Source organism: Bubalus kerabau, chromosome 8 (assembly GCF_029407905.1).
Source record: "Bubalus kerabau isolate K-KA32 ecotype Philippines breed swamp buffalo chromosome 8, PCC_UOA_SB_1v2, whole genome shotgun sequence".
NCBI lineage: Eukaryota > Metazoa > Chordata > Mammalia > Artiodactyla > Bovidae > Bubalus > Bubalus kerabau.
In genome coordinates this window covers 74033942-74610657 of record NC_073631.1, presented here as the reverse complement: position 1 = coordinate 74610657, position 576716 = coordinate 74033942, and the positions used below count along the sequence as shown (strand labels likewise).

The 576716-nt window shown below is 40.6% G+C and overlaps 3 protein-coding genes and 1 non-coding gene across 23 annotated transcripts; 1 reads left to right on the top strand and 3 right to left on the bottom strand.

Moving 5' to 3' along the window:
• Positions 1-64221: 64221 nt before the first annotated feature.
• PALS2 (protein associated with LIN7 2, MAGUK p55 family member) lies at positions 64222-197662 on the top strand. 8 transcript variants are annotated; one of them, XM_055590583.1, is made up of 13 exons: positions 64222-64380; positions 126222-126340; positions 150435-150587; positions 153924-154076; positions 154860-155087; positions 168119-168160; positions 169635-169766; positions 172672-172771; positions 173101-173169; positions 174711-174872; positions 182445-182647; positions 183609-183737; positions 191114-197662. In XM_055590583.1, exons 2-13 carry the CDS (start codon positions 126224-126226, stop codon positions 191288-191290), a joined length of 1665 nt encoding a protein of 554 aa, XP_055446558.1. In that variant the 5' UTR covers positions 64222-64380; positions 126222-126223; the 3' UTR covers positions 191291-197662. The 8 variants fall into 8 exon arrangements, with proteins under 8 accessions (XP_055446558.1, XP_055446562.1, XP_055446559.1 ...); XM_055590587.1 differs by having other exon boundaries at positions 64227-64370; XM_055590584.1 differs by having other exon boundaries at positions 64230-64380; positions 126219-126340.
• A 3901-nt stretch (positions 197663-201563) lies between these two features.
• On the bottom strand, positions 201564-318033 carry GSDME (gasdermin E). 8 transcript variants are annotated; one of them, XM_055590572.1, is made up of 11 exons: positions 317721-318033; positions 275092-275195; positions 266048-266277; positions 261050-261242; positions 226235-226406; positions 224330-224450; positions 217642-217806; positions 214738-214865; positions 213648-213843; positions 206599-206672; positions 201564-203093 (listed from the first exon to the last, which is right to left on the bottom strand). In XM_055590572.1, exons 3-11 carry the CDS (start codon positions 266256-266258, stop codon positions 202863-202865), a joined length of 1491 nt encoding a protein of 496 aa, XP_055446547.1. In that variant the 5' UTR covers positions 266259-266277; positions 275092-275195; positions 317721-318033; the 3' UTR covers positions 201564-202862. The 8 variants fall into 8 exon arrangements, with proteins under 8 accessions (XP_055446547.1, XP_055446546.1, XP_055446550.1 ...); XM_055590571.1 differs by lacking the exon at positions 275092-275195 and having other exon boundaries at positions 317721-318026; XM_055590575.1 differs by lacking the exons at positions 201564-203093; positions 275092-275195 and adding an exon at positions 205153-205291 and having other exon boundaries at positions 317721-318025.
• Positions 318034-319144: 1111 nt separating this feature from the next.
• Positions 319145-517433, bottom strand: OSBPL3 (oxysterol binding protein like 3). Of its 6 annotated transcripts, XM_055590567.1 has the most exons (25): positions 517019-517433; positions 451788-451916; positions 451228-451278; positions 419641-419880; positions 399347-399463; positions 399137-399190; positions 397194-397307; positions 393818-393985; positions 393118-393241; positions 391671-391774; positions 391375-391467; positions 390158-390314; positions 377616-377746; positions 374316-374423; positions 365765-365899; positions 362811-362904; positions 358248-358498; positions 353628-353765; positions 343612-343675; positions 340002-340080; positions 338321-338465; positions 335197-335341; positions 330805-330931; positions 329025-329147; positions 319145-322810 (listed from the first exon to the last, which is right to left on the bottom strand). In XM_055590567.1, the coding sequence occupies exons 4-25, from the start codon at positions 419731-419733 to the stop codon at positions 322714-322716; spliced, it is 2661 nt and encodes an 886-aa protein (XP_055446542.1). In that variant the 5' UTR covers positions 419734-419880; positions 451228-451278; positions 451788-451916; positions 517019-517433; the 3' UTR covers positions 319145-322713. The 6 variants fall into 6 exon arrangements, with proteins under 6 accessions (XP_055446542.1, XP_055446540.1, XP_055446541.1 ...); XM_055590565.1 differs by lacking the exon at positions 451788-451916; XM_055590566.1 differs by lacking the exons at positions 451228-451278; positions 451788-451916.
• On the bottom strand, positions 398959-399084 carry LOC129659744 (U6atac minor spliceosomal RNA). Its single transcript, XR_008718219.1, has one exon. It is a non-coding gene; the product is annotated as a U6atac minor spliceosomal RNA (small nuclear RNA).
• Positions 517434-576716: the final 59283 nt, after the last annotated feature.

The window sequence follows — 576716 nt, the reverse complement described above, 5'->3', positions numbered from 1 at the left end:
TTAGCAAAGAATTCTCCAGTCCAAAAATGTCAATAATGCTAAGGCTGAGAAATCCTGATCTACATGATACACTCAGTGTTTACAGTAGGCTCTCTTCTTTGTGAATTATATGCTTTTGACATCCCATTTCATGAACTAGGTTACCCAAAGGAGCTAATCCAGTGCTTCCATATCCCCAGTGGCCTAGAACAATGCCTTGTCCAGAATAGGCAGTTAATAAATATATCAGTTCTGATTAGTAGCTCATCTCTTAATTCACTCACTCAGATTCATCACTTTTAACAGATATCTGGGAATAAATGTGAGAAATAGAGACATACCCTTCCTTGAAGAAGTTTATAGTCTAGAGGGGAACTCAAACCACAGAACAAGTGCTGTTTGCTGGGACAGAACATGTTTGAGGGGTGGGTAAAACATAGGAGGAGTGAACCAGAGAGGATTGGGAGGTGAAGGAGGTTTCCTGGAGGAAGTGACAATTAGCACAAACCTGAAGGATGGTGGTGGCAGTTTAGTCGCTAAGTCATGTCCAACTCTTGCAATCCCATGGACAGTCGCCTGCCAGGCTCCTCTGTCTGTGGGATTCTCCAGGTGCGAATACTGGAGCGGGTTGCCATTTCCTCCTCCAGAGGATCTTCTCGACCCAGGAATCAAACCCAGGTCTCCTGCATTGCAGGCAGATTCTTTACCGACTGAGCTATGAGGGGAGTCTTACTCAGTTCCCGAAGGATGAGTAGGAGTTAAACCATTGTAGAAGAGAAAGGGCTCTTGGCAGAGGAAAGAGCAGGTACAAAGGCTGAGAGATGAGAAAGCAACACAAGAATGAGGTGGGTGCTTAGGCTGCCAGGATCAAGTAAAAGAAAATGAAGGGCCTCAGAGTCATATACAAATGTTTGAATTTTATGTCAAGGGTAATAGGAAATAATTGAAAGCCTTTCAGAGAAGAATGACAGGATCTATTTTGTTTTCAAAGAATCACTCTGGCTCCATATTACATGTCATCAGGGTAGTGCAATTAAAATAGCAGTGAGATACCACCATGCATCTATTATATGGTGAAGATCTAAAGTACAAGTGACACCAAATGCTGGCAGGGATATGGAGCAATGTGAACTTTCATTCCTTGCTGGTGGGAATGCAAAACAGTGCAACCACTTTAAAAGACATTTTGGCAGTTTTGTTTACAAAACTAAACATACTCTTACCATATGATCCAGCAATAGCTTTTCTTGGTATTTGTGCAAAGGAGCTATAAATTTATGTTCACACGTAAACATGAACATGGATATTTATAGAGCTTTGTTCATAATTGCCAAACCTGAAAGCAACCAAAGTTTCTTCCAAAGGTGAATGGATAAATAAACTAGTCCATCCAGACAATGGAACATTATTCAGCACTGAAAAGCAGTGAGCTGTCAAGCCATGGAAAAATGAGAAGGAGGGTTCCCTTTTCTCCACACCCTCTTCAGCATTTATTGTTTGTAGATTTTTTTTTTTTATAATGGCCATTCTGACCTTTGTGGGGTGATACCTCATTGTAGTTTTGATTTGCATTTCTCTAATAATGAGTGATGTTGAGCATCTTTTCATGTGTTTGTTAGCCATTGTATGTCTTCTTTGGAGAAATGTCTGCTTAGGTCTTCTGCCGACTTTTTAATTGAGTTGTTTGTTTTTGTGTGTTGAGCTTCATGAGCTGCTTGTATATTTTGGAGATTAATCCACTGTCAGTTGTTTCATTTGCTATTATTTTCTCCTATTCTGAGGGCTGTCTTTTCACTTTATTTATAGTTTCCTTTACTGTGCAAAAGCTTTTAAGTTTAATGAGGTCCTACTTGCTTATTTTTGTTTTTATTTTCATTATTCTAGGAGGTGGGCCATAGAGGATCCTGCTGTGATTTATGTCAAAAGTGTACTGCCTATGTTTTCCTTTAGGAACTTCATAGTTTCTGCCCTTATCTTTCAGTTTTTAATCTATTTTGAGTTTATTTTTGTGTGTGGTGTTTAGAGGTGTTGTAGTTCATTCTTTTACATGTAGCTGTCCAATTTTCCCAGTGTCACTAATTGAAGAGACTGTCTTTTCCGCATTGTATATTCTTGCCTCATCAAAGACAAGGTTCCCATAGGTGTGTGAATTTATCTCTTTTTGCCAGTACCATACTGTCTTGATGACTAAATTGATACAGCCACCATGGAGAACAGTATGGGGACTCCTTAAAACACTAGGAATAAAACTACAATTTTATTATAAAATAAAACTACAAAAACTACAATATGACCTAGCAATCCCATTACTGGGTGTATACCCTGAGGAATCCATAATTGAAAAAGACACACGTACCACGATGTTTACTGCAGCACTGTTTACAGTAGCTAGGACATGGAAGCAACCTGGATGCCCATCGACAGATGAATGGATAAAGAAGTGGTACATATGTACAAAGGAATATTACTCCTGCCATAAAAAGGAACACATTTGAGTCAGTTCTAATGAGGTGGATGAAGCTAGAGCCTATTATATAGAGTGAAATAAGTCAGAAAGAGAAAAACAATATTGTGTATTAATGCATATATATGGAATCTAGAAAGATGGTACTAAAAAACCCACTTGCAGGGCAGCAATGGAGACACAGACGTGGAGAACAGACTTGTGGACACGGTGGGTAAAGGAGAGGGTGAGACAAACTGAGACAGAACCACTGAAACATGTACATTTCCATGTAAAATAGATGGCCAATAGGAGTTTCCCATAAGACACAGGGACTTCAAACCCAGTGCTATGTGACAACCTAGAGGGGTGGGCTGGCGTGGGAGATGGGAGGGAGCTTCAAGAGGTAGGGGACATATGTATGCCTATGGATAATTCATTTTGATATATGGCAGAAATTAACATAATTGTAATTATCCTCCAATTAAAATAATGTGAAGGAAACTTTCACATTACTAAGTCAAAGAAGCCAATCTGAAAAGATTATATACCATTGGATACAATTATGTGACATTCTGAAAAAGGCAAAACTATGGAGACAGTAAAAAGATTAGTAATTGATGTGCATTGGGGTTAGGGAGATGGATAAAAAAGTGGAGAGCTGAGGCTTTCTGGGGCAGAAAAGGAACTACTCTGTATGCTACTATTATGGTGAATGTTGTTGTTTACTTGCTAAGTCATGTCTGAGTCTTTTGTGACCTCATAGGCTGTAGCCTGAGGCTTCCCTGGTCACTCAGTGGTAAAGAAGCTGCCTGTAATGCAGGAGACCCTGGTTCAAGCCCTGGGTTGGGAAGATCCCCTGGAGGAGGGCACCCACTCTAGTACTGTTGTCTGGAGAATCCCATGGAAAGAGGATCCTGGCAGGCTGCAGTCCATAGGATCGCACAGAGTCAGACATGGCTGAAGCGACTAAGCAGCAGCAGCAGCAGGCTGTATCCCACCAGGCTCCTCGGTCCATTAGATTTTCCAGTCAAGAATGCTGGAGTGTGTTGCCATTTCCTTATCCAGGAGACCTTTCTGATCCAGGAATCAAACCCACATCTCCTACATTGGCCAGTGAGTTCTTTACCATTGAGTCACCAGGGAAGCCCATTATGGTGAATACATGTCATTATACATTTGTCCAATCCCATAGAATGTACAACACCAAAAGTGTACCCTATGGACTTTAAGTGATAATGATGTGTCAATGCAGGTTCATCAGTCGTAACCGGCATAGCATTCTGGTAGAGAGTGTTGGTAATGGGGGAGGATGCACATGTATGGAGTCAGAGGCGATATGGAAAATCTCTGTGCTTTCTACTCAATTTTGCTGTGAACCTAAAATTACTCTGAACAAATTCTATTTAAGAAAGAGGGATGACTCTGAATGCCATGCATAGAGATGGGCTGGGAGTTTAATGGTTAAAACAATCACAGGGAGGACTTTCTTTGGGACAACAAAGTACACCTACAACTTGATGTTAAGGTTTTAAAATGTGTAAGGGATAACTGAGGAGTCCTTTAAATCCTAATCAAGCAAGGTGACTGCAGTATGCTAAAGTTGAAATCTGGCCAACTGTGTTACATTCAGTCTGAAGAAGGACCACCGTACTACCAGGGCATGTCAGTGGGGGGCTAAAACATAGACTCAAAAAGAATGAGCACTCGGTAGTGTGTCTTTAGTACCAGAGTCCAGACTTAGAGGCACAGCCCAACAGTAACTTGATGACACCAGCTGTTAATTTCATTCTGCCTAGTAGACATTCAGTAAATATTTGTTTGAAGTGAATTAGATTAAATTGGATTCCATGCTCACCAAGCAACTTTCTGATCTGATCACAGTTTGACTTCCTGTGAATCTCTTTTCTGAGCATAAAATGTCCTGATGAGCTGACCTGAAAAGTGATTCGGGTTGGCATTATGATGGATGTATCCATCTCTTTTGTGTTTGGTCATTATAGTGGATACTTGGGGTTGTTTATCCAGCATCCATCTTCCTTCCCCTCTTCAATCAGTAAATCTTTTTTCTATTTAGTTACCTATCCTTTCTTTATGCAGTCCAAGTGCTTTGCTAACTCACACACCTCCAGCAGAAATGAGCCTTGACTGTCTTAAGTCAATCATCACATTTAACAGTGATTAGTTCAGATATTGGTACATGACCTAAACCAGTCTAATCTAAGTGAAATTCAAGAGTCTTTCTTATAAAACTGGGACAGAGATAATGTCTTTCTTGGTGATTAAAAAAAAGGAAGCACATAGCCCCTGGACACAAGCATGGAGAGCTAATTCGCTATTAGCGAGTGTGATGGTTAAGTTTATGTGTCAGCTGAGATATTGCTGTGAAGGTGGTTTTTAGATGTGTTCAGCATTTAAATATGTAGAGTTTGAGTGAAGCAGATTATCCTCCAAATAATTGTCCTCCATTCCAGTATTCTTGCCTGGGAAATCACATGGACAGAGGAGCCTGGTGGACTACAGCCATGAGATCGCAGAGTTGGACACAACTGAGCACATTCTACAGGTTGACCCTTCTAGTTCTCATTAGTCCTCTTCTCTGACTTTTGCTGCAAAACTCTCTCTGCCCGTTCTTAGGTTTATCCCTCAATATTCGACTCATTTTAAATTTTCCTCCCTACCCCACTACTAACTTCTCCACACAGAAACAGAACTCTCAATGAAGTTAAAAATGACCTCCTTCTTCCCAGACCACAGAGTCTTTCCAGTACTTCATCTTCCTTAACTGTCTGCAGCATTTGACACTACAATCCACCCACTCCTGCAAATTTGGCCTCAAAATGATTTTTGTGACACTGTTTTTCTTCCATCTCTCTTACTACTCCTTGGCCTCCTCTCTTGTCAGGCCCATTTTCTCCTCATTACGGTCTCCTCTCTAACCATCTGATCCACTCCCTTGTCACTCCCTCCTTCCAATCTCACATCTTTGTTGCTTCTTAAAACTGCATCTCTGACCTTTCATTTCAACTCCCTCCAGTATAGGCCTGCCTGTCTGCCCCCAACTCTTGTCCACCTCAGTGTATCCAAGTGTAACTTATTGCTTCATATTCTAGAACTGCTGCTTCTTCCAGCCGCTGCATTTTTTGACAATGTGTAGATGCCCAGGCCAAAAATTCAGAGTAATCTTTAATTTTTTCTTTTCTTCTCTCCTCCATGTGTATTCAGCCACCACAATCTTCAGTTCAGTTCAGTTCAATTGCTCAGTTATGTCCGACTCTTTGTGACCCCATGAACCACAGCACGCCAGGCCTCCCTGTCCATCACCAATTGCTGGAGTCTACCCAAACCCATGTCCATTGAGTCGGTGATGCCATCCAGCCATCTCATCCTCTGTCGTCCCCTTCTCCTCCTGCCCTCAATCTTTCCCAGCATCAGGGTCTTTTCAAATGAGTCAGCTCTTCACATCAGGTGGTTTTCAGCTTCAACATCAGTCCTTCCAGTGAACACCCAGGACTGATCTCCTTTAGGATAGACTGGTTAGACCCCCTTGCAGTCCAAGGGACTCTCAAGAGTCTTCTCAAACACCACAGTTCAAAAGCATCAATTCTTCAGCACTCAGCTTTCTTTATAGTCCAACTCTCACATCCATACATGACTACTGGAAAAACCACAATCTTACCTTTTCCTTAAAAACTTATAAAAAATGTACCTTTTTCTCTCTAATTATTGCATTGCTAAGAGAGTTTTTTGCCCCACCTACTTCTCCACCTCCAGTCTCCCCACTCTACCATTTCATAACCTGACAGTGTCCTCCAGTGCTACTTCATGTCCTATTCAAGAACACACTGTAATTCCCTCTTGTCCCCTGTAGCAAGCCCAAGACTTGCAGCTGTTGCCAGGGTCTTCTCTGATGAGGTCGCCCCACTCTCTTCTCCAGTTGGATATGTCTTTCTGGGTATCACATCCCAAGATGTGAGCTGGCCCTGCAATGTAAAGGCTACTTATTCTGTAAATGAGTTGTGCAGAACTAACCAAACCACTTTATTGCAAATGTTAAAGGTTTATTTATTTTCCCACTTAGTAACTTGCACTTATTTGTTTCCTTCTGTGTACCTAGATGCCATGGGAAACAGGAAGAACTAGTAATCTGAGTCCTGTCTTTAGCAATTCACCATCTAGTGGGAGAGCCAAAGATAAGTGTTTATAAACGATAATCACTCCATCAAAAATAGTGATTTTTTAAAATTAATCACACAGAACAAAAATTATTTATCACAAAAGTTATATATACATATATTGCATACATTTTTTTAAAAACTTCTAACATTACAGAAGTATGTTAAATAGTCCAAGACCCCTGCTGTTTCAGTTTCTTAATTGTCATTTAGTAAGAGTAACATCTTAATAGATATCATATAATATCTATATATACACACATATATACATATATCTGTTTTACAAAAGATAGCATCATACTATACATATTATCCTGCATTACTCATTCAACAGTAATGTCCTTGTATAATATACCTGATTCTTTTTTTTAGTGACTGCATAGTATTCTTTTGAGTTCAACAGTCTCCTGTAGTTAATCATCTATCCCTCCTCTTTCTTTATCACAAAGAAAGCTTCAGCAAGCATTCTTTCACACAGTTTCAGTGGTATGCTGTAAATAGTTTAAATTTTGCTCTCCAAATTTAAAAAAGCCCTGCTTTGTAATATCTACCAACATCCCTGGTATAAATACTCTTCGCTATTAGTGATTTCAAGCTACCGAAGTAACACCAGAAGGCAGAGTTAGGAAAAGAAGCGCATAGCAGCTCACGCTAGCCAGTCAGATCTGCTCCACCATACCAGGGTATACTTTATTATGCATATGCTTTTGAGTGTTTTATGACACAGGAAAACAAGATATTAAAAGGCAATTACCACTTTCCCAGACTGGGGAACAGAACTAGTTTATTAACTATAATAAAGTTGAACCATGAATTAAATGCTTTTCTTTTGGATTCTAAAGAAGGCCCTTTATCTGTTATCTTAAATAGATTCTGTTTAAAAGCCAAGGAAATTTCAATGCATTCCTTTTTGCCACCTGAGAAAATCACTTTAAGGTAAGTAGAGTAAATGGATGACTAAATATATTTTAAAGATGTAATAGGAATCCAATTAAATCCACCAGTTAGTATGTTCAGACACAAACACGTATGATGAGAAAATGCTGACCCCTCCTCTTTGGGACACTCCTGTTAATAGGACTGAATTGCACACAGGTGCACAAAAGAACCACCTCAAAATTGAGGCTGCATCTGAATCACCTGGAGGGCTTGTTAAACCACTTTTTCACTGGGCCCCAGTCACTTAGTTTCTCATCCCTTAGGCCTAGGCCTGGACCACAAATTTGCATTACTTTCCACATTCCCAGGTGCTGCTGAAGCTGCAGCTCTGGAGACCTCACTAGGAGAACCACCGCCCTACAGGAAGCAAAGCCCAGAGAATTCTTCCTGCTCTGGTATTGTGGAAATTTCTATCAAATTTCTGTAGCTAGAGACTTTCTCCTGTTAAACTACAGAAATATTTAGAAACAGAGAAAGTTTAGTTTGATGGGGCCTCCCTGGTGGCTCAGACAGGAAAGAATCTGCCTGCAATGCAGGAGACCTGGGTTCGATCCCTGGATTGGGAAGATCCCCTGGAGGAGGACATGGCAACCCACTCCAGTATTCTTGACTGGAGAATCTCATGGACAGAGGAGCCTGTTAAGCTACAGTCCATAGGGTCACAAAGAGTCAGACATGACTGAGCGACTAAGCATACAAGTTTGATAAGTAATCAAAGCATTTGAGAAAGGTTCAATAAGGGAGTGGCACAAATTCTTTGCTACTGAGAGAAAAGCATACTGAGATTTGTTTTTGGAAAATGAAGGACACGGTTAATGATTGCTGTTAGTGTTAACAGAAAGGATAAACTTTCAAAGTAGTATCGTTAGTTAAGTTCAAACTTCTCATTCGCAGAGGTGGTCACACAAACATCTGGGTGTGAATCCTGTCCCTGCCATTTAACTGACTATGCTATAGTTGTTTGCAACCCCATGGACCGCAGCATGCCAGGCCCCTCTGTACTTCACTATCTCTCACAATTTGCTCAAATTCATGTCTATTGAGTCAGTGATGCTATCTAACCATCTCTTCCTCTGTCACCCATTTTCCTTTTGCCTTCAATCTTTCCCAGCATCGGGGTCTTTTCCAAAGAGTTGGCTCTTCGAATCAGGTGGCCAAAGTAATTGGAGCTTCAGCTTCAGCAATAGTCCTCCCCATGAATATTCATGAATATTGAGGGTGGATTTCCTTTAGCAATTATGGTGATTTAGACACCAATGATCATGATAAAGGTAGTGAGAAGTGGTCAGGTTCTTCTGGATACATTGGATTGTCAAAATAATCATAATAATGATAATAATAATTTGTTTGGGTTTTCCTGGAACATCTTATGGAAAAACCCAAATGAACTTTTTGGCCAACCCAATATTTTGAGGTTGGATCCAACAGAACCTCTGAAAGATTAAATGTGAGTCATGCAAAAAAAACCAAAGGTGATCCCAAGACTTTTGACCTGATAGTGCATATTTTGTCCTCTGCTATATCCTGGGGTCTTCTCAGGTGGCACTAGTGGTAAAGAATGCTCCTGCAAATGCAGGAAACTTAGGAGATGAAGGTTCAGTTCCTAGTTTGAGAAGATCCTATGGAGAAGGAAATGACAACCCACTCCAGTATTCTTGCCTGAAGAATCCCATGGACAGAGGAACCTAATGGGCTATGGTCCATAGGGTGGCAAAGAATCATACATGATTGAAGTGACTTCACATGCATGCTGTATCCTATCCCTTGCCATGGAAACTCATAGAATTAGGAGAGGGAGCTGCCAGGACATTGACAGAACATTACCCAAAGTCTGTCTCAATGGCACTAATTTAATATCCCAGCATTTTGCATAAAAGGATCCAGGTGTCATTTGAAATGAAATGTAACAATCAAAATTGCTATAAACCATTAAGAAACTTTAAGCTCTTGTGGGTGTTCCAAAACCTATAGCTAAGCTAATTATAATCTCTTCCACAACTCCCCTACTTGCTTTTAGATGACAAAATATTACTCTCTATTTTTTGTTTTAATTCCACATTAACAGATTCCTAGAATCTGTCAGCAGTAGAACATGTCAACCACTATACAATTTTAAATCATCTTTCTTTGCTTTACAATAAAAGCAATGTTTATTTTAAACTTTTCCAAGCACTGAAAAATTACCCATTTGATCTGATGTCAGAATCTTTATGCTGAGTATTCCAAATCACTGTGGAGTTTAGCACTCTGCAAAGCAATGTTGGAGTTACAGATCCTATTTGGAGCTTAATTGCCGGTGAATTGATCTATTCTAAATTAAGTATGTCTTTTCTTAGGCCCTGAGTTTTGGGGTCTTTGAAAATTTGCAAAGCAATCTTACTCAAATCTTCTGAGACTCCATGTTAACAGACAGGGTCTTTGAAAGTGCTGTTTTTCATTCATTATTCACTTGTTCATTCCATACTGATTTCACATCATGTTCAAGTCTTGCTCCATGCTGGTGATTCAAATGTAGACAAATCCTTGACCTCATGGAGCTTACACCATATTGACATATGAAATGTATACATACACACACACACACACACAAGGCGGTACAATAGAGTAAGAACATGGAGGTTATGAATAAGCCAAGACCTTAAGCACAGAAATGGGTGCAAAGGTGCTCCAAGAAAGAGAACCTGGTACAAGAGAGTGTAAGGGACATTCAGGCAACTTAAAATGCGGTGCAGAAGCGAACCACATGAGCCAATTCAATAAGGTTGAAGTTTAAACAGTGCAAAGTAAAAAGACAAGAGATAAGCTGGTACTAGCCCGGAAAAAGCCTAAAATTTTAAGGTGCCTAGAGTTATCCAGAAGCAGTGAGGAATCACTGAAGAGTTACACACAGGGCCCCACGAGGAAAGGTAGTGATTTGGAAAGATTGCTTTGGCCACAGTATAGAGCATGGACTTGAAGTCACCCCTGCTGAAGCAATTCTTTATCCCATTTTTTGTCTTACAAAAAAGCCAAAATCCTTAATAGGGTTCACAAGTCACAAAGCCTTGCTCAGTCAGGTCCAGGGTTCCTATCTAGTTTCAACTCCATCTCTGCTTCCTTGGGTCTGTCCATTCCAGTCACAGTGGGTTTTCTTCCACTTCTTCCAAAGGACCAAGCTCATATTTCCACCCATTCTGGAACTCCAACTGGGTTGTTTACTCTGCCTTGATCTGATCTGAAGGACTCATTCATCTCTGGCTAATTTATGCCTTTCATTCAGATTTTAGCCTAATCTTCACTTTCTCAAGGATGTGTTGCTTCACCTCCTAGACTACATTAAGCCCCCTCTACACACTGGACACCCTCATTATAACCAGTACCTCTCCTCTCATTACACTTTATTGAAAATGTTTATTCAGTGCCAGTCTTCCCCAACAGACTGAACTTCTCCTTCATACCTCTCTTATTAGTCATTGGCAAGTGTTATATGGACTCAGTGTATCACTCAGTCATTGTATACTGGATAAATGAATGATAGCAAGAGACAGGAGATATATATGAACTAAGGAGGTAAAAACAATGGATTTGAGTCTTAAGTGCTAGAGTGACTGGATTTGCAAATTAACTGAAAACAAGGGGAAAGAGTTGGAGGAAAGGGCAGGCCTTGTATGTCTGGTTCCCCATTGCCTTGCACAGAGAATTGAATGGTACCTGGCCCCTGGTAAAATATCCAGTAAATAGTTGTGTCGAATAAAGTTGGGTAAGTGGAGGTCATTTCTCAGCTTGCAGTTTGATCTAGTGTGCAGCTCCATTCCCTGAGAGATAGAAAACATGGGTCAACTGCTTGTACATCAAAGTTTCAAATAGCATTGCTCAGCTGTTTGCTTTTGAAGAGACTACTATAGAAGTATTCAAAATGACCTTCTAACAATAGAAAGGAAAACAGAGGATGAGTGTGAGTGAAATATTACTGGGCTATATTATATTTATATATATAAATCTATATTTATATTTATTATAAATATAATTATAAAATACATATTATATATTACTGGCTATATTTTATTTATATATAAATATATTTATATTTATATTAGTATTCTAATTTAAATTATAACCAGTTATTTTCAGTAGAATTATATTATCTGACTGTCTTTAATTTCTGGTAAAGACAAGCTATGATGTTGGATGCTGCTGCTGCTGCTGCTAAGTTGCTTCAGTTGTGTCCAACTCTGTGCGACCCCATAGACAGCAGCTCACCAGGCTCCCTCGTCCCTGGGATTCTCCAGGCAAGAACACTGGAGTGGGTTGCCATTTCCTTCTCCAATGCATAAAAGTGAAAAGTGAAAGTGAAGTCACTCAGTCAGGTCCGACTCTTAGAGACCCCATGGACTGCAGCCCACCAGGCTCTTCCGTCCATGGGATTTTCCAGGCAAGAGTACTGGAGTGGGGTGCCATGTTGGATGATCTGCTTCTTAACACTGCACTGGAAGTTGCAAAAAAAAAAAAATTGTTTCCTTTGTCCTAGATAGGAAGGATTACAGAGATTCCCTAAAAGCTTCTCTACTCTAACCAGTTATGTTATCTTTTAACTTCAACAATGTAACACACAAGGTTTCCTTCTGAGGTATGAAAAGTTCTGAAACTATCTAGATAATGCTGATGATTGCACAAGATTGTAACTGCACTTAATGCCACTGAATCATTTACTTTAAAATTGTTACAATGTAAATTTATGTTATGTATCTCTTACTACATACACAAATTTAACAGGAAGATCTGACTACCTTATGTAACTTAGAAAAATGTAAGATTCACTCCACTTGTGAGATGCTTTTGAAAAGCATAGCAATGCAATGCTGTAGAAATTTTTTTCCGGAAAGAAGATTTGGAGTCCAATGTCTGAGAAAGGAATGAAATTCTGGTTGCACGTGACCTGACTTTGAAAGTAGGAGAAAGAGAGTCTAAGTAATAACAGAAAACAATTGCTTCCCAAGGTATATAAGAAAAGGGCTGTCCTTGATTTTCTCCCTGTCTAATTCTATTTGCTTCTCAAGAGTTGCGTTCTTAAAGAATTTGAACTCCCAATGCAATTCTGTGCTTACGAAATCCAAGAAATGTGGTCCTTACAGTAGTTTTCAGCTTTGTAACCAATAAGAACACACTTATTTACTGTTTTCCTTCAGAGATTGCACATTTGGAAAGGTGCTATCTATTAAACAATATCAAACTTCCTTTGTTAAATATAATTAATTCATTTTCTGTTTTCTACTCACTGTATAATACTTGTGTACCTATCCACCTGTGTCTCTGATTAGCAGGCAACAGTTAGTGTTACCATAGTTGGTTGATGAAACTGCAGTAAAAGCAATGAATTGACTTTCAGGCTTATCTGCCAGCATTTTCATCCATCAATGCTTTTAGACATTTTAAAACACTGAAAATTCACTAGGTTCTTTAAAATACTGAAAAATAGCTTGGACCCCTCCGTTGCTACCTTCCAGGGTCTTTAATAAAGAATCACAACTGGAATAATTAGTGTTTATCTTGTGTATCTCAGTGGAGTGGAGGCAACCACCTTAATCAAGCTTATCAAAATCACCACCGGGTCTTTTTCAGGCTACACGTTTCCCTGAGACCCTGCAGAGAAACTGGTACACCTTCTGAGCAAGGGCAGGTGGATGGTGATGTTTTTTGCTCTCTTGAGAATTATTACTGCTCTAGTGAGATGCTGTTATCAATGACAGTATATTATACTTTTCAAGTGTATGAAGACCAAGAATGTTAAGAACCAAACTGAGTTACATAGGCCTTCATGTCAGACTTTCACAGCAAAACAAATTTCTAATGGCAAATCATTCTCATGGCCTGGACTGAACAGCGTGGGCCAAGAAACAATAAGAAAGCGCTCTAACAAATTTATGGGGAAAAAAATATTAAATTTCAAATAAAAGTGGGTAACAGTCATAGATAGTTCATAAGAGAAGAAACTAAAGTTACTAACAAAAATGGTGGTGGGCGAGACAATGTATCAACCTGCCTAGGAAATGAAGAAAGAAAAATACAAGGCACACTGCAGGCTTGACTTTGGCTTCCGATCAAGATGGAGTAACAGTGACCGGACTGATCCTCATGCCCGAAGCCACTGAAATATGGATGAACTTTAGCACATAATTATTTGTAAAACGGTGAACATCAGTCAGTGAGGAGAGTGATTCCTGAGAGACGGAGGAAAACTGAGGTGAGCCACCTGATTGCCTTATGCCTCGACAGAGCTTCTTCAGAGCATCTGCTCTGATGGAGTTTTCAGCTCACGGCCTCTGAGTTGAAAGAAGAAACAGAGAACCCAAGAAGATCAAGGCATCTAGAATTTGCAGGATAGAGTAATGAGATGGAGAAAGCTGCAGAGAGTGAACCCCAGAAGTCTGCAGAAGGAGGGTTTCCGTGAAGTCTTTAGCTGAGGACCAATCAGCATGAGCGTGTGAGGAAACCACCAGAGGCCAGAGAGAGACCCCGTCCCACCCCCGCAAAAGGCCTGAAACAGACACTGGCTGGGGCTCACGTCAGGCCCATCCCACCAGCAGACTGGAACATGGGCTGTGGTGGAATATTCAGAAGGATCCTGCCTCACCCTTAGGGAATTAGTCCTTCAGTGAACACTGGCCTGGTCCCACCTAATAAGTCTTAGAAGCAAGACCCAAAAGAATCAGACTATTTCCCAGAATAAAGCCCATGATCATTATGTGAATATAAAACTATTTAGTAGCCAGTGAGATAAAATTCACAGTGTCTAGAATTCAATAAAAAAATTAAACAGAACTTCAAAAAAAATTACATAATGGGGAGATAAATTAATCATGCAGGTTTTAATTAATTAATCTAAGATGGTAGAATTTGCAAACTAAGTAGATAAAATGATGATTTAAAACTGTATTCCCTATTCCATATAATTAAAAGTTAGAGACATAGAAGACATAAGAAAGACCTATATCAAACTTGAGAGATTAAAACAGTATATGGGGATCATCTCATATCATTGGATGAGATGAACAGCAAATTAAACATTGCAGAAGAGAAATATTATTGAATTTGAAGACACAGCAATAGAAACTTCCCCAAATATAATGAGAGAATGTTGTTTAGTTGCTAAGGCATGTCCAACTCTTTGCCACATCTTGGACTGTAGCCCAACAGACTACTCTGTTCTTGGGATTTTCCAGCCAAGAATACTGGAGTGGGTTGTGATTTCCTTCTCCAGGGGATCTTCGCAACCCAGGAATTGACCCATCTCCTGCCTAACAAGCAGACTCTACCACTGAGCCACCTGGGAGCCCATAATGAGAGAATAGAGAATCAGAAAAATAAACAGAGCATCAGAGAAACATGAGACAACTTCAAACAGCAAAATATACATGAAATTTTGGTTCCTTAAGGAGGGGGGTTAGGCAAAAAAAAAAATTGCTGTAACAAATTCTTTCCAAATTTGATAGAAGCCTACAGATAAACCCACAGATCTAAGAATACCAATTAACCCCAAGCACTAGAAATATAAGGGAAACTACAGCAAGGTATATCACAATAAATTTGCTCCAAACCAGTGATGAAGAATAGAATCTCAAAGTCAGTGGAAAAGAATATCTTACATGCAGAAGAAGAAACATTAGTATGACAGCAGACATGTCATCGGGAAAAAATACAAGTGAGAAGACATAGAACAACAACTTCAAAATATTAACTTCAAATCCTATATCTAGCAAATATGTTATTTCAAACAAAGGCAAGGGAGGAGATATATGTATGGTTTTAGCTGATTAACATTGTACAGCAGAAACCAACACAACATTGTAAAGCAATTATCCTCTAATTAAAAATTTAAAAATAAAAACCAATTGCTTAAGATAAGGAAACAATAGAAAAGCTGAAAGAATTAATTAGGTAGATAGCTTACACTACAAGAAAGGCTAAGAAAATCCTCAGACAGAAAATGATACCAGATTAAAATACAACAAAATGAAGAGATCTAAAATGGGAACTATGTGAGTAAATGTAAAAGTTTTTATTTTCATTATTCACATCCTTTAAAAAAATGGTATTGTTGTTGTTCAGTTGCTAAGTCATGTGCAACTCTTTGCCACACCATGGGGTGTAGCACAACAGGCTCCTCTGTCCTCTACTGTTCCCCAGAGTTTGCTTAAATTCATGTCAGTTCACTTAGTGATGCTCTCTAACCATCTTATTCTCAGCCGCCCCACTTCTCCTCTTATCCTCAATCTTTCCCAGCATCAGGGTCTTTTCCAGTGAATTGGCTCTTCATATCAGATTGCCAAAGTATTAGAGCTTCAGTATTGGTCCTTTCAATGAATATTAGGGTTGATTTCCTTTAGTATTGACTGGTTTGATTTCCTTGCTCTCCAAGGGACTCTCAAGAGTGCTCTCTAGCACCACAATTCAAAAGCATCAATTCGTCAGCACTCGGCCTTTTTTGTGGTCCAGCTCTCACACGACTACTGAAAAAAACATAGCTTTGACTATACAGTCCTTTGTCAGCAAAGTGATGTCTCTGCTTTTTAATACACTGTCTAAACTTGTCATAGCTTTACTAACAAGAAGCAAGCATTTTTTAATTTCATGTCTGCGGTCACCATCCACAGTGATTTTAGAGCCCAAGAAAATAAAATCTGTCACTGCTTCCACTTTTTCCCCTTCTATTTGCCATGGAATGATGGGACCAAGTGCCATGAAGTTGAGTTTCAAGCCAGCTTTTTCACTCTCCTCTTTCATTTTCACCAAGAGGCTGTTTAGTTCCTCTTCACTTTCTGCCATTAGAGTCATATTATTTGCATATCTGAGGTTGTTAATATTTCTTCCAGCAATCTTGAGTATAGCTTGTGATTCATCCAGCTGGCATGTCACATAATGTACTCTGCCTGTAAGTTAAATAAGCTAGGTGACAATATACAGCCTTGTCATACTCCTTTCCCAATTTTGAATCAGTTCTATCTGTTGCCTCTTGATGCATATACAGGTTTCTCAAGAGACAAATGAGGTGGTCTGGTACTCCCATCTCTTTAAGAATTTTCCAAATTTGCTGACATATTGAGTGCAGCACTTTAACAGCACCATCTTTTAGGGTTTTAAGTAGCTCAGCTGGAATTTCATCACCTCCATTAGCTTTGTTCATAGTAATGCTACCTAAGGCCCACTTGACTTAACACTCCAGGATGTCCAGCTCTAGGCAAGGGAGCACACCATCATGGTTATCCAGGTCATTAAGATCTTTTTTGTATAGTTCTTTATATTCTTGCTGCCTCTTCTTAATTCCTTTTGCTTCTGTCAGGTCCTTATTATTTCAGTCCTTTATCATGCCCATCTTTGCAGGAAATGTTCCCTTGATATCTCCAACTTTCTTGAAGAGATTTCCAGTCTTTCCCATTCTATTGTTTTCCTCTACTTCTTTACATTATTATGTCTCCTTACTTTTCTCCAAAATGTTGCATTCAGTTGGGTATATCTCTCCCTTTCTCCCTTGCCTTTCATTTCTCTTTCCTCAGCTATTTATAAGATCTCCTTAGACAACTACTTTGCCTTGTTGCATTTCTTTTTCTTTGGGATGGTTTTGGTTACCACCTCCTATATGAACCTCTTTCCATATTTCTTCAGGCACTCTGTCTACAAGATCTAATCCTTCAAATCTATTCATCACTTCCACTGAACAATCATAAGGGATTTGATTTAGGTCATATTTGAATGGCCTAGTGGTTTTCCATACTTTCTTCAATTTAAGCCTGAATTTTGCAATAAGGAGCTGATGATCTGAGCCACAGTCAGCTCCAAGTCTTGTTTTTGCTGATTGTATAGAGCTTCTCCATCTTTGGCTGCAATGAACATAATCAATCTGATTTCAGTATTGACCATCTGGTGATGTCCATGTGGAGAGTCACCCCTTGGATTGTTGGAAAAGGATGTTTGCTATGACCAGTGCATTCTTTTGACAAAATTCTGGTAGCCTTTGCCCTGCTTCATTTTTAACTTCCCTATTACTCAGGTACCTCTTAACTTCCTACTTTTGCATTCCAATCCCCTATGATGAAAACAACATCTTTTTTTGGTGTTTGTTCTAGAAGGTCTTGTAGGTCTTTATAGAATCAATCAACTTCAGCTTCTTTGGCATTAGTGGTTGGGGCATAGATTGGATTACTGTGATGTTGAATGGTTTGCCTTGGAGATGAGCTGAGATCGTTCTGTTGTTTTTGAGACTACAGCCATGTACTGCATTTCAGACTCTTTTATTGACTATGAGGGCTACCCCATTTCTTCTAAAGGATTCTTGCCCACAGTAGTAGATATAATGGTCATCAGAATTAAATTCACCCATTCTCATCCATTTCAGTTCACTGATTCCTAAGATGTCAGTGTTCAGTCTTGCCATCTCCTGCTTGAAAAAGTGAAAGTGTTAGTAGCTCAGTGTGTCCCACTCTGCGATCCCATGGACGGTAGCCCACCATGCTCCTCTGTCTATGGAATTCTTCAGGCAAGAATACTGGAGTGGGCAGCCATTCCCTTCTCCAGGGGCTCTTCCCAAGCCAAGTATCGAACCTGAGTCTCCTGCATTGCAGGCAGATTCTTTACCATGTAAGCCACCAGGGAAGCTGTCAGTGTTCAGTCGCTGTCTTCTACTTGATCACATCCAATTTACCTTGATTCATGGACTTAACTTTCCAGGCTCCTATACAATATGGAGTATTAGTAATTACCCTCCGCTCTTCCCCAGTAGCATAGTGGACACGTACTGACCTGGGTGGCAGGGGGTTGTTTATCTTCCGGTGTCGTATCTTTTTGCCTTTTCATACTGTCCATTGGGTTCTCTGTGCAATATTACTTGAGTGAAGTTGCCATTTCCTTCTCCAGTGGGCCATGTTTTGTCAAAACTCTTAACTATACTCTGTCCATCTTGGGTAGCCTGCATTGCATGGCTCATAGCTTTGTTGAGTTACATAACCCCTTCGCCATGACAAGGCTGTGATCCATGAAGGGGTTTAAAAAGATATAGGCTATTTAAACAAAAATGCTAACAATGGAGTTTAGGCTTATACCATTTATACAAGTAAAATATACGCCAACAATAGCACACAAGTTGAAAGGAGTGAATTGGAGCTGTAATATTTTTTCTTACCCTGTACATGGAGTAGTATGTAACATCACTTGAAGGTAGACTGTGATAAGTAAAAATCAGTAAGACTATTAAAGATTTCAAAAACACCATTACCAACTTGACCTAATTGACATTTCTAGAAGATTCTATTAATGTTTTCTAATGAAGAATAATAGAGCAAATACACGTTCTTCTCAAGTACATGTGGAATATTTACCAAATTAGATCATTTTCTAGGTCATAAAACAAATCTCAATAAATTCAAGAGGGTTCACAAAGTTTCAAGTTTGTGAACAGAGATACTATGTTCTCTGACCACAGTGGGACTAAAGTAGAAACAAAAGTATATCCTTGAAAAATCTCCAAATATATGAAAACTAAATAACATACTACTAAAACAATCCATGGATAAAAGAAGAAATAAAATGGAAACTGAAATTATTTTCAGTGAAATGAAAATACAATGTATTCGAATTTTTAGGACTCCACTAAAGCATTTCTTAGAAGGGAATATGTAGTGTTTGTAGTAGTGTTTAAGGAAAAGTTTTAACCTATATTAAAAAAGAAAAAATGTCTCTAATCAGTGACCTCAGGCTCAGCATTAAGCAATAAGAAAACAAGCAAATTAAATCTAAAGATAGTAGAAGAAATGAAATAGTAAAGATTAGACCAGTGATTAATTAAATAGAAAATGGAAAAACAATAGAGAAAAATCCATAAACCAAAAACTACTTCTTTGAGATCAATCAAATAAATTAACCTCTAGTCAGCTTGACCAAAGAGAAAAAAAAAGTAACAAATGACTAATATCCAGAATGAGGAAGGTGGTGGTATTTACTACAAATTCTACAAATACCAAAGGAATGATAAAATATTTTGAATAATATTATGCCAATGAATTCAACAACTTAGATTATTTAATTCCTTGATAAATTCCTTGATAGACACAAGCTATTAAAGGTTACAAGGAAAAAATTAATAACCTCAATTCTTCTATGTCTATTAAAGAAATTACAATTATAGTTTAAAAACATTCACACAGAGAAAACTCTGGGCACAGATGACTTCTCTGGTTAAATTTACCAAACGTTTAAGGAAGAAATAATACTAGTTCTACACAAACTCTTCCAGAAAATATTACATTAATACTAAAACTAAAGACATTACAAAAACACTATAGACTAATATCTCTTGTAAACACAGAAGCAAAAGTTTATCAAATTAAATCCAATATTTTTTTCAAAAGGATAATATATCATGACCAAGAGGGGTTTATCTTAGGTATGAAAGGTTTATTTAACATTTAAAAATTTTTAAATGCTATTCACCATAAAAACTTGAAGTAAAACACCTTGATCATCTCAGAAGATATGGAACAAACATATGGACAAAATCCAATACCCATTTCTGATTTAAAAAAAAAAAAAAAAAGACCAAGCTCTCAGCAAATTAAGAGTAAAAGAGAACTTCTTCAACCTGATAAAGGGCATCTGTGGAAAATCCTAAATTTCATACTTTATGGTGAAAAAGTGAAACAACCTAAATGCCCAATTATAAATATGATTAAAATAATTACAGTGGATCCATGCATTATAACATTTTAGGAATGTTAAAAGTCAAATATTTAAAGAATATTTTGAAGCAAGGAAAATTGTTTATGAAACAATGCTGAATGAAAAATGGCCTATATAAGTACATGATCCAATTGTGTTAAATACAGAGAGAGAGAGAATAAAATCAAAAGGAAATATTCATACATGTTAACAGTTATTAACTTTTGCTGGGGAGAGGAAGAATGATATTATTAGTAATTTGTTCTGTATATACTTTTCTGCAGTTCCAAATTTTTGTCTTTAATGTTAGAAAAATTAATGTTACTAAATTTTAAGAAACAAATAGTAGAGTGGAAAAAATAAAATAGAGAAGTTTAATGATTCCAAATTTGTATCGTCGATTTTCCTCAGCCTCTTCCAATATTCACAACTGGCCCTAGCTTCTCAGATAACTACAGACAATTAAAATTTAAAAGGTCCACAATCAAACTTAGGATCTTGTTTAATATGATTATGAATTCATTAATTTACCTATTCAACAAACACATTGAGTGTGTACTATATATATACAGTCGGGTACTGTAGTAGGCAGTGAACATACAGCAACAAATAGGATATGGACCCTGCCTTCAAGAATCCTCTGACATTGTGATGGACATAAGCAATCACATTTTATAGTAGAGTAATCACATTTTATAGTAGAGTAACATGTGTTATATAATGGGAATATGTATAAGGTGCCACAAAATTTACAGAAGAAAAACAATGACCCTAGCCTTTGGTGGTTAGAAAATTCTTTCTGTAGCAGAAAACATATAAACTGAGTTGCAAAGAATGTGAAGTTTAGGCAGGTGACATGTAGTAACTTATGTTCCAGAAAGAGATCTGTTTGCATAAAGGCCAAGAGGCTCACAGGGTTCCCCTGGTGGCTCAGATGGTTAAAAAAAAAAAAAAAAAAAATCTGCCTGCAATGCAGGAGATGCAGATTTGATCCCTGGGTCAGGAAGATCCTCTGGAGAAGTGAATGGCTGCCCACTCCAGTATTTTTGCCTGGAGAATTCCATGGACAGAGGAGCCTAGAGGGCTACAGTCCATGGGGTTGCAAAACCTAGACAGTGTATTAAAAAGCAGAGACATCACTTAACCAACAAAGGTCCATATAGTCAAAGCTATGCTTTTTCCAGTAACCATGTACAACAAAGAAGTCAGGGAAGTCATGTAGGACAGAGAAGCCTGACATGCTGCCGTCCATGGGGTTCAAAGAGTTGGATACAACTTAGCAACTGAACAAGAGGCTCATTCAGAGAACTGCAAGCAAACACTTGAAAATAGGATCCTGATCATAAAAATCCTTGAAAATCATCAAGGAATGGGGACTTTATTCTGTGACAATGAGAAACTGTTACAGGATTTTCACTAGCACCAAGTATCCACACATTCATGCAGTTATAGATTTGGAGAAACAGAGCTTCCTCTCCTTCTAACACCCAGCTATTTTTCAGAATCTGTGAAGCAGGGCTAGATGGCTCACAAATAGGACTGTACCACTGTTACTGGCTTCTGCCATATGAAGTTGATGGTAACCACGCCAAAGATTTGTGACGTTACCATCTGCTTTGGAGCACCCATTCCTGTTGGCCACGCTGACCTCTGACGTAGTCAACCTTAAAATTGCTCTTTTGCTGGACAGTCTGCTGTGAAATAAGAGAGGAAAGCTCTCCCCTCCATGTGATGCTTTGGTGGGAGAGGGAGGGCCGTCCTCATAGCAGGGTGGTCCAAGGATGTCACAGAGTTTCGTAAGCCTGCTGTATTTGTTTGTTCAGCCATTTTTTTCCTGGGAAGCACTTCTACCACAGAGCACTTGGATCAGAAAAGTTTCAAGTAACAGCTATTACTATGTTCCAAGCTCAAGTGGTTATCCTCTGATGTTTAGAACCTACTATGGAGATTGGAAATTTATGCCAGACTCTTTTCTTCCATCAGGTGGCTCTCTCTCAGGGAATCTTTCTCTCATTTTGATTTGGCTTGTTTTAGACATCCAGAGTCTACCATATGTGACATGTCTGAATGCCACTTGCAAAAACCCTCTGAATGCTTTGCCTAGCAGTTTCCCCAGCCTCCCTGGGTAAATTGAGCTAAATCAATATCAGAAACTGGGAGTGAAAGGAACTCCCCCTGATCCATCCACCAGCTGTACCCGTGTCTCAGCTATGGTTCAGCCAGGACACAAGTTGATCCTTCCACAGTGAAAAATGTAAAAGCTTTCGACCAAATGCTAATAATAGAGCTCTAACCAAATGCTAATAATAGAGATCTCTCTGAAGTAGGGGCTTCCCTGGTGGCTCAGCTGGTAAAGAATCCTCCTGCAATGCGGGAGACCTGGGTTCGACCTCTGGGTTGGAAAGATCCCCTGAACAAGGGAAAGGCTACCCTCTCCAGTATTCTGGTGTGGAGAATTCCATGGACTGTATAGTCCATGGGATCACAAACAGCTGGACACGACTGAGCAACTTTCACTTCACAGCGCTGAAGTAGAATTTAGGGTGCTATATTTTCTAGTTTCTTATTTTCATTTTCTAAGTTGCTTCTCAGTGACTATAATTATAATATTTGTAAGAGATCCAACAAAAGTAAATAAATGCTGCCATGATCAATAAACAGAGGGTTGGGGTGGCTATCGGTGAATGGTGGAGGAAACCAGCACTCTCACATAAGTTAGAAGGGGGAGGACCTTTTCTTTGACAGCTATTTGGAAATAGCTGTCAGATCTTTGCCACACTCTATGACCATCAATTTCCCTGCAGATATATTCCCTTAAAGCTATACAAATATCAGTAGATGCATAGGGATGTTCAAGGGAGCATTTTTCGCAACAGTAAACATCCTAAGTGGTCATCGACACAAAGATGATTAACTAGGTTTGGATACATCCATATCAGGGATGTGGTGCTAAATATAATGAAGTACTGATAGATCTCTATGTACTGCTTTGTACTGCATTCAAGATGTATTGAGAAGAGGTAGGTTGCAGAGGAGTTATATATATATATATATATATATATATATATATATATATACTGATACCACTTGAGGAGAAAGATGGATAGGTGGGTGAATATATGGATTGATAGGTGACAGATGATAGGTAGATAGGTAATTTGGATACAAATAGCAAATGTCTGGAAGAATTCAGAAGAATGTTGTGACTTTTACTCATCATCTTGTAGCTTTTATACTGTGACTCATTTCTACTCACCCCATGAACCCTGAGTTAAGGCCAGTATTCTCCAAGATGCCAGGTCTTTTCAAGAATACTTACACATGCTATTTCTTCTATCACAAGTGCCTCCCCTCTCCTCTATCTTCTCACAAACTCCTTTTTTTTCAGTAAGGGTCCAGATTCATGGCACCTCTTCAAGATGCCGTCTTCAGAGCTCTTGCTTTCATTATATATTAGCAGCTTTTTAGGGTCATTAAAAAAAAAAAAAAAAAGCCTGTTTCCCTCACTAAAAGGGAAACCTCTCAAAACAGGAAAACCATGACTTTATCTCAGAATCTAGATTTATATTTCAGAATCTAAAGCCATGTGTGGTACCTAATAAATATCTTCAAAATGATTGCTATTTAAAAAAAGGAATGACCTTTGTAAATATGAAAGTCTAGTCTCCTAGAAAAAAGAAATTAGCCTTAGCACGCTAAATAAATGTCTGTCTAAAAAAAAAAAAAGGCCTGCAAGTCAGAATATTGAGGTCTAATATATTACTGAAGTAAGGTTTAATCAAAATGGATGCTTTCAATTAACTGAGTATCTTGAGTAAATTTTCAGACTTTGCTGTTACTTTAAAGAAATTATTCTGTGTTAAATCTCAAGAATCATTTTCTATTTCAGCCAATTTCTCATCTTTTGTTTATACAAGAAGATGATACAAATGACTGGATTTTATTGGCATTTGTCATTTCTAATTATAGATCTTGTTTTTAAAAGAAGCATAGAATCACAGCATTGGTTAAAGGTTATATACCTTGTGATCCTTTTGTTTAATGTTGAAACTTCTCTTCTTGTTCTCTGCTGTAGTTCAGACTTTAGGAAAGGGTGAGGAAAGGCACAAAATTTGATTGGCAGCAAACACGGATGTTAACTAAAGGGACTACAGTCGAATGTGAATAATTATATAAATCATAATAGAAAGTGAAAATCAGTCAGTTTCCACATACAGCATGTGCTGCTTGGTTTCCTGAATGCAGGAAGTGTTGGGAGGATTGATGGGTATGTTTTGTGTGGATCCAAGTGGACTTTCTCAGTCACTTCTGGCTTTTACAAATTACGCTGGAGTCCTTTTGTAATGCTAATAACACAGTGATACAGATAAATGACAATACAGCCTATGATTTCCATGAACAGTTGTGATTACATATATTTTCTCCTATTGACCCATGAATATATCTTTCATACCATATGTCCCAGCTTTTATTTCTGAGAACATGGCTTACTAGGGTTATAAACTAAATTGTTGATAAATAATTTATGAAGGATATTGTTTTGCTTGGGGAGATAAGATTAGATCTGTTTTATTAAATCTTCTAAATAAACTGTGGAGCTCTTCTGTAATAAAAAGTGACCTTCATGGAAGAGATGGATGGGCTGCAGATGACTGTCACTTCTCCTCACTGCATATACCCTTCGTATTTAGTACCATTCCTCACACAAAATAGACTTTTAGTAAGTGTTGCTGAATTAATTAAAAGATTGGAATTAAGGAGAAATGTCTCGAAGCCATGAACAGAAATTAATCTTCTCTTCTAATAGAACTCTAATATGGCATTTGCTCAGAGGTGATGATTTTCTGGGGTTGTCACATATCTACTAGGACTTAGATATTTGGTCGTGCTCAACTCATTTCAAAGCCAGCTGAGAAGTGCTTGGAATTTCAACATACCAACACCCACAGACTGCCACCCACTGTCCACCCTACTGGGCCTCAAATAATTTCTTTGATACTTCATCCGTTTGCTTTTGTGGCCTTTGTCCTAGAAATTGAAATGTGTCTTTGTTCATGCTTTTATTCTACTTCAAAATTCAAATGTCTGGAATGGGAAAAATATTGCTGAAAACAAACTTTCTATGCTTTGTCCCTAAATAACCCGGCGATTAAATAGGATCCACCGAACGTGACATTTGACGTCATTTCTTACGAAGAAATCGTAAGCGTCCTCTGAGTTTTGGAAATAAGAAAATTTTGAAGTGAAGATGTGTAGTTGAATTTTTTTTTTTAATTTTGTGCCATGACATGCAGATTTGAAAAGTGTTTCACACAGCAGCCACCAGGATCTCTTCAAAAATCTGATCACAGCTCTCCACTGCTTAAAGCTTTTCCGTGGTTTCCCGTTGATCCTACATTAGTCCCAGCTTCTCACTGCAGCCATGAGAAGCTGTGTGTCCCATCCCCATCCAATTCATCTGTCTCATCTTACACCCTTTCTCCTCGGTCCACATACCCAGCAAGAGAAACTTCTTGCTATTACACTTTCCCCCACTAGAAGCTTCTCACAGGCTCTTCTCCAGCCTGTGCAGCCAACACCACCTTTGTCGGCACCTCCAGCCACCTTTGCACTTCCATGGCTGACTCCTCAGCATTCACCTCCTCACAAGAAAAGCTTTTGTTTCCACAGATTAACAGTTCACAAAGCATCTCGAACTTCCCCTTCACAATTTCTATAATGTCTATGTTCCTCACTGGATCTGGAGATCATTCCTAACCTTGGCATTAACATGTCTTTAACTCAAGCAAAGTGCTTCAGCACACAGTAGCATAGCAATAAATGAGACAATATAACTGTGATGGAATACTAGAAACAATCAGGGTTTGGGTGTTATAGGTCTAGGTTTTAATCTTGATCTTTTACAGTGACAGACTTTATTTTCTTGGGCTCCAAAATCATTGCAGATGGTGACTGCAGCCATGAAATTAAAAGATGCTTGCTCCTTGGAAGAAAAGCTATGACCAACCTTGACAGCATATTAAAAAGCAGAGGCATTACTTTGCCAACAAAGGCCCATCTAGTCAAAGTTATGGTTTTTCCAGTAGTCATGTATGGATGTGAGAGTTGTACCATAAAGAAAACTGAGTGCCAAAGAATTGATACTTTTGAACTGTGGTGTTGCAGAAGACTCTTGAGAGTCCCTTGGACTGCAAGGAGATCCAACCAGTCCATCCTAAAGGAAATCAGGCCTGAATATTCATTGGAAGGACTGATGCTGAAGCTGAAACTTCAATACTTTGGCCACCTGATGCAAAGAACTGACTCATTAGAAAAGACCCTGATGCTGGGCAAGATTGAAGGCAAGAGGAGAAGGGGACGACAGAGGATGCGATGGTTGGATGGCATCATTGACTTAATGGACATGAGTTTGAGCAAGCTCCGTGAGTTGGTGATGAACAGGGAAGTTTGGCGTGCTGCAGTCTGAGAGGTCACAAAGAGTTGAATACAACTGAGCGACTGAACTGAACTTAATCTAGATCTAAGTTATGGACAAACACTAAGTAAGCTTTTTCATCTGCCTCTGACTCAATGCCTAAAGTTAAAATTGACTGAAAGGTCTTCAAGCTGTGGGTAAAAACAAGCCAAAATAAATAATAAAATCCTTCTTTCAAAAAACACTTAGCCATTGCCTACCTGCTGAGAACCCATAAACTTCAGCGTTGCAATTTAGTTTTTAAGTTGACAATGAACTTAGTCGCTTTAAATATTTCAATATTTGGGGGATGAAGAAGAAAAAAGTAAGACTCTTAGAAGTGAATATTGAGGCTGACTCACCTTGAAGCAAAGACAGCTAGGTCTGTTGGGGACACAGCAGCCACGTGTCTGTCTATTGGATGTGGCTTCATCTTTGGCTCCTACAGAAAGCCATAATTCTATGTGCTAAGCTGTGCAAAAGCAGAGACATTACTTTGCCAACAAAGGTCTGTCTAGTCAAGGCTATGGTTTTTCCTATGGTCATGTATGGATGTGAGAGCTGGACTGTGAAGAAGGCTGAGCACAGAAGAATTAATGCTTTTGAATTGTGGTGTTGGAGAAGACTCTTGAGAGTCTCTTGGACTGCAAGGACATCCGACCAGTCCATTCTGAAAGAGATCAACACTGGGATTTCTTTGGAAGGAATGATGCTAAAGCTGAAGCTCCAATACTTTGGCCACCTCCTGCGAAGAGTTGACTCATTGGAAAAGACTCTGACGCTGGGAGGGATTGGGGGCAGGAGGAGAAGGGGACGACAGAGGATGAGATGGCTGGATGGCATCACTGACTCGATGGACGTGAGTCTGAGTGAACTCCGGGAGTTGGTGATGGACAGGGAGGCCTGGCGTGCTGCAATTCACGGGGTCGCAAAGAGTCAGACACGACTGAGCGACTGGACTGAACTGAACTGAAGCTGTGCAAACCTAGGGCAGGAAGGGGTGGGACAATTGGTCTTTGTATCCATGTGACTATCCAGGAAGCATGTGACAAATGTTTGAGGAGTATTTTTACTATACTGTGTATCTGTTTAATTTTAAACGTATATATAGCTTGTGTGAGTAATGTATATATAAAGAATATATATCTCACCCAGGTGGCGCTGGTGGTAAGGAATCTACCTGCCAATGAGGGAGACACAAGGGACACAGGTTCTACCCCTGGGTCAGGAAGATCCCGTGAAGTAGGAAGTGGCAACCCACTCCAGTATTCTTGCCTGGAAAATTCCATGGAAAGAGGAGCCTGGTGGGTTACAATCCATGGGGCCACAGAGGGTCATATACGACTAAGCAACTAAGCAGCAGCGTATTTATGTAAATATATATTATATAGACAGAGTAATAGTTTATCAAGATAGAATTCACAAACCATACAATTGATCTACTTAAAGGATATAATTCAAAGTTTTTAGTATCTTCATAGAGTTGTGCCAACCAGCATCACAAACAATTTTAGAATATCTTCATCACTCTACAAAGCAACCCTATATAAATTTAGCAGTCACTCCCCATTATTTTTAATCCTCAGCCCTAAGCAATCATTAATTGACTTTTTGTCTCTAGAAATTTGCCCATTCTGAACATTCCATATAAACAGAATCATACAATGTTGTGTACTTTGTGATTGGCTTTTTTAATTTAACACCATGTTTCAAAATCCATCCATGTGGCAGCTTGTTTTAGTACTTCATTTTTTAGAGCTGAAGAGTATTCCATTGCATGGATATGCCACATTATATTTATCCATGCATCAATTTACAGAGATTTGCATTATTTCACTTTTTGGCTATCATGAACAATGTGGCTCTGAACATTCATACACATATTTTTGTGTGGGCATATATTTTTAATATCTCTTGGACATATGCTTAGGATTAGAATTGCTGGGTAATATGGTAATTCTCCACTTAACCTTATGAGCAACTTCCAGACTTTTCCACAGTGACTACATCATTTTCCATTCCTACCAGTCATGTATGAAGATTCCAAATTTTCCACAGCTTCACCAACACTTGCTATTGGTTGTCTTTTTGATTACAGTCATTCTAGTAAGCATGAAGTGGTCTCTCACTGTGGTTTTGATTGTTTGGCACCCCACTCCAGTGCTCTTGCCTGGAAAATCCCATGGACGGAGGAGCCTGGAAGGCTGCAGTCCATGGGGTCGCTAAGAGTCGGATACAACTGAGCAACTTCACTTTCATTTTTCTTTTTTTTTTTTTTTAATTTTATTTTATTTTTAAACTTTACATAATTGTATTAGTTTTGCCAAATATCAAAATGAATCTGCCACAGGTATACATGTGTTCCCCATCCTGAACCCTCCTCCCTCCTCCCTCCCCATTCCATCCCTCTTTTTTCACTTTTATGTACTGGAGAAGGGAATGGCAACCCACTCCAGTGTTCTTGCCTGGAGAATCCCAGGGACAGGGGAGCCTGGTGGGCTGGCATCTATGGGGTCGCACAGAGTCGGACACGACTGAAGTGACTTAACAATAATGTTGAACATCTTTTAATTTGTTTTTTGGCCATTTGCCTATCTTTTTGGATTTATCTATTCAGATCTGTTGCCTATTTTTTAACTAGGTAATCTTTTTATTGTGGATATATGAGTTCTTTTTATATTGTATCTACTAATCTTTTATCAGCCATCTTATTTGTAAATACATCCTCCTATTCTTTTCATTTACTTGATAGTATCCTTTGAAGCACGAAAGATTTTAATTTTAATGAAGTCCAATTTATCAGTTATTTGTTGTGACTTGTACTTCTGAGGTCATATTTAAGAAGACTGCCTGACCCAAGGTCACAAAGTTTTATTTCTAGATTTTCCTCTTAAGAGATTTTTCTTTTTAATTTTTAACTTTACACTTAGATTTTTGATCCATTCTGTGTTGATTTTTGTGTAATGTGTAATAAAGGGGTACAACTTGTTCTTTTATATGTGGATACTTAGTTTTCCCTGGAGAAGGGAGTGGCTACCCACTCCAGTATTCTTTCTTGGAGAATTGCATGGACAGAGGAATCCGACGGGCTATAGTCCATTTGGTGGCAAAGAGTTGGCCAGGACTGAATGCCTAACACTTTCACTTTTTTTCACCTGTTTTTTTCTCCCAGTGCCATTTGTTGAAGACTATTTTTCACCACTGAGTTGTCTTGGTGCCCTGTTAAAAATAAGTTGACCATAAATGTGAAGATATATTTCAGTATTCTCAGTTCTATTCCATTTATCTGTATATTATTCTTATGCCAGTACCACAATGTCTTGATTACTAAAGTTTTGAAATCAGAGAATGTGAATTCTTCAACTTTATTCTCCTTTTTTCAAGACTGTTTTGGATATTCTAGGACCATTTCATTTTCATGTGAATTTTAGGATCAGCTTTATTTCTGCAGAAGTTCATTTTGAATTTTGAGAGGAATTACATAGAATCCAAAGCTCAACTGGGGAGTATTGACATCTTAGCAGTATTAAGTCCTCTGCTCTGTGAACATGTAATGTCTTTCCACTTATTTGTTTTTCAGTCACTAAGTCATGTCTGACTCTTTGCAACCCCATGGACTACATAGCACATGTCAGGCTTCCCTGTCTTCCACTGTACTCCAGAGTTTGCTCTAATTCGTGTCTGTGAGTCAGTGATGCTATCCAACCATCCCATCCTCTGCTGCCCCCTTCTCCTTTTGCCTTCAGTCTTTTCCATTGGGGAAGGGTCTTTTCCAATGAGTTGGCTTATGTTTTTTAGCTTTTAGCATATAAATAGTATACTTCTTTTATTAAATTTATCCCTAAGTATTTTATTCTTTTCAATTACATTGTAAAGGGTACGGTTTTCTTTTCTTTTTGTGTGTGTGTGTGGGGTGTGAAGGGATTTTATTTCAACTGTTGTATATGAGAAAACTGGAATATAAAACTGGTGTTATCGAGTTCTTCTAAAATGTTATATGATCTTTTAAGTGTCCAAAAATGTATACCTTCTTAAAAAATAAAAATAAAATCCACTAAAACTAAATACATTACTCAGTGAAAGGAACAGAACTATCAGAAAAGATGAAGTTTTCTTATTAGTAGGTAAGATCCTAGAATTCTAGTGACTAGTTTCAAAAATTAGGACGCCATGAATTAATGGTTCAGAAATAGAATGGGCCACTTCAGAGATGGTGACTCAACAAGAATGTTTAGAGAAAGTGTTTTTCAACTTTTGGATTCTACCCTATTCATTAGCATGACCCAACAAGCATTTCCCTAGGCCCCACATAAATCTTCCACAAAATAAGAGGATTGGACCAAGAGATCACTAAAGCCCCTTCTAATAACGTTCCCTGATTATTACTTTATTAAATTTAAATTACAAAAATTAAAGGCAAATGGTAATTTCCTTCCCCAAATAGGCATGCTCTTCCTTAAAAGCACTGTGGACAGAGGGTTTTTCCTCTCAAGGTTATATGCTAATGCTTTTCCATTACAAATGATGCATATGGTCAAAATCTATAAATATATTTGACCTTCTCCAATTTTGGGGCTTTCCTGATAGCTCAGTTGGTAAAGAATCTGCCTGCAATGCAGGAGACCCGGGTTCAATTCCTGGGTCAGGAAGATCTGCTAGAGAAAGGATAGGCTACCCACTCCTATATTCTTGGGCTTCCCTTGTGGCTCAGCTGGTAAAAAATCTGTCTGTAAAGTGGGAGACCTGGCTTTGATACCTGAACTGGGAAGATCCCCTGGAGAAGGGAACAGGTATTCTGGCCTGGAGAATTCCATGGACTATATACAGTCCACGGGGTCCCAAAGAATCAGTCACAACTTTTGCTTTCACTTTTTTCTGATTTTTATTGATATTTTCTACAAACTTCATGTATTTATCTTAAGCACAAATGTTATATCCCCTTACTTGTTGCTCATTTTAGCATTTAAATACCTTTGGTGTCCAGCTTGGCTGGACTATTTTCCAGTTCAGAACATCCTGTGGGGAAAGCAGAGTGGGCTACTCCCCAAATTGTGGACTGTGATTTATAGCAGATGGACATTGTCTCCTTAGTTTCTAATGTCCCTCACTTGTTTACCAATTCCAGAAAAATTCTTTACAAAAACTGAGATAACATTGAATAAAAGCAGGAAACATGTTTGACTTTATAACCAACAGAAAGTTCATTATGTAAATAAAATCCTTTAAAACTGTGAAGTATAATAAAAATAGTTTTTTTAAGTATAAAAAGTATAGTAAAGTATAATAATAAGTTTAACCATTAAATATGACATGAACAGTGATAAAAACAAATAGCAAAGAGGGGACAGAATGGACATCTGTGTAATGGGGGAGTTTGTGGAAATAAGCAAGATATACATGCTGAGGGTCCTAAAGATAATCTTTGATTAAGAAATCCAGTTGACTAGGGGTCTAGATAGACAAGCAGCTACATAGATAGAATCACCTAGGCAAAATGGTAAATTTATACTCTATATCATGTTGTACCGTATTGTATTAATTGGATAACAGTTGGAACTATGGAGCCCTTTCCTTGGACTTTAGAAATGCCAATGTACTACTTAAACAGTAGTCCACCCTGCCTTTCCCAAAAGATGTTCTGAATAAGAAAATAGGGTCAAGTTAGATACAAAATACATTTAAATGCTAAAATAAGCAATAAGAAAGGACACAGATAGATATATGTATATACATGTCTTTTATTTATATGTACATATTTCACAAAGACAATATTTATGATTACGTTCTACCAGGTACTATTCTCCACCCTGTGGGGTATAGCAGTAAACAAAACAGAGAGGTTGTATTTTATTATATTAAGTGTATTTACTGTATTATATTCTAGTGGGAGTATAATGTTATACTAGATTTTACTAATCATAGCCCCTGGAACAGTGATAAGCACACAGGATATGCTGATATATTCTGATTCTATTATGGAACTTTACCTGTGTCAGGGTTCGGTGAGGGGAGCAGAGTTCTCTGAGTGTTATGGAAGAAGAGGCATCATAGAATCGACCTAATACCATTGTGAGATGCTGGGGAAATGAAGGTTTCCTGGTGGATTTGGACTCACTCAACAGTTAGTCCAAGATACCAGACTTCTAGCTAAGAAGGGGAGCTGACTGGAAGCTATTGCTTTTGTGCAGCTATTGCCTCTGTAGGTTTTAGTCAATCTCTGATGGTGGCCCTGGGGTTCCTATTGGTCAGAAGTTGGAAAGAGTAACTGGACCAGCTGGAATTGGCCTGGCAGTCTCACATCAGCCCACCACTGATCTGATCATGATAACCAGCAGAGATGGCCACTCCTTCACTTCTGCTTTACAACCTTGTGTTGCTTAACCAGGTTTGCACAGCACAAAACACCATACCTGCCATCCAGATAGCAATACAATAGGAGTTTCCTGGTGGTCCAGTGGTTAGGACTCCACACTTCTACTGCAGGGGACCTGGGTTTGATTCTTTGTCCAGGAGCTAAAAGCCCACAAATCTCTCAGTGCAGACCCGCCCCTCCAACAAAAAGAGAGAACATGTTGCATGGATGAATCCCAGAGTAGTCTTTATGATTCCTACCTCTGAGTGTCCACAGCTTTTCATAACATCCTCCACCTGAGTGCAGGTGGCACTTGTGACTTACTTCTAATCAAGAGAACACAATAAAGGTGATGGTCATCACTCTTGTGACTGTATTATGTTATATGAGAGAGTCTTAGCCAACTGGAGTGAGACAGACTCTCCAGTGGGCCTTGGAGTAGCCTACAGCCGTAGGTTGAGAGCTGCATTTAACAACCATCCCTTGGAACGAGCAGCAAACCACAATAGAAAAGTCAATCACAGGCATCGCAGATTCTCACTTTTCAGCTTCTAATTTCACCTTTCTTGATCCACCCTAGTACAGGGTTTTTCTTTTCTTTTTTTCCCATAATACATTTTTTAAATTTTAAAATTGTATTCTTTCCAAAAAATTGCTATTTTTTTTTTTTACAGTAGATCCTTGGTGGTTATCTATTTTAAATACAAGAGTGTGTACATGTCAATCCCACACTCCCCATACATCTCTCTCCCCCATCCTTCCTCCTGGCAACCATAAGTTTATTCTCTCAGTCTGTGAGTCTGTTTCTGTTTTGTAAATATGTTAATTTGTATCATTTTTAAGGATTTCACATATTAGTGATTTCATATTATATTTGTTTTTCTCTGACTTACTTCATTTAGTATGATAATCCCAAGGTCCATCCATGTTGCTGCAAATGGCATTAGTTCACTCCTTTTCATGACCAAGTAATATTCCATTGTACATATGCACCACATCTTCTTGTCCAATCCTCTGTTGATGGACATTTATGTTGTTTCCATGTCTTGGCTATTGTGAGTAGTGCTGCAATGAACATTGGGGTGCATGTATCCTTTTGAATCATGTTTTCCTCCAAACATGTGTCCAGAAGTGGAACTGCTGGATCATATGGTAACTCTGTTTTTAGATTTTTTAAGGAACCTCCATGCTGTCTTCCTTAGTGGCTACTGCAAGGTTTTTAATCTTGGCACTGTTGACATTTCAGGCTGGAGAATTTTGAATGTGGGGTGCTGAATTTTGAACATAAGAGGTGCAGCAACATCTCTGGCCTCTACAAAGTAATGTTATCATCACTCACCACTCTCTCCCAACTGCAATGACCAAAAATGACTCCAGATATTGCCCAATGTACCCTGGGGGGTAAAATTGCTCTGCTTGGTAAGTACTATTCTAGTATAAGACCTACTGCAGCACTAAGCTCTGCATAGCCAAAGGGCAATCTTAAAAAAGGGAGAGATAAGCCTTGGGCACAGTTAATTCATACACTAGAAAATCTGCTTTCTAACCACACACCTTCAAAAGTCAAAGCTGGCACTTGCAGCCCTAGGTCCAATGGCTTTTTCATTTTGCTTGCCAACTGATAATAAGAAAGTGCTCAGGTGAACACATTACAGGTAAACCTTATTTGGAAGACAAAACTATATTTTTAACAATGCAAGTAGAGACATTTGACTCAACCATTAAAGAGCACAGTGTGGATGTAAGTTCTATTCAAACAGATCCTCCTGTAATGTGGGAGAATCTATTAAAAGGTAGACCTCGGGAAAGTTTTTATAAACAACTAATTATACAGTACATATTTCTGAAATATTTGCTTGGGGTTCCATAATCTGTTTCTCATCATCTCATATTTTGGCATAAGCTGTCATGCTGCTTAAAATATTGTGGCCCAGGTGATGTTATAGGATATTAATGCCAGTATGAAATCCTGTAAGGGGTGCAAATTAAGCACGAAATTATTTTGAAACAGATGCTCTAGATATACTGCTGTTAGCATAATAAGCTTTCTGGTAACAGAGCTTAAAAAAAATAAGTTGACTGAAGTATGAATGGAGGGGTGAATGAATTCATTCTTGCAACCCGCCTTTATTGAGAAACAACTACGCATTAGGCACTGCTATCATTGCTAGAGACATCATAGATAAGGGGAAAGATTTAGTGGTTAGGGTTACAGAAATGACAGGCTCCTTGTTTAGTGGGAGAAACAGAAGAATGGATGAATGAATAGGTGTGGTATTGTGATAACACTATGCGTAGGGCACTGAGGTAGCAGGGAGAGAAGGTGACTAACTTGGCATGGAGATCAGTGAGGCTTCCAGTCAGAAGTAGAGAACTGATTTGCATCTGTCAAGTGAAGGAGTTGGGAAAGTGTGCTCCAGCAGAAAGAATAACAGGAGTGAACTTGAGAATTGTGATCCAAGCCATCAGAAATGAGTCTGGTTTGCAGGCAGGGCCAGGTGATGACATGCTAGAAAGTTTTAAGTACGTCCTGAGGCAATGGGAACCACTCTGGATTTCATGCAGGGCTGTGACATGGGGGCAGTTTGTGTTTCCGGAGGAACTAGTCTCTGATTGAAGCATTAACAGGACCTGACAAAGCCTGAGGCAGAAAGCCTCTTGGGCAGCTAAAGCACATGTGTATGCATGTGTGCCTAATCATGTCCAACTCTTTTTGACCCCATGCACTGCAGCCCATCAGACTCCTCTGAACATAGAATTTTTCAGGCAAGAATACTGGAGTGGGTTGCCATTTCCTCTTCCAGGGAATCTTCTCCACCCAGGAACTGAACCTGAGTCTCTGGTGTCTTATGCGTTGCAGACAGATTCTTTACCACTAGCACCACCTGGGAAGCTAAGGCACATGTAGTGTCAAAGATATTCCTGAAAGCTAGCACAGATGCAGCCAGGATGGAGAAGAGGATTGGGGCAAGTTCTCACCTCCATGGAACTAGGTCCATAAAGAGCCTCCCTCTCAGAAAGGGAGGAAAGGTAGAAAGAATTAGCCTACTTGGGTTCTACAGGAGGCAATACACATGCAAAACAATCCTAAACATCTTCAGTATTTAGAAATATACATCTAGAACATATTCCTAAATGTCTTAAATAATTACTCATATGATATAAACCTACCCCCATAAGAAAAGATGTCATTTGGAACACATATTCATTAAAAAGGAATTATCATACTTTACAAAGTCAATCTGTTTGCAGTTACTAAATGTTGCCCTTTCTCTGAGGAAAATCACCAATGTAGACGGGCATGTAAACCACATTTCATTTTGCTCTCCTAGTCCTAGTGTGCAGACATCATTCAGTATAGCAAACAATAAGTAATCTATTTTATACATTTGTGCCAAATAAAAATGGCTGGATTCAATTATATTTCAAGTGGCAGAGCAATAGCACATAAACGGGGAGAGTAGCAAGATGTTTAAATGAAGTAGGCAAACACAACTTTTCAGGAATATATTTATTGCAGATGTCAAGGTGCTGTTCAGCTATAATAAAAATGTTCTTTAGGTATGTCATGCTACTGCCTTGGCACTGGTTTGTAATTTTAAGCAAAGACGTATTCCTCGCCCATTTCAGGCCCAAGAAATGGACTCATTTTAAAATGATGGGAAGCAGAGATAGAATGTGATAGCCTTGCTTGTATAAATATAGCCCTGAAAGATTCAAGCATTTAGAATTGGTTTGCCCAGAAACCGCTAGAACTATATTTACCAACACCTAAGTCATTCGAAATGGAATGCATTCTAGATCAAGACTGAACTGGCAGAATTGCCCCCATTGTTTCTATTTTCAAGTTATCTAGGCTGATCTAAAGTTTAAATACATTTTTGAGCTTAATTAAATGAAACACTTAAATTATACAAGCATTTAATACTTACTTGGAAACTGAAAAACAGATATCAGGAAATCCCTAGGTAAAAAGAGAAATCAAGCAACATCTGTGAGTCCTATTTCTCTATCATTTGGGATGGATGTGTTTATAAAGATCCAAATCTTTAAATAACCAAATGCCTCTGAAATGATTTTTTTAAACTTTTTGCACAGTACTGCTGATCAGTGGAAAGGCCTGAAGGTCCTTACACAGCTGTTGCCAAAGAATGATTTGTGAAGGCATCAGGAGGAGGCAGTACTCACCAGAAGTGCTCCGATGATCTCTTCTTGGGACCTGGAAACTCTGGGAAGGTAGGAGAGTACCTCACTCATGGGGCTGTGCCAGCATCCCCAGGGTGCTTGCTATTTTGGTATGAGTTTTATAGGGACCATTTATGAAGATTTTTCTCTCTGACATTTAGCCATGCTGTTTTATAGCCATGAAAAAGGAAAGTGATTTTAATAAGTTATGGGAAAATTATAGCACAGCGCTTTACATTCACTCAACACACACTGCTGAATGAATTAATACATGACAATGCCCTTTCCCCACAATACAGCCTAAGAAACAGAATTTGAAAACTGTAAGAAACCTTAAAGATCATCTGTCTTGGCATCCCATGGCACCCATACATACCCAGTTTTACAGACGAATAAACTGAGACCTGGGGACTTTGCCCAAGGTTATGCAGTTAACTTAATAGTGAAAATGAAAGATACCAAACAAATAAGAAGATATTCATTTACTTCTTACTCACCAGGGAGTCTGCTAAATTATTTATTTTTGTAAATTGCTAGGGCCTCCCTTTAGCTTACACATCATAAGTACTCAATAAAATTCATGAAATTTATCCATTCATTATTTATTCATTTATTTCTTTATTCATTCAGATAATCTGTGCCAGGTATCAGGTATATGAGCAGCTGGGTCATATTCTCTTTCAAATCGAATGTATTAGAATCAAATACATATTTTTATTTCTTGAGTGAGAATTAATATCCCTATGTCAAATCATATCATTAGCCTGACTAGTACTACACTCTGCCCTCAGCAGGATTTTCTAGCTGGGATTCTTATGGGAAAGTTGAATCTCCCAATCACTTTAGCTTATTATGCAAGTCTGCAAACAACCATGAAGGCCGCGACTGACTGACTACCTCGGGCTGCGGGTTAACGCTCTGTTTCATGAGATTTGACTACCATCATTATGGTGGTTTATATAACCACAGATATTCCCTGATAACTACAAGAGAATTCAGCTGATTCAAAATTGCTGTAATGTTAATTCCATAAACAGCTCACTGAATTCCATGCTAAGCATAAACTAGAATGCTTCTGTTTACTATTATGTTATTTATGGCATTGTACCCTTTAATGTCATTATTTTTTCTTTCATCCATCTTCTATTTTTAATTTGATAAGTCTTCATCCCCATCCAGTTTACACTTTTCAAAGATCAGATTAGCCTATTTTAAGGCTTTATCATCATACATATTCTTGCTTAAAGTAACACAGTTTTTATTTCAAACATTATTAAGTACTTTTTGTTTGCCATTATAGTGTTAAATACTGCATCCTTGTGAGATTACCCCAAGCAAAGAGATTTTATACTTCTTTGCCATGAGTCATATCCTTCATTTGGAGAAGGGGAGAATGGGACGACAGAGGATGAGATGGCTGGATGGCATCACTGACTCGATGGACGTGAGTCTGAGTGAACTCCGGGAGTTGGTGATAGACAGGGAGGCCTGGCGTGCTGCAATTCATGGGGTCGCAAAGAGTCAGACATGACTGAGCGACTGATCTGATCTGATCTGACCATATCAAATATAGTTTTGTTGTTCAGTCACGAAGTCATGTCTAACTCTTTGCAACCCCATGAACTGCAGCACACCAGGCTTCCCTGTCCTTCACTATCTCCCTTAAAACATTCTAAAAAAAGAATTCTAGATCTGTCAAGATGACATTAATCACTACATCTCTATTCCCTATTAACCAGTAGTTCCCAAACTCATGAGAATCCCCTGATGCTGCTGCTGCTAAGTCGCTTCAGTTGTGTCCGACTCTGTGGGACTCCATAGACGGCAGCCCACCAGGCTCCCCTGTCCCTGGGGTTCTCCAGGCAAGAACACTGGAGTGCCATTTCCTTCTCCAATGCATGAAAGTGAAAAGTGAAAGTGAAGTCGCTCAGTCGTGTCTGACTCTGTGCGACCCCATGGACTGCAGCCTACCAGGCTCCTCTGTCCATGGGATTCTCCGGGCAAGAGTACTGGAGTGGGGGTGCCATTGCCTTCTCCATGAGAATCCGCTAGAGGGCTTAAAAGGTTAAAACACAGATGGTTAAGTTGAAGCCACCCAGTGTCCATTAATGGATGAATGGATAAACAAAATGTGGTACACACATACAGTGAAATATTATTCAGCCTTAAAAAGGAAGGAAATTCTGACACATACTACAACATGGATAAACTTTGAGGACATTATGCTAAGTTAAATAAGCCACTCACAAAATAACAAATACTGTATGATTCACTTATTTGAAGTACCTGGAGTAGTCCAATTCACAGAGACAGAAAGTAGGATGATGGTTGCCAGAGGCTAACGTGGCAAGTTGTTTTTTAATGAGTATATAGTTTTGGTTTTGCAAGATGAAGAAAGTTCTAGAAATGGATGTTGGTAATGTTGCATAGCTATGTGAATGCACTTAACACTAATGGATGATACACTTAAAAATAGTTAAGGGGGTAAATTTAATATTACACATAGTTGATCCCAACTGAAACACACACAGATTGCCAGATTTCTGCAAAGATACTGGTACAGAAGATTCAAGATGGGGCCTGGGAATCTGAATTTTTATTTTATTTTATTTGTAATTAGAGGATAATTACTTTCTCATATTGTGATGGTTTCTGCCATACATCAACATGAATCGGTCATAGGTATACATATGTCCCCTCTCTCTTGACCCTCCCTCCCACCTCCCAACTCATCCCACTCCTCTAGGTTGTCAGATTGGGTTCCTTGCGTCATATAGCAAATTCCCATTGGCTATCTATTTTACACATGGTAATGTATATGTTTCCATGCTACTCTCTCAAATCACCCCACCCTCTCCTTCCCTCTCTGTGCCCAAAAGTCTGTTCTCTATGTCTACATCTCCTTTGCTACCCTGCAAATAGAATTTCCAGTACTATCTTGCTGCTGCTACTGCTGCTAAGTCACTTCAGTCGTGTCCGACCCTGTGCGACCCCATAGATGGCAGCCCACCAGGCTCCCCCATCCCTGGGATTCTCCAGGCAAGAACACTGGAGTGGGTTGCCATTTCCTTCTCTAATGCGTGAAAGTGAAAGTGAAGTCGCTCAGTCGTGTCCGACTCTTAGTGACCCCATGGACTGCATCCTACCAGGCTCCTCCGTCCATGGGATTTTCCAGACAAGAGTACTGGAGTGGGGTGCCATTTCATTTATATGCATTATGATATTTGTTTTTCTGATTCTGACTTACTTCACTCTGCATAATAGGCTCTAGGTTCATCCACCTCAATAGAACTGACTCAAATGCATTCCTTTTTATAGCAGAATAATATTCCATTTTATGTATGTACCACATCTGTATCCATTCATCTGTTGATGGACATCTAGGTTGCTTCTAACATGTTCTCCTGGAGAAGGGCATGGCAACCCACTCTAGTATTCTTGCCTGGAAAATCCTATGGACAAAGGAACCTGGTGGGCTGCAGTCCATAGGGTCTCAGAGTCAGACACGACTAAAGCAGCTGAGTATGCATGCACTTTTGCACGTTCTCAGATGGTTCTGACCTACTGGTTTGGGGTCTCATCCTGAGAGCCACTGAGATGCACAAATTTAGTGAGAGCTCCAGAATTACTATGTAAAGGGGGTTTATGGGTAATAATATATTGCAAGAAGGATGAGGGGATTTGCTCTTCCAGTTTTGATAGGGAGCACACTGTCTTTAGATTGCATGTTTATTTGGAGAAGCTTTAATAGGAGAGCTGAAGAAATTATAACCAGCTGCTCACAATTCTAAGCCACCTCTTGGTGACAAAACTGTACCTAGCTAATCATGCAGGTCATCTCATAAATACTAAGTATAAAAGGGAAAATTTAAGAACTTGACATTTTTGCACTTAACAGATACGTTCTCATTCTTGCATTAAAATTTTTTTCTTTTAAATTGAAAAAGAGTAAGTATGCATTTTTATAGGAAACTCTGAGGTGTTAATCAAGTGAAGAGCTGTATGTTAATACCTGCTATAAATAGAACAGATATTTATTGTTGTGCAAATTAAGAATGAAACAATTGATAAGCTCTATCAAATTGAAATTCATAATACTCCCTGAGGTGTGGTAGAACAGCAGTCTCATCAACTGCTGTGGTACATGCGTGCTAAGTCGCTTCAGTTGTGTCTGACTAAGTCTGTGAGTCAAGAATACATACTACATTATTAACTCAATTAAAATTTTTACACATTAAAGGAAAATTAAAGTGCCTATGAGATTGTAGCATTATAGATAATCAAAACTTTTACTTTAAAGATTCTTAAAAAAATTTACCAGTGCCTATTTAATATGCTAAGAGAATAGTCTATAGCATAAAATATAGATGTATGTCTTACCAGTCACTTGTGGGAGTATAAAATGTCATAATCCTGATGGAAGGAAATTTGGCAATATCTAACAAAATTGCATCTTCATTTACCTTTGACACAGCAAGTTCTAAGTTCTATCTCAAAGGTATGGTAGCAAAACAATGAAAAGACCCATACACAAGTCTTAATTTTAGTTACACACAAGTCATAATTTCAAACAGGAAATGTTTGCAAGTAAGCTAACTGCCCATCAATAGGGGATTGACTAAAGATGCTAAGATACACTCACACAATTGAATACTGTGTGGCTGTAGAAAGAAATAAGGAATATATTGACATACTATGTTACATAGGGATCTTCAATATATATAAGTGAAAAAGTAAGCCCTTCTCCGAGCTACCTATAAGAACAGATAATATTACTAAGACAATATTGGCAGATGAAGAACAAATAGAATTCTTATATACTGCTGGATGAAGTGTAAACTGGAACATCCACTTTTAGAAACTTTTTGACAATATATACTAAAGCCTGAACACAAACATACTATACCAATTCTATTCTTGAAAATGTACCCACCAGAAATATATATGTGTATTAAAATGCATGTACAGTATACAATAATTTATCCATTTTGCTATTGATGGAGAAAATGGTTTCTAGTTTTTTGCTTTAACAAATAGTGCTTCTTGAACATTCTTGTATGTGTCTTTTAATACAATAGAATACACTAGCAGCAATGAAAAAGCAAATACTTCCACCACCCACAATATGGATAGATCTCATAAATATATTGTTTCACTATTTTATTTATATATAGTTCTACATGTGGTCAGAGAAGGCGATGGAACCCCACTCCAGTACTCTTGCCTGGAAAATCCCATGGACAGAGGAGCCTGGTGGGCTGCAGTCCATGGGGTCTCGAAGAGTCGGACACGACTGAGCGACTTCCCTTTCACTTTTCACTTTCATGCATTGGAGAAGGAAATGGCAACCCACTCCAGTGTTCTTGCCTGGAGAATCCCAGGGACGGGGGAGCCTGGTGGGCTGCCATCTATGGGGTCGCACAGAGTCGGACACAACTGAAGTGACTGCCACTTAGCCACTACATGTGGTAAAACTAACCTAGTATCTGCAGTCAAAAGAGTGGTTGTCTCTAGAGACAAGAGTGGCTTAGGTGTGGAAAGGGCAGTTTCTGGGATACTAGAAATATTCTACATGGTGGGTTCATGGGTATATTCAGTTTGTGAGAAATCATCAAGCTGTATGCTCATAATGTGAATATATCACTGTATTATTGGAGAAGGAAATGGCAACCCACTCCAGTGTTCTTGCCTGGAGAATCCCAGGGATGGGAGAGCCTGGTGGGCGGCCGTCTATGGGGTCGCACAGAGTCGGACACGACTGAAGCAACTTAGCAGCAGCATGTATATTATACTTTTTAAATTGTTCAAAAGTGTAAAATTATTTTATCTAAAGGGAGGGATGAAGCAGGGTGAAGAAGATGGCTTGAAAGCAAGACTGGTCTGAATCTATCTCGTATGGTTTTGCTTTTGAAATCATGGACATGTTTTCCATATTTAAAAAATAAATTCAGTGTAATAAGAAAAATGTATAGGTATATGTATTAAATGGAAATAATTAAAACTATTTTTTATCAGATGTTAAATTCTGAGATGGATGGCTAGATCAATGGATGGATGGATGGATAGACAGGTATAGACAGATGATAGATAGTTGTAGATACATTTTTTTCTCTTTTATTTTTAATTAGAGGATAATTGCTTTACAATATTGTGTTGGTTTCTGCCATATATCACCACAGATATATTTTTAAAGAGGACTCTATTCCAAGCTATTCTCTCAGGACTTGACGTAAGTATGAAAATGAACAAAACCAAGTCCTTTGAAATGATAGAATGATAATTCTAGATTTGGTCTAACAGCTTAAAAAAATCATGAATGTTAAAAGCTCAAAAGCTCAAGCTGTGTGGAAACAAAGAAGGAAGATAGCAAAAAGTGAACAGCTGGAAAAGCACTAGTTACCATCCAAAGCAAAGAGATGTACTGTGGTTAGGCACGTTCTAACCTCATGGCCTTTGGAATTGACAAAAATGTGTTAGAGAGGCTGTAACATCAAGGCAGTTGGCTCTGTGAGCTAAGCAGTAAACTAAAAGGCCAGACACAGCTTGCATCTACTTGGCCTTGGCTGAGTCAGTTCAGAACATTTAATAATGAGTGCTGCACAACTTGGAGAAGGCAATGGCACCCCACTCCAGTACTCTTGCCTGGAAAATCCCATGGATGGAGGAGCCTGATGGGCTGCAGTCCATGGGGTCGCAAAGAGTCGGACACGACTGAGCGACTTCACTTTCACTTGTCACTTTCATGCATTGGAGAAGGAAATGGCAACCCACTCCAGTGTTCTTGCCTGGAGAATCCCAGGGACGGGGGAGCCTGGTGGGCTGCCGTCTATGGGGTCACACAGAGTCAGACACGACCGAAGCAACTTAGCAGCAGCAGCAGCAGCTGCACAACTATGCAAAATGGTGAGTGGAAAAATAATAGTCAAGTGGTTCATAACTGTTTTTTTTGTTGTTTTATCATAAACTTCAGCAGCTCCTTCCAACTACATCATGCCCAAGATTTTCCCAAATGGTCCTAAGCTAATGGAGAGTGGGGGATAATGGGAGGAAGTCTAGATGAGAATCTTGGGGAGAGGTGAGAAATATCATTATGTGTGCAATAAGCAATCTGATTTTAATCTATAGGGAATTCTGACCCCCAATGGATCTCATTGCATAAATGGGGTCAGAAGTCTGAATGTCTTTCTAGTTTGAAAATTCACATACAGCTCTGCACCTTACTAATTTTGTGAACTCAGCCATCTCTTTAATCTCTTTGCACTTCAACTTTCCTCATCTGTAAAATGATAAGGAATCCTGTTGAGTTGTTCTAAAATTAGCTCAAATAAGGCACAAGATGTATTTAGCACAGTGTAAGGGTTTAAAATCTGCTAACATTACCATGCTACCATACTCTATTTTATCTTCATGCATTACTAACTAGAAAAAAGTAAGGAGAATGAATTAACATTTACTTACCACCTATTATATGCTAGATGACTCACTAAGCATTCAGATAGTACAGTATAATTTTTATTTATTTTATTTAATCTTTGCAAAACTTTGATTAGGTTACAAATCAGGTGGCACAAGGATTTGAGTCCATAGTTCTCTGACTCCAGGAATTATTTCCCTGTGTCTACAATAAAGCAATCATCAGGCTGAAAAGAGAACCATATCAGAGGTATAGTCTGCGACTGCCCAGAAAGCCTTAATTAGTCATTCATAAAATAGCACATACACACACTAAGAACTAAGCAAAAAGGACTTATTCTGTCTTAAAATAGACAGAGACTATGCTTGTTGGAAAATGGAGGCAGACTAGAATGGACAAAGTGTAGGCAAATTGAAGTTGGTGGCCTGTAGAACAGTGCCTGGCACAAGTGAGTGAGTGAGGACATTTAATATGGACAAAAGTTTCTTCAGTCACTATGCATCCTCTGTGTGAAGCTGAGGTCAGAATTGAGGAGGCCAGGGAAAACTAGAGGACTTAGACCAATGAACATATATGATCCAAAGCTAAGGGTCATAGAATAAAATATTAAAAGTATCCTGAAAAATCCAAGCAAGACTAACTGTTACTGTAGACATAAGAAATAGGTGAGCTCATATTGATGTTGAGAGCTCAAGGCTGGCCAGGAGTCACGGATGGAGGAGGAGGATATGAGTAAAGCATAGACCATGGCAGTTCAGACTGAGCAATGGAATAAACAGAGAGGGAAGAAAATATAGACTAAGCAGGAAGTACAGTCAGTTTTCATATGTGGATCCCAGGACAGTGACTGTTGGCCCAGAATTCTGATTTTAGATAATTAATGAAATACGAGTAGGTATTGTTTCATGAAACTTTCAATATATGTTCTGGATCACATTATAAAATGCATTTTTTACTGTGGGCTATGAAATGTGCTTTAGGGAATTGGGGACCTATTTGAAAATTATACTCCTGCTAATGGTAGTTAGGGAAATAAGCTAAATTGTTGATTAGAAAAGACCCATGGTCCAAATTTGCTTCAAGAGATAGCCATACCTTGATAAAATTACCACACCCAAGGTCTATTTTACCATTCCATGGGCAAAAGAATTTGTCATGCTGCCCACAAAGAGATGTCCAGTATCTTTTGACTGATTCACATATCAATGTGCAAAGAGAAATATGGCTGCATGAAGTTATTTTGATCATCCTCTCCTGGAGGGAAAAATATGCCTGGGTAGTTGCATGAGAACGTGACTTGGTGCACCTTGAATCAGAGTAACAGTAATTAGTCTGATCATGTAAGTGGTAGTAGCATCTGGGTGTGAAAACTCTCTTGGGTAATAATAATAACAGCTAGCATTTATTGAGAGCTTACTTCATGTCAGACTTTGTACTCAATGCTTTATATCTCATTTAATCCTCACCTGAGATTTTTCACTGACGAGATACACCTGCCAAGCAGATGGCATGTTGATGTCAATTAGCCAACCTACCCCTCTTCTGAACACACGCTAACAAATTGTCTCTGTTACTCCATCTTAGCAGTCTGCTAATCCTGCTTGCTAACACTGTGTTCCCACACTTGCCTAAACAACACTCCAGAAGCCCCCATGAGGAGCACCAGTGGGCACACAAGCTGTAGAATAGCATGGAGAATGTAATCCATCTTACTCAGTGGTAAACAATTTCAGATATTTTATATGAAACAAACTGGATGTATTATGAAGCATGATGCTAAATTTGAATGAAATGTAATTTCATCCTTAAAGTAAAAATCTTGAGCTCTCTCTTTTAGGGTGGAAAACTTTTAAAATCATAGTCCAAGGGCAACACAGAGCAGCTGAATAGGCCTATATTTCCTGAATTATAATCATAAATTTGCTGCACTTCCTACAACACTGCCTGGCTCACCTCGACTGAATTGGGTTTTCAAATTTAATGAGCCCCATATTGACAATGAGCTCTGAGGTTCTGTCTGCAGTGTGAGTGTTTAGTCACGTCCGACTTTTTGCAACCCTATTGGCCATAGCCTGCCAGACTTCTCTGTCCACGGGATTCCCCAGGCAATAATACTGGAGTAGGTTGTCATGCCCTCCTCCAGGAGATCTTCTGAACCCAGGAATGAAACCCGCTTCTCTTATAAGTCTGACGCATTGGCAGACAGGCTGTTTACCACCAGGGCCACCTGGGAAATCCAAGTTCTGTCTATAGATAGCTAATTTTATCCAGTAATTATTTTTTCAAAATTAGAATATATTTTCTTTCTCTGACTGAAAAAGGAATACAAGTGTATTGTGGAAATTTTGGAGATATAGAGGTACATAAAGAACAAATTTGTAAGTACCTTAAGCTCACCAATATGAAGGGAAGAAGATTGTTAACATTTTAACAGACAAATATTTTTGAGTATCTGCTATATGCCAGCAACTGTTCTGAATTTTGGGGCTACACTAGAGAAAGTCCTTGCCTTCAAAACATTCTACTTCTTCATTCTTGTAGATATAAATGATAGAGATAGAAATAGAGATATACAAATACACAAGTATATTTTTATAAGGCTGAGATACTATTCTTATTCTTTTATTAGGTGACTTTTTATTTAACAGCATGTTACAAACATGATTTTATTTTATTACACTTTCATCTACACCATATTAAAAGCATCACAGTAACTTAGGGACACAAACTTGCAACTTATTGTAGAATTTAGGTTGTTTTCAATTTTTCTTTCTTGTAAACATACTAAGATGAATATTTTTACAGACAAATTTTTGTGAATATCCATGATTATTTCTTTTGGATAAATTCTTTTTGGATCAACATGATCTTCTTTTTAGATCAAAGATCATGCATGTTTTCATGACTTTTAATGCATTATCAGAAAGAGTTACACCAGCTTCTATGTTCAAAAGCAGTTTATGATCATGTCTGTTTTCTCATACCCTCAATATTACATGTTTATTATCAAAAATTTTAAACCAATTTGTAGGTGAAAATTGGTTTCTCATTTTAATAAGTTTCTTTGATTTCTCATGAGATCAAACATTCACTGGCTTCTGTAGTTCATCTTTTGTGAATTGCCTTTTCATGTCTATGCTTTGGCCATTTTTCTATTGAGATGGCTATCTTTTTTCTCTCTTATTTGTAAGAGTGTTTTCCTTTTAAATAAAGTAAATAATAAATTTTTGCCTGCCACGTGTGGTATACCTGTCTTTCGGTTTATAATTTGCATTTTAATTTATATGCTGAGTTTTTACTTTGAAGAGTTTTAAAATTTTATGTGGTTGATATGTGTTAGTTGCTCTCAGTTGTATCCTATTCTTTGCGACCCCACGGACTGTAGCTCACCAGGCTCCCCCATCCCTGGGATTTTCCAGGCAAGAATACTGGAGTGGGTTGCCATTCCCTTCTCCAGGGGATCTTCCCAACCCAGGGTTTGAACCCAGGTATCCTGCATTGCAGGCAGACTCTTTACTGCCTAGCCATCAGGGTTTTATTTTATAACTTCTGCTCTGGTTTGTAGCTTAGAAAGGCCTCTCCCACCTCAATATCTATTATCTTCTCTATAATTCCAAAGGATAACATCACAAAATGTGTTGGACACATTCTGAATATCTCTCAGTTTTGAGGAAGCAATATGATCCTTCAATTTTTAGGAAAAAATTGGGGAGTGAAGGGTTACAGAGAGGAGGGGTTGGTAGTGCTTTGAGGCATGCGTGTTATTGTACCCTTTTCTTTCCAGAAAGCAACTAGACTCTAAGCCAGTGGTCTTGGGGAGGGCCCAGGAATTGGCATTTCTAACAAGTTCCAAGAGGAGGCTCTTGACTCTTCCAGTCTGTAACCATAGAACACTGGGATTCCTTAATATAACTACCAACTTTAATTGATTTACTTCATCCTTTTTCTAATCTAATAACTTTCACTAATCTGACACAGTAAGATAAATTTAAGAGTGTGAGCATATTTTCTCTGGTGTACCTGTCCCCACTCAAGACCTGACCAAATGAAAAGACCATATCCAGATGCTAGATTCCAGAAGGCCCCCGTGGCTCCCTGAACCCATGAGATTGTCCAGAGGCCACTGGCCCAGGTTTGTTTCTGACTGAGCACTGGGAGAGGGTCCATTCTCTTCTGCTTCAGTAACTGCTTTGTAGAAACAGCTGTGGTGAATGTGATGTCTAACTGTTCACCAGGCTACACTGTGGGGTTTTGTTTTGTTTCAGTAGCAAACCGAATTCTCTTTCCTAAGATTTATATTTGTTTTAAAACTAAAACATTATCCAAATGAGCCCTCAAAGCCAGTTGATACCACCTTGCCGCTCATGCTCAACATCTTTGTATAAATGAAGCTCCCAAGGGATTAGTCTTCTCTCCTGACTTCTCTGTGCTTCCTTGCCAAAGACTGCTTTGCCAGCCTGCTCACCTTCCCAGCCATTTCCACTATGTTTTTCTGAAATTCCTTGTTCACCACCACCACCACCCAGCCCCAATTAAGCATTTCTACCTCCTCCCATGTTTTCCCCACAGCTGGGAGTCATCCCAGACCCTTTCCTCATTCCCCACATCGAGACACAAAATCTGGAAGACCATGTCATCTCAACATCTCTCAGAGTTGTCTGTGCTTCTGATTGCTCTTGTTAGTGCCTTAATTCAAACCCTAGGGTCTACCCTTGGGAAGTCCGCATGGTACAGAAACGAATATCCAAGTGATTTGGAATCAGAGAAGCTTGTTCTTGACACACATCAACTGCTTATTAACAGCCTGACATTGGAAAAATAACTTGACCTTTCTGAAGCTTCCTCCTCTTTAAAGTGGGAATTAGACCCATCCCACAGGCATGCCTTGTGAGTTAATGAGATGGTGTGTGTGCCAGAGGCTTAGCTACACACTAGGTCTTCAACAAACATGGGTTTCCTTTGCTACTCATTTTTTCATTCTTTGGTTTTGATCAATGTTCCCTCACAGATCCCCTGATCTCCAAAAGAATATCCACGGTATCACCAGAGTAATCTATTTGAACCAGAAATCTGATTTTTTTTTTTTTTTAAGCAATTAGTGTCTTAGCATTGCTCTGAAGGCAAAGCTGCTGCAGGGGTGATCCATCCACCATCCTCCATCTGCCTTTACAGGCTCATCTCCTTTGCTTCCACCTCTAGATGTTTCCTGAAAAGTGTGCACACTCCTCACAACACACCTAATGGCTTCATGCCTTCCTGACTTTCCAAGTCTGGTCCCCATGGCAAGTATCCTGCTCTTTCCCCAACCCTGTTCACCTGACATCTTCTTGCTATTAATTCCTTAAGCCCTGCCTCAAGCATCTGTAAGAAGTTTTCTTTGAATTATTTATATGATTGATCTTACTTCCTTTTTATATCACTATGGTACTTCATATAAAATGTGATTACACTCTTTGTAACATGGTAGTATGAAAATTCGGAGAAGGCAATGGCACCCCACTCCAGTACTCTTGCCTGGAAAATCCCATGGATGGAGGAGCCTGGAAGGCTGCAGTCCATGGGGTTGCTGAGGGTCGGACACGACTGAGCTACTTCACTTTCACTTTTCTCTTTCATGCATTGGAGAAGGAAATGGCAACCCACTCCAGTGTTCTTGCCTGGAGAATCCCAGGGACGGGGGAGCCTGGTGGGCTGCCGTCTATGGGGTCACACAGAGTCGGACACGACTGAAGCGACTTAGCAGCAGCAGCAGTATAATAATTATTTGTATGTCCATTTCTCTTCTGGACTCTGACTTCATTGAGAATTGAGATCACATAAGAAGTAGATGAGGTGGCTTCATACAGCTAATATTTAACAAACAGAACCATTTTAGCCTAACTCTTCCTGAGCACCTCATACTTTATATTGTGTATGTTGAACTCATATCACACAATTAATATAACTCTTTTGCTATGATATTTTAAAAGATTTTATAATTTTGCTTTTAAAATTATTTAGCTACAAATGAGTGGTTTAATTCTCAAAGGGCAGTGATTTCTAGGCAATCATTAAGCAAAATCATAATAATCCCAAAGTGGGAAACCTGACCTAGAAATTACTTTTAAATAAAATGAAATACTAAATTAACATAGTATTTTGTAGATATTTAATAAGATACTTATTTTTTTAATGTTTTGTCATGTTTTTTCTTTTCATTGTTTTGGAACCAGTAGTAAACTTTTTCAGATCTTGTATATTTCCATACTGCTGAAAAGTTTGTGGGCTTAAAGGACTGTTCTTATTGTATGTAATCAGCACAATGCTTCTGCTGATATATACTATTCAATAAAAAATAAGTGTTACGGTGAATTAATAAATAGCTTTGTGGCCTTTTTTATTTTTTGCTACCATTTAGTTAGCCTTTGCCAAGTGCCTGGTCTTGTGCTATTAATTTCTGTATATGTTAACTCAGTTGATGTTCACCATTATCTCCATTTTTATAGATGGACGAAACTGATTCCAAAGGACATCAAGGAACTTGTCTACTCAGTGCATGGATGGCAGAGCCAAGATTCACTCTACTAAGGCCATGTCTAAATCAGTACACTGTATCATCTTTAAAAAGTCCCTTAAACAATCTGACATATAAGCTTCCTTGTCCATAAACTGAAGATATTTATGTATTTCTCAAAATACATATGTATTTTGAAAATGAAGTGAAAAGTGCCTAGTATAGCCTTAGAACACAGTTTTTGTTGTTGCTGTTTAGTGGTTAAGGAGTGTCTGACTCTTTGTGACCCCATTGACTATAGCATGCGAGGCCCCCCATCCTTCACCATTTCCTGGAGTTTGCTCAAATTCATGTCCATTGAATTGGTGATGCTATCTAATCATCTTATCTTTTGGCGCCCCTCCTCCTTTTGCCTTCCATCTTTCCCAGCATCAGTGTCTTTTCCATTGAACCAGGTTTTCACATCAGGTAGCCAAAGTATTGGAGCTTCAGCTTCATCATCAATCCTTCTAATGAATATTCAGGATTGATTTCCTTTAGAATTGACTGGTTTGATCTCAATCATTTAAATAGTTTGCTAGGGACTGAAAATAATTCCCCTATTCTGAGATAACAATAGGTGAGGTCAGAATTCCTATGATGTGCTCCCATAGCAGCTAGACTATCCCTATGGAGCACCTTCATTGAATCTAATATATTTGCTTGTTTAATTATCTTCCTGTATAGACTGTGAGTTCCATGAGGACAAGAATCACGCCTTTAGTCACCTTCATTCTCAAGTTCCCAGCATATTATCTGACACAAATATTAGCTACTAGAAATAAATATTAGTTGAATTGGTTAAGTTAGTAAGCACCTACCTAGTGCAAATAACTACTAGGAAAGGAATAGAAATCAAGTCTTTTGCCAACAAGTAGCCTATACTCTGGTTGGGTTTAAAAAAATCATAGCACAATATTTCCAAAGTAATATGTACTCATTATTTATATAGTAACACCTCAAAAGACGTCACTGTTTTTTCTATCCATCAGTTCAGTTCAGTTCAGTTCAGCCACTCAGTCGTGTCCGACTCTTTGCAACCCCATGAACCCCAGCACACCAGGACTCCCTGTCTACCACCAGCTCCTGGAGTTTACTCAAACTCATGTCCATTGAGTCAGTGATGCCATCTAACCACCTCATCCGCTATCGTCCCCTTCTCCTCCTGCCTTCAATCTTTCCCAGCATCGGGGTCTTTTCAAGTGAGTCAACTCCTCACATCAAGTGGCCAAAGTATTGGAGTTTCAGTTTCAACATCCATCCCTCCAATGAACACCCAGGACTCATCTTTAGGATGGACTGGTTGGATCTCCTTGCAGTCCAAGGGACTCTCAAGACTCTTCTCCAACACCACAGTTCAAAAGCATCAATTCTTCTGTGCTCAGCTTTCTTTATAGTCCAACTCTCACATCCATACATGACCACTGGAAAAACCTCCCATAAAGGATATACTATGAAAAACATTGTCATAATCCTGCTAATATTCTTTTAGCATACTAAGATATCATTAAGATGTAAGAAGAGAACAAAAACACATCAAGCCCATAATGATATGCAAATGATATTGATCTAATCAGTCATGTTTGCTGTCATAAAGAAGTCCACATGATTACCAAATATTTCACATATTGTATGAACATTATTACAGAGTACATCATCATCATCAAACACCTATCTGTGTGAAGCACCCTGCTAGGTATCATGCAAAATGCTTTAAATAAGTACAATTTCTATACTTTGAGAATAAAGTTCACTCAAATAATCCTCTCTTTTAAAAGATTCTTGATACTTTTAAAGTATTAAAGAATAACTTAAGCAACTAGATCCTATTCTATTGACACTTTCATTAATTTTCATAAATTATCAAGTATATAAGGTAAATCCTAAAGAACATGGATTCAACTAAGCTTACATTTGTCATTTATTAATTGAAACTAGATCTGATTATTTATATTCATACTGATTTTTGTATAGTCTTTATATATGAGTCATTATATATATGAAAGACTTTGTCATGGCTTTCAATTTTGTTTCCAAATTTATCATTTGATTTTCAACTTATTTTATGGCATCTTTTTCTCCAAATAATGTCATGCAGTCACAATTTTAAATCTTTTGATAAAGTTTCTGTCTTGGTGTAATGATGTACTTTCTTTTCATTCCTTGTATGGTTTATCTTTTAGATTTAAATCTTCAATTCATCTGGAATTTATTTTTGGAAGGTATTTTTTAAATGTTTTGCCAGTTCACCATTTTTTCAAATTATGTCCATTATTATAAGTAATATATTTTGCCTTCCCAAATTTCCATACATACATGGATCTGTTTCATGACTCTTTGTTCCATTATTCTAGCTACTTATTCTTTCTCCAATACTGCATATTTAAATTACTATGATCTTACATTTTAGTTTCTGATATGGCATATTTTTGTTGCTAACAAATAGGAAATGCTCTTTTTAAATTTTCTAGTTTGTTATTATGTCTATGGAAAAGCAATTGCATTTCATAAGTTTTGATTAGATTTGACTGTCTTTCAAGTCTTTCCTTTTATTTCTCTCTGCTGTTTTAGTTGATTGTCTTTGGTCATTTAGAGAGACAATTTCATCTTCTGTAAATAATGATCACTTTGTCTCTCTCTTATGTTAATATCAGATCTCTTTCCTTTCTTTTCCTACCTCACTGGCTAGAACTTCCAGATAAATGTTTGACAATAGTAGATACAATGGAAACTTGGTCTTCTTTGAAAGGAAAGATAATCTAATTAAGAGTAATCTTAGCTCATAATTATGCACTAAAGATATTTAGCAAGTGGCCATTTGCTCATCTACAACTGTTGTGAAAATAATAGCAGTCATAAAACTCTCTAATGCATAATAATCTCTTCTCTGGGCAAACACCTGTACCAGGCATTCTACACGTTTAATTCATAGTCCTTAAAAGATCCTGTAAGGTAGTGCTATTACACCACTTTGCAGATGAGGAAAGTTCTCATCTACTGAATAATATACCCAAGGTTACCCAATTCAAAAGTAGTGAATTCAGAAATATAAACTAGAGCTTTTGATTCTAAGTTCTTCCTTTGTATCATACTATCACATTACATGGATTCCCTTGTGGCTCAACTGGTAAAGAATCCTCCTGCAATGTGGGAGATCTGGGTTCGATCCCTGGGTTGGGAAGATCCCTAGAGAAGGGAAAGGCTACCCACTCCAGTATTCTGGCCTGGAGAATTCCATGGATGAGTATGTGGGGTCACAAAGAGTCAGACAAGCCTTTCCTGTGTTACCTGGTGGGTTTTCTAAAGGTGGACTCTGAGATAGTTCTGTGTGCTCAGTTCAGCAGGTACACTTGGATGAACACATGTGAAAGGAAGGCCAAGGTAGCCAGACTTAGCAGGGGGAGAAATCCAGGTAGGATGCAGGCCTGAATAACAGCCTCAAATCACCCCACGGTGTCTCTGGAGCTAAAATGGCCTCTCAGACTTGTTACAAGGGCTGAAGTGGCTGGGCCTTTACATGTCCCTGCTCCACGAGTTGTTTAAGGTGGACCAATCTGTGAAGGGCTTGGGGCACATCTTTGGGCTTTCTGCAGCTGACTTCATCCCGAGAGGGCTAACAGCTGGAGGCTTTCTTCTGCCAGCTGTCCCGCAGAAAAATCTTTCATACGTAAGCTGGGTCAACAAGTCTTTCCTTAAGAGTATATCTGGGGAGTGTATCTCTGTATCCATCAAGTTCTCTAAGAAAGCTAAAGTTAACCAACAATGAGAAAAAAAAACTAGAATAATACTTTTAAATGCGCTACTGTAGATAATTGATATGTTATATTTTTAAAGTGTTTCATTTACTCTCAATGCTATTCTTTCCCAATAGGGAAGTGGATTTACACTTAGTGAGGCTGAGTAGATGCTTTCTGTTCCTTTTTTATGTGGTAAGTACTTGTGCTACCAAACTATCATCAGTGCAATGTGTTAATTGCTAAATAATGACCGTGTACCACTAAATGAGTGAAAGAAATCCTTTTCTTTATTTTTTAAAATTTATTTATTTTAATTGGAGGATAATTACTTTACAATATTGTGGTGGTTTCTGCCATACATCAACATGAATCAGCTATGGGTGCACATGTGTGCCCCCATCTTGAACCCCCCTTGAACTTCTCTCCCCACCTCTCCCATCCATCCTTCTGGAGTGTTCCACAGCACTGGCTTTGAGTGCCCTGCTTCATGCATCAAACTTGCACTGGTCAACTATTTTACATATGGTAACATACATGTTTCAATGCTATTCTCTCAAATCATCCCACCCTCACCTTCTCCCACATAGTCCAAAAGTCTGTTCTTTACATCTGTGTCTCTTTTGCTGCCTTGCATATAGAATCATTGTTACTGTCTTTCTAAATTCCATATATATGCGTTAGTATACTGTGTTGCTGTTTCTCTTTCTGGCCTACTTCAGTCTGTATAATAGGCTCCAGTTTCATCCACCTCATTAGAACTGATTCAAATGTGTTTTTTTAAATAGCTGAGTAATATTCCATTGTGTATATGTACCACAACTTCCTTATGCATTCTTCTGCTAAAGGACATCTAGGTTGCTTCCATGTCCTAGCTATTGTAAACAGTGATGCAATGAACATTGGGGTACATGTGTCTCTTTCAATTCTGGTTTCCTCAGTGTATAATGCCCAGCAGTGGGATTGCTGGATCATATGGAAGTTCTATTTCCAGTTTTTTAAGGAATCTCCACACTGTTCTCAATAGTGGCTGTACCAGTTTGCATTCCCACTAACAGTTTAAGATGGTTCCCTTTTCTCCACACCCTCTCCAGCATTTATTGTTTGTAGACATTTTGATGGCAGCCATTCTGATCTGCATGACATGATACCTCATTGTGCTTTTGATTTGCATTTCTCTAATAATGAGTGATGTTGAGCATCTTTTCATGTGTTTATTAGCCATCTGTATGTCTTCTTTGGAGAAATATCTTTTTAGTTCTTTGGCCTGTTTTTGATTGGGTTGTTTGTTTTTCCGGTATTGAACTACATAAGCTGCTTGTATATTTTGGAGATTAATTATTTGTCAGTTTTGTTTGCTAGTATTTTCTCCCATTCTGAAGGCTGTCTTTTCACCTTGCTTATAGTTTCCTTCATTGTGCAAAAGCTTTTAAGTTTAATTAGGTCCCATTTGTTTATTTTTGTTTTTATTTCCATTACTCTAGGAGGTGGGTCATATAGGATCTTGCTATAATTTATGTCAGAGAGTTTTCTGCCTATGTTTTCCTCTAAGAATTTTATAGTTTCTGGTCTTACACTTAGATCTTTACAGTTATGTAAAGTTTAAAAATAAAATAAATTAAAAAAAAAATCAAAAAAAAGAAATCCATTTTGAGTTTATATTTGTGTATGGTGTTATAAAATATTCTAGTTTCATTCTTTTACAAGTGGTTGACCAGTTTTCCCAGCACCACTTGTTAAAAATTCTTTTCTCCATTGTATATTTTTGCAGAAACCCTTTTAAAATGTGTTATTTATTTTCTATTTCATTTATCACTTTTTTAATTCTTGAAAAGTCTAATTCAGAAAAAAACGTGCACTTTTCTATAATATAGTTCTACTGTAACAAAAACAACAAACAGCTTTTTCACAAATTCTACTTTGTTAAAACAGGCAGTAACTTTGAAAATCATGGTGATGAATCTGAGTTAAATAACATGTAATGGAGAACCCTTAATTGTGGTGACTTGTACTATAATTCATTCCAGTTGAATTAACCTGAGAGTTACAAAGCACTCTGTGTATGAAGTGTGGGAATGAGCAGGAGTTTTGCACTTGAACTGACTTGAACACTTCATAGTTAGGGAGCCTTGGGCAGATTAATTTAACCCCTCTCACTTGTTTCCTCATTTGTAAAATGGCAATGATAATAATGATTCAAATAGGATATAAAGGACAGACAACACTGTCTACCACATAGGCATGCACACAATAGATAGTTGTTATTACTCACTGTTATTACCAAAACAGGATTACTGAAAAGATCTGGTTTTTGAGATTTATAAACAGCTGATAATTGTAAAGAGAAATATAGTGCCCTGTACTTCCTAGCATGAAGATGGCATCATTTTAGAATGGGCTATTAAGTTCTTGGATTTATTTGTAACACACACACCCCCACCCCCCCCACCCCCACCCCCCCACCCCCCCCACCCTTACACTTAGACCTATTTCCTACTTCATTTTTGTTCCCACTCCCCTGACCATGTTTCATTCATTTATGAAACAAAAACATCTTAGGGGCCTATGCACTCTCTTCACTTGCTTTTGCCCTCAAGTCTGCCCTCCAGTCTTCCAGAGGCACATGGGACTTTGAGTTTTGCCCTTTATTTCTGTGCTTGATGACTATCAGACATTCTGTTTCACTCTAATGCCATAAGACTCCTCATGAAGACCTCTGCCCTTCAGGACTTCATGCCTGCCTATCCAGTGAGCCTAGGATACCATATAGATGCCATATATATTCAGTCTTTACATTTTTTTTTTCTGTTTTCATATCTTTAAAAATCTACTTTTGATGCCTGAGTAGAATGGCCTTTAATTTTTTCGCTCATGTATAAATAGGAAAGGTGGAATTTGGAAGCCAATTTAAATGAGACTCCAAAAGGGTTAATAAGACATAACAGCTGGCTGCTGTTGGGTTCAACTCAAGTAGCTCAATTAGGGTCCCTGCCTGAAATCTGATTGCCCTTGGAAGAGCTTCTCAGCTGTACCTTGTATATTCAAGAGCAAGAGTTCCATTCTAATTAGCAATATTTCTTCCACTTAATTATCTTTAATTTTAGAAGTCCACCAACTAATAACTTTATCTGTTTCAATAAATGAGCCCCTACTATGAGTATTATTGTGCCAAGCATTCCTGTACATAGCACCCTGTATTCTTATCTACAGGCAAGTAGGAAATGAGGCTGGCAGTTGTGGTATAAAGAGTATTAAGATAAATATTCGAAGATGAATGATGCTACTGTGAAGCAGAATAGGTAAAGGGCTGTAAAAGATAAAATGTTACAAGAATCCAAATGAAAACAGTTGCCTCTGTTTGGAGTGGAGCAGATAAGTTTTAGTGGAAAAGGAGGATGTGAGATGAGCATAAAAGCTTGGATTGGGGCCAGCAGAAATGGGCAAGGCATTCCTGTCAAAACAAAGGGGTGGAAATAGAAAGGTGCACGATGTGACTGATGTGTAATATCCCCCCATGCAGGTGCGGGTGGGGTAGTCTTGAAAGTCACTGTGAATGACCTGTGAATAGCGTTCCACTGGCAGTGAGGAGGCAAGGATGATGTGACTGACATCTGGCATTCAGGTTCATGTGGGACAGGGCAAGAAGTCTTCCTGGAGGGACAGAGGAAATGAACAAGAGAACCCACTCCCATGAATGACATTGAAAAGGCAAATTTCAAGGGACCTGGGTTCAGGCTGTATGTGTTAGGGAGATGGTAAAGAAGGCGCAAGGGAAACCTGCAGAAGGAATAGTGTAGGGAGGGAGAAGCAAAACATTTTATTTTAGATGTTGATTAGAACTGTGAATGGATTAACTTGATGGGTATATTCAACAGGAAGTTGAAAACATACCTAAAGTGAAAGTGAAATCGCTCAATTGTGTGTCTGACTCTTTGAGACCCCATGGACTGAATTCTCCAGGCCAGAATACTGGAGTGGGTAGCCTTTCCCTTCTCCAGGGGATTTTCCCAAAGCAGGGATAGAACCCAGGTGTCCCCTATTGCAGGCAGATTCTTTACCAGCTGAGCCACAAGGGAAGCCCAAGAATACTGGAGTGGGTAGCCTATCCCTTCTCCAGGGGATCTTCCCGACCCAGGAATCGAACCAGGGTCTCCTCATTGAAGGCAGATTCTTTACCAACTGAGCTATTAGGGAATCCCTAAAGGGAGTAGAGAACTGTAGATACAGATAGGCAAGCATTGAAGATAGAGCTTTAAGGGTCGATAGGGCTTCCCTGGTGTCTCAGCAGTAAAGAATCCACCTGCTCTGGTGCTGGAGAAGACTCTTGAGAGTCCCTTGGATTGCAAGGAAATCAAACCAGTCAATCCTAAAGGAAATTAACCCTGAATATTCATTGGAAGGACTGGTGCTGAAGCTGAAGCTCCAATACTTTGGCCACCTGATGTGAAGAGCTGAATCTTTGGAAAAGACCATGATGCTGGGAAAGATTAAAGGCAGGAGAAGAAGAAGATGACACAGGATGAGATGATTGGATGGCATCAACTGACTCAATGGACGTGAGTTTGAGCAAACTCCGGGAGATGGTAAAGGACAGGGAAGCCTGGAGTGCTGTAGTCCATGGGGTTTCAAAGAGTTGGATATGACTGAGTGACTGCACAACAGTAATGGAGGGGATGCAGATTTGATCTCTGGGTGAGGAAGATTCCCTGGAGGAGGAAATGGCAACCCACTTCAGTAGTCTTGCCTGCGAAATCCCATGGGGTAACAAAAGGTCAGACATGACATAGCAACTACACAACAAGTATCGATGAGATTCTTGAGAGAAACAAGAATCACTTCTTTGTCTACACTTTGTCCCTCAAAAATCTCTCCCATTCTTAAGTGAAACATTTTCATTTAGGAAGTGGAGGAGATGACACAGCAAGTTAAGAGGGCAAAGAAAGAATAATCAATGAAGGAGAAGGAAGTCCTGGGGTGTACAGGGAAATAGAAGGAAAGGAGAGGTTTAGGCAGGGGCATGAAGGTTAACTCCTCCAACTCTGCAGAGGAGTTGGATTGCTTGAACATTAAGCAGAAACTCTCCCCATTGTGTCTGCCTAAGACTCTCAATATTGCATTTATCACGTGATCATGTAATTACTTATTATTCTCCACAGTGGCTCAGGTGGTAAAGAATCTGCCTACAATGTGGAATACCTGGGTTCACTCCCTGGGTCAGGAAGATCCCCTGGAGAAAGGAATGGCTATCCATCCCAATATTCTTGCCTGGAAAATTCCAAGGACAGAGGAGCGGGTTGCAAAGAGTCCTTAGGGTTGCAAAGAGTCAGACATGACTGAGTGACTAACACTAACACTGACTATGGGTTGCCTTCTTCTGACATTATTATTCTCCACCATTGGGTAGGGGTAATTTGGTATTGCTAATTATTTTATTGCCAACATTTACCGCTGTAAATGACTGAATGAATGGACACATGAATGAAAATGTCAGTTATGCCTCAGTATAGTTTCAATTAAGAGGTGAGTGTGGAAGCCAAATTCCAATGCCTAAAGTAAATGGTCAGTCAAGCTATGCAAGCTATTTTTACTTTCGTAAGAAACAAACAAAAACCAACCCCAAAACATGCAAATTATTAGAACTGTTGACTTTACTTGCAGTGATTTAAAAAAAAAAAAATGAACTGCCCTGTGTCAGGGAATGTTCTTTCTGGTAGGTAGGAGAAAGTGCTACTAAGAATAACATTTCTGTTTATTTTGAGATTGTCTGTTGACCTAGTGGGACTTCAGAGAGATTTAGATTACAAGTAAAGCCTCTGACAGATATCTATGAAAGCGAGATTAAAACAATAATACACACAATCAACTGTGGTCCAAGGGCTTGTAAACCATTGCCAGTTGGAATGCTCAGAGAATTGGGAACAGCGATCTTTAGGCAGCCAGGTGAGACTAATCTGGGGAAGCTTTAGGAAGGAGATAAATTTAAGCTGTTTTGAAAGGGGACTATTCTAGTCAGTTGGCAAAGAGTCTTATGGCACACGATTAGGTATTTTAATTTGATTACTTGAGGTAATTTGGAGCCACCCCAATATTCTGAAAAGACTTGGTATAAAATATTTGGAAGATGACTTGTTTAAGTAGTTTTTAACTCTGACTGCATATTAGAATTACCTGGAGACCTTTGAAAAATCCTGGTGCCCAGGCTGTAGGGCAGAACGATTTAACCTAGAGGAGGAACCCAGCCATCAATATTGTTGTTTTTGTCTTTTTTTGACTGTTTAAGTTCTCTGGATGATTCCAGTAAACAGCCCACAGTAAGAGGTACTGCTCTAAGTGTCGGGAAAATTCCAAGTAAGCAAGCAAGGGACTAGAATTAGAAAGGTTAGCAAGGAGGCTGGAAATTGGAATCTGACCTAGCTTTGTGAACAGAGATAAAAGGAGTGAAGCTAAATAAAGTATTCTGGAGGAAAGCTTGGTTGGACTTTGTGGTGCATGTCAGTTGCAATTTTTCACAAAGCTATATTCCCAGAGCATCACCATTCTTAATATGATGGATTAGTTGAAAAACAGGCAGGCAGGACTTGCTTTGCTAAGATTTGGGGCTATTAGCAAAATTCTCAATTTCTGAAGCACCAAAGCCACTCAGAAGAGAAAAAAAAAATCATATTGAAAGTATAGAAGCTTTTGTTTATATTTGAAGCAGGAAATAAAGCCAATGATAGATGGTCTGGAATTAGGAATCAAAATTCAGACTTTAAATTGATTTACAGTTAGGAGAGATACTGGGCTGGCAAAATTATGATCCTTTTAGAGTAACCTTGAAGAAAATGAAAAGTCAAACCATTAAGAGAATTCCTCATCATTTTCAATCATAACATTCCCTTTCCTGGAATAAAGAATTTGTAACAGGTATGGGAAATGGATGGGTTTTGTCTCAGAAATGACGACCTCTTAGAAAGGTGAGCTGGAAAGCAATAATGAGAATTCCAATGTTCATATTAAATCACTTTAAATTTATTCCAGCATGTCCCATCTTCAAAGTTTAGGGGAAGGGCAGAATGTCATATGTGGCACTACTATTTATAAAAACTAGTGTTTCATAGTAATATATCATATTTGATAAAATAGGCGCTGGAAAAGAACTTTCCCTGCCAAGAGCATCCTGAAGGGAAGCAATCAAAGGCAAATGTAGAGCAAAACCATTTTCCTGGCTCCAAGGATGAGGCTGAGACTTACAAGCATGATAAGCCTCAATGTAATAGCTGTCATTACATAGTGAAAAGACTTGGAATTATAAATGAAAGATAATTGTTCCTGTATTGCTGCTTCCATGAACTGGGTTCCTGGTACATGCAGCAATAAGAGAGTTGGCCAGGACTGGTCCCAGCTGTAAGTCTTCATGTCTTCCTCAGAGGAACTCAGGGCACTCCCTGGGTAGGATGAGGTTGAAGGTCAAAAGGAAGAAGAGAATCAGAGTTGGCCAGTCTGGGTAGGGTGCTGCAAGAATGAGCCACTGGGTATCTTCCTAGGGGACGCTTATGGATCTAGTAAGCAAGGAGGCAGAAAAGGAAGACCTGAAAGTTCTGTTGATTCTCTAAGAAACCCCATTCTTTCCTTCTGCATCCTTACATCACTCTGGGGCCCAGGGTACCTTCTATTTCATTTCATCTTGCTGACCACAAGGGAGGGAGGCTCCACGTGTACCCAGAGTTACTCTGTATCCCTGAGTACATTCAGGTGTCCTCAAATGCTTCCAATTTCCCTTCCTCAGGGTTGCTGTTCCAGGAAAGAAGGTTCTAAATTAATAGTCTACAAACTCCCCCTGCATGTTGGTTTGCAAAATTAATGATCCTTATGAAAAAGTAAATTAATCTTTGATGCTTGGTTGAGGCTAAGAGAAAAATCACTGTTTGGGGGACTGGGCCTTCTTAATACCCCTCATCCAAAGCATTCTCTCACTCCCTTCTGGACTAACCACACTCACAGAGATTGGGAGGGAGGGGTGGACAACACAGCTTGAAAGTCCATCTCTGAATCCACAGGGCCGTGTTGCAAACATTCATCAAATGCCTGTTTGTGCAGTTCAGTGCAACTGTGCCCAAGAGGAGCCAGGAAAGGCTGCAGGGAGGAAGCCCCCTGATGTGATGTTCCTCCCTTGCTAAGTTTTACTTGCACTTTCTACATACACAGTTTGAAAAGACTACAGTAAACATTTTGTACAATGTAAATACCATGATCACAGTTTCTTCAGTTTTAGGAGGAACACAACAGCTTTGCCAAAAGCCCCCATCACAGGTTCCAGGGTTCACAGATCTCTTGGGATTAGATAGATATTAAAGGAATTGGAAGTTCTGATTGCCTCGCTGTGTTTTTCTAACCCGAGCCTCTGCTGCACTGCGTTGCTCAGTTCCTTTCAACTGAAAAATTAAATCTGCACTCCTGTCAAAATGTGTCATCTGCACACCCGGACACTTATCCCAGTTCATCATGCTTTCTGCGGAGTCGAGGTGGAAGAATGCTGCAGCTCCCACTTGCGAGGCCTAGGAAGACCAGGTGTTTGGGAGGATCCGAACAACTGTTGTCCTCGGGCGTGTCCTGCGGAGCCGACCGGGAATTCCACGGAAACCTCGGTGCTAGGAAAATAGCTAGTGTCCGTCCGTTTCCTCGGATGTGAATCACCCTGGTTGGGCTGGGAGAATATGAAGGACCTCGTCAGCGCTGTAGAACCTGCCAAATACACATCAGAACCAGGGGCGTGTGTGTGAAGGGGGAGGAGGCAGAGTCTCCGGAGGCTTTTCTTCGAGGTCTATTTAGCCTTTGTGCCCCACGGTGGTGGGTTCTTTGAATGTAAACTCTTGGAAAGGGCCGGGGGAGCCTCTTTCACGCGCGGGGGAGTATCTTGCTCGTCTGTAAATGCTGAATGACAGCGGCAATTTCGGCCCGGAAGGGCCGGTGCTGATTGGGTCTGGTGACCCTCTCGCAGGCGTGGCTCGGGGCCAGGACCGGGGACACCATGGAGAGGCCGCGGAGCATGGGCGGCGTATCGGGCCCGGGCGCAGTCTGCGGGCGCTCGGAGGGGGCCCCACCTGGTCGCGGAGCCTCGGCCGGAGAGGCGGGGCCCGGCTTCCCGGAGACGGCGGCACCTCCTCGAGCCCGAGCGCGCGCTCCCCGGCCTCCGGCGCACGCGCGAGGCCGGGAGGGAGCGCGCCCCGGCGGCGGCGGCGGGAGGAGGAGGGCGGCCGAGGGGAGCCTAGCCGCGCGCGCGGAGGTGGTGGCGGCAGCGGCGGCGACCTGAGTCGGGTGGAGTGGAGAGCGAGGGAGGGGGCGGAGGGAGAGGGAGGCGGAGGGGAGTGAGAGCCGCATTTCCAGTTCCCAACTACGAGCCGCGAGTTTGTAGATGGGGCTGCTCGGTGGCGCCTGCGGCTGAGAAAGAGCAGCGGCCGCGGGCAGAGAGGAGCGACGGCGGCGCGGAGGAAGCCGAGGTGCGAGTCGGTGAGTTGCCGGGGCCCCCACGTCACTCGGGTAACGGTCTCGCCGCGCGCCGGGCCGGCCCGGGGGGGGGAGGCGCCCTGTTGCTCGTGGCTTCGCGCCACGCGGGGACCCCGCCCCGCCCCCTCAGCACCTGGGCTTGGGCGGGCGACGAGGGTTGCTCCGCTCGGCCGGCGCCGGAGGGGCGCGCTCTGCCGGGCCCCCGGCTCCTGGGTTGCTGGCGGGCGGGCCGAGCGCGGCAACGTTTCTGGCCCATGCCGCCGCGCCCCGCTCTCGCCACGCGCTCCGCGGCGCGGCCCGGGTGGAGGCAGGGCTGGGGCTGGGGGCGCGGGGCCCCCTCCGGCCGCCGGCACCCTCTGCGGCGGGAGTGACGTTAAGACTTGAATGGAGAGCCGTGCTGGGGGCGGTTGTGGCCGTGACAGACACCTTCGGGGGTCGGTCCCCAGCGCGGGCGGTTCCGCCGGCCTCTCGCTGCCTCCCAAGCTCCGAGTTCTTGGGGGAGGAGGCTTTGGGCAAGTACTGCTGCCACTTCCGAGGCACGAGACTCCAGTTGTTTGGCCAGAGTGGTTGTGGGCCGAGCACACGCTGCTCCGGAGGCGTTTGCGGCTGAGGCAGTGCTTTCCGATTTTGGGTACGTTGGTCTGGAACCAAAAAGGTGCTTCTTTTTTTTTTGGGGGGGGGGGTGCTTTTTTGGGCGAGGTGGAGGGCCAGAAGGGAGCCGATGGTTGGTGTGATGACAGGATGGGGATTGGTTGATGGGTGTTTTTTGCAGAAGGACTTTTTAACACTTTCTTGGGAGTTTCATCTCAATTTCCCCAGCTCCTGAGGTTACAGCTGGAGGTTCCATCCATTCAACTTCCATCAGCTGGGGCACGTTAAGAGGGGTCGCGGGTAGGAGAGGAAGGTAATTGAAGGCTGATGGGGAGGCTCAGAAAATTCACCGCATTACTTACAAACAGCCGGTTAAGGTCAAGCTAGCCACGTTTTACTCCTCTTCCATGGCTTTGGGGATGGTTGAATTTTTACTTGATGCTTTCTCAATTGGTCGTCTTGTTATATGGCTCGGAACATTTGAGGTGCGTTAAAATGCTCTTCAGTTGGCGTATGATTTAGCAGCCATTTCTTCCCGTGAAATCTTTCGAATGGTCGTTCGGAAACTTCTGTTTGTCGACTGTTTTAGGTGAGGTAACACGCTGGTACCAATGCGGAGATAGTTGCGGTAGGTTGGTGAAACGACGGACCTCAAGGTAGAATTGTATCAGGCCTGATTATAGTCAAGTCTTCTGAGGCCTGATTACAGTAAACAAAGAACTTTTGGGGGTTGTGTCCTTTTGAGGTCATCTGTATCTGAAATCTGTCATATATTTAAATTCATGTTTTAAGTATACGTTGGCACAGTGTGTTACTTTTTAAGGTTTATGCTTCTTTTAGTTTAGACTAGGGTTACATAATATACAAGTGGTAACATTTATAATGGCTCTGTTTTTGTCCTGTAGAGATTGCACACTAAATATGAAAAAATATTCTGAGATGTGTTTGTCCTTTTCTAATTGATGCTGCTCAAGTCCTTTTCTACTTGGAATTTCAAAATGAATTTTTTTCTTTCTTTACTGGAAAGAAACTGGAACGCTGGAAAAATTGGGGGCTTATGCAAGTCTGGTAGCTCTATATAAGACAGAATCATTTTCTGTTGTTCTGTAGGCCAACTGTTGGATTTTTTCTTGACGAATCATATTTTTCTTAAACATTCGTGGGAGCAGTTTGCATTTTTCTTGAGTCCCATTTCAGGCTGAAATTGTTCCAGAAGACTACACAGCCTGGTACTTTAGCTTCTTCCCCCACTGTCTCTTTTAAGCTTGGGATAACCAAGAAAATCATAATTGAGAGGCTTCGTGTATGTTATCTGTGTTCTGTTTTGAAAATTGAAGTTGTTTGAGTATTTACTACCCCTTTATAGAGTTTACCATTTAATAATGTATGATGAGCAGAAGACAACCGAGATTTTAACTAAATACCCTTCACAGTTTTGACATCCAAACTTTGTTGAAAGTGAGTAATAGCAGCATATTTTTGCTGACAGTTACAAATAATACAGGGTTAGGGGTGATCAAAGGCTACCTAACTGTAAATATACTGAGAAAATAAATATTAAAATGGGCAAGAGAACCCATTTGTACTTTTTGTGTCACTTTCTGTATTATAAATTACCTAGTTAGGTGGCTTTATAAAAAGAGTATCTTGCAAGTTAGACTTAGGTTTTTAGCACTGGTGATAATTTTCTTTACAAGATGATTCATTTGGTAAGTGACCAAATTTGTATCAGAACTTCACTTCAGGTAGATGTGGTTGACTTGCAGTGGATGATCTGATATTTATTTCAGGAGGGATGAACACCTCCCCATTAGATAAAATAGTTGGCTATTTGAGGATATCATTAAATTATTCCTAAAAAAAAAAAGAATGTATTGAGAAAAAAACAACCTATAGGTTCTTTCCTTTCAAAAATAGTATTCACATTTATGAATAACACAAGAGCAGAAAAGCATATGAGGTCTTTCTACAGATATGATGCTAGCATTGAAGTAAAGATTTGATTTCTTCTCTGTAGGTACCGGATTCTGCATAGATTGTTTTTGGTCAGTCTTAGCTAAGCTGCAATGATTTTCTCACTGTTCTAGTTATTTGTATGTGACCACTGGGGGGAGACTTCACAATTTAGGTTGATGGTATCCCTCTCTCTACACTGCTGCTAATCATTCCTGGGCACTTTGCTCAACTACTGGAAATGTGTTGAGGAAGATGCACTTAGAATCGAGTCCTGATCAAAGTGTCCAAATGACTATTATTTCTTTAACTCACACCACACTCAAAAAGTACCTCTCTTTATAAATTGTGTTTTTAACAGTTTGCTTTTGGGTCTGTGTTACATGGGCTAGCTAAACATCTAACACAGTGAAAGAAGAGATTCATGAATACATTAGAGCTTTCAAAGATCTGACTTTACTGATCTTAATCTTAGAAGCAGTGCAGGCTTAATTACTTGCTTTGTGTACATAGGAATTAGTTGTCTGGAAAAATCTGGAGAGAAGATCACTCTTCTTTGAGGTGTACTATATCCAAACCTCTTTAAACTGGTTGGTCTCTCTCTCTCATTTTAAAAAGCTTTCAGAGGGAGAGAGATTGAAGCATCCTTTGTGCCTAATTTCTCCACGTGGGGGAAGTTTCTCCTTTATCACAGTGATAGAGATAAGACCAAAACTCACAACTTTGTTGACCATTAAGTTGAAGCTGTTCTCAAGAGGTACAATAAAGTCAGGAAAAACTCTAGTTTCCAGTCTTCTCTTTTGACAGTATTTAACTTTGTTAGTGTCCAATTCAGTTATAACTCAACAAAGGACATTATTTTTATAGTAGTTTATAAAGAACTTAAATTCTTCTTAAAATCTTGATTGTAGTAGATTTATTCACTGTATAATGAGTAGGATAGAATTTGTAGTAGTTTCTATCACCTTTCCTAGTTTCTTCATTTTTACGATGGCTTCACATTTTTTTTTCTTAAAAAAATTCCTAACTACAATAAGAGATATTTTCTGCTGACGAAATCCAGATTCCTGGCCAACCTCAACATTGTGTTTACTACTTGGGGAGTAATTTCTAATGGTCTGCAAAGCAGAATGAGAAAGACAATGTAGTGAGTTCTTCATAAAGCTCAAGTTATTTTCAAATCCTTTCCTCTGCCTACTACTTCCTATAATGGTCTGATTCCTACTTTACTGACTTACAGCTTTTTCTCTTAAATCAGTTGCTCCTTTACCACTTCTGTAGCATTTTCCCTTGTTCACTGTTTTCCATCTACCCAAGGCATGTGTGCTCTGTCATATCTGACTCGTTGTGACCTCACAGACTGTAGTCCACTAGGCTCCTCTGTCCATGGAATTTTCCAAGCAACAATACTAGAGGAGGTTGTCATTTCTTTTCTCCAGAGGATCTTCCTCACTGAGGGATCGAACCAGAGTCTCTTTTGTCTCCTGCACTGGCAGACAGATTCTTTACCACTGCTCTGCTTGGGAAGCCCGTATTCCATCTGCATGGCCCTTCTTTTTTTCCACTCAGAAATGCCATGCTTGTTCCTGACTTAGGTCTGTTCCCTTTGCCTGGAATTGCCTTGAAACATGACACAATGGCTCCTTTTCATCATTTCAGGTTTCAGTTCAATAACTTCTTTTTCAGTTCAGTTACTTTCTCAGATAAGCATTACTGTGGAACCACCCTGTCATAATTGCACCATCCTCATTTCCCCTTATCCCATTACTTTTTTCTTTTTTTGCAGATTGTTTATCATATCTGACTTTGTTTTTTATATTATTTTGTTATCTGTATGCTCTCATTAGAATGCAAGCCCCATTAGAACAGTGATTTTTATCTCTTTTGTCTTAACAGTATATTTCAAGAACTTAGACTAGTTCCTGGCACACAGCTGTCTTTAAATATAAATATCCCTTTTTAAAAATCTGAGGTTCTATTCCTCCTGAGGCTTTGGTGTTAAAGTGTTCCTTTATGAAATGATTTGAGTTTATCTATCCAGTTTATCTTTCCAGTTGTAGTAAGATAGGTGTACTAAGTAGGCCACTTTTGGCTGTAAGTTATAGAAATCCATTCTGACTGGTATTGGTATGAACAAAAAGTGAGATTTACTGTAAAGATAGATGCAGGAGTGTCTAAAGGAATACCAGAGTTGGGACTCTGGAACTCCAGTGCTAGCGGAACACACTTCATCTCTTCTGTTTACTCTTCCCCGTGCGTTTGTTTCATGTTTTCTAATGCTGTGGAGGACCACTTCCTAGTCCTCTTAATAGAAGATATGGCCTCCAGCGGCTCCTAAAATTTCCCTGTTTCTGGGCCCAGAAGGAAATAGATTTCTCTAGCACCCAAACACATGGCGAAACAGTGAGAAACTTAATTCTGGAGGCGGGGGGGGGGCGGCTCCAAAATCACTGCAGATGGTGACTGCAGTCATGAAATTAAAAGACGCTTGCTCCTTGGAAGAAAAGCTGTGCCCAACCTAGACAGCATATTAAAAAGCAGAGATATTACTTTGCCAACAGAGGTCCATCTAGTCAAAGCTGTGTTTTCCAGTGGTCATGTATGGATGTGAGAGTTGTACCATAAAGAAAGCTGAGCACCGAAGAATTGATGCTTTTGAACTGTGGTGTTGAAGAAGACTCGTGAGAGTCCCTTGGACAACAAGGAGATCCAACCAGTCCATCCTAAAGGAAATCGGTCCTGAATATTCATTGGAAGGACTGATGCTGAAGCTAAAACTCCAATACTTTGGCCACCTGATGTGAAGAACTGACTCATTTGAAAAGACCCTGATGCTGGGAAAGATTGAAGGAGAGAGGAGAAGGGGATGACAGAGGATGAGATGGTTGAATGGCATCACGGACTCAATGGACATGAGTTTGAGTAAACTCTAGGAGTTGGTGATGAACAGGGAAGCCTGGCGTACTGCAGTCCATGGGGTCACAAAGAGTCAGACACGACTCAGAGGCTGAACTGAACTGATGCATAAATTGCTGTAGGTGTTATGGGAGAGGAAAGAACTTATCTGAACACTAACTTGTATTGCTATATTTTATTTTTCTTTAATCATGAAATAAGCCCAGGCTAGGCAATGGCACCCCACTCCAGTACTCTTGCCTGGAAAATCCCATGGACGGAGGAGCCTGGTAGGCTGCTGTCCATGGGGTGGCGAAGAGTTGGACGCGACTGAGCAACTTCACTTTCACTTTTCACTTTCATGCATTGGAGAAGAAAATGGCAACCCACTCCAGTGTTCTTGCCTGGAGAATCCCGGGGACAGGGGAGCCTGGTGGGCTGCTGTCTGTGGGGTCGCACAGAGTCGGACACGACTGAAGTGACTTAGAAGCAGCAGGCTAAAGCCAGCAAAATCTCTGCCCATTTCCCCTACAAGACACACACAGGAGATTGCTTTTAGGATCATAATTGCCCTCTCAGATCACCTCTTCATCCTCCCTAGTACTGCTGAAGTTTGTTTCTACATCAGTGAGGTTTCCATTAACTTTGTATCTTTTCAGAGACTTCTACTTTGTTAGCTACTTAGTAATTCTCAAGGAAAGATTGAACTGAATAATGCTTAGCTTAAGAGCTTTTTATAACTATTTCATAATTTTATGTTTTTGGAAATAATTTGTAAAAAAAAATGATTTAGAATTTCACTTAATATATATACTTAGGATTTTATTACAATAAATGGCCATAGAACACTTTTGTAAATTATTTATTTATATAGTATATTAATGGAACTCTACTTTTACATGGTTCCTTTGCTCTATAAAATATTTTTAGATCTTCATTGTGTTGGAGAAATGTGGAAAGAGGAGGGTGGGCAACTGAAATGCCTGGGACTTTTCTAGAAAATTTCATGAGAAACTGTGAGGAAGGTGACTGAGTAGATCAGGGGGCATATGCTTAGGAAAGGAAAAGGAAAGAGTGAAGAAGTTACAGAAAGTCTCGTGGAACCTGGAGGGGCTACATCTTAGGAGGAGTTTTAACCATGGAAAATGCTGTTAATGTAGTTGAATGCATACTTTGAGAATACGTTATATACTTTATGACACTTTAATTCTGTAGGTCTTCTGCCATGAGTTGACTCTGATACAGGGGTTCTCTACCTAAGTGGCTGTCAGAATCCTTTAGAGTTATGTCTAACCAAAGGATTCTAGTTTAGTATGTCTGGTATGGAGCCAGAGCGTGTTTATATTTTCAGAATCCCCAAGAGTCAATATTTATAAAATAATCCACTTTATAGAGTATTCTCTTCAACAACCAAATCAATCAACATAGCTTTTAGGGTCCTTTAGTTTAGGTAACTAACCTCAGAAGGGGTTCCCTGATGCCTCAGATGGAAGAGAATCTGCTTGTAATGTGGAAGACCCAGGTTTGATCCCCAGGTTGGGAAGAGCCCCTGGAGAAGGAAATGGCAACCCACGCCAGTATTCTTGCCTGGAGAATTCCATGGACAGATGCTACAGTCCATGGGGTCACAAAGAGTCAGACATGACTGAGTGATGTAACACACATACACCCTCACAAAGTCTGTCTTACCTTGGTCTCTACTTTGGCCAGATTGGTAGCTCTGTAAACATCTGACTGATTTCCATTGCTCTCCCCACTTTCATTGTTTCCCCTTCTTTGGCTGCTTGTTTCTTCTGCTCAAAAATGTTGAAGCTTGCCTCCCCCAAGAAGCTGTCTTGGCTGGTCTCATCCACAGTTTATCTTTCCAGTACAGGACAGATTATAGCACATTGACACAGCTGGTAAATACACATCCTAAGAGGGGCTGATCCGTGTGTTTTCACTGTTAAGTCTTGTGCATATATTCCCATTTTACTGTTTGAACATCCTTAGTTTTTCCTTTTGCTACCAAGAAGTTGAAGCTTATACATAGCTGGCTGAATATCGATAATGGCATCAACAGTATTTTTGAATGCTTACTATGTTTCAGGAACTTTGCTGAGTGTTCTCCACACATTATCTCTCTTGCTCATCAGCAGTTTTTTAAAAATCAAATTAAAACCCTTATATGATTGTGCTAGTTTCCTGTGGCTGCTGTAACAAATTGCCACCAACTTGGTGGCTTAAAAACAAAAGTTTATTCTCTCACAGTTTTGGAGGCCAGGTGTCTGAAGTCAGTATCAGTGGGCCAAAATCAGGGTGCTCCCTCCAAAGGCTCAAGAAGAGACTGTGTTCCTTGCTTCTTCCACAGTTTGGTGCCTGCCAGAATTCCTTGACTTGTCGTTGCATCACTCCAGTCTTCAAAGGTAGAATTTCAAATCTCCCTCAGCTCTCTTCTTCTCATTACCTTTTCCTTTGTGTGAGCAAAAAAGAGAGAAACCTCTTATTGCCTCTCTCTTATAAGGACACGTATGATGGCATTTGAGCTCCCCTTTGCTCCAGAATAATCTCCCTGTCACAGGATCCTTAATCACATCTGCAAAGACCCCTTTTCCAAATAATGTAACATTCACTGGTTCCAAGGATTAAGACATGGGTGTTTTTTAGGGGACCATTATTCAACCTACCACTTTGATCATTCAGAGGAGGACTGGTAGAAGTCTTTTTCTCCATCCTCATTCCTCTGCATCAGCGTTTCTTATTCAGAGACGGTTTTGCTGCCCTCTCATCACTCCCTCAGGGACATCTGGCTGTCTTAACTGGGAGGGGGTTGCTGTTGGCATCTGTCAGAGGCCAGGGATGATGCTGCAAACAATGCACAGGGTGGGCCATCCCTGAGTTATCCAGCCCGAATGTCGTAGTGCTGGGGCTGAAACACCTGGTCCTATTTATACGTAACTATTACAAATAGTTTCCTGTACATCATTCCTGAAAAAAAATCTTATATTAGCTAGCACATGAGTAAAGCCCTCTGATATGATTTGATTATGTCTGGTGGTAGTTTTTGGTTAAGAGTCATAATAAATGACTCACATATACCTTAAATAACATTTTCACTTTCAAAATATAAATACACGTGCACACACTAACATTTTCTTTGAGTGTGTATCTTTTGAGTGGAGCTCTGGGTCAATATTCTTATAGAAACTTGCTCTGGCTTTGGAGAAAGAACTTAAAAGTTTGTGGAGGAATCTGAGTGTAGGATCTTTGTAGTGTTTTATGACTCCTCGATTGTTTATAATTGACTTACACTTAATTATACAGCAATTTGGATTTTTTTGTATTATTTTGTCACTTTCTTTGGATCTCTCTAAAGCATTCAATTTGGCTTTCATATAAAGAACAATATGACTGGTGGTCTTGTATCAAATATATATATATAGTGTGTGTATATAAAGAAATCTTTGTTTTGTACAGAAAAGAATTGCTCTAATATATTGCAAATACTTCTTCCAGTTGTAGCTCACTTAAATAGTTTCTCATGTGACATAGTGAGAGCTAATTTCATAGTTACTTTCAGATTTTTGGAAGTTTTGGAAAATTTTGTTTTAATACTGTAATAACTGTTTCTAAATTATATAATATTGCATAAATACTTTATTGCTATTCATATTAATGCTTGATTTACTTTTCATTAACTGCAACAAATATTATTTGGTGTTTTGCTTACTAGCAAAATATTTTCAGTTTCTTACGTAGTTAAATAGCACAATTTCTTGAAACTGGGTATTTTATTATTTTCTTACTCAGCAAGTGAGTTAGGGATGTAGATTGTAATTCCAGTTTTTGTAACTTCCATCTCTTTTACTTTGTCCAGGACACAGAGCTCTGTGTGGTACAAATAATAAGCTTGCTGGCAGATCCTGGTATTATTGTTGAACTTGATATATTGATACTTCATCTCTAAAATAGGGGTTGTAATACTTACATTGTAGGGTTGGTGTAAGGTTTTAATTGGATAATAAATACAAAGTGTCTAGCACAGAGTCTGAGACAGTCAGTAAATGTCAGTATCCTTTCCTTCTCTTACTGTTTGGTACAGTGTTAAATGTTCAGTGGATATTTGTTGAATAAACATATTTTCAGTTGCCTTAGCTTGATTCATTTTTTCACATTTTTCTTTCCAGCATAAGAACTATGTCTTACTTAGTAAATATTTTTTATAAGAATTTTGCTTTTAAAGTAGTCCAATAAGTTATGTGCTATTAACTAAAATTACTAAGTCTTATTTTTATATGACATTTCAGTGTGTTTACAAAGGCAAGTTAAATATTAGGTGGAAAGATGACTATGTTACCTCAGAGATTCCTTCCAGCATGATCTAAAATTTTTATAAAATTCACACAATCCTGAATTTTCTTTTTTCTTTGCCCCTAAAATCTAAAGAAGTAAGTAGTGTTTGAAAATATAGCATTTAGTTGGGAATGAAGACAATAACCATACTTGTTATATGTTCATAATGGTTTCTTACCATATTATAGGAATTCTTTAGTTTTTGGGATGAGTGTCACTGTCTTCAAGTGGATTTGTCTTTTTATTTTACCTAGAAAATATATATATATATATATATATATATCTACATATAATGAAATATTTAAGGGAAGTTTCATTTTATGTAAAGTTATTTGCCTTTTTATTCATCTATTAAATATCCTTCTACCTGAGATTTTGGTATACTTAGGTAGTATACTGAGTAACTTAGGTAGCTGAGTTAAAAGAAATTTAATTCATTTAAGTTGCTTATTGTAGAAATTAAATGATAGTCATGCATGATTTTATATAAGTTGATTCAGGTATTTTCTGTTTTAAACTGCTAATTGTCATTTGTAATCGGGGATAAATGAAAAAAATTAAACCACATTTTTTAAGAAGGTTGGAACACTGTGAGGCAAATGGGCAAAGCCATCGATCACAGCTACCCTCGCCACCCTTAGCACTGGGTTCTTGAAAACCCCAAGGCAGAGATATCTTCCCTGAAGGAATTTAAGCTGTTACGGGGGATGTCAGGCCAAGGAGTCAGAGATTGTGAGTGAACCCTTAAGAAATCTTAGAAGCTTTAATGTCCTCCCAATTAAAGCATTAGCTATATCAGCATTTTATGCAGTTTTGAAATATCAGGTATTAGTTTCCCCTATTTTCTTCAAAGAAATGTTTCAGGATTTCCAGTCTTGGGGTTGGTGGGGAATGGGAAATGCTTCATAATTCATAAGAAGCAATTTTTAGTGTATCTTATTCAGAGCATTTCTTATTTTCACTTAAAGGTTACTAACTGTTGTTTTAGAGATAGCGTAACTTGAATATTTGAGATTAAAAAATAAGCTTTTAGTAACCTTTATTTGACTTGCTCGCTATAGCCAAGTGGGTATTTATAGTTCCTTTCCAGCTCTGGTAACTTCATGCCAGTTCACGTCAGAATGTGACATAGTGGAACACTGATGTGGCTGATGGTCCTTCCTTTCTCACCTTTGTTCTCTCCTTCCCAACACACTGTGATTCTAGATCGAAGGCCGGAGATGTGTTTTGTCTCTGTTTCTATCTCTTTTAGCAGGGCCCTGCAAATATCTTCTACTCCTACTCTGCCATCTCTTTATTTCTCTTCTATCTTCCAAACCTGCAGTTCCCTCTTTCCCAAAAGTATCTCCAGAAACAGCAACTTAGAATTGGTTACGCTCTAGAAATGTTTACCAGAAGGAAATCCATGAATATGTGTATATACTGGAATTTTACATAGTAAAAAAGAGGGAAGAAACGGTCTTTGTATCCCCTCAGCCAAGCATTGGCCCATGAGCTTAGGCAATTCTTAGCATTTATTATTGAACAAATTAGGAAACTTCAGAAGTTGGCACGTAAGTAGTGGTTTATCATGTGCGGCAGACTGTAAGTTCTGAGATAGATTAAGAAAAGAAATTCTTACCTGTAGAGGGGGACTTGCTACTCACTTGATTGGATTAATTTTGAGAAAAGTCCTAAGATGCGTTTAGTTCTAAAACTTTAATTATAAAAAAGCAAGAAGTGGGTCATCAGTTGATGAGATATTGAATAGCTAAGAAAAAAAGAATATTTTTGGGTGAGGTAACATGAATGAAGGCATTTAGGTGGGAATGAGATGTGTGGTTGTAAGTATAGGAAGTAAAAAGATCAATGTGGTTAGGACAGAGAGTTTGTATTAGAGAATAGAGGAATTCAATTGATTTGATGAAAAGCTCAATTTTTAAAAGAAATGTAAGTATTTCCAGATGGCAGAAAGCCCTATTTTTCTAATGCAGTATTGTCATTAAAATGATGATTTAACATGAACTGTGTGATAGTCTTACAACTGAGTGAATTACAATGAAGAAAAGAACAGTAGGAGAAGCCTTGCAGTGGTAATTTAAAGGTGAAGCTGCAAGAGCTTGGAAGACAGAGGTGGCAGAGAAAATGGGGAGTAAAAGATGAATATATTAATAGTGAAATTGTGAATTCACTGTGGCCAGTTAAATGGAATACAGAGGTATTTTGAAGTTTTCAAGGGATTCCTAGGCCAAGGAAAGTCCCTGGATTTTTCAGAGTTTGGGGATCTTTTCCCAAGATAAGCCCTGTTCTTGTTTTAAAAGTTTCATTTAGTTTCTTATTTTTAAATAAGTTGTTATATTCTTTAGATTTCAGTAGGCCGTTCTCAACCATATTTAACCCTTTTCATTATCAAAGGATAAAAAAGTTCTTTTGAGACCACTTACCTGGATATTAATAAGTCAAATTTATTTGAATTTTCACAGTATACTGTTAACTTCAAAGGGAGGGTATTTACTGTAATGATAATTGAGGTGCTGGTGGGTGCTGTCATGGACAAAGAGGGACAGAGGAACTAAAAATTAAGAAAAGGGGAAACTTAGAAAATCAAAACACTGGTAGTACTGAGGAAGATGATAAAAATATTAAACCAGGAATATTATATTTTGAAAGTGCTCAAGTGCCTGAAAAATACTTCAGTGCTAGAAGTTGTGGGGAAGTATGAGAAGTCAAAAAAGATTTGACTTTCATTATCAGAGAGCATATATAAAGTATGGTCATGGGTCTTCCTCTCTAACTTTTTTTTTTTAATTCACCAAAAAAAGAAGAAAGAAATTGTATAGAAAATACCTCTTACAACCGTGCCATGATCATACTTTCTCTGAACGTGAAAGTTGTTCAGTTGTGTCCGACTCTGTGACCTCATGGACTGTACAGTCCATGGAATTCTCCAGGTCAGAGTACTGGAGTGGGTAGCCTTTCCCTTCTCCAGAGGATCTTCCTGACCTAGAAATCAAACTGCGGTCTCTTGCACTGCAGGTGGATTCTTTACCAACTGAGCTATGAAAGCCAAATTAATATGAGACATTTACTGTGTGATCAAGAAAAGTGAGGTGATTTTGATGGTAGAAGTATCAAACGTTATTAGCTTGATTCACGTTGTTTAGAATATACCATTGATGCTTTAAGGGGACAGTTTTTGCCTCCCGCTGGGTGTTTGGTAATATCTGAAGATTTTTGGTTGTCACAGTTCAGATGGGGGCTGCTTGTTAGCATCTAGTGGGTAGAGCAAGGATGCTACTGAACAATTCATAGGACACTCCCCCCCCCCCATAACAGAGCCCAAAATGCCAGTAGTGCCAAGATTGAATAGCCCTGGAGTATGGGAGTAATCAGTTTTTCCCTGGGCAATTTTAAAGACCTGTGTCAATTTATTGTTTCTTTTTTTTGCAAGTCTGATTGTTAATTGTCTTCTGTTAATGTCTTCTTTCTTCCCACAGCTTACAATACACTTGATTGTCACTGTTTTCTTTACTGTGTTCGTATCCTCAGGCTAGGTCTTGGGCTTCCCAGGTGGCACTAGGGACGTTGGTGGCTCAGATGGTAAAGAATCTGCCTGCAGTGTGGGAGACCTGGGTTTGATCCCTGGGTTGGGAAAATCCCCTGGAGAAAGGAATGGCAATCCACTCCAGTATTCTTGCCTAGAGAATTCCATGGACAAGGAACCTGGTGGCTACAGTCCGTGGGGTTGCAAAGAGTCGGACACAACTAAGCGGTTTCACTTTCTTTCCCAGGTGGCGCACTGGTAAAGAATCTGTCTGCCGATACAAGGAGATGCAAGAGATACAGGTTTGATCCTTGGGTTGGGAACATCCCCTGGGGAAAGAAATGGCAATCCCCTGTAGTATTCTTGCCTGGAAAATTCCATGGACAGAGGAGCCTGACAGGCTACAGTCCAAGGAGTCGCAAAGAGTTGGACACAACTGAGCACGTGCGTCTTGGGTACTTTGATTAGATGCACTTTGATTTCCAAATTCTGAGGGCCTTTTGATGTAATTTCTAAAGTACTTTCTTTTGTAAGAATACTTTTTCATGTGCTTCAGGTCCTAGGTCTGGGTTGCACTAGTTCTTGAGTCCAGGTTTTATTCTAGTGATGTTTAAATCTTCTAGTGATGTTTAAATGTTCTCATTTTTTATGCAAGGTTTTTTTTTTTTTAACATTATTTAAAACCACTGTAATCTTTCTTGTGTGTGTGTGTATGCACACGCATGCACACGTGCTCAGTTGTTCAGTCTTGTCTGACTCTTTGCGACTTTATAGACCGTAGCCTGCCAGGCTCCTCTGTCCATGGGATTCTCCAGGTAAGAATACTGGAGTGGGTTGCCATGCCCTCCTCCAGGGCGTCTTCTCGACCCAGAGATCAGACCCACATCTCCTGCATTGCAGGCAGATTCTTTACCACTAAGCCACTTGGATATACAAGTTTATTTAAATGAAATACTTGACTCCTGGAAAAGCTGTGTAGGAGTTATTTCTTTTAGAATGATTTTATCCCTGCTTATAGATAGATTGCCATACCTACAACATTACATTTAACAGCTGCATACAAAAAGGTATTTTAAAAGGTATTGTAATTATAACGGCTTTATAATGATAAGTGAAAACATTAAGAACCAATTTTTTTCCCTTAACCTACCTCAATTTGATGTTGACTTAAACATATTGATCATTTAGTAAAGTACAAGTGCCATATGCCTGTGTATATACACTGATCCTTGAATGACATGGTAGATGGTGGAGTGGAGGGGCTGGGAATCTGTGGCTAATTTATTGTTGGGCCTCTGTACCTAGAGTTCCTTGGTACCTGTGAATTCAACCAACCATAGATTGGGTAGTACTGTAGTATTTACTGTTAAAAAATACCCACCTTTAAGTGGTCCTACAGTTAAAAGCCCCATTGTTCAAGGGTCAGCTGTACTAGGTACTCTGTGTATGAAAAGAATAGGGAGGAAAAGAGAAAGTACAGAGCAATTATGTAGTAGTCAGGATGTGGTGGATCCATATTGTGTTTATGTGTCTATGCATGTGTGTGTGTTGAAAATTTATCTCTGAGAAGTGAAGTTCTGGAGTAAGTGTAGGTTTTCTTTTTGTAGTAAATATTTTCTGTCTACTTCTAGTATGTATCACTTATGTCTTAATCTTCTATTTTCATCTGTGCAGATGTTTTGTTAATTGGCCTTCCATCAGTCTAAAACTGATCTGCCTCATTGACCTGTTAAAGAGACATTCACTTGTCTATTGAGTGACATATTCTGGAACTGCACAACAGAAACATCTACCCCACTGCTTCAAACATGCATACTTATTGCTTTGAGTCTTGACTCCTTCCTTGGGCGTCTGTCAGCCGTGGAGAGCATTGCAGGCAGCTGCTGCCTCATGAAAGAGGTTTTGGGTCCTCACTGCATAAGCGCACAGCCAGCATCAATAACTCTATTTTAATTCAGGAGATGTTTTAGCTAAGAAATATTTAAATGCTTGCAGAGACTACTCTTCTGAGCCTAAGAATTCCAGGGTAGTCTGATGCACTGCTTTTATCCTTGGTGTGCTGAACCACCCACTTTATCTAAAGGGAAGGATTGATGTTGACTGATAAACAGGACAGCTCTCCCTCTCGTTACTTATTTATATAAACTTATTTTTAATTTTTGAGAATTCTAATCTTAATGATAAGCAATTAAAATAACACAGAAGGATGAATGTACAATGAAAGTTTAAAATTTTTCTGTTCCCAATCTTACTTCATGGAGTTATTCATTGATAACAGTTTCGAACTGAGTCATATCAGTCAAGTGTTTCTCAACAACTGGAGTTTGGCGTTTTTGGCAGCGCTGTACTTTGTCGTGTGGGATTGTGCTGAACACCGCTTAGTGTTCAGTGCCCCTGTTCTCTGCCATAGCCATTGGAGTATGAAAGATGCCTTCACACGTTTCCAAATGCTCTTGGGGAGGGAATGGTACCGGTCCTGGGTGAAAGTTTTGTAAAGTTTAAAATTACACTGTGTTATCTTTGAAAATATGTCTATTTTTTCAACTTCATTGACTCTACTATGAAAGAAGAATATTTGAGCACACATGCACTTCTCGTGGGAGGCCCAGAAAAAAATTCACTTGGGAAGAACTGTGCTTACTTCTAATGGCTTAGATTACTATGGTTTTTCAGTCTTACCTGCTTTCCTTTATGACAGCATTACTCTTGTGTTCTCAGTTACCTGTCTTTTTTTCTTTTCTCCTCTTGAGTGTTTTTGTGTGTATGTATGTGTGTGTGTGTGTATGATTTTTCAAATGGCCAGCTCATGCTTGGTTGGGTTTTATTCAGGGGATTCTGTGCAGTCTGGTTAGGGGGCACATTCCTCCAGGGAAGATTTGCTAAGGATTCTCTTGGGCACCTCTGTAATTTTTCTGCTTGGAGTTTTCTGAATTAAGTAGGTATACAGGAACTCTGAATCCTGGAGAGTAGGCTGTGGTTACAAATTCTCAGGTTGTATTGCCCCCTAATATGGTGTTCAAGCTGTAAAAGGCTCATATCCTCATTGTCTTCCTTAGCCAACAGGTATATCTTCAGCCAAGTGGGGTTAGTCTTGTACGGTTCCTGCTCTGTGTGGAGGGGTCTAAGCTGGCAGTTCATTTTGAACAAACCAAGGCCTAACCTGCTGCTTCTGAACTAGGAGCTGACTCTGCGAGCCCTTTGTGCAGCCATGACTCGAGCACGTGCTTACCAGTTTGTTTTTATCCTCTTCACATGGGCGTGGGGAGTTTCTTGAGCACTAGCTGTTGTACTTGAGAGGATGTTTTGGATATTTTGGTTAGTATTTCTATTCTATTTGTGAGAGAATGATTTCCAGATTTTTAAGTCCATCTTTTTGTTGGACATGCAAGCATCTTCACCTACTTTCTGACTTCTAGTATTTCCTAAAATTTCTAGTATTTAATCTCTCATTTCTCTTTTCTCTACCTCCAGTAATATTTCTATTCTTTTTAAAAAGCATGTATTCTGTCATTTCAGTGAGTCCTCAGGAGGGAGACAGTGTAGATGTGTGTGCTCGGCCTTCCTTTGTTTCTGGAAGCTTGTCTCATATTTTTTAGGTCCAACTCCATCAGTGCTAACTGACCTGATGAAAACTAAATCTCTATAAATGCCTGTTCATTTAAGTACATTTTTCTTTTTTCTTTTTTAAATTTGAACTTAAAAAGCATGATGTTTAGCTATAAAAGAGGTGAAAGGACAGGGATGAAGGACGAGGTTCAGGGCATTAACTGTGCAGTTGAGCAGGGCCTCCCTGGGGTGGGAAGCAGCATGGGGATCTTACCATGAAGTCTAAATATATAAGGGAAAATTACAACAGTGAGAAACCACAATTTTTTAAATTATGTGCAATAAATATTAACTGCAGTACATTTGGCATAATAATAAGAGTTAGAGTTAAAAGATAAATAAGATGCTATTTCTGCCCTCAGAGAACCCACTAATTTGTGGTAAAGACAGACATGTAAATGAAAATACAGTCACTTCTCATTATTCATTTTTTGTGGTAGTTTTGTTCTGTAAGTCTCTTTGAACACTGAATTGGGGAATACTGAGCCATTGTCTCTAGGCTAGAAGGGGGTTAGGTTCCTACAAGCCCCAGTCACATTTTCATTAACTGGTCACTACGTAACCTTGCTTTCTGTGTGTTGCTGTTTAAAGACATCTTGATACATATCTATCTATCTATCTATCTATATCTATTAATATATGTGTGTGTATATACTTGATTCATTAACATTGAACGGCCAACAGCACTATAATTTCATGCCTAAAGGAAGCTCTTCAGACACTTGTATTTTCTCTGCAAGGCACATCACCCTACTTCTTTGTGGTTAGGAACACTGGACAGCACTTATGCACTATGCCTGGGGGACATTTCAGACAGCGAAATAACCAAGCTCAAAAATGTGAAAAGCATGACACTCAATAAACCCTAAAAAGGATACCTATTTTTTGTGTGAGAGTAAAACAAGAAAGCAGAGTGTTGCCTCATTAACCCTAAGCTGGGGATGCACACACTTAGGCATGTCATTTTTGCTGCTTAGTGTCTTCATATGACAACAAAAGCACTGTGCATTTTGACTTTGGCGTTAAAGGTAAATTTTATCAAGTGGGCAAATTCACAAATACAGACTCCATGAATAATGAGGACCAAATGTACTATGGTATAAGTGCTGTATGTTCTGCCCTAGGAACTGCTAGGTTGGGTCAGGAAAGGCTTCACCATTAAGGTAAAGTTACAGCAGTATGAAGCAACAGGCTTATGGATAGCAAATGGCCCGGTGTGGCTGGAATTAAAAGGACCTCTTAAGGAGGACCTCCTTTACCTTTGAACAGGTCAAGGAGTCGGGGGGATATGAGGTCCTTATGCCATGTTAAGGAATTTGAATTTTATAGGTGATGAGGAGCCAGTGAATGATTTTAACCAGGGAGAAACGTGGTCATATTGTATTTTGGAAAGTTCACTCTGATGGTGTATCAGGAATAGGTGAAGTCAGAAAAATAAATAGATTTTAGAAGTTAAGATGTGAGTATGAACTAAGGAAGTGACAGTGGAGATAAAGAAAAAGGGATGTGTTTGTAAGATATGTAAGATAATAGATTGAAAAGCCTTGGTGGTAGATTCAATTCAGTTCAGTCTTTCAGTCATGTCACACTCTCTGTGACCCCATGGACCAGAGCACGGCAGGCTTCCCTGTCCATCACCAACTCTTGGAGTTTGCTCAAACTCGTGTCCATTGAGTCGGTGATACCATCTTACTATCTCGTCTTCTGTTTCCCCTTCTCCTCCTGCCTTCGGTCTTTCCCAGCTTCAGGGTCTTTTCTAAAGGGTCAATTCTTTGCATCAGGTGGCCAAAGTATTGGAGCTTCATCTTCAGCATCAGTCCTCCCAATGAATATTCAGGACTGATTCCCTTTAGGATTGACTGGTTTGATCTCCTTGCAGTCCAAGGAACTCTCAAGAGTCTTCTCCAACACCATAGTTCAAAAGCATCAGTTCTTCAGAGGTACTGGGAATAAAGGAAGTTGAACATGTATACCTCGGTGCCATTAACTGAAATAGGGAATACTGGAGGGTGGCCAGATTTAGGATGTAATTTGAGTTTTGGGCATGTTGAGTATGATCGTTGTGTTTGTGGGGTATCTTTACAGAGATTAGGCAAGAAATATAATCTTAAACCCAGGAGACAGAGCTTTGAGAGACATTAGATGTGGGAACCCTTTGGATGGTTTTGGCAGAAGAGTAACAATCTGTATATGTTTTAAATGATTGCTCTAGCCAATCTAGAGAATATTGAGAACTGGAGTGAAAGTTGGGGATCAACTGAATGACTACTGAAATAAATGAGCAACAGATGGTGGTGGCTTGGAGTAAAGTGACAGCAGTGGAGGGGTACAAAGTTGGGTTTTGAGTCATTACCTCTATCATGGCTGAATTTAAAAACCACTTTATCATTGGATCTGCTTTGAATTCCCCATATATGTGTGTGTGTGCTCTAAGCCACTTCAGTTGTGTCCAACTCTGTGTGACGCTATGGACTGTAGCCTGCCAAGGCTCCTCTGTCTATGGGATTCTCCTGGCAAGAATACCAGAGTAGGTTTCTATGCCCTCCTCCAGGGTATCTGTCTGACCCATGGATTGAACCCACGTCTCTTATGTCTCCTGCATTGGCAGGTGGATTCTTTACCATTGGCGCCACCTGTAACTGCATCTATAATATGTGTTATCCTGAAAAAACTATCAGTGAAATTTATTCTGGAAATCTAGTTTGGGGTATACTAAAAAAGATTAAAATTTTCATATTTAATACAATCAGGCACTGATCCTGTAGTTGTATTTCATGTTTATTAGTGCTTATTGTATAAAAAACACTTCTGGACAGTTCCACTGGTTCAGTTATAATTCTGCATATTTTCTTATAATACAGCAATGGAGCTTTAAGCTGCTTTACTAATTAGTGACTAGGTCAAAAAATTTATTAGAAGCTGGGCTACTGCATTGTGAGAGCAAATTAGGAATGGCACTCACTATTTGAGCTATTAAAAAAAAAAAAGAAAAGAAACCCTGTGGATCTAGTTTTTCTCTGGATGAGCTCACTACTTTAACTAGGATACTCCCTGGACACAGCATGGAGCTGGGTCCAGGGTAAGAAAAGAGGAGATTAGTCGACCAGTTAAGAGACTAATATAGTCTAGACAAGAGAAGAGATAGAAACTGTAAATCAAAGATCAGAGATCAGAAACTGTGATGGGGGTGAATATTTTAGACTTTGTGTAGTAGAATGAGAAGGATTTGGAGGAGAATTTGATGGCAGGGTTAGAATTAAAAAAAAATCAAGATTCTGAGATTTCTAAGCTTTGGAGAATGGTTGGATGGTGATATCATAATAACAAGAGCTAGAATCTCTAGCATGAGTGAATAGTTTTGAAAATGGTAAATTAAAGGCACCATCTTTGGAGTTCCCAGGGGAAGTACATTAGAAGACAGTTGGAGAACAGTGAGTGCTGTAACCAAGATTTGAAAATTCTGTTCACATAGAAATTGGTTGAAGTCCTAAAAGTGAGTAATATCACTCATAAAGCAATGAAAATCTAAGAAAGACCAACAGGAGTGACTCTCTGCCCTCAGGCAGAATGTAGACAGAATATGTGATTGATTTTTCAGTTCAGTTCAGTCGTTCAGTCATGTCCGACTCTTTGCGACCCCATGAATCCCAGCACGCGAGGCCTCCCTGTCCATCACCAACTCGCAGAGTCCACTCAAACTCATGTCCATCAAGTCGGTGATGCCATTCAGCCATCTCATCCTCTGTCATCCCCTTCTCCTCCTGCCCCCAATCCCTCCCAGCATCAGGGTCTTTTCCAGTGAGTCAACTCTTCGCATGAGGTGGCCAAAGTATTGGAGTTTCAGCTTCAGCATCAGTCCCTCAAAGGAACACCCAGGACTGATCTCCTTTAGGATGGACTGGTTGGATCTCCTTGCAGTCCAAGGGACTCTCAACAGTCTTCTCCAACACCACAGTTCAAAAGCATCAATTATTTGGAGCTCAGCCTTCTTCACAGTCCAACTCTCACATCCATACATGACCACTGGAAAAACCATAGCCTTGACTAGACACACCTTTGTTGGCAAAGTAATGTCTCTGCTTTTCAATATGCTCTCTAGGTTGGTCATAACTTTCCTTCCAAGGAGTAAGCGTCTTTTAATTTCACGGCTGCAGTCACCATCTGCAGTGACTTTGGAGCCCAGAAAAATAAAGTCTGACACTGTTTCCACTGTTTCCCCATCTATCTGCCATGAAGTGATGGGACCAGATGCCATGATCTTCGTTTTTTGAATGTTGAGCTTTAAGCCAACTTTTCCACTCTGCTCTTTCACTTTCATCAAGAGGCTTTTGAGTTCCTCTTCACTTTCTGCCATAAGGATGGTGTCATCTGCATATCTGAGGTTATTGATATTTCCCCCGGCAATCTTGATTCCAGCTTGTGCTTCTTCCAGCCCAGCGTTTCTCATGATGTACTCTGCAGAGAAGTTAAATAAGCAGGATGACAATATACAGCCTTGACGTACTCCTTTTCCTATTTGGAACCAGTCTGTTGTTCCATGTCTAGTTCTAACTGTTGCTTCCTGACCTGCATATAGGTTTCTCAAGAGGCAGGTCAGGTGGTCTGGTATTCCCATCTCTTTCAGAATTTTCCACAGTTTATTGTGGTCCATGCAGACAAATGCTTTAGCATAGTCAATAAAGCAGAACTAGATGTTTTTCTGGAACTCTCTTGCTTTTTTGATGCTCTAGCAGATGTTGGCAATTTGATCTCTGGTTCCTCTGCCTTTTCTAAAACCAGCTTGAACATCAGGAAGTTCACGGTCCATGTACTGCTGAAGCCTGGCTTGCAGTATTTTGAGCATTATTTTACTAGCGTGTGAGATGAGTGCAATTGTGTGGTAGTTTGAGCATTTTTTGGCATTGCCTTTCTTTGGGATTGGAATGAAAACTGACCTTTTCCAGTCCTGTGGCCACTGCTGAGTTTTCCAAATTCGCTGGCATATTGAGTGCAGCACTTTCCAGCGTTATCTTTCAGAATTTGAAAGAGCTCAACTGGAATTCCATCACCTCCACTAGCTTTGTTCGTAGTGATGCTTTCTAAGGCCCACTTGACTTCACATTCCAGGATGTCTGGCTCTAGGTGAGTGATCACACCATCGTGATTATCTGGGTCATGAAGCTCCTTTTTGTACAGTTCTTCTGTGTATTCTTGCCACCTCTTCTTAATATCTTCTGCTTTTGTTAGGTCCATACCATTGCTGTCCTTCATTGAGCCCACCTTTGCATGAAATGTTCCCTTGGTATCTCTAATTTTCATGAAGAGATCTCTAGTCTTTCCCATTCTATTGTTTTCCTCTATTTCTTTGCATTGATTGCTGAGGAAGACTTTCTTATCTCTTCTTGCTATTTGGAACTCTGCATTCAGATGCTTATATCTTTTCTTTTCTCCTTTGCTTTTCATTTCTCTTCTTTTTACAGCCATTTGTAAGGCCTCCCCAGACAGCCATTTTGCTTATTTGCATTTCTTTTCCATGGGGATGGTCTTGATCCCTGTCTCCTGTATAATGTCATGAACCTCCATCCATAGTTCATCAGGCACTCTGTCTATCAGATCTAGTCCCTTAAATCTGTTTCTCACTTCCACTGTATAATCATAAGGGATTTGATTTAGGTCATACCGGAATGGTCTAGTGGTTTCGCCACTTTCTTCAATTTAAGTCTGAATTTGGCAATAAGGAGTTCATGATCTGAGCCACAGTCAGCTCCTGGTCTTGTTTTTGCTGAATGTATAGAGCTTCTCCATCTTTGGCTGCAAAGAATATAATCAATTTGATTGCGGTGTCGACCATCTGGTGATGTCCATATGTAGAGTCTTCTCTTGTGTTGTTGGAAGAGGGTGTTTGCTATGACCAGTGTGTTCTCTTGGCAAAACTCTATTAGCCTTTGTCCTGCTTCATTACGTACTCCAAGGCCAAATTTGCCTGTTACCCCAGGTGTTTCTTGATTTCCTGCTTTTACATTCCAGTCCCCTATAACGTAAAGGATATCTTTTTTGGGTGTTAGTTCTAAAAGGTCTTGTAAGTCTTCAGCCTCTTCAGCACTACTGGTTGGGGCATAGGCTTGGATTACTGTGATACTGAATGGTTTGCCTTGGAAACGAACAGAGATCATTCTGTCATTTTTGAGATTGCATCCAAGTACTGCATTTTGGACTCTTTTTGACCATGATGGCTACTCCATTTCTTCTGAGGGATTCCTGCCCACAGTAGTAGATATAGTGGTCATCTGAGTTAAATTCACCCATTCCAGTCTCTTTTAGTTCACTAATTCCTAGAATGTCGATGTTCACTTTTGCCATCTCCTGTTAGACCACTTCCAATTTGCCTTGATTCGTGGACCTGACATTCCAGGTTCCTATGCAATATTGCTCTTTACAGCATCGGACCTTGCTTCTATCTCCAGTCACATCCACAGCTGGGTATTGTTTTTGCTTTGGCTCCATCCCTTCATTCTTTCGGGAGTTATTTCTCCACTGATCTCCAGTAGCATATTGGGCACCTACTGACCCGGGGAGTTCCCCTTTCAGTATCCTATCATTTTGCCTTTTCATACTGTTCATGGGGTTCTCAAGGCAAGAAAACTGAAGTGGTTTGCCATTTCCTTCTCCAGGGGACCACATTCTGTCAGACCTCGCCACCATGACCCACCCATCTTGGGTGGCCCCACAGGCATGGCTTAGTTTCATTGAGTTAGACAAGGCTGTGGTCCATGTGATCAGATTGGCTAGTTTTCTGTGATTATGGTTTCAGTGTATCTGCCCTCTGATGCCCTCTCTCAGCACCTACTGTCTTACTTGGGTTTCTCCTACCTCAGACATGAGGTATCTCTTCACGGCTCTTCCAGCAAAGCGCAGCCGCTGCTCTTTAAGTTGGATGAGGGGTATCTCCTCACCACCACCCCTCCTGACCTTGAATATGGAGTAGCTCCTCTTGGCCTTCCTGTGCCCGCGCAGCCACTGCTCCTTAGACGTGAGTTTGCTCCTCTTGGCCGCCTCCCCTGATTTTTCAGTTAGCTTTTTGCTAAACATGGGAAGTTTGAGGAAAGTGATGGCTAGGGAAGCCAGATAGCAGTGGTGAGAATGGGAAGGTGGAGAATTGAAGAAGAGATGTCCAGGGTGACTACTTTTTAGAGAAGCGTGGTATGGTGGGAAAAAGGAGAGACAGGAAGATGTGACTTAAAAGGGAAATGGGTTCAAATTTAAAATATTATCACTGAAAGATGAGGAAGATATTAATATTTATAAATGTGGAGATTACAAATGAAGAAAATACACTGAAGTAACGGGAGAGGGATAGCCCATGGGTCACGGTCCTACAGTGGGTGGGAGGGACTGATTCGTCACACAGCCAGTAGCTTCATAGAGGATGAAGGGCATATTTTCTTGTGAGATTTGAGAAAAAGAGGTTAGAAATGGTGCTAATGTAGTTGATTCTACAAGTGGAGGGTAATTTCAGTAAATCATAAATGATAACCTCTTTTCCCTTCTGACAAAGTCATTTGCTGACCTGGGTAGTAAATACTTGAAATAGAGAATGTGAGAGAACCAAGGGACAAGTAATAGAGGCATGCAGCAGTACTTGGGACTTTGCTGATTTGGAGAGAAATAGGGAAGTTTAGGACTTCCCTGTTGGCTCAGACGGTAAAGCATCTGCCTACAATGTGGGAGACCTGGGTTTGATCCCTGGGTTGGGAAGATCCCCTGGAGAGGGAAATGGCAACCCACTCCAGTACTCTTGCCTGGAAAATCCCATGAACGGAGGAATCTGGTAGACTACAGTCCATGGGGTCGCAAAGAACAACTTCACTTTCACTTTCATTTTCTTTCAGGGAAGTTTGAGCATCTGCAAAACCTGGGATAAGAATAGGAATGAGGGCACTGAATGGAAGGAAAGCGCCATGGAGATCAGAGGTGAAGGGGGAGGTGAAGACAAATTTTATTCACAGATAATTTTGTCTAGGGCTACCTGTATTGAAATGAGTGTAGGCGAGTTGTAGCCAGGCTCCTGGGTTAATCTTTTCACTAAGTCTAAATGTAAACTACACCATTAATGCAATTTTATCAAACCAAGCATATGAAGGAAATTCTATTACAGCAGAAAACTGTCATTATAGAAGAGGACTTGTAAAAACTTTCTGCAGTATTTGAAACAGTATTTTTATCTAACCTTTTGAAATTTTATGAGAGATGCAAATTACCATATTTCTAGTTCATTTTGTTACCAGTATTCTCAAAACATGGTATCCAGCTCTTTAACAGCTAGAACTGAAGGGCTGGCAAGGATATCCAGTTGTGTCTAGTGTTTATGCTTCCTATGGGGAAAATTGCAATGAGAAAAAGTCTAAAATAGTACTGGCATTCAGTTGTCATTTTATCTATTTAGAGTATTCTTTCACCACTTTGAACATATTGCATGTTCCTCAAGTTTCTTACAACCAGAAAGTCTTCCAAATAAGAAATGTGAGGTTAAAGCCTAAAATAATCTTTGCATTTTGGCTGAAATATGGCTGTTCTCACTGAGGTAGAACTTCTTTGGCCTTTCTGAATTTCTAAAACTTTAAAAATTAGCAAGCAATTCTATGCAGAGTTTCCATCTGGACATATAGAATGAAGTTTTCTAATTTTATAGACTATATTTGATGTTGCTTCCCATAACTCCCTATGTGGGGAAATTGTGCTCTCCATCTTCTTAACTGAGCATTCCTGCCCAGAAGAGCTGGTTGAGTGGCATTATACGTTTGAGAAGAGACTGTTTCCTTATTCTTTTTCATCATCAATAATATATTTTTCTGGTTATTTTTAATGCAATGCGTTATACTTACTTTTAAGTAATGTTTTGCTCGGTGCTTTAAAAGCTGATAAATGTAAGAGTGAGCAACAACCTGAGTGTTGAGAGACAGATAAGAATAAAATACTCCAAACTGATAGCTAATTCTAGTAAGCTTATAAAAATATTTTTACATAGAGAGATCGGTGTCATTTTAGTATAACAGTACTATCATCTGAATCGTATTTGATTACAAATCAGTGATATTTGAGCCCCAGTTCCGAGTTGTAGTGGAATTAGTGGCGTGTAAGTAAAGAAAAATGATTTGGGTTGAAATTAGATAAACATAGCAGTAAATAGAAGAAGCAGTTTTTATTATGAGTTAAATAAGATTGATTTTAAAGTTTCCTTTTGTTAAAGTTAAACCTTTACACTTATGAATGCTGAGAAAATACACATCTTTTGGAAATTAGAAATGTTTTTGTAAGTTTTTAAATATTGATAACCAAAATATATTTCATGTCTTAGTGTTTCCAAAAGAATTTAATGAAGCATATCATCTGAAGACAACTTGGTCTTCCCAGTCTTTTTTACCTTCAAAGAAAGAATGCTGTTTGTTTTTAACTGCAAGAACAGTTGTAATTCTGATTTTTCTGCATTGAAACTGGTTACTGTTTACACAGAAGAGGTGTATTTTTGGGTAGGTTTTTATATTAAAATTGTTAATGCATGTATAGATGAAAGACTGTCTTGCTCTTTATCTTTTTCTTGCTCCCCAGAGGCTGCTACTTTGAACTTTTTAGCTGTTTCTTTTGGCACTTAGCTCCATGTCATTATATGGTATGCTTATATGGGTGATTTCTTAATTTTTTCAGTTTTAACGATTTTGAAAGATGAGAATTTAGCTCTTTTTCCTACTCTTACTCTCTATGCATATACACTTCTGATCCTTCATTTCTCCCAACATAATTATATTAACATTTTTATTAAATCAGTATTTATTAATTTATCCATTAATAAACTGTAAGGACCTTCTGACTTGTCCAGGATGGACTCCTTATTCTCCATACCTCATACACACCCATCACCATCTTGTTGAGAATCACCTTTGCCTTTCTCCTGGATCGTGTCCTCTAGTTTCTTTATCTCACATCTTCCCCTTTTCTATTTTGCCCCTTTGTTACATGCTCAGAGGGCAGCACATCTTTTTTAAAAACAGAAAATTTCTAAGAAAAAGTGTTTATGGTAGATTAGTTTTATGAAACCTTATAAGCAAGTCTGAAAATTATTTTTAACTGTCCTTGCACTTGACTGATAGTTTGGCAGGGTAAAAAATTTTAGGGTGGAAATGTTTTTAAGTTCATCATTGCATTGTCAATCTCTTTAGATGTCATCATTGAAAAATTCAAAAGCACTTTTGATTCCTAATTCTTGAAATGTCATTGTAGTTCCCCTCTGTCTCTAGTGTTCTGAAATTTCACAATGATGTATCTTGGTATGCCTCTATTTTCATCTATTTCTCTGGGTACAATATACCCCATTTAGTCTAGGAATTTACTGCTTTGAGTTGTGGAAAATATTAATTGTTTCATTAATGTTTCCCCCCCCTTCTGTTTTGTCTAATCTTTTTATAACTCCGCTTGTTTAGATGCCCTCTGCTAGTCCTCTGTTTTTTTTCTCTTCTATTTTTCTACCTTTTTGGTATTTCCCCTAATTTATCTTCCATGATTTCTATTGCATTTTTCATTTCTACTTTTGCATTTTTATTTTAGAAGCTCTTTTGTTTCCCCTGGGTGTTCATCTCGTATAGGAGTCTTGTTCTCGTTCCATGAATACAGTATTTTCTCTTGAGAATTTTAATGATTGTCTTTTATCCTTAAATAGTTTTATTATTCCAAGTAGATTGTACCTGTTTGTTTATTCTAGTCCCTGACGTTCATGTTACAGGCTTTCCTCAGTATCTGAGATCCCGAGGTTAATACTCATTTTTAATGAGTACAGAAATAAAACCATGGAGCTCTGTTTGTAGGTTGAGCTTCTCTGTAGCTATTCTGACTGGATTATTTAGGGATAATGCCTTATCTTTCCACTTAGGCTGGTCATGTTCTCTAGAGAAGACTCTTCACATCTTTCTGGAAACTAAAGACCAGGCTAAAGTATTTTGATAATCAAGAAGGAGAAGCAGGTGGAAGGGTTGTCTCTTCATTCAGTAATCCTGTTTTCCATATGATTTCATTGTCCATTGTCCAGTGGCACTTCTTACCTTAACTCCTTCTGGAAGATCTACCTCTAGTTTTCAGTTCTGCATAGATGAGGGTGAGGGGCAGCAAGTACCCTGCCAAGAGGGTAGGACTGAACTATTGATAAGTAGTATACATGAAAAACTAAAAAATAAATACCAACTCTAAGAAAATAAAACTACCGGAATGGAGAAAGATATCTACAATTTACTAATGAAGCATCTAATGAATACTGACCTAATATTTTCTGAGTCTTCCTATCTCAGTTCGCCTCACCTCAAATACTTTGGGTCATTCCTCAGCCTTTGAAAGATTTTGTTTTATAAAATGAAATGGTTTTCTGCTTTTCTTGTAGTTCATTTAGAGTTTGGCCTCTTGTGTCTGCTAAAGCAGTTACCCCTTTATCCCTATGTTTTATAGCTTCCAAAGTCAACTTTTTTCTACATTCTCCACATCTTCATAAACTTAATGCCTGTAAAATAAAATTACACATATACATCTTTATTAAATTTTAGTGAAATTCTAGGTGAGAGCAAAATTAGAAATATTTATATTTGTCCTCTTCAATAAAAATATTTGTTCATTTTACTTTTATTTTTTTGTTTACTGTTCTTTCAACTTTGACACTTAATTTTGTCAAATCCAAATTTGCCAAAATGTTGGAGCCTGTCAGAGAGAAGAGTTTCTGCTTTGTAACCATGTTTATTTTTAATTATACTTTGGGTTAAAGGATCTGTGATGAAGAGCCTCCTTACATTTTCCCTTCTGAAAGAAGATTGCTTACTCTAAGAGCAACTACAGTCATGCATGCTTTGCTTCAATTTGATTTTTTCTCTTCATTGTTAACACAAAAAATGAGTTGGTTCCTTTGGCATACTAGTGCTATTTCAAACTCAATCTAGTCCCCAAGTGACTTTGTATTTTACTTTGGTATATGTCAGTTGTTGATTATACAAAATTTTGTCCACAATCAGAGCTGAAAGCTAGGTGATGTAAAGGAAAAATAAGTCAGAGCATTAGTTAAGAATTTACTAAACATTTGTTGACTACTTAATATATACAAGGCTCTATACTGGAAACTGTTTCCCCATCTGTTTCCCATGAAGTGGTGGGACCGGATGCCATGATCTTCATTTTCTGAATGTTGAGCTTTAAGCCAACTTTTTCACTCTCCACTTTCACTTTCATCAAGAGGCTTTTGAGTTTCTCTTCACTTTCTGCCATAAGGGTGGTGTCATCTGCATATCTGAGGTGATTGATATTTCTCCCGGCAATCTTGATTCCAGCTTGTGTTTCTTCCAGTCCAGCGTTTCTCATGATGTACTCTGCATATAAGTTAAATAAACAGGGTGACAGTATACAGCCTTGACGAATTCCTTTTCCTATTTGGAACCAGTCTGTTGTTCCATGTCCAGTTCTAACTGTTGCTTCCTGACCTGCATACAAATTTCTCAAGAGGCAGGTCAGGTGGTCTGGTATTTCCATCTCTTTCAGAATTTTCCACAGTTTATTGTGATCCACACAGTCAAAGGCTTTGGCATAGTCAATAAGCAGAAATAGATGTTTTTCTGGAACTCTCTTGCTTTTTCCATGATCCAGTGGATGTTGGCAATTTGATCTCTGGTTCCTCTGCCTTTTCTAAAACCAGCTTGAACATCAGGAAGTTCACGGTTCACATATTGCTGAAGCCTGGCTTGGAGAATTTTGAGCATTACTTTACTAGTGTGTGAGATGAGTTCAATTGTGCAGTAGTTTGAGCATTCTTTGGCATTGCCTTTCTTTGGGATTGGAATGAAAACTGACCTTTTCCAGTCCTGTGGCCACTGCTGAGTTTTCCAAATTTGCTGGCATATTGAGTGCAGCACTTTCACAGCATCGTCTTTCAGGATTTGAAAGAGCTCAACTGGAATTCCATCACCTCCACTAGCTTTGTTCGTAGTGATGCTTTCTAAGGCCCACTTGACTTCACATTCCAGGATGTCTGGCTCTAGGTCAGTGATCACGCTATCGTGATTATCTGAGTCGTGAAGATCAATCAGAAAACGAAGATCATGGCGTCCGGTCCCACCACTTCATGGGAAATAGATGGGGAAACAGTGTCAGACTTTATTTTTCTGGGCTCCAAAATCACTACAGATGGTGACTGCAGCCATGAAATTAAAAGACGCTTACTCCTTGGAAGGAAAGTTATGACCAACCTAGATAGCATATTGAAAAGCAGAGACATGACTTTGCCAACAAAGGTCCGTCTAGTCAAGGCTATGGTTTTTCCAGTGGTCATGTATGGATGTGAGAGTTGGACTGTGAAGAAGGCTGAGCACTGAAGAATTGATGCTTTTGAACTGTGGTGTTGGAGAAGACTCTTGAGAGTCCCTTGGACTGCAGGGAGATCCAACCGGTCCATTCTGAAGGAGATCAGCCCTGGGATTTCTTTGGAAGGAATGATGCTAAAGCTGAAACTCCAGTACTTTGGCCACCTCATGTGAAGAGTTGACTCGCTGGAAAAGACCCTGATGCTGGGAGGGATTGGGGGCAGGAGGAGAAGGGGACAACAGAGGATGAGATGGCTGGATGGCATCACTGACTTGATGGACGTGAGTCTGAGTGAACTCCGGGAGTTGGTGATGTACAGGGAGGCCTGGCGTGCTGGGATTCATGGGGTCGCAAAGAGTCGGACACGACTGAGCGACTGATCTGATCTGATCTGATGTTTTTAAAGGTATTTACTTTAGTCAGCTGCTGCTCCTGAGCATGTTAAGACTGGCAACTCATTTTCTTCCATCTTACTGAAACTTGCAACTGCTTCCAAGTTTCTCAAGGGTATTTCTGATCCCATTACAGTGTCCAGACACTTGGCATGAGAATAGAAATGATGAGAGATGGCCACTGTTGACCAGTAGGAATTTGTATCTACCCCTTCAGGACTAAAATCATAATAAAGTCATACCACATAGTGACAAGACTGGGACAAAGATCTGCGTTTTCTCATGCCCAGTGTTCTCTCCACTGACCAGACTAAATTGTTCCATGATTTTTCTTCATATCTGCTACTCTTTGAAATACAAGGCTTCAGCGACAGAACCGGGGTCATTGTATCCCTGTGTTCTCGGCCAGTCCCTTCCAAAATGTTATCCTTGCAATCTCGGACATTTTCACTCTTTCTTTTTTTTTTTTTTTAATTTATTTTAATTGGAGGCTAATTACTTTACAATATTGTAAAGTAATGGGTTTTGCGAAAACCCAAAAAAGTGGGTTTTGCCATACACTCACGTGAATTAGCCATGGGTGTACATGTGTAAAAGGGAGACTATTGAGATTGTTTTGTAGAGGGATCATATATGGGAAATGCTGCTTATAATCTGTGATGATAGCTGGAAAAGTGGAGCATGGTTTGGGGCTACTCAGTTACGCTGAACTCTTGATGCATGTATTTTTTTTTTTATCGTATTGGCTTACTGCTGGCAAGTCTCTTAAACTTTTGGGGCCTCATTTTTCTTATCTTTAAAATGGAGATGATACTTATACTCTCTAGCTTACAGCAATTTTTTGAGACTAAAGTGAGATAGAAAATGTAGGAAAAGGTAATAATCTATACATAAGGTGATTATTATTTGAACTTAAGTAGAGACTTAGAGCAACACTGAGGATTCTAAGTTAGGGAGAACACAAGTATGACTATTAAAGTGACTAATGAAGGTGGGAGACGACAGACAGCAAATGTCTGCAGTGGTGTGCAGGCTTGATTCAGTGATGAAGGACTTGTAAAGAGAAGGGATTGCTAAGATTTTTATACTGATACCATTTGATGGGTTTAATTAAATTATCATGTGTGGGTGCCTGTTTATATTAGCAGAAAAATCTAAAAGGACTCTTACAAAAAGGGTTACTTAAAGCAACAATAGTAAGAAATTATTCCTCACTTAGTACAGATAGAAAAGGTAGTCTGTTTTGTCATTTTACAATTGTGAGAGTTATAGTGTTGTAAGGGAGTAAAAAAAGTTTTCCAACCTGATAAATATTTGTAAGAATCAGTATAGAAATTAATTCTTAGTCATCTCATCCCAGATACCCTGGAGCTACATTCAGAAGCCACAGTTTTCATTGTGTGCATTTATGACTAACAGTAGAAGCTAAGAAGTTATTTTCATTTGTTCGCATAGTGGCTAGAAGGCTCTATTTCCTTTCTGAAATGTATAAAGGTTGTGATTAGGGTAAAAATGGAGAAAAAATCTGATTGGTAGGATGAAAATTTAAAAATTAAGAGTAACTTAATGAGTTTCCTTAATTGTAATGCTTAATTGTAGGCTTTAAAGTGGCTTTGTAACTCAAAGTGCACCTGTTAAAAGTATGAAAAGGTATTATTTAATGTGACATAGACTGAAATTGCTTACTAGGAAAAAAATCCATGATGTAAAGCACAAACTAATACATAAGGCGCAAGGTATTTAAGGGATGAAGTGTTCTATGTAAGGAGATTATGTTTGGGGAGACAAATTAATGGCCTGAGAGATGAGGCTCAGCATTTTTGCCTAATAAAATCTTGCATATAAGGATACTTAATTTTATTAGGTAAAGTGGCTTTCTTTAATCCTTATAAGTCTGTACAGAAACTTATAGGAATCTTCATGATATTGACTCACCAGATACACAGTTCATAGTTTGAGCAGCTCATTTGTTCAGATATTGTTTTGTTACACAGGTATGGATAAATATATTAATTATATAAAAATGTAAAGACATTACCAGATGGAGCCAAAAGCCCTTTTCACCAACCCTTCTTTCAATTTCTGCTCCTTCCCCAGGGGTAATATGTATTATATCAATACTTTGCTATATTTCTTTGCAGACATATTCCTCTATATTTGCATATTTGTATTTGACAAAAGATAAAGTATTGTTTTGTGTGCTTCAGTTCTATGTATATGACACAATTCTCTCTTTATGACACTTGCATTTTTCCACAGAAAAACGTGTTTTGGAGAGCTGTGTCATGTTAGTGTGTGTAGAACCATGTTGTTCTTTTAACTATTGCGGATTATTCACAGGATGGGGATTTAGCCATTCCCCTGATGAGAAACATTGAGGCTGTTTATTTTTTCCCCATGTTTTCCAGTAACATCAGGATGTACATCCTAAAAAGTTGCCTCAGAAGCAGTATTACCAATTATTATGATGATCTTTCATTGGATTAAAAAGTCGTGATGATGAAGGCTTAATAGAGTTAAGACTTAGATTTTTTTTTTTAATGTTACTGGAATTTCTGGTGGCATGAAGAGGCTAACAGTTCTCGTCTGCAAAAAGCAAATAGAAAACCAGAAAAAATTGTCAAAAACATCCATTTAGAGATATTGAAAATTGACCAAAGGCAGTTTAAAAATTGATCTTGCACAACTGTTACGACTTGGAGTGAAAACAGTGGGAGTCTGTGGCCTTCTAGCCTGGGCCCTTCCCAGATAACCCCTCAGGCTTGCCCTGCCGCCCCCCCCCCCCCCTCCTCCTCAGTTGATGAAGAATGAAAGTTTATGAGCTTGGGATTAGCTGAGAAAACCAGCAGCCCTGCTGCCAAAGAGATGGGGGTGGGGGAGTAACTTGATTCAGGGAAGGGAAGAGAGAAGGGGGACAGACATACCTGTGACTCTGCAGATAGAATATTGGTGGATTTGGTTGGAAACAGGAGGAGAAAACCTGCTGCCTTGCTAGCTCCAGGTTGTGGACCTGGTTTAGGGTGAGGAGTGGACCAGAAGACATTTAATAGAGAAATCCCAGAAATGAGAGAACCGTGGAAGGACCAAGATAAGCTCTCCATATAGCTCCAGTTGACTGGGAAACTGCATATCTGAAGGGGCGACCCAAGAGAGCCTGACAAAAAGTTTAAACCAAAGGAGACTGGAGAACTGGCTGCAGCGTTGAATGCATTCCCCAATCTGTACACAAGTCAACTGGCAGAGGCTGGACGTCTTACAGGCTTGAGATATTTGAGCACAACCATTGCCCAAGTCATTGGACGACCATTAAACTGTACAGACACAGGCACACCCAGTAGGAAGCCAGGCTAAAATATAGAAGTAAGAGTTAGAAAACTGACCAGAGACATCCCAACTGAGTAGCATGTAGGGAAACTGGTTCTGCAATTTAAGTTCAGATGAATTACTAAAAGGAGACCCAACATCTCTGAAAAATAAAATAAATCAAATTACTGCAATATATTAAAGGTTCAGTTTTCAAATGGAAACTGCTTGACCTTAGGAAAAAGAAAGAAAAGAAAACCTAGGAAAACATGACCCATAATCATGAGAGTCAATGGAAACTGACTGAGTGGGCTTGATGTTGGATGTAACAGACTTCAAATTGGCTATTTTAAATATGTTCAAAGAATTAAAGGACAGTATGTTAGCAACACTTAATAGAGAATCTCAATAGAGAAATTAGAAAATAAAAATGAGATAGATATAAAATTTAGTTTTGAAAAGGACAGTAATTGAAATGAAAAGTTCATTAGATAGGCTCAGTAACAGATTTGAGATGCCAGAGAAAAGGAAGATCAATAAAAAGTGTTCAAGAAGAGAGAAAAAAAAGAATATTGAGAAAAGTAGACAGAGCCTTGGAGACCTATGGGACAATGTTAGACATTTTAACATGGGTGTAATGAGAGTTCTAGACAGAAAGGAAGGAGAGAAAGGGACAGAAAAAAAACATTTGAAGAAATAGTGACACCATACCACCCCAGGTTTGATGGACAATAATGACTTAACAAGGGTTTCAGGAAGATGGAGTAGCACGCTGCACCCTGTCTCTTCTATTGAATGCAGCTTTAAAAACTGGACAGTATACAGGGAGTAGCTATTTGCAGACTCTGAAAAGTCAGTAGTAGCAGGTGGATTGGAGAAGACAACCAGGATACCATTGAATCAACAGTGAGTTTACTGTGGGTTGTTTGTTTTTTGTTGTTTTGCTTTGGTATCCCTGACCTAGCCTCAAGCCTAGAGCATCAGAATGGACAGCTGGAACTCCAAAAACCCAGTGGTTCTGGTTTAAAGAGCAAGATCCTCAACAGGAGTGCAGAAATCTCTCACTCTCCCTCCCTCTTCCTCTTCCTCAGCAGCTGCAACAGCTAAGAGGAGCCTACCTAAAACTCCAAAGCAAGAAATCTTCCTCTTTGATTGGAGGAGTTGTACTTCCTGTCGTTGTTTTCCTGTTTTTTTTTTGTTTTTTTTTTTTTCCTTTTCCTGTGTTCTGTGGCCATCTGAACCAGATCTTGAGCCCAGTTATAGAAAGTATCCTGTAGAGTTGGTTAAATTATGCCCCAGATTTCTGGCTGGAGGATAAGTAAAGAACATCCCAGAGAACCCAAAGTGTCAGGCAGATTGAAGAGGAGGCTGGAAAGAGATTCTGAACGTTGTCATGCATTCCTGGGCTCATTCTTGAGATCTGACCCTGAAGACTACACATAGTGTTTTGTGCTGAAATACCAATAGACCACCAGCTAGGTCCCTGACTGCCTAAGTGGGTGGTTCATATGTGGGACAGAGCCAAAAAACACTGTGGAAATTTTGAACAGTTTACTGGTTTCTTATAAAGTTAAATATACACATATCATGTGCTCTAGCAATCCCATTCCTAGATATTTACCCAAGGGAAATGAAGATTTAAGTTCAAAAACAAGGGTGCAGATAACTATAATAAAATGGCATTGGTACCTTAAAGAGTCAGAATTTGAGAACTGACCTCTACTGAGTCAGTTGCTTACTGAAACAAAATATATCAACACTCTCCCTAAGATTTCAACAAGGCAGAGTCTTCTGTTACTGTTAAAAATGTAGAACATACAGTCCAGAATTCTTTGGCGTATGAAGAACCTAGAAATCTGTAATTCTCATGGACAAAGATAATCATCAGACACTAACACTGAGATGATGCAGATGTGGGAAACATCTGAGAAAGATGTAAGCAGGTTTTATAATTATAAATATGCTGCAACAATTAAGGGTACGTTCTCTTGAAATGAAAAATAGACTGTCTCAGTAAAGAAATAGACAAAAGGAAAACCAAATGGAAAATTTGGAACTGAAAAATATAATTAAAAACTCATTGGGTCCATGAACTCGAAGATAGAGAAGTAGAAATTTATCCAAATTAAACAAACAAAAAAAAATAGTTGAAAATAATGGGCAGAGTAAAAATGAGAGAAAATGAAAAAAAAAATATTTTTTTCCCCAAGGATCAATGAGATGATACCAGAAGGTCTAACATTATATTTCATCAGACAATCAGAAGGAAAGAAAAAGAATATGATACAGAAATGAATATTTAAAGAAATAGTGGCCAAAAACTCCCCAAATTTGGTGAAAGACATAAACCTTTTCTAGTAGACTCGAGGTTCAGTGAACCTCAAATGGGATAAGCCCAGTGAAATCCATGCCCAGAAACAACATAATGAAATTGCTGAAAACAAGACAAAGAATAAAAAAAGCAAAAAACAAAAATCAGTAATAGAGAAACTATTGAATGAATGGATGTCTCATCATAGACCATAGAGGCTAGAAGGAGGTGAAACAATGTTAAACATACTGGGGTCAGCCGACAGGGATTGGGAGGAGAGAGATCAATCCAGTAAAACTGTTTTCCAGAATCTGCCTTTTTAAAAAAAAAAACAAAAATAAGGACTTGTATTTGAAAGCGCTGCACATAACAGAAAAGTGTTTCTAAATAAGATTGCCAGAAAGTTACACTAGCTGCTTTTATAAGACATTTACTTGGTTCATAGTAGAAAGATCAGTAAGTTCATTTAAAATGGTAGTTCACGTTCTGTTCTGAATTAAACTTGTCATCAGGATGACAAAGTACAAAATGGGTCAGGTAAGATGATTATATTTGGGGAAAAACCCTACTATGTTAATTAAAAAAAAAAAAACATTGTTTACAAGGTGGGAGTATTGTAATTGCTGTTTTTGAGATTTATTTTTCACTGACACTTTGAATAATTAGCATTACAAGGAGAGATGGTTGAAGGGAATGAATTGCAGAATGTTAGATAAAACAGAGTATTTAACATTGACATGTTTTTAGTATTAGATCAGTCATTTAAATTTATTATATAACTTCATGAGTTATACCAATGTCATTTCTGTTTTACAGATAAGGAAATAAGTGTGTAGTTAAATTTTTCTTTAATGCTATATTGGAGAAAAAGATTAAAATTCAGAATTAACTCTTTTTTAATCACTCTTTGCTACACATTTTCTCAGCATTTATATTGATATATCTTTATGAGGCAATTCATTATTATTATAACAAATAATGAAATGAGGACCTCCTGATGGAGATGTAATTGATAAAACCTGTTTATAAAGGACAGTATGACAGTATCTGACAATTGAAAAATTACATATTCTTTGATCTAGCAATTCTCTTAGCCTTTACTTACTAATGTATATGTTCAGTTCAGTGGCTCAGTTGTGTCCAACTATTTGCAACTGCATGAACTGCAGCACGCCAGGCTTCCCTGTCCATCACCAACTCCCAGAGCTTACTCAAACTCATGTCCATCGAGTCAGTGATGCCATCCAACCATCTCATCCTCTGTCACCCCTTTCTCCTCCTGCCTTCAATCTTTCCCAGCATCAGGGTCTTTTCCAATAAGTCAGTTCTTTGCATCAGGTGGCCAAAGTATTGGCGTTTCAGCTTCAGTATCAGTCTTTCCAATGAATAATAAGGACTGATTTCCTTTAGGATTGACTGGTTGGATCTCCTTGCAGTCCAAGGGACTCTCAAGAGTCATTTCCATCACCACAGTTCAAAAGCATCAGTTCTTCGGTGCTGAGCTTTCTTTATGGTCCATCTCACACATCCATACATGACTACTAGAAAAACCATAGCTTTGACTAGACAGACCTTTGTTAGCAAAGTAACATCTTTGCTTTATAATATGCTGTCTAGGTTGGGCATAGCTTTTCTTCCAAGGAGCAAGCGTCTTTTAATTTCATGGCTGCAGTCACCATCTGCAGTGATTTTGGAGCCCAAGAAAATAAAGGCTGTCACTGTTTCCATTGTTTCCCCATCTATTTGCCATGAAGTGATGGGACCAGAGGCCATGATCTTAGTTTTCTGAATGTTGAGTTTTAAGCCAACTTTTTCTTTCTCCTCTTTCACTTTCATCAGGAGGCTCTTTAGTTCTTCTTTGCTTTCTGCCATAAGGGTGGTGTCATCAGCATATCTGAGGTTATTGATATTTCTCCCAGAAATCTTGATTTCAGCTTGTGCTTCATACAGCCTGGCATTTTGCATAATGTACTCTGCATATAAGTTAAGTAAGCAGGGTGACAATATACAGCCTTGACGTACTCCTTTCCCAATTTGGAACCAGTCTATTGTTCATATCCATTTCTAACTGTTGCTTCTTGAGCTGCATACAGATTTCTCAGGAGGCAGCTAAGGTGGTCTGGTATTCCCATCTCTTTAAGAATTTTTCACAGTTGGTTGTGTTCCACAGAGTCAAAGGCTTTGGCATAGTCAATAATGATACATACATAAGTATATATATCTGTGGTGTTCCTGGTGCCTCAGCGATAAAGAATCTGCCTGTAATACAGGAGACTTGCAGGAGACACAGGTTTCATCCCTGGGTCAGGAAGATCCCCTGGAGTAGAAAATGGCAACCTACTCCAGTATTCTTGCCTGGGAAATCCTATGGACACAGGAGGCTGACAGGCTGCAGTCCACGAGGTCGCAAAAGAGACATGAATGAGCAACTGTAAACAATAGCAAAACAACATGTATGTGTGTACAGATGTAGATGTGGACATATTGGTGTTGATTTTAACAGATTACAGCTATTAAAAATGGAAGCAGCCTGTATATCTTTCAGTAGAGGGCAAACTAAATAAATGTTGAGTCTTCCATATAGTGAAAAGCTAGATATATTGAAAAAAATGAGCTCCAGTGGGGAAAGATTATTAAGATTTTATTAATAAAACCATCATGTTCATGTAAATAAAAAAACTTGTATTCAAATATAGGGAATACATTTTGCTGGGAAGCCTAGAAAGAAAATCACTTTGGAGGAAATCAATTTTTGTGTTTATTTTAAAATATTTCAGTGTAAACTTCCATTCACCAAACTTTTATATATATACACACACACATACATATATATACACACACACATATATACAAATATATATAATTTTTAAAATAACATATAAAGTTTTTTAACTTTCATCAGAACTTTGACATTTTTACTCCATTATCTTCTGGTTTTAAATATTAACCAGTAATAAGTGGCATGGAAGTCTGTTACTTTTACAAGGTCTTTTCATTTCTTTCAGGAAATCTTCACTTCCCCTCTTTTAATCCTCAACATTTCGAAATTTTATTTAGGTGTCCAAATATGGGTCTTTTCCATTCAATCTGAGGTTTTTTATGTCATTTAAATTTGGGGAAATTTTCTGTTTTTTCAACTGTTTCCTTCCCATCCTTGTCTCTGATTTTGTCCTGTGTAACTCCTGATAACACACTGTTGGATTAGATTCCATATTTTAAGTATTCTCATATTTTCTATCTTTTCTTCTTCATTTGAGAGTTTACCTTGACTTGATTTTCCAGGTTAGTAATTTCAACCTTATTCTATCATTTAGTACGCTGTTTGATTTTTTTTAATTTAACTGTATTATTTTTACAGTAGTTGCCAGGTACTTTTTCTTCTTGAGTTGTTCCATTTTCTCCCTCCTTAGTGGCCCATTCTTTTATGAATGCAGTAGCTTCTCACATGTTTTTGAGAATGCTAATAAATATAAAATTTTAAAGTTCTGTTCTCAGCACCATCTGTTTCCCCTGTAATTTAGTTTGTTCAACTTTGTCCCTTGTCACTGTTTTCTTCAGATGTCTGGTGATCAATAATGGTTGGTTTACATTTACAAATGAAGGACTGCATTGATTAATCCAGAATATCTATCTGTTGAGAATTTCCTCTGTAGTTGTTTTGGCTCTCCCTCATCGCACTTTGTGGAATGGTGGGCTTTGCCTTCAGATATTTAGGCAAAAAAAAAAAAAAAAAAAAAAACTGGTGAGCAAGCTGAGAACCCTCAAATAGCTAAATTAAGAAGGAGGAATTTACCCTGGAGTTGGAACATATTTGTGCAAGTTGAAAGAACAGAAGGGGAGAAGGATGTGGCCCCCCCCCCCACAGAAGTGTTAGGCAGTGTGGTGAGGGGAATTTTTGGTTGTCATAATAACTGAGAAACACTACAGGCATTTGGTAGAAACAATCCTGTGCAAAAAGGGTTACACCGTAGTTTCCTGTTTCTTTTTAAATTTTATTTTATTTTTAATTGGAGGATAAGATATGAAAGTGAGAGTCGCTCAGTCATGTCTGACTCTGTGACCCCATGGACTGTAGCCCACCAGGCTCCTCTGTCCATGGAATTTTCCAGGCAAGAATACTAGAGTGGGTTGCCATTTCTTTCTCCAGGGAATCTTCCCAACCCAGGAATTGAGCCCGCGTCTCTTGCGCCTTTTGCATTACAGGCAGATTCTTTACCATCTGAGCCACTAGGGAAATGCCAAGAGTCTTCTCCAGCACCACAATTCGAAAGAATCAATTCTTTGGCACTCAGCCTTCTTTATGGTCCAACTCTCACATCTATACATGACTATTGGAAAAATCATAGCTTGACTTGACAGACCTTTGTTGGCAAAGTGATGTCTCTGATTTTTAATATGCTGTCTAGGTTTGTCATAGCTTTGCTTCCAAGGAGAAAGTGTCTTAATTTCATGGCTGCAGTTATCATCCATGGTGATATTGGAGCCCAAGAAAATAAAATCTGCCCTTGTGTGTGGAGGTCCTTAATTGCTGTGAGTGACTACCCATTTACTGTGCCTGCCCTTTTCTTTTATTGGCTCAAAGCTTAGATTTTTTTTTATAGGCTTCTTTGGGAAATACGGCTCCACGTTTTGTTTTAAGGGTTGAAACATTAATTATAAATTCAGGATTTTCAATAGGGTGAACTCTCTGGTGGTTTGCACTGGGATGCCTTCCACTGGGTGTCTCACCAGTCTCATCATCTTACTGTCCCACCACCCCCACCAAATAAAAGAGCTAATCTTTTACTCATTTCCGGTATTCACTGTGTTAATAATGCACTAGGAGGTATTGTTCCAGGAGTTTCCATGTATTATTTAGTTGCACCAGCCCTGTAGGATAGATACTACTGCCATCCCCCACTTAACAAATGGAGGAAACTGACTTGGAGGAGTTAATTCATTTACTCTGGTTTTCAGAAATAGTTAAGTGGTAGTGTCCAGGCTTTTAACCACTATGCTATATCACTTAATTCTCTGATTCCTCAATAGTGTTCTTATCATCATACTTTATTCATATGTTTACACATTTTGGTCTACTCTACTAGATTTAGTTTTTGAAGGAAAGACAACTGTGTCTCTAGTCTCTTCTGTATCTATGAGCTTCTCTGGTGACTCAGCTGGTAAAGAATTCGCCTGCAATAGTCCCTGGATTGGGAAGATTCCCTGGAGAAGGGAACAGCTACCCACTCCAAAATCCTGGCCTGGAGAATTCCAGGGACTGTAAAGTCCATGGGGGTTGCAAAGAGTCGGACATGACTGAACATCTTTCACTTTCACACCTGGTCTGTAAGCACTCAGCTAAGGTTAAGTTAACTGAGCACAAAGTTTAACTTTCTTCTCTGATGCATTATAACTAGATTAGAATTTCAGGATACTGTTTTGAGAGCTAAGGTATTGTACATGATGTCATTTTGTAGAAAATAATTGTTTTTATTGACTTGAGGATTTAGATGAACTCTTGCTGTCATGGTGAAATCAGCCAAGTGAATATTGTGTCAAAAATTAATCATAAAGAATCCTGTCTTGATCCAAATTTCTTTTTAATTTTTATTTTATATTGAAACATAGTTGATTAATAGTGTTGTGTTAGATTCAGGTGTACAGCAAAGTGATTCAGTTATACATATATTAGTATGTGTATCTATTCTTTTTCAAATTATTTTCCTATTCAGTGTATTACAGAATATTCAGCAGACTTCTTTATGATATACAGTAGTTTCTGCTTGTTTATCTATTTTAAATACAGTGTGTACGTATCAATCCCAAACTCCCAATTTATCTCACTCCCACCCTTCCCCACTGGTAAATATGTTTGATCTTTAAGTCTGTGAGTCTTTTCTGTAAATAAGTTTATTTTTTATGTTTTTTGAAAAATATTCCATATCTAAGTGAGATTATATGGTATTTGTCTTTCTCTGTTTGGCTTAGTTCACTTAATATGATAATCGCCAGGTCCATCCATGTTGCTGCAAATGGCATTATTTTATTCTTTTTAATGGCTGAGTAATACTTAAATGTACCACATCTTTATCCATTTCTTTGTTCATGGACATTTAGGATGCTTCCATATCTTGACTAGGGTAAATAGCACTACAATGAATATTTGGGTACAAATATCCTTTCAAACCATGCTTTCCTCCAGATATATGCCCAGGAGTGGGATTGCTGGATCATATGGTAGCTCTATTTTGAGTTTTCTAAGGAACCTCTGTATTGTTCTCCATAGTAGCTCTACCAATTTACATTCACACCAACAGTATAGGACAGTTTCCTTTTCTCCACACCCTGTCCACATTTATGGTTTGTAGATTTTGTGATGATGGCCATTCTGATTGATTTGAGATGATGTCTCATTGTAGTTTTGATTTACATTAGTTTTTTCTCTATTAAGTAGCAGTACTGAGCATCTTTTCATGTACCTCTTGGCCATCTGTATATCTTCTTTGGAAAATTGTCTATTTAGTTCTTCTGTTTTTTGGTCGTTTGGGTTTTGTTTTGTTTTCTGATATTAAGCTGCATGAACTGTTTGTAAATTTTGGAGACTAATCCCTTGTTAGTCACATCATTTGCAAGTATTTTTTCCCATTCTGTGATCATTTTGTGTGTGTGTGTGTGTGTGTGTGTGTGTGTTTTCCTGTGCATAAGCTTTTGACTTCAATTAGATCCCACTTGTTTGTTTTTGTTTTCATCATTCTTAGAGGTAGATCAAAAAGATACTGCTGTGATTTATGTCAAAGTGTTGTGCTGTTTTCCTCTAAGAGTTCGACAGTATCCAGTCTTACATTTAGGTATTTAATCCATTTGGAGTTTGTTTTTTGTGTTTTAAGAATGTTCTAATTTCATTTTTTTGCATGTAGCTGTCCAATTTTCCCAGCACCACTTATTGAAGAGACTGTCGCCAGTATTGTATAGTCTTGCTTCCTTTGTCATAGATTAATTGACCAGAAGTGCACAGGTTTATTTCTGAGCTTTCTATCCTGTCCATTGATCTATATTTCTGTTTTTGTCCCAGTAACATACTTTTGATGACTGTGGCTTTGTGCCTGAAGTCAGGGAGCCAGATTTCTCCAACTCCATTTTTCTCTCTCAAGATTGCTTGGCTATTTGGGATCTTTTGTGTGTCTATGCAAATTGTTTTGTTCTAGTTCTGTGGAAAATGCCATTGGTAATTTGATAGGGATTGCATTGAATCTATAGATTGCCTTTGGTAGTATAGTCATTTTGACAGTATTGATTCTTCCAATCCAAGAACATGGTATATCTTTCTAACTGCATCATCTGTTTCTTTCATCACTGTCTTTTTCTTTTTTTTGAAGTGCAAATCTTTTGTATCCTTAGGTAGGTTTATTCCTAGGTATTTTATTCTTTTTGATGTGATGGTAAATTGGATTGTTTCTATAATTTCTCTTTCTGGGTCTTTCATTGTTAGTGTATAGAAAGGAAAAGATTTCTGTGTATTAATTTTGTATCCTGCAGCTTCACTGAATTCATTGCTGAGCTCTGGTAGTTTTTTGGTAGCCACTTTAGAATTTTCTTTGTGTAATATCATGTTGTCTGCAAAGTAACTGTTTTACTTCTTTTCCAATATGGATTATTTTTATTTCTTTTTCCTCTCTGATTACCATGACTAGAACTACCAAAAATATGTTGAATAAACATGATGAGAGTGGATATCCTTGTCTTGTTCCTAATCTTAGAGGAAATGCTTTCAGTTTTTCACTATTGAGTATGATGTTAGTGGTAGATTTGTCATATATGGCATTTGTTATATTTAGGTGTGCTCTTTCTGGGCCTTCCCTGGTACTTCAGATGATAAAGAATCTGCCTCTGGTGCAGGAGGCCTGAGTTTGATCCCTGTGTCAGGAAAATCCCCTGGAGAATGGAATGACTACCCACTCCAGTATTCTCGCCTGGAGAATTCCATGGAGAGAAGAGCCTGGCGGGCTACACAGTCCATGGGGTCACAAAGAGTTGGACATGAGTGAACGACTAACACTTTCACTTTCATGTTCCCTGTATGCCCACTTTCTGGAGAGGTTTTATCATAAAAGAATGTTGAATTTTGTCAAAAGCTTCCTGCATCTATAGAGATGAGCATATCGCTTTTATTCTTCATTTTGTTGATGCGGTGAATCACAGTGATTGATTTGTAGGTATTGAAAAATCCTTGCATCTTGGGGATAAATCACATTTGATCATGGTGTTGGATTTGGATTGCTGGTATTCTCTAGAGGATTTTTGCGTCTGTGTTCATCAGTGACACTGGCCTGTAATTCTCTTTTTGTGGTGTCTTTGTCTGGTTTTGGTATCAGGGTGATGGTGACTTCATAGAATGAGTTTGGAAGTATTCCTCTGCAGTTTTTTTTTAATAGTTCCAGAAGGATAGGTGTTAACCTTCTCTAAATGTTTGATAGAACTTACCTGTAATGTAATCTGGCTCTGGACTTTTGTTTGTTAGGAGTTTTTTTTAATAACGGTTTCGATTTCAGTACTTGTGATTGGTTTGTTCATATTTTCTCTGTCTTCCTGATTCAGTCTTGGGAGATTGAACCTTTTTAAGAATTTTTCCTTTTCTTCCAGGTTATCCATTTTATTAGCATATAGTTGGTTGCAGTATTAATAGTCTCTGATGGAGAGGGAAGCCTGGCGTGCTGCAGTCCATGGGGTTGCAAAGAGTTGGACACAACTGAGTGATCCTTTGTATTTCTGTGGTGTCCATGTTAACTTCTCCATTTTCATTTTTGACTATAGTCATTTGAGCTCCTTTTTTTTCTTGATGAGTGTAGTTAAAGGCTTATCAATTTTGTCCCTTCAAAGAACTAACTTTTAGTTTCATTGATCTTTTCTGTTTTCTTAGCATCTCATGTATTTTTGCACTTATCTATATGATTTCTTTCCTTCTACTAACTTTGGGTTTTGTTTGTTGTTCTTTGTCTAGTTGCTTTAGGTGTAAGATTAGGTTGTTTATTTGTGATTGTTCTTATTTCCTGAGGTAAGATTGTGTTGTTATAAATTTCCCTCTTAGAACTAGTTTAGCCACATCTCATTGGTTTTGGATCATTATGCTTTGCTTTTGATTTGTCTCTAAGTATTTTTTAATTTTCTCTTTGATTTCTTTGGTGATCCATTGGTAATTTAGCATAATGCTTAGGCTCCATGTGTTTGTATTTTCTCAGCTATTTTTTCTTGTAGTTGGTTTATAATCTTACAGTGTTGTGGTCAGAAAAGATGCTTAATATCATTTCAGTTTTGTTAAATTTACTGAGGCTTGCTCTGTAGCCCCAGCATGTGATCAATCCTAGAAAATGTTCCATGTGCACTTGAGAAGAATGTGTATTCTGCTGCTTTGGGATGAAATGTTCTCTAAATATCAATTAAGTAGATCTGATCTAATGTGTCATTTAAGGCCTGTATTTTCTTATTGATCTTCTGTCTGGATGATCTGTTGTTCAAAGTTCTTAATAGCCCCCACAATTAATGTATTATTGTTGCTTTCTCCTGTTATGGTTATTAGTATTTGCCTTATATATTTTGGTGCTCCTTTGGGTGCATATTTACAATTGATTTATCTTCTTGGATTGATTCCTTGACCATTATGTATTGTTTTCTTTATCTTATAAATCTTTATTTTAAAGTCGTCATTTTTCTGATAACTGTATCGCTACTCAAGCTTACTTTTGATTTCCATTTGCATGGGATACCTTTTTCCATCCCCTCAATTTCATTCTGTGTGTGTCCTTAGATCTGAAGTGATTTTCTTATAGACAGCATATATATGGGTCTTGTTTTTGTCTTTATTCCACTTGTCTATGTCATTTGGTTGGAGCATTTAACCCACTTACATTTAAGGTAATTATTGATATGTATGTTCTTATTGCCATTTTATTAATTGCTTTGGATTTGTTTTTCTGGCCTTCCTCTTTTGTCCTCTTGTGATTTGATGACTAACTTTAGTGTTATGTTTGGATTCCTTTTTCTTTTTTGTGTGTATATCTAGTAGATTTTTGGTTTGTGGTTACTAGGTTTTGATATAGCTGTCTATATATCAGCAAGATTGTTTTAAGTTGCTGGTGTTTTGATTTCAATTGCATTTCTAATGCCCTGCATTTGTGTTCTCTTCTCACAATCATTGGTTTTGATACCATATTTGTGTGTGGATGACTTCCTACCATTATGTTTGCCTTTACTGGTGAACTTTTATTAAATTTTAATAAAAATTTTTATTTTATGTCTTTTTACTGAATGATATTGTAAAAAGTTAGAAATATGTTTATGTGTAAGTAGTGCTTCTGTAAAAGCTTGCCATTTTAGTAGACTAAACATTGAAAAGGTAGCATTTCTATCTTTGTGGCTTATTATACAGTTTGTAGAAAGTTAATAGCTTTAAGATTATTGCTTTGTAAACTATACCATATTTATCTGATTCTGTTTTATATGGAAGTTTTATTTATAAATAACAATATATAACTTGAAAGTGAAAGTGTTTAAGTGTTAGTTGCTCAGGTGTGTCCAACTCTGTGCGACCCCATGGACTATAGCCCATCAGGCTTCTCTCCATGGAATTCTACAGGCAAGAATACAGGAGTGAGTAGCTATTTCCTTCTCCAGTGGATCGTCCCAATCCAGGAATTGAACCTGGGTCTCCTGCATTGCAGGTGGATTCTTTATTGTTTGAGCCACCAGGGAAGCTCATTTCATATAACTTGAAAGGGATTCTTTATTTTTGGTAACAGAAAAATGTTACATTTTTGTGATTGAAACTCTGTTGCTGAGAACTTGTGATGTATCACACTGTGGGCTAGTTGCTGGGAATATAGATTTGAACAGGACAGATAAGATTTCTGTGCTTATTACTTAAGAGTTTAGAAAGAAAATTATACAGTAAATAAATACTTATCAACATCATTTGTTTTATCAGAGTTATAAAGCTTAGACTACTACAAAAATGTGCATTAGAAGAATTCACCCTAATTGGAGCCTCCAAGGGCATATAGGAATTTTGCTCCTAAGGACCTGTATGAATTAAGTACACGAAGGTGATGTTAAGTTAGGAGGAGTTGTTTACGTCAGGACAGGGGAAAGATTGTGGTGGCTAAAGCCTCAAAGGGTGGTGCAGATTGTTGAAATTAACAATGTATTTTAAAGACTTAGAGGCCATATAATTTACATTGTAATAAATATCTTGTGGGTGAGAGATGTGTGTGTGTGTATGTGTAGGAAGCTCTTGTGTGTGTATATGTACATATATATATGTGTGTGAATGTGTATAGAAAGCTCTTATATAGTCTGGGCAAAAAATGATGATAGCTAGGACTCATGATGGGAAGAAATTTTTTGATTCCAGAAATATTTAGGAGGTGGAATCTACTGCTTCCTTGACTCCAGTTCAGTTTCTATTCCTATCACTTCCAAACGTTCAAATATTTTTGCTGTTTTATTTCTTTTCTTCCCTCTTTATTCTTATGGGTTTAAAAAACTTTATTATTACTTTGCTTCTGTTTTAATAGAGATTCTAGAGGGAAAGACTATAAACTTAAGTAGTCAATCTACCATATCTAACTGAAGCCTACCCCCCAATGATTTGAAATGTCACCTTCTGCATATATTAAATCCTATTTAGCTTGTCAGGATTTCTCTGTTACTGTGCCAATACCACACCAGTTTAATTTGTAATGTTTTTATATGTGATAGCACCAGCACCTTCTTTACATTTGATTTTTTACAAACATATTGGCTGGTTTTACATATTTCCTCTTTCAAGTAAATTTTAGAATAGCTTTACCGCAAAATCCTGTTGGAATTTGTTAGGATTTATTCATTCATTTTTATCGTATGAAATGTTTTGGAGAGAATTAATATTTTTATAGAATTGGATTGTCCTATACCAGAACATGGTCTCTTCATTTATTTATTTTAAATGTCCTTTGTGTGTGTGTGTGTGTGTTAGTTGCTCAGTTGTTTCCGACTCTTTGCAACCCCATGGACTAGAGAATGCCAGGCTCCTCTGTCCTTGGAATTCTCCAGGCAAGAATACTGGAATGGTTTGCAGTTCTCTTCTCCAGGGGATCTTCCCTACCCAGGAATTGAACCCAGGTCTCCCACATTAGTCAGGCACTTTACCATCTAAGCCACCAGGGAAGCCCAAGTATCTTTTAGTATATTTTATATTTATTGCATATCTATCTGAACATTTCTATTTTAGCCTTATTTCTTATTTGTAAATTTTGTTCCTGTCGTGAATGTAGTTTCTTTCTCTCAGTGATGTTTTTTAATTGGTTTTTACTGTTATTTAGAAAAACTTTTGATTTTTCTATATTGCTCTTGTGTCTAGCAAGACACAGTCAAACTCTTATAACTAACTTCAATAATTTTTCACTTGATTCCTTAGTCTTTCTCCTAAGTAGATAGCTATAACCTGTGTATGTTTGTTTGTTTTGTAACATCTTTCTACATTGATTAAAACATTCAATAGACATTTGAAAAGTAGTAATCTTAAGGAAAGTTATGACCAACCTAGATAGCATATTCAAAAGCAGAGATATTACTTTGCCAACAAAGGTCCATCTAGTCAAGGCTATGGTTTTTCCTGAGGTCATGTATGGATGTGAGAGTTGGACTGTGAAGAAGGCTGAGTGCCGAAGAATTGATGCTTTTGAACTGTGGTGTTGGAGAAGACTCTTGAGAGTCCCTTGGACTGCAAGGAGATCAGCCCTGGGATTTCTTTGAAAGGAATGATGCTAAAGCTGAAACTCCAGTACTTTGTCCACCTCATGCGAAGAGTTGACTCATTGGAAAAGACTGTGATGCTGGGAGGGATTGGGGGCAAGAGGAGAAGGGGACGACAGAGGATGAGATGGCTGGATGGCATCACCAACTTGATGGACATGAGTTTGAGTGGACTCTGCAAGTTCAGCTTTAGCATTATTCCTTCCAAAGAAATCCCAGGGCTGATCTCCTTCAGAATGGACTGGTTGGATATCCTTGCAGGGTCTTCTCCAACACCACAGTTCAAAAGCATCAATTCTTCGGTGCTCAGCCTTCTTCACAGTCCAACTCTCACATCCATGCATGACCACAAGAAAAACCATAGCCTTGACTACACGAACCTTTGTTGGCAAAGTCATGTCTCTACTTTTCAATATGCTATCTAGGTTGGTCATAACTTTCCTTCCAAGGAGTAAGCGTCTTTTAATTTCATGGCTGCAGTCACCATCTGCAGTGATTTTGGAGCCCAGAAAAATAAAGTCTGACACTGTTTCCACTGTTTCCCCATCTATTTCCCATGAAGTGGTGGAACCGGATGCCATGATCTTCGTTTTCTGAATGTTGAGCTTTAAGCCAACTTTTTCACTCTCCACTTTCACTTTCATCAAGAGGCTTTTGAGTTCCTCTTCACTTTCTGCCATAAGGGTGGTGTCATCTGCATATCTGAGGTGATTGATATTTCTCCCGGCAATCTTGATTCCAGCTTGTGTTTCTTCCAGCCCAGCGTTTCTCATGATGTACTCTGCATATAAATTAAATAGGGTGACAATATACAGCCTTGACGTACTCCTTTTCCTATTTGGAACCAGTCTGTGGTTCCGTGTCCAGTTCTAACTGTTGCTTCCTGACTTGCATACACATTTCTCAAGAGGCAGGTCAGGTGGTCTGGTATTCCCATCTCTTTCAGAATTTTCCACAGTTGATTGTGATCCACACAGTCAAAGGCTTTGGCATAGTCAATAAAGCAGAAATAGATGTTTTTCTGGAACTCTCTTGCTTTTTCCATGATCCAGCAGATGTTGGCAATTTGATCTCTGGTTCCTCTGCCTTTTCTAAAACCAGCTTGAACATCAGGAAGTTCACGGTTCATATATTGCTGAAGCCTGGCTTGGAGAATTTTGAGCATTACTTTACTAGCGTGTGAGATGAGTGCAACTGTGCGGTAGTTTGAGCATTCTTTGGCATTGCCTTTCTTTGGGATTGGAATGAAAACTGACATTTTCCAGTCCTGTGGCCACTGCTGAGTTTTCCAAATTTGCTGGCATATTGAGTGCAGCACTTTCACAACAACATCTTACAGGATTGGGAGTAGCTCAACTGGAATTCCATCACCTCCACTAGCCTTGTTCGTAGTGATGCTTTCAAAGGCCCACTTGACTTCACATTCCAGGATGTCTGCCTCTAGGTCAGTGATCACACCATCGTGATTATCTGGGTCGTGAAGATCTTTTTTGTACAGTTCTTCTGTGTATTCTTGCCATCTCTTCTTAATATCTTCTGCTTCTGTTAGGTCCATACCATTTCTGTCCTTTATTGAGCCCATCTTTGCATGAAATGTTCCTTTGGTATCTCTGATTTTCTTGAAGACATCTCTAGTCTTTCCCATTCTGTTGTTTCCCTCTATTTCTTTGCATTGATCGCTGAAGAAGGCTTTCGTATCTCTTCTTGCTATTCTTTGGAACTCTGCATTCAGATGTTTATATCTTTCCTTTTCTCCTTTGCTTTTCGCTTCTCTTCTTTTCACAGCTATTTGTAAGGCCTCCCCAGACAGCCATTTTGCTTTTTTGCATTTCTTTTCTATGGGGATGGTCTTGATCCTTGTCTCCTGTACAGTGTCATGAACCTCATTCCATAGTTCATCAGGCACTCTATCTATCAGATCTAGGCCCTTAAATCTATTTCTCACTTCCACTGTGTAAACATAAGGGATTTGATTTAGGTCATACCTGAATGGTCTAGTGGTTTTCCCTACTTTCTTCAATTTCAGTCTGAATTTGGCAATAAGGAGTTCATGGTCTGAGCCACAGTCAGCTCCTGGTCTTGTTTTTGCTGACTGTATAGAGCTTCTCCATCTTTGGCTGCGAAGAATATAATCAATCTGATTTCAGTGTTGATCATCTGGTGATGTCCATGTATAGAGTCTTCTCTTGTGTTGTTGGAAGAAGTTGTGTGTTATGACCAGTGCATTTTCTTGGCAAAACTCTATTAGTCTTTGCACTGCTTCATTCCGTATTCCAAGGCCAAATTTGCCTGTTACTCCAGGTATTTCTTGACTTCCTACTTTTGTATTCCAGTCCCCTATAAAGAAAAGGACATCTTTTTGGGGTGTTAGTTCTAAAAGGTCTTGTAGGTCTTCATAGAACCGTTCAACTTCAGCTTCTTCAGTGTTACTGGGTGGAGCATAGACTTGGATTACTGTGATATTGAATGGTTTGCCTTGGAAACAAACAGAGATCATTCTGTCGTTTTTGAGATTGCATCCAAGTACTGCATTTCGGACTCTTTTGTTGACCATGATGGCTACTCCATTTCTTCTGAGGGATTCTTGCCTGCAGTAGTAGATATAATAGTCATCTGAGTTAAATTCACCCATTCCAGTCCATTTCAGTTCGCTGATCCTAGAATGTCGACATTCACTCTTGCCATCTCGTTTGACCACTTCCAATTTGCCTTGATTCGTGGACCTGACATTCCAGGTTCCTATGCAATATTGCTCTTTACAGCATCGGACCTTGCTTCTATCACCAGTCACATCCACAGCTGGGTATTGTTTTTGCTTTGGCTCCATCCCTTCATTCTTTCTGGAGTTATTTCTCCACTATCTCCAGTAGCATATTGGGCACCTACTGACCTGGGGAGTTTCTCTTTCAGTATCCTATCATTTTGCCTTTTCATACTGTTCATGGGGTTCTCAAGGCAAGAATACTGAAGTGGTTTGCCATTCCCTTCTCCAGTGGACCACATTCTGTCAGATCTCTCCACCATGACCCGCCCATCTTGGGTTGCCCCACGGGCATGGCTTAGTTTCATTGAGTTAGACAAGGCTGTGGTCCTAGTGTGATTAGATTAACTAGTTTTCTGTGAGTATGGTTTCAGTGTGTTTGCCCTTTGATGCCCTCTCTCAGCACCTACCGTCTTACTTGGGTTTCTCTTACCTTGGGCGTGGGGTATCTCTTCACGGCTGCTCCAGCAAAGCGTAGCCATTGCTCCTTATCTAGGACGACAGGTATCTCCTCACCGCCGCGCTTCCTGACCTTCAACGTGGGATAGCTCCTCTAGGCCCTCCTGCGCCCGCGCAGCCACGGCTCCCTGGACGTGGGTTGATCCTCCCGGCCACCGTCCCTGGCCTAGGGCGTTGGGGCGTGGAGTAGCTCCTTCCGCCTGCCGCCGCTGGCCTCCGGCTTAGGGGCGTGGGGTAGCTCCTCCCGGCCGCCGCCCCTGACCTCGGACAGGGGGTAACTCCTCTCGTCGCCGCTCCTGACCTCGGACACGGGGTAGCGCCTCTCGGCCGCCCCCCCCCCGACCTCGGACGCTGGGTATCTCCTCTCGGCTGCCCCACCTGACCTCGGACGCAGGGTAGCTCCTCTCGGCCGCCCCACCTGACCTCGGACGCAGGGTAGCTCCTCTCGGCCGTTCCTGCACCGTCATAGTCTGGTACTCTAGGCCGCTGCCCCTGACCTCATTTTCCATTAGGAATATTAAATTTTATTTCATGTATTTTAAGCATTGAGGGTGGTATACTGTCATATATATTAAATTATATTATATATTTCTTAAAGTTAAACTGGGCTTCCTAGGTGGCACTAGTGGTAAAAAAAAAAAAAAAAAAAAAAAAACCTGCCTGCCAATGCAGGAAACGTAAAAGACATGGGTTTGATCCCTGGGTCAGGAAGATCCCCTGGAGGGAGGGCATGGCAACCCACTCCAGTATTCTTTCCTGGAGAATCCTGTGTACCGAGGAGCCTAGTGGGCTACAGTCCATGGAGTAACAAAGAGTTGGACATGACTGAAGCGACTTCTCACATATGCACTCACAGTGTTAAATTATCTTTACATTACTAGGGTAAACTGTGCTCGTGTATTGTTATTTTTTAAGACATTGTTAGATTCATTTTGCTAATATGTTGTTTGGGATATATGCATATATACTCATATGGAGTTTAGTATTAATATATACTTTTTATTGAATTTTGAAATCCATATAGAACTCGGAAAGCTTTTGATCTCTTCCTGTGTTTTGCTTTAAAATGTGAATAAATCTCTTTCTTAAAGGTTTGATACAACTTATTCTCAAACCTATCTAGGCCTAATGTCTTTTTTAAATGGTAGATTTTTGAAAACCTTTTGAATTTCTTCCATTATGATCTGTTTCAATTTTTACCTTTTTCCTAAATTCCAGTAATTGACATTTCACTAAAAAATGCTTGCTTGACTACATTTTTAAATAAAGTTGTTCATTGTGTTTTCTTTTGTATCTTTGTTATGCCTGCAGTTATTTTTTCGTTACATTTCCAAAGTTATTTGTGTCTTGTCTTTTATTAGTCACACTAGCCAAGTATCAGCCTTTTTTTTAATTTGCCTTTTGAAACAGCCAGCGTAATGATCAGATCTGTGGCTATTTTTTTTCCCCCTAGGATTAATTTCTGCTTTCCCTCTTAATTCCTTCTCCTAGTTTTTCATGATCCATAACAGGTTTTCCATGCTTTTTCTCTCATTGCCCTTTCTAGTGGGAAAATTCTTCAGTTTGATTTTTGCAATCCCCACTCCTAACCCTGCCCCACACACACTAATTTAATTTAATCTTGTTCTTTCTTTTGCTCTTTCTTTTTTCTTTCTCCCACGTTCCCCCCTTTTTTAAAATAACTTCCTAAAAAGAAGTAAGCCTGTTTCTTTGGCAGTTAATGTTTCTTGAAATTCAGTTCAGGTAGTTCAGTCACTCAGTCATGTCCAACTCTTTGCGACCCCATGAACCATAACACACCAGGCCTCCCTGTCCATCACCAACTCCCAGAGTCCACCCAAACCCATGTCCATCGAGTAGGTGATGCCATCCAACCATCTCATCCTCTGTCGTCCCCTTCTCCTCATGCCCTCAATCTTTTCCAGCATCAGGGTCTTTTCGAGTGAGTCAGCTTTCCGCCTCAGGTGGCCAGAGTATTGGAGTTTCAGCTTCAGCATCAGTCCCTCCAATGAACACCCAGGACTGATCTCCTTTAGGATGGACTGCTTGGATCTCCTTGCTGTCCAAGGGACTGTCAAGAGTCTTCTCCAACACCACAGTTCAAAAGCATCAGTTCTTCAGTGCTCAGCTTTCTTTATAGTCCGACTCTCACATCCATACATGACTACTGGGAAAACCATAGCCTTGACTAGACACACCTTTGTTGGCAAAGTAATGTCTCTGCTTTTGAATATGCTATCTAGGTTGGTCATAACTTTCCTTCCAAGGAGTAGGCGTTTTTTAATTTCATGGCTGCTGTCACCATCTGCAGTGATTTTGGAGCCCAGAAAAATAAAGTCTGTCACTGTTTCCACTGTTTCCCCATCTATTTGCCATGAAGTGGTGGGACCGGATGCCATGACCTTAGTTTTCTGAATGTTGAGCTTTAAGCCAACTTTTCATTCTCCTCTTTCACCTTCATCAAGAGGCTTTTTAGTTTCTCTTCACTTTCTGCCATAAGGGTGGTATCATCTGCATATCTGAGGTTATTGATATTTCTCCCGGCAATCTTGATTCCAGCTTGTGCTTCTTCCAGCCCAGCGTTTCTCATGATGTACTCTGCAGAGAAGTTAAATAAACAGGGTGACAATATACAGCCTTGATGTACTCCTTTTCCTGTTTGGAACCAGTCTGTTGTTCCATGTCCAGTTCTAACTGTTGCTTCCTGACCTGTATATAGGTTTCTCAAGAGGCAGGTCAGGTGGTCTGGTATGCCCATCTCTTTCAGAATTTTCCACAGTTGATTGTGATCCACAGTCAAAGGCTTTGGCATAGTCAATAAAGCAGAAAGAGATGTTTTTCTGGAACTCTCTTGCTTTTTCCATGATCCAGTGGATGTTGGCAATTTGATCTCTGGTTCCTCTGCCTTTTCTAAAACCATCTTGAACACCTGGAAGTTCACAGTTCATGTATTGCTGAAGCCTGGCTTGGAGAATTTTGAGCATTACTTAACTAACGTGTGAGATGAATGCAGTTGTGTGGTAGTTTGAGCATTCTTTGGCATTGCCTTTCTTAGGGATGGAATGAAAACTGACCTTTTCCAGTCATGTGGCCACTGCTGAGTTTTCCACATTTGCTGGCATATTGAGTGCAGCACTTTCCAGCATCATCTTTCAGGATTTGAAATAGCTCAACTGGAATTCCATCTCCTCCACTAGCTTTGTTCGTAGTGATGCTTCCTAAGGCCCGCCTGACTTCACATTCCAGGATGTCTGGCTCTACGTGAGTGTGAGTGATCACACCATCGTGATTATCTGGGTCGTGAAGATCTTTTTTGTACAGTTCTTCTGTGTATTCTTGCCATCTCTTCTTAATATCTTCTGCTTCTGTTAGGTCCATACCATTTCTATCCTTTATTGTGCCCATCTTTGCATGAAATATTCCCTTGGTATCTCTAATTTTCTTGACGAGATCTCTAGTCTTTCCCATTGTATTGTTTTCCTCTATTTCTTTGCGCTGATTGCTGAGGAAGGCTTTCTTATCTCTCCTTGCAACTTGGTGAGTTACATTCTTGCTTTTAGTTTTCATGTTTAGTTATTCTTGTTTTGTTCATATTTGTAATTGAAGGGTATAGATTAAATATATTAATTTTTCTCTAGTTTACGTAGGAATCCCATTTGTATGTCATTGAATCTAGCTTCTGATTAGAGTCCATCCTCTTGTAACAGAGGAGGAGGAGTGAAACTTGTACAAAACTTACCTTCTGAGTTTTGGGACTTTCCTTTCTTCCTGGAATCTCTAAGTAAATTGGGACACTTCCCTGCTTCTCTGGATCCAACTCAGCTTTGTAGCTTTCTGTTTCATGTATAAAGCTTTTATGTGTAAGAGTTGCCTTATGGTAATCCATGTTAGAGTGCTTATTATAGATCTAATTAATGTTTTAATAGTTTATAAGGTTAATTCTCTCACTGCTCCTTGTTATAATTTCTGCATATTTTCTTGTGTATCTTTGATATGCTTTTAGGATGACTTAATTAAAAAGAACTATTTTATTTTTTGATCATGTTATTAGGTGACTAATTTATAAGCCAGTGAATTGGCTTGTTAGGGGCAATTGTTTCTTCACACTGTCCAATAATATCCCAACAAGTGAGGGAGATGGGATTATGCCAGGTATTAGAACATTATTTATTTTATTCACAGCAGAGTATGGAATGAAGGTGTCAGGGCAGATGCTTTCAGGTTTGACATCCTGGTGCAACTGGAGCACCAGGGTGGATTGTTCCACCTGCACTCACCACTTCACCTAGCCTCCTCACCAGTTTCTCTCTGCCTTTCCTGCCTGTCAACTCTGAGACACCCAAAACCCAGTTTTCATTCAAAAGGGGAAGATAGGGAAAATTCCAAGACCCCTCACCTCAACTCTCACCTTTGTGATTAAATAACCTGGAACAGGGTAGGTAAACTAAGTGAGAATTTTTTGATAGGAACATTAAGAATGACATCTGAATTCAGCTCCAGAAAAGAGCTCTAACCAGGAGACAGTAAAGCCTTAGCAGATGTTCTGAAACTGCTCATAAGAAAGTGCTAGAGAGTGGTCCTCTAGGTATGAGCTCTAAAAGCTCTGGACTCAGTGGGGCTTCGGCTGGTCCAGTCTGGGCCTTCAGAATCCGATGACCTGGGGCTGCCTGGCAAGCACAGTGCAGTTGGTCTGTCTCAGTCTTCCATGAGAGTCCTTCAGTTCCATCACAGAATACTCCCCAATGTGTTATACAGTTGACCCTTCAACAGCACAGGTGATTAAGGCCACCCACCCTCTGCACAGTGGAAAATCCCTGTATACTGTCTCTGCAGTTCCGTGTTGGCAGACTCAACTAGCAACAGATGTTTAGTACTCTAGTACATATTTCTTGAAAATAATCCACATTTAAGTGGACCTGAGCAGTTAAAATCCATGCTGTCCACTGTAGCTTCCTTCAAGATCTTCGGTTTGAGGAAGCGTATGTTTACTCTTCTCAGTTAGTGGAGGTGTGTCACCTGTTGGTTATTGGGCCGCTGGGTTAGGTTTTGGCTACTGACTGGTGGTGTGCTGAAAGCTCCCACTTTGAGATTTGACCACAGGCACTAGCTCAGTCAGGGCCTCCTGAAAGTTTGGGTACTCTTTCTGGCCACAGAAAGAGTCCTGTGTCCCATAGGCTGTCTCAACATCCAGCAAGGTATCAGTGAGGGCTTTGCATATACCCTTGAAAAGAGTGTTAGTGTTTCAGAAGATGTAGCAGATGGGATCCAAAAATCTTGCCCATTAAGGAATAGGGATTCTGGCTGTCAGCTTGAAGTAGGTTTTCAGAGACACAGATGGTGGCGAGGTTTCATCCTGTGCAGATAATTGTAGCAGTTCTGACTTCCAGCTGTAGCAGTCTTGGCCCATCCTTCATGAGGAGGCAAGATCTGTACCTGATATCCCAGAGTCTGGGATACTCAGATATCATCTCCTCTTTGAAGTCTTTGGGGGCACGAGGCCTCTAGGGATATGAGGTCAATTTCAAGATTTCATTGTGAATCTCATGGTTTACTTTTTCACAAAAATTAATAGCAATACAAATACCAGATTCTTGTCAACCTTAACCAGCACACCATTCACCCAGACTGGCTTCCCTAACCTGTGCTGAACTGTAGCAGTTTACCCTACTCCCCTTCCTCCTCAGCCTAAGTTCCCTGGAGCTCACCATCCAGGTCATTTTCCTAGTGAATTGGTGGAAGACCAAGCCAGGATTAGCCTGAAAACATGGTTATTTAGGGGATCTATGGTAGTTTTATTAAGTGAAAGTGAAAGTCACTCAGCCTTGTCCGACTCTGCAATCCCATGGACTATACAGCTCATAGAATTCTCCAGGCCAGAATACTGGAGTGGGTAGCCTCTCCCTTCTCCAGGGGATCTTCCCAACACAGGGATCGAACCTAGGTCTCCCACATTGCAGGCGGACTCTTTACTAGCTGAGCCACAAGGCACGTCCAAGAATACTGGAGTGGGTAGCCTAGCCCTTCTCCAGGGGATCTTCCTGACCCAGGAATCAAATCAGCGTCTCCTGCATTGCAGGTGGATTCTTCACCAACTGAGCTATCAGGGAAGCCCAGTTTTATTAAAACTCTATTAAATATACAAATTAGTTTGGGAATGTTTGGCAACTCTAGATTCCCTTTCACAACATGGGATATGACTGGCTTATAAGTTTTTATTTAGATTTCATATATTAAAAAATCAGTAACAACTTATAAAGCTCTTCAAAATAACCAAGGATATATTTCACAGTCTCTGCCACTTTTCTTTCTGTTTAATTAAGCATAAAATATAAAAATTTAAACATCTCAAGAACCAATATAGAAGATATATTAAAAAAAAAATCTTCTATACAACTGGCAGTTTTAGCACCAGCTAGATATTTGATGATATTAAGGAATTATTGTTATTTTATTAGATGTGCTAACAGTATTGTTACATTATTTAAAAAGAGAGTCCTGATCTTTTATACATAAACACTCAAATATGATATGTGGGATTTGCCTCAAAGTTAACGTAGGACAGAAAGTATATAGGAGTATGAAACAAAATTGGCCATGAGTTGCTAATTGTTAGAGCTGATAATTATTGGGTTTGCTGTAGTATCTTTTTTGTATATGTTTGGAATTTTCCATAATAAAAATAAAGACAAATGTAGAATGTCGAAAGAAAGAAAAAAGTCCTCATTAAAAAAAATACTCATGAAAAGTAGAGCTGACTACAGTTATAGCCACAGGGTAAAAATATTAATACTTTTGAAGATTGTTGATTCTGTTGTTCCCTGCCCAGAGTACACTTTGGACCTCAAGCAAAATTATGAAGTAGACTTTGCTTATATTCTTTATTTCCTAGTGTCGACTTCATCTTAGCTCCATATCAGTTTTCTTTCTGCTTGTTGTAAATGTACATTTTTCTCCCATTCACCTCTTTACTTCCCAAATTGTAACTTACTTCTTCCTACTGAGTCGGAGACCTAAAGATGAACCTGTCCCAATTAAAGTGCAAGAGAAGACTACTCAGGATAGAGTTTACGAAAGTAGAAGTTGGTAGTAGTTCTGTTTGAGCATTTGGAAAAATTACTGATAGAAATGTGAGAAGTTTGTTGGAATATTGTGGGGAGAAACTTGTAGGAGTCCTATATGAAAAGCACTAACTGTTAATTTTATTTAAAAATTGCCAGTCTGCAGAGAGGGAAAGGTAAACGCTTTACTAGTACGATTAGCTGCTGCTGATAATGCTAAGTCGCTTCAGTCGTGTCTGACTCTGTGCGACCCCATAGACGGCAGCCCACCAGGCTCCCCTGTCCCTGGGATTCTGTAGGCAAGAACACTGGAGTGGGTTGCCATTGCCTTCTCCAGTGCAGGAAAGTGAAAAGTGAAAGTGAAGTCGCTGAGTCTTGTCCGACTCTTAGCAACCCCATGGACTGCAGCCCACCAGGTTCCTCCATCCATGGGATCTTCCAGGCAAGAGCACTGGAGTGGGGTGCCACTGCCCTCTCTGATGATTAGCTAGTACTATGCTAACAAAAATAAATAATGCCTAAAATAAGTATGTCAAAAAGTAGCAGTATTAGTATATTATCCAGTGATAGTTATGATTAAAAGAAACCGCAAATTCAAAGCAGTTACTTATGGATGGGATCATTTGGGAGGGAGTCTGACAGCATGGAACAAAGAACTACTGTGTTTTATTATAAGCAACTTAGTAATACAATGTCTTTTTACAATGTTTATGTTTTATTTTCATAAAAATATGAAAAAACAAACTACAGTATTAGTATACTTATTCTAAAGATGCATCAAGGGAAAAAACTTATTAATAAAACTAATCTGAATAAAATTAAGACTATGATTTTCAATGTAGTAGGAATCTAGCTTCACCTTCTTCAAATGCATATCCAGCTGTCCCAAATAAAAGGCTGTTCTTTTCTTCTTTGAACTATCTTGCCACTCTTGTTGAAAATCTATTAACCATAGAATGGGTTTATTTATGGATTCTCAGTTATATGTCGATCTTTATGCTGGTACCACAGTTTTGATTACTAGTGAGTCTTCCAGCTTTGTTCTTTTTGAGGATTGTTTGGCTATACTGGATTTACTGTATTTCCCACATGAATTTTAGGATCTGTTTATCAACTTCTACCAAAAAGGGTGAGGGAAACTGAGATTATAATAGGGACTGCATTAAACTTATCGATCAATTTGAGGCCTGTTGCCATCTTAACAATATTAAGTCTTCTAATCCTTAAAATTTGATATCTTTTTATTTATTTGTCTTTAATTCTTTCAGTGATATAATATAGCTTCACTGTAAAATCCTGCACTTCTTTTGTTACATTTGTTTCTAATGATTTTATTGATTTAATGCTATTGTAAAATGAATGGTTTTGTTAATTTCATTTTCAGAGTGTTCATTGCTAGTGTATAGAAGTACAAATGATTTTTGTACTTTTTTGCAACCTTACTGAACTCATTTATTAGTTCTAATAAGTTTTTTGTATATATTCCTTAAGATTTTCTGTATATGAAATCATATCATTGGCAAAAAGGGAAAGTTTTATTCATTTTTTGTCTGGATTGCCTTTTTCTTTTTGTTGCCTAGCCGCCATGGCTAGACCCTTCAGTACAATGTTGAGTAGAAATGACAGGAGTAGACATCCTTGCCTTGTTCCTGATCTATGGCAAAGCGTTCAGCCTTTCATCATTAAGTGTGATGTTACCTATGGGGTTTTTGTAGATGCCCTTGAGCAAAGGAAAATTTCCTTCTGTTCCTCGTCAAATTTTTTTTTTTTATCATGAAAAGGTATTTGATTTTGTCAAATGCTTTTTCTGTGCCTGTTGGGATACCATGTGGTTTTGTTCTAGTAATAGTATATAACATTGATTATCATATGTTGATGAGCTACGCTGTATGTACTCCTGGGATAAATTCTACTAGGTCATTGTGTAGAATCCTTTTCATATGTTGCTGGATTCAGTTTGCTAATATTTTATTAAAGATTTTTGCATCTGTGCTTATAAAGGATATTGGCTGTAGTTTTCTTGTGATGTCTTTGTCTGGATTTAGTTTCAGGATCTCACAGAATAGTTGGAAAGTGCTCCTTCCTCTTCTCCATTTTTTTTCAAGCTTGTAATGATTTTAGTCTTTAATGTTTAATAAAATTTGATAGTCAAGTCATCTGATTCTGGGCTTGTTGGAATGAAATTTCTTGATTACCTAATCTAATCTTTTTATTTTTTTATTGGTTTCTTAGAATTTTGTGTTTCTTCTTGAGCAATTTTTTAAAATATGAAAAATAAAAAGAAAGTATAAAGTTCTAAGTATGTATTAGATAATCTGATAAAGCCCCAAACTGCATGTAAAAACCTGTCCTGTTGCTAATTCATAGGAAGTCAATTTGAAATTTATACTGTTTAACAGTTCAGTTTTTCTACTGTGTTTTTCAAGAATGTTTATTGTTAATGTATTTTTATTTGATTCATTTTAAAATCATATTTCATAATAGCTTGAAATTTAAGGTTTGCTTCTTTTTTTTAATACTGCTTTTATCTCAGCAGCAATGCAGCAAGTGTTGGATAACCTTACGGAGCTGCCCTCATCTACGGGAGCAGAAGAAATAGACCTAATTTTCCTCAAGGGGATTATGGAGAATCCTATTGTAAAATCACTTGCGAAGGTATATTGATTTGTTTGTAAGATAACTAAATTCTTTTTAAATTGTTTTTACAGAGGTCTTTTCAGATTAGTGTTTTAGAACCCAAGTGAGGTATAATTTAGGCCTAGTTAGCAAATGATAACAGTTAACAACTAATGAAATCTTACTTTACACAAAAATCAGACTATTTTGCTTCTCTATTGACTTTAAAGTTTTAGGGAAACAATAACTGAACAGTTGTATTATAATGGAAGTCTGTGAAAAAGAATCTGATTTTGTCTCCATTTTCAACAACAGCAAGGTACTGATTTTTTTCTTTTATGTTAGACCATATACCTGTTTTTCAATTTAGTTCTTGACTTCCTATAACTAGTTCTTTTTGAAAATTTTTTTTATAACCTGATATTTTTAGTCTATTTCCATAATCAACTCTGTAGTAATCTTTTTTACTCATCCAAAAATATAGTTTTACAACCATTTTTGGTCCAGTTTTATTTCAATTACAGTATTTCCCACAGTAATTTTTATAAATGTCACTTAAACTTAGCATATTAACTGTTTCACAACCCTGCCCTCCCATTCTTCAGATGATTTCTTGCTTTTAGGAACCTATGCCATACACTCTGTCTGACCTTTTCTTTCCTTTATTTTTTAATAAGATATTGAATATAGTTTCTTTTGCTATTCAGTAATATCTTGTTACATCTCTGACCTTTTCTTCATGTAATCATCTTGTCATTCCTGGAGTGTTGATTTTTATCCTCTCTTGAGATCATTTTTTGTAACATAGTCTATTACTTCTTTTCTTCTAAGACTTCTGAAAAATCATACTTTTCCTATGTGTTCTAATAGTAAGAGTGAGTGAGTGATGCAGTTCTTCATTTTATTCATAAATGTAATCATTCTAAAGTCACATGATATGAAGGCTTTGGTTCCTAAGTAGAAACTAATTCACTTACAGATCACCCAACTAGAATTTTTATTTTAGTCATGTTTGACTGTAGTCTTTCCAAAATTTATTAGGAATTCCTTTAATAATAATATATAGGATATAATTTATCTTCAGATTTAAGCTTCATGTCGCAGATATCAATCACTATGCTGTGTTGAGATAAATAGCTTCAGTGTCTTAGAAATAAGTAAGTTAAGTGTTAGTCACTCAGTCGTGCCCAACTCTTTGCAACCCCATGGACTGCAGCCCACCAGGCTCTTCTGTCCAAGAGATTTCCCAGGCAAGGATACTGGAATGGGTTGCCATTTCCTTCTTCAGGGAATCTTCCCAACCCAGGGATTGAACCCAGGTCTCCTGCACTGCAGGCAGACTCTTTACTGACTGAGCTACAAGGGAAGCCCTAGAAATAAGTTAGGGCTGTTTAAGCCTATTAGTTAAATGGCTCACTCTGAACTCTTACTGCCACTTTAAAAATAGTGTTTTATTCCTCCCTTAATATCATACCTACCTTACTGTTGGTTGTCAGTTTTTTTTCTCAGTGTACCTCTTACATCCCATCCTCATGTTTATTTAATTTAAAGCTTTAAGATATAGATCAAGAAACTCAATTACATTATGCAAGGCATCTTCTAATGTGCTTATTGTTTATAAAAGTTTTTAAAAATTGCTATTTCATCTTTGCAAAAACATTATAAATTGAAAACTAGGATTTAAAATAGAAAATTTATTTGCCTAAGGTCACTTATCTAGGAAATGACAGAAATACTTAGGCCAGGTCTTGTTTCTTCAAATTCTTTTTTTCTTTCTTCCACAGAGCAAGTTGTGTGTCTCTCTGTGTATATTCTTGAGAATTTCTGTGCATAAAAAAATTACTGATTTTTGTGTCATTGATGTTGGCCTTATTTGAAGGTCATTTTGTTCACTATTCTCAGCAACTGAAATGGCTGCATAACTTTTGAGCAGCTGAAATGCTATTGTGATCTTTTGATGATAAAATTGAAATAGAAAAAAAAAGAATCACTCAGTAGTAAACAACATTCAAGCAGCTTCTCAATAAATAGAAGCAGTGGTAGTTGAATATTCCTACATTGAAGGTAAAGAAATCCCAGAAGAAAGAAAGGACTTCTGCTTCCAAGAAAGAGATGTGAAGTCACAGCAGGCCAAAACTCCCAGTACCAGTAGGGGAAAAGATGGATTAACTGCTGAAGAAACAGCGAGGGTACATTCCTAGACTTGTGGAGAGTCAAGAGCATGTGACTAATAATCATGAGAAGAACAAAAGAAACAGTCTTATAAATAATCCTTTTAAAAGTTTATATACAATGATTTTTAAGGAACATTTTTAATAAAGAGAGAAAAATAAAGACATTTAAAATATTACTGGAAATAAGAGTCAAAAACAATCAAATGGTTATTCGAGAACTCAAAAATACAATCTCTGATTAACAGCTCATGCGATGGGTTTAATAGAAGACTAAACACAGCAAACAAGAAGACTAACAAATTTGAAGACAGGTCAATTGGAAACATCTAAACTGAAATTCATAGGAAGGTACATATAGAAAAGACAGTATGTGAGACATACTCAAAAGGCCAAATACACATGTAGTTAATATCCCAGAAAGGGGGCAGGGGATGGGGCAGAAGAAACAGTGCAAGACACAATGATCAGGAATTTTTAAAACTAATGAACAACATCAACTGAGAAATTCAAGAAGCCAAATGAACCCCCTAGCAGGGAAAAGAAAAAGAAAAACATTCCTTTGAATATCACAGTCAGACTCCTGAAAATCAAAGATGAAGTGAAAATCTGTAGAGTCCCTGAAGAAGAAAGACATATTACCTTTAAGGACAAGCAGTAAGACTAATAGTTAGCTATAAAACAGGAACTATGAAAGTCATAACAGAGTGGATTGAGATCATTAAGGTGCACAAAGAAAAACACTGCCAACCTCAGATTCCCTCTTCAGCAAAAACAACCTTCGGAAATAAAAGCAAATAAAGGTTTTCTTTTTAGACAAAGTCTGAGTAAAATTATCTCCATTTACTCAGCAAGAAATGCAAAAGGAAGTTCTTCAGGCAGAAAGAATGACAACGGAAAGGGAGTAAATATAATACTGATTTTTAGGATGAAGTGATGGTAATGTCTTGTGGCATTGATAGTATGTATATAAATGAAATATGTGAAGATGATAGACCAAAAAGGAGGAGAGACTTTGTGATTCAGACAGTTATAAGATGCTGTTGTTATCAAGGAAGTGGTCAAAGTAATATCTTAAGGTTGTATAAAAAGGTTAGGGATGCATATTGAGATCTTTAAGGCAGCCACAAGAGTGAAATTATAAAAATGAAAAAATTCCACCCAAACCTTAAGGGTGAGAAAATAGACTTGAATTACCTTCATTCCAGAAAAAACTAGAAGAGTTAGCAAAAAGGGTGGAAGGGAGTGACCATCTTCAGATACGGGACAACAAGCAGCACAGAAAGGAGAGAAATGGGGTGAGCATTATGAAACTGTCTCAGGCCTGTTTCCATGTCGAGTGCAGAAAGAAGTATAAACAGCCCAGCAGTCTTAATAGAGCTCAGGATTTGGGGAGAAGGAGGTGACTGGACCTTGTGTGGCAGAGTACTGGGGAGGAGGAAGCTAACCCAGACCAGCCCTGGAGATCTGCTTAGGGATGCCTTCAAATCTCTAGCTGAGTGCTGACCTGTGCATGTGTGAGGCATGCCTCTCGAGTCCAAGGAAAGATCCACTGGAAAGCACAGTAGGCCAAACAATTTCCAGGGCTCAAAAGGGCGGGGAGATAGTTTAGTTTGCATTCCCACCAGCCTGAGTTGAGAAGTCCTCATAATATGCAGGATATTGGGCATAGTTCACACTAAGTTTCTTATAACAAATCTAGGAAACTAGTTACAGACTACAGCAAAATCAAACTAAAAATTAATAACAAAGTTATTCCCCAAATCCCCAAATATGTCAAAGAGCATTCTTCTAAATAGCCATAGATCAAAGGAGAATCACAAAGAAACATAAAAAATATTTTGAATTGAATAATGTGAAAATATATAACAGAACTTCTGGGGTGCAGCAAAGCAATGCTTAGAGGGAAACGCCTGTATTAGAAAAGAACAATGTTTAAATCAATGATTATATGTATACCTTGAGAAAATAGAAAAAGAACAAATTGAAATATGCAGAAAGTAAATAAGATGAGTGAACATAAAAAGATGAAAAAAATCAATATAACTTTGAATATATTAATAAAATTGGTAAACCTCTAGTTAGACACAAATTATCATTATCAGAAATGAAAGAGAGGACATTGCTGCAAATCCAGCAGACATTGCAAGAATAATAAATATTATGAACAACTTTGTGGCAATAAATATAACTAGAGGAAGCTAATTTCTTGAAAGACACAAATTACTAAAGTCTACAGAAGAGTGGATACCCTGTATCTGTTTTTTTATAATTGAATATTTGCAGTTTAAAACCTGAAGCTTCAGCCTGGATGACTTCAAAAGAAAATTCTATCAAACATTTAAGGAAGAAATAATACCAATTTTACATTATTTATTCTAGAAAAAAAGAAAGGAAAACATTTCCAATTTTGTTTTACTAGTCTTGATGTTACCCTGATATCAAAACCAGCTAAAAAGAGTTCAATTAAAGAAAACTGCAGAATAGTATCCTTAGTGAATGTAGACTAAAAGTTCTTAAGAAAATATTAGCAAATTAAATCTAGCAACTTACAAAAAGGGTAATACCTCATTACCAAGTGACTTTTGTCTTAAGAATACAAGCTGCCTTCACATTCGATAACCAATAAATGTCACCATTTTAATAAGAAAAATCATATGATTATATTCATAGTTGCAGAAAAAGCATTTTATGTAATTGAACATCCATTCCTCATAAAAACTCAACAAACTTAAAATAAATTGCCTCAACCTCATGAAGGGCATCTGTTAAAACCCCGTGGTTAACATTGTCCTTCATGGTGGAAGACAGTGACTTCTTTCTAAGATCACTTCTATTCAACTTTTATCACTTCTATTCAGCTTGGTACTAGGATTCTTTGCTAGTGCAAAAAGACAAGAAAAAAAGGTATACTGATTGAAGAAGAAAAAATTAACTGTCATTTTTTAAGGATGATGTTACCATCTATGTCAAAAATCCTAAGAATCTACCAGAAGGAGTTTTTTTAAAAAGCCCTGTAGAACTAATAAGTGAATTTAGCAGGAACACAAGATAAAAACTACTCTATGTAAATCAATTATATTTTTATATGGTAGCAATGAACAAATTGAAAATAGTAATTTAATGTAATAGGAATGAAATTTTTTAAATGTGTGTAAGACCTATAAACTGGAAACTAAAAGACATTGTTTAAAGGTATACATGTATACTTACATAAAGAAATTGGAAGACTCAATTTCTTGATGTAAGTATAAAGAATAAATTGTAATTTATAATGTAAATTCTTATAATGTAAATTCTCTGGAAACTGAGCTGAAGATTCAGTATAATCCCGGCCAGAATTTCTACCATGGATACTGAAATTTATAATGGGCCAAGACCAGACAATTTGAAAAAGTACAAAATTTGATGCCTTCCACAACCTGGAAGGATTTCAAGGATTATTGTGACTCTATAGTAATAAAGACAATGTAGTATCAACGTATAGGTCAACAGCACAGAAGAGAGTCCAAAAAGAGACTACCACATGTGTGGTCAACTGACTTTTTGCACCATGATAATTCAGTGCAGAAATGCTAGTCTTTTCAATAAATGTCACTGAAACAGTTGAATATTCATATGTTAAAAAAAAAAACCTTTTTCCCCTACTCTGTATCCTAAAATTAGCTAAAAATAGATCATAGCTCTAAAAGTAAGAGCAAAGACTAAAATATTCTAAAGGAACACATACGGAAAAAAAAAACTCTTTGTGAATTTAGATTCTTAGGTAAGGCATAAAAAGCATGAGGCATAATGAAAACTTTGATTAATTAGATTTCCCCTGAAAAAGACACCATTAAGAAAAATAAGGTGTGCTATAGACGAGAAGAGGACTGGATGAAGCACAAGCTGAAATCAAGATGGCTGGGAGAAAAATCAATAACCTCAGATATGCAGATGACACCACCCTTATGGCAGAAAGTAAAGAGGAACTAAAGAGCCTCTTGATGAAAGTGAAAGGGGAGAGTGAAAAAGTTGGCTTAAAGCTCAACATTCAGAAAACGAAGATCATGGCATCCGGTCCCATTACTTCATGGGAAATAGACGGGGAAACAGTGGAAACAGTGTCAGACTTTATTTTTTGGGGCTCCAAAATCACTGCAGATGGTGACTGCAGCCATGAAATTAAAAGACTCTTACTCCTTGGAAGGAAAGGTATGACCAACCTAGACAACATATTGAAAAGCAGAGACATTACTTTGCCAGCAAAGGTTCGTGTAGTCAAGGCTATGGTTTTTCCTGTGGTCATGTATGGATATAAGAGTTGGACTGTGAAGAAGGCTGAGCGCCGAAGAATTGATGCTTTTGAACTGTGGTGTTGGAGAAGACTCTTGAGAGTCCCTTGGACTGCAAGGAGATCCAACCAGTCCATTCTGAAGGAGATCAGCCCTGGGATTTCTTTGGAAGGAATGATGCTAAAGCTGAAACTCCAGTACTTTGGCCACCTCATGCGAAGAGTTGACTGATTGGAAAAGACTCTGATGCCGGGAGGGATTGGGGGCAGGAGGAGAAGGGGACGACAGAGGATGAGATGGCTGGATGGCATCACCAACTCGATGGACGTGAGTCTGGGTGAACTCCGGGAGTTGGTGATGGACAGGGAGGCCTGGCGTGCTGCGATTCATGGGGTCGCAAAGAGTCAGACACGACTGAGCGACTGAACTGAACTGATCCTAAAAAGAAAGCTACTCATTTATTGCTGGGATGGTACCAGTAATGCAAAATGGTACAACTACTTTGGAAGATAGACTGGCAATTTCTTAAAAAGCTGAGCATTGTGTTACCACATAATCCAGTGATTATGCTCCTTGACATTTACCCAAGTGAAATGTTAATTTGTGTCCACACAGAAACATACACATGAATGAATGTAATGGCTTTATTCATAATTGACAAAGCTTGGAAGCAACCAAGGTGCCCTTCAGTAGGTGTATGGATAAACAAAAGAGATCAAATTGCCAACATCTGCTGGATCATCAAAAAAGCAAGAGAGTTCCAGAAAAACATCTATTTCTGCTTATTGACTATGCCAAAGCCTTTGACTGTGTGGATCACAATAAACTGTGGAAAATTCTGAAAGAGATGGGAATACCAGACCACCTGACCTGCCTCTTGAGAAACCTCTATGCAGGTCAGGAAGCAACAGTTAGAACTGGACATGGAACAGCAGACTGGTTCCAAGTAGGAAAAGGAGTACGTCAAGGCTGTATATTATCACCCTGCTTATTTAACTTCTATGCAGAGTACATTATGAGAAACGCTGGACTGGAAGAAACACAAGCTGGAATCAAGATTGCTGGGAGAAATATCAATAACCTCAGATATGCAGATGACACCACCCTTATGGCAGAAAGTGAAGAGGAACTCAAAAGCCTTTTGATGAAAGAGGAGAGTGAAAAAGTTGGCTTAAAGCTCAACATTCAGAAAACGAAGATCATGGCATCCGGTCCCACCACTTCATGGCAAATAGATGGGGAAACAGTGTCAGATTTTATTTTGGGGGGCTTCAAAATCACTGCAGATGATGATTGCAGCCATGAAATTAAAAGATGCTTACTCCTTGGCAGGAAAGTTATGACCAACCTTAGATAGCATATTCAAAAGCAAAGACATTACTTTGCCAACAAAGGTCCATCTAGTCAAGGCTATGGTTTTTCCAGTGGTCATGTATGGATGTGAGAGTTGGGCTGTGAAGAAAGCAGAGTGCCGAAGAATTGATGCTTTTGAACTGTGATGTTGGAGAAGACTCTTGAGGGTCCCTTGGACTGCAAGGAGAGCCAACAAGTCCATCCTAAAGGAGATCAGTCCTGGGTGTTCATTGGAAGGACTGATGTTGAAGCTGAAACTCCAGTACTTTGGCCACCTGATGTGAAGAGCTGACTCATTGGAAAAGACCCTGATGCTGGAAAAGATTGAGGGCATGAGGAGAAGGGGATGACAGAGAATGAGATGGTTGGATGGCATCACCTACTGTATGGACATGGATTTGGGTGGACTCCAGGAGTTGGTGATGGACAGGGAGGCCTGGTGTGCTGCAATTCATGGGGTCCCTAAGAGTCGGACACGATTGAGGGACTGAACTGAACTTAACTAACCTTAAATACTTATTACTAGGTAATATAAGCCAGTCTGAAAGGCTATACACTGTATGATTCCAATCATATGACATTCTGTAAAAAGTAAAAAATATAGAGACAGTACCAAAAGAGTCAGTACTTGCCAGAATTGTGGGGATACAAAGGAGGGGTGGATTGGTGGAGCACAGGACATTTTTAGGGCAGTGAAGCTATTCTTATGATACTATTAGGGTGTATCAGTGACTTTATGCATTTGTCAAAACCATTGGAATTGTAAAAAAGTCATAATAAATAGATAAACTAGAGGCTTTAATTAATAATGGTGTGTCTATACTGGCTCATTAATTATAGCATTTATCATATTAATACAAGATGTGAATAAGGGAAACTAGGGATAGGAAACTAGGGATATGGGAATTCTCTGTGTTTTCTGTTAATTTTTTCCATAAAATTTAAACCTTATTAGGTAATGTCCATAGTGTACTTTAGGGTTCACTCTTTCTGTTGTACATTCAATGGGTTTTAACAGATGTATAACAACATGTAATATCTTTTTCTGGTTTTGGTATTAGAGTAATGCTGGCCTTTATAGATTGAGTTAGGAAGTGTTTCCTTTGCCTTCTGTAAGAGACTTAAAAAATGGTATAATTTCTTCTTTAAATATTTGGTAGAATTTACCAGTGAACACATCTGGACCTGGTGATTTTGGAAGGTTATTATTATTGATTTAATTTCTTTAACAGATATAGGGCTACTCAGATGATCTGTATCTTCTTTTGTGAGTTTGGTGAATTGTTTTTCAAGGAATTGTTCCATTTCACCTAGGTCATCAAATTTATGTGCATGGATTGTCCAACCATTCCTTTATTATACATGACATTAGTAGTAATGGTCTCTTTCGTTTCTGATATTAGTAAATTCATATCTTCTCTTTTTTCTTAGTTAAACTGGTAAGAAGTTTATTAATTCACTTTTTTCAAAGAACCTGCTTTTGGTTTCTTTAATTTTGTGTTTTCAATTTCATTTATTTCTGCTCAATACTTTATTCTCTTTTATTTAGCTTGTATTTAATTTGATATTTTGAGATTCCTAAGGTGGAATTTTTTAGATTATTTATTTTAGATCTTTATTCTTTTCTAAATATGCATCCAGTGCTATAAGTTTCCCTTTAAATACGGCTTTCACTTCAACCCATACATTTTATAAGTTGTATTTTCATTTAGTTCAGATTTTTAAAAAAACTTTTTTTTGAGATTTCTTCTTTGCCCCATGTCTTATTTAGAAGTATGTTGATGGGTCTCCAACAAAGGTAGGTGGGATTTTTATTATACTTTATATGCTCTTTATTCTTATAAGCTTGTTAAGGTGTGTTTTATGGCCCATGTTGTGTTCTAACTTGGTGAAACTTCCATGTGAACTTGAGAAGAATGTGTACTCTGCTGTTGGATGAAATTGATTGGTGTTTTGTTCAGTTCAACTCTATCCTTACTTATTTTCTGCCTGCTGGATCTCAGAGGAGTATTAATCCAACTATAATAGTGGACTAATCTGTTTCATATTGAAATTCTATCACATTTTGCTTCACATATTTTGATGCTCTACTGTTAGGAGCATTTACATTATGGATTGTTCTGTCCTTATTTTTGTGTAATGTCTGTTCCTAAAGGAAATCATTCCTGAATATTCATTGGAAGTACTGATGCTGAAGCTCCAATACTTTGGCCACCTGATGCAGAGAACTGACTCAGTGGAAAAGACCCTGATTTCTGGGAAAGATTGAAGGCAGGAGGAAGAGGGGACAACAGAGGATGAGATGGCATCACCGATTTGATGGACATGAGTTTGAGCAAGCTATGGGAGTGGTGATGGACAGGGAAGCCTGGTGTGCTACAAAGGGTCGCAAAAAGTCAGACACAACTAAGAGATTGAACTGAACTGAATGTTTGTTCCTGATCATTTTCCTTGTTCTGAAGACTGTCTGAAACTAATATAGCTACCCCAGCTTTCTTTTGATTAATGTTAGCATGGAGAAGGAAATGGCAACCCACTCCAGTGTTTTTGCCTGGAGAATCCCAGGGATGGGGAAGCCTGGTGGGCTGCCGTCTATGGGGTCGCACAGAGGCAGACACAACTGAAGCGACTTAGCAGCAGCAGCAGCATGGTATATCCTTCTCATTATTTTACTTTTAATCTACCTGTGATTGTTGAGTTGCTAAGTCATGTCTGACTCTTTGTGACACCATGGACTGTAGCACGCCAGGCTTCCCTATCCTTCACTGTCTCCCAGAGTTGGCTCAGACTTATGTCCATTGAGTTGGTGGTGCCATCCAGCCATCTCACCCTCCATTGTCCCCCTCTCTTCCTGCCCTTGGTCTTTCCCAGCATCAGAGTCTTTTCCATTGAGTCAGCTCTTCCTATCAGGTGGCTAAAGTATTGGAACTTCAGCATCAGTCCTTTAATGAATATTCAGGATTGATTCCTTTAGCATTGACTGGATTAATCTCCTTGCAGTCCAAGGGATTCATTCTCAAGAGTCTTCTCCAGCACCAATTCGTTGGTGCTCAGCCTTCTTTATGATCCAACTCTCACATCCGTACATGATCTACTGGAAAAACCATAGCTTTGACTATAAGGACCTTTGTCATCAAAGTGATGTTTTGGTCTAGATTTTCTTCCAAGGAATGAATGTCTTTTAATATCATGGCTGCAGTCACGATCTGCAGTGATTTTGGAGCTCAAGAAAGTAAAATCTGCCACTCTTTCCATTTTTTTCCCCATCTATTTGCCATGAAGTGATGGGACTGGATGCCATTGACCTTCATTTTTTGAATAGTAAGTTTTAAACCAGCTTTTTCACTCTCCTCTTTTACCTTTATCAAGAGGCTGTGTAGTTCCTCTTCACTTTCTGCCATTAGGTAGTATCATCTGAATATCTGAAGTTGTTGATATTTCTCCTGGCAATCTTGATTCCAGCTTGTGATTCATCCAGCCCAGTATTTCTCATGATGTACTCTGCATATAAGTTAAATAAGCAGTGTCACAATGTACAGCCTCGGCATACTCCTTTCTCAATTTTGAACTAGTCCTTTGTTCTATGTCCAGTTCTAATTGTTGCTTCTTGACCTGCATACAGGTTTTCAGGAGGCAGGTAAAGTCATCTGGTATTCATCTCCCTTTAAGAATTTCCCACAGTTTATTGTGATCCAAGCAGTCAAAGGCTTTAGTGTAGTCACTGAAGCAAAGTTGATGTTTTCCTGGAATTCTCTTGCTTTGATCTCTGCTTCCTCTGCCTTTTCTAAATCCAGCTTGTACCTCTGGAAGTTCTCAGTTCACATATTCTTGAAGCCTAGCTTGAAGGATTTTGAGCATTACTTTGCTGGCATGTGAAATGAGTGCAACTGTGCCATATGTTGAACATTGTTTGGCATAGCAAACACCCTTTCCCAACAACACAAGAGATAACTCTATACATGGACATCACCAGATGGTCAATACAGAAATCAGATTGATTATATTCTTTCCAGTCAAAAATGGAGAAGCTCTATAAAGTTAGCAAAAACAACACCTGGAGCTGACTGTGGCTCAGATCATGAGTTCCTTATTGCCAAATTCAGACTTAAATTGAATAAAGTAGGGAAAACCACTCAGCTTATTCAGGTATGACCTAAATCAAATCCTTGATTATACAGTCAAAGTGACAAATAGATTCAAGGGATAAGATTTGATCCAGTGCCTGAAGAACTGTGGATAGAAGTTCATAATGTTGTCAGTAGGCAGTGACCAAAACCACCTCAAAGAAAAAGAAATGCAAAAAGTCAAAATGGTTATCTGAGAAGCCTTACAAAGAGCTGAGTAAAGAAGAGAAGCGAAAGGCAAAGAAGAAAGGGATAGACATACCCTACTGAATGCAGATTTCCAAAGACTAGTAAGGAGAGATAAGAAGGCCTTCCTCAGTGATCAGTGCAAAGAAAGAGAGGAAAAAAATAGAATGGGAATGACTGGAGAGCTCTTCAAGAAAATTAGAGGTACCAGGGGAACATGTCATGCAAAGATGGGCACAATAAAGCACAGAAATGGCAAGGACCTAACAGAAGCAGAGGGACTAAAAAGAGTTGGCAAGAATACACAGAAGAACTGTACAAATAAGGTCTTAATGATCCAGATAACCATGATGATGTAGTCACTCACCTGAGCCAGTCATTCCTGGAGTGTGAAGTCAAGTGGGCTTTAGGGAGCATTACTACCAACAAAGCTAGTGGAGGTGATTGAATTGCAGCTGAGCTATTTCAAATCCTAAAAAATAATGCTGTTAAAGTACTGGACTCTATGCCAGCAAATTTGGAAAACTCAGCAATGGCCATAGAACTGGAAAAAAGTCAGTTTTCATTCCAGTCCCAAAGAAGGGCAATGCCAAAGAATGTTAAAGTACTGTACAGTCTACATCTGTTTTTACATTTAAAGTGGTCTTTTTTTATAGACAGCAAGATACGTAAGTCTTTTCTTATTGTTTGGTCTTCTATTCATTTTCTGCCATTTCTGTTTTAATTGAGCATTTTATATGATTTCATTTTTTCTCCTTTTTAAACATAGCAGTTATATTTATTTTTAGTGGTTTCCTGTTGATTTTAAAATAAAGATTTACAACTTATCTCAGTCCATTTCCCCTATATTACTTCACTGTATTACTGCACATGAAGTAACTATCTTATAAGAGTATTTCCAATTTCCCCCTTATAGCCATCAGTCATTTCATTTATCCATAAGTTATAACCACCAAATATTGTTGCTATTAATTTTCAGAGTTAATCTATTAGAGTAAGGGGTTTTTTTAGATTTTATTTTACTTTCATTTATTTTTTTCTTTAATGATCTTTTTTTTTTCTTAATTGAGATGTGGTTTTTGAATGTATATTGTCTTCCTCTCTGAAGAACCTCTTTTAATGTTATTTTCAAGGCCAGTGTATTAGCAATAAATTCCCAGTCTTTGTCAGACAGAGTCTTTATTTCTCCTTCAAAAAACTTCATTTTTGAAGGATGGTTTGACTGTTTAGCTATAATTCTAGGTTGATAGGATTTTTTCTTTCTACACTTTAAGTATTTACTACACACTCTTCTTGCTTCCATGATTTCTGGAGAAGTCCTGTGTAATTCTTATCCTTGCTCCTCCATAGGTAAGAATATTTTTCCTCCAGTTTCTTTCAAACTTTTCTCTCTGTCTTTGATTTTTGCACTTTGAATATGATTGTTTGGTGATCTCTCAGATTCCTGGATCTGTAGTTTGGTGTCTATCATTAATTTTCTAAAAAATTCTGTCATTATAGCCTCAAGTATTCTTCTGTTTCTCTTTGTTAGTCTGTTCTTCCCCTTATATGTGTGTTACATCTTTTTGTAGTTGTCCCACATGGCACCCCACCTCAGTACTCTTACCTGGAAAATCCCATGGACAGAGGAACCTGGTGGACTGCAGTCCATGGAGTCACGAAGAGTCGGACATGACTGAGCGACTTCACTTTCACTTTTTGCTTTCATGCATTGAAGAAGGACATGGCAACCCACTCCAGTATTCTTGCCTGGAGAATCCCAGGGATGGGGGAGCCTGGTGGGCTGCCATCTATGGGGTCACACAGAGTTGAACACAACTGAAGCGACTTAGCAGCAGCAGCAGCACAGTCCTTAGATTTGTTCTAGTCCATCTGTGCCATTCCTTTTTTATCTCTGATTTCAGTGTGAGAGGTTTCTACTGGCATATCTTCAGGCTCACTGATTGTTTTTCTTTCTTTCTTTCTTTTTTCTCACTCAGTCATGTCCAACTCTTTGCGACCCCATGGACTATATAGTCCATGGAATTCTCCAGGCCAGAATACTGGAGTGGGTAGCCTTTCCCTTCTCCAGGGGATCTTCCCAACCCAGGGATCAAACCCAGGTCTCCCACATTGCAGATGGATTCTTTACCAGCTGAGCCACAAGGGAAGCCCTCACTGATTGTTTTTCATGTGCTTATTGGCCATTTGTATATCTATGGGGAAATGTTTATTTAGATTCTTTGCCCATTTTTGTATCAAGTTGCTTTTGTGTGTGTTGAATATTGGGAGTTTTACATATATATCTTAGCTATTAATCCCTTATCAGATATATGGTTTGCCAATATTTTTCCTATTTGGTTGGTTACCTGTTTACTCTTGACATTATCTTTTGGTGCATAGTTTTTGTGTTTTTTTTTTTAATTCTCAAGAAATTCTTTTACCTATTTTTTTTTTCTGTTGTTGCCTCTGCCTTTGGTGTCATAGCCGACAAATCTGCCATTTACAGTGTTATGAAGCTTTGACTCTGTTTTCTTCTAATAATTTTACAGTTTTAGGTCTTACGTTTAGGTCTCTGATCCATTTTTGAGTTGTTTTATATAGTGTTAGATAGTGATCCATTTTCATTCTCTTGTATGTGAATATCCAGTTTTCCCAACTGTGTTTGCCAACCCTTGTCAAAAATTATTGGACTGTACATGTGAGCCTTTATTTCTGGACTGTCTTCTATCTCATTGGTTTGTATGTCTGTCCTTGTGACAGTACCACACTGTTTTGATTAGTGTAGCTTGGTAGTAAGTTTTGAAATCAGAAAATGTTAATCTTCCACTTTATTCTTTTTCAGAATTGTTTTGGCTGTTCTGGGTGCCTTGCAATTCCATACAAATTTTAGAATCAGTATGTCAGTTTCTACAAAGAACTCTTCTGGGATTCCAGTAGACATTGTATTGATCATTCTAAGAGAGTATTACCATCTTAACAGCACAAAGTTTTTAGATCCACGAACATGAAGTGATTTTTCATTTAAGTCTTTATTTCTTTCAACAATGTTTTACAGTTTTCAGAGTTTTCACTTTCATTAAAATTACCTTAAGTGTTTTACTCTTTTCAGTGCTATTGTGAATGGAATTATTTTCTTAATTTTCTTTTCAGATTGTTCATTTTTAGTATATAGTATATTGATTTTTGTACATTAATCTTCTATCCTGCAATCTTGCTTAACATGTATATTGGTTCCAGTAGTTTTTTAGTGGATTCCTTAGGATTGTCTCAATACAAATCTATGAATAAAGATAGTTTTACTTCTTTCTTTCTAATCTGAATGCCTTTTATTTCTTTTTTTTTTTTTTTGGAACTTTCTTCATTGGCCTTTTTATTTATTTTAATTGAATTATAATTGATTTACAGTGTTGTGTTAATTTCTGCTGTACAACAGAGGGACTCATTTATACATACACGTTCTTTTTTATTTTTATTTTCTGGACTAATTGTCATATCTAGGAGATTGAGTACAAATGTTGAATACAGTGATGAGAGCAGGCATTCTTGTTTCCAATCTTAGGGGAAAACTATGTGTTAAATACAATAATATTCACTATTGAATATAATAGTACCTGTGGGTCTGTATTCTGCATTCTAAACCTTGATTTTTTTTTACATATTCATATCAATATCTTCAGAGAACCTTTGTTCTCTTTAAAAGTGGCATAATATTCCATTGTACTGAGTATATCAAAAAAATTTAGTCAAACTTCTGATAAATAATTAGATGGCTTTTTTACTTATAAGTCATGCTGTATTATGCAGTCTTGCTACATGTTATTTTACACCTGTGTGTGTATCTCTAGGAAAAATGTTGAAAGAATTGTGTGATTTTGGTTGTTATAGTCATACTGCTCACTGGTGTGCTCCCACCAGGAAAAAAAAAAAAAATGTGTGAGAGTACATGCCTTCTGACATATTCTCAACAACATAATCAGTCAGTTCATTTCAGTCGCTCAGTCGTGTCCGACTCTTTGCGACCCCATGAATCACAGCACGCCAGACCTCCCTGTCCATCACCAACTCCCGGAATTCACTCAAACTCACGTCCATTGAGTCAGTGATGCCATCCAGCCATCTCATCCTCTGTCGTCCCTTTCTCCTCCTGCCCCCAATCCCTTCCAACATCAGAGTCTTTTCCAATGAGTCAGCTCTTCGCATGAGGTGGCCAAAGTACTGGAGTTTCAGCTTCAGCATCAGTCCTTCCAAAGAACACCCAGGGCTGATCTCCTTTAGAATGGACTGGTTGGATCTCCTTGCAGTCCAAGGGACTCTCAAGAGTCTTCTCCAACACCACAGTTCAAATGCATCAATTCTTCAGCGCTCAGCTTTCTTCACATTCCAACTCTCACATCCATACATGACCACAGGAAAAACCATAGCCTTGACTAGACGGACTTTTGTTGGCAAAGTAATATGCTTTGAATATGCTGTCTAGGTTGGTCATAACTTTCCTTCCAAGGAGTAAGCGTTTTTTAATTTCATGGCTGCAGTCACCATCTGCAGTAAGCCCAAAAAAATAAAAGTCTGACACTGTTTCCACTGTTTCCCCATCCATTTCCCATGAAGTGATGGGACCGGATGCCATGATCTTCGTTTTCTGAATGTTCAGCTTTAAGCCAACTTTTTCACTCTCCTCTTTCACTTTCATTAAGAGGCTCTTTAGCTCTTCTTCACTTTCTGCCATAAGGGTGGTGTCATCTGCATATCTGAGGTTATTGATCTTTCTCCCAGCAATCTTGATTCTAGTTTGTGCTTCTTCCAGCCCAGCGTTTCTCATGATGTACTCTGCATATAAGTTAAATAAGCAGGGTGACAAAAGAATTTATCTTTGCCAGTCTCATAAAGAAATTAATATTTCAGTATAGTTTTAGTTGCATTTTTCTTAGGAAGGAAGTTGTGTATCTTTTCATATGTTTAAGAAGTATTTGAATTTCCTTTTTTGTGAATATTTATTTTGTGAATATTTTTTGTAAAGATTCTCATTTTTAGTTTTTTGACATCTCTTTGGTTCTTCTAATTCTACAGGTATCTTTAAGAGTGGCTCACCTCCCTGAGTACCTTGAGATACAGTTTATCTAATCTAAGAATTTGAGCTTTTTTTGGTTCACTAGATTACTCATTAGATAATTAGTTCTAATTTAGTTATACTTATTTCATCCATATTTTTCAACAAAACATATCTCATCTTTTTTGATATGTATGTAGTAGCAAAGTAAAAATTGAATTCTCCATTCTCTTTTGTCTCATTTCTACTTTCTGCTCAAATTTTTACCTATTTTTTGACTATTTGTGGATTGCTGTTTGTCTTAGTTCAAAAATCTCTAGAATAAGAGATGTCTGTTGACCACAGTCAGTCTTATCTCCTCTTTATTTAATCACTTTTTAAAGAAGTAGTTAATTAGCAACTACTGTACACTTAGCCATGTTCTAAGAAGAAACAATATATAGTATTTTTGTTTTTAACAGAGAAAGATAAGGTTACTACACATAATAATTACAGTATTATCATTACTAGATAATAGCATTTGTCGCTTTACGTACACTGCATAACTTGTTAAAAATTTTGTTTACCAGCATGGATGAACTGTGCTTGTACAAAATACCCAGAAGTTTTGAAAGAACTTTTTCTTCCCTGCAGCTCATTTTTCTAAGGTTCGGTGGTAAATAGGATTCTTAGAACTAGACATACAAGAGGGCTAGGCTATATTTGTATCAACTCCAAGTATTCTACAAAGTCAGTTACAGCATGTTCTTCCAAGTGCTTGTGGCAGGAGAAGTATATTTCTATTGAGTTGTGTTAGGTTTCTCATAATTCTTTTTCTTAAAGGAAACAAGACACATTTATTCAAATAGCATATGATTCATTTCTGTCTCTCTGGTAAGTTTTCAGTATTTCCTTTGTCTCTTTTGTTTGATTGTGTGTGCTGCATCACTTCAGTAGTGTCTGACCCTTGGTGATCCTATGGACCATAGTCCTCTAGGCCCTTCTGTCCATGAGCTTCTCCAGGCAAGAATACTGGAGTAGATTGCCATGTCCTTCTCCAGGGGATCATCCTGACTCAGGGATCAAACCCACATCTCTTAAGTCGCCTGCATTGGCAGGTGGGTTCCTTACCTCTAGTGCCACCTGGGAAGCCTGTTTGATTAGTTAAATTCAAGTTGGTACTTGCCTTGTCAGTCAGTCAGTCAGTTCAGTCATGTCCAACTCTTTGTGACCCCATGGACTGCAGCACACCAGGCTTCCCTGACTTGCCTTTTGAAAGCTCCTAAATAAATTTTGACTTGAGGTCTCAACTTCTTTCACATTATACTAGAACTTATAAAGTTTACATATTAACAAATATTGACCTATAGTTGCTTTCTTGGTAATACTAAAGTTTATCTTAATTGAACCCAACTATATTTCAGAAATTGATTTTCTATATTAATTATATCTGCAGTTTCACTTAAAAAAAAACGTTTTCTTTCTCTGAGGATTTATGTGTTGTGTAGTGACATTTTTTTCCTACCATAGAAGCAATCTGTAGGGTTGATGTGCAGACACCTTCAGGTATGTTTGTTTTTATAGCATACTTCTGCCCTCTACTTGACTTCCTCTTTCTCTTTTGCTGGTAGTCTTTCCACATTCCCTCCTGTTCTCACACAGTTTAGGAACAATAAGGTTGGTCAAGATAGAAAGGAAGGGAAAGGTATTAGAGTTTTCAAGCCAATGATCTTTCCTGTTCTACTTTTCTCAAAGACTTCAATTTAATCAAAAAGTCTTAAGTAACATAGGATATTATAGAAAATATATTGGCTTATTAGTACCTGAAAATTTTAAGCCAGTCATCATCTGTTCCCTGGAGCAGCAGGTAATTCATATAGCTCTTTGAGCAAAAGAATGGAGATTGACAGTGTGGGTGGTCTTCTTGAACCATAGGAGTATAATGTAGCACATCTACACTGCACTCATCTCACATGCTAGTAAAGTAATGCTCAAAATTCTCCAAGCCAGGCTTCAGCAATACATGAACCGTGAACTTCCTGATGTTCAAGCTGGTTTTAGAAAAGGTAGAGGAACCAGAGATCAAATTGCCAACATCCGCTGGATCATGGAAAAAGCAAGAGAGTTCCAGAAAAACATCTATTTCTGCTTTATTGACTATGCCAAAGCCTTTGCCTGTGTGGATCACAATAAACTGTGGAAAATTCTGAAAGAGATGGGAATACCAGACCACCTGACCTGCCTCTTGAGAAATCGGTATGCAGGTCAGGAAGCAACAGTTAGAACTGGACACGGAATAACAGACTGGTTCCAAATAGGAAAAGGAGTACGTCAAGGCTGTATATTGTCACCCTGCTTATTTAACTTCTATGCAGAGTACATCATGAGAAATGCTGGATTGGAAGAAACACAAGCTGGAATCAAGATTGCCGGGAGAAATATCAATAACCTCGGATATGCAGATGACACCACCCTTCCTCGGATATGCAGATGACACCACCCTTATGGCAGAAAGTGAAGAGGAACTAAAAAGCCTCTTGATGAAAGTGAAACAGGAGAGTGAAAAAGTTGGCTTAAAGCTCAACATTCAGAAAATGAAGATCATAGCATCTGGTCTCATCTGTTCATGGGAAATAGATGGAGAAACAGTGGAAACAGTGTCAGACTTTATTTTTCTGGGCTCCAAAATCACTGCAGATGGTGACTGCAGCCATGAAATTAAAAGACGCTTACTCCTTGAAAGTTATGACCAACCTAGATAGCATATTGAAAAGCAGAGACATTACTTTGCCAACAAAGGCCCGTCTAGTCAAGGCTATGGTTTTTCCTGTGGTCATGTATGGATGTGCGAGTTGGACTGTGAAGAAAGCTGAGCGCCGAAGAATTGATGCTTTTGAACTGTGGTGTTGGAGAAGACTCTTGAGAGTCCCTTGGACTGCAAGGAGATCCAACCAGTCCATTCTGAAGGAGATCAGCCCTGGGATTTCTTTGGAGGGAATGATGCTAAAGCTGAAACTCCAGTACTTTTGCCACCTCATGTGAAGAGTTGACTGATTGGAAAAGACTCTGATGCTGGGAGGGATTGGGGGCAGGAGGAGAAGGGGACGACAGAGGATGAGATGGCTGGATGGCATCACCGACTCGATGGACTTGAGTTTGAGTGAACTCTGGGAGCTGGTGATGGTCAGGGAGGCCTGGCGTGCTGCAATTCATGGGGTCGTGAAGAGTCGGACACGACTGATCGACTTAACTGAACTGAACTGACACTGAAAGAGCCATGCTAAGAAGCAACAACTCAACTAACAGTCAGTGAGAGCATATGTCATACTTTTAAATGATTGATAATAATGTATAATATTTTAGATTAAATAAATAACTGTAAGATGATGATAGGGTGCTGCTGCTGCTAAGTTGCTTCAGTCGTGTCCGACTCTGTGCAGCCCCATAGACAGCAGCCCAACCAGGCTTCCCCGTCCCTGGGATTCTCAAGGCAAGAACACTGGAGTGGGTTGCCATTTCCTTCTCCAGTGCATGAAAGAGAAGAGTGAAAGTGAAGTTGCTGTTGTTTCCAACTCTTAGCGACCCCATGGACTGTAGCCTACCAGGCTCCTCCGTCCATGGGATTTTCTAGGCAAGAGTACTGGAGTGGGGTGCCATAGGGTAGCTTACTGTATAATCAAAAAGTTGAATAAGATTTAATAGGTAAGAGCTCAAGTTTGATGATGTTGGACTACCTCACTTAGTTGCTTACCAGTAGTGTGAACTCAGGCAGTCACTTTATCTCATTGTGCATCATCAGGGTGTGTGTCTGTAAGGTGAGGATGATAACAGCATACCTACCTTAGCTGACTACACACATGCACACTCTGATACTGAACTTAGAATATATTTACTGGCACAAAACAAAAGCCCTCAATAAATGTTCAAGTTCTTTTCTTCCTTTTTTAAGCTTTCGTATACTATCATTAGAGTATTAAGAATATTTGCAAGATTAATCATGCTAAATTAGATTTTTTTTAAACAACAAATATTTATATTAAAACAATTACCAAAGGTTTCCCTGCTGGTCCAGTGGTTCAGAATTTACCTTACAGTGTGAGAGACACTAGTTGGATCCCTGGTCGGGGAGGATCCCACATGCCACAGGGCAACTGAGCCTGTGTGCCGCAACGAATGAGCCTGCACTCTGAAGCCCATAAGTCACAACTACTGAAGCCTGTGCTCCACAGCAGGAGAGGCCACCACGCTGAGAAACCCTTGCAACTAGAGAGTAGCCCCCACTGTCTGCAACTGAAGAAAGCATGTGCACAGCACCAATAGACCTAGCCTAGCAAAAAAATAAATGAATAAATAAACTAAATAAAAAAACAGTATTTCCAACTTGTTTTATGAGTTAAGTAGTTGTGTATTTTTTTTTTCTCAGTGGTTATAATCATTCCATGATATATGTTAAATGATCTCATCATCCTCGCATTATCAGGCTTCTGTTACGCTTTAAGAAAATTATAGATGTACCTATTCTTGCTGTTAGTGGCATTCCCTAGTCATCTTAACATTTTTCATATCTAAATCTAATAGAAACTCATTGCTCTATTTAAATTACACTTGGTCTTTTTGACAATTTTGTTTCATAACAATTATAATTTCTTCTTATGGTTTATTTCATATGACTTAAAATTTCTTCTTTGGAGGTATTCCTTTAAAGTGCTGCTAATAGCCCCTCTCTTACACTTAAATTTATGTCATTGATGTGAATTATCTGAAAAATATACTTAAATAAAAAAATGCATTTTTAAAATTAGAAGGTGTATGATTTAGAAGATGAGATACAAAAACCAAGAATGTGAGATAGCTCATTAACAATTTTACATTGATATGTGTGAAATGATTTTTTTAATAAAAATATTTAAAAATAAAAGAAATAGAAGGTGTATTAGAACTGAAGGGTCCACACTGTATGGTAGAAATAACATGTACAGTATTATAGGTATCAGATAACGTTTAAACAATACTGTAACCACTTGAAATTTGAAATTTTTTCCTTCACTCACAGAACTGGAACTTAAAATATTAAGTGTAAAACTTGTCATCTTACAAGGTTTCATTTATAAATTAAATATTTATAATTATGCTTTTCCTGTAAGGTGTTAGTTGCTCAGTCATGTCCAGTTCTTTGCAACTCCATGGACTATTGTCCACCAGGCTCCCCTCTCCACAGAATTCTCCAGGCAAGAATACTGGAGTGAGTAGCCCTTCCCTTCTCCAGGAGATCTTCCTGACTCAGGGATTGAACCTGAGTCTTCTGCGTTGTCGGCAGATTCTTTACCACCTGAGCCACCAGGGGACTTCCCTGGTAGTCCAGTGGTTAAAACTCTGTGCTTCGAATGCAGTGAGTGCAGGTTCAGTAACAGGTCAGGGACACAAGACCCACATGCCCCAAGATGAGGCCAAATAAATTATGCTTTCAGTTCAGTTCAGTTCAGCTCAGTCATTCAGTCGTGTCCGACTCTTTGTGACCCCATGAATTGCAGCATGCCAGGCCTCCCTGTCCATCACCAACTCCCGGAATTCACTCAAACTCACGTCCATCGAGTCAGTGATGCCATCCAGCCATCTCATCCTCTGTCGTCCCCTTCTCCTCCTGCCCCCAATCCCTCCCAGCATCAGAGTCTTTTCCAATGAGTCAACTCTTCGCATGAGGTGGCCAAAGTACTGGAGTTTCAGCTTTAGCATCATTCCTTCCAAAGAAATCCCAGGGCTGATCTCCTTCAGAATGGACTGGGTGGATCTCCTTGCAGTCCAAGGGACTCTCAAGAGTCTTCTCCAACACCACAGTTCAAAAGCATCAATTCTTCGGTGCTCAGCTTTCTTTACAGTCCAACTCTCACATCCATACATGACCACAGGAAAAACCATAGCCTTGACTAGACGGACCTTTGTTGGCAAAGTAATGTCTCTGCTTTTGAATATGCTATCTAGGTTGGTCATAACTTTCCTTCCAAGGAAAGCGTCTTTTAATTTCATGGCTGCAGTCACCATCTGCAGTGATTTTGGAGCCCAAAAAAATAAAGTCTGACACTGTTTCCACTGTTTCCCCGTCTGTTTCCCATGAAGTGATGGGACCGGATGCCATGATCTTCATTTTCTGAATGTTGAGCTTTAAGCCAACTTTTTCACTCTCCTCTTGACTTCAAAATCAGACAGCAACTGTTTATCAGAAAAACAGCACTTAAAAGATACAAACTGTTTAGTGTTCATTCTGTGTTTGAATTTAAAACTCTGCTTTACTCCCACTATTAGAATAATTAGAACTATTTATTTCCTATGACAATGTAATTGATGGTTCATTTTCTCTGGAAAAGTTCAAGAGTTTCCTGAATTGTCCTTTTTGCTGAATTTTCAAAATGGAAAATTGTAACTTTAGGATTATGGGGTTCTCAAAATAATTTTCATTGTTTTTTAAATGATAATCCATATCATTATTATGCCCTTATTTTTATTATGCTTAATCATCAGATAAAGCATGGTTTAGTCATTTAGTCACTTAAGTCATGTCCATTCTTGCAACCCCATGGAGTTGTAGCCTGCCAGGCTCCTCTGTCAATGGGATTCTCCAGGCAGGAGTATTGGAGTGGGTTGCCATTTCCTTCTCCAAAATAAAGCATAAACAGTATCATTTGAGCCTAAACTAGAATGTCATTAGGAATTCTGTTGGGTAGGAAATATAGTACATTTTTAAAACTTTTAAAATTATCATTGGCCTATTCAGTTTTTCCATAGTTTAGTTATAAAAATGAGTTATCCATTATTTTTAGGGTAGGAATAGAGACCAAGGTTTATCATATTGCATGATAACATTTACTATGAAATCTGTGTTAGCTCTGATTTAAAGGTTCAATTTCAGTAGATCAAACCATCAAGTAATATCTTTTAAAACTTTCACAAGTTTTCAAGAAGAAAACCACAGTCTGAGCAAAGCGTATGTGTTATTATTTTAATATACTGGTATTTTTTCAGGCTCATGAGAGGCTAGAAGATTCAAAACTAGAAGCTGTCAGTGATAATAACTTGGAATTAGTCAATGAAATTCTCGAAGATATCACCCCTCTAATAAATGTGGATGAAAATGTGGCAGAACTGGTTGGTATACTCAAAGAGCCTCACTTCCAGGTAAACTTTCTCTATTCTCTTCTTTCCAAGGCCCCTGTATTCCCAAAATATTCTTTTAGTAGTTTCTGTTTAAGATGAAGTTTTTGAAAGATTAGGGCCATATTTTGCAAATTACAACTTAGATGTTTTAATATCCTCATATGCTTATGCTACATAAACAGATACACTTACTATACAGATGTACAGTGTCTGTCAAAGAAATGCATTAGAATGGATTTTTCTTTGTGTAATTAAAAAAAACAACAACAAACCTACTTCACCATCAGACCACATGCTTGGGACACTTTTCTCATGGTGATAGTGGATTTTTCTTCCTTAATACCACTGTTTCCCAGCCCTTCTTGTGACCAGTGATATGCCTTTTCAGTATTGCTTCTAAGACTGGGTTGCAGCTGATGACCTTAGAACAAGAGAGAGCTGTAGGGGATAGAAACAATGACATACTTTCCCCAGGGACAAAAAATAAATTCAATTTAAGCATTTGTCTGTGTAGGTGAAGAGTTAATCAGTTTACCAAAGACGAATCAGTTTCAGAAGAGAGAAAGGGAAGTGGAGATTTCTTAGAAATCTATAATTAAGACAGTTTGGTATTGGGGCAGTATTATAAAAATAGATTACCTGAAGAGAAGAGAAACCCCAGAAATACATCCTCAGACAAATGGCAGCTTGATTTATGAGACACTATATTTTAGTGGATAAAGAATGGACTGTTCAATAAATGGTCGTGAGATAGAAGAATAAAGTGTCACCTGCTTGTCACTGCAAATCTTAGCATTAAAAATCAAATGGCAGCACCCCTATGCTTTTCCTCAAGATTTTCCATGACTCTCTAACCATGTTACTGCAAAAATTATGTAAATGTATAGTGAGATGGTTCCAACATAAATCTATAACTTAAGTACAAAAAACAGAGACACATGTCGGAGACACCGTTATGCAGGGGCCAGTTAATTGAGGCCTTAAATGCATACTAAGATATTTGAACTTTATCCAGAGGACATTGGGAACCATGGGAAGGGATAAGGGTGGGGGAGGTTATTAAACAGGGACAGGTCAGATTGTGGAGCTATATGGTTTTGTGCCAAGGTGAGGAGTTGCGATGGCAGCATAGATAGTGGGAAATGTGAGGATTTTCAAGTTTTAAGCTGTAAAATCAATAGGGCTTAGTGAGTGATTACATGTGACAGCCACGGAAGAGAAATATGGGAAGTTGATAAGGACAGGATTTCTGACAAACAATTGATGGCATCTACTGAGATAAGGAACACTCTGGGAGGGCTATTTTGGGCATGCTAATGTTAAAGTAACTGGCCATGTTAAGTTTGTGGTATCTTAGAAGCATGCATCTGGTAGAACTTTGCAAGCATGCTATATTTTTTATGTAAGTATGAAATTTAATGCATAAATTTATATGAGGTCTAAAAATATATATATAAACTTGTGAAATAGCAAGTAAAAATGAAGAAATTAAGACATTGCATTTTTATTACCCAAATCACCACTATACTACCATGGTGCATATTTCTCCATATTTTTTCTTTTCATAAATATACATATGTATTTTTTTCTTTACTGACTGCAATCATTTTGCATAAGCTGTTTTGTAATTTACCTTTTTTCCAGCCATTGACTTCCACTTTTCCATTTCAATAGACCTCTGTAACATGCAGTGCATTTTACACAAAAATACTCTTTACAGCTGGTTTGTATGTATGAATTTTCAAATTAGGTCCATATGTGGCATTAGTTAGACCATCCCTTTCTCCCTTGATTATGATGTTGACCTACTAGAGAGACCAGACCAGGCCATTATCCTGCAGAATCCACTCCTTGGATTTACTTGTGTGCTTTCCTGCTATGCTGTTTAGTTATCCTATTTCTTATAAACAGAAGTTTTACCTAAAAGATGGTTTAAGTTATATTTGAAACTAGGATGCATCTTGGGCTTACTAGGTGGCACTAGTGGTAAAGAACCCGCCTGCATGCAGAACACCTCAGAAACACAGATTCAATCAATGGGTCTGGAAGATCGCCTGGAGAAGGCCTAGCAACCCACTCCAGTATTCTTGCTGGAGAATCCTGTGGACAGGAGAGCCTTGGTGGGCTACAGTCCATAGGGTCACAAAGAGCTGGACATGACTAAAGCAACTTAGCTCGCACTCAGGATGCATCTTAAGTAAGGTGATACAAGGTAAATTAATCTGCATCAGATGATGTATAATACCTGGTTGGCCCATCACTCTTCTTTTTTTCTGAATTGAAATTTTTTTCTTAACCTTCTAATTTTGTATTGGGGGTGAGTGTGTTAGTCACGTAGTTGCGTCCGACTCTCTGTGACCCCATGGACTATAGCCCCCCAGGCTCCTCTGTCCTAGCCAATTAACAAACAATGTTGTAATAGTTTCAAGTGAATAGTGAAGGGGTTCAGCCATACGTTGCCCCATCACTCTTCATGCTGAGACTGGTCCCTTAATCAAGGGCAATGACAGCCAAATCCTACCCTTGAAAGCCTTTCCACTAAGAAGTAATCTAGTGTGTTATTATTCTGGCATTATACAAATGCTGTTTCCTTTCAACCATGTAGTTACTGATGAGCTCAAATTAATAATCCTTGCCTGACTCAATATTTTCATTAGAGTTTGCAAAATGACATTTTTCAAATTCTCCCATTCTTAGCTGGTCTTCTAATATAGAGTTTTTCCTCATTAGCTGAGCTGTTTAGTTAACCTACAATGCATTTCCAAGTGAAAAGTTAGGGAAATGCCAGCTTCTTCCCTTTGCCAATTTTAACAGTAAAGAATTGTTTAAAAGGGCAATCTCAAATGGTAACAAATGAGATTTTTTCAGTCCTGTTTTTTAAGTAGCATCGTGGACTTATGGAGTTTTCATTAATTCATTATGTTTCGGTTGTATATAATCCTATGTTTTGTTTTTATTTTTCAAATTATCATGACTTGGCCAGTTGTGGGCAGATTTTTAATATATGAGTCTGAAGTTGATGAGAGAGATCTGGATCAAGGGAGTTCTCAGTAGTGGTTCAAGTCACAGGAATGGGTAATATTGCCTAAGAAGAGTGTATAGGGTAAAAACTAAGCAGCCCAGGTTAGTGATTTAAGTAGCTTCCATAATTTATAGGAATACTCCTTAATATATGAATTTGTGAGTTTTTTCTTTGTAATTTGTCTTCAGTCTTTTATACTATTTTCATGAAATGACTAAAAATTACCAATTAATGCCTTGGAAATTTTTAGTACTCTATTGGGATAATGAGCTGCTACTTTTAATAACTTATTCCATCTATAATCAATAACCACAGGCTGTTTTGAATCCTTCTAGTCACTCTTGGAGGCCCATGATATTGTGGCATCAAAGTGTTACGAGTCACCTCCATCAAGCCCGGAAATGAATAATTCTTCTATCAATAATCAGTTATTACCAGTAGATGCCATTCGTATTCTTGGTATTCACAAAAGGGCTGGGGAACCACTGGTGAGTTGATCAGTCCCTTCTTAAAGCTGAAATCTTACATACTCGTGACTGAGTCACTACTCTATCTCATTTTTTTCTTTCATAATTTTTATCTTTATGAAAACTTTATTCATGTTTGTTTCATCAGTCTTTTTTGGCTTGTGTATAAAATACACAGGTGATACTCTCAACTTGATTTAGCATGCAGAATTAAACCAAAATTAAACTGAAATAGAGGAGAGAAGAAGTTTGCTGATGAGTAGAAAAAATTTCAGAGGATAACTTTTTTTCCTATACCCTTTGAAGAAATGAATTGAGGTTGCTTACTAATTATATAGAGTAGCAAAATGCAGAAGAACCTTATTATTAAAAATTGAAAACATTGGAAGGACTCTGTAAGTAAATGTTTACAGTTTCATGCTAACATGGCATTTCTGGGCTCTGACTATGAGAACAGTGAAGTGAGAAGAAAAAACACCAGGAACAGGGTCATCAGAATGCACAAATCCATTGCTTGCTCCTTTGAGCTTCCTCATATCTTGTGGAATGCAGCCTAAAATATGTTTAATTTTCAAGGTTACTCTTGCCGTGGAAGTCCCTTTTTTAAGGGATGGTGTATGTTGTCACAGTTGTACATGGTTTAATATGAGATTGGAGTATTGAGTTACAAGTGAACATGGGAAAAGTAGGAATGATTTACTCACTTATGTTTAGAATTATTTTCTTATATATACATAGTTGGGAATATTTACAATTTATTCCTAACAACCAAAAATCAGTAATTCCATTCCTTATTTTCTTCAGGGTGTAACATTTAGGGTTGAAAATAATGATCTGGTAATTGCCCGAATCCTCCATGGAGGGATGATAGACCGTCAGGGTCTGCTTCATGTGGGAGATATCATTAAAGAAGTCAATGGCCATGAAGTTGGAAACAACCCAAAGGAATTACAAGAATTACTGAAAAATATTAGTGGAAGTGTCACCCTGAAAATTTTACCAAGCTATAGAGATACCATTATTCCTCAACAGGTTAGTAATGAAATTCATGCTAATACTAAGAATCCTTTTTTTTTTTTAAATCACACTGTTGGATGTAACCACCAGTTGCTACATTTTTGCTAAAGTGAAAAGAAAAATCTGCCTGGTTTAATTGTTCTAAAGTGCCTTATTTTGTCATGGGTGAATTGTTGGTATTTTTAAACAATATTATCTTACTATTCAAAAGGAATTTACTTAAGAAATCTCTTTGTGAATACCATGAACCCTCTGTTCAATTCAGTCATCAGTTGTGTCGTCTGACTCTTTGCGACCCCATGGACTGCAGCACTCCAGACCTCCCTGTCCATCACCAATTCCTGGAGCATGCTCAAACTCATGTCCATTGAGTCTGTGATGCCATCCAACCTTCTCATCCTCTGTCTTCCTTTCTCCTCATGCCTTCAGTCTTTCCCAGCATCAGGGTCTTTTCAAATGAGTCAGTTCTTCACATCAAGTGGCCAAAGTATCAGAGTTTCACCTTCAGTATCAGTCCTTCCAATGAATATTCAGGACTGATTTCCTTTAGGATGGACTGGTTGGATCTCCTTGCAGTCCAAGGGACTCTCAAGAGTCTTCTCCAGCACCACAGTTCAAAAGCATCAATTCTTCGGCACTCAGCTTTCTTTATAGTCCAACTCTCACATCCATACATGACTACTGGAAAAACCATAGCTTTGACTAGACGGACCTTTGTTTGCAAAGTAATGTCTCTGCTTTTTAAATTAGCTATTTAGATTGGTATAGCTTTTCTTCCAAGGAGCAAGCCTCTTTGAATTTCATGGCTGCAATCACCATCTGCAGTGATTTTGGAGCCCCATAAAATAAAGTCTCACTGTTTCCATTGTTTCCCCGTCTATTTGCCATGAAGTGATGGGACCAGACGCCATGATCTTAGTTAGTTTTTCAAATGTTGAGTGTTAAGCCAACTTTTTGGCTTAAACTCACCTTGTGCAGTGATTTTTGGACCCTAGCATTTCAGTAACCTACAGCTAATAGGAGAAAAACCTTAAAGACGTTTTGTCATTAATTAGCAAACAGTTTTGACCCATGTCATGTTCCAAGCCCTGTGAGGAAAATAAGCATGTAGTCCTGATCACCTTTACCTTAGTGTTCCAGTGATGGGCTAAACAGAGAGTGAGGCCAGAAAGAGAGGATGGGTCCAAATTGAAAAGAATCTTCAACACCTGGTTTGTACCATTTGCTCTACGTTTTGTAACTGATTTTTAGGTAAAACAGATTATTAAGCATGGCAGTGTTTTCATGACAGTTGTCACTAACCTCATTATGTTGAGTGAATTTTAAAAAGAAGACAGATGAGATTGTGTAGCCAGGAAGCAGATTTTTTTTTTTTAATTTTATTTTTATTTTATTTTTAAACCTGAAACACTGTATTAGTTTTGCCAAACACTGAAAGTGTGAGGTAATTTGTGAAAGGCAATTCTTAGGAAAGGCTGTGATGACTGCTTTGTTTCAAATAACTGTGCCACCACTTACTAGCTTATCCTCTCTGTTTTTGTTTTCTCATCTGTATAGTTAGGAGTATTTCTTTTCTCAAAAGATCACTGTAAGGATCACATAAGTTGATTCAGCAGCGCCTGTCACATCCTGCATGCAGCCCATAGCTGCCGCTGCTGCTGTGATGCGGTAATGAGGTGGTGGTGTGATTCCAAAGAAATGGAAAGAAAGAAAGAGTGCCGAGATAATTGCAAAGGGACAGTTGACACTTAAGTATGTTGAAACTTGAGAGGGTTTTCAAATCCAGATAATGTAGATATAGGAAATATTTATCAGTATTTTAGATGCATTTAATTATTTAGATTTTCCAGAAATTTGTTCCAAGTATGAGTAAAACTGCAGGTCTTTTACATAAGATGCTGCCACTATACTTATTTTAATATTGTTAATATGATAATTGAAAAGACTAGTATAGTATAAAAGTCTTAGAAATAACCTATGTTGTATATCTGCTTTATATTGTTCTTTGGGAGAGTAAGAATAGTCAGTTGTGAATTTTTAGCATGTAAATTGGATTTCTGAAAATATACAGGCTTGTTGTGAATGTTTGTTTAAATAAAGGATAGAGACCTTGTCTTTTCAAGGAAAAGAATCATAAGAGAAATGGCATTAGAAATTAGACATTTTAAATAGCTAGTGTCCCTCAGACTAGCTTTATTCCTCAATTGGCACCTAAGTAGATTGGAAAAGTAGGAGTTAAGATTTATTTATTTTTTAAAAATTATACATTAGTTGTGATAGTTAGACTTTTTTTTTTAACCCCCTGTGGTTCAAACTTCAGAATTCCTACCAGCTCACCATGACTATAATGGACTTTTATGGAAAATTTTTTGTAATATCAGTAGCTAGGGCTTTGGCGCAAATCCTTTTGTAGAATCTGCACCTGGTGAATGGTCTGAATGATGTGAAATGCAAGGATCTTTAGCCCTGTCTTAGACATACATTGTTCCCTGTCTTGTGCCTTCTCAAAATCTGCTTTTTATTTAGCCTTCAGAACTGGGAGAAGGCATTGAAATGGGGAAGGTCTAACTTTCCATCCAAGCCTGAGCCAGTCTCAGACCTGTCTTACCATAAAAAAAGAAGGGACTAACATGAAAACTTCCAACAGGAGAGATAAAACACACCCAAATTGGGACATTTTTAAAGCGAAAGGGGGAGTAATTACTAATTATACTAGAATAGGACTGTCCTGGGTGCACTGTGTTCCTCTTATAAGAGTAACACTAAAGGAAAGCAAGGGCTTTTAGCCTCTCCAGTTCTACCACTCTTTCACTAACTGGAAGCTCCACCAACTCTATTTCTTAACTGCCGTGAGAGCAGATGGAAGCCAGGAGGTCTTCATACCAGGGTTGTGTCTTTCAAAGCATGGTCAATAGATCATCTTTATCAATAGCGTTTGAGGCACTGATTAAAAATCCAAAATCTTTCATGAGACCACAGAATCTATATTTTTAAATTTGAAGACCAGGAGGGGTTAGAAATTGCAGCTAATTCTGAAGTTCTCCAGCTTACATGTATGTAGGTTTCCAAAGACTGTTTAAAATTCCATTTCTTTATTTAAGGCCAAATTAATGGGAATTCTCTCTTTAAGGCCATTATGAGCCACATAACAAAAATATGAGAAGAAATTTGTTTTATTTCATTCAAGGATGTACATGTAAGAATTCTCAACAATGTATTAGCAAATGAAATTTAATGATATATAAAAAAATAATATAACATGTCCAAGCTAGGATGGTTTCATGTTAGAAAGTTCATATATGTGACCAAACAAATTAACAGATTAAAGAAGAAAAATATCAGTAGAAAATTCAATAAAATTCAGTTCTTGTTCATGATTTTTTAATTATTTATTTTACTTTACAATATTGTATTGGTTTTGCCATACATTGATTTGAATCTGCCATGAGTGTACACGTGTTCCCCATCCTGAACCCCCGTCCCACCTCCCTCCCCATCCCATCCCTCTGGGTCATCCCAGTGCACCAGCCCCGAGCACCCTGTATCATGCATCAAACCTGGACTGGCGATTCGTTTCACATATGATATTTTACATGTTTCAGTGCATTCTCCCATATCCTCCCACCTTCGCCCTCTCCCACAGAGTCCAAAAGACTGTTCAATACATCTGTGTCTCTTTTGCTGTCTCGCATACAGGGTTATCATTACCATCTTTCTAAATTCCATATATGTGCGTTAGTATACTGTATTGGTGTTTTTCTTTCTGGCTTACTTCACTCTGTATAATAGGCTCCAGTTTCATCCACCTCATTAGAACTGATTCAAATGTATTCTTTTTAATGGCTGAGTAATATTCCATTGTGTATATGTACCACAGCCTTTTAGGATTAGTAAATTGGGAACACGAAAGAACCTTCTTAATCTTATATTTTTTTTAAACTAAAACAAACATTATTCTCAATAGTTGACTGTTAGAAGCACTTCTCTTTAAAAATCAGGAACAGGACTTTAAGCTGGTCTTCCTGAGACTACTTGAGTGCCAAGCCCAGGGCCCCTGTGAAGTCCCATTTCCACTCCAAGATGGAAAAAACCCACCATAAAGAGAAACCTGCCAAACTTCAGGCATACTTGTGCATTGGTAAAAAGGAACCACCCTCAGATAATATAACAAATATCTGTTATAACAGATGATAAAAAATCTTCAGTTCTCTTTAAAAAAATTCAGAATAAACATTATCTCTGATTTTAAAGAGGTAAGTATATTTGCAAACCAGTAAGTGATGATTCAGTTTAACAGTCCTGATGCTCAGACATTTCTGGCAGCAGTCCATTACCAGCTGTGCTGAGACAAAGCTCCTGACAAAAAAGCCACCCAAATCTTAGACCAGCTTGGTGTCAACAAGCTTTCAGAATCCTGGCAGAAGCTGGGTGGAAAGCCCCACTTGCTATTGGGAAGGAGACTGATCTTGTTTAGAATTTTGATGAGGCTTCCAACAGTGAAGCAAACAGAACTTCTTTAAAAAAAGAAAGAAAAGAAACTTCAAGAATGTTGACTCCTAAAAAATTTTGTTTAGGATGTAGTTAAATATAGAAACCTGTAGTATTTTAAGTTCTGAGGCTCTTGGGCACTGCTGCTTTTTAAATTTTTGTTTGTACACAATTATTTGTTTGCAGTTAATTGAGCCAAAGAAGCCAGAACATAAAGTTTAAAACAAGGGTTAATAATGTCATTGCCTAGTTAAAAAAAATTAAGAACTAGAGAAGGATGTTCATTAGTACCATTTATGTTCAATATTTTATGGAAAATTCCGTAAGCACAAGAAGACGGAAATAATTATGAAAGCAGAAGATTTGGAAAGAAGAACATAAAATATTATTTTCAAATAATATTTTTTAACTGAAACCCTCCCCGAACTATAAATTACTAGAAATAATTTAGCAGAATGCTTTGAAATAAGATTAATATACAAAAGTCAGTTTCATTTCTATATGCCATCAGCAGACATCTATAAATGTAACTAAGACATCATTTGTAATAGAGAATGTCACATTTATGTCTAGAAATAACCTAATAAAAATATTCACCTCCATGCACAAAAAAATTAAGATCTAAATAGATATATCATGTTCATGGACAGGAAAACAGTATTATGAAGATATCAGTTTTCCTCAAATTGACTTGTAGATTCAGTTAAATTCCAATGAAAATTTCAATAAGATTTTTCATGGTATTTGATAAGATGTATAGCTAAGACACTTGAGGCAGAAAAGCAGAAATAGGGACTTATTATTAATGTGAGGGATTTAGATATGTGGTATTGGCATAGGATTAGAGAGAATGAGCAGCAGAAGAGAGAGTTCAGAAAGAGATCTACACATATACGTTACTTTGATATCTCACAGAGCTGATATGTCTTTCAGTGAGAAAAAGACTATTCAGTGAAAGTGTTAATTCGTAGGGATAATATGTGAAAATGTGTTCCTATTTACTGTCTGTACACTAATCAAGTAAAGGGGATACATGGTCAGTAAACATGTGAAGAGATATTTAAAATCACAATGTGAGATACCATTTTATACCATTCAGTTGCAAAAAAAAAAATGTGTATGTGAAACTGGACTCTATCTTCTACATTGCTGGTGCCAGTGTAAATTGGTATAACCACATTGAGGGGGCAAAAGGTTTAGCATTATCAAGGTTGAAAGTTTCCACATACTAAGACACGTAATTTTTTAGAGCAATACGTGTGTAGCTGGAAACATGTTGATAAGCATGTCAGTTCCCCAAAGAGCACATGCATAGAGCATAATACTATCTTTTAAAAGTTTTAAATAGCTGTATATTTTTGCAGATTATATATAGGTTTAATAAAACTTACAAAAAGGAAAGCAAAGAATTTGTGAACACAAGATTCAGGATGAGGGTTACCTTTGCTTTGGGGTAGCCAGGGCAATGCAAGGGAATGGAATGTGGCAGGAGGACCGTGTAGGTTTCTAGCTTCTGTTTTATGTGGTAAGCTCATGACTGTTTATTACATTATTAAAACTAACAAAATTAAAAAACAAAAGCAGACCTTGCATGGACCAGTGACTCAAATGTAGTGTAAATTAAGAATTGTTAGTATGATTCAGATCAGCGTAGGTTTATTTATTTCTTTATACCAACAATGTGACCCACGTATGGTTATTTATCGTATAGGAGTATGAATTGCCTCTCAGAGCTTTTTAAACCAAATGTATAGTTTCCTTGCTGATCTCAAAATATGTTATTTGTATGTGTGCATTTGAGTAGGTGGAATTCATGCACTTTGAAAATCTTTGGGAAAATAGCATATCTGTTATTATCTTAGAGAACTTCTTAGCAACTCTGATCATTGCATTCACTACCTTGTCACTTACTATACTTATATACTGTTACTTATATGCAGACTCAGGTGGACCTGAAACTATGGTTTGAGGCTGAGAGTGTGTGCACAGCACTTGTACCATGTTCAACCAACACATTACCGAATGAATTACCAGCCTCTTTCTGATTTATGACAAAGGTTATGGTGGAGATGTTTCTCCAGCCTTTCACATTTGATTTCTCTTCTTCTAACTTACCATTTGCACAGGCACAGCATATTTCTGTACAGTATTTTATTTTGTCAGTACTTTGACTTTTTATTTTTACATTTTCAAGATATCTTTGAGGTAAAGTTCATAGAAATAGCATACACTTACATACATTATATGTAATTAATGAATGTGGACATATCTATTATGTACCCATGAAACCGTCAATACGGTCGAGATATAGTGAACATTTCTGTCACCCCTAGAAGTTTTCCTGGGTTCACTGTAATCCTGCCTGCCTGCTCCTTATCCCAACCTTCATGCCAGGCAAGTACTGCTCTTCTGTCACTATAAATTAATTTATATTTTCTGTATTTTTATATAAATGGGTTCATACAACATGAATCCTTTGATTTTGCTTTTTTGTAAAAAAAAAAAAACTGACTTCTTTCATTCAGCATAATTATTTAAGAGATTTAACCATGTTTTCATGTGTATCAGTAGTTGATTCCTTCTTATTGACGAGTGGTATTCCATTACATGGCTGTACCACAGTTGGATTTATCCACTAACTGGCTAGTGAACATTTCTGTTGTTTCTAGTTTGGGGCTATTATAAATAAAGATGCTAAACATTTACATGTAAGTCCCTTGAGTAAATACCTAAGACTTGAAGTATTGGGTCATTTGATAGTTGTATATTGAACTTTTAAAGAAATGGCCAAACTATTTTCAAAAGTGGTTGTACCAGTTTACATTTTCACCAACATTACATGAAAGTTGCAATTACTGCACATCTTCACCAACATTTGGTATATGGTCAGTCTTTATAATTTTAGCCATTCTTATAAGGGTGGATGGTGTCTTATGGTGATTTTAATTTGCATTTTCCTAATGATTGCTAATATTGAGCATCTTTTCACGTGCTTATTTGCCATGGTTATGACAACTTGAATGTCTTAAAATCTTTCACCCATTTTTTTATTGAGTTGTTTTTTTCCATTTGTTTAGTTTTGAGAGTTCTTTATGTTTTGATACAAGTACTTTATTGCAATTATGATTTACAAAGACTTTTTCCTAGTGAGAAAGCTTGTCTTCATTCTCTTAGCAGTATAATATGAAGGCAGATGTTCTTGATTTTGATGAAGTCTAATTTGTCCTTTTTTAAATGAATCATGCTTTTTTTCTGTGTAAAAAAAATGTTTGTACAACACAAGTTTATAAAGATTTTCACTTGTAGTTGTATACTTGCATCTTGTTCTATGATCCATTTTCTCTGAATTTTTGTACAGGGGATAAGATATGGATCAAAGAATTGGTTTGGATTTCCTGTTTCTGGTTTTGTATCTGGGTATCCAATTTTTCCAGCTCTGTTTGTTGAAAAACTGTTTCTTTCATTAGATTTGAACATTTTTTTGATTGTTTCTACTTCAAATATTGTTTCTGTTCCTCAATTTCTCCTGCCCTTTGGTGATATATGAGTTATTCATGTTGGGCTCCTTGAAGTTGTCCCGTAGCTCACTAATACTCTTTTCATTTATTCAGTCTTGTTCTCTCCCACTTTTTCATGTTGGACAGTTTCTGTTGCAATGTCTTCACATTTATTATTCTTTTTTTCCCTAAGATGTCTAATCTGCTGTTAATCATATTTGGTATACTTTTCATCTCAGATATTTTTGATTTCATCTCTAGAAATTTGAACTGAATCTTTTTTTCCTTATATCTGCCATGTTTCTACCTAACATGTCGAATCCTTCCTCTAGCTTCTTGAACATATGCTACAATATGTAAAGTTAAAAATAACTATTTTAATGTCCTTGCCTACTAATTCAGTCCTATTTGTCATTTCTGTGTCACTTTTCACTGGTTTATTTTTCTTCATATTTTAGATTGTATTTTCCTGCTTATTTGCATGCCTGGTTATTTTTGATTGGCTGCCAGAACTGAATTTTATCTTATTGAGTACTGGATTTTTTTTTATTCTTAGAAAAATTCTCAAGCTTTGTTCTAGAATAGTTATAAGGGAGCAGTCAGACACTTTCAGATTTTGTTTTATAAGCTTTGTTAGGTGAAACCAGAGTAAGACTAAGTCTAGGGCGAAACTCTTGAATACTGAAAGAAAGTGAAAGTGAAATCACTCAGTTGTGTCCGACTCTTTGAGATCCCATGGACTGTAGTCTACCAGGCTTCTCTGTCCATGGGATTTTCCAGGCAAGAGTACTAGAATGGGTTGCCATTTCCTTCTCCAGGGGATCTTCCTGACCCAGGGATCAAACCCAGGTCTCCTGCATTGCAGGCATGAATTACGAAGCTTTTTCACTCACAATGGTGATAGCAGAAACTGTTTGACGTTACATGACCTTCTGATATCTTTGCCCATTAATGCTGCTCTTTACACACCTGGACTAACAGGCAAATTTGGCCTTGGAATACGGAATGAAGCAGGGCAAAGACTAATAGAGTTTTGCCAAAAAAAATGCACTGGTCATAACAAACACCCTCTTCCAACAACACAAGAGAAGACTATACATAGACATCACCAGATGGTCAACACCGAAATCAGATTGATTATATTCTTTGCAGCCAAAGATGGAGAAGCTCTATACAGTCAACAAAAACAAGACCAGGAGCTGACTGTGGCTCAGACCATGAACTCCTTATTGCCAAATTCAGACTAAAATTGAAGAAAGTAGACCATTCAGGTATGACCTAAATCAAATCCCTTATGTTTATACAGTGGAAGTGAGAAATAGATTTAAGGGCCTAGATCTGATAGATGGAGCGCCTGATGAACTATGGAATGAGGTTCATGACACTGTAAAGGAGACAAGGATCAAGACCATCCCCATGGAAAAGAATTGCAAAAAAGCACAATGGCTGTCTGGGGAGGCCTTACAAATAGCTGTGAAAAGAAGAGAAGCGAAAAGCAAAGGAGAAAAGGAAAGATATAAACATCTGAATGCAGAGTTCCAAAGAATAGCAAGAAGAGATAAGAAAGCCTTCTTCAGCGATCAATGCAAAGAAATAGAGGGAAACAACAGAATGGGGGGAAAGACTGGAGATGTCTTCAAGAAAATCGGAGATACCAAAGGAACATTTCATGCAAAGATGGGCTCGATAAAGGACAGAAATGGTATGGACCTAACAGAAGCAGAAGATATTAAGAAGAGGTGGCAAGAATACACAGAAGAACTGTACAAAAAAGATCTTCACAACCCAGATAATCACGATGGTGTGATCACTGACCTAGAGGCAGACGTCCTGGAATGTGAAGTCAAGTGGGCCTTAGAAAGCATCACTACGAACAAAGCTAGTGGAGGTGATAGAATTCCAGTTGAGCTATTCCAAATCCTGAAAGATGATGCTGTGAAAGTGCTGCACTCAATATGCCAGCAAATGTGGAAAACTCAGCAGTGGCCACAGGACTGGAAAAGGTCAGTTTTCATTCCAATCCCAAAGAAAGGCAATGCCAAAGAATGCTCAAACTACTGCACAATTGCACTCATCTCACACGCTAGTAAAGTAATGCTCAAAATTCTCCAAGCTAGGCTTCAGCAATATGTGAACGTGAACTTCCTGATGTTCAAGCTGGTTTTAGAAAAGGCAGAGGAACCAGAGATCAAATTGCCAACATCCGCTGGATCATGGAAAAAGCAAGAGAGTTCCAGAAAAACATCTATTTCTGCTTTATTGACTATGCCAAAGCCTTTGACTGTGTGGATCACAATCAACTGTGGAAAATTCTGAAAGAGATAGGAATACCAGACCACCTGATCTGCATCTTGAGAAATCTGTATGCAGGTCAGGAAGCAACAGTTAGAACTGGACATGGAACAACAGACTGGTTCCAAATAGGAAAAGGAGTACGTCAAGGCTGTATATTGTCACCCTGTTTATTTAACTTCTATGCAGAGTACATCATGAGAAACACTGGACTGGAAGAAACACAAGCTGTAATCAAGATTGCCTGGAGAAATACAATAACCTCAGATATGCAGATGACACCACCCTTATGGCAGAAAGTGAAGAGGAACTCAAAAGCCTCTTGATGAAAGTGAAAGTGGAGAGTGAAAAAGTTGGCTTAAAGCTCAACATTCAGAAAATGAAGATCATGGCATCCGGTCCCATCACTTCATGGGAAGTAGATGTGGAAACAGTGTCAGACTTTATTTTTTGGGGCTCCAAAATCACTGCAGATGGTGACTGCAGCCATGAAATTAAAAGACTCTTACTCCTTGGAAGGAAAGGTATGACCAACCTAGATAGCATATTGAAAAGCAGAGACATTACTTTGCCAACAGAGGTTCGTGTAGTCAAGGCTATGGTTTTTCCTGTGGTCATGTATGGATGTGAGAGTTGGACTGTGAAGAAGGCTGAGCACCGAAGAATTGATGCTTTTGAACTGTGGTGTTGGAGAAGACTCTTGAGAGTCCCTTGGACTGCAAGGAGATCCACCCAGTCCGTTCTGAAGGAGATCAGCCCTGGGATTTCTTTGGAAGGAATGATGCTAAAGCTGAAACTCTAGGTCTTTGGCCACCTCATGCGAAGGGTTGACTCATTGGAAAAGACTCTGATGCTGGGAGGGATTGGGGGCAAGGGGAGAAGGGGACGACAGAGGATGAGATGGCTGGATGGCATCACTGACTCAGTGGACGTGAGTCTGAGTGAACTCTGGGAGTTGGTGATGGACAGGGAGGCCTGGCATGCTGCGATTCATGGGGTCTCAAAGAGATGGACACGACTGAGCGACTGATCTGATTACCTGATTAGTATTCAGCTGAACCTGGAAGGAGTCCTCTGCAGTTCTCAAATTCTTTCTCTGGGCAATCTTTCCTTACTGTTGCTCTTTTCTGTGCCCTGTGGCCATTTTGATAGCCCTGGTCACTCAGCTCATCTCCTCAAGGTGGAGACCGTCAGGCTTCTACCTAGAGTCCCCCTTCCTGCATTGCACCTGGAAACTTTTTCTCTGCAGTTAGTTGGGGCAGTGGTAAAGTTCATCTTATTTGTTTCCATTTTTTTAAGGATCACTGTCTTTGTAGTCTGATGTCTTGACAAACATTTCATATATTTTGTCCAATATTTTAGTTGTCTCAGGTTAGAGAATGGGTCCTTGTTACTTCATTTTAGTCAGAAGGGGGAGTTATTTTATCTTTACTTTCATTACCATAAGACTTTAGTTTTCATTTTGAAGGTTCTAAGAGTCAAGAAGTAAGAATACATATTCTGTTGAAATCTGTCTCCTAATCCACTACCAGTCTAGTCCTCACTTCCTATTGTTAAACAATTAGATTGCTTCCAATCACTTGTGATTAAGAAATAATCAGTAGTTAATAGTCTTCTATGTAAGTCATTTTGCGTATATCTGAGTTAACACTGCTGTTGAGTACATTCCCAGAGATGGATTACTAGGTCAGAAATTTTTTGTAATTTTGATACCTGTTGATTGCTAAATTGGCCTCTCAAGGGATTAAATCAATTTTTCCACCCACCTGTTAGGACTGTGGGTCAATTGGCATTTTCCTATCTACAGAATGTTGTCAGATATTTGGATCCCTGCTAATGTGATGGGAGGAAAATGTTACTATAATATAGTTTTAATTTGTATTTATACTCTGAGTGAGGTTAACATTGCTTCCTGGCTTAAAAGCCACTTTCTTTTTTCGATTCTAACTCCTTTAGATTGTTGATCACTTAGTTCTGTTAGTGATTAGAATATGAGATTGAAATATTTTAGCAGATTGTGTTTAGTCACTTCTTAACCAATAAACAGTTAACATCCATAGCTTATTAGTGAAACATTTTTAAGTGTGCTTAATAAAATATAATTGTACAAAATCTAGTCAAATCTCTATGATTTAAAGGCCATTGCAAAATGTTTAGATCAAAGGTTGGAGTTAATTGATTTTTCAGACAAATTTTCAAAGGTCAGAGTAAAACTAATATAATCTGAGTATTTGAAGCATAAGAGTAATGTCCCAAAGCTAATTTGGTTAATGAGAAAAATGAGAATTGTTTCTTCTAGAAATCATTTACATTTGAGAGATGTGGTTTGTTTCACAAATGATGATATTTCCAACACCTTTTGATGGGAGTAGGGAAGTGAATATTTGAAATTTGGGCTGAGAAAGTCTAAGCCTTTTGTTACAAGTATATTCTGACCCACAGATAAGACCAATAGACACATTCATGGTTAGATGATAGGATTCTCTTACTATTCATCCAGTACAGCTTTTATGAGAAATAAGGAGTATCCAAGTTTTTTTTTTTTACGACTTTTACATATCCCTCCTTCATCTTTACCTCATCTCTGCTAACTTTTGCTTCTATCATTTATAATTTTCAGATATTATACCCTTTGGACATTTAATTAGGGAAGTAGTTGCTTTACCAAGTGAATGAAATGAAAAGGGGCCAGTAGTTTGTTTCTATTTATTTAATTTATTATCAATTTAAAGTCTGGCTTTATTTATGCAATGAAAAATATATTTTTAGAGTTGCATCAGTATGGAGAGGCATCCAGCACACGTCCGTCAGGTATGGTGTCATTCCAGGACATTTCGTGGTACTCCGTGTTTGTCTAATTAGCCAACTAAATTTACCTAATTACACTTAATCATTTTGGGTTTTATCCATTGCCAAACCACTGAGCTGCATGCCATTGTCAAGTTAGCCAATTGTCACATTTTAGCGATCATAATACTGTTTGTATGCTTGCTTTGTAGATATTTCTAAAATTGCGTATCAGGAAAAAAATTACTGGCTTATTGATTTTTTTTTAAGCATTAATATTTAGCCTTTCAAAAGTTATTGAAAATATTCTGAATGCTTTGTATCAAAATCATCTAATTGTAAATAACTAAAATTTTGTCATGTTTCAAATTTAATTATTTTTAAATTATTTTAATATGCATCTATCACATTACATTTTACTACACTAATAATGTAATGATCTACTTGTGCTATTGGAAAATCCTGTTTGGTTATATTTATAGAAGTATTGATAAACATATGAAAGTAACATTATTATTTTGACTAATTATGTGCTCTCCTGCTCGTTAGTTTACCTGCTGATTAATGCTTAGTCAGTTCTCTAGAAGATAAAATTTAAATTTCTATAAATATGCCTGGAAAAGGTCTGTAGTAAGAAAGTAATTGGTCTGAACTTGCCATTGAATACTGAAAATGCTTTTAACCTAACTAGAATTCAAAATTAAATAAACTAAATATTTTGGATATTGGAGATCATAACTAACCATGCTAATTGACATAGTTATAGTAATAAAACAGATTTAAAAGAAATTTGCATAGTTACATGAATTTAAATTGGAAATAGCTTCAAGGATTTTTTAGTATTTGTCTTACTATTAATTTGATGCTGATCATTTACATCAAAGCAGGATAATTCCAGAAAACTATTTTCCTCACAACTTTTGGCCATTGTGAATCTATGTGACTAAAAATATATGTTATTACCAGGGATGAAAGTTTGTTTTTTTAAAAAAAAGGTTACTGACTGTATTTCAGGTCTGATTTCAACATGAACCTTTATTGTTTAATTTTGGCTTTAGGAACCTTTCAAAAAGTCATTCCTACTATATCTGAAACATATGACCTAACTGCATATATTAGTTCAGGATGTTAATTAGAAAGTGTCATTTACTTACATAAAAATTATGCACTGTTGGTTGGACAATCATCTGAAAAGATTGGGAGAAAGTAAGAAAGCCAGAAAGGTGGAAGAAAACAATTGTTAAACTGTTAAGATTAGAAGTTAAAGATAGAAACAAAAATTTAATGTAGTACTAATGTTTATTTCCTGTTTTGTTTTCTGATACCAAATTATTAATGTTCTAATAACTTTATATTTAAGAAAAACAAGTTCCTTAGCTGAAGTACTAAATATATTATCATTTACATTATCAATTAATTTGCAGTGCTTTGAAAAAGATTTCCAAAATCCAGTGACAAATGGTACATTTCTAGTATTTTTAATTGTGCTGTGTTTTAGGTATTTGTGAAATGTCATTTTGATTATAATCCATACAATGATAACCTGATACCCTGCAAAGAAGCAGGATTGAAGTTTTCAAAAGGAGAAATTCTTCAGATTGTAAACAGAGAAGACCCAAACTGGTGGCAGGTTAGTACGCTTCTCAAAATTTCTTCACCTGCTTTCTTATTTTCAATCTTAGATCTGACCAATATCTGAATATTTAGGAGGAAAGTATTATTATTTGTTCTAGTGATTTTTTTTTCCCTGCATGAACAGCTCCTGCTTCATGGCTATTAATTTTGTGGACAGAAGACCAAATTGAGAGAGACTTTGTGAGCAGCTGTTAATAAATTCAGTATTAACTAGCCTGTGGTTTAGAGACTAGACCAGTCGGTTCTTCCACATAAGATTATAGTAAAATATAGCACTCAGCCAGAACAACTCCCCTGAGGTCATCCCTTTTCAGTGTTTGTTTTAACTAGAAGTCTTTACTGTGGGTAGAGTAGTCTTCCTCTTGTCTCCTCTCACTGTATGTATGTTCATGACAAATAAAATTTAATTTCTTTAATTCTTGAATCTATTTGCCCACCTCAGTTATTGAGAGTTGAAGGTTTGCTTTATCATCTGTGTTGTTTGGTTTTGGATTAAAATCTGTGTATATAGAAAGGGATATGTGTTACCACTGTCTTTTCCCCCTCCATTTTTCAGAAGATGTGTGTGATAGTCTTCTTGTTTTTCCTTTTCACTGATACAGCTTTCAGAAGTCTCTAGCAGCAGTAATAAGTCTGTTTTTGTAATTGCTTACAGAGACTAACAACCAGAACTGGAGAAACAAAGTCTAAAATTCCTTGAACTGTCAAAGTAAAAGAGAGTCTCATTAAGGAGCAAGGTGTGAGCGGGAAGGACCTGGGATCCACACTGAACTCTGAATTAAACTGAGATATTAGAAACTCAGGGCTTCCCTGGTGGCTCAGACCATAAAGAATCTGACTGCAACACAGGAGACCCAGGTTCAGTTCCTGGGTCGGGAAAATCTCCTGAAGAAGGGAATGGCAGCCCACTCCAGTATTCTTGCCTGGAGAATTCCATGGCCAGAGGAGCCTGGCAGGGTACAGTCCATGGGGTCACTAAGAGTCGGATACCACTGAGCAACTAAACTTTCATTAGTAACTCAAATTAACTCTAATAAGTTATATTGACTTCTGAGGGGGGATGAATTATAACAATAAGAACAATCTTACTAATATGTCCTTCAAATTAAGACATTATAATGTATAAGTGTACTGTGTGGTGAGAGAACTAAGAAATGAGTAAACAGAATCCATGAGTTCAAGAGGTTTCAACTGAATTTCTTAGAACTCTCATCTAAAAATATCTGCTTTCTATGGGCAGTTTCCTCTGTTGAACTTTCCCAAGTTTCTTTTTTACCCCCTTCTCTCTGAATGCCATCTCTTAGTTTTCTTCTAACCCTGTCAGCATTATCTGTCTTTTCCTGCATTTTTGTCATCTGTTACTCAAAATGTATTTTTTAAGATTTTAATTGCTAAAAATAATACTAGATTTTTCTGTTCTAGTTGTAAGGATAAAGTCACTAACATTGTGTGATAAGCCAGTATCTCTAGTAGCCAGTTCTCCAGCCACTGTTTTGAAATACTTTGGGTTTCAGTTTAAAAGTTAAGTTTTTTTTAATTGATTTATTTTTTATTGAAGAATAATTGCTTTACAGAATTTTGCTGTTTTCTGTCAAACCTCAACATGAATCAGCCATAAGTATACATATATCCCCTCCCTTTTGAAGCTCCCTCCCAAATCCCTCCCTATCCCACTGCTCCAGCCCGACACAGAGCCCCTGTTTCATTTTCTTGAGGCATACAGCAAATTCCCATATCTATTTTACATATGGTAGTGTAAGTTTTCTTGTTACTCTTTGCATACATCTCACCCTCTCCTCCCCTCTCCCATGTTCATAAGTCTGTTCTCTATGTATATTTCTCCACTGTTGCCCTGTAAATAAATTCTTCAGTACCATTTTTCTAGATTCCATATAAATGTGTTAGAATATGGTATTTATCTTTCTGACTCACTTCACTCTGTATAATAGGTTCTAAGTTCATCCACCTCATTAGAACTGACTCAAATGTGTTCCTTTTTATAGCTGAGTAATATTCCATTGTGTAGATGTACCACAACTTCTTTATCCGTTCATCTGTTGATGGACATCTAGGTTGCTTCCATGTTCTAGCTATTGTAAATAGTGCTGCAATGAACAATGGGATACATGAGTCTTTATATGCCTAGGAGTGGGATTGCTGGGTCATATGGTGGTTTTATTCCTAGTTTTTAAGGAATCTCCATACCGTCTTCCATAGTGGCTGTATCAATTTACATTCCCACCAACAGTGCAAGAGCGTTCCCTTTTCTCTACATCCTCTCCAGCATTTATTGTTTGTAGACTTTTTGATGATGGCCATTCTGAACAGTGTGAGGTGATATCTCATTGTAGTTTTGATTTGCATTTCTCTAATAATGAGCGAAGTAGGTGAAGTTTTACCCGTTTTAAACTTATTCTTCCTCTCAGGATATTCAGATTCCTGGCAGCATGAATTAAACCCTCCACTCTGTTCTCGCAGTGCTGTCTGTTCCCGCCCCCCCCCCACTTTGATTTGGCCTCAGGAAATACCATTGTAGTAGGATTAATATGATGGCAAACACCTAACTAACAAGTGCTAACACAGAGAACAGCATTTATTCCTTTCCATTCGCTCTAGTTTAGTGTTATAAATAAGAAGGTATTAGTAATTTAAAGATCCTGTATGCTTTTGTATTTTGGTCTTAAAATTTCACTACCAGGTGGCACTCTGGTTAGGTGCCCATTGATTCCTCAGTACTAAGGTCTTTCAGTATCCTGACAGTGCCATGCACTTAAATATCAAGGTCCGTTTCTTAAGAGCAGACTTTTTTTTTTTTTAACTAACTACTGCTTGTCCTGCTTATTAGAATGTTGTCTCAAATTTTAGTCGCTGATATATACAATTCATTAATTTGATTCTAGGCTAGCCATGTCAAAGAGGGAGGAAGTGCTGGTCTCATTCCAAGCCAGTTCCTGGAAGAGAAGAGAAAGGCCTTTGTTAGAAGAGACTGGGATAATTCAGGTGACGAACTCGACACAATAAGTAACAAGTAGCCCTTTGTGGCCACATTTTCTTACCTCTTTCATCTGAATTAGCAGATGAATTTATTTAAAATATATCTAGAGTCAATATCTGCTTCATTGTATCGCTCTCAAAAATAAACTTTTTGATCGCTTTCTGCCACCTGCTGGTATTACATCAGAATTCAGTGGCTCAGCTCACCCCTGCCCATTTCGGCTCTGTAGGATGCAACCCTGGGAAGATAATTCTCCCAGCCCTATAGAATACCACAGGGCAATGTATATATTCCAACATACCGTTTAAGTTATATTTGCCTTGTCATCCTTCAGGACCTTTTTGTGGAACAATAAGTAGCAAAAAAAAGAAAAAGATGATGTATCTCACAACCAGAAACGCAGGTATGTTTTAAATACTTTTTTGAGAAGTCCAAGTGAACTATGAAATAGCTTTATCATTAGTGTGGCATATGTTCTAAATGTATAATTTTAAATGAATGAATTCATATTAGTACCCAATTGCAAGGAACTGCAATATGGACACTCAGTGCAGTAATATATAGGCATTATTTAAATCCTGATATACATGCTTGTACTATCACCAGTGTGCTTTATTTTATGAGCATAATTTACAGTAAAATGAATTCATTAAGATTTATGCTTGTATTAATGAAGGAACAATGTGACAATTGAAACTATTTTTTTAAAAACTTTGACAGGAACTTATGTGTTATTTCTGCAGAACAAAATCCCTTTTTATGACTATGTTAAAAGTGTTATGATTAATGGCAAACATATTCTACCATAACATTATCCATGATACTTTTGGAGAAACAGTACTGGACCAAACAAATCTTAGCCTGATCTAATAGGATTCTTTCTTAAATTTTTTAGATTTAAAGACAGATAAATATGAACCCACCAGTTACTCTTTTCAATTGTAGAGGCTTCTAAGAGTGACATGCAGCTCTTTGAATCAGAAGGCTCTAGCGACTCTGATTCAAAGACTCAAAAGAACTGATCATTGTAAAGTGCTTTCTTGACTTTAGAGCTTCCTCTATGCTGGTAATAAACTAAACAGCACACTCTAAAGAAAATAATGTAATGACATATTGCAATAATAATAATAATATAATAAAGGGAAAATAGACTCTCCCTTAACATACTGTGGAGAAATTGTGCAAAGAAAGTGTTGCTATTAAGATAATAACCTAAGGAAGAAGTGTTGTTATTATAGATTGAGAGTCATAGCCATAATAATAGGTAATATAATATTTCAAATTCTCTTTGGCTTTATTTTTCATTAAATACATATACTTAAAGCTTTCTTGCAAAATGGAAAATTTTTCATTTTCCCATTGATTGTAATTTTGGAAGGTGTTTCTACTGAAAATGATTAGGATCAATGTTTTATTTTATACATAAATTTAGAATCTTAATATTTAAATGTTATTATGTTGCCTGTATGCATTTTATTAATCAAACTGATATTTGCAGAGTTTACCACACAGTATTTATTCATTTGTATCACTGAAGGGGTACTCATTCTATGAAACTTAGTTAAGCAGCTACTCTAGGTATACAGCTATCCTTCCTATTTGATATGCACTTTTTAGTGGAATAGATTACATAAACTAATTTGCAATTTGATTATATTAACTAATTATTTCTACTGATGAATTGTGAAGAAACAAGTTTTAATGGATAATCTGTCTTATAAGGATAAAGCAAGGACACTTTTTTAGCTTTGTTAGATTTTTAAGGCAAAAGGATGGAAGCAGATGTTTAAATCAGAATACAAAATAATTTATTGTACTTTACCAAATTTATTTTTAAAAATCTATGCTAAGTCAGTACAGTTCAGGTGATACTTCACTATCAAAACTGCTAAAACATCACTGAACAGAACCGAATATGATGTTTTCCTATTTCCTTACATTTAGAATTCGATCGTCATGAAATCCAGATATACGAGGAGGTAGCCAAAATGCCTCCCTTCCAGAGAAAGACGTTAGTATTGATAGGAGCTCAAGGTGTGGGCCGAAGAAGCTTGAAAAACAGGTTCATAGTGTTAAATCCCACTAGGTTTGGAACCACAGTGCCATGTAAGTCTTCTGCATTTCCTTTGCTATTTGATTTGGAACGAAAGGATGTGTGTGCTGGCAGGGGGGCCAAGGTGGGGGGTAGGAATTACTATTATTTTATTCCCAAGGAATTTCTGATTATGCCAATGGAAATGAAAGAGCAAATGATACTGAAAGCTCGACAACTCTACAGCTGTCTTGAAATAGCAGTGAAATAGCACGGTAGCCTCTGTCAGCTTGCTGCCTGGTGGCAGTCACTTCTCTAGACTCTTCAATCCGGTAATGTTCATTAAATGCAGGTATTAAAAGTTGTGGCAAAATTAACATTAGCTTTGTATTTTCTTGTACGATTGACATATATTTGAAAAGTTGTGTTTTTCACTTATTTTATTGTAAAGAAAAGGGGGAAAGATGCTGGATCCTCTGACACTCCCAATGTCGCAGTCCCTTTGTGAATTTGTGTGTTCTGGCTTATAGGTCTCATTTCTTCAAGGTCATGAGCCTGCTTTTTGATAGCACATCAAAAGAGATTCTTCTTCCAGAGCAAGCAAGATTAATTAAGTTCACATATTTATTTATGTATAAAATACATGATGGGAAGTACAAGCATTTTATGTACAAGCATTACTCATTTTATCATCTTTGCATTCTTTCTCCATTCATACATTTACAAGGAAAGTTAAATAATGTCAAAAGCATGCTTGATGAGAATGGAGTTAGAGCAAGGAGTTAAATGATATATCTGCCTTAGTATAAGGACTACTATACATGTGTCTTTATGTCTTCATCTTGGAGATATATGAGCCTTTACTTAAGGGAACTTATCTCTTCCCTGAATATAAGCCAGTTTTGCCTTTGTAACTCCTGTTTCTGTGCTTCCATTGCTGACAAGCCCCGTTTTGATTCACATAGAATTTCTGTAGATGTTTTAATTCCTTTAAGCTTTCCAAGTCAGGTCTTAGCCTGACATCACTCCATCTCTTTCAGATGAGTTTTAGGGTGTCTCTCCTTTCATCCAGTATGCTTAGACATTCAGTTCTCAGTAACCCTGTTGCTAGCATTCTTAGGGGTGTTGTTTGTAATCCCTTTAGGGCTTGAGTTGCATTGTATACACTGTAAATCAGTAAATCAGACAAATCCTAGTTAAATAGTTAACAAAATAAAAATCTCACTGTGACCAGAGTATTTTAAAGTATTTTGTTTTCTGTTTTTATCAAATTAATGCATGTAGCATATTTTAATTTAGTTCTTAAAAATATATAATGAAAAATAACCCCATCGTCTTCTACCTAGTTACCAGAAACAGTCACTTTTCAATCTTTCTGGTATTTCTTCTGTTAGTCCTCCATATGTTTTAATAATATCTTAATTCTGCTGTTTCTTGCTCTATCCAGTGGGTAGGCCTTATCTACTGTCTTCCTGAGTGTCCTCCCAATATAAAGATAGCTCTCAGTTCAGTTCAGTTGCTCAGTCGTGTCCGACTCTTTGCAACCCCATGAATCGCAGCACACCAGGCCTCCCTGTCCATCACCAACTCCCGGAGTTCACCCAGACTCACATCCATCGAGTCAGTGATGCCATCAGCCATCTCATCCTCTGTCGTCCCCTTCTCCTCCTGCCCCCAATCCCTCCCAGCATCAGAGTCTTTTCCAATGAGTCAACTCTTCGCATGAGGTGGCCAAAGTACTGGAGTTTCAGCTTTAGCATCATTCCTTCCAAAGAAATCCCAGGGCTAATCTCCTTCGGAATGGACTGGTTGGATCTCCTTGCAGTCCAAGGGACTCTCAAGAGTCTTCTCCAACACCACAGTTCAAAAGCATCAATTCTTTGGTGCTCAGCCTTCTTCACAGTCCAACTCTCACATCCATACATGACCACAGGAAAAACCATAGCCTTGACTACACGAACCTTTGTTGGCAAAGTCATGTCTCTGCTTTTCAATATGCTATCTAGGTTGGTCATAACTTTCCTTCCAAGGAGTAAGCGTCTTTTAATTTCATGGCTGCAGTCACCATCTGCAGTGACTTTGGAGCCCAGAAAAATAAAGTCTGACACTGTTTCCACTGTTTCCCCATCTATTTCCCATGAAGTGATGGGACCAGATACCATGATCTTCATTTTCTGAATGTTGAGCTTTAAGCCAACTTTTTCACTCTCCTCTTTCACTTTCATCAAGAGGCTTTTGAGTTCCTCCTCACTTTCTGCCATAAGGGTGGTGTCATCTGCATATCTGAGGTTATTGATATTTCTCCCGGCAATCTTGATTCCAGCTTGTGTTTCTTCCAGCCCAGCGTTTCTCATGAGGTACTCTGCATATAAGTTAAATAGACAGGGTGACAATATACAGCCTTGACATACTCCTTTTCCTATTTGGAACCAGTCTGTTGTTCCATGTCCAGTTCTAACTGTTGCTTCCTGACCTGCATATAGGTTTCTCAAGAGGCAGGTCAGGTGGTCTGGTATTCCCATCTCTTTCAGAATTTTCCACAGTTGATTGTGATCCACACAGTCAAAGGCTTTGGCATAGTCAATAAAGCAGAAATAGATGTTTTTCTGGAACTCTCTTGCTTTTCCCATGATCCAGTGGATGTTGGCAATTTGATCTCTGGTTCCTCTGCCTTTTCTAAAACCAGCTTGAACGTCAGGAAGTTCACGTTCACATATTGCTGAAGTCTGGCTTGGAGAATTTTGAGCATTACTTTACTAGCATGTGAGCTGAGTGCAATTGTGTGGTAGTTTGAGTATTCTTTGGCATTGCCTTTCTTTGGGATTGGAATGAAAACTGACCTTTTCCAGTCCTGTGGCCACTGCTGAGTTTTCCACATTTGCTGGCATATTGAGTGCAGCACTTTCACAGCATCATCTTTCAGGATTTGGAATAGCTCAACTGGAATTCCATCACCTCCACTAGCTTTGTTCATAGTGATGCTTTCTAAGGCCCACTTGACTTCACATTCCAGGATGTCTGCCTCTAGGTCAGTGATCACACCATCGTGATTATCTGGGCCAGTCAATCTTTGTTTTAATACAAAACTATATGCATGAATTATGACAGAATTCATGCATATAGTTTCGTATTAAAACAAAGACTGGCTTATTCGGTAAGTCACGCATTTTTCTTGGAGACCTCAGTCTCACAAGCCTCAGTCCTCCTGCTTCAGTGAGGACTACACACACTCCTCTCTGTCTATCCCACGTTAGCATAAGGATGTTTCCCTTTATTGTTGTCCTGAGTTGAAGCTATGGCTTCTGGGTCCCATTCTTTTTCTTTCTTGGTTTATTGCATTGTTTTGCTGCGGCACATCACTTGCAGCTTGACAGGAAATGGTGTATGGATGTTAATTTTTGGATCTTTGTGTTTGAAGTTGTATATTTTTTGCCCTGTATTTGATTAATTGAGAATAGAAAGTCTAAATTGTAATACTGAAAAGATGTTACTCTTGAATCCAGTTTGGTTAAAAAGTCTGTTGTTCAGTCATCAGGTCATGTCCAACTCTTTGAGACCCCGTAGACTGCAGCACACCAGGCTTCCCTGCTCCTCACCATCTCCCAGAATTTGCCCAAGTTCATGTCCATTGAATCAGTGATGCCATATAATCAATTTATCTTCCGTTGCCCTCTTCTTCTTCTGCTTTCATTCTTTCCCAGCATCAGGGTCTTTTAAGAAGTCTAGGACGTCATTCTAATTTTTGTTCTTTTATAAATGACCTGATTTTCCTTCAGAGTCTTTTTATTTTGTTGGCTTTCATTATCTTATAATAATGATGTGCCTTTGTGTGCATCTATTTTTATTCCTTGTGCTGATGATTGTGGCTCTTCAGACTAGAAATTCATGCTCTTCCATTCTAGGGAATTATGTTTCTTGGATGATTTCTCTCTGTTTTCTGTTTTGACTTGTTCTAGAATTTCTATTAGCTAGATGTTGAACATCCTGGATTTATCTCCTTTGTCTCTTACTTTTCATATTGTCCAGCCTTTTATCTTTTTTTTTTTTTTTTTTTTTTTTTTATGATTTATGATTTTTTTTTTTAATGTTTTGATTTTCCATTTTATTTATTTTTTTTTATTTATTTTTTTTTATTTTTTTTTTATTTTTTTTTTTTAATTTTATTTTATTTTTAAACTTTACATAACTGTATTAGATTTGCCAAATATCAAAATGAATCCGCCACAGGTATACATGTGTTCCCCATCCTGAACCCTCCTCCCTCCTCCCTCCCCATTCCATCCCTCTGGGTCGTCCCAGTGCACCAGCCCCAAGCATCCAGTATCGTGCATCGAACCTGGACTGGCAACTCATTTCATACATGATATTTACATGTTTCAATGCCATTCTCCCAAATCTTCCCACCAGCCTTTTATCTTTTTATTCTACTCTTTAAAAGATTACCGTGAATTCTTTATCTTCTATCTCATCAGTGTTTATCACAACTAGTCATAATTTTCATTTTAGGATTATTTTCTGTTTCCTCTTTAATTTTTTTCCCCCATAGCACCATCTGTTTCTGGGAACTATCTCTGCTTTATCTCTAAGAATATTAAATAGTGAGTGTAATTATTTTTTATGTTTCTGTTGTATAGGATGATTAAAATATTCTGGAGATGAATAATGGTAATGGTTGCACAACAGTGTTAATGTACTTAATGCCACTGAATTGTACACTTAATAATGGTTAAAATGATAAATTTTATGTTATGTATATATTATCATGATTAAAAAACCCTAAGAATTAATCATATTAGCTTCTTAATATTCTAGTATATAAGTATACCATGCTTTATTTAACCCTCTCTGTTATCCTCCATTTGCATGGTTTGGGTGGCATTTTTGTTACAAGTAACTAAATTGTGTATATGTAAATCTCAGATGTAAAATTAGTAAACCAAAGGATATATATGTAGAGAGGGATTTATACATAGAAGTATAAATATATTTATTTCATCTTGCTTTCTTCATGCCAAATTAATTTACAGAAAGATATACTATTTTACCTTTCAACAGATTTATTTTTAGTAACTGTAAATATTCATATATGAATTTTTATATAGAATTATGTATGTATATCCACACATAAACTCTCACTTCGTTACATGACGTTGGTGTGTCTTACTTTTTTTAAATCATTCACATTTATATAACATCTAGTTTTTATTAAGCTTCAGAATTAACACATACAAAAAAATATTAAGTGTGACAAGTTTCCTTAACTTGTGATACATTGTCTGGTGGTCTGGATGGCAAGGTCTCATAGGGAAGGAGGTAAATACTGCTGTTAGATTAAGTTGATTTCATTTTCTTTATATATTATATGATCCTAAAATAAAATATTAAAAATTATTCATCTACTTGGCTAAACCACCTTATTAATTATGTTTTCTCTTTACTATGTCTTGGAATAGTTAACAAATGTTACTTTGTTGCTTATTTCCTCACTATATGAAGAGCTGCTGAAGATTAGAATTTTGCTAAACAATCTATTAGTTACCATAAAAGTCTAAGGAATCAGCTGTAGTTAAGTCACCCTGATCTAATTTCTCTGTTCTAAAAATGGAAAAAGACTTAATTATGTGGCAGTTTAGATTGTGTGTGTGTGTCCACTAGAGAATGGTATTGTAGTTAAAATTCACTTGTAAACCAAAAACATTTCACCAATAATGTGAGATTCTCTCCACGTGATAGAGGCAGTGGTAGAGGCAGTGTGTGTGTCTGTACATTCGACTTCAGGCAGCACATTTCCATATGTGGTTTCACTGGTGCATCACCAAAAGTCATACTCTTCTAAAATTATCTTCACAGATACTAAGCCAAGTCCTAGCATGTGTGTAGTTGGGGAACTTCAAATTGCCTTCGAAATTTTATCATACCACTTGTGGTAAAGAATTCCAGAAACCTTAGAGATTACACATTTTTTAATATGAAAAGTCATTATAGCATCTTGAAGCTCTTTAAGTGACTTCATAAATCTCTCTACAGTAATCTGGGATGAGCCAGAAAACAGCAGGGGAAAAAGGGAATTGTCTTGTACATAATGATCTCATTTATCAATTAGACCCTTGTTACTGAGCTTGAACTTAAAGTTTTGTTCTTATAAAAGTTTTCTTGGTGTGTTGTTACAAATAGTCCAAATAGTGACTGTCACTTTTTCATCTGTTTACTTTCTAACTTTAATTGCATATGGTTAATGATTTCCTCAGATATTCTGCTCGTGTAAGTACTTGACTAATAGAAGTAGAATTTATATATATATATATATATATATATTTATATATATATATCTGATGTAGCCAAACTCAGATTAAGGTTAAACTTGAATATACACACACGTACACAAATTACCTTTCTTCCTAGGGAGTTCTAGCAAGTTGGCAGAGAGTACATAACTGCATTTTTACAACAGTTTGAAAGGTGATAATTATTTGTTCTTAGCACAACCAGGTTGCAAAGGAGTTGTATGTTTCTCAAATACCAGATAAAAGGATCTTTGACTTGATCTCTCTCTCATTCTCTCAGAAAGAATACTTCAGGTCAGAGTAGAGAAAGTAGAACATAGTAACATCCAGGTGGCTAGATCTACCACTGAGGTACAAAACAAAACAGTTAACATTTGGAAATGTCAATTAGAAGGAAGCCAGAAGAAAGGTGTGGTACTAGGGTGAAATAAAGGACAGATAATTTGTGGGTAAAACTACACTTCAGAAAATTGATAATACCAACTAAGAATAGAACTTTGCTCACTTATTGGACTTGCAATTAGGCAGTGTTAAAGTATAAAGAAATTAATACTCCTTAAGAGAAAGGGAGTATTGGTCAGATAGAAAAGACACTCATTTGCAATATATTTCACACTTAAGAAGGAAATGGCAACCCACTCCAGTACTCTTGCCTGGAGAATCCCATGGAGGGAGGAGCCTGGTAGGCTACAGTCCATGGGGTCGCAAAGAGTCGACACGACTGAGTGACTGTGACTTGACTTCACACTTATTAGCTCTTACCTTAGTTAAGAATTTCAAGTTAGGGCTCTGCTTCTAGGTAAAATATATTTCGAGTTTCAAACTGACTTTATATAGCATATTTTTGGATGTAAATTGTATATTGGAGACTACCTCTTAAAACATTTCTGTGGATCAGGGTCAGTAAACTTTTTTATTTTAGATTTTGTAGTCCGTTTAGTCTGTACCACAGCTATTCTGAGAAGGAAATGGCAACCCACTCCAGTATTCTTGCCTGGAGAATGCCAGGGACAGAGGCACCTAGTAGGCTGCCGTCTATGGGGTCACACAGAGTCGGACACGACTGAAGCGACTTAGCAGCAGCAGCTATTCTGCCTTTGTAAAATGAATGAAAACATGGGTGATAAAATGAATGAGCAAAGCTGTGTGCCAGTAAAACTTTTTTACAGAAGTATTATTATTTACAATAAACAAACAGCTTTTGTAAATAAACTTTATTTACAAAAATAAGATTTGGTCATAGGCCATGGTTTGTCAACCCCTGCACTAAATGTAAAAGTCTTAAGCTACCCTGTACATTTTGGTTTATATTTTAATACATTGCATTGTCTCTATACAAATTCTCAATGCTGTGTTATTTAGTTACTTCACGGAAACCAAGGGAAGATGAAAAAGATGGCCAAGCATATAAATTTGTGTCACGATCTGAGATGGAAGCTGATATTAAAGCTGGAAAGTATTTGGAACATGGGGAATATGAAGGAAATCTCTATGGAACCAAGATCGACTCCATTCTTGAAGTTGTCCAAACTGGAAGAACTTGCATTTTGGATGTCAACCCACAAGTAAGCTGTATGAATTCCAAAGCTGTTTTTTAAGTTTTAGTTCCTATGGAGTTTTTGTCTTCAGATTATGAGGATATCTCTTTTCCTGTATTACCTGTGGCAATAGAAAACCTTATTATGCATCTACAGCTAGTTTACTACATCTCTAATCCATTAGTCATCAGAGACTTGGATGGCAATAGATGCTTGAGTCATACCCCTTCCCACCCAGCGCACACACACCCCCACACATTCACACACATATCCCATTCATTTCATTCTCATTCTGTGTCCTTTACTGACCCCTTCCCACCATTCTACACTCAACCCAATCTCCTTTCCCTACTCAGAAATTTGTATTATTAATAGTTTGGTGCATATCATGCTGTCATTTTAAGTATGCTTTAAATAAAAATATATATATATTTAGAAAATGTAATGGGTTTTCTACTTTTGTTGTTTCTTATATACATAAATGGAAAAATTCTATACAGATTCTTTAGCCTTTTTTCATTAAGCAGTATTTTTTGAAGATTTTTTCATGTTAGGTACTATAGAGCTTTTTTTGTGATTGCTGCATGATATTTCGTAGTACAGATATATGATTATTTATATAACCACTCTCCAGTTAATGGACACTGAAATTATTTCTGCTTTTTCAGTATTAACAGAATTCTACAATTAACATAGAAAGCATTTATATCATTCTTAATGATTTGGAATCATTAAGTTTAATACTTTTTTTTTGTTCAGGGGTACCAAAGAGTAGTGAAACTGAAATCAGAACAAAATTAATGGATCACCATTTTAGGAAAGCACTATATGGAATCAGAAGGATAGAAAGGAGGTGAGGGGATGGGGAGCAGGTGTTAGACTGTGTCCTTTATCTTTAGGAAGAGGGCAGGTGGACTTTGATTATTTAGGGTAACATAATTCAGATTCTAACCCTATATAAATTGGTTTGCAACCTTCTCCTACACAGGCCCTGAAAGTGCTGAGGACATCCGAGTTCATGCCCTATGTTGTGTTCATCGCTGCTCCAGAGCTGGACACGCTGCGCGCCATGCACAAGGCCGTAGTGGAGGCTGGTGTCACTACCAAACTTTTGACGGTGAGGAGTGTTTCTCAGGCTAGCGGTATTATTTTCCTCCTAAAGTTTTTCCTTTTTCTTTTGGGCGTGTGTAATTCTATCTATTTGTATTTATGAAACAAACACATTACATAAGGTATCACAGAATAAAAATATGTTCCCTGGATGTAGTTAGGATTTAGAACAGTATTGCTTTTACTTAAAAATCATCGTCCACTCCATTTTAAAACAGAAGTTTACTCTGTGTGAAAAGGAAATGGAACAGTGTTAAAATGTACATATTAATCTAATTCCTTCTTTTCACTACTGTGGAAACAGGGCCTATACAAGATGTTCATAACGTTTACTATGGGTAGAGTTAGGTGTACTGACTTTTAGTTGTTACATGTTTTCATTTCTCCCTCTCTTTTTCTCATGTTGTGAAAAGTTTTAAATATGTAGAAAAGAGGGAAGACATGAACCCCCATGTGCCCACCACTTAGCTTCAATAACACATGGCCATTTTTGTTACAATTAGACCTCTCTTCCCTTCCTCCCTTACCTTGAATTATTTTGGAGCACATCTTTGATATCACATCAACCATAAATACTTTAGTATTTATCTCTAAAGATAGGCATTTTGGATGTAACCATGAAGCCATTAACACATCAAACATTAGGAAGAGCAGCTTCTTAATATTATCAATATATAGTCTGTATTTGCATTTCCTCAGTATTTATAATTTTTTTTAGTTAGTTTGTTCAAATCAGGATCCAAACAAGATTAACACATTGCATTTACCTAATGTCTTCTAAATCTTTTTCCCCCACCCCAGCTTAATTGAGGTATAATTGATATACACTAAACTATATATGTTGAAAGTACACACCTTGATGAGTTGGGGCTTATGTGTGCACCTGTGAGGCCATCACAGTAAAGAAACGGCATGCCCATCACCTCATAAGTTTCCCTGTGCCCCTTCACAGTCCCTCCCTCCTGCTTCTGCCTCTTCCACAGTTTAGCTGATTAGCCTTGAAATCAGGTAGCTTTAGTCTTCTTTATTCTTTTTCAGGTTGCTCCATGTCTCTAATGAGCTTTATGAATATCTGAAATATAGTTATAATAAATGTTTTCATGTCTTCAAATTCTAACATTTGCATCAGTTCTGGATTATTTAATGACTTTGCTCCTCATTGTGAGTCTTATTTTCTTGCACCTTTGCAGTCCTAGTAATTTATTGGATACATAATATTGTGAATTTTGTCCTGGGAAATGCAGCTATTTGGAAATTGTTTGTTCCTTTCACATCTTGCTTTAAAACCAGAGCAGTTCTCATTCTAGGAGCAATTACTCTTGAGTGCTGAGGCAAAACCCATTTGAGTGCTGTCTCAGATGACCTGTGCCTCAAGAGGTTTTCTGTCCTGCCTGTGGGCATGGATATTGTTTCTGGCTCAGAATGATAGCTTCTCATCCTTCCTGGTGATTCTTTGGTGACCCTGGGTAGTTGTGATGTGCAAGGATTGGTATTCAGCTGAATGCTTGGAGGGGGCTCTTTTGCAAGTCTCCAGAGTTCTCTCTCCACGCTGCTGTTCCATCCTGTATTCTGTCCTGCAAACCCCTGCCGCCTTGTTCTCCCTGGACTGTCAGCTCTGCTGACAACTGAGAGAGTTCAGTAGCCTCCTCCTGGGCTCCGCCTCCCTATGCTGCAGACTGGAAGCTATTTCAAGCTGGTGTGTAACCTGGGATAATCATAGGGCTCACCGTTTCCTGTCTCTGGAATCCCTGGGTTCCATTGCTAACATGGGAAAGATGCACAGTGTCTTTTGTTATTCCGTACTTGTGGTCTGAGTTGTGAGGCAGGAGAGTTCTTCTGATATCTTTTGTGTGTTTTTTTTTAGGAACTGTGATGTGAAGTAGTAGTATTCCAAGTTTGTCATTCATTCTGCATTTATAAACTAGAATTCTTCTAAGTAATGACTTTTTTTCATTAACTAGTTGATTACTCTGAAGTAGAGTATATACAGAAAAGTAGAAAATATACTTGATACTTCCCCTTTATAGATCAGTTTTCAGAATAATGGGTTTGTTCCATAACAGACTCCACAGGTGACCAAATAAGGTTTGTGTTTTTTAGTTTTTAAATCCACAAGCACATGGATTTAAACTTGATATATTTTACTCTATTATTGCAGTTGTTATTCTTATTGATGTTCAAATTGTCCCATTTTTGACCAACGGGGGCTTATTTAAGTTGGCCCTTGAGATCTATTTCATGAGCCTAATGGTCTCATATAGCTTCCCTGCTGTAAGACAGATGTTCCAGGCTCATCTTGTACATTTTCTGTTCCAAGCCAGGAGTCAGCTGTTTATCCAAAAAGCTCTGGTTCCTTTTAGAGTAAATGATGTTTTATTTTAGGACTATAATATTAAAGATGCACATTGTCCCAAGATTGATCATTGTTTCTAGCTTTATGCACCTTTTAGGTAGACAGAGCTCATTTGGATATATGCTTTTCTGTTTGTATGTTTGAAGGAAACTATCTTGAATTTATACTGACACTTCCCAATCAAGTTCAGGATTACAGGGTTTATACTTAACCTCTTTTATATGATAACTCCATTCTCCTGTGCTGAGTATCCCAGTTCTCAAAAACACTGGGAATGTTAAGAGTAGCACATAATTGCTCATTTGCTTTATCTCACAATACACAGCAGTCTGAATATAAGTGTACAAATGCTACCAGGTATGATTCCTGTGAACTGTCTCTTTTATCTTTAGGGTTTATCCCACTAAGTATATCAGTCAAATCAAATCACTATATTTTAAAGTCACTTGAAATACTCCCTGTGTCTGTGCTTAAGTCAGTTATTACTCTTTGATGTGTGAATTGTCTCATCTTTAGCTAGGAGGAGCCTATTCCTCTTATTGTCTGAGTCTTTTTAATACAACCCCAATAACCTTCAGTGATTCTTTGCTTCCTGGTACGAGCTGCTCCAGGTTATCCTTACACATTTCTTGGCCCAGATCTGGAACCAGCCTTTCAAAAGCCCTGGTTCCTTCTAGTGGAAAGTAGTATTTAGGCCTCCTATGGATGCTAGAGGTGTGTATTCAACTTAGCTGGTCATTGTTTCAAGATTTTCTTAGTGACCAGATAAAGGAAACATATTTCCCCCTTTTGGAATATAGACATCATTAGTTCAGTTTGATAGTTTCAACTCAGATTTTACATTTTTACTTAACTTCTTTGACTTTTTTTAATCGTTTTTTTTCCTCCTATGCTGAAAGTCTTCATTCCTAATAACATTAACATAATTTCAGACTTTACATATATATAATAAGCACATACTATATGTGTAATTCCTGAGTCATAAAATTAACAATATGATTATTAAAAAGTTTTAAGTTTCAGACTTAAAACTTTTTTAAAAAATTATGATATATTCCTTGAATATTATTTTAAAGTCACTAAAATAATTCAGTGTTTAAGCCATCAACTTGAAACACTTTTTTATTTTGCTTTTAAGTTTTAGGTATTACTATTTTTTATTTGAATTTAATTTTGTCATATAATTGTATACATTTTCATAGTTCCAGAGTAAATCTTTAAATCAAACAAAATTTAGCTTTACTGTCCTCTGTACTCCAACCTCCCACCTACATAGGTAGCTATTTTCACAATTTTTAATATAAATATGTGTGTGTATCCTCCTGCCCCCATTTCTTACATTAAAGGTAGCTTCTTACATACAGTAGTCTGCCTGCCTTTTTCACTTACTAATACATTCTGGAGATCATTCTATAGCCATACAGAGAGAGAAGTTTTTATTCTTCCATCTATATGGTATACTAGATAATTGTCACAGGATTATTATTGTCAAATAGAATTGATTTGTGTTTTAACAGGACAGATTGCTAATGACTATACTAGGTAAGATTTGTTTATAAGTTGGCCTGTTTATACATCTATAACAAAAGGCTCCTCTGTTCATGGTATGCTCCAGCAAAGTATACTGGAGTGGGTTGCCATTCCTTTCTCCAGGGGAATCTTCCCAACCCAGGTGTTGAACCTGGGTCTTCTGCATTGAGCCACCAGGGAAACCCAAAGATATTTTAGTTGTTTCAAACTGATTTAGAGATCTCAGTGAAAATATTAACTAAAATATAAGTACTAATATCCCTCAAGCTTACTTGAGAACCCACTTCACTATTTTACTTTCCTTTAGGTGTTTTCACCAAATCCATTAACTTATTTACCATTATTAAGCTGCTGTTCCTAGTTTATGTGTTGATAACCCAGACCTGAGCTCCAATTTACACTAGCATTCACCTACTTAACATTACAGCTGCACCTGGATGTCTCATAGACACCTTAAACTTAGCATGTACAAAGTAGAATGTTTTATTTACCCCCCACCCAAAATCATATTTCCCCCACTCCCACCCACCCAACTCTGCGTCTTCTGCAACTATCTATTTATTCAAGCTAGAAACTCGAGCTATTTTTGATTCATTCATATTCCTCACGTTCCATATTCAGCCCATCAGCTAAACTGGATAATTTTATCACCAAAATATATGTCTATTCTGCTGTCATTTCCATCTTCTCTGCCTCCATCATAATCCAGAGATGTCTTCCCATCGCATCTAGGTCTTCCATGACCTAGCCTGTGCCGTCTCAACTTATTACCCCATCCTCCCTTGTCCTCCATCCATCTTGGTGGTCTTTTTATCTTTCAGTATCCATTTTCCCCTTGGATTTTACATTGCTGTTTCCTCTGCCTGGAATGCTCTTTCCTCCACTATAGTTCTCAATTTAAATGTCATTTCAGTTCAGTTCAGTCACTCAGTTGTGTGCAACTCTTTGCAACCCCATGAATCGCAGCACGCCAAACCTCTCTGTCCATCACCAACTCCCGGAGTCTACTCAAATCCATTTCCATTGAGTAGGTGATGCCATCCAGCCATTTCATCCTCTGTCATCGCCTTCTCCTCCTGCCCCCAATCCCTCCCAGCATCAGAGTCTTTTCCAATGAGTCAACTCGTCGCATAAGGTGGCCAAAGTATTGGAGTTTCAGCTTTAGCATCAGTCCTTCCAATGAACACCCAGGACTGATCTCCTTTAGGATGGACTGGTTGGTCTCCTTGCAGTCCAAGGGACTCTCAAGAGTCTTCTCCAACACCACAGTTCAAAAGCATCAATTCTTCAACGCTCAGCTTTCTTCACAGTCCAACTCTCACATCCATACATGACCACAGGAAAAACCATAGCCTTGACTAGACAGACCTTTTTTGGCAAAGTAATGTCTCTGCTTTTGAATATGCTATCTAGGTTGGTCATAACTTTTCTTCCAAGGAGTAAGCGCCTTTTAATTTCATGGCTGCAGTCACCATCTGCAGTGATTTTGGAGCCCAGAAAAATAAAGTCTGACACTGTTTCCACTGTTTCCCCATCTATTTCCCATGAAGTGATGGGACCAGATGCCATGATCTTAGTTTTCTGAATGTTGAGCTTTAAGCCAACTTTTTCACTCTCCTCTTTCACTTTCATCAAGAAGCTTTTTAGATCCTCTTCACTTTCTGCCATAAGGGTGGTGTCATCTGCATATCTGAGGTTATTGATATTTCTCCTGGCAATCTTGATTCCAGCTTGTGCTTCTTCCAGCCCAGCATTTCTCTTCTACTTTGCCTAGAAGTTAAATAAGCAGGGTGACAATACACAGCCTTGACATACTCCTTTTCCTATTTGGAACCAGTCTCTTGTTCTATGTCTGGTTCTAACTGTTGCTTCCTGACCTGCATATAGGTTTCTCAAGAGGCAGGTCAGGTGGTCTGGTATTCCCATCTCTTTCAGAATTTTCCACAGTTGATTGTGATCCATACAGTCAAAGGCTTTGGCATAGTGAATAAAGCAGAAATAGATGTTTTTCTGGAACTCTCTTGCTTTTTCCATGATCCAGCAGATGTTTGCAATTTGATCTCTGGTTCCTCTGCCTTTTCTAAAACCAGCTTGAACACCTGGAAGTTCACGGTTCACATATTGCTGAAGCCTGACTTGGAGAATTTTGAGCATTACTTTACTAGTGTGTGAGATGAGTTCAATTGTGCAGTAGTTTGAGCATTCTTTGTCATTGCCTTTCTTTGGGATTGGAATGAAAACTGACCTTTTCCAGTCCTGTGGCCACTGCTGAGTTTTCCAAATTTGCTGACATATTGAGTGCAGCACTTTCACAGCATCATCTTTCAGGATGTGAAATAGCTCAACTGGAAATGTCATTTAGGTAGGTTAAATGTCATTTATTCATATGTAGAGTCTACTCTGTCTAAGGTAGGTCTCTTAAAATTCTTTGTTCCTGATTGGTTTCTTTCATAGTACTTACTACAACTTGCAAGTTTTTGTTTATTTGCCCTCTTATTTGTCTCCTCCACTAAATGGTAAGAACCCATTCCATCTTATTCACTGTTATATCCATGGATTATGAAACAGACATTTTAATAGGAACTTAATGAATATTTGGAGAACCAGTAGAAGTACTGTGAAATTTAAAACAGTTTAATGAAAAGCTTTACTTGCTCATGAAAAAACCTGTTCTTTACTTATTCTCCCTAAATATTCCAGAATGACTAGAAGTATTTTATGAAATATAAACAATAATGAAATATATAACAAATTAAATTTAAGTGTGTGTGTGTGTTGTTGTTGTTGTTGTTGTTGGGGGTGGGGAGCATGTAGTCATCAAACTATTCTTCTGAGATTCTCTTTCTTAGAGAAAGGCAGTAAATTTGGCTTTGAGCTTAACAGCCACTGAAATTTGGGTTCCATGATTTACAGACTCCATAAAGTAAAAATATTTTGAGAAGACTGATGTAGTCGGGCTGTGCTGTGCTAAGTTGCTTCAGTCGTGTCCTGTTCTTTGAGACCCTATGGACCATAGCCCACCAGGCTTCTCTGTCCATGGGATTCCCCAAGTATGAATACTGGAGTGGGTTGTCATGCCCTCCTCCAGGAGATCTTCCCAACACAGGGATCAAACCTGCATCTCTTGCATCTCCTACATTGGCAGGTAGGTTCTTTACCACTAGTGCTACCTGGAGGCTAGAGACCTACAATAATTCCTTATTACTTTGGATTTCACCCTAAGATTATTGTCAATAGTCCTTTAATTAGGAATCTTATCTTAGTATCAGTGAAACAGAAGACACAGAATACTCATAAATGCAAACATGAATGTAGCTGGAATGACTGGATATGAACAGATGGTAATATATTTTTTAGCACTCTATGTAGATTAGATTTTGAGGATTGATATCACACTCAAAACAAATATCCATCCTAGTTACTTCTTCTTTCATTTTGAGTTGATTGTGAGCAAGTAAGTATACATTGTGTAAACTTTTCCTCTTGAAACTCTTTGCCAGGACTCTGACTTGAAGAAAACAGTGGATGAAAGTGCACGGATTCAGAGAGCATACAACCACTATTTTGATCTGATCATCGTCAATGACAATCTAGACAAAGCCTTTGAGAAACTTCAGACTGCCATAGAGAAACTGAGAATGGAGCCACAGTGGGTCCCAATCAGCTGGGTTTACTGATGATTCAGTAAGGTTCACAATTCAAATAAACTTTCCAAAAAGTGACTGCAACAAATAAACCTACTGAATAAATACATGCACAGATAGAAGATATCTGCCAAGTCCAGGCATTTTTATTGTGTAGATTGAAATACCAGTACACTATTCTGAATTTTTATATAAAATGTGGTTGAGAAGGTGTACTAATATATAATTTATCTTAATTTTTCTAACTTTTTATGGATAATCTTTCTATTCATATCACATAAAGAAATGCGTTGAAGCATTTTGTATATGTTTTGATTTAGTACCCTTGCCTTTTTCATCCAAGGAATTTTCAAATCATTCACTCTAACATTGGTCTCACATTTTCACTGTGATAATGAATACTTGAAATAGTTTTGTAAAGCTGTCATTTAGTTCAGTATTTAGTGAAGGTTCAGCTACTCTTATTAGGAAAAAATAATAGTTTATTGGCCTTCTTTCCTAATATATTCAATTTCTTACAGAAGCAGAATTTTAATGTCAGTGCTACAGCTAGTCTACTACCATCCAAATCTGACATCAGAAGTCTGCTCAGTGCAGCATAGCTTCATTATTTCAGAGTTGTATGGCTATCCGTTCTAATTTACGCAGCTGTGTTAGTTTTTCCCTTCCTGCTCTCTCTCGTGAAAAAATGAAGAGCAGTACCTTGCACTCTCATTCGTTGCAGTGACGGGCTGATGCTTCGTTAACATGTACACGGCGAGCGAGGCCACACCGGCCGGGAGAGTGCCTTATCCTGCAAACCTTGTAACAGAATGACTCTGAGAGCTGATCCATTGTAAAAGTTTAACTGATGAAAGTGTACCTATTGCTTTATACAGTTTTCTATTAGGATATGATCAGCAAATGTGTCATGCCTCTGAAAATTTCTGTGATGCTGAAAAATGCCTCTAAGTTTGCAGTTGGGGGCTTATGTGAACAGTTTGCTTTTTGAAGTGTGATGTGATCATTAGGGTATTTTTTCAGTTTGTTGTGTTGTGAACCAAATCCATTGAACAATTTATGAAATTTGGAAAAAATTGTCAAATGTTTTATCTCACTAGACTACATATATATTATATAATATGTACAGTGTATGTATTATATAATATGCATTAAATAATGTTATATATTTTTTTACATTTGTTAGGAAATGTACTTTTTGTTTAGGAAGTAAACTTTTTGATTAGGAAAACAGTTCTCCTTCTTTAGATACATTAATATATACAAATTTCCAAAATTCATCTCAGTTAATATCTTCCTTTAGGATTCTTTGATGGTATAAATTCTTCTAAAGTATATTCAGAGATGCAGATTATTGTTTAACGAAGTTAGCCATATTTTATACTGCTGCTAGCTTTTCACATAAACAGTATTCACACTTAACAGGTTAGGTGCTTAAACTTTGATGATCATCTTTGGTGGTAGACACCAGATCCCTGGCTGCTGAAATTTGTTTTCCCCTCAGCTAAGACGGTCACATGGAATGCTAGCCTGGAGGACTCAGAGGGAAGAGAAAATACATGGTAATAAGCAGCAGGCACTGTTCTTTTTCACAATGAAACCAAACACCCAAGTAGCTGTATGGAGGTTCGTTGTCCTAGAATAGGAAATTGGTAGCAAAATGGATCATACCCTTTAGTAACTTTGGTAACTTTTAAACCACGTACATTTACATCAAAGTCTTGGCTTCTCAAAGATGAATCAAAGCACAGTGTCGAGATGATGTCCCATGACTTAGCATCTCAACACGCTGTAAATTTTAAGAGAAATTTTATTTTCACATTCTCAGGAAGTATGGTGTCTTCGGCAGTGTGCCTTCGTGCTGCTGCCTGCCGCCTCTAGGGGATCACTGGAGCCGCTGCCTGCGGCCTCTAGGGGATCACTGGAGCCGCTGCCTGCGGCCTCTAGGGGATCACTGGAGCCGCTGCCTGCGGCCTCTAGGGGATCACTGGAGCCGCTGCCTGCGGCCTCTAGGGGATCACTGGAGCCGCTGCCTGCCGCCTCTAGGGGATCACTGGAGCCGCTGCCTGCGGCCTCTAGGGGATCACTGGAGCCGCTGCCTGCGGCCTCTAGGGGATCACTGGAGCAGCTCAAGAAGTCTATCCACAAGATATTTTACCCATCGACACAACAGAGATGGTTTTTACATCAGACATATTTTAGGCCTTATCACATGGTATAAAGTGCACATTATTTAGAAAACAGTCTACACTTGAGTTATTTCTATTATAAATGGTATTCATGACTAACTAGTTTATACACATGAGATTCCTCCTAATATAAAATGGAACAATGCAGTTGATTTCATTTCCATCTAGATGCCAGAGCCGAAAAGAATCAATTTATAGCAAAGTTCATCTATCTCAATAAAGAGTCATTGAACTTGAAACTGAAGTCCCATCTGGTTCTGTAGAAACCAGCAGAGCTCTGCTGGGGCAAGAAGTCCCAGAGGCCCCGGAATTCTCCTATAGCAATGACAGTATAGTTGTGGTCAAGGGAATGTGAACTTCTCCTGTAGGGAAGGTCTAAGATAACTAGCTTTACTGAAGAGAAAATAGCTTAAGGTGACATTAAAAATATTGTTAAAAATATGTGTGCATATGCTTTTGGGAAACAATGTGCCAACATAGTAATGCACCTGAGGATTCCTTGTGGACAGGTGAGCATCCACATTCAGCATTCAGGGCATGATTATTTATATACAGCTAAATATATATATTTTTAAATATACAAATATCGCATATCCGTAGAGTTGATGTCCCTGGATAAGTCATTTAACTGTAACTAGTGTAATAAATGTGATGCACTCAAGTAGAATTTTTCCTTTTATTATAACCAAGCCTTGATTATGCAGTTTCCATTTCTGTTTGATATTTGGATAGTGTCAAATAAAATACTATCCAATACATCAGGACTTTGTTTACTTTTACCATACAACTGCTGAACATAGCTTTCTAAGGTAGAAATCATATCATAAACCCAGTACAGCAGTAGTAGCCTGAACCCTAGACTCTAGAATCTAGTAAATTTAATATAATAGCTTATAAGGACAAGTTTTCTTTAAAAGAGCAAATTGGATATTAACACAAATTTAGAAAAGAATTCAAATTAGCAATAAAATATGTTAGTGTAGCATTATAGACTATGGCCAGGTACTGACTGCTTTGACTGTAATATCCCAGTGACCATAGAAGATGATCTTTGTTTTAAAGAGTCATTTAAATTTGTGCTTATTTTTATGGATAACAACAAGTGTCACAGTCCAGTGATTGGGGTTGATTTTTCAGATGGGTAGCCATGGAGTTAGGTATAATTATTTTAAACTGGTAAATATTAAAGTTTTGAAAATTGGTCTACTTAACATTGTACTTTTATGACTTCTGAAACAACACCCCATTTTCCAGGAACCACAGGCTAGGGAGCCAATAATTTTATAGTGATGAGTCTTTATACTACATATGGAAAAAGCAATCCTGAAGTTTTCTGTATATAGCTAGCAGGTCATTTTTTAAATGTTTGAGTCATCATATATATAATATATATACACAGCTATGTGTATAATATGTAAAATTCTCCCAAGATATATGGATAATAATACTAAAATGTTCACTATGTAATTATAACTAATGCTCTTACATTTTTATTATTTCCAAATTCTTAGACATTATGAAACTTTTCACATAGTTTGCAGAGGCTCTGGTTTTACTTTGAGGCAGATACTAATCCCCTTTCTGAAAAATATATTTGGAATTAAGCTCAGAAAGGTATTCTAACTTTATTTCCTTAGGGAAAAAGGACAGAGTCATGGATGGAAACCTCCTGAAATACTTATTTAAACCGTCAAATGAATTTGAGATATGGTTCAGGCTTAGAGATTATAGTACCTGCCCTTCTCTTGGATTTGTTGTGAGAATTCATGTAATAACATCTGTAATGGATTTGGAGTTCTTGGGAGAAATTCAGTACTTTAAATAACAGGATTATTGTATATAGAACAAGTTAATATTCACAAACTTTTAAGAATACAATTGAGTAATAATTCATCATATCATTTTTTACATATACATTATATGTCTGAAGAAGATAACAATTCTATAATTTTCTTAAGGTAAGATTATTTTTAACTGCATTTTTGCTAGCTTCAAGTTTTAGTTTTAATATTTTCCATAATTTACCATATTACTTGTGTGTTTCTGGAATGACTTAGTACACAGAATCAAAAATGAGTCCTTAAAACACTAGAAAGTGAAGGAATGATGCTATCTCATTTCTAAGACAAGACTTTAAAAGCATGATTTGCACTACTTCTGCAGTACACTGCACTGCATTCTTTAAAATAGTCTCTCTTTTTATAAAAATAGAGCTGGTGCACTTCTACTGGCTGAGATCCTAATTATGACTCCTGACCATATGACCATTGAGAAAATTTACATCTCCCTTTTAATAATACATTTGTTAAATAAGACTAACTTAATATTTATCTTCACCGTAATTTATAACTCTGATGAGGTAAATGGTAAATTGGAAATTCCTTATTAAGCTACTTTATCTGTTTATTATATATATTCATTTGCCCTGAGTTGGCTTATTTTTTAGTTCTTTTAAAGTGTACCTCTCTTGGAGGTAACATAGTGATAGGTGCACACCATTTAGAAATTCTGCCTTCAGTTTTAAAACAGCTCTGAGGATGTTGTTCCAGCCTGAAAGAGGTTGTGTTCTGGTCTCTTAGTGGCCTTGGTCAGGAGGTCTTGAGTTCAGAATCCTTTTCTAAGTCCAGACCTTTAGGAAATCCTCCTCCTCACCAACCAGACCACTCACAAGTCAAAACAAAATTTAAGTAAGCAATCCAGTACTCTATTACATCTGAAGACACTCTGATCTTTGCCCCTTAAAACTGCTTACCTTATTCTTCTGCCTGAAATTTATCACTGCAGCCCTATAGTTCAACCCATAGTATTAAGTTTAAAAGGCATTTGTTTCTTTAAAAGGGGAAACATATTCAGTTACCTCCAGTTGGGGGACCACGAATCCAATAGGACTGCATTTTTTTTTAGTTCTGTTCTCTACCTGCTTCAGGGCACTGGCTGATACTGCAGTGCTATGAGAAATCTGACTTGCGTCCATACACCAAAGCTGACCAGAAGCAACAATTTTTTTTTTTCCCCTACCAGCTTTAATTGTTTTATAATCTCCAGCACAAACTGAATGAACACATCTACAGATGATGTAAATGCCACTTACAACTTGGCAGATTAAATGACTTAATGCTTGTAAATCTGTCTTGAGTCCCAGTGAACAAGTACTGTTACTAACACAGAGCAAAAGCCAAAAGGTCTTATTTTAAAAGTTGGGGATAAATATCTTTATTGCACTTCAGTCACAGCAAGCCAGGGTAGAAACATACAAATATGACAAACTATGCCTGAAACTTAACCTTCTTCACATCAGTCAAGGAGGTCTGGGAGCTTGGAGGATGAGGGAAACTCTGCTATATATATTATTACCATCACTAAACCATAAGTCATTACCAATTAAAATATGTGGTTCTCGTCTTACTCTTAAATACAAGAAGCAGGCAGTGATGTGAGTAACCTTTGCAGGCTTTGCAGGACATACTTTGTTCTGATAGACATGGTCTAACTGAGAAATGCCTTAGTCTTTTTAGTGGAACTTGATTTGAGGAATAGCTGATCTCCATCTGTAACTGAAATACAAGGTAAATACTTCTTTTGGCTGTGTGTTCTCTTTAAAAAAGAACTGCTGATTCCTGTTTCTTCAGTAACGTTGGTTTTTAAGAAAATGTTATCTTGGATTTTGCTAGAAGAATGAACACTGGGGTTCAGCATCTGGTGTACTTTCTACATGTTATGTTAGCTCTATTAAGAACCCATGATGAAAATTTGATGTGAGGACTTTGGGTGTTTTTTCCCCCATTTCATTTTGGTATATTTTTGTTTTGAACACATATGCATGCTCTTTTTAACCTCTAGTCTGTGAAATGATGGTAGAAGAGATTTTTTTTTTAATGGAGGGCAAAATACTTGTTAACAACCAAAAAATTAAAGCTGAACAAGCTGCTAAAGGTGAAAAAGTTTAAAAATAAAATTAATTGCTACTGCTTTCCAAGTAATTGTATTACTAGTACCTGTACAAAAGAGACATTATTGCTGTCCTTGTATAAATAAAATCTACCTGCAGTACAATTAAGTATTGACTTCTCAGCAACTATCCCTGTAAATTTTTCTTTTCACATATTAATATGTTGTCCAAAATGAAATTTACTGAAATGTTCAATCTGTGAGACTGCATACTCCTGGTAAAATATTTTTGTATATATAAAGAAATAAATACTTAATATTGGGAAAATGTAGTATTTCATTTCTAGGTAGAAATAAGGCTTGAAGATAATAAAATATTGAAGGTATCAGGTTAGTTTGGGCAGTTTCTTTGAACTGCTAATCATCTTTGTTAAAAGCTTCTAATGTCAGATTTTTCCCACCAAAACTTATAAATTTTTCACCTGCCTCCCTTTTGTTTTTTAACAAGGAAACCCTAATTATTGTTTCATCTGTCCCAGCCCAAAGATTCCATAGCTTTCAAAGATGACTTAAAGAATTCCAGAGACAGGGAAGATTAAAATACAGGATCAAGAGAAGACCTCTACGCTTAGAAGGCATGAATACTAGGGCCATTTCCCAGTTAGCCAAGAAAAGAAAAACCCTGGTGGGAAAGACAACGCTTTCTGTGGCACACAGCTCAGCCCTGAGGTCTGCGATGAGAAGGGGAGGAGGACCCACTGGACTGACCAAGAGATGGAGGCGTGAATGTGGGTGAGTACAGGAAGCCTGTTTCCAGAAAAGGTACTTTGGCAACTCGTTTCCTAAGCTAGTTTTCTAGGATCCATACCCCACAATGCAGAAATTGCTGGTCTAGTGTATTTTTGATGTCTCCAAAAGAATTAGTTTTTTTGTTGAAATACATTTGCTTTATAATACTGTGGTAGTTTCAAGTGTACAACATAGTGATTCTGTATTTTTACAGATTATAGTCCATTATAGGTTCCCTGGTGGCTCAGAGAATGCAGGAGACCTGGGTTTGATCCCTGGGTCAGGAAGATCCCCTAGAGAAGGAAATGGCACCCCACTCCAGTACTCTTGCCTGGAGAATCCCATGGAGAGAGGAGCCTGGCAGGCTACAGTCCATGGGGTCGCAAAGAGTCGAACACAACTGAGCGACTTCACTTTCACTTTCATAGGTTATTATAGTGGGTATACTTCCCTATGCCATACAGTGAATCCTTGTTTCTTATCTACTTTATAAACAGTAGTTTGTATTTGTTAATTTCATATCCCTAATTTGTCCCTCTCCCTTTTAGTAACCACAAGTTTGTTTTCTGCGTCTGTGAGCCTGTTTTGTGTATATATTCATTGGTATTTATTTTTTACATTCCACATGTAAGTGATATTGTATAGTATTTGTCTGACTGACTTCACTAGGCATAATTCTTTTTAGGTTCATCCACATTGTTGCAAGTGCCAGTATTTCATTCTTTTCTCATAGCTAAGTAATACTCCATTGTGTATATGTGTATTATACCACATCTTCTTAATCCTGTCATCTGTTGATGGGACTTGAGTTGCTTCCACGTCTTAGTTATTGTAAATAATGCTGCTGTGAATATTGGGGTGTGTGTACCTTTTCAAATTAGTGGTTTTGTTTTTTTCCAAATAGTGGGATTGCTGGATCACGTTAGTTCTATTTTTAGTTTTTGAGCAACCCTCCATACTGTTTTCCATAGTGTTTATACCAATTTACATTCCTGCCAACAACATAAGAAGAAAGGTTCCCTTTAGTCCACATCCTCTCTGACATTTGTTATTTGTAGAGTTTTTGATAATAGCCATTCAGACCCTTTTGAGGTGATGCTTCATTTTGGGTTTGGTGTGCATTTCTAATAATTAGCAATGTTGAGCATCTTTTCATGTGCCTGTTTGCTATCTATTTGGGAAAATATCTATTCAAGTCTTCTGTCCATTTTTTGTTGGGTTTTTTCAATAATTGAGTCATATGAGCTGTGTGTATAGTTTGAATACTAACCACTTGTCAGGAGCATCATTTGCAAATATTTTCTCCCATTCCATTGGCTGCCTTTTTGTTTCGTTGATGGTTTCCTTTGTTGTACAAAAGGTTTTAAGTTTAATTGGGTCCCATTTGTATATATTTGCTTTATTTCTTTGGCCTTGGGGGACTGATCCAAGAAAATATTATGTTTTATTTCTGAGTATTTCACTTATGTTCCCAAAAAATTAGGTTTTACATAAAGTCATCATTCCCTTAATAAACACAACTGGGTGTCCATATAAGTGGACTGGTGCAGTTCAAACCCATGTTGTTCAAGGGTCCAACTGTGCCTCACTCTTCCATCTTATACTACCTTGGTTTTCTGTCACTGCAATAACAAATTACCACAGACTTAGCAGCTTACAACACAAACATCATCTCAGTTCTGTAGGTCCATAATTCAACATAAGTCTCATGAACAAGTCTCATGAGGCTAGAGCGAAGTTGTCTCCCAGGCCCTGCCCTGGCTCTTACCTGCAGGTCCGGAGGAGAATATGCATCCAGGCTCTTGCAGGTTAGTGGTGGTCTCCATTTCCATGCAGTTGTAGGATCGAAGTCCCCACTTCCGTGCTGGCTGGCTGGCCAACTACTCTCTCGTCCTTGAACCAGCCTCCTGTATCTTCAGAGCCAGCAGCAGCTCTGAATTCTTCACATGCCTCATTTTTTCTGCATTTTCTTTGGCCAAATCCATCTCTCACTAAGCCTTCTGGTTTCTTTAAGGGTCCACCCAGATAATCCAGGGTCATCTGTCCATCTCAAGGTCCACTACCTTAAAAACACCCTTTTTGCCAGGTTCTAGGGATTTATTAGGTCATGAACACCTTTTATGGGCCATTTTTGGGCCACACCACACTAACTGTGTCAGCATTTCTTCTATCCCCATTTATGAAACAGAAGTAGTTGTGGAAATAGAGTTAAGGCGGCTGTTCTGTTCTAGGAAATACTACTATATTTATTATCTGTTTTCTAGGTGTTCTGGGATACTAGGACTTAATTCCAAATCTCATTACTAAAAGAAGGATGGTTCTGAATGTCAAGCAGTATATAAAGGTACATTTAAAGTTAATATTTAATGGTGAGGATACCAGTTAGTTAGAAGAATCTATCTCGCCCTCACTGGAGCCCAACACTACCTCATCCACCACATCCCCGTGGGAATCTGCTGTAGCAGCATATCCCCACATCTTTTTCAATCGCTAATGTTTACAACACAGTCCAACAGGATTACTGGCCAATCTTAGCGCCATTGTGGAAAGAGACTGCCTCAGTTGCTGTTTAATGTAACCCAAATTTTCAGTACTTGCTTGGATGGCTTCTTTTCTTTCTGTCTTAAGTCTGTGTCTAGTTTTTAATGTTTGGAGGGTTTTGTTATTTTTTTAACTCAGGATAATACATACAAAATTCTAAAAGATGAACCACCCCATCTCACCCCCCGCCCCCAACCAATGCCTCTTGTCCCAACCTCTAAATCCTTTCCTCAAAGCAGACCCTGTTGGGTTTCTTGTGACCTCTTAAATGAGATTTCCCAGGCATTGAGATACATGGATATCTGTTCTTCATACAAGTAGATTCATATCACGCATTCTATCTGCAGAATGTTCTTTATACTCATTTTATTTCAGAAAAGCAGGAAAAAACAGGTAGGTATAGTGCCACCATCTCAGCACAACGATTTTGCGTGTTCCTTTCCAGTTTGTGTATAAGGTGCTGCTTTTTTTATGTTGTTGCCACCACAGTTACAACTCTTTCTTTCTTACATATCTTAAATATTTGCATAATAGCACATGATTTAGTCTGATTTTTAATAGAGGTGATGAAAGGGTTATTTTCTTCATTTCTTGCTTATTAACGTTCATTAAAATCTGAAGCACAGGAAGGGAATGTAGGCGATGTTGAGAGAAAAACAGGTGCTGAGTAACATAGCATGTTCCAGCTGCTAGCCCTCATCCCCACTGCCTCCTGCCCCTCAAGTAAGTCGAATTCTAGCAGTGACTTTTTGCCAAGGGAAAGCAGAAGTGGCTTCAGGTCCCCAGTGGATATTAGCATTGGCATTAGGAGCACTCAGAAGACAGTTCAGGCTATTTATAGCAGAAGGATATGAAGCAGAAGGATATGAAAACAGAACAAACAAGAAAAATACACACAGTTCAAAGTTCCTTCGATACAATATGTAGCATTTTACACATTAAACATCCAACATGCATGCAAAATCAGCACACTGCTCTAGACATAGGATTGGTACATTGATCAAAGCACGGCAAAGTCAAATAAATAAAATGCATATATATACTAGGCCCTAAGGAGAAGTGTGTCCTGCAGTTAGGTAATTTTTTAGCATAATTTTGTTTAGCAGAAGACTATGTTCTCTAGTGGCATTTACAGTTCATTTTTCAGTCACTGCATAGCATATAGCACATTCAAAATGTAGCCTTCTATGAAGAGAAATTGCCTCCCCACAGCATCCATAATTTAAAATGAATTTTTGGATCAAAGTGTCAGCCTCATCTATTTTTTGTTTAACAGAAAGTGGGGAAAATAAAGTGATAGATGGACCTATTTTTTTTCCTGCAAAGGTCTGAATACTCTGGCTTGGAATTCTCCACCCTCCTCCAGCGGGGGTGCTGGGGTCTATAATTCGGACGCTGGGTTAGCAGCACAGGAGGGCCTCCCACGAAAAAACCCTGTACAGAGTAACTGGTAGCTGAATTCAAGGTGATTTGTAATGCAAAAAGCCACCACTTCTTAAACTATTAGATAAATTCATCTGCTTGATCGTTTACCATGGTGACCTAAGCCCCAAAGGCAGTATTTGGTGATGCTGAAAAGTAGCCAGCCTTAGCTGATAACACGCAGAGGCAGATCTCAGATACTGCAGATTTGGTTCCAGACCACCACAAATTTGTTTGGTTTCTCAGTGCATATAAAACTTATTTTTATACTATCTTAGAGTCTTTTAAGGTGTAAAATAGCATTATGCCTAAACTATGTATATACCTTAAAAATACTTTATTGCTAAAAAATGTTAACATCATCAGAGCCTTCAGCAAGTCGAGCTGTAATCTTTTTACAATAGTAACATCAAAGATCACCATGATGCATATAATGAAAAAGTCTGAAATATTGGGAGAGTTACCACAATGTGACAGACACAAGTGATCAAATGCTGTTGGGAAAAGGGTGCCGATAGACTTGCTCAACACAGGGTTGTCACAGACCTTCAATTTGTTAAAAAAAAAAAAAAAAAAATGCATTGTCTATGAAGTACAATTGGAGAAGGAAATGGCAACCCACTCCAGTATTCTTTCCTGGAAAATCCCATGGACGGAAGAGCCTGGTAGGCTACAGTCCGTGTGGTCGAGAAGAGTCGGACACGACTGAGCGACTTCACTTTATGAAGTACAATAAAATGAGGTGTGCCTGTACCTGTAATCCGCACGTGACACTGTTACTGTGCTCTGCCCAAAGCACAGAGTCCACTCAGGCTGATGTAAAGTATCAGTGGTAAGACGTTAGGATCCTCCCTGCTGGCAGCTTTCACAGATGATTGCATTCTCTCCAGGTTAATGTCAGTTGCGGCAAACAGACGCTGCACGATCCCAAACTTTTCTCTATCTTTCAGAGGAGCCAAAGCTGGGTCTTCAAGATCAGACACACCATCATGAGACAGAGCACGGAGCTAAAATGACACATGTAAACAGATTCACCAAAAAACATTATAGAAAGTCCACATTATCAGATAATACCATTAGCACTTCTAGCTAATTATGGGGAAAAAAACTAGTTAAGTTGTTTAAATTCTCCAAGTAGAACAGGGAAAACCCTTGAGCTGTAACAGGATATATTTGGCTCAGGCAAGGACCTCAGGCCTGACTTTATCCACTCTGCCTGGAGTCGTCCGTTGTTCAGTCACTCAGTCATGTCCGACTCTTTGCAACCCCATGGACTGCAGCACCCCAGGCTTCCCTGTCCATCACCAACTCCCGGAGCTTGCTCAAACTCATGTCCATCGAGTCGGTGATGCCATCCAACCATCTCATTCTCTGTCATCCCCTTCTCCTGCCTTCAATCTTTCCCAGCATCAGGGCCTTTTCTAATGAGTCACATCTTCGCATCAGGTGGCCAAAGTATTGGAGCTTGAGCATCAGTCCTTCCAGTGAATATTCAGGGTTGATTTCCTTTAAGATTGACTGGTTTGATCTCCTTACTGTCCAAGTAGTCCTCTGACCAAACCCCTACTCTCTGGATTCTACCTTCTATTGGATCCATTAACTCCAGTAGATTAGAAAGGTCAGAATGTAATTTTCTCATACACAGGGCATAAAGTTTGTTTTTTTACTTTAATCCAAGTGTTAGAATTTCCTATGTATATTTGCATAAACTCCTCAAAGGTAGGTACCATAGTTTATTTACTGATGCTCTCTGCCTCAACCTTCCTCTTCCTTCCACCTTCCTCCAGAGTTCCCATAGAACTTTCCTTCTCATCTCTGAGTTGTCAGCTGAAATGCCACATAACGGGTCTCTCCTACCCCTCTCTCCATCGATTCACTCACTCCCACCTCCCAGCCACTATTATTACATTATCTTATTGTCTTCATTTACTTACTGTATCTGACATTATCTTCTTGCTATTCCCTGTTTGCTCTGTGTATTAAAACCTAAGTTGCCCAGAAGAACAGGGACCTTGTCCAGCATGCTCATCTTATACCCCACCTGGAACACAGACCCTCACTTCTTCAGAGAGGTCACATCAGACGCTGCTCTAATCACAACTGCTCAGAACATTGGAACCTTTGCTTTTAGGGTCTTGAGCAATGCCTCTGATACATTTGTTTTTAGTCTGTAGTAATTACAAATTTGCCAGTAGATATGAATTTTAAACAGGCACTCAGAACCTGATCAAATTAGTAATGAGAGTAAAATTTTAAATGAAGCCTTATAAAGTATACATGAATTTTAACTGAATCTGAAGGGAATCCAAAAGAATTCCAAACATGTCCTGAGCACTGACAGCCTTACTAAAAGAAAGATGCAGCTTGCCCCAGTGGCTGAAGGATGGCGCTCATTTGCATATAAACCTACTTGTGTCTGTTATCAAAACCAGCCTTACAGATCCATACACCTGTAGATTCACCCAGTGTAAGCAGAGGCTTGCCCAGAGAGTGGATCTGGTCTGTTCTTATTTAAGCATGACCACATCTGGTGACATAAGAATGAGCTCCACTGGCGAAGGCTGAAGCCTGCCAGCAGCACAGTTTGCTGTGTCCTGGGTCTGGTGGAAAAGTGCCCAGCAAAACCCTGCCTGCCTCTCTGAACATCTGCCAACCCCAGGCACCCAGAGGCACTTCTAGGTATGAGAGAGACTACAGTCACACCTGAAGGAGTGGAGGTGTGAAATTAACATTCTCTCTAGATGATTATAAACTCACCTTCTTAACATTTCTTTCACCAGTTTGCGAAGGTATGAGTGTATTTGACACTGTTCTTTCAAAAGCCTTTCAGAAAGCCTCTCAAACTTACTCTGGCCACCAGACAAGACAGGAATGCAGGTAGATTTTTGTACCTTGCTCTAAGTAAATCCCTATAAGAAATATAAGATACCCAAGTTCCAGCAGGAGCCTTGCTGTCTTAAGAAATGTTATTACGATATCTAGGGGAGATTATATGAAGACACTCTAGAAAGTCTTTAAAGAAAAATTATTTGTTTACTTTTGTGGGGCTACTGAATATAAACAAATGACTCTATGGGTGGATAGTTTTACGCCGAAGTAGAATACCAGCTGTGCTAGAACTCCAAGTGCATTCTAAGAGCTACTCCTAGAACACCAGCAGCTGAATTCTGGTGAATGAGATGTGGGATCAAATCCTAGAGCAGACCTGCAGGGAATATGACGACCAAGTGTGAGTTAGTTGGGAGAGAAAGTTACCTAATGTGGTCTTGGTAGTATTTTCTTTTTGTATATACTTCCTGAATGCAGTTGATGGCTTTGTAAATACATGGTAAGGGGCTGACCTAGGAAATACTAAATATTCAGTTGCTATGAAAGGGAGCTAAGCTATGAAAGCAGAACTGCTGTCGTTGCAGACAATTAGATACTGATATATACCATTTCCATAACCAAACTGCACCATCAGCAGTTACCCACAGCTGGCTGCAGGACAATCTCATGCCGGTTCATTTTCAAGTAGTTCAGTTTTGTGGTCAAAGTACCAGAACACAGCATTCCTCTGGGTGGTGAGGCTCTGCTTTCAGTTGTGAATGACATCTACACTGCTTCTTGGAATGATGCCTTGCCGCAGTTTCCACAGGTCTCTGCTACACAAAGATGCACCAAAGGCAGTAACCACCATGCTGACAAGTTCCCAGGGCAGATGAGTAACAAACTGCAGAGTCCTATGTAGGCAGTCTACCCCAGCACCTGCTTTACAGACCTGGCTGCTGAGCTCCAGGCTTTAGTTCTTTGGGTCTAAACAGCATGCTGGCATCAGCCCTTAGGAACCAGGCCTCAAAATAAGTAACCAGGTATGCTTTGCTTGTCTGCCTCAGGCTGAGCAACACCTGCAGAAGCCACATTAGAGGAGCTGCCCTAGCCTGTCTGTCGATGGTTCCTTCTGTTAATGACCCAATTTGTAATTTAAAAAGGAAAACTTAACCTTGACTTTCAGGGCTAAGCTCATCATTACTAACTCTTACTCTTGCCATGACATTTCCCGAGGGCATGAAGCTAATGATATTCCTAAGAGAAAAGGAAAGTCTCCCTGAGACAAAGCAGTCCTATTGAATACCTCTCTGTTGAATTCAGTGCTGAATCAGACTGGTCCAGCCATAGAACTGGCATGGCAAATAATATGGTGTCAGGCCCCTTGCCTGCAACAAGCCTTGGCCAAAATTCTCTCCAAGAAAGGCCGAAATCATGAGACCTGGAGTACAAAGACAAGGTTCGAGTCCTAGCCCTGCTAGCAAATTCTCCAGATAACTCCTTTCCCTCTGAGGTTTGGTTTTCCTATGTGTGTGTGATGTAGGCAGGGTATAAAAGAATGTGAGGTTAGTAATACCTGTTTTAACCTATTTTGAAGGGCTGTTGTGGCTGAGAAAGCCTAACAAGTTTTATCAGCTGCTGGGTATTCATCCCCTCATTTCCCTGTTCCTACCAACCCCAGGTCCTCTCGGGGAGGGTTCTTACCAGGTGGTACAGCAGAGGGATAATCTGGAGTTTACAGCAAGTGCCCAGCAAAGCTGCTGCATTATCTGGCATTTCTGCAGGAGAAAAAGAGAATCAGTCACTGCCCAAAGAAAGCATACACGGAAGCAGAGCCAACCCCTCCCTGGGTTGTACCTAACTCAGATGTCCTCTGCCAGCTGGATATGCTCAGTTATCGTAGAATAAATGAACAAAGGGGGCTACACAAGCAGCACAGTCTTTTACAAAATAGATGTAGGGCCCAAGTAACCAGCTCTGTGTTCACCAGAGGATATTTCTTGCATGTAATTCTCCAATCAGAAAGAACTGTACAGACTCAGGGAAAAATGAGTCAACACAGAAATTTAGTGACAAATTTAGTGACAAAAGAGCTATGTTTCACCCCACTAAATATTTGGGGAGTGATCTTTGGTATACCTCTCCTAGCATGTTTCCTCATTTGAGTACTATAAATGTGGGGTTTTTGTTTGTTTTTTCTTAGCCTATGTCAGACAACTAAATAAACTATAAAGGATTATACCTAGGTCACTAGTTATGTCGTGGGGGGGAAATGCAGCCTGTTTCAACCTATTCTGAAGGGCTGGCACATCAGAGCTCCTGAGCCCAGGATTGTGCAGGGCCCCCGGCCCGGCACTGGCGATTCTCAGGATTGACACAGAGCTGCGCAAGCCTGGAGGCTGCACCAGAAGGGTCCTTCCCAGCCCCAGGAACAGGGAATCCAGATCAGTGTTATCCACACTGGTTTTAAATACCTCCCAGGATAGAACAGACGAGATTGCTAAAAGGACCCAATCCCTTGAGATACAACATTTGAGCTGAAAAGGCAAAAGAGAAGAGTCATCTGCTCTATCATCTGGCCCAGGGAACACTCATGAACTCCTCCATCTCCTGCGTTAATTAGCAGCCTTATTTATAAAGGGCAGTGTGCTGCTTAGGCTGGAACCCAGCAGAGGACAATGAAACATAGCTTGTTCCCAGGAGAGGAAGGCTGCTGGGTGCATGGGGCAGCCCTGAAGATACAGTCCCTACCAGTGAACCCCCTAAACTGCATTTAAAGCTTGTGTGTGCTTTCATCTCCAGAGAGGCTCCACCATTTTCAACAAATCCTCAAGGATGCCCTGATTCCAAGTCAGGAAGATGAAGATGGTAAATACACGTAGCCTTGCCTTGTGGAAAGATCCCCACAGCTGTGAAGGGCAGGAACACAGTCACCTGGAACATGACGTCCTGGCTGAGCTACTGTCACGGTCATCTCACCTGTTCATGTTTCCATCTCCTCACTTTTCAGGTGACTCCTGAGTCCCCTGTAATCATCATCATCCCTTATTCCTGGAAATACTTTATTTCCATGTTACTCAGTGGTCATTTCCTACCCTGAACCTGGCTGAGGGCATGGGGATGAAGAAATAGCATATGCTTTGCAGAGTTTGACTGAAGCAACTCAGCACTTAGGCCCTCGTGTCCAACTCTTTGCAACCCTATGGACTGTAGCCTGCCAGGCTCCTCTGCCCATGGGATTCTCCAGGCAACAATACTGGAGTGGGTTGCCATACCCTTCTCCAGGGGATCTTCCTGACCCAAGGACTGAACCCACGTCTCTTAGGTCTCCCACACTGGCAGGTGGGTTCTTTACCACTAGGACCACGTGAGAAGCCTACCATCTGATTTTACTACTTTACTTCCCTTGATTAATTCCCTTGAGGGTGGGGATGTCGATTTTTCTCCTACCTCAGCATCTGGCAGTGCCTGAAACACAGTAGAGGCTTCTTCAGTTGTTTCTGGAATTGAAATGACTTTTGATCTTTCATATTCTAAGTATTTAACAGATGAGATCTGGGAAGTTCATACTTAAGGTCACAGAATGGTGGAGAAAGTGTTCCAGGAGACCAGCCAGATGCTGAGACTGCAGTGCTTTAAACAAGGCCGAGGAGGCAGGTCCAAGACAGCACCACAGGAAGACCCAGAGCTCACCACCTCCCACAGACAGACTGAATCTACAGCAGCACACGGACGAGTTTCCTCTGAAAAAAACCCAAACTGCCGAGCGACTCACTGCACATCAGGTGAACTAGGAAGAAAAGCCCACGGCAGCAGGTAGGAGAGGCCGAGCACAATCTCCCTGTAAAGTACCCTTCTGGTGCCACGACCCACACTCAGGAGGGAACTCAAACCCCGAGCTTCTCCCTGTGGTGGAGGGCCTGAACCCCACACTTTATGCTCTATCTGCCTCATTCCAGGGTGCTGACATCTCCTGGAAAGGAACTTGTGATTTTTGTGACTGCCACCCAGATGACATTTCCAGGTCACCAGGCTCTGGCTTGTGGGATTTACACTTGTGGTCTATATATATTTATATACTTTAAAAGCTCTGCCTCAAGGTCTGGCCTCTAACCAGCCTGAATCTGGGTGCTGTCTGAGCCCCTCTCTGGGACACTGACAGGTGTTGACAAACCCTCAACTCATGGGAGCCACTAAAAATAAGTTGCTTGAACAATCACAGAGGTTTGAGAAACAACAGAGAGCTAGGGCAAGGCTGAACAATAAGGTTCTTTCTTATGAGAGACCACTCCCTCAGGACTGTGAGAGGTGACTGTGTTATCTTATGCATAGAAAAGCAAGGAAAATGAAGAAACAGAAAAATGTCCCAAATAGAACAAGATAAAAATCTCAAAAAAGGTCCTGAATGAAAAGAATATAAGTGATTTACCTGTTAAAGGGTTCAAAAAGCAGCTTTATGATCATAAAGCTGCTTAACAAGCTTGGGAGAAGAACGGATGAACACTGTGAGAACTTCAACAAAGAAACAGAAAATACAGGAAAACACCAAATATTAAGTCAAAGAAATGAAGAATACAATACCTGAACCAAAACAGACACTAGTGGGTTTCAACCATACACTAGTTGAAGTAGAAGAAAAGATCACCGAACTCAAAAGACAAAGCAGTGGAATTCACCCAATTGGAGCAGCATCTTTTTGCGAACACAGCTCAAGAAACTAGGCTACATCATCTGGCAAACCAACATTTGCACCATAGGGATACCAGAAGAAGAAAAAAGGGGCTGAAAACTCTCCTAACGTGGGGAAGGAAACAAACACTCAGACCCAGGAGACCCAGACCACATTAAAATGTCAAAACATAAAGACAAGGAGAGAATCTTAAAAGCAGCGAGAGAAAAACAGTTACAAGGGAACCCCTCCATATGGCTATCAGCAGATTAGGTTTGTCAGTAGAAACTTTGCATCCTAGAAGGGAGTGGTATGATATAGTGAAAGTACTGAAAGAAAAAAAAACTTGCAACCAAGAATATTCTACCTGATAAAGTTGTCATTCAGAATTGAAGGGGAGAGAACTTTCCAGACAAGCAAAAGCTGAAGGAATTCACCACCACTAGACCAACCTTCGGAGAAGGCAATGGCACCCCACTCCAGTACTCTTGCCTGGAAAATCCCATGGACAGAGGAGCCTGGTAGGTGGCAGTCCATGGGGTCACACAGAGTCGGACACAACTGAGCGACTTCACTTTCATGCATTGGAGAAGGAAATGGCAACCCACTCCCATGTTCTTGCCTGGAGAATCCCAGGGACAGCGGAGCCTGGTGGGCTGCCGTCTATGGGGTTGCACAGAGTCGGACTGAAGTGACTTAGCAGCAGCAGTAGCAGACCAACCATGCAAGACAAGTTAAAGGAACCTGTTTAAGCTGTAATGAAAGAGTACTAATTAATAATAAGAAAACATATGAAAATAAATCTGTCTCACTGGTAAAGGTAAATATATAGTAAAATTCATAATAATCTAATGTTGAAGGGTAAATTAATCACCTACAAAACTAGTATGAGGTTAAATGACAAAAGCAGTAAAAATGCAGTAATTTCTTAAGGGACATGCAAGATAAAAAGATATGATTTGTGACATCAAAACCGTAAATGGCAGGAGAGGAAAGTAAAATGTAGAGCTTTAGAATGTGGTTAAACTTAGACTGTTACACATACTATGTTGGTAACAACTTAAGTTGGCATGTAATCCTCATGGTAACCACAAAAAAAATGAGAAAGGAATCTAAGCGTATCATTACAGAAAATCATCAAGTCACAGAGGAGGAGAGCAAGAGAAGAAAGGAACAAAAGAACTACCAAAGAGTCACTAAATAATTAACAAAATGGCAGTGAGTACATATCTGTCAGTAATCACTTTAATTGTCTTTTGATTGGAGAATTTAGTACAGAGTTGCTGAATGGATAAATTTAAAAAAAAAACCATTATACTGCCTATGGGAGACTCATTTCAGATGTGAGGACATACACAGACTGAAAACAAAAGGAAAGGAAAGATAGTCCATGCAAACCGAAACCAAAAGAAAACTGGGATTACTAGGCCTCTTTATATCATAAACAGACTTTAACACTGTAATGAGAGACAGGAGCGCTACACAGTGATAAAGGGGTCAGGCCAACAAGAGGATACAACACTGTGAATACGTACACATCCGGCACAGCATCACCTTTTGGCTCAGCAGTAAAGAAGCTGCACGTTCAATTCCTGGGTCAGGAAGATCCCCTGGAGAAATGGCAACCCACTCCAGTATTCTTGCCTGGAAAATCCCATGGACAGAGGAGCCTGGCGGGCTACAGTCCATGGGCTCGCAAAATAGTCAAATACAACTGAGCACTCATGCATGCACGCACATAAGAGCGCCTAAATATATAAGCAAATAGGCCTAAAAAGAGAAATGGGCAGCAATACAATAATAGTGGGGGACTTTAATACTCCACTTTCATCAATGGCTAGATCAGACAGAAAACCAATAAGGAAAGAATGGCTCAAAAATACCTTTAGACAAATGGAAATACAGCACATCAAAATTTATGTGATGTAGCAAAGGCAGTTCTAAGAGGAGAGCTAGCTGTGGTACATATACACAATGGAGTATTATTCAGCCATTAAAAAGAATACATTTGAATCAGTTCTAATGAGGTGGATGAAACTGGAGCCTATTATACAGAGTGAAGTAAGCCAGAAAGAGAAACACCAATACAGTATACTAACGCATATATATGGAATTTAGAAAGATGGTAACAATAACCCTGTGTAGGAGACAGCAAAAGAGACACTGATGTATAGAACAGTCTTATGGACTCTGTGGGAGAGGGAGAGGGCAGGAAGATTTGGGAGAATGGCATTGAAACATGTAAAATATCATGTATGAAATGAGTTGCCAGTCCAGGTTTGATGCACGATACTGGATGCTAGGGGCTGGTGCACTGGGACGACCCAGAGGGATGGAATGGGGAGGGAGGAGGGAGGAGGGTTCAGGATGGGGAACACATGTATACCTGTGGCGGATTCATTTTGATATTTGGCAAAACTAATACAGTTATGTAAAGTTTAAAAATAAAATAAAATAAAATAAAAAAATAAGAGGAGAGCTCACAGCAATAAATGGTACCTCAGGAGACAAGAAAAATCTCAAACAACCTAACTCTATACCTCAAAAGGAACAAATGAAACCCAGAGTTAGTAGAGAGAAGGACATCACTAAGATGAGGGTGGAAATTAAAAACAGATTTTTTTTTTAATCTATGAAATGAATAGCTAGTACTTTGAAAAGATGAATTAACAAACATTTAGCTAGATTTGCCAAGAAAAAGAGATGCCTCAAATAAAATCAGAAATGAAAGTATAGATGTTACAACTGATTCCCCAGAAATACAAGAGATCATAAGAGAGTACTGTGGACAACCTAGAAGAAATGAATAAACTCCTAAAAACATACCACTCACCAGCACTGAATCAGAAAGAAATAGAAAATCGGAAAAGACTGATTTCCACTAGGTAGACTGAAATCAGTGTAATCAAAAACCTCCTAACATACAAAAGTCAAGGTAAATTGTGAAGGAAAGGCTTCTCAAAAGCTAGAGAACTCTGGCCTGTAGATCAGCTCCTGATAAAATGCCTGTTTTTAGACTCTCTTATATAATGATTAACATTGGGGGAAAGGTCTCTAGTGGAGTTCCACAGGGTTCTCGTCTTATATCCTGTCCCAGTCAAAACATTTACCCATGAATGGAATAAGATACAGAGCATACATTCATTGGCATATGGAGCTGGAAGAGGCATTTGCCCCTGTTATTCAAAAACTGAAGATTCCTGGGCTTTTGTTCCAGGGTGGTGCTAAGGAGGAACTCTTGAAATGTATCAGGAACTCAACGTCCACCTTGAAAAGAAGTTGCAGGGACTAAGACTGGGCTAGTTTGTCAGCTCTTGCCTCTCTGAGAAGTAAAAGTCCAGCTTCTGGGACTTCCCTGGTGGTCCAGTGGCTCAGACTCCAAACTCCCAATGCAGGGGACCCAGGTTCAATCCCTGGTCAGGGAACTAAATCTCAACTCAAGATCTCGCATGTTGCAACAAAGACCCAGTGCAGACAAATAAATTCCTCATATAGGATGACCTCGTTCTGGTACCACAGACCCTCTGGCATGCTGCATTCTGGGTGGGAGTTGGTACGGAAGTGTAGGGCGGGCTCCACAGCTCACTGATAACTGGATGGCCAGGATGGGTGTGGAGGTCGTGAAGGTGCTGGGCTCAGCATCCTAGTGCTTTGGGATGCTCTTTGCAGCCTGCCTGCTCTCATGGCCACAATGCTGCACTCAGGATAGGACCATAAGTTTTCAAAGAGGAACAAGAGGATGAGAAGGACCGAAACATGGGGAGATAGCAGTTGCCAAATGATGCCTGGCAATGTTGAGTAGCGTGGCTTTCAAGTGTGAATCACAGGCTGTCTGGGGAAGTGGTTTCCTGTCTGGGTGAGGGAGTGTGCCTGCAGACAGCCCTCCCTGGGACGGGAAAGAAAGTCCTCTCCAAGAGAGTGGAGGCGGCTAGCAGCAAGTCCATGACTTCATGGCAGTGCTGTAAACTCTCCTGCTTATGTTCCCTGCACTGCTTGAAAAGGTGGGAACCAAATCTCCCACACAGTAAGCAAAGCAATTTCAAGGCAACAGCATTTCTTCCCTTTTTTTTCCTTTGATCCATACCTGCTAGCGCACTGACCAAGAAGTAGGCTGTAGAGAAGAGTTTCTGGTTGTTGACCACATCCTCTGAGCCCAGACGCTCGCCCTGCACACTGCACCCCGCCAGCCGCAGGAAGGTCGTGAGGTTGTGCTTCTGTGATGGCTTCAGCTCCCCCAGAGCCACCAGTGAGGGTGACAGGCTGCTGACGATGTCATCACACTGCGGGATGAGGTTGGGGGGATGGGGAGAGAGACAGATGTAGTAAAGCCAGAGGTGAAGCTGGGTACAACCCAGCCTCTGCCTTCACGATGTACAACCCTCACCGCGAGCTGGTGCATTCATACATGCTAATTCAGTCCTGTCTGACTCTTTGCGACCCTATGGACTGTAGCCCACCAGGCTCCTCTGTTCATGGGATTCTCCAGGTAGTAATACTAGAGTGGGTTGCCATGCCCTCCCCTCCAGGGGATCTTCCCAACCCAGGGCTCAAACCCGTGTCTCTTATGTCTCCTACATTGACAGGCGGCTTCTTTACCAGTGGTCCCCAAATATAGGTCCACCCAGAGCTTCACAATAAGACCCTATTTGAAGTTCTTGCAGATGTAGTTAAGGTAAATCTCAAGATCACCCTAGATTGGAGTGGACCCTAAATCCAGGGGTGGGTGGGTGTCCATTAAGAGACAGAAAAGGAGATGGCCACATGAATACAAGAGACTTGAGCGATGTGGCCACAATCAGAGGGGTGCCAGGAGCCCCCCAGAGCTGGAGCAGGCACACACGGATTCTCTCCTCGAGTCTGTGGGAAGCAAAGCCCTGATGACACCTTGACTTTAGACTTGTGGCCTCCAGAACTGTAAGAAAATACATTGCAGTTTGTGGTAATCTGTCACAACAACACTAGGAAACCAATACACCCTTCTACTCTGCACCTCAGCTACCCTTCTACAGTTAGATAACTAAGGGGCTATGACTAAGAACAAAAGCAGCTTTAGGATTAAAAGGAGGTGAAGAAATTTCAAACACAATTTTACCCTAGCTCAAGGTCTCTTATCCCAAGAGACCTAGCCCAGAAAAACAGGCAGAGACACTGCCTCGAGATGTCTCCAGTCTTACCACTTGTTCCAGGACCACCAGTAATTCTTCATCCAACAGGACCACTTGGAGGACGTCATTCAGGGCTGTCTGTTGCTGCTTGGGCAACTCCATGAAGGGATGGAAATTCCTCTCTAAGAGCAGAGTGGCTGTGAACACAGCAGAACACACCAGGTCTCATGACTTAACCCAGAACTAAGGACAGCAACTCAGGCTTTTCAGAGAGAACTGTCCTCTGTTCTTTCATAGACACTTCCAGCTGCATGGTCAATAGTGGAACTCAGAAATAAAGAGTGTTAAATACCACCCTGTGTGTTTTTCACTAACCAGACTATTAAAGGAAGAAAGAAGGGGGGAAGGAAAGGGAGGACAGCAAAGAGGGAAGCCAAGTTTTGTCTCAGACCTTTTCCTGATGACTCACTAAACAGTAATTAAGTCTAATCAATTTCCTGAAAAAGTCATTTGCAATTATTATTAAATTATCAAGTCTAACTTACTAAACATCAGTTAGGACTTTTACAAAGCTTCAGAGCCACAGAAATTCCAAAATGCATTATTTTTTATATCTTTCCAATACACTGCAGATTTTGTATCCTTTAACATGAAATGCATGCTTTTCAGTTCAGTTCAGTCGCTCAGTCGTGTCTGACTCTTTGCAACCCCATGAACCGCAGCACGCCAGGCCTCCCTGTCCATCACTAACTCCTGGAGTCCACCCAAACCCATGTCCATCGAGTAGGTGATGCCATCCAGCCATCTCATCCTCTGTCATCCCCTTCTCCTCCTTCCCTCAATCTTTCCCAGCATCAGGGTCTTTTCAAATGAGTCAGCTCTTCGCATGAGGTGGCCAAAGTATTGGAGTTTCAGTTTCAACATCAATCCTTCCAATGAACACCCAGGACTGATCTTTAGGATGGACTGGTTGGATCTCCTTGCAGTCCAAGGGACTCTCAAGAGTCTTCTCCAACACCACAGTTCAAAAGCATCAATTCTTCGGCACTCAGCTTTCTTTATAGTCCAACTCTCACATCCATACATGACTACTGGAAAAACCATAGCCTTGACTAGACGGACCTTTGTTGGCAAAGAAATGTCTCTGCTTTTTAATATGCTGTCTAGGTTGGTCATAACTTTCCTTCCAAGAAGTAAGCATTTTTTAATTTCATGGCTGCAATCACCATCTGCAGTGATTTTGGAGCCCAGAAAAATAAAGTCAGCCACTGTTTCCCCATCCATTTGCCATGAAGTGATGGGACTGGATGCCATGATCTTAGTTTTCTGAATGTTGAGCTTTAAGCCAACTTTTTCACTCTCCTTTTTTACTTTCATCAAGAGACTCTTTAGTTCTTCACTTTCTGCCGTAAGGGTGGTGTCATCTGCATATCTGAGGTTATTGATATTTCTCCTGGCAACCTTGATTTCATCTTGTGCTTCTTCAAGCCCAGCATTTCTCATGATGTACTCTGCTCTTCAAGGGGCTGGCATAATTTTCATTAGGCAAACACAAGATAGCCAATTTCCCCATTCTTTTTTACCTGTCCTGGAGAATGGGTTAGAACCCCAGCTGGATCACTCAACACCCTCTTCAGGATGCCTGAGCCTTTCCCATTAAAATCTTCCTTTTTTAAGACAGTCAGAAGCTTCTAGTAATTTAAGCCCAGTGGGAATTTGAAAACAAGATTTGATAACCCAAAGCTTCCATATACAGGGATGGATAGCAATACATAAATGCACCACCTCTGCTGATGTCAAATTCCAACAACAGTTATACTAAAAAACTGCCCTATAAACCCAATTTAGCCCTCACCACCCCCGGCCTGGATAGAAAGGCTGTCCTGGCTGCTCTAGAGTTTAAGGGCATAGAAGCGGGCCCCCACCCTACTCCCGCCTAAACCACCCAGCCTCCCTACTCCACCCCAGGCTGACTAGAATGGCCAGCTTGCAGGGTAGACTAATGGGAAAGGAAATTATAAGAAAGCTCATCCTGTCTTGTCACTTCCTTGTAGTGCATGCAGTTAAGGCTGCAGTGGTTCTAATCTTAAGTGGCAGCTGAAAATCACACCCAACATCAGGAGGAGGCCTGCAGCCTGGCGTTAGATAGGAAAGCCTTCAGAGTGGGCCTTCACTGCCAATTCTGTCAACACTGACATTTTTGCTACAGAAACAAAAGCATCTATCTTCTGGTTTGGGACTCACTGAAGCCCCATTGATGGGGGCTTCTTACCCTCCAAGCCAGAGATTCTGAGCTGCTCCTAGCACTCTTCAGTAAAGTGGAAGTGAAAGTCGCTCTTAATTAATTATTCATTTCTCTTTTTCCTTGCCCATCTCCTTTTCTACCATATACTGTACTCCTACTAATTCCCAACCTACTCCCCCACAAAAACTTTTTAAAACACAAAGTGCTGTGGAGAGCAAAAGGAACTGCTGCAGGCACACCACACGTCCTGCCCTCCTTGTCGCTGGATGCCTGGGCACCGTACGGCTTCATGCCATGTGGATATGGGCCTCCAAGGGAGCATTTTATTTTGCAGTGCTGACAAAGCATTGCTTATCTTGGCAATGAAGCCTGGAATAAATGAAACAGATGCAAAACTCGGGTTCTCTCTCCTCACTGCTGAATAGTTCTTCTTGGTAGTCAGCAAGACTGCCATGGTTCAAATGAAAGAAAATGCTAGGCCCCGACTCCTGCCCTCCTCAGCCTCCCACCGCTTCCTTAAAACAGACCATCCAAGACCAGAGGTTGCCTAAGATCTGACCAAGGTGGGTCCTGCTGAGAACCAGAACTGACTCAGGCACCATCTTCTCTGTTCTCAGATGTTTTCCATGAATCTCTGGGGAATCAGCCCTCCTGAAGGGCACACCACTTCCTGGGGGCAGAGCAGTCAACTGCCCGTCAGCTCACCATGCCCCATTCTGTGACAGTACCTTGTTTTAAAACACTCAGTGGCTTATCCTGGGCAGGCAGCCCTTGTCCGGCATCCGGCATGTCCCAGAACACAAACTCTCGGAAGGGCAGGGGGTCCAGCAATACAGAGTTGCTTCTCCTTTCCTGCTCAAAGCCACCATGCTTCCCTTGTAGGAGGCAGAATTCTGTAATGGAGCAGAAAAGGACAAGCCAGGCAGAAGGGTCAGCCTCACTGGCACATCCCAGTCCCAGCTTTACCTAAGTCAAGAGGGCAGGGAGGCACATCCACCCTCTTCCCCATAAACCCACTTCGTACATGTAAAGCTGTTTGACCAAAGTTCAGCCACTTCCTACAAATGCCAGAGAAATGGTCATTCCTAACATAAGGCTCTCTGAACAGGCAGGAAGCAATCTTCCAATCATCAGAAGTATTTCCTTAGCCTGAGTGGAACAAACCAACTCCAACAAACAACCCACGATATATAAGTGAGGAAATTTGAATTTGATTGATAAATCTGATCTGACTGAACTGATATTACAGAATTATTGACAATATATTTAGGTGCACAAGTGGTTACATGGCTCTTGGAGAGTCAATTTTTCTTCATTAACAAGTAGTAAAGTTTTTACTGCAATTATATGAATGAAAATATAGAGTGGGAAAATCCAGACACAAAAGAATATATTCTACATGAATCCATATGAAGGAAAATAAGTCTTTTTAAAAGCCTTATCTTTTAGGGATGTTTCCATATTTATAAACAAAAATATATAATGCCTATGATTTGTTTCAAAACAATTTGAGTAGGGATGGAGGAAGGTGGGGAACTTAAAGATGAAACATGAATTGTCCAAGTTAATGAAGCTGGATGGTAGGTACATAGGGTTCAGTATATTATTATCTGTACTTCTGAACATGTGTGTAATTTCCCAAAATAAAAAGTTTTTTAAAATAATAAAAAGAAATGCTCCTTAAATACTTGCACATTTGAGAGCCCAACTAGGGTAACTAAGGTGTAGGTAAAAATGCAACGGTGTGTTCTTGCTAAGCAAAAACAGTGTGTGAACTTAAGAATGAGGATTCTCCTTCTGACCCACCTCTTAGAGTAATGAAAATAAAAACAACAAATGAGACCCAATTAATCTTAAAAGCTTTTGCACGAAGAAAATCATAAACAAAATGAAAAGACAACCCTCAGGAGAAAATATTTGCAAATGAAGTCATCAACAAAGAATCTCCAAAACACAGACAGCTCAACACAGCTCAGTAATAACAGCAAAATGACACAATCAAAAACAGGCAGGAGATCTAAACAGGCATTCACCCAAAGAAGACATACAGATGGCCAGAGGGCACGTGAGAGGTGCTCACCACCACTGATTACTCGAGATGTAAATCAAAACTGTGATGAGATAGCACCTCACACTGGTCCAAAGAGTCACCATCAAAAAATCTACAGATAATAAATGCAGAGGAGTGTGTGGAGAAAAGGGAACCCTTCTACACTGTTGGTGGGAATGTAAATTGGTACAACCACTATAGAGGTTCCTTAAAAAAATAAAACTACCATATGATCCAGCAGTCCCCACTCCTGGGCACATAGCAGGAGAAATCCATAATTCAAACAGATACAGGCACGCTCACACTATTTACAATAGTCAAGGCATGGAAGCAACCTAAATGTCCATCAACAGGAACAGAAAAAGATGTGGTACATATGCACAACAGAGTATTTCTCAGGCATTAAAAATAAAATAATGCCATTTGCAGCAGCATGAATGGACCTAGAGATTGTCATACTGAGTGAAGTCAGACAGAGAAAGGACATATATGATAACTGCTTATATGTAAAATCTGTTAAAATGGTACAAATGAACTTATTTACAAAACATAAATAGACTTACAGATAGAGAAAACAATTTTATGGTTAACAAGGAAGAAAACAGTGGGAGGGGATAAACCAGAAGGTTGGGATTAACATATAGTAATTACTATATATAAAACAGGTAACTAATAAGAACCTACTATATAGCCCAGGGAACTCCACTCAATACTCTGTAATGACATATACGGGAAAAGAATCTAAAAAAAGAATGAATTTATGTATAATTGAATCACTTTGTTGTATACCTGAAACTTAACATGGTAAATCAACTACACTCCAATAAAAATTTAAAATGAATACATACACACATAAACACAGAGGGAAAAATGTTTTAAAAAAAATCATATTCTCAGGGAGAGTAGGTGTCAGTAGATCATGCATGGGGGCAGGAATCTGCTTGTTAGAAGGCACCTGAAACTAACACCACATTGTAAACCAACTGCACTTCAATAAAACATTTTTTAAAAAAGAATGCACCTTCTTTTTATGCTTCTATTTAATAATCTGTGTACAGGCTATGGAATGAGGATGTGGCTGAGCTAGTACTTGCATGACATGTGGAAGGTGCGGGTATTAACACATTTTGAATTGGTGTGGGCACTAATGACATCCATAAGACAGGACGGTTGTCAAAAGACAAATGAAACAAGCTTTCACTTACTCACTCAACCTACCCACACTCCTGGGCATCCAGGATGCCCCTGGCTCACTCCCCCCGATACACCAGGCACCAAGGTGGATAAGTGTGAACCCCCAGGTCATGCTCCCAAAGAACAAGGACCACGACCATTAACACAGCCTCAAATGCTGCCCAGATCCCTGTGGGGCCAACGGTATTTTGGGAGTCCACAGCCCCAGCAGTGCTCTTCCTGTACACATGCACAGCTCCTCTGTGGGCAGTACCAGCTCCTTCACTCGGCAGCATCAGACATGTTGCACGGAGCCAGAGATTCAAAATGGCTACAACCTAGGCTTTGACAATGACTAAGATACAAGTGGAAAAGGTGGAGGGGGTCACTGAAGCCAGACTGGCAGGTGCAGAGAAAGAACCAGTGGATGAAGAAAGAACTTCTTGTATGAAGCAGTGACTAAGTAGCCCCCTGAAGCCTGGTAGGAATTAGCTGGGCCAAGAAGAAGGAAGCACTCTCCAAACAAAGGCTCACAGTAAGCAAGAGTGGAGAGTTCCCAGACGGTGGGTTAACTTTGGAGGTGCCAGAGATGAGCAGGAAGGCTGGACACAACGTGCCTAGGAGTGCAGACTTTATCTTAGGACAAAGGGAGCCTCAGAAGGGCATTCAAGCAGGTGAGTGAAATGACCAGACGTGCATTTTTAAATAATCACATTAGCTACACTGCTAAAATGGGGAAGATTCGAAGCGGAGGAGCCAGTTAAAGGCCTATGATGGGAACAGGGCAGGGGATGTTGATACCAGCCTCTGGACGTGCAGAGAAGTGCACAGACCCAGGAGGGTGGAATGCACAGGTTCTCGTCCACAGGTGCCCAGTAAGTTCTTGCTGACACTGCTATATTTAAAATGCATAACCAACAAGGACCTACTATATAGCACAGAGAACCCTGCTCAATATTATGTGGCAGGCTGGGTGGGAAGAAAGTTTGGGGGAGAATGGATACATACACGTGTATGTCTGCGTCCCTTTGCTGTCCACCTGAAACTATCACAACATTGTTAACTGGCTATACCCTAATACAAGATAAGTTTAAAAAAAAAAATTGTTTGTGCTGAAAGGACACTGGTAAATGCAAGGACTAAAATTCAAGACGAGAACATGATATTTCTGAATGTCCACATAAGAGGGGAGCTGTTGGCAAAGAGAGGGGTCATGGCTGAAGGAATCCCTTGGCAAAGACGGGCCCACTGATGTCTCCCCCAAGGGACACAGAGGGAGTAACCTCCTGGCAAAGTTTCAAAAGACAGGACGGTTGTCAAATGTACTCGCACCCTGAAGGTAGGAGGAGAGATCAGACAGCCTCTTGGTCAGACCAGCGCCTGCAGGGGTGTTTATGAAACCAGATTAGAATGTTGTGCAGGAAGAGCAACAAAAAACACAGATGGGAAAAAGAAGCAGAACCGGCTTAAAAATCAGTGAGCTGCACAGAACAAGAGCCTGACCAACACGCTACATAGGCAGGGCAGGCGGCAGGAGAAGGCCGGGGTATGAGAAGTGAGCCTAAGGAACCCGAGAACCCCCCAGGGCACCTCTGCTCAGCAGCACAAAGAGGAGTTTATTTTCAAGACAGAGGAAGCAATCCAAGATGAAAGGCTTGAAATGGAAATGCAAACAGGAGAGCTTCCCCAGGCAAACTGTCTTTCCAAACCCCTCTGTCGGGCGGCCACCAACAGCACGGACACCTCCTCAGAGAAACAGGGAGGGGCTCCCGTTGGTCCCCAAACCAAAGGGTTCTCAGAACCCTCATGGGCATATCCTCCTTGAAGGCCAAGTTTCCAAAAGGCCTGACAAAAGTGACACCCCCACCACCAGTCCATCTGCACGGGACAACCAAGGCCTCAGCGGCCAGGGCAGGAGTCACACAAGCCCCTGTGGGCCCCTGTGGTGACACAGCATATCACACGCTGGTAACAAAAGCCGAAAGTGAAAGTGAAAGCCACTCAGTCCTGTCCAACTCTGCGACCCCGTGGACTATAGAGTCCATGGAATTCTCCAGGCCAGAATACTAGAGTGGGGAGCCTTTCCCTTCTCCAGGAGATATTCCCAACCCAGGGATCGAACCCAGGTCTCCCACACTGCAGGCAGATTCTTTACCACAAGGGAAAGGGATTCCCTTGTGGCTCAAGCCCAAGAATACTGGGGTGGGTAGCCTATCTCTTCTCCAGCGAATCTTCCCAACCCAAGAATCGAACCAGGGTCTCCTGCATTGCAGGCAGATTCTTTACCAACTGAGCTATGCTGCTGCTGCTGCTGCTGCTAAGTCACTTCAGTCATGTCTGACTCTGTGCGACCCCATAGATGGCAGCCCACCAGGCTTCCCTGTCCCTGGGATTCTCCAGGCAAGAATAGTGGAGTGGGTTGCCATTTCCTTTTCCAAGGCATGAAAGTGAAAAGTGAAAGGGAAGTCAATTAGTCATGTCCGACTCTGTGCGACCCCATGGACTGCAGCCCACCAGGCTCCCCCATCCCTGGGATTCTCCAGGCAAGAATACTGGAGTGGGTTGCCATTTCCTTCTCCAATGCATGAAAGTAAAAAGTGAAAATGAAGTTGCTCAGTTGTGTCCGACTCTTAGCAACCCCATGGACTGCGGCCTACCAGGCTCCTTGGTCCATGGATTTTCCAGGCAAGAGTACTAGAGTGGGGTGCCATTGCCTTCTCCAACTGAGCTATGAGGGAAGCCCTATAACAAAAGTCGAAGGGAGAACTTAATCTAATGAGGCAGTGTGTTCAGTGGACAGTCTTTCAAAAAGAAAGAACAGAATAATAATCACGTCTGGAATGACACAATTTTGGAACCATGGACCTAAAGGATGTTGATCACAATTCTTGGTATTCCTGGTATCCTGTGCATCCCTGACCAACACCTGGACCAGCTTCCTACAACTGGCAGCTTCACTTTTCGTCACCTCCCTGAAACACAGAATGCTCCGTGTGTGAAAGAAAGAGGGAGGCTCAGTGACAGCGCCCCATGCCCCTCATGTGCCCACTTGTCTACCGTCCCATCAGGACAGTCAGCAATCTGAGAGCCCATGGAAGCTGAACCATGATTCCGCAAGTGGCCAAGTGAGGGCAGAAGCCTGAGTCCCAGAAGAACCCCTCATCCCTGGCCTGGTCCCCCACCTGACAGAAAACAACCCAGGAGGGCAGGAGGCAGCCGTGGGTGTGTGTGGCCCGTCCGAGCACGCCCTTACAGCGCTATCACCGTGGAAAACTGAAAGTGCACAAGGACGGCGAGAGTCGTGCAGCGAGCCTCCGCACAGACACTGAGCAGCTGTGGCCGCCTCCCTCATCTCCGCCCTCACACTCACACCGCGCTCCCCACCACCATGTCTGAAGCAAACCACACAGTTTCTTTTCATCTGTGAGGAGGGCACTGTAAATCTCTAAAAACTAAGGCGACTCTTCATAAACAAAGCCACAATAATATGACCATACCTTAAAAAGTTAATTATTTATGATGTTACAAATATTCATTTCTGTCCTCAAGAAGTAGGCAGTTTTCTTGGCCTCCCACAACCTCTTGGAAAGAGTGTTAAGGGAAGAGCCCTGAGCACCTAAGAGCATCAGTCACACCAGCTAAAGCCTTATTTTCTTCAAGTGACGCAGTGAACTTCCAGCTTTGAACACACTGGTGATCAGACAGAAAGGTCAAATGCAGCTTTTTGGGCTTCATGCTGGGGGAAGGGAGGTAAGATAATTAGGATGATGACAGTATTATAATAGCCAAGGTGAGTACTTAATAAGCCACCAGTGTTCCAGGCACTTCACACGCCTCATCTAACTTGCTCTTCACGGCAGCCCTGTGGGGAATGTCTTTCGTCTCCCAGACACAGGAAGCCGAAGCTCAGCAGGCTTCAGCTAGCTGCCTGAGACCTCACAGGACCCCATGGCACTCGGGCTGTGCCCTGTATGTGAAACACACGCCCCATGCAGACATCCTGCACCAACACCCTCGGACCACGGCCGGCCATCTCACTTGCCACGGGACATCCCCCAACTCTTCTGATACCTCTTTCCTCTCATCCCCAGAGCAGCAGGGAATCCTCTACAAGATGAGCCTCAGGGTAAAATGGGGTGTCCCTCCTCAATGACTCAACCCACCTCCAGAGCCCAGAGCTGAGGCACACTCACCGAACTGGCCGTCTGCCCTCACGTACAGCTCGATGACGCCGTAGGCAATGGTGGTGGGAGCTGGGATCTCCAGCACCACGTTGCTGTCCTTGATGATGTTCCCATCCTCCATTGCTGACACCTGCAGGAAGGGTGCATGCTCCCACCTGTGCGCTCAGGCTCCCCTAGGCTTCTCCTGCCTCCCATGTAGCCAGCCTAGGCCCTGTGCCCAAGAAGTGCTGGGAAAATGCCCACATAACTGGGGGGAAAGGAGAACCAGCCAGCAGGGGTCAGGATTTAATCCTTGTTGGCCTCATCATGTCCTACACATATTCTAAAGTCAGTGGCCAACCTGTAGCACAAAGGCAGGAATCCAGAGTTTGGGAGATAGTGAAGTTAGGTCTATGGTGCTGAGTAAAGAAGATAAGTCAACTTCCCATTTCCCTCATGGAAGATTATGGAAACAACTTTGAAATCCTAAGAAAATCATCAATGGTAAGAGTCTGACTAGGAGAACCTAGCTGAGAGCAAGATCCCCTGAGCACGTCTTCCCAGACCAGGTATGTGACACCGTGCCATCAGATAAAACTGGGGAGAGGCTGGAAGGAAGGGGCACCAGGAGAGAAGGATGGCCAGGAAATGCCGAGTCAGCAGCAAAGCTCTCTCCAGACCCTGTCACAAATCTGACTCTTGCCCACCATGGCCTGGGGAGGATGAGAAGTGGCTCAGATGCTGGAGATCAGAGGCCCTTATAGTGACTTGATCCTGGTCAGAGTGTGATAACTACCAACCTCCAGACACCCCAGCAGGCTCCAAGCCTTTGGTGGGGTTCACTGTGGACAGAAATACTGGCAGGGCCAGCTAAAGCCATCTCCCATCAGACCTCATCATTCTGTCCAGCCTGCCCACCCCAGGGAGAGTCCAGCTCCAGATCTGAATCTCCACCTCCTTCTAAATATAACATTACTGGGTCCTCTGGTATAATTTGAAACTTACCCCAAGAAGTAAACTTCTAAGACCAGAATATTAGGCACTGTGGAGGGGAGGGAGTTTGGGGTTAGAGCCTCCTGTTCAGTTCCACTGAAGCTCAGGGATCAGCTTGGTAGGACTGTAACTTAATCCAGAAACATCTGTTTATGTATATTAAAGACACATGTGCTGATCTTTACCTTTCCTAACTCAATCCACTGGGGATTTAAGGCAGATAATCTCAAAATCGTCATTTCTGAGACCTTTGATTCTTAGGGACTCTAGGAGTTATCTGTGCATTGGTCTGGCCAGTGTTCATTTGATCCATTTTTTGAAGGGGGAATGCACCTGATTCACCCCAGTATGCCAATCTAAGCATCCCATTGCCCTGGCCTTGGGTCTGCTTCAGGAATGGGCACAGCCCAAGATGGTCCAGTGCCTGCCTGCCCTGAAGCACTCCTTACACTAGGGATGGGGTGGGATGAAAGCCAGGAGCTGCCACCCACGAGCTTATATGAGAGGCAATCCACCTTCAGAGAAGGCAGTTCACCAGCTTCTCAAGTCCTGGATCCAGCAGTGACTGAATAAAGTAAAGTGAAGACAAGTCGCTCAGTCATGTCTGACTCTGCAACCCCATGGACTGCAGCCTACCAGGCTCCTCCGTCCATGGGATTTTCCAGGCAAGAGTACTGGAGTGGGTTGCTATTTCCTTCTCCAGGGGATCTTCCTGACCCAGGCATCAAACCCAGGTCTCCCACATTGTAGACAGATGCTTCACCGTCTGAGCCACCAGGGAAGTCTCCTAGATCACTCCAAATGTTTCAGTTACAGGAGCCAATCAGTTCTTTCTTGTTTAAACCAATTTGAGTTGGATTTCTGTGAACTCCCTACAAGAGTCCTGATGAATGAAGACCCCACTCCCAGAGGGCCCGGCGCCTCCCTGGGCCAGGCGCACACCTGCACAGTCTTGGTCTGGATCCCCACCATGCCACCACACTTCTCCTCGATCTGGACGTGCTCGGATATCACGCACTTCTGTGTCGTCACGATCTTCTGCGTCAGGACACACAGGACCGCGTTCTTTCTCTCCAGCACCTGCTGCAGTACCGGGTTCTTCAGGTTGATTGTTCTGAAAAAAGAAAAGGCCCGTGAGTGGCCTTGGGGAGGTGGATGCAGCGTGAACTATCACTTCTTGCACAGCTGGTGGGTGAGGAGCAAACAGGTGACAGCCAGCATCTGTTATTTCCTGGTGCTTAGAGGGGGCCAGCTCATCCAGAGAGGCAGAAACCAAAGTCTCCTGAGGCCACCTCAGAGCTGCCAGGCCTCCAGAGAAAGGCTGGCACCACAGGGATGGGGTTCCTGTCAAACAGCCATGCTGACTGTCACAGAAAAAGAAAGACACCCAACAGGTACAGGAGCTGCAATCCATCTGCTCACACCCTGGGAACTCCACTCTGTCATTTAACCAGAGGCCAAGGGACCATCACAGGCATGGGCAATAAATACAGGGTGACTGAGGCGGGGGGCGATGCTGACCAGTGCTTCTCACAGAAGAGAAGGGGACAGGCTTGAGGAATGAATAGCAAGGGGAAACTTGGATTTTAATTTTCAAAGTATTTTTTAATCTGTCTGTCCAGGAAGGACAGACAGGTTATCTCTTAGGTAATCTCTTAGGTAATCTCTTAGGGTAATCTCTTAGAAGGGATTTTAGAAGGGCTTCTCAGTTAGTTCAGTAGTAAAGAATCTGCCTGCCAATGCACAGGGCACAGGAGATGTGGGTTTGATCCCTGGGTCAGGAAGATCCCCTGGGGGAGTAAATGGCAACCCACTCCAGTATTCTTGCTTGGAGAATCCCATGGATTCTCCAGGAGCCTAGTGGGCTACAGTCCATGAGGTCACAAGAGTCGGACACAACTGAAGAGACTGCACATGCTTACAGAAGGGATTTTACATCACTTTACAGATGGGGAACTGAGCCTAGTAAGGTGTGGCCCGCCCAGGTTTCCCAGCAGAGACCTGGGGCTCCCAGGTGGCTACTCTGGGGAATTTCAAGAACAAGGTCAGTTCCCATCTACAGAAGATGATGTGCTGATTAGAAGCAAATGATGTAGTGCCCACTCTGGAAGTCCTGTTCAATGCTATGAGTCTATGGCTGGACAGGAAGAAAACCAGATTGGAGTTAGTGGCGGCACAAGAACAATTACAGTGTCCACCCTGTGCTTTTTAAACAGTCCAAGGTGAGTTACCTTCAAAAGCTTGGCCCGGTCACCAATCCATGCAGTGGCTGTCGCCCCACCCCCCAGGCAGACGCAGCTTCTCCAGGCTTCAGAAGGCATCCCCAGAATGGAGGCAAGTAGCTGGAAAGATCCTGTCTCCATATAAAAAGCTGCCTGGGCTGGAAACAACCCATATCCATCAACAGATGAACGGATACACCAATGTGGTCCATGCATACAATGGGACATTATTCAACTACAGAAAGGAACGAAGCTGACATGCTACAACACAAACGAACCTTGAAGACATTATGCTGAATGAAAGAAGCCAGGTACAAAAGGAGAAATACTGGATGATTTTACACATATGAAATATTTAGATCAGGCAAATTCTCAGCCACAGAAAGTAGATTTAAGGTTATCAGGGGCTGGGGAAGAGAGAATGGGGGACGGGGGTTCTTGTTTGATGGCTACAGAGTTTTTATGTAGGGTGATGAGAAAGTTCTAGAAATGGATAGCAGTGATGACTGCATGACAGTGTGAAGGTACTTACACCACTGAACTATGCACCTAAAAATGGTTAAAATGATAAAATTTATGTTATATTTTATCACAGTTTAAAAAAGTAAAGATGTCCATCGACAGATGAATGGATAAAAATGTGGCACATATATACAATGGAATATTACTCAGCCATATAAAAGAACAGAATTGGGTCATTTATAGAGACATGGATGGGCCCAGAGTCTGTCACACAGAGTGAGGTAAGTCAGAAAGAAAAAAACAACTATCATATATTAATGTATATATGTGGAATCTAGGGGCTTCCCTGGTGGCTCAGATGGTAAAGAATCTGCCTCCAGATGCAGGAGACCTGGGCTCGATCCCTGGGTCAGGAAGATCCCCTGGAGAAGAAAATGGCAACCCACTCCAGTATTCTTGCCTGGAAAATCCCATGGACAGAGAATTTATAAAACAGTACAAATGAACCTATTTGCAGGGCAGGAATAGAGATACAAAGAAAAGAGCATGGGCTGGGGGTGGGTTGAATTGGGAGAATGAGATTGATTTACAGGACTGCCACGTGTAAACAGATAGCTAGTGGAGACCTGTTATCTCTGAGCTAGCTCTGTGAGCTGAGCTCACAGGGAGCTCAGCTCTGTGTTCTCTGGTGACCTAGATGGGTGGGACAGGGGTGGGGGTAGGCGGTAGAGCCAAGAAGGAGGGGCACTTCACAGATATGTATGTAGATACAGTCAATTCACTTGGTCGCACATGGGCTTCCCAGCTGGCACTAGTGGTAAAGAACCCGCCTGCCAATGCAGCAGACTCAAGAGATGTGGGTTTGATCCCTGGGTCAGGAAGATCCCCTGGAGTAGGAAATGGCAACCCACTCCAGTATTCTTGCCTGGGAAATCCCAAGGACAGAGAAGCCTGGTGGGCTACAGTCCATAGGGTCGCAAAGAGCCAGACACAACTGAAGCATCTTAGCATACATGCATGTACAACACTGTAAAGAAATAAAAATAATAATAATAATAAAGACATGGAAAAAACTGTTCAATCTCTGTAATGGTCAAAGAAATGCAAATTATAACAATGTTTCACACATATTAAGTAACTAATAAAGATAAATCAACAACAACAAAAAAGCTGCGCAGGGCTCCATTTCCAGGAAGGCAGATAGAGCAGGGGGATCCTGCCTGGCGGGGGCTCCAATCCCAGCTCTGCCCCTCCAGCTAGGTGACTGGGAGCGAATGGCTCCACCCGCACCTTGTTATCCTTGTGGATACACTGATAGTAATGCTGTCTCTTGCTATGATCGCTGTAGGGTTTACTCGAGAGGCCACATGGTGAGCAGTCAGCATGTGCCAAGCACACAGTCAAATGCCCCCCAAATGCTGGCCGACTCCGGCCACCATCCTGTATATCCCCCTAACCGAGGCCCCCAGAACAAAGCCCCAGGGTGTGCACTTGATGGGAATGACAGTCAGTTGGGTCTCAGGTGCTTTTTCACATCTCTCATGCCCTTAGAACCTCCAGTGGACACATCTCACCTCAAATTCTCCCTGCAGGCAATGAGGCCTTTAGCTCGGACCCCTGCCTCTGGGGACCCCACCTTCCTGCTGTCTCTCTGCACCTTAAACACACCAGGTACAGGCCTGCCCCGAGGCCTTGACCCAATGTCCCCAGGGTCCCCACATCTGACACAAGTCACTTCTCAGGCTGGCCAGTGTTCCTTGCTCACCCTGTACAGAGCGACACCCGCTCACACTGTGACACCCTAGCATGTGGACATGACATTCACATACTCTCAGCACACTTCCACATGACACTCTTCCAGATCCTTCGTTTATCTGTTCATTGCCTGTCTCCTCCCTCTAGACCAACCTTTTTGGGACCGGGGACCAATTCCATGGAAGACAGTTTTTCCATGGACCGGCGGTGGGGGGAGAGAGGTTCCAGATAATTAAAGTGCATTACATTTACCGAGCACTTTATTTCTATCTAATGCCTGTATCTGGCAGGAGATCCTGGCCTGTGGCCCAGAGGCTGAAGACCATGAAAGTGTTAGTCACTCAGTCTTGTCCGACTCTTTGTAGCCCCATGGACTGTAGCCCCCCAGGCTCCCCTGTCCATAGAATTCTTAAACTCATGGAAATAGGGGTTGTGCATGCCAAGGGCACAGGACATAGTTTTGGAATAAATGAATAAATAAAACGTGGGGTGTTTTTTTCCTCTTTGTGTATCTGCCTTAATGAACATGCAAATGTATGAGTAGGTATGCATCTGTGGGAAGGAAGAAAAGAGGAAGATGGAGGAACTGGAGGATAGGCAGTGTGGTTTAGAGAATGATGTGTAGCTGTGACTCTTCCTGTAGACTGTGTGAGGCCTACGGACGCAGATTGGAAGATGAGGGCCAGCATGTTCACCAGCAGGACGTACATTTGAACCAGGCTTTGCTGACCTCCTTCTGTTGCACAGCATCTCCTATTCTAGCCAGTTCTTGAAAAGCAACTCCCTCAATTACAGCTCAGGTTCTGGCTCCTCCCCATTTGGTGAGCAGTACATCAGAAGCAGCTACTCCCACCCACAAGCCCAGAGCTGACAGCAGAGGAACAACCGAAGGCTGCCTTGAGGCACCTGAAGTGACTGGTGAAAATCACTGCAGTGCTTCACGGCCTAAACGGATCCACTAGAGTGCTTGATATTGCCTTAACCAATGTTCAGTTGTTTGAAAAGAAAAACCTCTGGGACTCCCTGGTGGTCCAGTGGTTAAGAATACACCTGCCAATGTACTGCATAGACACAGGTTCGATCCCTAGCCTGGGAAGATCCCACATGACACAGGGCAACTAAGCCTGTGCCCCACAACTGTTGAGCCTGAGCTCTGCAACAGGAGAGGCCACCGCAATGAGAAGCCCACATACTGCCGCACACTGCAAGCAGAGAAAGTCCCCGAGCAGCAATGACGACTCGATGTAGCCAAAAATAAACACATACATATATGTGGTGGTTTAGTCACTAAGTCGTATCCATCTCTTGCGACCCCACAGACTACAGCCCGCCAGGCTCTTCTTTCCATAGGATTTTCCAGGCAAAAATACTGGAGTGGGTTGCCATTTCCTAAACCTCAGCCTAGACCCCCAAGACTCCATTGCTTAAAATGCCCACCTCCCTCCAGAACCCCCACCTCAAACACCAGAAAGAGGAGGGGAAAAGGTCACCTTTCCTTAAACGTAACTTCCTTACGCATCTGAGAACAGAACAGTCCTGAGATGCTTGTGGGGACCAGCCAAGCACCTGGGAGGCTTCTTGACCTCTGAATAGCTGAGGGGTGACCTCACCACGGGACAGGGGACAGAAGCCTGACCAAAGACAGGGTGCACCTCCCAGGCTGAGATTTGGGTGACTGGGGAGGAGGGTGTCACAGGGCACGTCCTCTGGCAGGCCGGCTGAGAGCTGCTCAGCGGACAGGCAAGCACTTCCCACCCAGGTCGCTGGGATTCTGTTTCCCAGGACGGTGCTGCCACCTTTTGGAAACCGAATACTGGACAAACCAGCTCATTCTCAATTAAGAGAGGAGGCTGGTGTAGACAGAGGGGAAGCTAATTATCAGAGGCAGTGGACTGTTCATACAGGAGTCTTCACAAAGCAACCCCTGAGTGAATTCTGCCCCATCTCCACTGGTCCTCCAGGGCCTGGACACAGAATAGCTCATAGGAGCCTGGTCCCGGCCCTCTTGGAGCAGGAGTCCTTGTGTGATGGGACTCACCTCGACCCACCAAGTGGGGAAGCTAGCAGTATTTCCATGTAATTCATTTACTTTATGTGCGTGTGTGTGTGTGCTCAGCCGTGTCCTGTATGCATTTAAAGAGATCCACAGGTATCTTCAGATTACTAAAGTTCAAAGAACAAAAAGTTTAAAATCCTAGAGCAAGGTTTCATAGATGAAGAACAAGGGGGCCCAGAGAGGTAGCAGATAGTAACCAAAGTCACAGTTGAAAGGCCCAGGCTGGTCTTTCACAAGGCCCCGCCAGCCACAGGAGGCCCACCTATGCAGGCTCCCTTCTCTGGGTGAGCATTCCTGAAGGCTATACCAGGAATTTGACCTTTATCTCTAGTACGTCCATGTCTACACATCAGTATCTTGCCTGTCTGGCTAGACCGGTAGCTGAGGAGTGGAAGGAGGGACCATATCCAAGTCCTCTGGGAAACCTCCAAGTATCCGTGCCAGCCTCTCTTTTCTGATCCCATCTTCTGATGGCTGGTCTTAGGAAATCCTTCCCGGGGTCATCCCTATTGCTCCATCTCTCCTGGGTTCTATTAAGAACCACTGAACAACACGGACAGAAGCTCTTTAGAGAGAGACACAAGGGAGCTAGATGGCCGGGAGATCAGGGGTCAGGGGGTTTCACCTTCTAAGTTTTGACCTTTAGCATTTAAATCATAGGAACATATCAATTATTCAAAAATTTGTCATTAGTGTTATGCTACCTATCCAGCTGGTGGAGAAATGAATAATTTATCACATAAATCCCAGAGGGCAGGGTTGGAATAAAACTCACTCCCTAGTCCAGCCAGGGGTCAATGCCACAGCCGGAGAAATGGAGCAGAAGGTTTCCCACAAGAAAATGAGCAGCTCGATGCTCTTCGGCCTCGTCACACATTTTTAAGGACCGCCCAAGGTTGCAGATGGAAAGTTGATGCTAGAACAGGGGGCCATGGAGGCAGTAGTGTGGTCAACATCAAAGGGCTGGACCCAAAGGAACAGGTCTGGAGGTAAGGCAAAGGAGTACACGCTAAACGGGGGAGAGAAGAGCACCCCTTCCTGACCCCATAGACTCGCTGCCCCCTGCCATTCTCCTGTGAGATCACCCTCCTCTGTGTGCCCACAGCTCCGGGCAATGCCAGCACCTAGAGCCAGCCCGCAGTGGGCCCAGCTTCCTGTCTCCTTGCTGGGCCACTGCCTCTCATTCCTGAGCCTGTTTGCACATCTGTCAAGTGAGGGCTGGGTAAGAGGCCACCTGTAGTAACCCACGCTGTACTTATCTGAAAATATTTCTTTCCTTCCGATAATTATGGGGAAGCCAAGTCAAGTTCCCCCCCACCAGCTGGCCAGAAATATGCCCAGAGTTTTCAGGTAAGCCTTCAGGCTGGGGAGCAGACCCTCCAAGCAACTAAGAAACCAGCTACAGGGATACAAGCCAGTAATTCTAGGGGTGGGGTAGGGGGGACACCAGGCAGGAGCTGCTGGAGGTGGGGGACAAGGAGGGAAGAGGAGTAAAAAGTGTGGCTCCAGCCCAGCGAGGCTGCTGGGGAGCAGCCGTGGGCCAGAGGAGACCGCAGGAACACAGGCTCCGCTCCTAGGGCACCTGACAGCTCCCCAGGCCCAGCCCTCGTGAAGCCGCCGCCTCCGCAGGCTGAAGCGCTCATTCCCATTCTCTCTACTTCTCAGGCTTTGAAAACCAGATGCAACCCACAGAGAAGAAACCCAGAGAAGACTTTTAAGACTCTAACAATATCCAAAAGAAAGAGGAAAGCGGTTTTCTTTCCTAAAGCATAATGCAGCCCCCAGGACCCCTCCCATGGAGACAAGGGGAGGGCATGCTTTCTGAGCAGACTCGTCACCCCCAAACTCATTCTTGTAACTCCACAGATAACTGGGTCCTATTGTGTCTGGGCTAAATGCTGGGGATTCTCAGTGAGCAAGACCAAGGCGTCCTTGTTGCTACTACCCTCCTTTGTAATATGTCCTAGAGGAACAGGGCTTCAAACAGAGCTCTGATAAGCTGCTCCAAAAAGTAGAGTATGTCATAAGAGAGTAGGCACAATCGGCTCTGATCCAGTCTTCTGGGGGAATGTGAAACTACAAGGGCCCCAGGGGATGACTAGTTCTGAGGTAGGAAACCAGTTTCATCTTGAATACCGCCTCTGATGCTGTCTACCCACCAGGAAAGGATTCTAAGGCTGAGACTGAGTCGTAGAATCCTTAAGCCAGGAAGCAGTGAGAAACAACAGAACCACGACTGATTGGCAAAGTTTGCACAGGCCTGGGACCCTTCAGAGGTTACAGACTGGCTTGAATCCCATGGCACACATCTGACTATCAGACCAGTGCTCTTTCCACTATGTAGCTCTAAAGACTGATGCAAGAGGCTAAAGGCAAAGGCACTCTGAAGAGACTGTGCAAGACTGTGGGGGTTGGTTCTACCATCTCTCTAGGAACAGAGATTGGGACATCATGCAGAGCCCCAAGATGGCGGCAGGCCTGCTACTGCGAGAGTATTAAGCAAGAATTACTAACCCACAGGAACCTAGTTACATCCTGATGATTAAGGCTTTAGCAATTTAAGTATTTCTCCCAAAGGGTTTTGATTTATTGGCTAACGCTGCAGTTAAAAGAAGTGTGTGTTCGCCAACCAGTTGTATAGCAGAAAAATTAGAAAGGCTGTGGAGATCAGGTCCATGCACATTGCTTGTAAACTTGGCTTTGCTCTCCTGACATTTCATCAAGCAGCAAAGTCAGGTTCTCTTTTGATAGTCAGCCTCCTCCAGTCTATAGACCTGGCAAAACCATCCCACCAAGGCCGTGACTAGAGTTTAATTTCAGCAGCCACCTCCTCAAACCCTGAAAGGAACGTGACTCTGTCGCTTCCATGGCCTGCTTAACCCCCAGGGGGACAGTCCTTTCCCAGGTGGAGTCTGTGCAGAATCTGTCCAGAGAGGGCAGGGGAGGAGGGCTGGCCCTTCCACTGTGTCTGGTTTGTTCCTGTGGGCACCACACTGACGTCCCCCGAGTGTGATGTACCACTAGCTGCATGCTTCAGTTTTGTTCAGGTTTGGGAGCCTGGTACAAGGGCAGGAAGGGGGTGACGCAGCCCCACAGGTAAGTCTTGGCCAATCCTGGTAACTCCACTGTTCTCAGCAGGGATTGGATAGGATGGGCCATCCGTGGCAATTCTGTCCATTAAGACTTGAGGTAAAGTCTATTAGGGGTTCCTGGGAGGATCTTTCTCTCTCTCAATCAGAGGCACAAGGAAGAGACCGCTCTTCTGACTTTGGGCTTTGTCTGCAGTGCAGTCGTTTGGGCACCAAGAGGAAAACTGGGTGGCTGGGACAAGCAGTGCATGGAGGCTGCCACAAGGGGGTCCCACGGAGCCACCGAACGAACCAGCCACCGGGAACCACAGGTGAAGGTGACTCATCCTACCTGGGGAGGTTTTTTAGGGGAGGTAATGACAGATTCTCTTTACAACTAAAGACACTCTACCTGGTCCATGAAGTTACTGTCACCCTTCTTTCACAGAGGACAGAAACAGAGCGAGCTCATGAGCCCCTGACACAACAGTATGCCGCTAACCAGGGCCAGGAGGAGAACACAGCTGAGCCTGTCCAACCCCAAAGCCCTGTGTCTTCCCATCTTCCCTCTCCCTGTGGGGCCTCCTCTGGGCCCTGTACACAGAAGCTGCTTCATATGTGCTTGATAGCAAACAAGCAGTCTCTCTGCTCAGTTCCCTGGGAAAACTTCCCAGAGACTGGAAGCAGACCCTCACAGAAACCCAAGCAGCCACCACTGGAGGTCTCCATACCAACCAACACTCCATTTCAACCATTAAAAAAAAAAAACTTCCCACACAGTCCACCAGAGATGCTCAACCCGGAGCCAGGGCAGGAAGTCACCAGAAACTATACCCTAGGGCCACCACTTCCATCTGCTGAGGAAAGCCCTGCTGTGTCACAGGACTGTGACATCAGGACTGTAAGCTGGCTGGAAAAAAAAAAAAAAATCGAGGCACAACGCTAACGACACATTATAAGCAAAGTGACAGGGCCGCCCCCACAGCATGGATGCCCCCAGCTCTGGGGACACTGCCAGCTATTCAACACCTTATCTCACTCACTCACAACCAGGGAGAGAAAGGAAAAAGTGACTGAGCAATTACGGACTGTCAACCTTGCAGATGGAGTAATTAATTCACTGCCACCTGCAGAGGTGATGCAGCAGGTCTGAGAGATGCTAAAACCGAATGAGGCTGATGCAGGGAGGTGAGCTCATGCAGAAGCCCATGGGCCAGTTTTTGCCTTCCAAGCTCTGTGCATCTGCAGCTAGATGGAAAACACGGGTTTGGTGGACCTGGGCTTCCATCTTAAGTCCAGGCAAACTAGTGAACCTCTGCACTTCTGCTGCAAAATCAAGACGAACCAAGTAGTCTTTCCACCAAACAGTGCTGATGGCGCTGCAGGCACCGTGGGGCCAAAGGTGAGCAAAACAGGACGTTCCAGGAGGGACACAGACGCGAAATCAGGCAGTGACAAGAGTCACCCCACAACGGGGTTGGTGCTCCGATAGGGGAATCAGTGACGTGGCTGCTGAAGAAGTGGGAGGGAATCTGATGAAGCTGACGGAGGGAGTCTGCATGTGGACTTCGTGTGTGTGGAGGGGACTGGTAGAGCCTTCAACACGGCGGGGGCTGGGGAAGGGGTGAGAAAGAGCCTGGGGCACTGATGCCAGGGACTGAAAGAAGTTCAGGGGGCTGGGCCTGAGCGGAGGAGAGCGTGGACATCATCCCTAAGACAGCAAAGAGCACAGAAGGGCACACGCCAGGCACAGACATGATCCGACAGACTGCCATGCGGAGAATCAAATGGAGAGGGTGACTGGGTGCAGAGGGACCAGCCAGAGACTCCTGGGACATCAAGGTGAGAGATGGTGGTGGCCTGCAGCAGGGCAATGTGAGGCTGGGCATGAGAAGAGCTGAACAGATATTCAAGAGGCAGAATCAACTAGTGGGAGACTAGGTGTGGGAGGGAAGGCCAGGAGGGAGCTGTGTCAGCAGATTTCTGGCCGAGACAACTGGACTTAACGCTGTACCAACCAGCACCTGGAGGGGAGTCAGGCAGTGAAGCGGGTATCGAGAGACAATGAGAAGTTCAGTGTTGGGTGTCAGACACGGTATGAAAGCTCCACGGGAATAAACGTCTGCTCGCCTAAACTCTAACTCCTAATTCCAGCCGACCCAATTTTGTACATCACATCTTGCCAATTTTTAAACATATTTTTTCACTTCTCTGAAATCAAGATGTTTGTAAATGAACAGGTGACCTGTTTAGTTGGCAGTATTCTTAGTGGTATATACAAGGGTGGTATACACAAAGGATGAAATCTTGGATTTGATGAAATTATGTCTATCAACCTTACAAGAAAATAGTACATGAATTTCTCTCCTTATGACATAAGTCCTACCTAGCTCCAGAAAGATCTGAAGTAGCCTTTAAAATAAAGTTCATAGGACAGAATGATTTCTGTAAAACAAAAATTACCCCTGGGATCAAATATTGAAAAGAATCCTCAGAAGACCCACTCCTCCACAGGAGGGGCTCGGCTCAAATAAAAACAAGAGGTCAAACAAGCGTCCCGAAGCCCCCAAACCTGAGAACTAAAACACAAACCAGGAGACAGAATAATCTAGAAAGAAAAAAAACAACTACTACTAGCAAGAAACTGACTGACTTACAGACACCACAGAGATGGGTATGGCCTGGAGGTCTCAGGAAAGATATCTTTTAAAAAACAGTGGGTCTGAGGATCTGATGCGGCCTTGAGAGCTTTATTGCTGCTCTTTCCAAAAAGGATATGATGAGAGATGGTAATAGCTTACTAATACTGCTCAAGAATTTCATACACCTTTGGATTTCTCTGGTGGTGCCGTGGATAAGAATCTACCTGCCAATGCAGGACACACGAGTTCGATCCCTGGTCTGGGACGATTCCACATGCCATGGAGCAACTAAGCCCATGAGCCATTACTTCTGAGCCCATGCTCTAGAGCCCACTAGCTGCAAGCGCAGCCAAAAATAAATACTTAAAAAACAACCTTTAAAAAAAAAGAATTGCATACATTTTCATTCAAGAACTGAACAAGCATCTCCTGTAAAAAAAACAGAACATTCTGTAAGAATAACCCGTGTGCTTTCCTGACTTTCATATGCCAAGAAACACGTCTAGGTCTACACTCATTTTGGAGAAGCCAGGCTGCTGGCACCTGCAAGTCTGACTCACTGAAGACAGTCAGTCCTTCCATGGTGGGGTTCACAGTGCAGACCACATGGCTGCCTGCCTCCTCCACAGAGGAGCGAAACAAGGCTGCAAGACGTCAGCACCCGAAACCCGAAGGGCTTCACTTCTCTTCTGAAACTGCATCTTCTGCCCCATCACAAAACACTAGGGCACCCCTTACCTTCCCACAGCTCTGACCTTTGCCATCTTCTATAGCCAGGCTCTACTGGGGGCCGCTCAGAATAGCAATAATTATGGAAGTGTTCACACTAATAACTACAATTTTTGAGAACTTGCTATGGGCCATGCTTTGTTTATATGTTCTTCTTTAATTCTTACAAAAACTCCTTCAGAACATGAACCCCATTTCACTAATGAAATTTTTTATTTCAAAAAAATGAACCTGAAGTTTACCAGTTAGCCTAAAAATACCACCACCAAAAACACCAGCAAGAGAAGAGCAGGAAGAGGGGCTGCTTGATACTCACATTCCCAGACCCTAAGATGCCTTCCCCTGGTTTATTTTGCCTACTTAAAGACTTTCCCTGTGGGAGAAAAATGAGAGAGTAAGCAAAAGAACAAGATTCAGGAAACTCTCTTTCTCCAAGTACACGTGGCTAGAGGTCTTTAAATTGTTAGGCACAAACTCTATTAAAAATAACAATGCCAGAGAAAGACACGAGCTCACCTCATCTCATGAAAACACCAAAATGAGAACTAACTGCTAAACAACCATTGACAAAAAAAAAAAAACACTGACACATACCACAAAAGATCCAAAAACAAAGAAGAAACCATGAGACAGTCAGAGGGTGCAATGGTGATAAAATCAAATCCCATACCTCCTCTCCCAGAATGGACAACTCACAAATGGGAAAATAATCACATCACAGAGGTTCCCCCAAAAGAATGAAGGTTCTGAGCCCCAAGTTGGGCTCCGAACCTGGTGGGGTTCGGATCTTAAGCATTGGGAGGAGGAACCCCAAGAGCATATAACTTTGATGCCCAGAGGCATTTTATTGCAGGAATTCCACTGAACTGGAGAAAACAAGAACTCCACTCTAAGAAGGCGCACACAAGTTCATGTACACTAGGACCCAGGGAAAAAAGAAGTGACCTTCTAAGAGCCTGGGCCAGACCTATGTGCTAGTATCCTGCAGAGGCAGGACACAACTGTGACTCCCTGCAGGGACAAAGACCCTAGTGGCAGCAGTTCTGGGGAGTACTCCTTGGCGTGAGCCCTGCTGGAGGCCACCATTTGCTCACCAAGACCAAGCCCCACTCAACAGCCTCCACTCCTGAAATCTCTCAGGCCAACCAACCAAGAGGGGAAGAACACAGTCCCACCCATTAGTAGACAGGCTGTGCAAACTCTTCCTGAGCCCACAGCTGCAGAGTCAACAGATTCCTTGAATTGCCCTTGCCCACCGAGGGACAAGACCCACCTCCATCCACCAGTGGGCAGTAAACAGTTCCTGCCACCTGCAGCCTCTCAGTTCAGTTCAGTCACTCAGTTGTGTCCAACTCTTTGCAACCCCATGAACTGTATCATGCCAGGCCTCGCTGTCCATCACCAATCCTGGAGTTTACTCAAACTCATGGCCATTGAGTCAGTTATGCCATCTAATCATCTCATCCTCTGTCATCCCCTGCTCCTCCCGCCTTCAATCCTTCCCACCATCAAGGTCTTTTCAAATGAGTCAGTTCTTTGCATGAGGAGGCCAAAGTATTGGAGTTTCAGCTTCAGCATCAGTCCTTCCAGTGAATATTCAGGACTGATTTTCTTTAGGATGGACTGGTTGGATCTCCTTGCTCCCAGGGACTCTCAAGAGTCTTCTCCAACACCACAGTTCAAAAGCATCAATTCTTCGGCACTCAGCTTTCTTTATAGTCCAACTCTCACATCCATACATGACCACTGGAAAAACCATAGCTTTGACTAGATGGACCTTTGTTGGCAAAGTAATGTCTCTGCTTTTTAAAATGCTGTCTAGATTGGTCATACCTTTTCTTCCAAGGAGCAAGTGTCTTTTAATTTTATGGCTGCAGTCACCATCTGCAGTGATTCGGGAGCCCCCTCAAAAATAAAGTCTGTCACTGTTTCCATTGCTTCCTCATCTATTTGCCATGAAGTGATGGGACCAGATGCCATGATCTTAGTTTTCAGAATGTTGAGTTTTAAGCCAACATTTTCACTCTCCTCTTTCACTTTCATCAAGAAGTTCTTTAGGTCTTCTTCACTTTCTGCCATAAGAGTGGTGTCATCTGCATATCTGAGGTTATTGATATTTCTCCCAGCAATCTTGATTTCAGCTTGTGCTTCATCCAGCCCAGCATTTCTCATGATGTACTCTGCATATAAGTTAAACAAGCAGGGTGACAATATACAGCCTTGTATATTGTACTCCTTTCCCAATTTGGAACCAGTCAGTCGTTCCATGTCCAGTTCTAACTGTTGCTCCTGACCTGCATACAGATTTCTCAAGAGGCAGGTCAGGTGGTCTGGTATTCCCATCTCTTTCAGAATTTTGCAGTTTGTTGTGATTCACACAGTCAATGGCTTTGGAAAGTCAACAAAGCAGAAGTAGATGTTTTTCTGGAACTCTCTTGCTTTTTCAAGGATCCAATTGATGTTGGCAATTTGATCTCTGGTTCCTCTGCCTTTACTAAATCCAGCTTGAACATCTGGAAGTTCACGGTTTACATCCTGCTGAAGACTGGCTTGGAAAATTTTGAGAACTACTTTGCTAGCGTGTGAGATAAGTGCAATTGTGCGGTAGTTTGAGCATTCTTTGGCATTGCCTTTCTTTGGGATTGGAATGAAAACTGACCTTTTCCAGTTCTGTGGCCACTGCTGTGTTTTCCAAATTTGCTGGCATATTGAGTGCAACACCTTCACAGCATCATCTTTTAGGATTTGACATAGTTCAACTGGAATTCCATCACTTCCACTAGCTTTGTTCATAGTGATGCTTCCTAAGGCCCATTTGACTTCACATTCCAGGATGTCTGGCTCTAGGTGAGTGATCACACCATCATGATTATCTTGGTCATGAAGATCTTTTTTGTACAGTTCTTCTGTGTATTCTTGCCACCTCTTCTTAACATCTTCTGCTTCTGTTAGGTCCATATCATTTCTGTCGTTTACTGTGCCCATTTTTGCATGAAAAGTTCCCTTGGTATCTCTAATTTTCTTGAAGAGATCTCTAGTCTTTCCCATTCTATTGTTTTCCTCTATTTCTTTGCATTGATCACAGAGGAAGCCTTTCTTATCTCTCCTTGCTATTCTTTGGAACTCTGCATTCAGATGCTTATACCTTTCCTTTTCTCCTTTGCCTTCCTCTTTTCTTCTTTTCACGGCTATTTGTAAGGCCTCCTCAGACACCCATTTTGCCTTTTTCCATTTCTTTTTCTTGGGGATGGTCTTGATCGCTGCCTCCTGTACAATGTCATGAACCTCTGTCCATAGTTCTTCAAGCACTCTATCAGATCTAATTCCTTGACTCTATTTCTCACTTCTACTGTATAATCGTAAGGGATTTGATTAGGTATACCTGAATGGTCTAGTGGTTTTCCCTACTTTCTTCAATTTTAGTCTGAATTTGGCAATAAGGGGTTCATGATCTGAGCCACAGTCAGCTCCCGGTCTTGTTTTTGCTGATTGTACAGAGCTTTTCCATCTGTGGCTGCAAATAATATAATCAATCTGATTTCGGTATTGGCCATCTGGTGATGTCCATGTGTAGAGTCTTCTCTTGTGTTGTTGGAAGAGGGTGTTTCCTATAACCAGTGCATTCTCTTGGCAAAACTTTGTTAGCCTTTGCCCTGCTTCATTCTGTACCCCAAGGCCAAATTTGCCTGTTACTCCAGGTATTTCTTGGCTTCCTACTTTTGCATTCCAGTCCCCTATAATGAAAAGGACATCTTTTCTGGATGTTAGTTCTAGAAATTCTTGTAAGTCTTCATAGAACCATTCAACTTCAGCTTCTTCAGCATTACTGGTCTGGGCATAGACTTGGATTACTGGGATATTGAATGGTTTGCCTTGGAAACGAACAGAGATCATTCTGTCACTTTTGAGATTGTATCTAAGTACTGCATTTCATCATGAGAAATGCTGGGATGGAAGAAGCACAAGCTGGAATCAAGATTGCTGGGAGAAATATCAATAACCTCAGATATGCAGATGACACCACCCTTATGGCAGAAAGTGAAGAGGAACTAAAAAGCTTCTTGATGAAAGTGAAAGAGGAGAGTGAAAAAGTTGGCTTAAAGCTCAACATTCAGAAAACAAAGATCATGGCATCTGGTCCCATCACTTCATGGGAAATAGATGGGGAACAGTGGAAACAGTGTCAGACTTTATTTTTGGGGGCTCCAAAATCACTGCAAATGGTGACTGCAGCCATGAAATTAAAAGACGCTTACTCCTTGGAAGGAAAGTTATGACCAACCTAGACAGCATATTCAAAAGCAGAGACATTACTTTGCCAACAAAGGTCCGTCTAGCCAAGGCTATGGTTTTTCCAGTGGTCATGTACAGATGTGAGAGTTGGACTGTGAAGAAAGCTGAGCGCTGAAGAATTGATGCTTTTGAACCGTGGTGTTGGAGAAGACTCTTGAGAGTCCCTTGGACTGCAAGCAGATCCAATCAGGCCATTCTAAAGGAGATCAGCCCTGGGATTTCTTTGGAAGGAATGATGCCAAAGTGGAAACTCCAGTACATTGGCTACCTCATGTGAAGAGTTGACTCATTTGAAAAGACTCTGATGCTGGGAGGGATTGGGGGCAGGAGGAAAAGGGGACGACAGAGGATGAGATGGCTGGATGGCATTGCCAACTCGATGGACATGAGTTTGAGTGAACTCCGGGAGTTGGTGATGGACAGGGAGGCCTGGCGTGCTGCGATTCATGGGGTCACAAAGAGTCAGACATGACTGAGCGACTGAACTGAACTGAACTGCATTTCAGACTCTTGTGTTGACTATGATGGCTACTCCATTTCTTCTAAGGGATTCTTGACCACAGTAGTATTTATAATGGTCTTCTGAGTTAAATTCACCCATTCCAGTCCATGTTAGTTCGATGATTCCTAAAATGTTGATGTTCACTCTTGCCATCTCCTGTTTGACCATTTCCAATTTGCCTTGATTCATGGACCTACCATTCCAGGTTCCTATGCAATATTACTTTATACAGCATCAGACTTTACTTCCATCACCAGTCATATCCACAACTGGACGTTGTTTTTGTTTTGGCTCATCCTTCATTCTTTCTGGAGTTATTTCTCCACTGATCTCCAGTAACATATTGGGCACCTACTGACCTGAGGTGTTCATCTTGCAGTGTCCTATCTTTTCACCCTTTCATAATGTTCATGGGGTTCTCAAGGCAAGAATACTGAAGTGGTTTGCCATTCCTTTCTCCAGTGGACCATGTTTTGTCAGAACTCTCCACCATGACCTGTCTGTCTTGGGTGGCCCTACACAGTATGGCTCATAGTTTCATTAAGTTAGACAAGGCTGTGGTCCATGTGATCAGATGGGTTTGTTTTCTCTAATTGTGGTTTTCAGTCTCTCTGCCCTCTGAAGGAGAAGGATAAGAGGCTTATGGAAGCTTCCTGATGGGAGAGACTGACTGAAGGGAAAACTGGGTCTTGTTCTGATGGGCAGGGCCATGCTCAGTAAATCTGTAATCCAATTTTCTTTTGAAGGGTGGGCCTTTGTTCCCTCCCTGCTGTTTGACCCGAGGCCAAACTATGGTAGAGGTAATGAAGATAATGGGGACCTCCTTCAAAAGGTCCCATACAAGCACTGGTACACTCAGGGCCCCCAACCGTGCAGCAGGCCACTGCCGACTGACGCCTCCGCCAGAGACTCCTGGACACTCATGCCCAAGTCTGGGTCAGTCTCTTGTGGGCTCACTGCTCCTTTCTCCTGGGTCCTGGTGCACACACGATTCTGTTTGTGCCATCCAAGAATCTGCTTCCCCAGTCCTATTTAAGTTCTGGCGGCTCTATGGTAGGATTAATGGTGACCTCCTCCAAGAGGACTTATGCCATATCCAGGTCTACTGCACCCAGAGCCCCTGCCACCGCAGCAGTCCACTGCTGACCTGCACCTCCTCAGGAGACACCCAAGCACAGTTCTGTCTCAGCCTCTATGGGGTCTCTGGGTCCTGGTGCACACAAGGCATGTTTGAGCCCTCTGCTGCTGCTCCTAAGTCGCTTCAGTCGTGTCCAACTCTGTGAGACCCCATGGAGAGCAGTCCACCAGACTCCTCCAACCCTGGGATTCTCCAGCTAAGAATACTGGAGTGGGTTGCCATTTCCTTCTCCATTAAGCCCTCTGAGCCCAGCCTTATCCACCAGGGGGCAGACAGCAGAACCAAGAACTACAACCCTGCAGACTGCAGAATGGAAACCACAATTACAGAAACTTAGACAAAATGATACAGCATAGGAACATGTCCCACACAAAGAAATAAGAAAAAAAATCCCAGAAGTACAACTACAATCTATTGAAAAAGAATTCAGAGTAATGACAGTAAGGATGATCCGAGATCTTGGGGAAAAAATGGAGGCACAGATCAAGAAGATACAAGAAATGTTTTTAAAAAGAGCCAGCAACCTAGATGTCCATCAGCAGATGAATGGATAAGAAAGCTGGGTACATATACACAATGGAGTATTACTCAGCCATTAAAAAGAACACATTTGAATCAGTTCTAATGAGGTGGATGAAACTGGAGCCTATTATATAGAGTGAAGTAAGCCAGAAAGAAAAACACCAATACAGTATACTAACGCATATATATGGAATTTAGAAATATGGTAATGATAACCCTGTATGAGAGACAGCAAAAGAGACACAGATGTATAGAACAGTCTTTTGGACTCTGTGGGAGAGGGCGAGGGTGGGATGATTTGGGAGAATGGCATTGAAACATGTATAATAACATATGTGAAACGAATCAGCAGTCCAGGCTTGATGCAGGATACAGGAAGCTTGGGGCTGGTGCACTGGTGACCCAGAGGGAGGGTATGGGGAGGGAGGAGGGAGGGGGTTCAGGATGGGGAGCACGTGTACACCCGTGGTGGATTCATGTGGATGTATGGCAAAACCAATACCAAAAAAAAAAAAAAAGAGCCAGAAGATTTAAAGAACAGAGATGAACAATATAATAAATGAAAAATACGCTAGACCGAATCAGTAGCAGAATAATGAGGCAGGGGAATGGATAAGTGAACTGTAAGACAGAACTGTAGAAATCACTGCTGCAATACAGAATAAAAATAAAAGAATGAAAAGAAACGAGGACAATCTAAGAGACTTCTGGAAAAACATGAAATGCACCAATATTCACATTACAGTGTTCCATGAAGGAAAGGAGAGGGAGAGAGGACCTAAGGAAATATTTGAAGAGATAATAGCTGAAAGGAAGCACAGGGTCCCACATAATATAAACCCAAGAAAGAACATGCCAATATAAACATGTCAAGACACACAGTAATCAAGTTGACAAAAAGACAGAGAAAAAATTAAAAATAACAACGGAAAAGCAACAAGTAACAAAAAAAGGAATTCCCGTACAGTCATTAGCTGGTTTTTCAGCACAAACTCTGCAGGCCAGAAGGGAGTGGTATGATATATTTAATGTAATGCAATGGAAGAACTTAGAATGAAGAATATTCTACCTAGCAAGGCTCTCATTCAGATTTGACAGAGAAATCAAAAGGTTTAAAGGCAAGTAAAAACTAAGAGAATTCAGCACCAGCAAACCAGCTTTACAACAAATGCTGGAAGAATTTCCCTAGTTTTCTCAAGGGAGAGGGCACAACTATAAACAAAAAAAAATCACAAATGGGAAAGCACGCCAATAAAGGAAAATATACAGTAAAAGTCGAAAGTCATCCACACACAAAGCAGCAACTATGAAAAGATGAGAGTACAAATGCAGGAAATGGGAAATGCATGTGAAATTAAGAGACCAGCAACTTAAAATAACCTTTTATATGTATAGACAGCTATTACAAAACCTCATGGAAACTGCAAACTAAAAAACAATAGATACAGACACAAAATGAAAAAGCAACCCAAACACAACACTGAAAATAGTCATCAAATCACAAGAAACGTGAACAAGAGAGCAAGGGAAGAAAAAAGACCTACAAAAATAAATCCAAGCAATTAATAAAATTGTATTAGGAACATACATATTGATAATTATCTTAAATTTAAATGAACTAAATGATCCAAAAGATACAGACCAGATGAATACGTACAGAAACAAGACCTATATATAAGAGAACCACTTCAGATCTAGGGACACAAACACTGAAGGTGAGATAGAAAATGTATTCCACTCAAATGGCAATCAAAAGAAAGCTGAAGTAGCAAATACTCAGAAAAAAAAAAAAAGACTTTAAATTACTGTAACAAGAGACAAGGAAAGACACTACATAATGATCAAGGGATTAATCCAAGAAGAGGATATAACAATTGTAAATATATACGCACCCAACATAGGAGCACCTCAATATGTATGCCAAATGCCAACAGCCATAAATGGGGAAATAAAGAGTAACACAATAATAATGAAGGACTTTAACATCCCATTTACACCAGTGAACTGATCATTCAGACTGAAGATCAATAAGGAAACACAGACCTTAAATGACACAACAGGCCAGATGAGCTTAATTAGTATTTATAGAACAGTCCATCCAAAACAGCACCTTCTTCTCAAGTGCACATGGAACATTCTCCAGAACAGATCACATCTTGGGCCTCAAATCAAATGCCAAAAAATTTAGGAAAACTGAAATCATATCAAACTCCTTTCCTGACCACAACACTATGAGAATAGAAATCAACTACAAGAAAAAAAGCTGTTAAAAAAAAAAAACCCACAAACACGTGGAGGTTAAACAATATGTTACTAAACAATCAATGGATCACTGAATAAATCAAAGAGGAAATAAAAAAAAATGCCTAGAGACAAATTACAACAAAAACATGAGGATCCAAAACCTATGGGGCATGGCAAAAGCAGCTCAAAGAGGGAAGTTTATAGCTTCCAACAAACCAGAAGTCCAACTACAACCTTACCTCAGGAAACAAGAACGAACACAAATAAACAACCTAACCTTACACCTAAAGCAACTAGAGAAGGAAGAACAAACAAAACCCAAAGTTAGCAGAAGGAAAGAAATCATAAAGATCAAAGCAGAAATAGAGAGATGAAGAAAACAATAGAAAAGATCAATGAAACTAAAAGCTGGTTCTTTGAAGAGATAAATAAAATGGGTAAACCTTTAGCCAGACTCACCAAGAAAAAAAAAAGAGAGGGCTCAAATCAATAAAATTAGAAATGAAAAAGGAGTAGTTATAATGGACACCACAGAAATACAAAGGATCGTAAGAGACTACTACAAGCAACACATAGTCCAATAAAATGGAAAACCTAGAAGACATGGAAAATTCTTAGAACAGCAAAACCTCCCATGACTGAAACAAGAAGAAATAGAAAATACGAACAGACCAACTACAAGTACTGAAATTGAAACTGTGATTTAAAAAATCCCAACAAACAAAAGTCCAAGAACAGATGGCTTCAAAATGAATTCTATCAAACATTTAGAGAAAAGTTAACACCTTTCCTTTTGAAACTCTTTCAAAAAAAAATGTAGAGGAAGGAACACTCCCAGCTCCCTTCTATGAGGCCAGCATCACCCTGATACTAAAGCCAAATAAAGATAACAAAAAGAAAGAAAAGAAAATTACAGGCCAATATAGAACATAGAAGCAAAAATTCTCAAAATACTAGCAAACCAAATCCAACCATACATTAAACAGACCATACACCATGATCAAGTGGGATTTATCCCAAGGATGCATGGATTCTTCAATGCAAGCAAATGAATCAATATGATATTCCATATTAACAAACTGAAGAATAAAAACCATACGATTTTTGTTTATTTTGTTACAAAGTGTCCTAATTTCATTCTTTTACATGTGCTGTCCAGTTTTCCCAGCACCACTTATTAAAGAGGCTATCTTTGCCCCATTGTATATTCTTGCCTCCTTTGTCAAAAATAAGGAACACTTCCAAACACCATACACAAAGATAAACTCAAAATGGATTAAAGACCTAAATGTAGGACCAGAAACTATAAAACTCTTAGAGGAAAACATAGGCAGAACACTCTATGATATAAATCACAGCAAGATCCTCTATGACCCACCTCCTAGAGTAATGGAAATAAAAACAAAAACAAACAAGTCAGACCTAATTAAACTTAAAAGCTTTTGCACAGCAAAGGAAAACTATAAACAAGGTAAAAAAGACAACCCTCAGAATGAGCAAATAATAGCAAATGAAACAACTGACAAAAGATGAATTTCCAAAATATACAAGCAATCATACAAGTCATACAAGTCAATACCAGAAAAACAAACAATCCAATCAAAAAGTAGGCAAAAGACCTAAAAAGACATTTCTCCAAAGAAGAGACACAGATGGCTAACAAACACATGAGAAGATGCTTAACATCAGTCATTATTAGAGAAATGCAAATCAAAACTACAATGAGATATCACCTCACACTGGTCAGAATGGCCATCATCAAAAGTCTACAAACAATAAATGTTGGAGAGGATGTGGAGAAAAGGGAACCCCCTTGCACTGTTGATGGGAATGTAAATTGATACAGCCACTATGGAAGACAGTATGGAGATTCCTTAAAAATTTAGGAATAAAACCACCATATGACCCAGCAATCCTACTCCTAGGCATATACCCTGAGGAAAACAAAATGGAAAAGACACATGTACCCCAGTGTTCATTGCAGCACTATTTACAATAGCTAGGACATGAAAGCAACATAGATGTCCATCAAGAGATGAATGGATAAAGAAGCAGTGGTACATATATATAATGGAATATTACTCAGCCATAAAAAGGAATGCATTTGAGTCAGTTCTAATGAGGTGAATGAACCTAGAGCCTATTACACACAGTGAAGTAAGTCAGAAAGAGAAAAACAAATATTGTATACTAAGGCATATATATAGAATCTAGAAAGATGGTTCAGTTCAGTTTGTGTCAGTTCAGTTCGCTCAGCCATGTCCGACTCTTTGCAACCCCATGAACTGCAGCACGCCAGGCCTCCCTGTCCATCACCAACTCCCGGAGTTCACCCAAACTCATATCCATTGAGTCGGTGATGCCATCCAGCCATCTCATCCTCTGTCATCCCCTTCTCCTCCTGCCCCCAATCCCTCCCAGCATCAGGGTCTTTTCCAATGAGTCAACTCTTCGCATGAAGTGGCCAAAGTATTGGAGTTTCAGCTTCAGCATCAGTCCTTCCAATGAACACTCAGGACTGGTCTCATTTAGGATGGACTGGTTGGATCTCGTTGCAGTCCAAGGGACTCTCAAGAGTCTTCTCCAACACCACAGTTCAAAAGCATCAATTCTTTGGTGCTCAGCTTTCGTCACAGTCCAACTCTCACACCGATACGACTACTGGAAAAACCATAGCCTTGACTAGACGAACCTTTGTTGGCAAAGTAATGTCTCTGCTTTTGAATATGCTATCTAGGTTGGTCATAACTTTCCTTCAAAGGAGTAAGCGTCTTTTACATTCATGGCTGCAATCACCATCTGCAGTGATTTTGGAGCCCCAAAAAATAAAGTCTGACACTGCTTCCACTGTTTCCCCATCTATTTCCCGTGAAGTGATGGGACCAGAGGCCATGATCTTCGTTTTCTGAATGTTGAGCTTTAAGCCAACTTTTTCACTCTCCTCTTTCACTTTCATCAAGAGGCTTTTTAGTTCCTCTTCACTTTCTGCCATAAGGGTGGTGTCATCTGCACATCTGAGGCTATTGATATTTCTCCTGGCAATCTTGATTCCAGCCTGTGCTTCTTCCAGCCCAGTGTTTCTCATGAAAGACAGTACTGATGAAATTATTTGCAAGACAACAAAGGAGACACAGATGTAAAGAACAGACTTATGGACCCAGTGCCAGGGGGAGGAAGGAGGGGGTGGGATGTACAGAGAGAGTAACATGGAAACATACATTATCATATGTAAATTGATAGCCAATGGGAATTTGATGTATGACTCTGGGAACTCAAACCAGGGCTCTATAACAACCTAGAGGGGTCGGATGGGGCGAGGGGTGGGAAGGAGGTTCAAGAGGCAGGGGACATGTGTATACCAACAATGATTCCTGTTGATGTTTGGCAGAAACAAATACAATACTGTAAACCAATTAAAAATAAATTAAAAAAAAACACACAATCATCTCAATAGATGCAGAAAAAGCTTCTGACAAAATTCAAACCCATTTATGATTTTAAAAGACCCTCCAGAAAGTGGGCATAGAGGGAACCTAATTCAAAATAATAAAGAACATATAGGACAAATCCAAGTCAACATCATTCTCAATGGTGAAACACTGAAGGCATTTCCTCCAAGATCAAGAAGAAGACAAGGATGTCTACTCTCACCACTTTTACTCAATATAGTTTTGGAAGTCCTAGCAATCAGAGAAGAAAAAGAAATAACAGGAATCCAAGTTGGAAAAGAAGTAAAACTCACCATCTGTAGATGACATAATACTATGCACAGAAAATCCTAACACACTACCAGAAAACTACTAGAACTCATCACTGAACTTGGTAATAGTTGCAGGATACAAAATTAATACATTGAAATCTGCTGCATTTTTATCACTAACACCAAAAGGTCAGAAAAAGAAATTAAGGAAACAAACACATTGACCATCACATCAAAAAGAATAAAATACATAGGAATAAACCTACCTATGGACACAAAAGACTTGTACTCAGAAAACTAAAAGATGCTGATGAAAGAAATCGAATTATGACACAAATAGATGGAAAGATGTACGATGTTCCTGGATTGGAAGAAACAATATTTTCAAAATGACTACAATATCCAAGGCTATCTACATATTCAATGCAATCCCTATCAAATTACTAATGGCATTTTTCACAGAACTAGAACAAAAGTTTTAAAAATCTGAATGGAGACACAAAAGATCCCTAACAGCCAAAGCAATCTAGAGAAAGAAAAACAGAGCCAGAGGAAGCTGGCTCCCTGACTTCAGACTTTACTATAAAGCTACAGTCATCAAAACACTATAGTACTAGCACATAAAACAGAAATACAGATCTACGGAACAGCATACAAAGTCCAGAGATAAACCCACACACCTATGGTCAACTAATCTATGACAAAGAGGCAAGAGCATTCAATGAAGAAATGACAGTCTCTTCAGTAACTGGTACTGGGAAAATTGGACAGCTACACATAAAAAATGAAACCAGAACATACCCTAACACTATACACAAAAATAAATTGACCTAAATATAAGGCCAAATACTATAAAACTCTTAGATGACAACACAGGCAGAACATTCTCTGGCATAAGTCGCAGCAATATATTTTGAAATATCATTGTAATTGCACTCAGGACAGCTATCACAGTAACTTTAGAGGCCATGTGTAGGCCATAATAAATAGTAGTATTTAAATTCCCTGTAGCTCAAACAGTAAAGAATCTGCCTGCAATGCAGGAGACCTGGGTTCCATCCCTGGGTCAGGAAGATCCTCTGGAGAAGGGAATGGCAATCATTCCAGTATTCTCGCCTGGAGAACCCCATGGACAGAGGAGCCTGGCGGGCTACACAGCCCATGGCGTCACAAAGAGTCAGACAGGACTGAGTGACTAACACTACCACCACACTTGTGTGTAAAACTTGTGGAATTTGTATTCAGATATAAAAAGACTGCTGCTACTACTGCTGCTAAGTCGCTTCAGTCGTGTCCAACTCTGTGCGACCCCATAGACGGCAGCCCATCAGGCTCCCCCGTCCCTGGGATTCTCCAGGCAAGAACACTGGAGTGGGTTGCCATTTCCTTCTCCAATGCATGAAAGGGAAAAGTGAAAATGAAGTCGCTCAGTTGTGTCCGACTCTTAGCGACCCCATGGACTGCAGCCCACCAGGCTCCTCCATCCATGGGATTTTCCAGGCAAGAGTACTGGAGTGGGGTGCCATTGCCTTCTCCAATAAAAAGACTATTTGGATATAATTTTAAAAGTCTTTAAATAATTATGAAGGTTTATCACTGCCATACACATTGTTTGCATGATATATTAATTTCATATAGTTTACAAGTTGGGATGCTTAATGAAGAACCAAACTTCTAATTAGTATGTATTCATGGAAAAATGTAATCTTTTTTTTAACAAAATTTGCTTTACAATACACCGAAGAGTGAGAGTGAGATGTGATTGTACAGTTATAGCCAACCGTCCTTAAACCCCAAACAGTCAGAAAAGCACAATACGCCACCGTCTCTGTAAATCAGCTGGAACCATGGCTCTGAATGCAAGGAGAAGGAACTGATGTGCGCACTCAAGTCCACTCACTTCTACATTTAGTCCACAGAAAGCTCTTATAGAACCTCTAGTCCGGCTAGTCCACCTACTAGGGGAAACTGAGGCCAGGGCCAGAAGTGACCCTGACTTCAGGGTCTGCAGAAGTTATTTACCAGGAATAAACTTCTTCAAACACCAGGAGATTAGTGCTGAGATGGAATGGGTGTGGCAATTATACTTAAAGCATCCATAAATAGCAGCTGACAACAGAAGACAAGGAGGAAAGACTAACGAGTTTATCATAGAATAAATAATACTCGGTCTTAAGAATAAAACGTGAAGCTGAGTCATTATGGAAAGGTCTTAGACTGTTTTCCATCAAAAATGTTTTACAATAAACTAGAGCTCTCATTCAAAGGGGTCATCTCCAACATCTGGAAGGTAAGTCCTGTGGTCCTAGGGATAGCCTTTATGCCCAACAATGCTGGATAACTGTTATATATGCGTGTACCTGGGGTTTTTTTTAATGCTAGATGAAGCTTGTTTTTGAGATGTGCACACATCTCACAGACAATAGAACAAATACTTTGAATTCCTAGGACTAAGATAACTTGTATACAGATGATAACTTATCTAAATGACCTGAAATAAAAATGACTGCAAATGAACCCTCAAGAACATACAGTACTTAAGCATTACTAATCACCACTCCCAAGGCCATGCATGTATCAAACAGCCAGTCTCATTGTCATGATGATGCTGTGGGAGTCCAAAGACAGGCAGACTACGTAGATAAGAATTTATTATTCCAACATGAAGTAACAAGAATGTTACATTGACATGATCTCCATCCTGTGGTCAAGTCCTCATCTTTCCTCCCCTCGAAGCTCAACTTTACCTCTTAGCAACAGAACAAGGAAGAGGTGACTGTGATAAGTTTTCCATCTCTAGACTTTAAATGTATTCCCGGTGTTGCCCCTTCCCTTGTCCCTTCCACACAGGCCATTGCTTCCCCATCACCTGTACAAAGAATGTCTAAACTCTCCCTTCGTGTGGGCACCTCCAGGTGGGTGGACCGGCTGTTCATAGGTGCCTGGAACACTGTGTCTAGGTGCCCTCACTGGGAACCTGGGTTCACGCCTCTGCCTTTACATCTCCTGTTATAATTTAACTACTTTTATCTCAGTCAACTCCTTTGCTTCACAGTCACTTCAAGAATGATATAGAGGAAAGAACAGGAGTTTTGGAGTCAGAAAATCCTGGGATGAATCCCAGCTGCAGCACCCAAATTGAGCTCCGGGACTGAGAACAAGTCACTTCTCCTCCCTGAGCCTTAGATCCTCAGGCCTAAAAGGAGACAGCTGTGTAGAGGAAAGGAATGATGCCCATAAAGTGCCCGGCACACAGTAGCTGCTCACAGATACTTCCCCCTCCCTCTCTCCCTGTCTCCCCACTTATAACTTCTGGTCTTAGCCTCTTTTTCTGAGAATATTTTCTCCCATCTCTACTTACTGATTCTCCCCATATGCTTCCTACTGGCACAATCTTCTACACCTGAATCACGATGAGCGAGAAACCTATATTGGGAAATGTGATTATAAGCATGCCAAACTGTGGATCTTCAAACAGAAATAACAAGACCACAAAATAGAAACACACTATAGAGGGCTGACTAAAGACAGGGACCACCAGCCCTTCTGTCCCTCTTCCCCCTTATTTGCCAGACTTAGCCAATAAAAATATAAGACCCCAAGTTAAACTTCATTTTCAGATAAACAGAAAATATTTTTCTAGTATGCCCCCAGTAGGTATTGTAGTAGAGAAGGAAAATGCCTGTTTACCAAAGAAGAAAATCAGTAGAGAAAAGATAATTAAGGTCATGACTATCAGAGAAAGAGGTTGCTGTCCCTTCCATCTCATGTCACCAGAGAGGGCTTAAAGTTCTTTGAGAAAGGGAATTCCTGCCCCTGAGTCCTAATGCAGTGGAGTCCTGGAGTTCTAGAAAGTGCCATGAGGCAATAGTAAAATAACAACCCCTGTCCTTCAACTCCATTAAACATCAGAGCTTAGTGGAAAGGTGGATGGGTTTTGAAGACCTCAGTTGCTCAAGTATCCTCATTATCTGTACAAAGTCTGCCCACCAAATGATTGATACATGAGTTTTATGGTAATTTTTATTGATTTTTAAACAGTATTTTATTCAATGAGCAAACATATTTCATATAATCCTGAAAAAAGGAGATAAGCTACCTCTCTCTACACGAGTGAGTTTTCTCAATATATTTGGGTTGGCATTTTCTGTTTTAAAAAGGGTGATAGGAGAAGGCAATGGCACTCCACTCCAGTACTCTTGCCTGGAAAATCCCATGGATGGAGGAGCCTGGTGCGCTACAGTCCATGGGTCGCTGGGGGTCGGATACGACTGAGCGACTTCACTTTCACGTTTCACTTTCGTGCATTGGAGAAGGAAATGGCAACCCACTCCAGTGTTCTTGCCTGGAGAATCCCAGGGACGGGGGAGCCTGGTGGGCGGCCATCTATGGGGCCTCACAGAGTCGGACACGACTGAAGCGACTTAGCAGCCGCAACAGCAGCAGGATGGCTAGATTAAATGCAGGTTCACCAGTGTAATTTAAATTTCAAATAAACAAACACATTTCTATCAAAAAAAAAAAAAGGGTGATAAACCACACAAGAAAATGCACATATGTTTCTGTACAAATGGATATATCATCTCCCATCAGGATTACTATAATAACCTCTCAATTAGAAATATCATCTCTGATCAGGACTATTGCAATAACCTCTCAGTAGGACTCCTGGCTTCCGCCCATTCAGTCTCTCTTCAGCTGCCAGAATGATCCTCCTAAAACATAAGTTAGATCTCGTCACTTCTCTCCTCAAAGTCTTCCAGTGTCTTCCTACCTCACCCAGGAAAAGAAAAGTGAAAGTCGCTCAGTCCTGCCCAACTCTTTGCAACCCTATGGACTGTCACCTGCCATATCCTCTGTCCATGGAATTCTCTAGGCCAGAACACTGGAGTGGGTAGCTGTTCCTTTCTCCATGGGACTTGTCAACCCAGGGACCGAACCCAGGTCTCCCGCATTGCAGGCAATTCTTTAACCACAAGGGAAGTTCTGAGTGAGAGTTAAAAGTTTTTTCAGTGGCCTGCAAAGGTCCTACAGGCCCTCTCTGACCTCACCTGCTCCTGCCCAGATTCATCAGCTCCAGCCACACCACCTCTGCCTACAACTTTCTTGCCTAAGACACCTTTACACTCACTCCCATCCCCAATTTCAAGTCTTTTCTCTCATGCCAATTTCCCCAGGATGCCTTCTTTGGCCACTTTTTCAAGTCATAAATCCCATTCCTGGCATCCTCTATCTCCCTTCCCTGCTAAATTTTTCTCCATTCCAGTGAACCCATCAATATACTATATATATCACTTAGTTACATGTTGTCTCTCTCTCCCCCGAGAATATAGGGCAGAAATGCTGGTGTTTTGTTCACTTCAGAATCCCCAAGATGTAGAACAGTATGTAGTAGGCATTCATTCAGCAGTTAGTTGAGGAATGTTGAAGAAACACAAGGTAAAAATAATAATGTATTATCATTTTGAAACCGATGTGAGAGTTGGACCATAAAGAAGGTTCAGTGCTGAAAAACTGATACCGTTGAATTGTGGTGCTGGAAAAAACTCTTGAGAGTCTCTTTGACAGTAAGGAGATCAAACCAGTCAATCCTAAAAGAAATCAACCCTGAATATTCATTGGAAGGACTGATGCTAAAGCTGAAGCTCCAATACTTTGGCCCCCGATGCGAAAAGCCAACTCACTGGAAAAGACCCTGATGCTGGGACAGATTGAAGGCAAAAGGAGAAGAGGGTGGCAGAGGATGAGATGGTTGGATAGCATCACCAATTCAATGGACATGAACTTGGGCAAACTCTAGGAGACAGCAACGGACAGGCAGCCCTGGTGTGCTGCAGTCCATGGGGTTGCAAAGAGTCAGACACAAATTAGTGGCTAAATAACAACAAATCATTTTGAAGTAGGAGGGAAGAGAGCAGGGCACAACCTTTGAAAAAATGACATAGCCAGAGGACACAACATAGATTGATTAGAACCAAGTGGGTCCAAAATGGTGGACAAGTTGACTTGCACTTGACCTTGAGCCTCAGCACACACTCATTCTAACACATCAAGCTGGCAAAATGATACACCCACAGGCACCATGACAGTCCCAAGGCCAACAAAGACCAAAAAGTGGGCTGCGGCCCAACTCTCAGAAATCTCTGCCGCCTCCCCAAAGTAGTTGGAATACTGTCCCACTTATTAGCCTATGAAATTACGCAGCTCATAAAGGTTGACCACACCATATTTTGACACAGCTTTTGCCCAAGATGGCTCACACTCTGCAGAGCATGTTTCTCTCCAAATTCACTTCTTACCTATCACTTTCTCTCACTGAATTCTTTGTGATGAGACATCAAGAACCTGAGCTTCATTAAGTCCTAAAAACAGGTGTGTGATCTCAGTTGGAACATTATGGGTTTTGGCCGGGTTCAAGTCCCAATCTGAGTTGGAGGTTTCAGTTTTACTGGAGTAAATTGTATTTACTGGAATCGAAACAATGTGGAATTGTCTTTAAGATTTGAGAGTTAAAAACCAGCTCTTCCCCAAAGTACTTCACCTGCTTTCTTCTTTCCCTAATCAGAAAATCATAAAAAGCGAGAGAGAGGAGTGTGGTTTTCCCACTTCTGATCTTAATATTCCGAAATGTAGAACAGAGCTTTCTTATGGTTGGTATTTTATAAATCATATGATTCTTTAAAAGTACACATTTGCCTGAAGTAACATCCTTTTAAAGTGTTTCCCAGTATCGTGCATCGAACCTGGACTGGCAACTCGTTTCATACATGATTTTTTACATGTTTCAATGCCATTCTCCCAAATCTTCCCACCCTCTCCCTCTCCCACAGAGTCCATAAGACTGTTCTGTACATCAGTGTCTCTTTTGCTGTCTCGTACACAGGGTTATTGTTACCATCTTTCTAAATTCCATATATATGCATTAGTATACTGTATTGGTGTTTTTCTTTCTGCCTTACTTCACTCTGTATAATAGGCTCCAGTTTCATCCACCTCATTAGAACTGATTCAAATGTATTCTTTTTAATGGCTGAGTAATACTCCATTGTGTATATGTACCACAGCTTGCTTATCCATTCATCTGCTGATGGACATCTAGGTTGCTTCCATGTCCTGGCTATTATAAACAGTGCTGCAATGAACATTGGGGTACACGTGTCTCTTTCCCTTCTGGTTTCCTCAGTGTGTATGCCCAGCAGTGGGATTGCTGGATCATAAGGCAGTTCTATTTCCAGTTTTTTAAGGAATCTCCACACTGTTCTCCATAGTGGCTGTACTAGTTTGCATTCCCACCAACAGTGTAAGAGGGTTCCCTTTTCTCCACACCCTCTCCAGCATTTATCACTTGTAGACTTTTGGATCGCAGCCATTCTGACTGGTGTGAAATGGTACCTCATAGTGGTTTTGATTTGCATTTCTCTGATAATGAGTGATGTTGAGCATCTTTTCATGTGTTTGTTAGCCATCTGTATGTCTTCTTTGGAGAAATGTCTGTTTAGTTCTTTGGCCCATTTTTTGATTGGGTCATTTATTTTTCTGGAGTTGAGCTGTAGGAGTTGCTTGTATATTCTCGAGATTAGTTGTTTGTCAGTTGCTTCATTTGCTATTATTTTCTCCCATTCTGAAGGCTGTCTTTTCACCTTGCTAATAGTTTCCTTTGATGTGCAGAAGCTTTTAAGGTTAATTAGGTCCCATTTGTTTATTTTTGCTTTTATTTCCAATATGCTGGGAGGTGGGTCATAGAGGATCCTGCTGTGATGTATGTCGGAGAGTGTTTTGCCTATGTTCTCCTCTAGGAGTTTTATAGTTTCTGGTCTTACATTTAGATCTTTAATCCATTTTTAGTTTATTTTTGTGTATGGTGTTAGAAAGTGTTCTAGTTTCATTCTTTTACAAGTGGTTGACCAGATTTCCCAGCACCACTTGTTAAAGAGATTGTCTTTAATCCATTGTATATTCTTGCCTCCTTTGTCAAAGATAAGGTGTCCATATGTGCGTGGATTTATCTCTGGGCTTTCTATTTTGTTCCATTGATCTATATTTCTGTCTTTGTGCCAGTACCATACTGTCTTGATAACTGTGGCTTTGTAATAGAGCCTGAAGTCAGGTAGGTTGATTCCTCCAGTTCCATTCTTCTTTCTCAAGATCGCTTTGGCTATTCGAGGTTTTTAGTATTTCCATACAAATTGTGAAATTATTTGTTCTAGCTCTGTGAAGAATGCTGTTGGTAGCTTGATAGGGATTGCATTGAATCTATAGATTGCTTTGGGTAGTATACTCATTTTCACTATACTGATTCTTCCAATCCATGAACATGGTATATTTCTCCATCTGTTAGTGTCCTCTTTGATTTCTTTCACCAGTGTTTTATAGTTTTCTATATATAGGTCTTTAGTTTCTTTAGGTAGATATATTCCTAAGTATTTTATTCTTTCCGTTGCAATGGTGAATGGAATTGTTTCCTTAATTTCTCTTTCTGTTTTCTCATTATTAGTGTATAGGAATGCAAGGGATTTCTGTGTGTTGATTTTCTATCCTGCAACTTTACTATAGTCATTGATTAGTTCTAGTAATTTTCTGGTGGAGTCTCTAGGGTTTTCTATGTAGAGGATCATGTCATCTGCAAACAGTGAGAGCTTTACTTCTTCTTTTCCAATTTGGATTCCTTTCATTTCTTTTTCTGCTCTGATTGCTGTGGCCAAAACTTCCAAAACTATGTTGAATAGTAATGGTGAAAGTGGGCACTCCTGTCTTGTTCCTGACTTTAGAGGAAATGCTTTCAATTTTTCACCATTGAGGATAATGTTTGCTGTGGGTTTGTCATATATAGCTTTGATTATGTTGAAGTATGTTCCTTCTATTCCTGCTTTCTGGAGAGTTTTTATCATAAATGGATGTTGAATTTTGTCAAAGGCTTTCTCTGCATCTACTGAGATAATCATATGGTTTTTATTTTTCAATTTGTTAATGTGGTGTATTACATTGATTGATTTGCGGATATTGAAGAATCCTTGCATCCCTGGGATAAAGCCCACTTGGTCATGGTGTATGATCTTTTTAATGTGTTGTTGGATTCTGATTGCTAGAATTTTGTTAAGGATTTTTGCATCTATGTTCATCAGTGATATTGGCCTGTAGTTTTCCTTTTTTGTGGGATCTTTGTCAGGTTTTGGTATTAGGGTGATGGTGGCCTCATAGAATGAGTTTGGAAGTTTACCATCCTCTGCAATTTTCTGGAAGAGTTTGAGTAGGATAGGTGTTAGCTCTTCTCTAAATTTTTGGTAGAATTCAGCTGTGAAGCCGTCTGGACCTGGGCTTTTGTTTGCTGGAAGATTTTTGATTACAGTTTCAATTTCCGTGCTTGTGATGGGTCTGTTAAGATTTTCTATTTCTTCCTGGTTGAGTTTTGGAAAGTTGTACTTTTCGAAGAATTTGTCCATTTCTTCCACGTTGTCCATTTTATTGGCATATAATTGTTGATAGTAGTCTCTTATGATCCTTTGTATTTCTGTGTTGTCTGTTGTGATCTCTCCATTTTCACTTCTAATTTTATTGATTTGATTTTTCTCCCTTTGTTTCTTGATGAGTCTGGCTAATGGTTTGTCAATTTTATTTATCCTTTCAAAAAACCAGCTTTTGGTTTTGTTGATTTTTGCTATGATCTCTTTTGTTTCTTTTGCATTTATTTCTGCTCTAAGTTTTAAGACCCAGAGGGATGGTATGGGGAGGGAGGACGGAGGAGGGTTCAGGATGGGGAACACATGTATACCTGTGGCGGATTCATTTTGATATTTGGCAAAACTAATACAATTATGTAAAGTTTAAAAATAAAATAAAATTAAAAAAAAATAAATAAAGTGTTTCCCAAGTATCCCCGCTCAGGCTAAAAACAGTGAAAGTCCAGATTAACGGATGAACTGCTCATCACATTTCAGCGATGTGCATTCAGTAATGTTTGCTGATACAAATGACCTTCTTTTTGGCCACACAGCATATGGGATCTTAGTTCCCCTATGCCCCCTGCACTGGATGCCTGGAGTCTTAACCACTGGATCACCAGAATGACCTATAAATGAGAGACATGGGACTTCCCTGGTGGTCCAATGGTTAAGAATCTGCCTGCCAATGCAGGGGGCATGGGTTTGATCTCTGGTCCAGGAAGATTCCATATGTCACAGGGCAACTAAGCCCATGTTCCACAAGTACTAAGCGACGCACCTAGAGCTCGTGTTCCACAACAAGAGAAGCCACCGCAACAGGAACTCAGCACACGGCAACTAGAGAGCAGCCGCGACTCACCGCAACTGGAGAAAGCCCATGTACAGCAACGAAGATCCAGCACAGTCCAAAGTAAATAAATAACTTTTTAAAAATTTAAATGAGAGGTGTGTCAAAGTCAAAATGCGGAGCAGAATTCCCATTACCTCTCCTGGGCATCTCCGATGAGCTGCTGCAAGTCCACCTCCTGCTTCCTCAGGGTTCCAAAGGAGGACTGACTCTCCACGAGGCCTTTGCCGCCAACATTCAGCTTGACCTTCCCCAGGGCTGTCTCCAGGGTCCCACTCACATGGTTTTCAAACTTGCCCTCGTACTTCACAAAGTCCGACTCCACGACCACTGCAGTGAATAAGACATGCAGAGGAATCTGATGACAAAGCGGCCAACTCTGTGCCTCAGGTCACCTAGCTTTCCAATCCTGCGGAAACCCATGGGAAACACAAGGTCTGCACTCAGAGCGGAGAGCCGGCGGCCACGCTGTACAGACAAAAGAACCTGGACGCTGACTGAGAGTGTAGTGCGTACTGGTGGCCAAGGACTCTACTGTTTTTTCATCTTTCAAGTCCAATATACACACATATAGACATGTGCACCAAAAGTATCTTTAGAGTTCCATGAATAATTTTAAAGTAAACATCTGTTTAACTGCTATCCAGATAAATAAATAGGATAAATAAATAGGATGTTTTAAATGTGTGCTTTGAGGATGAAGGGACTGGATGAGGATGACACCTAAGCAGAAAAAAAACAGCAGCCTGGCACTCTGCTCACCCACCCACCCAGGGCGTGGCCTGCCTGACCCAGTATCTGGCAGATCAGCCGCCTGAACCTGTCCCTGGGCATTTTCCGTTTCCCCTCGTGGCCTTGAAGAACACTCCCCTGGCTTTCATTACCATCTCCATTCAAACAGTTCTCCCCATATTTAGCTGTTTATATCTGACCTCTACCCAGTCATTCAATTCCGTATCAAGCAATTCCTTATCTCTGTGTTCCTGATAAAGTCAGCGAGCATGCCCTTCCTCCCTGCTTCCATCCTGGAGTACGCAAGCTCCAGACTCTCCATTCTTCCTTCCTGGCTTCCCAGACAATAAAGAATGATGCCACCACCCAGCTGGTGTCCCAGCTTCAATTAGCTCCCCTAGGAATTTCCATGTTCCTCATCAGGTCATACCAGACTGCCTTTAGGATCTGCCTTTTTTTTTTTTAATCTGAACACCAAGGTAAACACATCTGAGGATCTTAGCCTTCTCACGCCTCTATATGTCTCCTGTTCTTATTTTTAACTGAACCAAACGACAGAGGATGAGATGGCTGGATGGCATCACCAACTTGATGGACGTGAGTTTGAGTGAACTCCGGGAGTTGGTGATGGACAGGGAGGCCTGGCATGCTGCGATTCATGGGGTCGCAAAGAGTCGGACACGACTGAGCGACTGAACTGAACTGACTGAAATACTACCATAAAAATAGTCTCAGTCACCATCATTCAAGGAAGGCTACACTGAGAGTCTCTTAGGAACTTGACACTGGCCCTTTTCATTCCCCTGACCCAAGGCTCTCCTGGGCTCCTGGTGATACTTCATAATGGATTCAAATCTACTGGAAGTCTGAAAGGCTTCTTTAAACCCAGTCACCACCCCCAACACCTATACTTCTATCACTGCAGTCAAGAAAACCCATTCCTCAGCCAGTGTTAATGAGAATTAATTACCACTCATTATCTGTGAAATTTACAAAGTAAACGACTATCTCCACCAAAAATAATAAAAAGTTTAGGAAAATGCCCCCAAATCAAAGCCTTTTCCTATTTACATCTTGAGAATACAAACATTCTGGGAGTTGATTTAGAAAGCAGCATGGAGCAGCTGTTAAGAGCTCAAGATTTGATCACTACTCTAATATTCCTAGTTGGGAGACCTAGGTATCTCATCCATCTCCCTGAACCTCAGGTTTGTCATATGCAAATTGGAGATAATTAATAATACCTACCTGATGGATTCTGCTGGAAGCTGGTGTCTCTAAATTATGTAATACAGAGCCTGGCACACAGCAAGTGCTCAGTTTATCCACTGGGTTTAGGCCAGAGCAACAACATTTCCCAATAAACAGGACTGTCCTGAGTTGTACAAAGTGCTACACAGATAGAAACTCTACCTTCAGTTTCCAGTTCTGGTCCCCATCAGGCTTATTACCACTCCTGGAAACTCTGACCCCAGGACTGGCCCCCACAGCAGCCGGGGATAATCAGGACTGTCTGTGTATTCCAAAATGCCATGAGAGACACAGACACGTTCTGAAATAGCTGTCATCTGTGCACATCTCTGCACTGAGTCATCCACTGCTGCAGGTGGAAGGGAAAAGTGAGAAAGCCAACGGGCTGTCACTGGGACAATCAAGTCACTGTCCTCTAACCTCCACATCCCAGAACACAACACAACACTCCAGCATTGTTGCCAGGGGCAAGGATGACAAAGGTGAGGCATTTCAAACCTGCTCGGTAGACAAAGAAGAGGGCACCTCCCATCACAGCCCTAACACCCACAGGGCACAGACACAGGGGTGAGCTCCGGCCTCAGCTGATGAACATATGTGGGACTTGCTCATCTCAGGGACTGCCACTGGCCTGACCCATCTAACAGGAGCTCTCTGGACACCACGAAGAGGCCAGCAGCACAGAGTGGTGAATTTCAATTACTCAGCAGTTCATGGGCTGCTCTGTGATTTTTTTTTTTTCTCTTGCCTTTCCTCATAGCTAGTTGTTATACCATTTAATAAATGTTCCACCCAATATCCAGGGGGAAAACATGACATAAATCACTATCAATTCATTTGCCCATTGCTTGACAGCTCTGATAATGGGCCTGGCTGAAGAAAGCACTGTCTAGAATGCTGGTCTGGAAGAAAGTTTAGAGATTATTTGTCAACTCATATTATCCCCTCTGTCACTTTTACCCTTTAAAGAGAAATGCAATTACAAAATTAAAGAACTTTAAAGCTAAAAGAAGACTTGAACATCATTTAGCCCAGTAATTAAGAGTTGATGGTACCTTTATACATCACTCTATTTCATCAAGTTGTGTAGGAATCAGTACCAAAAGTCTTTGAAAAGCTCCCAACTTCTGGTCCAGTAATTGTATATTTAAGAATCTGTGCTACCCCAATGTTCACAGCAGCATTATTTACAATTGCCAAGATATGGAAGCAACATATGTGTCCATCAATAGAAGAATATATAAGGACTATGTGGCATATATATATACATATATATACACACACATACATATATAATGGAATAAAACTCAACCATAAAAAAAGAATGAAATTTTGCCATTTGCAACAACATGGATGGAGTTGGAGGGTATTTTCCAAGTGAAATAAATCAGAGAAAGACAAACACTGTATGTTATCACTTACAGGTGGAATCTAAAAAATAAAACAAACAGTGAATATAATAAAAAAGAAACAGATTCACAGATACAAACTAATGGTTACCAGAGGGGAGAGAGAAGCAGGGAGGGGTAAGAGTGGGGTAGAGAATTAAGAGGTACAAACTGCTATGTATAAAATAAATAAGCTACAACAATATATTATACAGCACAGGGAATATTTTACAATAACTATAAATGGAATATAATTTATAAAAATTTTGAATCATTATGTAATACACCTGAAACTAATAGAATATTGTAAATCCACTATATCTCAAGAAAAACAAAATTTTAATAAAAAAAGAATCTACGCTGAAACAATTGTTTAAAGGAAAAACAACAACAAAAATATTCATTGCAACCCTATATACAAAGCACTAAATTGGACTGGTTAAGCAAATTAGGGTGCATACACACTGCTTATTGAAAACAGTACTAAGAAATATTTAAACCATACTAAGAAATCTAAACATATAAGGTTAAATAAAAAATAAATGAGGAACATGTTAAAATTACATGTAGTGTGTTTCCAATGTTATTTTTCAAAAATTAGATGCAGAGATAAAAAAGATACAATATAATAGAAATTAACATTTAATGGAGGAATTTTTATTGACTTGTTTTCTTGCCTTTCTATATTTAATAAATACTTCTCTGTAATAATGAGGAGTATTTTTGATGTTTGACATTTCAAGCTCACTATCTCCTTTCCTTTCTGTTACACATCTGGGCAATCGGGTAAGAAACTTCAGGTGCTCTCTCCATTGGCACCAGCAGCAAACTGAACCCTTGCAAGCCCCACCCATACAGAACCCTCACCATACCTCCTATTCACTAGAACAACTAAGCCCATCTTTTTCCCCCTTCTCTCTAGTTATTTTTGGACCAGCCTTGGCAATCTACTATGTTCTCCCAGAAAAGCTTCATTATGTGAGTAATAAAATCTTTCACACTCTCCTGATGGATACGGGGCATCATCAACCTCAATATTAAACCAAATTGGGAGCGGTAGAACCTCAGTCCACTTATATTGAGGAGCCACAACATCTACAAGTGGGCATGTTGTACTTTTATACCAAAAATTGCACTATTGGAACTCCTCTGGTAGAAAGAACAGTGGGTAGGAATCTGCCTGCCAATACAGAAGACATGTGTTTTAGTCCTGGTCTGAGAAGATTCCACACACCTCAGAGCAATTAAGCCTGACCGCCAAACTACTGAAGCTTGTGCACCCTAGAGCCCATGCTCTGCAACAAAAGAAGCCACTGCAGTGAGAAGCCCATGCACTGCAAAAAGGACCCCACACAGCCAAAAATAGAATAAAAAAGAAAAAGAAAACAGAACGGATATGTCTTTAAAACAGTAAGCAAAGAATCAGGAGAACTGATTATAAGGTATGGCTTTATAATCACTCCAGACAACATGTGGCTTCCCCAGTGGCTCATTGGTAAAGAATCTGCCTGCACTGCAGGAGACGTGGGTTCAATCCCTGGGTGGGGAAGATCCCCTGGAGAAGGAAATGGCAACCCACTCCAGTATTCTTGTCTGGAGAATCCCATGGACAAAGGAGCCTGGTGGGCTACAGTCCATGGAGTCACAAAGAGTCAGACATGACTGAGTGACTAAACAACAACAACAAAACAAGACAACGTGTGTCTAAAAGAAGAATCATCTCCTGATCTGGAACTAATTGTAAATATAACCAAAGAAACATACCTGGACTCAGAAACTGGTCTTCTGTGAGTACATCTCCAAGAGTGACAGATAAAAACTGGTACTTGGGTCTCTGCCAGCACCAGTATCTCTTTTTTTTGGTCACCAGACTTAGAAGTTGTAATTTATCTGAGTCATTCAAGTTTGATACTGCGATCAGGTTACCTCCAGCATCAACTTCCTTAAGAAAATTTCGTGTTGCTTTGGCAAACATTTTGAGAACTCCAGATTACCTGAAAAAAAAAAAAAAAATATATATATATATATATAGGAAGTTATTATTTCATAACATTTTCCTGAAATCACCTTATTTCTTCCTAGTATTGATCAGTATTCATGAAAGAATATCTTCTCCTTAGAGAAGCATCTAGCTTGAGTTCAGTTGATGTCTAAAAAATTAAAAATTGAAATACTAAGAGAGGATATGAGTATAAATCAGGATAGGCTAGGTTATGCCTCCAAATCTCAGTGGCTTATAATCAGAAGTGTATATTTAGTGCTCACACTACACACCCAGTACAGAAGACGTTGCTCCTTGCAGTCATTCAGGGATTCAGGCTAAAGGGGCAGACACCCTCTTGAACATCATCAGTCATCAGCCAACAGGAAATAAGGTTCCAGAAAAGTCTCACATCAGGTATTAAATGCTCTAGCCCAAAACTGACACATATCACATTCACTCACAATTTGTAAGAACTAAGCACATGGCCTCAGCCAGTCATAATGGTCATGAAATAACAAGTATTTGGAAGGCAGAGACCTGGGAATATCTGTTGAATAGCATACTGACTACCCAAATTTGCATCTTACTTATGACTACTTCTTTGAAGGGTTGAATGTGCTTTTTCTTTACATTGTGTGATTTCCCTTATCCATAAATGTAAAGTGACTAGCTATTACTTTTAAACCCAGAAATGAAAAGCCCAGTCACTCTTCAGCTGGAGGGGAAAAAAAGAAACACACATTGGAAGATATAAATGTGCTATATTCACTGGAAGATGTCTACACTTTTCAATAAACTGTTAGAACTACTGGCTAAACATCTGGGGGGGAAAAAAAGTCAGATCCCTATCTCATGCCATGCATGCATGCTAAGTCACTTCAGTCACATCCGACTCTGCAACCTCCCAGACTGTAGCCCGCCAGGCTGCTCTGTCCATGGGATTCTCCATGCAAGAATACTGGAATGGGTTGCCATTTCCTCCTCCAGGGGATCTTCCAAACCCAGGGATCAAACCCGAGTCTCTTACATCTCCTGTGTTGGCAGGAGGGTTCTTTACCAACCAGCACCACCTTGGAAGACCCATCTCATGCCACATACAAGAGCAAATTCTCAGGGGATTAGAGGGTTTTTAAAGAAAAGTGAAACCATAAAAGTAAAAAAGACAAACAAATATTTGTACAATTGTAGAATAAGAAAGGCCGTTAGAAAGACAAATAGCAAACTGAGAAAATGCTTATAATACAAAAACTAGAATACTTAACATATTAAAAAAAACCTTCGCAAAGTACATCAAGGATTAAAAAATGGTAGGAGACACATGGACAAAGGTTATAAACAATTCACAACATATAACCTGCACATGGCTGTACATATGCAAAATACATATGAGAACACATACATGACATTATTCTAAAAACGCACAAATTGAAATAACTATCCACAAAGGTTAAAATGTCTAATGCACAAGAAAGGTTAAAATCTCTAGTGCACAAGAACTGTGTTTTATTTATACTTGTACCCTGCTATCTGGAAGTCACACAGAAAACACAATTATAGAATTTAAGAGCTAAGATAATCTTGGATGTTTAGTTACTAATAGTTCAACCCACCTTCTTTACCATGGATCTTCTCGAGAACATTAAAACATTTTGTTTTACTATCATTAATTCTTCTCTAAAGTACCTTCTCTTAGATTATTTTATAGCCATCTAACCCTGTTCTTTTATCAGAGAACTCATTTATCAAAATATTTATTGAATCAGTCATTATTCTTCAGCATGCTAAAGCTGAAACTCCAGTACTTTGGCCACCTCATGCGAAGAGTTGACTCATTGGAAAAGACTCTGATGCTGGGAGCGACTGGGGACAGGAGGAGAAGGGGACGACAGAGGATGAGATGGTGGGATGGCAACACCGACTCGGTGGATGTGAGTCTCAGTGAACTCCGGGAGTTGGTGATGGACAGGGAGGCCTGGCATGCTGCAATTCATGGGGTTGCAAAGAGTCGGACACGACTGAGCGACTGAACTGAACTGAACTGATGTACTATACCCAGGTACTGTGTTTAAGCACTCAGGATACAGACACAAAAGGCAGCCTCTCACCTTAATGAGCTACTAGTTTGGTGACCAGGAGGAGAAATAAACAGTTAAGTTTTATGCTAGATATTGACACAGATTGCGAAAAGGAATGAACCAAGAAAAAGTCATCTCGATCAAGCTGGAGAGAAACACAGTGTCGCAGAAGTTGTCATGAAGCAGACAGCATCATAGCTGCATTTTGTGGGCTAGGTAGAAATGAGCCTAAGTCAGCAAAGGAGTACTGAAAGGAGGTTCTAGCAGATGAGCAATTATAAAGGCTCAGCACTTGCAGGAAGTGGTGGACAGGTGGAGAAGATTTTCTAAGATTTGGGACCAGCAAGGTCGTAATGATCAAGAGACATGGGTTTGTGTAGCTATGCCCATCACCACTCCTTTGACAGACTTAGAGTTGCTCTGCAAGCTCTGGGATTGATTCCTGCAGTGGACTGCCAGGTTCTAGAGCAGGGAGGGGCAAAAGACAAGGATGAGGAAGACTCAGAGTTGGTCCTGAAGGCCTGTACCTCCCCTGATGAGGGCCAGGGCAGCAGGAGCCACGAGAGGGGTTATATAGGGAGCAGTGTGATCAGAGTAGTCACTTAAACAGATCTTCTGGAAATGAAATAGGAGATCAGCTGGAAGGAACTACATCAGTGCCTTAAGGGCAGAAAAGTTGCTGGTTTGGTGGCTTCCCCAGAACTCTGTTGGATGTGAGGTTTCTGATGAAAGAAAGGAGACTCCCCAGCATGGCCTGCAGACAGCGCAGGCCTGGCTTGGCTGATGAGATGGAGATGCCAGTTATCAAGAGAGGGATCTGGGAAGAAGCAGATTGGTGGGGACAGTAAGGCAGTACTACCACTGAGCATGCGTCTAGCATAAGACGAAAAGTTAATTTTGTCAAACACAAGGAAAGAACATTTAACAAAATACGGTCTCCTCAATGACCTGACTTTCCTGGTGGCTCAGACGGTAAAGAATCTGCCTGCAATGCAGGAGACCTGTGTTTGATCTCTGGGTTGAACACTAGACTTCTCCAATGGAGAATTCCACGGACAGGGGAGCCTAGCAAGCTACAGTCTATGGGGTTGCCAAGAGTCGGACATGACTGAGTGACTAGCACTCACTTTCAGTCACCTGGGGGATTTCACCCTGCTTTGCCCCAAGAGAAGAGTAGCAGCAGAACCTGCGTCAGTTCACCGGGGGTATCAGGATCTCCATTTCTACGGTTTCCATTCTTTCCTGGGGCCAACCAAGAAGGGAGTTCACTACCTTGACTTCAGATTAAACAGGTCTCTGAAGAACATACATCAGGCTAGCCATAAAAAAAATAGTAACAAGACCCATCTGCTACAGGCAGCAAAGTCTTAGTAATGACACCACTCCTCCCTAGAGGGATTAGAGGATAAAGAAGGGGAACTCCTAAATTAATTTTTAATTTTTTTTCAATCTAGCATCAAACATAGCCTCTTGACAAGGTAGGTTGTTTGAAGAAGAGTTAACAGTAGTGACTACTGCTTTGGAGGTTTTTATTCAGACTTATTTAATCAAAGAACTGGGGATATTTTCCTTGTGAAGCTAAAGTTAGAGAGTTTGGGGTTTTTAATTACTATATTTGAATACACAATACATTTACATGGCTCAAGAATCTAAACCATGGGAAAAGATACACACTGAGAAATCCCATCCCTACCCAGGTCCCATCTACCTTTTCACCCCTCCCCCCTTCAAGTATATCACCTTCATATTTCTTTATACAAATATAAAAGGAATGTACACACTGTTCTGCATCTTGCTTTCTGTCATGTGGCAATATATCCTAGAGATCTCTCCATGGTGAGTACCCTCCACATAATACAGTTGATAATACCCCTTCCAGAAGATGTACCATTGCTTATGTAACCTGTCCCATATTGCTGATCACTTGGGTTACGTCTAAATTTTTATTACTATAAAAATGCCATACTAAATTCTGAATGTATGTCCACTTCCTATATGGGCAAGAGAAGGGGTCCCCAACCTCTAGGCCATGAACCGGTAGCTCCTGTCAGATCAGTGGCAGCACTACATTAAAAATAAAGTGGACTATAAAGGTAATGCACTTGAATCATCAGGAAACCATGCTCCCACCCTTGGTCCATGGGAAAATTATCTGCCACAAAATAGGTCCCTGGTGCCAAAAAGGTCAGGGACCCCTGGGCAAGAGTGTCTGAAGAGAGATTTCAAGAATTGCTAGACCAATGGGTAAATGCATGGATAATTTACAGGTTGTACCATTTTTCAGTTTCACCAATAAGGTATGAAAGTATCAGTCTCAGCAACAAGAGTAGGTTATCAATCTTTGTATTTTTGCTAGTCATAGGTGAGAAATAGTATCTCAGTATAGTTTTAAGTCATGTTATTTTAATATAATATATAATTTAAGAGGCTTCCCTGGTGGCACAGATAGTCAAGAATCTGCCTGCAATTCAGGAGACCCAGGTTCGATCCCTGGGTCGGAAAGATCCTCTGGAGAAGGGAATGGTAACCCACTCCAATATTCTTGCCTGGAGAATTCCACGGACAGAGGAATCTGGCCGGCTATAGTCCATGGGGTTGCAGAGTTGGACACAACTGAGCAACTAACACACATTTTAATATAAATGAATTCAAGCATCTTTTGTTTGCAGCCTTTTTATATTTCTTTTTCTTAACTGTTTGTGTCCTTAGCCTATTTTCTATTGCTTTTTCTTTATTCCTAGAAGCTTTCAATAAATCAGAGAGATGAACCAAGATATAAGCTAAAAATTTAACACAATACAGTTTATCATGTGGCATCGGAAGCCAATAAGTTGCTGTCTGATTCTCAAACAACTAAAGTAACTGTCCCGCCTGGAAAGATTAAATAATATGCCCAGAGTCCCCTAAAAGATCTAGAACTCAAGCTGCCTGGCACAGACAAGTGCAATAATGCCTCAACTAGAAGCCAGACGTCAGATTCAAATTTCCAGAATGCTCCAATCCGAAAGAAGATGAAAATGACCTCCCTAGAGGTCAAGGTCAAAATGCTCATGGCCTAAAACTCCACTGCACTTTACAGCTGTACCAAAGAGCCTGGGCTCCCTCACTTGGGCCTGAAGAATTCCATTAGCAAACATCTCATCAGCCTCTGCGGCTCCCCAACTTGAATCAGATTAGAACTCAGAGAGTCAAAGTCAAGGCAGTAATGACATGAAAGTTCAGCTCAGACTCCTGGACGAGACATTAAAGGAAGAGACCAAAAAAGCAAGACAACGACACAAAGTCAGAAGAGCACACCGCCAACTGGGACCAAAGAATCTAAAAAATAGTTGCCAAGATGGTGACGGCATCAGAAGATACTACAATTGCTCATGACCATCCTCAAGACTGATTCAGTGTGATGGAATGATCACATCTTTGAGTTGCAAAAAACCTACCTCTTCCCAATTCAGGATTCTTCTCTAGAGCAGCTCCAGTTGATCAATGGGCCTCTGCTTGAATTCTAAGGAAGAAACCTCAACATCCACTAGATAAAGAGGGGGTAACTATATGCTGAGTACCTGCTATGTGCCAGGTACCGGCTAACTCCTTTCTACATATTTCCTCACTGAATCTCCACGACAACCCTCAGGAGGTATTGTCTGCATTTTGCAGAAGTGGAAACTAAAGTGCAAAGATGTTATTTGCTCAAGAACACAAGAAAAAAAGCAGCAACCCTGACATCCAGGAACTGGCTTGGTACAATCAGCTAGCCCTGGGGTTGCCAGCACTGGCCCGGCATTCTCCTGGCTGGCACGAACAATGTCACAGGACATCAACATCAGGCAAGGCCACTCAGTGGCCATGATAAATCAAGACCAAAACAAGACCTTTTATAGTCTTATCTGACCACAGTCAGAATGTGAACACTGTCCAAACCACAAAAATGACCAAACACTCCCACTACCCCCACCAACCCTGACACATAAGTAACTGTGGTTTTCAGTCAACAGCAGTTTTAGCCTCACTCCTTTCAGACATGATTTACAAGGATACTTCAGAGAATTTCCCACACTTTCTGGCAGCATCCAATTCAGAGTAAAGTCCTATTTCCTTAAACTCTCCTCCAAATCGCCTAGAAGCCCAAATCCTATAACTCCTTTCTGACACCCAGATATGGAGAAGCCCAGGGTTGCCCATGGAGCAAAGCCTCCCTCATTCAGCAAGGAACTGACCCAACCCCTTCAACTCCACCTGCTGTTCCCAGAGGTCTTTGACTAGAAGGCTGCTGCTGCTGCTGCTGCTGCTAAGTCGCTTCAGTCGTGTCCGACTCTATGCGACCCCATCCCTGGGATTCTCCAGGCAAGAACACTGGGCTGTAAGCACTGGAGTGGGTTGCCATTTCATTCTCCAGTTCATGAAAGTGAAAAGTGAAAGTGAAGTCGCTCAGTCGTGTCCGACTCTTTGCAACTGCACCCTACCAGGCCCCTCCGTCCATGGGATTTTCCAGGCAAGAGTGCTTGAGTGGGGTGCCATTGCCTTCTCCGTGACTAGAAGGCAGTGAACCTTAAATAGAGAATTCGTGCTGAGCCCAGATTCCAACTGAGGTCCACCTGTCTCCCAAGCCTGAGTCCTGGACCACCTGCTCTGCTGACACCCTAGTCAGCTTTATTTATTTATTTTTTTTGAACCACATATGATTCATTTTTAGAGTAAGAAAATGTGCTCAAAAGGGTAAACTTCAGTTACGGTAGAAGCAAAAACCATGGCTATAAAACATGCTATTTCCTCACTATCTAGGAAAACAAGACACTGCTATTAGTACTATTGTCTCTTAACAACTTCAGCACATTTCAAACTGTTTTTAGTTTTCTAAACAACAAAGTGAAATTGACTCTGGGTGTCATTCTTCTGTATCTTCCAATGCTTACAGCCCAGTGCCTTCATTTGTATAGTAAGGCAAATTAAAGGGGAGAAGGCAATGGCACCCCACTCTAGTACTCTTGCCTGGAAAATCCCATGGACGGAGGAGCATGGTAGGCTGCAGTCCATGGGGTCGCTAAGAGTCGGACACGACTGAGCGACTTCACTTTCACTTTTCACTTTCATGCACTGGAGGAGGAAATGGCAACCCACTCCAGTGTTCTTGCCTGGAGAATCCCAGGGACAGGAGAGCCTGGTGGGCTGCCATCTATGGGGTCGCACAGTCTGACACGACTGAAGCGACTTAGCAGCAGCAGCAAATTAAAGACAAGGAACTCTATCATTTCTTTCTAAAATAAAAATCTGAAATTAAAAAAAAAAAAGGTGGTCACAGGGCACGCATGAGCTTGTAAAAGGAGGGTGAGTCAGCAAAGGTTTGGGAGAAGTGGAATAAATAACTGGAGACTGATTAAAGAACCCACTGGTTCCCCTTGCGGGTTCAAAAAACAAAAACAAAAGCACTTCTGGAAAACCTAAGGAGCTTCTGAGGGCTTGGGCGGTATTTCTCAGATCTAATTGGCCTCATCTTTTCCCAGAGGTTTTCGTTTATGAAAAGAGCTCATTGGTGGTGGCTTTGGAAAACGATTTCCTCTACACTTCTTCAGCTGTTCTCTGATCCCGCAGCACTTTTCATTCCACTTCAACTAGTTTGTCTATTTGCCTCTTATAGGCATCCATCGATCCCAACGCATCCTTCCTTCTCACCAGTCCTCTGAACTGAGTAGAATCTCAGTGAGAGGGTTTTTCCAAACCCGCTAGAACCCACGCCGTTCTAAGACGGCCCTGGTCTTAGAACGTGGTCAGGTGCAGAGGGGAAGCGGTCCGGGTCCGCACGTGGAGGCCCCGTGAGCGCGGTGATGTCATCCCATCCAGGCCGAGAACTACCGGGCGGGGCCTGGCCTCCTCCTCCTCCTCCTCCGTAACCTCGGGGCCCAGGATCCCCGACGCCAGGGATGGGGACTCGGTCCATGCAGGAGAGAGAATTCCACGCCGCCCCCACCTTCCTTCCCCGCGCACACGCGCGCCGGCACACGGCCATCTCCAGGAGAAACCGGAAGACAAAGAAAGAAGGAATGGGGAGGGGGCGCGAAGAAGGGGGGCAGTGGGTACCCGCTGCCCTAGCAACAGCCAGAGAAGGAAATGGCAATGGAGTGGAGGAGGAGAGGAGAGGGGACGGGATGGGAAAGGGGTGGTGTGGGGGGACGGGGGCTGGAAACGGGGGAGAGGGGGGACGCCATGGGGCCGGCGGTCCAGCTGCGGGCAGCCCACCCATTCGTCCCCCTTAGGACTAAGGGGCAAGCCAGAGGGTGTCCCAGAGAGAAAGGGCCGCGCGGGCTCGGCTCCCCAAGGTCAAGGCCGGATCCCGAACAGAGCCGAGCCCAGATACCGGACTTACCTCGCAGCTGCCTCAGGCCCCGCGCCGGTCGAGTCGGAGGAGCCCTCGGGCCGGGCCGAGTCGGGGCGGGGGATCTCGAGGGAAGAGGGCGGGCGGCAGGACCTTTGCTCGGTCCCCGCCCCTTGGAGCCCGGCGCGGCGGCGGCGGGAGGAGTGAGCTCCAGAAGTGGCACTGGAGAGTGTTGAGTTCTGGGGCTGCCCTCAGCAGGGCATGGAGAGACGCGGGGCTTCCCCTTGGGCTCCCATATGCTCTGGGCATATCCTGAGTTACCCCACCTCCTTATCAGTAAAACCGTCCCTGACTATTCCAATTAAAAGTACAGCCAGTCCACCGCCCTACAGAAACACGCCCTAGTTCCTTGCATGCTTTATTTTTAGGATTTCATACTTACCTGAAGCATTGTCTTTCCCTAGAATGCCAGCTCCACAAATGCGAGGGGTGGGCGTGGTGGAGTTTTTCTGTTTTGTTCACTATACCCCACACCTAACACAGTACCTGATGGATAATAGTAATTGAGTTAATTAATGCATCCTCTTGTTCATTTCTCCAACTAGACTGCGAGGTCTCACTCATCTTTGCTTTGCTTGGCACAGGGTAGGTGAATAATTAAGTAATGGTTGTTGGACGAATGAATGAATAGAAATGATCAAGAGAGAATTACCCTTTTTGTCCTCTGCCTGGCCACACTGATTAGAGAGTTTGGAAGAAAAAAAAAATCACTGTCTTGGTCCTGTCAAGAGACTTTGTATCCATGCTGTTGTTTCTCTGTCCTCATAAAATTGCACTGGCTTGTTATAGAGATTATTGTCTCCTGACCTTAGCCATTAACCTCAAGAGCATCATTCTAAGTTGTATGTTAGTGAAGTTCCCACCAAGAAGCCAGTCCTCTGCCTAGATAGGTAACCACCTGTAATTGAGAGTACAGGAGCTTTTTGTGCAAATTCCTCAATGTCTTCAAAGTCTTCCCTTTCTTTTTTGTCCTGTCCCCTGCCTTTCAAGTAAATGCTTGAGGAAAATAGTATGAGATCAGCAGCTAGTATTTATATAGCACTTTCCAATTACTGTCACCAAGCATGGTTTTAAGTACCTCACATGCATTGACTGATTCATTTACTTCTCACAGCAACTGGCTGGAAGTCCAAGTTACAAATGAGTAAATTGAGGCAAAGAATGGGAAGCCCATCCTGCTGAAAAATGATCCTTTGGGACTTGCCCCCATATCCTCTGTTGTAGCTCCTCTCAGCAGAAGGGAAATGATAGTATCTGATGCACATTTCCTGACTTGTTTTACATATGCTAAAGTGAACTTGCTCAGATGTGTCCGACTCTCAGCAACCCCATGGACTGCAGCCCACCAGGCTCCTCCATCCATAGGATTTTCCAGGCAAGAGTACTGGAGTGGGGTGCCATTGCCTTCTCCGTCATATGCTTACTGCTGCTAAGTCGCTTCAGTCGTGTCCGACTCTGTGTGACCCCATAGATGGCAGCCCACCAAGCTCTGCCGTCCCTGGGATTCTCCACAAGAACGCTGGAGTGGGTTGCCATTTCCTTCTCTAATGCATGGAAGCAAAAAGTGAAAGTCAAAACCCACCACCAAATGGAAGAAATTAACTACTTGATGACCATGACCAGAAGCTACTAAGGATCGATACTCTTAAGTGCTGTGATGACACCCTGTTAGCACCATCAGCCTATCAGGGTACATGCATGAGCTGATCACATAGCCTGGGACACCCCTCCCTCACCTGGATTTTAAAAATGCTTTGCTTAAGTTTTTTGTTGAATTCAGGGAGTTTGGCTGCTTGGCATGCCCTGAAATAAATACTGTACTTTCCTTCATACAACCCAATGTCAGTAGATTGATTTCACTGCACACGAGTGAAAGAACCCAAGTTTGGTTCAGTAACAACACTATCTGAGCTTTAAAACCACTGGACAGTGCTGACTCTTCAGAAAATAAGAAACACAAGAGTCAGTCCACCAAGCAGTGTTTGAACATGTAAGTATTGGGAGAGGGGGATGAATTGTGTTTAAGAAAGTACCCCCCACCCCATTCCCCATGGCTACTTATCCTGTCCCAGATGGTTGGGATTAGCCCAAACTGCGAGTCTCAACTTTTCTGTAGTATTTTTTTTTGAACAGTTGTGTTTATTATTATTATTAAAGTATTTGAAGATTTCAGACAGACAAATGCAAGATGGGAATTTTAGCCCAACTAGGGAAAAAATGAATAGAAAGAAAACATCCAACCCCAATCCTCTCACCCCGTTGTAGATATATCCCATTAAGAAAATGAAGCTATAACAGAATTTTGCAGGAGATAAATTGGGGTAGTCACAGTGATGGAAAGTGCTTGCTTTTAATAAGATTCACTCTATAAGCTGTGTTTCAAGTTACAGAACTTCTGAAATACATCCATGGGGTGTTGTGTATTTCCTACTCTTTCCTCCAGATCCTTACTGAATAAGCAACTTGTAAAGGTGGGCAAAAATTGATAAAATGTTTTACTGGGGTATATTTCATAAATGAACATGCTAACAAACCACCTCCGCCTTAATTACTTCCAAGTTCTTTGAGAGCTACGTTTGGAGAGACCTGCACTGTTCTGGCAGAGAAGGCAATGGCACCCCACACCAGTACTTTTGCCTGGAAAATCCCATGGATGGAGGAGCCTGGTAGGCTGCAGTCTATGGGGTCGCTAGAGTCGGACACAACTGAGCGACTTCATTTTCACTTTTCACTTTCATGCATTGGAGAAGGAAATGGCAACCCACTCCAGTGTTCTTGCCTGGAGAATCCCAGGGACAGGAGAGCCTGGTGGGCTGCCATCTATGGGGTCGCACAGAGTCGGACACGACTGAAGCGACTTAGCAGCAGCAGCACTGTTTTAGATAAATAGCCTCCATGGAGGAGAAAGAACACACACAGGCTTTGAACCAGTTAGATTTGGTCAAATCCAACCTACCGCTTACCAACTGAATGATCTTAAGCAAATTTTTAATTTCACATTTACAAATTACCTGTAGCATTATCATGAGATTTTTTAAAATGTATGAAAAGCACTCAGCACATAGTAGGCCCTAAATAAAATTTCATTTCCTTTCCTTTATTAATTACTTTTCAGTTAATGTCACTTTTAAATTGAGCATAGCATAGAATTCTGCTCAATGTTATGTGGATGGGAGGGGAGTTTGGGGGTCAAGGGATACCTATATATATATGTATGTCTGAGTCCCTTCACTGTTCATCTGAAACTCACAATGTTGTTAATCGACTATTTCTTATTGTACAGTCACTCACTCAGGTCCAACTCTTTGTGACCCCATGAACTGCAGCATACCAGGTTTTGCTGTCCTTCACTATCTCCCAAAATTTGCTCAAACTCATATCTATTGAGTTGGTGATGCCATCAAACGATCTCATCCTCTGTTGCCCCCTACTCCTCCTGCCTCCATGTTTCCTAGCATCAGGGTCTTTTCCAACGAGTCTCCTCTTCACATCAGGTACCCAATACAAAATAACAAGTTAATAAATAAACAAATTGAGACTAAAATTTTTACCTATGTATAATTTTGTCTTTTACCATATAGACTGCTTTCCAGAGGAACATAGCTGCTAACATAAATTAAAATAAAATTTGGCATACATTGATATATATATTTTTAAACCAATTTAACTTATTTCCCTGAGTCCCCAAAGTGTGTGTTTTGTTTTGTTTTGACTGGAGACTACATTGCCAATGCATATTACCAATTACTATTCTAATATAGGTTAAATATGGCCCAGAATTAACAACCCATTTCTTTCAGTGCCCCAAACCATCTCTTGTTCAATTACAAGGTATAGAAACAGACAGAAACTAAAGCTTACTTGGTGGTTAGCAAATGATCAACCAAAATTGCCCAAATTTAAAGTCTCAAGGCAGTGCAAAGAAATAGAGGAAAACAATAGAATGGGAAAGACTACTTCAAGAAAATTAGAGACACCAAGGGAACATTTCATGCAAAGATGGGCACAATAAAGGACAGAAATGGTGTGGACCTAACAGAAGCAGAAGATATGAAAAAGAGGCAGCAAGAATACACAGAAGAACTGTACAAAAAAGATCTTCATGACCCAGATAATCAAAATGGTGTGATCACTCATCCTGGAATGTGAAGTCAAGTGGGCCTTAAGAAGCTTCACTACAAACAAAGCTAGTGGAGGTGATGGAATTCCTTTGAGCTATTTCAAATCCTAAAAGATGATGCTGTGAAAGTGCTGCACTCAATATGCCAGCAAATTTGGAAAACTCAGCAGTGGCCACAGGACTGGAAAAGGTCACTTTTCATTCCAATCCCTAAGAAAGGCAATGCCAAAGAATGCTCAAACTACCGCACAATTGCACTCATCTCACACGCTAGGAAAGTAATTCTCAAAATTCTCCAAGCCAGGCTTCAACAGTACATGAACCATGAACTTCCAGATGTTCAAGCTGGATTTAGAAAAGGCAGTGGAACCAGAGATCAAATTATCAACATCTATTGGATCACCAAAAAAGCAAGAGAGTTCCAGAAAAGCATCTATTTCTGCTTTATTGACTATGCCAAAACCTTTGACTGTGTGGATCACAATAAACTGTGGAAACTTCTGAAAGAGATGGGAATACCAGACCACCTGACCTGCCTCTTGAGAAATGTGTATGCAGGTCAGGAAGCAACAGTTAGAACTGGACATGGAACAACTGACTGGTTCCAAATAGGAAAAGGAGTATGTCAAGGCTGTATATTGTCACCCTGCTTATTAAACTTATATGCAGAGTACATTATGAGAAATGCTGGGCTGGATGAAGCACAAGCTGGAATCAAGATTGCCGGGAGAAATATCAATAACCTCAGATATGCAGATGACACCACCCTTATGGTAGAAAGTGAAGAAGACCTAAAGAGCCTCTTGATGGAAGTGAAAGAGGAGAGTGAAAAAGTTGGTTTAAAACTCAACATTCAGAAAACTAAGATCGTGGCATCTGGTCCCATCACTTCATGGCAAATCAATGGGGAAACAGTGGCTGACTTTATTTTTTGGGGCTCCAAAATCACTGCAGATGGTGATTGCAGCCATGAAATTAAAAGACACTTGCTCCTTGGAGGGAAAGTTATGACCAACCTAGATAGCATATTAAAAAGCAGAGATATTACTTTGCCAACAAAGGTCCGTCTAGTCAAAGCTATGGTTTTTCCAGTAGTCATGTATGGATGTGAGAGTTGGACTATAAAGAAAGCTGAGCACAGAAGAATTGATGCTTTTGAATTGTGGTGTTGGAGAAGACACTTGAGAGTCCCTTGGGCAGCAAGGAGATCCAACCAGTCCATCCTAAAGGAGATCAGTCCTGAGTGTTCTTTGGAAGGACTGATGGTGAAGCTGAAACTCCAATACTTTGGTCACCTGTTGTGAAAAACTGACTCATTTGAAAAGACCCTGATGTTGGGAATGATTGAAGACGGGAGAAGAAGGGAACAACAGAGGATGAGATGGTTGGATGGCATCACTGACTCAATGGACATGAGTTTGAGTAAACTCCAGGAGTTGTTGATGGACAGGGAGGCCTGGCATGCTGCAATCCATGGGGTCGCAAAGAGTCAGACACATCTGAGCGACTGAACTGAACTGAAGCAAATGTTATTGGACAAATACGGAAATAAAATAATTTGCTGTTCAGTTGTTATTTATCGCACTATAAATTGCCCTAAAACTTAGTGGGCTGAAACAACAATTGTCTTATCACATCTCATGAATTTCAGGTGAGGGCTTATCTCAATGATTTTTCAATACCATGTTGCATTGGCTAGGATCATTCATCAAAATTTAGCTAGAGAATAGCCTCGTCTGGAAGTCCAGGATGGATGACTTCACCCACACGTCTGTTGCCTTGGCAGGGAGGTCTAGAAGGTAGTCTCAACCACACAGCTTACATGTGGCCTCTTTATCATGGTGATCTTGGGGGAGTCAGACTTCTTATGTGAAGGCTTTGGGGCTACAAAAACCAAGTATTCCAAGAAACAAAGCAGGAGCTATAAGTCCTATGATTTGGTCCCTGGAAACCTAGAATGTAACTTCCACAGCATTCTAGTATTGAAACAAGCCTAGATTCAAAGACAGGGGAATTATACTCTACCTCTTAGTGGGAAAAAGAGCAAAGAGTTTCCAGATACCTTTATTCTACTAATTTTTATGAAAGAGAATGCCATTAAATACAGTTTTTTAAAAATCCTATGTTTTCTGTTCATGTAGAAACACATATCAGCCTCAGCATAAAGGAGATTTGCAATGAAGACTGGTAGTCATCCACAAGAGGTCAGGTTTCTAGAAACATACAGAAATACCACAATTTATAGCCAAACACATTCTTCTCATTCCATTACCATTATTCTTAAAGATTATTCAGCATCTAAGTTTGCTATACCCAGCATCAGATCAGAACAGATCAGTTGCTCAGTCGTGTCCGACTCTCCGCGACCCCATGAATTGCAGCACGCCAGGCCTCCCTGTCCATCACCAACTCCGGGAGTTCACTGAGACTCACGTCCATCGAGTCAGCGATGCCCTCCAGCCATCTCATCCTCTGTCGTCCCCTTATCCTCTGTCCCCAATCCCTCCCAGCATCAGAGTCTTTTCAAATGAGTCAACTCTTCCCATGAGGTGGCCAAAGTACTGGAGTTTCACCTTTAGCATCATTCCTTCCAAAGAAATCCCAGGGCTGATCTCCTTCAGAATGGACTGGTTGGATCTCCTTGCAGTCCAAGGGACTCGCAAGAGTCTTCTCCAACACCACAGTTCAAAACCATCAATTCTTTGGCACTCAGCCTTCTTCACAGTCCAACTCTCACATCCATACATGACCACAGGAAAAACCATAGCCTTGACTACACGAACCTTTGTTGGCAAAGTAATGTCTCTGCTTTTGAATATGCTATCTAGGTTGGTCATAACTTTCCTTCCAAGGAGTAAGCGTCTTTTAATTTCATGGCTGCAGTCACCATCTGTAGTGATTTTGGAGCCCAGAAAAATAAAGTCTGACACTGTTTCCACTGTTTCCCCATCATTTCCCATGAAGTGGTGGGACCAGATGCCATGATCTTCGTTTTCTGAATGTTGAGCTTTAAGCCAACTTTTTCACTCTCCACTTTCACTTTCATCAAGAGGCTTTTGAGTTCCTCTTCACTTTCTGCCATAAGGGTGGTGTCATCTGCATATCTGAGGTTACTGATATTTCTCCCGGCAATCTTGATTCCAGCTTGTGTTTCTTCCAGTCCAGCATTTCTCATGATGTACCCAGTATAGAGAAAAGCAAAGTCCATGTATCCAACATCTTGTTAATTTAACAAATATTTATTAAGGATCAGGGCTTCCCTGGTAGCTCAGTTGGTAAGGAATTTGCCTGCAATGCAGGAGACCCTGGTTTGATTCCTGGGTTGGGAAGATCCACTGGAGAAGGGATCTTCTACCCACTCCATTATTCCTGGGCTTCCTTTGTGGCTCAGCTGGTAAAGAATCCACCTGCAATGTGGGAGACCTGGGTTCGATCCCTGGGTTGGGAAGACCCCCTGGAGAAGGGAAAGGCTACCCACTCCAGTATTCTGGCCTGGAGAATTCCATGGACTGTATAGTCCATGGGGTCACAAAGAGTCAGACACTACTGAGTGACTTTCACTTCACTATTAAGGATCTACTCCCAATGGCTCAGCAGTAAAGAATTCACCTGCCAATGCAGGATACATGGGTTAGATCCCTGGGTCAGTAAGATCCCTGAAGAAGGAAATGGCAACTCACTCAAGTATTCTTGCCTAGAGAATCCCATGGTCAGAGGAGCGTGGCAGGCTACAGTCCCTGGGGTTGATAAGAGTTGGACAGGACTGAAGAGCACATATACATGCATGTACCAAGCACTATATGAAGATATACTGGAGAGCGAGGGAAGTATGGTCCATGACTTCATAGAGCTTGAGAGTCTGTCTGGGAAGGCAGACAGACAATAAGGAGGAAGTTTGGGAAGTTCCATGATCAGATGCCACAGGACGGCTTGGCTGGAGCATGTAGCATGGTGGAGGAGGAAAGCTAGCCCAGTCAAGGAAAAGGCAACTAGTCAGAGTAAGCTAACTGCTCAAACTGATAAAACCCTGAATTATAATGGCTCAAACACCGTAGCAGTTCATTTTTTCTCAGTGAACACTCTAGGGTAGTTTCAGAGTGTGTGAAGTAGGGATGGAGAAGGGTACCCTCTGTTCCTTCAGGAAGCAGTCTGGTGGAGGCTCTGCTATTCGCAGCTCAGGGCTGCCAAGGGTGTTGGGCGTGGGCAATTTCAGCAGGCTGAGAAGGAAATAACCTAGAGACTCTCTCATGAGAGACTTTCATGGACCTGGCACTTTGCCTGTGTACCCACCTCTGCCCAGAAATCAACCACATGTCCCCCTTCATTGCAAGGGAGGCAGAAGGACGTAGACCTTGTGCCCAGGATAAAAAGAGGAAATGGGGTTCTGAGAGCAGCAGCAGGCTCAGCTTCAAAATGCTTTTAGAGGACAAGTAGGTATAGGATGAGCTCAAAGATTTTATAAAGAATCTAAATGAGGGCAACCCAAACAGCTGAACTGCTTTTAGTTTAAATAATTTACTTTCATATTATATAATGCATACTAATAAGAAAATAAACCTTTTAAAATCCTATGCCTGGTTTAAAGGATATTTAAGAAAACATGGAGAAATATGATAGAGTGGGTAAGGGTGGTATTTTATCTTTAACAATTATTACTGATACAACTTCTTAGCTGAATTTTAATTGGAGAGGGAGAGAGGGAATTGAATACACATTGGCTATTTGATGAGGTCCTTAAAAATGCTAATTGCAATGGGAAAAAACAATTTGGCAAGGAAAAATTATCTTGGCATCTGATTCCTTCTTGATTGCTAGAAGCGCCAGTACAATAAATTTGTCAGTCTGAATGATGAGAAAACAGCTTCAGAAGTTCAACCCCTGCCACCCTCTGTGCATCTTTGACACCATGAATGATTTTACTTTCTTTCAAACTGTTGGTAGAAGTGGATTTTATTTTCTACTAACATGCTTTGAAATCTTCAAGCTTCTTTCCCCCGCCCCTGCCCCCCGCAACCCCAGATTACCTGTCATCTCCCTGCAAGGTTGGGTTTCTATGAGGAATCTAGACAGCCAGTAGGAAACGGATACACAGGGACTTCAGAATTCAGGTAGGCTTGCTTTCTGAGGGTAAATCCATCTTCCTCTGCTAATGTTCTCATATTAAAAATAATAAAAACATCAATGCTCTGATGGTTTATGTGTCCACTCGACTGGGTTAAGGGATGCCCAGATATCTGGTAAAACATTGTCCTGGGTGTATGAGGATTTTCTGGAAATAGATTAGCATTTGAACCTGTAGACTGAGAAAGGAAGATCACCCTCCCTAGTTGGGGGGCGGGGGCATCAGCCAGTCTCTTGAGGACCTGAACAGAACATGAAGATAGAGGAAAGGGAATTTACTCTCACTGCCTGAGTTGGGACGTCCATCTTCTTCTGCCCTTGGATAGCGATGCTCCTGGTTCTCCCACCTTCAGACTCAGACTGAACTGTACCACTGACCTCCCCGGTTTTCCAGATCATAGATGGCACATCTTGGGACCTGCAGCCTCCATAAATCATGTGAGCCAATTTCTATAATAAACCTCCTTGTACAAAGATATAATCTATGTATCTGTATATAGCACCAAACAAAACCAATAGGCTATATCTCTGTATATCTATATAGATATACAGAAAAAAATGGTCCCAGAAAATTTTATATATCTATACAGATATATCTCTATATGATAGATATACTGTTATGTAACCCTGACTAATACACACACCAAAACAAACCAAATAAGCAAATTCCAGTGTCACTAAGATGGTTGATTAAGACTGGACTGTTTCATGATTTGGAGTTGGCACATCACTAAGTTTGGGTCCCATCTTTGCCTCCTACTTGGTCATACTTTGGTACTCCTCCTCTAAGCCTCAGTTTTCTCATCTGGAAAGTGGTGACGGTAACACCTAACTCATATGGTGACTGTGATTCATTCGGCACCCAGCAGATACTTCAAAATGGTAACTATCATTAGTTTTAGGGTCCTTGGAATTCCATTTCATTTTCAAACATCACTGACTGCCTGCTATGTGCCTAAATAAAGGCATTCGCTGACCTGGCTCACAACTATTAGGGGAATGATCTGTGAAAAAAACTTAAAAAGAACCCGGTGATTTTGACTTGGGAGGGAAGGTTATCAGGAAATGTGTTCTGGAAAGATTAGCCTTTGATCAAGACCTTGCGGCAAAGGATTCAGAAAAGTCCAGACATCTTTGAAATCTCTCTAGATTATATTTCTCGTCACTTTCTCCTCACCAAAGAAGTCCTACCCACACAGGGCAATACCAAACATTCCCTCAGCTATGAAATAAGCCTCACATTCTAGAATCAGAAGTAGTTTGAAATGTAAATATTCCTAAAGATATTCACATGGAAATGAGACCAAAAAAAAAAAAAAAAAAGTATGTTAAAGCATAAATGTTGATATCCTTTTTGGATAACAGAGTTTCATCAGGATTTTGAAAGATGCATGGAAGGTTTACAAATAGGACACCACTATTTCACAACTTTGCTACTTTTAGTTTAGTTAGAACAGCAGATACCAGCTTCTGATATCTATAATTGCTACTTTTTTTGACCGCTTACTTTGTGTCCAGCATGGTCCTTTATAAGCATTATTTCATCCACTCTTTGTACAACTCTATAAAGTATTATTATCCCTATTTTCCAGATGGTAAAAAAAATCCTCAAGAGGCAGCCTACAAGTCTTGCACAATTGATACTAATAAACTCAAGTCTCAGTCCAAGCCTTAGCTTTTGATTACTGCCTGACAAGTGAATTTTGGGAGGAAGTCAAACATTTAAACACAATCCTGAAAGTTCAGCTTTTCACCTTCAGGTAAATTAGTATTGACTTACTCACAACAGGTTGTTATTTCTTCTGTTCTGAAATAGTGATTCCTAAAACAACCTCTGCAACCCAATGATTTCTATTACTCTGCTATTAAAATATATTATTTTTATGGAAATTTGCTTTGGCTGGATTTTCAAGGGAGGAGGAAATTGTAGGGACTTCCTTTTGTTTCTACTCAAGCTTTTGTCATTTCTTCTAAAATTGCCACAGAACAGTCATTATAAGGATATGAAATCTGAGATAAAATTACATTTTAAATATTTTCTTATTCATAATATATACAAGAACCTTAAACATTTTCTCAGATCACAAGTTAGAGGGTGATTTCCTCTTTTATGTCTTGTCTGATAACTCTCCACCATTAGAGTCCAGAAAAAAATGCTTTTGATGGCTCTTGGGCATGTTTATATGAGTCTTTATTAAATGCCATCTGCTTTTGCTTTATTAATGTTTTATTAAGGACCATCTGGCTGTTGCTACAGATTATATAGAGTCTCCAATGAGTCAGTTCTCACCTATTAATAAATTATTAAGTGTCATCATTAGCATAAGAGAGATGAAACCACCAGGTAGTGGAAAGCCTAGGAAAACAGGACACCCATGTGCCAAGGCTGCCCCCAGCTGGTGTTGGCACCACGGTCCCTCTGCCTTCTCTGGGCCCCACGTGTTTCACGTGGCAACTGAAGTTTGCACTTAATCTCTAAGACGACTTCAAACTTTAAAATTCTGGGTCGGAAGCTCAAATGCAGTGCTGTAGGCCAAAAATCCCAGAAGCACGGGGGAGGGATTCTGCATTTGAAGACATGTAAACTTCCTGGCTATAACCTGGGGCCTAACAAAGAATTGTTAAGATTTAGGACAGGTGAGAGAGGGACCATGATATCCTGAGCCAGGTGAAGTAGTAGGTGAAGTTTGGGGCAGGAGTGGGGACCTGAGACAGGAAAAACAGGCTGAGAACAGACTGGGAAGGGCTTTCCTAACAATGAGAAATTGTCAATTACATCTTTTCTCCACATAACTTTCTTCCCTTCTTGGCCTCAACAATCTTTAGGCCTTGGGAGCCAGTCATTCCAATAGGTCTAGTCAAACAGATTGGTCTCTTCAGTGCTTTAAACATTACCCCTAAAGCAAGAGTTTCCCAAACGGTGCAGCATGCAGTGACAAGTGGAGCTAAAAATTGAAGCCTTCAGCCCTGGAGGTGTGAGTCACTTACTGGCTGGTTCTTGTACGAATACTTTTTTTTTAATTTTTTTTATTGGAGTATAGTTGATCCCTGGATTGGGAACATCCCCTGGTGTAGGAAATGGCAACCTGTCCCAGTATTCTTGCTGGAGAATTCCATGGATAGCTGAGCCTGGTGGGCTCTAGTCCATGGGGTTGCAAAGAGTCGGACATGACTGAGCAACTGAGCACATTCGCACAGTTGACTTACAGTGTTGTGTTAGTTTCTACTGTATGCAAAGTGAATCGGTTATACATGAATACTTATATTTTCTATGTGCGATACGATATGACAAAGATTGGGAGCACTACTCTAAGCAAATTAATTTGCTTAGCTAATGTTATTTATCATCAGTTCAAACAAAACAGCATTTATATTGTTTTTATATACTAATATATATAATATATAATATGATATGTTTATGATATTAAATATTATTGAATAATATATAATGATATAATCTAATGAATAATAAATATGATATATTAAATTCACATTGCTATAGCCTGAATGTATCACCCCAATATTCACAGATCAGATCAGATCAGTCGCTCAGTCATGTCCAACTCTTTGCGACCCCATGAATTGCAGCACGCCAGGCCTCCCTGTATATCACCAACTCCGGGAGTTCACTGAGACTCACGTCCATCGAGTCAGTGATGCCATCCAGCCACCTCATCCTCTGTCATCCCCTTCTCCTCCTGCCCCCAATCCCTCCCAGCATCAGAGTCTTTTCCAATGAGTCAACTCTTCACATGAGGTGGCCAAAGTACTGGAGTTTCAGCTTTAGCATCATTCCTTCCAAAGAAATCCCAGGGCTGATCTCCTTCAGAATGGACTGGTTGGATCTCCTTGCAGTCCAAGGGACTCTCAAGAGTCTTCTCCAACACCACAGTTCAGAAGCATCAATTCTTCAGCGCTCAGCCTTCTTCACAGTCCAACTCTCACATCCATACATGACCACAGGAAAAACCATAGCCTTGACTACACGAACCTTTGTTGGCAAAGTAATGTCTCTGCTTTTCAATATGCTATCTGGGTTGGTCATAACTTTCCTTCCAAGGAGTAAGCGTCTTTGAATTTCATGGCTGCAGTCCCCATCTGCAGTGATTTTGGAGCCCGGAAAAATAAAGTCTGACACTGTTTCCACTGTTTCCCCATCTATTTCCCATGAAGTGATGGGACCGGATGCCATGATCTTTGTTTTCTGTATGTTGAGCTTTAAGCCAACTTTTTCACTCTCCACTTGCACTTTCATCAAGAGGCTTTTGAGTTCCTCCTCACTTTCTGCCATAAGGGTGGTGTCATCTGCATCTCTGAGGTGATTGATATTTCTCCCGGCAATCTTGATTCCAGCTTGTGTTTCTTCCAGTCCAGCGTTTCTCATGATGTACTCTGCATATAAGTTAAATAAGCAGGGTGACAATATACAGCCTTGACAAACTCCTTTTCCTATTTGGAACCAGTCTGTTGTTCCATGTCCAGTTCTAACTGTTGCTTCCTGACCTGCATACCAATTTCTCAAGAGGCAGATCAGGTGGTCTGGTATTCCCATCTCTTCCAGAGTTTTCCACAGTTTATTGTGATCCACACAGTCAAAGGTTTTGGCATAGTGAATAAAGCAGAAATAGATGTTTTTCTGGAACTCTCTTGCTTTTTCCATGATCCAACGGATGTTGGCAATTTGATCTCTGGTTCCTCTGCCTTTTCTAAAACCAGCTTGAACATCAGGAAGTTCACGGTTCACATATTGTTGAAGCCTGGCTTGGAGAATTTTGAGCATTACTTTACTAGCGTGTGTTGACATTTAATCTCCAAGTGTGACAGTGAATGGAGGTGGGGCCACTGGAAGGTGATTAGGTACTGAGGACAGAGCCCTCGTGAATGGAGTTGCTGCCCTTTTAAAAGTGGTCCCAGAGAGCTCCCTTCCCCTTCTGCCACCTGAAGACACAGCAAAAAGTCGTCCACCATCTATGAATCAGGAATTGGGTTCTCACTGAATCCTCTAAGATGGGACTCTAACTCTTAATCCCTGACTTAGAAGAGGACTCAAACCTACTATCTGAATTGAAACCAGTCACCTGGTGTCAGGACTCGTTGAAGCTCAGGTTCTTTTGTCTTGATGCAGAAACAGTTCAATGTGGGGCTAAGTGATAGGCAAAGAGTGGATTTATGAGTGTAAGACATTTGTGAGAGATGTAAGCAAGCAGATAAGGAAGCAGAGCCCTGAGAACTGTTGCCAAAATCTTGGCTCCCACCAATGCCAAATAGAAACACAGAGACAGAGTTTGGAGGAAATAGAAAAGAGTGCCTACATGATTTTTGCTAGTCAAAAGGGAAACACAGCAGGCTAGCGCCTCAGGAACTGTGCCCCCATCTCTCAGGAATAGAGAGGTTTTATATCTTCATGAAGGCATTGCATTGTTTTTCTCTTGTAGAGTTTCAAAACCACAGTTGACATCAGGCAACTCAGCAACCAGGTGTGGTAACCCTAAAGTTATCAGCCCATAACCTTTTTTCTGAATTGCAGAATGCTACAAGAGAGTGTAGTGGGGAGAAGAATGCCAGGTGCAGAGTATAATCTTTGGAGTCAGAGAGTAATTAGTGTTTTTGAAGCTCTGTGAAGGACAAGTCTAGCTACAAATGTTTGTTTTAGGTTGGTGCAAAAGTAATAGCAGTTTTTGCATTCTTGAAATTTGCTGTTTGATATTGATATACGTTCTCAATAAATGTGGTTATGTTATACATCATTTTAATGTGTATTTCTTGCTTTATGGTTTTTTGCTAAAGGCTTATTACTTACTCTGGATATGATGTTAGACAAAAAGCAAATTCGAGCAATTTTCTTATTCAAGTTCAAAACGTGTGGTAAAGCAGTAGACAGTTTGCAGCATCAACAACACACTTGGCCCTGGAACTGCTAAGGAAGGTACAGTGCTGTGGTGGGTCAAGAAGTTTTGCAAAGGAGATGAGAGCCTTGAAGAAGAGGAGCATAGTGGCCAGCCACTGGAAGCTGACAGTGACCAATTGAGAGGGTCAAAGCTGATCCTCTTACAACTACACAAGAAGTTGCAGAAGAACTCATCAGTGAACATTTTACAGTCATTTAGCATTTGAAGCTAATTGGAAAGGTGAAAAAGCTCAGTAAGTGGGTGCCTCATGAGCTGACCAAAAATCAAAAAAACAGTCATTTTGATGTGCTGTCTTCTCTTATTCTATGCAGCAGTGAACCATTTCTCAGATTGTCACACACAACAAAAAGTGGATTTTATACAACACTTGGCAATGACCAGCTCAGTGTTTGGACCAAGAAGAAGCTCCAAAGCACTTCCCAAAGCCAAACTTGCACCCCCCTCAAAAAGGTCATGGTCAATGTTTGGTGGTCTGCTGCCTGTCTGATCCACTACAACTTTCTGAATCCTGGCAAAACCAATACATCTGAGAAGTTGTTCAGTTGCTAAGTCATTTCCAACTCTTTGTGACCACATGGACTGCAGTATGCTAGGCTTCCCTGTCCTTCACTATCTTCCAGAGTTGACTCAGATTCATGACCACTGAGTCAATGATGCTATCTAACCATCTCATCCTCTACTACCTCTTCTTCTTTTGCCCTCAATCTTTCCCAGCATCAGAGTCTTTTCCAATGAATCAGCTCTTTGCATATGGTGGCCAAACTATTGGGGTTTCAGCTTCAACATCAGTCCTTCCAATGAATATACAGGGTTGATTTCCATTAGAATTGACTGGCGTGATCTCCTTGCAGTCCAATGGACTCTCAGAGTCTTCAATACCACAACTCAAAAGCATCAATTCTTCAGTGTTCAGCCTTCTTTATGGTCCAACTCTCCACATATGGACAGTCATGTCCATATATCTGTACATGACTACTGGAAAAACCATAGCTTTGAATATACAGACTTTTGTCAGCAAAGTGATATCTTTGCTTTTTAATATGCTGTCTAGATTTTTCATAGCTTTCCTTTCAAGGAGCAAACATCTTTTAATTTCATGGTTGCAGTCACTGTCCACAGTGATTTTGGAGCCCAAGAAAATAAAATCTGTCACTATTTCCACTTTTCCCCCATCTATTTGCCCATCCTTACATGAAATGTTCCCTGATCTCTTCAACTTTCTTGAAGAGATCTCCAGTCTTTCCCATTCTATTGTTTTTCTCTGCTTCTTTGCATTATTCACTTAAGGCCTTCTTATCTTCCCTTGCTATTCTCTGGAACCCCACATTCAGTTGGGTATATCTTTCCCTTTCTCTCTTTTCACTTCTCTTCTTTCCTCAGGTATTTGTGAAGCCACCTCAGAAAACTATTTTACCTTCTTGCATATCTTTTTCTTGAGGATGATACTGGTCACTGCCTCCTGTACAATGTTGCAAATCTCTGTCCATAGTTCTTCAGGCACTCTGTGTTGCAGATCTAATCCCTTGAATCTATTCATCACCTCCATTGTATAATCATGGTGCTGCTGCTGCTAAGTCGCTTCAATCATGTCCGACTCTGTGTGACCCCATAGACGGCAGCCCACTAGGCTTCTCTGTCCCTGGGATTCTCCAGGCAAGAACACTGGAGTGGGTTGCCATTTCCTTCTCCAGTGCATGAAAGTGAAAAGTGAAAGTGAAGTCGCTCAGTCGTGCCTGACTCTTAGCGACCCCATGGACTGGAGCCTACTAGGCTCCTCCGTCCATGGGATTCTCCAGGCAAGAGTACTGGAGTGGGGTGCCATTGCCCTCTCCATTGTATAATCATAAGGGATTTGATTTAGATCATACCTGAATGGCATAGTGGTTTTACCTACTTTCTTCATTTAAGCCTGAATTTTGCAATAAGGAGCTGATGATCTGAGACATAGTCAGCTCCAGATCTTGTTTTAGCTGACTGTATAGAGCTTCACTATCTTCGACTGCAAAGAATATAATCAGTCTGATTTCAGTATTGACCATTTGGTGATGTCCATGTGTGGAGTCGTCTCTTGTGTTGTTAGAAAATGTTGTTTGCTATGACCAGTGTGCTCACTTGACAAAACTCTGTTAGCCTTTGACCTGCTTCATTTTGTTCTCCAAGACCAAACTTGCCTGTTGCATCTGAGAAGTATGCTCTGTAAACAGATGAGATGCACCAAAAACTGTATTGCCTGAAGCGGGTATCAGTCAACAGAAAGGGCCCAATTCTTCCCCATGACAGTGTCCAACCACATATTGCACAACCAATGCTTCATAAGTTGAATGAACTGGACTGCAAAGTTTTTCCTTATCTGTCATATTCAGCTGACCTCTTGCCAACTGACTATTGCTTCAAGCATTTCGACAACTTTTTGCAGGGAAAATGCTTCCACACCATCAGGATGCAGAAAAATGCTTTCCAAGAGTTCACTGAATCCTAAACATGAATTTTTACACTGTAGGAACAAGCAAACATTTCTTATTGACAAAAATGTGTTGATTGTAATGGTTCCTATTTTGATTGCTAAAGATGCTTGAACCTAGTTATGATGATTTAAAATTCATGGTCTGAAACCCTAATTTTTTGCACCAACCTAATTTGCACCAACCTAATAGTAACAGCTAAAGAATAGCCAAGATTGTTTAATTCTTGCAGGTCTGTTTGGCTGGTATGTGCTGAAGGCTGTTCACTCATTTCTGTTTTCATGGCAACAGAACAAAGAGGGCTACGTATTTATTATCAAAGCTAAAGTAGGGAGGGGAGAAGATCACCTTCTTTCTCACTCTTGGGTAGATGTCAAGGCTTACATCATTAGTCCCTCCTTTAACCCTTTATCGTCTAACCAGGACTGCCATGGCACTATTTAAATAATATGTATATTAACAAAAGGGTGGTGACATATACTAAAATATCTGTCTCAGGTTTCTGTATAATATCCCCTTTGATCTAGTTTCTTTCCCCTTTCACAAATACTTTTGTATTGGCTACATGCACAAATGGTCCCCTTCAAGGACCCTTAACTCCCTAACTTTATGTAACAAAATTTAGACCCCAGATCTTTTTCTTTGTATTTGAACTACATATGTAGATTTTTGCTTGGTTACTGGACTTTTTTTATTGAAATGACAATAAATAGGAAAATAAAGAAATATATGTACATTTCTACTCTCGCATTTTAGGAGTTTGAAAGTCACTACTGCATCCTAACAACTAAAAACTGAACAAACTGAAATATTCAGTAGCTCTTTTTAGAATTGTTAGAGGGGTGAGGCCAGAGGGCAAAATGCTATCTTGGAGAAAAAGACCTGCAGATAGAAAGAATCCCAATTTACTAGAGCAGAAACCTCTGCAGGAACCAGTGCTGAGGTAGGAAAACGTGACTGTAATTGACCAATTACAAATTGCCAATTACCAATTTACCAAAAACTGTATTGCCTGTTTACAATTTACTTTTACTTTATTTTGGGGGGCTCCAAAATTACTGCAGATGGTGACTGCAGCCATGAAATTAAAAGACGCTCACTCCTTGGAAGGAAAGTTATGACCAACCTAGACAGCATATTGAAAAGCAGAGACATTACTTTGCCAACAAAGGTCCGTCTAGTTAAGGCTATGGTTTTTCCAGTGGTCATGTATGGATGAGAGAGTTGGACTGTGAAGAAAGCTGAGCGCCGAAGAATTGATGCTTTTGAACTGTGGTGTTGGAGAAGACTCTTGAGAGTCCCTTGGACTGCAAGGAGATCCAACTAGTCCATTCTGAAGGAGATCAGCCCTGGGATTTCTTTGGAAGGAATGATTCTAAAGCTGAAACTCCAGTACTTTGGCCACCTCATGCGAAGAGTTGACTCATTGGAAAAGACTCTGATGCTGGGAGGGATTGGGGGCAGGAGGAGAAGGGGACGACAGAGAATGAGATGGCTGGATGGCATCACCGACTCGATGGACATGAGTCTGGGTGAACTCCGGGAGTTGGTGATGGACAGGGAGGCCTGGCATGCTGCAATTCATGGGGCCGCAAAGAGACAGACATGACTGAGCGACTGAACTGAACTGAATTGACCAATTGCTGGAGGCTCAGAGTGGACAAGTCCAAAAGTGAGAAACTCCACATCTGCAAGCTTTACCTCCAGGCCCTGCCAGGTTCTCACTGTGAGTACCAGAGGGAAATCTCATGCCTCCAGCACAGGCAGAAAAAAAAGGAATCATTCTGAAATGCATCTGCTTCCTCACAAAGAGGTCTGTCTTTGACAGAAACTATTTTACCAGAACCTAACTTAGTGAGATTTTATCAAGACACTAACTGACCTGGGAGGAGGGACATCCCAACTTCAGCCCACTCTAGCCACCCTGTCCTACCCAAGAGAGGAGAAAGAAACTGAGAGGTTCACTAAAGGTCTGAGAGGTAATCACAGGCCCCCAAGGCCAAAGAAATAGAAGCAAAAATAAGCAAATGGGACCTAATTAAACTTACAAGCTTTTGTACAACAAAGGAAACTATAACCAAAACGAAAGGACAACCTACACAATGGGAGAAAATATTTGCAAATGATGTGACCTACAAAGGTTTAATTTCCAAAATATACAAATAGTTCATACAGCTTAATTAAACAATCCAATCAAAAAATGGACAGAAGACCTAAACAGACATTTCTCCAAAGACGACGTACAGATTGCCATAAGACACATGAAAAGATATTCCACATTATTTGAAAATGCAAATCAAAACTATTACAATGTGGTACCACCTCACACCAGTCAGAATGGTCATCATCAAAAAGTCTACAAATAATAAATGTTGGAGAGGGTGTGGAGGAAAGGAACCCTCCTACATGGTTGGTGGGAGTGTAAACTGGTGCAGCCACTATGGAGGAAAGCACTGCTAAGTCGCTTCAGTCGTGTCCGACTGTGTGTGACCCCATAGACGGCGGCCCACCAGGCTCCCCCATCCCTGGGATTCTCCAGGCAAGAACACTGGAGTGGGTTGCCATTTCCTTCTCCAATGCGTGAAAGTGAAAAGTGAAAGGGAAGTCGCTCAGTCGTGTCCAACTCTTAGCGACCCCATGGACTACAGCCTACCAGGCTCCTCCGTCCATGGGATTTTCCAGGCAAGAGTACTGGAGTGGGGTGCCATTGCCTTCTCCGGAGGACAGCACAGAGATTCCTTAAAAACTAAACACAGAGCAGCCATAAGATCCAGCAATCCTACTCCAGGGCATATATTTGCAGAAAACTCTAATTTGAAAAGATATATATACCCCAATGTTCATAACAGCATCATTGACAATCTCCAAGACATGGAAACAACCTAAATGTCCACTGACAGACAGAAGGATAAAGAAGATGTGATACATATATACAATGGAGTACTACTCAGCCAGAAAAAAGAACAAAATAATGCCATTTGCAGCAACATGGATGGACTTAAAGATTATCATACTTACTGAGGTAAGTCAGACAAAAATGAATAGGACAATATATTACTGATTTGTGTAATTTAAAAAAATTCATACAAATGAACTTATTTATAAAACAGAAACAACCTTATAGTTGTCAAAAGGGAAATAGGGGGGAGGAATAAGTTAGGAATTTGGGATTAACAGCTACACACTAGTATATAAAAAATAAACAAGTATATAAAAAAATAACAAGGGCCTACTGTATAGCACAGGGAACTATATTAAATATCTTGTAATCTCCTATAATAGAAAAGAATCACTTCGCTGTACATCTAAAACTAACCCAACACTGTAAATAAACTCTACTTCAACTAAAAAAACTTTAAGAGTGAGATCTAACCGAGGATCATGGAACACTTGCCCTCCTTGCCATCTTCACCACATCCCTGAAGGCCTATTTACCCCAGTTCCTTTACCTAAGACATACATCATGCCCAGCTTTCAACAAAAAATTACATAGCATACTGAAAACCAAAAACAACTGGAGAAGACAGAGTAAGCATCAGATCTAGACTCAAATATGGCAGAAATAGTGGCGTAATCAGACCAGGAATTTAAAATTACTCTATTTTATATGCTAAGGGTTCTAATGGTTAAAAGTAAATAATATATAAGAACATAGATAACTGTGATAGAAGAAAAAAATTTTTGGTCTTTGTCCCTGGCTCCTGGCACAGAACTCCTAAAACTCTTGGAATCTTCTGAGTGATGATGTTGTCTTTGTTGTGTTGATAAAATGACTCTTGGCTGAGTGATGCCTAGATGGTTTCAGGACGGAGGTTGAGCACCAGCAATACCAACTCATGTGACCAGAGGGTTGGAAATTTCAGTCACATCCCTGACCTCTGGCAAGGTAAAGGGACTAGATATTATTTTCAATCACCAGTCACCAACAGTTTAAATGATCATGCTTCTGTAATAGAACCGCCATAAAACCCCAGTAAACAACAGAGTTAGTAGAACTTCCAAGTTGGTGAACACACTGAGATGCCAGGAAAGTGGTGCACCCAGAGAGAGCATGAAAGCTTCATGACCCTCACCCCATACCTTGCCCTATGCATCTCTTCCATTTGGCTGCCTCTGAGCTGTGTCTTTATAACAAACTGGTAATAGTAAGCAAAATGTTTTTCTGATTTCTATGAATTATTCTAGAAAATTATCAAACTTGTAGGAGGAAGTTGTAGGACTCTCCAAATTTGTAGTCAAGTCAAACAAAACTGCGGGTACCCTGGAGCCTTGATACCTGGATTGGTGTCTGCAGTGGAAACAATCTTGTGGAACTGAGCCCTTAACCTGTGGCATACATGCATGCTAAGTCGCTTCCGTCGTGTCCAACTCTTTGTGACGCTATGGACTGTAGCCTGCCAGGCTCCTCTGTCCATGGGATTTTCCAGGCAAGAATACTGGAGTAGGTTGCCATGCCCTTCTCCAGGGGATCTTCCTGACCCCAGGATGGAACCCATATCTCTTATGTCTCTAAATTCAGGACTTGGTGTCAGAGTTGAATTGAATTATTGGGCACCCTGTTAAAATCAGATAACTGGAGAATTGGTTGTCATCAGAAAACACTCCTGACAGAAACTGAGAGTAGTGTAAGCAGAGAGATGGAAATTCTAAGAAAGAATGAGAAAGAAATGCTAGAGATCAAAAATATTATAAGAAAAATGAAGAATGCCTTTGGTGGACTAATTAGTAGACTGGACATGACTGAAGTAAGCATCTCTGAGCTTGAGGAAATGTCAATAGAAACGTCCAAGGCCAAAAAACAAAGAGCAAAATAACTGAAAAAGATAGAACTAAATATCTAAGAACTGTGAGACAATGAAAAAAGATGATGTCTATTCAATGAGAATACCAAAAGGAGACGACAGAGAAAAAGGGCCAGAAGAAATACCTGAAGCAGTAACAACTGAAAATTTCCACAAAATTAAAGGGAAAAAAAGGGGTAGGGTGAAGTTCAGAATTTTCCATAGAGTGACTAGGAGAGAATCACCCTGCCCTCTGCCCGGGACAATTTCTTAGCCCCCTTTTCCCCCTTAGCATTTACCACTATCTGATGAGCATTATATTTTCATCTTTCAAGATTTCTTCCTTTCTCTTGGACTTCCCGCAGTTTGGATATGACATGTCTAGGTATAATTTCTTTGGTATTTGTCCAGCTTTGTGTCCTCTGAGCTCCCTGGATCTATGGTTAGATCATGGCATTCAGTCCCATCACTTCATGGCAAATAAAGGGGAAAAAGTGGAAACAGTGACAGATTTTATTTTCTTGGATTCCAAAATCACTGCAGATGGTGACTACAGCCATGGAATTAAAAGATGCTTGCTCCTTGGAAGGAAAGCTATGACAAACCTAGACAGCATATTTAAAACCAGAGATATCACTTTGATGACAAAAGTATAGTCAAAGCTTTGGTTTTGCCAGTAGTCATGTATGGATGTGAGAGTTGGACCATAAAGAAGGCTGAGTGCCAAACAACTGATGCTTTTAAACTATGGTGCTGGAGAAGACTCTTGAGAGTCCCTTTGTGAGCAAGGGGATCAAACCAATCAATCCTAAAGGAAATCAACCCTGAATATTCACTGGAAGGACTGATGCTGAAGCTGAAGCTCCAACAGTTTGGCCACCTGATGTGAAGTGCTGATTCACTGGAAAAGACTCTGATGCTGGGAAAGATTGAGGGCAAGAAGAGAAGGGGGTGCCAGAGGATGAGATGGTTAGATGGCATCACTGACTCAATGTACATGAGTTTGAGCAGACTCAAGCCTGGCGTGCTACAGTTCATGGGGTTGCAAAAAGCTGGACCTGACTTAGCGACTGAACAGCAACTGGAATTCATGGTGGACACATTAATCATGCCTTTCTTTATCTGGAGTGTGTAACAGGCCCCTTGGTGCAGTAGAAAAGGTTTAACTAGGATGGCGTTCTTTTCTGACCCCCACTGGCTGTGTGAGCACAGGCAGGTTATCCGTCTGGGCCTCTGTTTCATCTCTAGAGCTGAGCTTCTTCCTAAAGGACTTAGATCTGCAAGGACCACCCTACCCCCAGCTGCTCCTGTGGCGGCCTCTGGCTTATCTTCAGGTCTCAGCTTCAACTTCACTTTCTCCTGGCAGCATTCCCCAACCCACAGATTTAATAAGGCTTATCTTAGTCTCCTATCTTCCTTCATAGTAATTTTCTCAATTCGAATTAATTAGTCGGTTGTCTATCTAATGTCTGGTTTTCCTGCTGGGGTGCAGGCTCTGTAAGAAGGAAAGTTGTGGCTGTCTTTGTTGCTGCCTCCTGAGCACTTTTCACAATGTCTAGCAGAGTAGGCACTCCAGAAGTATCTTTCAGATGCACAGATGAATAAATGAAGTCAAGTGTTATGAATTCAAGATTAAGTGATTGGCACAGTGCCTGGCATCTATTTGGTGCCTAGTAAATGATAGCTGTTGAGTTCATGGACATACTTTTCATCAGATGCTAGTAGTTTCCATGACTAACTTGGTTTTATGTCTTTGCAAAGGTTATTGGGATTTTATAAAAGAGGTTCATATAGTTCCATAATTTTTCAGAAATCCAATTACTAGAACTTAGAGAAAAGATTGTGTATGTGTATGGTGATGATAATGATGATTCCCTGGAGAAGGGAATGGCAACCCACTCCAGTATTCTTGCCCAGAGAATCCCATGGACAGAAGAGCCTGGCAGGCTACAGTCCATGCATTTATGCATATTCAGTCTCTTTAGTCGTGTCTGACTCTTTGCAACCCCATAGACTGTAGCCCGCCAGGATCCTTGGGCTTCCCTGGTGGCTCAGACAGTAAAGAATCCACCTTCAGTGTGAGAGACTTGGGTTTGATCCCTGGGTTGGGAAGATCCCCTGGAGGAAGGCATGGCAACCCACTCCAGTAGTCTTGCCTGGACAGAGGAGCCTGATGGGCTGCAGTCTATGGGGTGGCAAAGAGTCAGACATGACTGAGCAACTAAGCACAGGCTCCTCAGTCCATGGGAATACTGGAATTGGTTGACATGCCCTCTTTGAGGGGATCTTCCCAACCCAGGGATTGACCCCGCATCTCCAGCATCTCCTGCATTGTAGGTGGATTCTTTACCCCTGAGCTACTGGGAAGCCTGGACTATGGTCCATGGGGTCACAAAAAATTCAACAGAACTGAGCATGCACATAGATTTGTTCTTTGGGTTTTTTTTTCTTGGCTAGTTACCTCTCCTTCTATGTGCTAATGTCTCTTTTACCTATAAAAGAGGCCATTCGATGAGACTTGACCTTCAAAGATGAAGAATCTAATTGCTTGGAACTTGGGTTATTTCAAACAATGAAACACTCAATAGCTTTTAAGGACCTGTTGGGATGGGGAGAGGCAGAGCTAACAGGTGCTGGTTAGGTTATGGGATTGCATTTTCAAGGAACACCACGCTCTTGACCTGAACTGCCTTCCTAGTCTGAGAGGCTGTAGGCACAGATGGTGTACAAGTCTGCACTCAGCAACAGCATATGCTTTTCTTTCACCCACCTTCATTCCTGAAGAATCTGTCCTTGGTCTCCCGGAAACTCGTCAGTGATAGATTTTTTTTTCATTCTACAGGTATACCTGGGAGCTACTGTACGTTGAGTTCCAGATCACATAATAAATATCGCAATAAAGCTAGTGACACAAGTTTTTTGTTTCCCAACTTGCATAAAAGTTGTATTTATACTACACTGTAGTATATTAAGTGTTCAATAGCACATCTAAAAAATGTACATAAATTAATTTAAAAGTTGGAGAAGGCAATGGCACCCCACTCCAGTACTCTTGCATGGAAAATCCCATGGATGGAGGAGCCTGGTAGGCTGCAGACCATGGGGTCGCAAAGAGTTGGACACAACTGAGCAACTTCACTTTCACTTTTCACTTTCATGCATTGGAGAAGAAAATGGCAACCCACTCCAGTGTTCTTGCCTGGAAAATCACAGGGACGGGGGAGCCTGGTGAGCTGCCGTCTATGGGGTCGCATAGAGTCGGACACGACTGAAGCAACTTAGTAGCAGCAGCAACCATCATCTAACCTTCAAGGAGCCCTAATCTTTTTTGGTGGTGGAGGGTCCTGGCTTAATGGCTGCTGACTGACCAGGATAGTGGTTGCTAAAGGCTGGGGCAATTATAACAACTTCTTAAGATAACAATTATGTTAGCTGAATTTACTCTTCCTTTCATGAACAGTTTCTCTGTAGTATGCAGTGCTGCCTGATGGCATTTTACCTACAGTAGAACTTTTTTTTCAAAATTGGAGTCAGTCCTTTGCAAACTCTGCCACTGTTTTATAAGCTACGTTTATGCACTATTCTAAATCCTTTGTTGTTATTTCAACAACAGTCACAGTATTTTCACAGGCATAAGTTCCTTCTTAAGGAACTACCATTGTTTTGTTTTGCTTTTTTCTGCTCGTGCATAAGAGCTTCTCATCCGCTTAAGCTGTATCACAAGATTTCAGCAATTCATCCTCATCTCCAGGTTCCAGTTATGATTCTATTCAATAGTTCTCATGCTATTTCCATCATATCTGCAGTTACTTCTTCCACTGAAGTCTTCAACCCCTAAAAGTTATCCATGAGGCTTGCAATTAATGCCTTCCAAACTCTTGTTAATGTCCATATTTTGGCCTCTCCCATGAATCACAAATGTTCTTAAATGGCACCTAGAATGATACATTCTTTTCATGGGGTTTCAATTTACTTTGCCCAAAATCAGAGGAATTACTACCTATTGCAGCTATAGCCTTATGAAATGTATTTATTTTTATTATTTTAAGATACAGGCCCTTCTTTAAAAGTCTTTATTGAATTTGTTACATTGCTTCTGTTTTATGGGTTTTTTCTTTTTTTTTTTTTTTGGCCACGAGGCATGTGGGATCTTAGCTTGCCAACCAGGGATCAAACCCCACCACCTGCATTGTAAAGTGAAGCTTTCCAGGGAAGCTCCAAAATGTACTTCTTAATAAGACTCTGAAGTTGAAAGCATTCCTTGATCCATGGGCTGCAGAATGGATGTTGTGTTAGCCAGGCATGAAAACAACATTAATCACATTATACATCTCCATCAGAGCTCTTGGATGACTAGGTGTATTGTCAATAGACAGTAATATTTTGAAAGTGGTCTTTTTTTCCTGAGCAATTGGTCTCCAGACTAGGCTGAAAATATTCAGTAAACCATGTTGTAAACAGATGTGCTGTAATCCATGCTTTGTTGTTTCATTTACAGAGCACAGGCAGAGTAGATTCAGCATGACTCTTAAGTGCCCTAGGACTTTTGAAATAATAAATGAGTACTGGCTTCAACTTAAAGTCAGCAGCTACATGATCCTCTAATATGAGCATCAACCTATCCTTTGAAGCTTTGAAGCCAGGTACTGACTTTTCCTCTCTAGCTATGAAAGTCCTAGATGATATCTTCCTCCAATAGAAGGCATTTTTATCTACATTGAAGACCTGTTTGGCGTAGCCACCTTCATTAATTACCTTAAGTAAGTAAATAAGTAAGGGTTAGTCACTCAGTTGTGCCCAACTCTTTGCGACATGGACTGCAGCCCACCAGGCTCCTCTGTCCATGAGATTTTCCAGGCAAGAATACTGGAGTGGGTTGCCATTTCCTTCTCCAGGGGATCTTCCCAACCCAGGGATCAAACCCAGGTCTCCTGTACTGCAGGCAGATTCTTTACTGACCGAGCTACAAGGAAAGCCCTAATTACCTTAGATCGTCTAAATAATCTGCTGCAATTCTACATCAGCACTTGCTCCTTCACTTTGCTCTTTTATGTTATGGAGATAGCTTTTTTTCCCTTAAACTTCATAAACTATCCTCTGCTATCTTCAACCTTTTATTCTGCAGCTTTCTCAGCTCTTTCAATCTTCATAGCATTGAAGAGAGTTAGGACCTTGCTCTGGACTAGGCTTTGGCTTATGGGAATGTTGTGGCTGCTCTGATCTATCCAGAGCACCAAAACTTTCTTTACAGAAACACAGAACAGCATAAGGCTGTTCTACTTAATGTTCATGCATTCACTGGAGTTGCAGTTTTAATTTCCTCCAAGTTTTCCTTTGCATTCTACAACTTGTTGTTTGGTGCAAGCAGCCTACTTTCAGCTTGTCTTGACTTTCAACATGTCTTCCTCACTAAACTTAGTGATTTCTAGATTTTAATTTAAAGTGAGAGACATGTGACTCTTCTTTCACTTAAACTCTTAGAGGCCATTGTAGAGTTATTAGCTGGCCTAATTTCACTGCAAGGAGATCCAACCAGTCCAACCTAAAGGAAATCAGTACTGAATATTCATTGGAAAGACTGATGCTGAAGCTGAAACTCCAGTACTTTGGCCATCTGATGCGAAGAACTGACATTTGAAAAGACCCTGATGCTGGGAAAGATTGAAGGTGGGAGGAGAAGGGGACAATAGAGGATGAGATGGTTGGCTGGCATCACCAACTCAATGGACATGAGTTTGAGTCAACTCCAGGAGTTGGTGATGGACAGGGAGGCCTGGCATGCTGTAGTCCATGGGTTTGCAGAGTCGGACATGACTGAGTCACTAAACTGAACTGAATTTCAATATTGTGTCTCAAGGAAAAGGGATATCCAAGGAGAGGGAGAGAAATGAGGAAATGGTTAGTTGGTGGAGCAGTCAAAATACATTTATCAAGTTTGCCATCTTATGTGGGTGCAGTTTGTGGCACCCCAAAATTATAATAGTAACAGCAAAGATCACTGATCACAGATGAGCATAACAAATACAATCATGAAAAAATTTGAAATATTGTCAGAATTACCAAAATGTAACACAGAGACACAAAGTGAACAAATCTGGTTGGAACAATGGTGTCAATAGGCTTGCTGGAGGCAGGGTTGCCACAAACCTTCAGTTTGTAAATAGCACAATATCTGTGAAGTGCAGCAAAGCAAAACACAATACAACGAGGTGTGCCTGTATTTTCTTCTTAAACTCAATTCCATTCAGGCACTTATATGCTCTTGGGTATAAACAAATTTAGCATTTAGTCTTAGCTGCTGTTTAAATCATTTGGGCTATAATTCTATTTTATGATTTAGACATCTCAAATTTTATAGCCAGTACCTGAAGCACAATGAAAAAAATGAAGTTGGAGAGCTTAAGATAAAGTGCCATTATTATTCTTTCATATTTTAGGGCAAATCATAAGTCCATGGATCTGTGGCCTTCATTTTAATCTAGTTTATGACTAATTCATTTTGATTGTTCATAGTTGATGGCAATGCATATTGTTCTTCCATTTGCTGATTTGGCATCGGTTCTTATTTTCATGTTTTATGGAGAGTCTTAGCTTTAGTTATATTATGCAGATCTAAAGAATTTTTAAGACCAGTTAACAGTCATAGTCATGTTGTCATTTATCAGCATAGCTCCCTTTATAAGAGACTGTGTCTTCTAAAATAGTGATAGCAAGGTCCCTTGGGTTTTGCAGAGCTAAAATGCAGAGATTAGCATATACATAGATGAAAATATCCCTTGAAAGAAACTCTTTCTGGAAGCAAGCATTCTCCATCCCTTTGTCAGCTATGGAAAGCTCTGTGGGTATCTACTTCCTGGAGTACCAGAAGGCTCAGATGCCATAACCACATCATCTTCTCTTGTTCCCAGTACACAACCAGATCCTTGCTCTTTTTTGTGGCTTCTGATCCTGTTTTTGTCTTTAATTCCGCCCTGTTTATATAGATGTGTGTCCCTCAGATCCACAAATCCTTTGGAAAGTGTGTGGGGTCCAGGTTATAAAAAAAGGCACCCCACTTTCTTTCAGTTCAGTTCAGTCACTCAGTCATGTCTGACTCTTTGTGACCCCATGAATTGCAGCATGCCAGGCCTCCCTGTCCATTACCAACTCCCGGAGTTCACTCAAACTCACGTCCATCAACTAGGTGATGCCATCCAGCCATCTCATCCTCTGTCGTCCCCTTCTCCTCCTGCCCCCAATCCCTCCCAGCATCAGAGTCTTTTCAAATGAGTCAACTCTTCGCATGAGGTGGCCAAAGTACTGGAGTTTCAGCTTTAGCATCATTCCTTCCAATGAACACCCAGGACAGATCTCCTTTAGAATGGACCAGTTGGATCTCCTTTCAGTCCAAGGGACTCTCAAGAGTCTTCTCCAACACCACAGTTCAAAAGCATCAATTCTTTAGTGCTCAGCTTTCTTCACAGTCCAACTCTCACATCCATACATGACTACTGGAAAAACCATAGCCTTGACTAGATGGACCTTTGTTGGCAAAGTAATGTCTCTGCTTTTTAATATGCTATCTAGATTGGTCATAACTTTCCTTCCAAGGAGTAAGTATCTTTTAAAATCTGTCTTCCTGAGACACTCTTGTCTGGTACTAGTCTGAGTTTGAGGGACTGACAGGCCCTGCTCATCCTCCATCTCCTTCATACCTCCTCCATCTCTCCCTGCTATTTCTTGGTGGCAGCACTCATTTGTACTTAAAACAAACAGATCATGGTTACCTGCTTGACATTTAAAAAAAAACAACAATGTGTATCTCCCCCTGAGTCCTCAAACTAGAATCAGGACTACCCCCAAAGATTTCAAGCATTTCCCAGGACTTAAATGTTTTGCTCATTTCTAGCTTTAAGACCCCAGGTCTGCAAACTTATTAGGTTCATCTAGTCTATCCTCTCTTTAGAGGAGATACAGCTATGGAATCCAGCCTCTACTTCTCATTTACACAAATACCACCCACATGAGGCATATGTATGTGGAAGATGTTCCTGAATGCTTGGGGAAACAGAAAGTGTTTATAAGAAAGCAAAGCAAGCAACTAAAAACTACATAATAGGTCCTGGGATTTTGCAATCTCTGTGGTTTGTCTTCTGCCAAGCCACACTCTTAGAGTGTCATTTTTCACCCACAGTGTTTTATCAAGTTAGTTTTCCCAGTGAAGACAGTTCCTTTCCTAAGTGGAATTCCAATACTAGGTTTTATGGTGGTTTTTTTCTCATGATGTTACAAAAGATGACATGGACACAGTATCTTTATAACTCTATTATAAGTCTAAGAAGGCAAAGACCTCCTTTCAGATTTCTTAATAACTCAAAGAGAAGGAAGGAGGATGAATGTGGACCATCTGTTGCGTGTCAGGTTGAGAAGAAATAATTTGCCTAAAAATCACTTTGTTTAGATTGCAAAATCAACACAAATTTGTGAAATGACTAGAATTCCCTGATATTTCAAACTCACAAAACTACTAGGGACTCTTTGACATTGCTGCCTCTACTTGCTGCCTACCTGCTCCAGCCTGTCTCTAGTAACCTTTGCTAAGGATGCATGGCGGTAAGGAAGAGTGGCCACGGTGGTCATTGTGACTAACTTCATGTGACTAAGACAGTGTTCCTGATGGTGGTTCTTCTGAGAAAAGTGATGTCTCAAAAATGGAAAGGCTTAAGTCAGACTTTAATGAGCTATGAGTCAGTTGCTGAGTTTACTTGTTGCTTAACTTTTTGTTATCAAAAATATCAAATCTATACCAAAGAAAATAGAGTAATACAATAAACTTCCCTGTATCTATCATCCAGCTTCAATAATTATCAACTATGGGCAATCCTGTTTCATCTATATCCACTCCTTCCTCCATAACCACTACCATTTTATTTTAAAGCTAATCATAGGGTTTTTTTTTTTTTTTTTTTCCAGGCTTCCCTGGTGGCTTAGCTGGTAAAGAATCTGCCTGAAATGTGGAAGACCTGGGTTCAATCCCTGGGTTGGGAAGGGAATGGCTACCCACTCCAGCATTCTGGCGAGGAGAATTCTGCAGACTGTATAGTCCATGTGGTCGCAAAGAGGTGGACCTAGGTGAACAGCTCTCATTCACCTTCAATCACAGGTTTTATTTTATAACCAGGTTTTCACCATCTCACTAGGATTTGCTTTTATTTCAATTAAAATTTAACCATAAATACATTTCAGTTAAAATTTAAACATAAATAAATCACTTAATTGAAACCTTTTAGAGCCAATATTAACTACTATTACACAAATGCACCTGATGAGATGCCTCACTTTATCTTTTCTTAGGTCACTATTCTCACCTCCTGCCCCAAAGAGAATTTATTTTCCAAACCAATCTGATGCAAATCATGTCCTTGTATTTCTGAAAAGACCAGAGATTCATTTATGTGTATAATACAGAAATGTATATAATAGAAATAAGGCTAAAAAGTTTAAAATTGTATGCCAAAAATATTAGCACTAATTTTTTGGGGGTGGTATGAAATCAGGAACGTTCCATTTTATTCTTCCCTTTTAGCTTATAATTACTTACATTTTTCTATTGGTAAAAGTAATATATTACTTTTATGATTAAAAAATGAACATAAACATCCACCATGAATAGAAATTAAAAAAAAGACTTTTCTGGAAAATAACACAGTTGGCTTCCCTACACAAGTTGAACTCTTCAGAATAAATGGGAAAATGAAAAAAATTTTTTAACTAATCAACAAAATTTGGATACCCTGAAAGTGCCCTTATAGTCAGGACTTCAAAACGTGGTCTTGCCTATCAGCTGAACAAAACCCATACCCATGGCCTGACCCAGGGTTTTAGGGTTGCTTTAGGGAGCAGAAAGCAGTATAGGAAATGGAGCTGAGGAACTGAACTACTGAGTTTGGTGTTAGATGGCTCTTAGGGACAGAAGGTAGGATATTTGAAACTAAGGCTCTCCTGGAAAAAACAGACACCGAGAGAGTCACTGACTCTTGGTGGGGCCATTGTTGCAGGCGACTTCCTGGAGAAGCAAGGCCATATTTTGCCAATGAGCCTGAAGGCCTCTGCTTCCAAGAAACGCCCCCTCCCTCTCCTGCACCTTCCTCTCTCCGCGCATAATCAGATAAGTTCCTGCCCTTTGATATGAGAGTGGTGTTACTTGCTGTGTCCAAAGGGGATTAAATCCTCATGGGTTATATTTATTGTTCTCATTTAGTTTGCCTTTAAAAATAAGTTTATGAAACCAAACTCCATTTTCTAATTTTTTTTTTTCAAGGAACATGCATTGTGTGATTTCAAAAAAGGAAAAGAAAATCTATTTTGCCCTTGAATCTACTCCAGCTTCCCATCTGTTCCCCATAAAGGCTTCCTCTAAAAGACTGAGTATGAAAAAAGAGGTGGAGCTGGGGGAGAGAGTGGGGAGAGAGAGAGAGGAGAGAGAGGAGAGACCGTGTGTGTGGATGTGTGTGCCTGTTTGTGCCCGTGTATGTGTGTTTTTATGTGTGTTTATGTGTGTATTTATGTTTGTGTGTGTTTGAGAGCTCCAAGGAGAAGGACCAGGTTAGAGCTAGGATTCAACTAGGTCTCAGCCTCTTCAGGAGCCTCCATTCTGATTGGAACCCACACATGGCAGCCCTGACAATGGGGTCTAGAAGCCCGGCTGAGGAGCTCCAGACCTCAGCATCAGATGTCAGGCTGAGCAACAGCAAAACCATGGTCAACAAGGTTCATTAGACCAAATGTATCTGTATGAATTAGAAGATAGGATAGGGTGATGCAAACCAAGAAAATGGTTTGGGTTTTGTTTCTGGTTGGTTTTTGCTCTCTAACAAGAATTTAAGTAGATGGTCCAGAGTTGGTGTGGTAGTTTGACTGTCTAGGGTGACTAACCATCCAGTTTGTCTAGGATTGGTCCTCGGTTTGTGGAATTTTCAATGCTAAAACCCACACTGTCCTGGGCAAACTAAGACAAACTGGTGACTCTAAGTGTTGGGTCCCAGTGTCCATAGATCTTGCTGGTTTGCCAGACATGCTCTTTCCGTCTGGAGGTGGAAGAAAGCTGCTCCTGCTTTCATCCTTCTTTCCATGTGTAGCCAACAGGAAGGGAGACCAGGAGGGGGATGAAACATACTTTTCATTCTAAAGGCACATCCCAGAAACTGCACATAACACTTCTACTTACAGTATTTGAATCAGAATATAGTCACTTGGCCATACCTAGCAGGAGTCTGGGACGTGTCATTAGCTGGGTAAACACACATCCGGCCAAAGCTTCTATGATTTTGGAATAACAGGAGAATTAGTATAGGCAGGACATCTGGCAAGCTGCCCTAGTACTGAACAGAGAACACTTCATGATGCTCCCTATTCTCCACAATTCCTTTCTACATGGTTCTTTCTGCATAAATTGGCACATTGTACCATGTGACCATCCACCCAGGGCACCAGGTAGAATCGGGCTGAACCTAGAACCCAAGTGCAGTCAACTTATAGTGTTGTCAGCAATGGATGACATGGCTTATATGACTGGGCTGTCACCCTTTTCTAGAAAAATTGAAATGCAGGTACATTAAGTTGTCTGTTGCAGAAGCTGAAAGATATCCAGAGAAAAATTAGGCAGCAGAAACTATGAGCAAACAGAAGCCATGAGAGAGAAAAGGTCACCCAATAACAAAGTTGTTGGTAACTGCAGAGTGGCAGGGAGAAGGCAATGGCACCCCACTCCAGTACTCTTGCCTGCAAAATCCCATGGACGGAGGAGCCTGGTGGGCTGCAGTCCATGGGGTCGCGAAGAGTCAGAAACGACTGAGCGACTTCACTTTCACTTTTCACTTTCATGCATTGGAGAAGGAAATGGCAACCCACTCCAGTGTTCTTGCCTGGAGAATCCCAGGGATGGGGGAGCCTGGTGGGCTGCCGTCTATGGGGTCGCACAGAGTCAGACACGACTGAAGTGACTTAGCAGCAGCAGCAGAGTGGCAGAGGTAGCAACAGAGAGGTGCACAGGAGGGGGATTAACCTGTCCCTGTGCAGAAAAAGATAATCTTATCGACAGAAGTAGGTGGGATTCTGAATCATCTTCTAGTTGCATGAATATATCTCAGTTTGTAGAGGCTCAGCAGTAAGCTGCTACAACATTCCCTGCGACACTTTAATTTCAGCTTGCTGCTGCTGCTGCTAAGTCGCTTCAGTCGTGTCCGACTCTGTGTGACCCCATAGACGGCAGCCCACCAGGCTCCCCCGTCCCTGGGATTCTCCAGGCAAGAACACTGGAGTGGGTTAGGGGAGTGATTAAGTATGGAGCTGGCCAGTAAGTTTGTTTGGGTTTTTCCATAGAATATGAACAAACTTTTTGGCCGAACCAATAGTATGTTGTGTCTGAGTGTCTGCGTCAGTGGGGTGCCATTAGTGTACATTCAGCTGGAAAAAAACCACCCTAAAATAGCCTAACAAATAAGGACACTGGTCATCTCATATGTTAAGGTGTGCACAGGTGGAGAGGTTCCAGGGTGGCCAACTCAGAGACTCAGTGGTGTCATCTACAGGGCAGACTCTGCCTTTTCTCACTGCCATCCTCAGCCCCCTGGTACTGGCCTCAGACTTGCCTCTTCCTGGTTTCAGGTTGACTACAGAAACAATTCACACAGCTAGTCAGGGATGGAAAGGAAATGACCCTCTCTTTAGTTTCAAGCTGCCAGAAGATTTTTCCCCCATCTCATAATCCCAAGCCCATTCCTAAGTCAGTCATTGGGAAGAGGGAGAAACTGTTACATCGGTTTAGTCTGACTGAGACGCTACGGCCAGGGACGGGGCTTGGCTTCCCTTCAAATACAAGGTTGTCCATATCTGAGCAGAATCAAAGTGCTCTTTGTCAGCAGGAAGGAGGACAAAATAGCAGCTTTGGAAAGTATACTGTCGTGTCCGCTACAAGACACTATGAGGTCAGCTGGCTCTTCTCTGGCTGACCTCCAAGGGTACCTCTCACATTTAAGGCCTCAGTGTTACAGATTAAAAACTGTATTAGAAAACAAAATTAGAATTTTGCCACCTGACACATTCTGGGGTGTTAAGTACTTAGTTGCTCAGTCATGTCTGACTTTTTGCCACCCCATGGACCGTAGCCCGCTAGGCTCCTCTGTCCATGGAATTTCCCAGATAAGAATACTGAAATGGGTTGCCATTTCCTTCTCCAGGGGAATCTTCCCAACCCAGGGATCAAACGTGGGTCTCCTGCATTGCAGGTAGATTCTTTACCATCTGAGCCACCAGGGAAGCCCCTGGGGTATTGATTCACCTTAATCAAAAGGTCAGTTTACAAATCAGGAAATCAGTTTATTGATTTGTAGTCCAAAAGGCACAAATCTCTCTCTCATGGCTGGGAAGCTCATGCTTACCACCCAGCACATAGCAGTTAAATAGCCAAATTAATATCCCCAAAGTTTCTTGGTTGTACATAACATCAAAGAAGGGATACGGATGGTTTTGTGTCTTTCTTTGTCTTTGCCACACAATTTTGGGCTTCTTTTCCATTACACATGACATTCTCCTTGCCTGGAATAGCTTTGCTGCCTGTCTCTGCCTAAAAATGCCCATTCAAACCAAGTCCAACATCACCTGCATGATAAATATTCACTGTAAGTTATTTCCTTTCTCACTGTGGTAAAATTCTTAGTCATCCTTGTCTCCCTAATGGATGGCACTGCAGTTCAGTTCAGTCCCTCAGTCGTGTCTGACTCTCTGCGACCCCATGGACTCCAGCACGCCAGGCCTCCTTGTCCATCACCAACTCCCAGAGTTTACTCAAACTCATGATTCTCAGACCTTGTACATGTAAGAATCACCAAATCAAAATAAGACTTTGTTATTTAAAAAAGCATATTTTCTATTGACAGAGGAATGGATAGGAAGATTTGGTACATATATATATAATAGAATATTTACTCAACCATAAAAAAGAATGAAATAATGACATTTGCAGCAACATGGATGGACCTAGAGATTATTATACTAAGTGAAGTTCAAGACAAATATCATATGATATTACTCATACATGGAGTCTAATTTTAAAAATAATACATATTAACTTATTTATGAAACAGACTCATAGATTAAAAAACACCTTATGGTTACCAAAGGGGAAACGTGGTGGGGTGTGGAGAATAAATTAGGAGCTTGTTGTTGGCATGCACAGAGTACTATATATAAGATCGATAACCAACAAGAACCCAGTGTACAGCATAGGGAAGTACACTCAATATTCTGTAATAACCTATGTGGGTAAAGAATCTGAAAATGAATGAATATATGTATAACAGAATCACTTTGCCATATACCTGAAACTATCGACATTATAAATCAACTATACTCCAATAAAATTTTAAAACAAATAAACAAATACAGAGAAAGAAAAAAGTTTAACAAAAAATCATATTCTCAGGGAGTGTGATTCAGTAGGTCATGGACGGGGGAAGGAATCTGAATGTTAATGTGCACCTCAGCAGAGGACTTAGGCCACGTTTGGGGAAGCATTGGCCTAGACCATGATCTTGCAATTATCGTTCTGGTGATGGGAAATGGCTATGTTCCAGGAAGAAGGCCTCTTCCTCAACTGCAGTGAATGGGCAGTAACAAAAATCTTCCTCTTTCAAGGAAATCAACAAAGTCCCCATGACTTTCTGCTCTAGTCAGTACGTATATTGAAAGGTCCTGGACAGGGAGTTAGGGGAGTTAGGCGTTCTGGAGTCCATGGGGTCGCAAAGAGTCAGACACGACTGAGCGACTGAACTGAACTGCAGTGCCATAACTCATAAAGAAAAAAATTAGGGTTAGGGTCAGGGTCAGGGTTAGATAGAACCCAGGGTAGAACTCAGCTCTAGAACCCAGCTCCAGGCACCTTCTAAAAGGTAGAGATGCCTAAGCTGAGGTTTGAAAGGGAGAAAGTGAGTTTGACAGATGTGGTGGGAGAGATCCTTCTCAAAAAGGGACAGACTGTGCAAAGCTTGGGGATCTGAGACTATAGGCAATTCAATAAAACAGGGGAGAAGAATGCATGAGGGGAAGTGAAGCATAGAGTAGTCATGGGCCAATACACATATTATTCCTTTACAGCACCATATAAAATAGTAAAAACAACTTATTGAGCCCTCATTCTCCATCAGACACTATAATTTATATATATCATGTACAGCATAATGCTGTGTTTATTACACTATTTGGTCTCAAGTTTAAATATCCTCTTAAAGACTGTATGCTCTTAAAAGACCTTCATGCTCTTAAAAATTAGAGAGCACCCCAGAGAGCTTTTATTTATGTAGGTTATATATATCTATTGATGAAGTTCAAACTGAGAAACTGAGAAATATTAATTCTGAAAACTATGGATAATATACCATTATATGTTAACATAAAAACATACTTTTAAATAAATACAACCAGAATCTCTAGCACAAAAAATATTAGAGGGAAGAATAGCACTATTTTATATTTTTGCAAATATCCTGACTGTCTGGCTTAAAAGAAGACAGCTGACTTCTCGTCTGCTTCTGCCATTAACCTTGCACATTCACATGTCATATAGCCTCTGGAAAACCCCTCTATACATTCAAGAGGGAAAGTGGAAAGGGAAAATAGTGTCTTAATAGTATTATGAAAATATTTTAGACCTTGTGCACCTTGAATGGGTACTGAGAGATTGCAGGGATGCCAGATCACTTTCTGAGAACTGCTGTTTTAGAGGCTAAGAACACTTGAATCATGGTTTTTTCAAGTCTGAGACTGAGATTGTAAGCAAGTTCCTCAGCCTAGGTCTCCATTTCCTCCTTAGTGACATGGGGACACTTAGGGAACCTTAAGGGTGGTGATTGGCATGGTGTAAGCCATCAGTAAATGGCAGCAGCAGGTGACCCTTGTAACACCCCTTTGGGGTGAGCTCCAGGGCAGAACAGAGGAAACAGGAGAGCCAGGGTACAAACCCAAGTCTCTGACTACAAAGGCTGGACTTGTGACCGCTGTGTTGCACACATGCCGTGTTGAGATGTTCTGAGCAGAGATGTACTTTAAAGAGATTAATGTTGTGACCAGAACTTAGGAAAACCACTCTGGTTGTGGCTTAGAGGATGGGGAGGTGGCACTCTGACTGCAGTCAGGGGCTCCATTAGGCCAGGCAGGAACCATTAAGTTTCCTTTGGGCCATGCTGTATCAGTTTGACCTCTGGAAGGGCTGGCCAGAGACAGTGCTGTGGGTAAGGAAGAGGAACTTCTCAGGTGGTGGACTGGGCAGGACTCAGGCCCATGAATGTGGGCATGAGGGAGGTGGAGGAGTCTTAAATCTCTCTGGCATTTCTCACTTGAGCAACCCTATCAAAAATGTGTGACCACATATTCAGAGTATCATCAACCAGGGAAGCCTTGGTGTCCAGGGCTGGTCACTTTGGCATGGAGCACCAATGTGGCTGATGATAGTTTCCAGCCCTTCCAGAGGTCAGACTTATACCGTGTGGCCCGAAGTCCCCACCATAACCACATTTTTACTGTAAACTACTTAGCACCAAAGTCCCAGGTATATAAAAGTCCCAGGGATATTCCAAGGGCTTAGAGGGTATCTCACAAGAAAGAGATGGTTGAGGTCCAGTCTTTTCTTTGTCAAATGTACAGGGTGTGAACAACTCAAGCCTGATGCATTACCCTTTACTGCACTTGTATCCAGCTGCCTACTTAAAAGGACTCTCGAAAAAAGTTACCACCTAATTTTTTCATCAGAGCGCCCAAATCTGCTCTGCCCATAGTCTTCCTTATTTCAGTTCACAGAAACTTCATCCTTCTAGTGGCTCAGGCCACAGACCTTGGAGTCATCTTTGACTTCTCTCCTCCCACATCCCAAACTTAACTCTGGCCAGTCCTGTTGATTCTATCTTCAAAGTATTTCCAGTTTCTTTCTGCTTCCCTCCCCCTCCATTATTTCCACCCTGGTCTAAACCTTCACTATTTCTCTCTGAATGAGCCCAACAACCTCCAAACTAGCTCCTTGTGTTCACCTATGGCCCCTGCAATCTCTGCCACGCAGCCAGATGACCTTTTAAAATTATAAGTCAAATCATATCATTCCTCTGCTCAAAATCCTTTACTGGCTTTTAATCCCACTTGGCAAAAAACAAAATCTTTTGACCCCAAGTACCTCCCTGCCCTAATTTTGATTTGCATCCTCTCCCCAACTCACACTGCTCCACCTGCGCTGGCTTCCTTCCTCTCACCAGACACATCCCTGCTTCAGACTTGTATTTGTATTGAAAGATTCATCTTCCCTCCCAACTCTTCTGAGTATTCTCCTCCATAGCACTTTTACATCCGTCACACCACTCATCTGCCTGTTTATGAGCTCACCGTCTCCACCTCCAGCCACCACTCTCTGCCCCCACCAGACTCTATGCTCCACAAGAACAGAAAATTAATTTTCAAAATCTCTTCTGTATTCCCTGTATTGTTGACTGTAGGCAAAGGATCATATCAATAGACTTTGCAGCCTATTATTCACTCTCGGATCATTTTGATTCTACAAAAGTTTGATGATTCAGAATCTGACAGTTTTCTAAATAAGCAATGTAATTCTTCCATGTGGCCAAATACTTTCCATTTTCAGGATAAAATAGAAAATAATAATTTAGGGCAGATTCTCCAATCTGTAGGTAAGCTCCATGGGGGCAGGGGTTATGTCTGGCATGTGTTTGGGGCTCATGAATATTTATTGATTGACCAAAGAACATTCCTACCTAGTCTTAAGATCACAATCTGGCAGCACAGAGAGAAATTTAGTAATAATTTGTCCATTTGATGTTGGGGCCCTGTGAGATTTGTGGATAAGTGACCTACTCAAGTTTTACCAATAACTAGAATTAAGTTCCCAAGTCTCATCCCAGAGTTCTTTTCCTGTTCAATGAGCTCCCTATGTCAGATTCAAAGACCTTTGGGACTAAAATTAGAGAATAAGGACTTGGAAGGGAAAAGGGTGTTGGGATCTCACTGTTTCCCTCTCATTCTGTAGCAAGAGGAGCTGGATTTTGAAACGTGCCAGACATGCACTCATATCCCCTTACTGCTATTAAGAAATTGGGAGAGTTTGGTCAAATTGCTTAACTTCTGGTTCTCAATAAACACTTCTATTAAATGGGGATTGCCTAAATAAGTGAAAGTGAAAGTGAAGTCACTCAGTCGTGTCCAACTCTTTGTGACCCCATGGATTGTAGCCTACCAGGCTCCTCCGCCCATGGGATTCTTCTGGCAAGAATACTGGAGTGGGTTGCCATTTCCTTCTCCAGGGGATCTTCCCGACCCAGGGATTGAACCCAGGTCTCCCACACTGCAGGAAGATGCTTTAACCTCTAAGCCACCAGAGAAGCCCCCTTGCCTAACTAGGGCTGTGGTAATACTTCCATAGTGAGTCTGCAAAACTGTAATACTATAAATCAGAAGTGAGAAAAATTAATTCTTTCACCTTGTGGTTAACTGATGTGGTCTTCCTCATGAGCCCTTCACCTATTTGTTAGCAAGAAAAACAATTCAAGGTTTCATTTTGTTTAGTCTAAATAGATACAGAATCTCAGTAGGAGATGATGAAAAAGATTCTGGAGATGGAGAATGGTGATGGTCACACAACAGTGTGAACGCACTTAATGCCACTGACTTTTACACTTAAAAATGTACAAACTTTGAGCTATAATTACTGGAAATGTAATAGCTAACATGACTAGAGCTAGCTCTGCTGTATGGTAAAATTGGAAGTTGTTTAGAGTAGATCCCAAGAGTTATCATAAGGAAAAAAAAAAACATTTTTTGGGGGGGTCTTTTTTTGTACCTATATGAGAAGATGATGTCAACTAAACTTATGGTAATGATGTCACAAGATATGTAAGTCAAGCCATTATGCTCTACACCTTAAACTTACAAGGTGCCATACATCTAACAAAGCTCAATAAAACTAGGGGGAAATGGTTAAAATGTTAAAACTTTTATGTATCAATATGTGTGTGTGCATGTGTGTTGGTCACTCAGTCATGTCTGACTCTTTGTGACTCCATGAACTGTAGCCAGCCAGGTTTCTCTGTCCACAGGATTCTCCAGGCAAAAATACAGGAATGGGGAACCATTCCCTTCTCCAGGGGATCTTTCTGACCCAGGGATTGAACCCAGGTCTCCTGCATTGCAAGTGGATTCTTTATCATCTGAACCACCAGGGAAGCCCATGTATCAGTATATTTTACCACAATAAAAAACTACGGAAAGAAATTATCTAGTCTGATCATTTGGATAGTCTGTTCCGGCAATTCTCAGTCACTTCTGGAAAGATGGTGAAACTCTCAGGTTTCCCAGGCTTGGCCTCCCTTTTTCTCATAAACTGTGTTTGGATATATGGCGAGGGGGACATGGAGGCTTATGTGATTCTGCAGCAGAGGCAGAAGGGTCCTCTAGGGGGATTTCCTTGGCCTGCTCGGTCGCCTAAGCACTGCCTGCCTCCTCCCAACCCTTGTCCCATGGCTCCAGGCTGAGGAAACACCACGTATTGTGACACCTCAAAAATCTCATTGGACGCTGGTTGGGAAGCCGCGCTGCAGTTTAGCTGGCACGGAGAGCAGCTGTGAGTCACCCGTGGTTCCCCAGCCCTCTCCCCCTGATTTCCGGGCCCGCCAAGCCCACTCCTTCCTTCACCAGCTCTGAGGTCCGCCCTCCTCTCCATCCACTGCACCGCTCCCCTCTCATTTGGGCGTCCTCTTACCACACCCAGGGGCGTGCTTAAACTCTGCGATTAATCACTGACCACTGGCCTCCCAGGAGACTGGAAGCTTCTCAAGGAGGAAGGCTGTGTATCACCAGTGTCTGGGGCCATTCCTGGGCCAGAAAATGTTTTTCAGAGAAAACATCCATCTCAGTGGCTGCCCGATCCCTGTCTGCAGCCTAGGAGGTGTCAGGGCCCCTACCTTTACATCCCAAAGACAGTACAAAAGGAGTGCATGAAACGCTGTGAAAAGAAACACACAGTGCTTACCAACGTGCCATTTTCTAAGTCCTGGAACAATCATGACATTAGAAAGTGGCGTTCCTGCTTTGTGGTGAGCAATGTTGGTCAACAGACTATGTGAGGTCTGACCCTCAGAGGAAGAGGAAGAAAAAGAGAAAAAGAGAGAGAGAGAGAGAGAGAGAGAGAGAGAGAGAGAGTGTGTGTGTGTGTAAAGCTCCCAACATATTAGCCAATTTAAAAAATCACTGCTTTAGCTGAAGAGGAAGAAAAAGAGAAAGAGTGTGTGTGTGTGTGTGTGTGTGTGTGTGTGTGTGTGTGTGTGTGTAAAGTTCCCAACATATTAGCCAATTTAAAAAATCACTGCTTTAGCTGATACGTATTTCCCAGGTTGCTATCTGTTTAAACTATGGCATTTAATAAACAAGAGAGGATGCCCTTAACTCATTTTAAGTGTGACAACAATAATAACATCACGGAGAACCAGTTTTTAAAAAGCACAGTTAATCATAATTCATCCTTGGAAGATAACTGGGTGCCACAACAAATTATATTAAGAAAAAAAAGGTTCCAAAGCCTATTTACTTACTGAAAATTCCTCCAAAATCTCATACTAGAAGATGGCGGTAAACATAAGGTCCAGGTGCTTGTTTTTTGCTGGCCCAGGGCCTCCTCCTGTCCTGGGGCCTGAGCACTGCACTTTGGGGCTCCCTGCCCTGTTGGGTTCAGCCACCAGGGAGAATGGCGGCCGGAGAAGACCAAGGTTGGGAGAGTTCTTCCTGACTCGGCTGGATTTTCTGGCAGACAGAAGGGCCCTCCACTACAGCTCCTCCTCTCCTCAGAGCTCCAACTTCTGCCAGGGCGATTACAACTCTCCAATGTTGCTATTATGCTTTAATCCTGCTAATAGCCCACAAGTGGACCCTTCATTAAAATCTCCTGAGCTATAGAGTTGGCTTCTCTTTCCTGAAGGAACTCCAACTAATTAGTCCATAATAAGAAACTCCTGACTGGCACCAGCTAGGGCCCTGATGTCCTGATTTGCCGGTCACTGATGGATATTAATTATGTTAATGCAGATATTTCATCAGTTCTACTAGATAATACCACTGAGTTCATAAACTAAAGGCTAAGAACTCGTACCTTCAAATTTCATTGCCTTCTTCCAGTTGAAACCCTAGGACGCTTTCCAACAATGGCCAATGTTAAAATAGTCTGAAGTTGCCTTTTAAGATTTCCTTTAGTGTTATTATTTGGAATAATGTTGATCCTTCTTTAATGGGAGGTTTGATACAGATCAACAAGCAAATGCCATATACATATATGAAAGTTAGCAATAATTTCATGATGCTTATATGCAAATGTCAGGTACTGTCCTCAAAATGTATTTGATAGCTTGTTTTTCTTTTAAGCCAGGATCCAGTCAAGGTTCATGAGTGGCTTCTGGTTGTCTCTTTAGTGTTTTGGGAGAGGCAAAGACTTATGTGTGTAACTCTGCGACCCAGTGTATGTGTGACACTGTAAACATGTGAACTAAATCAAATGGAACTTCAGGGAAGGCTAAGTGTTCAGGGTTTTGCAGAGGACACAACTTGGGTGTAGGAGGAGATGAGTCAGCCATTCATCAGGGCCATTAAAATAGTGTGGGTAGTCAGCATTTTCCTTTTTCATGTTAGGACACACAAAAAATAATGATATTTCCATAACATGCTGGGTTGAACAGAGAGGGCTTCTTGGGGGCTGTCTGGAGCTCCAGCTGCCCGCCTCAGGTTCTTGTCCCAATGGTGGGAGACCTACATTTGCAGTATATCTTGGAAATGTTCAGACCAAAAATATGGCAACTTTTGCCAAAGTTTCCGGCTTCTTTGGGTCCTGGGGTATTTTTTTTATTTCCAACCCCATCACTTTAGTTAATCTTGTGTGTTTCTCCCTCAAGAGTCTCAGCTAGAGTCTTGCTCTGTCCCATCAACAGCCACATATGCCCATTAACCTGGAAACACAACGACAGGGGCAGCCTTTTTCCATGTTATTTATTCAGTCAACTAGCTACACGTGGGGGAAAAGCAAATTAGTTGGAGCTTTTGGGGGAGGCCTGGGCAGATGGGTGGAAGGCTGGAATTTTAAACAGAAAATAATCTTATAAACAGTTAGATGAAAGATTTACAAAATCCATTAAAAAAAATAGTATCTTCTGAGGGTAAGAGACAAAGATAAAATCATCACAAATAAATTAACAACCTCTGATCACTGCATTCCTCAAAACCAAAGTTCCTGAAAATGGTTTGCATTTCAGACTGCTGCAATTTGCAGATACTTATATGGTCTATATTTCCAAAAAAGAAAAATAGAGACAAACACCAAGCAACAGATTAATACAATGTAGGGAAAATTGAGCACATGAAAATAGCTATCATTTGGTAGCAAAAATAGAGTTATGCCAATGTTAATATCAAAATTAAAGACATTTAAATAAATTATGTCAATACAACTGCTTATTGCTCCTATTCATAACTAAAAGGTCTGAGAAAATTCTATGATCGCGGAAGGCATAATATAATTTACAGAATAAGTATTAGATCTACAACAAGTTTCAACAACCAAACAGAACCTTTATCATTTTTCTTTTAGTGTTGACAATATTAATGGTAGGACAAGGTCACTCGTCATAAGTGTGGAAAACACAGAAGGACAGTGCTTGAAGCCCAAGTCAATGATTTACTGGAAGTAATTAAAAATAGGATGTGAGAAAAGCAGCAGCCCAAATGAAGTAAATATTTTTTTTAATGAATGGTTTGTCTATTTTACTCTCCCAGAGAGTCCATAGGAAGCACATGAGGCCGTGGGGGCTGTCTGGGCATTCTGTGGGGATAATGACGGTTGTCTTAAAGTGAACTCCGTCTGTTTAGTTAGTACCAGAACCAGCCTGGCTTCTAGGAGGTGAATGGCATGGAGAAAGAAGCTGCACTGAGACTTTGATTATTACATTTCACTCCAGAAAATACCATCTTAGGCTTTGGGACCTGGGGAGGGAGTGATCTGCCTGGCTACACAGGAGACTGTGGCCCCTTCCTGAAAAGCATCTCTTGCAGCTTGGGACGACCAGCAGGGGCAACAGCACCACATTACCTGGGGTGTAATGTGGGAAACTGGACTGCACACGGTCCCATTTCCAAGAACAGCTGTGTGGTTCACCATACATTTGGGATGGGACGACCAGGAATAAAATAGAGGTTACAACATGTACCTTCAGCGATGAAGTGATTGGCATTATGTAATTGGGAGATCCAAAATCTGGAAAAGTCAGTTCTGCCTCAGTCCTCAAACAATGCCATGTTTCTGCTTCCTTCATCTTAAGACTATAAAATGTCCTTGAGATACAAATTAGGTTGAGAAGGTGCTTTTGAGAGTAGAGACTGAAGGAAAAAAGAAGCTGTTTCCCCCTCAAGGGAATTTGAGGATTATAATAGGATGTATCACCAAGCCATTTAAATGTCAGAAAAACCCTTTATAGAGGTGGGTACTAATAGGTTTTAAAATTGGCATGCATATTCAAATTTATCCACACTCCCATCTCAAATGACTACAAAGGTGATGTTTGGTCCCTTGATCCTTGTGATTACAAAATGAAACATAAGATCAATTGAAATAGCAACTGGGACAATTAAAGACTTGCCAAAGACCTCATGACAAAGCTACATCCATTCAGGCTGCATGTTTTGTTCTTGTTTTGAGCCAGCCTCTGCCGTAGTCAGTATTACTCAAGTTCTACATTTACCTTCACACTGTGAAAATGAGATTTGTTTTCCCCTGGAGTACCCTTAAAATCCACAGGCCTCTTCTTCCTGTCTGTGAGCAGAATTCAGATACAAGCTTGAAAAGAAAAGAACAAAGCCCATACCAAAGAATTTGATTGTTTTCATTAGAAATGGAAATGATATTCTCACTGTGTTCATCTTGACGTCTTGATAAAATGGAATGGATGAAAACAATATTTAATGAATCGCATATTATTTTAAAATGCTAGTCACTTGTAGATTCCAAAAGGCTAGTGATCCACTTTAACTCTATTTTGAAAATGGAACACTCTCTAACTAGTTGTTTGTGTGACACTGAAAAACAGTGCATGCTTTTTTCCATTACTTATTTTTCACTCATAGCATTCTTTGATGTTATTTAAATATCTAAAAATGTTTTCTGGAGAAATTTTTTTTTTACCACATCATTTTACTTGATATCCCATAGGGTTGTTATGGACTTTAGAGGAAAATGCTTAAAACTCAAGCTTTGGTTTTAAAGTAATATGGGCAGAAATTGGAACTGCTTTGATCACAGAATTCAACTACTGCACATATTCTATTATTGTAATCGGCAATAACACATTTAAAAAGGCAAAGTTTCTCCTTTTGGTAGTTATAATCTGTATCATTCAAGACTGCTGCAAAACTCACAAATGAGTGATATGAGTTAAGAAGAAAGTGTAGGAAGGGGATAAGAAGACATTTAAAGCTTTATCAGAACACAGCACAAAGGAAGAACTCAATTCTCTACATTTTTCTATAAGGCAGATGGTCAAACTTTTTAATACAAGATCTAAAATACATTGCTTATTAAGAGGTAGAAAATACCAAAACAGTATTTAAGGAAAATGTGTTGAGTTACTTAAAACAATCAGCTACTTTATTAAACTTCTGGAAAGTCAAACTGCCATTTGGAATGCCCTGTGTATTTTAACACTAAATTGGGCCATTCCACATTCAACAGAGATGTGGGCAAATAGTGGGGGAGGTTGGGGTGGAATAGGAAAACAGTTTTTTTAACTTGTAATGAATTTAAGGAGAAATTTCCTACTGTTTGGGAATTCATTATGATATTTAATAAATAGGGATTTCTCATATTATCAACACTTTCTCTGTATGACTTTGCACATAGGCAATGAAACTATAGGGAGGGATGACTTCAAATGTTTCCCTCTTTGAGAAGGTACCACACCCATCTTATACAAAAACATATCTCACTCATCTTATACCATTCTCTCCAGTCACCGAAATGCAAATACGAGTATTCTTCAGACTCCAGCACCAGCAGAATTGTTCTGTGTGAGCAATTCAAAAGCTGTCTGAGGCAAAAAGATACCTGAGCTACCAAAATAAACCTGGGTAGCTTATGCATGGGTGAGTAACCCTAGGTATTCTTTTTTCTTAATGCACCTGGGAGAGATGGATTTTCTTTACAACCTAATTTTATAAGGCATAAATTTAATTAGAATTTTCCTAACCTTTGGAAAATTAGTGTTAAAGTTTCTTTTTTAACCCACACATTAACATTCAATCTTTTATTTTTATTAAATAGTTTATATATAAAAAGAAATATCAAGGTGTTCTACATTCATATAAACAATCATGATAACATTTGAAATTGTAAAGAAACCTACTGAAGAAAATACATACTTAAATACTTACAACGCTAAGCTAAGAAGCACAAGTGATCATTCTAGATAATATTGTTTAAATATACAGACACAAGACGGTGGCTTCAGAAAGCAAATGCAGGAGAAGCACAAAAATGTCTTGTTCTTTCCTCTTTCACCACAAGACAGGATGGTCCAGTTTGGAAAAACCAAAATCTTTCCTAAGTTCCAAGTAGGTGCCGTTGCTCACCCAAGAGTCATCAATGGATTTCCTGTGGAAGTGAAAGAATTTGTTGAAGGCTCTTGACAAGATCGTCACAGTCTCTATTTCCCTTTTCAGTTCCTCTCCGCCCTGCCTGGCCCTCCACCCATCCCCTGCTGCTGCCCGTCCAGATTATCATTTGCATCTGCACACTCTGTCCCTGTGGTCCAGAACTGGACTGTTTAGCTACTTCTGACTTCAGCTTCTCGAACTTAGAGGCTGTGACAAATGGTACTCCTGAGACAAACGGGTGAGGGAAGAGTCTGTGGTACAGAAAATATGGCTGGAATGACAGTCACCACCTTGAGTACGACTATGTAAATGCTGCAAATCAATCAGGTTGTTCAAATCAAGTAATAAATTAAGAGTAAAAAGGAAAGGAATTGGAAGTCATCACAGTCTAGAGTTAACAGCCTTGGTTAACTATCTGACTAGATGTCACTCAAAGTTGGGCTTCCCCGGTGGCTCAGAGGTTAAAGCGTCTGCCTGGAATGTGGGAGACCCGGGTTAGATCCCTGGGTTGGGAAGATCCCCTGGAGAAGGAAATGGCAACCCACTCCAGTACTCTTGCCTGGAGAATCCCATGGAGGGAGGAGCGTGGTAGGCTACAGTCCATGGGGTCGCAAAGAGTCGGATACGACTGAGCGACTTCACTTTCTTTCAGTTCAGTTCGATCGCTCGGTCCGACCCTTTGCAACCCCATATACTGCAGCACGCCAGGCCTCCCTGTCTATCACCAACTCCCAGAGCTTGCTCAAACTCATGTCCATTGAGTGGTGATGCCATCCAACCATCTCATCCTCTGTTGTTCCCTTCTCTTCCTGCCTTCAATCCTTCCCCAACATCAGCGTCTCTTCTAATGAGGCAGTTCTTCTCATCAGGTGGCCAAAGTATTGGAGTTTCAGCCTCAACATCAGTCCTTCCAAAGAATGTTCAGGACTGATTTTCTTTAGGATGGACTAGTTGGATCTTCTTGCAGTCCAAGGGGCTCTCAAGAGTCTTCTCCAACACCACAGTTCAAAAGCATCAATTCTTCTGCACTCAGCTTTCTTTATAGTCCAACTGTCATATCCATACATGACCACTGGAAAAACCATAGCCTTGACTAGATGGACCTTTGTTGACAAAGTAATGTCTCTGCTTTTTAATATTCTGTCTAAGTTGGTCATAACTTTCCTTCCAAGGAGTAAGCGTCTTTAAATTTCATGGCTGCAGTCACCATCTGCAGATTTTGGAGCCCAGAAAAATAAAGTCAACCACTGTTTCCCCATCTATTTGCCATAAAGTGATGGGACTGGATGACATGATCTTTGTTTTCTGAATTTTGAGCTTTAAGCCAACTTTTTCACTCTCCTCTTTCACTTTCATCAAGAAGCGCTTTAGTTCTTCTTCACTTTCTGCCATAAGGGTGGTGTCATCTGCATGTCTGAGGTTATTGATATTTCTCCCAGCAACCTTGATTCCAGCTTGTGCTTCTTCCAGCCCAGCGTTTCTCATGATGTACTCTGCATGTAAGTAAGCAGGGTGACAATATACAGCCTTGACATACTCCTTTTCCTATTTGGAACCAGTCTGTGGTTCCATGTCCAGTTCTAACTGTATACAGATTTCCTAAAAGACAGGTCAGGTGGTCTGGTATTCCCATCTCTTTAAGAAGTTTCCACAGTTTATTGTGATCCACACAGTTAAACGCTTTGGGATAGTCAACAAAGCAGAAGTAGATGTTTTTCTGGAATTCTCTTGCTTTTTCGATAATCCAACGGATGTTGGCAATTTGATCTCTGGTTCCTCTGCCTTTTCTAAATCCAGCTTGAGCATCTGGAAGTTCTTGGTTTACGTACTGCTAAAGACTGGCTTGGAGAATTTTGAGAATTACTTTGCTAGCGTGTGAGATGAATACAATTGTGCAAATGCAATAGTTTGAGCATTCTTTGGCATTGCCTTTCTTTGGGACTGGAGTGAAAACTGACCTTTTCCAGTCCTATGGCCACTGCTGAGTTTCCCATATTGGCTGGCATATTGAGCGCAGCACTTTCAAAGCATCATCTTTTAGGATTTGAAATAGCTCAACTGGAATTCCATCACCTCCACTAGCTTTGTTCGTAGTGATGCTTTCTAAGGCCCATTTGACTTCTCACTCCAGGATGTCTGGCTCTAAGTGAGTGATCACACCATCATGGTTATCTGAGTCATGAAGATCTTTTTTTGTATAAGTCTTCTGAGTATTGTTGCCACCTCTTCTTAATATATTCTGCTTCTGTTAGGTCCATACTGTTTTTGTCCTTTATTGGGCCCATCTTTGCATGAAATGTTCCCTTGGTATCTCTAATTTTCTTGAAGAGATCTCTAGTCTTTCCCATTCTACTGTTTTCTTTGCACTGATTTCTTCTATTTCTTTGCACTGATCACTGGGGAAGTCTCTCTTATCTCTTCTTGCTATTCTTTGGAACTGCATTCAGATGGATATATATTTCCTTTTCTCCTTTGCCTTTTGCTTCTCTTTTTTTCTCAGCTATTTGTAAGGCCTCCTCAGACAACCATTTTGCCTTTTTTGTATTTCTTTTTCTTGGGGATGGTCCTGATCACTGCCTCCTGTACAATGTCACAAACCTCTGCCCAAAGTTCTTTAGACACTCTCAAATCTAATTCCTTTGACTCTATTTGTCACTTCCACTGTATAATCGTATAATACTAGGTATTACATAGACCCAAATTCAAAAGGTTCATAAGAGTGGAGAGCTGAATTTTTCCATCCTACTCCCAGCACCTTGGTTCTCCTCAGAGACAATAATCTTAGCAGCTTCACTCTTTCACAGAAATTCCATGTGTGTGAGCTTGCATACATGCACATGCATGCTCCACTCCTCTCCTTTTTTTCATACAATGGTAGCCCTGGATGGTGTCCTACCCCTTAAGTTTTTGCATAACATATATACTTGTAATCCTTTTCCATTGTCAAAATAAGATCAGCAAACTATAGCTTAATGGCCAAATCCAGCAGCTGGCTTATCTTTGCAATTCCATTTAATCGGAACATACCATGCCTGTTCATTCAAGTATTGACTATTGCTGCTTTCGCATTGCACAGCAGGGTTGAGTCATCACTATTGAGGCCTCACACCTTGCAAAGTTAATATTCACCATTTGTCTTCTGCAGGGAAAGTTTGGTTTCTCTGGCAAAAAGGAATTCCTCGTTTCCTTTTAAAACGGTTGCATGATATTCCATTGTGGGGATGGACCACGATTTAACAGGTACTTGACTGGTGGGCACTGTGTTGTCAACCTCTAGCTATTATAAACAAAACATATGTTATTTTGTATGTGTGTGAGATTTATTATATTAAAAATTCCTGTAAATTAAAATATCTGGGTCAGAGTATGTGCACTTGTAATGTTGACTGATACTGTCACATGTTTTAGAAAAAGTGAGGAGTGCATATTTATCCACATTCTTAGGAACTTAGTTTTTTTTTAATTGTGTATTGGGGTATAGCCAATTAACAATGTTGTGATAGTTTCAGGTGGACAGCAAACGGACTCGGCTGACTGAGTCCATTATACACAAATAATCCATTTTAAGTGTATGCTGCTGCTGCTGCTAAGTCGCTTCAGTCATGTCTGACTCTGTGCAACCCCATAGACAGCAGCCCACCAGGCTCCCCCGTCCCCTGGGATTCTCCAGGCAAGAACACTGGAGTGGATTGCCATTTCCTTCTCCAATGCATGAAAGTGAAAAGGGAAAGTGAAGTCGCTCAGTCATGTCCGACTCTTAGCGACCCCATGGACTGCAGCCCACCAGGCTCCTCCATCCACGGGATTTTCCAGGCAAGAGTACTGGAGTGCGGTGCCATTAATGGAGCCATATACATGTATTCCGGAGAAGGCAATAGCACCCCACTCCAGTACTCTTGCCTGGAAAATCCCATGGATGGAGGAGCCTGGTAGGCTGCAGTCCATGGGGTCGCTAAGAGTCAGACACGACTGAGTGACTTCACTTTCACTTTTCACTTTCATGCATTGGAGAAGGAAATGGCAACCCACTCCAGTGTTCTTGCCTGGAGAATTCCAGGGACGGTGGAGCCTGGTGGGCTGCCGTCTATGGGGTTGCACAGAGTCGGACACGACTGAAGTGACTTAGCATACATGTATCCATTTTCTCTCAAACCCTCCTCCCATCCAGGCTGCCACAAAACATTGAGCAGAGTGCCCTGTGTTATACAGTAGGTCCTTAATGGTTATCCATTTTAAATATAGCAGTGTATACATGTCGATCCTAAACTCCCTAACTATCTCTTTCTCCCAGTCTTATCCCAGCAACCATAAGATGAACACGGATTTTTATCACAATTGTTTCCCTATTCCAATAAAGGGATGTGTTTAAAATAAGTCAATCTGCATATCAGATATTTTTCTTTGAAACAAAGATGACTAAAGCTGCCAGAGCTGTAGTTTCCACTTGGAATTTCCATTAATACTTTGGTGACTCCTTAGTGTCAACGGAAACATCTAAGTCCCCATACTCCTCCTCTCTGTCATCTCTGCCAGCTTCTAATTGGAACAGTTCCAGGACTGCTACTGCTGAACAATTCCCACCTTTTCTCACATTTTTACCTGCCACATCCAATACTCTGATAATTTTATAGATAATCAAAAAGAAAAAGAGCTGCCACTGTGTTTGGTCCTTCTCTATTCCAGACAAAATTCTTACATGGTTGAAGCGACAGCCTAGGTAACATTTTATATTTTGCATTTAAATGTTAGTTCAATTCCCATAGAGCTCCATAGACTTTATGAAGATTTTTCAGGTTCTCATATCAGGTCAAGTTGATCAATCTCCTTATCTAGTTCTTGAGACAGTTTGGTTACCCACAATATTTAATGATCCTAAAAATACTATAACGAACCTCTTTAACAAATATTAGTAAAATCAACTGATCAGTCTGTTAGTCTATCCATTTACCTATCCATTGCCTTTCTGAAAAAAATAATTTAAGGAAACTTATTCATTAAATGTTTAAATGCAGCTGTGAATATTCCAGGATAAAACTCTACTATACTGATCTTCAATCACTCATATCCTTAATGTGTGATCAAAATCCACACCAACTTGAGGGGAAAGAATATTATACTGGGGGGATAAAACATAACTTATTGCTAAAACCCCAGAAAAACTTGTTGGAAAAAACCCCAGAACCATATTGCGCCCTGGCCTGTAGTCAAGAGAGCCAGGCCCCTGTCTGGGACAGTCCACTGGGTCCTTCCACAGATCACCTGTGTCCCCTGGCCCTTCACCTCTTCTCAGTTAATAAAAGAGGAGGTGAAGGGTGGATGATCTTGGATGTCCCTTCTAAACTTTCAGCCTATTTTTAATAAGAGCCTTCTTGCCAGTTATTTTTAAAATGATAGTAAATGTTCCAAATCTAAGCCCCAGTATATTGGAACTTCTGCAACTCAAGAATTAGTACTTGGAATTTCTAGTTTGATGATGGTTAATTATCTCCATCAGTGTATAGAATATACTTATGAGAAAATGAAAGTCGCTCAGTCGTGTCTGAGTCTTTGCAATTCCAAGGATTATACAGTCCATTGAATTCTCTAGGTCAGAATACTCGAGTGGATAGCTGTTCCTTCTCCAGGGGATCTTTCCAACCCAGGGATCGAACCCAGGTCTCCCGCATTGCAGGTGGATTCTTTACCAACTGAGCCACAAGGGAAGCCCAAGAATACTGGAGTGGGTAGCCTATCCCTTCTCCAGGGGATCTTCCTGACCCAGGAAATTGAACTGGGGTCTCCTGCATTGCAGGTGGATTCTTTACCAACTGAGCTATCAGGGAAGCCCTATACTCATGAGAGGGGATGCAGAGAAACCAATCTTAGACCCAGTCTGAACAAACTGGCCTGGTATTGGGAGCTGGGTTTGGTTGGTCTCTTTGCTTCTCCCATAAACTCTTACTGAGCACCTCTCTGCAAAGTCCTGTGGCAGGTGCTGAGAGGCATAGGGAAAGAGCAAGGGATGCAAAAAAAGCAGGACGACTGAGGGCAGAGGCAGTGTCCACACAAAGACTGGCCCTTGCAAAGGAGAGACGTCACCGCTGTGAAGCAGGGAAAGTGCTGAGAACACTCTCACGGGGAGGGGACACCCCATCCACTCTGCTCAGTCCAGAAGCAACAGGTGTCACCATTACCTGCCAACAATGACCCACAGGACCCCACCATTCACACACCTGAAAAACCTCGGCTGGTGCTCCACCTTATTTTCTTCCAAGACCCGCCGCCTTTCTCTCTGCAGCTGTTCAATCCTCTGCTTTTGTATTTCAGCTTCTTCTAAGTTCCCTTCTTCTAGAAACCTGAGACATTAAGGGAAAAGGTGAAGGAATACAAATGCCAAGGAAATGGAGCCATCATTACAACCAGAACTGCACATGTACAGACTGGACATTCAGAATACCCTCCTGTAAAATGAGATACGTCCCAACCCTTAAACATCACTTGGAAGTAGTGAGGGATGACACTGCTATGAACTGGTGATACAGACATGGTTCAAAAAATTATATCTATAAAAAGGAATTTGGGGCAAAATCTTCCTCTCGTTCCTGTCTTCAATTCTACCTGTTTCCTTCCTACCCCACCCACCATGGGTAGCCCACCGTGACTAGTTTCTTGTGCATCCGTCTAGAGATTTCTTATTCACATATAAACAAACATTAACATACATTCTCACCTCTCTTTTAGAACATAAATGGAAGCAGGCTACACATCCTGTGCATACTTTCTTGGTTTGGTTTCTTTTTTCTTGCTTTGTTTTACTTAACAATATATCTTGGAGATCTTTCTTGGTAGTACATAGATCTCTTCATTTTTTATAGATATATAATATTCAGTTATGTGGGTATACCTGAATTTATTTAAACAATTCTCCACTGATAGATATTTGAGATGGTCTCAATCTTTTTTACGTTATAATTAATGCTGCAGTGAAGGACTGTGTACAATTGCCATTTTTCACATGTGTTAGTTTATGTATAAGGAGATGATTCTAGAATTGGAATTGCTGGGTAAAAAGGTGGGTTTGCAATATGTCTATTACTAACTGCCCTTTACAGGGATTCTAGCAATTTACATTCCCACCAGCAGTGGTCCTGGAATGCCTCTTCCCTGTACACTCAGAGTGCATCAAACCTTTGAGTCTTTGCCATCTGATGGGTAAAGAAATGGTATAACAGCATGGTTTTTAAATTTTTACATTTCTCTGAGCAAGACTGAGTATCATTTCATATAGGTAGGAGATATCTGCACTTCCTAGTTTGTGAGCTGTTCATTTTCCTATGTCTATTTTTTGTTTTTTTTTTTTCCCCCCAAATGGATTGATCTTGATTTCTAGAACCAAATCATGAAGTAAGCTGCTCAGTCATAAATCTGTTGATTCTAGGTATACATTTTATTTATTTTACCATGAAGAAGGATGCTGGGTTTTTTAAAATAAAGTGAAATTTTCTTTTTTCCCCTTGGTTTTGAGTCTTAAAGAGATAGGCCTTAGGGCAGACATTATGCTTTCCATTTTACAGAGTTGGAAACTGAGACTGAGAAAGGTTAAAAGACTTAGCATATGTCATACAGCGTGTCAGCCTCAAACCTAGGATCAGAAGTTAGATTTCAATGCACCAAAACAGTTTAAATTCAAGGGCCAAGGAACTGAGTGCTTTTATTCTTTCAAGTACAGAGTAAGTGTATTTTTTATTACTATATGTAAGAACACTCTTTTAAAAAAAACTTTTGAGAAATTTATTTCAATAGAAATGGGAATCTACTGGTGAATAAAGGTCAGGCCACACACTGCTTTAAGCTGGGCTCTGCTCCTTCCACAAGGTTGCTTACGGTCCCTCTAGACTTCTACTCTTGACAGAATCTCTCTCGTTTAGGCTCCATTGGTGGCCTAGAAGATGTTACTAAGCCTTTTTATAGTTTCACATCTCTGGAGGATAAAGACCTGAAAAATATCCTTACCTTTGATCTGGCCTGAATCGAGTATCGGTAGGTGGTAATAAAGACTTTAACAATGGATCCATTTCATTTAATTCTAGTGCAAACTGTGTGAAGCCATAATATTGCTCATAGCCTTTTGGCATGGGATCTAAAAGAAAGAGAGATCGTTCATCTCTTAACTTGAATTGCATTCACATCACATTTTAATTCTTTCACCTTTTTCATCTCAGACCTGCTACAGTTTTTTTCTCTCAGCTCCAACCTCTTCCATTTCTATTAAAACATTCTGGCTTACAAAGAGGTTCTGAATTTTTCTCTATAAATTTTCCTTTCTATAAGTTTCCTTCTGCCTACAAGGCTAAGGCCTTCTTTGTGCAATCCAAATTTGTTAAATATCAAAATGTTTCTATAGAATTTTAAGTTATAAAAATAATTTGTTACAAAAATAAGCATGCTGAAAAGAACTCCAGATCCATTTTTACTAACAAGACTCTCACTCTAGAGAATCCATTTTTCATTTAAGAGATGTCAAGTTCTTCTGTAACTGTCTAGTACCTAGAATAGTGTTGGACCCATAGCAAAAGGTCAATAAATGTTATACTTTATTTTGATTTCTGCTCCTCCTTTCCTCAATGCAGGGCCTCTCCAAATCTTACATATTTTAATTTTAAACCATCTCAGGAGAAGCCAGGAATAGAGATGGGATTGTATCAGCAGAAACACTGTCAGCTGGAACCAACGGGGACAGAAAAAACGGGACTAAATTGAGCAAGGCTGTTGGACTATTGTTATTTTACAGATGGAACCAGAGAGCTGCCCAGCTGCAAACATGCACCACCTTCAAGCAAAGGGAGGAATGACTCTGAAGGTGATTCAGAGACATTAGGCTGCCCTCCCTCCACAGGCCCAGACCACACAGGCCCAGGGCGCAAGGCTGCTTCCACTTCTCAAAGGGCTGGGCCACTGTGCAGCTTCAACATGCCCAGCCGCCACTACCCGGAACCCTGGGGGTCTTGGGAGCTGGGCAGTGTCCCAGTGCGCCCAGAGGGTAGGGCATCAAGCCAAAGAGGAGGTTCCCCAGTCTTAAGACCTAATGGCATTTGCCCTGCTAGGTCTTGGGCTAACTTAAAACCCATCATCCCTTTCTTCTTTCTTCTTTCCCACTTTGGAATGGGAATGTCTATCCTACGCTCATCCTGCCACTGTATTTTGGAAGCACATTTTGGTTTCACAGGTTCATAGCTGGAGAGGATGAATCACACCTCCAATCTCACCCATGCATGATTTAGATGATATTTAAATGAGACTCTAGAGTTGATGCAGGAATGAGTTAAGACTCTTGGGGCTGTTGAGGTAGAAAACATACATTTTGCACATAAGAAGGATATGATTTTGGGGGCCAGAATGTTAGACTTGATGTTTGCTGCTGCTGCTGCTGCTAAGTCACTTCAGTCATGTCTGACTTGATGTTTACATTCTCTCAAAGTTCATATGTTAAAGCGCCACCTCCAACATGGCTGTATTTGGAAATCAGGTCTCTAAGGAACTGATGACAGTAAATGAGGTCAGAAGGGTGGGCCCTCACTTGCAGCCAAGCCACAGGGAAGACTCTGACCAGAGCCCAAATTTGCCTGTACCCAGCCTTCGGAACCGTGAGAAAATGAACTTCCACTGTTTAAACCACCCAGTCTGTGGTGTTTTGTTATAGCAGCCAAAGCAGATTAATGCAGTCATGCTGCCCTAATTTTAATTCCAGCTAAGAATCAAGCTAAACATACCTAAATTTATGTCTTGGATAAATCAAATATAGACTAATCAAATATAGTCTACTCCGAGCCTTAGCTCTAGTTGTCCACACATACAAATACAAATGCTTTCTGTGAACTCTTCTGCAGACCCATTTTTTGAGGCTTCAGGAGTCCATTTTGTCTAATTCTAGTTCTCTGGATCCTAAGCATAAAAAAAATAGCAAAGCTTCCTATTGTGCCCTCAAAAACTCATCCTAGTCTCCAGAGTGGAGACAGTGGGTTTTTTTCTTGCAGACAGGCCAGGGATGCTCACAACCATAAACAGAGACATAAAGTCAATAAATAACTAGAGTAACAGCTCACACAGTGTTCTTTTGTCAAGGTACTGCTTTAACACCTGGACCAGATGGTAACTCTCATCTGCAATACAGTCTTTAAGCAAAGGAGAATGAGTGTTTCACTCATGAAATGTCACGTGTGCCTCTGAACCTTTGAAGCCAGGGAGGTGGCGAGTGGTGCCAATTCATTCTAGCTTCGTGGCAACCTCTCTGATGGTGGAAATGGGTGGATACTACCCATTGAAAGAAACATTGTTGGCTGCCCACACTACAGTCATCTCTCTTTCTTGCTAATGGCCAACTCATCTGTTCAGGTGGCCTTATGCCCTTTCTAGGGGATTAATCTAAGGTCATCAGAATCTCTCCTGCTGACCCAGTTGCACAGGATCAATTAAGGGATGAATCTGGTTCCACTTCAGGTTGACAAGTTACAAACATACATTTGGGGACTTCCCTGGTGGCACAGTGGATAAGAATCCGCCTGCCAATGCAGGGGACACAGTTTTGATTCCTGATCCGGGAAGATCCCACATGCCTCGGAGCAACTAAGCCCGTGCTCCATAACTACTGAGACTGTGCTCTAGAGCCTACGAGCTGCAACTACTGAAGCCTGCATGCCCTAGAACCCATGCTCTGCGACAAGAGAAGCCACCATGATGAGAAGCCGGCACACCACAATGAATAGTCCCCACTCGCCACAACTAGAGAAAGCCCACGCAAAGCAGCAAAGGCCCAGCGCAGCCAAAAATAAAGAAAATAATAAATAAATAAGTAATTTTTAAAGAAGAGCAGAGCCTTGTGGGAGACTCTGAATCAAGAAGAGTAAGATGGAGTAACAAGGACCACATTTGGCCTCCCACGTAAACCACCACCAACAAAAAGGAGACAGACAAAATAGAAAGATACATTTGCTGGGGGATACTAGGAAATTCTTCATTCCTGAGAAGAAAAGAGTCACAGCAGAAGAAAGCTCTTCCAGCCTGACATCTCCTCTGCTTACATGAGAATATGATATTGAACAGAAACAATCATATTGCATCCAGGAGAAGAATTATAACTGCCATATTGGGAGTGGCAGGTGGTGTTATTGGTCAAGAACTCACCTGCCAATGCAGGAGACATAAGAGATGCAGGTTCAATCCCTGGGTTGGGAAGATACCCTGGAGAAGGGCATGGCAACCCACTCCAGTATTATTGCCTGGAGAATCCCATGGACAGAGGAGCCTGGTGGGCTGTGATCCATAGGGTCGTAAAGAGTCAGACACAACTGAATTGACTTAGCAGGCACAATGTGTTCTCAATGATCTATGTTCTTGAGACAGGTAAGTTGCCTATGTAATAACCCTGGGGCCACCCCCTCCACACTTGTTTTTAAGTAATAGTACATATCCTAATGGTTTAAGCCACTATTAGAATGGCTTTTCTTTTTAGATTTTCTTTTTATTTTGATCAGCCTAAAGCATCTTAAGGGTACTCTCTAAGGGCAATGGTTTTAGAATATAACCATGACTCGGGAAGATATTTATCAGATGAAAAGATGGGCTAAACTCTTAAAATGTTTTAGGGGACATGTTATGAAGTTTTGGCTTCCATACCCTTTCTCCCCCCATCTGCTTAATGCACTTAGCATCTTTCTAGAATTATAGGAGAGATTAGAGTGGCTTATGGTATTGGGAAAATCTAGGGGACCCCCTAACTCTTATAGGTCATTCTGCTTTTCCAGTAAGGTTTCCCCCTCTCTAGAATGACTTCTTGAACTTCACTAATAGTATTTCTTGTGTGCCTGGTATAGGCAAAGGAATGATGTGCAACCACAGATAAGCAATGGCTTTGTTCTGGGATTAAGAACCCAGGGCTTTACCAGTCCAACAGAGGTATTGTTGATAAGCAGGAGGATGAGTCTGAGATATAACTAGGTGAATGACAGAAGAGCCAGTAGCTCTGCTGCTGCTGCTGCTAAGTCACTTCAGTTGTGTCCGACTCTGTGCGACCCCAGAGACGGCAGCCCACCTGGGATTCTCCAGGCAAGAACACTGGAGTGGGTTGCCATTTCCTTCTCCAATGCATGAGAGTGAAAAGGGAAAGTGAAGTCACTCAGTCGTGTCCTACTCTTAGCGATCCCATGGACTACAGCCTACCAGGCTCCTCCATCCATGGGATTTTGCAGGCAAGAGTACTGGAGTGGGTTGCCATTGCCTTCTCCAGTCAGTAGCTCTAGCATAGTTCAAAGAGAGGCTGGATATACTAAATGGACGCTGACGTTCACCCGCAGGGGTTCTTCTGGCCACGCCCTCCCTTTGCTCCGCCTGGCGAACCCAGATACTAACTTGCTCTCCAGATGCAAGCGGATGAGGAGGAGCCGCCGCAGTAGATGCTCTCGTGCCATTTCCCAAAGAGCCGATGTACTGCTTTTCCACCCTGGTCAAACACTGTACCTTCAATCTCATGGGCGTTAGTGCTCCAGTATTTCGCCTAGAAGTAAAAAAAGAGTCATCTGTTAGTGTTTTGGGGTCAATTTATTACGAATGTTAAGAGAAAAAAGGAAGAGGAAAGAAACCCGCAAGAATGATTCTATGCTGCTTATGATTTGTTGGTTCTGGCTTTTTAAAAATTCATACTTTTAATTATTTAATAAAAATTATAAGCTAGCCCTTTATTTATAGGTTGTAGCTCAACCATCAACATTTGTGTAAGACATAATTTTCTATCTACTTTCACATCATGCACTGCAGGAAGGAAGGGATCATCCACCAGGTAGGGGTTGACCCTTAAGCCCCCTCCAGAACAGCTGTCCCCTGCCTGTCACTGTGGCTCTATTGCAATTTAAAAGAAATGTAACTCGTATAACTTATACTCTCAAGGAACTAGACAATCCTTTGTAAACAACCATTTTTTTTTTTACCAAGTTTGTAAACCAATCAACTTTCAGTTTCTACTATTAATTTTTTTTCCCCAAACCAGATCTGCTCATCTATCTCATAGGAACCTTATGCAATCCACATTCCCACTGAGTTGGTCCTGGACTGAGAACAGCTCAGCTAGGCTCAGCCTTGTGGGTTTTACATATACAGTACCACACTGCGATCAGCAGAGGGAGCGCTAAGTCCCTAGAGTTGAGTTTTTCAATTTTCCTTGCCTGCCCTAAAAATCTGCAAAAGACCAGAAGGTATTACTCCATAAATCAAAAACTTCTACTACTATTTTCAGCCAAAATAGAATCCATATTTGGAAACCAATAAAATAGAGTGAAATTTCCAGGCCGTATCTGGTAGACTAGCTTCCCCATTCCAAGTCCAAAATAAAAATGGGAGGAAGGGCAGAGTATAGTAGTACCTCAGAGATTAATCAGAAATATAACAGTGAGTTCTCTATTCAGGTTAAAAAGGAAAGCAAACACTGTCCAGGCTTTTAAGTTTATTCTAAAGCAGGAGTCATATTTTTCTCTGTAGAGATATTTGTCAGTAAGTCCAATTACTTACTGGGAAGCCACAGAAAGAAGCAGTCATGCTCCACACATAACTGCTGCTTTCAAATTATTTTTCAACACCAGAGGCACATCCAGTGTTCTAATTCTTTTCATCTCTCATAGCTATGAAAATATGTTCCCTGGTCCTCAGTAGATGAATACCACATGGATGGTATAAATGGGAGTGAAGCACATTCTTTGGGGAAATTTCTGAGAGCAGGGTAGCTTGCACCTGGATCAATCAAACAATGTATCTATTATCTGTCAATTTCCCAGGTATATATATCCCTTATTCAGGCTCCTTTGCTTCTTTTTTGAAAGACCTTAGATGAAGCTTTTAAGGCAGGGTCATCTTTGCATGTTGCATTGCTTCAGTCACGTCCGACTCTTTTCAACTCCATGGTCTATAGCCTGCCAGCCTCCTCTGTCCTTGGGATTCTCCAGGCAAGAATACTGGAATGGGTTGCCACGTCCTCCTCCAGGGGATCTTCCCAACCCAGGGATCGAACCTGCATCTGTTATATCTCCTTCATTGGCAGGCTGATTCTTTACCACCAGCACCAGCTTATTTTATGCCAAATCACTACTAATTCTATCTACAACCCAGTTTGACCTACAGGTCATCTCTCCCTAATGCCCCCCCAGTTGCTATAGGTGGTACAGAGAGGGACTGTGCGAAATTCCACAGTTAGAACCTAATCTCTTGGCTTATGATTTTGACCTTAATTAGATGCAGATACTCCTTGAGGAGGGTAACCCTTTACGGCCACTTGGTATATGTGAGATTTTTACAGGCAAGAGGGAATTTCAGGAGGGAAAGAAGGTGGGGAAACGGGCTCAAATCAAGGCAGATGGAAAGTTGGATAGGTAAGCAGATGATTCCAGGCTCTTTGCCTGAGGAAAAGCTGTTCATTTATCCTTGAATGTGCACGAGACTCTGCTGTGTGCTGGGCAAAACTGCCAGGCATCGGCCACAGCAGTGGGCAAGACAGATCCAGCTTCTGCTTTGCTGGAATCAGGAATAGCAAGGAGGGTGTGGGGAGCAGAAAATAAGCAAGTAAAACAACAGCGAGCAAGCTACCTGCAGGTGGTAATAAACACTCTGAAGAAAACATATGAAAGAAAGATATGAAAGAGGGTGACTAACAAGAGGATCTGGAGGACCCCAAGCAGAAGGCAATGGAGAGAGAGAAAGAAGGACAGTGCGGCTAGAGGACGATGAGGAAGGAAGGGGATGAGGGGTGGCGGGAGTCGAGGTTGGAGAGGAAAGAGGGTGTGTGTGTGTGTGTGTGTGATGGAGGTGGGGAATGAAGACTCTACTGGGTCTCATGGGCCATTGTAAGGATGTAAGCGTTTGTTCTGAAAAAGATGGGAGTTGTCAGAGGTTTTGGTCAAATATGATGTGACTTTCATTTTTTAAACTGTGCTAAAACATACATAATATTTACTATTTCAACCATTTTTTAATGTAAAATTGAGTTGCACTATGTACACTCACAAAGTTGCATAATGATTGCCTTATATACCTCCAGAACTTTTCATCTTCCCAAACTGAAACTCTGTGCCCATTAAATAATGACTCCCTATTCCTTCCTCTTCCCAGTCCCTGGAAATCACCATCCTACTTTCTGTCTTTATAAATTTGGCTGCTCCAGGTATCTCATATAAATGGAATCATTTTTGTCCTTTTGTGTCTGGCTTATTTCACTTAGCATAATGTCTTCCAGGCTCATCCATACTGTATCATGATGTCTTATGTTTCAACAGGGTCCCTCTGGCTGACTCACTGGGGAGAGACCATAGAGGAGTAAAGGAAGGAAGGAGGCTAGGAGGGACTGTGACCCTGGTCCAAGTGAGAGGGTTAAGGCTGGGACCAGGGGGCCCTGGCACAAAAGTGAAGGTGAAAAGTTCCCCAAGACCTGTGCCCTGAGGCCCAGTTCTGCCAAGGCCTGTCTGGGGCCACAGCTCACAGGCACCAAGGTTACCTTTATAAAGTTCACTTTGCAGTGGCAGGAATCGTCATTCAGGTTCTTGATGACAATCTCTCCATAGTGCTCGATCCACCTCTGCCCACTTAAGATGTTGTGGATGCAAGAGGTCACTTTGTTCCACTCAAAATGGTCTCCAAAACTAAAGGAAGAGAAAGGGAAAGTTACAGCTCCCAGAGGAGTCAGCAGCAAATGCAAACAAGCATTTCAAAAACAAGTCCTGTGATGAATTTCTTATTCCTTCACTACAGACCTAACACCAAGAAAGCCATGCTGGGTGGTCTAAGAGCCTTCACCCTCCTCCCCATGGGTGCCTTGGGGGCAGCAGCAGTCAGATCCTGGAGCTGCAGAGGCTCCACTGGAAGTTGCGGGGTGGGGGGGGGTCTCCTGAAACAACCCACTCCGTCCTTTGACAGAGGAGGAAACTGAACCGGAGGAGGTGTGTCTAAAGTCACCAAACTATGAAAGGAGAGTGACAAGGGGAGGGTGGAGAGGCTGTCCACAGTGTGCTCCGTCTCCACGTGCACACACACACACACATATGCATATGTACACACAGGCAGACACATGCACTATATATTAATGTATATACATGTGTGGGTACATATATGTAGGCACATATGTATACAGGAAGACTTTGATCTATTGTAGTTTTTACAGGTTGAAGGTTTGGGGCAATCCTGTGTAGAGCAAGTCTATTAGCATTTTTCCAACAGCATTTCCTCACTTCATACCTCTGAAGTATATAAAAAGTAATTTTCATAAGCAATGGGAAGCCAAAAAATTCATATTGTAATATTTACTTTATTGCAGTGGTCTAAAACCAAATCTGCAATGTCTCTGAGGTATGCCTGTACACACACACACATATATATTTTATATATAAATCTTAAGACACAAATATCTTATATCTTTTACAATGAGAAACTATTCCAGGTATGATTTACAGAATGAAATAATAATTATGAGGATAATGGTATTAAGACCAAAACCAAACACTTCATGGCACATACTATGTGCCAAGTATTATTATTTTTAATTAATTTAGTTTAATTGGAGGCTAATTACTTTAGAATATTGTGGTGGTTTTTGCCATACACTGACATGAATCATGTGACTATTTTAAGTGTTATTTCAAGTGCTTTCCATATCTGTTTAATCATCACAACAGTCTTATGAAGTAGATGGTTTATTATCCCTATTTCACTGATGAGGGAACTGGTAATCAGAAAGGTTAAGTACCTGCCCAACGATTTGCAATTAGTAAGTAGCAGTGTGAGCATATGAGTTCCAGCTCCAGAGACCATAACCATTACCACTCTGCTTTATGAATAAGTATCAATAATCCCTGAAAGATCAAAGTCATGGCTTTCTTTAAAAAAATTTTTGACAGTGAGGCAGGACAACAATGTTAAAGAAAAATTATCATTCCTAATTGTGTTAGAAAGTAGAAATGAAAATTCTAAAAACTCTATTCAGGGAACTTTGGTGTCCAGGAAGCATTTCCATTAGAGAGAATGAAAATGTGAGACTGTCAAAATGAGGAACATTTGAAGCTACTGTCAAACGTATTAAAAGAAAAACACACACACTCAGCACCATGGGGGACGATGGTATCCTGTTTCCAAACCCTGGCCCTAAATTCTATACAGTTCCTAAGTAGAGAAGGAGAACTTACGCTGGCAGAGTCACATGGGTTGTGCCAATGGGAACGATTTCCATGGATTTGCCCCAGAATTTGTTTTTCCATCTCACATCTGAAATGAAATAATACTGAATATTACATATTTAGCGGGACAGCTAGGTAGATTAAAGGTTTCTTAGGCTGGATAAATGATTAATCACAATATAGGATAATCTCTTCACAATAAAATTTATCAGTATTCAATATAAATAGTAAATGAGTGCCTGGAACAGAATAGAGAAACTAAAACTACAAAGTATCACTGTCCCCCACCCCCTGGAAGAACTCCCAGGATGAAAGGCATACAGAAGTGAAAAGAAGTAAGGCCCCCATGAGAAGCTATTATTGAGTATGTTGAAATAAGGTGAAATGGAACCAGAGAAGAAGGAATGACCACCATGCTTGGGGAAGGCATCAGAAGAGGCTTGTCTGAAAGGGCCACTTAAACTGGGCTTGGAAGAATAAGTAGGAGTTCACCTGGCAGAGAAAAGGCAGTTTAAGGCAGAAGACATGAGAGATGTGAGAGAACAGGGTGTGGCTCTGTTCTGTGGGTCTCAGGTTGTTTAGAGAGAAGAGTAGAAATACAGCTTGAGTACAAAAAACAGCAGGCTTGATGAGCTTGGCTAAGAAGCTGATTTGGGTGCACTGGGGAAAACAAGGTGTTTGTTCAGACAGAGAATTGATGTGATTAGATACAGACTTTGCCAAGATAATTGGCAGCAATGTGGAAAATGGAACAAAAGCAGGTGAGATGAGAAGCAGGTGATCTGCATTTGCTCAAAGCATCAATGAGGATGAAGTGAACCAGGACAGTGGTAGTGGATGCAGGGGAAGGGAGCGGTCCCAGAACCATTAAGGAAACAAAAATAGAACTTGGTGACATTATTAGATGCAGGCTGTGACAGACAGGGAGAATTTGTGGATGATTTCAGATTTCTACAGCATGCACGAGTGGTGGTGCCATCAGGGAAACAAGGAATAGAAAAAGAACAGCAGAGACAGATGATCCGTCTGGGGCCAGGTGACAATACACAGACCACGGGGGAGCAAAGGCGAAGGCATGGGGGCCAGCAGCGGGGCAAGGCCTGGTCTAGGCGAGAGACGGGCTGGGACCAGGAAGGCCCTGAGCACATCCTGCAGGATTCTATTTATATGACATGTCCAGAACAGGCATACCTACAGGGACAGAAAGAAGATCAGTGGTTGCATAAGGATGCAAGAGGCTGACAGAAATTGGAAGGTAGGGGGACGGGGGCAGGAGGGTGGTGGTGGGGAGCCATTAAAAGGTGGGTACTGGCTGGAGACGTTTCTTTTTGGAGTGCTGAAAGTGTTCTAAAGTTACTGTAGTGATGATTGTACAACTATGTGAACATATTAAAAACCACTGACTTGTACCTTTAATTAGGTGAGTTGTACAGTATATATCTCAGCAAGTTGTTATCCCCCAAAAGATAATTGGTTGTTTAAAGCAAAGTAGTAATAATGTATGAAGAGTTTATAACATATATATGTAAAATGTCCACAATAGGAAAGGTTCAGGAAGGGAGAATAGAAGTACACTTTTTAAAGTTTCTTTTGCTATTGGTTAAGTAGCAAAATATCACTTGAAAAGAGACTGTGATATGTTAAAGATATATGAATCCTAAAGCAACAACTAAATAATGGAACAAAGACATATAGCTAATAAAGCAACAAAAAAAAATACAATGGAATCACATATAACACCACAAAAGAAAGTTAAAAAAAAGAGAGAGAGAGAGAGAAAGGGAACAAAAAACTGATGTGACAGGCAGAAAACAAACAAGAGACCAGATCTAAACCCAACTATGTTGATAATCACAAGATCCCCTGGAGGAGGGCATGGCAAACCACTCCAGTACTCTTGCCTGGAGAATCCCATGGACAGAAGAGCCTAGCGGGTTACAGTCCATGGGGTCACAAAGAGTTGGACACGACTGAAGTGACCTAGCACGCACGCACGCACATGTCAATAATCATAATAAATGTAAATGATCTAAACAATCTAATTAAGAGGTAGAAAAATGTCAAAATGGATTTTTAAAAAAAAAGCAAGATTTGGCAGTCATGGACTTATGGAGAGGTGGAATTGCCCAGGAAAAAGCTGATGAGGAAGAAGTGAACAGAGCTGAAAAGAAAACTGTGATTGATATAAGGAGCACACAGAAAGTACCTGAAGAAGACCCCTCCCATTAAATAACATATAACCAGAGTAATAATGTGAGAGTTGGACTATAAAGAAAGTTGAGTGCTATAAAGAAAGAACTGATGCTTTTGAACTGTGGTGTTGGAGAAGACTCTTGAGAGTCCCTTGGACAGCAAGATGATCCAACCAGTCCATCCTAAAGGAGATCAATCCTGGGTGTTCTTTGGTAGGACTGATGTTGAAGCTGAAACTCCAATATTTTGGCTACCTGATGCAAAGAGCTGACTCATTTGAAAAGACCCTAATGCTGGGAAAGATTGAGGGCAGGAGGAGAAGGGGACGACAGAGGATGAAATGGTTGGAAGGCATCACCGACTCAATGGACATGGGTTTGGGTGGACTCCGGGAGTTGGTGATGGACAAGGAGGCCTGGCGTGCTGTGGCTCTTGGGGCCGCAAAGAGTCAGATATGACTGAGTGACTGAACTGAACTGAAAGTAATAATAACAATACAGTCCTTACAAGGTCAATGACACTGCAACTAGGAGGTTAGAGACATTATGGGAAATTTTTCCAAAGTATTTTAATGAAAAAGAAGTCTCCAGTCAAGCTTCAGTTCTAAATTTTAGTAGCAAAGATTCATAAGGAAACCATAGTACTTGTAATCTAAACTAGCAATACTGCCTCCAGAGAGAGAAACTGGATGATTGGGAACTGGGATGGGGGAAGGAAATTTTTCACAAAATACTCTTATCTTTTAAATTTTATAGATACATTAAAAAAAAAAAAAGGCCATGTGGCAAATCAGGTGTTAACCAGTTAGAATAATCTTTTAAAAAACTGACAGGTGCTCATGGTTCAAAACACTGGGATGCTCAAATTTTCTTTTTATTGCACACTCTGACTATGGAATAAATAAGTTAACAAAATTAATTAATCCATTTAGGAAATATTAGCAGCAATATTTTGTCTTCAGAGCAACCATCCCTCCCCAAATTAAAAACATAAAAAACCAAACATAGGAATAACCACCCCAAACTGAAAAACAAATTGGCAATGTAAAATTTTAGAAATAAAATTTAAAGTTTTCAAAAGCAAAAGAACACTCTGCAGTCTAGAGTCTAATAACTATAAATATTTAATGTCTCTTGAAATACACGAGGCATTTCAAATGGATACAGAATAAGATACAGGGAAAAGTTACAGGAATAAACAATGGTGATGGGCCAGACAAAGACTGAGAATTTTTAAAGAAGGAGACAATCAAATTATCCTCCAGAAACTTTAATTATGAAGTCAACAAATGGCAGTTATTGTTCAATGATGAGACGCAAGAACATCAAATGGTACAGATTGTTCCAGCGAGATCCAAGTCCAGAGCCCACTTAACGAGCATTTACAGTAAATGATAATGTTACACAAAATGATAGAGGCACATTACCTTGCCAGAAAACAAAATTTGCAGACTCAGCGTGACATGCAGAGATAGGTGGATGGTGGCTGACCTGATGGAAACAAAGGTGAAAAAAAAACAAAAAATTAACTTTTGTGTCTCACAAAATCCTTTCTTTCTCCCTTGCACTGAGATGTAATACAACCGCAGTGTCTAACTGAATGGAAACTTGTTAAGTTTCCCTTCAACAAGTCTGTCCTCAAGAGGGAGCTCCTGACACAGTCAGCTCTGTCTTGTCAGGAAAAAGCCTGTGAATGGAAGCCTCTGGAAGCCTGGGGAAAAAGCAGCCAAGTGGTGAGTGATGAGAGTGGAGATATGTTTTGAAAGATGTGAAAATAAAAGCAGAGACACAGGGCTGCCCACTTACAAATCAGCTAACCTGACATTAGCTTCCAAGGTCAAAATCAATGCAATTCTGAAAGTACCTGCAAGTGTTTTAATTAAGATGTCAAATAGTACATATTTTAAATGTTAAGTATTTCTAAGCAACACAAAAAAACACTTTAGTTCAGCAGATTTTAATCTGCTGAGCCCACTCAGTGGGTCAACAATGCAAGGCATCTTTTTGAAAACTCTGCATCACAAATGTCCAGCTACTTTTTAGATCACTGACAAGACGACCAATCAACTGCTGAGAAAAAGTTTTTGTTCAATTTTTGTTCATAAAAATATCTTGAGTAAATATGCAATTACATTACAGAAAAGAGAGTCCTCTGTAACAGGGACTGTAGATCATTTCCCTGCCTTTTGTCACTGGGGTCATTAACTTCTGTTTTGCTCACTAATGAAGAAGCTAAAGAGAAAATGGCTCCTCAGATTTCTTCATTATCTCAGTAACACTCAAGGCACAGGAGCAGTACGTGTGCTGTTATCATGATAGTACTACCACACAGTACTAGTAAATGAGTTACAAGCCTGGCATGCTTGCTTGGGATTGCAGAGTTGGACACAACTTAGCAACTCAATAGCTACAATGAAAGAATAATGCTGCTAGTGATGTTTCCAGAAATTTCTATGACATAGCTGGTTCTGAGCAAACATTATCTTACATTTAGGACATTTACAGATGAGAAAACTGAAACCAGAAAGATTATCTAACAATAACATTTCCCAAACACACCGAGAGGAGTGGAAGTAAAACCCAGCATTTTTGGTTTACAGGTGGCTTTCAAAGTTTCCAAAAAAAAGTCCTTTAAGTAGACACACCCTGTTTTCAAACATATCAAGAACTCAGAATACTCAGAGGCCTGCTTGAGGTGAACAGGTGTGGCAGGAAGTTGGGGTGACCAATCCACAACCACTGGCCTTGCTCTGAACCCTGGACTGCAGAGAGGAACATGTTTAAGAACCTCTTCTGTGGCCCTCTTCCAGGTGGAGAACAGCCGGGACAGGATGGGAGTGCAATGGTATCCACTTGGCTTGAAGAAAAGTAGGGACAAAGATGTCAACAGCGCAGCTATCTTTCAAGTCTCAATGAACATATAAATCCCAGATCCACTATGAGGTGGGAGGTGCAAATTTGCTGTCCCTTGGAGGGTTTTAATTCTCACTGTGGCCTCTTGAGAATGTGAGCTCCTCTCCATGCTTATGTGCATTTCATCTCAAACACTAAGAAACCTAACTCCTAAAATGCTTTGCTTCACTGTCTTTTCTTTCAACCCAACCCCCTGAAGATACATTATATTACACAAACTGCTAAATTCTTGTCTTCTCTTCTTTCCCCATTAGGAGAACAGTGGAGTTACTTTTTAAACCTTGGGATCATACAAAAGGGGGCTTCTCTGGTGGCTCAGTGGTAAAGAATTTGCTCGCCAATGCAGGAGATGCAGGTTCTGTCCCTGGACTGGGAAGATTCCCCTGGAAGAGGGCATGGCAACCCACTCCTGGGGATGGACAGAGAGGAGGCTGGCAGGCTACAGTCCATAGGGGTGCAAAGAGTCGGACATGATGTAGCAACTAAACAACAGCACCATATAAAACTAAACTAGGGCAAGACAATACTGACCCCTCACTTCTTCACTCCACTTGCCTCATCCACCCCCGAGTGGAGCAGACAGGAGCTATGGAATAGCCCCCTGCCCCATAACGTAGGCAGATTTTAAGTAGATTATTACAAAGCAGATCATAGTCATTCCCACAGAAATAATGCAGTAAAAAATGCGAAGATCACAGTCTTGGTCAAGAATTTGGCATTTTTTAAGTCTGGCAAGTATAAGCATCAAAGCAAAATACAATACATAAAAACTATAAACTCTTCTGTAATAATTTAAAATCCTATGAAACAAGGATATAAATATACTGTCCATATGAATTATAAAAGCAACTCTATCATATCATAAAGCATACATATGTCCCATAAAATGCAAATTTGACCTTTTTAAAATAGTTGTGTCAGATTAATGAATCACTGATTAGCAAAGTGCCTTTAGATGGAGTTGAAGGGCTGTTTTCTGAATGCATAAATCCCAACACTGACATATCAATGATTTGGTTTATTTCTTTCTGGCTTAAAAACACCTTTGGGAGTGATTTATTTGATGTACATGACTTTTAAGAAGTTTACAAAGCTTTCCAGGGAAACTAAATTGATGCCTTATTTTTGTTTCATATGTTTCATTCCCACAGGTATTTATTCATGAAACGTATCTGAAGCCTCTGCCATGTGCTGCATGAGTGTCAGGGAATGAGAGATTGCTCCTGGAGTCCCCCAGATCTAGAAGCTAACCGTGCAATATCATCAGTATCATCTACTGGCTGAGTGACCCTGAGGGTGTTTTCAAACCCTCTGGGCCCCCCTTACCTCATCTGTAAAACAGGACTAGTACCACTGACTCTGCAAACTGAAAAAATCTAGCCCATGGAAAGTGCCAGGATCATCTGCTAGTACAGAGTCAGCAGAGATTAAATTTTAATTTTTTGTCATGAGTGGTATTTCCACTTAGCTCTCATGGTAACCTTGTGTCTTCATTACCCTTATCTTATGAATTAGGAAACGGGTTTTTTCCCCAGTCAAGAGCCTGCCCAGTGCTACACAGTTAGTCACTGACGAGGGCAGCCCTCTAAATTCACGAGGGCAGCACTCTAAATTCAGGTCTTCTGACTTCAAATCCAACACAGTTTCCTGCCATGCCCTAGCTGCTCCCTGATGGCTGCTCTCAAAGCTGGGCCCTGGCTCCTGCACAAAGCCTCGGCACACTGTTAAGTTCCCATCATGGATATTTAGAAAATGAACCTTCTGAGTTTGACCTTTCTAAACCCTCTGAGTCTTGTTTACTTCTTTGAAAATGAGGTCTGAGAATCCCTCTGGCTTCAAGATACTATCGTGCTAACATGTTTTCTTTGAATCTCAGTATCAGAGGCAGCAGTGGATCCCAGGCAATTGGAAAAGATTTTATTAAGGCTTTGATTAATTTAAAAACCCATGGTGAGGTGAAGTCTCTCAGTCGTGTCCGACTCTTTGCGACCCCATGGACTGTAGCCTACCAGGCTCTTCCATCCATGGGATTTTCCAGGCAAGAGTACTGGAGTGGGTTGGCATTTCCTTCTCCAGAGGATCTTCCAGACCCAGGGATTGAACTCAGGTCTCCCACATCGTAGGCAGACGCTTTACCATCTGAGCCACCAGGGAAGTCTAAAACGCATGAAAAGGGGGTAATTCCCAGTTAATCATTTAACTTTTGTCTACTGGAGTAAAGAATAATGGGCACCATCTAACCTGTCTTTGGTAGTACAGGATTTAGTTGAGTTTATCTTTTTATTACATCTTAACCCAGGCACAGAAAGGTATTAGATTTTGAGTTTGAGTCTGAACTGATTTAGACTCAAAGCAAACACTGTTAACCTGCTGGCTAAACCCACTCTGGACTGTTTTTTAGTATCTTTCTCCATCACTTCCTCTCCCCCTTGATCAAATAGGAGCGACTTTTTACTGGTAAGGACCAAACATTCAGGAAATTAGTATATATGGTTTTTTTTATTGTGCAAGTATTTATATGTATCTTTCTTTCTACAATCTCAAAGTCAATGAGTTTCTCTGGCAGTTAAAAATTCTTGTGATTTATTTGTATAGCTGAGGTCTTTCTTCACCCTGTCCTGGTGATTTTTAATTTATGCTTTCAGAATGCACTTTATATAAGAGGTGGGTGGTAAGGAGACAAGAATATGAGTGTTTCAATATCTGTGTATTATGTAGGTTTTTCTTCTTCAGATTGAGGGGAAAAAACCTTAAATTTTCAGTCCTGCAGCTGTTCAGAGCCATAAATATAGAGTCCTCCTAGTCTGGATGCGTCTCTCACCATGAAGGGATGCTTGTGGAAAAGAGAACAAGTGACCAGTCAAAAATCACCCAGGGAGGGGACCTGCATTCATCAAACATTTCCCGATTGTCTGTGATGTGTCAGGCACTGTCTTAGTCACTGTGGATACAATGAGAAACAAAAGAAACAAAAATCTTTACCCTCCTGGAATTTACATTTTAGTGCAGAAATGCAATGGGTGGGACAGATATAAGCACATAATTTGCCAGTGGTAACATGAGAAGGAGAATAAAGCAAGAATGAAAATGGGAGATGGTGAGTGGGAATGCCATCCTGGACAGGGTGGTTGGGGCAGGACTCTGTGATGGAAATCCCTGAGGCTAAGGGAAGTAAGACACCAATCACACAGATAGCCAGGGGAAGTATGTCCAGGTCAGAGGACGCAACCACTGTGCAGGGCTGACAGATGCTCAAAATGTTTTAGGAGGAGCAAAAAGGTCAGTGTGGCTGAAGCTGAATGAGTCAAAGTGGGAAGAGGCATGATATCTGGGGGTGTCATCTTAGAGGGCGCTGTGGGCCACAGCCAGAACTTGGGGTTTGATTCCAAGTGACTGCAGAAGTCGTTAGACATCACTCTGGTTGCTGAGTGCAGAATTGGCTGTGGGAACAAGGGACCAGATAATGAGTCTATTGCAACAAGCCCAGTCATTGATGCCGATGGCTTGGGCTTGGTGACCAGCACCAGTGGGGTGGCAGTGAAAATGGCTTTGGAAGGAAGACCCTGGGATTTGCTGATAAACAGGATGTGGATTATAAAAGAAAGCTACTAAGGAGGTGGCCAAGAATACTAGTCTGATTTGGGGGGCGGGGAACAGTTGCCAATTAGTTTCTCTTCTCCTGAGTTCAGAGTTAAGTACTTATTTGATAAACACATGTTTTCTTTAAAAAAAAAAAAAATACAGTAAGTAATAACCTAGAAATGCAGAAGAAATGCACTGGTTTGGTCACCTTAAAGTTGATTTATTGCTTGTTTTACTTGAATAGCTTTGAATTTACCCTGATAATTACTTTAAATAAGATGCCATTTTAATCAGAAGTAAATAACCCTGCCTATGAGTAGATAAAAGAACCACTCAGATGGGTGATGTGAGTGTGCACAGTGGGAGTGATAGGTATGGTATTTTTAAAGTCCAGCCAAGAATGTTTTTTTTTCAGAATCTGACGAGTAATAGAAAAGGAAGAAGAGCTGTGTCTGTGAAGCAAAGGAAAAAAGACTCCATATGAATCTCTTACTGTTTAGTAACTTTCAATAACTCTGCTCAGCTTTTCAATCAAAAATTCAACAGTCATGGCTGGATGCGTAAATGCTGAAAATGACTTGAACAGTGATCTGACAACTGAAGTTCCTGGTAATCAGGAAAAGCCACATTCAGACAATAGCTTAACTGCATATCCTTTATGGACACCAAACTGTTCCCAAAGGTACAGAAAAAAGAAGCAAAGTGAACTGAAATGACTTTTTTGACCAGTCTAGTCCCTGATGAAACCCCACCCAGGCTGCCCGAGAACCACTGAGGAAGAAGTTGCTGGCTGGACCCCTAGTCCCTGAGAAGGTAAAGGAAGTCCTTTCCTTCTAGATTCTCCCTTTTCTGGGCTTATTTAGAAAACCAAGGCTGAATCAGATTTCTTGGCACAAAGGAAACCGCTCCCCTGAGAAGGTGGAACAGTCAGAGGTTAGCACATGTGACGGGAATGTTTATGACTGATTCCTGAATGTTCCTTGTTCACAAAAGCCACTGCCCAGCCCGCAATGGGAGTCGAGAATACATTCCTATGTGAGTTTGCAGGATGAAAGGTTTACTTGACAATGACAGGCAAAATCCGATAGTCTGAACAGAGTACAAAAGGCTGTTTTCACATGGGCAGCTGATGACTCTGGCAGCTCTGAGCACAGTCACTAAACTTACACAAGACATACCAAAAAAAGGTCAGGGAGAGAAGACGCTGGAATAGAAGCAGAGGGTGCCAGCTGAGGACCACTGAAAGGCACTGATGGGCTAGGCCCTGGTTTTCTCATCTGTAACTGATCCTTGCCTCACTGGCCACACAGGGTTATTGTGAAGATCGAACAAGATCCTGATCAAGTTTGGAAAGCATAAAGCACTTAGCAAGCGCCATACTAGTTAATTGTTAGGAGGAAAATTTGAACACCATGTGCTTTCTCTCGTTTCTGACTGCATGAGTCATTTTGATACTGCATTTTTGGGCCTTTTACGTGAGACACGATATAAAGAGGGCAAGATTCCATGTAGCTGAACTCTGTGAAGTAGCACTTACTTCAACTTCCTTAGCCACCGACAACTCTAAACATTTCCCCATCCCCACCAAAACCACAAGCAAATGAAATCCCAGGGCTTGGAGGAAATGGATAAAAATCACTTTCCAAATCACCCAACCCTGTTGTCTAGAAAACTCAGTAGAAAAGGTGATTGATCTGTTTTTTTCTAGGTCCTTTCACCTGGAGATATCTCCATCAGTGTCCTCCTTAGATATTAATTCAGGGGTTCTGTTCAGTTTATTATACCAGTCATTCAGCACTTCTACTCACTGTAGAGAAGTACAAGAAAGCCAAGAAGCTCCCAAACTCTGAAAGCTGCAGTCCATCACTACACATACGGACAAGGGTGGAGACGTGCTGTCTCCATAAGAGAATGCCTGCTGGGCTAGAAGCAGAAGGAGCCAGACTGGCAGGTACCAGCATAAAACAGAATAAATGCTTGGGTACTCTCTTTAGATGTGTTAAATTAGAAAGCCTTCAAGCACAACAGGTAGGCTGGTCAATGTAACCAACAAGGGCAAGAGAGGGAGTAAGGAGGCTGAACTGATATATTGCCTGCTGGCTGGGAAAGGAGGACCCTGGTCAAAACCTTTCCACTCCTGGGGCAGCAGACAGCCTGGCACATTGAATTAATCAGTTACCTCTCCATCTCACTGTACACTTATGTGATGACCACAATTTTGTCTTCCTTAAGAAATCTGTCTATGGGAAAACATCCCTGGTCAGGCTGACCAAAGCCATCTGGTCCCCATGGCAAGTCTATCTTATAGTCTAAAGGCATAGGGTAGAATTCTGATTTATAGATCAGTCTCTTATAAACTTAGCTAGTGTGATTCTGTCCCTGAGAGACTCATTCACACTCAGATGTATTAAAAGACTCAACTACCTATGCCATAAGGCTAAATTCCAGACAGATGAAGTGGCTCCCTCGTGATCAGGATGGTGGTATTCCCACAGTGAAGCCAGCTGTGAGGACTCCTGGCAGCCTCCTGGATGGCTTTCTGTCAGAGACTCAGCAGGGACCGCATGCCACTTTCGAACCATTTGAATCAGTAAAGTAGATATAGGATTATCTTACTTCAACACTCTTCTAGCTGTTCATAACACTGGGTATTAAAAAGCATTTTAAAAGCTGCCTTGCCTCTCAGTATAAGAGCAATAATCAAGTACTGAATGTGCTTCACATCAGTTCAGTTCAGTCGCTCAGTCGTGTCCGACTCTTTGCGACCCCATGAACCGCAGCACACCAGGCCTCCCTGTCCATCACCAACTCCCGGAGTTCACCCAAACCCACATCCATCGAGTTGGTGATGCCATCCAACCAACTCATCCTCTGTCGTCCCCTTCTCCTCCTGCCCTCAATCTTACCCAGCATCAGGGTCTTTTCAAATGAGTCAGCTCTTTGCATCAGGTGGCCAAAGTATTGGACTTTCAGTTTCAGTGTGTTATTTTACTTATCCTTCCTACAGCCTGTGAACTAAGCATGATCATCCCTATTTTACAGATAAATAACTAAGGTTTAGAAAGTTTAAGTAGCTCATACAAGGCCACACAGTGGTGGGGTTAGAATGAAAACAGTCCATAATACACCTAGCATGCCCTATGCTACTAAACATGACCAGATCTTTTTCTTATTTATTTCCTTGGGATCCATTTCATGGAACTAAAGACTAAGTTATGTAACTCTTTCCATCTCTGTGCACACATGTCCAGGGGCTCTCTTTTCTTTCTCCCTGCCACCACAGGGGAGCCACAGATCCCAAATCAGCCCTGCCCTGTCAGGGGTTCATGGAATTGAAGCTCAGTTTTACACAAGCGCATGTTACTACTCTTTTCTTCTACCTATTCATCCTGTCTTGATTGTCTGCTGTAGTCTGGAGCTATTTTTGGCCTTTGTTTTTTCACATGAGTGCATAGAATACCATGGTAACCAAATTATATTTTCATGTATTCGCATTCCATTTTAGGTTTAGTGTTTAAATAATCCAGTTGAATTTGAATCACATTATCTTACCCTTTAACTACTGATTTAAACCCCTACTCTTCAAATATCAGCATTTAATTTCTTGTTTTAACTGCTAACCAGAAAACAATTGACAACGTGCTTTGGGATTGTTGGCTAATCATTTTCATTTGAGTTTCAGAGAACGCTGCTCATAATTCACAGTTAAGACCAGCGCCATCTTCATAAGACTCTCAGTCATACCACCCTGCCCTTCTTACTCCCATAATACCAGTCCACTTATAAAGAAGCCCACTTATAAAGAAGGCACCAAGATAATAGGAGGAAAATCATGTTTTAGCAACTCATCCTTTTATCCTCAGTTTTCTAAGAATTGGGAGGGAATCAATGATGTTTCATGTTCCCAGGCTAACATTTAGGGATAGACACGTTGAGGTGCTGCCTTAACACGATGGGAGAGAAGTGGTCTTTATTTTCAGTCAAGTTGCACTCTATTTCAGCTAAACAATTCCTTATTGACAGATATTGTGGATGTCCCCAACATTCCACTACTGCAAGTTATACTGTCATACGTAGGTCAATAAGGATAGCAAACCCTCATGTAACACTTCCTACTTCAAGGATAAGTGCTCTAAGAGCTTTGTAGAGAATAACTCATTTGATCATTGCAAAACCATCTGAGTCTGCACCATTATCCTCATTGCCACTTTAAAGAAGAAACTGAAGTACAGAGAGGTTAAGGAACTTGCCCTGGGTTGCAAACCTAGTGAGACAGAAAGCTGAGATTGGAATCTAGGCTGGCTGAGTCCAGAGATACAATTCTTGAATATTACCCACTGCTAACACAGGTGGGAAGGGTCTTGTGGAACCTCAGGGAACTCGGGCTGTGTGAGCATAAGCCTTGTCCATCTATTAGCTGAGGGACGGACATTCTTGTCTGCCTCCGGCCCATCACCCAATGCTAGGCATGTGGTAAAATCTCGAGAAGTATTTATGGATAGAATGAATAAATATACGGAATGAATGATTTCTCTTAAATCAAAACCAAGAATAATGCATTTATTTGGTGCTCCTGCTTCTGATGGCGGTGCTCCTGTTTTAGAATGGTGACGTCAGCGAGCTAGGCTGCACACTTTAAATCTTAAGTTGCAGTTTGGGCAAATGCTTCGTGCTTTAAAAATTCCTCTCTGCTACACGTTTAAACAGAAAGAACTGTGGTGATGCACACAGCCAAGCGAGCCCCAGCCTGGCTAGCACCTTTAAGCCCATGGGTGGTGGCAAGGTTTCAGTGGAAGGAAACTGATCTCTCTCTCTATGTGTAGAAGAACTGTAATTATCTCTGTTACTGGGAAGCCAGTGACAGGTGGGAAATAAATATTTCAAAAGCACACTTAATGGGAGACATGAGCAACTTCTCCCAACAAACAAAAAAAGGGTGTATACCTACCTGTTCTGAAAAAAACCGGAAGCCCTTGTCCTCACGAATACATTCATATGTTTCTCCAAGGACCGGATTAAAAGGCTTACTCCCGGCACGGAAGTAGCTAGATGCATATGCAGACACCGCAAAGGCTGCCACATACACCTAGGGAAAGGGCAAGAACCTGGTTACTCCTCCATCACAAAGAAATTTATTTTCACAAAGACATTAACAAAATATAGCTTCTCTTTCTCTCTTTCCTGTTTATTTCAAAAAAGGCAAAGATTTGTCCCTGGCTTAATGACACCCAAAGGGACTTTGATTTCAAGTTGTGGGTTTAAATAGTGTCCATTTTGGCCCCAGAGACAAATGAATCAGATTGTCCATTTGGTTTGATGCCTGCAGGTGGATAAAGGCTTTCAAGATGGTGAGTCAGTCCCTCTAAATCTGCCACTATCTGACAATCCTGACTTGTGCTAAGGCTCTGGAGGAGGAGAGGGACAAAGAGCGTTAAAGAAGTCAAACTTCCCTCAAGATTCAGGAGTAAGTCACAGGGAAATCTGCTCAATACTCTGTAATAAACCTAAATAGGAAAAGAACTTGAAAAAGAATCAATACATATATTACATGTATAACTGAATCACTTTGGGATACACCTGAGACTAACACAGCACTGTTAATCAACTATACTGCTACTGCTGCTGCTAAGTCACTTCAGTCGTGTCCAACTCTGTACGATCCCATAGACGGCAGCCCAGCAGGCTCCCCCGTCCCTGGGATTCTCCAGGCAAGAACACTGGAGTGGGTTGCCATTTCCTTCTCCAATGCAGGAAAGTGAAAAGTGAAAGTGAAGTCGCTCAGTCGTGTCCGACTCTTAGCGACCCCATGGACTACAGCCCACCAGGCTCCTCCGTCCATGGATTTTCCAGGCAAGAGTACTGGAGTGGGGTGCCATTAATCAACTATGCTGCTGCTGCTGCTAAGTCGCTTCAGTAGTGTCCAACTCTGTGCGACCCCATAGACGGCAGCCTACCAGGCTCCCCCATCCCTGGGATTCTCCAGGCAAGAACACTGGAGTGGGTTGCCATTTCCTTCTCCAATGCAGGAAAGTGAAAAGTGAAAGTGAAGTCACTCAGTCGTGTCTGACTCTTAGCAACCCCATGGACTGCAGACTACCAGGCTCCTCTGTCCGTGGGATTTTCCAGGCAAGAGTACTGGAGTGGGGTGCCATTGCCTTCTTCTAATCAACTATACTCCAAGATAAAAAAAAATGTTTAAGAATAAGCATCCTAAGTTTAACCATTCGCAATTTGGTATTGTAGAAACCAAAAAAACTCATCTGACCAAAGAAAATCTGTGGGAGTCATTTCCTGAGCCTGGGTAATGAGTCATAGGACAGAACACAGTAGCTTTCAAGTAGTTTTGTTTTTCTTGGAAGAAAAATGAGAACTCAAAAAGCAAAAGAAAGGACTTCCCTGGTGGTCCACTGTATAAGACTCCATGCTTCCAATGCATGGGTCATGGGTTCAATCCCTGGTTGGGGGAACTAAGATCCGAAATGCCACGTGGCATGGTAAAAAAAAAAAAAAAAATTTTTTAAAGGAAAATTATAGGTGAATATGAAATGAGAAGAATCTTACTGGCCCTGGCTGTGAGGGTCTCAGCGTTTTGCACAGCTCCCTTGCAGGACACTGAAGAGCCACAGTACAGGCCCACCTCATTTTACTGTGTTTTATTGTGCTTTGCAGAAACTGCGATGCTTATAAACTGAAGGTTTATGGCAACTTTGCAGCAAGTTTTTCCAACAGCATTTGCTCACTTCATGCCTTGTGTCATATTTTGGCAATTCTCACGATATTTCAAATTTTTCCTTTAGCAGTGAAGCATTTTTAAAATTAAGGTATGTGAGTGAAAGTCGCTCAGTTGTGTCTGACTCTTTGCAACCTCATGGACTATACAGCCCATGGAATTCTCCAGGCTAGAATACTGGAGTGGGTAGCCTTTTCCTTCTCCAAGGGATCTTCCCAACCCAGGGATCGAACCAGGGTCTCCCACATTGCAGTCAGATTCTTCACCAGCTGAGCCACCAGGGAAGTCCAAGAACATTGGAATGGGTAGCCTATCCCTTCTCCAGAGGATCTTCCCGACCTAGGAATCGAACCGAGGTCTCCTGCATGGGCTAAGAATTTGCCTGCAATGCAGAAGACCCCAGGTTGATTCCTGGTTTGGAAAGATCCCCTGGAGAGGGGATAGGCTACCCACTCCAGTATTCTGGCCTGGAGAATTCCATGGACTGTACAGTCCATAGGGTTGCAAAAAGTTGGACATGACTGAGCAACTTTCACTTCACTTGATGTTAAAAATTAAGGTATAGATATTGTTTTCTAGATACAAAGTTATTGCATACTTAACAGACTAAGTATAGTGTAAACGTAAGTTTTATATGCACTAGGAAACCAAAAAACTCATGCAACTCACTTTATTGTGATACTTGCTTTATTGAAGTAGTCTGGAACCAAATACACAATATCTCTGAGGTATGTCTGTATTCTTTTGGTCTTTTGAGAGGGAGGCGGGCAAAAAAATTAAACCTAAGTAGCAATAGCAAATTTTCCTTTCTAATACTGAGTAATAATCTCAATGTTTCCTCTTCTCTGCTTATTTCATAAAGTTTCTTATATTGGGGGAAAAAGCTGGGTACCTTTCATAAATGTTCACTAGTCATATAATTTTCAATGCCTTTTACAAGCTGGACCCACCTTACCACCTCATACTAGAGTGTATAAACACTCTCGAGTAGCTGGAGAGCTTATTAAATCAACTTGTGCTCAATTCAGTCTGTTCTTGAAACCTGGGTATCTGTTCCTCTCTCTGCTTCCTCAGATGTCTGTTTTCTGATTAGCAGCAAGGTCACATGTCTATATGGAATGTCGAGTCAACCCTGAATCACCTTCACAATTTAATAGAACACATGTTGAAAAGAACCTGGAATCATTCATGATGCAGGAGGAGAAAGAAGCAAGGGAGCAGGCAAAACAAAGCATCTTCCTTGTGGGCTGGCAACATGAGAGAGAATCTCTGCAGGGGTATAGCTGACCCTCATTCTTGGAGCAGCAAACCTATTACATGGGCTAGGCTCCTCCCTAATGCTTTTCTGAACTTTCCTTTCTTAATGTATTGGTGCCTTTCCTCAAACTACTTCTCAAGGTCAAATGACTCCAATCAATCAGCTGACATCCTAAGGGTCTCTAAATTGCTATAAAAATGAAACACCTTTAAAAATGCTTTCATCTTCAAAGTCAATCATGCTCTTTAATGAAAAGCACTGTCCACAAATGATAACTTTTAACACTTTCCTTGGAATCTATTTACCTCCCTTTGTTCATAGAAATTCTCTGGGGGAAGAGTAACAAAGAAGACAGAAAATAAACAGCTTGTTTTTCTCTCCTACTCCTATTATCATTAGTATCAGGAAAGAAAATCTCTTTGAAGGGCAAAGTCCCTGGAGACAGTATGGGATGAGATGGGATGTCTCTTTCAACCAGAAATTAAGATTTTCCCTTAATCCTCAAATTACTGAAGAAACTGAAGTCTTAATGAGTTTAAACTGCAGAATGTGCACAATTTAGAAAACAAAGGCATCCTCCACCACTGAGAGGGTGATGTCTGGCTGGATCCCTGGAGCTGGAGGTGAGCCCTCTGATTCAGCCAATCACCAAATGCCCAGGACAGAGATGCTGAATGTGGGGGAGGACCCTGATGTGCCAGCATCCCACACAATGAGCTTTCTGTTGAGCAGGTAACATACCAGAAGGCAAAAAGAGGAAGAGGCACTCAGTTTTGAAGAGCAAATAGCCACAGTCACAGAAAGGGTTGAGTTGGCCATAGTCTTATCACCAAGGTACCCCTGTCCTCTGTACCCACATGGCAGGGGAAGGATGAGAAATTCTTGGAGGCCCCTTTATTGGAAGCCCCATTACTTGATTAGAACTGATACTAAGTAGAGAACAAAAGATTAATTTTTCTAGGATGATTTTTATCCTTTAACTTATTCTATAGCAGAAGAGGTGGGGAAGGGGAATCAACTATACTCTGATAAAAACTGATTTAAAAATAAAATAAAATTAAAAAAAATAGTGGCAGGGGGAGAAGAATCTTTCTGATGTGAAAACCTCTTCTGTGACTGAATGATATTTTCTAAAAATTCAGGGGCTAACAGGACAATTTCAAAAATAAACCAAAACTTTCTCATGGGAAATTTACCCTGGACAACAAAACAAAAAAGAGCTCAAAAAATTATATTCTCCCCACTCAGGGTAGTAAAAACAAACACTCAGACAGCCCTCAAGACATGTTTTCCAGCCAGGCAATATCAGAACAATCACATGGAAGGTTCTAGAGAAAGAGGAAGCCCAAAACCACAGAGCAGAACTACCCTCAGGCAGCAGCTGTTACAGCGAAGCCGCTCTCAATGGCCATTCCTGACCAGGTGACTGAAAACAGCCAGGCAGAGCTGGGAAGCAGAGGTGGCTGGGAAATGAGCCTCTCTGATGAGTAATCCAGGTGGAAAGTGGAGGGACAGGAGCCCTGCTATGCCTGCAGCTCAGCTGCGAAGGCAGGCCAGTGAGTGGCAGGGTGCGTGCTCACCATCCTTTCCAGGGCGTTGGGCAGCTGGGCGGCCTTGTCCAGGAGCTCGCTGTACTCCAGCTCCTCGCAGAGTCTCTGCAGCGTGTTGAGGGGCTCATTGAGCTCCACCGGCATGGCCACCTTAGACAGGTCCTTCCCGATGTTGTTTCTCAGGATGTTCCACAAGCTGATGTTACTGGACTTGGGGCACGGCGCCGGCAAACACGTCCTTCTTTTGGACTTGGCTTTCCCCCCACTATCGATCACTGGCCCTGAAAAGGAAATCAGCCTGGTTGCCTTATAAAGATTTTCATTTTATTTTACTACTGAAAAGGAAAAAGAAATCCTCCTTACTGAGCAACTACACAACGATACTGTTAATCTCAATTATCCAGATTATAACTGAAAGTCAGACAATAAAAAGAATCTTGAGCAGCTAAATGGAGCATCTGAAATTATTTAAACACTAAAACTCATGGACTTTCTTTGCAGGGAACTCTTCATGCTACTGCTCAAAGGCTAGTTCTTCAGAGTTTATATGCACTGAGGATAATATTGGAAACTGGACTGCTATGCCCAGAGTAGGTTACTTCTGATCTCCTTAACTCTGTTTAAAAGCACTTCAAGTTTTGATAAAAATTTTTAAAAATCTTTTAAAAGATCATTTCAAATTCTGATAAAACAATTGTGCATATTACAGGAAAATTATAAAGGAAATAAAAGTCATCTATTATCCCACCACCTGGAAATAGTAGCCATTTATATTGGGAGTATTTTCATTTATTATTTTCTCCATACAGTTCACAATGTTTGTAGAGTTTAATGCTTTGCTTAATCAGTTAAAATAAATACTTTTCTATGCTACCCAGAATTCTTCTAAAGCAGTTTTAATGAATGTAGAACAATTCCATGCTATGAATAAGTCCTAATTTTTTTAATCATTCATCTATTGTTGGACTTCTAGATTTGTTTCAGTGTCTTGTTATGATGAAAAAAAAGTAGTTGATGTACATATTCTTATATATTTGATTGCATCTGATTATTTTCTGAGGACATATAGAAGTGGGATTATTATGTCTAAGAACTCAAACATTTTCAGACACTTGATTCGTGTGAGCGTGTGTGTGCGCTTAGTCGCTCAGTCGTGTCCCACTCTTGCGACGCATAGCCTGCCAGGCTCCACTGTCCATGAGAGTCTCCAGGCAAGAATACTGGAGTGGGTTGCCATTTCCTTCTCCAGGAGATCTTCTCGACCCAGGAATCAAACCCAGGTCTCCTGCATTGCGGTCAGACTCTTTACAAACTGAGCTATGAGGGAAGCCCTCATGTGAGCATACTGCTCTTCAAAATTTCCCATTTATCAGCAAGCACGTACCAGTGTCCATGTTCTGAGGTCATTCTAGGCTTGTCAGCATTCATTTTGAATTCTTAGCAAATCATTAGGTGAACAGTGCTATCTCCTTGTTTTAACTTACATTTAAAAAATTCCTATTGTGACTTGGAATGTTTTCATGAATATTCTTTTCTGAATCATCTGCTTTCCTATTCATATATTAAGACATAATCTTTTGTTTCTATATTTGCTTTACAATTTAATTGCCACTTGACATTTATCTTTAACATTTGGCCTACACAGCTTTTTAAATGAGTGAAACATTTATGTCTTAGATATTTACACCCATCAATTTTTTCATTTGTGACAACTTCCATTACTTTATGCTCTGAAATTCTTTTTCCACCCCAACACAACCTATTTTCAAAAGAAACCTTTTGCATTATACCAACATATGAGAAAATGGTATTTTATTTTAAAGTCAATCACTTTGAATAATGAGGCTGCTTTGATGAACAGGAGAATATGAAAGTGAGGTCATACTTTGAAGTCTCATGTTAATCTAAACATGCAATTAAATTCTGAATTTGTTTCAGTTGCTCAACATGGGCAAAAATCAAGTAAAAAGCTGCAAACGATAAGAGTCTTTTAAAACTGTGCTCCCTGTAATCTCAAAATACTTTGTTTTAAAGAAATATTACACTACTACTGGAGAAGACTCTTTAAGAGTCCCTTGGACAGCAAGGAGATCAAACCAGTCAATCCTAAAGGAAATCAACCCTGAATATTCATTGGAAGGACTGATGCTGAAGCTCCAATAGTTTGACCACCTGATGCAAAGCACCTACTTATTGGAAAAGATCCTGAGGCTGGGAAAGATTAACAGCAGGAGGAGAAGGGGGTGACAGAGGACGAGATGGTTAGATGGCATCACAATCAACAGACATGAGTTTGAGAAAACCCTGGGAGATAGTGAAGGAAAGAGAAGCCTGGCATGCTGCAGTCCATGGGATTGCAGAGAGTCAAACACGACTTAGCAACTGAACAACAATACTACTACTAATAATAAAGGCTAATACATGCCTAGCTTTTTACTCTGTGACAGTCTTTCAAGCACTTTACATATATTGTTTCACTTATCCTTTGCAACAACCTCTTGAGATAAACAGTATTATTGGCCCCATTTTACAGATGAAGAAAACTGAGGCACAGAGAACTTGAGAAACTTGCCCTAGAACACATAACCAGTGAGTGGCAGAGCTGGGATTAACTGAGGAAATCTAGTTCCTAAATCTATATTCCTAACCATTGAACCCCCACATAGCACCCAATGCAGTGACAGAACTGAATATGTGCATACTGATCTGGGCAGGTCGGTGAGGGGTATAAATTAATAGGCAACATTCTAAATACCTAGCTTTTACTAAGGATTCAAAGAAATTCTAGTGTGGCAATTTTTCAAGACCTGGACCCAATCCTATTTCCTTCTGTAGGAAATATTGTGTCCTAAGATGCAAAGGTTATTTCTACATATAATTTTTTCAGTTGAGTACTGATATGTAGAGATCTAATCTTCCAATTATTGCCAAAGAAGAAAGCTGGGTTTGGCCCAGTGTTTGTTCAAGCTAAGAAAACATTGGTCAGTACTCTAGCAACAAGGCTGTGGAAAAGAAAGAGAACTGGTCTTCACCTCTTACATGCTTTTCCTGCTGCTAAGTCGCTTCAGTCGTGTCCGACTCTGTGCGACCCCATAGACGGCAGCCCACCAGGCTCCCCCATCCCTGGGATTCTCCAGGCAAGAACACTGGAGTGGGTTGCCATTTCTTTCTCCAATGCATGAAAATGAAAAAACAAAGTGAAGTCGCTCAGTCGTGGTGTCAACTCAGCACAGCTGTGGTCTTAGGTCCTTGGGCAAGTCCTCTGTTCCTAACTTTGACCTTTGAACCCTCTAATCCCTTGGTTCCCCTTGGGATCCCTTCCTAAGGCCTCAAATAGAAGGAGACTTTGGTGTTTGTCTGTCTTCTTCATCCACAACAAGGGTTCCCATTTACAGTGGGTGTTGTTTGCTAAGGAAATAACTGATGCTTTCTCATTTCTCTTTCAGTTCACCTTTTTGGGTTTTTTTTTTCTTTTTTTTACAAAAAACAGCATATGAACTTGCTCCTATATGACTGGTCTTTACCTTTGAATCACTGGTTCTCAGACTTTTCCACCAAAGGGTTAATCTCTCCAGAAACAATTCAGGAATGACACAGAGCATAATGAGCTTCTGACTTCTAGCAGGTATGATGCTGGAAGGATGTTCTTCCAGAAGACAGTAAAATTACCTGTCTTTTTTGTAATCCTTCAAAGAGCAGGCTCTTTGGCATTCAGGTAACAACTCATCATCATAGTATTTAACATGTACATACTGAGCTGGGAAACACTGAAACATCAAAAAGGACCTGACATGGTCCTTGTCCTCCATGTAGATATGAAAAGAGGTGGTGTTCTGGCATAGATAAGCCTCCAGACCCTAGGCACACTGAGTACCAAAACTGGGAGTATTTGATGCTACAGAACTCGTATAAAAACCTGTTCAGTGGGCAGATTCTTCTTAAGGTAGGTCAGCTTCCTAAACAAGCTTTAGTCTGCTTACTCCTAAATCAGAGCTGTTTGGAGACAGCAGACACTCCAGGTACCCCATGGTTCCATCTCACACTTTCTGGGCATCATTTTCACTCTTAAGATTAACCAGAAATAAAAGGACATCTTAGGATACCTGAAGCCCTACCCCTAAAGACATAGCAGTTTGTTACTCTCAAATGAGTTATCTTGAAGAATCTGAAACTAAATTAGCACTCAGACCAGACCTTTTACAATACAAGTCCGACAGCATGCCTAGACTATGAAAGCCACTAGATACCCGAAGGCAAAGTTATATTCTAATATGTTTGCAGAAAGTTTAACCACACAAGGAGCATCTGTTATATTAATTTTTGATATTCATATGGTGATTCGTATGCCCTTACTTTATAAAATCGAAATCTGCCTGAGCAGACAAATTTATGTGAATGAATACATTTTTCACACGAGTGCCATGTTTCCACCTAGACTATAAAACCATTGAGGGTGGCAACCACGTCTTAAGTTTCTGATGCAGAACTTGCTCCATTCTGTCTGCAGCAGGTACTCCAATATATACTTATTAGTATTCTGCAAAGATCCAAACACTCAAATAACAGTTTGAGATCAAATAATTTAAATCTTACCCAAAGTCTGTCTCTCATTATCCAGATCATTACTGAGATTGTCTAAGGAAAAGTTGTCACTTATGTCACTGACATATGAATCATCTTCAGAAATCTATGGGAAAAAAGGAAATAATATACATTAGAGTAAACAAGCCAGATTTCATAAAACCTTTGCTTCAAATAATCAAATATCTTTAACCATACATTATAAATCTATAGAAATAATTTGGGGTGCTGTTTTCATTAAGCCCCATACACCAGTCTGCCTAGGAGGTGTGGAGAGAAAAAATGTTATTAAAATTCTTACACATTCTTGATTCATTCTGACAAGGACAACACAAGTAAATTCCAGATTTTAGTCATTACAAAATTCCTATTAATTCAGACTGCTTTTACAGAATTTGTTAGCATTTGAGTAGAATGAGTTACAATTTGTCTTTTAACTATTTGTGACTAGAAGAATCTTCTATGGATATGAATAGATAAACAATATTAGTACTTATAGTGGTTTTCCCCACTTTTTTTAGTTTAAACCACTAGGCCATCTCAGGTATGACCTAAATCAAATCCCTTATGATTATATGGAAATGACAAACAGATTCAAGGGAAGAGGTTCGTAACATTGTACAGGGGGCAGTGACCAAAACCATGGCAAAGAAAAAGAAAGGCAAGAAGGGAAAATGTCAGAATGCTTTACAAATAGCTGAGGAAAGAAGAGAAGTGAAAAGCAAGGGAGAAAGGCAAAGATATACCCAACTGAATGCAGAGTTCCAGAGAATAGCAAGGAGAGACAAGAAGGACTTCTTCAATAAACAATGCAAAGAAATAGAGGATAACAATAGAATTGGAAAAACTAGAGATCTCTTCAAGAAAATGGGAGGTATCAAAGGAACATTTCGTGCAAGGATGGATATGATAAAGAACAGAAATGTTAAGGACCTAACAGAGATTAAGAAGAGGTAGCAAGAATACACAGAACTATACAAAATAGGTCTTAATGACTCAGATAACCATCATGGTGTGATCACTCACCTAGTGCCAGACATCTTAGACTGTGAAGTCAAGTGGGCCTTAAGAAGTATCACTACGAACAAAGCTAGTGGAGGTGATGGAATTTCAGCTGAACTATTCAAAATCCTAAAAGATAATGCTATTAAAGTGTCACACTCAATAGGTCAGCAAGTTTGGAAAACCCAGCAGTTTCCACAGGACTGGAAAAGGTCTGTCTTCATGCCAATTCCAAAGAAACGAAGTGCTAAAGATGTTCAAACTAACAGACACTTCCCATGCTAGTAAAGTTATGCTCAAAACCCTTTAAGCTAGACTTCAGCAGTACTTGAACTGAGAAATTTAAGATATACAAGCTGGTTTTAGAAAAGGCAGAGGAAACAGAAATCAAATTGCCAATATTTGTTAGAACATACAGAAAGCAAGGGAATTCCAGAAAAACATCTATTTCTGTTTCATTGACTATGCAAAAGCCTTAGATTGTGTGGATCACAACAAACTGTGGAAAATTCTTAACGAGACGGGAATACCAGACCATCTTACCTGTCTCCTGAGAAACCTGTACGTGGGTCAAGAACCAACAATTAGAACCTTATGTGGAACAACTGACTGGTTCAAAATTGGGAAAGGAGTACATCAAGGCTGTATATTGTCACCTTGCTTATTTAACTTATATGCATAGTACATCAATGCAAGATGCTGGGGTTAATGAGTAACAAGCTAAAATCAAGACTGTTGGGAAAGATTATCAGTAACTTCAAATATGCAGATGATAAAGTGAAGAGGAACTAAAGAGCCTCTTGATGAGGGTGAAAGAAGACAGTGAAAAAACTGGCTTAAAACTCAGCATTCAAAAATCTAAGATAATGGCATCTGGTTATATCAGTTCATGGCAAATAGAAGGGGGAAAAGTGGAAACAGTGACAGATTTTCTCTTCTTGGACTCCAAAATCACTGTGGATGGTGACTGAAGCCATGAAATTAGAAGACACTTGCTTCTTGGAAGGAAAGCTACAACAAACCTAGACACTGTATTAAAAAGCAAACACACCACTTTGCCAACAAAGCTCTGTATAGTCAAAGCTATGGTCTTTCCAAGAGTCATGTATAGATGTGAAAGTTGGACAATAAAAAAGGCTGAGCACCAAAGAACTGATGCTTTGGAACTGTGGTGCTTGAGAGTCCCTTGGACTGCAAAGAGATCAAACCAGTCCATCGTTAAGGAAATAAACCCTGAATATTCATTGGAAGGACTGATGCTGAAGCTGAACTTCAATACTTTGGCCACCTGATGCGAACAGCTGACTCATTGGAAAAGACCCTGATTCTGGGGAAGATTGAAGGCAAAACGAGAAGAGGGCAGCAGAGGATGAGATGGTTGGATAGCATCACTGATTCAATGGACATGAGCTTAGGCAAACTCTGACAGATACTGAGGGATAGGGAGGCCTTACTGCAGACCGTGGAATCACAACAAGTTGGACACAACTTAGCAACAGAACAACAACAACAAATTAGTCCTCCTATACTGAAGAGCTAAAATGACCAGTACACTCACTCAAAATATAATTATAAGTTATAACAATAATTATATATTATAAATTACTACAGATCAAATTCAATGCTGAAAAAATATATAAGGGGCCAACTTCTGGCCCTGTATTGCAAATAATACATTATCAAACAGCTTATAATCAAAATCATTAAACCACAATTGAAAAGAGGTATAACAAATCAAGTATCAGTAACAGAAACCAGGGTAAGCCTAATACTTACTTTCACAACCTTTCTCCCCTAAGATTTTTTATCTTCGTGACTTTTGTGGTATAATTTATAAGAAGATCCTTAGAAAGTAATGATAAAAAGGGGCCATTGAGTTCCGTGTTTCTAAATTATGGCTATTTACCGAATGAGTAAAGCAGCAAGAGATTTTGGGGGCAACTAACTGAAAACAGTGTTCGTACCTCATTTTCTGAAGAGCTTGGAGACAACAGAACTTCCTGGGCATCAAAAAACTCTGAGAGAGAGTCAGTGATGGACAGCCTGCTTTCATTGGAAAGCTGATGGACCAGAGCCCGACTATCATCTCTGGAGTTTTCCTATTGGAAACACAAAACCAAAAATGCACATATTTAGAAACAGTTTCAAGAAAAGCAAAATAAACAATTGATTTCTTACATGATACACAAGGTCACAGGCCCACGCTAACAAGCAGCTATAAGCAGAGAGCAGCTTCAGAGTTGAGGACAGGCAAACCTCACCAAAACACAGTGAGAAGTGAAGGTCTCCCCCAAAGGGCCCCTTGTTTACAGGCACCATTACAGCTCAGACACACACAACAAACCTCAAAGCCAAAAAAAAAAGACTGCAGGTCAGTTTTTATTCCGCTTAACTCATTATAGACCAGGGGATCTTTGCAGAAACTAAGGCCTGTGGCTGGCGACTTGTTACGTAAGTGATATTGATATGTCTCCCATTAATAGCATTTAGGTAACAAAAGATGTATGAACACATCTCAGGTCAAAAATGTGTTCAGAAGGGAAAAATCCCAACGCTCTCTGAATCCTCTTATTCTCTACCACTGCAGGACGTTTCTTTTCATCCTAAAATTTCCTCTGAATTGTACTAAATGCACGTCCTCTCATGGCTGGTTCAGACCAACACAGCTTTCCCCTGCCTCCGTTCTCTCCCAGAAACCAGAGTGCTGCCTCTGAGGCATCCTTTGACAAATGAACAGTGTGTTTCAGTCCAGAAGTGCCCCTAGTGGCAGATCATCCATTATACATGGATGAATGAGATCAATTCTCTTTGCGTCTTTCCAACCACACTGACTCTGTGAGGGAAGGAAGTCCCCAATCCCATTTATAAGCCTCTCCCTGAACAACAGGATAGAATATCAGTGTTTTCTCCTCCTGCGTCACTGAGCCTGGACATTTGCTATGGGAAGTGCCTAAATACTCTGGGAATGTGTTTTCTATGCTATTTGCAAGTGAAAATTTAACTCAAGAAATTGAGCAACTGCACTGTGCTGGTCATGGTGGGATACGATGATGAATAAAACAAGGTTTCTGGCCTGCGCGAGCCAGGGTGCACTCAACACAAAAGTGCTAAGGCCATGGGCAGGAAGGAGAGGTGATTCCACTAAGGGGCTTTGGTTGGGGTGGGCTTCACAGAAGAGGTGAGGCCTGATACCTTGAGGAAGGAGAATGGATTGAGGATGAGATGCTCTGATTCCTTTGAATCAGAGAAGATTGTTGTCTGAACATCCCAACAGCTCACATTTCTCATAGGGCTGATAAAGGAGCTGCTTCTATATCCTTATGTATCTGATAAATGAGTCCCAGAATAACCTGGGAAAGAAATGCTAACACATAATATCTATCCAGAAGTTTTATGAGAGCAGGACACACTCCTCAGTCTCCTAAGATGAGGGTGCTATGACCAGAGGGCCCCAGCATTTGTTCATAATTGGTAATATCAAGTGGGCAAGTGACTGCTTAATGGAATGTTTACCTCAGGAACACATTTCAATGTATATCCCTTTCTCTTCTAGCCGAGGCATTTATTGATTTAGTGTGATGGGATTATGTGTTCCCTTCCCTCTCTCTTCTCTGTTTATTTCTCTTTTTGTGATGTAAAAATAGATAACCATTCATGCCTTCCCAGCTTAAGGGGATATGCTGGAGTTTTAACATCCCTACAACCTTCCATCCCAACAAAGACTTAAATCACGTTAAGATCTATAAATAAGCATCATGGCTGCCCCCTTTAAAGTACAGGTCTCTCCTCAAAAGAGGAGACACAGTAATGAATAACTGCGCTCCCTTAACATTCACTGAAACAACAGAACTGTCCTCTGTCTTTGCTGTGTCACTGCCACCTAAGACTCTAATGATTTATTTACTTGTTCTCCTCATTAATTTATTAACAGTCACTCTGGCTCTTTTCTGTATCTCCTTCCTCCCAGGCTGATGGGTCAGAAGGATTTCTTGGCTGGATCAACATTGAAGATAGCACAGCTGGCCCTTGGCCTTCCTGCTGTTCCATCACCCCAGCCCCTTCCTGCTGATGCCACCCAAAACTCCACAGGACGGTGGGGGCCCTGCCCAGTGTCCTGCACAACCTGGGACCGTGGATTAAAATACCGCCCTAGCCCGTTTAACTCCAGCATATCCCCTTAAGCTGGGAAGGCATGAATGGTTATCTATTTTTACATCACAAAAAGAGAAATAAACAGAGAAGAGAGAGGGAAGGGAACACATAATCCCATCACACTAAATCAACCACTATAGGCATTTTGATAAATTTCTCTCCAATCCTTTTAATACATACATCTTTGTTTTGAAATAATTGTCATCTACCTATCTAATGTTATAAACTTCTCCAAACACTGCACTATAATTTTTAAAAATTAACATTTTTTTATGTTAAAGGTAGTATGTTTTTAAAACAGAAAATACAGAAAGATGTAAATAAATATCACTTAAAATTCATCACCCAGGGACTTCCTTGGTGGTCCTGTGGTTAAGTTCCTACACTTTCAATGCAAGGACCGTGGGTTCAATCCCTGGCTGTGGAATTAAGGTCACATAAGCCACATGGTGTATGTAGCCAAAAATTTAAAAAAGAATTTAAAATTGATCACCCAGATGTGGCCCCTATTTAGCCAATCAGTGTACTTTCTGTATTAAAATATTTGTGTATAGATTGTTTTTAAGTTTGAAAACCTGGGGTCATACTGTACACAGTCTTTATTTAGTTTGTTACATTCAATTAACATTATATTGTGAACTTCTCGCCAGGCTACTAAAAGTTCTTTGAGACAATGAACTTCAGCAGATTTACCCAAGGTATGTATCACAGAGTAACCATTTATTGGAAATAAAGTGTTTCCAAATTTGTAAAGATGGGGAAGTGGAAGTGTCAGTCACTCAGTCGTGACCAACTCTTTGCAACCCAATGGACTGTAGTCCTTCAGGTTCCTCTGTCTCTGGAATTCTCCAGGCAAGAATATTGAAATGGGTAGCCCTTCCTGCCCTGCAGAAAGATTCTTTACCATCTGAGCCACCAAGATGATGAACAGGTTTGCAGATGTGTCTTTGCTTGTATGTCATTAGTTCTTAGAATCAGTTCTCAGAGTAGAATTATTAAAAAATGTTTAAGGCAAAATATTTATTACCTAATTATATCAAGAAAGAGACACTCTATTTTCTTTATATCTATATAGCCAGTGAATCGGAGAAGGCAATGGCACCCCACTCCAGTACTCTTGCCTGGAAAATCCCATGGATGGAGGAGCCTGGTGGGCTGCAGTCCGTGGGGTTGCGAAGAGCCGGACACGACTGAGCAACTTCACTTTCACTTTTCACTTTCCTGCATTGGAGAAGGAAATGGCAACCCACTCCAGTGTTCTTGCCTGGAGAATCCCAGTGACAGGGGAGCCTGGTGGGCTGCCATCTATGGGGTCGCACAGAGTCAGACACAACTGAAGTGACTTAGCAGCAGCAGCCACCGAATACTATAACTTAGAAAAATGTTGTTTTATTCTAACTGGTTTAATTTGTATTTTTTTGTTAAGAATAGGTTGAATAGTTTTTTTCTTTAAAAAAATAAACTAGCTTTATACGTATAAATGAATCACTGGGCTGTATACCTAGAACTGACAAGATATTGTAAATCAACTATATGTGTGTGTATATATACTCAGTCCTAGTCCAACTCTTTGCAATCCTATGAACTGTAGCCGCCAGGCTCCTCTGTTCATGAGATTTTCCAGGCAAGAGTATTGGAGTGGGTCGCCATTTCTTCCTCCAAGGGATTTTCCCAACCCAAGGCTCAAACCCCCGCCTCTCGCATCTGCTGCACTGGCAGGCGGATTCTTTTCCCTAGTGCCACCTGGGAAGCCTGTAAATCAACTATGTGCATGTCGTTGTTGCTCAGTCGCCCAATCATGTTGGCTCTTTGTGACCCCATGGACTGCCGCACGCCAGGCCTTCCTGTCCCTCACCATCTGCCAGAGTTTGCACAAGTTGATGTCCACTGTGTGTGGTAAATCACTAAATCAACTGTGCACTTAGTCATGTCCGACTCTTTGCCACCCCATGGACTGTAACCCACCAGTCTCCTCTGTCCATGGGGATTCTCTAGGCAAGAATACTGGAGTGGGTTGCCATGCCCTCCTACAGGGCATCTTCCCAACCCAGGGATCGAATCCAGGTCTCCCACATTGCAAGCAGATTCTTTACCGACTAAGCCACCAGGGAAGCCCAAATCAACTATAATCCAATTAAACAACAACAACAACAACTAACAGTAGAGTTAACACTGGAGGAGGCTAGGGCAGGGTACACGGGGCCTCCCTCTGCACCTCTGCACCTTCCAGTGAACCGATAAATATCACACAATAAAAAATTAATTAAAAAAATTGCGTTTGGTATTTTTTGTGAATAAGGTCTTTTTTTCTCATGTATTTGTTGAGGACTTAAATTACCTGCTCTTACCTGTTAATTATTTACGTATGAAAGTCATTACCACCTATTTAGTATTATTTAAGTCTGTCATTTTTCACTGAAAACAGTTGTTCCTAGTCTATTATTTGACTAATTTTTTCACACACACCACTTCTTTTCCTTAAAAAAAAAAAAAAATCCAAATCTCATCAACATGTCTTTGGTAATTTTTTCTGTTGCTCACACATTTAGGACATCTTCCCTACTCCAGCCATTTGATAAACATTTAAATCAATATTTTTCAGTTTGAATTTAACTGTGATTCACTAGTGATTTATTTTAGGGTGCAATGGAAAGATTTAAACTGCTTTCAAGCTGTGTCAGCCTAACTTATTGAAAAATTCATCTCTTTCCTATTGATTTTTGAGCCTTCTATCATAAATTTATTTCATTCTTTTTTTATATAAAATGGTGCTATGCCTGAAATAGTTATTCTGTCCCACTCTTACCCCATTACTGCCATATTTTCACTACTGGAGCTTTACCATGTGTTTTACTTGAGGGTTGGGCCTGTCTTTCCTCGCCACACAGCAGTATGGTGCTGCTGAGGAGACAAGTGCTTGGGACTCATAGAACTGGACTTAAATCCCAGCTCTACCCTTTACTCGCTGTGTACCCTGGAAGAACTGTGGTGTTGGAGAAGACTCTTGAGAGTCCCTCGGATTGCAAGGAGATCCAACCAGTCCATTCTAAAGGAGATCAGCCCTGGGTGTTCCTTGGAAGGAATGACGCTAAAGCTGAAACTCCAGTACTTTGGCCACATCATGCGAAGAGTTGAATCACTGGAAAAGACCCTGATGCTGGGAGGGATTGGGGGCAGGAGGAGAAGGGGACGACAGAGGATGAGATGGCTGGATGCCATCACTGACTCGATGGACGTGAGTCTGGGTGAATTCCAGGAGTTGGTGATGGACAGGGAGGCCTGGCGTGCTGCGATTCATGGGGTCACAAAGAGTCGGACACGACTGAGCAACTGAATTGAACTGACCCTGGAAGAAGTCATTTAACCTCTCTGGGCTTTAGTTCCCCTGTCTCTAAAATGAAACTAGCATCACCTATCTCATAGAGTCATGATTAAGATTTTATGAGAGAATGCATTCAAGTGCATGTGGAATATAGCAAACAGGCGGTTAAAAGAATCGTGTTTCCTCTTGTTTTACACTTTTCTTTCAAGTTCTTGCTTATTTGGTCTCTTAAATAGACTTTAGATGTAGTAGGATATTATCCCCAAAGTCACTTGGCCTTTCATTTGGAATTTAAAATAATATAAAATAACCCAAGAATTCATAACCTGGTAATAGTAAATGTTCACATTCAGAAATTTAAAATAGAAGTACTTGATAGGATATGAGAATAATTTTTGATAGGAGGGGAGATTTGAGAATCCAAGTCGATTTTAAAACACCAAAGATGAATAATTTGTGCAGTGAAAAGGTAACAGAAGGGAAGCAAAGAAAGAAAGAGGGCCTAAAAACAGAGTACTCTGGGCTGACCCCAGTGTGGGGACTGTCATTCTCATAGTGTTTGAGGAGCTATCCAAGGAAAGGACACTGGAGTCTGGCTTTCAGGCTTTGGGCAGCTACTTCTACTCACTCTCTTATTTCCTGAAGGCAACAATGTCTTTTCCTTTACTGGGAAAGTCAGCCCGAGTCACTCTGTGAAAAGCAGGATAAAACATGGACCACAGAAAGTCACTGAGAGAGAAACTAGATCAATGAGACAGCTGCACCATCAATTCAAGACTCCAGAAGGTCATTGTGGAAGGTATGACCTTGAGGATGTTATAGCTCCTCCTCAAAGGCAACGAAGAGTATTTAACCTTTGGATACAATATTTGTGAGATCAACTTAAGAACATGCATTTAAAAAGCCTTTGATTCTGGTTTCCTTTCCCAAATGCAAATAGCCCCAGGTGTATACATTGAATATAAATTAATAAAGCCATAAGTCAAGGGTCAACTTGCCATTTATCTCTTTAACAGCTTGTTAAATAAATTAATGTGATTAGGTGATAATATGCTACTAAGATCATGGCATCCGGTCCCATTGCTTCATGGCAAATAGATGGGGAAACAGTGGATACAGTGGCTGACTTTATTTTTTTGGGCTCCAAAATCACTGCAGATGGTGATTACAGCCATGAAATTAAAAGACACTTACTCCTTGGAAGGAAACTTATGACCAACCCAGATAGCATATTCAAAAGCAAAGACATTACTTTGTCCACAAAGGTCCATCTAGTCAAGGCTATGGTTTTTACAGTAGTCATGTATGGATGTGAGAGTTGGACTATAAAGAAAGCTGAGTGCCAAAGAATTGATGCTTTTGAACTGTGGTGCTGGAGAAGACTCTTGAGAGTCCCTTGGACTGCAAGGAGATTCAACCAGTCTATCCTAAAGGAGATCAGTCCTGGGTGCTCATTGGAAGGACTGATGTTGAAGCTGAAACTCCAATACTTTGGCCACCTGATGTGAAGAGCTGACTCATTTGATGCTGGGAGAGATTGGGGGCAGGAGGAGAAGGGGATGACAGTGGATGAGATGGTTGGATGGCATCACTGACTCGATGGACATGGGTTTGGGTAGACTCCAGCAGTTGGTAATGAACAGGGAGGCCTGGCGTGCTGTGGTTCATGGGGTCACAAAGAGTTGGACACGACTGAGCGACTGAACTGAACTGAACTGATGCTGCCTGGAAACAGGTACCAAACACCAGAGTGCCATGGTGTTCGGCATCAAGCCACCTTCAGTGACAGTAGGTCACCATGACTGAGCCCTGCTTCAGCCAATCCACAGATTTATTCAGAAGAGAACCTAGCTGGTGAGCATGTTTCTTTGCCCAGGCCTGAAATGAAGGCCCCTGCAGATAACATTTCAGTGCTCTGTCCTGGCGGAGACTCAATTTAGGTCTGGGCTAAAAAGTGATTGAAAAGATCTCTTGGGGGCAGTGAAGATGTAGAGAAATTACATGGTCAATCACTGGTGTGTATCTCAGAAGATGTGTAACTCAAAAGAAGCCTGCCAGCCCTGAGGAGAGAGGGTACCACCCTCATGAGAAGGGGTTCCCATTAGGTCAGGGCATAGCCTGTGCTTCACATGCAGGTAGATGTCTGAGGTCCTTGGTCTGATTGATTCTAGCATCTTATCTGCCCATCACCCAACACAACAACATTGCAAGAAGTAAAGGTATTGTGTCAGGGTTTGTTTTCTTTGCGAACAGAAAAAGGAGGAAGACGTATTAAACATAGAAACTCCTTTAAAAAATTTACAACCCTTGTTTCTGAACTTCCTTATTTTTTATGGGCTCAGTCTAATCCACTTGTTAATGAAATATTTAGCACAGTTGAGGCAGGCATATAAGAGATGGCTAAAAACTATTTTGACTTTCACTACCTTTTTGTACTGATTTTTTTTTTCAAGTCATCCACTTGGATTTTTCTGAACTTTCTCATTTTAAGCATATTCAAAGAATATTTTGGATAAACATCCCAAGTCTTGAGAAAACATATTTTTAACATACTATAAACTGACCAAGACACTTCAATTGTAATATTTCCCCCCACCAAAGAGTACAGCTGTATTTAAAAAAACAAACAAACAAACACAGGAAATGGAGAAGGAAACAGTCATAAAGAAAGCGGAGAGAGGTTCTCAGAGGGGGAGCTAGGATTCTATCGGTAGGAGAAAGTGAGGTTTATTCAGTAGTAACAGGAGAAAATATTTGTCTCTTAGTCCCCACTCCAGTGGGACTCCCACTCACATCAAGAGAAAAGGGTGATCCTTAGGAGGATAATGGAGTAAAGAAATAGAAAGGGAAGAAACATTCTAGGGGGAAAAAGCAGTTTAGAAATGCAGTTGGCAGCGTACTTTCAAGGAGGCCTTGGGAACTGCAGCCATCATGGTGAGGGGAGCACCCCTCCCAGGGCAGCAGGGAGGCTTCAGGGAGGGAGAGACGGCATCGTGTGGGAGCAGGGCGGGGCGACATTACCGGAGGAGAACCTTACCCACCTCTGCCAGACCGTCACCCGACTTGGCAGCAGCAGGGAGGTCGAGGAGCAGAGACTCGGCATGGATTCTGCATAAGCGTTCTTTAAGATCTGTGTTTTGTGCTAGGGCCTGGAACACGTTAAAAATAGTGGGGCTCTGTTAATCAATGGATGTTTCCAAAAGCACAGCAGTAAGCCCAGTGTGGAGGAGCCCTCAGGGGAGCACCTCCTGGACTTCTTTCTTGAACGTTATCCAACAGGATACTGGTGCCTGGCAGATACAAGCTATTAAACACTGGGAATGCAGACCCTTCTCGACTCTCATTTCCAGGAATGAAAGTAAGGGTTAGTAAGGCTTTTCTTTCAATGAAGAAGGAAATCACACACAACTATAAGCCCTTATTGCTCTTGGTTTCTTGGCCCCTCCTCCTCCTCAGCTGCCTTCAGTCTCTTTGAACAGCTCCCCCTAAAGATTCCAAGCTCCTTTCTCATCTGTAATAAAAACGCCGCTCTCACCTCCATGTGACTGGCCATATTTTAATGTTTCGTCATACTGGTTGAGTGGGGTCTTAGAAAGTGTGCTGAGAAGTAAGATTTTGCAGAGGATTAATTTTACTGTTTTACAACATAGGTATTGATTGTTTTACATCCATTCTTCATGCCTAAGATAGTCTATTTAAAAAAAAAAATAAAAGAGAGAGAGCTCACTTACCCGGATGGGGGCTAAACACCAGGGCCCTGGGAAGGGGTTGTGAGCTCTTGTCAGCCCACCTGGACCTCTTTTACTTCTTCTCCTTGGGCAGGTCTGAGTTCCCCACCCATCCTCCCAACTAGGAAGGTAAAGGAAGGTGTTTTCCTTCATGCTGGTTTCTCCTGTGCTTCATAGCCAGCATCCTTCAAATGATCTGTTTTTGAAAGGGACAACTTCGACCTGACTGTCTCCTACCCACTCCCACAATCAGTTTCCCAGGTGCCTGTACACAGATCCATCCTGTCCATCTGCCTTCCTGACTTTCTTCTGAGAAGCTCAGAGCCTTTTCCCATCCATCAGGACCCATAGGGTACACCTGCTGAATACAGAAGGGTGTTCATATCTCACCCACTGCCTGGATCTCAAACAAGAATTTTGGCTTTATTTTTTAGTATCCACAGTTGGAATGGGTTATTTGGAAATTCTGAAGGATCATTTAGGAAACACTGAGTAAATGTGTCTTAAAGCACACAACTACATTTAAAAACCTCTATAGGGCACTCACTTTGGCCAATATGTTGCTGGCATCTTACACAGTGGCTAGAACAGATAGATACCAGTGGCTAGAATCTCCAGATAGCCTGAAAAATATGCTATTTTAGTAGCTTCTCTTTCCTTTGTGAGCCACAGGCAGGAAAAAAAAAAAAATCACACACAAAGGTTGTACGTTCAACACAGATTCATTCTGATAGCCCTGAGATAACTCTCAAATTTTTATTTTTAAAAAACAAGCCTTGAATCTAATCAGGAATCCAAGACAAAAAAAAGAAGTTAATGATCATTCTTTTTTATCTCAACTTTCTAATGACTGTGGCCAGGGACGCCATGGACAAGTGGGTCTCATGGCCTCTACCAGACCAGCAGATTAACAAGATGAAGCTGGACCTCACACAGGAGGAGGGCAGGGAAGAGGAAGACCACAGTGAAAGGGACGCTGGGAAGCCCATCAGAGGTACCTTCTAAATGCACTAAAAGCCAACCTACTTGGAACAATAAGAAATGCTTTCCCCCCTACCCTGGCAACCAGTAATCTGTTTATTATCTCTGTATGTTTGCTTTTCCAGAATATCATATGAATGGATCAGTACATAGTCTTTTCAGGCTGGCTTATTCCAGTGAGCAATATCCATTTATGATTCACTCATATCTTGCATGGCTTGAGAGCTCATTTATTTTTATTGATGAATAATATTCCATTGGGTGGCTGGGCCACAAAGAAATGACACAAATGAATAAAAAAGTGCTTTTTACCACTAAAAAATAAACTTAAAAAAAAAAGTAAAGAACCACCCTGCTTCTTTCAAACCAAAGTAGCAGACTGTGTGTGACTGACTGTCCAGTACAATCCAAAAGGGGGTGTTTCTACCTCTCAGCTGACAACATTAAGACTCTAAACATGGAGTAAATCCATGTTATTTTCTATTTCTTTCCAAGATAACATACTGGGAATGTTCAACTGAGTGAATACACCTTTAAGTACCTTACAATGACAGTATGTACCAATGTTAATGTATTAACAATTAACATTATACCAAAAGCATCACTTTACTTCTCTCGGTAACATGATGAGTAGAAAGCATAAGTGGGTATTTTCTAGTTCTCTCATTGCTTGAGTTAGCTTCTGAAAACAAGACCCTAAAATTCATCTCCCCTACCTGACCTTACATAGAAAGTTCAGTATCACTTCAGAAGGTAATTGTGTATGTACACACTCTCTCTTTTCATAGTAAGGATTCTACATAGAAGTAAAGCATAGGAGCAAGTAAGTATGTTCTTTGAAAAGTTCTCCAGCTTTTGAAAGATTTAGAGTGAACAATCAGATACTGTCAGCTATTCAAAATAGAATACCAGGACACTGCACTTCAATGCAGCCCAGTTCTGAGGAATAAAACTGCAATCAATGGGGAAAAAAGGAGAGAGCGTGAATGACAGGCTGGCTCACTGGAAAACATTTGAGGCTTGGCAGTGATTTTTCTGTTTATTAAGCAGGCACAATGACTGCCTGACACTCCTTATGACTCATCTCTTTGTGGCCACGGCGGGGAGCAGGTGGGAGCTAAATGTTTGTACTATCAAATCAAATCACTTGCCTGTCTTTCAAAGAGATAGGCTGTAAACAGGTAAACAGGATTAACCCTAGGCTGTAGAGAAGAGTGTGAATTCAAAATTTCACTCTGCTGCCTGTATCTATCAATTTGGAAAATCAGTCAAAGCTTGTGAAATCTTAGGTATGGAAATCTGCAAACTACCAGACTTTGTAAGCATTAACAAACAAATGTCTGTAAGACAAACACATAACAAAAGCTTTACAAAAATAGAAAACTCAAGATAAATAGGAGGAAACCAAACAGAGTATCTAATGCTCAATGAAATATTTGCTACTAAGATTTGGCGTAGGCTCAGCTTTGGTGTTTAGAATAAGCAGATCTGATGAAAGGTTAGAATATAATCTGGACAATGTGTTTGGTTTTCTCATGAATTTTCAACACAACCATGGCGATGGAAAACATAAAAAGTTCATGAGCCCAGACACACTGTCAGGCTTTGCTGTGACACAGAGGTGTAACTTACGGATGACAGAGCATGCTTCAGACCAAGGACCTGGGCAGAGGGGGAGGCAGAAACATCTTGCTCCATCAGTTGCTTCAGTTTCTCTCTCTCCGTTGATATGGTATTAAAAGCTGACCTTAAAGTGAAGTAGACTATAAAGATATAATCATTATAAAAAAGAATAAAGGAAGAGGCATAATTATAAACAAGAAACACAGAATTCTTATAAGAGAATTTAGAAAACAGTCATGAATATTTCCCATTCAGGAAATGTACCCTATTGTGGCTTTAAAAAATACATCTGAAATGTACAACGCCAAAAGTGAACCCTAATGTAAACCATGGGCTTTTGGTGATAATGATGTTTCAGTGTAGGTTTACTGATGCTCAAGAAATGGACCGCTCTGGTGGGATGTTGATAGTGGACAAGGTTGTGTATGTGTGTGTGCGGGAGTGGGTATGGGAACACCAAACTGCTTGCTCAGTTTGCTGTGAACCTAAAACTACTCTAGAAAATAAGATCTATTAAAATTTTGAAAATTACACACATTTGTCAATTCCAAAGTCCCTATCCACAGAAATTCCGTTATGACCTGTTACCAATATATTTTGACAGTTGAAAGGACTATACGTTTCAATTATCAACATTTAGTTTTGTTTGTATTCCTAATGACTGGAAATGTCTGCAAACACAACTTATTGGGATGTCAGAAGGAAAATGGTAACAAGGCAGAGGAGAAACTAGACAGCACTTTAATTTGTTGTCCAAAAGTAATCACTAGTGAGAATCAGATAGATTTTGTGTACCTTGGGACTTTGTGTGATACCCTGAAAAAGACACAGTGTTAATTTTGTTGAACACCAGCCAAGGATAGGCCATCTGAATCTGATCATGATGAAACATCAGACAACCCTAGAATGAGGACCATTCTATTTTTTAAAATTAGCCTGTATTCTTCAAAAGTGTCATTTCATCAAAGAAAAGAAAAACTCAGGAACTGTTCCCAATTAAAGAAGACTAAAGAGGTGTGATAGTTAAATGCAATCTATGACTACAGACTAGATTCTGTACTGAAGGGGAAAGGTATATTGCTATAATTGACATTTGAATATGAAAGGCAGAATAGGTAAAAGTACTATTTCGATGCTAAATTTCCTGAGTTTCATAACTAAACTGTGGTTAAGGGACAGAATATCCTTATTCTTAGGAAATATACATGATAGTATAAATGCATTAAAAAAAAAGATGATGTATGGATCCTATTTTCACATGGATCAAAAAAATAAACAAATGCACACATATCTGCATGTGTATGTATGTGTGTGTATGTTTGTGTTTGTGTGTGTGTGTGTGTGCGTGTGTGTAGAAAGAGATAAATGTGGCACAATATTAAAAATGGAGAACTTGGGTAAAGATACCTGAGTTTTTTAATTATTCTTGCACCTTGCCTGTAAGTTTGAAATTATTTCCCAAAAGGTGTTAACTACCCTTTTCCTTATTAGTCTTTTCACCTGCCTGACCCAGAATTCCCTGCCTCTCAACCTGGCATTCAGCACTTGGTTCACTTGAGTGAGCATTTAGGTCCAGTGAGAGCTCAGTGTTATTCGGCACTCAGATGCCTGAACTAAAGTTTTTAAAACTGTTCTCAGGTACAGTAAAAAATACACCAAGTTTTGATCAAATAATGTACAAGTTCAGTTCAGTTTAGTTGCTAAGTTGTGTCCAACTCTTTGCGACGCCATGAATCACAGCATGCCAGGCCTCCCTGTCCATCACCAACTCTCAGAGTTAACTCAAACTCATGTCCATCGAGTCGGTAATGCCATCCAGCCATCTCATCCTCTGTCATCCCTTTCTCCTCCTGCCCCCAATCCCTTCCAGCATCAGGGTCTTTTCCAGGGAGTCAACTCTTTGCATGAGGTGGCCAAAGTATTGTAGTTTCAGCTTCAGCATCAGTCCTTCCAATGAACACCTAGGACTGATCTCCAAGTTACCTCCAAGGAATAACGCAACTGTCATCTGAATTATTGATCATGGAAATCACATTTGAATATTATCTTTCCAATCTCCTTTATTCTATATTGTTTTAGAAAGGCAGGAAGAGGGAAGAGGCTGATACATACTTCTTCTCTAATGGCCTGGCATACTACTAAATTCCCCGGGGGCTGCATTTTTAGAGGCACTGCTACTTAGGAGTGGCCAATTCAGTATCACAGAAATTAAACATGCATGACTGACTTGCTCCCTTCACTCCACAGCCATGCAGACAACTGAACCTCTCTCAGTAGGCCATCCCTGAACTTATCTGAGGTTGTGGTGTTTACCAAGACTCAGAGCTTCGCCACAAAATCACAGGACAAATAAGCAATTTATTTAAATGCAAACACATTATTAATATATGATGCTTCTGGTGACCAAAGATGGGGTCAATAGGTACCGATTTTTCTAACAGTGTCTATGGAACAAGTTTAGCTCTTTGATTTAAACAATTGCATTGAGCAAAATAACGGCCAGCACAATAGAGCCAGCAATAGTGTGGGCTCCAGCAGCACCACTGGGTTCTTCCCAGATCCAACACTTACTCACTGTAAGACTTCAGACGAGGATACGCTGCACCTGGACCCCAGTTTCCTCCCTTGTAAACAGGGACAATAATTGCACTTACTTCGTAAGATCATTATGGGGATTAAGTAAGCTAAAGCACTTAACCTAAAGCATCACATATAATACATAATAAATGATACTGAAATAATAATAGTGATGGTAATAAAAGAAACATACAGGGATGAAAGTGATGATAACTGCAGTCTTTTGAAATACGGGCAGCAGTTTTTAGATATCTGAGTCTCTTGCTGGGACATCATTTATAAATAAATGCACACAGGGTATGTAAGTTCTATGAATGAGAGGCTAACTAGAGTCTGTTGAGCATTAGGAGTAGGGGAAGCTCTTAGCTGGTGAGCAACCAGCCCAGCAGCTAACTCACAAACTGCACTTTAGGTTCTATTAGATGGGCATCCCATCCCTGGCAACCCCACAGGATCCCCACGACCATCTGAGTGGGTCCATGGGGAAACATCTCTTCACTGTTATTTCTTGGTTAGTTTCCTTAGTTTATTATTATAATTCTTTTCATAAAACATTATACTGGTTTTGGTATACAACATAATGATTCAATATTTGTATACATTTCTAAATGATCAACAGAAGAAGTCTAGTTAATATCTGTCACTTTACATGAGTACAAAAATATTTTTTTCACCGTCATGTTTATTGCATAGAGGTGGCACCCAGCTGGTTGCCACTTTAACAAATCAATTCCTCTGGCTTTCAGGTGGCCGGCATAAAACAAGGTATTCAACCAAGCTAAAGATTAGGGCTTCCCTGATGGCTCAGATGGTAAAGAATCTGCCTGCAATGCAGGAGACCCAGGTTGAATCTCTGGGTTGGGAAGATCCCCAGGAGAAGGGAATGGCTACCCACTCCAGTATTCTTGCCTGCAGAATCCCATGGACAGATGAGCCTGGGGGGCTACACTCCGTGGGGTTGCAGAATCGGACATGATCAAGCAACTTTCACTTACAGAAGATTACTATTAAAATTTTTTAATCAGAATATACACGTCAGCTCAAAATGTACAGCTGACAAGATTGTTGAGGGCATAAGACAAGCAGAAAATAACTCACACAGTCACTATACTTAAAGTCTTAAGTGCTTTCTAAACCACCTGAAAAGGGAGCTCAGGGGACCAAATCAGGCACTAAATTTCTTAAATGACTGTTTAGACCCACTTAGAGGACAATAAAATAGTCCTTTACAGCAGTCTAATGATCCAGCACACACAGAGCAATGGTTAGAGGCTGATCATGGGAGACCATGTTTACATTAACTACTAAAGACACAGGATCCCAGAGGTCAGAAATATTTTCTGTGGCAGAAGTGTTAATTTCTAACAGGATACTATAGACAAATAAAAAGTTAAAAAAAATAGAAAGATCTAATGAGTGGATCACAACCATGGGTATCTGATCATAAACAAAGCCATATAGAAAGTTTTAGATGCTCAGAGCTACAAAGAATCACTAAGGCCCCCTGCTGCATAGAACGACCAGCTCCTTTCACCTCTAAACCTTCTTGCCAAATAGCCTTTGGGCTCACGCTTGGAGCATCTGCTGTCCCCTAAAGCCATCCACTTTTGTTCTTAGACTCTTCCTGTGTTAAGAAAGTCCATCCTTTTTCTAAGTTAATGTTCACCTCAGTGTCTCATTGGCAAAAAGAACTACTTCCTCTTTCACGGAGTGTCTGAATATCGAAAGGAATTATGATACCTCTTTCCCAGACTGTCTTTAGCCATTTTCTCAAACACTCTCTCTGTACTAAGAGAGTGGGACATAGGCTGAGCTTTGGACAGATCGGAGCACCTTAAGCATCGTATGATCAGTTGCATGCTTAGTCGTTCAAGTCGCATCCGACTCTTTGCAACCCTATGGACTGCAGCCCACCAGGCTCCTCTGTCTATGGAATTCTCCAGGCAAGAATACTGGAATGGGTGGCCATGCCTTCCTCCAGGGGTTCTTCCCAACCCAGGGAGTGAACCCAGGTCTCCTCCGAGCCACCAGGGAAGCCCCATATGATCTCTATCTTTCCCATTTCCATGGGCTTCCACGCCGTTCTTTTATTGACTTAGACAGTGAGAGCAGAGCTGGCGTGTTTGGATGGTGAAAGGTGGTGCTAAAGGACACCTATACTCCTAACTGCCTGTGCTCTATTTAATATGCTCCAGTTTCTCTACACTAGAAAAGAAAATGCTCTTGAAGAAGACAGTTAAGAATACCATGGACACAGCTCTACAGAAGCAGTGTGGTACAAGGGAAAGATATTGTGCAATGAAAGAAAGGTGAACTGAAATCCTACCACTTATCACATAGTTGCTATTTAGATTTTGGACAAATCCTTGGTTTCCACATCTGTGTGTGTGGATAATGCCCATATCTCAAAAGGGCTTTGAGGAAAATGAGAAAGCACATTATTATATAGCACCCAACCTACAGTAGGACTCCTTCTTTTTCTCTCTTTTTAATGAAAACTACATTTTGGTGAATTCTTCTTTGTTCTTCTTTTGGCTGCGTCATCTAGCATGTGGGAGATGTTAACATCTAAAATATCTAAGATGATCTCATCTGTAATCTTGTTTCTCTTAATTCTCAAACTACACAGGACATCCATAGTTTTAAAACACTTCCGAGTCCATCTTCTACACAAACAGTTCTTTCATTTAGTTATCTTAGGTAATTTGATTACTTATTTACTGATAAATTACATACTGCAGTTGCTTGGCAGATTTTTATGCTACATTCTAAATTATGCTTGATAAGTGACCTGGTTTCATGCATATTTTTTAGCTTTTAATCTTTGAAAATGATATCATTATGACATATTTGGCTTTTATTCAATGCTTCCATAAGCTCAAAACAGTTAACAAATGACCTCTCAATGAAAACTCAACCCAGGAAAAGAATCCAGGAACAAAATAACAGCAAATAATCTAACAGAGTTTAATTTTGTTCTACTTTTAGCCTTTATATTTGTAAATGAAGATGTCTCTCATTGCAAATACCTTTCACAGGTTGCAAGAGATGTATTTTAAAAACTTCATTTTTTTTTCCTTTCCAAGGCAGAATCTGATTACCTACTTGTGTTTGGAGCACCCTGACCCCAGTCCTATACTAATTCATGCTTTCCCATCCTAAATCTGCTCACCATTTCTGCTTCTGCTACTAGTAGAACAATTTCTCCATAAAATCTCATCGTAACAATAAGCAATAGTAAGAATAATTTCCATTCAGTGAAAAACAATTATTCACAGAAGACAATTATAGAATTTTTGATAGCCCAAAGAGTCAGGACGACTATTTCAGGACATTTAACAGATGAGGCAACTGAGATCCAGAGAGATTAATCAGTGAGGTGAAAGTCCCACAGCTAGTCAGGAACAGAGGTGGCTTAGTCTAATGCAAGTTTTCTGACTTAGCTGGTATAGAGGGTTAGCTCCAAAGAGGCTTACTATTTGCATTGTTTGCTGATGTGTTTCTCAGGAAGTTTAGCTCCAGACTGACAATAGCTGATAGCAGTTTGGGGAGGAGGAAGAATTTTGATAATAACATTGAAAACCTTTAAATCATTAAGTTAAACAAAGCTAACAGATTTCCCTGCTGCAGGACTTCTCAGGGTCTTTAATATTTACTGTTTCTGGTGTAAATGCACAGCAGATTATAGTCAGCAATGTTTTGCAAACATTCTAAACCATGGAACTTTGTTTTTTAAAGTGTTTTTATGGGCCATGTGTTCCATGAACTACATTTTGGTATATGTAAAATTCTAAGGACAGAAAAGCCTGGTGGGCTACAGTCCATGGAATCACAAAGAGTCAGACACAACTGAGTGCGCACGCACACACACATACACACACACAAGCTAATATTTGTAAGGCAAATTATTTACACTTTTAGATTTTAGTACATGTTGTTCTCTGGTTGGTTTTTGTGTGTGTGTGAACAGACACAAAGCCAGACACATGAACCAATGACACACCATAAAATCAAACTTATAGTCTACAATATACTACAAACACTTTTTAGGATGGGTGTATATTGATTTTCTACCACCTGATCCAACTTCTATAAAACAGGGAGAATTCAGATGCATTTAACACGTTGAAGAAAAAGTAGGTAATACAGACTATTTACAACACCAGTGGAATTCTTGCCTTGAGTTCAGCTGTTTTGAAATCACAGTCAATAGATTAGTGATACAGTTAAAAAAGTACAATAAAAATTGTCAGTAACAAAACAAGGCTTACAAAGGAAGAAAGGTCAAGATGCTTCAAAAGTATGAATGGAAGTGAGAAAGCAAGCAAGGTCACAGGACACAGAGGGAACCTGAGAACTGTCTTCATTTTGTGAGGTCTCTGAGTTACAACCTGTATAAATGCAACTCCCTGAGATCTTCCAGTCTGGGCAAGAACACTAAAACCACAGGAATGAAACCATACTTGCTGGGCTGCTTGTAGAATTTGCTATCTGCAAGCCTGTGGGGCTCAGGCTAAAGTTGAATAGGTGCTCCTGGGCCTTTTCTCAGAGCACAAATCCTGCAGCCAGCTGGTTTTCACAAAACCCGAAAGACAGAGCAGCTGGCTGATGCCCATGACCTTGCATGAGGTCGGGCCCACGGGCTGGAGGATGGGACCAGTGTATCCAGTCAGTATAGCAACTGCTGCCCTGTTGAGGAAGCAGCTTCTTCAAGGCAGGTAAAATTAAGCTAGTTCTCTCCTGCAGGGAGACATTATCTTCTCATTTTTAAAAGGACAGCTCATATTAGTAAAAAGTAATGGCATTGTGTATACAAATTCCCTCCCACACAACCTAAAATGAAACAATCTGATTACAAGGGGTCCAGAGAACACACAGTAGGGTGAAGATCTTTAAAGGGATTGGGGCAGGTAATTCTTCCCATTTTATAGATAAATCATACAACTGCACCACGAAACATGGACAAAGTTCTAATGGTCGCTTGGACAAGAGTCTGAGGTGGGAATTTGTAAAGAGCATGAAATGGTTTCCTCATAACCAACACATTTTGGACTTAGAAGGTAAGGAAAGAGGGAAAGGAAAATCAGTGATATAAAGGAAGGAAAATCGGGGTGGTAAGAGGAAAAAGGAAATGTCTTCTCTTATTTCAAGCACTGTCCTCCCATTTAACAATTTTTAACTCATTTTCTCCTTTAAAAAATGATAATATATGAAAAAAAATTTTTAAAGCAGAAAGAAGATAATACAAAGAATGCTCAAACTACTGCACAATTGCACTCATCAGAAGGCAATGGCACCCCACTCCAGTACTCTTGCCTGGAAAATCCCATGGACGGAGGGACCTGGTGGGCTGCAGTCCATGGGGTCGTTAGGAGTCCGACACGATTGAGCGATTTCACTTTATTTTTTCACTTTCATGCATTGGAGAAGGAAATGGCAACCCACTTTAGTGTTCTTGCCTGGAGAATCCCAGGGACGGGGGAGCCTGGTGGGCTGCCGTCTATGAGGTCGCACAGAATCGGACACGACTGAAGCGACTTAGCAGCAGCAGCAGCACACGCTAGTAAAGTAATGCTCAAAATTCTCCAAGTCAGGCTTCAGCAATACATGAACTGTGAACTTCTAGATGTTCAAGCTGGTTTTAGAAAAGGCAGAGGAACAAGGGATCAAATTGTCAACATCTGCTGGATCATCGAAAAAGCAAGAGAGTTCCAGAAAAACGTCTATTTCTGCTTTACAGACTAAGCCAAAGACTCTGACTATGTGGATCACAATAAACTGTGGAAAATCCTGAAAGAGATGGGAATACCAGACCACCTGACCTGCCTCTTGAGAAATCTGTATGCAGGTCAGGAAGCAACAGTTAGAAGTGGACATGGAACAACAGACTGGTTCCAAATAGGAAAAGGAGTACGTCAAGGCTATATACTGTCACCCTGCTTATTTAACTTCTATGCAGAGTACATCATGAGAAACGCTGAGCTGGAAGAAGCACAAGCTGCAATCAAGATTGCCGGGAGAAATGACAATAACCTCAGATATGCAGATGACAGCACCCTTATGGCAGAAAGTGAAGAGGAACTAAAAAGCCTCTTGATGAAAGTGAAAGAGGAGAGTGAAAAAGTTGGCTTAAAACTCAACATTCAGAAAACGAAGATCATGGCATCTGGTCCCATCACTTCATGGCAAATAGATGGGGAAACAGTGGAAACAGTGTCAGGCTTCATTTTTGGGGGCTCTAAAATCACTGCAGATGGTGATTGCAGCCATGAAATTAAAAGAAGCTTACTCCTTGGAAGGAAAATTATGACCAACCTAGATAGCATACTGAAAAGCCAAGATATTACTTTGCCAACAAAGGCCCGTCTAGTCAAGGCTATGGTTTTTCCTGTGGTCATGTATGGATGTGAGAGTTGGACTGTGAAGAAAGCTGAGCACCGAGGAATTGATGCTTTTGAACTGTGGTGCTGAAGAAGACTCTTGAGAGTCCCTTGGACTGCAAGGAGATCCAACCAGTCCATTCTAAAGGAGATCAGTTCTGGGTGTCCTTTGGAAGGACTGATGCTAAAGCTGAAACTCCAATACTTTGGCCACCTGATGTGAAGAGTTGATTCATTGGAAAAGACTCTGATGCTGGGAGGGATTGGGGGCAGGAGGAGAAGGGGATGACAGAGGATGAGATGGCCACCTGACCTGCCTCTTGAGAAACCTATATGCAGGTCAGGAAGCAACAGTTAGAACTGGACATGGAACATCACCAACTCAATGGATGTGAGTTTGAGTGAACTCCGGGAGTTGGTGATGGACAGGGAGGCTTGGCGTGCTGCAATTCATGGGGTCACAAAGAGTTGGACACGACTGAGCGACTGAACTGAACTGAGTTTCCATCACTAAAACACTGGTATATATCCTTCCAGATTTTTTAATATGCCTATATATATCAGATTAATATATTTTCCCCAAAAAACAGGATCATGCCTTGTATTTTTTGCTACTGCAGTCCATGGGGTCACAAAGAGTCGGATACAACTGAGTGACTGAACTGAACTGTGTGTATCTTCCAATACCTATAAAAATAACCCTGGCTAACTCTATCTGTGAGGGCAGTGAGACAGCAGGTGAGAAGCACAGACTCTGGGGTCAGGCAAGTTAGGGTTCAAGTCTGTTTGGCTACTTTGTCCCCTGGAACCCTCACAAAGTTCTTTGGCTTCTCTAAGTCTCAGATTTCTTACCTGTGCACTGATAAGAGGTTACAGTCATACCTACTCCATGGTATGAATTCAAGAAACATTGCATGTTAATTCTTATTAGCAAACACCTGGCAAGACACTATGTGTTCGATATAAGGCAGATGGTATTATTATTATTGTAGCTGTTAAGTATTCTATTATATGATTACACTGCAGTTTAAAAATCTAATCTCTTTACTGTCAAGCATTTAGGTTATTTCTAATTAAAAAAAAAAAAAACACTTTCTATTCTGAAATTTCACAGGAAGTTGCAACAACAGTACAGAGAAGCCCTGGGTGCCCTACCTCCAGTTTCCCACAGTGGTAACATCTTACATAACATTGGCGCTACATCTAAGCCACGAAATGGACGTTGGTATAACCTGCACCTCTGATTCTGATTTCGCAAGTTTGACAGGCTTTCGCTTGTGAATATGCATATAAGTATCAGTCAGTGCAATTTTATCGTATGTGTAGATTCATGGACTCACCACCAAAATCAGGATAGAGAGTTTTCCATTGCCACCAAGATTCCTCTTACTACCAGCCTTCATAATCACACTTTCCCTCTTTTTCTCTTCCTTGTTCCTGACTCCTGTAACCACCAGTCACTTTTCCATTTCTAAACATGGATCACTTCAAAAGTGTTAATAAGTGTAAGCACACACTAGGACACCTTTTGAGATTGGCTATTTTAGGTCAGCATGTTGTGCTTGAGAACATGTCCACAGTGGCCTGTATCCACAGTTGATTCCTTTTTATTGCTGAGTAGTGATGAATAGTGTTCTGTTGTATGGATATATCACCTTTAGTTTAACCATTCATCTGCTGAAGGACATTTGGGTTGTTTCAGTCTTTGGCTAATACATCTGCTGTGAACATTTGTGCATAGGATTTTGTGTGGACTTAAGTTTACATTTATTTCTTTGGGATAAATGCCTAGGAATGTGAACATTGGGTTGTATTTGAAGTGCATGTTGGTTTTATAGAAAACTGCCAAACTATTCTCCAGAATGGCTGTACCATCTTGCATTGTCACTAGCAATATATGAGAGATCCGGTTTCTCTGTATCCTCATCAGCTGTCTGTACTTTTTTTTAATTTTAGCTATTCTAACGGTGCATAATAATGTCTCATCATGGTTTGGATTTGGATTTTCCTAATGATATGGAAGGGCTTCCCTGATGGCTCAGTGGTAAAGAATCTGTCACATGCAAGAGACATGGGTTCAATCCCTGGGTAGGGAAGATCCCCTGAAGAAGGAAATGGCAACCTGCTCTAGTATGCTTGTCCGAGAAATCCCATGGACAGAGAAACCTGGTGGGCCACCATCCATGGGGTCACAAAAAAGTTGGACACAACTTAGCGACTGAACAACAAATGATATTGAAAAATCTAATTTTTGATATGAACAATGCTACAATGGACATCTTCGGATAATTTTTTTTTAATTTAATTTAATTAATTTATTTTTGGCTGTGCTGGGTCTTCATTGCTATGTGAGCTTTTCTGTATTTGCGATGCGCAGGGGCTGTTCTTCATTGCAGTACACAGGCTTCTCACTGGAGTGGCTTCTCTTGTTGCAGAGCACAGGCTCAGGGGCGCTCTGGCTTCAGTTGTTGCAGCACGTGGGCTTAACAGTTGCAGTTCCTGGGCTCTAGAGCACAGGCTCATTAGTTGTGGTGCATGGGCTTAGGTGCTCTGCAGCATATGAGATCTTCCCAGACTAGGGATCAAATCTGTGTCTCCTGCATTGGCAGGTGGATTCTTTACCACTGAGCCACCATGGAAGCACATGTCGTTGGATAACTTTTAAGTTAATTCCTATGAATGAATTCTTGAAAGTAGAACTGCTGAACAGATAGTTTTTTTTTAAAGTTGAAACATAATGTAACATTGCCTTCCAGAAAAGTACCAATTTACATTCTCATCACTCTCATATAAATTGCTCAGCCTTTAAAGTATTCCTAAGGCTCTCACCTTCTTCCCTACAAGTTAAAGAGAGACTTTTGCCCATACACTCCCTATTACCAATAGAATAAACAAAAAATAAAAATTAGATTGCCTGAAATCCTCCTTGGAAGGAAAGTTATGACCAACCTAGATAGCATATTCAAAAGCAGAGACATTACTTTGCCAACAAAGGTCCATCTAGTCAAGGCTATGGTTTTTCCAGTGGTCATGTATGGATGTGAGAGTTGGACTGTGAAGAAAGCTGAGCGCCGAAGAATTGACGCTTTTGAACTGTGGTGTTGGAGAAGACTCTTGAGAGTCCCTTGGACTGCAAGGAGATCCAACCAGTCCATTCTGAAGGAGATCAGTTCTGGGTGTCCTTTGGAAGGACTGATGCTAAAGCTGAAACTCCAATACTTTGGCCACCTCATGCGAAGAGTTGATTCATTGGAAAAGACTCTGATGCTGGGAGGGATTGGGGGCAGGAGGAGAAGGGGACGACAGAGGATGAGATGGCTGGATGGCATCACCGACTCGATGGACATGAGTTTGGGTGAACTCTGGGAGTTGGTGATGGACAGGGAGGCCTGGCATGCTGCGATTCATGGGGTCGCAAAGAGTCGGACACGACTAAGCAACTGAACTGAACTGAACTGAAATCCTAATAGAGCAGAAAATGAACCAACTAAGAGTCCCTTCTCCGAGGACTTTCCCACATTCAGACAAGCACATAGTATTTTCATCAAACACATTGGAAGAAAGAAACACAAAAAAGAAAGAAAACTCATTTACCTTTATGGGCAATATGACACAGATCCTCTTGCATTTTAGAAAACTCTGATGAGGTTTCAGAGCCATCAGAATAATTTTTCTCTTCTCCAAAATCTAGTGTAGACAAATTAGGATTGGAGGAATGCAGTCTTATTGGGCCAGAAAAAGGCTTAGGTACCTGAAGTGACACCAAAGGGAGATATTACTTTTTAGATGTGAATTGCTTAGACTATTCACTTGTTTCTAAGATTGGAAAGTAGAAAAGAAGAACATTCTACAGAACATTTTTTTTTTAATTGAGTGATAAATTTCAATATGAAAACTCATGAAAACACTTGCCATGGCAACTTCCACTGGCTTCTTATGAAATACAAGTGAGTGAGAAATCACATTTTTAATTGGAGATGATCATAACTTTAAAGCAATAGGTTTAAAATGACAGCTAAAGTGGCCAGGCTCTTTCTCATTTATATTCAATTCCTTCCTCCTTGCAATAATCACCCAGGATCTAGGTTGCTAATATTAATAGTTAATGGAGTAGGTTTAAAAATGTTTTCTTTATTAGCACCTGGTGCTTCTACAAAACAAATCACCTCAGATGTTTTGAACACAAATCTCTCTTTGCTTTCAAAGTATTTCAATTCAATCCATAAAGTGCTTTAAACCAGAGTTACATAAGAGTATAACAGTTTCTGTAAGTTCCTGATTTATTTTGACCCTAATAATGCTGCAGTTTAATATATAATGACTGAGCTGCAAATCTTGGCTTAGCTGTGCATTGGGAAAGTCAGCAGTTAGTGTTATGCAGTGAACTTCTGATGGGAGATGGGAAGGTTGGAGAGAAGAGACAGTCTATACAATGTCCTGCTCCCGAAGACTCTGGCCAGTGGGCTCGGAGGGATGGTGAGTCCACTGAGCCACAGAAAAGGTGGGACAGAGCACACAACCACAGCAGCCACAAATCAAGGTGCACACCCCAGTGGGGAAGACAGCAGGCAGGCTAAGCAGTAAAGAAGGGGAAACCAAAGCCCTAGAAGTGACTGCAGTCGCTCCAACTGCATCCCATTTTTCCTTTACTCAATATGCACGACATGCTTATTTTAGCATTCAGAGAACCCAAGTAATTGAATTCCTGTCTCTGCACAGGGTATCTGAGAGTAACTACAGCATAGTCACCTTTCTATGGGCCCCAGCTGTGTCCCTGAGGAAACCAGCCTGGAGGGGGAAGCAAGGGTTACCTGCAGCGTTCCTTTAGCGTCTTTGCCAAGAGCTCTGGACCGCCACCTCCTGTGTGATCTTTTTTCCTTTTTGGGACTTTCAAAAGCTCCACCCTTTGTTTTAAAACAGGAAAGAGAGCACAGACAGTAAGATGCACCAAACCAACAGGGAAAGACGCACACCAGAGTGACCAACTCCATCCCCTTGAATTTGGCTGAAGCAACCAGCCAGTAAACTTCCCTGTTAGTGAAAGGCTGGGAGGAGAGAGGAAAGCCTAAGAGTGCCAGCAGGCAAACAGAAATGGGCTCTGGCTGACCTGGATGGCATTAATAGCTGGTGCCGAATATGTCCGATGCAGGATGTCCATATTTTGCAGGAGCTGGCTCATCTCCACCAGGTAGGCGTGACAGTGTACCAGGTCTGCAGGGGGAAAACAAGAGGAGAAGTAAGAGCCACTTGTCTTGCCTTCAACCTTCACTGTACTAGTGCCAGGTGTTTTTCTCATTTATCTATATTTGGTTTTACATATGTAAAGCAAGGAAATTTTACTTCCGTTTTTATAGGAGAGGCAGTAGACTTGTGGTTAAGGGCATAGATCTAGAGAACCAGGCTGCCTCAGTTTGAATGTACTTAACGAACTGAATCGTGGCCAAATTACATAACTTCTCTGTGTCTCAGCTTCCTTACAGGCTTCCCAGGTGGCGCTAGTGCTAAAGAATCCACCTGCCAATGCAGGAGATGCAAGAGATGTGGGTTCAACACTTGGGTGGGGAAGATCCCCTGGAGTAGGAAATGGCAACTCACTCTACTATTCTTGCCTGAAAAATCCCATAGATAGGAGCCTGCCAGGCTAAAGTCCATGAGGGGATAATAATATTCTGAGCTCACAGGACAGTTGAGTTAAATAAGTTGATCAATGCAGAGTTCTTTTATTGCTCATATTTATTGAGGGCAACATTTTATGGCCCCAGATGTGATCCTATCTGCATTCAACAGAGAAAAATGCAATTTTCAGGCATCTTTCTCTGATAGTGGTTCTTAATCATGGCTATGTTTTAAAAATCAACTGGTGAGGTTCTTAAAATTACCTATGTCAAAGTCTCATCCCTGGTTAATTAAATCAGAATACTCCCAACCTCACTGGTGACTTCTTTTTTAGTTCCATAGGTGATTCTTAACTAAGGTTGAGAACACTGAGCTTCCTTACAGCAAGAGTGACTCCTTACCAGAATCAGTTTGGGAACTGTGAAAAACTAGTGATGCCAGGGCCCCATCCCGCACTAATTTAAAGGGATTCTCTGAGAGAGGGGCCTGAGCATGGGTATCCTGGCATTTTAAAAGCTCTCTTGCAATTCTAATGTGCAGCCAGAGTAGAGAACACCTGTTTGGTGAGGAATCTCCATTTGATTCACCCACTCACCTCTGAACAGTGATTTATAAGTTCTTGGATGTGTATCAGAATCATTTTTGGCACTTAAGCCAAAATTCTGTGATTCTGTGATTTAGCAGTCTATGTGGAAACTGGGCATCGCTGCTTAAAGAACAGAAAAGGAAACCTACTCGCACACACACCCAAGGGAAGACATGAAACTCTGAGTGTCTTTTGTTTATAATGAGCACAGATCTTCATAAGCAAAATCTGACAGGGAACACAGACCAGTCTAGAGGGAGAATATAAATTCACCTGGAGTATAAACGGAATAAGGAAAATCTATGAGCAGAGGTTTTCGACAGAAAGAAGCAGAGGTTTTGAGTCACTCTACCTTTGGTGCATTTTTCCATGTCCTCTGAAGACTGTAACCATAATGGAACTCGAGTCTCACCACCACAAGAAAATGATAAATTGCTTCCGGTTTGAAACGAATTCTGCTTTGATATACTGCTACGCTGTTCCACAGATGACAAAAGCACATTATAAATGAAAACAGAGCCGGTGGGAACACTTTAGGGTAAAGGATAATAAAGTGGGCTAGTTGCTAATGGAAGCCATCTGTCCATAATGAGAAAGAAGCTTCTAGCAAAGCACTCCATCAGAGACCCTGAGAGCTCCAGCTGTCACCCATGTGGCCACACCGTGCTACAGGCCCCTGAATTCTCCTCCTGCCAAATGATAACCATATGAAAAGATGACACAAATGTTGGGGAAGATTGTGTGGTTCTGTATGACTATAAATGTATCTCCTGCATTTTACAGCCAGAAAGCAAACTAATGTCAAAGTGATCAAGGGAGAGTCGGGATGTTAAATCCCTCTGTACATGCTCTTCTTCAGTTATCTCAGCATTAATAGATGCTCCTCTGGCCCTGGCTCTGACTGACGGGACATACAGACAAATAAAATCCTAGATCAAACTCATTCTGCTCCTCCCTGTTAACCTCTCCTTCCTCAGATACTGCCCCCAGGAGCAGACTCCCCCCAACAAAGCCACCTACTTCCTTTAGGTTCATGATCGGCAAATCATTACCTTCCTACTTGAAATGGTGTCCATGACCCCAGGACCGGAGTCTGGGACTGTAGATCCTGGGAAAAAATGATTAACTTCGTGTGGAAACATGGCGATTTCATTCTGACGGTACATTCTGTGGTGGCGGAGTTTGGATACCCACTCATCAAAGACGTCCTCTGACTTCACCTAGATTGTGTTGGGTTGAAAGGACACAAGAGTGTCAATCATCTGAGAAACAGTTAGTCATCCCACTGAGGTCATTCCTGGCCCCTCTTCATCCTGACACGTGTAGAACTGTGGAAGTACCAGTTTGTTTACTTCATTTACATTCATGCAGTCTATGGAACAAGTCTATGATGTAGGAGATGGAAAGTAAGAGTGGTCTTCATAAACTCTACATTTAAGCATTCTATGAAAGAGCCAACTGTTATGCTATTATTAAGACATATTAAGCAGCAAGCAAGTTGAAATTTATATTTATCCATCTCTTACAAGAAGAAAAAAGAATTAGAAAAAAGGATATTTATCAGTCTCTTAAAGCAGTTCCAAGTTCTCCTGTCCCCATTTCTCATATCCCCACTGAAAACATTACACCATTTTTTAAAAATAAAAAACCTTTTTTCTAATTCAGACTTTTCAGATCAATCTTCTCTGAACTGGAGAGAATGAATAAATTCTTCTTGAAATATTTAACCTTGTTCATCTTCTCTAACAATGAAATGTTACTGAGGAATACATGTTAATGAATGTGAAGGTTATTTACAAGAACATTTCTCCGACTCTTAGAAAACAACAGTCTGATAAAGTATTATCAGTGATTTCCAGGATCTTTCAAACACACAAACACAAACTTTTAGCCATTGTCTCTGTGATTGACTATCAATGTATAATTTCTATGAAGAGTAATGTTTGTATGTAGTAACTTTTATTATAAAATACATCAAATGTGCATAAAGTACTAAAAAGAATATATGAAGCACCTATGCACCATAAATATCTCTTAATAGTCAGTATTTCTATGTGTATATGATGGTGCATTAATACTTTCAAAACAAAAAGTGATAGACGTCTATATATGAGAAAACAGAGACTCATGAAAAGGCAATATAAATGACTCCAAAAGAATACTCGGTAGGTTAACTTCCAAGAAAAAAAATCCAGGTCAATTCAGTTAAAATCTTTACTAAAGCTGTGACTGAGAGCAAGGATGTGGAAATAAATGTCAGCAACATCCTTCATTTAGGAAGTGTTTGGTTGACATCTACGTTTGTTGTGTTGGTTAGAAATACACACAAGACTTGAAACCCCACCAGGTTCTACTGGATGTGCCATTTACAAGTAGAAGCAACACAGACTGACATCTATTTGCCTCCTTTAAATTATGTTCTTGAAATGTACTTCATTTCCCAGACCTTGCTGCTGGGCATTTTATAGGAATCCTGTGTCATTCTTTGTTCTAGTCTACTATCAGAGGCCATTAAAAATCAGTGCCCAGAGCATTCCTCTTGACCCATTTTTTAACTGGGTTAAACGAGGCAGAAGAACAAAAGCACTTTCTTAAATAACTGACCAGGGTTCTGCGTTAGCCCCTTAGGTAGTCACAAGACTGTGGGTGTACCGCTACTTAACTCTCTGCTGCCCAGACCCCCTTCTATGATACAGGAAGAGACTGGGACCGGATGGCTCACATTAGAAACTGTCCGACTCTGAGCCCATCAACCAGGACCTCAGAGAAGTCCACACACCTGCTCTCACAGTCATAACTGATGGTCAGAATGGACAGGAAACACAAACAGAACTGAAAGTGAATCAACACAGAGAAATATTAACCAGCGTTTATCAGGATATTAGTATTTGATGTATTTCAAGGCATTCTAGTTCTTTAAAAATTAGGAATTAATCATTGCTTTTACTCTGTTAACTAGAATAGTGGATGAACAAGAATATATTATTTCCTGACCATGTCAACAGAGAGAAATAAGAGTTACTGGAAGAACACAGAGAAATTACTTGAGAGGAGGTTTACCACTCAAGCGGTAAACCTTCAAAGATTTTTTAAAAATCTTTTTTTAAGAAAGATTATAGGTCTCTCCCTCCTTTGATTCACATTAGTTACTCTTAGGGGTATTGTGACCACCCCAGGGGATGTCTGACGACATCTGCAGACATTTGGGGGCTGTGATAACTAGAAGAGGGTTGTCACTGACATCTAGTGGGTGTAGGCCAGGGCATCTTACAATGCACAAGACAGGCCCCCATGGCAAAGGAGTTTCCAGCCCACCCTCCAGATGTGCTGAAGGTGAGAAACCCTGCTCTAAACAGTTATTACACCCATAAGCACAGGGGCTTAGGCTTAAAAAACAGTACAGATTTGACTGTCCTGGGCAGTCCATCAACTACATGTATGTGCTAAACATGTATTTGCCCAAGTACCACAGACATGTCATGAAAATCATAATCTCATGCTTTTATTTTCCCAATTCTCAGCCCCCATTCCCAATATTCCAAGTAATTCGTCCAAGTAAGAAAGGACTCTTACGTTTTCTCAATTAATTTCTAACCCTCGGGTAACACCTAATAATTATATATAATAAATGAACCTATTGAGCTTACAGTGGGTCAGGCATTACACCAAGTTTTCCACATTCAGCTCCATAAGATGAGCAAAGTAGTTCCCATTGTGGGGGCAGGAAGTGGTGAGAAAACTACGACTTTCAGAGATTCAATAATTTGTCAAAGGCTGAGAGCAAGTAAGTAGTCAGGTGTTCAAGATCTGAACCAGACCTGGATCTCCAAAGCTCTTGCTTCATGCTTTTAATTATCTACACAACCTGCAGCAGAAGGGGCAGAAGAATGGAGTGAAGCACTCCATTTCAGAGACACTATTTAGAGACCCGTCCTTTAGGAGAAAAATTTTTAACATCACTGTGGTATGAGAATTTTAATCCCTATAAAGTTAGTTGACGTTGTAAGCCAGAGCTTCACAGACTAAAGATCATATTATATTTCAGGAAACATATTTTATTCTACGGCAAATGGTTCTTCACTAAAGATGGTACTGCCTGGGAGTAGAGAGAGTTTGTATTTGAAAACATGAAGTTTTTTTTAGGTTACTAATGTCAGTCACAGTGGAGGAGGGATATGAGGGAGAAGAGACAAGGATGCTGAACTTATTTTATTGAGTCCCAGTGTGAGAGACTCCCTACACAATGAAGAACTGTCCCATCCAGATAGCAACAGCATCCTTAGAAATACTTTCCTAATGAAGATCTTCTACACGTTGGCTGGATGTTCTGAAATTCAAAAGGCATCACCAATGGTACTGTAACTGACAATTCCTTTGCAACATGAAGGATCTGTGCAAAGGGAGATAGCAGCTGGGCAGCAGTCTCACCTTCAGATGGTAAATGTGCTCCTCGGTATCCAGGTCTATGCACTTGGATGACTTCTTCACAGACATCACCGAGAGCCCGACATCGATGCAGCCATGCAGCTTCTCTCTCTCTATCTGCAGAGGCACAAAGGGCCCCCCATGAGAACCACAGTGTTAAAACCACCGGAACATCCTTGACACTCCTTTCCCTCTCCCTCCCCTTCCACACCCACTAATAGTTAACACAACAGCCACACTTCTCCAGCACTTAGTGTGAACCAGGGCTGAGCTGAGTGCTGTGCATGCGTCATCCTATTTAACCTAAAGGGGAGACTGAATTGCAGAGGGTTAAGTAACAAGCAGAAGGTAAGAAAAGTTGAAAGTTAGCCCTGTGGATTGACTCCCACAGCAGTGAATTCACCTGTTAATGGCACCACTTCCTGCAGGATTTCTGGGGTCTAAATTCATTTGGAAGTGATTTTAAAAGAGGAGTAACTTTGTTTTCTACCTTTTTGACTCTATTTTTGTTTTGTATTAGTTTAATTTGTACTCATTTTTTAGATTCCACATATGAGCAATATCATACGATCATGATATTTGTCTTTGCCTATCTAACTTACTTCACTCAGTATGACAATCTCTAGGTCCACTCATTGGCTGCAAATGACATTATTCCTTTCTTTTTCATGGCTGAGTAATATGGTTGCAAGGGGGGAAGTGTGGGGGGATGGGAAATTGGGAGGTTGGGACTGACATATACACTATATATAAATAACTAGAAAGAACCTAGTGTACATCACAGGGAACTCAATATTCTGTAATGACCTATGTGGGAATAGAATCTAAAACAGTATGGGTGCATGTATAACTGATTCACTGCACTGTACAGCAGAAACACAGCATTATAAATCAACTATACTCCAATAAAAATTAATTAAACAAAAAAATTTAAAAGCTGAATAAAACATACAAACAAAAAGAGGAGTAAGGAAGCTAAGACAGGCCACTGTGGGTCAGACACTATGGCACGTTTCTGCAGGTACCCCTACAGGGTGAGCCCCATGAGCGAGGCAGGGAGAGGAAGGCAGGAGGAGAGAAGTGCTGGGTGAGAGAGGGACTCTCGTCCAGGTAGGACCAGCAGTTATCCTGAACCCTGGTGGGCCGTTTGCCTGGTGTCCACACACAGGGGCATCTCCTGTCACCTTCACCAAGGACTTTCCCCACTAAACCCCTCAGTGCCCAGAATAGTGGGAGGACACGTCCTATGTTTTGTTCTTGTTACCTCGCTGGGAAGAGGTCTCTCCCCACTCAGAGAACCCCATAGTACAACCCTAAGACCAGAACCCACAGCTGGGTACCCAGTGGAGTATTGAGAGGGGCCCTCACAGCTCCACTTGGTGGGTGAACTGAGCCCACGCAGAACCTAGAGAGGAGACAGAAGGGAACAGGCACCTCTGTTCCCTGAGAGAGAAACACCACCACCCTCATGGTTTCCAGCGGGAAATGCAATCCCAAATGTACAGTCTCATCCACGAGCCTACAGCCACTGTGTGCGTGCCCAGGCACGCTGACTCTCTGCAGCCCCATGGACTGTAGCCCGCCAGGCTTCTCCGTCCATGAGGATTCTCCAGGCAAGAATGCTGGAATGAGCTGCCATTTCCTCCTCCAGGGATCTTCCTGACCCAGGGATCGAACCTGGGTCTACGGCACCGCGGGCAGATTCTTTACCAACTGAGCCACTATATTATTGTTGTTGTTCAGTTGCCCAGTCGTATCCGACTCTTTGCGACACCAGTGGTTAGATGCCATGAAGTAGGTGGCGATGCCTCAACCATATGCATGTTATCAGGCTCAAGAGCCTCTTCCATCCTCATCAAGGGGAGTGCTAACCTTCTCTCCTTTCATACAACATGACTAGCCTGGAGAATTCTTCAATAGCATGCTGGATTAACAAGACCACTTACGTCAGTTTGGTTCTTGGCATATTTCAAGATTCCTCTGTCCAGATAGAAGAATCTCTGTGGGGAACAAAGTAGAATTCATTAAAACATTCTATTTAAATGTCCTTCTCTTGGTCTCCTTGCTCAGCCTCAAATTAAATATAAGTGCCTAAGAACAGGGCCTGACTAGGGAATGTGGGTGCAAACAAAGGTGAGTCCCAAGCCAGTTCTTACCTTATGCCAGCCTTTCAAGGGCCATTTTCTCTTTTTCAGCAAAAATCCTTTCTGTATTGGTGGCTCTTGGATGTAATTCATCTCTCCCCTCAATCCTTCCACCACTTCCCAGCTGTCCTGTTCCAATGAAAGAGTTCAGGCTCAATGATTATCTTTAAATGATTATCAGGCTCAATATATACATATATATCCAATAGTAACATAAAGAAGCACTTGATCCCATTTGTAAATCCATCCAAGATGATGAGATTGGCTGGGTGTGCTGGGGAAAAGAAATCCAGGCTTAATTTATGTACAGTTCTTAGACTTTATAGATTTAATGCTACAATTTAGTGGCATCAAATTTGTCTGTTTTTCAGGAGCGCTCTCAGAAGGGAATGTCTCTTCCTCTTCTGGTGCTTGAACTTTGACCACCACAGCTAGAGGTAAGGATTTTGCTGTAAATTCTATTTTTGTTCCCTTTGCATCATCAGTTACTTTCACTCACTACTAGACTTCAGTCTAACTTTGAACCCAAAGCTACAGACATCAAGATGAAAACTGGGCAGGAGGGATGGGGTGGCTGAGAAAATTGGCCCAAAAGCGTGAGACTGTGTTGAGTTGGCAAACATGACAAGTTGTTTGAAATAATGATTTAGGCACAGTATCCCCAAATTCTAGGTATTTAAATTGTTGGAAATCTTGAAGCATCAAAAAGGTGGTTCTGCAACACATATTTTCACTCTCTTTTCCCAGAAATTTTGTTTTCTCCTCCTTTCTTTTGTTTCAAAAACTTGGGGTGAGGGCAGTGTGGAGGAGGGTACAATTATTGCTCTTCTAAGCTGTTTACAATTTGGGGGGACAAATAGTTACATAATAAATCTTCCACTGTCAGCTATTTAGGTTATTTCAACTAATTGGCTAAAAAATAATTTTAAAAGGAATACTAAAGAAAAACACTCCGTGGCAGATTCACGTTGATGTATGGCAAAACCAATACAATATTGTAAAGTAATTAGCCTCCAATTAAAATAAATAAATTTATATTAAAAAATAAATTAATTAAAAAAAAGAAAAACACTAAAAGTTCTAAAAAGTTACTTTTAAATACTTGAAAATGCACATATTCATTGCAAAATTATCCCAAGGTAGACCAAAATTGGCAACACTTCAGTGGTTTTTAAATTTTTTATTGTTATTATCTTTTGTTGAGATATAACATACATGATATGCACAAATCTTAAGACTGCAAGTTGAAGAATTTATAAATCTATATCTACCATTCAGATCAGAGAGAAAACATTTCCAACCCAGGATATTTTAACTTTGACACACATGCCTTTCCCCTTCTCAGGTTTACTGAGCTATTACTGACCTATAACATATGAAGCTTTAAGACGTACAATGAGATGATTTGATACACTTCTATTCCCTCACATAATTACTGTTTGTGTGTGTGTGTGTGGTGATAACATTTAAGATCTACTCTCTTAATGACTTTCAAGTATATAGTACTGTTAATTATAGTCACCAAGCTATACATTGGCTCCTCAGAGCATATTCATCTTATGGCTGGGAATTTGTACCATTAACCAATATCTCCCCATTCCCTCCGCCCTCCACCCCACCCTGGCAGCCACCATTCTGCTCTCTCCTTCTATGAGCTCCGCATCTTTAGATTCTGAATATAAGTGAAAACATGCAGTATTTGTCTTTCTCTGATTTATTTCCCTTAGCATAATGCCCTCAGGATCCATTCATGTTGTCATAAAAGGCAGGTTTTTTTAATGGCTGAATAACATCCCATTTTATGTGTGAAGTGAAGTGAAGTCGCTCAGTCATGTCCGACTCTTTGCAACCCCATGGACTGTAGCCCACCAGGCTTCTCCATCCATGGAATTTTCCAGGCATGATTACTGGAATGGGTTGCCATTTCCTTCTCCAGGGGATCTTCCCGAGCCAGAGACTGAACCTGGGTCTCCTGCATTACAGGCAGAGGCTTTACCATCTGAGCCACCAGGGAATTGTATGTGTATGTATGTACATATATAAAATATATGGAAGCTTACATTTCAATGGGATACATATACATCTCACATTTTCTTTATCCATTCACTCATCCAGTGAGCACTTAGATTGTTTCCATGCCATGGCTATTGTAAATAATGCTGCAATAAAAACTGGGGCACAGATATCTCTTCAAGAGACAAACGTGTCATCTGGCCAAATTTCATGTTGAATAACTTGCTCTTAGTCAAATCTCCAGCCCACAGGAAAGTGGTACAGACAGAGGCCAGAGGGGATGAGAGATGGACCTTAATAACCTGGAAGCAGAAGCAATTAGACCCAAGTCCTAGGAGAAAGACGGGGAGGGCGTGGAACCACAGGCAGTCCTGGGTGCTCGGGCTCAGTTTCTGTGTTGTCCTCAAGTTTAATACATGAAAAACACCCAGTGGCCAGAACACTTTCCTATTTTAGTGGCTGAAATCCCTTTGTATAACCGTCCCCAAAGATCTGTCTTATGTCTGATTGCATTTTACTATGAATAAGGCTAGAGCTACACCCCAGAATTTTGAAACATAGCATTGGTATTCCAGCATCCGGAGTTGTGAAAGTTGAATTCTTCAATGGAAAAGGCAAAACTTAGACTTAACTCTTCAATTAGAGGACTCTTCCAGAAAGGTAGCAATTTCAAATGAGATTCTTTATAGCAATTATTACTAATTATTTAAAGTCACTTACATTCAGACAATCAATGGAGAATGCATAATATCAAGTAATGAGAAGCCACACACAAAAAAATATTCTGCTCACATTTATTTCAGCTCAAAAAACCAGTCCTCAAAAAGTGTCTTGCCTGTCAAGATTTTAATGAATCTTTAAAATCATCAAGTTAAAAATTTCACCTCTTCTAGGAAGTCTTCTTCAGAAGAAAGTACTATTTCATCCCTAGAAACTCCACCAGTATTTCACTTACCTTTCACTGACTTATCATAGTATATGCGAGGTTTTATCATCCCTAGATGGATAATAGACTCTTTGAGGGTGTGAAGTGTCTGCTAAGCTGCTAAGTCGCTTCAGTCGTGTCCGACTCTGTGTGACCCCATAGACGGCAGCCCATGAGGCTCTTCCATCCCTGGGATTCTCCAGGCAAGAACACTGGAGTGGGTTGCCATTTCCTTCTCCAATGCATGAAAGTGAGAAGTGGAAGTGAAGTTGCTCAGTCGTGTCTGACTCTTAGCGACCCCATGGACTGCGGCCCACCAGGCTCCTCCATCCATGGGATTTTCCAGGCAAGAGTGCTGGAGTGGGGTGCCATTGCCTTGTCCGGTGAAGTGTCTAGTTCACTTTTGATTTCCTCATATGCCTAATCTGCTGTCTAGTGAATACTATGCATCTGATTGATAAATGGATAAACCTGGTCCTAGAATAAGGCTGCAAACAGATTAATGTTGTTGGAATATCATTCGCTGGCTTGCATTTGAAGTACCAACAAAGGTCTGTATAGTCAAATCTATGATTTTTCCAGTAGTCATGTATGGATGTGAGAGTTGGACCATAAAGAAGACTGAGCACTGAAGAAAACTGATGCTTTTGATCTGTGGTGTTGGAGAAGACTCTTGAGAGTCCCTTGGACTGCAAGGAGATCAAACCAGTCAATCCTAAAGGAAATCAATCCTGAATATTCATCAGAAGGACTGATGCTGAAGGAGCTGAAGTTCCAATACTTTGGCCACCTGATGCGAAGAGCTGACTCATTAGAAAAGGCCATGATGCTGGGAAAGATTGAAGGCAGGATGAGAAAGAGATGACAGAGGACGAGATGGTTGAATGGCATCACTGACTCAATGGAGATGAGTTTGACCAAGCTCCGGGAGACAGTGAAGGACAGGGAAGCCTGGCATGCTGCACTCCATGGGGTTGCAAAGAGTCAGACACAACTGAGCAACTAAACAGCAACAACAATACCTCTGGGCCAAATGACTCTTTACAAGTCAAATACAGCACAATCACACTTGAGAAAGAAACTTGAGAAAGAAGGTGTCATTGTTAAAGGAAAATCTAAGGCTCAAAATTCTCTGAAAAGTACTCCAAAGAAATCAAGCTCCTTTGATTTGCTTACGACTTCCAGGCAGCACGTAGAGTGCTAATACCGAGATGTGCTAGACCATCATGTACATTTGCTCAAGACATTCAATTGTGCAAAATGTGAATGCCAAGAGGGATTAGATGTTACTTCATACTTAACAAAACTGGAAAAGAAAAAAAATGGAATGAGATCACGCTTGTTTAAAAGATAACAAGGATTAAATTTCAAAAAATGTTTCACAGATTCATGTTAGAACTAGATTTCTCCTTAACTGAGACACAGTATACATCTAACAATGAGCATGTGTGGAGGGCAGGGGATCAGCTTTGGTTTGTTGACTCTTAAGATAAATAAGATAAATAAGCCAGACAGGGTTCACATTTATTACTACAAAATATCATATTTTCCCCCTCACTTCATCTTCTACCTGGGCTCAGGACATGAAACTCTTACCCGGTTGGAAGAGGCAGATCTAAAGAAATTAGCAGAGTGAAGGCTCTCCTTGACAGAGGGAGACAGCACTGCAGCCAACACCTTTTCTGGCTCAACCTCCCAACCCTCCCCCTTCAGCTTCCTTATCTTTCACCATCCTCAAGTCATGAGGCTGAAATCTGAGAGCCAGCATCCAGCCAGCGGTTCTAAGTAGAGGCAGTTCTGTTCCCTTAGGCTGTGAAACCTTGGGGGCATTTTTAATTGTCAGAGTGATGGGGTGGGGGTGAGGTCTCTAGCATCTGAAGGCTGGGGACCTGGGATGTTAGATGTCCTGAAATGCCCCAGTCTTGCACAACAAAACAAGTTGTCCCAACATCTGCAAGAGTTTCCAAAGTGCACAGTGACATTTTCATAGGTGAAACCTGTTTATACTTGCCAAAGTATTTTTGCATGCTTTTTAGTACACTCTGAATTCTTGGGAATGCAACTACTAAATAACAGATAAGATTGTACTTTCTCCTGTTTGGGACTTTACCAACAGTCACCCACCTTTTTGCAGAATCACTGACATCAGTGACAGTCATATCACTTGTGTTATATGAGTTATTAATGCATCTCTATGGGTCTTTATTAGTAGCTATCACCCCATGTATAGGGGTGATACTATTCCATTACGTCTTCTAGTGTAATCATGTCTGGGCTTTTACATGTTGTAATGTACACCTTAACATTAACCACTTTCTCTGAAGTTGCCTTTATTTATAATAAAGCACTTTGTTAACATTTTCAAAATTATGTGTGCAAATATATTAGGGGAAAAATAAATTTCACTTGAGAGTAAAAGGTTCATTGAAATATTGGTCACAAAAGGGGACATTAGTATGATGGGGTTAAAAATCACTGCTGATCTTGACACCAATTCTGTGAGAAGGAATGCCAGGCCAAGGAACAATGTAGCAAAATCACTTTGAAACTATAAGGGCTTGATCATTTTTACAAGTGAGTCCTTTTGGTTTCATCTTCAAAGTGTATATCTTCCATGTCTCTTTCCCTGTTTCTATATTACCACTCACCGTTCCATCAAACCTCACTTTCTAAGACTCCCCACTTCTATGATACCCCATCAGGTCCTATCCTCCATGCAATGAAAAAATGAATACAACATAATATCTGTCATTTTCACTTCTGTGGCTTACTCATATTATTCCAGCCTCCCAGAATCTTCTCATGCTCTTTTCCACCCATACAAAAGCTTCAAGATTTTAGCTCAGTGTCTATCTCTTTCCGTGAAATTCCTAAATTACCCAAACTGCATCCATCATGTATTACTGTAAATTATAGCAGTGTTGCTGTCCATGGGTTCCCCTGATAGCTCAGCTGGTAAAGAATCCACCTGCAATACAGGAGACCACGGTTCAATTCCTGGGTCGGGAAGGTCCCCTGGAGAAGGGATAAACTACCCACTCCAGTATTCTTGGGCTTCCCTGGTGGCTCAGCTGGTAAAGAATCTGCCAGCAATGCGGGAGCCCTGGTTCTATCCCTGAGTTGGGAAGATCTGCTAGAGATGGGAAAGGCTACCCACTCCAGTATTTTGGCCTGGAGAATTCCATGGACTGTATAGTCTATGGGGTCGCAAAGAGTAGTAGTGAAAGACTGAGCAACTTTCACTCACTTTCCCAAACACAGTTTTCTCCGTTATTAACATCTTGTATTGGTGTGGCACATTTTTTATAAGTAGATGGACCACATCATTATTAATAAAGTCCATAGTTTATACCAGGGAGTCACTCTTTGTGGCATACAGTTCTAAGAGTTCTATCAAACACATAATGTTCATATGATTATATCCACCATTATAATAACAAAATAGTTTCACTTCCCTAAAAATGCACTTCCCTTAACTTTCATCTCCTCTCTTAACCTTCCTTGGAAACCAGTATTTATTGAATGTGGAAACCAAGGAAGAGAGAATTAGGTAACTTCCCCAATGCTGTAGAGTCTCTGGACTGCAAAAACTGTATTTTCAATCATTCTGCTACATACTGTAGCACATTGTATCTTCTATTGTAATTTAAATATGCACATTCTAATGATTAAGCAGGAGTAAATGCCAAGGGGCGGCAGTTGGGTTGGAGTGGGGGAAGTGGTGGCTGAGGATCCCAGCCCTGCTTGTCTCTACCCATAGGGCAGGGCTTCTTAATTCAGATGCCTTTGGATCTTGAATTTAGCCACCACTTCCCCCACTCCAACCCAACTGCCGCCCCATGGCATGGCATGCCATGTCACCCATCCTGCGTCCTCCTGAATGGGGTGGGAAATCATTCTGTGGGATTTAACGCTGTCAAGGTTTTGCTCAATCCCTTTCTTACATCTGGAATGCCTGCCCCACCTGCTTCTCAGCCCAATGCATTCTCACTTAGCCCCAAACCACCTCCTCCTCGGGGCAGAAATTGTCTCCCTTCTCAGCACTTTCGCTTGCACTTGTCTGTCTCCCTGGCTAGAATGTGAATACCATGAGGGCAGAAACTGGGGCTTCTTAGTCTCACTACCTGTGACACAGAGGCCCTAAATAAATATCTGCTGAACCAATGAGTGTGAGGAGCAAGGGGCTATAAAAGGGGCCCCCATACAGAGCCCTGGGGGTCAGGGACTTTAATAACATGTACTGGATGGCAGTGAACTGGAACCCAGGACAAAAAAAGCAGAGATGCCAGTTTCTCTTGGCTAAAGGCTCCAGGAGGTAGGGTGTGGCTTCCCCCATGCCTCACACCCTCTGTGACCCAGAAAGAGGCTGCACACCTTGAACTGAGCGCCCTGAAATGAACAGCGCAGGTGGACCTATGCCCCCAGGGATCACGGCCCTGCTGACTTAGCCAGCATAGCTGGGCTGATGTCCTGCCCTCGGGTGTCAGGCTTAGAGCTCCCTGTGACTATCAGGTGGAGAGAGAAACAGGACAGGCTGGCAGCTTCTTAAAGGTCTTTGCTTGAGTTTAACTGAAGTCAGTCTGGCACTGTCATCTGGCATTAAATTCAGTCTGTTTTACTGAACATCTGAAAGTACCAAATATAGAAAGCTGCTTTGTGGTGGGAAAGGCAGCTAAGCGTTTATTCGTGCTCATTAGCTGGCAAAGTTCATTTCCATACTGCTGAGTGCACGGACTGAAAGCGTTTCCCTCTAGCACAGCTGTTTCCACAGCGCACATCTCCTCTGCACCTTTCAAATGCTGGTTTCTCAGTCACTGCCCTTGCAGTGATGTCAGAAATATAAAACCATTGAAAACCTTCATTCTTCCTGCAGCTGAAGAGTGTTGTGGAAGGAAGTTTTGTGGTTGCCTCTATCTGGCGTGACTGGAAAGTGGGTGGTTTTGATTATTTAGTCTGTTAATCAGGTTTTTAAAATCACAAGGCAACCCCCAGCCTTAAACCATGTGGTGCATACTTTAACATGACTTGAAAGGCATGAGTAATCTTCTAAAGCCTCAGGATCATATATTTTATGACTGTACTATGAACACCTGGAAATCCTTGGCAATACATTTCCAGTTAATATAGTAAGAGCTTCAACTGACATCAGGCCAATTCTGAACTTGTATTTCTATCACCGAGACTTGGAGTTGTTGCTTCTTGTCAATTGTTTCTTCCTCAACTAAGATTTTTCAAACACCAACAGGCCTGATGGAGTAATTAAAAGAACAGAGTTGGGAGGTCAGGTGGGGGTATGTGATCTAATGCAGTGCTTCTCAACTATAGCGAGTATACCAATTACCGAAAACCTTGTCGAAACATAAGAGTTCAGGTTTGTAGAGCTGGATCCAGGCCTGACCTTCTGCACTTGCACAGGCGAGGCTGTTGCTGCTGTTGCATGACAGGTCCACTCTCATACTCTAGACCAGCACACTTACACAGTGCTGGATGTCAATCATGTCTCAATAAAATTGAAGGGAAAAGTGCTCCACGGTAGATATTAATATGTTAACCAAACCAATGAAGCAAGTACAGTAGTTAACATTAATAATGTTACTATTTATTATCTGTCAGGAAGTGTGCTAAACTACCGTATGTGCATTACTGCGCTTAATCTTTGCACAATCTTGCGAGGTTGGATTGATTTATATCCAACTTGAAGAATTGAGATTTGACTCGATAGGCTCTGACTATAAAACCAGGACCTATGGTAAGAATTATAAGGCCCTGGATTCCAGCTCTGCATAAAGGATGACTGTCTGATTATCTCATAGTGCTATGAAAAATAATGGAAACAAGGGCTATGAAAGAGTAAATTCCTCAGTCACTGAGGAGTTTTCATCAAAGGCTGGCAGAGGTGCTACCGAGGCATTCGACCATACACAGAGCTTCTCTGCTCAGATCCACTCTGGACAAGATGACCTACAAGTGTATTAGAGATCATCTGAGGCCATTGCTTCCCCTAACCTCAGCACTACTTTCTTCCCAAGCAGAGTAGGTCTCTGACAGCACATTCCAGCACTTAGCCCCCATGTGTGTTGACCAAGACGACAGAACAACTCTGTCCACCCACGGGACTCAAGAGTCTCTGCTGAGTTTTTTTTCCAGGGAGTACAGTAATGATTTGTTATTCCCTATAGAGTCATGAAATACTTCTTTTTAAACCCCAGAGTTTAAAGGAGAAATGTGGAAGTTATCTAGCCGGGTCTCATTTTAGAGATGAGGAATCTAAGAGAAATGATCTTCTCAGGACCACGAAAATGAGTAAAGGACTTCTGAGGACCAGAACTCAGCCCACTGACTCTGACTCGTTACCTTTCCTCTACCCCTTCCGAGGAACGAGCTTGTTTGCATAGTGGCAGTCAGTCTAGTGTAGGAGATGCTGCAGGAGCTCACCATGAGGACATGTGATACCAGGGAAAATCTCTAATAGGGACCCTTCTGTGAGTAGGGCTGGACCAGAGGCACAAAGATGGGAAGACTTCTGCGTGGTTTTATTTGAAACACCTCCCAGCACTGTTCAATATTTTACCTTTAATCTTTAATTTTTTTTTTAAATCATACTTTTTTGGACTTAGCAAAGAGATCTCCACTTTGATGTCTGAGCCCTGGAGAGAAACACAGATGCTTTGTACTCAGATAGAACACTTCTGTATTCTAAAGACAGGGCAACCACGCTCCTTCAGAAAACTCACTCCATTGCTGGATGGCACTAGCTGATAACTGTGTTTTCTCTTCCAGCTCACCCAAAGCGATTTTTTTCAGAGCTAATTGAAATTAATCAAAGTAGAAGTACATTCTGACTAATTAATGCACACATGATTTAAAAATCATAGGAGAAGGTGGCATATGTTTAGCACAAGAAACATCCTTATCCTTGATCCAAATCATTAGTAACTTTCTTTCACTGTTGTATATAAATAACCGACTCTCATCATGAGAACCTGGTGTCAGGTTAAGATCCCGGAGAGCCTTATGAATCAAAGAAGGAACGGCTTTTTTGTTAAGTAGGTTATATTCTACTTACAACTGAGCTTCTTTTTAACAGGGGAGTCTCAAAGGTCTAAGGTTAGCACCAGGTACTAAGATGCAAAAATGTGAAACCAAGTGCTGGCCTCCAAAAAGTTAACAGACATTAAAAATGAAGAAACACCACAAGGTTGAAGTCTTGTAAATAAATGCCAATGGGAGATACACATAAACCCGCTACAGACTCCTGTTCCCAGGCAGGCACGACCTCACGTGGGGCTGGATCCACCTGAGTGGAGTGACTTGAGCTGGAACACGAAGAAACACTGACAAAGAGTGAGAAGCAGGGTTTCTGAGGCTACCCTGACAATGTACCACAACCTGGGTGTCTTAAAACAACAGAAATGTATCCTCTTACAGTTCTGGAGGCTGGAAGTCCAAAATGAAGGTGTTAGCAGGGCTGTGCTCCCTCTAGAGGCTCTGTGGAGAATGTGTGTCTTAACGTGAACAACTGTAACAAAATACCACAGACTGCGAGGGGCGCCCAGGTCAAGAGGCTAGCAGAGTCGGTTCCTGTGAGAACCCGCTCCCTGTCCTGGAGACAGCTGCCTTCTTCTGTCTGCTCCCATGGCAAGAAGCTCTGCTGTCTTTCCTTTCTCATAATGGTATTAATCCCAGCATGAAGGCACCATCCTCATCTAAGCCTAATTACCACCATCACCTCATCTAAGCCTAATTACCCTCCCCAAATTACCCACCACTTCAAAATGCCATAGGGCTTCAACATACAAATTGGGGGCAGGGGAGTGGGGAGACACAGACACAAACATTGTAAGAGTGTTTCCTGACTCTTCCAGTCTCCAGAAGAATTGGAATTCCTTGACTGGTAGCCCCATCACTCCAATCTCTGCCTCCATCTTCATAACACCTGCCCCTACATGCCTGTCTTCTCTGTGTGTTTCCTATGAGGACACTGGTCATTGAATTTGGGTCATTAAGCCAGGATGCTCATCTCAAGATTCTTAAGTTATGTCTTTTACCAAATAAGATAACACTGACAGGTTCCAAGGACTGGGATGTAGATATATCTTTGGGGAAGGGGGAGAGACCATTTAGCCTATTACACAGGGCACGAGGGACTACTCTGCTAGAGATTGCCAGGAAAGTGACTCATCTGGGGTGGGAATAAAGAGGTGATTTTGGTTGTGGTGGGAGCTTAGGTAGAGGTGCAGAGGGAGACAAGCTGGACTTGATGGTAGGGCCAGGGTATGTGGGACCATAGAGAGATACAAGATTATTCCAAGGAAAACTCCTATCTTGCCTCTTTCCTATTTATTACATGCTTATTTCTGGACCTTAAGTATTTTAATAGCATCATAGACTCAGACTTTCCCTTCTCTGGGGGAAAAAAGAACGGTTGAGTCAGTTTGTGTCACATTTGCCTCTATAGCGCTCAGAGATAAGTCCAGTAACTGCAAAACTAGTAAGCTGTGCTCTCAGCAAAAGCATCTGAGGCAGGTTCTGCCTTCCTGTAACTTGCACTATGACCAGGGCCAATTGTGAATAAACACATCGATTCTCTTAAGGTTCCCCTTGTGGTTTTTACCAAACTCATGTTTCTAAAACCCACCAAAATACATTTGCTCTGCTACTCTAGAATTGCAGATCAGTTTGCATGGTTCAGCAACTTCCAGAAGTGTTTGAATAGTTCAGTTTCTTGTGGTCTTCAGAGCATGGAAGGCAGCTAACTGGCATATGTAGACATGCAAAGTGACAAGGAAATCCTGATTATTTAAATACATCATTTTAGCCAAAGTTTTCATTTCTTCCTATATCAAGTTTGCTTTTTCTTCACAAGACTTAGGGTAGAAATATAGAGAACTGAGTCTTGTATCTTTGCCTTTCCTATTTTCAGTGCATAATGTCACAAGCATGGTATGACCAAAGCCTAGGCTATAAGGAAAAGTAAAATGCTCAGAAGGTGGGAAGGGGGGATTCCAAAAAACTAAGATGGAACAGTACACAAATTTTTTTTTCTCTGTTGGAACCACCAGAAAAATAACAGCTCTAGACAAACAGACCTGGAGGATCCTTTTGATTGCTTCCCGCATCCGTGTTATTCTTGCCACTACATGTACAGAGGTTTTGGCTTCTGGAGGTTTGTTTAAACAACAATCATTTGTACACAGGACACAAGGAACTGGAATTAACTTCTAAAGAAGCCTTGTAGCATCAAAACAAACCCAGTGTTCTTCAAATACATAGTTGCCTGACCCTCTACCACTTATTAGCTGTATAATTCTAAATTAGTAATTAATTGCGCCATATTTTCTCTCTGAAGTGTAGAAAAATACAGACCTCACTGGACTGTTTTGAGACTCCAAAGTAGAGTAGGAAAGGATGTTGTGAGCTCGAATGATGCCATCAGTTGCTTATTAACTTCTAGAGTCCCTGGCTGATTCTTCTTCTCAGAGCAGCCTAGACAGAAGCCAGATTGTTTGCCTCACAGCTCAAAGGATGAGACAGGGAAGCAGTTGCTGTGGCAGTACTGCTTGAGGGCTCCTGGAACTCCTGCTTCTGGAAGGTGAATCTGTATCAAACACTTACATAGCACTTACTATGTGCAGACTCTCTTCTAACTTAAACAACTGGCACAGCCTTATAAGAAACCTAGATACAGAGGGGTCAAGGACGTTGCCCAACATCAAACAGCTTACAAACAGTCCATGATTTAAACTCAGGCTATTTGCTCTCAAGCAACTTCATGCTCATTGCCTTTTATTTTCTGTGACCATCACAGAACAATGTGATGCAATCATGCCACTCCCAAGCCACTCTTCCTTGAAGAGTCTTTCTTGTGGTATTTATTCAGTCTATACTTACAAAGACAGCAGGTAAATATCAGCATCTAAAGATAATACGAATTAAAAGAAATAAATGGGACTACATATTTTCAGTACCCAGATAGCTGAAATTACAAACACCTGAACATTATAGCTTTAATTCATTCTTCTTGGCACATTCTCTCCCATTCAACTCCCATTCAATGTTTTAAGGGTTCTGGCACCAAGCCCAGCCAGTATGGGCTCCCTAGAGTGCAGCATAATCTAAGAGCCTGCATAAATAAATCCTCATCAGGTGACCCTGGGAGAGCTCAAAGTTCCACTTCAGATTACCCCAGGGACAAGAGGGCAACAAGAATAAATTGCATAATTGTATGGAGATTTATGTAGCAATAGACCCCTCCATTTCAAATCTCCTGCAATAATGAGTGAAGCAATTGTTAATTATTTTGGAAGGATTCATTTCCTGATTTCTTACACAGCAATGCTACAATGCATTAAAAAGAAAAATAACGGAAGCTATGTTGTCTTTAATTCACAGTCTGCGATTTCTCGTTTGTAGTGGTCTGTTCAGCTGTCCTGTCTTTAGTAGCTTCACATCCCCTGCTCATGGTCTTTTAATAATAGGTTCTCAATGGATAATGAAGAAATAAAACTTAGGGCATATAGAACTCTTTCAAAAAAGACCCAAAAAAATAAATAAATAAAGGAGAAAGAGAGAGGGGAAAAAACCTATTCATTCAACTCTAGTACAATCTGGCTTCTGAAATGTGCTACTTTGAAAGTTCTAGGAAGGAAATGTAAGGCGGCAGTGGGAAAAAGACAAGAGGAAATTACTCATCTTTCACAAGTTTCAAAATAGCAATTCTCTCTCCCACTTAGACATCCCTTAATATATGTACAGAGCTTTGTGAATTGCAGTCTTTCTACCTAGTAACCACAAGCTTATTCACTCATTTAATCCGCCCTTATCAAATATCTAGCATGTGCTAGCTTAGGTACTTTGTATTTATTATTTCACTTAGATCTCAAAAGGAAGCAAAAATTACCTATAGATCACAGCTGAAAAAAATCAAGCCTCAGAGCTTTTCTATTACATGGCAAGGTCATCCAGCTAGCAAAAAGCAGAGCCAATGTGAACGCAAGTCAGTTTCAACAAAGACAGTCTTCTGTTCCATACTTTCCAATAGAGCAGGTTGTTCAGAGAAAACGTTTAGAGATTTCATCACTTGCCATAAAAAAAGAAAAACTCACTCAACACAGAGGTCTTTGTTCATTTTTTGAAATCCTTGTTAGATGTCTATCACTGGAAGGAGGGAGCTAGGGAACATGTAATTCTTTGCTCCTGTTCCCCACATGTCCCTGGCCATACATTCCGACCTGCTCTTGAGACAGGGATATTTGCTGCTGGTGTTTAGTAAATTCAGCCCAATAATTTGCAGTTGCTATGTACAAAGTCCTGTGCTGGTGCCATGAGAGCGCAAAAGATGTGTAAATAAGACCCAGGACTCAAAGAACCATATCCTCATTCAACCAGTGAATTCACCAAAGGAGAGGAGAGAACAGGACTGTGTTAAACATGGCATTAGCCAAACCAAAGGTTCCCAAAGAGAACATTTGTAAAGGCTTCTCTCAACTCCTGTCTGTAGGCCTGACAGAACTGGGGTACCCTCTTTCTTTGTTCCTATTTTCTCATGAACAGACTTGAACCAGCCTTTCACACCCCCCACTCCAAGGAAACCTCTTGGCAATGTCACCAATGACCTCCATCATCAACGGTCATTCTCAGCCTCACTTTGACCTATTAAACAGCCACTTTAAAGTATTGCAATTCACATACATTGCATGTATGTTGGAAATTACATATGGTGAGCATATAGTATTAATTTTATAAAAATTATTTTTAAAGAGATAAAGCAATAAATGATTCAAGAAAAATCACAAAATTCTAAAAGGCAGAACAGTTTCACATGAATCAGTCTAGCTAAAGGGGAGAGCTGAGCCAAAGTCTGGGATGAGAAGAACAGTGAAGCAAAGAACTTTGGCTCAGCTTTGAACACTATAAGGAATGGGGTATGAAGACAACAGTCAGAAAGGACCAACAATCTATTCTTTGTATAAGCTGAGTTCCTTTAGTTGGGGATTTCCTGCAAGGAGAATAGATTCCTATTGAGTTAAGATGCTATATCTGAAAGATGGTCTACTTCAAAGAGATCCACTTCTTGTGCAGTGTATCAGGGTCCTTAAAATGAGAGTATTTCAGTTCTGGGTCTGTAATTGGCCAAAGTAAAGGGAGCTCGTTAATAATTGTTTCTAAAATTTACAGAGGACCCTTCTCCAGTGAGTTTTACTGGCTTTTAGCCAGTGAAAATACTAAATATTCTCTCTCATCCCTGTAGAGGAAAAGGGAGTTTTGTCTCCATTTAATAGATGGAGAACTGAGGTGAACCTCACTTGCCAGAAGTTCCTCCAATGGCAGAATATAAAGACTGAAGCAGTCATCTCTTGATTTCAACCTGCTAATATCACTAAGGGGTGAAAATGTGGCACCCACGCTACCGTTCACCCTGCCTGTGCCCACAGCCATAGCTGAAAACAGGGCATTCTCTCCCACTGAAACCAGACTCACCTGCAGAATACTTCTCAACACAATGCTCTGAGTAGCAACTACCGACAGCTAGGTGCTGGCATGGGGAAAAGTGAAAAACACACACCCGTGCAAGGACAAGGCCGAGCAAAAGAGAATGGAGTCAGAATTTAATTCCTGTTTTCTCCTGTTTTAGGTACAGGTTTTCTCTTGTTTTTAGGTACAGATGTTCAATATATCAAATGTAGCTCATATATTTTAAATTCTGTTACATTCTTCTCTAAAAGTACTTTTTTAATGTGTATAAAATAAGATACATTTTAAAAGCACACATTCATATACACACTGTATATTTCCGTGGACTTCTGCACAATACTACAGAGGTTTGGGTAGGCACATGTATGATAGCTGCAAAAGTTTCTGGGACACAAAGTAGAACTCTTCACTATGAAATTTTAGGTTTTCTACAAATAGGAATGAAACTCAAAGTAACGTCAACTATAATAAAAATAAATGTTAATATGAATTCATCACCTACTATGAATCTAACCCTAGATTAAATGCTTTAGTTCTAATCCTCACAATAATCCTATGAGAAAAGAATGATTATTCCCATTTCATTGATGAGAAAACTGAAGTTTTAGAGAATCTAAGGTTGCAGAAACAAATATCAAGTGGAACCAAGATTGGAGTGTTCAAGTTCTAATCACTAGGCATAACTTCCTAAAATTATCTTGATAAAATTATATTTATGGACTGTTCCCACTGACAAAACGAGGCATTCCGTATATGAAATTTCAAAAGTCCTAGTATTCAAGTTAAAAGATCACAGAACCCTTTTGCTTGGGTTTTCAAGGCTGTAATTTGTACACTACATCTTAGATTCAGTTTGTAGAAGTGAAAAACACAGATCACATTTAACACCCAGATCTCATCATTTTATCCTTTAAGGAAGCAAACTCCTCTAACAGATATTTAGAAAGGAGAGTATCCACACATAAATGAGGGCTCCTTGAGATTTTATGTAAGGAGGTTCTTGGAGAGGAAAAACAAGTTCAAGTTCAGTTCAAGAAACAAGGACAAGGGCAAATTCAGTGGGAGGAACTGAAAGAGCGCCGGGTGGCTGGCATATAGAGACCTAATGTCACCTGGTGATGGTGGATGAGAATTTATATGAAAATGACTCTAGAAGACCAAGTCTTTCAGCCAAGGTTGTACTGAAAGTTATACATTTAATGCCGCTTCCCTGTCACCATATGAGGGCCAAACATGAAAAAGATACAAAGATATAAAAATGTAGGGTTTTTTCCCTTTGGTATGTCTGTGTGATTTAAAAAAAAAAAAAAAAAGAAAGGTTAATTATCTTATGGATAAGACACAAAATAGAAATGCAAAGAATACTGCAGATAGAGATGTCCAGGAGTTCTATCTACTCCTGTGTGCTCATAAAGCTAAAAATATTCCCAGAAAAAGGCTGAGACCTGAGCTAGCTTACTGCTGGAAATCAGAGAATGTGGAGGGGGAAGCCGTACACCATGATGAAAGACTTTATAATCTGCCTATCCAGGGAGATGGCAGGAGGCAGACAGCCTCAGCACCAGGACCTGACCATACTGCGTGCTGGCCTGGTGGTGGTTCTTAGATAGTTGTAGCTGATGTGAACAGAGGTCCCAGCTACAAACAGATTTTACTCTGGTCTGGGGTCATCAGAGATAGGAAGTAGGTAATAGGAAATTCTGAGCTAGGGCAGGATGAGTACAGAGAGAGGGATAGGGGGAAAGCAAGTGCAAAATCACACCCTAAACTGTAATTCCAAAGCACATAAGAAACACTAGCATTAACGAAGATGGCCAGTAAATTTAACATCTGACTTATCTCCTCCAGATGGAATGAACAGAACCTAAAAATAACTTTAATCTGGAGCTTTAAAAACAAGTAGGTTGTTACACAGATTATCTTCATTGGCTGTATTTTAAAATTCCTCAAATAAAATTTCTTATTATATATAAATCTTAAAGTTTTAAATGTTGAACTTAAACTATCCAGAGATTGGAAACACAGCGTGATCATTATGTTTAGCATCTGAAAGACCCCTGGATAAGGCTGTGTTCCCTAAGAGTCATGAAGTAAGAACTTCCATGGTCCCTGCATTTCTGTAGCATGTTCAGAGACTAAAAGACAATCATGGGATAGTGTGTGATGGAGAAATAGACGTGAATTGCCAAGGTGAACAACACAGAGGGAAAAGCTGAGCCAATCCTATAACAGAACACTTATTTTGACAGAAGGATGGAAAAATGGACATAATAAGAAAAGATCCCTAAAAAATAAACATGGCTTTATAACTAGATTCTGGAGAAGGAAATGGTGACTCACTCCAGTACTCTTGCCTGGAGAATCCCATGGACAGAGGAGCCTGGCGGGCTACAGTCCATGGGGTCGCAAGAGTCGAACACAACTTAGCAACTACACCACCACCACCACCATAACTAGATTCAGGTTAAAGGTGGAATGCTTTGCTGTGCTACCATGCTCAGTTGCTTCAGTCATGTCTGACTCTTTGCAACCTCATGGACTGTCGCCTGCAAGCCTCCTCAGTCCGTGGGATTTTTTTCGGGCAAGAATACTGGAGTGGGTTGCCACTCCCTCCTCCAGGGGATCTTCTTGACCCAGGAATTGAACCTGTATCTCCTGCGTTGCAGGTGATTCTTTACCGCTGAGCCACCAGGGAAGACCCAGAGTTGGAATAAACTTATTAAATTCTCCATCTTCTCTGCCACAGAGCAAAAGTGTAAGTATTGATATTTATAAAGCAAAATAACATGCACATTAAATTGAGAGATCCTAAATATAAACGATGACCATTTGATGAATGAATGGCTGAATGATCAACTCATTCTAAGTCAGAAAAAACGGTGAGGCATTACGCATATTCTTCTTACTCTTTATGTTGGAACTCAAAAATAAAAGCTCTGTGAAAAACCAAATCAATCCATTTCCAGTAACACATCAAAAACATGTTTCTGTGGTATTCAGTCCTAGAATTTCATCTCCCTGCTCCAACTGCTACGCTGTTACACATAAGCACTGGCTGCTTGAATGAATCACATGCTATCCCTTTATCCAAAGAGGACACAGGAATAGATGCTGCTGTTGCTGCTGCTGAGTCACTTCAGTCGTGTCTGACTCTGTGCGACCCCATAGACGGCAGCCCACCAGGCTCCCCCGTCCCTGGGATTCTCCAGGCAAGAAGACTGGAGTGGGTTGCCATTTCCTTCTCCAATGCATGAAAGTGAAAAGTGAAGGTCGCTCAGTCGTGTCTGACCCTCAGCGACACCATGGACTGCAGCCTTCTGGGCTCCTCCATCCATGGGATTTTCCAGGCAAGAGTACTAGAGTGGGGTGCCATTGCCTTCTCTGGAATAGATGCTACTAAGTACAAAACACTGGGGGAAAATAATACACTTTGCTTTAATCCCAACCAGCTTTGTGGCTGACGGAAAGAAACATTCTCATGAAAAGCTGACAAAGAGGGTGAGATTAGCCACCCTCATGAAACTAGAATTCCTAGGGAGCCATGATGTATTCTGGAGGAGGGCATGGCAAGCCACTCCAGTATTCTTGCCTGGAGAATCCCATGGACAGAGGAGCCTGGAGGGCTACAGTCCACGGGGTCACAAAGAGTTGGACACAACTGAGCGACTAAGCATAGCACAGCACAGCACATGATGCATTAGACAAGGAGTAATTTTCGTCATTTGTTTTTAACCCCAGAAGGAGGTGATGACAGTAATGGGTGAAAAAATTATTCTTCCTAACCTCTCAGGGGAGACCTTGGAGAACTCCTCAAATGCCCCTATGGCAAAATCTCATTTGTCTGGAATTATAGATTCTAATACTACAAAGCAGTATTGAGAGGTGACAAGCTCCCTGTCCGAGGCAGTGTTGGAATGGAAAGACCCGTGATGACATGTCATAAATGTGTGGATGTGCGGAGGTGGGTGGTTGCTTGACTGTTGCTTCCAAATCTGGAATCAAGGACTCAGGGTCAATTTAGGTCAGTGCGTCCCATGGAGGAAAGGCAAGGCCAGCACAGCCTGCAGACGTTGAAAAGGCTCTGAGACCACTGTGCGTTAAACCCGCAGCTTTTGGACAGCCCACTCTCTACTTAACTGAAGGTGAAAGAATTATAATGATTAATGTGCATTTACTGCCACGGATCTAAAACCAGCAAATTCTGCCAACAGGGATTTTTTAAGAAAGGAAACCAAGGAACAACATATAATTAGCTGACAGTTATTTAGGAGTTAATTATTCAGTCCTTTGTTTCACTTTTTCCTACTTAATTCCTTTTGACCACTTCTCTGTTGACTTGCTTCCCTTGCCCATTAGAGAAGTGAAGCAGGTGAGACTCCAAGTTATAAGGGGGCATTCTGTGGCTGGAAGCAGTCATAAAAGGTTTGGTAAAGGGAAGGAAAGGAGGGCGGGAGGATGTTATAATTACTGGAAAAGTGATTGTTTGCTTTTTTGTTTTGGTTAGCGGGGTATAAAGAAAGTGCGGGCTCTGAAGTCAAATAGAATGAGCTCTGGTTTCTTGTTTCTGCCACTTAAACAATCTGTGTGTCCTTAGGCAGAATAACTTGGTTGGTCTGACTCAGCTTCCTTACAGAGAAAACAGGAATATCAATATCTGTGTTGGAAGACAGTGGCAACAATTGAATAAAATAATGCAAGGAGCCAAATACAAATTTTCAGACTCTCAAGCTGCATTATGAAAATTTTCTAAAAGTTACTCCTCTCAGATAACTAAGATATGACTAAAAGCAAATGTTCCTAAAATGAGAAGTAGGAGTTCCCAAGTAAATGTACACATTTTAATCTGCAAATTTCTTGATTTAAATTTGCTCTTGAAATTTCCATTAAACTTTACCTGTCGACTTCCTTGCTTGGAAGAGCAGCTGCTTGTGCTCCTTGAAGGTGAGACCAATTTTTGGGATACCGAAAGGCTCTTCTCATCACTCATCCTGAATAGCGTGTCACTTGGCCTCAGTGTAGTCAGAATGCCATCAGAAGACCGTGGAGCAGGGAGTATGGAAGTCCCACACAGGCAGGTGGCTCAGCTCTTATCCAATATGTTTTAAAAGCATTTTGGATGCCCTAGAAGAAATCCCTAAAACCAAAATAAAAGAATTAACAAAAAGGTCCAGGCATCAGACATCATCTATAATTAGCCACTGAATGTCTGAAAGTGGTTTATCTATACTACAGATTACAGATCCATGATGGTTAGTCACATCAGGGGCTGGGAAGAAAAAGATGCTTTATACCTATCTCTTATTGAAAATTATGGCGGTGGTTTTTCATGTATGTGGGTTTTCATGTAGCTTTGCAATATGACAGGCTTAAGAACACTAGTAGAAAATCTGAGTCCAGACACATAGAAAATCTGTACCATAAAAAAATCCCAAATCACAGTGAGATACCGCTTCATACCCATGATGATAGATATAATCAAAAACCTGAAAAATAACAAGTGTTGGAAGAAACTGGAACCTCCAGGTATTCCTGCTAGAACTTCAAAATGGTGCAGCTGCAGTTGACAACAGTCTGGCAGATTTTTAGAAGTTAAACATAGAATTATCCTATGATTCAGCACATACTCCTAGGTATATACCAAAAGAATTAAAAAAAGTATTCTAACAAAAACTTGTGCAAGAAGGTTCACAGCAATACTATTTACTCACAATAGCCAAAGGTAAAAATAACCCAAATGTCCATCAACTGATAAACGAATAAATTACATACTGTAAATGATAGGGGTCTAGATGTTTGTGCCTCCCCCCAACCCCACCATCCAAATTCATATGTTGAAATCCTAATGCCCAATGAGATTGTATTAGAAGGTAGGGGTTTGGGGAAGTGTTAGGTCCTGAGGGAAGAGCCCTCATGAATGGAATTACTGCCCTTATGAAAGAGACCCCAGAAGTCCCCAGCCCCTTCCACCATGTGAGGCTACCATGATAAGCCTGCCACCCAAAGAGGGTACTCTGACCATACTGACATCCTCATCTTGGACTTCCAGTCTCTAGTCCTGTGAGGAATAAATTTCTATTGCCTATATGCCATCCAGACTGCGAAATTTTGTTAGAACAGCCCAAACAGACTAAAAGAGTATATTCACACAATGGAATTATTTATTCAGTAATTAAAAGGAATGAAGAACTGACACAAGCTATAACATAAATGAACCCTAAAACATTATGCTAAATGAAACAGCCAGACATAAAAAATACCCCACATATTATATGTTTCTATTTTTATGAAACATCCAAAGCAGGCAAATCCATAGAGACAGAAAGCCAATTAGTGGTTGTCAGGGGCTGGGGGATTTGAGGAATAGAGTTCAGCTACAGGGTTTCCTTTAATGGTGATTAAAATGTTCTGGAACCGGTATATTGTGAAAGTACTAAATGTCACTGAATTATATACTTGAAAATGGTTAAAAAGTTAATTTCATGTTATGTATATTTTACTACAATTTTTAAAAATCCCTTTCTGTTTTTTTCAGGGGATGTGGTTGGGGAATTTGTTCTACCAAAGGTTTCTGGAGACATCTTAAAAAAACTACAACATGGTGTAACAAAAACCATGGGGGAAGCAGAATTTTCCATATCATCTATCAGTATATTAGTAAGGGCTTCCCTGGTAGCTCAGCTGGTAAAGAATTCACCTGCAATGCAGGAGACCCCAGTTGGCTTCCTGGACAGAGGAGCCTGGTGGGCGCAACTGAGCAACTAAGCACAAAACTAAAGCAGTGGTCATCTGGTGAGTCCATACTACTTATGGCCAAGCACTGTAATAGGGGTTCCCCACACAGTGTCTCATTTCATCCAAGTCTGATGGGATGGGTATGATCTGTGTTTTACAGGGGAAAAAGCCAAGTTTCTAAGAAGTTAGGTCACTTGACCAATCACACAGCCAGCAAGTGACTGAATCCAGGCTAGATGCCAGGCCTATAACCTTGGTGCTGGAAATGAGCATGCCTGGGTAGCCAGGGCTGGTGAGAACAGCTACTGCCCCATCTCTGGGACCTAAGAGAACTGAGGAGCTAAGCTAGGAAGACTCAGGAGGGAGCACATCAGAAGCCAGCTCTGAAGAGGCAACGCTCCATCTTTTCCACAGCACCGATCTCCAAGATGGCGGGTATCTCTGGTGGGGAAGGGGATGGACAGGACAGACGCAGGGACCCCTTTATGAAACTAAGTCCCCTGAAACTGAGTTCCATGCTGAACTGGTGATTAATCTCCCTATCCAAAAGTTTATTCCCTTTCTTGTTTCACACTGTTCCTCCTCAGGATTGAAGAGTATCAAAGTAACAAGGCAGGAGCCTGTGGAGCCTTCTCAGGACAGACCAAGTTTCTGAGACTGTTACGTCACCAATCCCCATCCCCACATCCTCCGCCTGCCTCTTATTTATAGGAAAGCTTTAGTTTCCTAGGTCTCCCCTGAGTCTCAAAAGGCTGGCTCAAGAGTTAATGATTAGGAAATGTGATGATGTAGAAACAAAGAATGGCTTTGGGGCCAGGAAACCGGTAACAATTTAGACCATAAACCAGCAGAGTCACTGAACTCCCAGTTCCATGAAAGATATCAAGGTTTGATTCAGACCTGTTTTTGCTGAAATCAGGACCCCACCAGATGAAAACTGCTGACCACAAGCATGGAGACCCCTGACTGGATTGAAACTAGAAGACTGGTGATGTTTGAAACTTCACCTTGATGCCAATCAGTATGCGGACTGTGCAAAAGCTGATCAAACACCCCGCAGCCCCCTCACTCTCACTGTCTTTAAAAGCTTTGTCTCCCAACTGGCAACTTGAAGATAGTCTTAGGACATTAGTCCACCATCTTCCCAAGTTGCTGGCCTCCTGAATAAAGCAATTTTTCCTTTTCCGCCAACTCTTGTCTCTTGAGTTCTGGCCTGCTGAGCAGGGAGCAGTTGAACCTGGGTTTGGTGCCAGCCTCCTTTGGTTACATTTACAAGTGGTTGGCTGTACTGCCCCTGGCCAACCCGTCAGCTCTTTAGAGGGGGACCACTGCCTTCATCCACAGCCCTGAGTTAAGGATGACTAACATGTTTAGGTTTTGCCTTCAGACTTTTATTTAACACACTAAGTTCAAAAAACTTCTACAACTTTCCCAAGCATGTTAACAATAATTTAAAAAAATTTTAATTTAATTTATTTTGTTCTTAGTAAATAATAAAGAATTATATAGCTGTCCAGGAACAAGCTAGTTAAATATTATATCAAACTTCTGGTTAATTGTTAAATACTCAAGTCTACTATTCCTTTCACTAACACTTCTAAAATAATGAGTATGCCAAGGTCATAAAATAAAACCAAGACAACAAAGAAAAACATCAAAATCTCAGAAAATAAAGGTAGCTGTAAGCCATAGAACTCAATTCTCATGTTGCTTTTATAGAGCTTCCCTACCAATCTACGTATTCATCATATATCGAATCCAACAATAAATAAGACTAAAAGCAAACCAACACCAGCCTCCTGGGAAGTTAGCTTTACTTATGGGGCATGACTAATTGTACCTAAAGTTAGAAGCAAATGCAGCCCAGTTAAAAATGACAAGAGAGGCTGTTAAGATATATCAACAGTGTGTTTAAAAGCAGTGTTGGCTGTTGCTATTTAAGAAAGAAAGAAAAAGAAAAACCTGATGGAACCCCAAATGATGAAATGTCTGTGGGGGCAGCCATTGCCATGACAACCGGTTTCACAGTGGATGAGAAATACCAACAAAGGGATTCCACTTTTGTGTGTGTTTTTGTTTTGTTTTGTTGTTTCAAGGCTGAGATGCTAACAGTGAGAGCATGGGACAAGGTGAAGAGTGACATGCACAGAGAGACAGAAAAGAGCACTTAGTCCATAAAACAAGAGTCACAATTCTGAAGCTGTGCCAAATCAGAAACACCATAATCCTGTCCTAGAGTAGAGGCATCTGATTAAAAGAGTCATCTTTATCTTTTAACCCTGTCAAACTTCACCTTGCAGGCAACAGTGACTAAGGCCAGAGCTGTGAGTAAGCTAAATCCCATACTCATTGAAGTTGGAACTTTGAGTAAAGACCTCTGAAGGTACCATCTGCTGTGGGCCCACCCCTGCCTCCTCCTCCTCCTCTTCTGGGTAAAAGAAAAAGTGGGGCATCCACAACCCTGCCCACATCCACCCCTGGGTGAGTCTGAGATGATGCCTAAGGAAATAGATGTTTCATCCCCCAGCACCTTCCTGTCTAACCTCATCAGAAATTCAGTCAAAATTACCAGGGGCAACTTAAAGGTCAAAAGAAGTCAAATTCTGGGGAAAGGATATGTTTAAATCAGGGCAGAATAAAGAATGAAGGCAGTAGTAGCCCCAGACTAAGGTACCAGAGGAGTAAGCTGATTGCATGAAATGAGGCAGCTATTGCCTCCAACTCATGGGACCCCGCAGGCTGGCCTGGGGTTGGCCGGGGCAGGGGGGAGGGCGTGGAGGTGGGTCACCAGAGGAAAGACCTCAATGAGAGTCCTTACACAGAGGACCTCGACAAAGGGGAGTCACATGAAAGTCTGGTGTCATCTACTCCAACTAGCTAAGTAAAAGGGCAAAGAGAAAGCCCTGTAGGGAGACAGACGCTGGCCAGCGGCCAGGCCACAGATCCAGTGGTGTAAGTCTTGAAGAGGCAGGTACACATGAAAAACACTGGTGCTTTCGATCCCCCATGGACAACCTCTAACTCAAGAAGATTATTGGTTTGAAAAACATACAAGAGTTTCCTTGCTCATAGACTGAGAACAACCTTAGGACAATATTTCCCCCTTAATATTCACTTAGTCAACTTATATATAGTAAAGTGAACAAATCTTAAGTGCACAGACAACCCTGAGAGCTTACATTTTATATTTGCAAATACTGACATAACCACCACCTGGATCAAGAAATGGAGCATATGCAGCCTCCCCACAAGGTTTCTGCACCCTCTGGCCCTTGATCTGCCTGGTGGGGAGCTGGTTCTTCTGCTCCTGCAGGTACTTGTCAACATACCCCAGGGACAGAGAGCTGGGACCTCCTGAGCTTGCCAGAACAGGAAATATGACAGCTCTTGTGCCTTCTGGCTAATTCAAGTGTTTGTTGTGCAACAGAACTCACTCTGAGACTCACTCTCATTTCAACAAATCACCTAGTAGCCAAATCCAATAGGGATAAGAAGCTCAATGCATTTACGTCAATTCAAAAATGTTCCTTTTGGGCCTCTGAGATGAGCTTGGGTCCTCTCTCACCACTGCCACCCATCTGGACAAGCAGCAGGGTCAGGTCCAAGTAAAAATGGAGCTCTGGTTACAAGTCCACTGGGCATAAGAGGTGCAAACATATGCCGTCCCGAGGCTCAATTAAGGAAGAGAGAACTCCTATATCTACCAAGAAAGGGGAAGAATAAAAGACCAAAGCACTGTCGAGCAGTTTGGCAACAAAGGCTATTTTAAGACCTATTTTAGAAATTTTCACTAAGAAAAAAATGTACAGTTTGGGAAAAGACACAAAGAAGAGATTCACATCAAGACCTATGTGCCTTCATGAAAAGATGATCAATATCACTAATTATTAGAGAAATGTAAATCAAAACTAAAATGAGGCATCACCTCACAACTGTCAGGATGGCTATCATCAAAAAGAACACAAATAACAAAAGTCAGTAAGGATGTGGAGAAAGGGGAACCTTCATGCACTGCTTGCGGGAATGTAAGTTGGTACAGTCTAAGTTGCTTCAGTCATGTCCAACTCTTTGCAACACTATGGTCTGTAGCCTATCAATTTGGTGCAGTCATTATGGAAAACAGTATGGAGGTCCCTAAGAAAACTAAAAAATAAAATTACCATATAATCTGGCAACCCCACTCCTGGGCATATATCTACACAAAAACATAATTTAAAAAGATACACATACCCCTATGTTCATAGCAGCATTATTTACAATAGCAAGACATGGAAATAACTTAAATGTCCACCAAGAGATGGATGAATAAAGAAGACGACACACACAAAAGAATACTACTCATCCATAAAAGAATGAAATAATGCCATTTGCAGCAACGATGATGCAACTAGAGATTATCATACTAAGTGAAGTCAGAAAGAAAAAGACAAATACCATGTATCACTTATATGTAGAATCTAAAATATGGCACAAATGATTTTCTTGTTCAGTCACTCAGTCATGTCCAACTCTTTGCAACCCCATGGACTGCAGCACGCCAGGCTTCCCTGTCCTTCACCATCTCCCAGAGCTTGCTCAAACTCATGTTCACTGAACCTACCTGTGAAACAGAAAGAGACTCACAGACATAGAGAACAGAGTTGTGGTTGCCGAAGGGATGGAGGAGAGACTGACTGGGAGTTTGGGGTTTATAGATGCAAACTATTACGTATAGAATGGATGGGAACTATATTCAATATCCTGGGATAAACCATAGTGAAAAGAATATATAAAAGAATGTATATATGTGTATAACTGAGTCAGTTTGCTGTACAGCAGAAATTAACACAACCTTGTAAATCAACTATGCGTGTGTGTGCTCAGTCATGTCTGACTCTTTGCAACCCCATGGACTGTAGTCCCCCAGGCTTCTCTATCTATGGAATTTTCCAGGCAAGAAAACTGGAGTAGGTTGCTATTTTGTACCCCAGGAGATCTTCCTGACCCAGGGCACAAACTGGCATCTCTTGTGTCTCTTGGATTGGCAGGCAGTTTCTTTATCACTGCATCACCTGGGAAGCACTTCAATTAAAAAAATTTTTTTTGTAAAGACTTATGTGCCTTGAAAGGAGCTAGACTTGGGTTTAAATTGGTGCTCCCTTATTACAAACTCTGTTCACCTTGATCAATGTATTAACCTCTCTGATTTTCAGGGTTTCTTTATGTAGGAAACGGGGAACTGTGAGGATTAAATGAGAAAATGAGGATAAAGAGCCTGCCCTGAATCCAATAGACACTTAACAGAAGCTAGTTTCATATCCTCCTTACTTGACTTCCTGGAAGTGTCATATGTACCAAAGATACAATCCTATACTCCTCTTGCAACCAAAAACAAATAAGTACTCTACAGAATGTTGAAACGTTTTTGTCTTTCAATATATTAACATTTCCCCAAATCTGTAACACAAGTGTGAACAGATTTTTTAACTGTCAAAGCAGCATGCTTACTTTGGGACAAGCCATACATGCAGAAAGATTAAAGCCACATAGTTCATCACCGCTGGCTGCCCCCAAAAGCAACTAAACTTGTAGCTCTGGAATGGCAGCATATAACAGAGCCATTTATTGATCTATTAGACCTGAGGGTCTGCACTCACACATTTGGTCATGTTTTGCTTGAAAAACACAGGGTTTGCTTCCAGCCTTGGAAACAACTCCTATGAAGACCAGATGGCATACAGTTTCAGCTAATTTAAAATTTCCCAGTAAGATATGCCAACTAAAGAAGGTCCTTTACCACCCAGTTCAAGGATTAGCCACCGCAGTCACTGACCTTCAACATACCATGAAAGGATTTCGGGGTGGAATCAGGAATGAGGCACTTTGTGCTCTGGGAAAACTGGCAGAACAGGCCTTTAGATAGCTAGATATTTTCAGAAGAAATTTTATGCAGGCAGTTTCTTGCATCTTTCCATACTTAGAAAAGTACTAAAACCATTAACTAAGATATTTGTTCCTCATGACTGGCAGCAACCCCCTGCCAAGATGTGTGCTTGACTGCATGTACCCCTTCTCCCAAATCCCATACCTAATGAGCTATTCTCCCAACTTCTTCGAAGCAGTCTTCAGGGCAATCTGAGAGGCTGTCTCTCAAGCTACAGCCCTCAGTAAGCCCTCAAATAAAACTAGAACTCACAGCTTCATGTTGTATGTTTGTATTTCAGCTGACAAATATATGCATAAATTATACACTGAAGTAACACCAAAATATGTATAATGGAATGTCCATTTCTGGTCTTCATTGGTAAAAGAAAATTATTCAAATCCTGGATATGCATCTTTTTGGAAATAATACCTTCTGAAACATCTTGATTCCCCAAAATGTTACATGATCAAAAGTAGGGCTTTCATTATTTGACTGTAAGCTCCAAAATGATCAGAGCTTTCCAGAAGCTAGTTCTAACCACAATGCCCTTGGACAGCTGGCCCTGGCTTTCTGTGTGCGATGCTGGCCAATCTGCGTTAACTATCTGGACTCTGGATGGCTGGACTGATGCAGGGAGGCTGACATCTGACTGTCCCTGGGGGATAAGTCCTGCGGCTCAGAGGCAAAGGAGCTGCCACCCCCTCTACCCTAATGGCAGGCAGCCCCTCCACAAACCTTCTGTCCTTGTATTTTCTCTATCCTAGACCTGCTGGGAGGACAGGGGTCTAGAGGTCTAAAGATTCAAATGCTTACTTTGTCACATTAAAACAGAATATCCATTTCCTCCCCCTCCCAATCCATGAAAAGCACATTATCTGCCCTTTGTGTTCCACATCTTCAGAGAGGAACATGTTATTGCGCAGGTCTCAGTCCAGCAATAGAAATGCATGGGAACACAGATTTGAAGTGTGGCAGCTTCCATGAGACAAAAACCTTGACAGTGACACCAGGTTTAAGTTTTGTTCAAACCATTTATCTTCCACCATTGAATAAAAAGAATGAAAAGCCTCAAAATACTAGTCAGTCACTACACAGAATCCTGGAACCTAAGAGTGAATTCTAGCCCAACTTTTCACGCAAAGCAAGAATTCTCTCAGTAACGTTGCTAGATCATTTCTTCTTGACCATTTCCCATAACAGAAACAGGGCACCTCAGGTTACTTTTTGTTAAAAATGCCTTTGCACTTAGAGTTGAACTTTGTCTCACTAGGACACATGGGTCCTCCATCTGCACTCCATCACTAAAGAGAACACGATGAACCAGTTCTATCACCATAAGATGCATTGGAACTACCACCACTTCCACTCTCCACCCAGCAAATCTTTTCTTCCCCAAAACGGTCACATTCGCATCAGCCACTTCTTATCTGATCTTCATAATCACAGATATCCAACTCTGATTACACTTCAATTTGTCTGTGCTTCCCTGAAATTGGTTCCCAGATGTAAAGACAACTTCCAGGTATGGTCTGCTGAGAGCAGGAGAGAAGGAAACAATCACCTCCCTTGCCTTACTGCCTCACTTCATCCTGGCTGGGGACTCCCACCCTCTTCCCAGCACGCACTTTCCGTTCTCTAGGACTGTGATGTAATAGGAACTGTGGAGAAGCTGGCCTGCCTTCTTTCTGAGCAGGATTCCTTACTTCCTTTAGCTGAAACTCAGGACTTGATGGTTCTTTATTATGATTAATTACCCCATATTAGTTTTGACTCATCATTCCAGCCTATCAAGGTATTTCTGGGCAGCGACTGTCATTCTGTGTGTTTGGCCAACTTTTCCTTTGTTGTGCCATTCAGAGATTGCACAGGTGTGTGAATTCTGTCCTCATGCAAGTAAATCACACGGGAGATTTAATAAGAAGAGTGTCAAGGGCACTGAGGTTTTCTCCATAGCTTGATGTTAATTTGTTCATTAATTAACGTTTCGGGGACCAACTGTGCCAACCCACTGCAAATCCCCATAACTGTAGAGTCATGTCTCATTTCTCAAAGTGCCCAGATCTACCTTCTTCAAAATCTCAAGGATCGTTGTTTAAAAGCCAGATTTTGGAAGTTCCGAAACCTTCTTTTATTATCCAAAGCTTGTGGGTTTTCAAAAATTGAGCTCAGACCAGGAGCATCAACATTACCTGGGAGCTTGTGAGAGAAATGCAAATTCCCAGGCCTCACCACAGACCTGCAGATTTGGGAACTGAGGGTGGGGCTGAGTCATCTGTTTTCAGCAAGATTCTGACACACGGGTGTAAGGATCACTGCTGCAGTTGAATACTGCATCTCTGGCAGAGAACCTTGGGGCATCCAGTGTACTTTCATCAGGAGATTGGAGGAGACCCTGAGCTCTTTTCTGAGGAAGATTCTGTCTTGTTTCTTAGCTTCTCCTTTAAGCCAAGGACAGCAAAAGCCAGGTATGTGTGTTTCCTGTCCCCACTCCCATCATGGTGAGTTTTCTCCAACAGATCTCCAAAAACCTGGAAGACAGTTGGCTGTAAAAATCCTATCCTGCCAAGGTCCACATGGGTACAGTGGGGCAGGCAGAAGTCTGTGAATCCCTTCATCCTGATCAGGAGCCTGAATTTCACAAGACAATCACTGTGGTCTGATCACAAGAGTCACCACCCACAGACTTATCCTTCCTCAACACAAAACATCTATCCCTCCAGGTTCTTGCCAAACATTATGACCTTGAACACTGTACTGTCCAGACTTTATAGGCAATGAATCTCAGCTCTGACTGCACATTAGAATTACGTAGGGAACTTTCTAAAATGCTGATGGCCAGGCCCAAATCTATCATATTGCAACCCGGAGTGGGGGGAAAGGCTTTTATATTCTAAAACCTCCACAAGTGATTCTGATGTGGAAAAAGGGTTGAGGGCCACCAGCAAATAATCCAGAAATATAATTTGTACACCCAGCTCAAGCCAAATCATCAAATGGATGAGCTGATGGAACTGTACCATTCTGATCTGTGAAGAATTGCTTTCTCTGCACTGTCCTCTAGACTTAAGCCTCTGACCTACAATGAAAGAGATCATATCTGTAAAAACAAAGAGCTAAGCCAACAACCACCCGAGGATACTGGGAAATTCTGTAGAGTAGTGAATAATTAAGACTACAAGCTCTGGGGCTCCCCTGGTGGCTCAGTGGTAAAGAATCCATCTGCCAATGCGAGAGACCCGGGTTCAATCCCTGGTCCAGAAAGATACCACACACCGGGGAGCAACTAGGCCCTGGTGCCACAGCTATTGAGCCTGTGCCCTGGAGCCTAGGAATCACAACTACTGAAGCCCACGTGCCCTAGAGCCCACTCTCTGCAATAAAAGAAGCCACTGCGATGAGAAGCCTGCACACCACAACCACAGTGTAGCCCCTACTTGCCTCAATTAGAGAGAAGCCAGAGCAGCAAGGAAGACCTAGCATAGCCCCAAACAAACAAACAAATAAATAAAATTAGGGCGAAAAAGACTACAAGGTCTGCATTCAAACTGCCTGGGTTCAAATCCAACCTTAGTAGGTGGCTTTAGGCACGTTTTCAGCCTCTCAAATCCTGTATTTCATTTGACAGTTGGAAATAAAGCATTGCCCCAAAAGGGTTGTTGGGGTGATTCGACGAGTTAATAAAAGCACAGGAAAGGTAAGGGGGCAGTCATCTCTGGATGAGTTATTACAGGATGTTGTGGTCACTGTTGTGAAAACACCACGGTGGCTGCTTTTCTCTTTTAATGAGAAAAATAAAAAGGATACATACAAATATCTATATTCCTAGCAACCCAAATTAATAGGTCTCCATCCTTATTTGCATACACATATTTATCATTTTTCTTTTAAAAATTGTGCATAATAAATACTATCATACCATATGTTTCTTTCTGCAGCTGGTTTATTTTCACTCAAAATTATCACACACATACGCATACACTGGGCTTCCCTGGTGGCTCAGATGGTAAAGAATCTGCCTGCGATGCAGGAGATGTGGGTTCAATCCCTGGGTTGGGAAGATCCCCTGTAAAAGGGAATGGCTAACCACGCCAGTATTCTTGCCTGGAGAATTCGATGGACAGAGATGTCTGGTGGGCTATTCTGATGCACAGAGATGTCCATGAGTCTGCAAGAGTCAGACACAACTGAGCAACTAACACACACACACACACACCCAAGTTCATTCCTACCACATAATTCCATGGCATGATTTCTGATTTTTGATAAGTCATTCCACTGACTTATTCTCCTTTAGGTTGTTTCTGATTCTTTGCCCTTCAGAACAGTGCTACAGGATCTGCTGCTTGGGAGGCTGTGGCCTGACTGTCTAAAATAAGCAGAACTGCTGTATCATAAGGTAGAACTAGTTTTAGTTTTACCAGCTATTCCATATTGCTCCTCCAAATGGCCATACCAATTCACACCAGACAAAGATTTCTTTGAAGGACTTTTACAAGAATAGGCTATACGTTCAGATCTCAGTATCAGAGTGCCTCTTCTAAGTGACCGGCTTGGTAAAGCTTTTAGTCATTGAGAATTTATACATAAAAACGTATGCCTCTTTATTTGGGGCACGAGGGTGCATGAATCAGCTTGATGGCCGCACTGCTGGTGAACCTCAGTGGCAGAAGAAGAGCCTCTCCGTGTGCTTGGCTTACCTTTATTGTCCCTGTGCTCCAATTCTCTTGACTTCCCACTATTTCCTGTGTAGCGTGTGTATTCTTGGAAACCACTTCAAAGAGTTGGTGAAATTAGATGATGTTTAAATAAGTTGTTTTTTTTTTTTTTTTTTTAAGCTAGAAAGTTGTACAAGCTGCTGCTGGGCTGTTGGCAAGACGTTCTGACAATGGATAGTTTTCTTCCTACTCTAGGCTGCCTTCCATGGTGTTTCTTTAGGTGAGCCCTGGCCTCAGCTTGACAGTTGCAACTGCCTCCAATGTCTCCAAGCGGGAAGGGAGGAAGAGACAGACAAATGATGATTCTAGTGCACAGAACTGGAAGACAGCACGTCAGTGAAGAAAGGAACAGGAGATTGGGAGGGGCCTGAATGGCCATGGTCCTTACTACTAGCCTTCTGGAAGTTTACAGATGGATAATTCAGAGCTGGCAGGATTTCTAGGAGAGTGCACTTACAGGCAGATGTGGAGGAGGTGGCACAGGTTATTTCCAAATCTTATGTAAATTCCATGTCACACACCTAAACAAATCCTAGGCTTCACCAGAAGAGAAGCTATTGACTCAGACCTTAATTTTCTACCTTGCTCACAAGGCTATCACAAGATAGATACCTTATCAAACATTTCAAATAGACTTTTCATAGGTCTGACATCCTTAAAAAATAGGAAGAGCTTGCTATGCATAAACCCTCTCTGGCAATACAGACTGGCTGCCTTGATGGCCAGGGCTTGGTTCTAACACCGAGCCCCTACTGCTGGTCACATGTCCCCTAGTTAGGCCGCTGTCTACGTGCTCTGCTGCCCTCACCCTTCTAGCCCACAGCCTGGTGGACATGCCTGGATTTATCACTGGAACAGGAAGCCTACTGCTTACTTCACGAGCAAACTCATCATTCCCTTATGCTGATACCTGTGCTGACTCCCCTGATTCTGATTAAAACAACCACCCCTCTCCTGCTTCAGCCCCAACTTTCTCTCCCAGATCCCCCAATTCTGCAGATTCTAGCTATGCCATGACCCTCCCTCCTCACCCCAAAATCTGTTTTCCATTCTTTCATCCCTATAACCGCCAATCCATTTTAGACCCCCATTGGGGGGGGGGGGGCGGTCTCCACTTTTTCTTTTCCAACACTTAGATCTACCTCACGTTCTCCTGGCCCAGTTCACCTTTCCAGAAAGATTTCAGTGTCTCTTCTCTACACCAAATTCTCACTGGTCACTGAACTTGGTTAAAAATCCTAAGCCCTTCACAAGGCAGTGAAATTTATGTGACTTCAGACTCTGGTTCTATCTACCACCTACTCTGTGTTACTAAACTACTGAGTTGTTTTCTCATCTGAAAAAAGGGCCAAATAATCATACTAAGTCTTTCTGAAGACCGACTGAAATAATACATGTCATGCACTAAGCACAGTACTTGGGAGACATCACTCAGTTATATTTTAGTTGTATTAACCAAACCTCAACTGTAAAATCTCACCTGCATACCTAACATTGTATACTCTCCTGCAGTTACACCACTCTGCCTTGGTTCTTAGGCTAGTTCTTCTCTGCAAAGCATACTTCTAATCTGCTGTCTCTCTTCCATCTATAGAAATTCTCCCCACCCTCCAAACAGCATTGCAAGCATCATCTGCTCCATGAAACCTTTTCCAAAAGCACCCCCATCACTGGTTTTGTTTCTCTTTTGAACTCCTACCTTACTTTTGTGCCTTCAAGTATGTCATAAGTTGCCCACATTTTGAGATTACTCTTTGAAACCTGACCACTAGATGTTAGATCTATATCATGATCAATGACTGAATTTTACTCATCTTTACATTCTGGGGGAAAGCTACTTAAAGATGAGTGGCCATGACAATCGAGCCAGACTGAATATCCTTCCTTAATATTAGTTAAGAGGAAAAAGTCCTCTCTGTAAGCATATTGATCTATTTCCAAGGAGCCACTCTCCTTCCCTCTTCACTAGACTTATTTGGGATTACAGGTATATTTCAGAACGTTTTAGCTATCCCTTTCCTTTTGAAGTCTCTTTACCATTTTCTTTGGCCACAGGAGAGATTATTTCTTTCTTTGAACTGTTTGAAATGTTTGTAGTGTACAGAGCTCTGCCCAAAGCATGCTTCTTTGGGGATTTCATCTCCCGGTTCCTGTCACTTTATATCACTGGCCAATTCTGCTTATGGGTCAGAAAGAAATCCAGAGATATCCTCCCTTGCATTATTTTCTCAGTCTTCTTAAAAATTAAATGATCAGCAGAACAAGTCAAGAGTTTATAAGAAGTTAGCAGAATAAAACTTCCAGTGGGTTTTACCAACATGCTTGGCATCCCTTCTAGAGTTGGGCTTCCCTGGTGGCTCAAATGATAAAGAATCTGCCTGCAATGCAGGAGATCCAGGTTCGATACCTGGGTTGGAAGATACCCTGGAGAAGGGAATTACAACTCAATCCAGTATTCTTGCCTGGAGAATTCCATGGACAGAGCAGTCTGGTGGGCTACAGTCCATGAAGCCACAAAGAGTCGGACATGACTGAGTGACTAACACGAAGAGTAATAATCTCTGAGGAAAAAGTACCATCCATAACCTGTGTGGCAATCCATAAAACTGACCCTACTACAACAAACTTTCTGTGGTTTCTCTGTCCCCATTGCCCTCACCTAGAAATCTACCTTTAGGGCCTGGGTTTCCATAGGCCTGCTTCTTAAAGCAAAATAGTCCCTTCTAGAACCCTATCTTCATCATTAGAAACATCCTAACCTTCCTGGTGAGACAAATTAGATGATTAAATCAAGGCCCAACTTTTAATGTTCACTTTGCTTAGTCCTCAGCGGCTGCATACAGGTATGACAACCACCCTGCTTCCTGGTGTTCTTTTAGCGAATTACTGAAGTTCTCTTCCTTGGCCACTGGTCTTCCCTTTGCTATGCCTATTGTTCTCTACTCAGTCAGATTTCAATCCTTTTTTTCTTCCCATCAAATTTCAGTTGAACTCTCTTGATCAGGTTAGCCATCTCTTACCAAATACACACACTGATCCTCACAGATGCCAAAACCTTTCCCTGCACACCAGACCTTGTTTATCAACACTATCAGTGTGACAGCTACTTGCAACTTTCTGTATCCTTTTCCAGCTCATGGTCTATCCTCCTCAAAACACCAAGGATATATTTGTGGTTTTTTTGGACAATGTAGTGTATTTTCTTAAAAACCTTTTTCTTCTGTATTGGAGTATAGCCAGTTAACACTGTTGAGATGGTTTCAGGTGCACAGCACAGGGACTCGCTCATACATATACATGTATCCATTCTCCCCCAAGCTCCCGTCCCATCCAGGATGCCATGTAACGTTGAGCAGAGTTCCCTGTGCTATTCAGTAGGTTGTTGTTGATTATCCATTTTAAAATATAGCAGTTTGTACCTGTACAGTTTACATTTCTTTTGGCCAAAGAAATGAACAGGGTGATGGTTTGTAGATCTGAAATTTTGGCAGGTTATCATGCATGCAAGGAGAGATAAGAAAGCCTTCCTCAGTGATCAGTGCAAAGAAATAGAGGAAAAAAATAGAATGGGAAAGATTAGAGATCTCTTCAAAAAAAATTAGAGATACCAAGGGAACGTTTCATGCAAAGATGGACACAATAAAGGACAAAAAATGGTATGGACCTAACAGAAGCAGAAGATATTAAGAAGAGGTGGCAAGAATACAAAGAACTATACAAAAAAGATCTTCACGACCCAGATAATCACAATGGTGTGATCACCCACCTAGAGCCAGACATCCTGGAATTTGAAGTCAAGTGCGCCTTAGGAAGCATCACTATGAACAAAACTAGTGGAGGTGATGGAATTCCAGTGGAGCTATTTCAAATCCTAAAAGATGGTGCTCTGAAAGTGCTGCATTCAATATGGCAGCCAATTTGGAAAATTCAGCAGTGGCCACAGGATTGGAAAAGGTCAGTTTTCATTCCAATCCCAAAGAAAGGCAATGTCAAAGAATGCTCAAACTACCCTACAATTGCACTCATCTCACGGACACGACTGAGAGACTTCACTTTCACATTTCACTTTCCTGCAGTGGAGAAGGAAATGGCAACCCACTCCAGTGTTCTTGCCTGGAGAATCCCAGGGACGGGGGAGTCTGGTGGGCTGCCGTCTATGGGGTTGCACAGGGTCGGACATGACTGAAGCAACTTAGCAGCAGCAGCAGCACACACTAGAAAGTAACGCTCAAAATTCTCCAAGCCAGGCTTCAACAGTACATGAACCGTGAACTTCCAGATGTTCAAGCTGGATTTAGAAAAGGCAGAGGAACCAGAGATCAAATTGCCAACATCTGTTAGATCATTGAAAAAGCAAGAGAGTTTCAGAAAAAACATCTATTTCTGCTTTACTGACTACACCAAAGCCTTTGACTGTGTGGATCACAATAAACTGTGGAAAATTCTTAAAGAGATGGGAATACCACACCACCTGACCTGCCTCTTGAGAAATCTGTATGCAGGTCAGGAAGCAACAGAACTGGACACGGAAAAACAGACTGGTTCCAAATAGGGAAAGGAGTACATCAAGGCTGTATATTGTCACCCTGCTTATTTAACTTATATCCAGAATATATCATGAGAAATGCTGGGCTGGATGAAGCACAAGCTGGAATCAAGATTTCTGGGAGAAATATCAATAACCTCAGATATGCAGATGACACTACCCCTATGGCACAAAGCAAGGAACTAAAGAGTCTCTTGATGAAAGTGAAAGAGAAGAGTGAAAAAGTTGGCTTAAAGCTCAACATTCAGAAAATGAAGATCATGGCATCTGATCCCATCATTCATGGCAAATAGATGGGGAAACAGTGGAAACAGTGACAGACTTTATTTTGGGGGGCTCCAAAATCACTGCAGACTGTGGCCACAGCCATGAAATTAAAAGACGCTTGTCCTTGGAAGAAAAGTTATGACCAACCTAGACAGCATATTAGAAGCAGAAACATTATTTGCCAACAAAGGTCTGTCTAATCAAGTCTATGGTTTTCCAGTAGTCATGTACAAATGTGAGAGTTGGACTATAAAGAAAGCTGAGTGCCAAAGAATTGATGCTTTTAACTGTGGTGTTGGAGAAGACTCTTGAGAATCCCTTGGACTGCAAGGAGATCCAACCTGTCCATCCTAAAGAAAATCAGCCCTTAATACTCATTGGAAGGCCTGATACTGAAGCTGAAGCTCCAATAGTTTGGCCACCTGATGTGAAGAACTGACTAATTTGAAAAGACCCTGATGCTGGGAAAGATTGAGGGCAGGATAAGAAGTGGACAACAGAGGATGAGATGGCATCACTGACTCGATGAACATGTGTTTGGGTAAACACAAGAAGTTGGTGATGACAGGGAGGCCTGGCGTGCTGCAGTCCATAGGGTCTCAAAGAGTTGGACACGACTGAGTGACTGAACTGAACTGATAATGCATGCCTTTGCTTATTGTTCACCAATAAGTCCATTTTACTTCTTTTAATCACAGAACTCTCAAGCTTAGCTGGGCACAAGTTCATCTAATCAGAAGCTACATTTCTAACTTTTCTTGCAGCTTCGTGGCCACCAGAGAGATGTGAGTAGAAGCTATGTTAACAAGAGCATACCCCTCAACCTTCCCTATTCCTGAGGGCTGAGAGATGGTGACAACTAGACCAGAATTGAAACCATTATTTGAGGACGGCAATGTCATTGGACCAGCCCAGGAATAACCATACCTGGACAGTCACAGGAAAGAGAAATAAACTTCAGTCTTGTTATTTGGGGGTCTCTCAGTTACAGAGGTTTAGTGCAAACAATATAGGCGCTAAGAAGGTAGCATGCTTTACAATCAGGAATCTTGGGTCACCTTTGTACCCCCTCAACAGAAAGTTGCCAACCGTATCTATGATGGTCAGCTTCCTGGGCCCAGAAACAGGAAACCCTGAAACACTGGCAGTAAGAATCCTTACTGTTTGATAAAGCAGGAAAGCCACTGTTTCCAAGTTCGCAAAGTATATTATCTTCTCCGAAAGCAACCCCATATTCTTCAGTAGGCCTTGGGATAGAGATGAATCCTCAAATCACTTCACCTTCTCCAGCAGGACAGCCCCCTGCATGTTGCATTTACCCCAAAACAGTCCTCAGAGCCACTCCAGAACTGAAGACTTAATGTTCTGGGTGGAGAGGGGTGAGTCCACAGGGCATATGACCATCCCTCCACTCTTGAATGAGAAAATCGGAAACAGGCTGAGTTTCCTTCTCTTTCTGCTATTTAGCCACCCTGACTTGCCCTTCTCTGTCTCTAGAGGAAGAAACACTGATGGATAAAGGTGGGCTAGTAAAGGAAACTATTGTGAAAGACAAGAGGCTGACTGAGAACAGCCAAACTGATGAAAATTCAACTTAATATCTATAAAGTGCCTATACAGACAGTATATTAAAAAGCAGAGACCTTTGCTGACAAAGGTCCATAGACTCAAAGCTATGGTTTTTCCAATAGTCATCTATGGATGTGAGAGTTGGACCATAAAGAAGGCTAAATGTCAAAGAATTGATGGTTTCCAATTGTGTTGTTGGAGAAGACTCTTGAGAGGCCCTCAGACATCAAGAACATCAAACCAAACAATCCTAAAGGAAATCAATCCTGAATATTCATTGGAAGGACTGAAGCTGAAGCTGAAACTCCATTACTTTGGCCACCTGACAAAGAGCCGACTCATTGGAAAAGACCCTGATGCTGGGCAAGATTGAGGGCAGGAGGAGAAGGGGATGACAGAAGTTAAGATGGTTGAATGGCATCACTGACACAACGGACATGAGTTAAGCAAGCTTTGGGAGATAGTAAAGGACAGGGAAGCCTGCTGTGCTGCAGTTCATGGGGTCGCAAAGAGTCGGACTGAGCGACTAAACACCACCACAAAGTGTCCATAGCTCTGCTAACCCCAAACGATGGAAACGAGTGACGTGAGGCTTAATCCAAGGAGGACCCACCCTGGCCAAGGAGATAAGGTATCTGTAGATGAAACAAGTGAGAACACAGTTCAGGGTGGGCTATCTAGGAGGTTTTGTGGACATTCACAGGGAAGAGTTCAGGGAAGCTGATGTTGTGAGCTATATTAAAGAGGTGTCCTGAGGGGAGCCTTAGAGATGTGGACAGGACATGACTAGGTAGAGAGGAATGTAGGGGGTGGGGAGGACACCTCCCACAGGATTTCCCAAGCCTGGCTGCCTGGCAGGATCACCCTGAGGAGCATCTACAGACTACCAAAGTCTGGCCCCACTCCATACCAACTCATCCAGAGGCTCTGGGATGAGGCCCAGGCAAGTTCCCCAGGTGACTCTGATGCAATGTGTGGGCTGGGACCCACTCCCTGATCCTGCATCCAGAAATGATAGAAAGATGTACTCCACAGAACTGCCGACTTTTACCTTAGCATTTCATTTCATTTCAGTATCTAATGCCAGACCAACATCTATTGCATCTCATTTGTACCAAATTAAAATGCAGAGCAGGATGTGACTTAGCAATTTAAAGGGTAAGAAGAGAAAGCGCCTCTGAAGAACTTAAATTAACATCTTGTGGTTTGAATTTTATCAGTGGGTGTTGCGAACCTCTCTTAACTGACAACTGCTGGCGGAAGTAGGGTAGATTTTAACAATTGGCAACCACAGACAGCATTTCATTACTGATCTAAAAAGACTATCAGTTGAGTCACTATAAAATGTGAATGTGAATTTTTTAAACTTCTATCACTCATAAAAATCTAGTAAAGTCTGTTCAGCAATGTAAACATCAAGCTAACAATGACTAATACTCCATCAATGTTACCTGAATGCTCTCAAATAACAAGAAACGAAATACCTAGTGGTTGTGGTTAAGGTATCAGATGTACACACTTCAAGTTGTCTGTCCTCCTAACTAAAAATAACCCAAGGGCTGAGATGCTAAGCTTCAAACAAATTCTATAAAAGGTATTTCCCAAGATATTATGTATACATTTGGGGAGAATTGCTGGGGCAATAGTAAACAATCTCTTGTAAGAGGCCCAAAAGAAAATTTAGCAAATGTAGGTGGGGAGGAAAAGGGATATAGGGAGTTTTCCTCTCCTAGGGGATGGACTACTGCAAGAAAATGAGCATGAGACACTTCTAAACCAGTACAAACTGAAAAACAGTTGTAAGGAGAAACAGAATGAAAAGGCAGAGAAAACAGTTTCTTAAAAAATCGAGGTGGTTATTGGCAGACTAAAGCTAAAAAGGCGAGAAAAAGGTAAAGCACCTCTGCTACTAATGTTAACCGTGAAGGTTGTTTTCTTCCTCCAGGAGAGTGCGTATATCAGAAGCAATTTGAAGACTGTGTCTAACTTTAGTTTTTTGTAACTAGTACTAAACTCAACATGTGGCAGGTTATTTGTTTATCAGATTGATGCTCAACACTGAAAAAAACAAAACAACCCAATTAAAAAATGGGCAGGAGACCTGAACAGACATTGTTCTAAAGTAGCCATGCAGATGGCTAACAGGCACATGAAAAAATGCTCAACATCATTCATCAGAGAAATGCAAATCAAAACTACAGTGGCATCACCTCACACCTGTCAGAATAGCTGTCATCAAAAAGAACACAAGTAAGAAACGTTGGTGAGGATGTGGAGAAAAGGGAACCTTCATGCACTGTTGCTAGGAATGTAAATTGGTGCAGCCACTGCGGAAAACAGCATGGAGGTTTCTCAAAAAACTAACTACAGAACTACTGCATCACCCAGCTATTCCACCCCTGGGTATATAGCCAAACAAAACAAAACAAGAACACTAATTCAAAAAGATACATGCACCCCAATGTTCATAGCAGCATAATTTACAGTTACCAAGATATGGAAGCAACCTAAGTATCAATCAACAGATGAACTGATGAAGAGGTGATACATACACATATATACACAACAGAATACTACTCGGCTAGAAAAAAAGAATGAAATTTTGCCATTTGCAACAACATGGACGGACTTGGAGGGTATTATGCTAAATGAAACAAGTCAGACAGAGAAAGATAAATACTGAGTGGCATCATTTATATGTAGAATTTAAAAAGTAAAACCAGTGAATATAAGAAAATATCAACAGACTCGCAAATATAGAGAACTAGTGCTTACCAGTGAGGAGAGGTAAGAAGGAGTGGAAGGATAGGGGTAGGATATTAAGAGGTATAAACTACTATGTACAAAATAAATAAGATACAAGGATAAAATGTACAATGGAGAATATGGCCAATATTTTATAACAACTGTAAAAGAAGCATAACCTTTAAAACTGTGAGTCTCTATATTGTACACCTGAAACTTAAATAATATTGCACAGCAACTACACCTCAATAAATAAATATAAAAACAAATAAAAGCAAAACCTGTGTCCCCTTCCCCTTGCTTCTAGAAGATTTTATCTCAGAGATAGGCAAAGAAACATTCTAAAGCATCCATTTATCACACTGAAAAAATTCTGTAGAAAGGTGGATCCTAATTGTTTAGGAGTTTACATCTAGTGAGAATGTAAAGAAAGAGTTATAATAGAAAGTACAAATAAGAAAATCTAAGTCAGAAGTGAGATGTAAAGTATCAAAACTCCAGCTGGATTCCACCTGGTTAATTTTTGAAATAATTTTCAGCAACCAGGACCCTGCTCTTCACTTGATTCCTCTACGTTGTGCATTCATTGTAGATATCAGTTGAACCAGGGGTTTAGCACACTGAAGCTGTTTCAATACATCGTTTTGCATTTAGACAGCATCTATCATCAAAGAAGTCACTGCTGCTGCTGCTGCTAAGTCGCTTCAGTCATATCCGACTCTGTGCGACGCCTTAGACGGCAGCCCACCAGGCTCCCCGTCCCTGGGATTCTCCAGGCAAGAACACTGGAGTGGGTTGCCATTTCCTTCTCCAATGCATGAAAGTGAAAAGGGAAAGTGAAGTCGCTCAGTCATATCCGACTCCTAGCGACCCCATGGACTGCAGCCTACCAGGCCCCTCCATCCATGGGATTTTCCAGGCAAGAGTACTGGAGTGGGTTGCCATTGCCTTCTCCGAAAGAAGTCACAGTACTATGCAAATGGAAACTCCCCCACTTCACACCCAAAGGCAGAACAGCCCCAGTGCTCAACAATGACAATCATACCTCCTGAAAATGAGGCGAGCCCCAGACCTCAAGGCTTATCAATGGCTTAAAAGGAGCTGATGCCAATTCTGAATCATTATTACTGAGTGAGGAAGATGTGTTTTTTAAAGACAACGGCACCAAGATGAATCTCATCCCAAAGCTTGTCTTACAAAATAATACTGACATTTCTCTATCCATTGGTAGGGTCTGTTTCCTTCTCTTGAACCTGAGTAGGCTTGTGACCATAGCTGAAGCAATGCTTTCTGACTTCCAAGGCTCTGTTAGAAATGATAATATAGCTTTCACTTGATGCTCTCTGTCAGGATCCTCACCCTTCTACTTAGCCATCACGATGTGAGGACAGCAATGTGGAGAGAACACATGGAGGGGCTCGTCTGGAAAAGCTGAGACCACTCCGTCAGCTGAGAGCATCAACGCCCAGACATGCAAATGAGCAAGCCTTCCAATATCAACCTCTGTGCAGTCCCAGAAGACACTGAGTAGAGCAGAGTCCAGCAGTCCCCACAGAGTCCTGTTTTAATTGCAGATTTGAGGGCTAAGTAAACCTCATTATCTTAGCCTACCAAGTTTTAGGGCCATTTGTTATACAGCATTAGGTAACTGAAACACTAGGCAGAAACTCTTGGCCCATCTTCAGGCTAGTCAGGTGGGAAGCATGAGAACACAGGGTCAGAAAGACCAAGTTCAATCAGCAGAAACGACCAACAGGCTCTGCCTACCAGAGAATCCCACTCCCATCACGTAGGTCAGATTTGGAAGAGGGCTCCTTGGTCAGCAAACCCAGACCTCACTCAGAAAGTCACTTATACAAAGCACACGATAGAGTTTATGGGCCAATTAGCTGATCCAGGGAGGTATGTGTCTGATACTGAGGAAGAGCCCACAAATGGAACACTGAAAATCCCATTTGTAAATGGCCACAAATCCCTTCAGAACCCTTTAAATACATCTTTTAACACAGACCTCAAAATCCCCACTTACCACTTGGCATTTCTCTTCAATAGCTTAAGCAGTGGTTGGGAACGAGTTTTCAACTGGCAACTGAGCCACAAAGAAATTATCTTACTAAGGTCATGGGGTCAGTCGTTGTGGGTACAAGTAGGACAGAACCCAGGACTGTACATCAAGAACATCCATTCAGAAGGGGAAGAGGGAATTAAAGTAAAAGTCCTAAGTATTTAAATATTTCTAAAGAGCAGTTTTATTGTTAAAGAGTCGAAATCTCCAGCACCATGGATCCTTTGGAAAGAACACTGACAAAGTCTTGGACCAGAGTCCAAGAGTCTTGACCAGTCTTGGCCAGAGTCTGGTTGATTCTGAAGTGCAAAGATCTAGCCTCAATCATACACAGGATTCCTCGGATGCTATCTGGTGCCCAGAAACCAGAGGATGCCAGCAAGGCAGTAAGAAGAACTGAGTTTCATCACCCAAGTTAGAGCAGAAGAATGACTGAAAGCAAAGGGAGGGAGGGAGAAGACAGGAGAGCAGTCATTAAGGCTGAATGAACACTGAATGATTGTGAAATAGAAGCTCAGCATCTGAACCAGCCAGCCAACAGAACCTGGGGTGCTGTCTGACATCACAGCCTCTAGTCAAATGTGGGTACTGAATTAAGTGCAACTAAGAAACTCAATTTTAAATCTTAATAAACTAAATAACTTAAATTTCCATAGCCATGTGTGGCTGGTAGCTGCCATGTCAGACCAATACAGCTTTAGACACCATTCTAAACCTCTTATTTTCTCCCTCCTTTCCCTTAGCACAAAGTGAAATACCCTGGGATATTCCTGCCTCCCGAAACCTACCAGGTGCATTCTCACTCCAACCAACTCTGAAAAAATCAATGGCTGGTAGACAGCTGAGTCATCACAGGCCAGGTGTCCAACACTTAAATGTATTAAGTCATCTGGGAAATTTTCTTCCCCACTCCTTCCATTGTTGGAGACAATGAATTACAGAATGAAAGAGGCTATTCGTTTTCTACATGAGATCAGCAGGGATTTTTAAGTAATAAGCCCAGCTGCAATTTCCAGGTACTTCAAACTGTCTCAGTGCAGAGATTAGTTCCTTCAACTCACACAGCTTCCATGGACAACCATTAGGAGCGTGAAGTTCATGTGTCTCTTAGGAAGGGCTTATAATGGCAGTTCAGTTTAAAGATAAAGAGTCTGTGACATGAGGCAAAAGATCATGTTTCAAAACAGAAGAAAAAAGAATTATCAGTTCAAACAATTATCAGATGTCAGTTTGTTTGGCATCTGATATTTACCATTGTCTACTATCTTCAGATGGAAAAAAAAAACCTCCATCGCAGGCCAGCAAAGTACCTTTTCACAGAGTGAGGAGGGAAGGGAGAAGCCTTTTACTTTTAAGAGGATTCCACACAATTTTGCAAAGTCCTAGAAACAGCTCCACAGAGCTGCCCAGTAGTAATGTTTTAGCCTGGGGGAAAACTGTTTCTTTAGCAAAGAAATGAGAAATTCGCTAAGAAAACAGCTAATTTCCCAACATTGAAAAGTTCCCATAATTCAATATTCAATTACCAACTCAAACTTATTGCCCAATATAATTCTACCATTTCAGGCAAACAGATAGTCTTAAAAGTCCCCCATTAAAACAGGCATTCTCATAAATCACTCATGTATGCTAAGTCGCTTCAGTCGTGTCTGACTCTTTGCAAGCCTATGGACTGTAGTCCCACCAATATTCTTTGTCCATGGGATTCTCCAGACAATGAGTGTAGCCTCTGTAGGAGACAATTAAGCAATAGAAAAGTTGTCTTTCAAAAATAAAGGCAATAGGGAATAATTCCCAAAGATAAAACAACTTAGGAAATAGGGCTTCAAAAAGCCTTTTCCAAAATAAACTTAATGATGATGAACTGCACCAAACATAAAATTATCAAGAATGATAAAACCATGGGAAAAAAAGAGCAATCAGATCAGATCACTCAGTCGTGTCCGACTCTTTGCGACCCCATGAATCGCAGCACGCCAAGCCTCCCTGTCCATCATTGATCGGATTAAATACGTGGGGGAATAGACAGGTGAGGTAGAGCTACTAAGTGTTAAAAGTATTTGTTGTTGTTCAGTGGCTAAGTCATATCCCACTCTTGTGACATCATGGACCTAGCCCACCAGACTTCTCTGTCCATGGGGTTCTCCAGGCAAGAATACTGGAATGAGTTGCCATTTCCTTCTCCAGGGGATCTTCCTGGAGCAGGGATCAAACCCACAGCTCCTGTATTTGCAGACAGATTTTTTTTCACCACTGAACCACCAGGGAAGCCTACGTTACAAAAAATAAATTCTAACAAAATGAAAATAAAACAAATGACAAACATTTGACATCAGGGGAGAGCTGCTGGGCCAAAGAATTGGGTTGTTTTTTATATACATTGTTTTAGCTCACCCAACCCATTCTCACTCCCAGACAGCTCACTCTCTTCTGACTAAGGGAATTAATCCTCTTGGGATAAAAAATTACTCTTCAGTAGCCTGGTTATTTCTTTGCCTTTTGTTAAATTGAAGTAAAATAGAATATTCTATTTACTTTTAAAACCATGTTTAACTTGAGCTCAGTCTTATACAATTATTTCTCCCCATCGTTTATCCCTCCCTCCATCATCTCTCTCACTTTACACACCAGCCAAGCCTGAAATTAATGCTAACACTGGTTAGTTTCTGGTTGAGATTTTGGGGAAATATTTTAACTTTTCCTTTAAGCTTTTTTTGTTTTGTTTTGCTTGCTTTTTAAAAATAAGAAACACATGTAACTGAAGTAAATATAAAACAGCAATTACTTTACTGACTTGATACCAGACCACCTGACCTGCATCCTGAGAAACCTATATGCAGGTTAGGAAGCAACAGTTAGAACTGGACATGGAACAGACTGGTTCCAAATAGGGAAAGGAGTACGTCAAGGCTGTATATTGTCATCCTGCTTATTTAACTTATATGCAGAGTACATCATGTGAAATGCCAGGCTGGATGAAGCACAAGCTGGAATCAAGATTGCTGGGAAAAATATCAATAACCTCAGATATGCAGATGACACTACCCCTATGGCAGAAAGCGAAGAACTAAAGAGCCTCTTGATGAAAGTGAAAGAGGAGAGTGAAAAAGTTGGCTTAAAGCTCAACATTCAGAAAACGAAGATCATGGCATCTGATCCCATCATTTCATGGCAAAGAGAAGGGGAAATAATGGAAACAGTGACAGATTTTATTTTGGGGGGCTCCAAAATCACTGCAGATGGTGACTGCAGCCATGAAATTAAAAGACACTTGTCCTTGGAAGAAAAGTTATGACCAACCTAGACAGCATATTAAAAAGCAGAGACATTGTTTGCCAACAAAAGTCCTTCTAGTCAAAGCTATGGCTTTTCCAATAGTCATGTATGGATGTAAGAGTTGGACTAGAAACAAAGCTGAGTGCCGAAGAATTGATGCTTTTGAACTGTGGTGTTGGAGAAGACTCTTGAGAATCCCTTGGACTGCAAGGAGATCCAACCAGTCCATCCTAAAAGAAATCAGTCCCGAATATTCATTAGAAGGACTGATGCTGAAGCTGAAACTCCAATACTTTGGCCACCTGATGTGAAGAACTGACTCATTTGAAAAGACCCTGATGCTGGGAAAGATTGAAAGCGGGAGAAGGGGATGACAGAGTATGAGATGTCTGGATGGCATCACCGACTTGATGGACATGAGTTTGAGTAACCTCCGGGAGCTGATGATGGACAGGAAGCCTGGCGTGCTGCAGTCCATAGGGTCACAAAAAGTTGGACACAACTGAGAGACTGAACTAAACTGAATGGTTCATTTTCCTAAAATGGTCACCTGACCTGTGCTTCTCTTATTTCCCCAACAACCCCCAACCTCAGATTCTGACTCAATATGCTCACTAGCCCTCTTCATTCTCTGGTTGTGCCTCAGTTTTTGGAGAAACATGCTTCAACATGAGAGAACTGTCCTATGTCACACCTCCCATAGTCATCAGGAAAAGTGCAGGCCTCCCAAGAATGTGGGAAAATGTAGATAAGTAAAAATCGCAGGGCTTGGGTCTTTTAACTAGAGGTGTGAATGGAAACTATTGACACTGGGAATTCCATGTGTGCTGCTGTTACACAACAGGGATGGCACACCAACACACACAATGTGGATTTACTGGAAGTGAAGTTATCTATACCACAAAGACTTCTTCCAATACTAGGTATCTATTTATGTGTCCCTCCCACTTCTCTCTTCCTGTCTTTCTATTACTCTCATTCTCACACTCTCCCCGCCACCCACCCTTTCTCCTGCCACCCTCCCTCTGGTTAAAAGAAACCCTCCTTCTCTTTAAAGGAAAGTCAAATAAACAAACCCTATTAGATGACCTGCCTTCCCAGGTGGTGCTAGTGGTGAAGAATCCACCTGCCAATGCAGGAGACACAAAGCAGGTTTGATCCCTGGGTTGGGAAGATCCCCTGGAGTAAGAAATGCCAACCTGCTCCAGTATTCTTGCCTGGAGAATTCCAAGGACAGAGGAGCCCGGTGGGCTACAGTCCATGGGTCGTAAAGAGTCAGACACGACTGAGTACACATACGCACACACATTTAGATGACCTGGAAGAAGAAGGAAGGTGGGTGTTTGGGTTGAGGGAGGGAAGATGGAAGAAGAACCATTAGAATACAGCATGGCTACATCTGTATATGTAATTGCATACAGTCCGTTCTACCACACAACTCTAAAAATGCATTCCAGGTATGACAAGCTTATCTGACAACTCAGAACTGGGTAGCTGTTCATGTTTTTGTTTATTCCATGGCAGAAGTCAGCGGTCTTGCTTGGTGTGGGTCCCTGTTCCCCTGCCTCTTCCTGTCCTCTATCTTTTAAAAGCTGTATCAGAGCAAAAGCTGCAGAAATCAAATTTTACCCATTCAACAGATCATGGATTATTAGGCACCACATAGACCAACCTAAACAAGTAAGTAAGTAAGTAAATGAAGTCACTCAGTCGAGTCCGACTCTTTGCGACCCCGTGGACTGTAGCATACCAGGTTCCTCTGTCCATGGGATTTTCCAGGCAATAGTACTGGAGTGGATCGCCATTTCCTTCTCCAGCGGATCTTCCTGACCCAGGGATCGAACCCGGGTCTCCCGCATTGTAGACAGACGCTTTACTGTCTGAGCCACCAGGGAAGTCCAAGGAAATGGCAACCCACTCCAGTATTCTTTCCTGGAAAATCCCATTGACAGAGGAGCCTGGCGGGCTATAATCCATGGGGTCACAAAGAGTCAACACGGCTGAGTGACGGGGCACACAAACAAGTAACATGTTAAAAAAAAAATCAGATCCTGGAAGGTAGGGTATTTTATAAGTTAACTGTACATACATGCAATTTTCAGGAGTTCGATTTTAACTTCTAACTTAAGCTCTCACTTTTTTGATAAGTGAGACGACATCGTTTCTATGTAATATACCAGTAGACATGACCCATCCTAGAAACAGCAGCTCAAAAAGACTAAGAAATCAAATTTCACGACTGAAAAATAAAGGTGATATCCTGGATCATAATTATTCAAAATGTGCTCTGCCAAACAACACTTTCATAGGGCTGTCTGTGGGGGATAAAATGAGTTCCCACAGACCAGTCACCTTGGTAAACACTGCTCCTATATTCCCTCTTGAAGACATATTGGCACATTAAGAGTTTCTGAGAGATTCTGCACTTAAAACAAGCAAACAACAACAAAAGCAAATCTGTTAACTATGTTCAACAACCCATTCCAAATCTTTCTGACCTCAGAATCTCCTTTTTGAGGTGATACTTCAACATGCCTTCAGCTAACTACCAACTTTAAAGCTCAATCATCCTGTGAAATGGTGAATGAACTCTTACCTTTAAAGGCTGGTATATCTGTCAAGGAGATAACAGCCTAACAGGCACAGGAACCATTTCTGGCTTATGAATCAGGCTTGTAACAGCCAACACTAACACCTGGATACATTTTGCTTAGTTTCATGTCTAGACTTGAGAGGCCTAGAGAAACATGAGCAACCATGACCATCACATAAAACCACAAGCAACGTTCAGAGACTGGGCTCATGCTTCCCTATTTGACCCCATCTTCCCTAAAGGCCCTCCCTGGGTCTCTCATTAGCACATCTCTCTCCCCAAACCCAGCTTCCCCACACCCCTTCCTCCTTGCTTTCCACAGTCTACTACTTAGGCTCCATCCTTCCCATTTCAGTCTGAAATTACCCTCAAGAGAAAACATCTGAATAGGATGTCCAGCATCATTTGGAAGAGAGAAGTACCACTCCAGGGAGTGACATTCTCCGTTAACTGGACAAAATGCTCAAAAAAATCTTGGGGAAACTATCTCAGAAATTAAATACTCATGCAACTGTTGTGCAGGACTGCCTTAACACGTATCTCCAAGCAATGTGCACTAAATCTACCCAAGTACACAAGAAACGGGATCCACACTTAGCATTTCTGTAACAAGTGTTAAGTAAACATATAGATAAATGGAATAGAATTGAGAATGCAGAACTTAAACTCTCACATTTATGGTCAATTCATTTTGACAAAGGTACCAAGACAATTCAATAGGGAAAAAATAGTCTTTTCAACAAATGGTGCTGGGAAAAGGAGATATTCACATGCAAAAGGATGGAGTTGGACCCTTGCTTCATACCACATACAAAAATTCACTCAAAATGAACCAAAGTCTTAAATGTCAGAGTTAAGACTATAAAACTTTTGAAAGAAAACACAGGGGTAAATTTTCCTGACCTTGGGTTAGATCATGGTCTCTTACATATGACATCTAAAGCAAAAGCAAAAAAGAAAAAAAAGTAAGTTGGACTTTAAAATGTAAACTTTTATGCTTCAAAGGATAAAATAAATAAAATTAAAAAATAGCCCAAGAATAGGAGAAAATGCTTGCAATCATATAGTTGATATGAGCCTATTATTTAGAATATAGAAATAATTCTTACTATTCAATGAAAAAATAACTGAATATTTTAAGTGGGCAAAGAACTTGAAAAGATATTTCTCCAAGGAAGACACACAAATGGTCAATAAGCAAAAGATGCTTAACATCATTAACCCTGAAAGAAATGCAAATTAAAACTACCAAAAAAAAAAAATCTCTTCATACTCCCTCGTGCTCATTCTAGGTCACTTCAGTCGTGTCCAGCTGTTTGCAATCCCATGGACTGTAGCCTACCAGGCTCCTCTGTCCATGGGATTCTCTAGGCAAGAATACTGGAGTGAGTTGCTGTGCCCTCCTCCAGGGGATCTTCCTGGTCCAGGGATCAAACCCAAGTCTCTTATATCTTCTGCACTGGCAGCCAGATTCTTTACCACTAGTGCCACCTAGGAAGCCCCTCATACTCCCTAGGATGGTCATAATAATAATAATAAAGAAGAAGCAAACAAAAAGGCAGACAATAACAAGAGTTAGAAAGGATATTGAGAAACTGGAACTCAGACTCTTTGGTGGCAATGTATACTTTGAAAAACAGTCTGCCAGTTCCTCAAAACTTAGATACCATATGAGGCAGCAGTATCAGTCTTAGGTATATACCCAGGAAACCTGAAGATGTATATCCACACAGAAAACTTGCACAAGAATATTCATAGCAGCATAATTCATAATATAAAAATTAGAAAAACACAAATGTTTATCAACTGATAAATGGATAAATAAAAAGTAAAATATCTATATGCTATTTGTGAACTGATAGACTGTATAGTCCCAAACTCATATATTGACGCCTAATCCCCAGTGTGATGGGATCTGCAGATGAGGCCATGGGGAGGTAATTAAGTCATGAGGGTGGAGCCCTGTGAGTGGGACTGGTGGCCTGAGGTTTGTTTCCTGTCTCCACTCTCAGCCATAAGAGGACACAACAAGAAGATAGCCATCTAAAACAAAGACGTGATCTCTCACCAGACAGCAGGTCCGCAGGTACCCGGTCCTTGGACTTTCCAGCCTCTAGAACTGTAAGAAATTAATGTTTGTTGTTTAAGCCATCCAATCAATGGTTATCAGTCATAGCAGCTTAGACTAAGATACCAGAGCATGAAATATTATTCAGCTACAAAAAGGAAAGAAACACTGAGTCATGCTACAATGTGGGTGAACCTTGACAACATTATGCTAAGTGAAGGAAGTCAGATAAAAAAAGGCTACATATTATATGACTCCATTTACATGAAATGCCCAGAATAAGCAAATCTATGAAGACAATAAGTAGACTAGTTGCCAGGGCTTGGGATTTCTTTTGGGGGTAATGGAAATACTCTAGAATAAGATGGGTTGTGATGGTTGCACAATTTTGTGAGTATACTAAAAATACATCTCTGTAATATACTCTAGATTCCACATTTAAGTGGCATTATATGATATTTGTCTTTGTCTGGCTTACTTCACTTAGTATGATAAACTTATATAGTCTAAAAGGATGAATTTTGTGGCACTGAATAATATATCAATAAAAACAATCTTACCCTCCTAAAAATAATCTTTGAATCAAACAGAATCAGATATGCAGTTATCCATCTTCTCCCTCAAAAACCACTGGCACTGAGGTCAATCTACTTTTGCTGAATCTGATATGTAACAACTGGAATCTAGTCCTAAGATTCAAAAAAGAAAGAACTATGCTGTGCGCTGAAAGATGAATAAACTCCAATAAGAAAGTTTTGAGAACTTCACTATGAGTAATTTCAAATACCATACTTGAAAAACAAATGAACAAAATATCAAGATGTAAGTCCATAACTTCAGATCAGTCTCTATAAAGCCTTCTGAATCCATATGTTCTAGTTGTTGTTTAGCCCTCAATCATGTCTGACTCTTTAGCGACCACAGGGACTGTACCCCTTCAAGCTCCTCTGTCCATGGGATTTCCCAGGCAAGAATACAGGAGTGGGTTGTCATTTCATTCTCCAGGGCATCTTCCTCACCCAGGGGTCGAACCCGCATCTCCTGCATTGCAGGTGGATTCTTTACTACTGAGCCACCAGGGAAGCCCCATATACTCTAGTGATCTCATGGAAAGAATGAATAGCAAAAGTCACAGGTTAAAATCAACTTCAACATGTGGAAATATGTTGAAGTTGATTTTAAATCAACTTGACCAATATAAATTAGGTCAAGACTTGTCAATCCTGGCAACCACATTAGTCATCCACGAACTCGCAAATAGATCATTTGAGAGGTTTTTGACAATCATATCCAGAAATGAAACATAGGTCTTCCAAGATCTCAAAGGCTTTCTTCTATCACGGTAGGCAGTACTGGCTTAGGTCACTGAAGGCCTGTTTACAAGCAATCAGGGGTCTAATTAAAACCCTTACAGAATAACTAAAAAGCCAAATCTGGATATGATGTTAAAATGATCTTCAAGCTCCAAAGCAGGAGGTTGATCTTTGATCTGTGTGCCTGCCTTACATTTAGCAATGACTCAGGCCCACATTTTTTTTTTAAAGTTATGACGTCTCTAATTCTCAGAAATACCACCATGTAGGTTAAAACAGACACGCGCATGTACTCACATATTCACACAGACCAACCCATCACAAGCCAAAAGAACCACCCAAGGGAATGAAAAGCCTAAAATTCATTGTCTACAGTCAAAAGAGCAAGATAAACAGAACAAGCATAGATAATTCCAACTTTTGAGAGGTGATATCCCCCAAAGGTAGTTATAAATCAGCTGTTTGAAACTCTAAATACATTTTCTCATAGAAATCTATTAGTGTATGGTCACATACCCAGGTGAGACCAGGGAGACCAATGCAATGCATGTGAAGCAGAGAGCTGATAGGGTTATATAGAGTTATATAGAGCTGATAGTTCTTAGAGGGGGAAAACATCTTCCAAGTTCAATTCCAAAATGTAGTTCAGTAGTGGTAGCACCCCAGCTGCAGCATGGAGAAATAGGTGTACACTCTCTGGTCCTGTCCTTCCCCAGATTTCCTAAACTGGTGAACAAACAGGCCCTGGGCCACGGTGAGAGGCCCACCCCAATCCCATACAAACATATGAATCCTTCACAGGGCATCTCTATGGCTTGTGAGGGCCTGAGGATTTTTGCTGCTTTCCAGAAATGTCAATTTCAGTAAATGTCTGCTTATCCAGAAGTGAAGGCAAATAAGAGTTCTCATTACAGAATTTAAAAGGTTTTTTGTTGAAATACAGCATTCATGTGTATGTGTGTGAGTTGCTCGGTCATGTCCGACTCTTTGCAACCCCATGGACTGTAGCCCACCAGGCTCCTCTGTCTGTGGAATTCTTCAGGAAAGAATACTGGAGTGGATAGTCATTCCCTTCTTCAGGGGATCTTCCCAACCCAGGGATCAAACCTGGGTCTCCTGCACTGCAGGCAGATTCTTTAATGTCTGAGTGACCAAGAAGGTCAAATAGATGGATTTTTTTTTTTTAATATATTTTATAGGGTAGACACATGAAAAGTCGTGATTTTCAGCAACTTGTCAATGTCTCTTGTGATCAATATAAATTATGTTTTTCATCACCCTTGTCTCCAACCCCCAGGACAGACGCTGTTCATAGTGAACACCTCAAAGACATACGTGGGATCTCTGTTCCTTTAATACCATTAGTACTGGGAACGCAATTTATTTTAAAAAATACCTCAGAATAACTCACATACACTATGATAGTGATCTTGAGCAATCTTCCTGTTTGTGCCTCAGTTTCCTCACCCAAGGAATTTTGTGGCTGAGTAACTGGGGTGGGAGGAAAATTAACTTTTCAGTGGATATCTTGGTGCCTTTGGAACGTGGTTTCACAAACACATATCACTCATTAAACAACCAAAGAAACAGAATGCATTGTATGATTCATCATTACAGGAAACCCCAAATGAGAGTTGAGAGTATGCAGTAACTCAGGACGCCCTCCCGGTCCCTCCTGCCATCCCCTTGTCCCTCTCCAGGCCCCCTCAGATGTACACTGAGCTGCTGGCTCACCCCCCTCCTCCTCTGACCTCATTCCAGCCCGACCACCTGGTTCTGATTCACAGCCTTGCTGTCAGCCCTGCGGTATGTGCCTCATTCCCCAGTCCTGCTTCAGAATTTCAGGTCAAGCATTTCTGTTTCTCCATCCAACTCCCCACACTCTCAGTGACCCAGAGCTTCTTGGGTGAAAGTGATGGATCATCTTCCTCACAGAAAACCACAGGGTTAATTCTGAATTCAAAGTTTGCTTACCTTAGGGTCAGTACAGAAATGGGAGGCGGGTAGGGTTGAGTGACAGTTTTAGGACCAGAAAAAAGAATGGGAGGATGGATGGATCTGGCCGTGTCTGAGGCCCTGCCAAGCTCCACCCATGCTTCCAGCTTCCAGCCCAGGGGTTGTGAGCAACCCCCGCATCAGTCCAATAAAATCCCCCCTACCTGATCAGTTTCAGATACTATATTCCAGAGAGTAGAAAAGTAATTTTGAATATCAATACCCAGTGAGAGGAAGGATTGGCAAATTATGACACATATTGCTGATAGCAGTATAAATAAATAAAAGTATATGAGAAACCTATTTAATAGTTGTTATAAAAATGCTATAAAATAGTTTTACCCTTTGACTCAACATTTGTAATAGGTAAAAAGTGGATACAACCTTAATGCCAAACAGTAGAGGAAAAGTTAAGCAAATTAGATTGGAATATATTATTTTATATAATGAAGAGTATTGTTTCTAAAGATATTTGTGAAGAATTATTCATGTTTAAAGAAATATACTAGGAATTCCCTGGTGGTACAGTGGATAAGAATCTGCCTGCCAATGCAGGTGATATGGGTTCAATCCCTGGTTGAGGAAGATCCCACACATCACAGAGCAACTGAGCCCATGTGCCCCACCTACTGAAGCTCGTGTGCCTAGAGCCTGTGCTCCACAACAAGAGAAGCCGCCACCATGAGAAGCCCATGCACCGTAATGAATAGTAGCCCCCGCTTGCCACAACTAGAGAAAAGCAGGCACAACAACAAAGATCCAGCATAACCAAGAAAAATATAAATAATTTTTTAAAAAGAAAAATATGAAATGTAAAAGTACACAAAACTAAGTAAAATGCACATTGAAAATGAAAATCACAGGAAATACTCAAAGAATTAATAGGGGCTACCTTTGGATGGCCAATCAAAGGGGGTTTTTCACCTCTTTTTCTTACTAATTTTTTGTAATTTCAACATTTTTATAATGAGAACATATTTAAGATGATATATTTAATCACTTAAAACAGAGGGAGTAGCAAGAGTCTACCTCTTACACTTTGTACTTGTTTTTCTTGAGTTGTAACTCGCCTGTTAACTGTGCTATCCAGTGTGGATTTCTACACAGAATTTCCAATTCGGAGAACCAAGGTTACCCAGGTAAGCTTCTTGCTGATACTGTCATGCCGGCATGTACCTCCTAACATCTCCTCAGTGCCTGCCTACCTTGTGTCAGGCTGGGTTTCACTGGTGTGAATATTCTGCTGGGTAATGTATGACTTTCTGAGGCAGTCAATTCCACTTTGAAATATTTTGACAATCAATGTCAGTGATCTCCAGCTTGATCAGTTGCCCTGAAGACTGAGTGCTCACCAATCTGATGATATCAGAAGGCTGTTCCATGTCCAACAATATTACTTTTCTCTTGGAATATTTAGATCCATGGCTGTGCTGCTCATGGGTCTGCCTGGGAATCAGATGTGTCCTGTCTCAGGTTGGTTGGCTATTTTCTTTCTTTAGGAATGATACAAATCAGCCATCTAAAACTGCTATCATTGTCCTCTTTCTCGTTTCTCTTTTCTGTGCATAGTGACTCAGACAGTAGAGAATCTAGGAGATCCAAGTTTGATTCCTGGGTCAGGAAGATCCCCTGGAGAATGGAATGGCAACCCACTCTGATATCCTTAGCTGGAGAATTCCAAGGACAGAGGAGCCTGGCAGGCTACAGTCCATGGGGTCACAGAGTTGGACACAACTGAACAACTAACACTTTCACTTTCATATGTATATGCAAAGGGGACAAAGAAAGAGGCATAAAAATTTATCATTTTTATATGTCTTTTCCCCTCAGCCCCTGGCATAAGGGCAATCTCCAGCTTCTCATTCAGGGTCCCCATTCTGATGAGAAGGTTTCACTGACTTTCTCTATCACTGCAGCCAACAGCATCCTGGGTTATATCTAGGAGGAGAGAAGTGGGGAGAGAGGTGGGTTTCTATAAATGCTGTTTAAGGCAGGCTTCCTCCTTTACACTTTACCATGGTAAGAGTTCAGAGAGCCTGCAGGGTAGACAAGTCCAACTTCACAGCCAATATTGGACCCATTTCTGTGAAGCGGAAAGATTGAACAGAATAACTGTTTCAGTTTCCATGGATCACTTCTAAGATAGGATGGCACCCCTGGAGTTAGATAAAAAGCTTATTCTGTTTCATTAAAACGATCCTTAAATAGCTCTGGAGTGAAACCTTATCAGCCATCAGCTTTGCACTGGTGTGATGAAGAGGCAGACACAATGACTAGGGGCCCTCCTGTAACAGGACTTGGTATGCAGTGCCAACTAGAACCGGTTATTTCTTTATATCCAGAACAATTACTCCTAGCCGTTCTGAATTGAGGGAAATGATAGTGACCTATTTGCAGCTAGAGAAGCAGTGTTTACAAGATGGACACCAGTTCATAAAAAGCTCTCCAGTCTGTGGTTTGAATAAGACAGGTCATGCCATGCCACTGTTCAAATTTTTTCAGTGCTCACTCATTACCTACAAATAATAGATGATCTGGCTGCAAATCAGAATCATCCACGGGCATTTTATTTCATTTTTGCCATGTGGCTTGTGAGATCTCAGTTCCCTGACCAGGGATTGAACCTGGACCACACCAATAAAAGCCTGGAATCCTAACCACTAGGCCACCAGGGTACTCCCGTCCATGGACATTTTAAAGGAAAAAACACACTCACATCCTCTTCCTAAAGATGGTAATTCAACAGTTCTAGGATCTAGGTACTAACACTTTTTAAAAAACCTTCCAGATGACAAAAAGTCACAGGATTGAAAACTACTGACTTAACAAGAGGAAGCCTCAAGTCTTCCATGCTACACACGAGCCTTGATTCCCCCAACAATCCACCTCACGTTTCACCTTCCAGCAACACCAATCCACTTGCAGTTCCCCACAAACTCCCTGAGCATCCCTCACCTCCGCCCCCAAGGTACACATGGCAGAGTAGTCATCCTGGTTGTAGCTCCAATGACGCTTTCCATCCACTCCTCCCTAACGTTCCCAGATACACAAAAGACAAAGGCAGCTCAGCATACTACTACAGAAAATCGTCAAATCACAAAGGAAGAGGGGGGAGAAAAGGAATTACAGAACAGCCAAGAAACAACTAACAAAATGGCAATAAGCACATACCTACCAATAAACATTTTGAATGCAAATAGAATAAATTATCCAATTTTAAAAAAACAAGACCTATCATTACTCTGCCTACTCTTGTAGGCATGTACATCATGTACATCTCAGTTCAGAGGCATGGACACACACAGACTGAAAGTGAAGGAATGGGAAAAGATACACCCTGCAAACACAAACCAAAAGAAAGCTGGGGTAGTGATACTTAGACAACACAGACTTTAAGACAAAGGCTGTAATAAGAGACAAAGAAAATCGTTATGGACTGATACAGGGGTCAATCCAACAAGAGGATATCGTATGATATCTGTAAATCTTTATGCACCCAGCATGCTACTGCTGCTGCTAAGTCACTTCAGTTGTGTCCGACTCTGTGCGACCCCACAGACGGCAGCCCACCAGGCTCCCCTGTCCCTGGGATTATGCACCCAGCATGGGAGGACCTAAATATATAAAGCAAATATTAATAGACCTAAAGGGGAAAAGAGACAGTAATACAGGACAGTAGGAGACTTTAACACTCCACTAAATTAATAGATAAATCATTTAGATAGAAAATCAATAAGGAAACACTGGCTTTAAATGACACATTAGGCTAAACGGACTTAACATTCCAAGGCTAACGCATACCAGGCTGCCCTTGCACATACTTTATTCTAGGAATTGAATTTTGCAAATGAAAAATTTTGTTTGCATGTCTGTCTCCCTACTGAATTATAAGCTCCTAGAGGGAAGATACTATTCTTTTTCATCTTTATACCCTGCAGCCTCGCAAAATACCTATCATACAATAGGTACAGTCACAGAAAATCCTGGGGACATTTGTGTTTTAGTTGAGCACCAGAATGAATAGAATCACTAATTTTTACTCACTTGGATTCTCCATTGTGTGCCTTGGGTTACTGAATAATCCTCAAGTACACTAAAGAGAAAGCTCTTGGGAAATCTTTGATTCAGTTAGAAGCAAGGTTGCTCTCATCTTATACCTAGAACTCATTTCAAGAGGACCCATATGACTACAATTCTAGTCTTAGACATTGCTGAAAGAAATCACTGAAAGAAGCTGGCGGAGGAGTAGGCAAGACGAAGATATATTGGATAGGCAGTTTAGAGTTTTCTGAATAGCATTTTGCAAAGCCACAGGCTTACAGGGTTTAAAATATGACTCAGAACACCAACTTTGATGCCAACGTCCTTATTTTTAGATTTTTTAAGCAGAGAATATAGCTATAAATTCAACCTACTCAGTCTACAAATCCTCTAAACTTCCTCCTAGAGAACAGAAAAACACTTGGCATGTCTCCGGATGTTATTTTATTTGCATATATAGTTGTGCTTGTAAATTTTTGGTAAGTAAAACAGAATTAATAATGGAAGCTCTAAATGATTCCCATGATTGCTGCTTAAATTGGCAAAATATTCTCAGGCACAGAAGAAACTTGCTTGTGGAAATGTGCATGGGCGGGCTGTTCAGTTTTTTCCACAATGGGATGTTGGCTTGTTCTCAGACAAATGGCAAGGGGACAGTAACAGAAGGACTACAATTTTGAGAGAGATAATGGACCAGAGAAAAATCAATGGCATGGTAAAAATATTTTACTCTTTACACCATCTGTGCTTTGTTGTTCAGTATCTTAATATTGCATGATCCTGTCTCTTTAAAAAAAATCACTTTATTGAGGTATAATTTACATACAATAAAATGCCCCCTTTCAAGAATACACTATGATGAGCTTGGACATGTGTATGCCAATAGAGCCACCGCTTTCAGCAACATATAGAACATTTCCCTCACCCCGAAAGTACCCTCATGCCCTTTTGCAGTCAACTCCCACACCCCCACCTCTGATTTCTATCACTAGGACTACTCTTGATTGTTTCAGGACTCCATATAAATGGAATCATGCAGAATATCTTTTTGTTTCTGCTTCTTTCTCTCAACAATGTTTCTGAGTTCTAGTCACCATGTTGCTTATATCAACGGTTCCTTCCTTTTCATTGCTGAGTAGTATTCCACGGTAGAGAAGGAAATGGCAACCCACTCCAGTGTTCTTGCCTGGAGAATCCCAGGGATGGCGGAGCCTGATGGGCTGCCGTCTGTAGGGTCACACAGAGTCGAACACGACTGAAGTGACTTAGCAGCAGCAGTATTCCATGGAATAAGTAAATAAATATACCACAATTTGTCTCTCTACAAGTTGATGAACATATGAGCCGTTTCCAGCTTTTAGTGGTTATAACAAAGCTACTGTGAACAGTTATATATAGACGTTTCTTGGGTAAATGCATGGGAACAGAACTGTTAGGCCAAAGGGAAGCATGTTTAATGTTACAAACTGCCAAACTGCTCTCCCTGTGGCTGTGCCTTTTCACACTCCCACCAGCCATGCCCGACAGCTCCAGCTGCCCCACATCCAAGCCAACACATGGTGAGTTTCAGCTGTGCTGATGGGTGTGCAGGTACACCTCACTGTGGTTTCATTTACAAGGCATGAAATCTATGTCCTTCAACTTTCAACCTTTTCCTCCTTCTCGAGAACACAAGCAGTATAATAAGAGATCACTGAGTCCATTTCTGGACTCCTGAGTTTTATTACCAACTTTGTCACTAAATAGTTACATAATGCTATAAAGACCATCTATCCCAATATCAATTTTTTTCTATAAAATGGTTAAATGAGGCCAAATGAGACTTACATTCTTGTTTTAAACAAAAATGAACATAAGTGAGTTTTGTCGAAAGCAATGTATTCCTTTCATAGTGATTAAGCATTATTTTGCATACTGTCCCAAAGTTCTCAAAGAGATTCTTGTATATATCCTATTTATTGTCAAAGGGGTAATTTTCCCAAACACCACACATTTACAAACAACAAAAAAGGAAGATAAACTCATCAAGAAAGGAGATTTTATTGAATGGAAAATTAATCTCCCTCTTCTGCCTGGTGCTTCAAAACTGCTCTGCCAAGTCAGTGAACCTTAATGAATTCCCTTTTGCAGTCATCTAAGCTTAATTCCAAATTGTACCTGTTTTTAAAAGCCTTTACAATTCAGAAAGCATAAATAATCACTTTTGGTCATTTGTTTTGCTCACTAAGCTTTAAATAATATGAAGTGAATCAAACAGGAAATAAGTGGGTTCATTTGCTTTTTGCCTTACACATACACAACATTCCTTTACTATCGTTAAGCCTCACCTATCTAGCAATGTATGAAAACTCAGCAAATTCCAAGTCAGTCCCCATCCTTTGGGTTCCCATAAGGCAAAGTACGGATAAAGGTGAAGGTAAAGTTAATGATAAAGGCAGGAAAATATTATACATTCTTTATGAGGAAACTTAAGGAGCCAGTACTCTTGCCTGGAAAATCCCATGGACGCAGGAGCCTGGTGGGCTGCAGCCCATGGGGTCGCTAAGAGTCGGACACGACTGAGCGACTTCACTTTCCCTTTTCCCTTTCATGCATTGGAGAAGGCAATGGCAACCCACTCCAGTGTTCTTGCCTGGAGGATCCCAGGGAAGGGGGAGCCTGGTGGGCTGCCATCTATGGGGTCGCACAGAGTCAGACACGACTGAAGCGACTTAGCAGCAGCAGCAAGGAGTCAGAAGAAAGGGTAAATGGTGATCAAAGATGAGAGGGAAATGCATGACAAGACATTAAAGGAAATTAGTTTTCAGCTCCAAAGAAATATGTGCTGGAAAAAAATGCAAGTAAAACATCTGGTGTTCAGAGGGGGGTGGGGATGGGGAGGACAACACTTTTTATCTTCACTTCCTGTCTAAACAAACAAATTATATATTGCCTATCCAAGATACAGATTACACTTAACAAAGGTTTCCCATGTCCTGTTCCAAAGATGTCTCAGAATATGCCAGCAGAAAGAGAATAAACCTTCATGGGAGGTCTATTTCCATAGGAATGGAGAAAGTTGAGTCCCAGCTAAAAAAAGAAATATTACATATGAAAAAGTACATGCAGTGTACTTCCAAGGGCCTTTTACCTATTAGGGAAATGGAAAAGAAACCACCCACCATCAATTCAATTGGTCATTAACCTTTCCTGGGTCACTAACTTCTTTAAAAATCTAATAAGAGGTATGGTCCAGTCTTTCCAGGAAAAGTCATAGGACCTTGCACAGTCCCAGAGGTCTGGCTCCATGAAGGCCTTCCATGGAGCCTTTAGGGTTTAGGGACCCTAGAGTTAGAAGGACCACCCCGATTTTAAATAAACTCACCAACGAGACTTCCACCAACAATAATAATTCAAATATGACCTATATCCAAACAGCGGACACAAATCTCTCCTAATCCAAATCCCAAATACATACATGGTAGAATATGAAAATGACTTCTGTAAATTCCAAAAGTTATCTAACATTCTCACAGGAAGCACATGTTCAGAGGTACAGAGTGAGCTCTGGAAATGCTCCCAGAAATCCATTCCCCGCCACTGCCGAGAAGGATGAGCAGTCATCTGAGTGGGTGGTGTCAATGCCTCCCATTTCTAGAACAGGTCTAGTCTAAAAGGAGAAATTCCTTATGGAGCACAGAGGGAGGAGAAAAAATGGCTAGAAAAAAGGTATGTGAGCAAATATAAATGGGATTTAATTTAGAAACATTCAGAACTAGAGGTAAAAAAGAAGGACAGTTTGGAAATTCTGGGTTGTAAGCAGGTGACTGTCTATGGTAAATAGATCAATGGCCCCCAAATAGCCATACCCTAGTCCCTGTAACCAGCAAATGTTACGTTATGGCAAAAAAGGGCTTTGCAGAGATATCATTAAGTTAAAGGGCTTCCCTGGTGGCTCAGATGGTAAAGAATCCACATGCAAGGCAGGAGACCCCAATTCAATCCCAGGATCTGGGAGACCCCTGAAAGAAGGGAATGGTTATCCACTCCAGTATTCTTGCCTGGAAAATTCCATGGACAAGAGTCTGGTGGGCTACAGTACACGGGGTCGCAAAGAGTCGGACATGACTAAATGACTAACACTTTCACTTTCGTTAAATTAAGCCCTGGGGATGGATCATCCAGGATTATCCATGCGGGGCCAATGTACTCATAGGGTTCTTATAAGAGGGAAGCAGCAGATCAGAGTTAGTGGAATACTGTTTAATAAGATATGATCTGGGACCTCGAGGCAAGGAATGCAGGTAGCCTCTAGAAGGTAGAGAAAGCAAAGAAGCAAAGGCTCTTGTTCTACACGATCATCCAGGAAAAGTGTAATCCTGCTGGTACCTTGATTTTACACTTCTGGCATTCAGAACCGTAAGGGAATATGTTTGTATTTTTTTAAGCCACTAAACGTATTTGTTACAGCAGCAGTAGGAAACCAATACATTGTCTGCCTATCTTGTTGGTGTTGTTGTTAAGGAGTTAGGAAATGAGAAGTATGAAACAGCCTCATCTGGAAGAAGTATTTTCTGATGAGTGATAAATACCTCCATCAACAAGGCTGAGAACTATTCAAATATGGCCCTCAACCAATAACAAATGGGGAAGGTATGTGGTATAATGGAAACACAGTGGACTAGGAGTTAGAAGAGCTGAGTTCTCACCCTTGCTCGTCAATATAGAGTGACATGCCATCAGGTAAGCACAACCTCCTTGAGTCTAAGTGACTGATCTTTAAAATGAAACATTCAGGTTACAGAATTATAATGTCTCCTTAACACAGGCCAGAGGATTTCCTCTACTGACTAGTACTAGTTAGTGGTCAGTTTGTTGTTGGTCCTTACATGTCTTATCTTCATCCTTATACCAGCCTGTGACACTGGCCACACTTTCCCTATTTCAACCTGAAAGAAGTTATGTTATTTGTCCTAGTGAAAATGAAAGAAAAAAGGGGTGAGGGTGGGGAGGTCAAACTGCCTTACAAGCATTTTAATTGCTAGCGATTCAAGAATACACTTTCTGGGTCTACTTTTTAAAACAAAAGAAAATTTCAAGACACCAAGTGGCCTCAAGTGAGCAGACACTACTGTTCTGTAAGGTAGAACCCTGCATTACAACCCAGTGACCCTTCCTGCCTTCACATTCCGATTCCACACTGGGACTCTGCTGCTGCAGCAACTCCAATCTTCACAGTTCACGGGAGGAGAATGGAAAGGCTGATGCCCAAAATAGTTTAATAAGGCCAGCAATGATTCATGGAGTAATAACAGGCCAGGCAGGCAGCCGCGTGCAGAACCGGGCCCAGCTGAGAGGGGGTTTCACAGCTCAAGGTTAAAATGGAGAATAAGGAGGTCATTCATCCCACATGTTCAAGGAGGGAAAGTTCACTAGTACTACCTGCAAACTCCTAAAAACGAAGTCAGATGTGAGGCAATTCAGCTCGACAATTTATCAACACTGGCCCAGAGTTCAACAGCAACAAACCCGTGAACATAAAAAGCAACCATGCGAACACAGCCCTTTAGAACATTCTCTTGATGGACTCTAATTTACTCCTGAAATTTACTGAAAGTTTTCATCGGCAAAACAGTTATCTGAAGTTTATGAATAGTTTCAAAGAAGCAGAACACATAAAGGAGAAGAAAAACACCCAGAAAACTATAAAGAAATTGATAGGCATAGGCCAGTCTAAAAACCCAAACTAGGATTATCCCACAATACAGAACACTTACGTCATTAATATTTCTGATTATACTTTTGTTCCCAAGCAACAACTAATAATTGATCAAAAATTTAAGGATACTATGCAAAAGAAAGAAAATTTTCTCTTCCATAATTCATTTATTTTAAATTCCAGTTTAGGCAAGTATTTGCAAATGCTCCCAGTTTTTATCTGCAGTCAATGTTTATATAATTATGAGAAGAGAAACGAGACAGATGGGTAATTCATAAAGTTAATAACTATCTGCTTTTGCTGTCAAAATTTGGAATTTCAACCAAAGATATCTATAAAGATATATATGAGTTACAAGTGGCATAAATAGAAAGGGTAAAACAATAAATTCTAATGCATTACATTGGTTTAGTATGTAAATAACTCCCTGGATATAATGAGAAACGCAGTTGAAAAGAAGGAAGGGCTAGAATGTGATGGGGCTGATGAGAAAATGTAGAACATATGTGTGATTGCTCCAAAAGGAGAATCTGAGAGAAAGTTAATTTTTTTTCAGCTGGAATAAAAAGTAAACATGTGAAAGTAACAGAAAATAAGGTCATTTGAAAGAAATTTTCATGTATAAAAAGTTAAATCTAAACATTTCAAGGCAGGCCTCATTGGAAAAGTACCAATATCAATTACCTCAACAAATTTTTATTCAGATATTACACAAATAAACACAATATGCTCATCACCAATCTTATTGACAAGTATAAGTCTTCTTTGTTGGATATGAGAAGGAATAATGTTCATTATATTCTTCTAACTTGTCTGAGTTAGAAGCTCTAATGACAAAATAACTGAGTTCCCTGGATCAAAGACAATGTCCGACTCTTCACAATCCCATGGACTACAGCCCGCCAGGCTCCTCTGTCCATGGAATTCTCCAAGCAAGAATAATGGAGTGGGTAGCCATTCCATTCTCCAGGGGATCTTCCTGATCCAGGGATTGAACACAGGTCTCCTGCATTGCAGGCAGATTCTTAACCATCTGAGCCACCAGGGAAGCCCCAATAAAATATAAGTGAAATGAAAACTGCTGTCAGAAAATAGCAACAAGAAAAAAATACTTTCATCAACTATAAGAGTATATAGTACCTGTCAGGCCAAAAAGGAAAACAATCTTCCTTTAATACGAGCTTTGCCAAAAACATACCTACCTCTGCCCTCAACCACTGAGGAGTAACATGAAATATATTATGATTTTAAGAAGTCTGTGTTCATGCTCGTCTTCTCAAAGTCAGAATGGACAATACAGGAAAATTTAGCATAACTACTTATATGGCTTTATCCTTGAAATAAACATGTAAAACTGAGTCTGCCATTCAGCTTAGCTTTGAATGAATCTTTTCTAAAAAGATTTCACCCTTGAGAAACAATGTACTGACCTGTGTATGAATGAGGCACCACTTTCATTTATATCTTCTGTTCCTTGGAACAGAGTTCAATATCCCTGGTCCTTGGCAATAGGCAGATGGAAAAGCCAGAAATCACAGTTCTGCTAGGATACCTACCTAGGAAACTTAATTATCCCCCCTGGACAGTTTTGCCTCATTTTATATAATGATGATCATGAAAACTGTGTATATTCATTGGAAAATGACTTACAAGAACCCTATAATGACTCTTTAAGATAAGACAATATGCAAAATAGTTTTGAAAAATATGTACAATGTTGCTCATCACAAAACTGTTACTAATAAAAGCTCCAGATAGAGAATTGGTAAAATAAGTTACTGTATATTTATACAATAATCTATAAGACATCCATTAAAATAACAAAATAGACATAAAGGAAACTTTTTTCTAATTAAAAAAAAAATTATGAAATCACAAGAAGCTGCCAAAATAGTGGTCAGTGTAAACTTTACCTAGCTTCTACCAATAGTAACACGTTTTATATATATATATAATTATAGTGTTCTTGCCTGGAGAATCCCAGGGATGGGGAAGCCTGGTGGACTGCCGTCTATGGGGTTGCAGAGTCGGACACGACTGAAGCGACGCAGCAGCAGCAGCAGCAGCAGCAGTCAAAAACAAGAAATTAACATTGGCACAATACAGTTAACTAGACTACAGAGCTTATTTGAATTTCATCAGTTTTTACATGCACTCATTTTGTGTACATGTGTGCATGTATGTGTATTATGTATTGTTCTATAAAATTTTATCACATGTATATAATTCATGTAACCACAACCAAGATGCAGAATTGTTACATCATCACAAAGGAACTAAAAGAAAATCTTCCACAGAACCAAAACTGCTCTATACCTTGCTCTGGGTGGTGCTTATGCTATGCACATAAGATTTATACAATTTAGAAATAAGTTATACCTGAATTTAAAAAGAATGATAATGAAGCTCAATTGGTTGACATGGATACACGTTCAAGATAGCCAGGTTTTAAAAAAAAGTTACAAAACAGTATTTATAGTATGATCCTGTTTTTGTATAATTTTATGTCTCTGTGCCTAGGAAAAAAAATACAAAATCACCAAAATTTAATATTCCTCTAAAACTTCTATTTCATTTTTCTGATGTTTATTTTGTAGTGAGTAAGAATCACTTTAACAATTCAGGGGAAAAGAACCCCTCCCCCCAAAAACAGTATGTATGTATATTCTCAAGGAAGAATTTTTTTTTAATCCTCACCTAATTCATTCCTAGCTTCTTCCTGGCTTAAAAGTAAGCCTTAAAATCCTCCCATATAATCCTTTCTATCACTCCCCTAAAATATAACATCATTCATCTTTATGGTTCTTATAAAATGAACTTGAAAAGCCCTTCCCCCTAAAGCTCACTGTGTTAGAATATTTGTAAATTTTTCAAAAGAAGCTGAGACATGAGTACAAACTGTATTCAAGGCAAACTTTTCCTCTCAACAAATTACAAAAAAAAAAATCTTTCAATACAACCTTTAATGACCACAGACTTTGTGCTGAAATTATACAAAAGGGTTTTAGAGTCAAGATGCACAAGACAATGATCCTGCTCTAAACAAGGTCAAAACTGCAATATACCAAGCCACGTGCATATACCACTGGTGCACAGAGTCCTGGGGCAGCCAGAGGCGTCAGTAACCAATCCTGTCTAGGAGAGGGAAGGTAGAAGGATTCTGGACAAAGAATGACCCTGGATCTGGGCCTTGAAAACCTATATTTGAGCTTCTGCCCGGTGAAAAAGGGTAAGAGTTGAGAGTCACTCAGAGAGACTGCCTGCAAGCACAGGAAACTGGAGAACCTGCTGGAGAACAAGTAAATACAGGACAGCGAAGAAGTGAAGGCAGATGATTCTAGAAACTATCCTGAACACCATGCTGGAAGATTGGACTGCATTATCCAATACATGGTAGGAAATCTAAGGTATTTTCAGCGGAGGATTAGGTTGGTGGCAGTGTTGAAGATGAGCTGGAATGGAAGAGAATGGAAAAGGAAGATAAATTATTGAGCTCCTAACAGTATATACCAGGTAAAAGACACTGAGACCCTGAATAGGGAAAGCAACAGCTATACTGCTGCTAATTTTTATTTGTATTTTTTTCAAACTATATAAATGGCATCATGCTTTATATAACTCACAACTTGATGTTTTTGTTCAACACTATTCTTGAGATGTACCCATAATGACACATGTATTTCTAGTTCTTTCATTTTAACTACTGTATAGGATTTAGTTGATTGAACACACTTAGTCATCCACATCTTGTTCACAGACATTGAGGTCGCTTTCATTTTTTTTCTTTCTGTTTTTTGGCTTTGCCAGGCAGCTTGCTAGATCTTAGTTCCCTGCTGCTGCTGCTGCTGCTGCTGCGTCGCTTCAGTCGTGTCCGACTCTGTGCGACCCCATAGACGGCAGCCCAACAGGCTCCTCCGTCCATGGGAGTTTCCAGGCAAGAGTACTGGAGTGGGGTGCCATTGCCTTCTCCAAACCCTAACTACTTCTTGCCAAACTATTCAAACAACTAGTGATTGTTCCAAATGATATACCCATCAACAAAATATGTTGCATTTCCATCCAACATGTCCCTGCTTACAGCTGGTATAGTCAAACTGTTTACTTGGGACAAATCTATGAGTGTAGAATGGGTCATCTTGTCCTGGTTTTATGTTGTTTCCAGGACCTAGCTTCCTACTTTATAGCTATAATCCATGAATTAGGTTGAGGGAGAAAGGGGGTGTGCTGCTTAGGTAACAAGAATAGAAATACCTCTTACGAATTGTCAAAAACTGCTGCTGCTGCTGCTGCGTCGCTTCAGTCATGTCCAACTCTGTGCGACCCCATAGACAGCAGCCCACCAGGCTCCCCCGTCCCTGGAATTCTCCAGGCAAGAACACTGGAGTGGGTTGCCATTACCTTCTCCAATGCATGAAAGGGAAAAGTGAAAGTGAAGTCGCTCAGTCGTGTCCGACTCTTAGCGACCCCATGGACTGCAGCCTACCAGGCTCCTCCGTCCATGGGATTTTCCAGGCAAGAGTACTGGAGTGGTTCGCCAATGCCTTCTCCAAGTCAAAAAACTACTTAAGCAACAAAAACAGAGAAACACTACTACCCACCCCCAACACACACAAATGGTGGCCTAAATAAACAAGAACTAACTTGCCATGTAAAAATACGGAAAGCATTCCAAAGTTGATATGGCAGCTCTGTGGTTATAAAGAACCGGCATCTTTCTGTTCTGGATTCCATCTTCATCTCTGCAGGGTCTAAGGTGATTTCTGAAACTCTAGTCATCATTCTGATTTGAAGAGTGGAAAAGAAAAAGAGATATGGGCAAAAAGGGCCCTAAGGGAGGTATGCCTTCCCTAGAATGTACACACAACACTCCTAAATAACTCTCATTGGCCAGATTTCAGTCATTTGGCCATACTTAACTGCAAGGAAGACTGGATAATGGGATTTTCTTGCTGTTGTTTTTGTTTATTTGTTGAGATAATGTGCAGAGAATAGAAAAAAGGAGTCTGCTACTAAGGGAAAAACAAACAACAGGAGACAACATTCTTAGTAAATGATATGATTAATCAAGATACAGAACACAAGAAGAGAGGAAAAGAAAGAAAATGGAGCTCAAGAGATGGAAGTCAGCATAGATGTAGATTTAAGACTTATCAGCATACAAGTATCAGATGGAATCACAGAAATGACTAAGTCCCATGAAACACCACTGATCAAGAAGAGATGGTGACAGCAATAAAAAAAAAAAAAAAAAAGGAAATAACACCATTTGCAGCAACATGGATAGACTTTGCAGTAACGAGTCAAGTAAGTCAGAAAGACAAAGACAAATACCATATACTACCAGATGTGGGATCTAAAATGACACAAATGAACCTCTACACAAAACAGAAACAGACTCACAGACATGGAGAACAGACTGCGGTTACCAAGGGGCGGAGGTGGGGAGGAGGGATGGATTGGAGTTTGGGATGAACCAATGCAAACTAGTATATATAGAATGTATAAACAACAAGGTCCTACTGTAGAGCACAGGGAACTGTATTAAATATCCGGTGATAAACCATAATGGAAAAGAATTTTTAAAGAATATATACATCAATATAGACACATAAATCCGAATCGGTTTGCTGTACAGCAGAAATTAGCACACTGTATATCCACTATATTTCAATTTTAAAAAACGATGAGGTGACCATACCAGGAAAGCCAAGATTTAAAAGGGAGAAAGAGGAAAAATCTATTAAGTAAACCAAGATGTAGAGACTACTCAGAGAAGCAAGAAAATCAGTGCTCATAAATCAAGGAAGCAAAGCCTTTCAGCACTGAGGAGGTGTTATAGAAGCCACTAGAAATAGTCTCCCCAGCAGCTCTTCTCCCTGTGCTTCACTAACAGAATTTCTGTTTTGTTCAGCTACTGAAAAGTTATATATTTGAGAGGAGCCTGGCCTCGTTCCCAACCCCAGCCTGCAAACCTGGACAATTATAAACCTATCAGATAACCCCTTTCCCCCTGCCACTGACTGACTTTGGCAAGGACATGTGATGTGATCCTGGCCAATGGGACAAACTTAGAGAGAAAATAAAGTTAATATACTGTGAATGGAAGGGAGGAAAGCTAAAGAAACTGGGTCTTTGATGACAATGTCAAGTCATGAATTAAGCAACTCTGGAACTGTCTCTATTTCCAAGATGTCTTTCATGTAGCCTTTTATTTAAGCCTTGTCAATTTGGGTTTTCTGTTATTTGCAGTCAAATTAACCCAACTGATAAAATAGTCAATAGTATCAGAATTTATAGACAGGTGAGGAGGTCATCGGGAAGCCCTGCGAAATAGGATTTAGAATGGAATGACACTGCTCCATCACTGATGAGGGGTAAAACATCAAAAACTCTGGGGGGTGTATGTAAAGTCGGGAGGATTTCTCCTAGTGACTTGCGTTAGATATAAGCAGGACAAGCTCAAATGCCGAGAAAGAAATTAAGAAAGAAACTGGATCCTTGAAGAGAATAATAAAGGTTTGGAATAGCTTGTTAGAGAAAAACATGAAAGGGTATAAACAAAAAGATCTCCAAGTAACATCAGGGGTTCTGTTAACCTTTAAATCTTTCATTTAAGGGAGACAGTAATCGGTTGGGCTTCCCCAGTGGCTCGCCGGTAAAGAATCTGCAATGCAAGAGATGCGAGTAGACGTGGGTTCAACCCCTGGTCAAGAAAATCCCCAGGAGAAGGAAATGGTAACTCACTCCAATATTCTTGCCTGGGAAATCCCATGGACAGAGGAGCCTGGTGGGTTACAGTCCACGGGGTCGCAAAAGAGTGGGATACAACTTAGCAACTCAACAACAACAATCGGTTACAGAGTTACGGAGTCAGTACAGAGATCCAAGTAGACTGCTGTGTTGACTCAGAGTTGGAGAAAGAGAGGAGTACTTATCTGAGAAGATCAAAGGGATGAGAAGGTGGCTGGTACCAGTAACAGATAACCAGGTACATCAAGGAAGAAATGAAGTGAGTAGAGGAAGGAAAGGCCAGACAGAAAACAGGGTGGGAATCAAGGGAATAAATTCAGAGTCAGAAGAACAGGTTTAGTGACAGAAGACAGGAGAGAGGGGACTCTGACAGAGGGAGGGGTGTGGCAGAGATCACCATCTCAGAAGGGAGAAGAGGAGGGTGTGGGCACTGAGTGGATTGCTGAGGTGTTATGGAAGAGAAGGGCACTGGAACCAAGGAGATGACGGGCATAAATTGAGGATGTCAGATAGGTTCCCAAAATGGGCACTGCAGAGGCCAGGAGCTCAAAGGAAAACAGGAGTCAGCTACAAACTGAGAACTGATGCGTACCGACTAAACTGCTCTTCTCAATGTTTCTCGTGGAAATGAACCCTTATGGAATCCAAAGATGTCTTAAGAAAGAGAAACCTACTAGCATAGGCAATGGTTCCAGGCAGATAATCTTTCACATCTACATACAAAATGTGGCCCTAAACCCTAAGGAAATCCTGGAAAACCCATTCTATCATCAGACAAGTACTGGAGGCTCAGAAGGTAAAGTGTCTGCCTACAATGCCTACAATGTGGGAGACCTGGGTTCAATCCCTGGGTCGGGAAGATCTCCTGGAGAAGGAAATGGCACCCCACTCCAGTATTCTTGCTGGAAAATCCCATGGATGGTGGAACCTGGTAGGCTGCACTCCATGGGGTCACAAAGAGTCGGACACGACTGAATGACTTCACTTTCACTTATCAATTTAGAAGTGCCTTTGAGGAATAAAATAAGAAAAGTGGAGACAAATCAATTGTATATAAGTTATTTTTTAAAGTTTCTGCTTCCAGCATTTCCCTTTTCTCTCTTCCCACTACCACTTGCAGGTTCAGGTAGCAAATATTGCTTCTCACCTGCTGCTGCTGCTGCCAAGTCGCTTCAGTCGTGTTTGACCCTGTGGGACGCCATAGATGGCAGCCCACCAGGCTCCCCCGTCCCTGGGATTCTCCAGGCAAGAACACTGGAGTGGGTTGCCATTGCCTTCTCCGGCTTCTCACCTAGATGACTACAATAGCTCCTACCCAGCTGTCAGCCACCATGCTCTCCCTGCTTAAGCCATCCATACACAATTTCCAAAATAAACTTCCTGGAGCATCTCTCCGATCACGTCACTCCTCTCTGCAAAAATCTGCAGTGACTCATAGTCGTCCAAAACACTGGCTTTCAAGTCCAGCTCTTACAGCTCCTATATCCCATGAGATGGGTCAAATGACACAATTGGTTCCTGAATTGCAGGGGGAAAAAAAAAGATATAACAGATACTTTTTCTCCATTTTAAGTTTCTCGCCCTTCATATTTTCATAGCATTTGGCACCAATTTTCACTTGTCCATATTAGCATCTAATAGAAGAGACAGGTAACATAAAATATATTTAGTTATTTGAAGTTTAACACACATCATCACAGAGAATTCTTACACATGCAAAATTCACGCACAAATGACACACAAAATAAAGTCCAACTCTGCAGTAGGGGCATTCAAGGCCCTCCCCAGTTCTGACCCTACCTTCCTTTTCAACACTCTCTCTGAAACTTTACTCCATGTATCGTAATTATAAAGCAAGCAAGACTGTCTTCAAAGTTACTTGCATCCACATCCATCTCTTTAAGGATCCAGGTTGTATCTTGCTCACGTTTCTCTACGTGATACGTAACACAACAAGAAGGAGTAAGATTCATTCCATGGACCCATTGCTTATCTGCATGTACTTTGGGCACCACCAGAAATGTATGTTGAGTCCACCTGATCCAAGTAACCTTTCCTTAAAAATCCCAAGGGGTGTTTTTATGGAAATTTATGAAAAAAATAATTATTTGAAAAGAAATCATACAACATGGAAAAATCATGCCAAATTTGCTAAATAATCAACCTAAATATAGATATTCTTGTATTCTTATATACAACTACTATGTCCGAGCCACCAGGGAAGCCAATATAATGAAGACATAGTTGTAAATAGAGCTGAGAGACAGCCATCCTGACCATAGCATGAAGTCCACTTGAAGCTGAGGACAGCTAGATGCACGACAGTCAAGCTCTATGCGGACACGTTGCTCCTTTCATGTCCTGGATGTGTAATTTACAATGGGACAAAGGAGGGGCTATTATAATTCTCATATTCCACAGTCATCAGAATAGGAAATCCCGATATCAGGTCTCATCTACGTAACGAGAGAGAATTCAGAGTCTCTAACGTGAAATCAGGACAGTGAAAGTACAGACATGTCTGTGTCTCTGTTGATGGTCACTTTTCTTCCTGGTAGGTGCAGGTTTTAGGTTCCTATTCTGAGACCTTTGAGGTCAGAAATATTTAGAATTGGTTTTTTGTTGTTTTTCATTTTAGAAAAGTAATATGGTACATATATCATATAAATAACTGCTCTAGCAGGAACCTGGAGTAGCATCTCATAGTTAAACATATTAATATTTTTGTAACCAGATATATGAACATTCCTATTAACTCAAATAAAGACCATGAATAGCTTCACGTCTGTTCAGGTCAGATTTACCCATTAACTGAGCTACCAAAACAAAACCAAAAAATGGATTGCTATTCAGATTTCACAATTGTGGTTGAGACTGAATTACAAATAACCGTGCAATGCTGGAGCTTACGGAGGTGACCACTGTTCTCGCTCCTTCCGCAAAGATAAGCTGCTATGGCAATCAATGTCTGCCTACAAAGGCCGTCCTCTCAGTGGCTCACAAGCTACAATAAACTTCCTCATGAAATGTAACCTCAAACTTTTCCCCTGTAACTTACCCAGTTTCTTCACTGTATTGGTTATTTGAAATGCTGTGTTGTGTTGTATGTGGTAAGTCGCTTCAGTCATGTCTGATTATTTGCGACCCCTTGAACTGTAGCCTGCCAGGCTCCTCTGTCCATGGAATTCTCCAGGCAAGAATACTGCATATCATTATTCCTTTATCACAGTCTATCCCAGGTATATGGTACGAGACTATACCGTACAGCAGCCCAGGGTAATGCAATTTAACCAATTTATGCCACTTCCACGGTTGCACTCACATAGTCTATCCCCAGGGTTCTATAGTAATATTCATGCTGAGGAGTCTAACCCCCTGGTTCCAAAGCTCTAGGTCCAACCACAGCAAATCATGACACCATGAGGGAAAAAGAACAGCCATACACAGAGGCATCTTTACCTATCTGTTGATTAACCTTACAGAGGTTTAAAGGGAAAGGATATATCTCAGTCTGCTCATTCAGTTATTTCATTCCAAAACAAAGGTAGCACAAAAGGCTTCTAAACTGGGCCCCCTCTGCTTAAAGATTCTGAAGCAGGAGAATGAGGGCCCCTCAGGAAGTTCCTGGGACTGAGTTTGTTGGCCATCTCTCGGGAGCTGGTGTTCAATCAACAGCAAGTCAAGTTTAAAAGGAAAAAAACTGAGCAAAAATAAGCCAGGAAAAAAAAAAAAAAAAAATGGGGCATATGCATACTCAGGATGTAAATTAAGCAGCCTGAGTACACATTTTGTCAAATGCACAAACTAAAGAAAACAGCCTGATTTAAAAAATAATAATAATAAAAAATAAAACAGCCCGAAGCCTGCACAAATATCAAGTGTTTTACGTCAGTCAGATTGGTCCCATTGTGACGTCAGTTTATATTTCCATTCATTAAGTTCAGCATAACAAAGCACACGTGTATTTGGCTTAGTTTGGAGGAGAAACAGCCCAATATTAAAAAACAAAATCACAAACCAAGCTCAATGTTTCTGTGAGCAGGATGTCACAAAGCTTTTCCCAGGCTCCCTCTAGAATTCTCTCAAGTCTTCAGTTCTAGAACTGAGAAAACAGAATCCTTTTTCTGGGATGCAGACTGGGAATTGCCGGGTACACTGATCCACACGGTTTGTTTCTTTTGGAAGACCTATCTGTCATGCATGTTTGCATGCTAAGTTGCTTTAGTTGTGTCCAACTCTATGCGACCCTATGGACTGTAGCCCACCAGGCTCCTTTATCCTTGGAATGTAGTGATACCTAAAAATGTCACTATTTCCCTCTAATCCTCATCTCCACCTTCAAAATGATCCCTGATGGAAAGCATAATTTCACAACCAGAAATTTATCACCTCAACTCTTAATGCCATAGCTTCTATATTTGCTTCTGTAGAATCTTTTAATTACCTAAATAAGAACACATTTTTCTAAAAATTCCATTAAGCTGGATAAGATCAGGGCTAACACTATAACTCTATATCCACACATATCTCCAAGGAAACCCATCTAATATTAGAGCCATGCTAAGTAACAGATTCAATTTTGAAAGAAAGCAGGCAAGCAGAATTTAATAAAATGGAAATTTGACTCTAAGAAGTGCTTTCACATTCCCTGATGCTGAGGATGCTTCAATTATGACAAAACTATAAATTGGGATAGACTACAGAAAATGTCACTACCCAGAATACATGTTATAAATGTAGATGACTTTGGTTGGTCCATTCTGAATCTTCCTTGACATTTATCACTGTACTCCAGGGAAGTCAATATATAAAGTTCTACCTTGTGTTTCAGGTTCAACACCAAGTAGAAGAGATAATAATAAGTTAAGAAATCTTTACTCAGTCTTCCCAGCATGGACGGATACTATAAATAGTCAATAATTTCCTTTAATACACAAAGAAAATGAAGAAAGAAATTGAAGATTCACCAATCTAAAGTCTAGAATAACATAAGAATTTTACTGGGCAGAAACCAAAGATTAAAAAGTGATCTTGGCTTTGAGAGATTGATTGGATTCTTTCCATTCTAAAATACGACACTGTGGTTACAAAAGTAGCTGTAACACCTCCTAAACTCGTGAAACTTGGAGGGAGAGCTTCTGTTTTCTTATTTGCGATAAACTTAACCCGACTCAATTACTGACAGCACGCTGGTGATGCTGAGAAGAAACTCCAGGTGTTAAAACTGCCAGGACAACATTAAAGAATTAAAAACCTCAATAACCCAAACCCGCTCCCTCCCAAAAAAGAAGGAAGGTCAAGGTCTCTTCTGTATGCTCTACTTTATCCAAAGATTTGAACCACAAAATGGTATTTGTGTTCATTCTTCCGTGTTTACCTGGCAAAGGTACCCCCCTCCATGTGACCCTTCTTGTTCATTTCAAATTAATGGGCAACCTGCATCTACATCATTGTCAAAAATATTTTAGAAACCATAAAACACGAAGCAATAATTCTGGCAGTGAGTCAATATCTGATTTTTTTTCTGATGAATTCCATGATTAGCTTTCTTGTATTTGAACAAGCACTTCCTTAAATCAAAACAGCCACTGCCAAGTTATCTGATAAGCCCCACTTAGGCACTATTTGATAACATTCAAAAGAAAATCCACTTTATTTCAAATCTAGCACCATTTCACTTGCACATGACAATCCTTCCCTCCTTCATGCAACTGCTCCTTTTTCCAGACTGAACATCTCCATTTAATTTCACGCACTCTCCCACAATATGGTTTCCTGTCCATTCTCCACCCTAGTCACTCCCCTAAAGACAGACTCCATTGGGGGTACATGCTTTGACCATCCAACACAGCGTCCTATATCAGTTCATTCAACAAAGGCTTAGCGAGAATCAGGTGTGATTCTAAGAACTGGGGATACATCATTGACAAACTTTGTCACTTGCAGCTTAGTACCTCATCTTGTACCTAGAACAATGCCCAACACAAAGTAAGCACTCACTAAACATTTGTTAAAAACATCCTAATGAAATATAGTACCTGAATGTGAACACAATGATTCCAAATGTGACTTAAAATTGAAAGTGGCACATTCAGATATGGTGAAATGATTACTGGCAGCAAGGAAAAAGGAAAAACTAGAAGTATGCATAAGACTTAGAAAAGCTGAGTTGTCTATAGAATAGTTTATTTGCAACTCACTGTGTAGCTTAAGGACATAATAACATTAATCACAATGTAAGATATAAGATGTTCACCATCTACCAGAGGTTCAAATTATATCTACACTCTGTTCAAAAATGTGAGTAATACATTTTACAGAGATGCAAGACTCAGCTGATTTATATTTTATGTCTTAGTACTTGTTTCAGTTGAGTAAGAGAGTGTAGTGTGCTCAGTCATGACTAACTCTTCAAGACCCCATGGACTGTATAGCCTGACAAGCTCCTCTGTCCATGGTATTATCCAGGCAAGAATACTGGAGTGGGTTGCCATTTTCTTCTCCAAGGGATCTTCCTAACCCAGGGATCAAATCTATATCTCCTGCATCTCCTGCATTAGCAGGAAGGTTCTTTATCACTGAGCCACCTGGGAAATCCAGTTATTACTGCTATATAACAAATCACAGTAGCAACTTTAAACAAGTATTTTATTTGGCTTATAATTTGGGGGGTCAAGAATTTAGGAAAGGTTTAGCTGGGAGGCTCTGTTCAGGGTCTCTCAATTGCATGCAATCTGATGCCAAGTGGGGCTGGATCATCTGATGGCCCAGTAGGATAGATGTCAAGATGGCTCCCTCATGATGCTGGGTTTCAGCTGGGAGCTTGGCTATGGTTGTTGACTAGAGCACCTATGCATGGCTTCTCCAGCATAAAAATCTCAGAGTAGTCATAGTTCTATAGAGCAGTTGGCTTTCCCATAATTAACATCCCAAGAGAAGTGGCAGAAATTTCATGCCTTTTATGACCTAGTATTGGAAATCATATATTGTTATTTCTGCCATATTCTATTGGTTAAAGCACTCACAAGCCGACTCATATTCAAGAGCAGGGCGCATTGACCCCCACCTATCAATATTAGAAGATTTCTGGTCATTTTTTAAAAACTGCCTCAGTTATGAAAGAGGTAGGTTTCAATTATTTTTAAAATGTGGTTAGATAGACCACTGCATTCTAAGAGTCATTCTCAGAGAATAATCTTATAGTTACCTGGGGGGAAGAATTGGAAGAAGAGGTAGTTGCAATGTCCAGGATCAACATGTACACACTGCTATATTTAAAATGGATAACCAACTAGGACCTACTGTATAGCACATGGAACTCCGCTCAATGTTACGTGGCAGCCTGGATGGGAAGGGAGTTTGGGGGAGAATGGATACATGCATATGCATGGCTGAATTCCTTTGCTGGCCACCTGAAACTATCATAACATTGTTAAATTGGCTATACTACAATACAAAATAAACAAACTAATGAAGTCATTATGAGAGAAATATCATCTGTTATTTTGTTCAGTCCAAATATTGTCAAGTTAGCTAAGCTTAACTGATTAGCTTAGCAAGAGAGTCACAGAATAGCTTTTGGACTTCTGGACTCATAAGCAACAAAAGATCACACAGGCGCAGGAGTCTTGCCCATTTCTTAAGGGCAGGCTCTGAGGCCACCTTACCAATTCCAGGCGGCAGTGATTTCTCCCTCTGCTGCTCTGCTCACTTCACTGGTCATCATATACTTTGGCTTGGTGAGTTGTAGTAGCAGGTGTGGGGAGGGAGGGATGAGAGAAAAAGAAATTAACTCCCTCTATGTCATTAGCTTTGGGAGGATAAGAGCTATCTTAATTCTTTCTCTTTCCCACAGAACCCAACTGCTGCTAAGTTGCTTTAGTCGTGTCCAACTCTGTGCTACCCCATAGACGGCAGCCCACCAGGCTCCTCTGTCCCTGGGATACTCCAGGCAAGAATACTGGAGTGGGTTGCCATTTCCTTCTCCAATGCATGCATGCATGCTAAGTCGCTTCAGTTGTGTCCGACTCTGTGTGACCCTATGGACAGCAGCCCTCCAGGCTCCTCTGTCCACAGGATTCTCCAAGCAAGAATACTGGAGTGGGTTGCCATTTCCTTCTCTTACAGAACCCAGCAGGCACCCAATAAAACTGGCTCTGCTCAAAGTAAAAAGGATGAGCCTTACTGTTCATTATTCTTGCCCCATTCAAATCTTTAATCACTAAAACAAAGAAGACAAGCTGTATCACAAGAAGCTGGACTGCTGAGTTCTAGAGAGACTTGGAGCCATCCCAAAACAAAGACATTGGGCAACAGGAGATCCCCATCCCTGGTGATGGTCAAGCCAAGGTGTATTGAGAAAATTCAACCATCAGACAGGGGCTGGGACGTGAAGGGACTTTCAAGGTTCCTTCCAAGTAAGACTTCCATCATTCAGTAATACAACACTTAGAGAAGGAGAAATACCCTATGACATCCTGTATGTGTAGAATCTAAAAAGAAATGATACAAATGAACTCACAAAACACAGAAAACAAACTTACGGTTGCCAGTGGGAAGGGATAGTTAGGGTCTTTGGGAAAGTCATGGACACATTGGTTAAATGGATAACCAACAAAGACCTATTGTATAGCACATGGACTTCTGCTCAGTGTTATGTGCCAGCCTGGATCGGAGAAGGGTTTGGGGGGAGAATGGATACATATGGCTGAGTCCCTTTGCTGTTCGCCTGAAACTACCACAACATTGTTAATTGGCTGTAACCCAATACAAAAAAGTTTAAAGTAAAAAAATAATAATACAGAACTTATAAAATGAAAGCAAAACTGAATTCTCTACATGTGTGAAATGTTACCATTCACTACCCTCCTTTCCAATAAAATAGAGAAAAAGACATACAGGAAACTCTGAATAAAGCTCTTCAGGTTTAATGCAACGGTCTACAATCCACCCACAGGATATACACAATCCGGCTTTACCAGAAACCTCTGGAATTGCATTTCCATGTGCTGCTCTCACACCTCCAGTAGCTACCCCAGAAAGTTAACACACTCTGATTTCACAAAAAATATCTTTCCACCGTCACCAAAAAGGAATGACTCTCAGAGTCACATGTTCAGCATAATATTTTATCACTAATCGTACCAACAACTTCTGTATGTGGGGAGGGAAGAAGTCAATATTGCCTAATACATCTAGGAGTCACTATTTCTAAGTAGATAATAATCTACTTATGTGAAGCAAAGGATATTTTAAAACGCAACTTGAACATTAAAAATAAGTTATAAACTAAACTGTGACCTGAACACAAGTAATGTACCAGGCTCTGTGATGGGTAGTGGTGATCTGACCGTGGGCAGGCAGACAGTGTAGCAGCCCCAAGGAGCGCCATCCACTTACGGTGTGTCAAAGATGCAAGAGACTGTATCACAGATTAAACTTAAATAACAAGGAATTAAAAAAAAATCCAGTGTTCACTCACTTTAAAATCTTCTACTGGAAATAACAGCACCTATCAAATGCCATACAGCAAACTTTATACCATACAGAGGGCATAAATGGGGACTCTCTAGGAGACCTATAGAGAAATCTCTTGAGCCAGAACTAGCAACAAGGACAGATCACAGAGAATCAGTTTCCAATAGCGACCAGACACACAAACAGAAAACTCTCAAGTGGTTTCACGTTTGGAAATGTCACCTGCAAAAGAAAGTCTTCAAAGAACACAAGTTCGCGCTTTTCAAATATTTGAAGTATTGTTGCATTGAAGATATCAGACTCATTTTAATACTTCAGAAGGTAACCTGTTGCTTTTGGGCAGAAGTTAAAACAAGCAGATTACCTTATCATAAAAAAAAAAAAAAAAAAAGCCCCTTCTAACAATGTAGATAGCTCATAGCTGGAATGGATTTCATAAAATGGGACTGAATTCCCTCTCACTAAAGAACCTTCCAGAACCTATTATGATGTCTGTCCACAAAGTTATGTACATTACAGAATCAGATAATGTATTGGATTATATCATATTCAAGATCTAACTTCTTCCAACTCTTTTATGCATTTTGTGGAAGAGGAAGTCTCCATCTTTCTTTGAGTAGATAATTCCCAAACAATCTATTAAAAGTCTTAAGATCCTCAGTTCTACATCTTTATCTCAGCATTTGTCTGTTTAGGCCAGTATTGAAGCTAGCTAGCCCCACTGAGTCCCTGTCATCAAGGGAGTGGAAGGGGTATGAAGCATCTTAAGTGAAAGAGCATGTAGGGAGCTCTCTGGGAAAAAGATTTCTGAGTTATGTATAAAAGCGTATGGTTGCATGTGATTCAGCAAAAGAGACCAGTTGTTCCTAGTGGCAATGCTACTCCCAGTCAGCAGAAATAGTAATTAACTGAGCAACACTCAGAAGGAGACTTTAGACCTGACTTTCATGATTTGTCAATGACTTACCAAGTCATGATTTCTTTAAGCCGTTACTTCTTTATTTCTTCTTTCGGTCAGTTTCATGGTACCACATACATTCTCACTGTGAAAATATCATTAGTAATCTCACCACTCTGGGGAGATGAATGTTATCAGTTTGGTGTGAGTCCACTTGGAATGTATTGATCTGTTTATTTACACATTAATGAAATATTCTACATACTGTTTATGTAATATGTATTCTGCAGTTTTCACTTAAAACACATTTTGGATATCTTTCCATGGTAAGACATAGACCTATAGCATGGCTTCATAATATTCATTATATACCATTTCATCATTTCCAGGAAATGGTTTTTCCCATGTTTTAACATCTCTGATATCAGGCATGTCTCACATTTAATGGACATCATGGTTTACTTGGCATTATATTTTTCTTCCTTAGCGGTACGTTTTCTTTCTTAGTACAACATAAATTAATGGTGGATCTTAAAATGCTTGATTCAATGATACAATTGGCTGTAATCAATCCATTTTTGGTGTTGCTGTTGGCAGAAGATATCCTTGACATCCCCTGTCATATTCCCTCAGCCCAGCTCTGATTTCGGGCTTAGCCACGGTGGGAAGTTCTAAGAAGGGTGGACTCAGGCTGACATCTTCCACCAAGGCAACACAGCTGTCCCCTTTGTTCTCCAGTACCTTCTCTGAAGCTAAGTACCAACTCAGCCCAAAGGCAAAGACAGCCCAGAAATGTGGAATATTACTGGCCAAGGTTACAACTTCAACCAGGGGGCTTCATGGGCAGCTGTATCCATGCTCTAGCCTCCTATCTTTCCAGAGCAGGAGTATGCGGGCAGAACCAAGCCCCAAATGCCAACAGCAGCAACCTTCATAACACACTCTTATATTGGCTCTTCCTCCCTCCCTGTCTTTCTCCCTGTTCCCTCACTTCTGCTTCCTGGAATCCCCAAATAAACAACCTGTGCTCAAGTTCTTGCTTCAGGCTCTGCTCTCAGGGGAACTCAACTAATGCAGTGGTCATTTAGGTTATTTCTAGGCCTCTCTTTCCCCATCTGCAAACTGAGAAAACGGAATTAAATCCCTTCCAGCTTCCACATTCTAAGATGCCTCCTCTTATACATCACAACAAGGGTGACCTCTTCAATCGAGAGAAGCAAACTTGCCCCTTTTTCTGAAGCTCAGTGATATATCACACCAACAGGTTCTGGTATTATAAGACTAGGTCATTCAACTTTATGGCAAATATAGGACCAGACATTTCAAGCAGGACAAAGACGAAGAGAGAAGCACTGAGAGATGTCATAACTGGTGCATGTTCTACTTCAAAATGATGACAATCACTTTAATGAACTCACTTGACAAGACCTTATCACAGAGAAACAGCCCCAACTGGTGGACCCAGTCTCCTTGAACCACTTAAAAGACCCCAGTTCTCCAGTACTTTGGCTCCCAAAGTATGTTTGTAAATCAGCTGCTTGGTATTTACGATTAGCTTTTTCCCACAGAGATGTTGTTAGAAATGCTTATGTTCCTAAGCCAGGCCATTAAGAGTATTTAGTCTATAAAAGCGCTGAGCACCAGCACAAAAGTTCCTAAGAAAATACGTAACTTGACCACATTGCATTTCGTTACCTGAGAGAATATTTAATAATGCAATCAAGATTCCAGGAACAAATATTCACCCATGCCAATAGTTACACAGAAAGATACATATAAACATACATACTGGTAAAAGGGGATTTCTCAAGAATCAAAATGTCTACACAGAGGTTCATTTACTTCCTTGTAACTAGTCTTAATATCAAGAGAGACCAACAACCAAAAAAAGCTCTAAAGCTCACCAAAACACTTAAGGGTTAAAGTAGACAACTGAGTTCAACTCGCAAAGCATGCAGAACTTCTTGGTCAAGATAAGAGTAAAAGGAGGGAAAGAGGGCCATTCAGAATAAGTTTGCTCAGAATTAAAGTGGTTATGTAATATGGAACTCAGATCAACACAAAGGACAGTTTAAAGCCAATGCCCAACAGCTAAAAGTCAAGCTGCAAAATCACAAGAGCCCAAACTTGAGGTGAAGAAAAAATTGTTTCTTATTTACATAAAGCTAAAGTCTTATACCTTAATAAGTCAAAGTTGCATTTATATGAAATTGTATCAAAGCCCCACAGTTAATATTTGTTCATTTAATATTTACATCAACCACTACCACTGCTGCTGCTGCTGCTGCTAAGTCGCTTCAGTCGTGTCCTACTCTGTGCGACCCCATAGAAGGCAGCCCACCAGGCTTCCTTGTCCCTGGGATTCTCCAGGCAAGAACACTGGAGTGGGTTGCCATTTCCTTCTCCAATGCATGAAAGTGAAAAGTGAAAGTGAAGTTGCTCAGTCGTGTCTGACCCTCAGGTACCACTACTCCCCAATAAAAAGAGACTGGCCTAATATTTGCAAATCACATATCTCTTAAGGTGTTAATATCAAAAATATATAAAGTAGTCATACAACTCAATAGCAAAAAAACAAACACTCCTATTACAGATAGGCAGGAGAACTGAATAGATACTTTTCCAGAGAAGACATATAGATGGCCAATGCATACATGAAAAGATGCTTAGCGTTCCTATCCATCAGGGAAACATAAATCAAAACCAAAATGAGATATCACCTCACACTTGACAGAATAGCTATTATAAAAAAGATGAGTAATCTTTTTTTGGTGAGGGTGTGGAGAAAAGGAAACCCTTGTGCATTGTTGATGGCAATGTAAATTGGTGTGGTCACTATGGAAAACTATGGAGGTTCCTCAAAAAATTAAAAATAGAACTATAATATGATCTAGCAATTCCACTTCTGGGTATTTTCTCCAAAGAAGACATACAGATGGCTATCAAACACATGAAAAGATGCTCAACATCACTCATTATCAGAGAAATGCAAATCAAAACCACTATGAGGTACCATTTCACACCAGTCAGAATGGCTGTGATCCAAAATCTACAAGTAATAAATGCTGGAGAGGGTGTGGAGAAAAGGGAACCCTCTTACACTGTTGGTGGGAATGCAAACTAGTACAGCCACTATGGAGAACAGTGTAGAGATTCCTTAAAAAACTGGAATAAGAACTGCCATACAACCCAGCAATCCCACTGCTGGGCATACACACTGAGGAAACCAGAAGGGAAAGAGACATGTGTACCCCAATGTTCATCGCAGCACTGTTTATAATAGCCAGGACATGGAAGCAACCTAGATGTCCATCAGCAGATGAATGGATAAGCAAGCTGTGGTACATATACACAATGGAGTATTACTCAGCCATTAAAAAGAATACATTTGAATCAGTTCTAATGAGGTGGATGAAACTGGAGCCTATTATGCAGAGTGAAGTAAGCCAGAAAGAAAAACACCAAAACAGTATACTAACGCATATATATGGAATTTAGAAAGATGGTAACAATAACCCTGTGTATGAAACAGCAAAAGAGACACTGATGTATAGAACAGTCTTATGGACTCTGTGGGAGAGGGAGAGGGTGGGAAGATTTGGGAGAATGGCATTGAAACATGTAAAATATCATGTATGAAACGAGTAGCCAGTCCAGGTTTGATGCATGATACTGGATGCTTGGGGCTGGTGCAAAGGGACAACCCAGAGGGATGGTATGGGGAGGGAGGAGGAAGGAGGGTTCAGGATGGGGAACACATGTATACCTGTGGCGGATTCATTTTGATATTTGGCAAAACTAATACAATTATGTAAAGTTTAAAAATAAAATAAAAAAAATAGGAACAGTAATTCAAAAAGATATATGCACCCCCATTAATTATGGCATTATTTACAATATCCAAGATATGGGAACAACCTAAGTGTCCATCAATGGATGAATGGATAAAGAAAATGTGATATATATATATATATATATACACACACACACACACACACACACAATGGAATATTATCCAGTCATAAAAATGAGAGAAATCTTGCCATTTGTGACAACATGAGGAGACCTGAAGGGCATTATACTTGGTGAAATAAATCAGAGAAAGACAAATATTGTATGATTTCACTTTTATGTGGAATCTTCAAAAACACACACACATACACACACACACAAAAACCCTGTAATAGGTTAGTGGTTACCAGAGGTAGAGAGGGTGGGCAAATGGGTGAAGGGAGTCAAAAGTTTCCTTCCAATTATAAAATAAATAAGTCACAGGGATGTAAAATACAGCATAGTGACTATAGTTAATAATATTGTATTGCATATTTCAAACTTGCTAAAAACTTAAGCGTTATTAAAAAAAAAACAAAACACCACACCTCTAACACTAATTATTGAAGACTGTGGGATTAAGGACTAGAAAGTAAGGAGGAGAAATGAAGAAATCTGGGAATGTAGAAATAACTGTCAAAGAAACCAAATCAATAAAAATCTCATATAAAATATCTTAATCACCCAACATAAGTAGATCCATTAAGTTTCCTAAAAATAAAAATGCCTTTAAATAAAAGCAACTCTTTGCTCACATGAAAAGTAAATCATAATTACTTTTATGATTGTGCATAGAGGGTTCATACTTAATTCCATGTCCATTCTGGTCAAAAAGGGGGAAAATGAAAAGTAAATGTAAATCAAAAAGGTCATGCAGTAATATTAAATATATAGAGAAAGTCCATGAACGTGGATACAGAAAACACCAAATACTTTTAAATCTGGCTAAGAAATTTGGTTTACAAAAGCCAAAACACTATTAATGTTTATGATCTAAACTTTATTACTGTATACAAACATGCAGAGGATTCTGTCATTTTCTTTATCCTCAAGCTCCATAGTTTATTGGTAAAGATGTATGAACTGAGCTTAAAGAAAAAAATATTCTTTCACATTTTTCCCCATGGAAGCACTGACAAAAAGCACCACAGGGGAGAAACCTGTATTAATTATCCTCATGGTTTGCAAGAAAAGCTCTTTATTAACTTCAATCTAAACAAACATAAACAAACAGATAAAACACTCTAGACATAAACCTGCTGCAAAAGCTCTCTAAAATCAAACATAACACCCATGGTACATCTTTCAGCTTGAATGAATAAACCCTTCCAGTGAGACCTCCAATGGTTTCATTAAAAAACATAAAATCCATTTAAGCATGAATAAGACTGGAGAGAGCTTTTGTAATATTGATAACAACACTTCTTGGAGACATGATTAACTGGATTATCTCACCTAATAACTACAAGGAAGAAGAGGAGTGAATGTAGAGGGGCCTTTCATGCTTTGAAAAGGAACTCAGACACGGTAAAGTCTTAGACTGCAACAGTCAAGAGGCGCTTGAACTACTCAGGCACAAGTATAACACACAAAATTCTATTCGATAAGACTAATATTTCATTTGGGTTAGGATCAAGAATCTAAACAGACTTAAAGAATTTAAAGTAGCTAAGCAAAACAGATTTTTCCTTTTATTTTAGGGACAAGGAAACTAAGGCCCAAGGGCTCAAGATTTGCCCAGTGTCCTATTACCACTAACTGTATACCTAGTTACCTAGGTCTACCTTGAGAATGTGAGGAACAGGGAGGCCTGGCGTGCTGCAGTCCAGGGCATCCATCGCACAGCTTGGAGACTGAACAACTACACCCTGAAAATGCCTTGAGGCTCAATACAATGCACTGAATACAATTCAGTAACAGGCTGAACCTCAGAAACCTCAGAAGATGTAGTCTCATCTTCCATATCTGAAAAATCATTTTTAACATCCTTAAACAAAACATGAAACAGAATGAAATTTCAGGTGTCACTCCAGCAATAAGGAAAGTCTCATTTGAGCCACCTCAAGAGATTAGGAACTAAAATTTTTCATCCAGTTCAATGTAATTCATGACAGGCATTTGTATATTCAGAGACAAAATCCCACAACATTCTTAGACTCTGCTCTGTTATTACATCAGCCCCAGGGAGGTTATGGTTAGGTAACTTTCAGGATTTCCTAGCCCTTACAATCTGTAAACCCGTGCTATGCTATGCTAAGTCACTTTAGTCGTGTCCGCCTCTGTGTGACCCCAGAGATGGCAGCCCACCAGGCTCCCCTGTCCCTGGGATTACAGGCAAGAACACTGGAGTGGGTTGCCATTTCCTTCTCCAGTGCATGAAAGTGAAAAGAGAAAGTGAAGTCGCTCAGTTGTGTCCGACTCTTAGCGACCCCATGGACTACAGCCCACCAGGCTCCTCCATCCATGGGATTTTCCAGGCAAGTGTACTGGAGTGGGGTGCCATTGCCTTCTCCGTGTAAACCCGAAGTCGAACCTATTAACAAAAGTACCATCAGAGGCATATAAATTGCTAATGACTCTCAGTCTCAGTAACCCACTTAACATTTAAGCTTTTTGCAAGTCAAAAATATGCACATATATGCAATGAATCCTTATTCCCCCCTCTCTAAATACCTATTCATATCTTTTTAAATTAGGTCTTTGGATTTACATTTAATTTTTCTTTTATATTGAGGTATAGTTGATTTACAATGCTGTAGATCACAGCAAAGTGATTCAGTTATACATATATCTTTTTCAGATTCTTTTCCCATGTAAGTTGTTATGGAATATTGAGCAGCATTCCCTGCACTATACAATAGGTTCTTGTTAGTTATCTACTTTATATATAGTAGCGGTTATATTGTTAATCCCAAACTCCTAATCTGCCTCTCCTCTCTACCTCGCTCCTTGTAAGCCTTTTTTTAATGTTCTTATTGATATAGAACATTCTTGCTCCTAATGCTTTTTCTGTTATGTATACTGTAAATAGCTTGTATCAGCTGGTGTCTTGTCTTTATTTTGTTTAAGGTCCCATTTCTTGTATATAAATGTTTAATTATGTGTCTGTATTTATTAAAACTCTGTCTTAAAATGTAAACAGGGCCTGTTATTGATAGTACTGTGGTATAGTTCAGTTATATAAATCTGAATTTGGTATAGTTTAGATAGTATAGTTCAGTTTCCCACCAGTCCCAAGGCTTTTCTCAGTCTTGTCTTAACTATATCAACAATTCCCACCCTTTAAGTCAATGGAAATTTGATAATGTTTTTGAGCCTTTCTTTCATTTTTGTAGAGAAAAATAGCCCAAGAAAGTAAAAAGACTGATAAATATATGATTTTGGCTTGATAGTTGTAAAAATCATAAGCTGAAATGATTTTTAACCCATATCTCCTCTCACATAATCTTCTAAAATACAGATCCAAGAAGAAAGAATTTGGGGGAAAAAAAAGAGAGACAGGGAGAAACTTAAGTGAGGTTAGTAGAGAAAGTCATTCAGAAAAATTGAGATACTCCTAAAACACTGCTGAATTTCAAAGATGATTTATGTTTGAAACATACGAGATCAAAACAATTAAGAAGATATTTGAAAATTAATCATTATCCTGAGAAAGTCCTTTAGGGAAATTTAAAGTTATATTTGTCTCTGTGAGCAGAGTGATCAAATTTTTCAAAATGGAGTTTTAAAAAAACATAAATGTGTACAAAGGTCTGTCCAGTCAAAGCTATGGTTTTTCCAGTAGTCATGTATGGATGTAAGAGTTGGACTATAAAGAAAGGTGAGCGCTGAAGAACTGATGCTTTTGAACTGTGGTGTTAGAGAAGACTCTTGAGAGTCCCTCGGACTGCAAGGAGATCCAATCAGTCTATCCTAAAGGAAATCAGTCCTGAATGCTCATTGGAAGGACTGATGCTAAAGCTGAAACTACAATACTTTGGCCACCTGATGTGAAGAACTGACTCATTGGAAAAGACCCTGATGCTGGGAAAGATTGAAGACAGGAGGAGAAGGGGACAACAGAGGACGAGATGGTTGGATGGCATCACCAACTCAATGGACATGAGTTTGTGCAAGCTCCAGGAGTTGGCGATGGACAGGGAGGCCTGGTGTGCTGCAGTCCATAGGGTCACAAAGAGTTGGACATGACTGAGCAACTGAACTGAACTGAAATGTATACACCTTTAGAAGAATATTGAAAGGGGAAAATGTTTGAATTTCATCTCTCATAAAAAGAGTACCTTCAGGGTTCCCAGATTTAAAACATTTCCCCACCCAATTCCCTTCCTCTCATTCACCTCACCTAAAATAACTATCTTAAAAGATGAAAGCCTTCCCTTGAATAGCTTTGCTTCATCATTCTAATTGTTCTAGAGACCCAGCCACAGCTGGACTCCTGATACCCAACCATTTATCATCTCTGCCTGGGAGTTAGCCAGTTTTTTTCCAAACCAAGCAACTCTTCCCCTGGGTTCCTTTCAAGGAAGATTATACCAGCAGTTTCTAATTTCCTATCCCTGCAGGAAAGGTTGTTCAGAGTTTGATTTTAAATACCTCTTATTAAAATTTTGCATGGCTGCTGAATTATGACCAGATTTCAAATCTTCATCTTAAAATGGGAGTTTATTAATTGGGCACATGTTATTATTCTCAGTATGAAAACCAAATAGATTAACAGAAAAAAAGAGTAAGCACATTAAAAAGCAGTCAGATTGTATCACTGATTAAGTAGTTCACAGCCAAGGAGGAAGCGCACTTTAAACAGAAGCTGCAGATTTATATCCACTCCCTATTTCAGGACCTAGCACTGTAGACGCTCAATAAATATTGAATGAAAACCTTTTTTCCATCCAAGACTCTTCTTCTCTCATACTATTCCACTCTTCTGCCTTCCCCAAGAACTACAGTTTTCATGGAAGCAAACAAAGGAGTTATGAAATTCAAATGCACAATCTCTCAAGCCAAAACATTGTCCTGAACCCCAGGAGTCATCTAGCTGCTTTGTTAAGTTGTGAAAAGTCTTTCTAATCAAACAATTTGGATTAATTTATCTTGCAAATTCAGATATCTTTAGACATGAAGTTAGGGGAATTTGTCTACTGCCTGGTGACTCAATGATAAAGAATCTACCTGCCAAGCAGGGAACCCAGGTTCGATCCCTGGATCAGGAAGATCCCCTGCAGAAGGAAATAGCAACCCACTCCAGTCTTCCTGCCTGAGAAATCCCATGGATAGAGGAGCCTGGTGGGCTACAGTCCATGGGGTCGCAAGAGTCAGACATGACTTGGTAACTAAAGAGCAACAACAGCAGCTGCAGACACTAAGTTATTATTCTCTGCACCAAAAGAGATTTACTTTTTAATCCTTTCTCTACAAGGATGTCAAAATTTTTCAGTCACAAGGTAAGACATCAGACCAAAATAGCTTTAAAAGTTCTGTACAATCATGAATCTCATTACAGTTACTCTTATGCCAAGAATCATTTACACAACTTGAATTCTTATAAACACATTGACTAGAGACCCGTTTAACCTGGGCATTTCTGCTCCAAAGAAAGTATTTAGACAAACAACGCTCTTATCATTCCAAACATATTATTTTTCAGTACTGTCTGAATAATTCTGTTACACAGATCAGAAAAAAAAGAAGAATGTCAGGAGTAAGGGGTTGGTGCAAAGAGGCAAGTCATGCAAATAAACTTAGGTTCTGTTCAAACAGTTAAAAGAATTAAAAACTTGGACCCTAAGCAAGCAAGCAAACAAACAAAAAATATTTCTGCATTGACAGCTCCTTTTAATTTCAAACCTGGAAAATATTTTAGCAGGAATATGGTGACCAAACTATGTTACCTAGAAATTATAAGAATGGAAGACGCATTGAAAGGACTTTTTTTTTTAAGAGTGTAAGAAATATCATACTGGGTCTGATAAGTGGTTCCTCTGGCCAAAGGTTCTTGCCAGTGGTGCTAAAGGGATGGGATATTTATCCCATTCAATGGGACAGATTGAAATAGAGTAAAAGATAAAGCAATTGGGCTGTTAAGAAAAATGTAATCATGTCCTTCATAATCATGACTTTCAAGACCCATGGTGTCTTTTGGTCACTCAAAGTTTCAAGAGAGGAGGAATTTTATTTTTTCACCAATTTATACACACCCACACACACACACACCCGCAGTACTTGAACAGCATCTGGCACATATAAGGTCCTAAGCAAATTATTTTTTAATTAATACAGTGTTACAACACAATCATTCACACACTTGCTTAAAGCAGGTAGCACATTAAGTTACCAGTTAGTTCCCCATTAAGAAGGCAAAAAACACTTAAACCTTTCCCATAATGAGACTGGGTGCTGCCTGTCATTCAAGGACTCATTTATTCTGGCAATAAAAATCTACTGAGCACCTGCAATGTGCTAGGAATTTTGCTGGGACTGGAGGTGCAGTTGTGGACAAGACAGGGAATTCCTGCCCTCAAAAGGCTTCCACCCTAGCGACTTCCTGGCTGCTATGTGGACAGGCTGTTGAGGTGAAGAAAACCAAGAGGCTAGTTAGGGAAACTCTGCAGACTGCAATGAGATGATGGTGGCTTGGATCAGGGAGGAGCTGGTGAAAAGGAAGTGGACTCAGGATATATTCTGTACATTTAGAGGTTGATGGAGATAATCCAGGAGATGGAGAAGTTAATAATGCAGTAGACAGGGGATAAATCCATAGGCAAAGCAAGAGAGGTTGAGACCCACGAACAGGCATATGACCTCAGACGGGGCAGGGCCAAATGACTCACTGTAACAGGACAGAGGCAGAGTGTGGGCACCATAATTTCCTAGCACCTAAGTCTCCAATAAAGGAAAACTTTTCTTTAAGAAATACCCATTAGACCTCAGGTTAAGCCCATTCTCTTCCCTAATTAAGAAATGTAACACATGCTCATTGTACTCAGAAATTGTTAAAAATAGAGAAAATATTAAAAACATACATTGATATCACCTGAAATTTCACCATCTAGTAGTAACTATTATAAACCTTTGCTGCAGTTCATCCCCAAATGTTTTTTAGTTACCTATTTTATTTACTCTTGTCATTGGGTTCAAATTGTATAAAAATGATTTTACATCCTGGTTTTCTCGGAAATATTTCCCCCATTTCACACTCACATATTTCTCACTTTAACAGGACTGACTCAAGAGTCACAAGCATCTAGCCTCTCAGATTAGAATACAGCTAATTTTTTAAAAATTCCTTCATCAGTTTTCCCCACTCTGGCTTTCCCACCTGCTCATTCCACGTATTTGTCATTATGAAGAACAGACGGATAAAGCTCTAGAATATCTACTGTCATTTTCACTTCTGTAAACCATCAAAAGAGCATCTTCCTTTATCTCTGTCTTGTGCACATAATGCATACATTTCCCACAGAAGGTTTTTCAGTTTATAAAGTTGGTCTCATTGTTAGAATGAAAACTGTTGGATTTTTTTTTGCATTCTTCCTGGTAATTCTGGCTTTTTTCTACATTTGTGATTTCCCAGTCTGTTTCCTCATGTAATATTATGTTAATAATCAAATTTTAGTTTTCAATGAAGATTTTTATTCCTCTATTGTTTTTTCTTCTGTTAACTTTTCCACCTTTCAGCCACTACTTTCTTCTCATGGAGCTCTTTTGGTGTGGTGAAATTTCCTTTTAAACTAGGCTTATTTTATTTTTACTGAATCTCTAGCTCCCGACTTCATGATCAGCTCCAGTAACTGAAGCAGTGAAGTCTTGAGCGTATCTGTTTACATCCTTCCACACTTTTTGTCTTTCCTCGGTTTGCCTTGCCCCCACCCCCCATCTTGGCCAATATTAAATACTCAATAAATGTTCTAACTGCTCATCACTATAACTGCCATATCCGACCTGCCTTGCCTGGTGCTGTGAAGGTCAAATAAGATCAAGTGCTAATCAAACCTTCTAGAAAATTCCAGTCTGTATACTTGAATAGGCCCTTTGCTTCTGATAAAAGAGGAATTTAATACTCTGAAAGGAAAGGCTATTGAAGCAACTTAACACACTCCTGCAATCTTTGAGATCCCGGAAGAATAGACATGAAAAAAATTCACCCTCCACTAAGGATTGTGAGACACAAAGCCTTCCCACCAAAAAAGATTACATTTCTACAGTTTCAAAACAAATCCATGGGCTGCATCATGCAAAAACCTTTCATCCTTCAACCTTCTCTTCCTTACTGAATTTCACCTTTTTTACTCAGTGACAGAGCTTGAAAATGAGCTCTAGTCTAGATAGAACAGATGAGACTCGATCACAGTGCTAATACAGTATGCAGGTAAAGACATCTAGATAAAAACTGCTAATAATAAACACGTCCCAAATCACCAGTCTTCAGCTACTTTTAATCAGTGCATATTCATTCAGCCTAAAAAAATACTCTGTATTTTTCCTTTTGCCCTTTTAATAACATTGTAGTAAATGATATTACTTCTTAAACAATCCACTTGATATTCTCAAATCTAACATCAGCCACTGAAGAACTTTGTGCAGATTGTTTAAATACCTGAATCTCAGCTGTCTCATTTGTCAAACAGAAATAAAAACTGTTTTCTCAGTTGTTTATCATGAAGGTTAAATGAGGGAAAGCACTTGAAAGAATTTATAAACCCTAACAGACTATGCAAAAATACAACTGCTACTGCTGCTGCTAAGTCGCTTCAGTTGTATCCAACTCTGTGCGACCCCAGAGACGGCAGCCCACCAGGCTCCCCCGTCCCTGGGATTCTCCAGGCAAGAACACTGGAGTGGGTTGCCATTTCCTTCTCCAGTGCATAAAAGTGAAAAGTGAAAGTGAAGTCACTCAGTTGTGTCCGACTCCTAGCAACCGCATGGACTGCAGCCTACCAGGCTCCTCCATCCATGGGATTTTCCAGGCAAGAGTACTGGAGTGGGTTGCCATTGCCTTAGACTGCAATTTGAAGTCCTCATTGGAAAAGACTCTGATGCTGGGAGGGATTGGGGGCAAGAGGAGAAGGGGACGACAGAGGATGAGATGGCTGGATGGCATCACTGACTCGATGGACGTGAGTCTCAGTGAACTCCGGGAGTTGGTGATGGACAGGGAGGCCTGGCGTGCTGCAATTCATGGGGTCGCAAAGAGTCAGACACGACTGAGCGACTGATCTGCTCTGATCTGATGATCTCATTTCCTAGTTTTTTGTTTTTTGGTTTTTTTGGAGGGGAGTAATTTTATTTACTTTGATTAGATAATACATTCACATGGTTCAAAATTCCCCAGTTGCAAAAGGGTATATACAGTTAAAAGTCTTTCATTCCTTTCCACCAACCACCTGACTCTCTTCTCAGGAATGTAATCAACATCATATTTACTTTTCAGATGCATGTGGATTTTCCCCCAATTTTTATATAAGTGCTATCATTATTCACTGTTTTACATCCTTTTTCTGGTTTAACAATGTATCTTGGAGATTGTTTCATACCCATATAACAACAAAGAGGGAGCACCTCCATTCTTTTCATTGGTTGCATGAAAAGCCATTGAGTGGAGTGACCATGATATATTTAACTGTACTACATTTAGAGTATTTCCAATATCTTACAGCTACAGTCTTTGCTCATGTATAGGCATACTTTTAAGTTACATTTCTAAAAGAGAATTGCTGGGTCAAAAAGTATGCACATTTTCAATTCTGAAAAAGATTGCCATGTTGTCCTTAACAGAAGTTTATAGCAGTTAATTCTCCTTCAAGCCATAAATGAAAACTATTTCTCCACACAATTGTCAGCATAATCTTGTCAAAAATTATTGTTAAATCTCAGCCAAAAGGATAACAAAAAAATGACATAACTATGTGTTTTAATTTGCTTTTCCTGGTGAGCTTCTTGGTCCTTTTTTTGATTGACCAAATTTATTTTACTCCCTTTTACTTTCTTCCTCTATATCCCTCTGCACATCCTATGATCCAATCACTCTGAAATATCTGCTATTCTCCAAATGGACCACATTTTGGAAAATGCCTATTCCTTCCACCTCTAGTCACAAAAATTTCTGACAGCCAAGTTCAAAGGCACTTCAAAATTTATGAAATGTTCCTATTTCCCTCATAGAACTTAATCCCTCCTTCCTCAGGGCACACTGTTAGAGCTTCAGAATAGCATCATTTCATTCTGCCATGTACATATGTGACCTTCTTAAAGTATGAGACCAAGTTCTCCATCTTAGCATCCCCCATGATGTCCAACACATTCACTCAGTTAATGTGAAATGAAAGCCTGAATTAGAAATAAAACAACCGTGACATTCTAAATGCATATGTGTTCTTAAACTTTCAAAATTCTGTAAATCTAGTAATGGGGATAATAAAATACAGTGAAGCCCTGGACACTTGTTCTTTGACCCAGAAGTTCATATTATAACTTACTGCTGATAAATTTCCTTCCTTCACATTTTTCATTCAATGCTGTTTGCTTTGTTTTAACACTGACATCCTGGTTGTGACTTACATGACTAAAGCATTTAACTAAGATCAAAATATTTTTTAAAGCAATGTACTAATATCCAGTAAACCTATGAAAAGGTGGTTGACTTTTTACTAATCAAGGAAACGCAATTTAAAAAATACAAGACACCATTAAACATTCACCAGAATGACTAAAGTGAAAAAGACTGAAAATATCAGCTGTGGCTGGAGATCAACAAGAATTCTCATAAACCACTGGAGGAAAATGGTATAACCATTTTGGAAAACTAGGGGAAACAACTAAAGCCACACATATGTCAACCCTGTGACCCAGAAATTCTGCTCCTCAATATATGTTCTATTAACATACATTATTCACAATGTATAATGTATTAATACACATTGTTCACAAAAAGCTGTGTACAAAAATGTTGGCAGTGGCATTAATTATAACAGCATAAAATGAGAAAAACCTAAATATTTATCAATAGCTGAATAAATAAATTATGGTATTCATACAATGGACTTCTAACAGAAATGGGAATGAACAAACTATACAACTTCATCTTACAGACCCAAAGGGTCTACATAAACATAAAAAGCAGCAAAGGTAATCGGATGGTGTTAAAAATCAGGAGACCCTTGTGAAGTAGGAATGGGACTGGGGACGACATGAGGAGGCTTCAAAGGAGACAATAATAATCTCAGTTTGATTACACAGATGTGTTCATTTTGTGAAAACTCATTAAATGATACAGTTGTACTTTGTATACTTTTCTGCATGGATGTAACATTTCAATAAAAAGTTTACCTAAAATAAAAGCAATAGGCTAAACTTCCAAAAGGGGATATATTTCTTTTAGAGTACCGTTCATGAATAAATGTTTTTTTAAATGTCATGGTGACTGTTAGCCATTTCTGCAAACCCAGCTGACTTGCACTGGTTTGACCCCAGAGCCTACTATCAAAAAGAGATCCAGAGAAAGGAGTTTTCTATTTCTAAAACATTGCAGGAGCTACAAATGGTATTCAGAATGGTTTGATTAAGGGGGAAAAATGAGGTGACCTGAGATCAGCAATTGGGAATAAGTAAAGATTACAGAAAAAGATGAAAAGAAACAAAACCTCCTTAAATGATACCAAAATAACAATTACTCTTAAATAAGCCTTCTGTTGAGCGACTTAGGGAAAAGAAACCAACTAATTATTCAACTCAGATATGTGTCTCAGCACCCAGCTTCCCTCCCAATATTATTTTAAAACGCTGCACAAGAGACAAGAGAGAGCACCATGGGAGTAGTAATTAATGGCAAATGCAGGTGTCTGAATAGAGGGAAACCAAGGGAAATGAAACACAAATCCTTCCACCTCATTAGTCTTCTAAAAATACTCCCATAACACAAAGGCATGCCCTGCTTTTGTAGTATATAAATGAATGAGAAACCTAGTCAAAATGGTTTCTGTGAGTCTTGACCATGGCCTGAATACAAATACTTTGAAGATTTAAAAAAGGAAAAGAAAAATTGATGGCACTGACCTAGTCGAGCAGTGATTCAAATAAATACAGACATGGACAAAATAAAATCAATGTATAGTAAATTCAATTATCAGTGTCAACGGAGACAGATTTTTTAAAAGATTTTCCATTTGACTGTGCAATATAGAAAGAGCTGACACTCCAGGGCTGATGAGCGGACCTGAACACTTACTCTTTTCTGAACCTGGCGTTAATTCATTTTTAACTTGATCTCGATTGGACTCAAGAAGAAGGCAAAGGGAAAAGATCAGAAGTCAAGGCAAACACCAGAGAAAGAGATGACTTTGCAGCCAACTTTCAACTTGCTGTTAAAGGACGTACCGAAAAAACAATTAACTGAAATTCAATGATAACTCATCACAGTTCATGTTAGTCAAGGTAAAAATTGGTTTTGCACAAAAACATTGCCAACTAGGCAGCCCCTCTGAAAAGAAACAAGAAAAGAAGGTGGGATGCTGTCAAGGTTTTAAATACAGCTCTTGATTTTATCTTGTCCACCTTCAGGTAAAGGTGCTAATAAGCAGTGAAATTTGCAGAAAGCAAGCAACAAGAAGGAAAACAAGCAAGAGATGTGAATAATCAAACTTTTAAGTAAGTTTGTTTAAATCTGGAACTAATAACTCTTGGTTCATGCAATGATTAAAAAAAAAAATTTCTCGCCTTATAGAGGGTAGGATTAGAATTAACCACTAATGATCTGAGTTAGCAATGACATCAAGGGAAAAAAGAGAAGATTAGAACTTACTTCCTTTTCCTTAGTATTGCAAAGCAGATTTATTAAAGATATCTATGCTGATCATTCAGCCAGAACCAAACTTAACACTGACCTGGTTAAACAGATTCAAGGAGAGAATCACCATCAGCTAGCCATCCCCTGAATTAGACTTGAAATTAGCAATGGGAACAGCAAGAAGAGCATTTGCTGAGGGCTTAACTGGCAATTCAGGTGACTAGGAAGGACTAGACGGTCTCTCTAGACGGAATTCACAATCCAAGAAATAAATGAGTAGCTTGGGAAGGGGCTAAGTAAACAAACCTGTGGATAGCATCAGAGCTGAGCATTTATTTATTTATTCATCACCTTGAATGTTCATAACACTGCAAAAGACAGACATCCATTATTTTTGTTTGTCCATCCAACTCATACTTCTGATACCAACACCTCATTCTTCAATGAGGAAGAGGAAACATCTCTTCCCCTGATTCCACAGGGAATACCTGACCCACACCTGGCCATGACAGTCCTGCTAACTCTGGTCCCAGTAACCAATTCAGGTTAGGGGCAACTCTATCTGCAGAATAGAGCTGTTTACCATGCAGGAAATAAGCACACAGCTCTTGAGGTATTCACATGGAGAAATGGCTGAGAATGAAGCCAAATGAAAACAAGCTAGGAAATGGCAACAGATAAGGCCCTGATGCAAGGAGATCCAACCAGTCCATTCTGAAGGAGATCAGCCCTGGGATTTCTTTGGAAGGAATGATGCTAAAGCTGAAACTCCAATACTTTGGCCACCTCATGCGAAGAGCTGACTCATTGGAAAAGACTCTGATGCTGGGAAGGATTGGGGGCAGGAGGAGAAGGGGATGACAGAGGATGAGATGGCTGGATGGCATCACTGACTCGATGGATGTGAGTCTGAGTGAACTCTGGGAGTTGGTGATGGACAGGGAGGCCTGGCGTGCTGCGATTCATGGGGTCGCAAAGAGTCAGACACGACTGAGCAACTGAACTGAACTGAAGGCCCTGATGACATGATTTGAACCCCTAGATGCAGCCATGCCTGAAGTTAGCAATACTCTTGGACTTTTTAGCAACATAAGCTAATAAATTTTCTCTTAAATTGTCCTTAAATTGGATCGGTTTCTGTTGCTTGAAAACAAAATGCCAGTACATCATTACTGACTTATTATTCCTTTAAATCCCTTTACAGGAATAATTCTTCAGCCAGATCACCTACTGTGAATTATTTTTAAAAATTAAAAATATCTTTTTTGAAGAGGAACATTCTGAGAAATTAATATGAAATAAGTCTGTCAACATTACTCCCTGCATCTTAGGAAACTTTTGATGACAGAACTATTTCCTCCCACAATGAAAAATAAGCTTTTAGATGTAACTGATTATTCACAGCTAGATCCTAATATCAGGTTGTCTGAGCCTTTAGAACACCAAAAACCTGTCTGTTCAGCTCCATCTTTATGGATGCAAGGAGCTCACAGAATGAAGTGAAATTTGATGGTTTTGCTGCTTGAATTCACATCTTTCTGACTCCACCAGGGAAAGAAGAAGAATCCAAAGGAAGAGTGTGGACTTGACACCCCTCCCTTTGCCCCCACTTCCCCACAAAATAGAGGCCAGTCGTGGACAGAGCTTAGTTGCAAACTGCTGATGGTAGCAGACCCATTCTGTGGGTCTGTTACTCGTTCACCATGACAAAACCCATTCTGGTGGGAAAACAGACTGGCTCAGGCCCTCTCCACAAGGAATCTGGCCTGTACCCTTTGCCTCTCTTTGCTGATCTTTGTCCTGAGTAGACAGTAGCACATTCAGGTGGGTTCAATCTGATTGCCTACACCCAAGGATGCAGGGGTCGGGGCGGAGTGGGGGGAAGTATGCTGACTCAGGTTCTGAATATAGAATGTGCCAGCAGAGAATGATAAAAAAGGCCTAAAACTAGAAGTTCAGAGGGCTCGGATCTGGTCCTAGTCCTGGTCCTGCCACCAACTATATGTGACTCCAAACAGCCATTTCACCTTTCAAGGTGCTGGTTGCCTTATTTTGAAACTGATGGGTGGAAATAGATCTATGTTCTTTCACTGTGGGTGGTGTCTAGGGTGGATAGTAAAGGCAATTTAGTGGATCAAGACTAATGTTAAAAAACTGATTCTAGAGCTGACAGGAATTACACAAGATGAATTGAGGGTATCCTATAGTCCCAGAAAGAACACGCTCAAAAAACCCAACAACGATGGGCTTGACAAAGGGCCATGGAAGCCAACCTAAAGGGCTCCTACGGGTCAAAGTCTGAACAATGTGAGCACTGAAATAAAGTACTGTAAGTGTCCATGAATTCATACCGATATAAATACTGATTAACTGACCACATCAGTAAATGGGGGCGGATAGACAAACCTGCCGTACATAAGAGCACCAAATAATTTATGTGGAAAGTAGCACATCCCTCCCCACTCCTTAGGTGTGGGCTGAACAGCGTGGGCTGTGGAAAGAGTAACTTTGCAGGGGAGAAACCAAACAAATACTACCTTAGGCAAGGTGTCAAGGTCAATAGGAAAAGTGATAAAACACATTAATAGTATGTACCCTCAACATGATGTTATGAATGGCATACCTCTGTCTTTCTCCCCAAAAACCCATAACCCTAGTCTAACCATGAGAACCCTAGTCTAAACAAAGAGGCAGAGGAACCAGAGATCAAATTGCCAACATTCGTTGGATCATGGAGAAAGCAAGGGAGTTACAGAGAAATAACAACTTTGTAAAAACTAAGAGAACCTGGACAAAGTTTAGAGTTTAGTTAATAATAATGTATTAGCATTGGTTCATTAATTGTGGCCAATGTACCTTACTAATGTAACATAGTAGTAACAGGGGAACCAGTGTGGGACACATGGGAACAGCTTCCTGTGAATATAAAATTCTTCTGAAATGAAAAGCTATTTGTCGTGTTGGGGGGTGATTAGAACAAACTTTGCTATCAGAGCAGATGATTGCTAAGCTTTCACTAACAACACAGAAGGAACACTAAAGCTATGCTAAGAAAACCGAAATGCAAGGCTCTGCCACTTGTCCTCTCGGTAAATCACTCATCTTACCCAAGGTCCTCAGTCTGATTTACAACAAGGTAATAGCTGTCCTGCTCCCTCATGGGGTTGTTTTATTGTGAGAAGCAAAGTATATTAAAGTAATTGGCAAATGTGAAAATGCTATTTAAGATATGGGGCTTATGATTTAAAACATGGGGCTAATGAGAACTAGAATTCTCCAGTTCCTCCCCAAATAAGAGTGGACTCAGGGTGGGTTGAGAGTGAGTCTTCTGCCTGCTACACCAACGCCTGGGTTTTCAAAGGGGTCCCTAGACCCGTGGCACCAGCATCACCTGAGAACTTGTTTGACATGCAGATCGCAGCACAGATGCACTAAATCAGAAACTCTGCAGTGAGGCCCAGCAATTAACACGCCCCGTAGGTCACTGTGGTGCTGCTGAAGTTTAGATCCCAGAGAAACAGATGTGTATCTGTGCATCCCCTCCTGCTGGCTTCCTGATCAACTAGCAGTCATGTAGCTCTCATCTCCTCCAGAGCCCCCTTCACATCTATTGACACTTGGCTAATTCTCACACAACTCCTTCAGGGGTGTGGGGAGGGAACAGTACTATCCACAGGAATGCAGAGAAGTCCATGACACACTAGACCTCAGCATGAGTCAACTAGCTAGAGCAAGACCCAAGCACATGGTTATTTTGCTCAACTCATCCGTGAAGTTCTTAGCAATGAAGGATAATCAGGGCACATCTCTGGACCACACACCACACATTTTACAGAGACCCAGATTCCAACATCCTGCCCTCTGGTTCCTGGCATTGGTCAGACAAAGGTGTCAATCAGTGCATCAAAAAAGGCAGCTATCTTATGTAAACACCCATCTGCATACATCCATGAAAATTAGACCTTTTGATGCCAGAGAACAAAAGAGGCTTCTCAGCCCTTCATCAGGGAACAAATGATGCAGAATGGAAAGTAACAAGCAAATTGGAATGCTATGTTGGCCATGAGATCAAAGCCTAAAGAAACAGGAATTACAATTCAGGAGTATGGTGCATTAGCAGGCTGCCATGAAGTCCATGCAGTCCTTTTTCTGAACCGTGTTTAGGCCACAGCTATTTTCCTTTTCCTATCTGACACCTCATTATTGGCATTGTCCCTAACCTGACAAACGTATAACAAACAACAGAACACTGAGCTAAAGAAAGACTGAGTTGAAAACCGAATTAGGGTGAAAACTGTATACCGTTTGTACACGTACAAGGTAAAAGAACCGCTGAAATAAACACAGTGTTTTCTCTAAATAACAGAGGCGGGATTTGTATGTGTCTTGTGAGACAGGAATATTCATCCTTAGCACATCATAAATAAATCATATACATAAAAATATATGTGTGTTAGTCGCTCAGTAGTGTCCGACTCTTTGCAACCCCATGGACTATAACCTGCAATACTCCTCTGTCCATAGAATTCTCCAGGAAAGAATACTGGAGTGGGTTGCCATTCCCTTCTCCAGAGGATCTTCCCAACCCAGGAATCGAACACGGGTCTCCTGCATTGCAGGCAGATTCTTTACCATCTGAGCTACAAGGGAAACCCCAAAATACACGTCAACAAATAATCATTCCTTCATTAACCTCCACTTTTCTTATTCCGCAGTCACAGTCATCTAGAAAATATAGCCTCCATCCCATAATTTATTGAAAGATTTTAAAAAAAGATAAGCAATACACCACCACAAAGGCATATGCAGCTTGAGTCAGAAAACTAACTGAATGGCATTGAAATATGTATAATATCATATATGAAACGAATCGCCAGTCCAGGTTCGATGCATGATACAGCATGCTCAGGGCTGGTGCACTGGGATGACCCAGAGAGATGGTACGGGGAGGGAGGTGGGAGGGGGGTTCAGGATGGGGAACACATGTACACCTGTGGTGGATTCATGTTGATGAATGGCAAAACCAATACAATATTGTAAAGTAATTAGCCTCTAATTAAAATAAATAAATTTATATTAAAAAAAAAAAAAAGAAAACTGAGAGTGAAGTGGCACCAGATGTCACAGTTCCTGCGCCGACACTCTGAAAACCTGTACTCACAGGCCATCTCCGTGATCTGTCTCAAAGTTTGATGGGAATTCTCCCTGGCTCCTATCCTCCCCACCACTGAACGCACAGTGGAATACAACATTTGGGTGTTGTGTGTGACCACCAGTCACACTGATGAAGTACATTTCGTAGCTCACACTTTCGGTGGGTCTGCAACTGCCCACCGCTCCCTCCACCCAAACTTAAAAATCTTTCCACATTAAAAGGTCTCCAAGGTATGCTCTATTAACATCCCTCCCAGGAGCTCTCTCCTGGTTTATTCTTTGGAATTATCCCTCTCTCCTATTCACAAGCAATCTTGGAAATAATACCCACCCCCATAGAGTGGCTAGGAGAATTATATCAAGTTATGTTTTCTCAAAAAGGATTGAGCATTGGGGTTCACTTTTTATAGACAATCCATTAAAGAAATCTGCTATGAATATCATTATAAGGTCCTCTGACCTTTGTGACTACCTACCTCTTGTTTGACATTCCTCAAGGTACCACATCCATCTCCCTTCCTCTCCAGGGACCTGCCCAAAACATTGGACAGGTTGGGCCTCCCTTAGAAACCTCAACTGTCCTAATTTCAACTAAACTGCTGACTCCCAGGAGTGATCCTCAGTTTTGCCCTCTCTTCTGAGTTATCTGGGGGGCATCACTGGTATCACCCACATACTTTAACCTCAGCATGTTTAAAACCAAAAGCATCCTTTTGCCCTAAGACCGATTCATTTATATTCTTCCATAGTAGTCAATGGTTCCTTAAATAATAGTCACATAGGCCTGAAACTCTACTTTTTGGCTTGCTTCACATGTTTACTGCAGAACAAGTAACTCCTTTACCTGGAACAAAATTTCAAAGATACAATTGAAATCTCACACCTGCCCTTTTATCTCCCAGCTCCTTTCCTTGGGGAATCTGATGTTACCCATTTCTTGTTTAGCCTTCAAGAGATATTTTATATTCATGATACACAGGGGGTACTAGTAAATGTTTATCAACCAGCTCTCTGGAAAAACAAAAACGAATGAAAACCCTGATTTGGTTCCTTTGCCAACTTCCATGCTGTAAATACTCCCACCTTGGCCAATTTCAAATGACCACTGACCACTGCAAAGTCACTGACCAAGGAGTTGGGGAGAGATATACACAAGTGGTTCTCACAAGCTGGTGCCAGCTGGCTTCAGCCCACCCTTCCTCCACCCCCCCTTTATGAATATGTATATATATATGCATAAATATGTACATGTTTATGTATATAAACATATAACATATATATTAGGTGTGAATATATTTTTACTCACATGGAATTATCCCATACATACTTTGGTATATATTATATGTAAGCCACAAACCTATGTATTCTACACTTAGCTTTTTTTTTTTTTTTAAACTTAATACCCTTGAGATTGTTACAAATCAGTAGATGTTGAGCTGCCTCATTTTTAACTGCTCCATTATTCATTAACCAGTTCCTACTAATGAACAATTAGGTTATTTGCAATCTTTTTATTCAAACAGTGTTGCAATAAATAACTTTGCATGTATATCATTGTGCACATTTACTTATCAGTAGGATTAAATTCACAGAACTGTTATGGCTGATTTAAAGGGTACACGTGTTTGCAGTTTTGATAAGATACTTCCAAGGGCTCCACACAGAGCTTGGAACAATTTACATTTCCAACCATCAAGAATAATTGCTTCCTCAAACCTCTGGGGACAGTGTTACCACTTTATGTTACATTTGCCAATCTGATAGGTTAAAAAATGGCATCTTGTTTCTCTTGTTATGAGTAAGGTTGAAGTTTTCACACACTTAAGAGTCATTTGTAGGCAGGTTTATAAACTATTTGTTCAAATTTTTTGCCTCTAGAGCAACTGTCCTTTCTTTTATTCTAATTCTTTATATACTGATGGAATTAGACCTTTGTGACATGAATTGCAATTATTTTCCAAATTAATTGCCTTTTGACAGTTAAAAAAAATTGCTCTGCAAAAATCACATGTAGTCAAGAGAATCAATCTTTTGTTTTATAGCTTCTGGATTTTGTGTCCTATCTTGAAAAGCTTTTCTATCTCATTATTAAAATCGTATTGTATTTTTTTTCTAGTTGTTTTAATGTTAAAGTTTTGATCTCCCTGGAATTTATTTTGATGGAAGGAGTGATGCTCCAACTTTATTTTTCACCTGACTGTACCAACACCATTTATTATCTCACATAGAATCATCTCTGCCTTCTCCCTCAGCCCTGGTCCTTAATCCCCTATTTCCAGGAGCTGTCATTCTAACTTGCCAATACTTCTGTGTTGTCTGTCCTTTCTTCTCCCACTGTGACCAACCTATTTTGGGTCTCATTGTGCTTGTATTCCCAGCCTCTGATCATCTCTATCACCACTAGGATTTTTCTCTAAAATAGCTCCCACCACATCACCTCCTTGTTCACTGTCCACAAAATGAAGTCCAAACCCTTACCAAAGGATTCGGCGTCCACTCCATTTGGGCCCCAACCCACCTCTCCATTCTCATATTCATTCACTTTCCCCATTTATCTGGGGGGTTATAACTCTCCCCCACAAACGTTCCTTGAGAGCAGGGGCTGAGGCTAATCAATTATTATACACAGTAGTTTTCAATAAAATGAAAAGGTCTTAGCCTAGTGGTTCTCAAACTTTAGTGAACATCAGAATCAATGGAAGGGTTTGTAAAAAGCAGATTGCTGGGCCCTCCTCTCAGTTTCTGATTCAGAAGGTCTAGGGTGGGGCCAAGAATTTCTGTTTCTATCATGTACCCAGGTGATGCTGATATGGCAACTCATGGAACCACACTTTGAAAACCGCTGCCTAAGACAGCACCTCAAATCTCAAACTGCAAGCCTTTGAAAAGGTGAACACAGTCACACATCCAAAAATCTCACGAAGGAGGAAATCCTCTGGAGCTGGGTGTCCTTTAGACAGGTGCAGATTTCATCTTGTCCATCCAGTTCCGCATAAGGCGGCAGTGATCCGCCCAAGGCCACAGAGGCACTACCGGGACTGGGTTCATCTTCTGATTCTCTGTCTCCCGCTCCTGTGATCTCCACCACAGTGAGGGGCCCTCTGGTCAATGACCCAAATACACCCCAGTGCTGCCACTTGGTCCCTTTGTGATCATGGGTAAATGACTTAAGCCCCTCTAGGCTTGTGACAGTCACAGGTTCTTTGAGTAGAAGAGAAACTATTCTGGCAACTGAAACAAACAAACAAAAAAATGTACTGGGAAAATAGTTTCAGGAAGTAAGGGGGGGTGGGTGGAGGGACAGGCACTGGCACAGCTTCATGGGACCTGAAGCCAGACTACAATGCCAGGCAGATAAGAACGGTCGGGTCGGGAGATGCCCTTGGCAGCAGAATCTCTGTGACCCTTGGCACTGAACCCAGATTCCAGTAAAAGACATCTGACTCCTAGGGCTACCCACAGCTGAGGAGAATGGGGCCCCTCATTCTAGACCCTCAGGCAAAAGGTGAGTCCTCAAATGGAAATCAGAAAGGGTAAAGGGATGTTGGACAACCAAAGAGCAAATGATTACTCCCCAGCCTCTGTTTGGCTATTGGTAAACTGTTACACTGAAAGCCCCTTCATAAATTATTAGAAGATCTAATGAGGTAGTATAAGTACAGCACTTAACCTGCCACATAGTAAGTATGCCACAGCTAATGGCTACCATTGCTGTTATTACTGTTCTTTGCAATTATCAACCCTTCAAAGTCAAGATGGTTCCCCATGCCCTAAAGACTCCCAACAAGTTCCAAAGGACACTTCAGTTAATTCTATAAAGAAATCTGCTTGAAGTAGCTCTGAACCCATAAGAAAAACCCAACTGGGGCTTCCCTACATTCTTTGAGGCCTTCAAGTACCCCTTGTCCGCTTCATCTCAGATGCTAGACTGCAGAACTACATTTGAACTGGAGCCAGCAAGTCATTTTAAGCTACTTCCATGGTAATGCTGGAGAACAGGTTGTTAGCTTTCATACAATTTCAGTTACAAAAGTGGTAAAAACTCAACTTTGGATGCAGTTCCCGATAACAAATAAGCACACTTCTGTGTATCATCACAGAGAGCAATTCAAAACCTTGCAAGAGGAGTTAAGCCCCTCCTCCTATTCAGTTCCACCTGGCCTCCTGCAATTGGCAGAAAGACACAGAAAGGGCAGGACTTCACTGCTGTCCTCCCCACCCCCAGGATTCCCTCTTCTCCTCCTGCGACCATCAGCAGCCCAAGTCATGACATACAGAAAAAATGGAACTTCTCTCTCCAGCTTCCCAACTAAAATCCAGACTCATTCCCTTGGAGCCAAAGATCCTCACTGTAATGAACAAATTCTCTGTGACTGTTTAATATCTCCTTGAAGGGAGATACCTCCTTGAAGGTACCTGGATGGCAGGTACCCAGCCTGGTGCCTGGCATACAGTGGGTACACAACAAATATTCATTGACATTCATTGACAAAATTCACTGACATTCATTGACAAAAATCACACTGCATACTTTCATTCTAGGGAGCCATTTACTTCAAATTTAATCATGTTTGTCACATTAAAAAAATACATTATTTAGCTTTTGCTTCTAAACATTTCAGATCACTGCCCACCACAAATGATTGGATGAGGTCTTTTTGTTTTATAAGACAAAGTATAACTTTAAAACTCTTGTATGATGGCATTTGATATCAAGATGGAAAAGAAGCATGGGAATCTTTCATAGTACTATCTCTTAATACACAAGTGGAGAAATGCTATACTGCAAAGCGTCTGACCCACACAACACTAAGAAAATGGACTGTGACATTTTAACTACAGAGAATAAACAAAAGAATAAACTTGATTTTATATTGGCAGGCACAGGTCCCTCTGATGATCTCTTGTTGGGTTGCTCATTGCAATTTAATTCTGTTCTGCTTTAAATCCAAGCTATTTTTCAGTTCAAATCCACTGTCTCCCAATCTCAGAAATCACAGGTGAGGACAAATATCCTCTGGGGTCATCTGTCTAGCCTATACCCACTCAGAGAGCTGGGTTTATTACCCCAGCTATGCTTCTGCGAGTAAACACAGACACCTAGACAGCGACAGAAGGCTCATCCCAAGAAATTTTATATGAAAGCAATTTGTTTTAATCATCTTTAAACCCACATGTTATTATTATTATTTAAGAATCATTTTCCACTCTTTCAGGGCTTTAAGAAGTCTAGAAACAATCATATTCTGGCTCCCAAACAAACAAATTTAGGCAGAGTGATTATAAAGAAAGTACAGGGAAAATTCAATTTCAGGATATAAACAGCATGACTAAGAACAATGAAATTGCTACTCTATTTTCTGTATTTTTCTAAGATTAAGGAAATAATTCATCAACTTCAAAACAAAACAATCAGGCAAGTAACTAAAGGAGCAATTATTCTATGGCTTCATGTTGCTATCCCATTTATTACAAAAGAACTTTTAGATTTTCACATAGATGAAGCAAACCCAGGAATGATATAGGAAGGCTACAGCCTGCCTGCTATAACCTTCTACAAAGAATCATCTTTGAACAAATCGATATTTCCCAGTCCCAGTCTTCACATAAGAGGAGACTTATGAAAAATATTTTGCTCCAGACTTTTTAAAAATTTGGGAGTCCTCAATTTAATGTGATATGAAAAATGTCAAATTCTCATTTGGCTTAAATTAGAATCACCTAGAGATCTTAAAAAATTTGTCCCTCCCTAGGCCCCACTCCCAAAGTTTCTGAATCAAATGGTTTGAAATAAGGAGAGTTGGTCACTTTTTTTTTTTTTTTTAAGTTTTCTCATTCTGTGTTATAGCTGGATAGTATTCCATTGTGTGAATATAATATACAACATACTTTATTCAGTTACTTTTTAATGACAGCTTTATTGACCCTTGGGATTCAAGCAAGGAGCTAGATTTACTTTAAGCAACACTGTAAGAGAAAAATGTAATATGAGCCATATATGCAATTTTCATTCAAGTAGCAAATTAAAAAGAGTAAAAAGAAATAGGTAAAATTAGTTTAAATTACATATTATCATAATATATCCAAAATATTACCATTTCAACATGTTAATAGTACAAAATTACTGAGATACTTTTACATTTTTTTCATACTAAGTCTTCAAAACAATGTATATTTCATACCTACAGTACATCTCACTAAGGCTACATTTCAAGTACACCACAGCCAAATGTGAACAATGGCTGCCCCCACAGACAGCAGATCTAGGGAACAGCATCAAGAACTCATCATCCCACTTCAGTAACAGCCTTGTTTCCTCTATACTCCCTCCCCACCCTTGAGATATTTTAAAGCAAATTCTAAAAATAGGACCCTTTCATCCATGTTTAAATTTCCTTGATTACCTAATATTTTCTAACAATGAATTTGTTCAAATCAGGGTCTAAATAATCAACTATGAGGACCTCTTCTTGATGACAATGTTTTTTCATGACACCAGCATAACAGAAGTTATACTTATAGTAAAATGCTTCATTCATTCAGATGATTTATTACACATCTATCTTGTGCCAGGTGCTGTTCTAGCCTCAAGACACAACAATGGACAAGACTCAAAGGAACTTCCGGTTTAACGCTTGCCTGCACATTTGGTTTGTTTGGGGAAGATTTTAAAAAATTCCAGTTCCAACTGGCAAACGGATAAAGTATGGTCTATACAAACAATGGGGTGTTATTAGGCAATAAAAAGAAATGAAGCAGTGATTCATGCTACAACAGGGATAAACCTTGACAATAACATGCTAAGTGAAAGAAGCCAGCCACCAAAGGCCACATGTTGAATGATGCCATTTTCATGAATGTCCAGAAGAGGCAAATCCATACAGGCATCAAATAGATTCATGGTTGGGAAGTGAGGAGGGGAGACTGCTAATTGGTACAGTTTCTTCTGGGGATTGTGAAACGTTCTAAAATGAATTATGAAGTCATGGTTGCACAACTGTGAATATACTGAAAACCACTGGGGATTTTCCTGGTGGTCCAGTGGTTAAGAATCCGTGCTTCCAATGCAGGGGACGCAGGTTTGATCCCTGGTCAGGGAACTAAGATCCCACATGCCATGTGGCACAGCCAAAAAGTACACATTTTTTAAAAAAATTAAGCCACTGAATTGTATACTTTAAATGGATGAATTATATGAAATACTAATTATATCTCAATAAAGTTGTCATTTAAAAACTTAATTGAATCAAGTAAGTTGTATATTATATTCACACAAGGGAATACTATCCAGCTATAACACAGAATGAGGAAACTTTTTTTAAAAAAGTGACCAACCCTCCTTATCTCAAGCCATTTGATTCAGAAACTTTGGGAGTGGGGCCTAGGGAGGGACAAATGTTTCAAGATCCCTACACTGGAGAAGGGAATGGCAAACCACTTCAGTCTTCCTGCCTTGAGATCCCCATGAACAGTATGAAAAAGCAAAAGGTTATAACACTGAAAGATGAACTCCCCAGGTCAGTAGGTGCCCAGTATGCTACTGGAGAAGAGTGGAGAAATAACTCCAGAAAGAATGAAGAGACGAAGCCAAAGCGAAAACACCACCCAGCTGTGGATGTGACTGGTGATGCAACTCAAGTCTGATGCTGTAAAGAGCAATAATGCATAGGAACCTGGAATGTTAGCTCCATGAATCAAGGCAAATTGGAAGTGGTCAAACAGGAAATGGCAAGAGTGAACATCAACATTTTAGGAATCAGTGAACTAAAGTAGACTTGAATGGGCAAATTTAACTCAGATGACCATTGTATCTATTACTGTGGGCAAGAATCCCTTAGAAGAAATGGAGTAGCCCTCATACTCAACAAAAGATCCCTACATAATTCTAATTTAAGCCAAATGAGAGTCAGTGGTTTCATAGAAGATTCAGTCAAAGTGACTAACAGTTACAAAATGGTATGATAACTACTCCCTCATCAACAGGCAGGCACACAGTGCCAAGTGTGTTTTCCAATTTCAACCTGAAGGGAGCAGAGGAAGGCTTCCTACAAGTGACATCCAGGCTGAAATATAATGGATATGTGGGAATTAGCCAGGTGAACATGGGTGAGGAGGAATGCATCATAATGAGGAGAGATATTTATGTGGAAACTGGGAGGCCAGAGCACATGAGGGAGCTGAACTTACTTCAATTTGACTGGAACACACAGAGCCAAGCTACGAGCTGGAGGTTATTCATATAAGATCTGATAAGTCAGGTTTAAAAGTGAGAAATATTCATTGATCAATATGATATTGACAAAAATTTAGTTTCAATTTTTTAACAGTTTCAATATATGTTTAATATAACTTTACATATATATATGAAAAGATGGTACATATAAGATGCAAGTGCATATTTAGTGCATATTTATCCTACAAACAATGTTTTGTTTACGGGTTTGAGATTTCCTTGTAATATTTGCAAGGTGAAAACCAGAATAGGTGCTTATCATAGATTTCAATAATTAGGATTTCCATTGCTTCATCATAAATTGATGAAATATTATAGTATTGTGGAACAAAAAGTAGGAAACAAAATGCCACATTCCAATGACTTTTTTTCACAGAATATGTGAAAGCGTTAGTTGCTCAGTCCTGTCCACCTCTTTGTGACTCCATGAACTGTAGCCTACCAGGCTCCTATGCCCATGGAATTCTCCAGGCAAAAATACTGGAGTGGGTGAAAAGTGAAAGTCTCTCAGTTGTGTCCAACTCTTTGTGACCCCATGGACTATACATTCCATGGAATTCTCCAGGCCAGAATACTGGAGTGGGTAGCCTTTCCCTTCTCTAGGGGATCTTCCTAGCTCAGGGATCGAACCCAGGTCTCCCGCATTGCTGGCGATTCTTTACCAGCTGAGCCACAAGGGAAGCCCACTGAAGTGGGTAGCCATTCCTTTCTCCAGGGGCTCTTCCTGACCCAAGGATCAAACCCAGGTCTCCTGCATTGCAGGCAGATTCTCTACCATCTGATCTACATAATATAACCAAATGCAATCTTTTCTTTTCAATTGCACACCTCCTTTGGATAAGATATCAGGCTTAGTGATGTGAAGAACAGGAAAAGAAGGAATAGATACTAGTCCTGCCTTCAAGGCATTTACAATTCAGTAAGGAAGGCCATACATTTAAATAGATAACTAGGCCAGGAGGCACTGGGGTGAAAGAATGTGGAGGGTGGGTATGAAAGAAACAAAGTGCTGAAGCCAGGGGGTGGGTGGGTGGGTGGGTGTGTGTGTGTGTGTGAGAGAGAGTGGTGTGTGTGTGTATGTGTGTATGTTTTAATGCTGTGAGAGACTGATTTCAGAGAGATGATTCTGGCAGACCTAGTTTATGAGATAAGCCTTGAAACACTTGGGGTTTCACAGGGAGAGACAATGAAAGAGCTTTCTAGGCAACAGGAGTGTAAGGGCAAAGGCAAAATGCTCTGTTGCTGAATACAGTTCAGGCTGCTTGTACACAGGGCTGGGGAATAGGGATGGAGACAGACACTGAGCCCAGACTGCTGGATCCTGACTTTAGGCTAAGGGGTCTACCTTAGATGGAGAGAGAGAAAGGACCTGGGATTACTTCACAACTAATACAGTTGCACCTTGTATTAGTTGTAAAGTAGGTGGAAACTTACCTTTTCCCAGTCTCATTTGGAGATCAGGGTTATAACAACAGGGCCTGCTTGGTGTTGCTCTGAGGATTAAACAGTTTAATTCATGCACAGTACTCAAGCCAATACCTGGCACAAAAAGATCAGCAGCTACCACTGCTGTGATTAATGTTATAATTATTAACTACATAAGTCACTCAATAATTTTTAGCAATGTAATGACTGGATCTCAAGAATTTACCTGTGATTCCAAGGCAGAACTGAGGGAGGTAAATCTGCCTGAAAGCAACATTAGGACAGAGTAGAGAAGTCCCTCGGAGAAGGCAATGGCACCCCACTCCAGTACTCTTGCCTGGAAAATCCCATGGATGGAGGAGCCTGGTGGGCTGCAGTCCATGGGGTCGCTAAAAGTCAGACTCAACTGAGCAACTTCACTTTCACTTTTCCCTTTCATGCACTGGAGAAGGAAATGGCAACCCACTCCATTGTTCTTGGCTGGAGAATCCCAGGGATGGGGGAGCCTGGTGGGCTTCTGTCTGTGGGGTCGCACAGAGTCGGACACGACTGAAGCGACTTAGCGGCAGCAGCAGCAGCAGAGAAGTCCCTGACAACCTGAGCTAAGATGGTACAGGGGCAACAGGAAGGGATGGAGGTGAAAGACAAAAGGAAGGAGAGACGCGAACTAGGGTGAGATGAACATAAACATGGTCTAAACAGCATTGATTGGGAAGTCAAGAAAGATGTTTCCAGAGAAGGAGGCTCAAAGCTGATGAATAAGACATAGACAAGAAAGGAATTTACAGTGAACCATAAAGTGAAGTCACTCAGTCGTGTCTGACTCTTTTCGACCCCATGGGTTGCAGCCTAAGAGGCTCTTCTGTCCATGTGATTTTCCAGGCGAGAATACTGGAGTGGGTTGCCATTTCCTTCTCCAGGAGATCTTCCCGACCCGGGGATCAAACCCGGGTCTCCCACATTGTAGGCAGATGCTTTACCATCTGAGCCACCAGGGAAGTGAAACTGTCAATTCTGAAGGCTCCTTCAACTTGACAGCCTCCATGATCCTCAGTGTCCCACAGGCCTATCATTTCTGTGGGCATTCTGGGTTGAAGGATTCTCCAGCCCTCCCTGGAGTATCCTTGAAATGGAATTAACAATTAAGAAAATACAGTCCTGCTGAGACACAGTACAAATAAGACCACAGATTATCCAGGTCTTCAGGAAAGGAAAAGCATTATACTACCCCTAAAACTGGAATAAAACAGAAGGAAAAAAGGGACCTCTAATTCTGCCCCATGCTCCATTTTGCCATTAGCCCTTCAGGTGGTAACCATGACATACTTAGCTAACTTCACCTTGCCCTCAGTTTTACAAGAGAACAAAGAGTCAAAATATAGTTATTTTGCTAAAAGCTTGCTGCAGAAGTTTCTGGAACTAGTAGTGGTTTCAACTCTCCATTTTACACATGGCAAGAGAGGTTCTAGCTGGTCTTCCAGTACTTTCCTTAAGAGGCAGAAACCATTACTGTGTTCCGAGTTCACTTACTACAGTGGGTAAAACCCATCAGATTTCTCTTCAGATTTAGGTGAAAGTAAACTTAAATCTCGGAGAAGGCAATGGCACCCCACTCCAGTACTCTTGCCTGGAAACTCCCATGGACGGAGGAGCCTAGGCTGCAGTCCATGGAGTCTCGAAGAGTCAGATACGACTGAGCAACTTCACTTTGACTTTTCACTTTCATGCATTGGAAAAGGAAATGGCAACCCAATCCAGCATTCTTGCCTGGAGAATCCCAGGGATGGGGGAGCCTTGTGGGCTGCCGTCTAAGGGGTCGCACAGAGTCGGACACGACTGAAGCAACTTAGCAGCAGCAGCAGCAAACTTAAATCTAGATGAAAGGAGAATTTCCTCTCCTCCTACATGAAAAGTGCCCCATCTATCTACCAAGCCCATAAACTATAAATTCAACCACAAAAATCAATGGCAGTAAGAATCTCAACAATTCGGAAAACAGTACAACTAGACACTTGTTGACAGTGGAAAGTTTACAGCTCGGCCTCAGGTGGTTTGAATATGTTGCATCGCTGAACTCTATCATAATGAGTCAACATCTAATTAAATAGTGGGTGCAGGAGACATTTCAGTATAGTGGAAGGAGCTAAAGATTTACAGTCAGAAAGACTATTAGTAAAAATCCAGCTCAGGAATCTTCTATTGGCCCTGGGCAGGTTCCCGAATCTAGGCTGCAGTTTCTTCATCTGTAAAATGGAGATAACCTCACAGCACTGCCATCAAGATGGTGAAGATTAAATAACAGCCTATGGCATCCTGGACTTCCAGCATAACTATTAGCTGTTACCGAAACTAACTCTCAATAATGATAATGCAATAAATCTCCTTTTCGCTAAGCAATAGTTTTTGTTATAAATAAAGTTAAATGCCTATTGGCTATAATGGTGGAAATTACATTTCAGTTTCTCGGAAGCAATACAGCATAATAGAGAGGATGAGCTGGAATTCTACTTCTGCTAGGATAATCTTGAAAAATTAGTTAACCTGCTGGAGCCTCAGTTTCCCATTGGGTTAGAAATACCAAGCTACTAAGGCTATTGTAATGTTTAACAGAGCTTCTCTGGTGGATCAGCAGTAAAGAATCTGCCTGCCAATGCAGGAGAGGCAGGTTTGATCCTTGATTTGGAAAGATCCTCTGGAGAAGGAAATGGTAACCCACTCCAGTATTCTTGCCTGTAAAGTCCCATGGACAGAGGAGCCTGGTGGGCTACAGTCCATAGGGTCGCAAAAAGAGACAGATATGACTTAGCAACTAAACAACAACAGCAATGTTTAATGAGGTGATCTATACAAAGTTCCTAGTACATTTCCAGCTCTCAGTAGGTGCTGGATTAATAGTAGTTACTGGTATTTGTTCAATTTCCCAACAGAAAAGCAAAAAGATAAACATGAAAATCAAAACCAGTATGAGATCACCATTCCTCATATTTTACAGAGAAGTTTTCATCATTCATTCCATAAATATTTCTTTTGTACCTACTGTGTGTTAGGCATTGTTGCTGACATTGGGATTGGGGTGATGGACATTCTAGAGTGGGGGAAACAGTAAACAGTCTAAGGAGACAATTTCAGAGAGAGATGAGTGCTATGAGGAATACCAAAAAGGGTGGTGTGCCCACATGTTGATGGAGGCCATGGTCATTTCGCTTGGGTGCATTTTAGCCCAGGCCTACCTAGTTTGTCTCCTTGGGCCAGAACGGGGACTTCACCTTGTATGATGCTTGGGAGTACAGTATGGATGATCAGAAGTTAGACCTACACCTTTATCTGTGGATGGATCTCTTTAGCAGCTGCAGCTTAAAATATTTCTAAATGCCTTCATCCCAGTACTCAAACTCTATGGGTCACGACGGGTGTGGGGGTAGGGTGGAGGGTGGTGGCGGGGGTTCAGATGCACCTCAGCGTAACCCTCAGGCCCATCTAAAGTGACAACTTCACAGCTCCCTCAACTCAAGAGTCCTGACTAAGGAGAAGACTGGTAGTTTGTGAGACGGAGGAAAGAGAGTACAAATTGCATTACCGAAAGAGGGCGGCGCGCGCCGGCTTAAGAAGTAGCTGGACGATCTACGACAATGCCCATTAGGGACTCCAGAAGCTGCAAACGCTTCTCAGGAAGCCCGAAGAGCCAAGGACCCTCGGTCCCCGGCCGCGGTGCCGGGAAGCGGAGCAAGACCCGCGCGGGGAGGCGGGCGAGCCCCGAGCCTACAAGTCGTGCGTCTCCCATATCCCCCCGGCGCGCCCCAGCCCGCGGATGTGGTGCTGCTAGCCTCGCGCTCGGCCCAATTAAACTGGTTTCCTGTGCCTCCCGCCCCGGCGCCGCGTCTCCCGGCTGCCCAGGACAGCCCCCCGGCGCCCTGACCCAAGCTAGGCGCCTTCTCGCCGTCAACCCCGACCAAAGTGTGCCTCTAAGGACAGCACTCCAGTGTGGGCAGCACCTGGCCCCCTAACTCCCGGGATGCAGGCACGAGGGCGACTCGGGGTTGCTCCACTAACAGTTCTTCCTCGGGAGACAGGAGGCAGTCTCCAGATTCTCGCTGAGACTGGCTGCGTCCCCCCCAAATCTCAGCGCTTCGGAGTCCACGCCATCGCCCAGGTCCCCACCGCACCCCAGCACTATTCTGGTTGGCATCCTAGTGCTTACCTGCGCGCTCAGCCGCCAGGGACGCCGCCTAGTTTCCCCGGTGCTGGGCTCCGGGGTTTGTCAGCAGACGCGAAAGGAGGCAAACCTGGCTTCTTCGGTCCTCCAGCAACGCACAGCTGATAGTTTCCGCCCCGGCTGCAGCAGAAAGCTGCGGGGATGGCTACTCGCCGACGGCCGCCGGGCTCAGAGCCCGCGCTGAGCACCGGCCTCCTGGCTCCCAGCTCGCCTTGTTCCGCCCGGCTCCAGCGTACAGCGAACGCTCAGCCAGTTCCCAGTACTTTGCCCAGAACTTCGCGCGCGCAGCCAGGCAATTAGCAATGGGGGAGGGAGGCGCGGGAGTGAGGAGGAGGAGCCTACGCCGGCCCTGGGGCGGGGCCACGCGGGGAGGGCGGGAGAGACGGCAGAGTGACCCACACTCCCAGCAATCAGGAGTAGCCCACGGGAAAGAGGCGGGGCGGTGCACCTGGGAGGAGCACCGATTCTATGACGCAGTCAAGGGAGTTGGGAACCCGGTTCCCGACAGGTGCGAAGGAGAGAGTGAGGTGGGAGCTGCCTCTGGAAGAGAAAAGTGGTTCCCGGCGGCCCAGGGCGTTCTGTGAGCGCCGTTTAAGCACTCAGATGTTCGTGGAGTGTTTAAGCACTCAGATGTTCTGGCCCAGCGTTTCCGGGCCAGAGAGGGAGAAAGAAGTGAGGGGGGGCATGGGAGGGGCTGGTTAAAGGACAAGATTTCAGGGGAGACTCTGGTCGAACAGGCAAAGAGGACTCGACTTCTTCCGGAACTCAGACCGAGGCCAAGGGATGGAGAATCGAGAAAACACGTGGTGAAGGGAGGTTTGCAGGCACCGGATGTCGAAGGACAGAATCCCGGTAGGATCCGGCAGGAGGCTGTGACCCCCCACATCCAGAGGCAGTGATGCAGATTGGTGCTGGATCCCAGGAGGGGACATAGAGGGGGAGTGTGGTTCGTTATTCTACGTAGTTCAAGTGCGAGGGGGAGGGGAGAGAAAGCATCACAGTTACAGTGAAAAAGCCGGCGCTTCCCCTCGACTTGATTGTCCACTTGCTCCTCTGCCTCCTTTGATCCTAGCATAATCACCAGGTCTCAGTTTGGAGACTGCAAGCCTATCGAGTGCCGCAGGTGGAGAGATGAGAAGGAAATTAACATTTACTGAGCGCCTACTGTGTGCTTCCGGAGCAGCTGTGGGCATGCAGCTGTGATAATGGCACACCAGGTTCCTGCTCTCGTGGAGCTTACGCTTCTGTTGGGAGACAGACCATGAACAAAGAAGGGCACATGCAAATATAAACACATGAAAAAGTGCCGGAAAAAATATGAGCACTGAGGGGTGACTGCTAAGCAGAGCTTTAAAAAGTGACGGGTGTAATAGTGGGGCTGTGAAATCCTCTGAGGGCCTCATAGCGAAGGCGACTTTTACGCAGATTCCTGAACCGCGGAAAGTTGCCACCGTCGTCGCAGAGCGTTCCAGGCAGAGGAGCGGCAAACGTAAGGTGTTTAACCTCCTTGAAAATCTTTCTAACCTAGCTCACCGAGCTGGACAGTAAGTGTGGCTCGCTAGGAGCGCTTCCTGGCACAGAGTAGGGGCTCCAGAATATTAAATTCCAGTGCCACCCACCACCTGCAGCACTCGATACATTTCCAGCCTCCTAAATGACCCCAATTAAGGTTTCTGAGGCTCTTGCAGCAGCCACGCTTTCCACATTTCATTCACTGCGCTCGATTCTCCGCTTTCTGGGTCTCGGGATGTCTGGGACTGTCTGTCTTGGATCTGGCAGGCGGCGAGCGAGGGCGGGAGGATCCCAGCAAATTGCAGAACTAACCCACCGTTATGCTACCCACGCTGGCGCTCGGAGAATCCTAATAGAGATTTAAAACGGGATGACTTGGAGGTTCTTAAATCATCCGCCTGCACCAGATCAACGCCGGGTGGATGAAAGCCAGGAGCCCAGACCATTCATTTTGAATTTAAGGAGTTACCCTGCCCACGCCCGTCGTCTTCCTAACCCGTCTTCCATTTTTCAGTAATTCCTCTCGGAAAGAGCAGCTCAATCTTTCCCCCGCCCTCCTGCTTCAAGCTCTTTTATTTCTCTTTATTTCTTTTCCTTTCTCCACCTCCCATTCTCACCGTTTCATTAGAATTGCTTTTACTGCGGGATGCAAGCCTTAAAATCCGAAAAGAAGTTATTTGAATATGGCTTTATTGTTGAAACTGCCATCCCATTTTTTTGTTTGTTTTTTGTTTTTGTTTTTCCTTTAATCTCTTTCAAACAACAAAGTGTGTATATATTTTTTTCTATTTGTACTTGAGGCAATTAATTGGACAGAATGAGACTTATTCATATTATGCCTTGCTTCAAGAAAAAAGGAATCTTACTGTGTCTTTTCATAGTTTAATTTCCTCTACTACTCCTAAATAAGCTTCCAGACTAACCAGCTCCTAAAAACAAAAGGAAATGAATTAAAGTTGAATACCAGACAGAGCTAATTGTTCTTGAACAAGCTTGTTATATCCTAAAATTAGCTTTCTCTTCAGAGTTTTATTTTAAAGCAAGGATCTGAATGTCTATGGTTCTATAATATGAGCTTCTAAAGACCCTCTTTGAACTGTTGAACAAATACTTTTTATCTTTGGAGACAAATACACACCATGGTGGGGATTGTTCATACTTCCCTGAATGTTACTATCTTCAGAAATCTGTATTAGGTAAGCAGGTCTTAAAAGAGTTTACAAGCTTTGATAGTAAAAGAAGATGATGTAAAAGAAGTAAAAGATGAAGTAAAAGAAGAAGATGATGATACAGGAGTTTAATGGAGGGGGAACTCCAGAGGCCTCTAGAATCAACTACCTGGGTTCCTGTCTTAAGGTGGCAACTTCCTGCTTCTGAGAGCACTGTTCTTTTTCTGCAAAAATGGAGATAGAGGGCTTCCCAGGTGGCTCAGTGATAAAGAATCTGCCTGCCAAGCATGAGATGCAGGTTTGATCCCTGGATTGGGAAGATCCCCTAGAAAAGGAAATGGCAACCCACTCCAGTATTCTTGCCTGGGAAATCCCATGGACAGAGAAGCCTGATGGGCTACAGTCTATGGAGTTTCAAAGTGTCGGACATTACTTAGTGACTGAACAACAGTGTGCATCCTCCAATTTATTTATTTTTTTAATTGAAGGATAATTGCTTTACAGAATTTTGTTGTTTTCTGTCAAACAACAAGAATCAGCCATAGGTATATATATGTCCCCTTCCTCTTGAACCCCTCTACCGTCTCCTTCCCCATCCCACTCTAGATTGTTACAGAGCCCCTGTTTGAGTTCCCTGAGTCATACAGCAAATTCCCATTGGCTATCTATTTTACACATGGTATTGTAAGTTTCCATGTTACTCTCTCCAAGCACTCACTCTCTCCATCCTCCCCTTCCCCCGTCCATAATCTGTTCTCTATGTTTCTCCATTGCTGCCCTGCAAATCAATACATCAGTACCATCTTTCTAGATTCCATATATATGCATTGGTATATGATATTTATCTTTCTCTTTCTCACTTATTTCACTCTGTATAATAGGCTCTAGTTCATCCACCTCATTAGAACTGACTCAAATGTGTTCCTTTTTATGGCTGAGCTTCCCAGGTGGCTCAGAGGTTAAAGCATCTACCTGCAATGCAGGAGACCTGGGTTCGATCCCTGGGTCAGGAAGATCCCCTGGAGAAGGAAATGGCAACCCACTCCAGTATTCTTGCCTGGAGAATCCCATGGACAGAGGAGCCTGGTAGGCTACAGTCCACAGGGTCTCAAAGAGTCGGACACGACTGAGCGACTTCACTTTCACTTTCCTTCACCACAGCTTCTTTATCCATTCATCTGTTGATGGACATCTAGATTGCTTCCATATTCTAGTTATTGTAAATAGTGCTGCAATGAACACTGGAGTACATGGGTCTTTTTCAATTTTGGTTTCCTCAGTGAAAGTGAAAGTTGCTCAGTCATGTCCAACTCTTTGCAACCCCGTGGACTGTATAGTCCATGGAATTCTCTAGGCAAGAATACTGGAGTGGGTAGCCTTTCCTTTCTCTAGTGGTTCTTCCCAACCCAGGGATCGAAACTGGTTCTCCCACATTGCAGGCAGATCCTGGTTTCCTCAAAGTATATGCCTAGTAATGGGATTGCTGGATCATATGGTGTTTTTATTCCTAGTTTTTTAAAGAATCTCCATACCGTCTTCCATAGTGGCTGTATCAATTTACATTCCCACCAACAGTGCAAGAGGGTTTGCTTTTCTCCACACCCTCTCCAGCATTTATTGTAGACTTTTTGATGATGGCCATTCTGACTGGTTTGAGGTGGTATCTCATTGTCATTTTGATTTGCATTTCTCTAATAATGAGCAAAGTTGAGAATCTTTTCATGTGTTTGTTAGCCATCTGTATGTCTTCTTTGGAGAAATGTCTGTTTAGGTCTTTTTCCCACTTTTTGACTGGGTTGTTGTTTTTCTGGTGTTGAGTTGTATGAGCTGCTTATATATTTTGGAAATTCTTTATCCGTTGTTTACTTTGCTATTATTTTCTCCCATTCTGAGTGTTGTCTTTTCACCTTGTTTGTAGTTTCCTTTGCTGTGCAAAAACTTTTAAGTTTAATTAGGTCCCACTTGTTTATTTTTGTTTTTATTTCCATTATTCTAGGAGGTGGGTCATAAAGGATCTTGCTTAGATTTATGTCATTGCATATTCTGCCTATGTTTTCCTCTAAGAGTTTTGTAGTTTATGGTCTTACATTTAGCCCTAATCCATTTTGAGTTTATCTTTGTGTATAGAGTTATGAAGTGTTTTAATTTCATCCTTTTACAAGTAGCTGTCCAGTTTTCCCAGCACTTATTGTAGAAGCTATCTTTGCCCCATTGTATATTCTTGCCTCCTTTTTAAAACATAAGGTACCCATAGGTTCGTGGGTTTATTTCTGGGCTTTCTATCTTGTTCCATTGGTCTATATTTCTGTTTTTGTGCCAGTACCATACTGTCTTGATGACTGTAACTTTGTAGTATAGTCTGAAGTCAGGAAGATTGATTCCTCCAGCTCCATTCTTCTGTCTCAAGACAACTTTGGCTATTTGGGGTCTTTTGTATTTCCATGAATTATGAAATTTTTTATTCTATTTCTGTGAAAAATGCCATTGGTAATTTGATAGGGATTGCATTGAATCTGTAGATTGCATTTGGTAGTAGAGTCATTTTCACAATATTGATTCTTCCTACCCAGGAACATGGAATATCTCTCCATCTATTTATGTCTTTGATTTCTTTCATCAGTGTTTTATAATTTTCCATATACAGTTCTTTGCCTCCTTAGGTAGGTTTATTCCTAGATATTTTGTTCTTTTTTGTTGCAGTGGTGAATAGGTTTGATTCCTTAATTTCTCTTTCTGATTTTTCATTGTTAGTATATAGGAATGCGAGTGATCTCGTATTGACCTTGTATCCCATGATAAATTCACTGATCAGCTGTAGTAATTTTCTGATAGTTTCTTTTGGGTTTTCTATGTATAGTATCATGTCATCTGCAAACAGTGAGAGTTTTACTTCTTCTTTTCTGATCTGAATTCCTTTTATTTCTTTTTCTTCTCTAATTGCCTGGGACTTTTGTAGCTGCTGCTGCTGCTAAGTCACTTCAGTCGTGTCTGACTCTGTGTGACCCCATAGACGGCAGCCCACCAGGCTCCGCCATCCCTGGGATTCTCCAGGCAAGAACACTGGAGTGGGTTGCCATTTCCTTCTCCAATGCATGAAAGTGAAAAGGGAAAGTGAAGTTGCTCAGTCGTGTCCGACCCTCAGCGACCCCATGGACTGCAGCCTTCCAGGCTCCTCTGTCCATGGGATCTTCCAGGCGAGAGTAGTGGAGTGGGGTGCCACTGCCTTCTACTTTTGTAGCTAGGATTTCCAAAACTATGTTGAATAATAGTGGTGAGAGTGGATATCCTTGTCTTGTTCCTGATCTTAGTGAAAATGCTTTTGGTTTTTCACTCTGAGATCCTCCAGGCTCCTCTGTCCACGGGATTCTCCAGGCAAGAATACTGAAAGGTCCCTCCTCCAGAGGATCTTCCGGAAACCTGTGTCTCTTGTGTCTCCTGCATTGACAGGCAGGTTCATTACCACTAGCACCACCTGGGAAGCCTAAAGAGCAGCAGCAGCAGAGATTGTACCAACTGGGCTACAGGAAAGGTTTCAAACTCAGTCTGAAAATGACTTTCACATAGCTTGACTCAGCATTCTCAGTCTCAGCATTACTGACATTTGGGACCAAATATTGCCTTGGCCAAAAAGTTCGTTTGGATTTTTGTAACATCTTATGGAAAAACCTGAAGAACTTTTTGGCCAACCCAGTACTTTGTTTGGGTGGGGTGGTTTGTCCTGTGTAATTAGCAGCATCTCAGTCTTCTACCCACTAAATTCAAGGAATACCCTTTCCTCCCCACAACCAAACGTTTCCAGACATTGCCAGATGTTCCCTGGAAGGCAAAATCACCCTAAGTGTCATTAGCCTAGCATATAGCAAGTGCCCACAGATTAGTAGGCAGTATAAGGGAGTGCTTAAAGATATGCATTTCCAGAGCATTAGTCTTAGGCAAATTTTGCTCCCCTAAACTTCATCTTCAAAATAGGAATCATAATAATGATAGCTTCTTAAGACTGGCTAAGGATTAGATAAATATATGCATATACAATCAATTTGGATAAAGCATGGAACATGGTAAACTTAAGACATGAACTTCTATTCTCATTTTCTTCCTGTGGTGTGAAGGCATTGGACTAGATCAGAGATAACATGGCTTATTTGCTGCCACTCCCCTCCCTGCCTCATGCCAGACATCACAGTGAAGTCAAGACTCTCATTTCCACTTAGCCCAATGTGGCTTCAGAATCCTTCTCAGCACAACGTTGGCCTTAGGAAGCAACTACTGATAGAACAGGGTCAGCAGGTAAGATGATGCTGAATTACCATGCTGAGGCTACCTGCACTTCAAATCACTTTAAGATTAAAATCTTAAATCATCATAAGGTTAGAGCATCAGTCATCTTGAGTGGTGACTACAAGACACATGTGATGAGAAGGACTCATCGCCTCTTCAATCCCTTTTATGAAGGAGGGGGAGAGACTTCCAGCATCTTGGCTGTAATCATACAGCCAATGAGTAATTAGAGGTTGGGTCTCCTACCCTCTGGAAGTGTACTCTTTTGCCACTCTTCACCATTTGTGGAGAAAACGTGTCTGAAGCAGCATGAGTGTAACCCTCCCCATCCTATACACCCTTAGTTCATTTTTTGTTCTCTTTCAGTTTTATCTGGAAAATAGATCAAAGCAGAGGAACATATTGTAAGTATTCTTTCAAAAGTGTTAGTCCTCATGATGGCAAAATGCACAAGAATTCACCAATTCCTTCATTAAACAGAGACTCCTCCATTGTATGAAGGACTATTCTTAGCAGACATTTTAAGAGATGCAAAGATGAATCAGTGGGTGTCCCTGCCCTCAATGATTTTACAGGTTTATATATTAGGCAGACCAGACATGGATATAAATAACTACAAGCTAAAAAATGGGAAATGTCCTGAGAGAGGTACCAAAAATGTATTCAGAGAAAGAAGAAGCTATTTTTTGAATTAGGAGCAGCGAGTCACTTCCTGCATGTCTCTGGTGACATTTTAACTCTTTGTTCAAAAGTTATTATTTATTACAATCAAATTAGCCTTGTAGAAGAACCTGCAACATTATTAAGCTTCCTGGTCAGACATAGCTCCTGCACAGTTTAAGTGGATACCATCAGCGCAACTAAAGTTAAGTTTACTAACTCTAATAGTCATTTTTTATTAGATGTTTAAAATTTTCTGGAAAGTTCTAGAGGAAGATTGCTCACCTTTAGTAACAATAGATTGACTTTCTTCCAAGCAATGACAGAACCAGTTTTTTAGCCTATTATACTGTGGGAGCATAACATGTATATATACCTTATACATAAGGTATATATTTTTATAAAAAAAGAACATAACAGGGATGAAGGGACACCAACACCATACACATTAAACTATGAGACAATATTTCCTTCAGGACTGAACTACTTCAGAAGTCAGGCTGAACACTCCATTATCTTTGAGGTATACTCTCCATAGAACGTAGTATTGTTTGGGGTAAATACTAGGTATTAAAAACAACAGTCCACACCTATTTATGTGCCAGGCACAGCTGAAGTGGGCTGCCAAAATTACCACCACTTCTGCCACCATCAAAAGGCTGCTTGTTAAACCAGAAAGACTTGACAGACTGCCAGAACCACACCCCTCCTGCTACAAACCACACAAGCAAAGTATATGCCTCAAATCCTGCTTCTCCTTCATCACCACACTTCTGAATTCGTACCTTGCATGGATGCGTCTGATTGGTACATTCCAAATAACACATGCAAATCTAGTTGCAAGGAAAGCTGGGAAATGTGGTTTTCCATTTTCCAGCCTCTGCAGTAAGGCTTATTAGAGAAAGGATGGATTAGAAATGGAGTGAGCCAAGCCACAGCATTCACTTTTATCTTTTCCTTCAAATCTCCAACAAGTCTCTTAGCAGAAAAAGGTTTTATATGTTATGTCCTCTTTGGTGTGTTTCCACTTTAACAGATTAACCCAGAAGGCCTAGTCCTTCATCAATTCTCTTAAATTTCCGTCTCAATCTCCACCAGCAACACTGCTATAGTCCAAGCTGCCACCATTTCTTTGCCTGGAAAACTGCAGCAGACTTAGGACCAGTTCCCAGGAAATCACTCTTGCTGTCCTGCAGGCCACTGTTCACTCCGTAGCCAGAGCGGTTTTTTAAAACACATATCTGATCGTTGCCCTTAAGATAAAGACAAAACTACTTACATGGTTTTCAAGGTCCAAGATTGGTGATCTGGTGTCCACCAACTTCATCTGGGCCATGTGGGCCCCTCCCACTCACCTCTCTGCTGCCCACTGACCTGCTTCCAGGCCTCTGTGCTTCCCTGACACAGGATACTCTGCCTGGAAAGTGCTGTTCCCTTCTCTTCATTAAGTTTAAAAATGCCATCTCATTCTGTCATCATTTCCTCAGGGAAGTCCTCTTTGACTTTCACGATTAATTCAAATCGTTCTATCTTATAGTCTTGTTAGAACTGAATTGGGATTGTGTGTGTATGTGTGTGTGTTCGTAGCACTTATCACAGTTGTAATTATATTTACTTTTGTGATTTTCTGATTAATTTCTGTCTCTTAACTGCATTATAGGTTGCAGAAAGTGAGGACCATGTATGTTTTTAATCTCCCAATGCATGTCTCAACACCTAGCAGCCTTGGGCCTTCAAATATTTGTTGAATAAGTAAAGAGAACCCCAAAGAAGTGAACTTTGATGATGGCAGCAGAGTAGGGTTAAGGGATGTGGGCAATCATCACAGGCCCAGGAGTCAGAGACTGCTCAACTGCCCAGATCATTCAGATGATCTTATAGCAACTTGATGTCAGAAAGATGCTGTCCCCTTAAGTTACCATTTTGCCAAGATCATAAGTTAACTAATTTTTGTGTTACCTTTTTCTCCCTTGTATTTCCCTATTCCTGAAAATGCCCACATCACATCCACCAAACAGTATCAAAAGAAACTTCAGAGTGGGGCTTAGCATGGCTGCTTATACCCTGGCATCACTCAATTCCCATAGATCTTTCCCTGTTTATAGAAATAAAAGCTAGGAATCCTCAATAAGGTATATTTTTACCTTTTCTTAAAGTGGGTTTTTCACCTTTGTTTTACCCTCTTGATTTCTCCACAGTGTTGTCAGGACTTTCACCAAAGAAAGGGTCCTGTTCACTGATCCTTGTTACTTACACACAATTCCCTATCCATCCATAGCAACTAGGAATATCACACCCCAAGGAAATTAGCACTTCAGGGAAGAAACTATTTTGTTCTGTCTCTTACAGACTGTTAACTTAATGAACTGAATTCCTGGAAGTGAAAGCAAACTTGTCTGAAGAATACGTATTTGGAATAAAACATATCAATATCTAGAGTCCATGTTTTTCCTCCAAGTGGGTGTGTTTTTCTGGGACTATGAAATGGAGGACAAGAGAGGAAGAAAGTCAGATTTGAAAGAATTTACTCTATATCATTATTATCTCTCGTAAAGACAAAACACAGAAAGGGAATTAAATTGCCTGTCATCCTACCTACAAACAATAACAACCCCATCTAATAGTATTAAATGATTTCTTCTAATATTTTTCATGCAGTTGTAATTTTGGGGTAAATACAAACTTAAATTGTATTTCTGAATTGATATTATATGTTTTCCTAATTGTTGCTTCATAATTATTGATAGAATATTATGAATTCATTAAAATGATTATTGTAAAGACTATGAATCTGTGTGATACCAATTAAATTTGGCTTATAACAGAAATATTAGAATTTTGAGTGAAAAAAAAGTAGTTTATTAAGTAGTTCTTTCATCTTGGGGAAGTAATTTAATCTTTCTAAATTTTTGCTTCTTCATTTTTAAAGTGAAGTTCTTAATACCTGACTCCTAGCTATTATAGAGATTGAAAGTAATAATGTGTCAGCTGAGATAGGTCCCCAAGGAAAGGAAGATACTTTTAAAAATTTACTTTTGAGTAATTTCCCTTTTAATAAGTCTCCCTCCCCCAAAGAAATCTAATTTGATCTCTATTTTATTCATGTTGCAATGAAGCATTTTTCTTCCTCCAAGTTCCCTTTTAGGGAAATTCCTTTAATCCCGTGGAGTTACTGGATTAAAGGATGTGACTTATCTATGGCTCTGAAAATGGCCTTCTCAAGCCTGATGTCAGTTGGCGTTGCTGTGGCAATGTTGGCTCATGTTTCCTTCACCCTATCTCTGCCCACATTAGAGTCACATTTCTAAGGCAAAATGCGTAATAATTATATACTGAACAAATAAGAACCAGAAAACCTGCTTGTTCGTCCTGTAAGTGGAACCACATATTTACTGATTAGGATGGTACCTGGGTAACCTCTTCCTGACTGAGGATAAACTGAAAACCATAATATGTCCATGATCCGCATGCAGCAGAAGCCTGAGCTCTGGGGGGCTAAACAGTCTTCACTGTTGTCCATTTGTGTCTAACAGCTAAGGCTGGAGTGTGTTTGAATCACATATAGCTGTTGTTTTAAGGATCCTGGGACCAGGACATTCTGATCCTACACATCTTTCAGGGTGGAAAGCAGACCCTAAGACCTCAACTTTAATCTGTCCTGATTGCTCCCAGAGGCTCAGCCTCTCATGGTGAACATTTGCCTTCACCAGTGACCGCTTTAAGTATGAATGGGTATGTGTCCCAATTCTGGCAAATGGGTCATGAAAGTGACCATGCTGGGGGCTTTGGAATAACTTATAGCCCAGATAACATAAACTCACAGTAACTTTGGTACAAAATGACTCACATAATGCCTGCACTGTGTTGTGGTATTTCAAGTGATTTACGAAGACTTAGAATCCTGCGGACGGGGGAGCCTGGTGGACTGCCATCTATGGGGTCGCACAGGGTCGGACATGACTGAAGCGACTTAGCAGCAGCAGCAGCAGCATATTTAGTTAGGTGCCCATTTTATGTTCCCTTCTGGATTCAAAACACTTTTTCTTATTCCTCTCAAATGTCTTCCTCTCACATAGCACAGTTCTTTAGCATATAAAAGACATTTGTTTATTAAACAAATGCATAAATATATTTTCTTCAAAATTACAATCTCAATTCACTCAGCTGGGTAGTAGAATTATATTCCTTTTGTCTGCTAGGATACTTTGGTTGCAAGTATTAATAAAAGAACCCCAAGTCAATCTCACTTAAAGAAGAGGACATATTCTTTCACATAACAAGAAGTCTGCAGATACAGTGAATTCAGTGCTGGTTTATTCAGTGGCTCAAACACATCGGCCACAGACCCAGGGTCTTTCTGTCTCTCTGTTCTGCCAAGTTCACCGTAAGGGTTTTTTCCTCAGGCTGAGTGTGACACAGATGCAGCAGAAACAGAAGGGATTATCCCTCCCCAGAGTCACAGTCTATAAGTAAGAGAGCCTTTCCTGTGAGCCCCACAGCCAGGTGACCTTCCTGTTTCTTTGACCAGAGTCGGGGCCACATGATCATTCACATTTAAAGCAGTCACTGGTCAAGACACACTTCTGCCATGACTGATCTATACTACAAGTTCATACTTGAAAAACAGGACAAAAACTGGAGTTCAAGTAGCAAATGTGGCAGACTACCTTTCACCAACATCCACTTTTCCACTCAGGAGGGGATTTATACTCAGCCTCGGCTCTATGACCTATTTTGTCCAAAAACTTGTCACAGAGGCTTTAAGGGCCAGTCCTTGCTTGCTATGCTAACATCCCCTGTACCACAGTTACTCAGCAGTATTCCAGCCAGAGGCTGCTCCATCTGCCTGGGTCCCAGGGTAAGAGAATGAAGAAGATACAGGAGTACAGATCCTGCTGAGCTGAAATGCACATTGAGCACAAATTAGAAAAAAAAAATTCTTTTCTTGTTACAATGCAGAGATTTGGGGATTGTTTGTTCCTATAGCATATCTTAATCTATTCCTGCTGAAACAGCAAGAAAAGAAGCGAAATGAGTGCTGTAAACGCAACCAACAGTGCTCCTCGGTTTCCGTTCATTCCTAAATAGAAAGCAAAACCTGTATGAACACAGAGGTGAGTGATATGACACACCTAACCCCACGGTGTCCAGGCGATCCCTCCTGTCCCAACTCAGCAGCTACTGACTCAGCTCTCCAGTTAGCATTCGTGCCATCTCTGCCCTTCCCTTCACCAGGGCTCACAGCATTTGTTCTGAATCTTCCCTTCTCTTGCCAGTCTCTTCCCATTTACCATCAATTTTTCATACATTGTGCCTCCCAGGAACGGTTGCTTCTTCTTTAAAAGCCCAGCCATGTCTCGAGGATAATGCCTCAACCCCTGCACAAATGTCCACTCTGGTCTTTCCTCCTTCCACTCAGATCTCCTGAGCTCAGAAATGCTGGCATGCTCTTCTTCATCCTTAGCTTTCATCACACAATTCTACTGCTTAAGCACTAGAACTCCAAGGCCCTTAGTATCTGACTTACCCTCTGCAAACTCAGCTTATTACTTTTAAAAAGATATTCTGTTGCAGGTCCTTGTAAAGCCATATTATTCACCATATCTAATGCTAAGTTTTGATGGAAATCCATCAACATAATACAGTCATCCCTGCCATTTTACCCAAAAAATAATGACTATAATTTCACCGTTAAATTTTCACTCATGATTCAGGGTCATTATTTCTTACATTAATTATTGAAGGGACACAATGTTGACCTCAAGCACTATTGAGATGTATAAATTATCTGCCCTGATGAAAACTGACTGTTGATGGTTTTTGAGAAATTTTGTATTAAAAAAAAAACAATAATGTCAAGGATTTGCTGGTTTTTTATCATGTTCTAGGCATCACTCTAAAGGCTTTGTCCTCATTTAATCCTAACATCCCTATGGGGTAGGGGCCATTATCATCTCCATTGTAGCAATGAGAAACTCAGGTGGCAAAAGTGAGCGAACACACAAATTTTCAAAGCAACACTATTCATCAGAGCCCCAAAGTGGAAAAAAAAACCCAAATATCCTTCAACTGATGAATGGATAAAAAATTTGAAATATCTATAAGATGGAATATTACTTAACCATAAAACGGAATGATGTACTGATAATATGCTACAACATGGATGAATCTTGAAGAAATATTAAGTGAAAAAAGCCATTCATAAAAGACTATATATTATATGATTCAGTTTATATGAAATGTCCAGGCTAGATGAAGTCATAGAGACAGAATGCACATTTGTGGTTATCGGGGGCTAGGGGAAGGGAAGAAGAGGGATTTACTAATGAATATGGAGATTTACTTTGGAGTAATGGAAATGTTTTAAAACTGTTTCTGAACCTGGATGTGGGTCCACTCACATGACACACAGCAAAGCCAATCTATTGACAGTGGGTTTGGTGAAGGGAAAAAAAGTGTGTTAGTCACTCAGGTGTGTCTGACTCTTTGCAACCCCATGGACTGTAGCCCTCCCAGACGCCTCAGTCCATGGCAACCTGACCCAGGGATCAAACTCAGGTCTCCTGCATTGCAGGAAGATTCTTTACCATCTGAGCCACCAGGAAAACACAGTGCTTATTGCAGCATCAGGCAAGGAGAAGAGGCAGCCCATTCTCAGAAGACCTGAGATTCCTGATGACTTTCAAGGAAGGATTTTAAAAGGCAGCATGAGGGAGAGGACCATGAGATACATGAATTGGTTGGCATTCAGTTGAAGTTTCAGGCATCATCCATCTTTTGGTTTTAACTGGTCTGGGGTCTGTGTGCTAGCAGCCAGCAGTTTTCATATGATAGAGATCTGGTTTCTGAAAAACAACTTAGGAATGTGTGTCAGCTTTTGTTATCTATATCTTTCAGGGAACTGGGAGTTAGGTAACTGCTATGTGGCCAACTTACAGTCTGAAATTGTTACCAGTTTCCTGGCCCAACAGCTCTTTGTTTCAACATGTTCACATTTTCTAATCATTAACTCTTGAGCCAGCTTTTTGAGTCTCAGAGGAGGCCTGGGAAACTAAATACGAAGACTTTTACTTCAAAAGATGGGGACACAGGGGCTTGTATACAGTTTCAGAACTTGACAGAGGTGGTGGTTGCACAATGCTGGGAATATTCTAAAGGCCAGTAAGTAAACTGCTCACTTTCAAATGATTGATTTTATGTTATGTACATTTCACCTCAATAAATTATGCAACTTTTAAAAAGTCAAGGGAAAGGGAAGTCAACATTTAAAAACTAATGCCTAGAGAACCCATTCTTAAAAGAAAGAACGTTATTTTCCCAAGGAAGGCATTGATGTCCACTGAGCAGTTTTAGTGGAGGCTGCAGACAGAGTCTTTTTTGGTAAAGTAAGACTAAATGTACTCTAGACAAGGATGGAAGCAGCAGTGCTACGAGGAAAGAAAGCATATAGGCTTTGTGACATCCTATTTTTTTTACTGAGCAGAAACCTTTTGGTGCTTATTTCTAGCTTCCAGAAAGTTGGGCTTATTAGATAACTGATCCTTCAATACACAGTTCACACTTCTGGATAAGTTCCTTGTATGCATACTTCAAGTTGTACACAGCTTGAAGGCCAAGAAGGTTCTTCTACCTCCACTGGCCCCTGCTTCCTCAGGCCAGGCTGTGCACACCACATGCTATCAATAATGCATTTCCATTCATTTGCAACTGGATCTGCCCTCTCAGGTATTGCAACTGCAGTCAGTTGTCTGCCTCTTTTTTAGTGAAAGCTACTGAGTCATATGAAAGCTGGAAACATTCTGGAGTTGTCATTCCCAGAGATGGACAGCAGAGCACTGCTCTCAACGCCTAAAGCTGCCAAGTTCTGTACAGGGTGGGCTCTGCCACATGCGAGGGGACACGGGAGGACCGTGGATCTCCCATTAGCACAGCTGATCCCAGATCACTTGGCTCCTAGATACGTCCTGGGGGCCCTGAGAATGATCTTAAGAAATGCACGGAGATATTCCAGAGCTTGGCACAGTTTCAACTTCTGATAAAGTGGACAAGAAGAGACTCACTACTAAGCAATCTCGGAGAACCACTTATTAGAAATCAAAGATTCAGCAAACCTTTGATTCAGCAGAACTGTCCCTGAGGACAGTCATCCTTAGCTTCCTGCATACTCATTATTCATTTTTGTTTCTCTTTCTTAAAGTGCGTTTTTGTTCTCTAAAATGACATCCAAGAGTTTTCTCCTGGGACTGCCTCCAAGCTTTGGATAACGTTTGTATATGGTATTTCTGTAGTGCCTGTTGCTCTAGTTAAGGAAGGGCTTGGTCTGAGTCTTTGAAAGAAATCTGAATTTTTCAAGTGAAGATCTGAGACTGGATGCCTTTTCGCGGTTTAGAAGAAAACAGCTTTTCTAACTAGTATCAAGTAGTTGGTCCCTGCTTCCAGCTCTCTTGTGATTTTTTTAAGAGAGTCTCCTACAAAAAGGAAAGGGTCTCCCATTTGTTTGATGGCTTTTTCCTGCTTCTAATTTAGAACACTAATTTTTATATAATAAATTATATTCGATAGTAATTAACTGAATAATTTAAAAGTTGCAATGACATCTAGCACCAAGTTTTTGTAAACATTTCAGTTAAAGAGTCTTATGTTTCTGCTAATAGCTGTTCTTCTGTGTCAGGGTGCCCCTAACATCACCTCTACGCTGGAGGACTCGCTAGCACGGGGCTCAGCACACAATCTTACTCAGGGCAATGATTTGCTCCAGCCAAAGGATACAAAGCAAAACCAGCAAAGAGAAAAGACATGTGTGGTGACATCTGGAGGAAGGCAGGCCTGAGCTTCTGAGTCCTATCCTAATGAAGTCACACAGGACAGGACATGCTTAATTTCTCCAGTAAAAAGTGTATGACAACAGCACGTGTGAAATGCTGCCCACCAAGGGGGCTAGGTGTCCAGGGATTTTATTAGGATTGGGTTCCCTAGGCACCCTCTGCGTGGCATGTACTAAACCTCTAGAGTCCCAAGAGGAAAGCAGGCGCTTAGCATAAACCACACAGTCTGCACCGATGCTGTAGGCACAGGGAGTTGCTCTTGGCAGTTAAGGAGTTGTGGGAGCACAGAACCCCCACAACAAACAATTATTTGTCCAAAACAACAACATTGCTGAAGTTGAGAAACCCTGATTTAAACACTAGTTGCATCATCAACTAAATATATGGCCTTGAGCTTAACCCCTCTGAACCTCACTCAATCTTCCACATGAAAAATGGGGAGAATAAAACCCATGGCACAGGATAAATATCTAAAACACTTGAGAAGCTCTTACTATGTGCTGAAGAGATAGACCCTGAAATTCAGAGAGGCCTCCTTCCTAAGAACTGATCAGAATAATGTACATCCATTGGCAACAATTTGCTCATCTGGATAAAGATGAGGTGTCAAAAAAAAAAAAAAAAAAGTAGTAGCCAGGAGCCAAGAATGTAATAGAAATGATGCCCAAATATCTCCAGGGGGTTGTAATGCATTGCAATCAGTGGATAATAGTCTTACTGGATGTAGATGGACAAACAATCTAACATCACTTTTCCAGGAACAAAAGCCCTGATTCTACTTTTCAGAATCACAGAGTGTTTTAGAGTCACAACACCACTCCCTTACTGTTGCCAAAACATGCAACTAAAGTGCTCTAGCTAGAAGCTTCTTCTCAAATGGGTCTCTTTAACACAAAATGACAGCCTCCTTAACATAAATACTGAAGGTCCTGTCTTTTTTTGTTCGTGGACATATATGGACATATCCATTGCTTTTCTGTCTTCAAACATACAATGCTAATTTCTTATCTTGAGCAAGATTTCATGAACATAAGTTTTAAAATTCTCATTCAGACATCAAATACAGCTCTAACTCTGTACAAACTACCCAGTTTCCATGGGTCCCTATTTATAGACAATCATTTCATGATATTATGTCAAGCACATATACTGTTATTCTCATTTGACAGCTGAGAAAACTAAGGCTCCAGTGTTTAGAACTTATACATCATATTTGCCTTGCCTAAGTGACCTTTTTGTCACAATCTGTATTTTGCTGACTACCCAACCCTGAGAACAAGATGAGACTGCGTGTTTTTACTGCTCACCTACATCTTCATTTTCTTAAAATTGTGTGACGTCTTGGGTCTAGATCTCAGTGTCTGATATGATCACACTAGACAATAGGGCTATTGAATGCTTAAAATGCAGCTGGTCTGAGTCTAGATGCCTTAAGAATAAAATATATGCTGGATTTCAAAAACCTAGTATGAAGAAAAAGAAATACATTGTTAATAACTTTATAGTCACTATATTTTTGATTACATTGCAGATTCTGATCAGCATTGAGAACAACTGGTTTTAAACAGCTGGTTTTTAAATACACAATAGAAGAGGGAGAGGAAATTAGACACTTTTATCAATAGCTCATGAAATTGGGAGGGATTGGGGGCAGGAGGAGAAGGGGAAACAAAGGATGAGATGGCTGGATGGCATCACCGACTCGATGGACATGAGTTTGGGTGAACTCCGGGAGTTGGTGATGGACAGGGAGGCCTGGCATGCTGCGATTCATGGGGTCGCAAAGAATTGGACACAACTGAGCGACTGAACTGAACTGATCAATAGCAAATATACCTATATTATCTGAAAATCAGAACAAGAGTGAATACATATTTACCTTTTAAAAATAGATCTTAAAAAAAAAACCTAAAGCCCAATAAATCCATAGACTTGTTGGTTGGCTAGAGCTTGTTCGTGCTCAGGAATAGAAGATATAAGAAGTCTGAAACAGCTTTTTAAAATGATTTAACACCAAATTCGAGTCTCTAGCTGCAGCAATGTGAATGGGAGCCCTGGGACTATAAGCTTGGAGTGGAACTTCTCAGAACATTTTAAGAAAATGGCAGATAAGCTAGACTTGGGGGAAATCGCCACTTCGATAAGGCCGAGCTGAAGAAGACAGAGATGCAGGAGGACACCCTGCCAACTGATGAGACCACTAAGCAGGAGAAGCAAAGGAAGGGAGATCTCCTAAGAACCGGGAGGGTCCTTGACCCCATCATCTTGGAGACCCTAGTTGTGATGTGGAGGAAGAGCCACCTGCAAGGGAGACATGAGCCACATGCTGCACTGCAAACCCAGGCACTCCCGTGATGCCACCAAACTGATGCCACCAGCCCGTGAGTCTTTGAGGGGACCCACCATTAAGACTGCCAAATTCTCTGGTTTGCCCTGGGATATTGTAGAAAATTATGTGTATGATTAACGAAATTAACCCCCCCCCCTTAGCATGGCAAGAACAATAAAAACAAAAGTAAACACACAAACAAAAAAAACATAGCAAAGATGAGCTCACTAAAACCTGGCCGCTTCTGACTTTTATAACTGACTTTGGTCACATGATTTCAAACCCTGAAGGTTGCTTTTTAATGAAGATGTCTCCTCCTTTCTGTTTACTTAATGAAAGTGGCTAGAAGAGTGAGGTGAAAGGTTTTATAGCTTGAAGACTAAGTGTTAATAAAGGCTTAACTCAAACCCAATTTTCAGAACATGCTTAGATAAACAAGAAAAACTTAGACTTTAATTTTAAAGTACCTGTAATATTTTTTTTTTGGAAGAAAACATCAGTAAAGAGAAGCTCTACAGCAGCGATAATCATCAAAGAACATTTATTTTTTAAAAAATCACTTGTTTATGTGCTACAAGTTTGCCCAAACTAACATCCTTTAGAGATGACAGAAGACTCTTAGATACTTTGCTAAAAATCAGCACAATTCTACAATGAGCTAAAACTCAATCACCTACAGGTCTAAAACAAATAATACACCAGTAATAACAAATGACATACAGATAATGAAATGTGTTGACTGAAAGAAAATCACACAACGTAAAATTTGTGAGTTACGTTTTATTTGGGACCTTACAGAGGACAATAGCCTGAGAGACAGCCTCTCAGAGAGCTTTGAGGAACTCTGAGAGGTAAGAGAAGAGCCAGAATACATATATGAACTTATCTGTTGGGAAAAAACATGTAGTCAAAGATCAAAAGAGCATTGCTAATCACAAAGAACACATATCTCAGATGAATGACTTTAATGCTTTTCTATGTATGAGAAGATCCAACAATCTGGAGTCACTTGAAATTTTTCCTTAGATATTCATCTCAGCTACCTAAAGGCCAGTGCATCTGAAGCATAGAATGCTTGCTGTTTTTCTCCATCCTGAATTCCCCTCAGAGTACATTGTCAATGGACAACTCCAGCAGCTGATGGCTTAACCCTCATAGAATTAGAAGAGCAAGTAACACAACAGCCGATCATTAAACCTTGTAGTATTGCTCACTGTGTCTTTAACATCACATTCACTAACGGTCTTTCTACTTGACCATTTTCCCTAAATTCCAATAGCCACTTTCTCATTTATTGCAAAGATCACCTGCTTATCCCCCAAATGCCCCAACCGCCTCACCTTTGAGGAGGCAGATCTGAGGTTTGTTCTCCTGTCTCCTCACTTGGCTGCCTTGTGAATAGACTCTATCTGGGCTGGAAAACTCCATGTCTCAATGTTTGGTTCACTGTGCATTAGGCAAGCTGACATGGCTCAGTAACAGTATCAAAAACAAAACCTGCAGCTATGTTAAAGCCTAGAGGGAGTGTTGGAGAAGGAAATGGCAACCCACTCCAGTGTTCTTGCCTGGAGAATCCCATGGACAGAGAAGCCTGGTAGGCTGCAGTCCATGGGGTCGCACAGAGTAGGACACGACTCAAGCGACTTGGCGGCAGCAGCAGCAGAGGGAGTGTATGTGAAATAATTTCCTTTCCAATTTTTGGACTCAAAGAAGAGGCTATCAAGCCTTCAGCCACCTAGGGATCTATGCATCATACCTCCCACACATATCCTTAAACATCTTTTTTAAAAAAATATCTATTTGGCAGTGTCAGGTCTTAGTTGAACATGTGGGATCTAGTTCCCTGACCAGGGATCAAACCCAGGCCCCCTGCATTGGGAGCACAGAGTCTTAGCCTCTGGACTACCAATGAAGTCTTTCAAACACCTTTTAAAGTGCTTTGATAGGGCAACTCTGTGGGGCAGGCAGGAAGGATTACTGACCCCCATTTATAAGGGATCTGTCAGTCAGGAGGGTCTTGGCTCTAAGTAACAGAAAACCCAATTTACACAATAAAAAAACGTTTATTATGTCACTTAACTGCAGAGACAAAGCTTGTTTTTCCACAGAGGGGAGGAAGTCAATTAAAATCACCACCTGACAAGATGAAATTTACATATCAGTTACCTATAATTTAGAAAGAGTTGCAAAACAGCTCAAAGAAAATGAACAGGGCTATAATCTGATAACTCAAAAGGGTATGCAGTAGTCAATGCATATTTTCCATTGAGATGCAAACATTTTTTGTATATCTCCAAAAAAGTCATATAGTAGGCATTTGTTTAACCATTTAGAGATTTAAAAAAGAAAATATCCATACTGAGAATTACTTTCTTCAAAAGAAAAATTTCTGAAGTATTTGGGTCATAAATTTGGACAAAATATAAATAAAAAATAAAAGATCAAGTATACCTGAAACTAACACAACATTGTAAATCAAGTACTATATACTCCAATAAAAATTTTTTAAATGCTTAAGAATCAAAGACAGTGTCCACACCTCAGGCTCAAAGCGATGCTCTTACAGGGAAGAACAAGTCCCAGGGTCAGAATCTGCACAGTTTGAGGCTGGCATAAGAAAACTCTGAGCTTGAGAGAAGCTGCAGAAAACAGATGTTGAGGCCAAATTCAGAATCAGGATTCTGAGAAGTCCTCTTTCTGGTCTTGGAGATTTTAACAGAGCAGTTAGTGGAAGCCAAAAAGTCAAGTGAGTCAGAGAGCACTCAAGGAAAGGGGACATTTGCTGATAAACTGCAGCGTGACATGCACTAAAATATACACCCACTGAAACCTTTAACAGCTAAGGAGACGGGGCCAGTTACCCTCTGCTCGTCTTTTCAGAGCCCCTACCCACTGTTCTCCACCTTCCTCTGTGCCCAGGACTATATAAGTGGTTCTCCACATGTGATCCCAAGACCAGCTGGATCAGCATCACCTGGGAAGGAGTTAGAAATGGAAAATCCAACCCCCTTTCCCACCACTGAATCAGAAATCTGCATGTCAACAATACCTGCAGGTGATTCTGATGTAAGCCCAAGTCCCAGAACCACTGGACCTCATTAAAAGGGCTCTCCTGCCCTCAGGATTCAGGGTGGGTTCATCAACTGGGAAGACCCTGCAGAAGGTGAGAGGGAGGAGGTGCGTAAGCCCAGGTTACTTGTTCCCCAGCTTCCCACCTACACAGTCACATCAGGGGCCACCCAAGGTGCTATTCCTCTCAGGCTTGTCTTTTGACATGACTGACTTCTGAGTTCTGGCAACTGACTCTGTCCCTCTTGTCAAGTCTAGGGCTGGAAATGACCTCATTGTTTCTAGTCTTGTGATACTGCACTATTCCCGTGGCTTCCTTAACACCTTGTCCACAGCTTTGTAAACCGTCCCTTTATTAAATTTTACTAAACTCTTCTACTAATTTTTACTAACCTAAAAAGTATCTGTTTTAAATGTCATTGGTTTCCTACTAGAACACTGCCATTTCTGCCATTACTCCCATTTTGATGATAAGGAAATTTATCATCAGTGAACAAGCCCAAGCTTGCCCAGTAAGGAGCAAAGATGGGCTTGAAATCAGGGCTTCAGAGCACAAAGCCCCAGCCTTCTAACTGTATGGTCAGTCTTTCTGATGTGGCAAACTCCCTTTCCTGAGTCCCCTCCTTAACATAAACTATCAGTATGCTGCCATCTTGGAGAAGGCAACAGCACCCCACTCCAGTTCTCTTGCCTGGAAAATCCCATGGACGGAGGAGCCTGGTAGGCTGCAGTCCATGGGGTCGCTAAGAGTCAGACACGACGGAGCGACTTCACTTTCACTTTTCACTTTCATGCATTGGAGAAGGAAATGGCAACCCACTCCAGTGTTCTTGCCTGGAGAATCCCAGGGACAGCGGAGCCTGGTAGGCTGCCGTATATGGGGTGGCACAGAGTCGGACACGACTGAAGTGACTTAGCAGCAGCAGCAGCATGCTGCCATCTGACAACAGGATGGGTCAGGAGCCAATCTTCAATCAAATAATATCCAAATTTTCATTATTGTGAAGTCTATTTACGTAGATATAAGTATATAGATAAGATATAGAGATAAATATAATATATAGCTATATATTTGTATATGTATCTTCAGATAGAGTAAGTTTTGAATAAGTAATAAAGTATAAAAATAAATTCTGGTAGCAAAGACTACTGGGGAAAAAAAGAGTTCTTTGCAAGTTAACTTAGTTTAAAGTCTAAGGACTAAAATCTCAAAGGACTTTTTCGGAACTCAAAAAATAAATAAATAAACATCCTAAAATTTATCCAGAAGAGTAAACAGACTAGTGTGCTGCTGCTGCTAAGTCGCTTCAGTCGTGTCCGACTCTGTGCAACCCCATAGATGGCAGCCCACCAGGCTCCCCCGTCCCTGGGATTCTCCAGGCAAGAACACTGGAGTGGGTTGCCATTTCCTTCTCCAATGTATGAAAGTGAAAAGTGAAAGTGAAGTCGCTCAGTCGTGTCTGACTCTGCGACCCCATAGACTGTAGCCTACCAGGCTCCTCCATCCATGGGATTTTCCAGGCAAGAGTACTGGAGAGGGGTGCCATCACCATCTCCAAAACAGAGTAGTGTAGTCAAAAGTAAATCTAAGTATATAAACTAACTCAACTCATTATAAAGGAAGCATTACAAGTCACTTAGAGAAGAATCGTTCAGTTAATAAAAAGAAAATTGACTTGGTATTAGGGAGAAATAAATCAATTTAGACTTGCACCTCACAATATTATCCAAATAAACCCTGTGTGAATCAAAGGGCTAAATGTAAATAAAACAAAATAACAGCAAAGCACCATAAAAATTAGAAGATATATTTTCCCTAACAGAATAAGAAAAGACTTTTTGAACTTACATGGGAAAAAATTACAAAATAAAATATGATTCTGATATCTTAAAATCTATTAAAAGTAAATCACAAGGCTAACAAAGTTATTAAAAAAATATCTAGAACCAAAAATGCAACATGTAAAATTTAAAGGGGCTATTTCAAATCCTAAAAGATGATGCTGTGAAAGTGTTGCACTCATGCCAGCAAATTTGGAAAACTCAGCAGTGGCCACAGGACTGGAAAAGGTCAGTTTTCATTCCAATCCCAAAGAAAGGCAATGCCAAAGAATGCTCAAACTACTGCACAATTGCACTCATCTCACACGCTAGTAAAGTAATGCTCAAAATTCTCCAAGCCAGGCTTCAGAAATACTTGAACCGTGAACTTCCTGATGTTCAAGCTGGTTTTAGAAAAGGCAGAGGAACCAGGGATCAAATTGCCAACATCCTCTGGATCATCAAGAAAGCAAGAGAGTTCCAGAAAAACACCTATTTCTGCTTTATTGACTATGCCAAAGCCTTTGACTGTGTGGATCACAATAAATTGGAAAGTTCTTCAAGAGATGGGAATACCAGACCACCTGACTTGCCTCTTGAGAAACCTGTATGCAGGTCAGGAAGCAACAGTTAGAATTGAACATGGAACAACAGACTGGTTTCAAATAGGAAAAGGAGTACGTCAAGGCTGTATATTGTCACCCTGCTCATTAAACTTATATGCAGAGTACATCATGAGAAATGCTGGGATGGATGAAGCACAAGCTGGAATCAAGATTGCCAGGAGAAATATCAATCACCTCAGATATGCAGATGACACCACTCTTATGGTAGAAAGTGAAGAGGACCTAAAGAGCCTCTTGATGAAAATGAAAGAGGAGAGTGAAAAAGTTGGCTTAAAGTTCAACATTCAGAAAACTAAGATCATGGCATTCGGTCCCATCATTTCATGGGAAATAGATGGGGAAACAGTGGAAACAGTGATAGACTTTATTTTGGGGGGCTCCAAAATGACTGCAGATGGTGATTGCAGCCATGAAATTAAAAGATGCTTACTCCTTGTTTTCATTTTAACAAGTTGGCCAAGCTGTGTATCAATGTATCATTATTACCTCTCTTTGCATTTCTTGGTGACTGATGAGGTTGAACAGCTTTTTAAATGTTTACTGACCATTTGGAGATACTGTCTCTTGTAAGTAGACTGAGTATTTTGCTCATTTTCAGATTAAGTTGTCTTTCATTGAATTGTATAAGAAATTTTTATATTCTAGATTTGAGTCCTTTGTCAGATATCAAATATCTTCTCTTACCTTTGGGTTGTCTTCTTACTGTTTAGTGGTGTTTTGATGAACAAAATACACATTTTAACAAACTCCAGTTTATCCATTATTTCCCTTTATAGTTAATGCTTATTTTGTCCTTTTAAAGAAAATTTGTCTACACCAAGGTCCTGAATATAATTTCCTCTTGTTAAATTTACATTTACTGATGCTCAGTGAGATTGATTTTTCTTCTATTTAAGGCAAAGTTCTTTTGGTGCTTGGAATCTAATTGTCAGCCTTTAAATTTTCAGTTCAGTTCAGTTCAGTCGCTCAGTCGTGTCCGACTCTTTGCGACCCCATGCATTGCAGCATGCCAGGCCTCCCTGTCCATCACAGGGAAAAATAAAACTGGACTAGTCTGTTGCTCTTAGAAGTCAGAAGGGTGGTTACTTTTGTGGTAACAATGACTGGGAGGAGGATGACGGGGATCCTGAGGATGGAGAATTTGTTTTCTTTCTTGTTGTGAATGCTGACTCAGGTGTGTTTGCTTAGAGATAATCAGAAACTTTCCTGTGTGTATCTTTATGCTTCAATAAGAGGTTTAAAAGTAACAATAAGATGGCATTTTTAAAAATGATTTCCAAGTTGATAATTCTCAGTATTGGCAAGAGTACAATAAAACAGATGCTTTCATATACTGTTAACAGAACTGTAACCGATCCAACCTTCCTGGAAAGCAAATTAGTAATATGCATAAAAATATTTAAAAGTCCATGTGGTTCAATCCATTAATTCCACCTACGTGAATCTATCTTAAGGCAATAATTCACTCCAAAAGATGATGAGGAAAAGATGTGTGACAGTATGCAAAGCTATGTATAATAAACCATGTATATATAACACAACCCCGACTATTTAAAATATGTTTAGAAAAAAAGACAAAGGAAATATGCCAAAATATGACTATTATGGGCTGAATGTTTAGGCCCACACTTCTCTCACCCTCTCTCCATCCCAACTCACGTCAAAGTCCTAAACCCCAGTGTGATGATGTTTGGAGATGACCTTTCGGAGGTAATTAAGTTCAGAAGAGCTCACAGTGGGTAGGGGGGCGGGTAGGAACTCTTATGATGAGATTAGTGCCCCTATGAGAAGATGAAGACATATGACAGCTCTCTCTATCATGCTAGGATACAGTAAGAAGGTGGCCAATGACAAGCCATGAAGAGGTACCTCACCAGAACTGGACCATCCTGGCACCCTAATCTTGGATTTCCTGGCCTCCAGGACTATGTAAAATAAATGTTTATTGTTGAAGCCACCCAGTCTGAAACCGTACCCCATGGAGTTAACAGAAGCTGATAATAGAAATTCCTGAGCTTGTCTTGCTGCTGCTGCTGCTAAGTCACTTCAGTCGTGTCCGACTCTGTGCGACCCCATAGACGGCAGTCCACCAGGCTCCCCCGTCCCTGGGATTCTCCAGGCAAGAACACTGGAGTGGGTTGCCATTTCCTTCTCCAGTGCATGAAAGTGAAAAGTGAAAGTGAAGTCGCTCCGTCGTGTCCAACTCTTAGTGACCCTAAGGACTGCGCCCACCAGGCCCCTCCGACCATGGGATTTTCCAGGCAAGAGTACTGGAGTGGGTTGCCATTGCCTTCTCCGTGAGCTTGTCTTACAGAATAACAAATAAGGTAACAGCTTGTTAAAATCCCTTTGCTTATAAACTACCTTCAATGACTAAGGTCATTTTATTTTTCTTTCTTTCTTTCTTTTCCTCTCTTTAATCACATACTTTCCCAGCTTCATGCTGCCCATTGGTTTTACAGGAACTTGGAATCTGCTCTTGCCCAGTGCGGGCCAGCTAAGGACTGGTTGGGACCACCCACTCAAAATCTGGGCCAGTGCAGATGTCCAATGAATGGCCTTTTGATGTCAGAGGACCAAAAAGCTCCACTCTCAGATCACAGTAAGCCTCCATTTTGAATATGCAGAAGCATGTCCCGGATGCACCTGCACAGAACACCAATTCCCTCATCTTTTCCCTGCCTCCAATCACCTTTCCCAGCCTAAGACCACCTGCTTATCCCTAAAATATCTGAATCCCCTCACCTTTGGGGAGATGGATCTGATAGTTGTTCTTCTGTCTCCTCATTTGGCTGTCTTGTGAATAAACTCTTTCTGAGCTGTAAAGCTCAGCATCTCAGTGTTTGGCTGTGTGTTGGGCAAATGAACTGGGTTCAGCAACAAGTTCTGTGCTAATTTGTTACAGCAGTCCAAGTAGACTAAGACAGTGATCAATAGTTATATCTGAGTTTATGAGATTATGGGTGAGTCTGTTATCATTTCATTCTTTTCCAAATTTTTTCTAATCTTTAAAAATTACTTTTTAATTTTTATAAAGCATGAAAAGAAAGTGAAAGTGAAGTCACTCAATCATGTCCAACTCTTTGTGAACCCATGGACTGTAGCCTACCAGGCTCCTCCATCCATGGGATTTTCCAGGCAAGAATACTAAAGTGGGTTGCCATTTCCTTCTCCAGGAGATCTTCCCAACCCAGGGATTGAACCCGGGTCTCCTGCATTGTAGGCAGACGCTTTACTGTCTGAGCCACCAGGGAAGCCTTATACTTAGAAAGCATAATTACTCATTAATACATGACTATATCCCCATTGTAAAAGTCAAACAATAGAGAAATCAGAGAAAAACATAAAAATTATCCTTTAACATATTCTGTCACCAATTCTTTTTCTCAAAGATAAGCACCAATAAAAATTTGTATATGTCACTTTACAGGTATTTTATTCTGTATTTACAAACATGCATACATATGTAAAGAAATACACACGCACAGAGATTTTTTTAAGTTTGCTTACAAACACAGTTAAGGAAGCTGGATACTCCCAGTTGAGTGTCTTGTTTAACTCACACAATGATTTAAAATGTTGCATAGCTGCACAAGTTGTGTTTTTCTACACCATAAACATCTTAGTACCTATTGTCATACACCTGCCTGGCCCTTAAGACTTTTGACACCTGCTTGGCCTCTCTAGGCTTTTATGTGTGTGACTCTGGATCTCTTTTACATATTGCTCTGTAAAATGCTTTCTTTAAAAAAAATAAAAATGCTAAATAACAAGTATGTGATCCTGACAATATATCTAGACCTATCTAATTCTTTTCTACATAGTGTTCCATAGTATACACTACTTTTATATTCAAAATTTTGAAAAGTGCATATTATCTTATTTATAGGCATTTAGGTGCACATTTTCAATTTGATTCACGTTTCCAGAATGTGCTCCTGTCTGCTGATTAGCTATGATACAGGAAGTCTTTAGTCCCTGTTTAATTTTTCATCAAAGATGGTTCGTGAAAGGGTGCATTGCTGATGTGGAAGGCTTTCTTACACTGAACACTCCATCAATAAAGACTCCTGTTTGCACAGTGGAAAAGCAAAATTATTACTTAGAAACTCCCTTGAGGAAATGTGCTTTTTACACAGAATGGATTATATGCCTAAATGTCAAAGGAGTTTTCTTAATTTTTGTAAACATCCTTCATGCCCAGGAAACAGCAGTAGGCTGGAGATTTTGTGAATCTTAATTACCTCCATTACCATAGATAAAGCTTAAGTCATATTTGTCCTTGGTTCTGTACATTTCTGTATGCTGTCTATGTTTGAATCATTTCATGCCTTCTTAGTTTAAGTATTTAAGCCTTGCATCCCTCAAATATGGTAATTTCCTGGAGAAAAGGTTTATTCTATCTATATGTAAGCAAAATAAAACCCAGGCACCCACCTGGCTCTGTCTCATCAGGAAATTGCAGACTGATTCTAGTGCTCTAGAGTAATTAGAATCTGAGTAATCAGAATCTTGCTGGCATTCTCAGATATCATTAAAGAGGATCTGACACAGCCTATGTTGACCTGTCTCCAATGCTCTTTCCTCAGTTCTCTGCATCCCCTACCGTCTCAAAAATCTGCCAGAAAGCCTCTCTTCCTATAGCTTACTCTCATCTCTCCCTTTTCAAAACTAGTTCTCATCCTTGCTTCTTTGTTCTTTCCAACAGCTTGCCTCCAATCCATAGTTCAGGACTCTGGAGTAGGGGCAGAGGTGGAGGGGAACTATCCCATCAGACAACACCAAAACTGGCCTGCCGGGAGGGAGGAAGACATGAGGGATGGGACAAGATCTAAATATTCCTGCTTAACAAGTTTTTATACATGTAAGTATACTTACAGGGACTATATTTTTCAGGTGAACAATTTATATCTAACAATTCAGAACTGGGAAGAATAGTAAAGCTGGGATTATTTTGGAAAATCAAAAATGAGGGTTTTTGCAGTTTGTTGGTTTGTTTCTTAAGAAAAGGAGGAATGTCACATTTACTGTGCATAAGATACCATGGGATGCCCCTTTCACAGGTAATTTTGTCTAACTAGCCCAACCACCCCGAAAGGAATGTATTATTGATTCCATTTTACACGTGAGGAATATAACGGGCACTTTTGGCATATCTGTCCATCTCCTAAGGAGTGCGGCCTTCTCTAGGAATTGTCCTGTCAAATTCCCCCATCTACAAAGGTAACTTCTTCTCTGGCAGCCACTGACTGGGCCAGAGATGTGACCATACGCCATGAGGCAGGCAGATCAGATATTATCTTACAGAAGTTTGAAATCGAGATTCAGAGAGCAGTGGCTGGAACTAGTCAAACAATTAATGCTCTCAGAGAATCTTTGGAATGGCTAGTATGAAAATTCACATTCAGTTGTGGAAACTGGGAGAAAGTCAATACCCCTGCTGAGAAAGGGCTGAGAGATGGGTAGTCTGTTGTGGCTGGAGTTGGGTGATGAAGGGGAGGCTCTGGAGGAAATTGGACGATGGGTTTGTGGTAAGAACACAAGAGAAGAACCCTTGATTAGGGGGCTGTGCAGAAACTTTGGGAGCAGAGAGGGGATTTGAAAAACCTGGTGGGCAACGTGCAGGGTAACTCCCTGCTCTGGCCTTTGTATGACCTCCTCAGTGAAATGAGGTGAGTCTCTCATATTTTCGGAAAGTAGGCTGCTATTTCTGGACGGTGCTGAGCCCTATGTCAGCGCTGGTGTGGAATAGGAACGGTGCTGGACATGGGACAGCTGGCTGTGGGGTTGAATGAATGAAGGCAGGGGCTGTGGGAAGTCCAGGTGGAGAAGCAGCAGATAGATAAACTGGACTAAACAGAGAGTGAAGGCCGGCATGAAGAGAGAAATAAAGGTGAATGACAGTGTCTTGTTTTGTAGGTGGTGATGATGTTTTATTATTCCCAGGTCCCCATTCTCATTCTTTCCAGAAGCCCAGATCGTTTCCTGATCTTGCTTTCTGGGAGACACTCTTGTATACTTATTATAAGTTCTCCCTTTTAGTTAGCCCAGCTCAAATTTGGGTACTATTAATATTACTTGTGACTGAAAACTTTATTAAGTACAAGGAATCTGTGTTTCCTAGAGATTAAATACATTGAGAAAATTTCTGTGACTACTTGGTTGTAGGAGTTGGGGTTCACACCCATGTCCTTGTGCTCTTTTCCTCACACTTTCTGCTTAGTCACACTGGCCACAGGGCTATTCCACAAACACAGTAAGCTCACCGCCACCTTAGTGGGCTCTGTGTGCCCTGCTCAGAACAACCTCAAAAGTCACTCTGTCATCTCATCCAGTTCTCAACTGAAATGTAGATACCTACCCTGATAACTTCATCTAAAATAGGCATTCTTTAACCTCTTCCTTTGCTTTATTTTTTTTTTTTTCAGTTTAATTAAAAAAGAACTGACATGAAAAGTTGTCAGGAAGCATTTAACAGGAGGCTTCCTGTGTGCTGTTATGGATCTGTCAGGAATTCTCTGTTCCTTACTAATTCCTGAATACTCAGGAATTAAGAGGAGAGGCAAGCCTCTCCTGGGACTGAGGAATCCAGGCATTTCCTTCATTAGTGTTCCTATATGGTGATAAGTACCCTCTTCCTTCTTGTGAACCATACGGTAAAAGTGATTGTTTACAACTCTCTCTCTCTTTGATATGGATCACCTATGTTTTGTAAGTCTGGAATTTTAATCTTTATCTTTGCTGAGAATAACTACCTTGTAAGACAGTATATATGCCCACACCATGTTGGTTAAAACACCTTTGCTCCATCAGAACTCTGGTCCCCATGTCTGTCTTTCTCTTTCTTTCTTTCTCTCTCTCTCAGGCTATTTCTTTGGAGCACAGAGGCCCTCTGAGTTCACTTTCCTGCCCGGGCTTCTAAGACCCTCTCAATGGGGTGAAGGCAGAGTGCCTTTACCCCATCGAGAGGACGCCTGAGGCCTCCATGAACAGAGCAAGCCCCGTGCCAGGGGCTTTATTGGCTTTCTGTGTAAACCAAGGAATATCGGCCTCTTTCTCTCCTTTACTTTCTTATCGTCGACTCTGGACCACCAGGTTCTGGTCCATTAAAGGACCTCAACAAAAAGTGAAAATGTTAGTTGCTCAGTCATGTTCAACTCTTTGTTGACCCCATGGATCACCACAGACTTCCAGACTCCTCTGTCCATGGAATTCTCCAAGCAAAAATACTCGAGTGGGTAACCATTCTCTTCTCCAGGGGATCTTCCCGACCCAGGGATAGAACCTGGGTCTCCTGCATTGCAGGCATATTCTTTACCATCTGAGCCACCAGGAAAGCCCATAACTGACATACAGCACTCTATAAGGTTAAGGTATAGAGCACAATGACTTGACTAACATATGCATGCAAAGTCACTTCAGTTGTGTCCAACTCTTTGTGACCCTATGGACTATAGCTCGCCAGGCACCTATGTCCATGGGATTCTCCAGGCAAGAATACTGGAGTAGGTTGCTGTGCCCTCCTCCAAGGGATCTTCCCAACCCAGGGATCAAACCCATGTCTCTTATATCTACCTGCATTGGCAGGCAGGTTCTTTACCACTAGAGCCACCTGGAAAGCCCTGACTTACATATGTGAAAATATACTGTGAAATGATTGCCACAACAAGTTTAGTTAATAGCCTTCATAACATATATAGAAACCAATAGGAAAAACATTTTTTCCTTGTGATGAGAACTTTTAGGATCTACTCTCTTAGCAACTTTCCAGTACACTCTACAGCAGTGTTAACTATAGTCACCATGATCTACATCACATTCCTAGTACTTATTTATCTGATAACTGGGAGTTTGTATCTTTTGACTGTCTTCACCCAATATCTCCACCCTTGCCTCTAGCAACCACCAACATATTCTCCATCTCTATGAGTGTGGATTTTTAGATTCCACATATAAGTGAAACCATACAGTATTCATCTTTCTCTGTCTGACTTGTTTCACTCAGCATAATGCCTTCCATGTCTATCCATGTTGTTATATATATGTGTATATACATATATCCCCTTTTCTTTGTCCATTCATCTATCAATGGACATTTAGGTTGTTTCTGTGGCTTTGCTATTATAAATGATGCTACAGTGAATGTGGGATGCACGTATCTCCTCAAGTTAGTGATTTCATTTCTTGCAGATAAATACCCAGAATTGAAATGGCTGGATCATATGGTAGTTCTGTTTTTAACTTTTTGAGGAATCTTATACTGTTTTCCACAGGCTGCACCAATTTGCATCCTCACCATCAGTGTACAAGGATTGCCTTTTCTCCACATTCTCACCAGCATTTGTTATCTCTTCTTTTTGATAATAGCCATTCTAACAGCCATGAGGTGATATCTCATTGTGGTTTTAATTTGCATTTCCCTGAGGATAAACGATAAATGGTATTGAGCACCTTTACCTGTACCTGTTGACCATTTGTGTATCTTCTTCGGAAAACTGCCTATTCAGTTTCTTTGTCCATGTTTAACTGGATTGTCATTATTATTACTGTATATTTTTGCTATCCAGGTCTGTGAATTCTTCATATGTTTTGGATGTAAACTTTTTATCAGGTATATGATTTGCAAATATTTTTTCCATTCCATATATTGTCTTTTCATTTTGTTGATCATTTCTTTCACTATGCAAAAGTTTTTTAGTTTGATGTAGGTTTTATACACTGATAATACATCATTTTATTTAAAATGGATTACACAGATTTACTTTTTCTTTCTTCCTCTCTCCAATGCACCCTGCTTCATTTATATCTTTTTTCTTAGATTGATGAAACCTGACCCTGTCCCAGCTTCTATCCTCACATGGCAGAAAAAGCTATTATTATTATATTAATAACTTATCCAGGGCTTCTCAGGTGGCTGTAGTGGTAAAGAACTTGCCTGCCAATGCAGGAGACATAAGAGATGCAGGTTTGATTCCAGAGTCAAAAGGACTCATGCCCTGGAGAAGGGCATGGCAACCCACTCCAGTATTCTTGCCTGGAGAATCCATTGGACAGAGGAGCCTGGTGGACTACAGTTCATAGGGTCACAAAGAGTTGGACACGACTGAAGTGACTTAGCAGGCAGGCAATAACTTATCAATACCTGAATTCATGTTACATATCTGTTTGTATATGTGTTTCTCTATTTCCCCACCCCCGCCCCGACCAGAATATAAGATCCTGGAGCGTTGGGATCAACTCTCTTGTTCACTGCTGTATTTTCAGCACACTGACTAGAGCTATATTTGACATATAGAAGGGACTCAACAAATACTCACTTAATTAATCAATCCATTAGACCCTGTTCAGTTTCTGATTTCCAAGCTATTTTCATGGTCTCTAAGTGCATGATGCAATTCTAGAAACACTCAGAAAAACTCTACTGGATTAAGGATGAAAATAATGTCTGAAGGATATCTGTGGCACTTGGCTGATTATCATGCAGGGAAAAGGGATGTCTGCTGGCTGTCCCGGGCACTGAAGGGAGGTAGGAAGTGGAAGCAGCATGTTCTAGCCCAGGGTTTATAAGAACAGAACTGAAAGCTGGAAAATTCATTTCTACTTGTTCTCTCTTAATTAGTTTTTCTGGCCTGGAAAAACAAAGCTTCAGTGACAGTAAAAATGCTTTTGTTCCTGTGGTACCACATATAAAGCACAAGTAACATCCGCGTTGTTCTTGGGTTAATACTACTCTCTGGACGTGTTCTGTAAGGTTCTTCACTTTTATCATGTTCCCTGTCCCCAGCTGACCTGAGAGAAGGTCTGGCTGGCTGAGGGTACTTTGACCCCACCACTATATGGAGGGAAGCTGCTGGAGACTGACCTGGGATGTCCAAATACCATCTGGAAGGACCAGCTCAGGAAGGAGACAGGGGAAATGGGGCATATTCTAATCCAAGCCCCTCTAGACAGTCAGTGTATCATTTTTGAAATCACGTTATCAAACAGAGAGTCACTTTGCTTATGGCTTTCAGATCCTGCCCCCCACCTCAACACATGTACACATGTGGATGATGGCTCCTAACCAGTTATCCTAACGTGTGTGTTTAATCTGTTGCTTTTAACAATGGGCTGATGAAAGTAGCCAGAGACTACCAATCCATAAGAGTATTGGAAATATAAGATTGAAAATATTAAAGCTAACATTATCATGTACCTGTATATTACTCTTTCAGCTTAACTTCTTTTTTTATCATTTTATTTATTGATTTTGACTGTGTTGGGTCTTTGTTACTGTGCAGGCTTTCTCTAGTTGGGGCGAGTAGGGGCTACTCCCTAGTTGCAGTGCGCAGGCTTGCAGTGGCTTCTCTTGTTGTGAAGCGAGGGCTAGGTGGGAGGGCTCAGTAGTTGCATCTGCCAGGCTCTAGAGCACAGGCTCCATTGTTGTGGTACATGGACTCAGTTGCTCCACAGCACATGGGATCTTCCCAGACCAGGGATCAAACTCAGGTCTCTGGCATTGGCAGAAGGATTCTTTACCACTGAACCAACCATCAGGGAAGGCCTCATCTTAACTTCTTTACCTTCTGAGCACTTAATTTTAATAAGAAAGTTACCACGGATAAATGGCTGATTTGGGTTATTTGGCTAGTTAGTGGCAAAGCCAAGACTCAAACTCAGAACTCTTAACTCTCAAATCATGACTTTCCCCATAGTATCTGCCTCTCTACCTTTATATTCCAAGAATGGGTTGCTATAAGAATTATTTTCATGACTTTGCTATATTGCTAAATAAGCAGTCTTTAAGGGCCACACATTCGGGGAAAGCTAGAAATAAATCAGTAGCCTGTAAAAAAGAGCTTTAACTTGGTAAAGGACAACAGGAAGCCAGACCTTTACCCAAGTTTGGATGATCACCTTGTTTCTAATGAGAGCTGAACCTGATGCAATGGAAAGGTGGAGAGACTGATTTACAGCAAGCCATGGCCACTGCCCAGGGAGGTGGTGCCTGGAGCCTTCCCACTATCTGAGTACAGTCAAGGTCACCGAGTGGTTCAATCCCACAAATGACAAAGGCCACTTTGCTACCTGATTGACTCCTACCAAAATTAAAAACCTGGCCATTGAAATGGCCAACCCCCAGACACCTAATAGAAAATGAAGTGTTGAATTCAATAACTCTGCCTAATTCTGACAATTTGGAAGATGTTAATAATTAATTCCAGTTCTCCCTTCCTTCACCACTCACTCATAATGGACAAAGGGGAGTCAATGTTTGCTTGAACCACCCAGATAATTGCTATTTCTTTCCACTTGCCTGGGCATGTTCTGAAAGCACGCATATCAATTATCACCAGGAAGTAGTGGCTTTCCCTCTTACCTCTTTGTTTTGTTTATCATTTTTTAAGAGTGGAATGTGATCAGAGGGCTAGCCCAGTGCCCAAAGGCTGAGTCATATAAACAGATGGGGTGGCGGAAGGAGGAGGGCCCTGACTGTTCACAGAGATCTACAGAGGAAGAAAGGGCTTACTGGAGATAAGAACAGCAGGAAGAAATATCTTTAAATTTTAGTTTAAATGTCCTACAGACTTTGACCCAGCAATTCTACTTCTGAGAATTTATCCTTATATTAGTTGAGGTCTAACCTGGAAAAGAGAAACCCCTCTAAGTATTTACAGCAGGGCTCCCTAGAGCTCCAGCTTCCCCAGTGGCTTGGCGATAAGGAATCCATCTGCAAGGCAGAAGATGCAGGAGACACTGGGTGGATCCCTGTTGAATCACTGCTGTACACCTGAAACTAATATAATATTATAAATCAACTATTCCTCAATAAAAACTTAAAATAAAATGAACACTACAGACAAACACAGAAGAAATTACCCCATTTATCTTGAAGTCCTAACACATGCCTAGGCACTTGTTAAGTGCCTTGAGATCCTGATAGATGATGAGGAATGAAGGATGAGACAGGAACACAAGTGTCATAGTGAATCTGTGGCACAGGCTTCTGCAGATCAGAATAGATTAAGAATCAATAGGCAACTCAAAAGGGAAGACAACAAAGGGCAACCTAATTGTTATTTTGCCAAAAAAAACAAACCCTAAACAAATAAACAAGGTATGAACTGTGGATACCATCTATCATTAAAGAAATAGGAGGACAAAAGTTTAGGCCAAGATTTTCAATTGAATACATTTAAAGTAATTACATTATACTACTTTTCTCCTTTTACTACAAAGTGCTATTTAGTAACCACTGGACTTTATAACCCCCAAATGTCTTCCTATTTCCAAGATTTTCCAATCCTGACCTGTTTTGTTAAAGCAGTTTGTGTTTTGTGGGAGGCGCAAGCTGAAGAAATTGTTAGGGTTAAAGACCTATTTAAATTTAATGAATATCCATCCAGGAGATTGACTTGCTATTGATCACCATTAAAGAAACCATGGAGTGGTGGCTGCGCGGGCGCAAGAGGGCCAAGAGGAGATACTCCATGTTCAAGGTCAGGAGGGGCGGCCGAGAGGAGCTACCCCACGCCCGAGGTCAGGGGCAGCGGCTGAGAAGAGCAACCCCACGTCCAAGGAGCAGTGGCTGTGCAGGCACAGGAGGGCCGAGAGGAGCTACTCCACGTTCAAGGTCAGGAGGGGCGGCAGTGAGGTGATACCCCTCGTCCAAGGTAAGGAGCAGTGGCTGCGCTTTGCTAGAGAAGCTGTGAAGAGATACCCCACATCCAAGGTAAGAGAAACCCAAGTAAGATGGTAGGTGTTGCGAGAGGGCATCAGAGGACAGACACACTGAAACCGTAATCACAGGAAACTATCCAATCTGATTACACGGACCACAGCCTTGTCTAACTCAATGAAACTAAGCCATACCATGTGGGGCCACCCAAGACGGACAGGTCATGGTGGAGAGGTCTGACAGAATGTGGTCCACTGGAGAAGGGAATGGCAAACCACTTCAGTATTCTTGCCTTGAGAACCCCATGAACAGTATGAAAAGGCAAAATGATAGGATACTGAAAGAGGAACTCCCCAGGTTGGTAAGTGCCCAATATGCTACGGAGATCTGTGGAGAAATAACTGCAGAAAGAATGAAGGGATGGAGCCAAAGCAAAAAGAATACCCAGCTGTGGATGTGACTGGTGATAGAAGCAAGGTCCGATGCTGTAAAGAGCAATATTGCATAGGGTCCTGGAATGTTAGGTCCATGAATCAAGGCAAATTGGAAGTGGTCAAACAGGAGATGGCAAGAGTGAACATCGACATTCTAGGAATCAGGGAACTAAGATGGATTGGAATGGGTGAATTTAACTCAGATGACCATTATATCTACTACTGTGTGCAGGAATCCCTTAGGAGAAATGGAGTAGCCATCATGGTCAACAAAAGAGTCCAAAATGCAGTACTTGGATGCAATTTCAAAAATGACAGAATGATCTCTGTTCATTTCCAAGGCAAACCATTCAATATAATGGGAATCCAAGCCTATGCCCCAACCAGTAACGCTGAAGAAGCTGAAATAAAACAGTTCTATGAAGACCTACAAGACCTTTTAGAACTAAAACCCAAAAAAGATGTCCTTTTCATTATAGGGGACTCGAATGCAAAAGTAGGAAGTCAAGAAACTCCTGGAGTAACAGGCAAATTTGGCCTTGGAGTATGGCAAATGAATGAAGCAGGGCAAAGCCTAATAGAGTTTTGCCAAGAGAATGCGCTGGTCACAGCAAACACCCTCTTCCAACAACACAAGAGAAGACTTTACACACGGACATCACCAGATGGTCAACACCGAAATCAGATTGATTATATTCTTTGCAGCCAAAGATGGAGAAGCTCTATACAGTCAGCAAAAACAAGACTGGGAGCTGACTGTGGCTCAGATCATGAACTCCTTATTGCCAAATTCAGACTTAAATTGAAGAAAGTAGGGAAAAACACAGACAATTCAGGTATGACCTAAATCAAATCCTTTATGATTATACAGAGGAAGTGAGAAATAGATTTAAGGGACTAGATCTGATAGACAGAGTGCCTGATGAACTATGGACGGAGGTTTGTGACATTGTCTAGGAGACAGGAATCAAGACCATCCCCAAGGAAAGGAAATGCAAAAAAAGCAAAGTGGCTGTCTGAGGAGGCCTTACAAATAGCTGTGAAAAGAAGAGAAGAGAAAAGCAAAGAAGAAAAGGAAAGATATAAGCATTTGAATGCAGAGTTCCAAAGAATAGCAAGGAGAGATAAGAAAGCCTTCCTCAGCAATCAATGCAAAGAAATAGAGGAAAAAAGCAGAATGGGAAAGACTAGAGATCTCTTCAAGAAAATTAGAGATACCAAGAGAACATTTCATGCAAAGATGGGCTCAATAAAGGACAGAAATGGTATGGACCTAACAGAAGCAGAAGATATTAAGAAGAGGTGGCAAGAATACACAGAAGAACTGTACAAAAAAGATCTTCACAACCCAGATAATCACGATGGTATGATCACTCACCTAGAGCCAGACATCCTGGAATGTGAAGTCAAGTGGGCCTTAGAAAGCATCACTACGAACAAAGCTATTGGAGGTGATGGAATCCCAGTTGAGCTATTTCAAATCCTAAAAGATGATGCTGTGAAAGTGCTGCACTCAGTATGCCAGCAAATTTGGAAAACTCAGCAGTGGCCACAGGACTGGAAAAGGTCAGTTTTCATTCCAATCCCTAAGAAAGGCAATGCCAAAGAATGTCAAACTGCCGCACAATTGCACTCATCTCACACGCTAGTAAAGTAATGCTCAAAATTCTCCAAGCCAGGCTTCAGCAATACATGAACTGTGAAATTCCAGATGTTCAAGCTAGTTTTAGAAAAGGCAGAGGAACCAGAGATCAAATTGCCAACATCTGCTGGATCATCAAGAAAGCAAGAGAGTTCCAGAAAAACACCTATTTCTGCTTTATTGACTATGCCAAAGCCTTTGACTGTGTGGATCACAATCAACTGTGCAAAATTCTTTAAGAGATGGGAATACCAGACCACCTGATCTGCCTCTTGAGAAACCTATATGCAGGTTAGGAAGCAACAGTTAGAACTGGACATGGAACAACAGACTGGTTCCAAATAGGAAAAGGAGTACGTCAAGGCTGTATATTGTCACCCTGCTTATTTAACTTCTATGCAGAATACATCATGAGAAACGCTGGGCTGGAAGAAACACAAGCTGGAATCAAAATTGCTGGGAGAAATATCAATCACCTCAAATATGCAGATGACACCACCCTTATGGCAGAAAGTGAAGAGGAACTAAAAAGCCTCTTGATGAAAGTGAAAGAGGAGAGTGAACAAGTTGGCTTAAAGCTCAACATTCAGAATATGAAGATCATGTCATCTGGTCCCATCACTTCATAGAAAGTAGATGGGGAAACAGAGGAAACAGTGAAAGACTTTATTTTTTGGGGGCTCCAAAATGACTGCAGATGGTGACTGCAGCCATGAAATTAAAAGACTCTTACTCCTTGGAAGGAAAGTTATGACCAACCTAGATAGCATATTGAAAAGCAGAGATATTGCTTTGCCAATGAAGGTCCATCTAGTCAAGGCTATGGTTTTTCCAGTGGTCATGTATGGATGTGAGACTTGGACTGTGAAGAAAGCTGAGCACTGAAGAATTGATGCTTTTGAACTGTGGTGTTGGAGAAGACTCTCAAGAGTCCCTTGGACTGCAAGGAGATCCAACCAGTCCATTCTGAAGGAGATCAGTCCTGGGTGTTCTTTGGAAGGAATGATGCTGAAGCTGAAACTCCAGTACTTTGGCCACCTCATGCGAAGAGTTGGCTCATTGGAAAAGACCCTGATGCTGGGAGTGACTTGGGGCAGGAGGAGAAGGGGACGACAGAGGATGAGATGGCTGGATAACATCACCGACTCGATGGATGTGAGTTTGAGTGAACTCCAGGAGTTGGTGATGGACAGGGAGGCCTGGCGTGCTGTGATTCATGGGGTCGCAAAGAGTCGGACACAACTGAGCGACTGAACTGAATTGAACTGAACTGAAAGAATCCTATTAGTAGGGAAAAATTGTTCTCCTCAACAAAAGGAAAGAGGAAACATTGGCCACACCCTCATCCATAGCCGCTCCTTCACCATGTTTATGCCAGAAGTTAATTAACTTCCTTTGGTGGCAGCTCTTTAGAGCACTTAGCACCTGCCCCCAGCACAATCAATCTCCAGACTGGTCAGAAGTTTAGGAGGTGTCCTGGTGCAAGAAACACTGTCCAAACAGGGATGATGATGGTTCAACAGACTTGCTCTTTTTGAGAATTTGATATCTGCATGGAGAGAATTTAGTTCCTGATTGTTTTGATGGTCCTTTTGCTGTGAAGCTGGAGACTTCCTCATACCAAAAGAAGTACCAGCTCTCTCAGGTGCCAGTTCTGCAGTGTAGCTTTGTGAGTGGTTCCTGAAAGCCTAATCTTTGAGTCTTTTTTTTTTCCCCTCCCAATGACTTCATATGCCATTCGATATCTGTAATAAATCCTTTCCTGCTTTAACTGGTTAGAGTGGATTCTGTTCTCTGAAACTGGTCCTTGACTGATACAAATGTAATTCTTGCATTAAAGGCATTACAACCTTTTGCAGATTTAGGCGTATAAACAAGTCAGTGATAAAGCTATGATTCAGGTACATAGACAGTACAACAGGTCTGTAAGAGGTGAGTGCCTAAACTTGAGGGCGCCAAGAAATGATTCAGAGGAAAGGCATCACTGTAACCTGATAACTATGTATGTATGAGATAACTATGTATGTATGAGAGGCTAGCAGAAGTGTAAGGAGAGGAGGGCATCCCACACCAAGGAAATGGCAGAGGTACGGAGACGAGAGAGTAGGGTGGAGAGTTGAGTTTAGGAACAAGAACAGTGAGAACAGAGGCTGATCAGGCTTCAGGTGCAGGGGTGTCAGAGCTGCAAGAAGCTTTAGGAATGATTTAATGTAGACCATTTATTTTACACATTCAAACACTGAAGCCAGAGAAATGAAATGACCATTTCGAGACGAAACACTAACTTCATAACCATGCTAGAGCACAGGTCTTCTCACTCTCAGGCCAGTGTCTTGCCAGGTAGTATACCTGGACTCCTAAATTTTTATCCTGTGACTGTGAATCTTATAAGCAACGGAATTTCGAAAGTGAGTGAAAAAATGTCTGGATATCAGGGAAGATAAGAGAGTCGAGAAGAGTGAATACCTCTGTGAGTGCCCTGAGCACGGCAACAAGAGCCCTGTCTGACTTGCTGTCTGTGTGCGTCACAGCCCATCTCAGGGGTGCCTGTGTGCGTACTGGTGTCACATCAGCCCTTTGCCCATTGCATGCCTCCAGTGGCCCCATGAGGGTCAGTAGTCTGTGGCTCTGTCCCATAGACTAAAGACCACCTGGTACGCTGATCACTGGACATAAATAAGGAAGAAAAGAGAGCGTAGGTAGATTTGCTCCTATCTGTGACTGCTCTTGGAAAAATAGTCCAGGGATCACCTGCTCTCTTTCACCCTCCACATCCTGTATCCATTTATCTCTTTATCATCTATCCATTTGTCCATCCATCCACCCCCTCCACCACTTAACTTTCAATATTTCTACATATCTATTTATTCAAGGATCTATAGCTGTAAGGTCAAATACTCATCTCGTGCTTACCCTGTGTCAGGCAGTGCTCCTAGTGTGTTACAGAAATTAATTCAGGTTATATGATTCTAATAACAGCCCTGTGATGTGGATGTTTTCTCCCCATTTTACAGGTAAGGAAATTAGAGCAGTTAAGTAACTTCTCCAAGTTAACATAACTTATATGTGTCTGCCTACCTTCATGTACACATTCCTTTTCTTCCTTGAAAGGTAACTTCCTGTCCTATTGATCACCAAGTTTGTTAGTTCTATTTCCTAAAGAAGGTGAAAGTGAAGTCATGTCTTTTGCGACCCTATGGACTGTGTAGCCTGCCAGGTTCCTCTCTCCATGGGATTTTCCAGGCAAGAATACTGGAGTGGGTTGTCCTTTCCTTCTCCAGGGGATCTTCCCAACCCAGGGATCGTACCCAGGTCTCCTGCATTGCAGGCAGACTCCTTACCATCTGAGCCACAACATGCCTCCTTTTAGTTTAGTTCTGGCTTACTCCCCAGCCATGCAGCCGGTCCTAATTTTGGATGATAGTCATAGTCTCCTTGTGAGTCACTCTGATTTCAATCTCCACTTCCTCTTCCTCTACACCTCACAGATGTTTCCCTGGCACAGGCAGAGTGATCTTTCTAAACAGTGTTTCCCAGGAGAGACATCCCGAACACTGAGGGACATACAGCAGGCCTGGCCTCGTGTCACCAGGTATCTCCAGCTCCCCTCAGTCACTGTGAGAAAAAGAAGACCCTACACACGTTCAAACATCAGAGCTGAGAACTTTTGTTAGAAAAAAGTACAGAGACTTCCTTGGTGGTACAGTGGTTAAGACTCCGTGCTTCCACAGCAGGGGTCATGGGTTCAATCCCTGGTGGGGGAACTAAGATCCCACATGCTGTGAATCACAGCCAAAAAACAAAACCCACACACATACAAAAGATCATCTCTCCTAAAGCTGCTTAAAATGCTAAGATGAGTTTGCTAATTCAACAACTATTTATTACACCTTCCCATGTCAGGTACTGGCCTAGGTGGTGGGGTTGTTGTTTTTTAGTTTCTAAGTTGTGCTTGACTTTTTGCAACCCCATGGACTGTATGTAGCCTGCCAGGCTCCTCTGTCCATGGGATTTCCCAGGCAAGAATACTGGAGTAGTTTGTCATGCCCTCCTCCAGGGGATCTTCACTGCAGGCAAATTCTTTACTGCTGAGCCACCAGGTAGCAGGGAGGTAGCAGTAAATGAGCCCCATTTCAATCCTCATGGACAGGGAAGCCTGGCATGCTGCAGTCCTTGGGGCTGCAAAGAGTTGGACATGACTGAGCGACATGACTGAGCGACTGAACTGAACTGAACCCTCATGAAGCTCGCTGTCTACAGGGGATGACAGACATGGAGCAATTCCTCACAGAGCTGTTCAGTGCTTCACAGGAGGTGTGCAGGCACGGGCACCAGAGCCAGAGGGGCCAGGAACTGCCCCCTGAAGGATATGAGACTTCAGCTGCAACTTGAAGGACAAGCAGGAGTCAGCTGTGCTGAGTGGATGGTCCGGACATCTGGGCAGCAGGGAGAGAACGAGGATCCTGGTCAGAAAGGACCGTGTACATACCGTTCTCAGTGAGGAAAAAGGCACAGCAAGTCCTGCAGCCAGGAGAGGCCTGGTGAGGCTGGGCCAGTGTGGTGAGGAAGCAAGAGAAAGCTGCCTGTTGGTGGGCCGGTAGGGTACTGGTCTTCCTCCCAGGACAAATAAAGGTTTATTTTAGAATACAATTTGAAGCAATAAAATGCCCCATGTTAGATGCACAGTTCAATGACCAACTGCCACCACCATCAAGGTACAGCAGGCTTCCATCTGTCAGAAAGTTCCCTGGGACTCCTTTGTACTCAGTCCCCCTCCCCTGGCCACCACTGCTCTGCTTTCTCTCTTACTCTGGATTAGTTTCACCTGTTCTGGAACTCAAGCGATTTAAGAATGGCTGTAATCTCTTCAAACAGGTTGGAGGCAGCAAGAACAGGTGGGAGAGAGCCATTAGCAGGCTTCTGTGGTAACCAGGCAGGAGCTGAATGTGAGAATGATGGCAGGCATGGAGAAGATGGCATGGAGACACGTTACAGAGACAAGTAGGATGGAATCCAGTTCTCAGCCTGTCCTTCCCAGCATAAAGGCCACACACGCTGTGATCCAGTCACAGAGAACTGCTCCCCTGTCCCGGGCCAATCAAGGTCCTCCATACGTCCTAGTCTCTGCACATGCTTGTCACCATACCTTGACAGCATCCTTTCTCCCTGCTGGCATAGTTCCAGTCCCCATTCATGATCTAGCTGGTTCTCTTCTGGGAAATATTTACCAGCCCTGTCTGGTAGGTTGACTCATCTCTTTCTCTACCATCTCTATGATTCTCATTATAATTTGTACAAGTACTTGTGTGCCTTAATCCCCCACTACACTGGAAGCTCCTTAAAGATAGGGGCTGTGTCCTCATCCTCTTGGGGTGGCCCATCAAAAACAGGTGTTCTATAAACATCTGTCACATAGATGGGTGCACTGCTTAATGATTGAATGCTGTTTATCTCCCCTTCCCCCACCTTCCTTCTACTCCCTCCCTTCCTCTCTATGTCTCTCTCTTCAGAGCCTGCTGTAAAATGAAAATAAGCACTTGGGGTAATAACTGTAAGAAAACAGACATTTATTTCTGCAACAAAGCTGATTGGAAACAGTGGTGATTCAAGTTAAGTGGTGTGCTCAAATTCTACCTGACTATGGCAGGACTCTGCCCTCCAATCAGAAGCACCGTTTTTGCTGCACTGCCATGTCTATAGTGTACAGAGAAGACACGGGCACAGAACTCTGGGGAGCTTGTTTGTTATGCTCCCATTCCACTAGGAGCCTGCTCAGTCTCTCCCAGTCTCACATTCTGGATTAAACCTCGGAATAACCATCTGACTTTCTTGGAAGACTCTCCGTGGAAGGTCTTGTGTGGCCATGTTTGGGATGTCTCTGGCTCTCCATTCCTGACTGGTTCTGGAAGTGATTGCAAGAGTGAACCTGTGATCTGATGCAGTATTCCAGATCTTCTGGGTGAGGGGATACAATTCCGTAAGGAGAGCATCTGTGATCACACACTTGTGGTGGAAGGAAATGACATTCTCTTTTGCTGGTTTTTTTCCTCCTCACTTATACTTGGGGTTTCCCAGGAAACTCAGCTGGTAAAGAATCCGCCAGCAATGCAGGAGGCCCTGGGTCAATTCCTGAATCAGGAAGTTCCCCTGGAGAAGGGATAGGCTACCCATTCCAGTATTCTTGGGCCTTCTTGGTGGCTCAGATAGTAAAGAATCTGCCTGCAATGCAGGGGACCTGGGTGTGATCCCTGGGTTGGGAAGATCCCCTGGAGGAGGGCATGGTAACCCACTCCTGTATTCCTGTCTGGAGAATCCCCATGGACAGAGGAGCCTGGCAGGCTTACTCACTTTTACTCAAATCCCATTACCTTATTTTCTTAGGACAGAGTTGCCAGGCTGAGTTAGGAAGAAGAAAGATAGTAAGAAATAGGTCTTGGCATGTGCACATCTCAGAAAAGATTTGAGATTATTACAAGTCATGTTTTGAGTAACTGGTGGCTCCTTTTTTCTAATTTTAAAGTGTCCTTTGAAATAATAGAATACCGACAGCTGATGTATTTATATGATGAAGAAACTCTTGAGTATATTATATTTTAGGCATTTTGACCAAAACATAAAACTTTTGTACCAACACTTTGGAATCAAAGTCCATATTTGATTTGAAATTAATGTCCATATTTTCTACATAAATTATGCCAGTTGCTGAGGAGTAACAGTAAGACTGTTAACATGTCCTAAGAAAATGGTTAGACAGAAAAGTAAATAATTTCAGCATCACATCACATATACTTATGAATAGAACCAAGTAGTTACTAAATGGGCAGTGGTCTGTGGAGAAGGAGGACAGCAAATCTTCATCAGGGCACTGGTAATACAGTAGGGTTTGAAGGTTAAATAAAGTTCAGGCAAATAAGAGGAAGAAATGTTTTCCAAGAGAGAAAACAACACATGCAAATCATGAAACAGTGTTCTGAGTGTGTGAAAACGCTGGCCATTCAGGTTTGGTGTGTGTATATGTCCAGGTTGGTGGCTGGGGGGGTGGCAGCGGGGGAGGCGGGGGTTGGCGAGAGAGGTGACATCAGGGCTTGTGGCCAAGAGCAGACTCTGGCCCCAGGATACCTGGCTTCAAGTCCCAGCTTTGCCACTTACAATCTGTATAAAATGGAGCTAAATTCTTAGCCTGTCTTCACTTTACTTTTATTGTGAAGAGGAGGATAAAAAAATAATACCTCCACCAAAGAATTTTTCTGAACATTAAATGAAATTACTAATAAAACACTGAGTACTACATCTTCTAGTATGAGGGGGGCTTTTGATAAATATCACTTCTCATGGAGGTAGAAAATGAGAATTTGAAGTTGACAAGAGCTAGATCAAGAAAAGCTGTGTATATAGAAGACAGACTGGTGGTTGCTGGAGGGGAGAGGGACGCTGGGACGGGCAATGTGGTGGGGGGGGATTAAGAGGTAGAAACGATTATGTCTGAAACAAGCTTCAGGGATGCAGTGTGCGGCACAGGCCGTATAGCCAGTGATGGCTGTGAATGAAGAATAACCTTTAAAGGCTGTGAGTCACTGTGTGGTATCCCCGTAACTTAAACAGTATTGTTCATAAGCTCTGTGTGTGTGTGTGAAGCCGCTTCAGTCGTAGCCGACTCTTTGCGACCTGCATGGACTGTAGCCCCGGCAGGCTCCTGTCCACGGGTTTCTCCAGGCAAGAATACTGGAGTGGGTTGCCATGTCCTCCTCCAGTGGATCTTCCCAACCCAGGGAGTGAACCCACAGCTTTTACATCTCCTGCATTGGCAGGAGGGTTCTTTACCACTAGCACCACCTGGGAAGCCCACATAAGGTATACTTCAATTGAAAAAAGAAAAGCTGGGCAAACCACACTAAGGGAAAGACTGAAATGTTTCAATCCAGGGTGTGTAGAGGGAAATCTGCACCTGGGCAGCTAGGTGGACAGACAGAAGTGAGAGCAGAGGGGAGGCTATTTCAGTGGTCCAGGCAAGACTGAGAAGGCCTGAGTCCACACAGTGGCAGTGGGGGTGGGGGAAGGGAAAAGGAATGAATTTGAAAGATATGAAGGGGATAAAATTGATGTAGATTGGTGACCACCTAGATGTCAGAAGAAAAAGATGGGTAAATGTCTAGGATCATATATAGGACCAGGCATGGGTGACTTGGGTGTTGGGGAAGCCACTCAACAAGATCATGGAATAGAAGGAAACTATGGTTTGGAGGGTTGTTAGTTTGCCAGCCTGGAGATAAACAATGTCTTCCGTGTTCTGTCCAAAGACTTTGAGGCACCAATGACTCTGAGATAGGAAGGAGATAGCTAGGGAAGTGGCTGAAGATGGGTAAAGGGTCAAAGGAAGATATTTATTCATTTGTTACTGCCTTTATTTGTGTATTTAAAGGAGAAGGTAATGGCACCCCACTCCAGTACTCTTGCCTGGAAAATCCCATGGACGGAGGAGCCCGGTACACTGCAGTCCATGGGGTCGCTAAGAGTCGGACACGACTGAGCGACTTCACTTCACTTTGTGTATTTGGTCAGAGTTAAATATTTCCTTACTGCCCTCAGCCATCTACCTTTTGTTCAGGGAGAGCATAGTTACACTTGGATGGGTGCCTGGAAGTAGGAAAGAGATCCCCCCCTACATAGTGCCAGTAGGAAGGAAGAAGCCAGAAAAGAGGTGGAGGATAGAGGAGTCCGGGTGACTGTTGTGGGGTGTACAAGCCGGGAGACTGAGAGCAGCTACCTCAGCAGGGCCTGGGTCCTTATAGGCTTCAGGGGACAGAATAGACAGGGAAATCTTGCCAGGGGAATGAATTGTACCAATTATTCAATTACCCACCATTATGAAAATTGGTGTGATAGGTGGTACTTTTGAGTGGAGGCTCAGGGGAGGCTGGAAGGCAGAAATGAGACAATTAGTTGAGCTCTTTGATCAGGATTTGATTGACCTCTTCCTTCATTAAGCTGAGCTCTGGCCATCCCATACATCACTGTTTAGGAGAATTGATTTAAATTGCAACTGATGGGCTCACAACAACAAATGCAGAGTCTGCAGTTGCAGACGGGGGAGGCTGGAGCCCTCTTCTCTCAGTGGATGAAGTCTTCCAACCTCCTGTACCTGCTCGTGCCTGCTGACTCCAGGGAAACTTGTGGACATGTCCCCGTCCCTCAAAAGTGGGAAGTTGGGAATATACCCAACACTCTGCTCGCATTAGAGAGCAGTCTGGCCAACTGTAGTATACTACACTGAGGATGACTATATGCTCTTTACACAAAATTATGCAGGTTGTGTCAATATGTTAGACTCTGAATTCTTTTTACAAAGCATCTTTGTATCTCACAGTCATTTGCTTATCTACTTGTTATGAATCTTGTCATATTATACTGACTTCTTTTCTTTTCACATTTATTATCCTTACTATTCAGTACATTTTTCAAAAGCAAAACCCAAATACTATTTATCTTCTTCTCCATGCCCAACATGGTACCACCCATAGTGACAAAGTCAAATTATTTCATGAGAACATAGACAGCAGACTTGTGGTTGCCAGGGAGGGAGGTATTGGAGGAGGGCAGGAGTGGGAGGTGGGGGTTAGCAGATGTAAGCTATTACATATAGAAAGGAAAAACAACAAGGTCCTACTGTATAGAACAGGGAACTGAATTCCATATCCTATGATAAACCATAATGGAAGAGAATATTTTTAAAAAGAATGTATATATGTATGTGTAACTGAACCATTTTGCTGTAGAGCAGAAGTTAATGCAACATTGTAAATCAACTATACTTAAATTAAAAAAAATTTTTTTTGAATTATTCTATGAGTGCAGTTTACTCAAGAGGGGCAGGGAGGGAGGAAAACACCAGTGTATAAACCCAGGCTATAACTATATACTGAAAAACATATGTATTTTAGCTAAATATCAGAAGAACATTTGGAGTTAAATCATAAAATATGAAATGTATTATATGTTTTATTCACCATAGAGTTATGTCCATTAAGAATTTTTAAACTTTTAATTTTGAAACAATTTTAGACATACAGAAAATACAGTTGCAAATTATATCAATTGTTGAAGTGATAAAATGATGACCTTAAGAATTATTGATGTTGGTGTGAATATAATTCAGCGCAGCTATTGTGGGAAACAGTATGGCTGTTCCTTAAAACACTAGAAATAGAACTACTATGTAAAAGCTCAGTTGGTAAAGGATCTGCCTGCAATGCAGGAGACCCTGGTTTGATTCCTGGGTCAGGAAGATCTGCTGGAGAAGGGATAGGCTACCCACTCCAGTATCTTGGGGCTTCCTTTATGGCTCAGCTGGTAAAGATTCCACCTGCAATGCGGGAGACCTGAGTTCGATCCTGGGGTTGGGACGATCCCCTGGAGAAAGGAAAGGCTACCCACGCCAGTATTCTGGCCTGGAGAATTCCACAAACTGTATAGTCCATGGGGTCGCAAAGAGCTGGACACAACTGAGCGACTTTCACTTTCATATAATGCAGTAATCCCACTCCTGGGCATATATCTGGAAAAGACAAAATCTCTAATTGGAAAAGATGCATGCACCCTAATGTTTATAGAAGCACTATTTACAACAGGCAAGACATGGAAGTAACCTAAGTGTCCATCAACAGATGAATGGATAAAAAAGATATGGGTGTGTGTGTGTGTGTGTGCGTGTGTGCAATGGAATATCACTCAGCCATAAAAAAAGAATGAAGAATGCCATTTGCAGCAACACAGATGGACTGACAGATTGTCATACTGCGTGAAGAAAGTCAGAGAAGGAGAAATATCTTATGGTATCCTTTACACGCAGAATCTAAAAAGAAATGATACAAATGAATTTACTTACAAAACAGAAAGAGACTCACAGACTTAGAGAATGAACTTATGGTTGCTGAGGGGAAGGATGAGGGGAAGGGACAGATCAAGAGTTTGGGATGAACATGTACACACTGCTATATTTAAAATGGATAACCAACAAGGACCTACTGTATAGCACATGGGACTCTATTCAACGTTATGTGGCAGCCTGGATGGGAGGAAAGTTTGGGGGAGAATGGATACATGTATATATATGGCTGAGTACCTTTGCTGTTCACCTTAAACCGTCACAACATTGCTAATCAGTTATACCCCAATACAAAATAAAAAGTTTAAATAAATGAACGAAAGATTATACAAATGAGTCTACTTATAAAACAGAAACAGACTCATGGACATGAAAACAAACTTCTGGTTACCAAAGGGGGAAAGGACAGGGGGAGGAATAAATTAGGAGTATGTGATTAACAGATATGCACCTGTATATAGAAAATAGATAAGCAACACAGATTTACTGTATAATACAGAGAACAATACCTAAATCTTGTAATAACCTATAACGGAAAATCATCTGAAATATATATATGACTTACACATATATAATTGAATCACTTTGCTGTATACCTGAAACCAACACAATATTTTAAATCAAGTGTATTTCAACAAAAATAAAAATTATTGAAATAAATAAAGCTATTGGTCTTGAGAGTAACTGGATCCTGATCCTCTTTTGCACTGTGGTGTCATTGCTCCTAGACCCTCTCAACAGACAGAAATAGGAAATGTATGTATGTAGGTGGTGATGGTTTTGTTACTAAGTCATGTCTAATTCTTGTCACCACATGAACTGTGGCCCACCAGGCTCCTCTGTCCTTGGGATTTCCCAGGCAAGAATACTAAAGTGGGCTGTTATTTCCTTCTCCCGGGGATCTTCCCAACCCAGGCATCAAACCCTGTGTTTCTGGCAGTCTCTTGCATTACAGGTGGGTTCTTCACTGACTGAGCAACCAGGGAAGCCTATAACACAGTACTCAGTTTGGTAGTGTTAGATGTGTTCACAGTGTTGTGAAACAGATCTCCAGAACTTTTTCATCTTGCAAGACTGAAACTCTGTACCCATTAGACAATTGTCCATCCCCCCTCCCCTCTGCCCCTGGTAATCACCATAATCATTCTACTTTCTGTTTCTATGAACCTCAATAGTTTAGAACCTTGTGTAAGCAGAATCATATAATATTTGTCTTTTTGTGACCAGCTTATTTCACATAGTCTCATGTCCTCAAGGCTCATCTGTGTTGTAGCATGTGACAAGATTTTCTTTTCAAGGCATAATATCACATGTGAAGGAACAGTGTTCTACTGTATGTATATATATTTTCTTTTTCCATTTTTCTGTCAATGGACGCTGGGGTTGCCTCCACCTCTTGGCTATTGTGAATAATGCTACTATTAACATGGGTGTACAGATTTCTCCTCCAGACCCTATTTTCAATTCTTTTGGACAAATACCCAGAAGTGGGGTTGTTGATTACATGGTAGTTCCATTTTAATTTTTTTGAGGAATCCCAATGCTATTTTCCCCGATGAAATTTCGAATTCCTCTCTTTCCCTTATTTCCATATCCCATCAGTCACCCAGTGTTTTGAATTTTATTGCTTATTATTATTAGAAAAGTGATGCTTTTATGCCAGGGTGACATGCTTTGTCTTTCACACGTGCTAATGGACAAAGTTTAGCTGGAACCAGGGTTGGGGCTGAGGTGAGGTGAGCAAAGAACTCAGATGCAAAAATTTTAAGAGAGTGGTCAGAAAACTCAGTAATTAGGACAAATAAAACTTCATGTAATATTTTTTTAAAAAAATCAAATTCATTGCCAAAAAATCCATTATGAACAAATGCCAAAATTTCAGATAAGGAAGTACCTTGCAGAGTCATACTGGAGCTTGAGGCAAAAGGAAAACCCTGTAACATTGATCCTATCTTTACTTGAAATTTCCTGTTAAAATATTGTAGCCAAGACAAGTTCCTCATTTCCTGCACCCTAGTCCTGGCGCTGACTGGGATACTTGTCAATTGTTTAGGATAATTATCCCAGACTTGCTTTTACGTTTAGAAAATGCTGAGGACAGTGAGCTGTGTCTTGTTTATTGTACCACCTTTGCCACTTTTCATGCTCCTCTTTTAAGTATGACTGAAGTATGCTTCAGTCTTACTTAAGCATTGGGAGCTCCCTAGATAGTCTTTGTTTTTCATAGCTCTGTCTTGTGCATACATTAAGCCTGCCGCTTGGAATGCCCTTCTCCCGCTTAATAAATCGCTAGTCGCCATCTGAGCCAGCTGAGCAATCACCTCCTCTATGGGCCATCTTTCACGCCCCAGTTTGAATTTACTAATGACTTCCTCCTCCTGCTTATATTACAGCACCAAGCACGTTCCATTGTTACTATTTATCTATTGGTGCTTAAGAAGAACAAAATGTTTGTTTTAAATTGATTCCAGGATACCATTAGGGAGAGAATTGTCCTTACATCTTCTTTGAGGACACAAGCCATTTTTACTTAGATATTAAAGGCAGGGTGGCTCCATGATGTTGGAGGATTTGGGGGTAGACACATTTTTTGTCCCAATGGACTGTGAGTTCCCGAGGGCAGAGACCATGCCTTTTTCACCCTCAGTACTGAGTAGGCATATGGTGGGCTTTCAATAGCATTTGAATGGAACTGGGACTCAGCGTGCTAACACTGTTTATATCAGCCTAACCCCGCTGGTTGTTGTTGGTAGATGTTGGTCAATGGAACAAAAGGAATAAAACATTGCTATTAAGAGCTGTTTGAAAGGTAAATCCTTAAAACACATCAAAAACCTAAGAACTATGTGGAAAAATAACCTAATGTAAACTTAGTGATATAAATAGTTAGTGGTGAGATATATGAACTCTGCAGCAGAGAAATAGGTCTGAAAGCCAAAGAGATAAGAGGCTGGTTAAGGAGAAGCTGCCAGTCTGTGCTGGCTCCCCCTGATAGTAGCAGAGTTAACTTGAGGTGAAAGGCTTTGAGGGCGTAGGAAAGTAACCTCCAGACTGTTACTGCCCTGCTTTCAGTGGAATTCTTAGGATCAGAACCTATTCCTTGGAGGGAAAAAAGAAGTTACTAGGGCTATTTTCCCTCTTTTCCTGAGAAGCCACTGACAAGAAAAAGAGGAAGGAAGGAAGGAATGGAACGAGGGAGGAAGGAAGGGAGGGAGAAATAGTTAGCTGATTAAAGCTCCTTGCAATTATGCTAATGATAGACCTCCTGGAAGGGAAACTAATGGGTACTTCCTTCTAAGAGTTTTTATCTATGAAAAACTTTAGGATATACCTGGTCAGTCTAGGATGGCTTGTGATAAACACAGCTGGAGCCTATGGATTTATGGGGCCCGGCTCCTTGGAAAGTGACATGCAAACTATGTAACTATATGTGTAAAAGACTGACATGTTTCGTGACCCAAGTTGTTTTTGTTTTAGTCATGACAGCATGCATTGCTCAAAGGCATCATATGTTAAATCTGGGCCAGAGAAAAACTTACATGGCAAAAAAAGACCCGGAGAGCAGCTTTCACAGACCACGGTCTCTGGGATTTATCTGTAGCTCAAAATTATCTGTATTCTTGAAATTATTAGTAACTCTTTTTACTGGTCAAGATCTCTAACTCCTATGAATCTGATTTGATAAGCTGACCCTTTGTGTTATTTCATCTTAAATGTCCAACTCATACACAGTTTATATTTTCTTTATTCCTGTTGGTTTTTAGAAATATTGCTTTAAGTGAGATAATATTTATAAAGTCCTTAGTGCCTGATATGTAGTAGAGCACTCAATAGCTATTAGCTTATCCTTTTCATTCTCCAGAAGTGTGAGCTTGTCTTATTATGCTGATGGCATTTGGGGTAGAATGGAAAGATGTGACAAATATTAAAGCTCAAGATGAAAGACCTGTTGAATATTTCTACAGCCTTCCTTCCCTTTTTGGAGGCTTTTCCATCAGGAGCTCTTCTCTTGTCCAGATGGGAGACGATGGAGCTTAGAGTGAAAGCCATGGTGAAAACAGAAAGATTCATAAACCATTTTGAGGGTGGTGCTCTTGGGGATCCTTAATCGTAAAGGAAAGAATCACAGATGCCTCCTGGGTGTGTATAGTCAGAAAAAATAATGCATGATTTGATAGTTTAGGTATCTGGTTGCATTCGCCTGCTGAATGCTTCTCTATTCCTGACTCCTAGACTGGAGGGATGACCTGGACTCTCCTCCTCTTCCCAGCACAGTAGGGGTGGAAGGGCACTGCCAATGCTGCCTTTTGACCCTCTTTTACTATGCATCCATTCAGTTCATTCAACCAGTATTAAGCACTTTCTGCATAGATAACACTGTCTTTGGTCCTGGAACTATAGCAGTGGGGGAAAAACAGCATCAAATACTAAGTCTGCTGGGAAAGTCTGTGCTCTGTGGAGTCATTCTGCATGCTTCCCCTCTCCTCTATCCCACTCCTCTACCCAACCTCCCATCTCTGCTGTAAAGGTACCTTTGTGTCATCTGTCTACCCATCCACCTTCCCACCCAACGCCCCCCACCCCCACCCCTCCAGCATCCTCACTCCACGTGGTGCAGAGCCTTGGCAGTGCTTACACAAGCGCTCGCTGCGATTCCTCTCCCACGTCCAGCTGTGGACACCGGGCTCTGCTGAGTCTTCCCAATCAGGCCTGGCAAACCAAAGGTCAGTCTCCCTGCAGATGAGGTGGGGTTGGGCTTTCTTCAGTCACAAACTAGGGATGGGCTGAGAGACTGCCAGAAGCAGCGAGAATCGCCATGAGTCTACTGCAACCAGTGGTATCTTTCTAAAATGCCTTTATATCCAAGTCCTTAAGAAACCATCCTCTCTCTGATTATCTCCTGCATCACATCAGAGCGGTGATTGGTACCGACCAGATCTCAACAGTTGTTTGTCCCCTCCCAGACACTTGTTCCTCTCCTCTCCTCATTCTCAGTATGAAGAAACCATTTATATTTGCACAAGATTTTACAAGTTAAAATGTGCTTTGCCTATGTGGCAAGATCTCCTTTCACCTTTAACCAACACTGGGGAAACAGGCAGCACAGATGTTGATGCGTCATCTGAACAGGTCAACGGCGTGTCTCAGGCCACAGAGCCTATCAGGCTGGTGGTATTCTGACTGTGTCACACTACCCTTTTGCCCAAAGCTTTTTTTTTTTCTTTTGGTTCTATCAATTTTTGTTTTATATATTTCAGTGCCAAGTTATCAAGTGCATATAAATGTAGGGTTATTTTTTTAATATTCATATATTTTCAGTATGATGGTACATATCAAATTACTATAGTAAGTATATGCTATGAATTACCTTATTAAAATGATGTAACATTTTAATTTTAAAATTCTAATATTTTACAATATGCTAAAAAATTACACTCTTTGCCTCTCCTTGAACTTCCAATGAGGGATTATATATCAATCTAAAATATTTCATTACCAATAACTAAAGCTTTTCTTTTTTTTTCTCAGTATCATTCTATTCATAGTGAGGGAAGAAGAGAGTGGGATAAATTGAGAGAACTGCATGGAAATATATACATTACTGGGCTTTCCTGGTAGCTCAGCTGGTAAAGAATCCACCTGCAATGCAGGAGACACCAGTTTGATTCCTGGGTCAGAAAGTTCCTCTGGAGAAGGGAAAGGCTACCCACTCTAGTATTCTTGAGCTTCTCTAGTGGCTGAGACAGTAAAGAATCCGCCTGCAATGTGGGAGACCTGGGTTCAATCCCTGGGTCGGGAACATCCCCTGGAGGAGGGAATGGCTACCCACTCCAGTATTCTTGCCTGGAGAATCCCAAAGGCTACCCCATGTAGGCTGGTGGGCTACAGTCATTGGGGTTGCAAAAAGTCGGACACAACTGAGTGACTAAGCACAGCACAGCACATATGCATTACCATATGTAAAACAGCAACTGAGAATTTGCTGTGTGACTCAGGCAGCTCAACCCAGTGTTCTGTGACAACCTAGGGGTGGGATGGGGGCGGAAGATGGGAGGGGGTTCAGGAGGGAGGGGACATATATATACCTGTGGCTGATTTGTGGTGATGTGTGGCAGAGGCCAACATCTTTGATAATTATTAGTTGCTCAAAAAGTTTTTAAAGAGCATGTTCTTAGTAATCCCCATGTCTCTATTAATATACACATATAGGCTGTATGAATATGGAAAATGCCCATAATCTAAATGTAGGTGGTCCGCACTTGCTTTTCTCAAAGATATGCTCCTAGAAACTGATGAAGTGGATTCAAGTTTCCCTTAGCAAAATGTCATCTCTCAGAATTATGCTAACTGATGAACCGGAATGAACAGAATCACAGATTATAATCAGAGTGTGTTGGAAAAGCAGTGCTCTGTCAACTAGAAGCTTCTAAAGAAATTTGACTTACCATTTGAAATGGTAAAAACATGGACTTTTAGAATTAGAAGGAAACTGTGAGGTCATTTAATGCAGCTCATTTACTTTGCAGATGATGATCTGAGACTCAGGAAGTTGGAGTGAATTCCACAAGGTGACATGGATGAGTCTAGGAAGGGACTAGACCAGAAAGAAGCTTCTGGTTCCTGCCTGGTGCTCTTTCCACCCACTCTACTCACCTTCCTTTTAAGAATCCTAATTCTATGCACACCGAGTATTCCAAGAACCCCAGTGTGTGAAGATAGGAGTCTTTTTTCTCTCATTTCAACTCCTGGTTCTTTTTTCAAAACTTCAGATGTAAATTATGTACAGAGGTTGTAAGTGAACAGCTTGAGTTTTGATAAATGTATATACCTTAAAAAACATATCTAGGAGTGGAACTGGAGAAGGCAATGGGACCCCACTCCAGTACTCTTGCCTGGAAAATCCCATGGGCGGAGGAGCCTGGTGGGCTGCAGTCTGTGGGGTTGCGAAGAGTCAGACACGACTGAGTGACTTCACTTTCACTTTTCATTTTCATGCATTGGAGAAGGAAATGGCAACCCACTCCAGTGTTCTTGCCTGGAGAATCCCAGGGACGGGGGAGCCTGGTGGGCTGCCATCTATGGGGTTGCACAGAGTTGGACACGACTGAAGTGACTTAGCAGCAGGAGTGGAACTGATGAACAACAGGATAAATGTATATTTATTTTCATAAAAAACAGCGAAACAGGTTTTCAGAGTGGCTGTACTGTATAACATCCTATAAGCAATTTATGAGGGTCTCAGTTTGTCCATAGCCTCACCAACACTTGTATGGTCAGTCTCAAATTCTAACAGTTCTAGTGAATGTGAGGTACTATCTCATTATGGTTTTAATTTATATTTCCCTGATGATTAATGATGTTGTGCATTTTTTATGACCAATGTATTACTAAGGGAACCTGTGCTGTGCTTAGTCGTTCACTCGTATTTGACTCTTTGGGACCCCATGGACTGTGGCCCACCAGGCTGCTCTATCCACGGGGATTCTCCAGGCAAGAATACTAGTGTGGGCTGCCATTCCCTTCTCCAAGAGATCTTCCCCACCCAGGGATTGAACCAGGGTCTCCCGCATTGCAGGTAGATTCTTTACCGTTTGCACCAGCAGCGAAGCCCAAGGGTACCTAGGATACATTATAAATTCAACCAAGTGAATAAACAAGCTAAAGAGGGATGGTTTTGTTAATTCTTTTTAAATTAAGGACTTCTGCAGGAGAATTCAGATATTCTGGTTTTCTTTCATGAATCTCCAGGCAAGATTTAACTGATAATTTCTTTTCTTTCAATGAATCTACTGTCTTAGTTTTTTAATTGGTGCCCTAACAAATAGCTACAAACATGGTGGCTTTAAACAAATTTACTTTATAATTCTGGAGGCTAAAAGTCCAGAATGGGTCTCACTAGGCTAAAATCAAGATAGCAGCAGGGCTACATTCCTGCAAGTTTCTAGAGGTTGCCCACATTCCTTGGCTGGTGGCCCCTCCCACCTTCAAAGCAGCAATGGCAGGTTGAGCCTTTCTCACATCATTCTGACTCTGCTCCTATGGTCACATTTCTTTCTCTGACCCTGACCCTGCCACTTCCCAATTTCACTAATAAGGGTCTTGTGTTGACATTGGGCCCACCTTAGTAATCCAGGAAATCTTCTCACTCAACGTCCTTAACTCAGTCACATCTGCAAAGTCCCTTTCATCATGTAAGGTAACATATTTATGGTTTCTGAGGATTAGGATATAGACAATTTGGGGGGGGGCATTATTCTGTGAAGTGCACTTACTTGGAAAGGTTGTTTGGAGAATTAAAAGTAAATATATATAAATTATATGGGTCATGGAGACTGTTCAGTGATGAAAGCTGATGTTAAAAGACATGCAAACATGAAAAGATGCTCAGTATCACTAATTATTTGAGAAATGCAAATTAAAACTACAGTGAGTCCTGTTAATATATGGCAAAACCAATACAATATTGTAAAGTAATTAGCCTCCAGTTAAAATAAATAAATTTATATTAAAAAATAAAAATAGAAAAAAATAAAATAAAACTCCAATGAGGTATTACCTCACACCAGTCAGAATGGCCATCATTAAGTCTACAAATAATAAATGCTGGAGAGGGTATGGAGAAAAAGGATCCCTTTTATACACTGTTGGTAGGAATATAAATTGGTGTAGCCACAGTATGGAAGCTCCTTAAAAAACTAAACCTAGAATTACCGTATGATCCAGCAATCCCACTCCTGGGATTCAGAGAAAACTCTGATTTATTATTAGAAAACTCTCATATATTCAGAGAAAACTCTAATTCAAAAGGATATATGCACCCCAGTGTTCATAGCAGCACTGTTTACCACAGCCAAGAAATGGAAGCAGCCTAAATGTAAAAAAGCTGTGGTACATAATATACTATAGAATATTACTCTGTCATAAAAAAAGAATGAAATAATGCCATTTGCAGCAACATGGATGAACCTAGAGACTATCATATTAAGTGAAGTAAGTCAGAGAAAAACAAATATCATATGGTGTGACTTTTATATGAAGTCTTAAAAAATGATACAAATGAGCTTATTTGCAAAACACAGATAGACATAGAAAACAAACTTATGGTTACCAAAGAGCATACTGGGAGTGGGGTGATAAATTAGGTGTTTGAGATTTACATATACACACTACTATACATAAAATAGATAACCAATGAAGATACCTTGTAATTTTCAATATCTTATAATAATCTATATTGGAAAAGAATCTGAAAAAGAATATACATATATATTTATAACTGAATCACTTTGCTATACTCCTGAAACATTATATTTATAATTGTAAATTATACTTCAATTTTTAAAAAATTATTTGAAAAAAAGAAAAAAGTTATAATTTTAAATTAAAAAAATACAAGTCTAGCACACAAGGTCTAAAGTTCAACAATTTCTGTGCCCTTTCAGTTTCTCTTTGGAAGGATTTAGAGAAGAGTGGTCCCTTGAATCTTATACATTGGCCAGTCTATTCTCTACTCTATTTATGGCAGTAAGGTAACCTTGGCCAGAGAAAAGACGTACAGGTGGGTGGTTAGCAGTGGTCTAGAGGAGGGGGAGAAAAATGATGAAACTAGTTTACTTTGGGGATGATAAAGAGCATTCAAGGGTATGACAAGCATTCATGATTTACAAAGTGTTTTCCCAGGTCAGAGTCCTGGGAGCAGAATTGACCATGATAATAGCAACCAAACAGTATTTCTCTGGCTTAAATTCAGTCTGCAGCATTGCAGGACCCCTAACAC

Excerpts from the sequence above, each read along its gene's own strand:
- GSDME (XM_055590572.1), bottom strand. The coding sequence starts at position 266,258 with ATGTTTGCCAAAGCAACACGAAATTTTCTTAAGGAAGTTGATGCTGGA. Across the intron at positions 226,407-261,049 it reads ATCGGAGATGCCCAGGAGAG|AACAATCAACCTGAAGAACC; the intron begins GTAATGGGAATT and ends TTCTTTTTTCAG. Across the intron at positions 214,866-217,641 it reads ACTGAGTGTTTTAAAACAAG|CCACTCTGCTCTTAGAGAGG; the intron begins GTACTGTCACAG and ends CTGTGTTCACAG.
- OSBPL3 (XM_055590567.1), bottom strand. The coding sequence starts at position 419,733 with ATGAGTGATGAGAAGAGCCTTTCGGTATCCCAAAAATTGGTCTCACCT. Across the intron at positions 358,499-362,810 it reads TAATGAGAGACAGACTTTGG|GGCCAGTGATCGATAGTGGG; the intron begins GTAAGATTTAAA and ends TTTCCTTTTCAG. Across the intron at positions 353,766-358,247 it reads CCAACGCCCTGGAAAGGATG|GTGTATGTGGCAGCCTTTGC; the intron begins GTGAGCACGCAC and ends CCCTTTCCCTAG.
- PALS2 (XM_055590579.1), top strand. The coding sequence starts at position 64,762 with ATGGAGAGCCGTGCTGGGGGCGGTTGTGGCCGTGACAGACACCTTCGG. Across the intron at positions 65,009-126,221 it reads GCAGTGCTTTCCGATTTTGG|CAATGCAGCAAGTGTTGGAT; the intron begins GTACGTTGGTCT and ends TTATCTCAGCAG. Across the intron at positions 150,588-153,923 it reads TCAAAGAGCCTCACTTCCAG|TCACTCTTGGAGGCCCATGA; the intron begins GTAAACTTTCTC and ends GAATCCTTCTAG.